The following is a 576,716-nucleotide window of genomic DNA, read 5'->3' as shown; positions in this document are numbered from 1 at the left end:
AAATTTCCAGGCCTGCCAAAAATTACCATGCATCCTCACACAAGTCACTTAACCTCTCTGGGTTTCCCACAGGCCCCTCCATCTTCTGCAACTTTCCTATCTGGCACATTTCCTTGGCTCTTAGACTCAATCTGGGTTTGAAAAGGTTTGTCTTTATCTCTTTGTTCAGAGACCTGAGTGCCCCCAGCCCAGCCCTTCCATCTCAGGCATCCCTCAACCTTTTATCGGAGTAATATTGCTAAAATGCAAGTTTACTTTTGCAGTTGACTACTTCGGCTTCAGTGGCTTCCTCTAGACTTAAGAAAGAAATCCACTCTCTAACGCAGGGAACCCAAGTCCCATTCAACCTCTCTGGCCTCTTCCCTCACCACCTGTGCCAACTTGCATATCGTCACACAGCTCCCAAGGTGTGCCTGCTCAAGGTCTCTGCTGTTTTCTCTGCATTAGAGTAAGCTTCCCATTACCAACTCTCCACTTTCGGTGTCTGGTCAGTTTCAACCCCTAGGAAGCCTTTCCTATCTCCAGGCTTCTCAATCTCATCACTATTGACATTTGGGGCCAGATAATTCTTTGTTGTGGGGTGCTTTTCTGTGCATATAGGATATTTAGCAGCATCACTCACTGGCCTCTACTCACTAGATTCTAGAAGCACCTCTCCCAACTTTTGACAACCAAAAATGTCTCCAGACTTTAACAAATATCTCCTTGGAGCAAAATCACCCCCAGTTGAAAAGCAATGCCATAACTCCATTCCCACATGCACCCCCAAAAGCAGATTCAATGTTCTTAGACATCCTAGGCCTAACTCTACTCAAACATTTATGATGTTCTATGGTCAACATCTGATTCCAGTCGGTCTTTCCCACTAGACTGACTATCTGAGGACAAAAATTGTGCCTTTGGTCTCTATATGCCTAAGTCTTTGCCCACTTTCTAGAACAGGGAAAGTGCCCAATGAATACTTGTTAAAGGTGTATGTGTGTGTGTGTGTGTACATAATAGCAATGTAGAAATGGGGAACTGAGGTTCCCAAATCTATGTGCACATTACAATCACCAGAGATATTTTTAAAATACAAATTCCTAGATATGTGCCTAAACTCCTGAATAAGGATCTCAGGGAGCAGGAATCCAAGAATGTTTACTGTTTAAACTGCAGGGTGATTGTGATGCAGCCAGCCCACAGAAACAACAATCCATGACAATGATCCATGAGACAACCATTCATAGACAAAATCGAGGCAACCAACCTTCACCATCTTTGCAGACCATCTGACAATGCCCACCTCCATCACTGCAAAAAAATGTGAAATATTCCTCCAAAGAAATCCTTCTGCCCCCGAAGCGTAAGTTGGTTGTTTCAAAAGGTGAGTAAGGAAGCACTCAGGAAGCCTCCAGAAAAGGCTCGGAGAGCCTCTATATATAGTCAGAGGGACCTACCCACAAGAATGTCTGTGGCATTTATGAAAATATTCCTTTGTGAAGCAGAGCATTTGAATCTTCCTTGGCTACCTATTCCCATAGCCTCCCCATGGCCAGTAGAGCCCTGTTCCTCCATAGAACACAGATGGCTCCCTTCTCAGGTGGCCTGCTCATTCTCAGTAGCCTATCTTTTCAGCAGAACTCAGAGGAATTGTGAGGTGGTAGATGTAGAATGTCTGCTTGCCCCCTGAAGGAAGCGAATGAGGGCCTGGGCTAGTTATTTCAAAAATGTGCACCATCCAGTGCAATGCTTACTATACATTTAAGGCTAGTAGGGTTGGAGCTGGTGAAAATCTCTCTGTAACAGGGCTATAGAGTTCAGGCCTGAAAGAATGACTCATGGCCAGATAGTCATGAGGAGGCAGGACAACGAGAGTGGAGATGGATGAGAAAGTTGACAGGTTTGCAGAGAACATCTTCATTTCCTCTGCCCTGACAGGCTGGTAAGTACATGTTAACAGCATAAGGCACTATCAGTGATGGAGCTGGCATGAGGTCCGCCCCCTCCCACTGGGGGAAACCAGCCATCTCTGGAATCTTTGATGATGCTATCACTTTCTGAAAGCAAAGTCTCCATCAGAGCTCCTTTCAGTCCAGGATGTCTGCATGTGTTTGCTAGGACTACTGTAACAAAGTACCACACACTGGGTGTCCTGAACAACACAAACTTCTTATCTCACAGTGCTGGAGGCTGGAAGTCCAAATCAAAGTGCCAGCAGGCTTGGTTCCTTCTGAGGGTTGTGAGGAAAGGATCTGTTAAGGCCTCCCTCCTTGGCTGTAAATGGTCATCTTCTCCCTATGTCTCGTCACATGATCTTCCCTCTATACAGGTCTGTCACCAAATTTCCCCTTTCTAGAAGGAGGTCATCATATTGGCTTAGGGCCCATTCTAATGATCTCATTTTAACTTGATTACCTATGAAAAGACCCTATCTCCCCTAAGCTCACATTCTGAGGTAATGAAGGTTAGGGCTTCAACATATGAATTGGGGTGGGGGGCTCACTTCCACCCATAGCAATGCCTGACTCCTCTGTCCTGCTCTGTCAGTTTCCCCTCACTTCTCCACTTCCTGAGTATGCCCGACTGACTTTCTCTTTTTGCCTTCTCCAGACTCCTCAACACTTTTTGCAGAGACTGTGTGTCTCATCCTTCCAAACAAACTGTGATAAACTGGGAGGATCATGAGCTCTTGGAGAAAACAGACTTGGGTTTAAATCTGGATTCTAAGTTGTACTAGTTATGTGCCTAGAACAAGTTACTTCATTCCTCTGAGCCCATTTTCTCATTTTATGGTAAAGATGTGTGTGGTGAACCACATATTTAAAATGTTGCCAGTTACTTCTGTATCCAATGAGAGCCAGGAGTCACCAAAGAGCAAATTCTGATGTTGTTGGGAAAATAATCACTTTAGTGGCTTTCTTGAGCTTACCAACAGAAAGTGAGTTCTCACCTAATTCCCTGGAGGAAGGGTGTAAGAGCCCTTCTGTGTCTGGTCATAGTCAGGTCCTTCATCATACCACATGGTGTGGTCCCTGAGAGGGAGACGAACACATTTTCATAGGGCTAGGAAGGATCCTTAGCATAAAAGGCTAAAAATCATCCACTCCCTCCTTTCCAGGTATAAAGCAGGACTTCGCAAACAACCTGTAGGGAATAACATTTTTTTAAAATTTTCAATCAACCACATACTTATACTTTTGGAAAATGAATAAAAATGTATTGTTAAATATTAAAAGGACAAACAAAATGGAAGCCACTATTTTTTATTCAATTCAACAGATATAAAAATAACTCTGTAAAGTTGCTGTGAAATATTTCTAAATGTTTACCATTAATTGCTAAATGTATCTTTTTATAAGCTAGTAACAAAAAGCTTGTGGACAGGCCCCCAGCCAAGCACTAAATTTGAATTAACACCAATTTAATGTATAATGAAAGAGTCTTCAGCCCAAGGCATTTATCTGTGGGGTGATGGGTGATTGGGGTTAGTGCAATACTAAAATTACAGTATTCGGCTCTGGCATTCAAAATCAGGTTCTTTTTTTCCATCCACAGCAAGAAAATAGACTTGAAAGTCAAGCTCTTGTTCCTAAGAGGAGGAATGGGTAGCTCCCGTTGCCTCTTTCCACCTTTGAAATACCAAGATGCAAGCATGAAAGATGAGATCACAGTTTTGCTTTATGTACAGAGTAAGGAGAAGGTAGCCCACCTTTCAGCTTGGTGTGTGCATTATTATTAATATTGAATAGTAGACTATTCATAGAAATAACATCTCTCTTGTTTAATGATTAACAACTTAAAAAGTGTTTTTACATCTATGATGTACATTTATGTCTCATTTACCCTAAAGTCATACTTTTGTCCCCATTTTACAGATGAAAACAAAAGCAACAATAGAATCAAGGCATTCTCACCTTTCCCAAGCTTGGAGGGAAGGTGAGACATTTTCCACAGTCTGTAATGGGAGGGTCTTTGTCCAGATTACATCTGGGAACAGAGTAAGGAAGTAAATGGTGGAGTAGGAGAGACCTTGCATCTTAGTGGGAAGTCATCATTTGTTATCACCATCTTCACCATCATCATTCACCAGCATCTCTTTGGCCCTATTATTTCTAGGATCCTGTAGCAGGCAAATGGAGGACAACAGGAGATAAGGCAAGGTCCCTGCCATCAAGGACCTGACAGCCGGCTATGTGATTCTGGGCAAGTCACTAAGCTTGATTTTACAACTGCAAATTGAGATAATAAAATTGTCTACCTTGGAGTGTTGTTATGAGGATTAAACCATAAAATGCACATGAAGTGCTTAGCACAATCCAAGGCCTGCAGAGCCCACAAGGCCCAGTAAACGTCCCCTAAGTATTCATAATTAATGCTATACAAATTAGCCAAAAATAGATCTGTTTGCTAATTACAATGACTAACAAGTCATTTTGCATTTAGTCATTTTCCACATGGCTTCATTTGTCTTTGAAATACCTACTCTTTCTGAGACACGTAAAAATTCACTAAATAAAGTTAAGAATTTTTTAATTGCTAAAATGAATAACCAAATGTCACCTGAAGAGAAGGACTCTAGAGAAACAGCAAGGGCATATCTCTGGAGCATCTTGATATCACATTTTTTATCCAGCAACAAGCACTTTCAGCAGGTTGATAGCAAACTCTGTTTCCATTCTGTGTTTGAGAAATTTTGCTCCAAGGGAGAGATAACTGCTTCCTGCCTGTCCCAGCTATGGTGGAACCTAGTACAGCCTGTGGGGAAGGAGGAGCTGGGGAATTTGTGTCTCAGGGAGAAGTCAATTGAAAAGTCAGGCAGACAAAGCACGGAGGCTGAGAGGAAAAATATATATGGAAAACTGGAGTGAGAGGGGAGAGTTGTCCAGACTTTCCAAGAGAGACTGGATCTCTGTGCCAGGCAGCCAGGACGCCACTGGAGACAACTCTGCTGGGAAAACTCCACTGGGCAGCATAACACGACAGAAGACAGGCTCTCCTAGCAAAAGCCCCATGGTGAATGCCTCCAGCACCTCCTCCAGGCTCCTCTGAGTTACACAAGGCCCATTTTCTTCCACTGTGGCAGTCTTGGCAGCAGAGAATGGGACAGTCTCCTGAGCCCCTCAGATGATTCTAATATATCCCAGGCTTTCCATCATCACCCTTACTGAGAGTCATTTGCAATATGTTGGTAGTGTGAACCATCAGATCAGTCCTTCAGGCGGGGAAACCAACAATTACATTTGGCCCTGAGTGCTCAGGGAGGAGGACGCAGGTGCCAGGTTGGCATGAAGAGGTGGAAAGACTTCTCCAGGGGGCTCCATCCTGCCCCTACTTCCATTCTCCAGGTAGAGAGGATGTGACTCCCCTTGTTTACATCCTCAAGCTTCCCCTCCCATTGATTTGCTCCTCTCTCAGTACCTTTCTATTCACTGTGGCATAATTCCACCTTGTCAAAGTCAGTAGAGGAAGGCTGATAGAGAGGGCTTCTTTCTGAGCAGCAGAAAACCTGGCTTCTGGCCCTGGCTCTGTAACTAATTTGTTATGTGTCTTTGGACTGGTCCTTTTCCCTCTCTAGGCTCCAAAAGGGTTGACCAGGGGACCTCTACAATCATCTAGTCTGGCCCCATAACAGAATCAGACTGGGTTTGTTGAGTTTTTTTATGTGATTGGTTGGTTTTGGTTTTTGGTGTGTGTGTATGTGTGTGTGTGTGTGTGTGTGTGTAGTAATTGTAGAAAAACATTTAAGATGAGATCTATCATTTTAACAAAATTTTAAATGTACAATATAGTGCCATGAGTTATAGGCACAATGTTTGTGTTTTCGCGGTCAGACTATCCACTCATCCATCCACCCTGGAGACCAGCAAACCATGGCATCCTGTGGGAGCCTGAGACAGCACACTTCCTGCTGTAGGCGCCCACTGGTATCACCTAGGTTCCAACCTGCCAAGGGACAGGAGGACAGAGATAAGCGGGATGGGGAGCTTGATGGGAAAGGATCTAACAGGTCCTTCTTCCACCACTAGGTGTCACTGTTCCACCTTAAACATCCCTCTTCAGATTCTCCATCAGAGGAAGCGGTGACTCAACGCTCTCTTGGATTCTTGGCACTTGGATCTAGTTAGCATCTACCTTTCTGGACCCTTTCCCCAACACTCAACACGATTATTTAAACGTGTCTGTCCATCTCCCTTCCCTGCCTGCCAGGTCTGTGGACCTGACCACTGACATAGAATGTGAGGTATACATCTGCCCAAGCTAATGAGCCTAGCCCTTTACATTTGTTCTCATTCAGTCATGAATTTAATGAACCCTTGCCATGTTCCAGGCCCCATGCTAAGAGCTGAAGACTCAAAGAAGAAAAGCATACTCCCTGTCCTCAAGAGTAATAGCCACATGGCTGCTATTCCGTTACACAAGGCCCAGTTCCTTCCACTGTGGCAGTCTTGGCAGCAGAGAGTGGGACAGTCTCCTGAGCCCCTCAGATGATTCTAACACATCCCAGGCTTTCCATCATTGCCCTTACTGAGAATCATTTACAATGTATCTTTAGTTCAAACCATCCGATCAGTCCTTCAGGTGGGGAAACCAACAATTGCACTTGGCCCTAAGTGGTTAGGGAGGAGGACACAGGTGCCAGGTGGCATGAAGAGGCAGAGAGGCTTCTCCAGGGGGTCCATCCTGCCCCCACTTCCATTCTCCAGATAGAGAGGATGTGACTCCCCTTGTTCACATGCTCAAGTCCACATGCTATTACACACATGTTGCTATCACTGTAACCTAATGAGAAAGCACTGAAATGAAGGACTCCATGCCATGAGCATATAGATGAAGGAGCCATCAGGCCTGCGTTGGATAGGTAGGGAAGCTACAGAAGGGCGGTAGCATTTGGGCTGAGACTTGAAAAATGCATGGGTCTTGATGGGTAAAACACTGGGAAAGAGTATCCCAGGAAAAAAAGAACAGCATAGGTAAATAGGCCAGCCTACTAAGCTTAAAGTAGGTTTTTCCTATGTAAAGACAAACCATATGAAAATCAATTTTGGCCCAATTACCTTGCATGCAAGAGAATGAGGCTCCTGCTCCATTCTTAGATACTATCACCATTTTCTGTCTGACATTGGGGAGCAGAGATGTTACTTTTCATTTTTTGTATCCTCAGAATTGACCACAATTGAAGGTGCACAACATTATATTTTGAGTGAATGAAAAATTCACCTTACCAGCTAAGCTAAGTCACTACAAGGCCATCAGATTTTGAAGAGGTTTTTTCAAAGGGGAAACTGAGGCATGGGCCCACCAGTAGGAGAGCCATGCATGCCTCCTGGTGCTCCCTGCAGAGCCTGCACGAGCTGATTCCCTTCTTCCAGGTAAATGAGTCTGCAGGTTTCTCGGGATCAGAGAAATGGCTGCACCTTTTTACTTCCAGAGATTCTCCCCACTCTTCTTTCAGGAACACTGCTCTGGGGGACCTGAGAAACTAAAAATGTAATGAGAACTTAAAAGCTCTGTGTTCTCATCAAAGTTGAATCAAGAGCAGAGAGCAAGGTCATCTATATGCTAATCTCACAATATAGACCCCTTAGACTTTGGCAGAAGAAGTGATTTTTTTCCTCCCAGAAAATCATTATCAAGTATTTGCATCTGCCAAAACTTATTAGGAGCTTTGGCACCTGATATAGTATACTATATGCCACAGGCGATGGGAGGAGTAGAACGTGCAAGAGACAGGAAGGGAAATGAAAAGGGACAAGAATAACTCTGACTGAGCAGAATGTTATTAATATTGGCTGTGGAAAGTTTGGTTGTGGGTGTGGGAGGAAGGAGGTCAAGGTAGGCAGAAATAAATTCTGAGTCAGAGAGTGATTGTGTCCTGTCTCTGCCAAAATTCTTCCATAGATAGCCTCATTTCCCATGGAATAAAGTCCAAACTCCTTAGCCCAGCATTTATGGCCACCATGACCTATCCCTGACCCATCTTTTCAACCTTTGCTCCCAGTACTTTCATTGCTTGCCTTTCATGCCAGCTGAATGGGCCCATGCACCCTCATCAGAAGTGTCCATTGGGCCCCAGCTACTCCTCAGGCTCAGCTCCTAGGGATCTCCTTATAGGCATACCTCAGCAAGCATCCACATTTCCAGATGGACTGTGCTCTCTCGTGCCACATTTCGTTTCCTTCTTTAATTGGCAAGCTCCTCTTTAACTTTCAACATCTCCCTTCTTGGAAGCCTTCCCTGATCATACCCACAGTTGAGCTTCAGGACTCTTATCTTGCACACCTTGTACATGCAATTTTTATAACTCTTATGACTCTGCTGAGAAAGTATTAGTTAGTGTATCTCTAAACTCTGAGCCTGTCTTTTAATGACAGACAGCTGGTGCTCATGTTAGAGCACCAGCTCTAGCATAAAACTTAACATATGTTAATTAATATCTAGGAATAGAGTTCTCAAGGACAGAGACCATATGTTTATCTTTGTGTCTCCAATCTCTTGACCATGGCTTGGCATGGAGAAAGACTTCAACACATGCTGGTTGAATTAATACATGAAAGTATGGAGGGATAATGCAAAATAAATATTTGCCAATTAATTTCCAAGTTTTAGTACAACTTAGCTTCTTCATTTTGTTTAGTTAATTGAAAGGACTACCCACTTTGTGCATCTAGTCTTTTCCATATCTGAGCTCCTAGCTACCTGTGCTAAAAGCATGTCTCATATGTCCAGGTAAAACACTTGCTCTCTGAACGAGTCTCCTGTTATAACACTACCCTTTTACAGAAGTGGGGGTCAGTTAAAAAAAAATCTATTCAATAGGTTTTTACTTAGTATCTACTATATACCAGGCACTATGCTTCCATCAGAGCTATGGCAGTGAATAAGACAATTCCAACCTTTACTTTTTGGATTGTACAGCCCAAAGAATAGACATCAAATCAATAAATACAAATATGAAGGGTGTCTGAAAGGCAAAGTAGAGGAACACCAAACAGAGAGCCTAATCTAGTCTTAAGGAGTTCAGGGAAGGTTTATCAGGGAAAGAAACAGTTAATCCAGGATAAAAAGATAAGTAAGATTAGCCAGGCTTAGAGTAGAGGAAAAAGCAAGGGTTCAGAAGTTAACCCAGGCATCCTAGGCTAGCTGGCTGCCCTTCTTGCCTCCCCTGCCCCATCTCCAATCCAATAATTACAACTACCTTTTTCTGAAACACATCACTTTCTCCTGTTATTAGCATTGGATATTTCAACGCTAATATCAGTTACCAACTAGACTACAAACTAAAAGGAAAGTTAGGCAGCCACATGAAAAGGATCATTATGGTCAGACAACCAACTAATACCAGGGCAAGTACTGACAGTCCCGAGTCCCTGAAAAGCCATCTGTCTCGGGCAAATCAGGAGAGTTGGTTGCCCTGCACTATGGCCATAAGCCACTACTAGGATGGACCAGTTGCAGCTCAGCACATATATTTATAATATTTATTCATTAATTCATTTGTTCAATGTCCTGAACATATACGTAAAGAACTGAACACCGAAAATATACTAATGTACAAACATGTGCATACATTGTCTTACGTTTCTCTGTCCGTTAGTTGGAAAAAGAGCTAGCAAAAACATGAGTCTATGTTTCTATTGTTCAACCTCAGATGAATGAATAAAACTATCCCTCTAATGGGGCAGAAGATGATAAAGAATTTTCTTAAAAGGAAGCATCATGGTTTGCATTGGAGCCCAGGAACCTGGTTCTAGTCCAGATGATGGTGCTCTGGGTGGTTGGTTTATCTATAAAAAAGAGACTGATAACAATACTGATGCCAATTTGCAGAATTTTTGTGAAGACTAAATGACGCCAAGTGGATAAGAAGGCTGTGTAAATTTAAAAGCATGGAGGAAATGTTAGCATCTTAGGCTTTAATAGTCTGTGAGCTGCATCATAGACTCATTAACTTTATTAGAAATTCCTAATGGTGGGCAAGTTCTGCTTCTGGCGTGGTGACACAAAGGCAACCACTTTTTTAAAAAGATTTGCATGTTGCAGTTTTTATGAATTTTTTAGTAATAAAAATGTTTGTGCATTTTTGTGAGGTGCATGTGACCCATTGTTAAATGCATAGAATGTTAAAGATCAAGTCAAGGTATTTAGGGTATACATCACCTTAGTATTTATAATTTCTATGTGTTGGAAACATCTCAAGTTCTCTCTTCTAGCTGTTTTGAAAATACTATAGTTACCCTACTCTGCTATTGAATATTAGGACTTATTCCTTCTATTTAACTGTATGTTTGTACTTATTAACTAACCTCTCTTTATTCTCTTACCCCCACCCCTTAGCTCCTCCACACACACACCTTTTCCAGCCCTCTGATAATTATCATTCTACTATTTACCACCATGAGATCAAGTATTTTAGCTCCCATATATGAATGAGAATGTGCTATATTTGTCTTTCTGTGTCTGGCTTATGTCACTTAATATAATAACCTTCAGTTTCATCCATGTTTCTCTAAATGACAGGGTTTTATTCTTTGTTTACATGGCTGAGTAGTATTCCATTGTGTATATACCACATTTTCTTTATCCACTCATTCATTGACGGACACGCAGGTTGATTCCATACCTTGGCTATTGTGAATAGTGCAGTGATAGACATGCAAGTGCAGGCATCCCTTTGATATACTTTCTTTCCTTCTATTGGATACTCAGTAGTGGGATTGCTGGATTGTATGTAGTTCTATTTTAAGTTTTGTGGTGACTATACTAATTTTTCCATAGTGACTATACTAGTTTACATTCCTACCAACAGTGTAATACAAGAGTTCCCTTTTCTCCATGTTCTCACCAGCATCTGTTATTTTTTCTTTTCAATAACAGCCGTTCTAACTGGGGTAAGATGACCTCTCACTGTGGTTTTCATTTGCAATTTCCTGATAATAAACAATATTGTGGTTTGTTTTTTTTTTTCATATACCCATTAGCCATTTGTATATATTCTTTTTTTTTTTTTTTTTTTTTTTTGAGACAGAGTCTCACTCTGTCACCCAGGCTGGAGTGCATTGGCGCAATCTCGGCTCACTGCAGGCTCCGCCTCCCGAGTTCATGCCATCTTTCCTGCCTCAGCCTCCCGAGTAGCTGGGACTACAGGCGCCCACCACCACTCCTGGCTAAGTTTTTGTATTTTTAGTAGAGACGAGGTTTCACCGTGTTACCCAGGATGGTCTCGATCTCCTGATCTTGTGATCTGCCCGTCTCAGCCTCCCAAAGTGCTGGGATTACAGTCGTGAGCCACTGCGCCAGGCAAGCCATTTGTATACATTCTTTTGAGAAATGTCTACTCGTGTCCTTTGCTCATTTTTTAATGGGATTATTTGGTATTTTACTGCTGAGTTGACTTCCTTGTATATTTTCAGTATTAGTACCTTGTCAGTGAATAGTTTGCAATATTTTTCCCATTAAATAGGTTGTCTCTTCACTCTTTTTTTTTTTTTTTTTTTTTTTTTTTTGAGATGGAGTCTCGCTCTGTCGCCCAGGCTGGAGTGCAGTGGCCGGATCTCAGCTCACTGCAAGCTCCGCCTCCCGGGTTCACGCCATTCTCCTGCCTCAGCCTCCCGAGTAGCTGGGACTACAGGCGCCCGCCACATCGCCCGGCTAGTTTTTTGTATTTTTTTTAGTAGAGACGGGGTTTCACCGTGTTAGCCAGGATGGTCTCGATCTCCTGACCTCGTGATCCGCCCGTCTCGGCCTCCCAAAGTGCTGGGATTACAGGATTGAGCCACCGCGCCCGGCCGTCTCTTCACTCTTGATTGTTTCCTTTGCTCTGCAGAAGATTTTAGTTTAATATAGTCCCATTTGTGAATTTTTGTTGCCTGTGCTTTTGAAGTCTTAGTCATTAACTTATATGAGTTCATTTTTATATGATGAGAGATAGGAGCTTAGTTTTATTCTTTTGCATATGGATATCCAGTTTTCCCAGCATCATTTATTGAAGCAGGTTTCCTTTCTCCAGTGTATGTTCTTGACAATTTGGTCAAAAATCACTTGACTTTATTTCTGGGTGGATTTATTTCTGGGTTCTCTAGTCTGTTCCATTGGTCTGTGTGTCCATTTTTATACCAATGTCATGCTGCTTTGGTTACTATAGCCTTGTAATATATTTTGAAGTCAATGTAATGTGATACCCCCAGCTTAATTTTTTAAATTTTTGTGTTCAGGAGTACATGGGCAGGTTTGTTATATAGGTAAACTTGTGTCATGGGGGTTTGTTGTACAAATTGTTTCATCATCCAGGTATTAAGCCTAGTATCCATTGGTTATATTCATGGTCTCTCCCTCCTCCCCAACCCCCGCTACCCCTGATAGGCTCCAGTGTCTGTTGCTCTCCTCTATGTGTCCATGTGTTCTCATCATTTAACTCACAGTTGTAAGAACATACGGTATTTTGTTTTCTGTTCCTGCATTAGCTTGCTAAGGATAATGTCCTCCAGTTCCATCCATGTCCCTGCAAAGGGGATGATCTCATTCCTTTGTATGGCTGCATAGTATTCTATGGTGTATATGTACCACATTTCTAGTCTGTCATTGATGGTCATTTAGGCTGACTTCAAGTCTTTGCTATTGTGAATAGTGCTTCAATGAACATACACATGGATATGTCCTTATAATGGAGCGATTTATATTCCGCTGGGTATAAATCCAGTCATGGGATTGCTGTGTCAAATGGTATTTCTGTTTTTAGGTCTTTTAGGAATTGCCACACAGTCTTCCAAATGGTTGAACTAATTTACACTCCCACCAACACCATATAAGCGTTCCATTTTTTCCGCAGCCTCTCTAGCATCTGTCATTTTTTGACTTTTTCCAATAGCCATTCTGACTGGTGTGGGATGGTAGCTCATTGTGGTTTGATTTGCATTTCTCTAGTGAGCAATGATGTTGAGTTTTTCTTCATGTGATGGCTGGCCATATGTATGTCTTCTTTTGAAAAGTGTCTGTTAATGTTCTTGGCACAGTTTTTAATGGAGTTATTTGGCTTCTTATAACTGTAAGTTCCTTATAGATACTGGATATTAGACCTTTGTGGGATGCATAGTTCACAAAAATTTTCTCCCATTCTGTACGTTGTTGGTTTACTTTGTTGATACTTTCATTTGCTGTACAGAAGTTCTATAGTTTCATTAGATCCCATTTGTCAATTTTTGCTTTTCTTGAAATTGTTTTTGGCATCCACATCATGAAATCTTTTCCTGTGCCTATGTCCTGAATGGTATTGCCTAGGTTGTCTTCCGGAGTTTTTGTAGTTTTGGGTTTACATTTAAGTCTTTAATCCATCTTGAGTTAATTTTTATATATGGTGTAAGGAAGGGGTTCGGTTTCACTCTTTTGCATACTGCTAGCCAGTTATCCCAGCACCATTTATTAAATAGCGAATCCTTTCCCCATTGCTTGTTTTTGTCAGGTTTGTCAAAGATCAGATAGTTGGAGGTGTGTGGCCTTACTTCTGGGTTCTCTATTATGTTCCATTGTTCTATGTGTCTGTTTTTGTACCAATACCATGCTGTTTTGGTCACTGTAGCCCTGTAGTATAGATTCAAGTTGGGTAACATGACGCCTCCAGCTTTTTTTCTTTTTGCTTAAGCATGCCTTGGCTATTTGGGCTCTGCTTTGGTTCCATATGAATTTTAAAATAGCTTTTTCTAGTTCTGTGAAGAATCTCAATGGTAATTTAATAGGAATGACATTGAATCTATAAATTGCTTTGGGTAGTATGGCCATTTTTATGATATCGAGTCTTCTTATCCATGAGCCTGGAATGTTTTCCATTTGTTTGTGTCATCTCTGATTTCTTTGAGCAGTGTTTTGTAGTTCTTCTTGTAGAGATCTTTCACCTCTCTGGTTAGCTATGTTCCTAAGTATTTTGTTCTTTTAGTGGTAATTGTGAATGAGATTGTCAGCTTGACTGTTGTTGGTGTATAGGAATGTTAGTAATTTTTGCACATTGATTTTGTATCCTGAAATTTTACTGAAGTTATTTATTAGCTGAAGGGGTTTTTGGGCCAAAACTGTGGGGTTTTCTAGATACAGGATTATGTTGCCTGCAAATAGAAATAGTTTGATTTCCTCTCTTCCTATTTAGATGTACTTTCTTTCTTTCTTTTGCCTGATTGCCCTGGCCAGACCTTTTAATACTATGTTGAATAGGAGTGGCAAGAGAGGTCACTTTTATCTTCCGCCTGTTTTCAAGTGGAGCGCTTTCAGCTTTTTCCCATTCAGTATAATATTGGCTGTGGGTTTGTCATAGATGCCCTTATTATTTTGAGGTATGTTCCTTCAATACCTAGTTTATTGAGAGTTTTTAACATAAAGGAGTGATAAATTTCATCAAAAGACTTTTCTGCATCTATTGAAATTATCATGTGGTTTTTGTCTTTAGTTCTGTTTATGTGTTGAACCACATTTATTGATTTGCATATGTTGAACCAACCTTGCATCCTAAAGCCTACTTGATCATGGTGAATAAGCTTTTTGATATGCTGCTGGGTTTGTTCATTGAGGATGTTGGCATGAAGTTTTTTGTTGTTGTTGTTTCTCTGCCAGGTTTTGGTATTGGCATGATTATGGCCTCACAGAATGAGTTAGGGATGAGATCCTTCTCAATTTTTTGGAACAGTTTCAGCAGGAGTGGTACTAGCTCTTCCCTTTATATCTGACAGAATTCAGCTGTGAATCCATCTGGTCCTGGGCTTGTTTTAGTTGGTAGGTTATTCATTACTGACTAATTTCTGAGCTCATTATTGGTCTGTTCAGGGATTCAATTTCTTCTTGCTCAGTCTTGGGAGGCTGTATGTGTCCAGGAATTCATTCATTTCATCTAGATTTTCTAGTTTATGTGCATAGAGGTATTCATAATATTCTCTGATGGTTGTTTGTATTCCAGTGGGGTCAGTGCTAACTCCCCCTTGTAATTTCTGATTGTGTTTATTTGAATCTTCTTTCTTTTCTTCTTTACTAGTCTATCTAACAGTCTATTTATTTTATTGTGTTTTTTCAAAGAAACAGCTACTGGATTCATTGATCTTTTGAATTGTTTTCTGTGCCTCAGTCTCCTTCAGTTAAGCTCTGTCTTTGGTTATTTCTTGTCTTCTGCTAGCTTTGAGATTTGTTTGCTCTTGGTTCTCTTGTTCTTTTAGTTGTGATGTTAAGTTGTTAACTTGAGGTCTTTCTAACTTTTTAATGTGGGCATTTACTGCTATAAATTCTCCTCTTAACACTGCTTTAGCTGTGTCCCAGAGACCCTGGTATGTTGTATCTTGGTTCTACTTAGTTTTGAAGAATTTCTTGATTTCTTAATTTCATTATTTACCCAAAACTCACTCAGGAGAAGGTTACTCAATTTGTGTGTAATTGTATGGTTCTGAGTGAATTCCTTAGTCTTGATTTCTAATTTGATTTTGCTGTGGTCCAAGAGATTGTTTGTTACGATTGCAGTTATTTAGCATTTGCCGAGGAGTGTTTTACTTTCATTTATGTGATCAGTTTTGGAGTACATGCCATGTGGCATTGAGAATGATGTATATTCTGTTGGTTTGGTGGAGAGTTCTGGAGATATCTATTAGGTCCATTTAATCCAGTGCTGAGTTCAGGTCTTGAATATCTTTGTTAATTTTTTGTATTGATAATCTGTCTAACATTGTCAGTGGGGTGTTAAAAGTGTCCCACTATTATTGTATGGGAGTTTATGTTTCTGTGTAGGTCTCTAAGAGCTTGCTTTATGAATCTGGGTGCTCTTGTGTTGGGTGTATATATATTTAGGATACTTATGTCTCCTTGCTGAATTGAAACCTTCACCATTATGAAATAGCCTTCTTTTCTGTTTTTATCTTTTTTGGTTTAAAGTCTCTTTTGTCTGAAATTAGAATTGCAACCCCTACTTTTTTCTGTTTTCCAATTGCTTGATAGATTTTTCTCCATCTCTTCATGTTGAGCCTCTGTGTGCCACTGATGTGAGATGGGTCTGTTGAAAACAGCATATCAATGGATCTTGGTTCTTTATATAGCTTACCACACTGTGTCTTTTAATTGGGACATTTAGCCCATTTACATTCAAGGTTGTATTGATATGTGTGGATTTGATCCTGTCATCATGATGTTAGCTGGTTATTATGTAGACTTGTTTATGTGGTTGCTTTATAGTATCACTGGTCTGTGTACTTCAGTCTGGTTTTGTAGTGGCTGGTAATGTTCTTTCCTTTCTATATTTAGTGCTTCCTTCAGGAGCTCTTGTCAGGCAGGTCTGGTGGTAACAAATTCCCTCAGCCTTTGCTTGTCTGAAAAGGGATCTTATTTCTCCTTCACTTATTAAGCTTAGTTTGGCTGGATATGAAGTTCTTGGTTGGAGTTTCTTTTCTTTAAGAATGTTGACTATTGGCCCCCAATCTCTTCTGGCTTGTAGGGTTTCCACTGAGAGGTCTACTGTTAGTCTGATGGGCTTGCCTTTCCAGGTGACCTGACCTTTCTCTCTAACTGCGTTTAACATTTTTTCTTTAATTTCAACCTTGGAGAATCTGATGAGTCTGTGTCTTGGGGATGATCTTCTTGTGATGTATCTTGCTACAGTTCTCTGCATTTCCTGAATTTGAATGTTGGCCTCTCTAGCTAGGTTGGGGACATTCTCATGGATGATATCCTGAAATATGTTTTCCAAGTTGGTTCTATTCTCCCCATCTCTTTCAGGGACACCAATGAATCACAGATTTGCTCTATTTACATAATCCCATATTTCTCAGAGGTTTTGTTCATTTGTTTTTATTGTTTATCCTCTATTCTTGTCTGACTGTCTTATTCCAGAAAACCAGTCTTCAAGCTCTGAGACTCTTTCCTTCACTTGGTCTATTCTGCTGTTAATACTTGTGATTATGTTATGACATTCTTATAGTGAGTTTTTCAGCTCTGTCAGGTTGGTTACATTCTTCTTATACTGTCTATTTTGTCTGTCAGCTCCTGCATTGTTTTATCATGATTTTTAGCTTCCTTGCATTGTATTTCAACATACTCCTGTAGCTCAATGATCTTCATTTTTATCCGTATTCCAAATTCTATTTCTGTCATTCCAGCCATCTCAGCTCAGTTCAGAACCCTTGCTAGAGAGGTGATGCAGACACTTGGAAGAAAGAAGACACTCTGGCTTTTTGATTTTTCAAGGTTCTTGCACTGAGTCTTCCTCATCTTTGTGGCCTTGTCTACCTTCAATCTTTGGGGTTGCTGACCTTTGGATTTTTTTTCTTTGATCCTATTTGATGACGTTGAGGGTTTAGTTGTGGTATAAGGTAAATTCAGCCAACTGGCTTTATTTCCGTAAGATTTTAGGGAGCCGATGCTCAGGTCCCAACTCCTAGACTGTATGCTCTAACTCTGGGGGACTTGTATTGGGCCTGACTCTGTTCTCCAACTCCTTGAGGTTTGAAATCCACTGTGCTGTGGGGGCAACGGGGCAGCAGGTGCATCAGACTACTAGCAGGTGCCAGAGTGCCTGCCTCCCTGCAAGCATTAATCATACTGGCAACACAGCTGAGGAGAGGCGGGGCCCTGGAGGTCCTTGCTGGAGACTGTTTGCATGGCCACACTAGAGGTGGTGTTCACTTGGGGGTGCAGGCAGAGGTCTGGGTGCCTTTGCTGTGTCTCATAAGCAGGAGTGGTCGTTCAAGGTCGGGGAGGATCTGCTGTACTCTGTGCAGTGTTAGTGCAAGGGCAGAGTACTGGCAGCGGTGGGGCTGGATGAGTCTGTGCCAGCCAAGGCTCCGTCTGCAATGGTGGTTGGCAGGGGAAGAGGCGGTGAACTGCACTCCTCTATGCTGGTGGGGCAAGGAAAGCAAAACACACCCATGCAGACACATGCCAGCAAAGTCACATGGGGAGTTGCCATGGGCCCAAGGGGAAGCTGCAGTATGGGGAGGGAGTAGGCAGGCTGGTGTGTGGCTATAGGAGATGTATCGCTGGAGCTCTCTACCAGTCATGCACAGTCCACCAGCACAGAAGCTATGGTGCAGGCCCCCAGTGCACCCAAGGCTACCCTGCCAGCTGGCATAGCCAGGCTAGGGCTCTGGGAGAGGCCAGAAGACCAAGGGTGTCCAGGTTGGACCAGCCCCATCTGATAGGCAAGACTTCCCTGCAGAGATCAGGTCCAATAGTTCTTCTGGAGCTAAAGTTTCTTATGAGAGCAAGTCAAGCCTAGAGGGATGGCCATCTCTGGCTGTGCTCTGCTACAGATGTTCCCACATCACACCCTCTGGGCTCCACATCAGACAGCCTGCTGCCCCTACCACTTCTCTAAGCAGCTGTCTCTGCCAACTCGAGTGTCTGTGGTGGTCAAGGGGTCTCCTGCTGCTGGGGTTCCAGAGGGCTGCAGTGAGAATGGGTTGCTTCTTACCAGTTCAACTCACCCGTTCCCTCAGAGCTGTTGTGGTCCAAACATGAGTCCCATTGCACAGTAGCCCTGTGTAGGGTTCCCAGCTTTCTCTCTCTTCAGCCAAGCTTCTGTGACTTCCCTCCATTCACTCTTGACACCTTTCCTCTGAAGATCTGTTAAAAGCACACCAGTCATCTCAGTCCCTTGGTGGTAGCTGTTTCACCTGGCTGCATCTGTTCAGCCATCTTGTCCTCTGACCCAGCTTTATTCTTTTTGCATAGGATTGCTTTGGGTATTCATGCTTTTTTTTCGGTTCCATACAAATTTTAGAAATTTTTTTATGTCTGTGAACAATGATGTTGATATATTGATAGAGATTGCATTGAATTTGTAGATTGCTTTGGGTAGTATATCCATTTTATAAAATCCTCCTTCCAAAATATTTATGGAGAATTCCTGGGAATACTTCTTATCTCAGAATCAATGAAGATCTCCACCCCATTCTGCAGCCAGCACTACCCCAAGATCCTGACAGTCCAACAAAGGGTCTTTGACAGCACTGAATCTGTGTCCAGAATGCCATGACTGATATAAGACAATACCACTGCCCCTTAACACCTGGAGGAAGTAGTTCCTGCAATGTTATGCTTAGTTGGCAGGGAGAGCTCCCAAAGCAAAAATGCTTGAACCCAAAACATCATAATCATTAATGGCCTAATGCCTACCTTCTAGGCTTCATACACACCCACAGGGTGGTAGGAATAGGATAAATGCTGACATTAGCTACCTCCATGCACCCAGAACCAGCTCTTCGTTCCAGCATTCAGAACTGTCCTGGAATCTGCTATGTCATTTCTTCTCTTAGGGCAGTAGTTCTCAACAGGGGAAAAGTTTTCCCTCCAGGGTACATTTGGCCTTGTCTGGAGACATTTTTTGGTTCTCTCAACTAGAAGGAGGGTACTACTGGAATTTCATGGGTAGAGGCCAGGGATACTGCTAAACTCATACTGCACAAGACATTCCCCGGCATCAAAGAATTATCTAGCCCAAAATATCGATAATGCTTATGCTCAGAAATCCTATCACAGGACGATTTATTTCTCAGGAACCCTGTTGTCTCTCCTTCTGATTTGGCCTCTATGGAATCCATTCTTGTCTATAAAACAAGTTTCTTTATGTCTAAACACCAAGGTAGATAGAACTTAAGTCTCAGTCCCAGTCCTTGACCCTCAGGTAATTCAGCTGATAAAAATAATCATGTGTTAAGGACCTTTCCTAATTATTTTACCTGAAGCTTCTAAGCTTTAGCCCCTGCTCATTTGAGCTATTATATGGAAAGTAACTCATTGTATATTCTTTCATTCAACAAATATTTAATGAGCACCTTCTATGTAGTAGACATCGTACTAGACATTAGATACACAATGATTAACCAAACAGACTATGCCCCTGCCCTCTTGGAGCTTACAGTATGGAAAAAGAACAAACAGTAAATAAATAAATCTATAATTACAAATGCTAATACATGTCATGGAGGAAAAGCATAGGGTACTATGAGGGCAAGTAATGGAAAAGACAAATTTTAGGTAGGAAAGGCAGAGGGTGACTCTGTATAGAAATAATCTCTGGGGTTGAGGCCTGAAGGAGGCACAGAAGTTAGTTCAGTGAAGAGAGAGGGGAAGGAAGAAATATGCAAAAAGCTCTTGTGTGAGAAACAGATTGGCGTCATCCAGTAGCAGAGAAAAGGGATGTGTGGCTGCATGTGACGTGATCTAATTTATTTTTGAACAGATTATTCTGTCTGTCATGTGAACGATGGGTTAGAGGATCACAAGCAAAAGTGAGAGATTTATGAAAAGAAAAATTCCATGGTCCAGGAGGCATATGGTGGTGACCTAGCCTGCAGGATAACAGTGGAGATAAGACCAGAAGGTCTTTCAATGAGGTTGTGCCCTCTGAAACAGAAGTCTACATCCAGGGACAGCCACTGCCTGAGACACTTTGGGAGATCAAATATCTTCACCTGGACAACTGCCCAGAGTTGCAATTTATCAGAAATCAACACCCACCTTTCTCTGCCTAGCATTTCTATTGGGGAAGAGCCATGCACATCATAGGTAGGTATCTTTTCCTACATTGCAATTGGATTTTTTTGCTGCTTCTTCAATTGGTTGAAATATTGAGTGGTATTTATGTATTTATGTATTTCTTCATTTATTTGTGGCTATGGAGAGAGAGGGAGGGGAGAAAATAAATGACCTGTCACAAAACCCAATTTCCTATGTTTTCAAGAGCCATTCGTCACTATCTCGGCTCAATGGCATTTCTTTCTGAAATCAGCCTGACCAAGAGCAGGCCACAGCCAAGGTCTTGGAATCTTTTCCCTGGAAAGCCTTACTGCTGAGCCTGTTAAGGCCTTCTGAGAGTAAGGCATCCTTAACCCGAAGCTGAGCCCCAGCATTAACAACTAGCTGGGTAAGAGCCAAGACCTGTCCTTCCAGGGGAATCCTGATGAGCCCGTTCTCAAGGGGGCATGCCAGCACCAAAAAGCCTGAACTCACAAGGAAAATCAGCTCTGCCTTCATTGCCATGGGTGGAAACTGTCCTCTCTTCAAAGGGCTCCATCCAATATGTCAAGGCCACTGTTATCCAGGCCAGAAGGGATAAGCAGGCATGACCTAGATTTGTGGTGGCAGGATAAAATGTGCCTACACTAGGGATGGTCTACCTGGGCACAGGTGAGCTTCCAAGGAAGTCTACAAAGGACGCCCATAGCCATCTGTGTTCAGAATAATGCCAGGGACCCACTACAAGGGGAATTCAAGGTAGGAAGATTCCATTAGCAGGTAGTGAGACCTGATTAATGACAAAAAAGAAAAATCATAGTTCTTATCCTCAAGGCACTGACATTTAGTACAGGAAGCAGAGAAGTAGGTTAATAATAATAACAGGATGAGTCTTATGATGGGAGGGAACACACAGCATTGCAGGGGGTGGCCAGAGAAAAAGGAAGAAGCTCCTAACTCTGCCTGGGAAATCAGGGAGACATTCAGGGGGAAGTAATAACTCTGTGTTCTGCAGACAGCCCACTGGAATCACCAGAATTTAATTAACTGCACTTAGAAAAACAAACAAAAATGCCAACAGCACATTTTTAAGGCTATACCTACACTCCATTACTCATTTTAAGAGAATTATCAAGTGCAATTAATTTCCTTCATGGGAGGGGTGAGTTTCAAATAGGAAAATATTCTTTAAAGGTAGATTGCTTTGGATTTGATATTTACAACCAAGCTGCAGAAGTGTTGGTGCTGTGCAGAAAGCCTGCCCTTCAGGTATTCTTGAAGAGATTTCAGGGAATGGGAGCATTGGCAGGAGGAGATAACAGTCAGATAAAATGTGGGGTGAGCTATGCCTGCACAGCCCAGGTGTCCTATCAGGAACACAGTCTGAGGATTAATGGATATGGGGAAGGGCTAGGAACCAGCAGTAGCCTCCATTTGGTGCCTATGGCCCAGGCTGCCAAAACAGAGTACATTCCTGAAGCCCTGGTCAAATACTCCTTATCAGAAATTAGGAAATTCTGGGATTATTTTTTCTAAAACAGGCTTTTATATAAAGTTGTGTGTTATACTTCATCGTGTTTATGTTAGAGTGAAACATGATGTAAACGTACAATAACCAAAAAGAATTATTACTCTGCTTCCTTCCTTTTCTTTCCTCCTGGCTTTTAGCAAGGGAACCAAGAACTCAACTCATAGATCCTTCCGTGTATACTTACAATGGGAGATACACTCTGCAGAGTCCTGGGGTGGGCTGAGTGGCAGGAGAGGGGCATAGGAGAGAATAGTATCAATTAGGAAGACATAACCTTTGACATTGACAAAGCCTGTTCACTCCAACAATTCCCTTAGGTAGTAGGATCAATGCAGATTACTGATTTATTAAGGGACTGGGAGAATATTCAAATAAATTAATAAAATAAATGAGCTATGGAATCAACAGAAATTATTCTGACATTGAGATACAATTATAACAAAAGCAAAATTCAGATCATAGACAAATATAGTTAATTTATCTCAAAGAATGAGATAAATTCCAAACAGAAGTAATAGACAGGCTTCTGGATTATCTGATAATCCAATTAATGAGGAGGAGGGAATCACAAGAATGCATTAGAACATTTTCTGCTAATTGACACTTTGACAATGACAATATAGGACACTCATAACAAGCTCATCGAAGAATATTGTCATTTCAGAGAGTGTTTAATACAAGTACTATACAAGAATACTTCATGTCTTACTACATATATAAAACGATAGAACGTTTTCCAAAATAGACAATTCTAAAAATTTACAGCAGGTGCGGTGGCTCATGCCTGTAATCCCAGCACTTTGGGAGTCCGAGGCAGGCGGATCACTTGAGGTAAGGAGTTTGAGACCAGCCTGGCCAACATGGGGAAACCCTGTCTCTACTAAAAACACAAAAATTAGCTGGGCATGGTGGTGGGCCTGTAATCCCAGCTACTCGGGAGGCTGAGGCATGAGAATCGCTTGAACCTGGGAGGTGGAGGTTGCAGTGAGCCAAGATTATACCACTGCACTCCTGTCTGGGCGACAAAGTGAAACTCAGTCTCAAAAAAAAAAAAAAAATAACACAAATAATTAATAAAGCTTAAAAAAAAACCTCACAATAATACAAACTTTGATCAGCATGCAAGAAGAATAGAGTATCCTTCTATACTCTCTATAGACAAGGATATTACAAAATTATGGTCCTATGAAAAAATAATCAGAGAGTAATCAGCCAAAAGAGGTAAGGAGGGAAAGCATTGTAGAGATCTGTCAGGTAGTTAAATAATTTAAGTAAACTATTTTTCTAAATTATATAGTATTTGTGGCATTTTTTAAATTTATAATTTATGTTGATTTATTTTCTTATTCTAAAGGTAAGTTTTGTACCTAAGTTTATATTCATAATTTTGTGTTCTTTCTCTTAAAGAGGGCCCCAAATTGTATAGGCTTCAGGCCCCACAAAACCTGAAACCTGCCCTGCTTTTGCCCATTTTGCAGGCGACAAAACACACTCAAGAAAGGTCTCAGCCACGGCCACAGCGTAAGAAAGTGACAGAGCCAGGATTCAAAGCCAGTGTTCTTCCTCCTCCACGATGCTGTCCTCGGAGAGCCTTAAAGCATTGGATAAAAACCTAAACACTTCTTTTGGGGAGGCAGAAACAAAGTATGGTAGAATATTTTTTAAACTCAGAGAATCCATTCAAATTCAAGTTGCTAGAAATTCAACAGGGTTTAAAGCACATTTCACATGTCCTCCCTCCAGGACCTGAGTCTGAACAGAAGAATTCAAGTTCCAATCAGCACTCAAATTCTAGGCTCAAAGAAATCTCAGACTCAAGTATGCCACAGGAGGTAAAGACATGGCATGAAATGCATACTGGAAGTGCAGGCTGTCTTCCTGTGCCCCTTAGTTATGCCAGTCACTCATATCTGCATTTGTCTTTATTCACATGAATAATTCTCATTTTTCTGAGGACAAGGGAATAGAAACTCAGAGGTCATTTCCCCAATCTCACAGAGCTAGTAGGAAACAATCACAGCTTGCAATACCAGATCTGCTCTGCCCCAAAGCCCATCCATCTCCAGTTCTCCAGGAGTGGTTTCTCCACTAGAACTCAGACACACTTCGGCACCTCACTTCCAATCAGGTGAATGATCACCATGTCAACGGGCATCCTTGCCCCTTGGCTCCACACCTGTCTAGCAGTCAGGTGGTCGTAATCTGCTGCCAACCAAGGTAAGTAGATGCAAACAAATACCTTTAATCCATGTCTGTCATTGACTTCTCCACAAACACAGAATGGTTCCTCTTGATCTCAGCGAGACCGAAGCCATCTGTGCAGGGTAGAAGACACAAATCACAAAGATAACCCTGGGGTCCTTGAACTGCAACACAGTGAGCTCATGGGGTTACATTACCCAGTAGTTCTCTGATCTTGCTCCTACTAAGGATAAAAGCTGGTAGCCCAGGCCTCTTCAAAAGCCTGGTAGCCACTAATGTCCCAATACTTCTGAGATTCCACAGGGACAACCCACAAGTGTGAGCTCTTAGATTGCTCCTTCCTGATTCCGGCCTCCTCCTGTGCTGCTGAGGCCATCTCAGTAAACGACCTATGCCAGTGCGTAAAATCTGGGCCGAGAGCCTTTGCCCAGCAGAGGTTCCTTTCTGCGCCAGTCCCTAGCCTTGATGTTCCTCAGTGTGCTGTCCAGGGCCATTGTCATGCCTTGCACTCCCTCCCTGGATAATCTGATAGCCAGCCAGGGACTCAAATTGCAACAGCCTTTCTTCTCACCCCCAGGACCGTATTGCTAGTCCAGGTCTCTCTCTGCAGAAGCTTCGGGGGCATTTCAAATGGACTGTCCTACAGGCATCTCAAATACAGCGTATCCAAAATTAAATCCACACCTTCCCCACTAGTCTTCTTCTCCTTGGGTATTACCTACTTCAAAGAACGGTACCTCCCTCCACACAGATGCCCTTGTCAGTCTTCCCCTCCCACATTTAATCCTCTACCAAATTCTATTACTTCTATCTCCTTGTTGAGTTCTCTCTACTACCACTTCTCTCCCTCCTTATTTCCTTTGCCATCATCCTGGGTATGGGTTTTCACATTCCTGTACTTCTCCAAGAAAAACACTTAGTCATATTATATAATATATAATACCATTATAGTTGTTTGCCTGACTGAGTACCCTGCAAAAATGGACCTGTTTCTCTCTTATTCAGTGTGTGTCACAGGTCCCCTAGGACAGGGCTGGCACACTTAAGCACTCAGTTAGGGTGATGAATGAATGAAACCTACCTTCCTCCATATCCAAAACTACTTGGTTCAGGCCAACACCATTTCTCACCTTGAGTATTTCAAAAGCCCTAGTGGAGAGTCATTCACATCTTCAGTCTTCTTTACGGGACAGTAAATCCCTCAGGCCAAAGGTATGAAAGTGCTGGCTACCCCTCTACCAGTCTCCGGGGTTATCGTGTACTTGTGCCTTTGTTGATTCATTCATATATTAGTAACAATTTGCTATGGTAGAGATTTGCTATTTTAAAGTGGTTTTCTGTGATATTTATTTCTTATCCCCTTTATAATTGATTGTAATGGAGAGTCATACTTCATTTTTTATGTTGGATTGATAATTCCTTTCAGGCCTTGCCCTCTCTTCCTTTTTGGCCCCACATCTGGGCAGGCTGATAAGAAGGCCCATGACCTCATCTCCTCCTTTGGTACCACTGAATATTTAAATTGTCGACATGCAGGAACTTTTCCCAGCCCCACTTCTCAGCCACTGTAAAGGCCCAAACCCACTCCCTTTGCTTTGCCCAAACCTACCTGGACCTGCTTGTGCCTGCTCAGCTTTCCTCTGTGTGAATAATAAACTGTCTCTCAAATTCTCTCAGTGCATGGCAGGTCCTCAGGCTTGACACCTAAACCAAGTTTTATATGAACTTCCTCCTGCTTTGCAACACCAACACAACACCAATGACCCACATTAAACACATACCCACACATGCACACCAAATGCCCAGATGCCACAACAGTTTGCTGTCATTTTTATGTTTGATGAGGTTTCATTTATATTCCCATTTGCTTACCAGCATAGCCAGGAATAGGTTCCCATTATTTCCATTTTTGCCCAAGTGAAAATCCAAGGAAGTCTAGAAAGTGTCCCAGAGAGTAGAACAGTGACTAAATTCCTGCCTGTGATACCGTACCAATCTCACCCCCTAATCACATACCCTAAAGAGGCACTATCTTGACAAGCTTCCATAATTAGTCATAATAATGGCTACACGGAGCACTTACTTTGTGCCAGGTATTGAGGTCAGCTAAACATATTATTTATTTTCATCTTCAGAGCAACCCTACATGATACATGTTATCTGTTATAGTTTGGATGTTTGACCCCTCCAAATCTCATATTGAAATGTGATCTCCAATATTGGAGGGGGGCCCTAATGGGAGGTGTTTGGGTCACGGGGGCAGATCTCTCATTAATGGCTTGCTGCTGTCCTAGAGGTAATGAGTGAGTTCTCACTCTGTTAGTTCCTGTGAGAGTTCCCATAGTTCGCACTTCTCTCTTTCTTTGCTTCCTCTCTCACTATGTGATCTGTATACTCCAGCTCCTCTTCACATTCCACCATAAGTGGAAGCAGCCTGAGGCCCTCATCTGAAGCAGGTGTTGGTGCCATGCTTCCTGTACAGCCTGCAGAACCGAGAGTCAAATAAACCTCTTTTCTTTATAAATTACCCAGCAGCAGGTTTTCTATCTTTATAGCAGCACAAATGGACTAGGACACTATCATAGTCATCTATATTTTATGAATAAAAGAAATAAGCAATAGAGAGGTTTAAAAAGTTGTCCAACCAGAAAAGAGTACATCCAGAACTCAAATCCAGTCCAGCTGCAAAGGCTGGGCACTTAGCTGTCATGTTCTGCTGCATTCCCAATACTTTCTGAGAAACCAGGCACAGGGGCTCAGGCCTCTTTCAGTCCTACATATCAGCATATCTAATGGTAAACCCCAAGATTCAAAGATTATACCGTCTTGTTCCCTCCAAGATGCAAAGCCCTATTACTGTGGTCTCCAACTGTCTCCCCCTGACTCTTGGGTGATGTTCAGCTGATGTTCAACAGGGACGTCATGCCTCACACGAGGCTGTGTAAAAAGTGAGGCCCACGCAAGATGACTGAACATTAATAAGATACTTCATGTGTGCTTATGTAAGGAAACCTATGATCCAATATATCCAAAACCCTCTTCCAACGTAAGCAAAGGAGGAAAGGGGCCTGGCCCCATCCCAACTGCTAATCCCCAAGAGGATCTTTTCTTAATTCCTACTGTCATGACCTCAGAGGCTTCAAAGTACTCTGCTCTATACTCCAGGACAGAAGTGGGAACAAAACCTTCCCCTAGTTCCCTCCAGAGGCCCACTGAGGCTAGGCTGCAATATTTAAATAATACTGCACTAAAGATCATGGATTAAGAGAGAAAATACAGAGAGTAAAATACAACTGGATATTCTTATTACAATGTTTGCTGAGCCATCTTCAGCTTGGGGCCCCTACTTGCCAAACTGTATAACAGGCATTTAGCCATCCAGGTATGGCCTCCTGGAGCACATCTACACACTTCATAACCAGAACTCAGAGAACAAGGCCCATGAGCTTCCGTTGCCTAGCTGTGGCCTGCTTTCCAAGGTCTGATCTGCTACCAATGACTAGCCTCTGTCCCAGGTGAATAAAAGAAATGTTACTTCCTTCAGGGAGAACCTCACCTCTACCACCAAGCTAGTTGTCTTTCCTCTGGCTTCCATAGGGTAACCACTTGAGATTGTAGCTAAATAGACCCCACAACCCATAAGGAATGCAGACATCAGCAACAGGCTCAGGTAATCTCCTGTCAGCACGTACTTCTCATACCACTGCAATCCCACTATTGAACCTCCATCACTCTTCCTGGATCGCTGCAATACCTTCTCACAGATGACCTCACCTAGCCTATCCTTGTCCCACTACAGTGTTTCCTCAATACAGCAGCCAGAATATTTTTTATTGTGATAAAAAAGCTTAACATGAGACCCACCAATGTACCCTCTTAACAGATTTTTAGGTGCACAACACTGTATTATTAACTGTATGCACAATGTATAGCCAGCCTCTAGAACTTATTCATCTCCTTTAACTTAAAATTTATGCCTGTTAATTAGCAATTCCCTATTCCTCCCGCAGGCCCTGGTAACTACCATTCTGCTCTCTACTTCTATGAGTTAGACTATTTTAGATTCCTTATATAAGTGAAATACCTCATGAAGTGTTTGTCCTTCTGTGACTGGCTTATTCCACTTAGCATAAGTGTCACCAAATCCATCTCCTGTTCAGAATCTTCCAGTGGCTCATATTTCACTCCAGGATAAAAACTAAAGAGCCTAGAATGCCCGGCAGTGCCCTGCACACTGCGTCTGTGACCTCCGTGACATCATCTGCTACTTCTCTGCTCCATGCTCACATCACCCTAGCCACACTGGCCTCTTTGCTATTCCATAAACCTGCCAGGCCTGCCCACACCTCAGGACCATCATCATATGGGCTTGTCCTTCTGCTTGCAAGTTTTCCTCCAGATGACTGCCTGGTTACTTCCTTCACCTTCTTCAAGTCTTTGTTTAACAGTCACTTTCTCAATGAGACCCAGACAGACCACCTTAATTAAAACTGCATCCTGGCCCCTACCTTCACCTGCCCGATTCCTGACCCTCATCTATGCTTGGTTTTTCTTTTTTCCTCTTTGTTAATTTCTTTTTTTTCTCTCTTTTTCTTTTTTTGTTTTTGTTTCTGTTTTTTTAGACAGAGTCTTGCTCTGTCACCCAGGCTGGAGTGCAGTGGTGCCATCTTGGCTCACTGCAACCCCCACCTCCCAGGTTCAAGCAATTCTCCTGCCTCAGCCTCCCGAGTTGCTGGGATTACAGGCCCACCACCACGCCCAATTAATTTTTGTTTTTTTAGTAGAGACGGGGTTTCACTATATTGGCCAGGCTGGTCTCGAACTCCTGACTTCAGGTGATTCACCTGCCTCAGCCTCCCAAAGTGCTGGGATTACAGTTGTGATTTCTTTCCATAGCACTTACCACCTTCTAATGTAAAAGCTCCACAAAGATAGGAATTTTTGTATCTTTGTTTTATTCCCTAGTATATTCAAAACCCATAGAAAAGTACCTAGTGCATAGTAGGCACTCAATACGTAGCTATTGCATGAGTAAAGGATGGTACAGAATATCAGAGTTCAAGCTCTGAAGTCAGTTAGACCTGGGTTCAAATTCCAGCTCTACCCCTAACTAGCTTTATGATCTTGGAAAAATGTCTTGAGTTCTCCCTTGCTTCCACTTCTCAACCTAACAAAGTCCTTCTGACTTAAAAAGTGTCATTACCTCAGCTTCCTTATTTAATTATGAGTATTCTTCCACCCTGTTTTACTACTGAGGAGAATGATTTTCAAAGAAGTTATATAATCTGCCTAAAGCCTCACAGCTGTACATTTACATCTTGGATTTGTTCCATATCTTTTGACCCAAGAGATTATTGTTCTTTCCTCAACAACATAGCAGCTTTACAAGCATTTTAAAGTCTCAGTATGGCCGGGCGCGGTGGCTCAAGCCTGTAATCCCAGCACTTTGGGAGGCCGAGGCGGGTGGATCATGAGGTCAGGAGATCGAGACCATCCTGGCTAACACGGTGAAACCCCGTCTCTACTAAAAAACACACAAAAAAAATTAGCCGGGTGAGGTGGCGGGTGCCTGTAGTCCCAGCTACTCGGGAGGCTGAGGCAGGAGAATGTCGTAAACCCGGGAGACGGAGCTTGCAGTGAGCTGAGATCCGGCCACTGCACTCCAGCCTGGGTGACAGAGCGAGACTCCGTCTCAAAAAAAAAAATAAATAAATAAAATAAAATAAAATAAAATAAAGTCTCAGTATAATGTAAACTTGTCAAGAATACCAATAATCATTCACATGTGCGTGGAATTTTACAATTAGAAGCAGGCAGCAGTTTGGAGTGGGTTGGGTACATGAGAGTCACCTGGAGAAGCTTTATGAAAATGTGGATGCCTACTTGCACCTCCAATCCTCCATGAGTAGGGTCTATGTATGTTTAGAAAGTTTATCAGATGATTCCTATGTATCTCCTGAATAAGAAACACTGCTTCAAAGAACTAAAGTTGGTTCTCAAAGCCATCTCATAAGGTATATCTTACCATTATTCCAGTTTTAAGGATTAGGAAAATGAGACTCAAAAACATGAAGAGCTGTTTGCACAACCATGCAGCTGCCGAGTGGTTTGGCTGGAAACCCAGACTCCTATCCTCAGGCTTGAATTGCGTTTACTATAAATCAGGCAATTAGAAGTCAGTCAGGGCCAGGTGTGGTGGCTCACGCCTGTAATCCCAGCACTTCGGGAGGCCAAGGCAGGCAGATCACAAGGTTAAGACTATCGTGGCCAACATGGTGAAACCCTGTCTCTACTAAAAATACAAAAATTAGCCGGGCATGGTGGCGCGTGTCTGTAATCCCAGCTACTCGGGAGGCTGAGGCAGGAGAATCACTTGAACCCGGGAGACTGAAGTTGCAGTGAGCCGAGATTGCACCACTGCACTTCACTCCAGCCTGGTGACAGAGTGAGACTCCATCTCAAAAACAAAACAAAACAAAACAAAAAAGCACTCAGTCAGTCTGGGTCCTCGTCTTGTCTCCTGCCCTCAAAAGCTAAGTGATGATAATCACTTTTACCTGCTCATGTTTCATCTTGGGGGGAAATATTTATTTCTTACTTCCTGAAGCAAACAGGGTGAGGAACAAATGAGAAAATAGCAATGAAATAATAAAATAGCAGTGTTTATCCCAGAGAAGAGAAACACCCCACAGTATTATACTCAATCTTCATAACTGTCCTGCAGGATATATTTTTGCCACCTTTACTGTGGCAGAGAGACATGTAAGCACACAGCTAGTATGTAGTAGAGAGATTCTGACATATATCTTTCTGATCCCAAAGTCCACGTACTTTCCAATCTGCAATACTCTGGCCACAAAGGACACTGGAAAAATTAAGAGCTGTCAGATACATATTAGATAGAAAAGAATTGGAACACTATATATTGTTGATGAGGCCATATGAATATAAATTTACAATCACAATTCATATCCAGTTAAATTTAAATTATGCTTACTGAGCACCTTCTAGGTTCTGTGGTAGTCAGAAAGATAAATAAGACTCAATTCTTGCTTCAATTGACCTAGCACATTTTTCTCACCAATGGCATGTATAACACCAGTCCTCAATTCAGATTTATAACATTTAATATCATCTTTCCTTAAAAATGGAAAATTCTACTGCTGGGTGACTTCGAACAGATTCTTCAATGGTATTGAGCACAAGAATAGAAAGCAGTCTATTCCAAGACTGTAGAATTCAACTGGACCTAATGATCCCTTAATCCTATTTTCTCTGAGACTGAGGGATTCAGAAAGATACTCACCTAGTTACACCTGAAAGCTAAACCAGAGAACCACTGGAGGAAGACAGAGAAGTAGATAAGGAGGAAACATTTCTTCCATTCTCTCTGGTTCCCATTCAAAGGCTGAGGCAAACCCAATAGTGGCCATGGCCCTTAAGGTATACGAGGAGCTAGACAGAAGACAGACAGACCTTTACAAGAAGCCATATCAAGCCCAAAACCCAATGGGATCATCGGAGTTGTAGTTAAAGGTAAGGCAAACATCAGTGTCTGAGAAACAGAATTAGGATTAAGCCCAAATACAGAGCAGGAGATCTTGAGCTGCAATCAGACACAGGTTGGAAAGGGAGGTCAAAAGTCTCACAAAGCAGGCTGTTGACAAATTTGCCTTCAGAAAGTTAGCAGCCAACAAATTTCTGTTGCTTTTTAAATCAACATATTAGCTACCATGTTTCTGTGGACAATGGTACAAAAAAGATGGTTTGTTTTACAATAAATACTGGCCACCTGTGAGTCCTTCAGGCTGATCATGTGGGACATCACCAAGACTGGCATACACAGCTCTTTTACTGACTATGAACCATTAAACAGATACAGGGAGAGTCATTTCAGGACAAGGCCATGGAGCACTTTATCTCCAGAGAATCCCAAAGCTGAGATCAGATGGGATTTAACACTCAGTTTATAACAAAGTTTGACAAAAACTCTATGGTCATTTTTATTTGTTTTGTCCTGTTCTTGGCCATATTACTATATGGCCTGGCTAATGATACAAATCTCAGTGGATATCATGACTTAGTAACCACTCCTAGACTAGGTTGTACACAATGCAATCATTTGGAGAGTTGAAATTAGATGCATTAGAAAGACAACCGATTGTGACTTCCAAGTGCTTTAATTGACATACAGCCCCTGGAATTCAGACAAGATAGGCCTGCAGGGAGGCATTGCTATGTAGAGATACTGAAGAATGGCCTGGGAGCCTTTCCAAGCCTGGAAGAACTTGGATGGATGTAGAGGATGATGAAAGGTCATTCCTTTCCAGCTCCAACCCCCGTCCCAAGACAGTGTGGGGATTTGGGGAACCAAGTTCAGGAAAGGAACAGCTTGTCCCTTCAGCAGAGTTAAGTAGGGCCTGGGGAGCTGTTATGTTTACATTGAGTGGACTTTTTTTTTCAGTCCTTACACACAAATTCAGGATGACCTTCTCTCTTCATTAGTAGCCTTGTAGGGCAAAGGACCTGATCCTTAGCCTGATAACCCCAAACAACTCCTAGGAGAAAGGAAATATGCCGAGTATCATGGCATTTTGGTTGAGAAGAAAGAGCACTCCCTATGGAATCTAGACTCCTGGATATATATGCAAGACTTTAACCCACCACTCACCTAAATCTTTTGTCTTTGTCCTTCATGAGCTCTTTGCTTTGTTCCAAGAAAGTAATACAAATTATCAATACTTTTTCTAATTTATAATAAGCATTACTGATAGAAAAAAAATACCACAAAATATTATAGTGAAACTGAAAATCATGAATCTCCACAGGCTAAAAGTTGTTATAGGTAAAAACTAACTGAAGAATTATGCATTGCTGGGCATATAGTAAAATGCAAAAAGAAAAAAATCACCTTAGAAAAAGCATATTCAGAAGAAATAATTAACAACAGCAACAAATAAAACTGTCAACAGCTAAAACCACACTCAAAAAAATTAGCAAAAAAAACCTTCTTGTAAAATTTGCATCTAAAATATTTTATCTGAAAAAATTGAATTTAAAACTATAAAGCCAAAAAAATGAAAACATAATGACAAAATTTAACAATAATAAAACAAATGATTATAACAAAAACTGATGACTACATTAACATTTATTATAAAATGTATACAGAAATAATTAATCTATACCAATATCTATCAGTAAAATAAAAGTAAAACTATAACTGCCTTGGATAGGAAATGATCAAGGAATTAAGTTGAATTAGTATAGAATGCTCCAAAAGAAAAATGCTTTTCCCATAGATATTCATTTACTAAAGCATAACCCTGATTTAAAGATTTATTTTTTTTTAATATGGACATTAAGTACATTCAAGCCCAAAACAGTCAGGTAAAAACACTCACAGAGTCCAATTAAGAGTCAATACAATAGGATTTCAATGCCTGCATTCAACTCTGAGGATTGAGTCTTGTCTCCGAAGCACATGGCTTTGATACCAGTAAGCCATGTGACTTTGGGAAAGTTACTTAATGTCTCTAAGCCTCCATTGCCTCATATGTAAAATGTATATGTTAATTTCATACCTTTCCTCTTAGTGTTTATATTGGACTATCCACGAGAAGTAAAATCATGAGAAGTCTTGCACACATCTTTCCTCTGAGAACTTCCTTACCCCTAGGTTTCCACACTTTGTGTCATATAACCTCAGGCTCTAATCATGACCTCTTGAACTAAGGTTAAGTATCTGACCCAGAGATATGTTTAGATTGGCCAGCAACCTGCCAAATCACTGCCCCACAAAGACACTTTATACTCAGTGATTACTGGCTAATCCAATCCATTAAGTCCACCCTTGGGGAATTTTAATGTCAGATGTGCAAAAAAAAAAAAAAAAAAACCCCAAAAAAGTGAGCAGAGTAGGATTGGCAGAAGCAGAGAGAAAAAGAGGGAACAAGAGGCAGAAGCCATGAAGTACCATGGGTAAGTAAAAGCCATGAGTCAGCTAAAAGCAAATAGGCTGAGGAAAGAAGAAAAAATTGTCAGGAATGAAATAGGAAGAAGTTGGTGGAGAGAAAAATAGAGCTGAAGTTGCTGCACTGCAATAGTGAGGGTTATACAGAGAAACAGAACCAATAGGATATACACAGATATATAAGAATATATTTATTATAGGAATTGGCTCGCATGATTATGGAAGCCAAGAAGTTCCAAAATATACCATTTGCAAGTTATAGAATGAGGAAAGCCAGCGGTGTGATTCAGTCCTTGTCGTAAGGCCTGAGAATCGGCTGCTGTTTTAAGTCCCAAGGTCGTAAGGTCCAAGAATCCAGAGCGCCTATGGCTAAGGGCATTAGAAGACACATTTCTCAGCTCAAGAAGAGAGACTGAATTTTCTCTTCCTCCACCATTTTTCTCTATTCAGGTTGGCCATCCATGGACTGGATGGTGCCCACTCAAATAGGTAAAAGTGGATCGTTTTTACTCAGTCTACTGATCCAAATGCTAATATCATCTGGAAACACCCTCAAAGATTCACCAGAAATAATGTTTTGCCAGCTCTCTGGTTATCCCTTAACTCAATCAAGTTGATATATCAAGTTAATTATCACAGTCATGAACTCAGAAGACGTCTCAAATTGTTACTGGGGCCCAGAGCTACTGACAGACTCATGCTGCTGCTGCTGCTGCTGAATTATATGTGGTGACAAACAATGTTCCAGATTTCCAAAGACCTTACTGTGCAGCCTTTCGAATTTTCCCAGTCATCCTTGAAATAAACCTCCAGTGCTAGTGATATGAACAACAAAAACAAATGATCCTTCAGTATATAAAAAGACATTCACCCTCACTCATAATAAGATAAGATAAATGAAAATTAAAACTAAACTGAGATTTGATTTCTCTCCTAATCAGATTGGCAAATATTCAAAAGTTTGATAAGACACATTTTAATCAAGGCCCAGGGAAAATGAGTACTTCTCTGCTGGTGGGAACACAAAACAGTACAACCCTGGGAAGGGGAATTTGGAAATTTGGTAATATCTAAGATGTATACATGAGGCAAAGTAGTAAAAAATATAACTGAAAAATAACTTAAATATCTATCAATAGGGGATAGGTTGAATAACTGTAGTACATCCACACAATGGTGTATAGTTGTCTTGAAGAATAAAGATTTTTTTGTATGTACTACCATGTTCTCTAGGATTTGATGTTGAGTTAAAAAAAAATCAAAGCAGAGAAGAGTACACATAGTATGCTATTGTTTATCTAAGAAAGAAGAGTACTAAGTATACACATACACACACATAGTGAATTCTCATTATTCTCATTATTTGTGGTAGTTGTGTTCTCTAAAGTCACACTGAGCACTAAATTAGCAAATAACTGAACCGTTGCTCCTAATGGAAATACAGGGTTAGGTTCCTGTAAGCCCTGGTCACAATATTTTTATCAATGGCTCAATATATAACCCTGTTTAATGTCTGATTCTGTTTAAAGAGATCTTATTTAAATATATGTTGTTGATTCATTAATGTTGATCTCACAGCCAACAGGACTGTAACTCATGCCTAAATGAAGGTTATCTAGTACATGGATTTTCCTCATAAGGCACATCAACAACCTTATTATGCTTAGTAACACCAAACAGCACTTCAGCATTATGCTTTGGGGCCATTGTTAATTGTGAAATCACTAAGAAAAAGCAAAAAGTGCCAAAAAAAAAAGAATAAATATACTGCAAAAAGGACACGTGCTTACATATGAGAGCTGAAATGAGAAGACAGAGCCTTATTTGACTCAGCTAGGAATATGCACATTGAATGATTCAGATTTTACAGTGCTTTACATGTATCCATGAATGACCATGGAAATGCTGCAAGTATTGATTTTAAGGTTACAAATAAATGTTAGCATGTAGGCAAATTTGCAAATACGGAATCTGTGACAAATGAGGATTGATTGTATCTGTTTCTTATGTTTAAAAAATTGAGTGGTTCTTGAAATTTTTTTCATTAAATAGTTAAATTTTTTAAATGTTAAATTGAAGAATAAGCCACAAAATATAGATATATGTCGGAGATATGGTGGGTTCAGTTCCAGACCACCACAAGAAGAAATATGGCAATAAAGTGAGTCACACAAATATTTTGGTTTCCCAGTGCATATAAAAGTTATGTTTATACTATACTATAGTCTATTAAGTATGCAATAACATTACATCAAAAGAGTACATGGCTTAATTTAAAAAATACTTTATAGCTAAAAAATGTTAATGATCACCTGAGCCATGAGCAAGTTGTAATCTTTTGTTGTTGGAGGATCTTGCCTCAGTGTTAATGGCTGCTGACTAATCAGAATGGTAGTTGCTGAAGGCTGGGGTGATTGTAACAATCTCTTGAAAAAAGAAATGAAGTTTGCCACATTGATTTACCTTTTCTTTCATAAAATATTTCTCTGGAACATGCTATGCTATTTTACAGCACTTTACCCACAGTACAACTTCTTTCAGAATTGGAGTCAATTCTCTCAAATCCTGCCGCTGCCTTCTCAATTAAGTTACATAATATTCTAAATTCTTTTTTGTCATTTCAACAGTGTTCACAGCATCATCACCAGGAGTCAATTCCATCTAAAGGAACCACCTCCTTTGCTCGTCCATAAGAAGCAACTCCTCAACCGTTCAAGTTTCATCATGAGGTTGCAGCAATTCAGTAACACCTTCAGACTTCAGTTCTAATTCTAGTTCTCTTGCTATTTCCACCACATTTGCAGATACTTCCTTCACTGAAGTCTTGAAACCCTCAAAATCATCAGTGAGGGTTGGAGTCAACTTTCTTCTAAACTCTTGCTGACGTTGACATTCTTCCAAACTACTGCTCTTCCCATGAGTCATGAATATCCTTAATGGCATTTAGAATGGTAAATCCTTTTCAGAAGGTATTCAATTTACTTTGCCCAGGTCCATCAGGGGAATCACTATCTATGGCAGCTATAGCCTTACAAAATGTATTTCTTAATTTTGACTCAAAAGTCAAAATTACTCCTTGATCCATGTGCTACAGAATGACTGTTGTTTGAGAAGGCATGAAAACATTAAACTCCCTGTACGTCTCTGTCAGAGCTCTTGGGTAACCAGGTGCATTGTGTCAATGCGTGGTAATATTTGGAAATAAATCTTTTTCTGAGAAGTCGGTCTCAACAGTGGGCTTAAAATAGTCCACAAACTATGCTATAAGCTGATGTGCTGTCATCCAGGCTTTGATACTCCATTTATAGAGCACAGGCAGAGTAATGTAATTCTTAAGAGCCCTAGGATTTTCAGAATGGTAAATGAACATTGGCTTCAATTTAAAGTCGCCAGCTGCATTAGCTCCTAACAAGAGAGTCAGTCTGCCCTTTGAAAATTTGAAGCCAAACATTGACTTCTCTTCACTAGCTGTAAAAGTCCTAGATGGCATGTTTTTCCAATAGAAGGCTCTTTCATCTGCATTAAAAATCTGCTTAGTATAGCTACTTTCATCAATGATCTTATCCAGATATTCTAAACAACCTGCCTCAGCTTCTCCATCAGCACTTGCTGCTTCACCTTGCACTTTACTGTTATGGATATAGCTTATTTCCTTAAATCTCATGAACCAACCTCTTCTAGCTTTAAAAATTTCTTCTTCTGTTTCCTCATGTCTCTCAGCCTTCATATAATTGAAGAGAGTTAGAAATTTGCTCTGGATTAGGCTTTACAATTAAGGAAATGATGTGGCTGGTTTGATCTTCTCTGTAAACCACAAAACTTTCTCCATATCAGCAATAAGGCTATTTCACTTTCTCATCGTTTTGTGTGTTCACTAGAGCATAACTTTTAATTTTTTTAAAGAATTTTTCCCTTGCATTTACAACTTGGCTGTTTGGCACAATAGGTCTGGCTATAGCTAGTCTATCTCAGCTTTTGACATGCCTTCCTTACCAAACTTAATTATCTTTGACTTTTGATGTAAGTGGAGAGACATGTGATTCTTCTTTTCACTTGAACACTTAAGAGGCCACTGCAAGGTTATCAATTAGCCTAATTATGTCTTAAGGAATAGGGAGGACTGAAGAGAGAGAGAGAGATGAAGGAATGGCTGGTCAATGGAGCAGCCAGAACACATACATTTATTGATCAAGTTTGTTATCTTATATGAGCATGGTTCATGGTACCCCCTAAAAACGTAATAGTGACATCAAAGATCACAGATCACCATAACAGATACAATAAGAATGAATAAATCTGAAATATTATAAGACTTACTAAATGTGACACAGAGACACAAGTGAGCATATGCTGTTGGAAAAATGGTGCCAATAGACTTGCTTACCCCAGGATTACTACAAACCTTTAATTTGCAAAAAAAAAAAAAACCCCACAGTATCTGAGAAACACAATAAAGTGAAGTACAATAAAACAAGGTATGCCTGTAAACAAAACTGGGAGAAAAAAAACAGGATGGAGGCAGAGAAATAGAAGATAAACTTCTCTACATATTCCTTGTTTGTTAATTTGATTTTGAACCATGTAAGTTTTATACAATTATAAAATAAAATTAAACCAAAATGAAATTAAAGGCAATCTCTAAATTTGGATTGGAAATATTATTATGACATCATCATGTACTTTCTTTTTAAAAATGTATTTCCTAGCTCTTCTCATTAAAAAGGCCTAGAGACAATAATCAACCCAGTAGCACTGAGCTCCCTCATAACTAGATAATGTTCTCTAAATGTCATTTCACACTAAAAGAAGCCAGGCCTCTTTGGGAAAATGGCTGATTCTAGATCTGGGGCCAGAAATGTACGTGTTAATTCTAAAATATTTTTACATTCTAAATAGCAAGGACATTAACAAAGATTACTAAGGTCCTGTCAGAAGGACTCAGGGGACGATTTAAAAAGAATCCCATTGGCTAAATGTGAGATGATGTGCATACGAATTAGAATAATAACAACAATGTATAGAAACACATCTGGCCGGGTGCAGTGGCTCACGCCTGTAATCCCAGCACTTTGGGAGACCAAGGCAGACAGATCACAAGATCAGGAGATCGAGACCATCCTGGCCAACATGGTGAAACCCCATCTCTTCCAAAAGTACAAAAATTAGCTGGACGTGGTGGCGCATGCTTGTATTCCCAGCTACTCAGGAGGCTGAGGCAGGAGAATCGCTTGAAGCTGGGAATTGGAGGTTGCAGTGAGCTGAGATCACGCCACTGCACTCCAGCCTGGGTGACAGAGTGAGACTCCATCTCAAGAAAAAACACACACACATCTAATATATTGAGATCATAATCGCACACACACACATACAAACACACACACACACACGCATCTCATTGTTTACTTTAGAGGATGCTAGGAACTAATCCACTATTCTCAATATTGCTAATTAAAAGAAAATAATAAAACATTTTTCCTGCCCTTTGTTTTCAACGCTTATTTTAAATTCATGGGGTATGGATGCAGGTTTGCTGCCTGGGAATATTGTGTGATGCTGAGGTTTGGAATACAAATGATCCCATCACCCAGGTACTGAGAATAGTCACAATAGTATTTCAACACTTTCCCTCTCCCTCCTTCCCCCATCTAGTAGTTCCCAGTTTCTATTGTTGCAATCCTTAGGCAATGAAGCCTACTTGATCATGGTGAATTAACTTTTTGACATGATTTTGGATTTGGTTTGCTAATGTTTTGTTGAGAATTTGTATGGCTATGTTCATCAGGGATATTGGCCTGCAGTTTTCTCTTTTTGTTGTGTCTTTGCAAGGTTTTGACATCTATGATGCTGGCTTTTTAGAATGAGTTAGGGAGGAGCCTCTCCTCCTCAATGTTTTGGAATAGTTTCAGCAGAACTGGCACCAGTGTTTTGTTTGTCTGGTAGAATTTGGCTGTAAATCCATTGGGTCTGGAGCTTTTGTTTTGGTTGTTGGTAGGATTTTTATTACTGATTCAGCTTTGGAACTCAATATTGTTTTGTTCAGGGTTTCAGTTTCTTCCTGATTCAATATTGGGAAATGATGTGTTCCTAAGTAATTTATCTATTTCCTCTATATATAATTTGCATACATAGAGATGATCATAATCATTTCTGAAAATATTTTGTATTTCTGTGGGATTGGTTGTAATGCTACCGTTTTTTCTGATTGTGCTCATTTGGATCTTCTTTCTTTGTTAATCTAGCTAGTTGTTAATCAATCTTGTTTATTCTTTCAAAAAACCAAGTTTTGATTTTTTTTATTTTTGTATGGATTTTGGAGTCTCAGTTACATTATGTTCTGCAATTTCATTCTTTTCTCTGATTTTAGTTATTTCTTTTCTAGTAGTCCTAGCGTTGGGGTTAGTTTGTTCTTGTTTTTCTAGTTCCTCTAGGTATGATATTAGATTGTTAATTTGAGATCTTTCTTTTTGAGGTAGGCATCTAACATAACCTTTCCTTTTAACGTTTCTTTTGCTACATACCAGAGAATTTGGTATGTTGTGTACCTATTTTCATTTATTTCAAATAATTTTTTGATTTCTACCTTAATTTTATTGTTTACCCAAAAGTTATTCAGAAGAAAGTTGTTTAATTTCCTTGTAATTGTATGGTTTTGAGAGAGCTTCTGTGTGTTACTTTATATTTTTATTCTATTGTAATTGAATATGGTTGGCATGATTTCAATTTTTTAAAATTCATTGAGACTTGTTTTATGGCAAAGTGTGTGGTCAATTTTGGAGTATGTTCTGTGTGCAGATGAGAAGAATGAATATTTCTTGGTTGATGGGTGGAGTACTTTGTAGATGTTTATTAGGTCCAATTGGTCAAGTGTTAAGTTTAAGTTCAGAATTTCTTTGTTAGTTTTCTGCCTCAGTAATCTGTCTAATGCTGTCAGTGTGGTATTAAAGTGCCCCACTATTACTGTATAGCTGTCTAAGTCTTTTTGTAGGTCTAAAAGTACTTGTATTATAAATCTGGGATCCAATGTTGGGTGTGTATTAGGATAGTTATGTGTTCTTGTTAAATTGTACCCTTTATCATTATATAATGCCCTTCTTTGTCCTTTAAACCTTACTGTAGTTGGTTTAAAGTCTGTTTTATCTGATATAAGAATAGTGATTCCTGCTCTTTTTTTGTTTTCTGTTTGCATGGTAGATGTTTCTCCAACACTTTACTTTGAGCCTATGCATATTGTTACATGCAAGATGGGTCTCTTGGAGAAAGTAGATGTAGTGGTCTTGTTTTTTTACCCAACTCACCATTCTGTACCTTTTAAGTGGGCTGTTTAGACCATTTACCCTCAAGTTTAATATTGATATGTGAGGTTTTGATCCTATCATGAAGTTGTTATCTGGTTGCTTTGTAGTTTGATTGTGTAGTTGCTTTATAGGATCTGTGGGCTACGTACTTGAGTATGTTTTTGTGGTAGCAGGTATCATTCTTTTGTTTCCATATTTGTTGCATGGAACTCCCTTATGGGTATTTTGTAAGGGTGGTCTAGTGGTAGCAAATTCCCTAAGCACTTGCTTGTCTGGAAAAGACATTATTTCTCCTTTGCTTATACAGCTTAGTTTGATGAGATATGAAATTTTTTTGTACTTTAAGTTCTAGGGTACATGTCCACAACGTGCAGGTTTGATACATAGGTATACATGGGCCATGTTGGTTTGCTGCAACCATCAACTCATAATTTACATTAGGTATTTCTCCTAATGCTATCCCTCCCCAAGCCACCCACCCCAACAGGCCCCGGTGTGTGATGTTCCCTGCCCTGTGTCCAAGTGATTTCATTGTTCAATTCCCACCTATGAGTGAGAACATGCGGTGTTTGGTTTACTGTCCTTGTGATAGTTTGCTGAGAATTATGGTTTCCAGCTTCATCCATGTCCCTGCAAAGGACATGAACTTATTTTTTATGGCTGCATAGTATTTCATGGTGTATATGTGCCACATTTTCTTAATCCAGTCTATTATTGATGGACCTGTTGCTTGGTTCCAAGTCTTTGCTATTGTGAATAGTGCTGCAATAAACATATGTGTGCATGTGTCTTTATAGTAGCATGATTTATAAGCCTTTGGGTATATACCCAGTAATGGGATTGCTGGGTTAAATGGTAATTCTAGTTGTAGATCCTTGAGGAATTGCCATACTGTCTTCCACAATGGTTGAACTAATTTACACTCCCACCAACAGTGTAAAAGCATTCCTATTTCTCCACATTCTGTCCAGCATCTGTTGTTTCCTGACTTTTTAATGATTCCCATTCTAACTGGCATGAGATGGTATCTCATTGTGCTTTTGATTTGCATTTATCTGATGACCAGTGATGATGAGCCTTTTTTCACGTGTCTGTTGGTTGCATAGATGTCTTCTTTTGAGAAGTGTCTGTTCACGTCCTTTGCCCACTTTTGATGGGGTTCTTTTTTCTTGTAAATTTGTTTGAGTTCTTTGTAGATTCTGGATATTAGCCCTTTGTCAGATGGGTAGATTACAAAAATTTTCTCCCATTCTGTAGGTTGTCTGTTCACTCTGATGGTGGTTTCTTTTGCTGTGCAGAAGCTCTTTAGTTTTATTAGATCCCATTTGTCTATTTTGGCTTTTGTTACCATTGCTTTTGGTGTTTTAGTCATGAAGTCCTTGCCCATGCCTATGTCCTGAATGGTATTGCCTAGGTTTTCTTCTAGGGTTTTTATGGTTTTAACTCTAACATTTAAGTCTTTAACCCATCTTTAATTAATTTTTTTATAAGGTGTAAGGAAGGGATCCAGTTTCAGCTTTCTACATATGGCTAGCCAGTCTTCCGAGCACCATTTATTAAATAGGGAATCCTTTCCCCATTTCTTGTTTTTGTCAGGTTTGTCAAAGATCACATGGTTGTAGATGTGTGGTGTTATTTCTGAGGCCTCTGTTCTATTCCATTGGTCTATATATCTGTTTTGGTACCAGTATCATGCTGTTTTGGTTACTGTAGCCTTGTAGTATAGTTTGAAGTCAGGTAGTGTGATGCCTCCAGCTTTGTTCTTTTTGCTTAGGATGTCTTGGCAATGTGGATTCTTTTTTGGTTCCATATGAACTTTAAAGTAGTTTTTTCCAATTCTGTGAAGAAAGTCATTGGTAGCTTGATACACATGGCATTGAATATATAAATTACTGTGGGCAGTATGGCCATTTTCACAATATTGATTCTTCCTATCCAGGAGCATGGAATATTCTTCCATTTGTTTGTGTCCTCTTTTATTTCCTTGAGCAGTGGTTTGTAGTTCTCCTCAAAGAGAGCCTTCACATCCCTTGTAAGTTGGATTCCTAGGTATTTTATTCTCTTTGAAGCAATTGTGAATGGGAGTTTACTCATGATTTGGCTCTCTGTTTGTCTGTTCATAGTGTATAGGAATGCTTGTGATTTTTTTACATTGATTTTTAGCATGAAAGGGTGTTGAATTTTGTCGAAGGCCTTTTCTGCATCTACTGAGATAATCATGTGGTATTTGTTGTTGGTTCTGTTTATGTGGATTACGTTTATTGATTTGTGTATGTTGAACCAGCCTTGCATCCCAGGGATGAAGCTGACTTGATCATAGTAGATAAGCTTTTTGATGTGCTGCGAGATTCAGTTTGCCAGTATTTTATTGAGGATTTTTGCATCGATGTTCATCAGGGATATTGGTCTAAAATTCTGATTTTTCTTTGTGTCTCTGCCAGGCTTTGGTATTAGGATGATGTTGGCCTCATAAAATGAGTTAGGGAGGTTTCCCTCTTTTTCTATTGATTGGGATAGTTTCAGAAGGAATGATACCAGCTCCTCTTTGTACATCTGGTAGAATTCAGCTGTGAATCCGTCTGGCCCTGGACTTGTTTTGGTTGGTAGGCTATTAATTATTGCCTCAATTTCAGAGCCTGTTATTGGTCTATTCAGAGATTCAACTTCTTCCTGGTTTAGCCTTGGGAGGGTGTATGTGTCCAGGAATTTATCCAATTCTTCTAGATTTTCTAGTGTATTTGCGTAGAGGTGTTTCTAGTATTCACTGATGGTAATTTGTATTTCTGTGGGATCAGTGGTGATATCTCTTTTATTATTTTTTATTGCATCTATTTGATTCTTCTTTTTTTCTTTATTAGTCTTGCTAGCTATCTGTCAATTTTGTTTATCTTTTCAAAAAACTAACTCCTGGATTCATTGATTTTTTTGAAGGGTCTTTTGTGTCTCTATCTCCTGCAGTTCTGCTCTGACCTTAGTTATTTCTTGCCTTCTGCTAGCTTTTGAATGTGTTTGCTCTTGCTTCTCTTGTTCTTTTCATTGTGATGTTAGAGTGTCGATTTTAGATCTTTCCTGCTTTCTCTTGTGGGCATTTGGTGCTATAAATTTCCCTCTACACACTGCTTTAAATGTGTCCCAGGGATTCTGGTATGTTGTGTCTTTGTTCTAATTGGTTTCAAAGAACATCTTTATTTCTGCCTTCATTTCGTTATTTACCCAGTAGTCATTAAGGAGTAAGTTCTTCAGTTTCCATGTGGCTGTGCGGTTTTGAGTGAGTTTCTTAATCTTGAGTTCTAATTTGATTGCACTGTGGTCTGAGAGACAATTTCTTGTGATTTCTTTTACATTTGCTGAGCAGTGCTTTACTTCCAATTATGTGGTCAATTTTAGAATAAGTGCCATGTGGTGTGGAGAAGAATGTATATTCTGTTGATTTGGGGTGGAGAGTTCTGTAGATGCCTATTATGTCTGCTTGTTGCAGAGCTGAGTTCAGGTCCTGGATATCCTTATTAACCTTCTCTCTTGTTGATCTGTCTAAAACTGACAGTGGGGTGTTAGAGTCTCCCATTATTATTGTGTGGGTTTCTAGGTCTCTTTGTAGGTCTCTAAGGACTGCCATCTTGCTGATGGATCTCTAACTACTGCACCAGCAGTGAGCAAGGCTCCATGGGCATGGGAGCCACCAAACCAGGCACAGGACAGAATCACCTTGTCTGCTGTTTGCTAAGACCTTGGGAACAGCACAGTATTTGAGCAGGAGTGTCCCATTTTTCCAAGTAGTCTGTCCCAGCTTCCCTTGGCTAGGAAAGTGAAATCCCCCAACCCCTTGCACTTCCCGGCTGAGGTGATGCCCCACCCTGCTTCGGCTCACCCTCTGTGGGCTGTACCCATTATTCAACCATTCCCAATGAGATGAACCAGGTACTTCAGTTGGAAATGCAGAAATCACCCATCTTCTGCATCAGTTCCGCTGGGAACTGCACACTGGAGCTGTTCCTATTCGGCCATCTTGGAACATCCCAAGATATGAAATTTTTGGTTGAAATTTATTTTCTTTAAGAATGTTAAAAATAGGCCGGGCGCGGTGGCTCAAGCCTGTAATCCCAGCACTTTGGGAGGCCAAGACGGGCGGATCACGAGGTCAGGAGATCGAGACCATCCTGGCTAACACGGTGAAACCCCAAGTCTACTAAATATAATACAAAAAACTAGCCGGGCGAGGTGGCAGTGTCTGTAGTCCCAGCTACTCGGAAGGCTGAGGCAGGAGAATGGCGTAAACCCAGGAAGCAGAGCTTGCAGTGAGCTGAGATCCAGCCACTGCACTCCAGCCTGGGTGACAGAGCGAGCCTCCGTCTCAAAAAAAAAAAAAAAAAAAAAAAAAGAATGTTAAAAATAGGCCCCTAATGTCTTCTGGCTTGTAAAGTTTCTGCTGAGAAGTCCACTATTAGCCTGATGGGGTTCCCTTTGCACATGATCTGACCTATTTCTCTAGCTGTCTTCAAGATTTTTTCTTTAGCATTGACCTTGGACAGTCTGGTGACTATATGCCCTGGTGGTGTTAGTTTTGTATAGTATCTCCCAGGTGTTCTCTAGATTTCTTGTACCTGGATGTCTACCTCTCTAACAAGATAAGAAAAAATTTTTTAAATTATTCCCTCAATATGTTTTCCAAGTTGTTTACTTTTCCTCCTTCTTTCTCAGAAATGCCAGTAATTCAAAGCTTTGGTTGCTTTACATAACACTGTATATCTTGAAGACTTTGGTTGTTTTAATTCCTTTCTTTCTTTTTTTTTTTTTTTTTGTCTGACTAGTTTAGTTTGAAAGACTGATCTTCAAGCTGTGAAATTCTTTCCTCTGATTGATTCAGTCTATTGCTAAAGCTTTCAATTGTATTTCAAAATTCATTGAATTTTTCAATTCCAGAAGCTCTGCATGATTTATTTTTAAGATGTCTCTTTCTTCATTTCCTGGATTGCTTAGAAGTTTCTTCGTGTTGATATTCAACTTTGTCTTGGATCTCATAGACCTTCCTTGCAATCCATGCTTTGAATTCTTTATCTGTAGTTTCTGAATTTCCATTTTGGTTAGGGACCCTTGCTGGACCAATTAATGTGATCTTTTTGTGTTGTCTCCACATTCAGATTTTTCATGGTGCCAGAATTCCTGTGCTGGTTCCTTATCACCTGGAGAGACTTTCACTTCTAATTTTTGTAGCTTTTTTTAATAGGTAGATTTTTTCTTTTTCTTTCTTTCTCTATAATATTAATGTTTCCCTTCCTTTTTCTTTTCCCCCACTCCCTAGGGAATGTGACTATAGGGAATGCTGGATATAGTCTTTTGGCTTTGCTTCTATAGCCTTAAGCACTTTTTTTTTTTGCAGGTTTTATATTGGGCTATGCTGCTTCACCTACAAGTCAGTAGATGGTACTTATAAGTAAGTAATCTGTGGCCAACATGGCTGGGTATATACGTGATCTTGTTTACAACAGATCACATTACTTGTTACTTGTTTGAAACAGCAGAAGCTATTTCCTCAGGCAATGGGCTGATTCATGGAAGGCACAGTGGTCTGAGCTCCATGTTTAGCCACTGGTGGGTGGGGGCCACAATGGGCAGGGCTGGACTGGGGGGTCCACCTACAGATTCCTGATGGCAGGCATGAGCATCAGTGCCAAGGGAGAATCCAGTGGGCAGCCACCAAATACCCAGAGGTGTCCTAGGCATGAAGCTGGGAAGCCTACTTAGCTCTTCAAGTTCTCTGCATGGGGATGGGAGATGGCCTAAAATCCTTATCTGGGAAAGTGGGTGCTCCAGATGCTTGGAGATCTGTTTGAGCACGGAGCAGAGAGAGCCCCTACTATACCAAGATGCCTGCACAGGAGGGGCTAGTGACTCAGACTAACAGGCCGGGCAAGCAGGTGCTCTGAATACCTGGAGATCTGCCTGGGCATACATCAGAGAAAGCTCGGTGCACCATGATCTATATCCAGGAAGGGTGGGGTAGCTCAGGCTGCTGAATAGACAAGACACTCCAAATGCCTAGAGATCTGCCTAAGCATGAAGCAAAGAGGGCATCCCTGCACCAGGAACTTGGCCCAAGAAGGATAGTGTGGGTCAAGCTGCTGATCTAGGTGAGAAGATGCTCTGAATGCCCAGGTGTGGAGCAGAGAGAGCCCCAATTCACCATGATCTATGTCCATGGAGAGTGAGGCAGCTTACACTGCTGGCCCAGGGAAGTGGGTGCTACAAATGCCTGGATTTCTGCCCGGGGTTGGAGCACAGAGGGCTCTACTACACCACAATCCCAGGGAAGCAGGCTGAGGGTGCCCAGCAATGGCACACACAGACTGGTTCCAGGTTTCCAAGCTGTCCCTAGCTGTAAGTCTCACCTCTCTGGAGAAACTGCTGCTGTAGCATTTCTCCTCCACTTCTAGGCTTGCAATGAGGGACAGCACAATTCTAATGCCTGCTGCTGAAATGCCTTCCACAGTTCTGGCTGTGGAAGCTCCTATTCCACTCCAGAGTGGGTGCTCCAATCTCTGGCCTGAGATTATATTATTTGTGTGGCAACGCTGCTGGGTTGCCAAAGATGGCTGACTTTGTATGTCCCAGATTAAAAATGGCATCCTGATCTCAGTCCTGGGTCTGGGAATGTGTCTGCCATTTTTCCCCATCTTTCCATCACAGCATATTCAAGCCTCTCCCTGTTAGTCACAGGGTTTGGGAGAACCACAGTGCTGTATTTCAGCAGGAATTGCTCAGTGATATGGTTTGGCTCTGTGTCCTCCCCACCAAAATCTCATGTCAAATTTTAATTCCCTGTGTTGGGGGAGGGAACCTGGTAGGAGGTGACTGGATCATGGAGGTGGATTTCCCTCCTTTTTTTCTCATGATAGTGAGTTCTCATGAGATTTAGTTATTTAAAAGCACGTAGCAGGGCTGGGTGTGGTGGCTCACGCCTGTAGTCCTAGCACTTTGGGAGGCTGAGGCAGGCAGATCACTTGAGGTCAGGAGTTCGAGACCAGCCTGGCCAACAGGGTGAAACCCTGTCTCTACTAAATGTACAAAAATATTAGCCAAGCATGGTGGCACGTGCCTGTAGTCCCAGCTACTAGGGTGGCTGAGGCAGGAGAATTGCTTGAACCTGGAAGGCAGATGTTGCAGTGAGCCAAGACTGCACCACTGCACAGCAGCCTGGGTAATAGAGCAAGACTCTGTCTCAATTAATAATAATAATAATAATAATAATAAAAGGATGTAGCACTTTCCCCTTCACTTTCTCTCTCCTGCTCTACCATGGTAAGACAAGTTTCCTTCCCCTTTGCCTTCTGCCATGATTGTAAGTTTCCTGAGACCTCCCAGCCATGCTTCCTGTATAGCCTGTGGAACTTTGAGTCAATTACACCTCTTTTCTTCATAAATTACCCAGTCTCAGGGAGTTCGTTATAGCAGTATGAGAACAGAATAATACACTTGGATTCCCAATGGAAAGGTCAGTCACAGAGGAAGGCTGTCTGCCTCTCTCATGTACTTAGGCTTCACTCACCATTATCAGCCAGACACCATCACTGGAGCTGTTTGCTGGCATTCTCCTCCCTAGAATCGGTGATGTCCTTCATAATTCCACTGGATTCCCATTTTCCTTCTTGAATTAAAGCTCACAGAGTACACCTTTATGAACTATCCTGCTATTTCCAAGTAGCTAAGGCATGCTAAAAGCTTCTAATCTGTCATCTTGGGGGAGAAAATGATCTGCCTTTTTTTTATATGAATTGGGCATTAAAGCAATCAAGTAGGTATTGAAGAATTTTTTTTCTATAGAGGTATTTCAGATTACAAATAAAGAAGGAATGAGAAAATGTCACCTTTTTGCAAACTCCTTATACGGATATAGGCTTATTAATTGCTATGGACAAAATTTCATCCCCCCAAATTTTATATATTGAAGCATTGGATCCCAGTGTGACTGTATTTGGAGATAGGGTCTCTCTTAATTCATTTTCTGTTGCTATAACAGGATACCATAGACTGAGTAATTTATAAAGGAAAGAGATGTTTTTGGCTAACAGTTCTAAAGGCTGAGAAGTCCAAGATTAACTAGCCACATCTGGTGAGGGCCTTCTTGCTGTGTCATAACATGGTGGAAAGCATCACATACTAGAGGCACGAGCATAAGACAGAAAGAGACAAAGGGGGGCAAATTCCCATGATAACAGAATTAATCCATTCATGAGGGCAAATTCCTCATGATCTAATCACTTCTTAAAGTTCCATCTCTTAATACCATTACAACAGTAGTTAAATCTCAATGTGAATTTTGAAAGGGACATTCAAACCATCAAAGGCCTTACTTACCTTAAGGAGGCAATTAAGATTAAGTAAGGTCACAAGCATGATACCCTGATCTAATAGGATGAGCATCCATATGAGAAGAGGAAGCGACACCACCAGAGCTCCGTCTTCATAAACACACAGAGAAAACGCCATATGAGGGAACAATGAGAAAGTAGTCATCTAGAAGCCAGGAAGAGGTCTTATCCAGAAACAACCTTTATTGGCACCTTAGTCTAAGACTCTGAACCTCTAGAACTGTGAGAAAATAAATTTCTCTTGTTTAAGCCACTCAGCCTTTGGTATTCTATTTTGGTAGTCCAAGGAAGCTAATACATTGACATCAAAGGAGAGAACAGACACTATTATTTTTTTTATGGACATACATACCACCACCTATGAGGTGATTTTATTTATAAAAAATTATGAATCTGAATCACATCAAGATTTAGCTCTAAGTACTAATTTCATGGAACCACATGGAAATGGAGAGAGACAGAGGAACATTTCATGATACCATGGGGAGCAACCAGCAAAACTCAGAGTATGAAAAATTTCACAGGAAAAATGACTGTTTCATCAACAAATATATCTCAAGGAAATACTACAAAGAAATAGAACCTATGAATTAAAAGATACTGAATAGATATATCATCTAAATGCAATACATAAACCTTCTTTAGATGCTGATCCAATCAAACTGTGTGTGTGACTCTGTGTGTGTGTGTGTGTGTGTGTGTGTATGTGTGTGTATGTGTGTATTTGTGTGTGTGAAGGGGTTGGGGGCAGAGAGAGAGTGAGAGAGAAATTTGAGCCCTGAGTGGACATTTCATGTTATTAAATAAATGTTTAGGTTTATCTTTTAAATTCTTGATAAGACAAGATATCTGGGATTTGCTTCAAAATAATCCTATGGTATGATAGGCGACATGAGAAAGGGTGTAGATAAAACAACAGCAGTAGAGAATTAATGTAGAAATTATTATAGGTTTAGGAGTTTTATTCTACTAGTCTCTCTATGTCAAGTTGGAATTTTTTCATTAAATGTTTACTTTAATTTCAACTCCCATTTACCAGCAAACTGAATATATCCCTGTTTCACATATTTTGAAAGGATCTAATCAGTATAGAATTGTTGTCAAGATTAAAGGAAATCGCCTATGGAGAACTATCTTTTCTGGTGACTAGAAAAGATAACAGAAAGTCTAGATACAATGGCTAAAATATTACGTTTCAGGATTTCAGCTCACCTCAAAATATACTGTGCAATTAATTCAAAAAATCCTGTGTTGATTCTATGCAAATAACACAGACAAAATGGAATTCCTATATATTTAGCATATATTCAGAAATAGAATCTTAAGCACTGCATCTTTGGTTCCAAATGATTATTTAGTGTTTCCCTGCCTGGTGTCCAGCACATGAAGACTTCTTTTAGTCCCATGTACCGAATGCATACTATACTTCCAAACTCAACCCTGAATAATCCCAAGTAACTCTTGACATGACTAACATTATTGCCTCTTTTTCTACACCATGCATACCTGCTATTGCCTTCTTCAAGTCCAACATACCCAGTTGCTCTCTCCATTTTGAACTTGTCTCCTTTCAGGGGTCATTTAATTTCTCCACCTAGGTTAAACTCCTCAGGATAGCCATTCCAAGTCCTAAGGCATGGGTAGCCCTGCCACCAGTTTCTCCATGAGTTCCCACAGCAAAGATGATACCCCTTCAAAATGCCTCCTTCCTGTCTGTCCACCCTACCCTTGCTATCTCACTATCCAGCCTAGCTATTGTCAGAACTTCCAAATGGTTCTTTCAATATCTCTTACTACCTCTCTGCTGACACTTTACTTCCATTTTGCAATATAACTTTGTCCAAATTTCAAAAAAAAGCAATGAGTCCAGGATAACAGTAGTCTCACGTGGGCTTCCTAAGACGGATACCATGTTGCTGTTGACCTAGTTGCATTTCACTGTTACCAGAAATCAACTCATTAGGCAATTTAGGGAGTATTTTGCACCCATTTTTTTCATTTTCACTAAATAGGGTGACCTTGTAGAACTGGAATGGTTATTCCCCAAAGTAGGACTAATGGCTGGCAATCTTAACGTTTCTGCAGTTTTCAAAAATGCTGGATTCCATATTCTCTTACAAGAGAATAACGCAAACCTCTAATTTTCCACCACTGTCTATTCCAATTGAGCCAAAGAATTTAGAATGATTTAGTGCCCAAATAGGATATATATTCAGCATGCAAAGAACAGAGAGATTACAATTAAATCTTTGATTAAATCACATCCCTTATTCTAGGCTTCAGTTTCATTACTCATAATCTCTCTCTTTTCTATTTTTTACTTTCACTTATTCCCTAAAATTTCGAGAGTCCTTTGAGGTCAGAGATTGCATTTTATTTTCTTTGTATCTCCTATGCCAAACACAGTTCTTTCAAATAGTAGCATTAGATTAATCTTAAATAAACAAATGTCCACGGTTCTGTGAAATTGTGACTCCCACAGAGATATCCAAAACACCTGACATCATCAACAGCTCTGCATAGCAGTAACAGGCAACCATTTATGATGGAAATGAGCCACAGGCACATTAAAAGCCTGCCCCAAATTGTGAAGTTCAGTTCTTGGCCATAATCCTGGAGAGGCAATAGTGTGCAATGAGAAGTGTGCCAGAATCTGCTTCAATTCAAGGTACTACTGGAATCAGCATTATCTCGTGCAAATATTTTCAATATTTTAAGTCAAAAATGTATTTAATATACCTACCTAACCTACTTTCTCTGGTTAGTAAGAAAAAAAATCAGAAAATAAATGATGTGAACTTAAAATCAGAAAATCTGTCGGGGAGACAATATGAAAATGAATTTGAGAACTATGAAAGAATTAGAATCACGAAATTCAATGTGAGAATGAGATATGGAGATTTCTGGTTTAGAGAAAGAGGGATGACACAACTAGTTACTGAACAAAAGAACTAAGCAGAATGGCAAGTTTGGGTGGCGTCGGGGATAGGACAAGAGTGAATAAAGGTATCATATTTCAACAAAGAACAACAATCTGAGTACAGATTCTTAATGATTTTTCAACGTTACAATGGTGCAAAAGTGATATGAATTCAGTAGAAAGCACACTTCAAACTTATAATTTTGATCTTTTCCCATGCTAGTGATATGCAGTATAGGACTCTCTCACACTGCTGGATAGCAGCAGCAAGCCATGCTGTTTTTCATTTTCAATACAGTATTCAATAAATTGCATGAAAAATTCAATGCTTTATTATAAAATGGGCTTTATGTTAGATAATTTTGCACAACTGTAGGCTAATGTAAGTTTTCTGAGCACATTTAAGGTAGACTAGGCTGAGCTATGATGCTTGGTAGGTTAGATTTTTTTTTCTTACTAACCAGAGAAAGTAGGTTAGATAGGTATATTAAATACATTTTTGACTTAAAATATTTTCAACTGATGATGGGTTTATTGGGATGTGGCCCCATTGTAAGTCAAGAAGCATGTGTATAAAGATTCGATAGAAATATCAAAGGTAAGGTAGGGAAAAGATGACTCATAATGATCAGTTACAAACTCATTTCTAATCATATTAATAGAGGCAGGAGACAGAGAAATCTTAGGCAGTCAGGGGTGGGTCACCAGTGAAACTCAACCTTCAAGCCAAAGACAGTCCCAAGTAAAACCTCAGCCCAGAGTGAGAACTTCTATTCCTGTTTGCCTACTCTTTCCCAACTGGTTCTTTTTGAATATTGCCTTTCAATCAACTGAATGTTGCCTTTTCCAATATGGCCTGTGGCCTACCCTGCCCCTATCCTGTGCCTATGAAGGCCCCAGACTCAGTGGGTAGACAGAGAGAGATGACCTGACTTTGGGAAAGACAACCTGCTCTTCAGATCCCCTCTCCAGCTCTCCTCTCCACTGAGAGCTGTTTTCATCGCTCAATAAAATTCTCTGCCCTCACCATCCTTCAGTTGTCAGTGTGACCTCATTCTTCTTGGACACCAGACAAGAGCTCGGGACCCACCAAGTGAGGGTACCCAGAAACGCTGTCACACTGGCCCTTTGCCCTCACCAGCAGAGGGCAGCCACCCCACACAATGGGGCCATGGGCCAACTGAGCTGCTAACACACCACCATCCATCAGACTGTGGACAACAGAAGAGCTAATTATCACACTAACACCCCCTCTGGGGTTTCAGGGTCATGAGGACCCTTGCCTGGGCCCCACTGTGTTCCCCTCAAGGTGACACACCTGGTCTGGCCACGTGCCCTGCATGGAGCTTGTTCCTGTGTCAGCGCCCAGAGCAGCCAGCCCAATTACACACTCACTTGTTCATGTGCTCCCTCCCTCAAGGGGCTGAGCACAGTGAGCCAAGTAGACAGGGCACACCTGCTGGGAGTCCAGCAAAGGGGCTGAGAAAAATCCTGCATCAATATGACTTCCCAAATTAACACCCCTCAGTGGCTCTTATTACTAAAAGATAAAAATCCAATCTATTATGCATGGACCTTAAAGCTCTTCATTATACACCCTTTGGCCACTTCTCTACCCTAAGCTTCTGCCACAACAAGCAATAAAACTAGCTACAGTTTCCTGGAGGCACCACCTTCTCATATTTCTTCTGTGCATTTAGACATCCTGTTTCCTCGTCCTGGAATATCCTCCCTCCTTCAGCTGCCTGGGTTTCTATTTGTTCTTCGAGACACAGTTCAAGACACCTTATCCAAACCTACCTCACATACACTTTTCACTTGATGATCTGTGTACTCCTTCATCTCGGTGCCTAGCAAACTACTAAATTTCTGTTTCTAACAGTGTGGCTTGTCTTGCCAGACTGTGACCCCATGAATTCAGAAAATGTGTTTACAACTCAGTATTCCAATGACTACACATAGTAACACCTATCAAATATTTGTAACTAGCTGGAACAATAGCACAGCCTCTGCAAAGATAACACACAGCCCTGATAGCATTTTTCCCTAACAGTGTGAATCTCATTTCTCTCTCTCAATCTCATTCTCTTCTTCTGCTTTCCCAGTATTGCACATTGTCTCTTGGAGTGGGGATAAGGGATAATTCATTTCTGCTTCAGTCTTTATATCAAATGGGCATTTCCATGACCTTTTGTCACCTCCCACCATGGCCTTGGAATTAAAGCACCTATTGGCCTTATATAAATGTTCAGAAAAAGATGGCGGACTCATTTTAAGTAAATTAAAATATATTCAGGGAGGAGCCAAATCTACATAGGCTGCAAATAAATAAGGAAGAAGAGAAACATTCACAGTGGGACAGGCCCAAAAAGAGTTGATTCATAGGTTTTAGAGAAAAGTTTAAAAATTGGATGGACTCTTGGTCCATTTGGGCTGTTACAAGAGAATATCATAGACTGAGTGATTTATAAACAACAGAAATTATTTCTCACAGTTCTAGAGGCTGGGAAGTTCAAGACTAAGGTATTGCCAGATTCAGTGTCTGGTGAGGGCTTATTTCCTGGCTCATAGATGATCATCTTCTCATTTTATCTCACATAATGGAAAAGGAAAGGGAGTTCTCCGGGGTCCCTTTTATAACGGCATGTATCCCATTTATGAGGACTCCACCCTCATGACTTATCACCTCCCAAAGGCTCCACCTCCTGAGACCCTCACATTGGGAATTAGGTTTCAGCCTATTAATTCAGGGGGAACACAAACATTCAGACCACAGCAGTTGGCACACCTAAATACACTCCTCATTTTTTCTCAAACCAGATAACAATAACATGGAAATAATAGGAGGTGACAAAGTAAAAAACAAGTGAGACAAACTGTTCTTTTGAGGATTTTGTAAACTAGATACTGAGGACCATGAGGTGCAATCTTAAATCAGAGTGGGGGGAAAGGGGGGGGGGGGGGGGGGTGTGTGTGTGTGTGTGTTAAAGATAAGGTTTAAGTCCATCTGTGGGTTGGAATAGAAGAAAAGGGGAACTCAGAAAGGATACTGCTGAGGCTGAAGAGAATGGGGCCGGGAGCCCAGGGGAGGGAAGGCCCTTCCTCCTCCCAGATGAAGGCATCCCTACCTGATTTTCCAGCTCATCTCCCAACACCACCCCAACACATTCTCCTAACCCCCTCCTACTCTCTCTGATTATGCCACACTTTCTCATGCTTTCAAGGTTTTGCACACATTTTTCCCTCCACCTGGAGTGTCAGTCTCCATATTGTCTCTAGTAAACTCTAACTTACCCTTTTCAGACACAACTCATTGATCATTTTTACTGGGAAATTTCCTTCATTCTCCTATTTAAGCAAAGTAAATGCTTCCTCTCTGGTACTCACAGACTTGTACATTATACACTTACTGGTGTTTTTATCTCTTCTGACTCTTGTGAAAGAAAAATAAATCTTGGGGCTCCCAAAGCACTAAGTTAAAGGGAAAAGTCAAGCTGGGAACTGCTTAGCATAAACCTGCCTCCCATTCTATTCAAAGTCATCCCTCTGCTCACTGAGACAGATGCATATCTGATTGCCTCCTTTGGAAAGACCAATCAGAAACTCAAAAGAATGCAACCATTTGTCGCTCACCTACCTGTAACCTGGAAGCTCCCTCCCTGCTTCAAGTTGTCCCGCCTTTCTGGACAGAACCAATGTACATCTAACATATATTGACTGATGTCTCATGTCTCCCTAAAATGTATGAAACCAAGCTGTGCCCTGACCACCTTGGGCAAATGTTGTCAGCACCTCCTGAGGCTGTCATGGGTCCGTGTCCTCAACCTTGGCAAAATAAACTTTCTAAATTGACTGAGCATATCTAAATATTTGGGGTTCACAATCCCCACCAGAGTAGGAGTGCCTTAAGGGGAAGAACTGTGCCTGGTTCATAGTACCTGGCAGATTGAACATTTGTGAAATGTTAATGAATGAATGAGTGAGGATGGGAGAAGTCATCGGATACTTTAGGAGCTTTGAGATGGCAAAGAGGAAAAGTATGGCCCCTTCCTGGGCTAAGAGGGCTGAATGGGCTGACGACCAAAGAGAAGACAGAACTGCCTGGAGCAGCCTCTATTGGAAATTCAGTGGAAAGTCGTCTAGAGATGATGGAAGGATTAGGAAGCACAATGAGAACATGACTGAAATTTCATGCCAATGGTATCCATTAAAAAAAAATAGAAGCCCACAAAATTGAAGTTCGTGACCTTTCTATAGAGTAAAAAGCAACTCTTTTCACTCCCACAGTCATTAGCTTTATCTGGGAAACAAATTAAGAGTGATCAAATCAGATTTATGAGACCTCGGGGCAGAGTGTCTCAGACAGCTGGGGCTTTCTAGAAGGCACAAAAATACCAACGCTTTGTCCAAGTCCATGATCAAAGGTTTGCCAGACTCACTCATGAAGAAGAAAATCCACTTAACAAGATTAAGAAAATCTTTGATTTTTAATCTGCTGTTGTGTGAAAATATGAGTTTTGTTCAAACTCATATTTTCTTCATACTAATAGAATTAAGTATCAGTTAGAATGCTTTCAAAGTCTGTATCACAACCACGATTTAGTAACACCAACTGGATGTGTGGCTAGTGAGAATCATCAGATACAAATCAAATATCAACTTGAATGGACTTGCCTCATCTCACTCCCTTTTCTGGAATTCTACAATCCCAGAACATTACAGAATATTGGATCTGCAAGGAAATTTGAAGTGAATATCAAGGCCAACAAACTCATGTTATCAAAGGCCAGGGTAGAAAAGTGAATTACTCAGGCCTCCCACTTCGTTAGTGGTTGACCTGAGCCAGAAACACAACTTTTCTCATATTTCCATTAAATGATTTTCCCTCTACACCATGTCAGGAAAATAAGGTTAAATTAAGTTCATTGTTGTCCTTACAATCAGTCAGTAAATGATTCCATATGGTTCAAAGTTTTCTGTCCCTATAATTGACGTAGGAGATGGCAAGTGGATTTTGGAAGAGAGAGGGCTTGAACAGAAAGTTTGGAAGAATGAATTGACTCCATGGAGTATAAGAGGAGAAGGAATGGTGTTCCTAACCAAGATAAAGGAAAATATTACAATGAATGATTCAAGGGAAACTGATTGTCAAATCTGAACTGGAGTTAACTTGTTTAGAAAATTATTGCTCAGAACATATTCCACAGAGCACTAATTCCACAATATGCTCTATTAAAAAAAATCAAAACAAAAAGAGGGGGAATTCTGTGTTCAAACAAGATTAAGGAATGTCATAAACCCTCCAGTATACATTGATGTGTTAAAGGTGCCAAGTCTTCCTGCAGTCAAGAAACCTCTTTATTGTAGTTTAAACTTTATACTGAATTAATTTTCACAAACCGAACACAACCAGCATTTAGATCAGGCAACAGCACCCCAGAAGTGTTTAATTTTTTTCAACACTTTCTGAAATTCATTTGACCAGAGAGGAGGTCACCAAACTTTTCCTATAAAGGGTCAGATAGTAAATATTATAAGTTTTCTGGCTACATATGGTCTCTGGTATGTGTGGCTACTGAGAAATTATCAGATATAAATCTGATATTGCATATTTTTTTTTTAGTACAACACTTAAAAAATATCCAAACCATTCTTGGCTTAAGGACTACACAGAAACAGGCCACAGCCTGATTCTGAGCTCTTTACAGACCACCTGCCATAGACCCCTCTTTCATGTTCCCTTTTTTACATAATGCTTATTAGTATCCTATAACCTCGGGTCTGCTAGAGACATTTTAGAAAATGTAGTTTAGCAAAAAGGCTCTCAAACATTGAGTATAATAATTAAGTGAAGAACTGGTTAAATGCAGACCCCGGGTCTGAAATACACATTTTCCTTAAGCACCCTAGGTGACTGTGATACAGGCAGTCTAAGAATCACACATGAAAGGGAAAACTGACAGAAATGGAGAAACAAGGGTAGTGATGACTTTCATGACCACATACAATGATGGAAAAGTGGGAGAGCTCAGTTATGTCAGAGAACATTTTCAAAGTCTCTTTAGGGGAAACTTGGCATCTCCCTAAATTATCAAAGGTGGACAATGGAAGAAGTTTCAAGAGAGGTGAAGCAGTCACAACCCCTAATCTTCCAAGGTTCCCTATTCCCTTCGGATGTCTCTCTTACCATCTCTGCCACCACCATAGATGGGTGGGATTGGGTGTAAGAGAGGCTTTCTCCTTTTCCTGAATTCTTTCTGTAAAGCTGGGAAAAAAGGCATTCATTCTGGGCTTCAGTAAAGACTTCTAGAAAACATAGAAAAAAGAGACCTTTAGGTAGGAATCAACTTTTCACACAGCTCGTTAACAGGCTAAGACTGAAGACTATGTGCTAAAGCAGACCTTGCTCTGGGCCCCTGGACCATCCCTTACTAGTTATAAAATTCTTAATCTATCAGAGTCTCAGTTTACCCTTCTGTAAAAATGGAGATAATAACTCTTTCCATTTGGGACTGAGAGTTTTAAAGGAAATAACATATTCAGAACGTCTGAGACCTGATAAGTGTCCACAGGTGGGTCAGACATCTTGCTACCTTAAAGTAAAACCCAGAGAGGCCCTGAGAGAAACAGGAGTTCTCGATCCTTCCTACTGAAAGCCTCTGAGAACCCTGCCTCTTCCATGAATTATAGACAGTGAGAGTATCTTCAGAGAGCTCTCACCTACATATTGGACCATTTCCTATAGATTAAATTGACTTCTCCTTTCAGGATATGAATCAGTAAAGCCTGCTTAGCACAAAAGAGACACAGTTATATAGTAACAGTTGGAGTACATTTTATGACAGCACCTCCAAACCCATAATCATGCCTGGTCTAGAATACTCCCCACTCTATTTACTGGACACAGGCCTCAAGGACAGACACTGCGTCTGGTTCTCCTTTGTGTATCATTCTTTCCAAAAAATACTGGTATAGCAATTGAGGTAGCAATTAGCCAGGAAAAAAAAAAAAGGTAAAGTTTTTATGAATCTTGATAAAGATTTTACTTTCCTGCCTAAGTGGAGCACATTCTGCATCTGATCAAGCCATCTCAGGTGTGTGGGGATGATATAAGGCCACCAGGTCCTCATTATCAACATCAGTTCTCCCTGCCTGATAACGTAGCTGGAGTAGAAAACTACACTGAAGCTGTATTAACCATGGGACAGCTCTGAGATACTGACTGTTTAGACTAACGCCCTGAAATTCCATTATTTTCTTGTCATTTGCCTCTCTTAAGGGCTGAGAAGAATCACAATGGATTGTGAGTTGGAGTTCCATAGTCCAAGTTAATTAAGGTTTTGAAACCCAGATCTCATTCATCTACTTTTCTTTCACTCATGGCTGAGTGAAAGCAGAGATGTGGGACCTACAGGTTTCCACCCCCTTAGAGCCTGTCTCCCATGATTCTCCAAGCATTATCTTACTTCTGTTCTAAAGAGAGAAAGAGTTTTCTCCATAGGATTTTAATTGATTTAGACCAGAAATTGGTATGCAACCTGCAGTCCTAGATATGCGAACAGTGAGACGGATCAACATGTCACTTCATTTGGCTATAATTTAATTACAGGCAGAAATTCTTTCCAGTGTTTCCCATATCCCCTTGATGTTTAGCATGTAAGGACAACTTTATTTGGATGGGAAAACATTTCCAAGAAGAGCTTCTGAAAAATCAGGCTTGGAAACAATTGAGGTGTTGGCAGGAAATTTCTTCTGAGGTATGAGTAGCCCCATCCTTAGCATATACCTTATAGTCAACAAATATTAGTCAAAGCCTACTATGCAGATGGCACCACCCTGGGTGCTGGGAGCCCAGGACAAGCAGGACCCTGCCCCATGAGGGAGCTTCTATTTCAATTAAGAAGCAACACTAAAACATCGTTTACATTAATAAATTCAGGATGAGAAATTATGGTAAACATTGTGAAGAAAAGTACAAGGAGTACAAAAGAAACTGCTTTTGCTCTGCAGGAATTAGGGATAGTTCTTTGAGGAAGAGACATTTAAATCAGGATTTGAAAGATGAGGAGGCGTTAGCCTGGAGTGGCATAGAGAATGCTTTAGAATAAAAGAATACCGGCCGGGCGCGGTGGCTCAAGCCTGTAATCCCAGCACTTTGGGAGGCCGAGACGGGCGGATCACGAGGTCAGGAGATCGAGACCATCCTGGCTAACACGGTGAAACTCCGTCTCTACTAAAAAATACAAAAAACTAGCCGGGCGAGGTGGCGGGCGCCTGTAGTCCCAGCTACTCTGGAGGCTGAGGCAGGAGAATGGCGGGAACCCGGGAGGCGGAGCTTGCAGTGAGCTGAGATCCGGCCACTGCACTCCAGCCTGGGCGACAGAGCGAGACTCCACCTCAAAAAAAAAAAAAAAAAAAAAGAATACCATGAGCAAAAGGTGGTATTCCTAAGGTGGAAAAGAGCAAATCAGGGAGCCAAAAGATTAGTGTGGCTTAAGCGGAGTGAGGGCAGACAGTCACTTCCATGCAGTGGTGAAGTTAAGGATTGGGGCCATTATCCTAAAAGCAATGAGAAACGATGAAAGGGCTTCCAGGGAATGAATGACATCATTAACTTTTTTTTTTTTTTTTTGAGACAGAGTCGCGCTCTGTCACCCAGGCTGGAGCGCAATGGCACGATCTCAGCTCACTGCAACCTCCACCTCCCGGGTTCAAGGAATCCTCCTGCCTCAGCCTCCCGAGTAGCTGGGACTACAGGCGCATGCCACTACACCTGGCTAATTTTTGCATCTTTAGTAGATACAGGGTTTCACCACGTTGGCCAGGCTAGTCTTGAACTCCTGACCTCAAATGATCCACCTGCCTCGGCTTCCCAACGTGTTGGGATTACAGGCGTTGAGCCACTGTGCGTGGCCTAACTTTGTATTTTTTTAATGATCATTTTGGCTATTGTGTAGGGAATAGGCTGGAGAGAAGCAAGAGAGGTTTCTGGGAGGCCAGTTAGGAAGCATTGCTGTAATCTAGGAGAATAATCTACATGTGCTCCCAAGCGCCAGGAAGTCAAAGGAAAATGCTTTTCAGCTGTTGGCGTCTTTTGAAAAACTAATAATTAACTCTTCCACCTGTGGGAGGAAAAGTTCAATTCAATTAGACTCTAGTTACTAGAGCTTCAGGAACTACTGGGGGAGGAGCTGCAGGCTGCCTATCAGACCACAGCTATGTGACCCGTAGACAGAGGTTTTCAGTGTGAGACCCAGTATCCACAGACTCCCCCTGTTAGGGCTTGGGTAACCAACTGCAGGCTGTCTCCAATCGCTCCTAGCAGGGAAGATACTGCCTGGTGACTTGAATACACATCTTGCCTTTGAGCGAGTGAAGAGATAGTGGGCAAAGGAGGAATAGGCATGGGCGGAGACAGGAGTTCAAGTCAGACACTAAGGTGAAGCCATGTATGAGCCCTGTGACCTTGCACAGCTGCTACCCTCTTGTGCACCTTACTGCAGACTGGGACTAATATACCTGCCTTATCGGATTTTGTGAGGATTAATTTAAAGTAAATGAGTTAGAGTGAATAAAGCATTATTTAGTACAAAACCCGGCCCTGAGAAGTCCTCAGTAGTGGATAGTTGCTGATTTTCTTAGCTGGGAGGTACCATAGACTGCCAGGGAATTTGGACCCAGGCTCAGGTTTGAATCTCACCTCTACCACTTAGTCTTTGTGACTTTGTAAAAAAAAGTTAATAAAATTCTCTGGGTCTCAGCTTCCTCAAATGTTCAAATGGGAATAATAAAACCTACTGGAAAAGGTGGTCATGGAGATTAAATGAGTTAATGTGATTCACTTTTATTTCTGTTTCCACTTCCCCATAGGGAGGTGCATATGAGCAGCCTTTTCTCAAAGTCAGAGGGGGAGCTGCCAAGGCAGTGAGCGGAGGGAACTGAAATGAGACAAATATGAGTGCAGATCAGAGGACTTAGAGGCAGGCAGGTAACACCCTCACTCCATACCTGCATCTGTCTGCACAAAGAGGAGAGGATCATTCAGAGTGAAGCTGAATCATTCTGCCGGATCTCCCTTGGGAGAGACTAATTAGCATTTAAAGAGATGCTGGAAATGGATATCGCTGATAAGGTAAAACCTTGCCATTCAGAACCCTGCACTAAAAATGTGCATCCTGCTCTGACAAGGAAAGAAAGGAAACCACAAATCACTTTCCTGTTTTTCAACTGAGGAAGGGTGGCTTGCACTTATTCTGACAGCTCCAGACTTGTCAGGGAAATGCAAGCTTGCTCTGGACAGGGCACTGTGCTGATTCAACACCATCATGGAACACCCACTATGTGCCAGGCACCTTGCTGTAGATGAGGGAGACATGATGTGAACCTCAAAGAATTTGCAAGGGCAAGGGGAGACAGCACCATGCGGCATGGTAAGGGCCTTAGGGGCAGTACACTGAGCTGCAGCCCAGACATTGCGGAGACTTTTTCAACAGGGAACATTTGAGCAATAACTGAAATTAATAGCAGAAGAAGAAAAGGCAAACATAGGCATTCAGAGCTTGGCATCACACAAACATCATCTCTGAATTAGGAAGAAAGGCAGCGTAAGTGGAGAAAGCAGCTAGGCAAATGCAGAGAGGCGTGGAAGGTGATCTCCACCTGAGCTGAGCCATACAACATCCCCAAAACGAAAAGTCAGCTTGCAAATCAGAATGGGAGAAAGAGTAGCAAGATAGTTCTTCATGCCCAGGAAGGTTAGGAATGAGATAAATCCAAGGAATGGGCAGAGCTGGAGGGGTCCATAAACTAACTGGTCATTCTCTCAAATGAGGAAAAGCTTGGAATCAGAGAGGTAAGGACTCATGCTCGGTATTACACACCCCGTAAGTGACAGAGCCAGGACAGGAAGCCAGATTTCCTCTTTACCACTGAGGCCTGGATTCCTTCCTCTGCACTAAAGCAAGAGTCCCTGGGGCAAAGATATCCAGCCAGGCCAACAAACTGGGAGTTGTACTGTGTACTAACAGCTCTGAGTCAACAATACCCTCTAGACCTTTTGTTCATATCAAGGGCTGGGAGAGGGAGAAAGGATGAAATGCAAGCCTGACTCACTCAGAACCCAAACTGCCAACCAATTTTCAAAGGAAAAACGAAGCTTAGACAACACTTCATATTGGAAGCAATCTAAGTATCCAATACTAGCAGAATGATTAAATAAACAATAATAAATCCATTCAATTGACTGTTCCTCAGCTATCAAAATTTGTACAAATAACATTAAAGTACCTATTAAATAATCAAGAGAAAAAGACATAAAACCATTAAAATTATATTAATACTATCTAAAAGATAAAAATAGAATAAAAAACAGTAAAGGCAAACCAAAAATGTTGGTAAAAGGCTGTTTTGGTAAATGATAAACTAAAAGTGATTTTAACATTTTAATTAGCTTTTTCAAATTGCCTTTAATTAGCTTATTATACCTGTATAATACTAAGTTCTACTCAACATACATACATAAATTACTACGTATAGAAAGAGATATGTAAATTATAGTTCTCATTTTACACCCTTCCATTGAAAATGGCAGACTAGCTATGTTTAAGGTCAGCTAAGGCAACGGGCAATCAGTGTGCATCTATCTGCTGTGTGCCCAGAATTGTGCCACATATTATAGAATATAGAAAAAAAATTAGAAGATACAGAACTGTATTCAAAAGTCTTAGAGAAATAAGACTGGCACAAAAGAAAGAGTCTGGTGTGTAGTAGATCTCCCTTAACTACTCATTGAATAAATGAAGATAGGTCCATGTGCAGGATTGTCTGTGATCAACTCAGAAGCATCCTCACTCCATCTACTTAGGGCGATCATCTGGAACTTCTTTTCTAAGAATCTCTTTCCAGTGTGGTTCTGGGTCAGTTCTGTCAAGGAGAGGCTCTTGAAAGAGCTTTGGAAGACCAAAATGAAGTCATTATTTCCCAGGGACAGCTGTTTGCAGGCATGTGGGCATTGGTGGAAGGCAGAGGTTTGGAATATCACCCTAAGAATCACCCTTTTTAGTGGTGAAAAATGTTGAATCACCAATTATATCTCTTATCACCTCTGGGTAGCCTCCGGAGAATTACTCACCTTGGAGAGGCACCTGCTGAGGTCAGTGGAGCAGCTTCCTGAGACCTCTGCCTTTTTTGATTTTCTGAAAGCAGAAATCTCCATCTTCCAGTGGCCACGAAAATCTCAAATTCCCTGTATTAAGCCTCTTCCTACTTGAAATACCTACAGCAGTGCCCGTTCTAACCAAACCCTGACTGACTAATACGGACTACACATAATGAAATGCAAGACTGAGTGGACCTTGGTATTCTACAAGGAATATTCTACAAGGTATTCTACAAGGAGTGCTGGCAAATTCTGAATCATGTGGTCCATTCTGAGCTAGATGAACCACCAGATGAGTGGGTTACTTGCGTGTGGATGAATAACTCTCCTTCCTGCTTCCCTTCAATCCTTTCCTCACTCATTCAAGTTTCTTTCTCGAAGGCTTCTGCCTCTTTACCATTAGAAGAGCTAAGAAAATCATGTACAGGCTTTCTTTAAAAACAAAACCAATGCTAATAAATATTGATTCTCCCTAGGAGGATCTCATTTGGGCAAATTAACAGTTTGGTTTCCTGGCAGTGGTAGCCAGTGTCCTGCAAGAAGCCTAAAGGAAATCCTTACCAAGTCATTGAGACATCTCCAGTACAGGACACCTATTTCCTGTGATCCCTTCCAGATGAATCCAGCCCTAGCATCCACAGAGGCCATGGAAGAGTCACACAAAGCCCATCCAGTCTGGGAAATTCACTCAAAGCCAAGGGCAGGTTGGGCCATCTCATTCATATGCATTACCCATCCATTCAATCCACTTGTGTTAAATATATAGTATGTGCCAAGCACTGGTGGTTGGCAATAGAGACATGATGGTAGCAAGCCATGGTCCCCATCCTTCAGGAACTCAGCTATTCTAAGGTAACAACAAATGCTAATGTTGTAATCATAGAAAGATGCTTCTTGTAGAGCCAAATAGTATTTTAACCAAGTGCTGTTATAAAAATATAACTATTAATAAAAGCCAAGTGACTAAAGGTTGAGTGTTGAATGGAGGTAATTTTACTTCCAGGAAGGAAACATCCAGCAGACAGTTGAGGTTCTGAAAGAGGAGGTTTGGGGAAAAGAAAATGGAATTGGTCTTTTAAAGCCAATTGATTCTAATAATTTGCCTTTTAAACTACAACTCTCTCTGTCCCATTTAGGAAAGCAAAGCTTCCAAACACTGCTGATGGGCTGGTGACATTTGGAGTTACCCATCAGGCGCGTAAGTGCCAAGATGGCTGCAGTGTTCTCTACTGTGTACAGATGCATCCACCTTGAGACTGTGGCTTCCAGTTGCTTTTGCTCCCTACCTTGAGTCATCTAATTTGGGGTTATGGCTCCCAGTTGTCATTTTGTCAGAAGTAAGGTTAAATGGTTGGCAGCTGTTTAGATAGCTCATTAACAGACTAACAATGTAATTTATCATCCCAATCAGGACATTGTTTAGAGTAAAAGAATATACTCCTAATAATTACAATAAAACAATGCAACAGCTGGAACCCAAGACCACACCAAGGAGGGCAGTTACCTATCTAAAGGAGAAGCAAAGAGGACACACGTGTGTTGAGCTTCTGTGTGACATTCTACCAGCTGTTTACATTTGCTTTCTCTCATTTAATCCTGATAACAACTATATAGTGTAGATGTTACTTATCCCAATTTTATAAATAAGGACCCATGGCCCAGTTAATTAAGGCGTAAAGAAAGGCTTCCCAAAGGAGGTGACTCAACGGGAGTATAAAGAATGAGTAGGAATTGGCTAGGAAAAGAATCAGGACTAAAGCACAGAAAAATAACATATACGAAGGAATAGTAACGTGAAAGAACTTTTAAGGAAACAGAGAAAAAAAAGAAATGATTGGCCGGGCGCGGTGGCTCAAGCCTGTAATCCCAGCACTTTGGGAGGCCGAGACGGGCAGATCACGAGTTCAGGAGATCAAGACCATCCTGGCTAACACGGTGAAACCCCGTCTCTACTAAAAAATACAAAAAACTAGCTGGGCGAGGTGGCGGGCGTCTGTAGTCCCAGCTACTTGGGAGGCTGAGGCAGGAGAATGGTGTGAACCCGGGAGGCGGAGCTTGCAGTGAGCTGAGATCTGGCCACTGCACTCCAGCCTGGGCGACAGAGCGAGACTCCGTCTCCAAAAAAAAAACCAAATGATTCTGTTTGGCTAAAGGGAAGTGGTAAGAACCCATAGCGCATGGCTCAGGGGGCCTAACCTTTCCCTTCCAAACTCAGCGCTTCCCAGGGGATGCCATCCACAACTCAGAAATACCAGCCATTGTACCCCAACCAAAGGAAATGAGTCAGTAGCAGGAATATTACCCTTGCTGGACAAACAATAATCTTCCTAGAGACTCTTCTACCAAATCTATTCTTTCTAAACCTTTATTCAGCTGAGGGCACTAAATTGACAGCATATGAGCGGAGGCTGCAAGGGCCATTTGCCACTATGTGGAGAAAGCCTGTTTGAAACTAAGGCCAAAGTGAAGGAGACACAGAAAGACACCTAGCGAGAAACAGAGACAGAAAGAGCACCTGAAGAACACAGCTTGAAGCCTTAGATCCAGGCATGCCTGCAATTTAGAATTTATACATCTTGGAATTTCCAATTACATAAACCAATACTTTCATTTTCTTGTTTAAATGCAATGGGTTCTTTGTCCCAATATAGTGAATTTTAGATACATTTGGATACACCCCAATGGGTGTATCCAAAAATATGCCTGCAGCTCAAGAGACTGTCAGGAGGCACCAGTAAATCTGGAGATACCACAATGGGAATTGAAATCTCAGGAGTGAATGTCACTGTCAATGGTGGGTACATGGATGAAAAAGCAGTAGGCCTGCTCTTTGTGGGGTACATAGCCAAGCCTATAAGGAGAACCGCAAGGGGAATCCGGGCAATAAGACTGAGAAAGAGCCATCAAAGAGGTAGAAGGAGGACTGCATCAAAGAAGAGATTGCTCAGCAGGGCCAAACACCACAGAAATGTGAAAGGAATTACCATGTTATAGGAAAATTGGGAAAACACCTCTTTCCCTCATTTCTCATGTCAAGGCTATAAGGTAGAGTAGGATAATTGCTATAAGAGGAGTCAAAGTGTAATTGGAAGTCAAAGGTCAAACTCTATGGCCATTTCTGCTTCCATTTTACTTGACTTTTAACCCTCTCTTACTACATTTACAAGTCCCCCACTGAATATCTCTTCTCTTGATTTCAGTGCTATCACTGTCTCCTTCCTCTCTCCTGACTTCTAGTTCCTACCTTCTCAGTGTTCTTTAGTGATACCTCATTTCTAATCAACCTCTTAAATCGCAATGTTTCTCAGGGATCAGAGGCTCTCTTCTTACCATACACTTTTCTTGGGCTGTGTCATTCATTTGTAGGCTCTGCAACAGTCCATGACTGTTAAGTTCCTAATATGATCCCAGGGTCCCTAAATGCACACCTATAGGATGGGGGCTGCTAAAGCTGTTCAGTGCAGGAAGGAAATCTTTTCCTCTGAACAGACTTTAAATATGTCCACAGAGGATTATGAACAAAGAAGGGCTCCCCTGAAAGGAGAGCCAGGGGCCATCACGGCCACCTACAGATGTTCATGCTGAGCACTGCACAAGAACACCTAGTGGAATAGCAAGCTGAGGCTGAAACATGGCCTATAATCCTCTTTTCAAGCCCTCTGCTGAAGCGCTGCACGCACCTGGGAGAAGGGTTGTTGTTTCCTTATAAGCACAAAGACACTGTCTGCTTGCCAAAGCCATGCACCAGCAGGGCAACGACCACCCAGAGGGTTGCCCTTTTCTAATGTATATAAAAATGAGGAATGGACCAACAGTGGCCCTGGGAACCCAAAAAACAATGAATAAGGGAGATACTCAGAGAAAGCAGAACTGGGGTCTGACAAAGAAACTTACTGCTCTAATGATATCAAGGAGTCTTCAGAAACCCTATCCAACAGGACTGATGATTGTTTCAGACGAGTGACTATGCCATGTCTCCTTTACTGTCCTTTTTCAACAGCGTCTATAGTGGTCATTCTGCTCCTGCCCCACCACTGCATACTGAGTATGCTGAGAGGTGCAAAGATGGCTTGGGCTTGCAGTGTTCAGGTCACTAGACAGGAAGGACATCCAAATGTAATGGCAGGTCGTGATATTGTGATATAATAAGAAATACATATATCTGCCCCTGCTTCCCAACATAGAGCTCCTAAGACCTTTGTAGATAGGGGTGCTAGAAGAATCTTCTGTTCTAATATTTGGTCTATGACCACAGTTCCTGACACAGATTTCCTAAATCCCTGGGAATCTCCTGGGTGATAGGAGCATCTTTTGTTCTAATGAGGTGATTCTTTGTGGGCTCCTGGATGGCCTCAGGATGGGTCTAGTTGCCAGGGAAGCAACCTTGTGATTAGAGGATTGGAACTTTCATCCCCACCTCCAAGCTTCTGGGGAGAGCAGAAGGGCTGAGGACTGGGTTGATAACCAATGGCCAACTATGTTACCCAGGAACACACCCATCCCACTATCAGGTAAGTCATCCACAAGATGACTGTAGCCCATCCTGTCACACTCTCACAAGTCTGAAGAGCAGGAAACAGCCTGCTAGCTGTTTCTCTATCAAGGAATACTGGAGGTCAGATACCTTCCACAGTTGGGACCAAAAGCCTACTGGCCTTCTCAGGTGCTCCGTGCGCTGCCATAGGCCCTAACAGAAACCATCTGTGGTCACATGCACATCCAGCTCAAATGGGCACCCAGGTCAATGACCTGTAGGGCTTGTGCCTGCTGAACAGACTGCTTGGCTGCCAGGAAGGTGGTCTCAGCCACATCAACCCAACCCCAGGTAGCTCCCTCCTTTGTTAACTGACGCAATGGTTTTATCATTTGAGCTAAATGGGGCACAAATGTCCACCAATATCCCAGAAGGCTCACAAAAGTTTGCAGCTGTCTCACGGTGGTGGGCCGGGGATTTTGTCAATGATGGCTTCTGGTATGGCCTTTGTCTTACCTGACCAGATAACTTCCAAGGATCTGGCAGATAATCCTGGCCCTTGGACCTTGGATTCACGGATGCCCCAACCACATGCTGCTAAATGTTGCTGCAAGAGGGCCACCGCTGCTTCTAAATCTGCAAGAGAATTAGAGGTCAACATAATATTATCAACATAATGGACCCCTTCCGGATACTGCCAGGAGGCTTAATCCATGGCAACGAGACCATGACATAGGTTGGGTTATGAACATAGCCCTGTGACAACACTGTGAAAGTCCATTGTCGCCTTTCCCACGTGAAGGCAAACTGTTCCTGGCTTTCTGGAGCAATGTTGATGGAGAAAAATGCATTGGCCAAGTCCACTACATAATAGTATTGTGCCAGTTCTGTCATCAAATGGTCCATTAAATTCATGATTGACAGCACAGCTGCATGCAAAGGTGGTGTTACTTTACTCAGTTCCCAATAGTCCACCATCATCTGCCAAGTTCCATCAGGTTTCCTAACTGACCACACTGGAGAATTGCAGGGGCTATGGGTGCCACACACTATCTGCACCTCCTCCAGCTTTTTACTTGTCTCAGTTATCTCTGTATGCCTACCCAGCAAATGGAATTGACAGGTGGAAGTAACTCGTCGGGGTTGTAGCAGGACCCAAGGCTGGTGATGCATGTGTCCATGCAGCACCGGCATCATCACATGCACCTGGAGTCCGAATTCCCCAGCCATGGTTTGTAATCCCAGGCTATGTAAAATGTGCACCCCCAGAATGTATTCTTGTATGGGAGAGACATATACAGTATATAAACGGGGAGCCAAGCAGCCAGTGGCGTGGTACAGAGATACAGGTTTCACGTTCACTGATCGGCCTCCACGAGCATCAATGTATGCAGCTTTGCCCGTGGGTTCCCATAAACAAGGCTACAATCTGTGCCAGTAGCTACTGACACCGGCACCTGCTGTACGTTGATGGGGGACCAGTGGATTGCCAATTCCACCTATGGCCTCCAGTCACCCTGTGTCTTCCCAAGCCGGGCACCTCAGCCAGTTCTCTAATCAAACAGAAAAGGCTCTTCATTTCCGCCCTGGCTGCAGCGAGCAGTCTCTAAGCTGGAGCTGCCCAGGCGGGACAGGGTGCACAGCAATGTCCTTCTCCCGCTTGGACATTTTCTGGAATTGCTGCTCCAGAGACAACTGTCTCCACAAAATTAAGAGTACTTCACTGGGCTGCTTATTGATTTTCTCTCAGTCACCCCTGGCCAAAATCAAATCTATCCACGTCTGTGAGTGTGTCACTCATTGGGGCCCCCTTTTATCCCATGGAGGAGCCCCCTGCAGGTGGGGGAGCTTCCCCTTCTTTACAGCACAGACCCCTCAGTCGCGCTGATGGCCTTCTGCTTTCCCAAGAGCCACCATAGCAGTGGTCACTGCATGTGTGCAGCACCCTACATAGGGGGTGAGGACAGCAGCTAGAGAACCAAAGGCACTCAGGGGTACAGGTCCCAACACGAGATCCCTCATGTGGGAGGTGAAACGTTCATCCGTGGTACCCAGGTATTCAGGTCAGACATAGCCTACCGCATACCCATCTCCCAGATGACTTGCACCAAGTCGGCATACGACTGCCGTTTACTCACAGTTTTGTGTATTTCACTGGCGTCATTTCACACAGTCCGTATGGCTGCCCACAGCCACTCAATCCGGGTGTGTGATCACCTTGCCCCGCCATTAACTGCCTCCTCACTTGAAACCGCTGACAGAGGACAGGTGAGTTGTGATGGTGGCCAGCTTTTCCATCTCAGAGGCAGAACAAGAAATACTATCTGCTCCCTCATTTCACAAATGAAGCATCCAGGCAGGCAGGGCATCTCCTGGACACTGGTGGCCCTGCTTGCCTAATTCTCGCAACTCAGTTGGGGTATAGGCAATATATGAAGTGTGTTGTGTTATGGTGGGCAATCCCTGAGCCTGCCCTTGGGGTCCCAACGGCTGTTCATGATCTACCTTCTGATGGTCCACTGGGCGACCCTGCAACAGGGGTTCTTCCTCCTCGGTATCAGACCGAGTGGGGAGTCTCCAGCTCAAACGAGGACCCAGGCCTGCATTCACAGCAGCCCCTAATTCTTTTTCCAAGCTCTGAAGCCAGGCCTTCATGCGCCCCACCTGCACCTGGAGGTCTCCATTGACGGCAGCCTCTAACCCTTTTTCTGACCTGTGTAGCCAGGTCTCCAGCCACCCTGCCTGCGCCTGGAGGTCCCTTACCTGTGCTGCATCCCTCAGGGACTGGATGTGTACTTTTTGTAGCAGAAAAACCCCCATCCAACTCTGCCGGCAAAGGCTCCTTCCTTCTCAGTGCTGTGTGCTTCCAGTTGCTCCAGCCCCTTGTCCATGGCCACGGGAGACCCGTCTACCACCACCCGGGTCTCCACCGGAGCCCATCCAAGCAGCACAGCTGCCAACGGTACCACCACAATCCATGTTGCGGCCATATGGCCAACCCAGAATCAGCAGGGGCCAAAGGCTCACTCACCTCAGGATCCTGTTCATGACACCAATTGTCAGATTCTATCCCAAACTGAGGTCTGAGGGGAGTCGGTGGGTGGGTAGCTGGAAAAACACCAGAGGAATCGCAGGGAGTTTTGATATGGCTTTATTCTCTTTCTGGGTGCGAGCCCTGTGTACAGTGTTGGCAGAGTAATTATACCTTTTGTAGACAATAGTGGATCTAAGCCAGGTACAAACTCACGTGAGTGGTCACCTAATGTGCCTCACGTGGCGTGGTTACATGATGTGTGGGGTTGTGCACCTGCGCTCCAAACCCACCAAACCATGCTGCAGGGAAGGCTGCCTCAGCCTACTCCTGACTAAAATGCAGCCGTCTCCCTTACAATGTGTAAACAGAAGTTATTGGGTAGGACTTAAAAAGAAGGTAGACAGCTGCAGGCATAAGCACTTTTCTTTTTTAAGAAAAACCTTTCACCTTTTTTTCCTGCTTTCTGCCTGGAATGCAAAGATGATGGCTGTTGCTCTCGCAGCGATATTCAATTATAAGACAAATCCGAGATGGGGGATACATACTAAAATGGTGAGGCAGAAAGACAGGTAGGTTCCTTGGACCCTGAAAAACACCATGATACCAATGCACCAGCCCACTAATGTGAAGCACAATACATTTCCATCTGGTTTAAGCCACTGTTCCTTCTGGTCTTTGACAAGAAAGTTTCTTCTAGCAGCTAAATGTAATTCCTAACAAATATACTACAAATATGTATAAGATTCCCACATTTATTTATCAATAGTTCAGATCTCTCCCAATAACTCCAGAACTATCCTCCAGCTGGATGTGCCAGCTGCCTCAATGACAACACTCTCAAAATCAAACTCATTATCACTTTGCCCACCCCCAACCCTCACATCCTGCACTGAGTCTGTTCCTCAGCTTGAGGGGTGATAGATAAGGAACAAAGAGCTGATAAGCAACAAGCTCCGGGTCTCAAGAAGAGGGACATGTACCATGACTGGCCACTTGGAGTTAAGGGAGGAAGGACTCCCAGCCACAGGTCAGGGCGTTTCCTGGACTGAAACGCCACTGGAGACTGATCTCAGGTGCAGCTTGTTCTAGACTGAATGTCTAAGGATATGTAAACACCCATCATGAGCAGGGGAGGCAGTAACGAAAGCCCAAGATGGCTCTCAGGAAGCCCCAGGTGTTTTTTATGAGAGTGTTAAAAGTGGCCGGGTGGGATGGCTCACACCTGTAACCCCAGCACTTTGAGAGCCTGAGGCAGGCGGATCGCCTGAGCCCAGGAGTTTGAGATCAGCCTGGGCAACAAAGAAAGGCCCTGTCTCTACAAAAATTAAAAAATTAACCGGGCATGGTGGCACGTGCCTGTAGTCCCAGTTACTGAAGAGGCTGAAGCAGGAGGATCACTTGAGCCTGGAAGGTTAAGGCTGCAGTGAGCCACGAGCCATGATCATGCCATTGCATTCCAGCCTGGGCAACAGAGGGAGACCCTGTATCAAAAATAAAAAATAAAAAAATGGATAAGTCAGTTGTTACTGCTGAAAACACCTCGTAATTTTTATCAAGTAATGACTGCGGATGAAATATTGGAAATATCTATCTCTCAGGTAACAGGTGGCAGCCAGGAAATGGCCATGTGTTCAGATGTCTTGGGCCTGAGTAACAGTATGTGTATATGTGAGTATGTCATGGGTGTCTATGCTCTGTATGTGTGTGGTGAGTTGGTGCAATGTGTGCAGAGTGTAAACATGTACACACATCTATGCATATGCAGGTACCTGCTGTGTGTGTGGACTGTGAGAGTTTGGAGGGAGGCAGTGAGTGGGGTAGTGACAGCCTGCTGCCTTTCCATAATGGAGTATCTAATATTGTGAGAGTTTATCCTTTACCAAGCACCTTCATGTCAATGTGCTCATTTGGGCCTCACAAAAGTGTATAAGGTAGGGACTAATGTTGCTCGTATTTTTCAAGTGACGGGACTGAGACACAGACAGGTAGAATCCAACTGAAAAGAACATCCTGCACAAAGGTGTCACAGTGCTGGGCTTTCTATACGAGAGCTGTGCGAATGGAAGTTCTCTCAAAGGGAGAGGAGACAGCACCACCTAAGTCAAGAATTTGTGTCCATTTGTCCATCGCATGCTCCTGCCTCCTATGCATGCATTTATCAATTCATTTATTCATGCATTTTCATTTATTCAGTCTCAAACATGAATTCGGTCTCTCTTGCATGTCTGACCAGCTGACCTTAACTGTGTGTGGGAGAAACAAGGTGAGAGGCCTGGGTACCCACAAGTGGCACTAACAGTGCAAAAATGACCCAAGTGGGAAGTGAGTGAAGGAAGGGAAATTACAAAGGAGAGAGTGGGCAGAATTTAATTAAATTGTGAATACATCCCAAGCTTTCTTTTCTTTACATTCAGGCTCCACCTGATTGAATTTCAGAACCCTAGAGTTTATGTTCAAAATGCCTTCTAAAATTAGCACGCACAGTCCTGCAGTTTCTGCAACATGCTCTCCTTATTAACAACACCTGCCCTTCTCCGGCACCACCCACATTTCCAGAGCACTGCTCCAGCTAGGAGGGAGCAGGGAGTTACAAGGCCTGGTTCTACTTCAGCTCTGTCAGGAGAGAGCTGCGTGGCTTTGGATGAGACTCACCCACTGGGACTCCATTTATGCCAAGTCAAGTCAGCAAAGCAGGTACAGCTGTTCCCTCAGGGATTTGGAGAAACGCTGTATCAAGCTCTGCATGTGGGGACATTGCAGGCATTGGTGCCAGGCCTGTGAGCTTCTGACCTGATAAGCGCTGCTCCTTGTTTTTGACTTCCCAAGTGCTTGCACGTCTCTTCATTAGACCAGTACATCTTCCCTTCAAGACAGGCATCTAGTCCCACTTCATTCGAAAAGTGAAGTTTTAGAGTGGTTTGTAGGCTTGCTAGAGGCCTCAGGGCAAGTCAGTGGATGAGCAAGAAATCAGACTCAGAACCCCCCAGCCAGGGACTCAACCATTCTCTCCTTCCTTCTTTCCACATTTATTATATACCTCTGTGTACCAGGCACACAGCAATAAACTGCACCTGGTGTCTGCTGGCACAAAAGTGCAGTCTGAGGGAGGTGGGAGGGAAGTCGACAGGCAGTCACCACACGACAGTGACAGTGCTGTGGTAGTGGTGTGGCGGGATAACCAGTGAGGTATGGAAATGCAGCAGGGCCCCTCAACTTCTGCCTGCCCCGGGGAACTAGGAATCATGCTGGGCTTTGCCAGGCATGTCCACTGCTGTGTCCCAACACCAGCCTCCCCATTGCTCCCAGTGTTCCTAGACATCCACGGTGAGCCCTGGCCTCCATTTCCTCCAGGAGCCTTTGTGTGCAGAGGCTCAGACCCAGAAGGTCACCCCACACGACGAGGTCCTGGGGGGATTTTGGAATTAGGTGTTACACTGAGAAGGTGCATACTTACTTCCATTTTAGTATTTGCTATTGGAAAGGGCTGCTTGAATTTCTGGGAGAATTTTATCCCTTTCCTTCCAGGTCATTCTGAGTTTCCTTTATAATTTCATTTTTTAACTATATGTTGTTTTTCTCAGCTCAAATCTGTTCCCAATATCAAGGCTGTTGAAAACATTTTTGGATTCTGTTATGATAAATGTCATGGGGGTGAAAATGTTATCTTAACAGCTGGCCCCAGAGTTCTCCTTAGGAAGGGAACCACCTTCGCTTTGAGAAAAAACCTTAACAAGGACCTTGGGGTAGAAAGTGAAAACTACAGGAATCTTAGCTACAAAGCCACTGGCTAAAATGAACTTGGAATATAAGAAAGGAATTTGTTTTAACTCTAGGGAGGGAGCAGAAACAGAGGGATGGAGACTGAAAGGAGACGAACAAGGAGAATTAAGATTAAGAGAAGTCTTTAAGTTAAGATTAAGTCCAAGTCACTGGCAGGCCCCCAGCAGTGGGTGGAGTCCAGACCCTGACCCCAGAGATAGTTTAGTACCAGCGAGTTGTGAGATCCGGGATGCCAAATGTTCCACCTGAAAGTTCATTGCTGTCATGTACAAAGTCACTCATCTCCCTCCAACATTTTAGCAAACTCTGTAACACTCACGAGCACTGTACGAGTGGAATTTTTTTAAGGCCCTGAAGAAGGGGCTGAGCTTGTCTGGATCAATGTCACAAGGCAGAAGTGTTCCTAAGAAGATGAGCTGCTCTCATCCCCTGGGAACTTGCGGAAATCTTGGGACAACTTTGGACTTCTGCAGAGAAGAACTGTAGTTTGAGGAGGCCAGGGTTGACATGTGAATTAAATAAATGCAAAGCAATTAATTAAACCAAGTGACTAAGGGTGCTGGGACAAGAATCTAACTTGATAGAACCCTGCCTAGGAGCAACATCACTGCTCCACGCTCTGCAAAGTGCTTTCTCATGCGTTGTCTCATCTGATCTCACACCACTTCTGGAAGGCAGCCTGGATGGAGAGGCTGATGCCTATTTTACGGCTGCAAAAAAGATGTTCTCTTTTCATGTCCTTTCAGGCCTGAACTCTCTGAAGCAGATGGAACTCTCCTTGAAGGCTCACCAGGAGTAGAAACCAGAAAGCTTGTTCTGCTAATCCTGGAAGATCAGCACCACGAGAGGGGGAAGGTGGATGAAGGGGTGATTTGTCTGAAGTACTAAAAAAAGGCTTTGTTCTGCTCATAGTTTGAAAAAAACAAATGTGTCCATTGCTTCTGTGGTTTCGCAACGTATATTTTGGTATCACCTGGATCAAGTGTCTCCAGCGAACAGTGGGTTCTGACACCCTGACCTCAGCTCCAAGTTCCTCCTCTCCAAGGGCTGGTGAAAGCCTTAATGTTCCTGTGTCCAAGTCAAAAGTCCTGAGGTCTGCTTTATTTCCACTTCTCCTCAGCAGGCCCTACTTTTTTTTTTTTTTTTTTTGAGACAGGGTCTCACTCTCAGTCTCACTCTCTCGCCCAGACTGGTGTGCAGTGGTACGATCTTGGCTCACCGAAACCTCCGCCTCCCAGGCTCTAGCGATTCTGCTCCCTCAGCCTCTCAAGGAGCTGGAATTACAGGCGTGCACCACTACTACCCAGCTAATTTTTGTATTTTTAGTAGAGATGGGTTTCATCATGTTGGCCAGGCTAGTCCTGAACTCCTGACTTCAAATGATCCACCCGCCTCTTCCTCCAAAAGTGCTGAGATTACAGGAGTGATCCACCGTGCCCAGCCAGCAGGCCCTAAAGTCTGCTAGCCGTCTTTCCTGTGCTCCAGGCTGCTCTCCTATCCTTCAGCACTAGGGCCCTAGGTGGGATTCACAGAAGGGATTATATCCCTACTGAGTGTTTACCTGACGATTATATGCCCTTTCTTAGGGTTTACCTGCCGCGCCAAATGCTCTCTTGTCCTCACACCTGCCAGGGAGGTGTGCTTCCTTTGGGGCCCAAGGCCCAGAATGCTTTGAACAGATGCAGCTTTACCTCTGTTTCACGCTCTGCTGGGTTCCTCTCTTAGATGTATTTTCATCCTGTGAGTTTTCTTTGGTGAAAGAGAAGGTATTTTAAGCATTTTTGGAGCAGAGGAGTAATTTCCTGGTTGTGATCCAGGCTCTAAATTGCTTCCTATCCCCTGCCTTCCCTGCCCCAGTCCCTGCCTGCTTCCACACACCAGACCAGGCAGATGCCTTCCTAGCTTGGCTCTTCCTGTGTAACACATCCCCCCAGTGTGGGTGCGGATGCAGGGTGGGGAAGGATTAAGCCTCTTGTGTCCTCTGTCATAGGCCATATAAACACCTCAAAGACATCATCCCTTCCAGAACCCTGCACACATGTGATACATACAATGTATAAGTACATGACTACATGAGGGTTCTCATCATATCCCCTTTTGTGCTTGAGTATAAAACAGACAAACTAAACCCCTCTATTTCCATGAGCTCATACACAATTAGAGTAAGGACTCCAGCTCCCAAATGAGAGCTAACAGACCCTAACAGCCTTTGACTAGGAAGTGGGCTTTCAAAACAGATCATGCCAAGAGCTGTGTTATCCACTGACAGTTTAGGGACAAGGTCTGGGTGCCCACAGAGCCTAGGTGTCGAGGACGAAGGAAGCCTCTGCTGGGGAGATGAGCCTGAGACAGCTACAGAAGTCAGATGGCACATGTGGCCAGGACAGGCCCCAAAGGGGACCAGCTCACCTGCCTGAGCACATCCAGGCATCCTCTTCGCAGAAGGCTACTCTGAATCTCCCTCCAACACACTGTGACACCCATTTCTTGCAAGTCATCTGTTGCTCAGAGGAAACGCTAGACAGTGACTGGGCCATAATTATAAACACAGGTGGATGTGTGACATTTCCGAGGGCTAGGCTGGGTGCAGGGAGGCAGGACAGTAGGAGGCTGCCTAGGGAAAACATTTTTCAGATCTGGGGCTCTTGGTATACACCACTGAAGGGCTGCCTCTATGACTGAGAGAGCTGATAATTCACTTGTGCCCCATCTGATCTGGGACTTAGACCCTCTCAGCACTTCCTGCCAACTCGACTAAGGGCCAGATGGGCTTCCTAAGAGAGGGGCATCGCCCAATCTGCAGGAAACAGTAATTACAAATCAATGTTTGTGCGGCCTAACTGGGGTCGAGCCTGCAGAAGCTGGGTTTGTGGCCGGTCTAGGGATCCTGCCAGCCTAGGGTGCTGACGTGGGGCAGGGATGAACACCAATCTGGCCAGGCAAGCGTCACCAAGCCAGATCCTGCCCTGAGCCTGAGCCCGAGCCCGAGCCCGCGGGTTGCACTCCAACTAGCGCTTGTGGAACACGGCTGCCACCTAGTGGCCACATCTGCATGACTAGCGCCCAGAGAACTGCCTGTGCGGCAGGGATCACGATAGCCACCACATGACAATAATGACATCAACACTACATCAACACCACGCATCTTTCCAGCCATCCTGCCCTCTGCCCTAAGGCTTTCTTCAGGCTAATCCCTCTGTCATTATAATCGCATTAATTACAATAGTAAAGAGTAGCATCTCCATCAAAAAGAACAAGACTCTCCACCATCTATTGGGCACTTACTTTGTGCCATACACTAAGCTAGGCACATGGGATTAGAAATTACCAGGCTAAGGTCCCTTCCTTCATGGGACCCGTATACTCAGATATTCGCAATTAACCAAAATATAAGACATCGTAGCAAAACAGATTCAACAACCTGCAGGGGCACAGATGAGGTGACAAGTCATTGAATATCAGGAGCTGGTTTTTAGGTGTCATCAAGGATGCAAAGGATGGATAAGATTTCAGCAGGTGACAAAACGGAAAACATTCCAAGCAAAGGAATGGGACAGTGAAAACAATGGGTCCAGGAAACAGCAAGGATAGCTGCCGAATATTGTGTATGTGTGTTGTTGGGGGTAGAGGGGGGTACCAGGACCCAGAACTGGTTGGAATGTGAAGTTATGATAACTTGTGATATAAGCCAGTTTCTGGGTTTCAACTTTTCTTCTGAGGCCTAAGATAAGCCACTGGAAAGTTTGAAGCAAGAATATCCGTTGTTTCTTAAAGATCTATTTAAGAGGCGAGTGTGCAGAGATTGGTTAGGAAAAATGGCTGCAGCATTTGTTACAACATAATTCACTCAACATCCAACAGATAATGACAAGCCTGTTATGAGCCAGACGCTGTTCATACAAAAGTCTCTTCTCTCGTGAAACCCACATTCTGGAGTTTGATGAGAGAGTGGGTAGGAGGGATAGAGAGGAAACAGATGCAAGATAGTGCAGAAGTTGAATGTCCAGGACTCTGATGGCCAAAGAGGAAGAAAGAGGAAGGAGTAAGAGATGTCACCTAAATGAGAGAGAGAGGTGAAGCCACCGATGCTGGAACAGAAAGGGCAAGTCTGTGGGGAAAGGAAATGAGTCTGCTTTGGTAATCAGTCAATTCAACAAGCAACTCCAAAGCAAAAACTCTGAGTCCACAAAATCAACATTACATTACAACGACCCATCTCTCCCATCCCATGAAAATTCAGACTAGGTTTACTGCCATTACAGGTTAAAACTGTGCTGAATTAGTTGTCAAATACAAATCTCTACAAACAGAAAAGGAGACTTCTCTTGGAGAGAAAATGAACCTTTCAAGATCCAAAGAGGAATGATGACCTGCCTATTAAAAAGCCGATCATAATCCCCAAAGACACAATCCTGAATGCCATAATCCCGAACGCTGAAATCTCGAAAGATAAAAATCCAGAAAACATAACTCTCACAAAAATAAATTGGTTAATTATTTAAAATATATTTATATTTTTTAAGGAGGTTTACTTGAAAAACATAAAAACATGATAGAACATTTCATAGGCCACCTTTTCACAATAAACTAGATAGTAACAAAGTCCATAGTTGTGCAAGCATAAACATTCAGGTATACTAATGAGAGTCTCAGAAGTATAATGGTTATGACAGACAAATTATATTCATAAAGAAACAGCTCAAAAAGGGAAATGTATAAACACGTCTCACCAAGCTTTATAACTGCAGTTGTCTGAAATACCATGACAGACAACCTAAGGCTTTTGACAAGTTTAATCCAAAACTGCGATGGGTCACCACTGCATATGCAGTCACCCACAGAGCTGAGATCTCAAGAAATTTTATCTTTCACAAATGCTCATGTACAAAAAGGCCATCGCTTCACTTACTGAGGAAGTTTCAAAGTTTTTACATACATGCACAATGCTTACACACAAAGTCAATGTTGTGATAATATACTTTCATGGAGTCAAATCTGCAAAAACAAAAAAAGCACGAATTAGAGCTCTGTAAAAGAATGTACACAATTTAAACCTCTGTTATTAGAAGTGATGTGAAAATGAAACACATAGCATAGTGAATTGGCAATATTTGTGAAGAGGCAGAAGTTGTACATAATTGAATAACCTGGCAGGGAAGATTTGTATTTTTCATCTGCATTTTCACTTCTATGATCTTTGAAACATTAGCTACACTTGTATTTGTTGAGTGCTTGTGGTCTACAAATTTTGTAAGTATATGCTGTCCATTTGAAAGTCTGGTTACTGCTCGGCCATTGCGATTAAGCAATTTTCTGCTTCTGAAGCACCAGTAATAATTCACTTTTAAACTTTTATCTTTCACCATTAAGTAGCCTCATATACTTTGTGAGTGAACAATCTCACAGATCTCTTCCATTGTGTCAGAAGGAATATAGTAAGAAGGAATGATATCTGGCTTCCCTAATACCACATCTGTATTAGTTAGGGTCCTCCAGAGAGACAGAATCAATAGGATATGTATACAGATAGGAGAGGGATTTACTAGAAAAATTGGTTCATGCAATTACAGTGGCTGAAAAGTCCCACGACAGGCCGTCTGCAAAGCTGGAGACCCTAGGATGCTGGTAGCATGGCTCAGTTCAAATGTGAAGGCCTCAGAACCAGGGAAACTGATGGTGTAACTTACCCAGGGGTCTGCTGGTGTTAACTCATGGAGTCCCAAGGCTGGAGAACGTGGAGTTCTGATGTCAAAGGCAGCAGAAGAAAAATCTGTCTCAACTCCCAGAAAGAGACCAATTTGCCTTCTGTATTTGTTCTCTCTGGGCCCCCAGCCGATTGGATAACATAGACAAACACTGAGGACAGATCTTCCCCACCTAGTCCACTCAGACTCACACTCATCTCCCCTGGAACACACCCCGCAGACACACCCCAAATAATGCTTTACCAGGGCTCTAGGCATTCCTTCATCTAGTCAAGTTGGCACCTAAGATTAAATCCGCAAGTCTACCCCTTGTCAACTTGGCATCCACAAGCATGTCCTTAAGCCATCTTAATTTCCAAATAAAGACAATGACAAGGTAACAGTTCCACCTAACAGGGTGACTGTGATTTTCAGGATTTGAAAGCTTCAATATTTTAGACTTTAGAGATTTTGACCTTCAGGGATTTTGATCTTTTGACATTTCAACATTCAGGATTATGGCATTTGGGATGGTGTCTCTCAGGATTATGATCCAAATAGTATGAATAACTGAGCTAGAGTCCCCTAGAAAAAAGTCTGTGATTCATCACTGTAGCAGGACCAGAATACCCTTTGGCAGCAGCCATTCATACCTCTTTGTCTGGCTAATTTCTGGTCCATACAAACTCATCCCAAATGCTGTGCCCCCATTCAGTCTTCTCTGTGCCTTGACCATAAACTGGTCATTATGCTTGCCCTCTCTGTTCCCAACAGTACAGAGTTCACATCTCTCACAGAACCTTTAATGCTGGACTGTGATGTTTGTCTGTGTGACAGCAACTTTTATGCCTGTGTTTTAAAATGTAGTTCTAAAATTCTTTGGCATCTCCATATAAAGATAATGGGGTCTATCTCCCCTCCCCTTGAATTTGGGCGGACTTCTGACTATTTCAGTAAATAGAACACAGCAGAAGTGACACTGAGACTTCTGAAACCAGAAAAGACCTGGAAGTATCCATCTAGTCTTGCAATGCTAGCTCTCGAGGGGGCACACTTTTGGGACACTGACTCTCTGAACCCAGGGTTCATGGAGAAAAACTCATGCTGCGGAAAAGGGCCACAAGCAGTTATTCTGGTCGACAGTCACAGCTAAACTGAGCCTTCATGTCAAACCTGCCCAGGCACGAAACCTGGGAGTGAAGAAACCACCTTAGAAGGGCATCCTCCAGCCCCAGATGTTTGGTTCCCAGCTATCTTCCTGGCTGAGGCCTCAGACATCATGGAGCACAGATCAATTTTTGCTATGGCCTTTCTGAATTTCAGATCCAAAAAATATGTGTTCATGATAAAATGGCTGTTTTATGTGCTAAGTTTTTAGATAATTTGTTACACAGTAATAAGAACCAGAAAAGTCTGACTCACCTCCCAGGCTATCAAATTAGTTAAGGTAAGGGACATTACTTTGTCTATCTCCCGCAAGGTCTCACACAGTACTCAGACATGTTTCATTAAGGAAGAAAGAAATGAAGAAATTATGTTAAACGGTTTATTTGGTGGTCCATATCGTCCTCTCATTCAGCGGTCTCCAACCTTTTTGGCACCAGGGACCGGTGTGGGAGACCATTTTTCCATGGAGGGAGTTGCGGGGATGATTTCAACCTACATCCTTCACATGCACAGTTCACAATAGGGTCAGAGTTCCTACAATAATCTAATGCCACTGCTGATGTGACAGGATGTGGCGCTCAGGCGGTGATGCTCGCTCGCACGCTGCTCACCTTCTGCTGTGTGGCCCAGTCCCTAACAGACCACTGACTGGTACCAGTCTGAGGCTGGGGGCGAGTAGTTGGGGACCCCTGCTGTAGTTCTTCTTGTCTATATCCCCCCAGTGTTGTGTGCCCCTGAACAAGTTGTTCTTCTGAATTCAGAGAATAGTATTTATCTCACTGAATTCCTGTAAAAATTGAACTAGTGAATCAGTATGCAATCACCTTGTACAGTCATCTTATCCACGTCCATCAAATGTTTGCTGAACCCGTATAGGGAAAATAGCCATTGCTAACACTGACTGAGTTTTCGGTATAAATGAAGCATTGTTCTAAATGCTTCCTCCAATTACACAATAAAATTCTCACAACTACCTTGTGGGCCATGCACTATTATAAAGAGGAGGACATGGGGATGTGAGGTAACTAGGTCAGATCACACGGTTCACAAGAAACAGGGCCAGCTGTTACCTGTGCGAACGTCACAAGCTCCTCGAGGGAAAGGTCTGGATCTTCTCCTACCCTCGCCCCAGGTAGGAGCTGCATGCTATACTCTTTGACTGGGCTTCAAATCCAGACATTTCTCCTTAGTGGTCAACCCTGCTTGAAACCTTCTTAGAAAAGGCTTCAGGCCCCTGCCTACTTGGTGACAGTTTAGGGAGATAAGATATCAAAAAGTTAGGAAAAGCAGACCTAAGAGAAATCAAGAGTCAGCACTCTGGTAGCACGACAGGGAAAAGGAGTACAATTGTTCTTCCTCTTTTGGAAGGATGAAAAAGAAAACATGGACTTCAGTGGTACTGTGCAGGCATGAGGTTAGCCATCAGGAGTTATTTCTGACTTTTAGAGGGTCAGACTCTCAAATGTGCTTGTGTGTGGCACTGACACCATTCCCATGAGGAAAGTGCTGCTTCTCCAACTAGAAGGCAGTCTTCGCACAAAGAAGACTATTCAGACACGGCTCGGGGCCCTCCTGGCCTGTAACTTCCAGGATAAATGACTTGAGTCTTAGTCAGAAGAGAATTTAACTTCTTATCTTTAGCAGTTCTAACTTCCCACTACTCTTATTCTTACTGCCATATTGAAGAGACTGTTCTATCAGTATAAAAGCATTTAAAACAATATTGAAAAATATTCTGAGTAAAATCCTTATAATAATAGTAATAATGTATCCCCAAAATAGCCACCAGTGTGAGGAATAAATATGGTCATATTGTTTATATTTTTTCAGTTGATTACTCTTATAAACAGAAAGTCTAGTAAATACTTACTAAATGCCTGCTATGTTCTAGAAATTCTCAGGTGTTGGGAATATGACAATGAACAAAACAAAGATCTCCAGTCTCATGGAGTTTAATTTCTAGCAGGGGTCAAATAATAGACATAATAAATAAGTAAATAATTTAGCATACTGAAGGTATTAAGTTTTAAGAATAAAAAAACAATAAAGCAGCTGGGTGCAGTGGCTCGTGCCTGTAATCCCAGCACTTTGGGAGGCCAAGGTGGGTGGATCACAAGAAGTTCAAGACCAGCCTGGCCAAGATGGTGAAACCGCATCTCTACTAAAAAGACAAAAATTAGCCGGGTGTGGTGGCGAGTGCCTGTAATCCCAGCTACTCGGGAGGCTGAGGCAGGGGAATCACTTGAACCCAGGAGGCGGAGGTTGTAGTGAGCAGAGATTACGCCACTGCACTCCAGCCTGGGCGACAGAGCAGTACTCTATCTCAAAAACAAAGTAACAAACAAAAACAATAAAGCAGTTAAAGGGGTCTGAGATGGTAAGAAAGGCTTCACTGAGAATGTGACATTGAAGCAAAGCTTGAAGAGAGTGGCCTTGACCTTCACAAAGTCATAAAAGTCCTGGCTACACCTGTACTCCAGGACAACAGGTATTCAGTGCCTTACATATACACAATTAGGATGGATCTCTCAAGCGGTGCTTAAAATTTTACTCCAAAATGACCTACTGTATACACTTGCCAGAAAGTAGCAGTGGTTTCTCTCACAATAAATGTCAAATCTTCCCAGAATTTATACAAATGGGGTATAATCCAAATAACAGGTTAATAGGATATCGAAGCTAATGGTACATCTGTGAGTCTCAGATCATTTGGAGATGTCATCTTCGTGTTTATTATAAAGCTATGTGATGTTCCCAGGAGGCCAAGAGGCAACCAAAGAAAACTCAGTAAATTTTAATGTTTTCCCTCTATTTTTCTATACTTTGTGGAACCACACCCCTGGGTTCAGGCACATGGCTTTAAGAAATCTCACGCAAAGCCTACACTCAGGATAACTGGGAGCATCTTAGGCCTACAGTCCCCAGTAATCATAAGAATTACTCTTTTAAGATTGAAAAAGATTCCTTGGTATCCAGTAGTGTCTGTAGACAGTGAGCATACAATAAATGTTTTCATAAATAGTAGAGGTTCTGCTTCAAGTAATGGTAGACTATGCAATTCAGACTAACCCTCCAAATGAAGACAACCATCAAAAATGGACAAAATATACAAGAAACAACTTTTTGAAGGCATTAGAGAGGTAACAAGAAAATGAATTAATGATCCAGATTCCAGAATAAAGTCAAGCCCAGAAAGGTGAGCCCAACATTTGGGGTTGCTTTAGCTGAGAGACTATGAGGCTGGACAAAGGTGTGACCATCACATAACTCCGCAGTAGTGTACACTGGGGAACAACCACTTTGGAAAAGTCTGACATCGAATGAACTTAAAGATATAATACACCTTATGCCCTGGGGGCTCCACTCCTAGGTACATAACTCACAGAAAAGTTATGCAAGGCACCCAGGGCTGTTCATGAGAATGCTAACAATGGCATTTTTATAATAGCCCTAAACAGGACAATTGATGTCCATGGCATATTTAGAATACTGAACAAAACGAAAATAAACATATTATAGCAATACACAATAATATATAGCTATACACAATAATAAATACAAAGCTGAGTGAAAGAAGTCAGATACAAAGGAATATACTGTGGCCAGGCACAGTGGCTCACACCTGCAATCCCAGCACTTTGGGAGGCCGAGGCAGGTGGACCACTTGAGGTCAGGAGTTCAAGACTAGCCTGGCCAACATGGTGAAACCTTATCTCTACTAAAAATACAAAAATTAGCCAGGAGTGGTGGTGCATGCCTGTAGTCCCAGCTAATCAGGAGGCTGAGGCATGAGAATTGCTTGAACTTGAGAGACAGGGGTTGCAGTGAGCTGAGATCACACCACTGCACTCCAGCCTGGGTGCCAGATCAAGACTCTGTCTCAAAAATCAAACAAAAAACAAAAACCCCTGACATACTGTGTATAATTGCATTTACATAAGGTTCAAGAACTTGTCAATGTAGTAATCTCTAGTGCTTGGGAATGCCCATTAAGGTAGACATGATTATTATAAAAAGAACAGTGGCTATCTTTGGAGGAGGTAAGGATTGCAATTGCCAGAGGGTACAAAATAGGCTTCTGAGGGTGCGGCAACATCTACTTATTGATTTTGGTGTACAATATATGTATATTTTACAATAAAAGGTTTTACAAACTATTAGCATGTTGCACATGTCACTGGCTCATTCTTTTCATTTCTGCAAAGTATTTTATTATATGGATATACAAAATTTGTTTATTCATTCACCTACCAAAAGACATTTAGGTTCTTTCAACTTTTTGGCTATTACAAATAGAGCTGCTGTGAACATTCATATATAAGCCTTTCATTTCTCTTGGGTAGCTATGGCTGTGATTGAAATGCCTGAGTCATATGCTACTGTATGTTTAGCTTTTTCAGAGATGAACGAATTGTTTCCAATTAGGTTGCTCTAATTTACATTCCCATTAGCAATATATGACAGTTCAAGCTTCTCCACATCCTTGCTAGCAGTTAGTATAGTTTTTGTAGTTAGTCATTGCAGTGAGTGTATAGTGGCATTGCATTCTGGTTCTAATTGACATTTAATCTGCAACTACTTTTAATTTGCAATGATGTGGAGCACCTTTCAATGTGCTTATTTGCCATCCATGTATCTTCTTATGTAAAATGTGTTCAAATCTTTTGCCCATTTTAAAAAATCAGATTGTTTTTCGTATTATTGAGTTTCGAGCACATTGACTATGTTCTCCCACTGCCTTCTGGCCTTTATGGTTTCTGCTAGGAAGCCAGCTGTTAATCTTGGAGGTTCCTTTGGAAAGTGATAGATTATTTTTCTCTTCTTTCAAAGTATCTCTTTGTCTTGGATTTTTCCACATTTTTCCTATAATATGTTTATCTATGGCTCTCTTTGTGTTTACCTAACTTGGAGATCACTAAGTTTCCTGGATGTGTAGGTTATTGTCTGTCAATAAATTTGGGAAGTTTTCAGCCATTATTTCTTCCAGTATTTTTTCACCTCTTTCCCTCCCCTCCCCTCCTCCTGATAATCACATTACATGTGTATCAGTGTACTTAATGGTATCTCACCTTTCTCTGAGGTTCTGTTTACTTTTCTTCACTCTTTTTTCCTGTTCTTTGGAGTGCATAATCTCTATTGACCAATCCTCAAGCTCAGAAATTCTTTCTTCTGCCAATTCAAATCTATTGTCGAGGCCTTCTAATAAATTTTTAAATTTTAGTTATTGTACTTTAAACTCCAGAATTTCCATTAAAAATTCTATCTTTACTGATATTCTCTATTTGATGCAACATTATCACTATACCTTCCTTTAACTTTTTTAGTCAAGCTTTCCTTCAGTTCTGTGAACATATTTATAATGGTTACTTTAAAATCATTTCCTATTAAAGCCAACATCTGACCACTCTCATGGGCAGTTTCTGTTGCCTCGTTATTTTTATTTTATGCTTTTGTTTTTTTTCAGTGCATGGGTCACACTATCCTGTTTCCTTGCATGACTCAAAAATTTTTTTGTTGGAAACTGAATATTTTAGATAATATATTGTAGTAACGCTGGATAATGATTACCCCACTCTGAGCCTTGTTGTTGCTTGTCTGCTTGTCTAGTGACTGGTTGAATTATTTTAGTGAAGTCTATTCCTCCCCTACAGTGTCCAGCCTCTGATGTTGCTGTTCAGGATGGTACAGCTTGGGTATGCCTACAGTCACCTTGGGATGACAGTGGTACTGGTAGGGCTCCTTTCCATCTTTCCCTGACTTTGGAGCTGGAGAGTGAGGACAATGGCAGGCTTCTCTCCAGGTGATTCTCACCTACTAGGAGCTGAGAATTCAGTGGGAATGAGGAGTGGCTGTAATCTGGTCCTCTCAGCTTGTCTCTTCTGGGTTGGACCTACCACCTTAATAAGGGCCCAATATTCTCTGTATGGGGGAAGGGTTATAAGGACCCAATATTCTCTGTATGCTACACCCAAGGTAGAACCTCCATTCCAAGAGTAAGAGTTGGGTAGAAGAAGGGAGCTTCCACCTCTTAATCACATTCACCTGGGATTTAACCTCAGCAACAGGCAACAAGTGGCAGGATGAGAGCTGCTAAAGTCCTATCTCTCCTGGGGAAAAAAAAAAAAAAAAAAGATCCTTGTGTTCTTGGCTGCAGTTATCTAGAGTGGAGTCACTACCTCGCTGAGCTGGGGGATGAGAGGGTAGAAGAAGTCTTGGTTCAAATATCACAGAATCTCACCTTTCTTACTAAATTTTCTAAAAGAGATGTTTCTTCATTTGCTCTTTGTCCTCAGGACCATTTCCAGAGACTCTAAACGGTTGGAGATTTTAATACTTTTTTTCTCCTTCAAGCAGCATAGACAGAAAAAAATAGTAACTTTCACTAGTTTCACTGGGGAATGTGTCAGCAGAACTCCTCATGCTGTTATGCCAGAAGTCAATCTTCCTATTGAGTTCCAACAGTTCTTTATATATTGGAGATAAAGCTCTTTACTGGACTGTGATTTGCAAATATTTTCTCCCAGTATGTAAGCTGTCTTTTCATTCTCTTAATCCTGTCTTTTGAAGAAACCAAAGTTTTATGTTTTGATGCACTCCAACTTATCAAAATGTTCTTTTATGGACTGTATTTTTGATGTCATATCTAAAAAATCTTTACCTAAATGAAGATAACAAATATTTTCTCATTTTTTTCCCAGAAATTGTATAATTTTACATGTTACATTTATGTCTCAAAATGATATTTTTAATTAAATTTATATATATGGTATAAGTTAGTTTTGTAATAATTTGCAATAGAAGTCAATGTTTTTTCCCATTTTTCTTTTTTTTTTTAAAAAAAATGCCTAGCCAATTGTTCCAGCATGTGTTAAAAAGATTATTCTTTCTCCATTTACCATTGCACCTTTGCCAAAATTCAGTTAACCAAATATGTCTGAGTTGATTTCTCAAGTTACTATGATGTTCCATTGATCTATATGTCTAATTTTACACCAGTACTAGGATGTCTTGCTTATGATAGCTTCATAATAAGCCTTCAAATCAGGTAACATACATCCCTTCACTTTGTTCTTTTATGAAGTAATTTTGGCTACTTTATACCTTTTCCATTTCTATATACATTTTAGAATTATTTTGCAAAATTCACTCATCAATTTTAGCAGTTTTGCAGATTTCATAGGACTTTCTAATCCTATTAATTTAGGATGTCTATTTAATGGCAGACAACGATTATGTTGTCTGCCATTAAAGGCAGAGTTACCCCAGGCATGGTGGCTCACACCTTTAATCCCAGCACTTTGGGAGGCCAAGATGGGAGGATCACTTGAGCCCAGGAGTTCAAAGCCAGCTTAGGCAACATAGTGGGAATGTCTCTCTCAAAAAAAAAAAAAAAAAAAAAAAAAAAGCTGGGTGTGGTGGTGCACACCTGTAGTCCCACCTACTTGGTATTTCGGAGGCTGAGGCAGGAAGATCACTTGAGCCTGGAAGGTTGATGCTGCAGTGAGCCATGATGGCACCACTGCACTCCAGCCTGTATGACAGGGAGACTCAAAAAATTAATAAAAATTTAAAAATTAAGGCTGGTGTGGTGGCTCATGCCTGTAATCCCAGCACTTTGGGGGGCTGAGGCAGGTGGATCACAAGGTCAGGAGATTGAGACCATCTTGGCCAACACTGTAAAACCCCGTCTCTACTAAAAATAAAAAAATTAGCCAGGCATGGTGGAACGCACCTGTAGTCCCAGCTACTCAGGAGGCTGAGGCAGGAGAATTGTTGAACCTGGGAGGCAGAGGTTGTGGTGAGCCAAGATTGTGCCACTGCACTCCAGCCTGGGCAACAGAGTGAGAGTCTATCTCAAAATATAAATAAATAAATAAATAAATAAGTAAATAAATAAATATTTAAAAATTTCATGAAAGGAGAATTACTTCTTGCTTTCCAATTTGAATGGGTTTATTCCTTCTTCATGCCTTAGTGCAATGACTAGAACCTCTAGTGCAAGGCTAAATAGTTGTAAGATCAGGCATTCTTGCCTTGTTGATAATCTTAGAGGAAAAGCATTTGGTCTTTCACAGTTAAGTATGACATTCACTATAGAGTTTTCGTTGATGCTCTTTATTAGAAAGTCCTTTATATTCCTCACTTGAGGAAATTCCCTTCTATTCCTAGTTTGCTGAAAGTTATGAGAAATCAACGTTGAGTTTCACCATATGCTTTTCCTGGTTCCACTGAGATAATCATATGGTTTTTGTTTTTTCAGTTTGTAAATATAATGGATTGCAATGATTGATTTTTCAACTGATTGATTTCCAACCTTGAGTTCCTGAGATAACTTCACTTGGTCACATTATATTACCCTTTTTATTTATTGTTCGGTTTGCTAAAATTTTGTTGAGAATTTTTTCTTTATGGTCAGGATGGACAGTGGGCTTTAATTGTTTTTTCTTGTAATTTTCTTGTCTAGTTTTGGTATCAGATAAATACTGGCCTCATACATTGAGATGACAAGTCTTCCCTCCTCATTATTTTCTGGAATAGTGTGTAGAATTGGTGTATTTTTTTTTTTCCCCCTTAGATGTTTTGTAGGACTCATCAGTGAACCCAGCTGGGCCTAGAGTTTTGTTTGACTAAACAAAACAAAAGTTAACATTTTGTTTAACTAAAAGTATCATGTCTTTAATACAGCGTTGTTCACATTATCTAGTTCGTCATGAAATTTGTTAGTTTGTACATGTCTTGGGCTGTTTTGTGCTGCTATAACAAATACACAGACTGGGTAATTTATAATAAACAAGAATTTATTGACTAATGGTTCTGGAGGCTGGGAAATCAAGATTGATGTGCTAGCATCTGGTGAGGGCCTTCTTGCTGTGTGTCATTCCATGGCAGAAGGGCAAAAGAGGGTAGGAGAAAACAAGAAGGGGCCAAAATTGTCTTTTTTTGTTTTTGGTTTTTGGTTTTTGAGACGGAGTCTTGCTCTGTCGCCCAGGCTGGAGTGCAGTGGCGCAATCTCGGCTCACTGAAAGCTCCGCCTCCCAGGTTCATGCCATTCTCCTGTCTCAGCCTCCCAGGTAGCTGGGACTACAGGCACCCATCACCACGCCCAGCTAATTTTTTTGGAATTTTTTAGTAGAGATGGGGTTTCACCGTGTTAGCCAGGATGCTTTCGATCTCCTGACTTCAAGATCCACCCGCCTCGGCCTCCCAAAGTGCTGGGATTACAAGTGTGAGCCACCGTGCCCAGCAAAATTGTCTTTTTGTAATGACCCCCTCCCATGATAACAAAACCATTTCTGCAATAATGGGATTAATCCATTTATAAAGACACATCTCTCATGATGTAAACACCTCTTAAAGGTGCCACTGTCCAACATTTCTGCATTGGATATCAAGTTTCCAACACATGAACTTTGGAAGACACATTCAAACCACTGTAGTGTCTTTCAAAGTATCTGTCCATTTCATCTAACTTGCCCAATTTATTGGCATAAAGTTGTTTTTAATGGTAACTGATTATACTTTTAATTTCTGAAGAATCTGTAGTGATGTCACCTGTCTTTATTCCTAATATTCCTATGCCTTCTCTCTTTTTTTCTCCCTCCAATCTGTTTGGCTAGAGGTTTATCAATTTTATTGATTTTTCTCAAAGAACAAACTTGTGGTTTTATTAGCTTTTCTCCATTGTTTTTCCTTTTTTAAAATTTTTCTGACTTCTGATTTTATCATTATTACCTCTTTTTCTGTTTATTTTGGGTTTAATTTGCTTTCTTCCCTAGTTTCTTAAGATAGAAGTTGAGATGACCAATTTTAAAATTTTCTTCTATTTTAATATAGAGAACTAGTGTTGTAAGTTTTCCTTTAAGAAAACTTAAAGATTGCATTATTTGTATGAAATAAATGTCAACATATCATATTTTTATTTTCATTCTGGTCAATCTACTTTTTAACTCCTTTTTCTTGAGAGGAAGAATGGGGCAGGGTATCACTCTGTTACCCCAGGCTGGAGTGCAGTGGTATGATCTCAGCTCACTGCAACCTCTGCCTCTTAGGTTGAAGTGATTCTCGTGCCTCAGCCTCCTGAGTAGCTGGGATTACAGGTGCACACCGCCACACCAGGCTCATTTTCTTGTATTTTTAGTAGAGATAGGGTTTCACCATGTTGGCCAGTCTGGTCTCAATCTCCTGACCTCAAACGACCCACCCTCCTTGCCCTCCAAAAGTGCTGGGATTGCAAGCGTAAACCACCACACCCGGCCTTAACTTATTTTCATTTCTTCATTAGAATCATGTCATTTCCAAATATTTGGGGATTTTTCTATTTTATTTTTGTCTCATATGTTTTTGTCTCTTTGTTCTCTCTTCACCACCTTCTTTTTCTCCCTTCTTTTCAACTAACTAAATTGTGTTTAATGATTCCACTGTAATTCCTTTGTTGGCTTATTAGCTACAATTTTGTTTGTGGGGGAAAGAAATTAGGGTTTATATTATGCATCTGTAACTTAATGCAGTTTTCCTTCATGTAATGTACTTACTTCATAGCACATAAGAAACTTACAATGGTATAATTCCATTTGCTGAATCCTTAACTTTGTGTGATTGTTTTCTTTTGACTTGTGTTATAAACTGTTATTATTTTTGCTTTAGGAAATCAATTATCTTTTACATGGATTAAAAAATAACAAACAATATTTTTTAATGCATTGTATTTTTATCTCTTACAAGTTTTTTTCTGGTCCTTTTTATATCTTCTATATTTCTACTTAATATGTTAAACTGGCCTCTACTTTCTTAACCATATGGCATATAGCTATGATGTTCTTTTGCAGTTATTCTATTATTTGTGTCATTTCTGATTCTATCACTTTTTCCTTCCTCTTGCAAGATATATATTCTGGGTTTTGTTTGTTTGTTTGTTTTTTTACTTTGTTCTAGGAGACAGTTATTTGGAAAATGAGGCTTTTATTTTTTTTTTTCTTTGAGACGGAGTCTCGCTCTGTCGCCCAGGCTGGAGTGCAGTGGCACAATCTCGGCTCACTGCAAGTTCCACCTCCCGGGTTCATGCCATTCTCCTGCCTCAGCCTCCCGAGTAGCTGGGACTACAGGGACCAGCCACCACGCCCAGCTAATTTTTTGTATTTTTAGAAGAGACAGGGTTTCACCCTGTTAGCCAGGATGGTCTCGATCTCCTGATCCAGTGATCCGCCCACTTCGGCCTCCCAAAGTGCTGGGATTACAGGTGTAAGTAAGCCACTGCTCCTGGTTGGAAACTGAGGCTTAAAGCTTCAGTAGGTAAGATGAGACCAGCCTTTAGTCTAGGGTTAATTTTGCTCCCTTATGAGGCTCTATTTTCCTGACTACTCTATCCAGCGCCCTTTGTAAAATGAATTGTCCTACTCTGGCTAGCAGGAACACAAACTACTCGCTTCCTTGTGTGAACTCCAATGATTGCTCCCTCTGCTCCTTTCAGGTGGTTCTTTCTCCAACCTTGGTAATTTTCCCATGCATGCTGAAGTACTGAGCTCATGTCTCAAGGGGGACCCTCCTGAGATCTGCAAGCCTTTTTTTCTGTGCAGCTCTCTCCTCTTTTGTACTCTGCCTTATGAACTTCATCTACTTTGGCCTCTTCTGGACTCCCACCTCTGTTCCCTCAACTCAGAGAATAATCTCTGGTTTCTCACTTAGTTCTCTTTCCTTAGGCTGCAATCTGGAATCTCTCTCCAGATATCAGCTAGGGGAATCATAAAACTCAACTCATTTGTGTTCCTTCTTTCAGGATTGTTGCCCTTCACTGCTTCATGACTAGTGTCTGAAAACTATTGTTTTATTACATATAATATTGTCAGGTCTTTTAGTTGTTTCAGATGAAAAGGTAAATCTTGTTTCTATTCTTTTAGTTAAGCTGAAAGTAAACATCAACCACTTTGGGAGGCAAGGGTTTGTATTTCAGTGTTATATGATTAATTTTAATGGAAGTAAAGATGCTTTAAACTTTCAACTCTTGAGAGATCTGAGTTCAAATTCCAGTATTGTTACCTTGGGTAAATTACCACACTTTTTGATTCCCAGTTCCCTAGCAGATAAAACAGAACTAATAATACCTACCTGATAAGGTGTGGGGATTGAGTGAGATATAAACAATTTACCACATATCAGAGGCACACCTCTTAAATTTTAGTTTCCTTCTCTTTCCTCTAAAAAAGAGTATCGGAAGCTATTTGTTAGAGCCATACCTATACTGGTAAGAGTAATTCCCATCCATTTCCTGTCTCAAATATCTAAGACCCCATCTGTTACAGAAAAACAACAACAACAAATTTTTTTTTACCATAATATGCTATTGAAAAGCCAGACATAAAATGTAATTCTGGGCAAACTGCCTGTGATTTTTTACTCTGTGAAACTAAGTGCGAATGGGGAGCCTTGTATCCTGCCCTGTCTACTTCTGGTTTGGATTTGGAAGTTTTTAAAGTGGGGAACAATCCAGAATTCCAGCTCCGTCAGGAAAGAAAACAAACAAACGAAACAGATGACAAATCATTTGTCTAGGACCTGAAGCCAAACTGGCTTCAATAGCTGCTGGGATGGTAGTAGGAGCCAATTTCCTGCAGTATTTACAAAATCATTTGTAAGAATAATATTTTCCAGACTTTTATAGGGACAATTAAGTGTGAATTTTTGGTCTGCAGACTCCATAAAGTTAGCAGGCATCCAACAAGCAGCTGCTGAGAACACCACCTCCCATCCTAACTCCACTCCCGATATAAAGGCCTGACATACACTCAGATAGAGGATAAGCTGTAGTCTTTGCTCTTCAAATATATACCACCACCTAAAAAGAGCAACAGATGAATACACAGCTAATGAAAATCAAATGAAATGTGCTTTATTTGGGGTATGAGTGAACTGCTGCACTAAGACAGAGATAAAAGATGAGAAAAGGGTTATCTGGATAAAGATGGAGGATCATAGTTACAGCTTTTCACCGACTACATTGGGCCTGTCTAGTAAATTTGTCCCTATTGAATAGGCTTTGGCTGCTCTAGCTGGAGAAGCCCTTTCAGTGGGAGTTAAAGCAGCAAATGGCATGGTATTAGCAACTGAGAAGAGCAGAATTCTATTCTGTATGATGAGCAAAGTGTACACAGAGTGGAACTAATTATCGAACATACAGGTTTGGTGTATAGTGGCAATGGGTGCAGATTACAGAGTGCTTGTGCACAGAGTTCAAAAGCTAGCTCAGCAATACTATCCTGTTTACCAAGAACCCATTCCCACAACTCAGCTGGTAGAGAAATTAGCTTCTGAGATCCACAAATACACCCAGTCTGGTGGTATTTGTCCATTTGGAGTCTTTCTACTTATTTGTGGTTGTGGGGGACAGACATATTTACTCAGGCAGATCCATCTGGAGCTTTCTTTGAATGCCACAGCGACGGGAAAGAACTGTGTGAATTGGAAAACTTTCTTTGAGAGAAGATACAAAGAAGATCTAAAACTTAAAATGCCATTCATATAGCCATCTTAATCCTAAAGGGAAGTGTTAAAAGGCAAATGACAGAAGATAACATAGAAGTTGGAATCTGCAATGAAGCTGTATTTAGGAAGTTTATTTCATCCAGCTGAAGTTAAGGATTAGTTGGCTGCCACAGCATAATAATGAAGTGACTGAAAAATCCAGAATTTCAGATATTCTATCTACTTAAACACGTTTAAAGGATTTTTTTTTTTTTGCAGAATCTTTTTAGATTTATTTCTATGTAGTTAATAAACTGATGTTTTAAAAATGACACTTATTAGGCCAGGCACAGTGGCTCATGCCTATAATTGGAGCACTTTGGGAGGCTTTGGATGGAGGACTGCTTGATCCCAACAGTTCAAGACCAGCCTAGGCAACACAGTGAGCCCCCTGTCTCTACAAAAAACAAAAGCAAAAATTAGTCAGACATGGTGGCATGTGCCTGTAGTCCCAGCTACTAGGGAAGCTTAGGTGGAAGGATTACTTAAGCCTGGGACGTCAAGGTTGCAGTGAGCCATGATCATGCCACTGCACTCCAACCTGGGTGACAGAGACCCTGTCTCACTTATACACTGCTGGTGGGAATGTAAATTAGTGCAACCTCTATAGACAACAGTATGGAGGTGTCTTAAAGAACTAAAAGGAGATCTACCAAAAAAGACACTCATACGCATATTTTTATCGTAACACAGTTCACAATTGCAAAGATATGGAATCAACCAAAGTGCCCACTGACCAATAAGTGGATAAAGAAAATGTGGTATATATGCACCATGGAATACTACTCAGCCATAAAAAAGAAAAGATGAAATAATGTCTTTTGCAGCATCTTGGATGGAGCTGGAGGCCATTATTCTAAGTAAAGTAACTCAGGAATGGATAACCAAATACTGTATGTTCTCAATTGTAAGTGAAAGCTAAGCTGTAGATACACAAGGGTATACACAGTGATATAATGGACCATGGAGACTCAGAAGGGGGAGGAATAAAAACTATATATTGGGTACAGTGCACACTATTCTGGTGACAGGTGCACTAAAATCTCAGACTTCACCACTATACAATTCATCCATGCAACCAAAACCCACCTGTACCCCAAAAGCTACTGAAATAAAAATAAGTAAATTCATTCCTTAATTAAACAACACATAAAACATAATCAACTAAGATGTTTTAAAGATGAGCAAAACCTTCAAAGATGAGATTGACAGTATTTTAGAATACTGAATACAGAAAATAGCGGAGTGGACAAAAAGAGAATTCTAAATCAAGAGAGAGAAGGATATAATGGGAAATGAAACTCAGGTCTGATCTACACAGAATTGGAATGTCTATTAGAAATGTTTTCAGCTGAAAGTAACAGAATTCTTGGCTAATAAAGCCATAAAGGCTGTGATGATTAATTTTAGGTGTCAACTTGACTGGATTAAGGAATATCTAGAGAACTGGTAAGGCATTGTTTTGGGGTGTGTCTGTGAAGGTGTTTTCAGAGGCGACTGGCATGTGAGTTAGAGTGGACTAGGCAGAGAAGATCTGCCATCAATATGGGCAGGCACCCCCAATCCACTGGAGGCCTGGGTAGGATAAAAACAGAAGAAAGGAAAATTGGCTTCTCTCTCCCCTGCAACAGGGATACACTCTTCTCCAACTGCCCTTGGACATTAGGACCCCAGACTCTCTAACCTTGGGACTCCAGGACTTAAACTATCACTCCCCCATCCCACGCCCAGGTTCTCAGGCTTGAGAATTCAGCCTCGGACTGAGAATTACACCATCAATTACACCATCAGTTTCCCTGGTTCCAAGGCTTTTGGAATTATACTGAGCCAGACCACCAGCATCCCAAGGTCTCCAGGTTACGAATGGCCTGTGGTGGGATTTCTCAGCCTCCACAATCACATGAGCCAACTCCCTTAACCGCCTTTCATATCTCTCTGTGTGTCTCTCTCCATCCCTCTCTTATCTCTCTCTGTGTATCTCTCGATCCCTATTGTTCTGCCTCTCTGGGAAACCCTGACTGATACAGAACTTTAAGAAACAGACGTTTATTTTCTGAAAATGCCCAAATGCGTATGGTTATTGGCACCCATTCAGTGGCTCACGGAAGCAGGTTCTTTCCATTTTTCTGACCTGGCATCTTTAACATGCTAGTTTTTCATCTTTCTACTTTTCACCTCATGCCTGCAAGATTGCTGCCACAGATTTAGACCCTATTGACTAATACTAACACCTTGAACAAGAGAAAAAGAGCTAAAAAGAACTTTCCTGTAAGCAGAGAGGAAAGATTTTCCCAAGTGTTTCCCACATTTTCCATTACACTTTATTGGTCAAAACAAGGTAACGTGAACACATCTGAGTAAAGGCTGGTTGGAAAAGTATCTGGACAAGAAGAAAGGAATGACATGAAAGGCCTAGAACAATTATGATTCATCCCTAGGGCTAGGCATGTAACTGTCTTAAACAACATCAGTGTTCCCTCAGCAAGGAAAAACTGTCACTAGTTGAGCAATTAACAATGACTGCAATCCCATTTTTGAATTTTAATCCAAGTTATAGGAAGAGTTCTAGTGAGGGAAAAAAAGAAAAAGAAAAAAAAAAGGTCCTCAGATGATTCAATTATGCCTCTAGTTTCATAGATTCATTTATCCTGACCTTTTGGTTCTGAAGAGAGTCTTAGTGGTATCCCTGAGCATTGAGAGGCTCTCAAAAACTGCAGACTCAGATTCAGATGCAACTGAATTTCTTCCTGAAGTTTTGCTGATATTATTTACCTTCAATTTTCCCTGAAATAAATAGAAAAACAAGTACTTCTGTTTTTTCCCTTGAGAACTCAAGATGAAGAAATACATAGCAAAGATATGGCAGGAAAGCACGGGTCAGGGAAGGTAAAGAAAGGAATAGGAGAAAAGAGATAAGGCTTGAAATGTGTTTATAGTCTCTTCTCTCCCATTGCTTTTGGCATCCAATACCATAATGACCAACCACAGGATGTACTTCAGCCTTTGCTACTAGAGCTTCAGGGTCCTCTTAGGTGACCAAAAATAATCTGAAAAGAAAATTAATTTAAGAGATTAATTAACTACTGGAAAAAGTTTAACAGACGTTGAAGAACTAGACTTCGAAAATTAACCGGTGCTAGTTCAGAGATGGAGGAAAGTAGTAATGCAAGGGTGACCTCAGCCAACATAGGTCTACAGGTCTACTTTGTGGAAGCCTGAACATCTCAAGACAGAAAGGGATGCTGAGTCTAAGCAAGGCAGATAAAAGCATGTTGTATGCCTATGGCCTCTATGCCAAGACCAGGGAACATCCTATTACCCACAGTCTGACAAGATTAGAATGTTATGCTCTGAGGAGGCAGCAGGCTGGGGATGGGGGAGAGTATGGCACAAAACTGAACATTTAAAAAAAAAACTGAACAGGCAAGCTATAGTAGTTTGTGAGCTAAAGAAAGAAGTGTAAACTACACTTGGCCTTGATGTCCCTGTTGTTGACCAGATGGTATATGTGTCTGTGGTAATACACTGGGATTTTCAGGTCTGCGGGGAGAAACAATAAAACTCAATACACATTATTTCACATAAAACACATTTGTAGGAGGGACAGATGGAAAAAAAATGGAGAAAGTAAAAGAAAATAGGAAATTCCAGAGTCAAGTGATGTTACGGGGTTGTAAGAAGAGAAGAAATTAATTGTTCTGGATTTAAAGGCTTCACATACAGAGAAAAATCTCCTTCCATATCTGTGCAATTATCTTCTACATCATTCTGCCTAAGAAATGCAGAGCATATAAAAAAATCAGCGTCCCTGGAAATGTTTACTCCATTGTTATCACCGTTATGATCTCTTCAGAGCCTCTCACTTCAACGGCTGGCATAAAAGGTTGCAATGAAGTCCAAGGAGAATAGTTAACATAAAGTAACACCAGCAAGCAGAGAATGGACAAGGTGGTGGGGGGAGGGGGCAGTGAGAGAGAGAGAGCCCACATAAAACAGCAACAGAATCATTTCCAAAAGCCCAGATATAAATTCTTTCCTCCAACCAAAAGTCAATCATTTTTCTCTGTGTGTAAAATAGCACACATTCTTATTCAAGCTGTAAGCTTAAGGCCGTTCACTCACTACCCTGCTGCAGTCCTAGGACACAAGCTACATCATGGCCAACTTAGTGCTCCACTTCTGTTTCCAGAAGTCACACACTAGAGTCAGTTTCATTTCTTTGTAGTCACCCGTTTTGCAACTACAGGGCTATTACAAAGTCACCTGAGGTTACTACTTTAAACAGCAACACAGTACTACGCAGCAGCCAGCAGCCGTAGAATCCAAGACAGCACCCCAATCTCAGGGTCATCTCAGTCCTTGACACTCCTTTCTTTGTTAATTCCTCAAGAAGAAATTATAGAGCTGGCACCAACAGTGGCTTCAGCACCAACAGTAAAGGGCTGGAGGCAACTGTAAACATCACCTCCACAATGAAGGTAACCTTATTACTCATCACATTCAAAGCGCAGCCCTAAAGAAAATATTCACTTCTTATTCCTTTTCTTGTATTTTTTTCTTGGCCACTCGGTTTCAGCTGAGTGAAGTATGACTATGTGAAAATGATTACGAGGAGTTATTAGGAGAGAGAATGTTTATAAGATATCTTAGCAAGAAATGTATACTTTTGCCTTTGGGAAATAAAGGACAACTTCGTTGCTGTGTCAAACTACTTATTACTCATACAAATAAAAATACGGCTAGTACTGTGGCTCACACTTGGAATCCCAGAGTTTTGGGAGGCCAAGCCAAGATGGTCACTTGAGGTCAGGAGTTCAAGAGCAGCCTGGACAACATAGCAATACCTTGTTTCTACAAAAAAAATAAAAATAAATAAATTAAATATTAGCCAGGCATGGTGGCACATGTCTGTTGTCCCAGCTATTAGAAACTGAAGGGAAAAAATTGCTTGAGCCAAGGAATTTGAGGTTTTAATGAGCTACGACTGCGCCACTGTACTCCAACCCGGGCAATGGAGCTAGACCCCATCTTAAAAAATAAAAATTAAATCACATGGAGAATTTAAGGAATCTCTGGGTTAATAATTTATCTGCTCCAAAACAACATTTGGGTCATTGCTCCAGTGATCATTTCCCTTCAGCCCCACAAGAAGCTTCCTAATTAGCACCAAGGGAGAGGTTGTGACACAGGCAAGCGGACAAAGCTCCTTGAGAGTAAAGGACATTGCTTTTCACTACCTATGAAATGTAGAGCACGCAGAAGCTCACGGATATAATAAAATATAACCAGGAAACAATTCTGTCAGCATTAACAACTAAATGAAATGTTAGCCTAGATACAATCTACAAGGAGATGAACACTCGAGCACAAGAAAATACTGTGTGACATTTGCTCAGTTTGGATTCCATCAAAAAAATGTATGTTCATTCTAATAAAAGTTCATTATAAAATCTGAGAGCCAAAAAAAGATAACATTCTAAATTAAATAACAACTGACTAAACAACAAATGAAGGCAAAAAATAAACTAGATATCAACTGAGTGATGACTATGCTTATAGTTCAAGAAAAAAGTTACAGAAGCAAATGCAGAATTTATGAGAAAATATAACTGAACCAAAGGTGTTACTTCAAAAATGCGTAATAAAATGGATCCTGAAATTATTTGGTGAAAAACTGTTGAGAATTGAATAGATTTGAGACAATCTGTTATCTTGCAAACTCAATCTTTACTCGGTTGGTACTAGTTCTAGGATTTTATTAAAACAGAAAATAGCAATGAAATGACCATAATACCACTGCCCCAAATGCACTGTTTTTCCATCTTTATCTACATAAAAATGTCAGAAAGATTAAGGGGACATAGTATTGTTTACTGTAATCAGTTCCAGTGAAAACTTACCATTTCTTCAGGATATAAATAAACTAAAAAACATGTTTTGGAATGCAGAGATCTATTTTACTTTATTTATAATGCCAAAAAGTTGTCAATCAATACCTGATTAGTTAGAGGTAGAAAGGTAATCATTCTGATTGTCTTCAAAAACACAAAGTGTCTTTGTGTTTGCTCAAACAACTATACTTTGCAGTCTGTCCCAATGAAATCAAACTGGACTTCTCAATCCACCACTGCAAATTGGTTAACTATTCACTCAACCTATACATTCATCATTGTGTTCTGCTTCATGATAGCTATTTCATTTTACATTTTATATAAAATTTGAAAAATGACTGCAATTTATAAAAATGAAAAAGTAAATTGTAGAAATACACCTTTTTGACCAGCAAAATTTTACTAAACAATCTCAGCAAATTTCATAATTCGTCTTTCAATATCACAGTCTTTTAGTGTCAATGAAAACAATAATTTATGAATTAAAACATCTTTTTTAACCTGACAGGAAAATATATAAGCACAATTTCTGGATAAAGAAAATGAGGTGCAGTTAGCAGTGCTCTCTCGGTGCTTCATTTTAAACAGTAAACACAGTACCAATCATCATTTTGATTCCAGTGAATAAAAAGTTAAGATTAAATTTATTAATCAACCTTGAAGTCTGAAACCAAAATGATCTTTTAACAGCATTGCCAATTCTAAACAGCATTGTCGATTCTAAAAGGCTAATCATAATGCCAAATTTTGACCAAATGATAAAGTGGCTCTGTTACCATGGTACCCAAGTCTGTCTTTTTGTTGGGTTTCTATTTGCCATAACAACCAAGGATTGAATTACATTTAAGAAGTATACAAGGCTTGATGAAATTGAATATGGGGGATTAAGCATTTTTAAAGTGTGGGTTATAATTCCTTTTGCAACACAAGTTCTACTGCATAATTTGCAATGGCCTAAAAAGTTTTTAGCAACAAAATGTATTTTAAAAATATCATCATCCCTACATGTTACATTAACTGTAGACCACTTCAGCTTTTTATTAACATAGAAAAGTATAACTTTTCCCAAAAACTGTAAATAGTGACCATATTTCAATCACAGCTGTCCTGAACTACTCTCATTATCAGCAGGACTTTGTGGTGTCACCTCTTTATTCTAACAGTAAAAATGGTGACAATGATATTCAAGAAGAAGGCTGGAGAACCTGAATCCAATTAGTGACAAAATGGACTTTTTAAACAAACATTGGATTTTTATAGTGTTTTCAGGTGCAAAACATCCATTACATAAGTTAAACAGCTGAGAGGACACAAACTGCCAACTTGCCAAGACTACTTTGTTCCATAGGATTTTGATCCCTTCTAACACAACAATGGCATATAAACTGAGCTCTGAAGAATTATGTCCATATAAAAGAAAACAAACATAATAAACCTATAGGAAGTTTAAAAGTTTTGTTTTTGGCTGGGCGTGGTGGCTCAAGCCTATAATCCCAGCACTTTGGGAGGCTGAGACAGGCGGATCACGAGGTCAGGAGATCGAGACCATCCTGGCTAACAACGTGAAACCCCGTCTCTACTAAAAAATACAAAAAAAAAAAAAAAAAACTAGCCGGGCAAGGTGGCAGGCGACTGTAATCCCAGCTACATGGGAGGCTGAGGCAGGAGAATGGCGTGAACCCGGGAGGCGGAGCTTGCAGTGAGCTGTGATCCGGCCACTGCACTCCTGCCTGGGCGACAGAGCGAGACCCCGTCTCAAAAAAAAAAAAAAGTTTTGTTTTTAAATATTCAAGTGTAATACTTCTGTGAAAGATTAAAACATACATTTCAACTCTGTTGGATGTGTCCATTTCCATTTACCCCTAACCTGCCATTAGTACATAGGTTTGCTAGGCTGCCAAATATCCCAACTAACTGGTCATGAAGAGAGATGATGTTATTAGTTGAAAGAAAAGCATGGATACCACGACATTTATCCAAATGGTATGAGACCCATCTTTGCATCCCTGAAGAAAGAATGGCCACTTCTCCAATTAAATTGCTCTACACGAAAGCAGCACTGTCCGTGGAGAGTTACTTCAAATCTATAACATTCCACTACTACAGATACCAATTCCAAACTTAAAAAAAAATTCAGACCAAATCCATGTACCCGTGATCCTTTGTAAATCTTAAAACATAGAAATAATCCTAATTTTAATCAAGAATTATATTGGAATGAACTAAAGACATCTTTTAAAGTAATTTTAAGTGTACTCTTGTTTGCTATTACACTTCTACATAGATTATATAATATTGCTTATGGACATAATTTGATCAATAATATATAATAATGTCAATCACTACAGTGATCCAGAATCTTATTCTGGCTATGGAGGAAGCTTAATTATTAAGCAACACCTTCCTAAAAGGCTTCTGAATTTCTGATTCATAAGAAAAACAACACAAATGAAAAGAGTATCTCTAACTGAAATAACACTGAAGTTCGAGCTTGGGCCCCCTCCTTTGTGTTCAACATAATTAACTCTTCAAAATGAAACATTTAGTCACATTAATAAATTACAGTCATCTTCAAGAAAACTCTGTGGGCAACTCTGGTGTTACAGTTGTGTATCTTGGATCCAACCTGGGGATGAAATCCTGAAAGTGTTTAGATGCACCAGTACCAAAAACATCAAGGACTTTTCGGTTCATGACAGCAAATCTGTAAAACAAAGAATACAGTAAACCAAGTATTAATATAGTTTATAAAATAATTCATTTTAGTTGACTTATCTTTTGTGGGATGGGAAAACAGAAAAGGCTAACGTGGCAAAGGATCTAAATTCAATGGCAGATTCAAGTCACATGAATGCTTTTCTTCGCGATACACTGTCTCATATTTTACTTAAAGAGATAATCCCCAGATCTGAAACCGCAGAGATTACAATCATTATTTCAAACCCTTCTAGAATTCTTTCCACTAGACTGTATCAAATAGAAAATTAGGTTCATTATTATTTTTATGATGAATAAATTCACAGGAAACTAAACAATAAATGAACTAACATTACCAATGAGGCAAAAGCATTAAATGTAATTCCTCTCATAATTGACATCTTAATGTCTCACAATCAAATGAAAACACATTCAAATGTGGAAATGTTTAATGAATAAAAGGCAAACAGCATACAGGTTTTCAAATGTCTAATAGACACAACACAGTAAAAACATACCCTAATGTTATCCATTACCTAACCTAAGATATATAACATTTTTCAAATGCACAAATTTAGCTAATGTACAGGATAGACCTTCTGGGTCTCTGTGCTTATTCACAAGCATTTCCTTATTTCCTTTCTGGAGAAAACAGCTGAATGAAATTAGTTTTGAATCACTGGCCAGCATTATTCTGACAGCCTATAAATGTGACTTTGAGTACTTTTCCAAAGTAAGTTCCCTTCCAAAATAATCAACTAGTAAAACTCATTAATGTGCAGAAAACTAAATGACAAAAAAATGATTACACAATAATAAATAAAGGATCTACAGCAACACGGGTAAGAGGGAAAGTTCTGAAGCCAGACTGCCTGATTTATGTTCCAGCTCCTTCATTTACTAACTGAGTGACTCTGGCAAGCTATCTAACCCCTTTGTACATTTTGGCTTCCTCATATGTAAAACAGGGATAATAATAGTACCTAACTCATAGAGTTAGGATTTAAGGATTAAATGCATATTTATGTATACGTGTATATTGTATGTGTGCCTCTTAAAACCACACCTTGGACACTGTAAGCACTATACAAGTATTTGCTATTATTCTTAGTAATGATAGTAATATGTGCAATTTACCCAGTGCTACTATGAGCATCTTGATTTTCCTACAACCACACAATGTATGCATTATTGTTTCATTGTAGACAGAAAAAAACTTACGCGCATGAGGGTAAATAATTTTCCATAGTAACACAGCTGAAGGTAGCAGAGCTGGACTCAAATTTAGGTCTGCCTGACTCTAAAACCCATGCTCTTTCTATTAGGTCAAAATGCCTCCCAAAGAATTAGATTAAGATCAGGAGAGAAAACAAAACAAAGTAAAAATGATACGTAAGGTAGAGGAAAGTATACTTACAACAAGAAGCAACGCAATATGACTATTTCCTAAATGGAAATCAGTTAATTAAGTAGAGATGATCTTTAATGAATCTGCTTAATATTTTTAATAAAAAAGAAATGGCCAATGATTCAAACAGTCAGACTTAAGTATTTATGTAGCAATTAATCAGTAGTTAGCAAATCAACATGATATTAATCTAGACCACTTAAAACATCTACATTATACAGGGAAAAGAATGGTCAGAATAATGATCACTCAAAAAACGCCCCATGTTATTCTTAGTAAGTTGCTCATATTTTATTTATATATAAATACCTACTTTACCACTGAAAGAATATTCCCTCAAAAAGATAAAACCACTAATAATATTTTTAAGAAAACTGCTTAGTCACTTACTTGCCCTTGGTGAGTCTTAAAAGGAACTTCCAGTAAGATGGTCTCAAAGTCTGAACTTCCATGACAGCCTAAGATTATTAAATTTGAGAATTCTTTTAGTAAGTATAAATGAAAACTGAAAGTGATGAAATACACAAAGGTGTATTGATGTTTAAGTTGGTAACTATCAAGAATCTTCGTAAATATGCCTTCAAATAAAAATGTTGCTTTTGGCCGGGCGCGGTGGCTCACACCTGTAATCTCAGCATTTGCAGAGGCTGAGGCAGGCGAATCACCTGAGGTCGGGAGTTCGAGACAAGCCTGACCAACATGGAAAAACCCCGTCTCTACTGAAAATACAAAAATTAGCCAGGCGTGGTGGTGCATGCCTTTAATCCCAGCTACTTGGGAGGCTGAGGCAGGAGAATCACTTGGACGCAGGAGGCAGAGGTTGCAGTGAGCTGAGATTGCGCCACTGCACTCCAGCCTGGACAAGAGCAAAACTCCATCTCAAAAAAAAAAAAAAAGTTGCTTTTGAAGTAATAATTAAGTGAATAGTCATTATCAGGAAGGATTTGCTGAGATATTGATACTTCATTAGTTTTAATGAGTTTTTCAACCTGGCAGCATTTTGTGAGAAAGAGCAAATAAAAGTTTCCCCAAAAATTTTAAAACAGCCCTAACACCATTAATGTCAATAATAATGGTTACAGAATTTAGAGACTGAACAATGCTTATATGAAACTAGTTCTTCCTCATCCTCATTCTGAATATTGGAGAAATGTAATTATTTATATTTATGCCTATGCCTATTACCAGCATATCCCTATTATCCTTTTTTTTTTTCTAATCAAAGGGAAGGATAATTAAATTGGGGCATTCTTCCCAAGGTACTGGAATAATAATTTACTTATAAATTGTAGTCTATTAAAACCTAAAAATTGGTGTACTCATAGAAAGGACCTAGCCCATTAAGTTAACATGTTTAAAGATCAGAAGCCTGTAAGCTATCTTGCTGAAAAACAAAAACAAAAACAAAAACAAAAAAAAGAAGCTTAAAATGTAATACTGTAAAAAGAAATGCTCCCAGAGTTTGTTTTTCTCCCATTTGATTAATGTACATTAGAAACAGGAATCATTCAATTTCTCATTTCAAGAAGCTATACTTACTGCCTGGAAGCAAATTGCTGTAGAGATGGAATAGATGATAGTATCTGCATGAGGAAAATAGGGAACCTTCCCTGCTTCAATGCCTTTGAAATACATTGTCTGCAAAACAAGCATAAGACAAGAGTTATAAAGAAAAAACCTCAGCATTAAAAACATAGTTGAGCATTGTGCTCCCTGCCTACAACTATGTTTTCTACCTTTCTGAATCCTAATACTCCCTTCAGAGCTCAAACCATGTCACATTTTTCATAACGATGTTAAGGGTCAGCCCTTCCCTTTCCCTCACTGTTTTGCTCCAAATCCCAGCTTCAAGCAGTAATACTTTTCTGTAAATTCAGTAACATTTTATTTCTGCTTTTTAAATGATATTTACTCTTCAATGCTTTCTGTACAGTGCTCATGTGCTCTCCTCCCTGATAGATCTGTTCATCCTTCATTAATTTATTCAGTAAACATTTAACGGTATCTACATGCTGGGCACTGTTCTTCACAAAATAAAGAATATAAACAAGATGAGAACTCAAAAGAAGTCACTGACAGGTGGCAACAACCTTCTCTTCTTCAACTTTGCATGGTCTTCAATACCTACCCCAGACTATGGCATTAAGATACTTGCTAAGTAAATCGGACCCTTTTAAAATTATATCCCAACTGAACTGCCACAGAAAGAATCCTCAAGATCTATATAAGCTACCGTAATCAAAGAGCAAAGCAACAAAGGAAATGATAAGGTGAATACTTTACATATAAATTAACCCAAAAGTATATACTGAGGATTAAATGTACATAATATGTGTAAGAGACTGGGATATATGAGAATTGTAAGATATATACCAAGTTATAATCTATTTTGGAAACAAGATAAATAAATATACATTGGCCATTATTTTGAAAAAAAAAGTAACAGTATATTGCAAGATACAGATATATTGTGCTGTACTCATGTTGAAGAAAATTTAATTCAGATGTGGTAGAACTGCATCACACAAATGTTAAGTGAAACAGCTATTTCCCAATAGATAGAATAACTGTGTTTCTAATTATTTATAATAAAATTCATTTAATAAACCAGATTCTAAGTTAATGAAGGATAGAAACCATATCCTGTACTTCTATACTCTTTCCAGTATGTAGCACAGTAATGAGAACATAATATATACTAAATAAAAATATGCATTTGACTCAGAGGTTCCTAGAAAACAATGGTCTATACAGTTGATTTTTATATCATTTTCACTGTACAGTAATAGAGCATTTTAATATAAAATTAACTTCAATCATAGAAAAATGATTGTCTATTACAACAAACAGAGCAACAAATTCCACAAAAGGACATAGCAAGCTTAAATTTCTAATCTCCTTAAATTTTTTTTTTTTTAAAGTCTCCACCAGCACAGTTTATATGCCAGTTTCTTTTGCCAGGATCAGATATGGCCTGATGACACAAGAAAGGGAGAGATACCATTGCTTGCCTTAAAAAACTCTGGCCACTTCGCTGTAAAACCCCTTTAATAAACTAGATCTCAATATTGGTTTCCTCTTGTGTTAAAGAATATATTTTTGCCACCTAAGGATTATTTTCTTTCTCTCAGTTCCCTTTTCCTCTCCATTAGCAAGTCTTGTCAAGTCTACTCCTAAACATACACCAAACCTGTGTAGTTCTCTCCATCTCTGCTGCTACCATCGTGGTGCAAGGCACCATCTCCTGACAGAGACTAACTGTTCTCTCAGCTTCGGTCCTGCCTCCCTCTATATAGTAGCCAGAATGTTCTTCTTAAAATGTGAATTAAATACTGTCATTTCCATGCTTAAAACTCTTCAGTGGTTTCCAGAGCACTGAGAAAAAAAAAATAAATTATTTACCCCAGCTTTTAAAATCCTACATGATCTGGCTCCTGCCTGTCCTCCTGATTTCATGATGTATATATTCTCTCACTCTCTCTCTCTCTCTCTCTCTCTCTCTCTCACACACACACACACACACACACACACACACACACACACACACGCACATATTTGGGTAAAGCAAGTAATTAAACAAGTTAAATAAAATCTATACTCTTAACTTTGAATTAGAAATATCAATATGCTCCAAATGTATTTTCTGTCTCTAAGAAGAAAGGGGAGGGAGATTCTCTAGCTCCGTTCACTGCGAAAGCCAAGAATCAGTAACTAGCCTGGGAGCAAATAACCTCTAGTACCCGGACTGAAATCTTTAAATACCATTTCCCACTAAAACAAACTGGGAGCCATTACAGAGAAGACTGATTCTATGTCTGAGGCAGAAAATGTCCCAGATGAGCCTGGAATATATTGTCTTACAGCAAGAAAGCTATCAAAGATAATGGTGTTATGTTACAACAAACAGGAGTCAACTTAAGGAAGCTCTCATGGCCAAATATGGGAACAATTTGAGCATAATGATTGCAATGGGTTAAAATAAATCATATATGTTAAACTCCAAATCTTCATAATGATACTTTAAAAATAAAGATTCATTGGTCAACTTTGCAGGATGCTAACGTACTAACTCATTCTAAACACTGATAATTAAAAATGAAGTAATCAAGCATTTTATTTTGACTTCCCAGAACAACATATTTCAGAGTAACCAAACAGTTGAAAATGGAAAATGCTTTTAGAACAATTTCAGCTAATAAACACAGAATGAACAAACAATAATAGTATTTTTCATCATTTTACAACCCTTAATGAAATAATAAATCCCAGTGATTATTAACAGCTGGTAAAACCACTAGCTAAAAGGCTACTGGGGAACCTTATGTTGGCTCTATCAACACCTAAGCCCACTGATCAATCTTAGCATTACAATAAGAGAGACAACCAGACATTTTTGTGCCTCGTCATGCAATTGAAAGTTCACATACACAGTAAATGTGAAGTATGTCTGTTACCGCCTATAAAAATTTAAACCTGAATTTGCTTAGGCCTCAAGATCTAACAATTTTTAAAATTCATGAGTTAAATAAACATGTTAACAACAGTGAGGATGCAATCAGCAAAATTCAGAATTTGGGAAATTCCCTGAACTAATGACCTACATCTTCAACAAATAAATGTCAAGGAAGGAGGAGAAGGAGGAAGAAAAGCTGTAGCAGCAGTAGTAGGGGGGTAACTATTATAAACTAAAAGAAACTTTGTTTGGAACTTGATTAAAATAAAATGATTGTAAAAAGATATTTATAAGATAATCAGTGAAGACATAAACTCTAATTGGATATATTATATTACTATGGAATTACTGGGAGGCTTTTAATGTATGATAATGATACTGAGGTATTGTTGATTTGTTTGTTTTGAAGAAGCCTTTAGCCTTTATTCTTTAAGGAGTCTTTACTCTGAGATTTTTTTAAGGATGAAATGATATAATGTCTGGGATTTGCTTTAAAACAATTCGGTACCTGTGGGGTTGAGGAGTGTAGATGAAAGGAGACTGGGCAAATGCTGGTAACTGTTGAAGCTGCATGATGGGTGCATGAAGGTTAATTACACTACTCTTTCTATAATTAATGTATATTTGAAAAACACACATACACAGAAAAACACAGGGGAATCAACTTTGCAAATACTTTTAGAGGATTAAAATTTACTTTTGCCATTGGGATATATATTTGCTGTTAAAACAGTCAGCAGCTAAAAGCTTTATATTCTTTGGAACTTTTCATGCATAAAAATTTTGCTTACCTCTACCAATTTGGATGCTAAGTACATGGAAATTGTTGTGCTTTTATAAAACATCATTGATATACCTGCCAAAAATCCTGAAACAAGAAATAAGAAATAACTGATAAGATCGCAAAGTGTTTATTTAGCATTACGTCATCAGAAATGTAAATTCAGTTACACAGAATCAGCACTACCTCCGTTACAACACAATCAAGGACAGTAATACACCAGATGACATTAAAATGGGGTGAGTTATTATTGCATATTTTTTTATTTAAAAATTGATATTCAGAGTTAGAAATAAACAGTTCTGATTTATGTATAACAAGAAGCTTTACATTTCTATTTTAACTTTAAAGAGGAGTGGTCTTGCCAAATACAATTTAAAAAAAATAATTTTTCAAAGCCTTTTGGTATCATTTTGATTTTAAGTGGAAATATTTATTCATATATTCTTCTAATATTAAATAGTTCAAATAATTTTTAGTGCTATCAATACTTCTCTCCACAGCACTGCTTTCATTCATTCTATAAATGGAAAACCAAGGCCAGGGGAAGAGAGGAGTTGTCGAATACTAATAACTAAGATTATTCCTAATAAATACCTGATAAATTATCTATTTAATTTAACAATATATTACACTTATGGAAAATAATATTTAGATTTTTTAATAAAATGATTAAGGTCCTTTAAAAAGTTATTATGAAAATATATGCCATTTTCTCATGGTAAAAATAGAATTTTCAATGAAATCTACTTGAACTTCCATTAATCACTTATATGGTAACTATAAGGCTTTATGTTCTTTTGTGACACATTCGCTAGGATTTATGGCCTATAGCAGGACAGATACCCAAGTCATTACACTGTCAACTCAAAACATCAGATGGCAACAGTGCCTTAATATGTTGAACATCACAAAGTATTTGGACAAGTGCCTCAACTGGGATTCTATTACAATAGAGAAAGGAAGATACATAGAAATTGGATGAATTGGATGGTATTTCTAATTCATTCCTACCACTGATTAATACAATAATAACTATTCATTTTTTATTATTGCTTTACCAGCTATAATAGCATGTAGTTCATCATCTAAGTTTCTGATCCAGCGCAGGAAGCAACTAGTACCCTAGTTAAGGAGAAAATACAATGACTACAGTTATTTCATTTCTAGAAACAAAAGCATAAAACAAAAACAACTATAACGAATCAATTCATCAGATTACCTTGCAGTTCAATTAGTGATCTTATCTAAATCAAACTGAATATGTGATTGGAAAAATTATGAAAAATAATATTTTATAAAGTTATTACTCTGGATAGACTCTATTAAGAAATTACACATAATATTTTTATTGCACTGATTTTTCAAAATAAATCCATAAATTCCACTTTGCCTAGCTATCGAATGCTGAGAAAAGCATCATTCCCATTTTAACAAGAACAAAATGCTGGTTAAACAAGTATGTCAGGCCACAATTCTATACCCAGAGAAAATATTTCTCAAAACTGAAGATGAAACAAGTATTTTTTCCAGACAAATAAAAGCTGAGAAAATCCATCACCAGCAGATCTGAGCTCACACAAATGTTAAAGATAGAAGGAATATGACACGAGACAAAAATTCAGAACTATGAAAAGAAATGCAGAGTTCTGGAAATAGAAAAGTGAAGGTAAATTTAGAAGACATATTTTTCTTATATTTACTTGCACGAAAAGTTAATTAACTATCTAAAATAGGAGTCAGCAAACTATTGCTCACTAGCCAAATACGGCCTGCCACTTGTTTTTATATGGCTCAGGAGCTAATAATCATTTTTACAGTGCTAAATAAATGAAAAATAAATCAAAAGAATGACATTTTACGATGTGAAAATTATACAAAGTTCTAATTATAGTGTGATAAAGTTTTACTGAAACAGCCACACTCATTCATTTATATATTGTCTATAGCTGCTTTCACACTGTAACAGCAGAGGTGGGTAGTTATGACAGAGACCATATGGTCACAAAGCCTAAAATAGTCATGATCTGGCTCTTCACAGAAAAAGTGTGCTGACCCCTGATGTAAAACAAAAGTAGTAACAACGCATTGTGGAGTGTATAACACATATAAAAATAAACGATAAATGTTAAATTCTATAACAAAGGATGGGAAGGAGAAATTCAAAGTACAGTGTTGTAAGGTCTGACACTGGATGTGAAGTAGTATAACATTACTTGAAGATTGGCTGATACATTAAAAATGTGTATTATAAAATGTTAAGGCAGTCACTAAATGAAAGCAAGCACAAATAATAAGGCAATCATGAAGATAGAATAGAGCCATAGTAAAATACACAATCAATCCAGAAGGCCGAAAAAGAAAAAAAAAAAAAAAAAAAAAAGAAGGAAAAAAAAGGAACAAACACAAAACAACATGAAAGTAGGTTTAAACTCAATCACATTATAAACTATATATGTTTACATATAATACATTATATGTAAACAGTACAAACATGCCAATTAGAAGACAGAGATGATCAGATTCTATAAGAAAGGGCCAACTCTCTCCAGCCTAAAAGAAACTAGTTTTTCAAATGAAGACGGAAAAATTAAAGTGAAAGAATGGAAACATTATTACATCAAACGATAATTTTAAAAAGTTGAAGTAGTTATATTAATATTAAATGTAGACTATAAAACAATGAATATTACCAGAGATAAAGAAGAACCTTACCAAATTTTTTAAAAAGGGTCAGTTCACCAAGAAACAGAAAAAACAAGGTTTATTTGCCTGCCCTTCTCTTAACATTCTTACAAAGATACTATACCATGGGCAATTTGTTTTTGAAAAATCACATACAGTTTTTGAACACACCACATGAATATTTTCTGAAATTTTCTGACCCAGTTGTATTTTTGTTAGTTTAATACCATTTGTTCGTATTACCTAAGCAAATAAATAGTAACAGAAATGAAAAATAAAAAAGCAAAACAAAACACACTCTGAGATATGCTAGATGGTAGGGAATAACCAACCTGGGGCTAAAAATGTTGGAGATAATCCACACGTAAATAGTTAAGAGTTTACGTTAAGAATAAATACAAATGCTGTAACGTGAGAAATTTTTTTTAAATGTGAATATAAACATGCAATTACCAATAATCTGTCCTTAACTCTTATATATTCAAATACATTAGTAATGCTTCCTATTCAAACCATATTGAAAATGTTTTTAACATTAGTAATATTTCATAACAAGTGATCCATTATCTATAGTTTATTATTCTTCCTTTCCTTTTCAAAATATTTTATCCATACCTATCTTGTATGTGTAAATTTTTACAGAAAATGACACTGACCATGTTACCCTAAATAATTCTAGAATTCAGTTTTCCCATCATTAATTTTATTTGAGTTTAACAAAAAGTGTGTATATGTGCATGTATATATATACACACATATATATACCCACAGAATATATATCCTTCTTTCAATATATTTATTAAAATATACATTAACACTTATTCAAAGAAATAAAATATGAATGAAATATATATATATATTTTTTGTAGACAGAGGGAAGGTAGACAAATCCCATCTACGAAAATGCACACTCCTTTAATGTCCTTAATTCATTAGTCAGACATATTGGAATGCCTGCTGCATGTTCCTGCAAAATGAGCCACAATCCCTGTGCTCAAAAGATGTCTTTTTTTTTTGAGACGGAGTCTCGCTCTGTCGCCCAGGCTGGAGTGCAGTCGCACGATCTCTGCTCACTGCAAGCTCCACCTCCCGGGTTCATGCCATTCTCCTGCCTCAGCCTCCCCAGCAGCTGGGACTACAGGTGCCCACTACCACACCCGACTAATTTTTTTTGTATTTTTATTACAGATGGGGTTTCACCGTGTTAGCCAGGATGGTCTCGATCTCCTGACCTCATGATCCGCCCACCTCAGCCTCCCAAAGTGCTGGGATTACAGGCGTGAGCCACCGCGCCCGGCCACACATATCTTTTATAGAGTAAAATTACGGCAAAAGTGAGCAATTTGTGATTGTAGATTAAAAAAAAACAACAAATCAATTTTTTTCACAGTCATACAGGCTGGGAGTTCAAAGATCAAGGTATGCTCAAGGTTCGCTCCTCCTGAGGCCTCTCTTCATGGCTAGCAGATGGCCACCTTCTCCCTGTGTCCTCGTGTGGTCATTCCTCTGTGTGTGTACATGTTCTAATCTCTTTTTTTTTTTTTTTTTTTCAAATTTTTTTTTTTTTGGACTCGGGGGATACACGTGCAGGTTTGTTATGGGGTATAAAGTGTGGTGCTGAGGTTTGGGGTATGATTGATCCTGATACCCAGGCACTAGTTTTCCAACTCTTGCCCTGCTCCCTCCCTCCCTCCCTCCTCTAGAAGCCCCCAGTGACTTCTGTTGTTATCTTTATGTCCATGTGTTAGGTCAACATTAATTAACACACTTTACCATTTACAGACTATATTCAGATTAAGAATCTTTTAAGTGTTTTATAAAATATGATTTACATACTAGTGACTCCATTATGCAAAAGGCCATCACATAAAGTTGCAGAGTACTAGGTTAAGAATGATCTCTACATATATGTTTAGGTGTAGGCTTATATATGTTCGGGCACTTTTATAGGAACATACAGAATGGGGTGGAAGACTGTGAACTCTGGTTATTTGAGACAGTGTAGTAGCAACTGGGAGTGGGTGGAATAAGGAACATAAGTCATTGCTTATATAAGTTACAACAGAAAATCCTCACCGATTCTATCAAGTGTTTATTTCAGCTAGAAAGATCTGAAATACATTTAAACTAATAACCAGGCAGTAAATATGATTAAAAAAACAAATAAACCAGGCATACTAATATCATTTTTGATGTTGGAAATATCCAAAAAATTCATATTTTCTGAGTGTCTATGTACTGAAAAAGAAAATGAGTCTGACAATGTTTAATACCATATCTAAATGCAAACATGTCTACACATTCAAGTATATTAAATAATATTTTAAAAGAAGAAATTTCTGCACCCTCACTTCCCAATACATTGTATAGATCTGGTTATGTTCAAGGTATCTATGAATATTCCAGAAAGAAGCATTAAAAAATAAGTGAACTAAGGCCATCTCTCATTCTAACAATAGCAATGTTATTTATTTCCCATTTTTCTTTCCTCTTCTAAAAGCCTTACCTTGTATATACTAACAAAAGAGCCAAGAAAAGCTCCAAGCTGGAAGTTTTCTTTATTGTAGAAGAGAGAAAGTAGCCGAGATGGCTGTGTAAATAGATGCCTAAATGCAGAGGGGATTCGGAGGCAGCACTGGATCAAGTACCCCACGCTAAACATTCTGATGAAACCCTAGAGGAAATTTGGAGGAAAATCTGATTTACAAACAAATTTTGAAGTTTTTCATAGAATATGAATTTTACCATCTCAAAATAGAAACAAGACAAAACAAATTTAATCTAAGTTTATAGCACAGCAACTTTCAAAATAAAGCCTTAAAACCTCAAACAATAATTTTAAAACAATTACCTTAAAAATAAGAGTGAAGTCTTGGAATGAGTTTACTTTCTTTGATTTACAAAGACTTAAAAAGTCTCACAAGCACTGGCCAAGCTTGCCTATGTACCAGAATTCCATTTCTTGACATTTTGTTGACAATAATCAGGATTTTAAATTCCTAAACCACAAATGAGTTTTACATACAAAAGCACTAAAATTCCAAAAACTACTTAACAAAACCAAATGCTCTTGAAAAATGTTAACAGAAAACTGCTCTTAATGATTAGCACGAGTAGGGATTATTTTCATAGAAAAATATTTTCATTATTTGTTCAGACCTCTGGTGCTAATTTTTAAAATGGTCAGGTAAGAAGAACTTCCAGGGGGCAGGGAGTGCATAATTATATCTAGGTTTTCATTCATGCGCTCCACTATGTCGGGCTAAAACATCCCTAGGGAGGAGTAGCTTTAAGGTATATCAAATTAAACTTGAAAAAGCAAACCTACTACAAATTTACTGTTAACATTTCTCTATATTTCCTTCAACTGTCCATAACGCAAAAGAGATCTGGAGAGGATGACTATTATTGGTCAATTTCATTTCCATATTTACGAAGATGAATTTTAGATGTCTGAGAGACTATAAGTAATTAATATTAAACTGAAAAATTTCAATTAGCACAAAACATTAACAAAAAGAATAGTATTTTCTATACAGTTCAACCAATACATTGTTAATACCAGTGTCCCATCCTCCTCCTCTCTAACTCCGACTGGAATGGGAAAATATTTACACTCTTAGCAGTGTATGCCCAAAAGTCAGGTTTGTATTTTCTGGACTACAGTTTTCTTTTCTAGAAAAAGAATTAATTACTATGAGGAAACACTGGTTAATTTACCTGAAACTACCTAATACCTTATTAAAACATAAAATCAAATTGTCCAATCAATTACTGTGAATTCTCAAGCATCTGCTTAACTGAAATTGCCTAGTATTTGTTAAATGAATGAAATGGTCACACTTCTATCTTGCCACTGATAACCTTATAATGATAATCTAAGGATTTAGGGATTATAATTACATTACAATCTTTTTCATACTATTTTCAAGAGAACTATTCATCCACCCATTAATGTACTTAGAAAATATTTGCTGAATGCCTGTTATGTGCCAAACATTACACTAGATGCTGGGGATAACAGTGACGAGGAGGACACAGAGTTCTTGCCTTCGTGGAGCTTTCATGTTCATTAGTGGAAAAGAAAATAACTAAGTAAACAAATAAAAAAGATTATAATAAATATTATGAAGGAAGTAATCAAGACACTAGGATAGACATTAACAGGGCAATCTATATTAGATTAAATGTTAAGGGCAGACATGTAAATGATGTGACATTTAAATAGAACCAAAAGAGAAGAAGTTAGCATGAGAAAAATGTTTCAGACAGCTCAGACAGAAAATATAAAGCCAATTAAGAGGCTGGTAGGTGTAAGGAACCAAGAAAAAGTTAGTGTGAATGGAGTACAGAATGTTAGGACAATGTAATTAATATGAGGATTTACTCAGGGATGTGATTTAACATATGGTGTAATTAAGTTTTTGAAATAATGAGGTTCATTGTCAAAAAATTTCGCTACCATGTTTATGGCTTAAATCCCTCACCCACAGGTCTCCAAATAGTTTTACATTCATGGATATAATACAGTATTCCAATTTATACATAAATTGCCAAGTTTACAGTACTGGTGCACATTTGAAAGAATCACTAGTTTTTTATTGCTTGGAAATTCTCACTAACTTTCTCATACAATTTTTTTTAATATTACCTCCCCCATTCCAAATTTCTCAAATACCTCTGATTTAATCCAAATACTTCTCTTAGATCCCCATCTAAAGCTTTCCTTTGAACTACAATCATGTTCAGTTGGAAGGAATAATAAATCCAGGTACCAGCTGACTTGGACTGCCAGCAATGTTACTTTTTTTTTTTTTTTGGCCACTTTAAACTGAGGCAGGAAATCAAATTTGGAAAGAGTGTCAGAAAGTGTTGCACAACCGAGGAACAAAACAAAACAAAACCCTACTGTTTTATCCTTGGTCATTCTGGGGAATTGTGAAGCTAAGTGTGGGCTGGGCAAATGGTACCGTCAACACTGGGTCACAGATGTTTACCTTCATGAGCACTAATATGGGACAGTTCCTCCTTTCTAGAGTAACCATAAAGGGGCTGTCTTTTGGGGTACTGCACAACTCTGCTCTTCTCATCATCAACTGAGTAGAGACTAAAATTGCAAGAAGAACATAAACTTTCTACAGCATTGGAACTGTTAGAGCACCATTCAAAACTAAGGAACTTGGCTGGGCACGGTGGCTCACACCTGTAATCCTAGTGTTGTGAGGTCAAGGCAGGCAGATTACCTAAGGTCAGGAGTTCAAGACCAGCCTGGCTAAAGTGGTGAAACCCCGCCTCTACTAAAACACAAAAATCAGCCAGGCATGATGATGGGTGCCTGTAATCATCCCAGCTACTCGGGAGGCTGAGATGGGAAAATTGCTTGAATCCAGGAGACGGCGGTTGCAGTGAGCCAAGATCGCACCACTGCACTCCAGCCTGGGTGGCTGAGTGAGACTCCATCTTTAAAAAAAAAAAACAAAAAACTAAAGAACTTGCAGCAGGTGGTGCCACCTGTGCCATGCTGACTGCAAAGAAAGTAACTTTCTTCCCAGAAGTGGTGGTGATGGGGGAAGGGAGGAGGGACAACACAACGGCAGGGGAGGAGGGAGAGACATGCTCGTACACAAGTCCACTAGGGAGTCAGGAAATTATGCCAGGCATAGTTAGCTCTCTTAATGTAGAGCAACTGTAGACATGCTCCAGTTACCTCAATGGCTTTAAAAAAAAAAAAAAAAGTAATAGTTTTACAAGTCCAAAATTAAATGCCATTGTACCAGACTGGACACAGTGCATACAGTGTATGTGTGTGAGTGCTGATCCAGCTAGCACACAGCACAGTCTGGGAGTCTTGTTCTAGGATGTAGTTCTAATGAGGATACATTACAAAGTACAAATTTTAATGACTTTATGTTTCCTTGTTGTTATCCCATCTTATCTTCTATGTCGTAAGTTTTAAGTAAGCCAATTTTTAAATAAGCTAATTTTTAAATTATTTAAGGATCTGGTAAGTGAATACTGAAAGCTAAACTGTCACCTATTGTCATAAATTTCTCATCTGTTGAAGTCAGATTCAAAGAATGATAGCAGTTATTAATGTCAACTTTTCCATTTACTTTTAAATTATTTCTAAATAAGTAAGTTATTTCTATACCCATTCCCTATTGTTAATAAAGTACATACTTTCATATACTTACTTTAATGCAATAAGAGATGCAATTATCTTCATAATGTTTGCAACATCTATGCCTTGGTCCATGTTTGCATCTGAAAGTGAACCCAAAAAAATTAAACTAATTATAATTAGAGTGTGTATATCCATGTGTTTGTATATGTTTGTGGATCTGTTTAAAGCTTTCTAACCAAGAAAAACAAAGGAAAAAGAGAAGAAAACATCACTCACTTCTTTTTTTTGGGGGGGGGACAAAGTCTCGTTCTTGTCCCCCAGGTTGGAGTGCAATGGTGCAATCTCAGCTCACTGCAACCTCTGCCTCCCAGGTTCATGACATTCTCCTGCCTCAGCCTCCCAAGTAGCTGGGATTACAGGCACCCGCCACCACGCCCGGCTAATGTTTGCATTTTTAGTAGAGATGGGGTTTCACCATGTTGGTTAGGCTGGTCTCGAACTCCTGACCTCAGGTGATCCGCCCGCCTTGGCCTCCCAAAGTTCTGGGATTACAGGTATGAGCCACCGTGCCACTCACTACTTCTAAATGTGTGTCACTTTTGGTGTTTTAGGACATACAGAAGCAAGAACAACAGATATTTTTGCTTTTTCTACTTGCTGCTTACCTTTTGACACATTGTATAAACTATCTGACTGCAGTCAAAATACTTGAATATGGACTAGAGAAACCACCCTGTTAGGTATTTGTGATTAAATATGAAAAAATACGTATATATTATGTATATACTCTGCCAAGTCTTTTGGAAACTTTAAATTGCTTATTGTAGAGTATAATGGTAATAAATCATCCATGAAGTCAGTACTTGAGCAAAAGTCATAATGAGAATGTGCTCAGGTTACAGGAATTTATACTTAATTAGATTTGAGAGAAAAGATCTGGAAAAGAAACATGATATAGTATTAGGATTCAAAATTCAGTTGAAATAAATATAGAAATAGAGATCATGTGGTAATTCAAAAGTAGTTAATTTGTGATTTAACTGTAAACCACTTAACCCTCTAGTGTTTAATAAATATTTCTGCTGGGAGGACTACTGTTCACGATGCACTCATTTTAATTATTTAGCATGTTGAATCCAAGACTATTTATTAACCCTAGGCATAAAAAAGTAGAATATCTAACATGGTTCTAACTCTCCCTCTCTCTTTGAGGGTTCATGTTCCAAAACAAGCGGTCTTTATAACTTCTTTCAGACTGTAGCTAATTAATTATTTTCATGGTTGAACCATATGAATGTTTTCCTGTTTATAACAATAACTTGTAGAGCAATGTTCTGGCTCTGCACCTCTCCAATCCCATTCGCAAATTGATTAGCAAGACCTTTACAGAAATCCAATTCTGCACTACAGCTGGAGTATACAGCCTTTCCTAGTCAAGGGTGACAGCAACAGTTCAGTTCACACTGGCCATAGCACTTATATCTTTAGAATGCTAAGGCATATCTGGCCATGTGAAGCTGCTGAGTGATTAAAGCTGGAGGCCTGAAAAGCAGTGAATAAGGGAAAGGCTGCCTCATGCAAGCCATCACTCTTCACACTTTTAAGTGTCCCCTTCAAAGACATTTCTCAGCCATTGCTACCAGAACTACACTGAAATTGTTAAGCTTCTTTTGTTTTTTGGGGTTTTGGGTTTTTTTTTTTAAGAGATGGGGGTCTCACTCTGTCACCCAAGCTGGAGTACAGTAGCATGATCATAATGATCATAGATCACTGCAGCCGTAAACTCCTAGGCTCAAGCAATCCTCCCACCTCAGCCTCCTGAGTAGCCAGGACTACAGGCACATGCCACCATGCCTACCTAATTTTAAAATTTTTTTGAGAGACAGGGTCTTGCTGTGTTGTCTAGGCTGGTCTCAAACTCCTGGCCTCAAGTGATTCTCCTACCTCAGTCTCCCAAAGTGTTAGTTTTACAGGTGTGAGCCACCATGCCTGGCCTAACCTTTCTTTGCTAGTGAAGTTAAATCCTGATATCAACTGTACTGTCAATTAGTCTTTCTTAGTCACTCATAAATGGCTTCCCAGAACCTGGACTGCCTGTCTCCTGTATTATTTGCTTTGCTTCTGTATTATTCTGCATCTGCTTTCACACCAGTAGACCCACTGAGGCTACTCTGATACGTTCTGTCATGACCTGATCAGTTCTGACGCCCCAGGCATCATTTACCCATATAATTCATTCTCTGCATTCCCCTCTGATTCCCGTTGAAATTATTTCCATTAATAGGATCCTTTCTCCCTTTTTTCCACTGAGGTAACCCATAACTATTTTTGAACTTGTTTAATAAATTCAACTACCATAATTATTCCTGTTATCTTCTAGATGTATTGTATGTTAAGATGAAGACAAAACCTTTAAATTCAATAAAAATCTGAGTACCCTCCCTGTGCTCATATTTTATGTCAGGCAAGTTCATAGACGTTATCTCATTTAATGCTCACAGCAATTCTTAATAGAGATTATTAATCCCAGTTAACAGATAAGAACTTGGAAATGCACAATGGTTAAATCTCTCATCCAAAGTTACAATGCTGGTAGAGGGAAAGTAAGAGTGAAACATAGGTTTTCTAATTTATTAAAGGACCTCAGCTTCCTATAACTCAATGGTCCCCAATTTTTTTGGCACCAGGGACTGGTTTCATGGAAGACAATTTTTCCACTGACTGGGTGGCGGGAGAGGGGGATGGTTTAGGATGAAACTGTTCCACTCCACATCATCAGGCATTAGATGCTCATAAGAAGCATGCAACTTAGATCCCTCACACGCGCAGTTCACAATGGGGTTTGTGCTCCTATGAGAATCTAATGCCACTGCTGATGTGACAGGAGGCAGAGTTCAAACGGTAATGCTCGCTGGCCTGCTGCTCACCTCCTGCTGTGTGGCCGGGTTCCTAAAAGGCCTCGGACCAATACTGGCCCATGGCCCAGGGGTTAGGAGCCCTTGCTATAACTGATCCCCTAACTTTCTTTATTGCCTACTCATTCCACCCTCTCTAAAATATCACTACCAAGATTTTATTCATTGGTTGATAATCTAATTTCAAACTATTAAATTTATTTTCTTAAATATCTACACTACACTAGAAATATAAACGAAAATCTGTATGAAACCTGAAAACTTCTTTTTATAATATACAAATAAAAACATTTCAGTTTGAGAACCCCAAAAATGTTCACTCTTACAAAATATCCTTTATTTAAGGGTTGTCCCTTATTATTCCTTAATCTTCTTGAATCTCTCTCAGGAATTCTGCTTCCTTCTTTCCACACTTGGCACATTAAATCAACACATATTAATCAGTTTCCTGAAGTTCTCCATCATGGCCTCCTGTGATTCTGCCTGGTTTGAAATGCGAAAGTATTCCAATTCTATGTAAACCTATTTTAAAGGCATATGATGGTCTACAGTCCTGCCAGAAATAATAAATAATATTCATTTGCCATTGTGTGCCTTTTATAAAATTCTATGCAGTTTCTGATGAAAAATGATCATCATTACCTGAATAGAAAACAAAAATACCGTGGCACGGTACAAATATCATATGAAACAGTGACAAAGTAGGTTAAAATATCAAGATAAAGTGCTCACATTGAATCCACAAATTTCCTGACTAGACCAATCATATTCATTCTTCTGGGTTTTTCCTTGTGTTGCTCTCTCTTTTGTTCCACTTTTGCATATGCTGCCTCTGGTGAAAAAGAGTGTGTGGGAATTTCTTCCTTCCCTACAATGAACCTAAAGAAAAGAGCACAATGTGAGGCATTTTCCACTTAAAAAAAAAATCAATGAGAAAAAAAAAAAGAAACTGTTTATAAACAAATACACTTTGGCAAATATCTTATCATTTGAGATAGTATTTTCACAATTTACATAAAATTGAATCATCCTATGAAGAAAAATAGACTTTTAAAATCTGAATACTCAAAAAAAATTAATAGTCACTTGTTTGATAATGCAGGTATTTTAAAATCAAACTGACCAAGTAAAATACAGCACAACACTTAATGAAGCACCCTTTAACATGAGACACCACTTTTTAAACATACACCTTACAGTTTTTCAAAAAACCAGGTAGACTTGGGTATACTAGTAAATCACAACACTAATAAATCACAAAAATTATGTATTTTTTTCTTAAATTTGGCTAACAGTTACAATTGAATGAGATTCTCATTTACAGTAAAACTCGACATTTATACCTGTCATTTTGAGTCATAAACAGCTGCAGCACACTCGGTTATCTGTATACGCACAGGGAAACAGAGGGCACTACAGAACAGGAATCAGAAAACAGTCAGATTCCCCAAGTCTTCATATTATTTCATTAGGAAATCTGAAAGTTGATGTTATTCTAATCTACTTATTTTTCTTTGGAAAAATAAAATATCTAGAAAATAATATTCCTGTTTCATCAAAACTAGACTATATTTTTGCAAAGACAATGAATGGAAAATATTATCACAATTGGATATGCCTCAAGAAGTATCTCCTTTCTCAGAGTTTGCAGTATCACTGTTTACACCTATCCTGTAAGAGTCATTGCTCTTATAAAGATTAAGCTTTCCCAAGGTAATACTACCTTCCAAGCTTTCAGAAAATATAGTAAAATAGAGATAGAACGGGATTAATAACAATACACTAAAATTCTGGAACTTGAGTCAGGCATAGTGGCTCATGTCGTAACCCCAGCACTATGGGAGTTGAGGCAGGACAATCACTTGTGGCCAGGAGTTCAAGAACATCCTGGTCACCACAGTGAGACCCCACCTTAACAAAAAAATTAAAAATCAGCTAGGCATGGTGGTGTATGCCTGTAGTCCCAGCTACGTGGGAGGCTGACATGGGAGGATTGCCTGAGCTCAGGAGTTAAAGGTTGCAGTGGGCTATGATCATGCCACTGTACTTCAGCCTAGGCAATACAGTAAGACCCTGTCACTTTAAAAAAAAAAAAAAAAAAAAGTAACTTCAGACCTGTGACAAACAGAATATGAAACTATAAATACTTAGAAAGAATGAAAAAGCTGTTACTACCAACAACTGCAACCCATCCTGTTCAGACAACCTCGGTAAAACATCTAGCTTATCAAATCATAAGGGGTGTGCAAGGGGTTTGTTTGTCACCAGATGGCAGCTGTGCATCTTTGGTAGCTGTCAGTTCAAATGAATTTGTTTCTCACTTATGGTTGTACATAGAGAGTTTAAGATCTGTACTGCTGTTCTTTATTAGCAACAAGGGTAAAACTATGCCAGAACAGATAGAACAGTTTCTCTTACACCCTTCATAATACTGTTGTTAGTTTGGCCAGGACTGACTATTTCAGATTAGAAGTCACTTCCTTGGAGAAGCTGACCCTGTCCCAGGCCAGAATAATTCTGTGCTAGGAGAGCCCAATGAACCGCCAGTACAGTAATGTACGTGCCATTTTAGTAGTCTACATCCGCTACTCAACTGTGAGGCCTGTGAGACCATGTGTATCTTCTTTGCTATTATATTCCAGCATCTAGCATAGTGTCTGGCACATGGTAAATACGTAATACATATTGAATGAATGAATATAGTAATAGCTAGCATTTTCTGAGCATATCTTATATGACAGACACAGTGCCAACTGAGCCTTTTACAAATACTAATTCATTCATGTAATCCTCACAACACTATAGGTGTCACAATTCCCATGAGAGTTGGCATGGTTAAGTATCTGGTCCACAACCAATAAATTATCAGTAATTATTTGAACCCAGAATTGTCTGGCCTAAAGTCTGGCTTCTTAATCACTAAGCAACATATGTTTCTAACTATGTTTTAAACTATGATGAATAAGGCTAGCACACCTTCAGAGTCTCACACTGGCTTTTCCTCCGAGGTTGTGTCCTTGACACTATTCTCTTGACTTCTACTGTTACCTACATACGCAGATACTTTTCAAATCATCCCACATAGAATTTCCAGAGGAAGCTTCCCAAAGTACACATCTGAACTGACTACACATATCCTCAAGGAACTTCACGGGCTTATGGCCTACTGAATTAAATACAAACTTCAAGCTTAAATCAGTATCTGATTTAAGATACTGTGAGGTCTCTGCAGAGTGAGTGCTCACTATAGGAGCTATTATTATATTACAATTAAATGAACTACTTGACATTATCCAAATAAACCATGTGTCTGTATTGCTCTTCTTATCTGGATCATTCTTCCCTACATCTTTTCTAAAAATCTTATTTGTCTTTTAAAATCCAACTTAAATGCTCCTTCCACTCGCTCCTTCCCACCCACCCCCACAGTAAAATAAAAGTATTAATAATTTGGAATTATAGAACACTTAACTTCTATTATTACATTTCGGTTTTTCTAGTCTATAAGTAATTTTGTGCAAATTTCCTGCTTTCTTCTCTCCATTTACTCCTATCCACAGCTTGGGGAAAGATGCTAGGTTAGGTTTGCCTAAAATATATTCCTGAGATAACCTACACTTCTCTTTTGCAACATTGGACACAGTTATAATTAGTGCTGTCTTTCCCACTAGACCATAAGCTCTCTGAGGACAGAGACTGTATCTGGCTTATTCCCCAATATATTCTCAACACTTAGTACAAGACCTGGAGCAGAATAAATTATACTGAGTATATCTATCAGTGAATGTTAACTCTGTAGCTCCTGTATTATCTCATACTTGTTGAGGAGTGCTGATATGGTTTGGCTCTGTGTTCTTACCCAAATCTCATCTTGAGTTGTGATCCTCACCTGCTGAGGGAAGGACATGGTGGGGGTGATTGGATCATGGGGGCAGTTCCCCCCATGCTGTCCTCGTGATAATGAATTAGTTCTCAGGAGAGCTGATGGTTTTAAAGTGTGGCACTCCCTCACTCTAGCTCTCTTCCTCTCCTGCCGCCTTGTGAAGAAGCAGCCTGCTTCTTCTTGGCCTTCTGCCATGACTGTAAGTTTCCTGGGGCCTCCCTAGTCATACAGAACTGTGAGGCAATTAAACCTCTTTTGTTTATACATTAACCAGTCTCGAGTAGTATTTTTATAGCAGTGTGAGAACAGACTAATACAAGTGATTTTTTAAAAGGTGCTAAACTGAGTTTTTGTTTGTTTGTTTGAGACAGAGTCTCACTCTGTCACCCAGGCTGTATTGCATTGGCATAATCAAAGTTCATTGCAACCTCCGCCTCCTAGGTTCAAGCAATTCTCCTGCCTCAGCCTCCCAAGCATCTGGAATTACAGGTGCCCACCACCACACATAGCTGATTTTTGTATTTTTAATAGAGACAGGGTTTCACCATGTTGGTCAGGCTGGTCTCTAACTCGTGATCTCAAGTGATTGCCCGCCTTGGCCTCCCAAAGTGCTGGGATTATAGGCGTTAGCCACTGTGCCCAGTCTGAAGTAAAGTTTAATATTTTAAAGCTTTTTAGCCTTGTCTAATTAGGACACATTACACTGCAGTACTGTGTAAATATTTGTCCTTTGTGGATAAAGGACAGTTTTCCTCTGAGTGAACAATGTATGTTTTCATGATACAGCAATTATGATCTGTATGAGATAAGCACTTCCTTATGCCATTTTATGATTGTATTCATTTAAATCTCACCATTCTCAAATGTGTCAAGCTCTGTGTATCTTTTCCTCACCAAAGTTTAATATTGTCAGGAAGTCATATTAAATTGTGCTACAAAAAGTATTTTCCTTTCCCCTTCCCTTTGTAATTAATATTAAATTTTGCACTTTTGACATGCCATAAATTTACAGCATACGTCTACAATAAAAATCACAACCACCAGGACTGCAAAGACGTAGCAGGAAAGACATGTCAGATAACACTTTTTTGAAAGCCTACAAGCAGCACACACATTATTTTTTTACAATGAAACTTAACAATAAAAAATATATTTGGCTTTTAGTAACATTCTTCTGAGAATCAATTTTATAAGTGTGAGATTAATTCATCTGCAATGGAGTGAGTCCATATTCACCATATAAATTCAAGAAATAGCCACATTTCTTGAATCCAAATTCACCACACTGCAGACTGATTATGAAATAGGATTAAAATGAAACAGAATTTGCTTAGTGGAAGAAGATGCACAAATAAACATATGACAATTCACAATATTTAAGTTTTCTTGCTTTAGCAACAAGAATATTAGCAAGAATTAACAAACATTTTTCTAGAATATTTTTCTATAATACAGCGAAAAATTAAGTGCAAATAGTCCAAACTAGCCCTCTGTTAAAAGTGGATTTGAAAAAAAGACACAAAACCATCTGACACATTTTAAGTTTTTGTAAGAATTCTGGGAGTCTAAGGAGATGTAGGAAAACAAGACTAAGTTTTTCCTTCTCTTTTGAAAACCTAACTTTTGTTTTTGTTATCAACTTTAAACTTAATACCAAATGCTTTCTAGCCAATGCAACAACAATAACAAAAACTTTATTTTCTAATAAATATCATGATCTTTTACCAAAAAGTAACAGTAAGGAAATTAGTGTGGTGTATTATGACTTAGAAAGTTATTGTTCCCACAGAGTTCTCACAACCAAAGATATCCTTAATCATACAGTGGACTCCATTTGTTCCCTCCCAAACCAGTTTCCTTGCATGCCATGTGATTTTCTGTTAACAGCACCTTCTTTCAGGCACTTTGGTTTCCAATACTTGGCTGGGATTGCAGGGTGGAGGGGAAAAGAAGGAAAATATCAGTCTTCATTTTCATTCATTGCAAGTCTTAACTTTTTCTGCTTCTCTTTAATCCTCCTACTGTCACCCAAATTCTAGTCCTTATTGTCTTTCCACCTGCTGGTTCTCTCTTTTTTGATGTCCCAAATACTGCAGCCAGACCAATCTTTCTGAAACACTGTAAACCACCCTGCTCAAAAAATGTTAGTAGCTCCCTACTGCTGACCTTATCAAATCCAAATTAGTCTTTTTTTATTGTCCCCCAGGTCTTCCATAATCTGGCCCTACTCTACATACCAAAAAATATTTTATGTTTCCTAATATAAACTTTTCCTACCAATTAAGTCCATTTTCTCACTGTTACCTCACACTTCGTGTTTACAATTTTCACTCTCTTGCTACTATTATTCACTTCCACCCAGAGTGCACTTCCTCTTCCTTGTAGTTATTGAAAGCTATCCTTAAAGTACAGTTTAAGGCACATCATCTATGAGAATATAACAAAAATAACAGTCAACATTTCTTGAGTATTTACTACATGCCAGCCACTGTTTGAAATATTTTTCACATATTAACTCATTTGATCCTCAAAATAACCTTGAGACAATCACGTAAAAACTTTTGCTAGTACTGAAGCTTTCCCTAATTTTTCCCTCCAATACTTGCAGTAAAAACCATACTACTAATCTTCACCAAGCATCTACTATACGTCCTTTGGATTACAAAACAGGCAACATTTATGATATAAACTAGACAAACACTGGGTATGGAGTCAGTATATACAGTTAACTTGTGTGAGGTTAAATTAGACAAATATTCTAAGCCTCAGTTTTCTCATCATGTTACCTTTCACCGAACTGTTGCAAAAATTTAATTTTCTAATCTATGAGAAAATTCTTGGTGAACTATAAAATATAATGCTAATGCTAACCAACATTTCTACAGTATATACCATGTACCAGTTGCTATGCTAAAACATGGGCTATGCGGTGAAAAGACTCTAGGGATACTTAAAATCAAATTTGTGTTTGACTGTGCATGAGTCTTGCCCTAAAGCAAATAATCTAGTACCACACAATTAAATACTTAACTTTTCAGTAATTGTTCATGAGCAGCTCTGTCTTTCCAAGCTCCCTGAAGTGAGTTCTTGTATTTCTTTTCAAACACCCCGCAATAGAAAGCACACAATAGGTCCAAAAGAAGTAGTTGATTAATTTTTAGAGGGAAAAGTATGACAAATTACTCTTTCAATGAGCTATATATCCACAGGCTTGGAAGTACTTTTGTGAATTCTAAAATTATTTTCAGTTTAAATGTTTAGTCAATAAATATTTATTGTAATTATGTATAATGTTTTAAGTTAACTTGTAAATTCTCTCTCAACATAAAAATAAATGTTACTTACCTAAGTGCAGAAAATGTAAATCCTTTCAAACCATCCTTGCACCTAAAACAATAAGAATTTACAATCATAAAATATTTTGAGGTATAAACAGTATATTACATTACTATTAAATCTTTTCCTGAAAATAAATGTTTTAAAAGATGAAACTCTTAAGGCAAAAATCTGAACATTATGAATGGTCAAAAGAGCAACAAGCAATGAAGTATGTCACCTTACACAAAATGATTAATATGATAATGCCTTCCTACATCACATTAACATTACTTAGAGCTCAGCTCTCAAATAGGTAGGTTGAAGAGAGACTTAAGTAAATCTAAAGGCTCCATCTGGACTTCAAATGGGGGCTGGGAGTAGAGCAGGTGCTACAAATCCCTGGGGGACCAATTTGCTGAGAAGAAAAAGACCACATACACCTGGTGGGTGTTTAGATCTAGATCAATTCAAGGTTCTCTCTTTGTCCTACCTATTACATCGGAGAATGCACAGTATTCTTTTTTTTTTTTTGAGACGGAGTCTCACGCTGTCGCCCAGGTTGGAGTGCAGTGGCGCGATCTCGGCTCACTGCAAGCTCCGCCTCCTGGGTTCACGCCATTCTCCTGCCTCAGCCTCCTGAGTAGCTGGGACTACAGGCGCCCGCCACCGCGCCCGGCTAATTTTTTTTGTATTTTTAGTAGAGACGGGGTTTCACTGTGGTCTCGATCTCCTGACCTTGTGATCCGCCCGCCTCGGCCTCCCAAAGTGCTGGGATTACAGGCGTGAGCCACCGCGCCCGGCTATGCACAGTATTCTTAATACAGAGTTGGCAGGCACAGAAAGGTTTCAAGTTTAGTTCAACAGTTTTAATTTCTGATTAAGCCCAATTAGAACAGATCACAGAGCATGAAGAACAGAGTTGGGGTGAGGGGACAGCAGAAAGAGAGGACTCCAAATGGTATTTATTGAGTGCTTACTATATAGCTGGGCACTGTTTTCAGCTCTTTATATGTGTTGTCTCATTTAATCGTATCACTAAACTGTATGAATAGAGATTTTTGTCTATTGCATTCCTACACAGAGGCTCGAAGAATGCAGTAACCTAGGTCACAAAAGTAATAGCAGTCAGAATTCCAGAATTCGGGGGCTGGAGGGGATTGTCTGACTTTAAAAGTTATGTTTTTTTCTTATACGTCCTCCTGAAACAGTCTACTCTCTTCAGTTGGGGAAGATTCAAATTACATGGTAGTTAAAAAAAAAAAAAAAGATTCTCAGATTTGCAAAAAAATATTTAAACAAGATCTTAAAATGGGGACATTACTATGCAGGCTTTACAACATCCTGCTATTGTCATTCAATGTCTTTGTTCTTCTTTATCGCTATGATCACCTTAAACAAAGGGCTTTTGATTATTTATTATCAAAATCCCTTGAATAAATCTATAAAGACACTGGATATTCTTAGATAAAGAATAAGGCCTAGGCCGGGCGCAGTGGCTCACACCTCTAATCCCAGCACTTTAGGAGGCCGAGGCCGGTGGATCACCTGAGACCAGGAGTTCAAGAGCAGCCTGACCAACATGGAGACACCCTGTCTCTACTAAAAATGCAAAATTAGCCGGGCGTGGTGGCACAGGCCTGTAATCCCAGCTACTAAGGAGGCTGAGGCAGGAGAATCGCTTGAACCCACGAGGCAGAGGTTGCAATGAGTCAAGATTGCGCCATTTCTCTCCAGCCTGGGCAATAAGAGCGAAACTCTGTCTAAAAAAAAAAAAGAGTAAGGCCTCAAATATTATAGGGCAGTTGTTCCTCTATGTCTTCTGTATGAAAGACCACAAAGGAAATAAAAATTTAAGAAATCTATTTTAATCAAAATCATATACATTTGTATTAGATGCAGTATAGAATCTGAGAAAATAAGTTAATCCATATGCACAGAAATGTTTTAAAACAACCCCATCAAAAAGTGGGCAAAGGATATGAACAGACACTTCTCAAAAGAAGACATTTACGCAGCCAACAAACATATGAAAAAAAGCTCAACATCAATGATCATCAGAGAAATGCAAATCAAAACCACAATGAGATACTATCTCATGCCAGTAAGAATGGCGATTATTAAAAAGTCAGGGAACAATAGATGCTGGTGAGGCTGTGGAGAAGTATGAATGCTTTTGCACTGTTGGTGGGAATGTAAATTAGTTCAACCATTGTGGAAGACAGTATAGTGATTCCTCAAGGATCTGGAACCAGAAATAACATTTGACGCAACAATCCCATTACTGGGTATATACCCAAAGGAATACAAACCATTCTACTATAAAGATAGATGCACACATATGTTTACTGCAGCACTATTTATAATAGCAAAGACGTGGAACCAACCCAAATGCCCATCAATGATCAAATGGATAAAGAAAATGTGGTACATATACACCATGGAATACTCTGCAGCCATAAAAAGAAATGAGATCATGTCCTTTACAAGGACATGGATGAAGCTGGAAGCCCTCATCCTCAGCAAACTAACACGGGAACAGAAAACCAAATACTACGTGTTCTCACTCATAAGTAGGAGGTGAACATTGAAAACACATAGACACAGAGAGGGGAACAACACAAACCAGGGCCTGTTGGGGTGTGGGGAGTGAGGGGAGGGAAGTTGGAGGACTGGTCAATAGGTGCAGCAAACCACCATGGCACACATGTACGTATGTAACAAACCTGCATGTTCTGCACATGTATCCCTTTTTTTTTAGAAGAAAAAACACTTGAAAACTCAATTTCAATTAAGCAACACGATCTACTTCCTGGTCATGTTAACAGTGAGAAATGTAACCACAGAATTTAGCTAACATACTACATAATTATCTACCTTACACAGAATAGGGGTAAAGGCAAAAGAATTCGGATGGAACGATAAAATGTGCATGGGAAAATTATAGCATTAAAATGTTTAAACTTCTTTTTCCATCTGATGAAAGTGTTTTGCCGTAATTTAAAAACCCATAATCTTGATAGGTAAGATGGTGAGGAAGCAGGTTAAGGGGTCTATTGACTGGAAAACAGAAAGCATTAAAAGATTATGTATATCTGGGAACAAATTTTGGCTTTCATATGTTATTGTTAAAAGACAGCCATTTATCTTTGTGCTATGCTGAATAAAGAATTCTGACAACTTGTTCTAGTCAGAATTGCATATTTGTGACCTTAAACAATAAATTTAATTGCAGACCAAAACATCAAAAAGTAGCTTTCAAATATAAGAGGAGCATATACAAATGAATTTGCAATTTCATTATGATGGAAGTTCAGTTCTTTCAGCAGAACTCTGTAGGAAGCACTTCATATTGATAAAGTCTTAGCATGGATTCAAAAGAGGCTATTCTTCTTTCCATTCATGTGTATAAGGTTTGTTAATGTAATTGAGGGTCAGATGTCTATGTCAAAAGAACAAAAAAGTAATTATTCCCATAAAAAGAATCTGTACAATAGTAATATGGCCCCACATTTTGACACTAAGAGTATTGTATGAGCATTAACCTAACTATGAAATACAATTGTAATCTGTGTTGAATGTTGAAAATATGATATAAAGATTTAAACAAAGCAGATTCCATTTGAAGGTTCCTCATTATTCTATGGATTCGATTATTATAATGTAAATGAAATCACATTCTCCATTTAAGTATTAAGGCTCACCAACTTATTCGATAAATATTAATTAAATGGCCACTATGTATAAGCACTGCCTGCCTTAGGTTCCAAGGACATAACTGTGAACAATAAAGAATCCCTGGTTTCACAGAGCTGGCATTCTAGTTGGGAAAGAGATACATAAAAAAGCAAACATATCATATAATGGTAATGGGTATGAAAAAAAAAAAAAAAACCCTGCAAGGTAAGGGGAGAAATAGTGATGTAGTCAGGCTTCATTACTTTACACAGTATGGCCAAGAAGAGCTTCTCTGAGAGGCAAAATGTGGTGATCTGACCAGAAACATTAGTGAGTAAAGGGGAGAGCATTTCCGTTTGAGGTAACCAAGTACATAGCTCATGATATGGAGTCAGCTAGACATGTAAAGAGAAGCAAGTAGATTACTGTAGCTGGAGCAAAATAGGGGAGGGAAGTAGTGGTAGGAAATGAGGACCTAGCAATCGGGGTGGAGAGAGGGAGCAGTCTACATTTCACATAAGCCCTTTAGGCAAGGTAAGAACTTTGGGAGGTTCTCATCAGAGGAGAGGCACGATCCATCTTAAATTTTAAAAGAATCACTTGTGGCCGGGGACAGTGGCTCACGCCTGTCATCCCAGGACTTTGGGAGGCTGAGACTGGTGGATCACCTGAGGTCAGGAGTTTGAGACCAGCCTGGCCAAAATGGCAAAACCTTGTCTCTACTGAAAACACAAAAACTAGCCGGGTGTGGTGACGGATGGTGTGGTGACGGATGCCTGTAATCCCAGCTACTTGGGAGGCTGAGGCAGGGAGAATCACTGGAACCCAGGAGGCAGCAGGAGGCGGAGTTGGCAATGAGCTGAGATCGCACCATTGCACTCCAGCCTGGGTGACAGAGGGAGACTCTGTCTCAAAAAAAAAAAAAAAAAAAAATCACTTGGCTGCTGGATAGACTTATAGGAGGTCAAAGTTAGAAGCAAGGAAGCAAGTTAGGAGGGGAAAGATGATTGTGGTCATCTAGATCATAGTTGTAGAAGGTGGAGAGAAGCAGAGCTGACTGAAATTCTCAATGGTTTAAATGTGGAGTAAAAGAGAGGGAATTTACAAATTACTGAAATAATTTTTTGTTTGATCAAATGGAAGGATAATATAGCCACTCACCAAAGTAAGGAATAATACAGCAGAAACAGTTTCAAGGAGAAAATCAAAACTTTTGTTTTGGACATGTTAAGTTTAAAATGTTTGTTAACTAATTAAATGGTAATGTTGAGGAAGCAAGTAACTGGCTGAACAAGTCTGAGGATTAAGGGAGAGGTGTGATTTGTTTATATGTAGTATTTAAATGCATGAGACTAGATACAATCATACAGGAAATAATTGTAAAGAAAATGTCCAAGGACTGAATATATTTTGCTTCTCTACAACTTATAATGCAGAATATCTCTTCAAAGGAAGAAAAATAAAAATCCATTTATCCTAATCACATTCTTTTCTAATATAAAGTCTCATTTTTATTTTCAAGTGCACATAAAAGTAATGCATTTAACTCATATATGTAGACTTTTCAACTTAATTTATGCAAATGAAAAAATAAATACTATAAAATAGTCTACATTTACTGAATCTCTACTTGCAAGGTTCTGTGCTAAGGCAAATTATGATATAAAACAGAGCCAAAAAACACAGGGAGGAAAAGAAATATGTTGCATAATAATATCAAACAACTTAGTCAATACACAAATAACTGTGGAGGTTCAGGTTGGAATTGCATACTATGTACAAGAAAGTATAAATAAGCTCAGTGTTATCATTATCAGGATAATACCCTTGGTCAAATGTTCAAATTTTCAATTAGAAGTGTAAATGATAGTAAAATAAACAATTCTGCCCACAAAGATATTTTTCTTCTATGAAATTACTTTCATGAGATAGTCACCTTTATTACATTGTACCAGCAGATGTCGCTAGAAAACTGTTTTTGGAAGAATTTGTAGTTCATTGGTGTGACTTCTATAGCAAACACTTTACTGTAGGTTTTCCTCTAAAAACACATTTATAAGGATGCAAAAATGTTACTAATGTTAATTAAAGTGCATTAAGTTCTCCCAAGAAAATATCGCGATATTAGACTTTTAATGATGGGTGATGTTCCTATAATCCATTCAGTGTAAAATGTTTAAGAACACCCTATTGTTTGGCACCAACACAAAATTTAATAACATAAATGTGCTACTTTATTATGTGCTCTTTAATGAGCTGAAAAGAATGAGAACAAACTATTTCGATTTCTAAGATTTTTTAATTGTCTACTCAGTTTTCACTCATTTGGTAAATATAAAAGATGTAAAAGATGTACTTTATAAATCTCCTTTAAAATATTTCTTCACAATCTAAAGAATGGAAGAAAATATTTACAAACTATACATCCTAGAGGGGATTACCATCCAGAAAACATCCATGGAATACTATAGGCCACAAAAAGGATGAAATTCTGTTATTTGCAGCAACATGGATGGACTGGTAGACATGCTCAGTGAAATAAGCCATGAACAGAAAAGTTAAACACTGCACGTTCTCACTCATATGTGAAAGCTAAAAGCAGGTTATCTCATAGAAGCGAAAAGTAGAAAGCAGAAGAGAAAATACCCAAGGCTGGAACCAGTAGGGGGAAGGTAAAGATATGAAGAGATGGCTGGGCGTGGTGACTCATGCCTGTAATCCCAGCACTTTGGGAGGCCAAGGCGGGTGGATCACCTGGGGTCAGGAATTCAAGAGCAGCCTGGACAACATAGTGAAACCCGTCTCTACCAAAAATACAAAAATTAGCCAGGCATGGTGGCGGGCATCTGTAATTCCAGCTACTCGGGAGAATAGCTGTGGCAGAAGAATTGGTTGAACCCAGGAGGCAGAGGTTGCAGTGAGCTGAGATCGCACCACTGCACTCCAGCCTGGGCGACAGAGCAAAACTCCACCTCAAAAAAAAAAAAAAAAAAAAAGATATGGAGAAACTTGTTAGATACAAAATCACAGCTACGTAGGAGGAATACGTTCTAGTGGTTCTATATCACTGTAGGATGACTATAGTTAACAGTAATACATAGTTTCAAATAGTCAGAAGGAGAATATTGAATACTCCCAATACAAAGACATGATAAATATGAGATTATAGATATGCTAATTACCCTGATCTAATAACTATATTTGTATTAAAACATCACTATGTACTCCCATGAATATGTACAATTATTATTTGTCAATTTTTTAAATGATAAAATACATTTCATATACACAAAATGTGGTCTCAGAAGAAGGTGCAGACAACATGGGATTTTTTTTTTCCATTGCATGTCTGTGATTGTAATTATGTTTTCACAATAAATTTAATGTGTAAATTTTTACATAAGAAAAATATAAGCATCTAAAACAATATTACATGTTTTATTTACTTATGTATTACTTCTTCATCCTCACCCCCCAAGATGGGGTCTCCCTATGTTGCCCAAGCTAGTCTTAAACTCCTGGACTCAAACAATCCTCCCACCTCAGCCTCCCAAGTAACTGGGATCACAGGCATGTGCCACTGTGCTTATATTACACATTTTAAATAAATATCTAAAAACAAAAACGAAAAAAAGTATTTCTTCAGAGGTAACGCATGGTGTAGTGAAAAAAATCCTGATAAGAGAAAGGATATAGATGCTAATCATAATTTCTCTACAATCTTGAGTAAATCACTTAACTTTAGGAATCAACATCCTTGTATATTAAAAAAAAAACTGAAAGTAAATGACTACCATAACTGGCTGATTAAATGATTTAGAATTCTGAAATTTCATCATTTTATTTAATGCTAGCTTTATTATTAAAAATCATAATGGAAAAATAGAATGAATTCTTCTAAATCACTTATGATGTAAAAAGAGAAATGATCTCACTAGCCCCAAGAATAAAACCAAACATACAAACAAAACTCTAAATTTCTGTTAAGACTACTAGTTGCTACTAAGACTATTATACTTGCTTATCATTTTATAAAACTTATTGAGGTGGAACTTCTTCATGCAAAGGTTCAAAGAGAAACTTTTCAAGTTTCAAACTTAGTCTTTCGAGACCAACTACTGGGATAGAGATACACTGCTATAGAAAGACCTGTATGAAACACTGTTAAGTAAAAGAAGGAATTCTATATATATAATCTGATTGATAAAATATTATTGCTATATTCAGCATGAACGCTAAAATATTAATAGTAAAATATAAAATGTTGTTTATTATTTACATATGGCATTGTTATAGAAAGTCCTCTAATAGGATGCGTACAAAACCAAACTGTGGGTAGTGGACTACCTATTGTAGTTGGATGAGTTAAGAGGTATGCAGGAAAATATAACTTTTTATTTTCTATGGGGGTACATCACTTTGAATTTTTACAATAAGCATAAATGTATACAATATTTGTACAACTTAATCTTAAAATCAGTTATTGATCATTTAGGAACAGACTGAACAGTGTAAAAGTTATTCATCTTTATTCCACCAACACAATGGCAAAGAATATAACACTCAAACTAGTCAACTTTACTAATTAACAGGGTTGTGAAAGTTTTGCTAGAAAGAGGCATAAAACAACTATCTGAAATAAATGATTTAGGCTGAAATTGTTTGAAACTATGATCCCAATGAACATGGATAATTAGGTAACTATAATGATAAAAAACATACATACATACATACATTTATTTATTTATGAGACTGAGTCTCACTCTGTCACCACACTGGAGTGCAGTGGCGTGATTTCAGCTCACTGCAACCTCCGCCTCCCGGGTTCAAGCGATTCTCCTGCCTCAGCTTCCTGAGTAGCTGGGACTATAGGCACCTGCCACTACGCCCAGCTAATTTTTGTATTTTTAGTAGAGACAGGGTTTCACCATGTTGACCAGGATGGTCTCGATCTCTTGATCTCATAATCCGCCCCCCTTGGCTTCCCAAAGTGCTGGGATTACAGGCTTGAGCCACCGCGCCCGGACGAAAAACAAACATTTATTAAGTATCAAGTGGGGCACTTCAGAGTTCTTTTACTCATTAAACCAGAAGGAAACTCAAATATTCATTAAATATTACATGATATATCTTTATTCACTCAACATTAATTGAGCATCTAATATACAGAAGACATTGTGCTGCTGGTCACTTGAAGAATGCAAAGGTAGCTTTTTAAGAGCTACTCTATTTGTACTTCCTGAGTTCAGCTCTAAGTTTCTTTTATTCAGTATTTTACATCATCTACCTCAAATTATTCAATCGGAGTAAAGTGTTACATATATGCTAAAGCACAATTAAATATGTGAAAAGATTCAGTTAGCAAAAAATAAAGACAAATTGGATTTAAAATAGTTGAGCACATCGATAATTCTTAAAATATTCTATTCTATTCTATTCTGATACCAGCCATCTAAGTCACTCAGTATCAAAATTAAAAGTTACATTATTTTATGTGAACAAAATTAATTAAAACAGAAAATGCTGAAAGTTCAAGTGTAAACATTTATGTTGGAGTTATGAAAAGAATGACATATAAAATTGAATATAAATTACAGTTACAGACAATAGCTGGAACTTCAAAATTTCGATTAGTTACTGTAAGCATAAATATAATCAGAGTGAATACAATTGAAAAGTTTAATTTGAAAGTCAAAAAGGAACTAGGATGCCTATTTAAATGCCTCTAATTTGTGACTCCTAATTATCTTTATTCTAAAGAAAATTCAAGCAATTTTATGTAGTTTTAATTAAATTTTTCTTTTTTTTTTTTTTTTTTTTTTTTTTTTGAGACGGAGTCTCGCTCTGTCGCCCAGGCTGGAGTGCAGTGGCCGGATCTCAGCTCACTGCAAGCTCCGCCTCCCGGGTTCACGCCATTCTCCTGCCTCAGCCTCCGGAGTAGCTGGGACTACAGGCGCCCGCCACCTTGCCCGGCTAGTTTTTTGTATTTTTTAGTAGAGACGGGGTTTCACCGTGTTAGCCAGGATGGTCTCGATCTCCTGACCTTGTGATCCGCCCGTCTCGGCCTCCCAAAGTGCTGGGATTACAGGCTTGAGCCACCGCGCCCGGCCTAATTAAATTTTTCTAATTTTGTTTTTAAAAACCCACATAAAAGAATACACTAGATTTTGTAATTAATTTTCCAACCCATTTTCAAATACAGAAGTTTACCTTAGTACTAACTTATAATTCAGTATTTAAGACATAATCACCAACTGTATATTTTGATTGATGCTTGCTTATCAAAGATAACCAAGAAAATACTGACATGAAATTACTTTCAGACTTTTATTTTTGGTTTGTTATTAAAAATGTTTAATATTCTAATCACATAAGCATATTCCAATAGGTTAAATTGATTATTTCAATTTATTATGCAAAACTTGTGGTGTGTGGTTAAAATACATTACATGGCTTATACATATACAACAGGTTTTACATTAAATTTTTTTGTTTGAATAATAAAATGGACTAAGTTCAGTTTCCGCCTTCATATGGCACTTAGTAGGAGAAAACTGAACTACTTATGTTGTATCCCTATTTTAAGAAACCTCACATACAAATATCTGAAGTTGGAATAGCAAGAAATTAAGAAATTTGGGGAAGATTATTTTGTTTCCTTTATGAACACATTATATCTTCAATAACTTTCAATAGAATTCCTTTAAATGCTGAAATTCCCCAGTGTATTAAAAATGTTATTTTCTATTCTGATAAATATTTCACAGTACATTTATTTCATACAGAATGGAACACTGATACTGGCTTTGTCTTCAAGAGCCCAAGCAAAGCTGCTGAAGCAGGCCGCAGTTATGGGTAATCAAGTGAGACTGTAAGTCCCCAGATGATTATTGTGCACTTTTTTCTGGTGTGTCCTAACTATAAATTGGAAACAGTTGGACTAAAACTTACAGTAACAACTCCAATAGAATCATATTTCTCCTTAAACTTGGAGAAGCTGGAACTGTTTCTGCTTTAAAATCCAAACTAGGAAGGTCATGTTCCAAGCAGCTTTAAATTGCTAAGAAACCAAGAATCACCTTCAGACTATTTCTAAAAGAAATGTTAATTAGGATAAATTTCTTTCTCATAATGAACTGGTAATAGTAACACTAGTCAAACTTTAAAATCGTTGCAAAAGGAGCAGATCATGGTTTCATTGGACCTAAACTGAAAGGCCTGTTTGCAGTTCCCAAGGAAATGGCATGAGTGTAGACTTAACAAATTAACTATAGGCAACAACCAAAAAATATCAAAATAATGTTTCATGTAAATCCAAGGAAAAATTAGCAACTGTCTTAAAATCATGGCATTGCTATGAATCAAAATTATTTACATTAAACAAAATTATAATCACAATTCTGAACCAATCTATTTTTTAAAGACCTCAAGACAAACAAATACTTTCAACTTTTTCCCTTCTGCAATCATAGTGAAAAATATGAAAACAAATGTTTTCTATTAAACAGAATCTTTGAATCAACACTAATTTCTTTTCTTTTCTTTATTTTTTGAGATTGAGTCTCGCTCTGTCGCGCAGGCTGGAGTGCAGTGGCGTGATCTCAGCTCACTGCAACCTCCACCACCCGAGTTCAAGGCAATTCTCTGCCTCAGCCTCCCAAGTAGCTGGGACTACAGGTGCCCGCCATCACGCCCAGCTAATTTTTGTATTTTCAGTAGAGACAGGGTTTCACCATCTTGGCCTGGCTGGTTTTGAACTCCTGACCGCATGATCCACCCACCTTGGCCTCCCAAAGTGCTGGCACTACAGGCATGAGCCACCGCACCCAGCCCCATTAATTTATTGTCAAATGCATATTGGCATATACGTCAGTGAAATAATATAGCAATTTGTTTCCATATTGAACAAAATGAGCATCTATTTAAAACTATAACAGGCTAAAATTTTTCATAAATTTATGCTTATTTCATACCAAAGTTCGAATCTAAAATAAATAAAATATGCAATGCCTAGAAATGGAACAAAACCAAACAACATTTTGGAAGCTTTTGCAAATTACTATTCTCTTTTCCTTTTCTTTTTTTTGAGATGGAATTTTGCTCTTGTTGCGCAGGCTGGAGTGCAATGGTGCAGTCTTGGCTCATTGCAACTTCCACCTCCTGGGTTCAGGTGATTCTCCTGCCTCAGCCTCCCAAGTAGCTGGGATTACAGGCACCTGGTACCACGCCCAGCTAATTTTGTATTTTTAGTAGAGACAGGGTTTCACCATGTTGGCCAGGCTGATCTCGAACTCCTGACCTCAGGTGATCCGCCTGCGTCGGCCTCCCAAAGTGCTGGGATTACAGGGTGAGCCACCGCACCTGGCCGGAAACTACTATTTTTTGATTAACTGAAGACTTATAGAGTATCCTGACCCCCAAGAAAGAGAAACATTTAATTTCAAATACTCCAGTTTACTTCCTCTCAAAGATTTTGAACTTATCGATAGAAATTGAGAGAGTCAACACATAATGGAATCTTGATAGCCCACAGAATGGTATTAGAAAAATAAAATATTGGAACGAAGGTAACATGAGAGAATTGTATTATGTAGATTAAGAAACCAAGGCCCAAGGAGGTTAAGTGATTAAACTGTAAATTCATCCCAATCACCTAATTGTCTGTACCTGCTGAAGTCTCAACTGTGAAGAAGAAATATTACAGACAAGTAAAGGGATCTTGGACTATATAAAAGAAAACACAAATCACCTAAATGAGGGTAGAGAACAATGGTCTTCCAACTGGTATTATGCAAAGACTTTACAAGGGACAAAGGGCATGGATAGTTTTAAAGAAACCAGTGTTGGCTGGACGCGATGGCTCATGCCTGTAATCTCAGCACTTTGGGAGGCCAAGGCGAGTGGATCACCTGAGAGTCAGGAGTTTGAGACCAGCCTGGCCAAGGTGGTGAAACCCCATTTCTACTAAAAATACAAAAATTAGCTGGCCATGGTGGCTCGTGCCTGTAATCTCAGCTACTTGGGAGGCTGGGGCAGGAGAACTGCTTGAACACGGAAGGCGGAGGTTGCAGTGAGCCAAGGTCGCATCATTGCATTCCAGCCTGGGCAATAAGAGCAAAACTCCACCTCAAAAAGAAAAAGATGGAAAAAAAAAAAAAAAAAAAAAGAACCAATGTCCAGTTCCTCACTTCCACATGTTCTCCTATCTAAACATGATTTGCCTGAAAGTGTACCTTTGGTCAAGACTTCATGCTGGCTTCTCTTATCCACCTCCCCTTCATAAAAGCTTTTCACATCAGAAATACAATTCTTGGTCCCCACTCCAGACCTCCTGAATTCAGAAATTCTAAGTGTGGGGCCCAACAATCTCTGCAACCTGTGTTTTAACAAAATCGCCACAGGATTCTTAAAAATGCTAAAGCTTGAAAACCACTGAGCTAAGTTACGTAGCAGTAACAAAATCTCAACGCCTTTTAACAACCAAAGTTAATTTTCTGCTCATGCTACATGTCAAACAAGAGTTAGCGATGGCTCAACTACATGAAATCTTCATTTTGTACCTTAGGGTAATAGAGAAACTTTATCTGCAAATGTGGATTGTCAGAGCAGAGAAAAAGAACAAACATAGGAAACTGTGTTCTGATTTAAAGATTTTGCTCATAAGTGTACATAAATCATTTCCACTCATATTTCTTTAGCCAAAGCATGTCATAACTCCAGGCATGATGTCAATAGGGAAGGGAAGTATAAAGTTTCTCCAGGGAGGGGGCAGCAAAGGTTTTTGAACAATAACACAGTCTACCATACACGCCAAGCATATAATTGTTGAAGATCAACTGTATTTGTTTATATTTAAGAAAATTCAAAGCACAATTTCCTTTTCTTCATAAAATACTCTCAATAGTCTTTTTCACAGTAACTTTTTTCACGTTAAGTGTGACAATATTTAAAATCTTTCTGGTACTGGTTTCAGAAATAGGATAGTGTACAACACATCAATTAGTATTTTACACTATATGTGAATATATAAACGTGTTTGTCTGTGTGTGTGCATGTGTCCTCTGAGCTTCATTTTTCTTCTAATTACCAAAGAATTCAGGATTTTCTCATTGTTTATATATCCCCAGTACCTAGTACAGCGCATAATACATGAGTCACTCAAGAAATATATGTTGAAAGAAATTTTTGTCCCTGTAATCACTGAAAAAAACTGCATTTTTATAGTAACTATTTATATTTGGATGCCAAGTTTCTTGTAGTTGTTTCTTTGACAGCAATTGTAGGGTTTTTTGTTTTGTTTTGATTTTCTGTTTCTAAAGAAATTTGTTTATTTTTAAATCAACTACCTCTATACTCACTAACAACTCCCAAGGATCATCCTTAATATAAAGTTCCATTAGTTTCGTTATATTGATAATGTGCTATGAATTTACATTTAAACATAAACATGCATACTCTAAATAGGGGCTTCCAGTCTTTTCTTAATTAGGAGCTATTTTTTAATACCACAAATGAAATGGAACAGTGATTATAATATGAAATTATCAAATCCAAAAGGCAGGAATGGAGATACGGCTGCTAGGAACATTCATCACGCTACTAAGAACTGAAATCCAGCAAAAGCGGTGAGACCATAAAGTCTATAGGTTGGAGCGTTGTTCACTTTTATATCATTTATTCACTCCTTCAAACAGTTAAGTATTTCATAAGTATTTATAAAGAGTTGACAATGTGTCAGGCAGGTTGCCAAGTGTTGACGATAGCCATTGTTGATGACTTCAGGAATTCACAATCCAGAAAGTATACATACAAATAATGCCATTACATTATAGAAAGTACTTTAATATAAAGTACATAGTGCTTTAGGAGCACAAAGGAAGTGTGTCTAACACTGACTTTGGTGTCATAAAGGCTGTTCAGACAAAGAGACATTTAAGTTGCTATAAAAAAGAAGTAGAGGAAGAAAGCAGGGAGGAAAAATACATATAAGACTTAGAAAAAAGAAAACACTGGATATTCTGAGAATTGAAGAGGTTTAATATGACTGTAACAAAGAGACATGGAAACCAAATGGAGAAAGACTGGCACATGTCACATCACACCAAAAATGAATATGAACTTTACTTCTAAGACAAAAGGTCCTGCTACCAGAGGAATGACATAACCAGACCTATGTTTAACAAAGGTATTCCAGGTTTAATGTTCATGACCTATTACCAAATCTCACTCCATTGTTTATTTTTAAACTATAATCTCATTTAGTACTATTTGCTTAAACTTTTTAAATGACAGTCTACAAGCTGACTTGTTGAAAGCAACTGATATTAATGCAATCTAAACACATACTTTGTTCTTTATTTTAAAAGATTAAACCACACATTAACTTTAAGACAGATTTTAATAACTTTTTGATAGATTAACAAATTAGTTTAAAAATAATAACCTTCAAAATTACAACTAAGATGCCTACATAAAATATCAAACTTAATTAAGCTATAAAATTCAGGTAATTAATACTAGTTGTTTTAACAAACTAATCAGAAAATCTCAATGCCTTACTATAATAAAGGTCTGTTTATTTATCACTGTCCACTCAGGCATTCATCCAGGCTGTCTCTGACACAGAGAGTAACCTCGTTTCAGTCAGCTATAATGTCTTTCTAGATATTGTTCTGTGTGTATGTGAATAATAATGTCACATCATTAATGTATTGTGGGGACAGGGAAGAATGATGAAAGTCAAGACTATACCAGTAAGTCACATGAGGTGTAATTAACACTATGTCCACAGATCTATAAAGCAAATGTTATTCATTTACACAATCATATATTTGTTCAATAAGCAATTATTAAGCACTGAGGCAGTAGAGTTAAAAGTGAGGACTACAGATTCAGAGAAGCAAGTTGTTTTACATTCCAAGCCTGTTTCTCCATCTGTAAAATGCAAATAATAGGACCCACATCATATGATTATTATACTAAGTGCTCAAGAAATGTTATTATTACTACTGCTGCTGCTATTACTAAAACAAACACAACTACAAAGATGAGGGTACAGCAGTTGCTGTCTTACACACTGAGACTATAAGAAAAATTTAATAGTCCCTACTGGTATCAAGCTCATAGGCTTAAACTGAGGTAAAATAGTGAGCCACAGACAGAAAAAAGTAGACACATCATCTCCCCTGAAATTAACACCGTTATCTAAAAGATGTATCGCCACAGGTCTTCCTCCAAAGATACACACTGATATAATCATACTAGTACACAATCATTTACTAATTGAGGATAATGGTACATGTGATATAAATTGCCAAATGGAAAAAAAATGACCTGAACTAGAAATGAGTCCATCAACATGTGAATGCACAAACTGTGGCATATCCATATAATAAAATACTGCTCAGCTAAAAAAAGAACAAACTACCGATACACTGAACAAAATAGATGAATCTCAAAAAAAAAAAAAAAAAAAATGCTGAGAAGCAGCCAGACACAAAGGTGCATACTGTATGAATCCACTGGTGTGAAATTCTAGAAAAAAAGTTTCATAATCTAAAGTGACAGAGAGCAGATCCATCTTTTCCTGCTGTCAGGGATGAGAGGAGAGATAGAAACTGACTGCAAAAAAAAGCACAAAAAATTTTAAAGAATGATGGAAATACTCTGAATTTGACCATGGGGGTGGTTACACTTAGGTGTACATTTGTCAAAACTCATAGAACTCAGAGTATACTCTCCAAATGTGTACATTTTTATTGTATATAAATTATAACTCAAAGTTAATTTTAAAAGAATGAAGATTTGGCTGCGCGCGGTGGTTCATGCCTGTAATCCCAGGACTTTGGGAAGCCGAATAGGGCGGATCACTTGAGGTCAGGAATTTGAGACCAGCCTGGGCAATGTGGTGAAACCCCATCTCTACTAAAAATACAAAAATTATCTGGGCCTGGCGGCAGGTGCCTGTAATCCCAGCTAATAGGAAGGTTGAGGCAGGAGAATCACTTGAACCCACGAGATGGAGGTTGCAGTGAGCTGAGATCGTGCCATTGCACTCCAGCCTGGGTGACAGAGTGAGACTCTGTCTCAAAAAAAACAAAAGAATGAAAATTTGCCTGAATCAGTAACAGAACTAAATAGAGGTATAAAATTATATATTTTAGAGATTACAAATGTATATGTGTTGTGAAACACGCTACACCTTATGAAATTCAAAGAATAAAGAAATTGCTCAAAACTAAAGAATCAAAGATGGTTTTAGGGAAAAGATATCATTTGTGCAGACTGAATTTTTTAGTATAGAGGTAACAGAGTAAGGATGCAAAGGCTACCAAAGCATACAAGGTAAAAGCCATAGCTTGAGTTGAGTGAAGAGAATTCTAGAAAGGTCAAGCAAGGCTAGACAATGGAAGGCCTTGGTCCAAGAATTTAGACTGTCTTGAAGGCAATGGGAAATCACAGGATTTCTGAACAGAATGACACATCATAGCCATGCATTACAAAGGAAAAATAGACAAAATGTTTTAAATCATTTATAGATCTATTAGAAAGTGACTGACTCCAGAGTATCAAGAAGCAAGTTTCGGTCATGGGGTAGATAATTAAAGTCTTCCTAATTTATAAAAGTAACATTTTATGTTAAGAGTTGGCCGAGCATGCTGGCTCACGCCTGTAATCACAGCACTTTGGGAGGCTGAGGCGGGCAGATCACCTAAGATTAGGAGTTCGAGACCAGCCTGGCCAATACGGTGAAATCCCGTCTCTACTAAAAATACGAAAATTAGCTGGGCGTGGTGGTGGGTGCCCGCAATCCCAACTACTAGGGAGGCTGAGGCAGGAGAATTGATTGAACCCAGGAAGGGGAAGTTGCAGTGAGCCAAGATTGCGCCATTGAACTCCAGCCTGGGTGACAAGAGCAAAACTCTGTCTTTAAAAAAAAAAAAAAAAAAAAAGAGTTGTTTACTACTCCTTATTCTCAGAGTACAGCAAATGTGATCCAATATGGTAGTTTCACATTTTTAAAAATCTTATTTTTGGCCAGGCACAGTGGCTCACACCTGTAATCCCAGTACTTTGGGAAGCCAAGGCAGTAGGATCACTGAAGGTCAAGAATTCAAGACCAGCCTGGCTAACATGGTGAAACCTCATCTCTACAAAAATACAAAGATTAGCCAGGCATGGTGGTACAACCCCACAATCTCAGCTACTCAGATGGCTGAGGAACAAGAATCGCTTGAACCCAGGAGGTGCAGGTTGTAGTGAGCTGAGATCACACCACTGCACTCCAGCCTGGGCAACAAAGCAAGACTCGATCTCGAAAAAATCTTGCTTTTACATAATTTTAGCGATACTTCTGGGTAAGAAATGTTGGGTAAAAAATATATATATATTGAAATCTTCAAAATTTTATTAATCTTAAAATTCATAATATAAATTCTGCAGTTCATTATCCTATTCCAAAGTTCCATAAATATTAAATTATTTTAAAAAAAAAAAAAAAGCCAGGTGAGGTGGCTCACGCCTGTAATCCCAGCACTTTGGGAGGTCGAGGCAGGTGGACCACCTGAGGTCAAGAGTTCAAGATCAGCCTGGCCAACATGGTGAAACCCCGACACTACTAAAAATACAAAAATTAGCCAGGGATGGCGACCTCACATGCCAGTAATCCCAGTTACTCGGAAGGCTGAGGCAGGAGAATCACTGGAACCTGAGAGGCAGAGGCTGCAGTGAGTTGAGATCACGCTATCGCACTCCAGCCTGGGTGACAAAGTGAGGCTCTGTTTGGCAGGGCGTGGTAGCTCACGCCTGTAATCCCAGCACTCTGGGAGGCTGAGGCGGGTGGATCACCTGAGGTCAGAAGTTCAAGACCAGCCTGGTCAACGTGGTGAAACCCGGTCTCTACTAAATATACAAAAATTAGCCGGGCATGGTGGTGGACGCCTGTAATCCCAGCTACTCAGGAGGCTGAGGTAGGAGAATCCCTTGAACCTGGGAAGCAGAGGGTGCAGCGAGCCGAGACCACGCCATTGTGCTCCAGCCTGGGCAACAAGAGCGAAACTTCGTTCCAAAAAAAAGAAAAGAAGTTTTACATAACTTATGAATATAAAATTCTATGTGTTACATTCAATGAAATCTCTCCCAATAAATACACACACACATATACATAAACACTCTTATATAAACTTATGTATATATACGTGTGTGTGCATGTATATATATATATAAACTTCTGATAGTAATGTACTAGAGTAACAAAATTGGCTAAAAGTCTAAGATTAAAGTAAGAAGACCTGATCAGAGCTCTGATGCTCTCAGAAATCAAATTCTGATGCAGTTACAACTCAAGTTCTAAAAACTGGCCAGTCTTGGTTAAGTATTTGAAATCACAGAACTTCAGTTTCCTCAAATGTGAAATCAGCTACTATTACTTACTATATAAGACTGTTATGAAAATTAAAGAATATCATACAGTCTGAAACAGAAAATGCTGAAGAACAATGTATTGAGGATTAAATGTTTATAATAGAAGAGTTATAAAAATCTCAAAACTACTCACTCAACATAGGATTTACGTGAGTTAGTATCCAGTCCTTGTAATTTTATATTTTCCTTTACATATGTAAATTGAAATCCTGCTGAGTCAAAAGCAATACTCTGATTTTAAAATGCAAAAAATAATTTTCTCTTCCATGCTACATGGTTTGGGTCCTTCTGGAGCTTGGCAGTAGAGGAAGGTAGAAGGACAATGTTAAAATCCAGATTAGCGGCTGGGCACGGTGGCTCATGCCTGTAATCTCAGCACTTTGGGAGGCTGAGATGGGCGGATCACCTGAGGTCAGGAGTTCAAGGCCAGCCTGGCTAACGTGGTGAAACCCTGTCTCTACTAAAAAATACAAAAAAATTAGCTGGGCGTGGTGGTGGGTGCCTGTAATCCCAGCTACTCAAGAGTGGAGGCAGGAGAATTGCTTGAACCCGGGATGAGGAGTTTGCAGTGAGCCAAGATTGCGCCACTGTACTCCAGCCTGGGCAACAAGAGTGAAACTCCAACTCAAAAAAATAAAAATAAAAAATAAAATAATAAATAAAATCCAGACTAGTTTGGCTTTTCTTATTCTGAGACTCTAACTTGCTGAAAAATGTACTTTGTCTTCCAACAAGTTTGCATGTGTGGGCTATATTTTAGGTTTTCAGTATCCTGCCAGACAAATACTTAATACACAGGGTGATGTATTTGGTTACTTTTTTTAAATTTTTGGCAACATTGTATCAAAATTCAACTTCTTCAAAGTTAGTCAAGTGCCCCTGCCTTAGAACATATGGTCGCCCAACCAATAAGCATCTGATAGGCAGGCTTTGGCGTCAAGAAGCCTGTAATGGTTGCTAGCACTTAAGTATAGGAATTTACTTTTGACTTCATGCCATGCCTTCACTTTGTTGAAAAAAAGGAAGGAAATTCAAGCTTCAGAGTCTAAATTCCAAGAGGATAAAGAGGAAAATCAAGTGAAAACACAAAAGACAACCATGCAGCAGAAGAGAAGAGAATAACATTCTTACATTTAGCTCTTTGAAATAAAATTGCCGAATTCATAGTAACACTTCACATGCTTTTTGATTTTAACAGAAAAATTGCAGGGGTCTGAACATAAAGACAAGGGCATCTCAAATATTTATTCATTTAATATTATAACAAAATATTCATTTAATAATAAAACAAAAAAAAAAGTTAAAGTTTATTTGCTCTAGAAATACAAAATATGTCTCTTAGAACTCCTTAGGGGGAAAAAAGAGTTCTTCAGAAACCAGTTAACTTAATAATCATCTTATCTATATATAATACATATATATAAATATATATGCATGTATATACACACATATATAAATATATAAACACACACACACACACACACAAACACAGAGACAGGGTCTTGCTACGTTGCCCAGGCTGGTTTTGAACTGCTAGCCTCAAGTAGTCCTTCTGCCTCAGTCTCCTGAGTTGCTGGGATTACAGGCATCAGCTACCACACCTGGCTCAAATGATATTTATCTTGTTTAATTTTCTTTAATATGAATATAAGGACATGGAGTTGAAAATATGATATTTTTCAAGAGTTCATTCACGCCTACTAAGTATTCTATATTTGAGTCAGGACAGATTTTTTGCTGTAAGACTTCTAAAGCATAAGAAGATACTTAGCATATTTTAGTCTTTCTGAAAAAAAACTCAGAAGGGAAGAAGGTACTTGTAGAACCCAAGAAAGACATGTATGAGAATAGGGTATTAAGGAGCTTATAAGCAGAAAAGCACAGACAGAGAGAAAACCTTTGAGGGAAGTGGGCAGAGATTGTTATAAGCCACATTTGTGAAGACATTTCAAATAAGTCTGGACTTGGCCTTGAAAGTCATGGCATAATTCAGAGATTTACAGTTACCAATTTAGCTTTGTCTATCAATAAAGGGAATAGATGGCAGAATAGCTAGAGTAATTTAGCTATTTCACTTATTTAGAGTTATTTAGTGTTCAGCAGCCTTCAGACCTGAAAGTTTTGTTGACATACCTAGATTAAGAAGGAATGGCTTCCCAAATCACTACTACTACCAACTCAACCCACTCTAAAGGATGGTCAGGAGAAGTACATTTCCAAAAACAGTGCAAAATATATTTCATAAATCTCGTATCTGGTATCCTTGTTTAAAAACACTCAAGTTTCATTTATTTTTGCTAGTGTACTTGAGACCAACTCTACCTACATAATTAGCACAGAACTCAACTGTTTAAAGTAAACAGTGTTTACCAAAACAATGGTCTTGGGGGGAAAAATGCAAATAAACAATAAGGACCCAAATAGCCTGAGAGTATGTTATTTAATATGCCTGTTACTCAATTTCCTCCTCTATAAAATAGGTGAGACCTCCCCTTAAAAGATTTATTAATAAAAGATTTTGCTGTGCATAATATAAATATATCAATTATCTATCAAGAGCAATGCCAGGAACATGACATATATTCAATATAATTCAGTTCCTTTCTCTCTTTCCCTTGGTTTTGGTGTCCAACAATTTGTCTTATTCTCCCTTCACCCACTTGGAGTTTGAGATTTTTCTCTGAATCTATTACTTTAGTTTTTACAAATCTAGGTGCAGGTTCCAAGTGATGATTTTTATTTTGTGAGCAATATAATATGTTTCTTCTATTTTTCTTTATAACCATAGTCTGATGGACTAAAGACTGGTAGAACCAAGAATAACTGGTAGAACCAAGAATATCAATGGATAAAGGAAAGAAAAGATCAAAATGATAAAAAGAACAAATGGCAAATAATAAAGGATACTAGAAAAGTATAATATCCTTGAAGTCAAATATTGTCAAGAAGTCTGAAAAGAAAAGATAAACATGGGTAGGTAATAACAATATCTGTATGGTGTTTTATTTAATCCTCACAACATCAGATTTACAGATGAAAGGAGGCTTAGCAAAGTAAGTGTCTTGTCCAGAATTGCCCAGCTAATAAAAAAGAAACCAGATTTAGAAAGTCTTTAATCTAAATCCTACATTCTATTTATACTACAGTATCCTAGCCCTAGTGAAGAAAGAGGTCCCAAGCTTTGGATGGAATAAATAAAATCACTGAGAATAAATTAATAAATATGAGGGGCTTCTTAACAATAAGAAGATGGAAGAAAGGCAGGATAATTGCTATAACAAGGCAGAATGGTCCAGCTTCAAAAATGAGAAGACCTAGGCTTATCGGCTACAGCCTAAAAGCTCATAGGCTAAATTCTTTCAGAGTATGGTTAATGTACTAAGACATTAAAAAAAAAAAAAAAAAAGAACTTTCCAAGAGCTCTACATTCCAAAATAACATACTGTAAAAATCCTTAACAGAAACATCATAACAATTAAAAATAAAAAGATAGTTCCAGAATTAATCAGAGCATCAATTAGAATCATTAGTGCTGGATGCTGGGTATGATGGCTCACACCTATAGTTCCAGAACTTTGGGAGGCTGAGACAGGAGAATTGCTTGAGCCCAGGAGTTCAAGACCAGCCTAGCAACAGAGCAAGACCTCATCTCTACAAAAAAATTTTTTAAGCTAGCCAGGCATGGTGGCAGTCACCTATGGTCCCAGCTACTCAGAAGACTGAGGTGGGAGGCTCACGTAAGCCTGGGAGGTCAAGGCTGCAATGAGCTGTGATCATGCCACTGTACTCCAGCCTGGGTGACAGAGTGAGATCCCGTCTCAAAAAACAGAAATTTTAAAAAGAAATTTTAAGAATCATCACAGTGCTGAGACTAGAAAGGTTCATAGAGGTCATCTTGTATCTTCTAGAGCAGAGTCGTCCAATATAAATATAATGCAAGTTATATGTGTAATTTGAAATTTTCTAGTAGCCATATTTTGAAAGTAAAAAGAAATAGATAAAATTAATTTAATTGTTCTTTGAGGTGGGGGTCTCACTCTGTCACCCAGACTAAAGTGCAGTGGCATGATCTATGCTCACTGCAGCCTCGACTTCCTGAGCTCAGGCGATTTTCCCACCTCAGCCTTCAAAATAGCTGGGACAACAAGCACATGCTGCCAAGCTCAGGCAATTTTTTTGTATTTTTTTATAGAGTGGGGGTTTCGCCATGTTGACCAGGCTAATCTTGAACTCCTGGGCTCAAGCAATCTGCTCACCTTGGCCTCCCAAAGTGCTGGGATTACAGGCATGAGCCACTGCACTCGGGCTTTAATTTTAATAATATATTTCACTTAACCCAATATATCCAAGATATTGCCATATCAACAAATAATCAATATAAAAGTATTATTATTAATGAGATATTCACATTCTTTATCCATACCAAGTCTTTGAAATCTGGTGTAGGCTTTATACTTACGGCAATCTACACTTGACTAGTCACATTTCAAGCGTTCAGTAGCCATATGTGCTAGTGGCTACCACACTGGACAACGCTGTTTTAGATAATCATGAAACTAACTGCAGCCTGCAGATATCAAGTGACTTTTCTAAAGATTAAAGTTCATAGGGTGGTAATAAAATGCATGACACAACTTTTTTCTCTTCATTGACATTGGAATCATAAAAAAATCATAGAAATTCATAGTACATTAATGTGACCATACTGTAGCTCTTGGGGGCTGGTTACTGATTAAACTGAACAGCTCCTAAACCAAGTAAGACAATGATCACAGACGTTTTTTTGGTGGTGGTATGTAATTTTCAAGGAGGTCTTTCTTCTAAAGACTATAGTCAAGAAGGCAGCAATCACAATGACCTTTCTAAAAGTAAACTGATAGGTAACCTGAAATAGCAACTTTCATGAAAAGTGTTTTATCACTGTGAGTCACATGAAGACAAAACGAATTATGATTTATTCAGATGTTCCTTCAGGTATATATTATCTGAATCTGAAAAAGTTTCTTAAAAAAAAACTTGTGAGAGAAAATACACAGCAATCTGTATCCAAAGAATAATGACAGCTCATGTCTGACTGGAAAATATTGTTTTATACATTTTTTAAATTTATGCATTATGATTTTTATAAAATTCATTTTTAATAATAAACAGGAAAAGTTTGATAAGTCCTATAAGTCAAAATTACATATAAAATTGCTCATATTTTAGTGACTAAAATAAAAAAGCAATAGTTTATAGAAACTCGATGTCATGATCAATATTCTTATTTCTCCACAAGAACAGTATGCTTTGCAGTACAGAAGAGCTACAAAAAGTCTTACTTAGTTTCAGAGGAAAAAGTAAAAATGACAAATCATATGGTGGGAATGATTTCATTCCTCTTCATATTAATAGAGGATGTAACCTCTGAATTAGAAACACTAAGGAAATGTTCTTTAGTTATGTATTGTAGGACTTCTTACAGACAACCTACTGAATGCTATTAATTTAGCTAATCAAAATTCTTGAAGTAGAAGTAATTTTTTAACACACACCCCTTCCTTAAAACCAGCCATTTTTAAAAGCGAATTTGAAAATCTATAATCCTACCTCTATAACAAATTGTTTAAGGTAAAAATCTAAATAAACTTATGAGAAACTTAGAAAAAAAAAGAATTTAAACTATTTAAGAAAGACTAGGATAGGCACCTTAAGCAGAACCATCTTTTCAATTTAGATGCTATTTGAAACTTAGACTTCTAAGAGAAAAACCTCAAACAGCTGGAATCTAGCTTAAATACACAAAATAAATCACTTCTGACTGAAATACACTCTCAAAAGCTCTAATCAGGTTTCCACAAGCAACAAAACATACAAAACAAATAAAGAACATTAACAACATTAGTAAATTGGGTTTACTAATTGTGCAGTCAAAAAAAAAAAAATAGCAAATAGGAGACAAAATAGAATTCTTTGTCAAATCCATGAGCATCCATTCAATATTCTTAACCCTAAAGATTTAAATTTTGTTCTTAATACACTCTTAAAATAAAGATTAAGAAGATTATTTCATTCCAGTTTAAATTCTTAAATCATAATTTAAGTCATCTAAAATGCAATCATTGACAGACAAAGGGTATACAATGTGTAAGACATGTAAATATTCATATTCAGACCATCTTTAGAGAGGAGCAGGGGCCTGGCATGGTGGTTCACACCTGTAATCCCAACACTTTGGGAGGCCAAGGTGGGGGGATTGCATGAGCCCAGGAGTTCCAGATCAGCCTGGAAAACATAGGGAGACCCAGCCTGGAAAACATAGGGTGACCCCGTCTTTACAAAAAAAAAAAAAAAAAAATCTCCAGATGTTGGGGCGAGTGCCTGCCTGGAGGACAAAGTGAGACCCAGTCTCAAAAAAACAGAAAACAAACAAACAAAAAAAAAAAAAAAAGAAGGAAGGGAAGGGAAGAGGGGAGGGAAGAGGGGAGGGAAGGGAAGAGGGAGGGGAAGGGGAAGGGGAAGGGAAGGGAGGGGAGGGGAGGAGAGGGAGGGGAGGAGAGGGAAGAGGGAGGAAGGGAAGAGAGTGGGGAAGGGAAGAGAGTGGGGAAGGGGAGGGCAGGGGAGGGGAGGGCAGGGCACAAAAGAGTAGGTACTTAATCTCCCCTGAAAGTGAACAAGTGAACAGGACTTTGTTTAGTTGTCCTGTACTCCAGGGCACATGTATTACAGGGAAATAAGAATACTGATCATGGCCGCGGTGGCTCACACCTGTAATTCCGACACTTTGGGAAGCTGAGGCGGGCTAATTGCCTGAGGTCAGGAGTTCGAGACCAGTCTGGCCAACATGGTGAAACCCAGTCTCCACTAAAAACATAAAAATTAGCTGGGCGTTGTGGCAGGCACCTGTAATCCCAGTTATTCGCGAGGCTTAGGCAAGAGAATCACTTGAACCCAGGAGGTGAAGGTTGCAGTGAGTAGAGACCATGTCACTGCACTCCAGCCTGGGCAATAGAATAAGACTCCATCTCAAAAAAAAAAGAAAACTGATCATGACATTTAGTTTCATGCATTAGTTTTTGAAATGTATATCATGTATACAATTCTCTACTTTCATGAAGGTTTTATATAGTGTACCACAAAAAACGATTGTGAAATCCAAGCTCTGAATAAAACAATAAGCTTAAATAACTATTTGATGCTTACTATTATCTTCCGTGGACAAAAATACCTTTCCAATGAAATGGTTTTTTTCACAAAACACTTTTTTTTTTATACTATATAATAAAGCCCCCACAATCATGTGAAATCAGATATAGCAAGTTTTCCATTCTTTAGAGAAAGTTGGCTAGAATGCTTATCCTGTGTAAAAGAAAGAAATTAGAAAGTGACTTCCTACTTACCATTTAGGACTTTCTCAGCTCAAAATCTATCTTTTCCTATATATCTAAATAAATGAAATAAATAGATGATAACTTTTTCATCCATTCCCTCTCCATGAAGGAACTAAAATTCTAATACTGCTTTTTGTTAATTTATTAATAATATAACACACATTTTATATTAATGTATAACCAGACCTCACTTACCACTTACGGCAGAGTTCTTTGGACTCTTAAGACACTTCCGATTCATTAGCTCCATATTTCTCTCCATTTCCAATACTTTCTTCTCACTATCCTCCTTACCCAGCTTAAATTCCATGACCCTAGGAAACACTCTACCACCCTAAGCTCCTTTCTCCTCAGTTCTTGCATCACCTCCACCTGGCAAAACTCCAATCCTGGATGAAACTAATCACTTTCTCCATGCCTATAATGAGGCAACTATGTACTGCTAGGGAAAACCACACAACAAAACATAATCACCACACTCAAAGGGATCCTGAACACAGCCCAGGTAAGCCTGTCATTTTACTCTATCTATACAAAACAAGTACTTCAAACCACATAAATTCTCTTCAGGCCTTTGACCCTCTATCCTTTCTTTCAGCAAAGACCCTGCCTCCTGCTTTAGTGAGAACCATAGAAACTAACAGATATGACATTCCAGTGGGAAGCTGAGGAGGTTCATGTCTGATCACTTCTGTTCTGCACCATTTTCTCTTTTCTCCCCTGCTATTGCCTTAGATAGTATTTAAAGCTATAAGCATGGGATAAGTTATTTACAATGAAAAAAGAGAGACAATAAGCGAGCCTAGAACCAAACCTTGAAGAATTCTAAAGTGTGATGGCCAGGAAAATAAACCTTCAAAGAAACTAGAAATTTGCACTAAAAACAAGTCAGCTACATTCTGCTATATATACATACATATACGTTCAAACAAACTGATTTTGAAGACAAATATAACTCTAATGTTTTCCAACAATATTAAAACATCAGTCCTTTGATAGATGAAATTTCGCAATGTTATTATTACTGAGGTCCAAAGAAGCCTTTTCCCCTGTGGAAATAAAATAATCTTGACAGGAATTTTACCAGCCAAGGGTGAGGGACTTAGGGGTGGAGAACATGAAATTATTACCCTTTGCAGACACAAAACTTTCTAGTTGGAACACAGATAACTCTGGCTCCTCAAGAGCATATGTAGATTTAAAATCCTTAACTATAAACAGTAGGCTTCAGGCCTGGGTGGTCTGTGCAATGTCCAATAATATATAAATTGGCTTATACTCAAAATAAATATTTCCTTTTTCATTACTCTGAGTCATGAAAAACATTTAATCTTTGTTCAAAAACAGAAAGGATTTCAAGAAAACCTTTTAGCTGTAAGTCTAACAGATCGACAGCTCAGTATATGACTACAAATTACATGCATGTAAAGAGATCTTAAATAACTTTCTCAGAATCTCAAGGAACACAGAAAACTAGGAAGATTCTCAATAAAAAATAAATTGACTCAGTGCATGCAATAATCACTGATATTTTCTATACGATGTTTAATAATAAGCTATGACCTAAGGGATTAAATGAAATACAAAATACCCTGTGCTCCTGTTTTTATCTCAGAGATAATTTGGCATATTATATAAGCCATCTAAACACTATTTTAAAGTTATTTTGTCTTTTATTTTCTTTAAATATGCTATCAAATGGTGGCCGATTGGGTTAAATTCATCTTTAAGAGAACATTCAAATATTTCATAGAAGATGCATACCAATTATTTTCCAGAAGTGTTTAGATCCTTATTAAAATTTGGCCTGACATAGTATTCAAACAAAGGAAACAAATTTGGAGGAAGAGAGGAAAAAGAAGAGAAGAGAAAACATTGAGGAGTAATAGACTCCATTTATATGCAATATGGTAAAATGGCTCCCTGAAACCATCCAAAGAATTGTTCTCTTTCAGAATGAAAAGAGTCCAGTATTCTTCACGGATGATAGGAACTTGGTCTGACTCAGGACTTGCTTCCATATCTGCTTAATGAGTTGACCAGAAAATATTCTAAAATCATAACAAAGACATATTATCAGAGTGTAAAGATTCCAAAGTCATCACAACCAGATGTGTAGAACTAAAAATCTTGGCTTCTAGCTATATTTCTCACTATCAGTTTATAAAATGAGCATTAAATATTATTTGTTCTAGCTCTAAATTTCTTCCTTCCAAAAGAGCTGATCTAAGTGTGAATAGACAATACATGTCTAGTCAATCTCTTATTACAACAGCTGTGAGTAACATTCCAATTTCTTCTTTATGTCAAAGTTTCATGTTTTAATTGTAGCTTATTATTATTGTGGCCAATTTACTCTAGAAAATAAGAACGTACAACCTATAACTATATTCTACAATTAATTTCAGACCTATCTCATGAAATTTCAAAAAGTTCATAGCTTTAAAATAACATACAATCTCTTTTTATAAGTCTCTTCAAAAATCTAGTCAATTATTTCTCAACAAAATGAACTTTAATACTAGAAGCAAGATAATGCCTTCAAAGCTAATAAACAAAGAATAAAGTTTAAGATTTTTCTGAAGTCAGAAAAATTCAACCTACCACAGATCTGGAAGATTGAATTTAAATGACAACTGACTATATACAGTGAGCTTAAGGCTGGAACTACACTGCAGAGATTAAACAGCTGAAATTCTTAAAATGTACAGACTGCATACAAATAAGTCTTCAAAACATATCTGAATACATTTCATAAGAAAAAGTGATCAATTCATGATAAAAGATCAGAAGAGATTATAAATATATGCTAATGCAAAGTATAGCTCCTATTAAAAAGAAACTACCAATAATATATAAACAGTAACATCAATTTAATTTGGATCTAAAATACCATTTATCTACATATTTGTCACACGTAAAATGAAATGACTAATAATGTTAGGTGCCAGAGTGGATTACTAGTTACTTCCTTAACATTATAAATTAAAGTAAAAGCAGAAAACAAACAATAACAACAACCACAACAACAAAAGAAAAGTACAGCAAAGTGAGATGGGGGAGGGAGGAGAGGAGAAAAAAGAGAGAGAGAGAGACTGAAACAAAGACAGAGATCATAGACATCTGACTACAAAGTAGCTTTTATCCTCTTTTCTAGTTTAAAACCTAGTCACAATAAAGGAATTTCAAAAATTTTTAATGGCACTAATTAGAAATATTTACTATTTCAAATAGAAAGATAAAGCGTTCCATGACATGGTATAATATTTCCACTACAGTTTAAACTATATCATATATAAAATCCAAAATATGCATTAAGAAATTTTTTACCAAGCTTCTATCTTCCTTAATTTCTAGGTCCTTTATTTAATTTCATATTTCTTTTCTAAAAGGCTTGCCATCACAATGTGGTATTTACAAATATAAAAATAATACTGGGTCTTTTGCCATGTCCCTCACATAAATTTCAAAATATTCAATTGTTTTACAATAATTACTGGCATTTGAAAGTAAATTATGCAAAAATTCCACTTCTGTCTCTGCCACTAACTGCTGTGTGATCTAGGAAAAGCTACAAAAATATTTCAAGTTTGTTTTATTCACCAGAAAATTGACAATGCTGTATTACATAATCTCTAATTTGCTTCATACTCTAAAACCCTATGATCCTATGAAACATTAAGTATTGGTATTATTCACTTTAGAGAATAACACTTTTATTTATGAAATGTTGCAACATATTAGACTAAAAAGAACACTAAATCAGCCTACAGTTTATGAATTTTTGAACTTCAGTTACTTTTAATATGTAAGAATCAAGATATATGTCCAATGTGTCAACCAGTTCCTAAAGTAAAAGTATGAGTGAAGTCTGGCTCTACTAGGATAAATAATGAGCCAAAACAAGACTGGTAGGAGCCGAATCTTGACAGCTTTAAAGCATGGAAAAAATTCTAAAGGAATGGAGAAGAGGACAGTGATAATGATATTGCAGTAACAAAATATGAAGAATCAGAACTTAGCAAATATTTTCAAAATGTGTTCTTTACAATAACAGTTATTGTATCCAATCTCCATTTAAGAGATTAAATAGGACAAATTTATCTTAGTTTCCTTATTTTCTCTGTATTCGAATGTGCACATTGATTACTCAAAAATAAAACACTACTCCAAATAGGACCACATATACTTCTCTTCATATTAGTTGTTATATGCTTGTCAAGACTCAGTTGTATCTGTCCCCAAATGTGTTCATGTCAGTTGTACTTCTTAATGTAATTATGTAACTGGCTTACATATTACATAAAAGGAAAAGGAAGAAAGTTTCCCTCCCCCCGCCCCATGAAAACTGAGTTGAATGCTTTGGAAAGACAATATCTTAAAACAAAAACAACTCAGAACTCCACCTAGGCAACTCATACTCACAAGAAAACCTTGGTAAATGAGCTGATATTTATGTGTGCTAAGTTGAAATAAAGTCGTTAATGTATACATGTATCCATATTTTGTAGACAATGTTAATAGAAACAAATCTCACGCTACTGCTATGAAGACAGCCTTCCTTGCATAGATTTTTGTCCCCTCAGCTCAGGGCTCAAAATGAAGATATGGGGACCTGAACTTCCCCGGCTGCCCCCACAGACCTGCAGCATGAAACAGAGCTGGCCAGACAACTGGCTTGCTGTTATATGACATTCAGATTTTGTGGTTGTGTTTATACTAGCTGATTGATTTAACAACATAACAGGAAAGAACAAACATTAATAGCATGTAAAGAGCTCCTACAAATCAGAGCAACAAATTTAAAAATAAAAAACAGGTAGAGGGTAGGAAATCAAAAAGGCTAATAAACCAATGAAAAGGTGTTCCACCTTACTAGTTATCAGATAAATATAAAGTACAGCAAAAATGAGGTATTACCTACATTTTAGATGATTTGACTGACAAAAAGATAAAAATTACCAACATGAACTAGGATGTAGGAATCAGTAAGCACTCTTGGAGTGAAAATACATGGATATTGCCTTTTTTGGAGGCCAATCTGGCAATCTCAATTAACATTAAATATGTCTAGTACATTTGACCCAAAGAATCCATCTGTAGCTAAGTAGCTAGCCTATCAATAATATATAAACAGTAACATAAATTTAGAAATACTGGAACAGGAGCACAAAGATATTTTAAAAACAATGTTCGTGGTTGTACAGTTTGCAACAAAGAAAACCTGCAAACAGTATAAATGTCTGTTGAGAAGGTTTAAATACTTACAGATTTTTTTTTGCAGCCCCTAAAAACAATGAGGCAGATCTATATGTACTGACATTTGGATAGAATCCTAAGATGCATTATTTTAAATAAAAAACACTACAGAACAATATATAATGTGTGATCTCATTTTTAAAAATATAAACATAGGTACATAGGTATGCATAGAAATAATTCTGTGTTGAACCTGGTGGCTCATGCCTACAATCTCAACACTTTGGCAGGCCAACGCAGGCCGATTCCTTGTACTCAAGAGTTTCAGAGCACCCTGAGCAACATAAGGAGACCCTGTCTAAAAAAACAAAAGTAAAAAATTAGATAGGCATGGTGGTACACACATGTGGTCCCAGTCACCTGGGAGGCTGAGGTGGGAGGCCTGCTTAAGGCCAGAAGTTTGAGGCTGCAGTGAGTCATGATTGTGCCACTACACTCCAGTGTAAATGAGTCTCAAAAAAAAAAAGAATTCTGGAAGGATATATGCAAACTGTTAAGATGGTTTCAACTAAAAAAAGAGAAGTACAAAGAGGGAGGTAGATAAAGAGCTGAGAATTTTCCATTTTTATTATTTATACTTTTGCATTGTTTGAATTTTTAAATGAAACTGTATTATTTATACAATTAAGAAAATTTTTAAAAGAAACGGAGGAGACTTCTAATTTCTTTGTTTCACACATTAATGAGAAATTTTGGATAAGAAAAGTCTCTATTTTATCAATTCATCTACTAAATAATTAACAGACTCATGATTTCTAACCCATATAGATTATTTGTAGTTAAAATTGGGTAATAAATCAAGGCAGAATATGTATTTTGGCAAAATATACATATGGAACTATTAAAGGAGGTTGGCGCTGAGAAGAAAGTAAGAGGGAGGGGAAAGAGACCTGATAATCTTTGACCTTCTAAGGTAATTATATGAATAGCTATTTTCTGTTTTAACTGAGAAAATTCCCATTACAGAAATTTAAGATGTTGAGAAAAATGTCTTGACTCTACTTGTTGTAAACTACTAGAATAGGTTGCCAAGAGAAGCAGTGGAATTAAAGTCTCTGGAATTTCTTAAAATTACAGATTTTAAAGACAATCACAGAAGTTATTTCTTGATGTGACTTACGGCTCTACTATTCAGAGTGTGACACGAGGACCAGGACGAGCATCTCCTGGGAGCATGCTGGAACTACTGAAGCTCACATCCTACCCCAGACCTACGGAATCATAATCTGCATTTTTAAAAGATCCATGTTGAAGTTTGGGAACTGCTTTATAGCCCTTACATCAGACATTTAAATTTGTAACAGTTTATTAACAATGACTGCATATTAGGAACCAATAAAGAGAGATACTTCATTTGATTAAAAAAACTTTCTTTTTCATCCTTATCAGTACTATTTCTGTTTTTCCAAAGAACAATAAAAAATTAATGCCCTATTTTATTAGGCCTATTTCTTTTAAGAAGGTAAAAGCTCTATCAGTCTAACTCGTATTTACTCACACAGTTTTATTAATCATTACAATGTAATAGAAAATTGTAAGGGATATAATACAAATCCAAAAAAAATTGATAACAAATTCAGGAAAGTGACCAGAATTTTAATGATTATAAACTTCTTATCATTCAAATAACTTCAACACATTAGGCTTGCTATCATAATTGTCTCTACGTGTTTCATACCAGTAGAAATTGCTGGTGGTTTTCAAAAGTGAGATAAGGAAAGCCTTATCTTTCATAAGAATCCCTGAAAATATCTTACAATGACACCCTGCAAGGAAGGTTCATACAATATTAGTATTTGGAATTACCAAATACAATAAACATTTTTAACATTCAAGGAAGAAACAGAAGATAACAATTGTGTTTCCAATAATAGAACTGGATGCTTTTGCGATAATAAAAGAAATCTAACCTGATAAGCTCAATTGTTCTCCACTGTCTGATTTTTAATATCATTCTTGTTCTGAACATGCCCAAAGACCTCAAAACCATAAAAATTGCATAATCCATTTCAGTGATCAAATCACTTTAGAAAGCATTTGAGAGCAGCTGAGATTCAGAGGTCCTAAGCTGTCACAAAGCTTGAAAATACAAAGCTGTGTTCTCCTCCTCTTTATATTTTGCATTTGAGGATGACAGTAACATGATAAACAGCCAGCACTCAACCACCATCAAGGCCCTACCAGTACAAAGAGGCTTTGTGATTAACAAGGGAAAATAAAAAAGGGAAGAGACCCACATTTTCCTTCCTCTAGGGAAGACGCTAGACAGAGATGACTGAAATTTTAGAACTTAAAAGCTTCTCCCATTTCTATTAGCTCACTTTGCAGGTAAACACTTTCCTGGCTCAGTGACTCAATCACACATCTGAAACAAAATCTGCTGAAAATTGATAATGGTGGAAAAATATTGTTTTGCTGTGAATTTTAGATGAACTTGTATATAGATGGTATACTTTCTCTCCCAGTGAGCCCATTCACTGAAACCATACAACGTGAAAAATAAGCCTCCAAATATGGATGTTTTATTTGAAGTTTTAAGGATGTAGACTGGAATAAGGCCAAATAATTCCCATTTGTGCTATCTATGCGAATTCTTAAAAATGTCTAAAATAGACTGGAAAAGGAAAAAAATGTAACTTGATATTATATATATGCAGTGTGTGTATGTGTATTCTCGTTCTACATGCACACAAACATACACATACACATACACACACATAAAATTTCCTTCTGTGTTGCCATTCATTTAAAAAATTATCCATGGCAAGCATAGTGGTTTCGAAATATCTTTTCCCTATCCTTTTTTTCCACTTCTGGTGTCCCCTACAGCCATGGCCGCCACTGTCGCAGGGGAACCCGTTTCCCCAGAGGAATTGCTACCAAAAGGCGATGCAGAGAAGACTAAGGAGGAGTTGGAGGAGGATGATGAGGAGGAGCTAGATGAGACCTTGTCAGAGAGACTATGGGGCCTGACGGTGATGTTTCCGAAGAGGGTCCAGTCGGCGGCCGGAACCTCTTCTTTCTCTCCCTCTTTGTGGCTCAAAAAATGTACAGGTTTTCCAGGGCAGCCGTGTGGATTGGAAACACTTCCTTTAAGATCCTGGTTCTTCCCGTTGTTTTTGAGACTGAGAAGATGCAAATGGAGCAACAGCAGCAACCGCAGCAGATACTTCTAAGGCCTAACACAGGGCTCTCAGGAGGAATGCAAGGGGCTCTACCTTCACTTCCTGGAAAGATCTAGATTGTTACTGCCATATATGAGTTGTTTCAGTGGGAGAAGTTTGAAATTCAATAGTGTTTGAACTGCTGATTATTTGAATTTTTTTTTTTTTTAAACTGTGGCACATTGATCCATCTAAACCTGGTGGGGAGAAATCTCCCCACATTGTCTCATGAAGAGACTTAACTTGCAACTGTGCCCTCCACGCTATTCTGACTTACCTCAGTCTTCACTCTGATACCAGAGTGCAGCCATGCAGATGGTTATTCCAACTTTGGCCACACACTCCTTTCACAAAATTGCTCCTAACTGGAAGATCTCACTTTCCCCTGTGGGGTAGGTACTGATGCCAGTGGGAGGGATGTACCCCTGACCATTAATGACTGCTTTTTCTTTTTTTTTTTCCTTAAAGAATGGAGCTGTCGGGGAGGGACATGCACACAATGTAAAACAGACAAAATGCGTTACAACTGTGGTGTAAAGTGGCCACTATGAATCCCCATGTATAAGAGGAAAGAGACTGGCTGCAGCTTCAGCCACAGGATGGGGACTGTGGAAGACAGGGCAGGAGCTCCTTTCCTCTGCATATTTTGACTGTTAGACTTTGTCTGTGTGTTTAAAAAAACAGAAGTCAGTGCTCACTTTTTTAATTTAAATATTAAAAGTGATTCCAACTGAAAAAAAGCCTTTTTCCCAAAATAAACACAGAATACAGTAAAATAATTGTTCTGCAAAATATAATCAATATCAATATATAATCAAATATATATAATATATACTCAAAATATAATCAAGTTATTGACTGATATTTCTAAAGACTATAAATGTAATTTCTATTCAAACTAAACTGGAACGTATTCTTAGCAAAGGACTCAGACGTACATATGATATAGGAAGTACGTGCTTGTGGTCAGTTTGTATCTGGCAATCTGTGACTTAATTTTGATCAAGAATGTGCCAGACTTATATTTAAAAATATATTCACAGTTTTATTGAGATACCATTGACATATTATACAATTCACGACCTAAAGTGTATCAGTCAGTGGTTTCTGGTATATTCAGACTTGTGCAGCCATCACCACAATTACTTTTAGAACATTTTCATCAACTCTAAAAAAAAAAAAACCCTTACCCATTAGTAATCATTCCCTACACCCCCAACTCCCCTAGGCCACCAATCTAATTTGTATCTCTATGGATTTTTCTATTCTGGACATTTTTGATAAATAGAATCATATAAATATGATCTTTGCAGCTTCGATTTAAATAATAAAAACAACTAACATTTATTGAGTGCTTACGTGCAGTAGACATTCAATACAATAACCCCATGAGGTAAGTACTATTATTATCCTCACTGAAGATGAGAAATGTGAGGCACAAAGAGGCTACGTAACTTACCCAAGGTCACAAAACAAGTAAGATGGAAAAGGATTTGAACCAACACAGCTGGATTCCAGAGTTCCCTCTCAACTATACTATAGTGTCTTTTGATTACCTCTGACACAGAACTTAAATAAAAGAATATAATAGAAAGATTCAGGCTTGAGAAAGACACAGTGAGTTACAGCATAGCCCAGTGAGTTATAGAGCCTCATAAGTAGTAAAGCAAATGGTTAAATTTAACTGCTTCAAATTTGAGCAGCTGTATCAGCAAAGTCTCGTCTAAGAACTTTCTGTGATTAGTAATAATGCTTCTTAAACAAGAAGCAGACATCTTAGCATGCAAAAGAGGATACCAGAACTCGAAAGGATATAATGTTTGGATGTTTAGTCACACTCAACATTGCTAAGAGTTATCACCAGTTTCTTAGTGAAGAATTGAAGATTAGTATCAGAATCCATTCCTAGGGTTTATATGGAAATAAAAGGCATATAATCATATAGCCTACATAATATAATCTCATTTGAGAAGCTGAAAGACATATATACACACAACACCTATACACATATAAATGTGTGGAAGGAGAGAGGAAAGAAGTGAAGGCAGGAGGAAGGAAAGGGGCAAAAGAGGGAGGACAGGAGGAAGAGCGAAGGCAAGCAGGACCAACAGATAGATAGAGGCATAGCCAACAGACTAAAGGGATATAAACAAAGCTGGTAGTTACTTGTCTCTGAAAGACGAGATTATGGGTGATAATTATAATTTTTTCAGTCATATTTGCTCATTTTTCCACAATGAGCAAAAGACGTGTTTTTGCCTCCCCAAAAATCACTTGACTACAATCTTAATTTGAGGCCACTGTCCTCTAAAATGCTCTACAAAACTCCAGTTATTGACTTTAATTCACAGGGCATCATGTCTCAATATGAAGCTTCCTCATTCTCAATGAATCTTTTTATATTCATCATAAATTCCCAAATTAAAAAATATTTTGAAGAATCATATTACATATTATAACATAATTTAAGTAAACAAACCCAAAAGTTAATTCTTTAAGGTATCTGCATTTTATCATCTTTTCATAGCGAACAGCTTCCAACTTCTGTATTTATTTATAATTTGCAAATTGTATCTTATTCCAAATAACTTTAATCTCACATTTTCAAAATCAGATTATATTTATATCTCAAGCCTAAATGAGATGGAATTAGCTGTAATTAAAACTGAGGTATAAAGTTACATAAGTTTATACAGTTGGAATCACTTATTTTGGCCAATAGAATGGATCCTCTAATAATATTTAAACATAAAGTGATATTTAGTTTAAAAGTAAATTCAAATAGGTTTATAACTTCAAACCTCATTTTAAAAGACATGCATTAAAAGGTTGTCCTTACATGGAGACAGGGAGTAACCTACTCCTTGGAGTAATAGGCAGGTCTTGAGGTCAATGTTTTTAATAGATCCCTTAAACATCAATGTATTTCATTATAAAGTTAAAAAGTTATTCCCAGTTTTGTAATTTACCAACCAGATGATATACTAGCAAATTCTGGGAAAATAGTATCTTATAGCTACATTGAAGATACACACAAAATGAATGTATATCCTTTAAATACAAAGGGCTACTCTAGATAAACACTGAAGACCTCCTCTGACCTCACTGCTTCTAGCAACCATTTCCTCTTAATCCTCCCTCCTCTTCACCTTCACTTCCTCCCTTACAGGCAGGGAGAGAAACAGTCAACTATAAAGAAAGGCCAACTGCATGGCAGCTCTTTGGCTACGATAATTTTTTAAAGTGCTTGTAGATACTTTTTTTTTCAAGAGACAAGATTCTCCTCATGCTGCCCAAGCTGGAGTACAGTGGCTATTCACAGGAACAATCGTAGCGCACTACAGTCCTGAATTCCTGGGCTCAAGCAATCTTCCTTTCTCAGCCTCCTGTGTAACTGGGACTGTAGGCATGTGCCACCATGCCCAGCTCCTGCAGATACGTTAAGAGTCACCTGTGGCTTTATCTAGTTATGATAAAACATGTCCAGAAAGATCTGAATAATGAAGAAAAACTGGATGCCTTATTTGGCTTCATTCATCACTCATTTTAATCTTTCTAGCTTTTTAAATCCAGTTTTCAATGGATACACTAACAACTAGTTCACAGTAAGGCTGGCAATAGAGGGAAGGATGGCAGAATTTTGCTTCTCTGCAAATTCAGGGCCAATATATTTGTTTCTTTGCCCTGCCCTCTTCCTCCCACCCCTACCTGCTCTGAAGTGCCAATCTCCACTTTATACTCCAAGATCCCTTTTTGTCCAGTCCCATTTACTGTGCTGTCCCAAATTCCTCTGGTCAGAGTAGAGAAGAAATGGAGAAGAAAGGGAAAAAAAGAGGAATGAAAGGAAAAGCCCTATTTTAAATCATAATCCCAATCCTTTGGCTCCTCAATTTGTAGTATTAACCTACTTAGTTTTGTTATTTTATATTTTGTAGGGATGGGATCTCTCTATGTTGTCCAAGCTGGTATCGAACTCCTGGGCTCAAACTATCCTCCTGCCTCAGCTCTTCAAGTGCTGGAATTACAGGAATGAGCTGCTGTACCAGGCCCTTATTTTGTTTTTAACCATTCTACCACTAAGATCTCCAGTTTTGTCCTTCTGTCCCATCACTCCCCATTCCCCCACATGCTGAACTCTAGCTCCAAATATGGGACTGTGGAGTAGCTCACATCTGGATAATTCCCAGTCCTTTTGCTTTAGGGCTAACACGCTGGACATCAATGTATTTTCCCAAAGAAATATTATCATAAATATTATTTGTTTCTATAGTACCATTGGCACTGTACTTCAACTATATTTTATAGATTCATTTATAGGTTGAATGACTTTTAAAGATGGGCTTGGAAACATAAATAATGTTTAAAAATATTATGTTCTTGTAGGATTATCTGTTCTAAGTTTTCATAGCCACAGGGATCATTTTATCCATGACAAATTTAAGATGAAAGAAGCCAAGTATCTTATTGAAGGCCACAGAGTTTGTAAGTGGTAGAGCCAAAACCTAAAGAGGGGTCTGTTATATACGGCATTGAAGACTGTATGATTTCTGTTCTACCATGGAACCTCCTAAAACACGTGTATGCTTTTAATTAAGTCAATGAAAACTCTGAAAGGCTAAAAATTTTACTTCAAATCCTTAAATTTTTTTTAACTGAGCATCATTCATTCAAACATTTACTGAGTACTGTTTTACCTAAAATTCCCTCTAGTAATCACCAATACTAATAAACTATTACTGACATTGTCAAGGAAAAAAGTACCCAAATTATTTTTAAAACTCGCCACTGTTATTAGAAATTTATCATAATCATTTCTTTTATGTATGAATGTTTGATGTGCTGAGACTTCCGCAAAGGTAACAGATTGTTATATATAAGACACCCTTCTTGCTCAAAACATAAATGCTTTATTGAAAAAATGCTTTTTTAAAATCTGTGGACTGTCATTTTCAAAACAAAAACATTTTATTTTCATTTCTCCTAACTTCTAAAGAGTAAACTGAATTTATAAGAATTATTAATTTTTGTCAATAATATAAAAAGAATTTATAAAACATGCAACAAATTTACTTTTTCATGAGACAACGATTGTTACTATTAAATTCTAGGTAAATTGTAACTTAGAGAGAAATAAGATTACACAGTGCCAATTTGATTTACCTTAAAATGGTAACAAGTTAAAATTGCATCAGGTTAGAAATGTACACCAGGCTATATATATATATATATATATATATATTTATATATGGCTCATCCTTTATTTTAAGTTCAAACAACCATCTTGATTGACAAAGAGGCTACTATATCCAGTGGAACCTCTGAGAACTATTGTAGAACTAGGATAAGACCATCAGCAATGAATAATGTATTAGTGGTGTGAGTTTTCCACTGATTTAATAACATGTGAATGTTATCCACTTTTGAACTTTGACATCAGTGAAAATGACAAATAAAATATTCACATTTTTAAAACCACCTAAGAATGTCATTTTTATTGCAAGTTTTTGAAAGGCAACGGGCCATTTTTCACATGATCGTGTCCCATTAAGTCCTTACCTTAGGGGGTTGCATTTAGGTTCATGCTGTTTCTCCATACAATATTTCTCTTTGCCTTCTACTAAAACAATTTATATTCATCATAAAATGTTGGAGTAATTTCTTTATCTGGGCACAACTACCTCAAAGACTGACAGGTAAAAAAAAATGACAACAGATTTGCCACTAGTTTCTCATTCTTAGAGTACACTCAACAAATGAGCAGGCAAATTTTTTTCTACCAATAAAGAAAGTCAGATCACAGTCATGTGACTTGGTGTAATAAGCTTTTTATTCTCAAAGGAAATGATTCACAACATTTATGAACCCATGTTTTCTCATCTTTTCCATTTGTTTTGAGGAAAGCAACAGTCCTAACAATCTCAATACTTCTTTTCATTGAACAAATTTTGCATTTTTGGTAAACTCACAGGTTTGGTTGCCAATAATAGAAGTGCCTCATTTCATCTGTATATATCTTCTGAGGAATAATGGCTTCATGTATGTCCATGTCTGTCTCTCTCTCTCTATATATATATACACACACACATACACACACACACACACACACACACACACACACACACACACACACATATATATATATTTATTTTTTGAGATCAAGTTTTGCTCTTGTTGCCCAGGCTGGAGTGCAACGGTATGATCTCGGCTCACCGTAACCTCCGCCTCCCGGGTCCAAGCGATTCTTCTGCCTCAGCCTCCCAAGTAGCTGGGATTACAGGCATGTGCCACCCCGCCTGGCTAATTTTGTATTTTTAGTAGAGACAGGGTTTCTCCATGTTGGTCAGGCTGGTCTCAAACTCCTGACCTCAGGTGATCTACCCGCCTCAGCCTCCCAAAGTGCTGGGATTACAGGCATGAGCCACTGTGCCCAGCTCCATGTCTATTTTTATAAGAAATTAAATTACGTTTTAAGAAAGATCATGTATTTAGAAAGCCACGAGCATTAGATTTTTCTATTTCCTACTTTTTTTCAGTCCTCGTTCACTTAAAACACATGTGCAAGGCTTCCAAACCATTTTAATTTCCTCCTAATCATTTATAATAATTTCTCCCAGACAATTTTAATAATGTACCCCTAAATGTTGACATTATGGACCTGACTTTAGACTCTATTCTCTTTCCTATTCCCCAATTTATCAATCTTGTCTGCTTCTTCAGTCTTCTCTTATTCACTTAAACTTTCCTAGAGTCTAGTCTCTCCAGTCTAAGAAAGAGAGAGAAGGAGGGTAGGAAGGGGACAAGAAAGAAAAGAAAAACCCTTAATCCTCTAACAAATGGCCCTATCTTTTTCTCTCAAGCTTCTTGAGTTTACTAAACTCACTCTTACTTCCTTATTTTACATTTATTTCTTAATCCACTACCCCAACCCAACTACAGAAATTTCTCTAGCAGCTTACCACTGACCCTCAGACTGCAGATGAATACTTTTTACCTCTCACTTACTGGATACATCTAGAGCAGTAACAATAAAGATAATGCTGTCCTTACTGAAATTCTGCATTTTAGTCAACTTTCTCTCTTGGTTTAAAAACAACAATCATTACTCTTAACTCCGCGTTTGCTAAGTGATCAGTCACTGTTCTAGGTGCTCACGCGTTTTAGTTCATGTTTTTTCTCACTACTGGCTGCTATCCATCAGTGAGTCAACGCAGCTTTTTAAAAACATAAATTAGAATAGAAAATATCCAAATATATCACATGTAGGAAGGTAAGTATTTTTCTGGGAAATTTATATACATATATATACATGTATATATGGTAACATAATCATAATATATAAAATACAGTTCTTATTTTGGGTCACATCAAAAACATTTGAAAGACACTGTGTCATATTCAATCCTCACAGCCCTACCTATGAGGCCCACATGTTAATTTACACTTTTCATAATGAAGAAAATGAGGTGTAGTAAAGTTATGTAATTTATCTAAAGTCAGACAGCTAGTGTGAGAGCTAATAGTAGACCCTAAATTTAACAAGGTATTTATAATGCCTCTTGCCACTACTCCGGCCTCTGCTTTACTGACTCCTTTCCTACTGCCTATGCTTCGAACATCAAGATTCTCCACTCCATACTTGGAACCCTTTTTCTTAATCTCCATATTCTCACTACAGAACACTATCAACCTGCGTGGTTTAAACTAATATCTACAGGCTGATAACTCCTACATTTCTACCCCTGGCCTAGATTTATCACCTGAGCTCTGAATACCCAACTGATACCCATTATTTCTCTAGCTGAATGTCATAAAAGCACCTCAGCCTCAGTATTTGCAAAGCTTATATTCAATGTTCACACATTTTTCCTATTTTATAATTCGCTTACCTTCCAGCGTTTTTCCTCTTCCTCATCCAAGCAGCAATCCTTACACCTCAGATAAACCTACTTTCCACCATAACGTTGCCATAAGCTTTGGTCAAGTCCTCACCATTTCTCTGCTGGATAACTGCAACAGCATCCCCTATTACCTGTGATATATCCCCTCCAAATCCCAAATTCACTGTCTGCATTGCTGCAAGTAATCCCTTTACAATAAAATCTAATTATTTAAGGCACATCTCCTAACTCTGAAGTACAACTTTTAACCTCTAAATTCTGTATATAATTTAATTTTTTAGACTAGGTTCCTGTGTATTTTTAAGCAATTTTTTTTAAAAAGAACCTAAGATCATATGTTTGGCCATAAAACAAGTCTTAAAAAATTCAAAAACTTGAAATCATATCAAGTCTCTTCTCTGACCAGAATGGAATAAAAGTAGAAGCCAATAACAAAGGGAACTTTGGAAACTACACATAGACATTAAACAATACACTGAGTGACCAATGAAGAAATTAAGAAGAAAATTTAAAAATTTCTTGAAACAAATGAAAATGGAAACACAACAAACCAAAATCTATGAAATACAGTGAAAGCAATACTAAGAGAAAAGTTCGTAATAAGCACCTACATCAAAAAGCAGAAAAACTTTAAGCAAACAACCTAACAATGCATCTTAAAGAACTAGAAAAGCAAGAGCAAACCAAGTCCAAAATTAGCAGAAGAAAATAATATCAAAGTAGAAATAAAAGAAATACACACCAAAAATACAAAAGATCAACAAAATGAAAAGCTGGTTTTTTGAAAAGATAAACAGATAAAAAAACCTTTAGCCAGAATAACTAAGCAAAATGCAGAAATGCATCAGAGATGAAAAAGGACACAGTGCAACTCATGTAATTCAATTGAATTACAGTAGAAATTCAAACGCTCCTAAGAGACTATAATGATCAACTATATGCCAATAAAGTGGAATACCTTCAAGAAATGAATACATTCCTAGACACATACAATCTACCAAAATTGAACCATGAAGAATTCCAAAACCTGAATAGACCAATGACAAGGGATGATATTGAAGCTGTAATAAAGTCTCCCAGCAAAGAAAAGCCCAGAACACAATAGCTTCACCGCAGAATTTTACTATGTGAACTAATACCAATCCTACTCAAACTATTCTAAAAAATAAAGAAGAAAAGAATACTTCCAAACTCATTCTATGAGGACAGTAGTACTCTGATACCAAAACCAAAGATATAGCAATAAAAGAAAACTACAGGTCAATATATCTGATAAACACTGATACAAAAATCCTCAACAAAATACTAGCAAACCAAATTAAACAGCACACTAAAAAGATAATTTATCATGAAAAACTGGGATTTATCCCAGGGATGCAAGGATGGTTTAACATATGTAAATCAGTACTAAGTGAAAGCAGTATTAAGAGAAAAGTTGTAACAATAAGCACTTACATCAAAAAAGCAGAAAAACTTTAAACAACCTAACAATGCACCTTAAAGAACTAGAAAAGAGCAAACCAAGCCCAAAATTAGCAGAAGAAAATAATAAATATCAAAGTAGAAAAAAATGAAATATACATAAAAAATAAAAAAGATCAACAAAATGAAAAGCTGGTTTTTTTGAGAAGATAAATCAATGTGATACATCATATAAACAGTATGAAAAACAAAAAACATATGCTCATTTCAATTGATACTGGAAAAGCACTTAACAAAATTCAGTATCTTTTCATGATAAAAACCCTCAAAAACCTGAAAGGAATATACTTCCACATAATAACAGTCACATACAACAGACCCACAGATAGTATCATACTGAATGAGAAAAAACTGAAAGCCTTTCTTCTAAGATCTGGAACACAACAGGGATGCCCACTTTCATGACTGTTATTCAACATAGTACTGAAAGTCCTAGCTAGAGCAATCAGACAAGAGACAGAAATGAAATTCAATTTGGAAACGAAGAAGTTAAATTATCCTTCTTTGCAGATGATAGATACGGAAAAACCTAAAGACTCTACTAAAAACTATTAGAATAAACAAATTCAGTAAAGTTGCAGGATCCAAATCAACATATTAAAATCAGTAGTATTTCTATATCCCAACAGTGAACATTCTGAAAAATAAATCAAGAAAGTAATCCCATTTACAATAGCTACAAATACAATTAAATACCTAGGAATTAACCAAAGAAATGAAAGATCTCTACAATGAAAACTATAAAACACTGATACAAGAAATTAAAGAGGACACCGAAAAATAAAAAGATTTCCATGTTCATGGAGTATAAGAATCAGTATTGTCAAAATGTCCACACTACTCAAAGCAATCTACAGATTCAGTATAATCCCTATCAAAATGCTAAGGACAATCTTCATAGAAATAGAAAAAAAAAATCATATAATTTACACGGAACCACAAATGACCCAAAATAGCCAAAGCTATCCTAAGCAAGAAGAACAAAACTGGAAGAATCACATTACCTGACTTCAAATTACACTACAATTACGCTACTTCTTCAAAAGAAGACATACAAATGGCAAGCAGGTATATAAGAAGGTGGTCAACATCATTGATCATCAGAGAAACACAAATCAAAACTACAATGAGATATCATCTCACCCTAGTTAAAATGGCTTTTATCCAAAACACAGGCAATAACAAATGCTGTGAGAAGGTGTGAAGAAAAGGAAACCCCTGTACACTGTTAGTGGGAATGTAAATTAGTACAAACACTATGGAGAACAGTTTGGAGGTTTCTCAAAGAACTAAAAATAGAACTACAATATGAACCAGCAATCTCGCTGTTAGGTATATTCCCAAAAGAAAGCAAATCAGTATATCAAAGAGATATCAAGCACTCTCACATTTATTGCAGCATTATTCACAATAGCCAAGATTTGCAAGCAATGTAAGTTCCCATCAACACATGAATGGATGAAGAAAATATAGTACATACACACAATGGAATGCTATTCAGCTTTTTTTTTTTTTTTTTTTTTTAAAGAAAGGGCTATCATTTGCAGCAACACGGATGGGACTCAAGGACTTTAAGTGAAATAAGCCAGGAACACAAAGGCAAACATTTATGAAAGCTAAAAACTAAAACAATTGAACTCATGGAGATAGAGAGTAGAACAAGGGTTACCAGAGGCTGGAAAAAGTAGTGGTGGGGCAGGGTGGAGGGTAGTGGGGATGGTTAATGAGTACAAAAATACAGTTAGATACAATGAATAAGACCTACTATTTGATAGCACAACAGGGTGACTATAGTCAACAATTTATTGCACATTTAAAAATAACTAAGAATATAATTAGGATGTTTGCAACACAGAGAAATGATAAATGCTTGAGGCAATGAAACATTTATCCTGATATGACAGTTAGGTATGCACTGTATGCCTGTATCAAAACATCTCACGAACCCCGTAAGTATATACACCTACTATATACCTATAAAAATTAAAAATTTTTTAAATTAAAAATAAACATAGAACCTAATTAACATTAAAGACCTTTCACTTAAAAATCAGTAAATAGTTTAAAGGTCAAGATCAAAAGTTTTTTACTTGCTGCTAAAGTTATCTCTAATATACTAAGGTATACTTATATAAAGATGTTCAAGAATAATCACAAGTCTTTCACTCAATACTTGCAGGTTGTCCAATCAATAAAGAGTCTGGTTTTCTTAAATAGATAAACTAAATCTACACCTTGAGACTAATAAAATCATTTATTTATGCCTTCACAGAGAATTGATTAGAATTCTCAAATGGCAAAAAGAAATAATGTTTCTAAATGTTTAAAGTATAACAATAAACTCTGACTTGCACTGATTTCTAACTATAAATGCCATGCTGCACAATGTTGACATCAGATTATTTAAGATATTTCTATTGTGAATCAGTCCCATATAGTCTATAGATTAACTGCTATGACAAGTTGGAACCATTCACTCTATATGTTAAAATAAACCTGGATTTGTTGTTGCCTTTGCAAAGGCATGTGGAAAGAATTTCTAACTGGTACTTATTAGATTAGGATCAAAGTAGTTATAATACACTTTACAGTACTACTTTAAATTTATCTATAAAAAATTATGCTGAACTACTTCCTTTCTCTCAAATATTCTTCATAGACAGGTACCTAATGGTGAATATAAAACCAATGAACTAGTATTTTTAAATGTTGCATTTTTCTTTTTTATGTGTGTGTAGGATTAAGTGCAACAGTTTTGATGTTTATTGTTGATTCTTTCTTTTGCTTCTTAATTAAAAGAGTTAGTGATCAAAAGAAACTGATTTATTTTTCCACATGACTGTTGGGAAGGCCCAATCCTGAATGAAAAATTATGATGAATGCAAACTGATTTGCCCATAAATACATATTTGGAAGTAAAGAAATTATTTCAAGGGGTGCATGAGACCAAATTTTCTAAAAAGTTTTTAAATATGACTTCTGCTTGGCCAAAATCAACAGAAACAAACAATGACCTAAGGTACAGCAATGACAATAGCATACATAATAAAAATAAGGTGATTGAACAAAGGAGGTAAAACTATTATGAAGAATGCCCACTGAGATTATACAAAAAGCTCTTTCAAAACATCCTCAGGATATGTTCCACCTTCCCTTGTAATCCATTTCCTAACAGAATCCATAGCATGTATATCAAGAGACACTTGTGATGGCTAGCTACATGGCTGTCAGGCCAGCTGACCAGAAAAGAACTAGAACTCTCTCCTCACACATTACCTTTTCCCAGCCCAAGCCTTTGAAGCATTTGACATTACACACCAGAAGTAAGTGTGTGATTTCATTTGAACATAAGCCTTACTTCTGGTGTATAATGTGAAAATCTGATCATTAACATATGAAATATATGTAAAATAACTATTACAAAACTATTAAGAGCTATGTAAAAGTAAGTTACTTCATTACACATTATAGTTTTCACATAGTTTTCAATATCAAAAACGTGTTGCTTTTAAGTAAATTCATAGTATAGTCGTCACATCTTGCGACATCTTTGGAAAACATTTATGAAACTACTTCTCAAGTTCTTTCTTTGAAAAAAAAAAAAAAAACCGGCATATTTTCTTTTTCTTGAAAGCAGGCCTCATTTCCCCATTCCCCCTTTGCCCATTTCCCCTTTGCCCATTAGGATAAAAACACAAGTTGACTTATTTCAAATATAAAATTCTTCCCTATCCTCTTCTCATAGGAGGTTACCATAAACGGAGTCCTGGGGACAGTCTCATTTGACTATCCAACTTCATGCAATTAGATTTAACATAATTGTTAATAAATGAAATAAATGTGTCTTCAAATATATGTATTTATAATAAAATTTAATTTTAAAATAAAATATTCAAATGCAATTGGACCTGCCAAGTGTCATGTACAATAGTGTTTGTTCATTCCCAAACACAAGCTAGCATGCAGACAAATCTAATATTGTTTTGTTTGGTTGTAATACTTTATAAATTGTTTGGTTTTACCATATACCAAACCTCTGCTGTTGAGCTATTCAAACTAACTCCTGCCAAGAACAGTGAATTTGGTGATAGTACTTCTTTCAGGAGAAAAACAACCCCTTTCCTCAGAAAATTAAAAGTGTTTATTTTGGCACTTAAACCTTGTATTGAGCCTTCTGGAAAGTTTTTAAACTGTTGTTTTTAACCTAGACTTGTGACTGAAACAGGAAAAGGTTCCGTAGCTCTGCACCAAAACACATATTTATAGGGTTGATTTTCTTTCGACACCAAAAATACTGGGTTGATGGCAGCAATTTTCAAAACATAATTTCCTAGACCCATGCTATAAATTGGGCCTCTATCGGTGTATTTAACAAATGATTTATTTTTAAACCTCAAAAACTTCTGATGACTAAGAAATGCTACACATCAATCAAGTACATCTTTAAGTTCCACGATGGGAAGGATTTTAAATACCTGCTCTGTTAGGAATTTCCATGAAAAAGAAAATTTATTTGAGATTGGACTTTCTTCTTGTGTATGTCAACAAGTTAGGTTTCTAGTTTTTAAGCTTTTTATGATTGAATTTTCCCTACTGGGTATGCAATATCCTCAGACTAGATAAAACATAAAAATATAAAGGCAAACTATGTGAACTTTTTGCAATACTATCCTAATAATGTGTCTGAATACAATTAAGAAGTTTTTGGAAATCAGTGAGTCATTGTTCATAACTCCCATGACCCACCTCTAAATTATTAAAATATAGGAAAGAGACCACAAGAAAAGTATATTGTATATGAAGATACAGTAAAAGTAATAAATAGATCAAACAATTTCACAAAGACAACCAGATAGCTCCAATAATTCTTCAGTCACTAATGACTGATACAAAATACTAAGCATCCTAATGACTGATACAAAATCCTGTGCAGTTCAAGTCTTCCCTATCTTGACTCTTCATCTATGTTTTCCCTTCCAAAAGTCTGGCTGTCTCTTTACAAGAATAATAACAGTAACATCATCATTTTTATTTGCATATGACATTTTAAAAACTCAAAACAATTTAAAATTATATAATTTTGCTTTATAAAATACTTATTAGGACATACTAGCAGGAAATTAATGGTTTAAAAATTCTGGAAAAATAGAGATTTATGATCTCTATTATGTGATCCAGCAATCCCACTGCTGGGTATATACTCAAAATAAAGCAAATCAATATATCGAAGAGATATCTGCACTCCCATGTTTGTTGCAGCACTGGTCACAATAGCAAAATTTGGAAGGAGGCTAAGCGTCCACTGACAGATGAATAAATAAAGAAAATGTGGTACATATAAACAATGGAGTATTATTTAGCCACAAAAAAGAATGAGATCCTGTCATTTGCAACATAGATGGAACTGGAGATCATTATGTTAAGTGAATTAAGCCAGGCACAGAAAGGAAAATGTCACATGTTCTCACTTATTTGTGGGATCTAAAAATCAAAACAATTGAACTCATGGACATAGAGAGTAGAATGATGGTTACCAGAGGGTGGTAAGAGTAGTGGGGTGTAGGGGAAGGTGGGGGTGATTCATGGGTATAGAAAAAGAAAGAATGAGACTTACTATTTGATAGCATAACAGGGTGACTATCATCAATAATACATCGTACATTTTTAAATAACTAAGAGTGTAAATTGGATTGTTTGTAACACATAAGATAATAGCATTTGATTATTATGCATCATATCCCTGTATCAAAACATCTCATGTACAACTACTATGTCCCCACAAAAATTAAAAATAATTTAAAAAAAAAAATTCTGATATGGTTGGATTGTTTTATTCTTAAAAAATATATATATCTACCAAATATATCCTACTAAAAATCCACAACTGTCTTTGTTAATTAAGCACAAATTTTAATTTGAAAAGTCTGGTCCTCTCTGCTAAGACTTACTTTTGCTAGATCTGTAAATACCAAAAAGGTCTATTCAAATGAGGGCAATAAGAGTAAAATAAATGGAAATTAATTGGTATCATTAAAAATAAATAAAGATTATAAAGGAGGGGACTCTCCCTAATCAAAAATCACATTGCACACTGCTGGGATTATACGAAGATGACAGAAATCCTTCTTACTGGCATTTAAATCTTGGGCCATCCTAACACTCTTCCCCTTAGCCCCTGACAAACCCGAGACCGGTGTCAGTGAAAAGTACAACGTTGGCATTATAACAAACAATAGTTTACAGACTATCAGTGCGCTAGGGTGTCTTTGCAGAACGCTTAGCTAGAGCTCTACTGTCACTTTTTTCTTACTGAAATGTAAAATGTTGATTGTTTTATAAGCTGAGTGAAAAATACTTAGGTATTTACATACAATCAGGTCCATAAAAGATAAAAATTCACTTATCAGAATTTGAGTCCTGTTAATTGACATACTCAACTTTCTAGGATGAACTTATAAATAGAATGGGGGGTGGGAATCAATCTTCATTCCCTCTCTTTCTCTTTTCTTTACTCATGAAGAAGCAATGCTTTATCTCTGTCCACTCTGGGTGCGGGGGGAAGTATGCTGCTTGTAAGGGATAATTATTTGGAGAACACTTTAGTTTCACGGTTGATAAAATTACAAAGGGATACTGTTTGGGGTATTAACGTAAATAGGTATAACAGAACCTACCTGAAAAAGAACATGTACATGGCAGCTGTGATGCAAAACAAAAGGACCTGTAACAAGGAGAAAATACATTACTTGCAAAAGAACGCTGACATCACCATTTGAGTGAATCATAAAAGCAAAATACTATTAAATCTTGTGCCTGAAACAATAAAAGGATACACAAACCAGTCACACACATTTCATATTCTCGACCTTTCATATAAACCAAACTTGTTCAACCTGCGGCCTGTAGGCTGCATGAACTCCAAGACAGCTTTGAATGTGGTCTAACACAATTTGTAAACTTTCTTTAAACATTGTAATTTTTTTTTTTTTGCAATTTTTTTCAGTTCATCAACTATCATTAGTGTTAGTATATTTCAAGTATGGCCCAAGACAAATTTTCTTCTTCCAATGTGGCCCAGAAAAGCTAAAAGATTGGACACCCCTAATATAACCAATATTAGGAGAATAAATTGCAATACTTATATGTAACTATCATCATGTATATAATTATATATATTATACAGACATATACAGACTGGATAGAAGGGTAACAGGGTTCAAAAAAAAAGGGAGCAGCAAATTTTTAACTTTCTGTTAGAATGCCTAAACAAGCAAGCTTAACTTAAAAACAAGGACAACAGCTTTTGTATAATCAATTCAGTGAATAAATCAGAAAGCTTATTAACTATGATATGAAGATGACCAGATTTTCTAATGTAAAATACAGTACAGTTGTTAACCAATTCTAATCAATAAGAAAAGCTCATAAAAATACAATATTCCTTTGTGGAATACGGACTAGCTATAAAAGTAATTCCTCTAGAAGCAGGCATAAGAACATCTGAAATGATGATCTCAAAAACATCACAGTAAACACAACCATATTAAGATGGTATATGGAAGGAACCCAGAACTCCAGTCCTGACTAACGTCTTAGTTACACCAAAAAAACAGATTGGAAAAGTTGTTTTAAATCACAAAAATTAAAGTTGTAGAATGCATTCTTATGTTAAAAAACAACAGTATAAATTAAGCATAAGAATGTCAATGGCCTCACATCACAGACAAATAAGAAATGAACTTTCTTTCGATTGTGAAAGGCTAACCACAAGAACAGAAATGAAAACACTGGAAAAATTGTTTTGCTATTTCTTTTTTTTTTTTTTTTTTCTCTTTTTTTTTTTTTTTTTTTAATTTATTTATTATTATTATACTTTAAGTTGTAGGGTACATGTGCATAACGTGCAGGTTTGTTACATATGTATACTTGTGCCATGTTGGTCTACTGCACCCATCAACTCGTCATTTACATCAGGTATAACTCCCAATGCAATCCCTCCCCCCTCCCCCCTCCCCATGATAGGCCCCGGTGTGTGATGTCCCCCTTCCTGAGTCCAAGTGATCTCATTGTTCAGTTCCCATCTATGAGTGAGAACATGAAAGTTCAACCATTATGGAAAACAGTATGGCGATTCCTCAAGGATCTAGAACTAGATGTACCATATGACCCAGCCATCCCATTACTGGGGATATACCCAAAGGATTATAAATTATGCTGCTATAAAGACACATGCACACGTATGTTTATTGCAGCACTATTCACAATAGCAAAGACTTGGAATCAACCCAAATGTCCATCAGTGACAGATTGGATTAAGAAAATGTGGCACATATACACCATGGAATACTATGCAGCCAAAAAAAAGGATGAGTTTGCGTCCTTTGTAGGGACATGGATGCAGCTGGAAACCATCATTCTTAGCAAACTATCACAAGAACAGAAAACCAAACACCGCATGTTTTGCTATTTCTAACACAAATAATTTCTAGTCAACCTGATGAAAGCATGGTAATGATGCCATTACAAATCAAGCTTGACAAGTTTGCTGTCTTAGCCTAAGATAAGCATTATATATAGCCTGAATGACTTAGAAATGTATAAATATACCAATGAAAAAGAGGATTGGTATCAATTAATATGAAGTAAATATTATATATATTTATGTAACATTATATATCTATAAAATCTCTTTCTATGCTAAACACACATACTCTTCTCCCCTCCCTCTTTCGCTTCTTCCTTCCTCTCTCCATCTCTCTTCTCCATTGACTTAAAACACCCTATCCATGAAGCGTAAGGTTCATTTTACCATTTCACTGTTTTTAGAAACATAACTTAAAGCATGTAAAATAATTTTCAGTTATTTCCAATTGATTATAAATTAAAGTCTAAGTGGGTTTATTTACTGGCTATAATTTGGCTAACAAAACTCAGTCATGATATTCATTTCTTAAAATTTCTCTATCATTCAATCCCTGTTAGACAATGCCATCCTTCCCAGATGTTCAATGCTTCAGGCTTTTCCTCCACTATCAGTGTTCCCCTTGCAGATCACACTAAAAACCTCTCTAGAAGTATCCCACAAATCTTTCACACACTCTTCATCTTCTCTAAATATCCAAAGTCTCTCATCCCTCAAAATGTTGGTGTGATCTATCCTAATATGCTAACCTATCTGTGTTCGTACTAAACTGGTAATTATCTTTACAAATAATACACTCGAAACTGAGAAAAAGTACAATGTTTCAGAACTCAAGCGTTAGACTAAGATAGACCTAGGTTTGAATCCTAGTTCTGTGTACCTCTAGATATTTTATATAATTTCCCTAAACCTTAGATCCCTTATCTATAAACTGAGAATAATATCATACTTTGAATTATTTAGAAGAATTAATGAGATGATGCTTATAAAAGTTTATAAAAACAGTCTGCTGAAGAATTAATGAGAGGATGCTTATAAAAGAAAGGTGGAGTTATCGTCCAACAAATAATGGGAGAATGCTATAACCAGCTTTATAAAATTCTTCAGCAGATTGTTTTTATCTTGTTTTGTTACTGACATAAGTGATCTAGATAGAAAAACCTAACCCAGAGAAATAAATCTGGAAAGAAATTATTTTTAAGCAGGGAGCCCTTTTGAAATCTCTAATATCACTGATAATTAGGAGAATAAATCAAAAGGATATTACAGTGCAATTGACTGATTCATTAAACAAATATTTATTGAATTCCTACTGTGGCTGGTACCATTCTAAAACTTACCACAATGCACAAAATGGACAAAGTCCTTGGCCTCATGGAACTTATCTTTTAGCCAGGTAAGAGAATATATTTTTAAAAAGATGTATGTTAGACAGTAGTAGGAGTTTTGGAGATAAAGTAGAATAAGGAAAGAGAAATACAGGAGACTGGGGGTTGTTATTTTATACAAAGTGGTCAAAGAAGAAGAGACTTGATAGCAGAGACACTGTAAGAGAAAAGCCGGGGGACCATATGCATAGAGCTACTGGAAGGATTTTGGATTCCATCAAGAAAGATGGGAACTTAATGCAAAATATATTTGTTATTATTTTAGTTAAAGATGCTAAAAACAGCATTTCATTTTTAGCTAAGTTTTTTAAAAAGTTTTAAAAACTGTGCTAGTTTATCATTGTTACTTTCACAAAGTATTTTTCCAAATAAATCTAAATCCACAGCTAAATAAGGAAGAATACTTCCTCTGTGTTTGAAATTACAGAATTTTAAAGCTAAAAGACACTTTGATATAAACCATCATATTTTTTCATATCAGGAAACTCAGATCCTGAAAAGGTAAGCGATACGTCCATGCTCACTGAGCTAGCTGTATCTTACATTCCTTCATTAAACAAATATTGGCCAAGTGGTTACTCTGTACCTGCTAAATAGAGAGGATATTTGAATACAATTCTGACCCTCAAGGACCTTACAGGATACTGCAGTCCAATACTGTAGTTACTGGACACGTGTGGCTATCTAAATGATTTAATAGCTTTATTGAGGTATAATCAAAATAAACTGTACATATTTAAAGTGTACAATTTTATAAGTTTTGACATAGCTATGTACCTGTAAAATAATCATCATAAGCAAAATAATAAACATATTCACCCAAAAAGCTGCTTATAGCACTCTCCCATTATTTGTTGGACGGTAACTCCACCTTTCTTTGGCTTGATGTTAGCTGTCTTATAGTTTTAACTGATTGGGGTCTTTACATTTGAAGTGCATTGCTTGTAGGCAGCATATAATAGTTTCCTGCTTTTTTATCCTATCAGAAAATCTTTGTCTCTCAATTGAGATATTTATACTATTTACATTTAATATGATTATTGGTATGCTTATATTTAAATCTATCATCTTGCTATTTATTTCTCTACTTATCTCTTACTGTTTTATTCCCCTCGTTTCTGCCCCTTTTTGATTAACTAAGTTTTTGTATTGGTTTGTTTTGTTTTGTTTTTTGAGACGGAGTCTCACTCTGTCACCCAGGCTGAAGTGCAGTGTTGCAATCTCGGCTCACTGCAACCTCCACCTCCCATGTTCAAGCAATTGTCCTGTCTCAGCCTCCCCAGTAGCTGGGAATACAGGCACATGCCACCACACCCAGTTAATTTTTGTATTTTTAGTAGAGATGGGGTTTCACCATGTCAGTCAGGCTGGTCTCAAACTCCTGACCTCACGTGATCCACCCACCTCAGTCTCTGAAAGTGCTGGGATTACAGGTGTAAGCCACTGCACCCAGCAACTGAGTATTTTTCAATGATTGCATTTTCTTCCCTTTGTTGGCGTATTTTAGTGTTGGTTTTATGGTTTATAGTATACATCTATAAATTGTTGTCTATATTCAAATGACATTATACTACTTAACATATAGAAAAAAAATCTTCCAATAATGCATTTCCATTTCTCCCCTCTTGATCTTTGTGCTATTATTGTCATCCACAGTGTATGTATGTACAGATATATCTAAATTCATCATTATATTTTAATCACTTTGACTTAAAAATGTAGGTCTGCAAAGCTTTTTCATTTTGTTTTGAAAGATACTTTTGTTGGGTATAGAATTTTAGGCTGATGGATCATTTTGTTTCAGTGGTTTACAAATGTCACTCTATTGTCTTTTCACAATTTGATTACGATGTGCCTTGGGTAGTCTTCAAAATATTTCCTGTAGTAGGATTTATTAGGCTACTTGGATCTCTGGGTTTACAGTTATCAAATTTGAGTAATTTTTGGTCATTATTTCACCATTATTTTTTCTTCTCCCTTCTCTGCTTCAAGAACTCCAATTACATGAATAGGAAGTCACCCACAACTCACAGATGTTATCTTTATTTGGTGATTAAAAAAGAAAAAAACAAAACCATGGCCAGGCACAATGGCTCATCCCTGTAATACCAGCACTTTGAGAGGCCAAGGTTGTCAGATCACTTGAGGTCAGGAGTTCATGACCAGCCTGTCCAACATGGCAAAACCCTGTCTCCACTAAAAATACAAAAATTAGTCAGGCATGGTGGTGCACATCTGTAATTCCAGCTACTTGGGAGACTGAGACATAAGAATTCCTTGAACCCAGGAGACAGAGGTTGCAGTGAGTGAGACCACCACTGCACTCCACCGAGGTGATGGAATGAGACTCTGTCTCAAAAAAAAAAAAAAAAAAGAAAAAGAAAAAGAAAAAAGAAAAAAAAGTCTCTTTTCTCTCTATGTTTCATTTTAGATGGTTTCTATTCTTATGTCTTCAGGTTCACTAACACTTTATTCTGCAATGTATAATCTGTCATTAATATCATCCAGTAAGCTTTTCATTTCACAAATTGTAATTTTCATCTCTAGAAGTTTCATTTTTCCTTTTTCCCCATTTCCATATCTCTAACTTTTTGAAACTATAAAATTCAGCTATGATAACTCTTTTTAATATCTTTGCCTGCAATTTAACATATTTATAAGTTATCATTTGGTACTAATTTGCTGATTTATCTATTCATTATGGGTCAAATTTTCCTATTTCTTATTGCATGGTGGTAATTTTTTACTGGCTGTCAGCCATTCTAAATTTTACCTTAATAGGTGTTGCCTATGTTTGCATTCCCATAAGTTTTCTTGAGCTTTGTTGTGAGACACAGTTAAGTTACTTGGAAACAATTTGATCTTTTAAGGACTTGCTTTTAGGACATTTTAATAAGAGATGAAATCCAGGGCTAATTATTCCCCATACTAAGGTAAAACATTATGTGTACTTTACCCAATGCCACATGAATCTTTGAGATTTTCCAGTCTGGCTAATAGAAACAGACAATATTCCTATTCCTGTTTGAGTGCTAACTACCCAATTAAAAACCTCTAATTCTTCAGATTGTTCTTTCTTTGGCTTGGAACAGGTTCCTCACATGCAAGTCCTACTCAGTAATCAGCTGAGTACTTTCCTCTCTAGTCCTCTGTTCTGTTACCTGAATCCAGCATGGTCCACCTACACTTTGAGCTTTATTTCCTCAACTCAGAAAGTCCTCTAGGTTTTGTCTGAGTGACCCCTCTTTAATCCATGCCCGGAAATTCTCTCTAGACAGTAAGCTTGGGTAACTGTAGAGCACATTTGTTTCCTATATCTCAGGGAACACTGTCCTTCAACACTTAATATCCAGGATCTTGCATACCATTTTTTCATACACTTTGTTCATGTTTTTGATCAAGTTGTTTCCACTCTCCAACTGGAAGAATAAATCTATCACTGGTATCAAATCATGACCGGAATCAGAGTGTGGTTATTTAAATTTAAATTAATTAAAATTAAGTAATATTAAAATTTGTTTCTTCATTCACCCTAGCCATATCTCAAGTAATCAAAAGCCATATGTGGTAGTGGATACCATAACAGACATAACAGATATAGATCATTCTCATCACTGCAAAAAGTTCCACTGGACATCTCTAGACAGTGAATGACATTTTCATTGTGTATTACAGCAATATTTTAGCACTTTACATATTTTAACTTTAGCTGCAAAGTATACATCTGCACATATATATGCTTTACACTTTCATGTGTAAATTGACACAAAAAATTAATGATCATATTTAATCTGTTCATTTGTAGAAACAATATAATACTACCTATTACATAAGCTATAAGGATTTATATATGATGTAACATACATAAAGCCTAATAGCGTGACTAGCACATCACAGATGCTCAATACATGGTAACTTTTAACTTGAAAAAATTTCTCTATCATTCATTACCACTTCACAGCCATGGGGCAATATACTTCAGCAGGATAAGTAATTCTGAAATTGCTGTTTTCACTTTTGTAAAAATAGTTTTAAATTAAAAAAATAGTATCAGTCATACTAAAACATGGATGAACCTCAAATACATTATGCTAAGTGAAAGAGGCCAATTACAAAGACCAATTATGTATGATATTGTTAATATAAAATTCTAGAACAGGCAAGTCCACCTACAGAAAGTAGAACAGTGATGGCCTAGAGTTGGAGGAGTAAGGGGTGATGGAGAGGAACTACTAAGGGATGATGAGGAAGGGCTGTTAATAGGTACAAGAATTATTTGGGGGCAATGAAAAGGTTTTAAAATTAGATTGCAGGGTTGGATGCACACACAACTCAGTAAATATTTGAAAACCCCATGAAACTGATACATTAAACTGGTAAATCTTATAGCATATAAACTACACCTCAAAAAAGCTGTTAAACTGATACAAAAGAGTAATGCATGTACATGATAAAAACAAAAATTCAAACAGAATAACAAATAACAATGAAAAGGAAGTTCCCTTCTAAGATTTTTGGACTTTTATAGAATTTTGTATGAGTATGTACATACCTTTGTACATAGAAATATATCAAATACAGACATTGTCTTAAAGACATATACTTTTCAATTTTATATACACAAAGCATACACATATATGGATATGCTGAAGTTTATTTAAAGTCTCCTATGAATACTTAGAATGGATGCAATAAACTTTTCTAAATACCAAAGTATACTTTGTAAACGTATCGCTGGAGGTGAATTCTTGTCAAAGGACAAGTACATTTTTAATTTTGACAAATACTGCCAAATTGACCTCCAAAGAAAATCATACCAATATATACTCCCCACAACAGCATATGAAAGTAGCTATTTCCTTACACTAGTTATTTTCCTATACCCACAAAAACTGTGTTTTATCCTTGCCAGACTGATAGGTGAAAGAAATGTTATTTCATATTATAGTTACATCCCTCTTATTAAGTTAAGCTGAGCCTCCCAGGTTTATAATCCTTTTGTTTGTTTTTTTTGGTTGGTTGGTTGGTTAAACTACTTTTTCGTATGCTTTATTTTTGGTTGGGTTAATGGCCTTTTAGAAACAATTTTGTTTTTTGAAAATGAATATATTTATATGAAAACATGGAATTTTATTATTATCAACAAAAATATGGGTGATTAAACAAAAGCAATCACATAAAAGAAACATCAAAATGTATTAGGCCGATATAACATAAGGGCACAGAAAGTATAACAAATAATGTGCAAATAAAGTTCATTCAGCTGGAAAATAGTGTTTTCTCTCTGGAAAGACTTTGTAGGAAATGACAGATTTACAATTTATTGCTTCCTGTTATAGGTCTTACAAAACTTTCAAGAAAAACTGTACTATTCTGTCATCACTATGTCATGTAGAATTACACGAAAACTATGCCTCGCAAGCAGTAGCAAAGAAACAAAATCACAATATAGGAAGTCCTTAAAATAATCAGAAATATCAAAAATGTGAACATGGCCAAAAGTAAACACAGCCCGGTAAAGAAAGCTGTTTTTACTATTTAAGCCTGAAAGTGGTTAAAACATATATCCATTTTAAATTGTACTAGAGAACTGAACACATGGTACGTTTAACTATTTCCTACCACAAAACTCTTTTGCTTTTCTTTAGTGTATTTGATTATTTGTTTTTTGCCCCTGATCACAGTGCCTGTGGCCATTCCTTCTTGAGTATCTCCAAAGACACTGATGCTTAGTGAGTAGGGAACCTAGCTAGCCTTCACTATTCACCAAGTTCATCTCCCCGATATTCATTAAGATCCTCTTCCTTCCATGACTCAAATAAATACTGAAACTGAAGAGCAATATACTTCCTCTTGTACCCTCTGTACTTCATTCATATTTTAGCCATATTTCTACCTATCCATTCAACAAAAACTAATCTGGTGTCATGTGTTTCTAATATTTTACAACTCAGCAACTTGAAAGGGGACAGATGTAGAAAGGTAAGCTCTGGATTCAGGAGCCTTCATGACCTTGAATAAAACAGAAAAGACAAGGAACCACAAGTTCTCACCCTCCTTCATTTATTATTCAATATCTGTTATAGTCCCAGCACACTATGAGAAAATAACTACCTAATACTTGATTCTTGTTGCCCTGAAGAACATAGTTTGGTGGAAATGTAGGCATATTAACAGATCATTCCAATAGAATACAATAGGACAGAAGTATTTATACTTCATCCTATAGGTGGTACTCACCAAAACATCTGACTATATTGTTATTTTAATTATTTAATGTATTTAAGCAATGGTTTTTGTGTTGTTTGTATACTTTCTTTATGTCTCTTGCTTACTTAGAACACAAAGTCCCAGAGGGCAGATACATAGATACATTATTGATAATAAGAGTTTTCATAATGTTAGTTTCTATTTAAAGAAACCATCTTTCAAGAAACTAAACGGTATTCCCATTCATATACTTTTTTAAAAGACTAAACTTTAGACTCTGCTAAGCATCTTCAACTTTTCTGAAAACAGACTATTGCACGGTCTCTTGTGAATATAGCTCTTACTGAACAAGTAAGTATTATTATAATTTACAATGTGTGTTCATAGTCAAAATATATGCAACATATCATTATCATAATATTTATTTGTCTTAAATGTAATTTTAAGCAACACTATCCTAAAGTTAAATAGCTATGTATTGATATATAACAAATTTTTTAAATCACTGTTTAATTAAAATCATCCATAACACACAGTCCATTTTTTTAATTAATTCATTTGTTTTTGGATTAGCAGCTTTACCTAATTTTTTTTTATGTTTCTATTCCTTGATAAAACAAATACAGGGAAAGCATAAAAATCTTAAAGAGAATTTAGAGCCAAAAATGCCAGACTAGAAGTAAGAAAGAAGTCTTGGGTCTCCAGGTTAAGACTGTAAACTTGATTAAATCACTGTTATTCTTTAAACCTTAATTTTTCATCCATAAAAAGAAGTTACACTAATCTCTAGGATACTTCGGAACTTCAAAGTTCTATCATTCCATAAGTTCATTTTTTTCAGTGTACAACAAACATTTCAAAGCACATTGTAACTAATATATAATATTATAATAACACAGAATAAGCCAAGTCTCAGAATTTATGTATACACCAAGAAAATAAAATTACTTTCACTGAATTGAGTGTGGGAACTCACAGGAAATATGCCAGAAACTTAGGCCTAGTCTCTTACTTGCACTATTCACCATTGTTGTTTTTGTTTTGTTTTGTTTTTGTGTTTGTTTTTTTGAGATGGAGTCTCACTCTATTGCCCAGGCTGGAGTACACTGGGGCAATCTCAGCTCATTGCAACGTCTACCTCCCAGGTTCAAGTGATTCTCATGCCTCAGCCTCCCTAGTAGCTGGGACTATAGGCATGCACCACCACACCCAGCTAATTTCTGTATTTTTAGTAGAGACGGGGTTTCACCATGTTGGCCAGGCAGGCTGGTCTCAAACTCCTGACCTCAGGTGATCCACCTGCCTCAGACTCCCAAAGTGCTGGGATTACAGGCATGAACCACCACACCCAGGCCACCATTCTTGATTTATACCTTCAAGGTCACTAAATAGAGTCTGGCAACACATCAACCTTTAAATATTCTATTTGTAGAAGCAGATATGTTAGAGTGGCTGGGTGAAGTACAGCCTATATGCTATCCTGTCCTTTTATAGTAAGTAGATTAGTTGTAGTTGCACCTTATCTTCTGTAAAAATGGGACAATTTAGAGTTAAGTTTTCAATACTCAGTAAGTAATATTAAATATATCCTGGAAGTTACAGTCCTTATTACAACAAAATTCTAATTCCGCTGACAGATTTTTAAAAATAAACAGTTTAAAACAACTTGCTACTTGAAAGATTACAAATAGAGATTTACATATGGAAAAATCCAGCCTTTATTTAAAATATAAAAGAAAATTCAATGGTCAAATGACAATCAAGACAAGAAATCATTCATGAAACAGAATACTAATTCAAGTATACTCTCAGAGCTGGGACTACAAAAGCCAATTAGACATCATCATTAAACACCCACAACATTTTATTCTCATCTTTATTTACCATGTAAAGGAAATGCAGTTTATTGGAAGTAAAGGTTAGCTAATGACTTAGGTTTAAAATTTACTAAGACATTCAGCTCCATCTTTTATTTCCCACATCATTCCTCTATTTTATGGTCAATTAATTGGTCATTATAAGTCATTATCATTAAAAATGCAATTCAAAATAAACAAGAAAAGAATTAATGTGAACAGGAAGAGTGAGGAACTAAAAGGAGCCATGGGAGAGTTTAAAGATGGATAGTTAGTGAAGGTAAATTTCTTTTTAAAGTGACCAATGAAATCCCAGCACTTTGGGAGGCCGAGGCGGGCGGATCACGAGGTCAGGAGATCAAGACCATCCTGGCTAACATGGTGAAACCCCGTCTCTACTAAAAATACAAAAAACTAGCCGGGCGTGGTGGCGGGCGCCTGTAGTCCCAGCTACTCGGGAGGCTGAGGCAGGAGAATGGCCTGAACCTGGGAGGCGGAGCTTGCAGTGAGCCGAGATGGCGCCACTGCACTCCAGCCTGGGTGACACAGCGCGAGACTCCGTCTCAAAAAAAAAAAAAAAAAAAAAAAAAAAAAAAAAAAAAAAAAAAGTGACCAATGAACATGGAAAAAAAGAAAAGAGGAGGAATAAAACAATATTAATAATAATAAACTATTAATGGTGCCAGGCACTAGGTAAGTTTTTACCATTTCTATTTTAAAGATGAGGCAATTGGAATCAAAAGTTAAGGTACTCACCTAAAATCACAGAATATTTAAGTAGCTGAACCAAGACTCAAAGCCAGGACTGTCTGACTTCAAACTGAAGCTTTCAATTATAGCCTCTAAAAAGTACTTTATTCTTAATAATGTTGGTTTAGTGACTACTGTGCTTCCAAGGTAGGAGTAATCCCACTAATGCTTCCAAATATTTTTTTTTAACAAGATGTGTCTGTCCTTTTAAAAAAGGGAGTAAGGAGAATCTCAGAGTTCAGTATCATATTAATTATAGTGTAACAACACCATAAATTGCAGATGTTATTGAACAGTCACCATATGTTACATGTTATATGAAGTCCTTAACATACACTGTTTTATGTAATGCTCAAAACACCCCTGCGATGTAGGGATCATTACCCCTACTTCAGAGATGAGATTTAGAGAGACATAGATAGTTACGCGATTGAGCTAGGTTTTGAAACCAGGTAAGATTCCAAAGCCCCTGAGCTGTCATGGATTTCTCTCAAGTACTTTTTAAAATCCCATTAAAGATTTACAGCATTTACAAATTTCATTCAACTTAATTATGAAACATCTACTATTTTCATGTATAGCAGATAAAACAGTAAGTTAAAATACAGTCTGTGTTAAGAAGCTTGTTATCTATATAATGAACGAGATTTAAGAAAAGGTGACAGGAAAACTCCATAATCCTTATTTATTCTAGTGAAGAACAGCAGATGTAAGAAGCAAAATTTTTAAATTTCCAAAATAAATAATCTAAATATTATGAACAAAAACTAAAACCTCACTTGTTTACATATGTAGTAAGATGAGAGGATAAACTACATGAGTAAGCTTTTCAGTATGTTTATATAAACTTACAAGAGACCATTCTTTATCCTAATGCTGCCAAACATGTTACTTTTTCAAATTAGAAAAAGGAAAAAAAACCTCACATGTCATTCAGCACATGGAGAAGGAGGAGAAGAAAGGTGCTATATGAACTCAGGGCAAAGTTACAGCTGAAAAAATATTATGTTTTCAGTAGGTCAAAGTAGACAGGTCACCTATGTGAAGCCTACTTGTTATAAATGAACAATTTGTAGTAAGTTCATTATTTTCATCCAAAGGGTGGTATTCCCATTAACCTCAAGTAAGAATAAGAACCAGGCTTAAGGTGATATTATGCTTTTACTTCTGAGACATTAAAAAAAATAAATAAATAAGAGCTTCTAGATTACTTTAGAAAGGTCACAGCAAGGCCACATAACAAACAGCACATACCAATATGGCAATTCAGATTTCTGTCATTTGACAAAAGCTAAGAAAGATCACCAGAATGAAGATTATTGTTCACTAAGGTGGCCAATAAGATAGCATTCACTCACTACTTCACTAAACTACAAGGTTTTGTGGACAAAAGGCCAACAGTGGCCCTCTAGCTGAGTTCCACATTTTTTAAGTATATATTAATAGCCAATTTAATCCCAATACATAATTCAAGAACAAGTAGAAGGACATATAATCTCTTGTTTTAATTACAGCACATGAGTACATACTCACATATTAGTATAATAGAGTAACACTTAGTTCTCCCAAATAGTGTGTCCTGTTGCCCATCTTCAAGCCATCTACCAGTTCCTTGGGCATATGGTCATTCCAAAATTCATTTGAGAAAATTCTTCCTTAATTAGTCATGGTATTGCTCATATCTGGTTTGGTTTGGACCTATCCAGCTGCAAATTCCTCCTTTCATACTCAGTTCCCATTATCACTTCTTCAGTCAGAAATGGTCCTGAACTAATAATGTTTTGGGGTTTCTTTTCTTTTCCTTTTTTTTTTTTTTTGAGACAGAGTCTTGCCCTCTTACCCAGGCTGGAGTGCAGTCGTGTGATCTCAGCTCACTGCAACCTCTACCTCCCAGGTTCAAGCGATTCTCCTGCTTCAGCCTCCAGAGTGGCTGGAATCACAGGCATGCACAACCACACCCAGCTAATTTTGTGTGTGTGTGTGTGTGTGTGTGTGTTTTTAGTAGAAACACTGTTTCACCATGTTGGCCAGGCTGGTCTCGAACTCCTGACCTCAGGTGATCCACACACACCCAGCCTTTTGGGAGTTTTTTCTAATGAGGTCAAACGAAGACTTAAAGCACAATGAGTGTATGCACTTAAATTCTGAATCAGATGAACTGTATAGAAGTGCTTTTCAGGCCAGGCGCAGTGGCTCATGCCTGTAATCCCAGCACTTTGGGAGACCAAGGCAGTAGATCACAAGATCAGGAGATCGAGACCATCCTGGCTAACATGGTGAAACCCCATCTCTACTAAAAATACAAAAAAAAATTAGCTGGGTGTGGTGGCAGGCACCTGTAGTCACGGCTACTCGGGAGGCTGAGGCAGGAGAACAGCATGAACCTGGGAGGCAGAGCTTGCAGTGAGCCGAAATCGCACCACTGCACTCCAGCCTGGGCGACACAGTGAGACTCCATCTCAGAAAAAAAAAAAAAGTGCTTTTCAACTTCATTTACTGCAGAATATAGACTTCTCGATTATATTTTCCCAAATTAATCTACAGACAAGATTTTTTTCCTTTCAAGCTTCCTATGCTTATTATAGCAAGGAAACAACTGACCACAACCTGTCAGTTGTGTTATATAACCTTAAGAAACTTCATTTCTGTGCTTTTCTCCCCCTCTCCAATCAGCATGACAAACTCAGTAATCCAGTTTGTCACTACAAGATGTAATGATATTGAATAGAGTTTTGCAAAATACTTAACAAAAGTATTTTAACAGTTTATAGATTAGAGAGTGATATAACAATAATCAACAGTGATTTTTTTTTTCTCTTTTTTTTCTTTTTTTTGAGAAAGCTTTGCTCCTGTTGCCCAGGCTGGAGTGTAATGGCATGATTTCAGCTCACTGCAACTTCCACCTCCCGGGTTCAAGTGATTCTCCAGCCTCAAGCTCTCGAGTAGTTGAGATTACAGGTGCCTGCCACCACACCTGGCTAATTTTTGTATTTTTAGTAGAGACGAGGTTTCACTATGCTGGTTAGGCGGGTCTTGAACTCCTCAGGTGATCTGCCTGCTTCAGCTTCCCAAAGTGCTGGGATTACCGGCGTGAGTCACCACGCCTGGCCCAGTAATTTTTTTTTTCTTTTTTTTTTTTTTTGAGACAGAGTCTAGCTCTGTCACCCAGGCTGGAGTGCAGTGGCGTGATCTCAGCTCACCGCAAGCTCCATCTCCCGGGTTCACACCATTCTGCTGCCTCAGCCTCCCGAGTAGCTGGGACTATAGGCGCCCGCCACCATGCCCGGCTAATTTTTTTGTAATTTTAGTAGAGACAGGGTTTCACCATGTTAGCCAGGATGGTCTCAATCTCCTGACCTCATGATCCGCCTGCCTTGGCCTCCCAAAGTGCTGGGATTACAGGCATGAGCCACCGTGCCTGGCCCTGGCCCAGTAATATTTTTAAAAATTCAGTCAACTTTGTTCAATATCCAGTGAGTCTAGAGCAATTAGTAAAAAATTAAATGCTGAGTTAGCTTTGTTTCAACAGTAAAAATGATTTTGAGAATAAACATAGGGATGAAAATCTAGTGACACTGTAAAATCACATTTATCTAGGATCAGCTCTTAGCTATGAATTCCAAAGTGATAAAAGACAGACATTTATAGACCAGACATTACCCCGATCATAGAAATCTCTTTTTTATTTTGTATTCTAGTTGCATGTGGTTAAGATCTTACACAAAATTTGTGTACAGAGAGTGTCAAGAATGAATCTGGTCCATATGACCTAAAATGCAATAGGTACTCAGTGTCTGTGTAAAGGCAAAACCATAATTTGAGGAATTAAAATCTGGAAATGTTTATACAAACTGTAACCCCTAAAGTAGTATTACTCTTACAATGATGGTGTCAATATTTAGCATGTATTTATAAATAAATAGGTTTACATGCACAATTCCCCTTTGGAATCCTCTTACCAAAGGAAATATTCACTGAACTTTCTAAATAAACCCAAAATAATGTACTATAAAAATCTAAGTATAGTCTCCACCTTAGCTGGTTTTTCATAATGCCTGCATCTAAGAAGACTAACAGGTTTCAGAATGAAGAATGTAATCCTCATATGGTATTTTAGTCCCTCAATTATGTTCACAATGCGATAATCATTGATCCCAGTAGAAAGTCTCACAAAAAGAAAAACTAGTTTTGTTTTTTCGTCTCAATCTTTTTTCTCCAGAAGATGTCATTAAAAAGCATGGGAAGGACTGAACAAAGGTTACCTTAAACTTTATGACAACAGAATTCTTAATGTTTCCAGTCTTTTTTTTAGTAGCAATAGCATAGCAATGAGGTTTATCTTACTTCTCCTGTTTTATTTCGTGAATACATCCACATTAATTTTTATTTTAAAATAGCAGTAATATGGATGTATATTTATTCTAGGTTTTATTCCAAAGAACTACCTTGAAAATGCAGGTTATTAAGCATATAGACATACTGGACATAGATCTCATGGTTAAGATTTTTAAAAATTCATTTTAATCACTCATATAAGTTACAGGCATATCTCTTATCCAACTCTCAGATTTTTTAAGTGTCTACTTTTAAAAATATCCTACAGGCTATAAAGAAAGCTAGAGCCTTCTCAAAATAAAATTCTACAAACCAAAACATGTAGAAAATTCTCCCTGGGATGTTTCTAAAACACCATGTCTAAATACCGTTGTTGTCTTCACCCACAGTTAGAATGAGATGAACAAGCAGTATCTTAGCAGAGTAGAACAACTCTATATTGTCATGCCAGGAAGATCTGGAGTTAAACAGGGTAATAACCTCAAAACTAAGTCCTCACAATATCCAAAGCACTTTGAAAGTGATATGACCTGGTCTTCTCAGTCTTCAAAATTTAATTAGTAACAATAAGCCAGACTAATTTAGGGTGGAAGCTACAAATCCTGAAGAGTATTTCTAAATGTACTCTTTTTAGTGTGTTAAATATAGGACATGGCAAAAATGAGGTATGTTTATATATGTTAGCCAAAATCTTCACAAGGAAATTCTGTCTTTAATAACAAATAGTTTGATTAATATTTTAACAGAAAATACCCTAAGGAAAGCAGGTGGTTCCTGGTATACAATATCTCAGTGTCTGAGCTATCCTAAGCATACATTCCTTCATCTTAATCAGGTTAGGAGTCAAATTATAAACCGATACTTGTGGAGCATGATTTCATTTTTACATAAAGGAAAGTGGGTAAAATGACCAGCTGTTAATGAAAACTAAACATTAAAGTATTGCTAATTACTCTGCTTCAAAAATTTCACAAGAACCTAGACTTTTACACGCTTTTTTATTGAGACCTATCTCAGCAAAAATAAATTCTCCAATTTTATACACTCAATAGCTAGTAGTGAGTACAGCATGAATGACTAGAAGAAAAGTTTGCATATTATCTATAATGACACAGTGACATGAATTTCACTTTGGATTGTTATGACATTAAACTATGAAACACATCAGAGCAGTTTACTTATACCAACTAAGTTTAAAACTATTGTCTGATTATTTCATGTAAAATTTATGGTCAGTTACCTCATGTTATAAACTGATTGTGTCCCCCAAAAATTCATATGTTAAAGCCCTAATCCCCAATGTACCTGTATCTGAAGAGACGGCTGTTAGGAAAGTAACTCAGGTTAAATGAGGTCTTAAGGGTTGGGCCCTAATCCAGTAAGACTGGTGTCTGTATAAGAAGTGGAAGCAACACGAGAGAGAGCTCTCACTTACTCACATGCTTGCTTGCTCTTGCTCTCTCGCTCTCTCGCTCTCTCGCTCTCTCTGGCTCTCTCCTCCCAGCCCCGCCGCCACCCCCTGACCACATGCACAGAAGAAAGCCCATGTAAGGAAACACCAAGAAGGCTGCTGTCCATAAGCCAAGAGAGGTCTCACCAGAAACCAACCCTGACAGCACCTTGATCTTAGACTTGTAGCTTCCAGAACTTTGAGAAAACAAACTTCTATTGAATAAGCCATCTACTCTGTAGTATTTTGTTATGAGAGCCCTGGTAGATTAATAATACAACCTCCAAAATTTAGGTGATTTCTACCCAGATGATTATAGACCATTCTTAGTATTGATAATTTCCAGTAGTCAAACTGCTTATATTAAAATTCTCATCTACCTCTGAGTTGTTAGCTCTAATTAGCAACATATAAATGCATGTAAATATTTGTTTTATTTCAATTTTATTTAAATAATTTGGAATAGATATTAGACAAAAATCACCTTGTTTTGCTTTAATAAAGTATGCATATATGTTTTGTGTGAATGACAACTTGTACATTTTACAGCACTTTTTTTTGAGACAGAGTCTCACTCTGTCACTCAGGCTGGAGTGCAGTGGTGATCAGAGCTCACTGCAACCTCTGCCTCCTGGGTTCAAGCGATTCTCCTGCCTCAGCATCCCGAATAGCTGGGATTACAGGTGCGCACCACCATGCCTGGCTAATTTTTGTATTTTTAGTAGAGATGGGGTTTCACCATGTTGGCCAGGCTGGTCTCGAACTCCTGACCTCAAGTGATCCACTTGCCTTGGCCTCCCAAAGTGCTGGGATTACAGGCATGAGCCACTGTGCCCGGCCTACAGCACATTTTTACAGCCCTGTGAGTTGATAGCTTGGAATCATGAATGACTCCAGCAGGATTACCATGAATCACTGGGAGACAAAAAGAGAATGAGGCATTACCACCATAAGGAAAAAGTACTAAAGCAATATCAGCTGGTATACTCATTTTTCAGATTATCTAGGTAACAGACAGTAGATGTTAAAGAAATAGGGCTCAAGGGAGCTAAGCCTGATGAAACCAAGAATTGTTAGTAGGGATAGGTCTAGAAGGGTGGTACAGAGCATGAGGGCAATAAAAGTGATGATGTTACCAATATGGCAAGAATTTGTTCAAAGTAAATGTTTCCTACTTCATACTTTGCCAAAGGCCAGTATTAGCTGGCCTAATAACTTCAAGCCCAGATAAGTTTTAAAGATCAAATGGACCACTTCTAAATTAAATCCCTAGAGTTTTTTAACATTGACACTAGTGAGATTTGGGGGTTGATAAATTCTTTGTTGTCTGGGTGGGGCTCATGGCAGGGGAGAAGGGCTGTGCTGGCCTCTACCTAATTAAATAGCACCCCTCTGCCATCCTCACCAATGATGACAACCAAAAATGCCTCCACACAGAGCCAAATGTCTTTAGGAAGACGTACAAAATTGCTCCCAGTTGGACTTACTGCCCTAGAGGAAGTTCAGAGACTTGGAACACTCATACAATCTTAAGTACAGAAAAAGGCCTTAGAACTATCTAATCCATCCTCTTCTCTGTGAAATGAATCCCCTCTGCAATGATCCTAAAAGATCACTATCTAGCTTCTGCTTAAACATCTCCTAGAATAGGAAATTCTCAACTTTATCAGGCAACCAAATCCACCACCCCAGATTATTTATTTATTTATTTATTTATTTTGAGACAGAGTTTCACTCTTGTTGCCCAGGCTGGAGTGCAATGGCACGATCTTGACTCACCACAACCTCCATCTCCCTGGTTCAAGCGATTCTCCTGCCTCAGGCTCCCAAGTAGCTGGGATTACAGGCATGTGCCGCCACACCCAGCTAATTTTGTATATTTAGTAGAGACGGGGTTTCTCCATGTTGGTAAGGCTGATCTCGAACTCCAGACTTCAGGTGATCTGCCCACCCCGGCCTCCCAAAGTCCTGAGATTACAGGCCTGAGCCACCACATCCAGCCCCAAATCCCTTTTTAAAACAGTTCTATTTGAAATCAATTTTTGGTCAGTTCTCATTATTGTACTGAAATTTGCCTTTCTCTAAATTATATTCATAATTCCTAGATTAAAAAACTAATCATTTTTCCACAAACCCAGCCCTTCAAATATATAACTTCTACACCTTGATTCTTTGTAGGTCAAGAGAACTACAAGAGACAAACAACATCAATTAACATTCTGTATACCCAATGGTCAAGGAGTCACCCAAGGCATCCATGGGGTATAGAGAAATTGGCCTACCTCCCAGTTCCAGATGAGCTCAGCCCTGGATCACATATGCATTTATAGCAATATTTACAAACACTGTAATATTTAAACTTTTCTATTCTCAAAAAACACACCCTCTTATTTATTACATTTTTCTTTTCAAATTATTTCCCTTTCATTTAAACAGGCAATTTCTGATAAACATTAAGTTGTTAATTTTTAAAAAGGGCTATTCCCTCATTGTTGGTCCAAATGATATGCCTCTACCAATATACTCAGAGCCTTTTTATTATGCTATTTTATTACACACACTACTTACTTAGATGTAAATAAGTCCTGAATTTTGTACAATTTTACTTCTTGTGTAATTGATGCTCTAAATTTTGGATAGCTGTGTTCTAGAATGTGTTTTTAAAGCATCATTTTAAAGTAATTGATAAAATCAAAGCATTTAAATCCCTCACTTGGAAAATATATTTTAGAAATGGCTTAAGGCAAATACATTTTTATAAAATCTTAAAGTGCTTATGGTTTAAATGTATAATTAACATCACATATCCAAAACTCAGCCAACAAGTCCAATTATCTAAATAGTAGTTTTAAAGTTTTGTTTTTTAAGCAAAGAAACTCTTTGCTCAAACAAAACCAGACCTGTAAAAACTTTGAGTAAAACAAATGAATGCAGAAATGCTCTGCCTGAGGTAGCGTAAGATACCCTTAAGTCCTGCTTTGCCTCTCATACTGTGTTACATAGTAGTTCCTGGTAGGCTCTGCAAAACTCTGGGAATACATGAAGAATATCTTGGAAAACACTATGTCAACACATAGTCAAACAACAGGGTAGAGTAAGCCACTGTACCCTCTCCTCTGTACTCATCCTCAAAAAAAAAAAAAAAAAAAAAAAAGGTTCAGAGACAGGAGAGAGAAATTCACACCCACCATGCACTTACGTTGTTGTAGAATATCTTAGGTCCTCTCTCAAGGTAAGTCTGTTCTTAGTTTACATATCATTTTGGCAGTACAAGCTAAGGGGTTTTCAAAAAGACTGTAGTCCCCCCCCACCTTATCCACAGGGGATGCAGCCCAAGACTCCCAGTGGATGTCTGAAACTGCTTATAATACCAAACCCTATATATACTATGTTTCTTCCTATACATACATATCTGTGATAAAGTTTAATTTATAAATTAGGAACAGTAAGAAATTACCACAATAATAAAAAATAGAACAGTTACAATATACTATAATAAAAGTTATGTGAATGGTCTCTCTCTCTCTCTCTCTCTCTCTCTCATCTTCTTGTACTGTACCACAGGTAACTAAACCCAGGAAAAGCAAAACCATTGACACTATGGTTAAGAGGAGAGTACTAGATAGCAGACAATTCAGCATAGAAGGGAGAGGGAAAAGAGGAAATACTAGAGGGAAACATATAAATAACAATGAAGTTATAGTTGAAAGCAAGGGAAAAATAAAGCACCAATAAGAATGATATACTGTTTGCAAAGTTGGCCACAACAATTTCTCCCACCACTGTATGCATACTTCCCTTGCCATTTGACTTGCTGTTCCACTCCTAGAGACAGAGATAGAGAGGTAAGTTCCCCATCCTTCCTGGGTTAGCCCTTATCACTCACTTTGACCAACAGAATATGGCAAAAGTAACTGTGTAAATTCCAAGTACAGTGCCCCACTTTCCTCTCTTGGAACCTTGAGGGCATTACATAAATCTGAACTAGCCAACCTGAGGATGAGAGGCAACAATGACAGAGAAGTCGATGACCAACTTAACATGTGACACCATGTTAAGACCATGCAGCCCCAGTCAAGGTCCCAAACGACTATAGCTGCATGACTAATACCAAGAGATACCAGCAGAAGAGCTGTCCAGCTAAGCCCTGACCAAATTGCTGACTCACAGAATCATGAGCAAATAAAACTGTTGCTGTTTTAAAGCCAGTAAGTTTTGGGGTAGTTCACTATATGGTAATAGATAATAAGTAACTGAAACTCAAAATTAATAGTTACCTGGAAATCACTTATGGTAGAACAAAGAACCCTATCCAACTCAGTAGGTCCTAAATGTGTAAATATTATTATAAAGTATTTCACATTAGTAATAGTTAATAATAAATGACACAAGTTGTTTAATACGTTCTGAATAAGAAAAAGAAGTATGTGACACCTTCTGGAAACAATTTAATATAACTAAAAATATTTCAAAGAATCCCGAACTCATAGAAAACTTGGATTTCTGCATTACCAAATAACAAATTCTATTGATCTTAAATATTCCAAACAATCAATAAAATTCTTTAGCACCCATACTTCATTAAATATTCCATCAGTGTTAAATAAAATAGAAGGTCAGTTATGGATATATAAACCCTAGAATATATTTTACAATGACCTAATAATATGCATACTTTGGCTGCTAACACATCTTAACTCTATACTTTATTAAGAACTTTGGCTGAAAAACATCTTGTAACTAATCAGTCGTTACAGCAAAAACTCTACATAAGTCAACCATAGCTTCAGTTTTTCCTTCCCATAACATTCCATAGTGATATAATATAGGGGGAAAAAGTTTTAAATACTCAGAATAAAACCACTTAGCTAAGCAAACATTGTAATTATTAGTTTATATGTATTTTGCCTCATAACCTGGTGCTGTAGCCAAAAGAAAACCCAATATAAAAAAGGTGTTACAGAGTCTGGTCTACATAGGTAAGGTGTTTTCCTTCAAGGAAATTCTCATTCACTTGATAATCTAAACCACAGTCTTAAAAGATGTAACTTCCCAATACAGGTCTTCTGTTAATAAAATGTTAGCATGCCTACAACTAATTCTACCATTCACTTCTCTTGTTCACCAGAAAAACTGTACTGCGCTGCTATAACAGTAAAGACTGATTGAGTACATGGAAGTTTGAAAACAGGCTGCTTTGCACTGGCAAGGTACCAGGAGAGAATCACCTGCTGGTCCCATAAGTCCCTAGAAGTATTACATTACCTTGAGGATTCACTCCATTCTAGAATGGGGATCTCTTTTTATTTTTATTATTATTTTTTAGAACAAGGATCTCATCCTTTTGTGGTCTCAGATAACTTTGGAATTAAAGAATTAAGTCTCAGAAAAACACTAAAGTCAGCAATGATTATAACAACTACTACTACCACACCACCATAGAGTAATGTCTCACAGTACCCATAAAAAGATCCATTTTAAATCAAACAGTCTCATTTTAAGTATTTAAAACTCTTTTTCATGTATCACATCACTGTGGAATGTTAAAGAAATCAAATTCTGAAGTTATGGTTCACTTATATATATATTTTCAACTGCTAAACTGAACCGTTATATTGTTGTTTTCAGTCTACATTGAGAACAAGGTAATGGATATATATGTTAGTACCCAAATTCTGCATCTTTATTAGGTCATTAAGAAGTATGTTCTAGGTTCTAATAGGTCCACAATTGACCTGCTATTCAACACTCATTGAATATTTATTTTATTCACTCATTCACTGTATAAGAATTAACTGAACACCTACTACCATTCTGGAGATTCAGTAGAGAACAAAACAGAAACTACCTACTAATATGGAAGCTTGAAAATTAATCTTCTGTAGATGATCTCTGAGTGTAAGTAGATACTGCTCTAATTGTGCTCCATCACTGACTCTAGAAGCAAATGGTCCAGAAATCTTTGATGCTGACTTCTCATTACACTCTAGGTACCCTAGGTTACATCATTTTTTATGACTTATTCAGCTTGATGTTCTGCTATACACTGCCAAAACAAAATTGTATAGTTGCAGTAGTAATAGAAGTTACATTTATTAAAATCTTGTGGTATACCTTCCACAGGACACTGGTAGAGAAGCACCAGTTTGGCTCTTAGCAGGCAAAGAAACCTGATTTCTTAACATACAGAGAGACTATTTTACAAACACCTAATTACACCAAGCTATGAGAAACAGATCCAGCAGAAATGTAATTTATAAATTTTTGCTATAAAATTTAACTGCCAAAGGGCTATACATTCTCATAGTCTTATCAACGAATACTGTCTTCAGAACGTAAGCTCCAAAAGAACCCAGATTATAATCATAAGATGTATTTGTGAACATGAGACCAGAGAAAGATGAGTTAAAGTTTGACTATTATGTAGTGATGTCAAACTAAGAAAACCAAACATTTCTATTAGCAATTACTAATTTGCAAATAAATACTAATTTCTATAAATTTATAGATTAATTTCTATTAAATCAGAAAAAATATGCCCATTCTTAGACAACATTTGTATTCATTTTTTTCAAAAAAAAAAGAAAAATGTCACCCACATTGGAGTACAGTGGTGCGATCTCAGCTCACTGCAACCTCCGCTTCTCAGGCTCAAACGATTGTCTCACTTCAGCCTCCTGAGTAGCTGGGACCACAGGCACATGCCACCATGCCCAGCTAATTTTTTGTTTTTTTGGGACACCAGGGTTCCACCATGTTGCCCAGGATGGTCTCAAACTCCTGAGCTCAGGTGATACTCCCACCTCAGCCTCCCAAAGTGCTGGGATTACAGGCATAAGCCACTACACCCAGCCGGAATATTTATATACTTGAGCCTTAGTATCTCTCTTCTTGGGCACTGCTAACCTTTGATCTGCAACTCTTTGTTCTCCCCTTTCTTGAATGACCAATACCTTCTGTAATTTACAAAGTTCTCCTTTAAAATTATTAATATAGGCCAGGCGCGGTGGCTCACACCTGTAATCCCAGCACTTTGGGAGGCCAAGACGGGCAGATCATGAGGTCAGGAGATTGAGACCATCCTGGCTAACACGGTGAAACCCTGTCTCTACTAAAAATACAAAAAAAAAAAAATAGCTGGGTGTGGGGGCGGGCGCCTGTAGTCCCAGCTACTTGGGAGGCTGATGCAGGAGAATGGCATGAACCCGGGAGGCGGAGCTTGCAGTGAGCCGAGACTGTGCCACTGAACTCCAGCCTGGGCGACAGAGCGAGACTCTGTCTCAAAAAAAAAAAAAAAAAAAATTAATATATTCAATTGTATTTCATCCAAGTTTTATTTTGACCTGGGAACAATTCTGATCCTTTACAGTAACTACTCTACATGTTTCTGTTTAATCCATTTATGACTCTCACAATTGGGGCAAGAGGTATTCACAGTTACTACTATTCACTAGGAAAAAAATGCGTTAAGAGCTAATTTGCATAGAAAACTAAAAGAGATCTACAGACTTTAATTCAAAAACTAAAAACTTTTATGCAGATTAATTGTACTACCTGGTAACATTCATTACCAGCTATTGGGCATTTGCTATATATCAAGTCTTACCATTTACAAATGGATAGACAGATGTACAATATCTCTTCTAAATAATCATATGAGTAGTTATTATTATACTTGTTTTACAAATGAAAAAAGTTGATAAACATGCCCAAGATCTCAAAACTACAAGGTCAATGAGCCTTTTCTTAAACAGTGAACTATCCTGCTATTCTGTCCCATGAGAATTTCAATGATATTTTATTGACAATCTTTAAAATAAGGGCTCAGTAGAAAAGAGTGGTTGAAAAACAGATCTGTTTTGCTGCTCTCTTTCTACTTTCTTCCTCCACATCAGCTAAATAACCTTTAAAAGAGAGAAAGACAATGTACACCAATTCAAGATGGTGAATGCGCCAAAGTCACCAAATTCCGCAATGGTCCTTGTGGCCTCCTCAATTCTACAGTATCTCCTTACCTTCTATGTTCTTTCCCTGATTCTCTTCAATATACTTTTTACCCTGGGGATCTCCCTGAGTCCATGACAACAGGATGCCATATAAGGCCAAGGATATACAAGTTCATAATGATAGTTCTGCTATTAAAATACTCTATGAATTCAGGATGCATAAAAAGTATGAAGTTGCATAAGGGTTTTAATGAGGATATTCATATGAAATAACAAAATCCAACTTCATTAAAATTTCATATTCTAAGAGGTAGTGTGTTATTCTATAAAGTACTAAGTCTTTGAAGTTCAAGTCCTTACTGTGCATGACCTGGGGCAAATTAGGTAGTCTCTCAGAGGCCTCAGTTTTAAATTTATAAAATGGAACAATGTTGAATAGGAGCAGTAAAAGTAGGTATCCCTATCTTGTTCCAGTTCTCAAGGGGAATGCTTCAGTTGTTGCCAGTTCAGTATGACATTAGCTATGGGTTTGTCATAATATAGCTCTTATCACTTTAAGGTATATTCTTTCAATGCCTAATTTGTTGAGGTTTTAGCATAAAATGATACTGTATTTTATCGAAGGCCTTTTCTGCATCTATTAAAAATGATCACATTGTTTTCATTTTTAATTCTGCTCATATGGTGAACTGCATTTACTGATTTGCATGTTAAATCAACCTTGCATCCCAGGCAGGAGTCTACTTAATCATGGTGAGTTAATTCTTTGATGTGCTGCTGGATTCGTTTTACTAGTATTTTCTTGAGGATTTTTGCATCTATATTCATCAGGGATATTGGCCTTAAGTTTTCCTTTTTCGTTCCTTTCTCAGAATGATGCTGGCTTCATAGAATGAGTTAGGGAGGAGTCCCCCATCCTTGATTTTCTTGAATAATTTCAGTAGCATTAGCACTAGCATTTCTTTGTATGTCTAATAGAATTTACCTGTGAGTCGATCTGGTCCCGGGCTTTTGTTGGTTAGTAAGCTTTTTATTACTGATTCAATTTTAGGAACTCATTATTAGTGTGTTCAGGATTTTAATTTCTTCCTGGTTCAATCTTGGGAGGCGGTGTGTTTCCAATAATTTATTCATTTATTCTACGTTTCCTATTCGTGTGCCTAGAAGTATTTGTAATAGTCTGAGAATGTTTTTTGTATTTCTGTGGAGTCAGTGGCAATACCACCTTCATCATTTCGGATTGTGTTTATTTGGATCCTCTCTCTGTTTCTTTATTAATCTAGCTAGTGCCCTAACAATCTGTTTAATCTTTCAAAGAACCAACTTTTGGTTCCATTGATCTTTTGTATGGATTTTTACATCTCAATTTCATTCAGTTCAGCTCTAATTTGGGTTATTTTCTTCTGCTAGCTTTGGGGTTGGTGTGCTCTTGTTTTTATAGTTCCTCTAGGTGCAACATTATGTTGTTAATTTGAGATCTTTCTACTTTCTTGTTGTAAGTGTTTAGCACTATAAACTTTCCCCTTAATGTTGCTTTAGCTGTGTCCCAAAGATTCTCGTATGTTGTGTCTCTGTTTTCATTAGTTTCAAGGAATTTTTTTTTATTTCTGCCTTAATTTTGTTCTTTAGCCAAAAGTCAGTCCTTCAAGAGCAGGTTGTTTAACTTCCATGTAATTGTACGGTTTTAACAGATCATCTTGGTAATGATTTCTATTTTTATTGTACTGTGGTCCAATAATGGGGTTGGTGTTTTAATTTTTTGGAATTTGTTCAAAAAGACTTGCTTTATGGCCAAGCATGCAGTCATTTTAGAGTACGTAACATGTACAGATGAGAAGAATGTACATTCTGGTGTTCTTGGATGTTCTGTAGATCTCTATCAGATACAATTGGTCAAGTGTTGAGTTAAAGTCCAGAATATCTTTGTTAGTTTTCTGCCTCAGTGATCTAATAGGGTGCTGAAGTCTCCCACTACTAATGGAAGGTTATATAAATCTCTTTGTAGATATATAAGAACCTGTTTTATGAGTCTGGGTACTCCAATGTTGGGTCCATATATATTTAAGATAGTTAGGTCTTTTTGTTAGGTTGAGTTCTTTATCATTATGTAATGCCCTGCTTTGTCCTTTCTGATCATTACTAGTTTAAAGTCTGTTTTTTTTTTCCTGATGTAAGAATAGCTACCCCTGCTCTTGTTTTCCATTTGCCTAATAGACCTTTCTCCATCTCTTTACTTCATGCGTATGGGTGTCATTACTTGTGACATGTGTATCTTGAAGAAAGCAGACAGGTGGGTCTTGATTTCTTTATCCAACTTGCCCCTGTATGCCTTTTAGTGGGGTATTCAGCCCACTGACATTAAGGGTCAATATTGGTATGTGAGGATTTGGTCCTGTCATTGTGCTGTTAACTGGCTGTTATGTAGACTTGATTATGTAGTTGCTCTATAGTGTCAATGGGGTTATATCCTTAAATATGTTTTGGTATCTTTCTTCCCTTTCCATGTTTAGTACTCCCTCTAGATCACACAGGTCTAGTCATAACAAAGTCCTTTAGCATTTGCTTGTCTGAAAATGATTTTATTCTTCCTTTGCTTTATGAAGCCTAGATTGGAGGGATATGAAATTATTGTTGGAATTTATTTTCTTTAAGAATGTTGAAAATAAGCCCCCTATCTCTAGTTTGTGAGGTTCCTGCTGAAAGGTCCACTGTTAGCCTGATGGGGTTCCCATTGTAAGTGACCTGCCCCTTGTCTCTAGCAGCCTTTAAGATTTTTTCTTTTGTGTTTACCTTGGAGAATCTGATGACTGTATGTCTTGGAGATGGTTGTCTTACATAGTATCTCACTGGGGTTCTCTGAATTTCTTGAATTTGTATGTCAACCTCTCTAGTGAGATTACGAAAATTTTCATGAAATATATCCTGAAATATGTTTTCCAAGTTGCTTGCTCTCTCCCTCTACTTCTCTTTTTGGAATGTCAGTGAGTTGGAGGTTTGGTCTCTTTACCTAATCCCATATTTCTCAGAGGTGTTATTTTTTTAAATTTCTTTTCTTTATTTTTATCTGCATGTGTGCTTAAAGGAGTGGTCTTCAAACTCTTCGATTCTTTCCTCAGCTTGGTGTATTCGATCAATAATGCTTCCAATTGTATTTTGAAATTCCTGTAGTGAATTTTTCATTTCTAGAACTTCAGTTTGTTTTATTCTTAAAATGGTTATGTAGTCTTCAAATCTTGGATCATTTCACTTGGATTGTCTCAATCAACTCTTGTATCCTGATGAGCTTCCTTGCCACAAAGATTCTGAATTCTATGTCTGACATTTCAGCCATTTCAATCTGGATCCATTGCTAAGGAACTATTGTGATCATTTGGAGGTAAAAAGACACTCTGCTTTTAGAGCTTCCAGAATTCTTGTGCTGGTTCTTTCTCATCTGTGAGCACTGATGTTCCTTTACCCTTTGCAGCTGCTGTCCTTTGGATGGGGCTTTTTTATTTTAAGGTCTTTATTACTCTTGAGGGCTTTGACTCTGGCAACAAGTTGGGTATAGTTGAATGGCTTTGTTTCTTGATGCTTTTAGGGGCCAAGGCTGAGCTCCAGACTCCTGGGCTGCATACTCTAAACCTACAAGACTGAGACCAGGTTCACAGTTTTGTCCTCTGGTCCTTCAAGGTCAAGTCCCAGATGGGCTGGAGGGGCCAATGTGCTCCCAGACTACTGGCAAGAGCACACCATGGGAATGGCAGGGGAGCCATGGGCATAAGTGCTCCAGGAGAGGCAGTGGGGATACCACAGGTATGAGGTGCTCCAGTAGGGAAGTATAAACTTTTCTTTGTAAATTACACAGTCTGCAGTATCTATTATAGCAATAGAAAATGACAGTGTTAAATTTATTAAATGGGACTAAGAATGCATACTTTGTATGGCTGTTTAGAGAACTTAATGAAATAGTAAATGTATATCATGCATTTAGCGCATTACTTGGCACACTGATGAGGTTCAATAAATGGTGATGATTATTATCGTATCTGGGAAATTTTATGCTTTTAATTAAACAATATTGCCTAATGACAAATCATTAAACTGGAAATACGCAGTCCTTGAATCCCAAAAGGAGATCTAAGGGACATCTGAAAACCCTACTAAAATGATTTCAAGTACAGTAAAGATCACAAGGAATAGCAGAAAAAGAGCCATAAGGTAAGAGAGTACAGCGGAACTTCCAAAGTCAATAAAAAAGCGGAATTATTAATTTTACCACTCCTAGGAAAACTTTGTAAGGAAAGTTTATCCTTGTTGCTGCTTTCAAAATCCTTCCCAAGAACCCAAAGTCCTAAAGCAAATAGCCCAAAGCTCCAATGTAAAATATATCTGAGTTACATGTTCTAAAACGTTTCCTACATCTCTTCTCCCATCTTTTGTCCTATTCTCCTAGCATTCTGTTCTGTACTAATTATCAGTGAGTTTAATCAGAAAAATATCTGATTATAGTAGTAGCTAGCTACCACTTTGGTAGCTTAGCTCTCCTGACTAATCATGTTGCATGTAGATAAAATTAATGTCTTTATGATTTTAGGCATCATAGAAGGCTGGGGAGAATTTTTTAAAATCTTACTCTTGAGCAGGATATTCTGACCAATACAGGTTCTAACGTACATACTAAACTAAAAATACATGTAAAAAATAAAGCCTCTAGGCACAGAGATAATTTCAAGTTTAAATAACCATCTAATGCAATTACCAAATGTATGCACAAGACTATGAAGTAAAACTGAAAATAAAATGCCCACATTAATAGTTCCTACTATAATAGTTTAAAAGCTATTAGTATCCTGTCAAAATATGTTTAAATATTAAACTTGTGTAGATCAAACTTTTTATTTTAGGTAACTGTACCATGTGTATATAATAAATATTCTTAAACTAACATTAAGTGTTTGTATTCTTAACAGATGTTTCTGATTAACCTCTTAGCCAACACTGCCACAGGTTATATATATCATGGATACTTCATAAAAATTTGCCTTCACTGTGAGATTCATTTTTATACTCTTTTTTCAATATATCTTCAACTCTGAACAATTATGGAAGTAATTTGTACCATGTAATACGAGGAAAAAAACACAACATTCAAAAATTTCTGCATGAGTTACATGTACCATCATTTGTCTTCCTGTAGTCCTGGAATAATTTGATATGAAACATAACAACCTTTAATTATAACATGTTATATATGAAATATAACAATATAGCAATCTCCAATTTCTATCAACTACACACATACATGTATTACTAGTATTATTGAACACTAAATCACAGCATTTCACAATTTGCGTATTAGTTAAGTCTCAGATGCTGTTTCTGAAGTTTTGCCAACAGTCTAAAACAGAGTATGGTCCTTCCAAACCAGATGCACATCATTTCTTGACTTTATAAAACGTTATTACAAAGTTGGGTTTCAATAAAAATATTGCAAATGAATCACATTTTAAATGACTAGAGCAAGTAGTTCACAACCACTAGCGCAGATAGACCAGATGAGACCTACAGATATAAGAAAAACAAAGAAGATTTATTACAATTAGTAAGAAAGTGAATCCTCATATTCATTCTATCAAGGATATCTGCCAAAAAGGTGTTCTCTGGGAACTCAGGGAGAACTAACAGACACTTAGGTACTCACTATTTCTCCCAAGTCCCCAGTTCCCTGTCCTCCGACCAGCAGCATGTTGGGAAACAGTGAGAGGCAGAGAATGTGGCACAGATTCAAAACAAGGGGATATAGATCAAGAACAAAACTTAACTTAAAATATTACATTCAGCCAAGTCTTATGTTAGGTTTGAAAAAATAGTAGGAGACATTGTCTTATTCATATGCCTCTAGCGCCTACAACATTAACATTACAAATGTAAATGATTAATAATTTTTAAAAGCTGGCTATAACATAGCTTGCTGCATCAAACTTTCAAAGAGTATCAAAGTTTCACATAAACTGGTATAATTATGTCTCTCTACAAAAGTGGAAAAGCTTCTACCTTACTCCATCCTCTGATCGTGCTGAACTATGAGTTTTGACTCTAGAATATATACATTATCCATCAATATCTAGATTACTACAAGCATCTTCTAGCGGGTTTCTTAATATTCAATTCTTCCAATCTATTATAAACTAATGATATGTCTTTCTAATGTTTTCATCACATCATGCTTACTCAAGTATCTACAGCAGCTCCTTAGTGCCTATTAAAAATCCACAGCTACTACTCTATCAAATAATCATATGCCTATCTAATATAATCTCAGAATATTCCATAAAGCAACCCCATGTTTCAATGATGCTCCCATGTCTTATTTAGAGTCATCTTCAGACCACCATTATTTTCCATCTATGTAACTTCTCATTTCTTCTTTTGAAGCTAAACACTTCTTTCAGCAGCAGATAAAGAACATAGATGACAAAGTCTGACTTTTGCCAGAGGTAAAATGGCAAAAATGATTTCAATTAGAGAATAATTAGTATTAAACAATAAAGCATTAATTTTAAAAGTGCAATAGTTTACAAAATGGAAACATTCAGTATGTCTGAGAGGGTTTCATGGAGAAGGTAAAGCAGAATATAGAATTTAGAAAAAGAATACAAAGGGAATTTTTGATAGAAGAAATAATTAAAGGAAAAAAGTCATAAAACAATATAAGTTGACCCTTGAACAACATGAGTATGAACTGTGCAGATCCATTTGTATGTTGATTTTCTTCCACCTCTGCCAACCTTCAGAAAGCAAGATCAACCTCCTCCTCTTCCTCCTTCTCAGTCTCCTCCTCAATGAGAAGATGATGAGAAAAAAGATCTTTATGATGATCCACTTCCACTTAAAGAACAGTAAACATATTTCCTCTTCCTTATGAGTTTCTTAATAACATTTTCTTTTCTCTAGCTTACTTTATTATAAGAATATACTATATAGTACACATGACACAAAATGCATTAACCGACTATTATGCTACAGTAAGGCTTCTGGTCCACAGTAGTCTATTAGTAGTTAAATTATTGAGGAGTCAAAAATTATTCTCAAATTTTTAACTATGCAAAGGGTCAACACTTCTAATCCTTATGTTGTTCAAAGGTCAACTGTATTGCATAACTGCTTGAATGGGACAAAAGGTACTCTCTAGGGAAGAAGTAGGAAGAACAACTGAATAGATCAAAAAAAAAATCAAATTACAGATGTCCTTGCAAACTAGGCAAAGCAGCTTGAGTTTGGTAAAAAATTTTGTATGAATATTCAATTCATTCATTCCCTGAACAAACATTGGCTACATAAACCCATCATAGATTCATAGGGGACTTTCAGATAGAACCATTTTAGATAAAAACAAACAAACAAACAAAAGGAATGAGTGAGAGAGAAAATGCAACAGAAAAGACTTCCTAGATTACCAAAAGTAAACAAGCCAAAAGAGGAACAGGGTACAGAATTGTGTATGGGCAGTCAAGTTGGAAAGAAAAGGATAATTCTAAAAATTATGGTGCATGATTGACAAGTACCTAGTAAAAACTGAGTAGTGGAGAAAAGAAAAAGAAACGATAAAGGCAAAAATATTTCACTTGGAAAACCAATGATAAGGTATCAATACACACTTACTAGAATGGCCATAATTCAGAACACTGGCAGCACCAAATACTGTTAAAGATGGAACAACAGGAACTCTCATTCATTGCTGATGGGAATACTAAATGGTACAGCCACTTTGGAAGACAGTTTGGTGGTTTCTTACAAAATTAAACATACTTTTACCATACAATCCAGCAATTGTGCTCCTTGGGACTTATACAAAGAAGTTGAAAATTTATGTCTACACAAAAACCAGCACACAAATGTTTATTAGAGCTCTATTCCTAATTGTCAAAACTTAGAAGTAACCGAGATGTGTTCTCCAGTAGGTGAGTAAATAAATAAACTGGTACATCCAGAAAATGGAATATTATTTGGTTCTAAAAAGAAACTGAGCCATAAAAAGAAACTAGCCATGAAAAGACATGGAGGAAGCTGAAATGCATATTGCCAAGTGAAAAGAATCCCATCTGAAAAGGCTGCATATTGTATGGTTTCAACTATATGACACTCTAGAAAAGGTAAAACTAGGGAGACAGTAAGAATACTGATTGCAAGGGTTTTCAGGGGAAAAGAGCACAGAGGATTTTTGAGACAGCAAAAATACTCTGTATGACACTATAATGATGGATACATGCCATTATACATTCATCCAAACCCATAGAATGTACAACATTAAGAATGAACCCTAATGTAAACTATGTACTTTGAGTAACGACAATGTGTCAATACAGGTTTATCAGTTGTAACAAGTGTACAGTCTGGTGTGGGATGTTAATAATGGGGGAGGGTATGAATGTGTGTGGGGCCATTGGGTGTATGAGAAATCTCCGGATCTCTCAATTTTGCTCACAAACTAAAACTGCTTTAGGAAAAAAAAAAAAAAAAGTCTTTAAAAAATGTCACTTGGGAGACACAGTGCTTGACAACAAATATCAATCGTTATTTACATGCAGTGTTAAACATACACACCCACATAATATAAAAATATATTTTACACACACACACATATGATTTGCCACTTGTCTCTCAACAGTTACATGGGTTAATAAAAATGCAAACTGTGAGTTAAAGACCAGCCTAGGCAACTTGGCAAAACCCCATCTCTACAAAAAAATACAAATATTAGCCAAACACGGTGGTGCATGCCTCTAGTCCCAGTTGTTCAGGAGGCTGAGGTGGGAGGATGACCTGAGCCCAGGAGGCAGAGGTTGCAGTAAGACGTGATTGCACCACTGTACTCCAGCCTGGGTAACAGAGCCAGACCTTGTCTCAAAAAATAAAATAAAACAGTCTGGGCATGGCGGTTCATGCGTGTAATCCCAACACTTTGGGAGGTCGAGGTGGGTGACTTGAGGTCAGGAGTTTGAGACCAGCCTGGCCAACATGGCAAAACCCCATCTCTACTAAAAATACAAAATTTAGTCAGGAGGGGTGGTGCGCTCCTATAGTCCCAGATACTTGGAGGGTTGAGGCAAGAGAATCACTTGAATCAGGGAGGTGGAGGTTGCAGTGAGCTGAGACCATGCCATTGTACTCCAGTCTGGGCGACACAGCCAGACTTCATCTCAAACATGAACTAAAATAAAATAAACAAAACAAAACAAAATAAAATAAAAATAAAAAGTGAATGCATATATATACGTGTGTGTGTGTGTGTGTGTGTGTGTGTGTATGTGTGTTTGTGTTTAAATCTTTATAATAAGACAGATTTCATTATAAAATGATATATATGAAATGCATCTTTACTGGACATTAAAACAAAGTTCTTGGATGGTTTAGTGCAGAGTAAGTATTAATATACGGTAGCAAACTAAGTGAGATTTTTTTCAATCTAGTTATTATATATGTAACTTTTCATGTCAGTTTTCTAAGAATATGAAGTAGAAAAAAGACATGTTAAACATGAATCAAATTCACTCCTCACATTTCACAAAGCAGGGGCTTTTATAATGTATAGCTAACATTAACTGCCATCATATGATAAAATTAACTCCTCCAACTAGCGGGTGTCTTAAAAATGGCCTTAATAATTACCATGTTTTATTCACTGACTGCCTCAAGAAAGACGCATGATGACAAGATTCACTCAGGATGAAAGCCAAGGTTACTTTGTACTGAATGAAAACTTAAAAGTTGGTGAAATTTAAACTGCATCTACGAGACCTTAGTTAAAACTTCAGTCAAATAGGAATATATACTATACAAACTCATTATATTTGATTTTTCCAGAAGCCACTTATTTATTTTCCATACAGAAAAAAATGGAACATGAAGGATGTAAAAAGACAGTATTTCTAATGAAAATTAAGTTGTACTTAAAATTACAATACATAAGATTTTATATATGTTTTACATATTCCTTCTCCAAGACAGGATGATGTATCAGGAGCAAGATCTTCAAGTTTCAAATCCTGAATTTATAATTCCTACCAATATGACCTTGGGAAAGTTATATAACTTCTCTGTACCTCCTCTTCCTCATGTCCAAACAGGAATAACTGTACTTAGCAGAAATGGAAATTGAGATTAAAAAAAATAATAATATAGTGCTAACATATATAAGCTTTTTTCTCTTCCTAAAAGTTAAAAGAATACCATGGAATAATATTCAGCACCAAAAAGAAATGAGCAATCCAACTAAGACATGGAAGAATGCGGATTATTAAATATTTAAATGTCTTAAATGCATACTAAAGTGAAAGAAGCCAACCTGAAAAGGCTACATACCGTACATTTACATCTATAGCTTACTTTGGAAAAGGCAAAAATACGGAGACAGTGAAAAGATCAATCGTTTTCAGGGGTTTGGGCAGAGGGAAGGCTGAATGGGGAGAGGACATGGGATTTTTGGAGCAATGAAACTATTCTGCATGATGCTATAAAGGTAGATACATGTCAATATACATTTGTCAAAGCCTACAGAAGATATAATACCAAGAGTGAATCCTAATGTAAACTACGGACATTGAATGATAATGATGTGTCAGTGTAAGGTCTTTGATTATACCAAAGTGTATCATTCTGGAGTGGATGTTGATTATGGAGGAGTCTGTGCACATTGGGGAGCAGGGTACCCTTTCTGCATTTGGAACTCTACATGCGAAGTTTCTTTATTTTCCACCTAATTTTGCTGTGATCATAAAACTTCTCTAAAAATAAGGTCTGTTACTGAAAAAGAAAAATTAAAGGAAATCACAAAATTACCTACATATTTTACAGAGAAATCATTTTGTAACTTTCACCATCTTGAATTTCAAGATTACCAAAATCCTAACAAGATAATTCAATTTTACAGTTAAGTTATTTTCTTATTACATTTTTGGATGCATTTAGAAGAGTCTAAAACCTGTGAAGGTTCATATTAATTACAACTATTTAGGTGAGTAAGCTATTTCCTATTAAAATTAAAAGTTAACTATCACCCCATAATTTCAAAATACTATTTTACTTATCTAAGACAATAATTATTGAGTGAAAATTACTAATAACCATAATTTCAATGACAGCTTTTTAACAATTATTAATGAAACTTACAGAAAGAAGCAAACCATATTGAAGATTAAATTGAAATTCCATTTAGTTTACAGTGCTAAAAGATTCAAAGGTTAATAATGGCAATGGCTTTACAAACCCAAGTTATTTATTTACTTATTTATTATTTATTTTAGAGATGGAGTCTCGCTCTGTCACTCAGGCTGTAGTTCAGTAGCATGATCTCGACTCACTGCAACCTCTGCCTCCCGGGGTAAAGCAATTCTCCTGCCTCAGCCTCCCGAGTAGCTGGGATTACAGGCACGTGCCACCATGCCTGGCTAATTTTTGTATTTTTAGTAGAGATGAGGTTTCACCATGTTGGCCAGGCTGGTTTCGAACTCCTGACCTCAGGTGATCCACCTGCCTTGGCCTCCCAGAGTGCTGGGATTACAGGCATGAGCCACCGCTCCCAGCCACAAACCCAAGTTATTTTATTCCATCTTCTTTACTCAGACCTACTCTAGTTTCCTCAAATGCCTCAACTAGAAATCTATATGTATCTACCTCCTCCCCTACAAGCTCAGTAATTTTTAAATACTACCACTGTATGCTCAAGTGAGCAAATTATTGTTCATTCAGGTTCACTGACAGTACTTCTAAAGTGAATGCGTGTATATAAAACAGAGGTCTGACTAGAGGCCATAGTTTTTCATATTTACAGCTTCCTCACATAATTAATCTTGCAGGTGCACTTGATTAGTTTTTGACCTGAACACACTATCTCAGAGAGGTCAATACAAGGAGGTTTCCATCCTCTTAACACTCCCTCTAACCTACCCTCTTCAGAAACATTAACCACTTGTAAAAGCACTGCACAAGGAGTTTCCAGTGTCTAGACTCTGAGAAAGTTCTCTATCTTCAGTGCTACATTATTCAGACTACAAAAGGTAGTCTGAATATGTTCCCTTCTTTATGAATAGCTTTTTAAAAAAACAATTAAGTTTATTATCAAGTAATAGCCCAAATTTCCAATGTGATGTCATACTATTTCAGCAAAAACAGAACTAAAAGAGTAAGAATAATTGCTAAGATTTGAAATTATTTTCCTTCAAAATATAAATAATTTATCTTTACTCAAGTAGTAACTGTGATAAAAGGTCATTTATATCTATATTATATAATATCAAAGATATGGATGAATATTATAAGAAAAGTATTAGATGAATTCAAAGTCACTAAACTACTGGATTATGAATTTTTTCTAAAGGTAGTTCCTATACTATTTCACAATTGTTTCAAAATATACGGGGAAAAAAAGCAATGCACTTCAAGCAAATACTTGTTTTTACACCATGGTTTGTAGAAACTGATGCTCCTATTCAACGAAATGTTGACAGAAAAGTATCACATTACAGTGTAACACTTAAAAGAAAAATAAATAAATAAATGAAAAAAAAACCTCTTTTTAAACATACAGAGAAAACCTACACTTGTAAGTTATACTCCTCTCATGAAATCAGTCTGTTTATAAAGTGGCGTAAGTGCATGCTCATAGGTAAGACGTGTCTAATTGCAGAGAAACGCTTGTTTCTGTGATTTAAAAAACAATAGCTTGAAGACACTTCTACAGTCAAAAAACAAATTAATTTAAAAATACAACTTTATGTTTTGCCAATAATGACATTTTCATGCTAAGTCTCCACTTTTGCTTTCAAATATGGTGTGACTTTAAGTGATCTCATTAATTGACAACAATTTTGCCAAAAGTCCTTAGTTCAGTATCTATAACATTGCCACATGCCTTCCATTCCGTTGGTGTAGGCTTTTAGTGGAAACAGTCTGCTAGGGGAGCAACATACTACACAGACTTGATAGTTTTTAGCAACTGATTACTAACACTATTAGTAAACTAAACCTATCACTCTATCTCCAAACACTGTACTTGGACAGATTTTAACAAGTGTTTATTTACTGTTGGTCCACTTTTCAGATTTAATATGACGACGTCATTATAAGAACTACTAACAGTGTTATTAACTTCGAAAACTGATTTTTGGAATATGGAGTTGTGAATAAAAAATTATAACCATTAAAGGTTTTTAAAGAAGATACATACTGCTACTATTGGAAAAATTCTAATTCACAAGGCCATCTTACAAGTTATTGTCTTATACCCTAAATATTAAGTAAGCCATTCTTATTTTATTATAAAATAACCAAAAGGCTTTAACTTATGAGTCTTTCTTCTACCATATGATTAAAATGTCGCCAGTTCAGTCCTTTATACTTCTCACAGTCAGGTACTTTATTTATTTATAAAGATAACTGAAAACACTTAACAGAAGTTAGAATATATCTTTAATAAATATTATAGAATGTATACTTAATAGAAGGCAGAATTTGTAAAAAATAAAAGGATGTATCTTCAGTATCTCCCCAAAAATGAAGTCAAAGTCTTCATTTGAATTTTCTTACAAAATTGTGAATCTTTGGAAAAGGAAAATGAGATAATAGCTAAAGAAATACAAAAGCTGAGAAAGTAAAATATATTCAAAGATGCAATTCTATTGTAAAATGATCAGCACAAGTTAGATTAAATGCAAACCTTAGTGCTTCACTAGGATTTCCCGTCTCAATAATTTGTCTTTAAGTGAAGAGGTTTGCTATGTTTTCAGTATTGGCCATTCATGTCATGTTTTAAAACATTCTTATAGGCCGGGCGTGGAGGCTCCCTCCTGTAATCCCGGCACTTTGGGTGGCTGAGGCAGGTGGATCACCTGAGGTCAGGAGTTTAAGACCAGCTTGGGCAACATGGTGAAACCCCATCTGTACTTAAGAAAATACATATATATACAAAAATTAGCTGGGCATGGCGGCGAGCACCTGTGATCCCAGCTAGTCGGGAGGCTGAGGCACAAGAATCGCTTGAACCCTGGCGGCGGAGGTTCCAGTGAGCCCAAATCGCGCCATTGCACTCATGCCTGAGCGACAGAGCGAGATTCCGTCTAAAAAAAAATAAAATAAAATAAAACATTCTTATCACTGATTATACAGAGAATTTTGTTTTAAAATTATTAGTAGCAAGAAATTAATGCCCATATTAATTTCCTTTCTACTGAACAACTGTGCTTTCCCCAAGGTCTCTAAAGTGAAAAAGTAAATATATATTATTTACTATGACAAGGCAACAAAAAGCAGAGTATCCAAAAGTATATATACATATATTGATCTACAAAAATTACTAGTAGAGATCCAAGCTTGTATATCCTAGAGCAATCCATTATAATGTACAAACATTTGATCAGTATTAGTTCACTTATTTGTCTCACTACCTATGAATGACATACCAAATGGAGTTTATTGTAAGGTATTTAAGGCCTTGCCAAACTCTAATCTCAATCTTTAAACCTTACTTTCTAGTACACTCTTACATAACCTCTAGTAAATAGATTTATTAAAGTTTCCAACCTTATTTTCTTCTTTTTTAATTCCAAATTCCTCCAAAGTACTGGGAAAAGCACAAAGTTGAGAATTTAAAAGAAACAAATTTATCACTCTATCCCCAAACCTAGAAGCTACTTTATTATTGCACTAATTAAAATCTGCATTGTATTATAATATCTTAAATACTTTTTGGCCTTCCAACTAGAAATAAGATTCTGGAAGAAGAGGGACAATGACTTAGTAATCTTCATATGCCCTGTGAATTTTAATCAATATTTTTGCATTGACCTATATAACTGTAGTAATTTAATATTTTAGATTTATATACCATATTATTGAGTGCTTTAACAAATAAGTTTCCTCTTATGGGGAGATTTCTAAAAATATTTAGTCTGTTATTATATCAACAATCAAAATTGACAATCCCATTATTCACTACCAAAAGGAGAGGAGGGAGGAAAAAAGGGAAGTACTTAATTTGTGCAAGTACAATTCAGTACTTGATTTGTGAGACATAGAAAGTTATGCTAAATAATAGTAATAAAAGTTATTTAAGAAGAGCTATACTGATTCTAGATACCCAAGAAGTCAATCCAGTAAATAGCTTGAAGGCAGAAACAATAATTAATTTGCCTATAGAGTTTAGTACGTGATACAGTTTGGCTCTGAGTCCCCACCCAAATCTCATGTTGAGTTGTAATTCCCAGTGTTGGAGGCTGGGTCTGGTGGGAGGTGACTGGATTATGGGAGTAGTTTGTAATGGTTCAGTACCATCCCCCTAGTGCTGTCCTGTGATACAGTTCTCATGAGATCTGGTTGTTTAAAAATGTGTAGCACCTCTCTCTTCACTCTCTTTCTCCTGCTCCAGTCATGTAAGACCTGTCTGTTTCCCCTTTGCCTTCTACTATTATTGTAAGTTTCCCGAGGCCTCGGAGCCATGCTTCCTGTATAGTCTGCTGAACTATGTGCCAATTAAACCTCTTTTCTTTATAAATTACCCACTCTCAGGTAGTTCTTTATAGCAATGTGAGAACCGACAAATACAGTACAGAATAAAATACATTTCGGTGCATTACAGAATGTAGGAATTGGAAGGACCACTTAAAAGCCTAAATGTGTTTTGGCTTCTAAATCTTTAAACAATTTCAACTTCTAAATCCATCCTTGGAATACTGCCTTTGACTTTACTCTGACAAATGGGATAGCAGTAAGGCTGGGTGTGCCAAAAGGTAGGCTTGAAATTTGTAATTTTTTTTTCTTTCATTTTTTTGGAGACTGAGTCTAGCTCTGTCACCCAGGCTGGAGTGCAGTGGTGCGATCTCGGCTCACTGCAACCTCTGCCTCCCAGGTTTGAGCGATTCTCCTGCCTCAGCCTCCCGAGTAGCTGGGATTACAGATGCCCACCACCACGTCCAGCTAATTTTTGTATTTTTAGTAGAGATGGGGTTTCACCATGTTGGCCAGGCTGGTCTCGAACTCCTGACCTCATGATCCGTCCACCTCGGCCTCCCAAAGTGCTGGGACTACAGGTGTGAGCCACTGCGATAACTATTCATAATACAAGGTGTCTGTACCAGGCTTCCAATTCAGAGTATAACAAATATTTTCTAAGGCTAAGATGCTCCTTTCTCAAAATTTCCATGGCATTTTGTACATAATTCTATTACAGCACTGCATAGATTTAAAATATAAGCCTCTTGAGAGTGAGAAAATTCCTAATGCCTAGCAAAATAAAAAGAGACACAGAAGACAATATTTGTGGAGTGAATTTATAAAACTAGGAACTCAGTCAAACGTTCTTCATTTCTAAGCATCTTTTTAAACTGTTGTTTCTGTTATTTATACTTGTCTCTAACACCTGGTATAGTGCCTTTACATTTTCAGCTCAGAAAGTACTTTTATTAACTTTTTTGTTGCTGATTTTGTTTTGTTCTGTTTTGTTTTTCCCCAGAATACTCTAAGGGTTTTGAAGAGTTTCCAAGGTTCCTGCTCTTGGAATGTCAAAACCCTCCATCCAAAAACAATAGATCTAAAAGAGGTATCCTAATACAAATGTATAATAAAATAAATTTTAAAATGGATTTTCACATACATTCTTACTCAAATATGGGAACTAAAAAACTTTAATCTCATGCACATAAAGAATAGAACTGAGGAGGGTGGTTGGGAGGATGTCTGATAGCAGACTAGAGTGACTATACTTAGCAACAATATTATGTATATTTAAAAATAACAAGAAGAGAGGGCTTGAAGTGACACCAACACATAAAAATGATAAACACTCAAGGTGATGGATACCCCAAATATTCTGACTTGATCATTACATGTAAGAAATACTCACATGTAGCCCATAAAGATTTACAACTATTATGTACCTAAAAAATAAAAATAAAAAAATATCCAAAAACTAAAAATAAAAATTGATAAAATATTTTCTAAATGGATTTTGAGATGGAATTAATTTAACTTTAACTGTTTTCCCAGTAAATAAAATATAAATGTTCTTCTCTGATAACATACAAATAAAACAACTTCTTAGTAACTTTTTCATTCTAGGTAGCAGTGCATTTATATGACATCCCTAGTAAGTGAATTTGCAAAGCAAACATCAAACAATTAAATATGAAATTAGGATTTAAACTTAGACTCATGCCAATCCATAGCCTCAAGTGACATTTTTTTTGCCAAGATACACATTAAACCATACTGGCCATAAGTAAACCATGACAATAATAACAAACTACCAATTTTAACAGAATTGGAAAGTCCTATCATAAAGAAATCTATCAATAGAAGAAATTTAGCAAATTGCACTTAGTAACTTCAGAGACGATTCTGTATCTAATGTCAAACTACAGGTTACCATCGCCTTTCTAGATTCTGATATACAAATATTTAGGCATCCAGTAGCTTAAGATGCTTCCTGTTTTATGGGACAACACAAAGGAATTTAGTGTTTTTCCATTTATGCTACTTCACAATAGCCCGTATGAGAGTCTGATAAGTTTTACCATTTATGCCGAATTAGAATTTCTTGCATTAAATTAAAAAAATATGTACTCGTGCAGCTATTGCACTTTCTGTATGTATGCGGAAACTTCTAAAGAATAAAAGTAAAAATTTTAATGTTGTTTGAAGACAAAAATAGCCTACATCTGAATTTCCTTTATTTGGTACTATAAGTTCTGCTAATTTTTTTTCATTAGGAGAAATGTAACTATGCTTCATCAGTATCTCCCCAATGCTGTAAATCGCTTATAAACACCAATATTTAACATTAGCAAAGGCTAAGAGATCCAAAATATGTATCCATTCTTAAAGTAATTTAAATTCCTTTTTAGATAGTAACTTTTAAAAAAATTCTAAATACATCTACAAGCCACTGAATATACACAGCACATTATCCCACTTGGAAGATTATGCGTTAAAGTCTAAAAGTTCAGGTTTCATTGAAAATTTCACTGACTCTGGTCTCTATCTTATCAGAAAGTGAATAAGTGGCTAGAACATATATTTGAAGTCTACTTCCTGACAACTCCAAAAAGATCTTCTTGTAAAACTAAACCTCAATTTCAGGTTCCCACCATCAAATTCCCTAAAATTAATGATGCCCACTATACACAATAGAAAAAGAAAACAGTCTACCGCCAGGCATCTAAGCCTAATGTAGAAAAAAGACAACAATGTTTAGGACCAAAAGATTTGCATATCCTAAAATAAATATCCTAAAATATGTAAATTTTTGGAACTTGATCACTTTTTAATAGTATTTCCTCAGCATCTGTGCCAAATTAAGGTAATTACTTATGAGCCTTTTAAAAAATGTGTTAAATGATAATGTAACTTTAATAATCTTCATTTTTAAGTATACCAAATTAAAACATGAATATACCTGCAATATTTAATCAAATATTTAAGTTCAGAATTTGCAATTTGCAGACACTTCACCATTGCAAAGGATGATGAGTGTTACAATTCACTTTTTAGCACAAAATCCTAAAATATTTCCCCCAAAATCTGTCACGAATATTATTTTAACATAATTTTACTCTCTCACTAAAATTATAAAGGAAGATTTTAAAAACTGGTTTGTTTTCTTGGGTAATAATTCTAGCAAACAGAATGGTGTCATTCCAAACAAGTTTATAACTGCCATAAAATAGTCGCGCACAGATACTATATACTGTTTTTAAAAAACCACCAAAAAATATTAACCAAATGCTTTTCTTTAAATGTCTTCAAATTTTACTCATTATTAATAACATTGAACATCAACATTGAGAGGCACACTCCAAGCAACTGTAGGCTGAAAATAACAGGCATGCAAAAACAAGTTTTACTCGTGTGAAGTAAGAAAATGACTTTTTCGTCCAGGCACAGTGGCTCATGCCTGTAATCCCAACACTTTGGGAGTCTGAGATTGGGAGTTCAAGACCAGCCTGATCAACATGGAGAAACCCCATCTCTACGAAAAATACAGAATTAGCCAGGCATAGTGGCGCATGCCTGTAATCCCAGCTACTCGGGAGGCTGAGGCAGGAGAATCGCTTGAACCCGGGAGGTGGAGATTGCCGCGAGCCGAGGTCATGCCAGTGCACTCCGGCCTGGACAACAAGAGTGAAACTCCGTCTAAGAGAGAAAGAGAGAAAGAGAAAGAGAAAGAGAGAGAGTGAGAGAGAAAGAAAAGAAAAGAAAAGAAAAGAAAAGAAAAGAAAAGAAAAGAAAAGAAAAGAAAAGAAAAGAAAAGAAAAGAAAAGAAAAGAAAGGAAAAGAAAAGAAAGGAAAGGAAAGGAAAGGAAAGGAAAGGAAAGGAAAGGAAAGGAAAGGAAAGGAAAGGAAAGGAAAAGAAAAAAGAAAAGAAAAGAAAAGAAAAGAAAAGAAAGAAAGAAAGAAAAAGAAAGAGAAAGAAAGAAAATGACTTTTTCAATCATACAGATTAAAACTCGTCATTCTTGTCAGAATCATATTTAAAAAATAAAAGAAGAGAAAGAAGAAAGGGGAGAAGGAAAGAAAGTCATTTGACAGTAAATAAATTACCTAAATTTGGATGTTGGATTTGCATTCGATATCTTGCAAAGAATACTCATGTTTATTGGTAAAACAAACATAATTCAGATTTTAATAAGCATCCTTCAGATAACACATAAAGAAGACTAAATTTTTAATGTATGTTTCACACTTTAATAAAAGGCACGCTTTGTTTCTAAAAAGTAAAATGTATAATACTGGTATGGTTTTAAAATTTAAAAAGATAGAAACAAGCATTCATTAAGTAACATATACATGCATCATTTTAGTAAGAAGATATAATTTATCCATTTAAGAGTTTATGCAAAAGATAACCTCATGACACAGTATCAAGAAATTAGCAAGATATCTATAATTTCCTTTAAAAAAAATGCCACAACATTGACTTTCATGAGAGCTCTAAGTACACTGGATTTAGTTAGGTTTTCACTTCTCTATTTCCATATTCACAGCAACTACTGACTTCAAAGAGAATTATGGAAGATGAACAGAGAATATGAAGAGCAATAGGAATCTTGCTCAATATAATAGATTAGGAATAAGAAGGCAAAACTTTTAACCAGAGTTTTTATGGGTACTTTAATTTGTATAATTTATGATAATCAAGTTTTCCACTGTATATACACATACATATAAATACACAACACACACACACAGGTATTATTATTCTTTAAGAAGGTGGAAGTATAAAATGTAAAATAGACTACACTATATAAGTAAATAGTAGTAAAGATCTGACACAAGATAGTACAAGAGAATTTCAAAAGTCTTTGCCCACTAAACGATTTGAGATTTTTTCATTTGCAGAATAGTACACAGTTAGCTAGACTGATACTGTAGACTTCAGCATGAGTAAGAGTGCTTTTTAAGTTCAACCACAGTTGCCAGTTGCCTTGTGGAGGTATTTTGTTGATTTTAAGAATATGTGCAAGAAACAGCAGCTTTCCCAGCACTTCAATCAACAAAGATCTACATTTACCAATTTTTTTTAACTTGTGCAGAAAATATGTTGCCTTTTGTGTGGAGCCACGGTTCCTTTTTCATTAAATGACATGGAAGTAAAATCCATTAAAAGGCTTAAAATTCACACAGGAACAAACTCTTTTAAATGTGTTTAGCTGATTCAAAACATTTTATGAAGATATTAAAGAATAAGCGTGAATGTCATGAATATTACATTAATCTTCTCTGCCAATAAGTGAAAAAAGCAAAGATAACAAGCATATGCCTTACCACAAAAATGCTTTATCATAACTACAGCAATATCTCAATGCACACAAATTAAATAAATGCATTGTGCATCTACTGTATCCTAGCATGATCCTAGGCCTATTAAAAAATTCAAAACAAGTATATGACTTCATATACATCCATAAATATATATAATATACATTTATATAATATATAAGAACACATATGTTCTTTAAGTGAACACTTCAAGACTTAAATCTGAAACAACTAAAGAAAAAGTTTTAAAAACTTAATTGAGTTCTTAATTCTCTATTTCTGATTATACATTGAAAAGAGAAGTCAGATATTCTTAATTACATAAGCCACAAAATTAAAAGCTTAACAATTATTCCCTGGGTACTCAGAAGCAATTAACAGTTAAACCCCCACCAAAAAGAAATGATTTTCAATTCTTACTACCAAATTAAAATAATTTCATATCTGGAGTCTCATCAATATTTAGCTCTCAGGAAAAATAAATGGGAAAATAAAACAGAAAAACCTGAAAATTTTGCAGATTACAAGGAAAATGGATAAAAATTAGCAAAGGCTAAACTGAATAATAATCTGTATCTTAATCTCAATGAAAACTCTAGATTAAGTGATTTCATAAATTTGTCTTACAATTTTCAGGTATCTCCTAAATATTTCTTGAATCAGATCTCAACACCACTACCCCCTGATTTAGAATCTGCTAGACACAAGCTACTCAAGAGCAGGTACCCTGTTAACTCCACTTCACTGCTGTCTATCACTCAGTCTTAACGATGGACTATTACATGTGATGAAATGAATACATGAATAATGATAATTTTTCTTTTTTCTTTTTTTTTGAGATGGAGTCTTGTTCTGTCGCCCAGGCTGGAGGGCAGTGGCGCTATCTCGGCTCACTGCAAGCTCCGCCTCCCGGGTTCACACCATTTTCCTGCCTCAGCCTCCCGAGTAGCTGGGACGACATGCACCCGCCACTGTGCCTGGCTAATTTTTTGTATTTTTAGTAGAGACGGGGTTTCACCGTGTTAGCCAGGATGGTTTCAATCTCCTGACCTCATGATCCACCCGCCTCGGCCTCCCGAAGTGCTGGGATTGCAGGCCTGAGCCACCGCACCCGGTCTTGCCCGGCCTTGTTTTTTTGAGAGGCAGCCACCCAGGCTGGAGTGCAATGGTGCGATCTCAGCTCACTGCAACTTTCGCTTCCCAGGTTCAAGTGATTCTCCCGCCTCAGCCTCCCAAGTAGCTTGGATTACAGATGGGTGCCACCATGCCTGGATATTTTTTATACTTTCAGTAGAGATAGGGTTTCCCCATGTTGGCCAGGCTGGTCTTGAACTCCCAACCTCAAGTGATCTGCCCACCTTAGCCTCTCCAAGTGCTGGGATTACAGGCATGAGCCACCATGCACGGCCAACTAAAATATTTATTAAAAGCAGTATACATGGCTCACCCACACATACAATCACATTCTTATAAATATGTAAACTGGTTTTATTAAAAATGAATTTAAGCCAGCCTTTATAAACAGGAATAGATCTAGAAACAAAAATTCAAGTTGTTATACCAAATTACATGGAATAAAGCTTATTTCTCTTATTTATAAACAAAATAATAGCTGATATCTTCAAGTAGCACAAACATTTCAAAAGAACTTATGTGGCTTTTTGAAAACTCTTACATTCACTCATATTTACCTAATTAGCCTTCAAAAACAAGTTAAAACACAAACATGGGTAAAACAAGTTTACTTCTCTTTAAAGAACTGATAAACTTCTGATGTTTGCCTATATATAACATACATAAATATGTAATTCATTTTATTCCCATTGACTTATGGCACAAAAACAAAAGATACAATCTTCTGAATATAAATTTGTCTTTAAAATTTAACCTAAAAAATACTGAAATTGGTACCAGAAATGGCCTTAAGAAAGACAGACATCTAAGTAAATCAATTATAAAAGAAATAGAAGTGTCTCAGCCTGTAATCCCAGCACTTTGGGAGGCTGAGGTGGGCGGATCACGAGGTCAGGAGATCGAGACCATACTGACCAACATAGTGAAACTCCGTCTCTACTAAAATACAAAATATATATATATATATATATATATATATATATATATATATATACACACACACACACACACACACACAGCTGGGCGTGGTGGCGGGCGCCTGTAGTTTCAGCTACTCGGGACACTGAGGCAGGGGAATCGCTTCATCCCAGGAGGCGGAGGTTGCAGTGAGCCCAGATCGCGCCACTGTACTCCAGCCTGGAGACAGAGCATGACTCTGTCTCAAAAAAAAAAAAAAAAAAAAAAAGAAAAAGAAAAAGAAAAAGAAAAAAATAAATAGAAAAACCAGTAATAGAGCTCTCAAAAAAAAAAAAAAAAAAAATGCCCCAGGTCCAGATGACTTCACAGGAGAATGCTAGCATACTTTTTAAAAGTATAAACTCCCAATGCTACTTTAAAATTATTCCAAAAACATAGATAATAAGGAAAACTAAGTTATTTCTTTAAAGTGAGTATATGACACTGATCCCCAAATCCATAAACAAGGCATTCAAAAAGAACTACGCAACACATATCAATTGTCAACACTGTTGCAAAGAATTCCGAGTAATAGGCTCTAACAGGAAATTCTTAGAAATCATATATGATGATCGTCATGGTTTTAAAATATATCCCACAAATTCTTTACTTCTTCCTTCCAAAGGTAGTAGAATCTAATTCTTCCCTGCCCCTAAGTGTTGACTGTACTTAGTGAATCACTCCTAATGAATAGAATACTGCTGAAGTGAGCATGTGTGACTTCTGATATCAGGACATTGTGGCTTCTTCCGTGCCTTCTCTTAGGACCCTCACTCAAGGGGACATAAGGACATTCAAGCAAACTTATGGAGAGGTCAAGCTGGTGAGGAACTAAGGCCTCCATACAACCAGCTGGCAAGGAATTAGTTTTCTGTCAACAGCTATGTGAATGAGTGATTTTGGAAGATTCATAAGAATGTATGTTGCAAATTAGTAAGCCATAGTATGGAATAATAAAGAATAAAACAATTGTAGTTAATGAAACAAGTAAAATAAAAGTAGTAGTTAAATTGATATGCAAATATATGTTATCCAAAAACTGGTAACAAGCAAAGAAAATTTTAAAAAGTATATTGTCTGTGAATATACTATTCAATTTAAGTATACATGAAGCCAAAAAAAAAAATAGTAAGATCAAGAAATATGTATTGCAAAAATAATAAACTCATTGGTTACACAACCTAGATCACAATAGAAAATTGAAAAGACGGCCGGGCGCGGTGGCTCACGCCTGTAATCCCAGCACTTTGGGAGGCCGAGGCGGGCGGATCACGAGGTCAGGAGATCGAGACCATCCTGGCTAACACGGTGAAACCCCGTCTCTACTAAAAATGCAAAAAATTAGCCGGGCGAGGCGGCGGGCGCCTGTAGTCCCAGCTACTCGGGAGGCTGAGGCAGGAGAATGGTGTGAACCCGGGAGGCGGAGCTTGCAGTGAGCCGAGATCGCGCCACTGCACTCCAGCCTGGGCGACTATGCGAGACTCTGTCTCAAAAAAAAAAAAAAAAAAGAAAGAAAATTGAAAAGACATCAAATACCTGCTGCTGTCTTTCTCTTTCAGGTCACTCTCCAAGGACCTTCTGCTCCGATTCTGTGACACTGGTAAACTTCAGGAATCTCCTTCATATTAATGCTAGCTTCCTTAACATTAATGACACAAATAGTTTACTTAGCACTTTGAAGTTTTTTTTTTTTTTTTAAGGCAACCTTGACTCACGGTGATTGCAAACAAATAGCTACAAAGAGTTACCTTTTTAAAAATATCTTAGAAATTTCAAAAGACTTCTAAGTATTTTAGAAGATCCAAATTTTCAAATTATTAAAACACCATTGGAAAAGAAAAAACAAAGAAAAAGTTTGCTTGATTCTTGTTTAAAATTCTCTCTCCTTCTCTCTCCCTCTCTCTCACCCAACACCACCATTACCACTACTTCTCTTTTAACCAGATGGTTTTCTGTTTTCCATGGCATTAACTACAATAATCCTCACAAATAGCAGCCAAAAATAAAGTGGAAGTAGTCAGTGACAGTACTTCACAGAGATGCTGATTATATTTATCAGAGAGTAGTAAGAGCTTTGAAGTCTGGGGGAAAATATATAAACAAGCAAGAAAGAACTTAACAAGTAGAACCTATTTCACAAGGTTATTAAATAAAGTATATGAGATTTTTGTAAGAGTTCTCTTAGAAATCAGATTCAGAAGTATCATAAAGCAGTTCCTTTTTCTACATGATTGATTTAAAAAGAAAAGTGCTGATTTTGTATCTACTGTTCTGTCTTTGGCCTTTCCACATGATTTTTTATGTATTTTATTCATTCATTCATTCATTCATTCATTCATTCATTCATTCATTATAAGACAGGATCTTGCTCTGTCACCCAGGTTGGAGAGCAAAGCACGATCAAGGCTCACTGAAGCCTAAACTTCCCAGGCTCAAGTGATCCTCCCACTTCAGTCTCCCATGTAGCTGGGACTACAGGCACACGCCCAGTCATTTTTTTTTTTTTTTTTTTTGAGATGGGATCTCACTATGTTGAGCCCAGGCTAGTCTCAAACTCTTGGGCTCAAGCATTCGCCCTCTTTGGTCTCCCAAAGTGCTAGGATTACAGGTGTGAGGCACTGTACTTGCCCTAATTTTTTAAAACCTATTTAATAGCAGTTTCAGAATGTATACTTCCCAGTTCCATAAATATTTTTGTCAAACAAATGTATAATCAGTGGGATGCCACCCATGAGAAGATATTGTGTCTGCCATCCTCATCACTATACAAATTTAACATGCTTCTATCAATTAAGAAATGTCTGAGAGTCTGGGCGTGGTGGCTCATGCCTGTAATCCCAAAACTTTGGGAGGCTGAGTGAGGCAGGTGGATCACCTGGGGTCAGGGGTCAGCCTGGCCAACATGGTAAAACCCCGTCTCTACTAAAAATATAAAAATTAGCAAGGCATGGTGGCACACGCCTGTGATCCCAGTTACTTGGGAGGCTGAAGCAGGAGAATCGCTTGAACGCGGGAAGCAGAGGTTGCAGTGAGCTGAGATGATGCCACTGTACAACACCGTATGGCTGGGCAACAGAGTGAGAAGAAAGAAAGGAAAGAAAGGAGAGGGAAGGGAAAGGGAAAGGAAAAGGAAGGAAAGGAAGGAAAGGAAAGAGAAAAGGAAAAGGAAAAGGAAGGAATAGCATTATTAGAGACATGAAATATTGAACACAACCCAAACATTTAACAAGAGAATGAGTAAATAAATTACAGTATAACTATACTATGGAATAATTATAGTTATGTAGAATAAGTTGAACTGGCACATGTACCAAATGCACATAGAGATGTATTCATTTATGTGAAAATGAATACAAAACAGTCAAGAAGGATACATCAAACCATTAACAGTGGTTAATCCAGAAGGCAAGAATAGAAAAGAGTGAAAAAACAGGGATACTCCTTTTTTACTTTATACATTTTTACATATTTTGAAATTTTGTCAAGTATTAATAGTATATATTGCTTCTATAATTTTTTTTTTTTTTTTTTTTGATACAGAGTTTTACTCTTGTCACCCAGGCTGGAGTGCAATGGCGCAATCCTGGCCCACTGCAACCTCCACCTACTGGGTTCCAGCGATTCTCCTGCCTCAGCCTCCTGAGAATCTGGGATTACAGGCGCCAGCCACCATACCCAGCTAATTTTTGTATTTTTAGTAGAGAGGGGGTTTCATCATGTTGGCCAGGCTGGTCTCCAACTCTTAACCGCAGGTGATCCACCCACCTCGGTCTCCAAAAGTGCTGGGATTACAGGCATGAGCCACCACGCCCAGCCCGCTTCTATTATTTTTTAGCTACCCAGTGGAAACATTAAAAAACAAGATAAGGGTAAAAAGACGGTGAATAAAACAAGACAAAATACAGAATGCTAGGCTATAACTTATTTTTTTCAGACTTGAATTCAAATCAGCTCAATTCAATTAACCTAGAGAAACTCCAAGACTTTTTTTTTTTCATAAAGCCTTCTGTATGAGATTGAGGGGTGGCGTATGAACAAAAAGCATGACTGTACAAACTACATTGGCTTCCGCTACAACACTCCAAAGAAACAAGCATAAGAACACCACATAGTGATATGCTGAACTTCACCATCACAACAAAAGGGGGTCTATAAGGGAGCTCTCTCTCTCTCATTTTTCAACACTGAACTTGTAACTGGGAATTCTGAATAAATAATCTTTGGCAAAATATCCTGTAGCATCAACACAAAACACTCTTTCTAAACAAAGACAGATAAAGACAACATTAACTGGGTCTCAAAGTATAATATAGTTTAAGAAGGTTTAATTTTGAAAGACTGGCAAATAAACAGCCCCTAGCCAGGCATAAGTAACATTCTGCACCAGATGAATGAACGGTAAAAGAATCTGATTTTGCTTATTTTCCCACAAACAACAAGAAGTTGTTGTAACTGGATGGTGGCTAGCCGTTTTCTTTACAATTTTACAATTTGGTTGAAAAGTGTTCTAATCTTGAAGATTTGAAGTTATAAAATACCATCACAAGATTCTCAATAGTCAAAGTACTATAAGCACTAAGTAAACTTAATGGCAACTACGCGCACACAGAAATGCACACAGACACATACATGCACAGCATGTTTCAGCTCATCTTACCATACAATCATTACAACAAACTACATTTTGTTCGGGCACAAAGAGAATGTGGTTTGAGAATCCATGACACTTAAGGTCAAGATCTGTAAGATCCCCAAAGCCCATGGGAGGGTTATATTGAGTTCAATAGGATCTATTAGATTTGGCAGTTAGTGTTCCAACCCAACCACAATACTTTATGACAAACAGTAACTATTTCTCCATTCCCTGTTTTCATCTCACATGAACACACTAATCAGAATCTGGCCTCAGGTATTCCAGATGGTCAACTTAGTACACATACTTTCCCTGCTGGCCCCTCTGGCCCCTCTAACTTATTGCTCTTTACCTTGGAGACCTTCTGTGAAGTACTGCTATGTAACCTCTGGCACATGAGTTCAAGCTAACCCTCTGTGGGAAATAAATTGTAAGAGTTTTATTAATGAATTCTTAACTTGGTTTGACATAGCTCCCCAAGAGACACAAAGCAAGCACTAAACATTTAAAATCTCAAAGTCAAAGTAAGTTTGAGAACCCAATAGGATAAAATAAAATATTCTTAGCTAATCATAAGCATTTGGTCAAACTATTATTTTAGATAAGACCCACCTGATTATAAATCATAAAATCAAAGTACCCATAATATTAACTACACAATAATAATTATATTTTCTAGTACATCCCCTATAAACATTGTTTTATTATCCTTAATATTTCCCCTCTCTTGTTTTACAAAATCACCTTCTGTTCATTCCTCCACCAATTTTAAATCAAAATGTGGGATATCTCAGAGTAAAAAAATTAGGTCATAAATCAGGTGACTCTAATTACTGAGTTTCAAAATGTTTCACAATCAAAATCATAATTTTATAAACCTTTATATTTTCCTACTATTAAGTGGAGATAATTTTAATAAATATATGAGACTAAATGAGTATTATGATGTGAATTATTCAAATCTCCCATGAGAAAAATTTTAATCAACTTTAAAGATAAACTTTATTTAAATTAAAAAAAAAGATGAACTTTATGGTGAGTAACAGATTTCTCAAGGGGAAAACTAAATGCCACACTACTAACTTCAATAGTGGACAAATCTTTCAAAATCATCCACTCATATATCCTATACAACCAAAATTACATCAAACGAAAATTTTAATTCATGGGGTATGAGTAACTCTTAAATAATAAAACATTTTATAAGTTAAAAATCCTTTTGTGAACTAACAACAGTTCCTTGGGGAAATGGCTGATTGTAGCTGGGGCCAGGAGCTATACAAGATGAACCTAGAACCTCTTATCTTACCAGACTACTACTAGAGTTATATCCAAAGGATTCAGAAGCCAACCTGTAGAGGTTTCCACTGTCCAAAGAAGGGACAACTTTACCTTCAAGAAGGGTAACTACGGCCAGGCATGGTGGCTCACACCTTTAATCCCAGCACTTTGGGAGGCCAAGGCAGGCAGATCATGAAGTCAAGAGACAGAGACCATCCTGGCCAACATGGTGAAACCCCGTCTCTACTAAAAATACAAAAATAGCTAATTTTTTTTAGCTAGGGTGTAGTGGCACACGCCTGTAGTCCCAGCTACTTGGGAGGCTGAGGTAGGAGAATCACTTGAACCTGGGAGACGGATGTTGCAGTGAGCCAAGATCACGCCACTGCACTCTAGCCTGGTGACAGAGTGAACCTCCATCTCAAAAAAAAAAAAAAAAAGAAGGATAACTACGGCGGATTGAAACACACAAAATATATTTAAATCTATGATTTCCTAATGATTTATAAAAACCTCATTATTCATCTTTTGAGGATTTTTGTAAACTAACGCATCATTTTGAATAATGTTAAATAAAGGGAGAAAAATCAAGACTTTATCCTATCTTTTCCATATGAAAGGCAACCAAATAAAGAATAGAAGTTTCCCTTTACACAAGTATTCTCTGATAAAAGAATATCTCCATTTTGCAAGCCTAATAAACACAAGTAATGACAGGTAATGGTCACCAATGACTGTTAACAAGACACACAAACAAACTCAACGAGATATTATGTGTCTCTTGATGGAAGTACACAAAACCAATTTTGATGTATTTCTGAGATGAGGAAAAGAAAAAACAAAACACATATGAATCTAATCAAACCTCTAGATCTATTACTGATTTGCAGGAAATACAGAGAACCAAGAAAGAATACCACAAGGACCAGCAAAAATCAGATTGTGAGAAGCTTTACAGTCTGGTTTCTTCAATAAATAAATTTCTAGGAAACCATACAGAGAGGGACGAAGGGGGAACCAACCAATTCAAACAAATTTAAGATCTTAACCAACTGGAATATATAGATCTTATCTGGATTCTGATTTTAACAAACAAGAGAGAGAGATGACTGGAAAAATGTGAACACTGACTAAATACGATAATAAGGAAAAATTTTTCAGTGAGATGAATAGCATTGTGTTCATAGTTTAAAATGAGATTCCTTGTCTTCTAAGGCTACATACTGAAATATTTACATAGAGTGATATGATGTCTACGTGCGTCAAAAAGCAAATTTTGAAATTTGCTTCAAAATTATTGAGGGAAGGCAGTAGTGGTTAGGGATATAAAGAAGACTGGTAATCAGTGAGCAATTATTAAAACTGGATGATGGCTACATTGGGGGATTATTATCCTCTTTACTTTTGTGTGAGTTTAAAATTTTCTAAAATAAAAAATTTTAACTGAAAAATCATTTTATAATATACAAAATGGTACCCTAATTTTTTATTTAGCAAAGAGGATGTTTGCCATACTGGGTTTTCACAAAGGTAAACCAACGTGTATTAATACTTCCATGTTGGGTATATTAAATTCTTATAAATCAATGTTAACTTATAAGAGTATATACCAACATCAACATTCCAAGCATTGTGCTAAAAGCCACAGGCATTCAATACAAAAAGTAATATATACAGAATAAAGACAATGATTTCATTATATTTAGAGTCTCTTATACAACACAATACTATTTAAGGAAAAAATAGGGGAGCATCTAACATATACTATGAAATATAGATAAAGCCCACACAATCTGACATGTCTATAGTTTCTCAAACATACTTGCCACTAGAAACTCCTTCATTTACTGTATGAGCTGAGCAGTAATATTCTAAATATTCTAAAATTCACTATTTTTAAAGACCTAAAGTAATCGTCAGATCCTTCATTCTATGAATTTTTTACCCAAAAGTCATTTTCTTAGTATAAATTACAGATTAATTCCTCACGATGCATTTTTCCCAGATCAACATTAAAAGTCATACTCTATTACTACTAAAGGCTGAAAACTATTAAATAAAATAATTAATGCAATTATTCAGGTAATATTAAATAGGCTATCAAAAATCGAACAGTTCTTGTACAATAAATATATGATATTCATATACCCATTCTTTAATTTTTTTGATGAATTCTTTGGATCACAGATAATTCACAAAACAAATCAGAGACAAGGTTTTAATTTCACATATAATATTACAAACGAACAAACAAAACAACTACGAGACTAAGTGCTTTATGAATTTAAAACATTCTAAAATACTTGAAAGATGTATTGCAAAATTTTTCTAAGTAGAAAATGTTCACTGAACATGCTTGCTCTTAGAATAAAAAAGGTAAATATTCGTTTAACTCTTTTTTTTTTTTTTTTTGAGACAGAGTCTGGCTTTGTTGCCCAAGTTGTAGTGCAATGGCATGATCTGAGCTCACTGTAACCTCCACCTCCCAGGTTCAAGCGATTCTTCTGCCTCAGCCTCCCAACTAGCTGGGATCACAGGCACCCACCAGCACGCCCAGCAAATTTTTGTATTTTTAGTAGAGACGGGGTTTTACCGTGTTGGCCAGGTTGGTCTCGAACTCCTGACCTCAGGTGATCCACCCACCTCAGCCTCCCAAAGTGCTGGGATTACAGGCATGAGCCACTGCACCTGGCCAGAATTTTTAAACACATAGCATATAGAGAGTAAGTCCATTCACAAGTTTTAGTGTCAATGCACACATTTCAATTATCCTAAGAAATGCACCTTAATCAGACAATTTAACCGTAGTGTCCTTTTTGAAAACAGTGTTTCAGGAATTAAAACATTAAAAGCTAAATTTTACTTACCTTTAACTTTACTATTGAGTATAGAGAAAACAAATAATGAAAAATTTTAGTGATAGCCAGGCATCGTGACTCACGTCTGTAATCCCAGCACTTGGGTAGGCTGAGGCAGGCAGATCACAAGGTCAGGAGTTTCAGACCAGCTTGACCAACATGGTGAAACCCCGTCTCTACTAAAAATACAAAAATTAACCGGATGTGGTGGCACACACCTGTAATCCCAGCTACTCAGGAGGCTGAGGCAGGAGAATCGCTTGAACCCGGGAGGCAGAGGTTGCAGTGAGCCGAGACTGAGCCATTGCACTCCAGCCTGGGCGACAGAGCAAGACTCCATCTCAAAAAAAAAAAAAAAAAAATCAGTGATTACCAACTCATGATAATTTTTAAAAATCAGTAGTTTAGACAGCTACAATTCAAATACAGTAGAGCTTTCAGCTTCAATAAATATCTTTCTCTCATTGCCCTCCATTAACCTTGGCTCTTGGAAATATGTTCTACTAGAATTAACAGTAATTAAATTCTAACAGATTATATGCATATGGTTAAAAATTCCATCTAATACCATACTAAGATAAGATAAATATAATTTTAATTATATTCTATATAAAAGTAGGCCATTACACAAAGAAAATCACATTTAAAATATTTAGCAGTAAATATTCAAGAGAAAAATTTAAAAACACAAATGAAACAATTTTAAAAGTGAGAGCCATGAAAGCAGAAACCATAGCTTATTTATTATTACATTCACCTGTGTCTAGAACACAGTTTAAAAACATAAAAATGTTCGAGAGAAAAAAAAATTTCATAAAGGAAATCTGATCTTCCATGAAGTAAAATAAAAAGTAGCAAGTGAAAGTACCTTCAGATATCTCCATAATATTAATATTAAAGTCAATTGTTTTAATAATCAAATACTGCAAAAGAAGAAAAGCAAATAGAAATTATATTTGCCATATAGTTAGATGTTAGTGATCCAAGGAGATTCAAATTTCTGCTCACAAACACATACTTCTCATCATCCACCACTCACAGCACCTTAGTTAAGGCGCTACCATTTAAATCATTTTATCATAACTAGGTATATGCAATTATTACAGATTATATTCAACAACCTGTAACAGATAAAGAAGATCCAGTATTACAAGTCTGGGCAATGGACAAGAAACCATAACTTAAATCAAAAGAGAGCTTTTGCTCTTTTTTCTTATCTTAATTTGAGTGCAGAATCTGTTTAAAATAGCATGTAGGTCATACAGTGTACACTGTTCACACCTAATATTAATAGAAAATTTAAAAATGTACATTTCATTTGAAATGCAAACACACTAAACAAGTTTTCATGAAAAGGCAATATGTAGAAACCTCATTTGAATACTAGTAGATATTACATATACAAATACTGTTCTGTATTTTTAGTTTTGGCAAATGCTTTTCAAGTTCTTTTTCTTACACTTTAATAAGAATATTAAGGATTACTCTCATTTCAAATACACTGCATGAAAACAATTCTCTCTTTAAAAAAAAAAAAGGCACCCACATTCAAAAAGAAATTGAATAGTTTATCATCATATAGAAACACAAACTACAATGATGCAATTCTCATAAATGAATCTGTAGAACTAGCATCTTTATTTGTGCTCCTTAATCTTCCAATATACCAGGTGAAATCATTAGAACCAAAGTGTTCTGAGCACCACTGCCCTCAATACATTTTTTATCTTAAGAATTACTTTTTAACATTTTAATTACAATAAAATTTACTTTATAAGTTTTAACCTGTAATGTTTAGGTTTTAACAAATGCATGGAGTCATGTATCCATTATTAGTATCACTATGCCAAACAGTTTCATCACTCAGAAAATTCCCTCATTCTGTCTTTGAAATCAACCCTTCCTTGCACTTCCAATCTCCGACAAACACTGATCTGGGTCTCCATGTCTACAGTTTTTGCTTTTGCAGAATGTCATATAAATTGAATCACAACATATTTGGCATTTTTGGAATTTACTGAATATTATGAATCTGTAAATGTGTCTTTCACCAAAGATGAAAGTTTTCATCTATTATGTCTTCAGTATTTTTTCTGTACCAATCTCTTCGTCCTCTCCTCTGGGTCTCTTATGACATAATTGTTATACCTTTTCTATCATCCCATAGATCTCTACACTGTGTTCATTTTATTGTCTTTTTATCTTTATTGTTCAGATATTATAATTTCTATTGCCCTTTCTTCAATTTCACTTAATTTTTTTTTCATTTTTTTCATATTTTATTTTATATTTTATTTTTATTATTATACTTTAAGTTCTAGGGTACATGTGCATAACGTGCAGGTCTGTTACATATGTATACTTGTGCCATGTTGGTGTGCTGCACCCATCAACTCGTCAGCACCTATCAACTCGTCATTTACATCAGGTATAACTCCCAATGCAATCCCTCTCCCCTTCCCCCTCCCCATAATAGGCCCTGGTGTGTGATGTTCCCCTTCACGAGTCCAAGTGATCTCATTGTTCAGTTCCCACCTATGAGTGAGAACATGCGGTGTTTGGTTTTCTGTTCTTGTGATAGTTTGCTAAGAATGATGGTTTCCAGCTGCATCCATGTCCCTACAAAGGACACAAACTCATCCTTTTTGATGGCTGCATAGTATTCCATGGTGTATATGTGCCACATTTTCTTAATCCAGTCTGTCACTGATGGACATTTGGGTTGATTCCAAGTCTTTGCTATTGTGAATAGTGCCGCAATAAACATAGTGTGCATGTGTCTTTATAGCAGCATGATTTATAATCCTTTGGGTATATACCCAGTAATGGGATGGCTGGGTCATATGGTACTTCTAGATCCTTGAGGAATCGCCATACTGTTTTCCATAATGGTTGAACTAGTTTACAATCCCACTAACAGTGTAAAAGTGTTCCTATTTCTCCACATCCTCTCCAGCACCTGTTGGTTCCTGACTTTTTAATGATTGCCATTCTAACTGGTGTGAGATGGTATCTCATTGTGGTTTTGATTTGCATTTCTCTGATGGCCAGTGATGATGAGCATTTTTTCATGTGTCTGTTGGCTGTATGAATGTCTTCTTTTGAGAAATGTCTGTTCATATCCTTTACCCACTTTTTGATGGGGTTGTTTGTTTTTTTCTTGTAAATTTGTTTGAGTTCTTTGAAGGTTCTGGATATTAGTCCTTTGTCAGATGAGTAGATTGCAAAAATGTTCTCCCATTCTGTAGGTTGCCTGTTCACTCTGATGGTAGTTTCTTTTGCTGTGCAGAAGCTCTTTAGTTTAATGAGATCCCATTTGTCAATTTTGGCTTTTGTTGCCACTGCTTTTGGTGTTTTAGACATGAAGTCCTTGTCCATGCCTATGTCCTGAATGGTATTAGCTAGGTTTTCTTCAGGGTTTTTATGGTATTAGGTCTAACATTTAAGTCTCTAATCCATCTTGAATTAATTTTCGTACAAGGAATAAGGAAAGGATCCAGTTTCAGCTTTTTACTTAGGGCTAGCCAATTTTCCCAGCACCATTTATTAAATAGGGAATCATTTCCCCATTTCTTGTTTTTGTCAGGTTTGTCAAAGATCAGATGGCTGTAGATGTGTAGTATTATTTCTGAGGACTCTGTTCTGTTCCATTGGTCTATATCTCTGTTTTGGTACCAGTACCATGCTGTTTTGGTTACTGTAGCCTTGTAGTCTAGTTTGAAGTCAGGTAGCATGATGCCTCCAGTTTTGTTCTTTTGGCTTAGGATTGCCTTGGAGATGTGGGCTCTTTTTTGGTTCCACATGAACTTTAAAGCAGTTTTTTCCAATTCTGTGAAGAAACTCATTGATAGCTTGATGGGGATGGCATTGAATCTATAAATTACCTTGGGCAGTATGGCCATTTTCACGATATTGATTCTTCCTATTCATGAGCATGGTATGTTCTTCCATTTGTTTGTGTCCTCTTTTATTTCACTGAGCAGTAGTTTGTAGTTCTCCTTGAAGAGGTCCACTTAATCTTTTTTCTGTCCCCTCCATTCTGCTACTGAACTCATCTAGAAAATGTTTAGGTATTTTACTATTTTAATATATTTGGATTATTGCTACTTCCTATCCTAAAATTTTCTGTTGGTTCCTTTTCTACTTTCCTTGCTGAGAACTTCATTCTTTCTTTTCACTTCAAAAGTGTTTGTTCTGACTTTAACAGGACAGAGTTATAATTCCAGCATCCAGGTCATCTTAGGAATGGCATTTGTTAGCTGCTGTTTTTCCTACAACAGTTGATGATTTCCCTGAGTCTTGGTTATGTCCAGTAATGTTGGAGTGTGTCCCAGAAAGGGGAGGGAGACTGTGAATATTGCATTTTGACACTCTTGGTCATGCTAAAGGCTCTTGGTCCTCTGGACAATGGATTTGTTTTTGCTTTTGTTTTTAATATTTTTGTTGTTGTTGGCAATCAACCCTGTTAGGTTCAAACCACAAGTCCCAACCTACCTGGTGGGCTGTGACTTCAATGTCAATTCAGTTTCCCAAGTCTTTTTAGGGATATTCACACTATCCTCATATGTGTCACCTAAAAGTCAATCTAGGACAAAGACGGTGATCTACAATGTAGTTCAGTTATAAAACTTTTTATTTCACCTCCTTGAAAAGGTACCACACATGCTCAGCTTAGGGATGAGTCTGGGTCTTCATGCACAGATTTAGGTCATCTTTTTCTCTACCTACTTCCTCTCCATAATTTCCCCAACACTATCTGTCTCCTAGACCCCTTGTCTTAATTCTCTGGCTACATGGTGTTTTTGCCTCCACACACACTCATGTACTTTCTGCAACTGCATATGCCTTGGGGAGAAGTGGCAGGAAAGGAGGAAAAAAGCAAAAATGAACAGATATTCTCCCCTCATTCTTTGGACTACAGGGGCCCATTTTTCCAGTTTATTTGGTCAAAGAAAAAGATTACCTTTCAGAGTTTTAAATGCCTGCAGAGTTGCCATTGCCACCACCACCACCACCATTGCAGGGGAACAGCCTCATGATTAAGGCTTACCTGGGGTCCCACCAGAAAAGTAAAACAAAAACCAGAATACAAAACACAAAGAAAACAGTGATTTTCCACACAGACTCCTTTGCACAGGGGCCCTTCTTTCCAGTCCTCTGACCATAAACAGAGAAAAAGAGAATTTTTCTGTCTGTATCTTTTGTGCAGACCAAGAATAAGATGCCCTGCCAAGCTGGGAGAAAAAGAAAGGGGAAAAGGAGAGAGAAAACAATAACAACAACAACAACAACAAACAAAACAGAAAACTTGCCAATATCAGTCGCACCTCCAGGTTGGCACTGCATCCTGAACCTCCTGCTATTATTTACTCTTCAGAGACCTCAAATAGTTGTGCTGTGTATTCTGCCCAGGGTTTTAGTTGGAATGCATAGGAGAGAGTCTTCCTCCATCTTAGTAGATTCAGAACCACAAAAATTCTAGACATAAACCTTGACATTTATGGTCAACTGTTTTTTAACAAAGATGTCAAAGCAATTCAATGGGCAAAGATAGGCTTTTCAACAAATGCTGCTGGTACAACTGAATATACATAGGCAAAAAATAAAACAAAAAAAATGAACTTGGATTTTCACCTCACACCATATTTAAAAGGTGACAGAAAGACTGATATGATCTGAAGAGAAACCAGAGTATCTCACACCGTATTTAAAAGTAAACTCAAAACAGATCACAGACCTAAATGAAAAACAAAGGAGAAAATCTTTGTGACCCCCAACTAGGTAAAGATTTCTTGGATATGATAGCCAAAGTATAGCTCATAACAGAAAAAAAATTAATAAATGGAATATCATCAAACTTATACCATTTTGTCTTCAAAAAGCACTATTTAGAAAGTGAAAAGGCAGGCCACAATCTGGGAAAAAATATTCCCAAATCCTATACTTAATAAAAGATTTGATCCAAAATGAAAAAATTTTTAAAGTCACCTCCTGCAAGTCAGTAATAAGACAATAAACCCCATGAAAAAAACGGCAAAAAAATTTAATAGACATTTCACAAAATACATACAAATGTCCAATAAGCACTATGAAAAGAAGTCCAACATCACTAGTCATTAGGGAAATGAAAATTACCATAAAAGATACCACTATATATTTCTAGAATGGCTATAATAAAACAGTATGATCATGCCAAATGTTGGCAAGGATACTGACAAACTGCACCCCTCATATACTGCCAAGTGGGAATGTAAAATAGAACAACTACTCTTTTCTTTAAGCATTATTCTTATGACCTAACAATTCTACATTTAGGTATCAAGCCAAGAGAAATTAAAACATATGTCAACCCAAAGACTTCTCTCCAACTTTCATAACTGAAAACTGGAAATAATTGAAATGGTTAATTAATATGTCCATAAACAAAATGCAATCCAAACAATGGAATACTATTCAGTCATGAAAAGGGGAAAAAAAACTTACTGATAATAATGACCTCAAAAACATTATGTTGGACAGGCGGAGTGGCTCACACCTGTAATCTCAGCAATTTGGGAGGCTGAGACAGGCAGATCACTTGAGGTCAGGAGTTCGAGACCAGCCTGGGCAACATGGTGAAATCCCATCTCTACTAAAAATACAAAAATTAGCCAGGTGTGGTGGTGCACTCCTGTAGTCCCAGCTACTCAGGAGATTCAGGCAGGAGAATCGCTTGAACCTGGCAGGCAGAGGCTGAAGTGAGCTGAGATCACTCTACTGCACTCAAGCCTGGGGAGGAGAGTGAGACTCCATCTCAAAAAAAAACAAAACACATCATGTTAAGGAAAGGAAGGCAGACTCAAAAGGGCACATACTGTATAATTACATGTATATAAAATTTTCAGAAAAAGAGAGTTTAGATTGTGGCATAATAAAAATATATCTGAACCTTGTTCCTGGTTCCTGGCACAGGGCTTCAAAAACCCTTGGAATTTCATAGGTGACTGTACTGTCTTTGTTATGCTAATGAGGTGGCTCATGGTGATAGCTTCCAGATAGGGACTGGTCACCAAAAAAACCACATACATGATTAGAGGGTTGGAACTCTAGGTCAACAGCACCTCCAAGGACAGGTAGGGAGCTGGAGACAGTTTAATCACATGGCCAATAATTTAATCAATCACACCCATATACTGAAACCCCAATAAAAGCTCTGAACACTGAGGCTTGGTAGACACACTGACATGCAGAGAGGGTAATGTACCCTGACTCTACAGGGAGAGGGCATGGAAGCTTTAGGTCCAGGTCCCTTCCAAACCTTGTCTTATGTGTACCGTTTATAAAGAAACTGTATAACATTTTTAGTGAGCTCTGTGAGTCATTCCAGAGAATTACTGAACCTATAAATTTGGGAATCTCCAATTTTACAGTCAGTTGTCAGAAGCATGAATGTTCCGCATTTGTGGCTGGCATCTGAATTGAGAGCAGTCTTCTGGAGGGCTAAACTCTTAAACCTGTGGAGTCTGATGCTAACTGATGGACAGTTAGTGTCAGAACTGTATTACAATATACCCACAGAGGGCAGAAATGGAAAAAAAGAGACAAAAAGATTAGCAGTTACCTGGGTCTGGGAGTAGCAATGGGAAGTGATAGCAACAAATATTTTTTAGAGTGATAGAAATATTCAAAAACTAGATTTGATTATGGCTGTACAACTCCATAAATGTACTTAAAAATCACTGAATTGTACACTTTCAATGAATATAACTTATGGTTATTATACCACAATAAAACTGGTTTTTAAAATCTAATCAATAAGTTTCCAAGATTATAGAAGGCATTCAAAGTTATAATAATCATGTATTTCTTCATTCTGTATTCTCATAATGAACACCAAATATTTATTAAATGCATCAGTCAGTGCAAAAATAACAAGAAATGAAGGGTTTCAACTGTCTTAAGAGCACTCCATTAGATATACAGAAGAACTCTATCAAAATTAGCAACGTTAAATAAGGTTAAAGATCTCACATGTAGGATGTAGGATGTAGGTAGGATGGATTAGGTCCACATTTTATGGAAAATACTTTAACATGAAGGTGTGAGGCAATGATAAAGTGCTTTCAATTGGGGCAATCTGGAGTTAGCCAATGCCCTGGGTGCTCTCATTAGTCTCAGAGATTTTACGGTCAGTTGTGATTCTGCCTATTAAATGTTCTTTCACTTGATGATTTTATAATCCATTACTGAAAAATTATATCAAAAGGACTGCTAGCATGTACATTATATTAATATTAGAGCCAGATTTGCATTCAGCACTGGCTAATGGGACACTTTTAAACAATAAGAAAAGAGAGTAAGTTGTTATATGCATGGGATGCACTGTTTTTTAACCCCTGAGCTTCTCCTCTTGATACTGTCCTTTAATTCTCTTCTTGAAACCACCTTCCTGAAAAAAGAAGTATACATGTGTAAAATCTATTCATGCTCCCCTCTCATTAACTCACTCCCTAACCCACTATAATCTGACTTCAATCCCAGCCATTAGGCTAAAACCACTACAGTGAAAGTCACTAAACCAGACTTTTACCAAATTCCTTCAACTCTTCCAATTACCTTAACAATCTTTCCCATGGACTTCAATCCTCGCATGTTCTGACATTTCTAAAAACTCATTTGGGAAGGAATAGAAAAAATTTGTTCTTTCAATGTATCATATTATCAAAGGCAAAGAGTTGAATATCCAAATATATGGTAGTAAAAGAAAATTTAAAAAAAAAACAAAAAAAAAACAAAGGTATATGGAAATTTGTAAAATCTCCTATTTGAAATTAATGACATCTCTTTATCATTAAATACAAAACTTCTCTGTTCCGACCTGCCACATCCCTACTGAACCATCTCAAACGATACTTGACATTATATGGCAAACTCAGTATCTTAGTCAATTTGTGTTACTAAAAAGGAATACCTGAGATTGGGTAATTTATTATTTTAAAAAGGTATTCATTTGGCTCATAGTTCTGCAGCCTGTACAAGATGCATGAGGCTAGCATATGCATATGGTAAGGGCCTCAAGCTGCTTCTCTTCATGACAGAAGGCAAAGGGGAGCCGGCATGTGCAGACATCATATGGGGAAACAGGAAGGGGCAGGGAGGTGCCAGGCTCTTTCTAACAACCAGCTGTCATGGAAACTAACAGAATAGAAACTCACTCATTACCACAAGAAAGGTACCAAGTCATTGATGAGGAATCCACCCCTATGATCCAAACACCTCCCATTAGGTTCCACCTCCAACACTGGTGATCAAATTTCAACATGATGTTTGAAGGGTCAAATATCCAAACTATAGCACTTACCTACTGAGAACACAACAGTCAATTAAAAATAAAAATGATGTGCAAACAAAATGGTAAAAATTACATTTGGCCATACACATATATGCATAAAGTTAAATTTATTTGCTAATTCAAAATGTTTAAGTTACTTGCTGCTGAACTCACCTAACATTATATGCAAAATTCTTTTGGTATGTTTGTACAAAAAAACATTTTCTACATATCTAAAATCTTTGTTTCTTAAATAAAGCCTGTGTCTTCTAAGGCATTCAACCACATCTAGCTACACAGCCAGAGTAAAATTTAAGTTTAGTGGGTGGTTGGTATAGGGGAGGGAGGTAGGCTCAGCCTTACCCATGTGGAAGTAATTGCTTTCTTGACCTAAAGCTCTTCCCATTAGAATCAAAACAAATTGATATTATCTTAAGAACTCTTCTAATTTTTGAAAATAAAACCTAAATGTTCCATACTTAAACGGATGTTGTTTGTTTTGTTTAAGGACAAAATTATAACACATTTATTTTTGTATTTAAATCAAAAGCAGACTTACTATTATGAAGAAAATAAGAGAATTTCAAAAGATAATCATCTCAGTGTAGAAAGGTACGTACAGAGTTGGTACAGACAAGGCCAACAAACTTAAACATTGTGATCTGATATTTTTAAAATCTTGGTTTGACCCTTGGCCTTCTTGGTCTACACCAAACTTTTCAAAATAAATTGTTTGTTCATCAGGAGTATGCAATTATGCATATAACATGGTGAGCTATTTAAAGCAGATTTGGTGACAAGGGTAAAATATTCCAGCAAGAATAAAATACAAGTGCTGAAGCTTAATGTTTTATGATGTGATTCTGGCATGAACTATAAATTTTCTAAGAACCTGCCAAAATATAATATGCTGTTTTGATTCATGGAATTGGAGATCTGAAATAAATATCACGATATTATTATACTTAGTCCAGTCTTTTGCCTCTGGCGGTTCAATATCTATACTATCCAGACTGATGGCTATTAAAAGGTACATTTTTTCTACATGAGCAAGATATTAATAGTAACTCCACAACCTCCTTGAAGCCTTTTTTAATGCTTTATCACCCTGAAAGTGATGACCAGTGGCTTTAGTTATCTCAAACTTTCTGTTCTGTGTTCAAAACTAATTTCTTCCCACCACATTAGAGATAGGATGGGGATGTCTCTGTATATACAGTAAATCTGAACATAATGTCCTTGATAGGTTCTTGGCAACTGCTATTTTAAGTGAAACAATGTATGACAAACAAAACTACTATTCCCCTCTTCAATGTTATAACAAAATGAGATTGAACAAAGGGACGTGATTGGAGGACCTGCTGTAAGGCATTTCACTCAAAGTCACAGTTTCCAAGGAGCTACTGACAACATGACATGAGGACTTACTGCACCTTGCTTATAATAAATATTTCCTAGGCCATATCATATCTCATATCTCTTTCCTTTTCCTCAAGATTCTTTTCATATTTATTTCCTATCCCCTTCTCTAGACGTTATCCATTCTCCCCACATGCTTTTTAAAACTGCTGTATTTGAATTGCTGCTTAAAAAGGAAAAATCATTCTAACTCTTCTAGGCTATATTCTAATAGATTATATATAGCTTACTAAGTATCCAATTTGAAAACCAACAACAGAAGAATAAAAGAATAGACTTGAAAAAGTTATCAGGAACATTCTAGAGTGGTCAGAATTCTTTTTTTTTCCTATATGGTATGAGGATATGGGCAGAAGTGAATCATGTTAATAAAAAGTACATTTAAATAGCAATAGACATGTGTAAGGTATCTTAATATTTTCTTCCCATTAAAATATGATACATAAATCAGAGGTCTTATTGCAAAAGTGATAATCCAATTTTCTTTGACAGGATCAACTAAGCCTTAGTCTACATTTCTGGAAGGCCCGTGTCTCACCAATCTCAGTGGGACTTCTGCCCAACGAAGACTTGCAATAATCAAAACTAAGTTTTCACCATGTAATAACTTTACCGTTTGGTTAATAGGATTCTTATGTTTGTTTGTACAAGTCATTTTTTTTATTATTGCACTTCCCTTGTTATATTTACTTAATGCATACAAACAAAAACATGATCAGCAGAATTTGGTTGAGTAGTACACATCAAGTTTGTGACTAAACATGTTTTGTATAATACTGAGATACTGGCACGAGACAGCAGAGGGCACTGGCAACAAATGCCAACTCAAATATCATGACTCACACAGGAAGGAAATAATCACTCAAAAGTGCCAATAACACTGCTATTAGTATAGTTGTGGATCAGAATACCTAAACTCTGTCTTTTATTATCAACTACCAGTTTACGCACTGTTATAAACATAAGATCTCCATTTACTCACCCCAATATAGAAAATAATACAACAGATGTAATAAAATAAAACTAAGTTAAGATTTAGAACAGGCTAATTCTAATAGGCTTATTTTGTGGCAGACATTGTGCTAGCTGCCTTATAGACATTATCTAATTTATTTCTCACAAAGCAATGCATGAGCTTGCTGCTGGTCTGGTTACAGAAGACACTGGCAAAGTCCTAAGTAGCAGGTTATGACTCAGCCACCAGACTACAAAACTTTTTGAAAGCCAAAACCATTTTGGTTTAGTTTACAATTAAAACCCAGTATCTAGTAATCTACCTCACAATAATTATTCAGGGGAATAAAGAAAAAAGAAGGAACACTAGATCTGATTCCAGTGCCACGCATCACATTTGCTTTTAGGACGCTATCAGTGAATATTTATTTGATTAGATTTTACAAGCCACTAGTTCCTGGCATTCTACTAGGCACCAGGTCTCAGAGATTTCATTATTTGAACTAATATTTTGCTTATTAAAGACTTACATTTTTTCCTGAGGTAGTGCTAGAAGGGAAGCAGTAAAGAAAAAAATAATAACAAAAATATATAAGAAAAAATAGATTCAACAATAAAAATATATATTTGAGAGTTTAGTTCTAGGTTTTCTTGTATAAAGAATTCACATTCAACAATAAGAAAATGCTTAGTTTCCTTAAATATAATATTAAAATTAAGTATAATAATTTTAGTAATGTTGGAAATATATCTTAATAGCTGAATAATCAAGTCTCTTTGTGAATAAGAAATATCAACTATGTAAATTGTATTATTTAAATATTCTTTAATTCATGAATATTTTCATGAAAAAATTTAATGTCAAAAATAATTATTGCTGTATTAAATATGATTTTTAAATAACACCAATATTTATAACTATCCATAAAAATCTATAAAGATATACTTATATTAAACTGAAAGCTGATGAAATTAAGGTAGTATTTGCCACTTCAGTTCTGTCTAAATAAATCTTTTACTTACTCATCAGACATACACTGAGATTTTTATTATGTGTTAGCTAGGTGTTAAACTTTAAGAATAGAAATCCCTAACAAAGAATCCCTACCCTCACTGCAGCAATCACTCTAAAATTAAATATTCAATATTACTTATGTACAGCATGCTCCTGGAAGGTTAAAAAAAAATCCATTCTAATAAATCATTCAGAATACCTAATACCATGTCGTCATATAAAACAAAACTAGCTTTAAAAAAACCTACTTTTCCTTCTTGCCAAAACAGCAACAAACCTTAATACTCTGTTCTACTTTACATACAAAAATCTTTATATATACTTTAAATTTCTTTTCTATTTCTTAACCTGTTTTATCTCATACAGAGTGTACCCTCCTTGAGTTCAAAGAAGAAAGAATTTAAAAATACTTCTAATACAGTGGTTTACAACAGTAGCTAAGTATTAAAATCAGGGGACATTTTAAAAAATATAGATACTGGAGCCCCAAACTAGACCTCATAGACAAAGTCTTTGGTGATGGAGCCCAGGTACCTATAGTTTTGCAGAGCTCCATGGGCAATTCTCAAACTCAGCCAAAGTTGACAACCACAACTTTAAAGGCTTAATTAAACACAGGGGGTCCCAACCCCTGAGAGATGGACAGGTACTGGTCCCTGGCTTGTTAGGAACCAGACCACACAACAGGAGGTGAGCAGCAGGCAAGCGAGCATTACCGCCTGAGCTTGGCCTCCTGTCAGATCAGCCGTGGCAGTAGATTCTCATAGGAGCGTGAACCCTATTTTGAACTGCACATGGGAGAGATCTAGGTTGTGTGCTCCTTATGATAATCTAATGATGATTTGAGGTAGAACAGTTTCATCCCAAAACCAAGCCCCCCGTGGAAAAATTGTCTTCGACGAAGCCAGTCTCTCATGTCAAAAAGGCTGGAAACCGCTACCTAGGCAGAAAGGGTATACAAAGCTACCTGTAAGCAGAAAATGTTAAAGCCATATAGGACCTTAAAGATCATCTAATCGGCTCATTTTCTGAAGTATGAAGCTGAAGTTGTGAGGAGTTAAGTAAACTGTCCAAGGTCTAGTAAAGTCTACTGACATGCAGACTAGTATTTTTTCATTACTTCTCTTAGCTGATATTTTTGTCATGAGGTTGCCTAAGAATCCCTGCTTAACAAATACATTCGCAGTACTGGCTTAGCATAGGACGCTGGCTACTCCAGTTGGGAGACAGAATACTAATTCTTGATTCTACCACAAACTTATCAATACCCTAAGCATTCATATCATAAATTCTCAGGGAAATGTGATTAAAATAAAAAAAATTAAAATTAAAAAAAAAAAACACTACACTGTCTTGAACCTGAAATACCTCCTTTGGAAAAACAGTGATAAGAGTAACAAAAATGGAAAGTTGTTTTGATGTATGAATGAGCTGGATAATTATAATGCACCTAGAGCATATAATAGGCACTCAACAAATGTTACTTCCCTTCAACATGACACCACCCACACTGCTTTCCTTTTTGATTCTGCAATTAAAGTTACCTGTCCCTAGTACCTCACTTTAATCCTTTTCATATTGTTTCTCCTAACTGGCAAAGACTTTTGGCCTCTTCTCCTTGATTAATGCTCATCAGTTTCTTCAAAGCTAAGTTTAAAGATATACCTTCTTTGCTCTCTGGCCAGGGCATCTCTGAAAGAAAGGCAGCAGCCCCAGGCAGGGGCTTATAGATAAAACTCCCATCTCCCTGGGACAGAGAACCTGAGGAAGAGGCAGCTATGGGTGAAGCTTCTGCAAACTTAAACGTTCCTGCCTGGCAGCTCTGAAGACAGCAGCGGATCTCCCAGCACAGTGCTGGAGCTCTGCTAAGGTACAAACTGCCTCCTCAAGTGGGTCCTTGATCCCCGTGCCTCCTGACTGGGAGACACTTCTCAGCATGGCTCAACAGACACCTCATACAGGAGACCTCCGGCTGGCATCTGGCAGATGCCACTCTAGGACAAAGCTTCCAGAGGAAGGAACAGGCAGCAATCTTTGCTGTTCTGCAGCCTCAGCTGGTGATACCCAGGCAAACAGGGTCTGGAGTAAACTTCCAGCAAACTCCAGCAGACCTGCAGCAGAGGGGCCTGACTGTTAGAAAGAAAATTAACAAACAGAAAGGAGTAACAGCAACATCAACAAAAAGGACGTCTACACAGAAACCCCATCAGAAGGTCACCAACATCAAAGAACAAATGTAGATAAATCCATGAAGATGAGGAAAAACAAGGCAAAAAGGGTGAAAATTCCAAAAACCAGAATGTCTCTTCTCCTCGAAAGGATCACAACTCCTGGCCAGCAAGGGAACAAAACTGGACAGAGAGTAAGTTTGAGGAATGACAGAAATAGGCTTCAGAAGGTGGGTACTAACAAACTCCTCTGAGGTAAAGAAGCATGTTCTAACCCAATGCAAGGAAGCTAAGAACCATGAAAAAAGGTTAGAGGAATTGCTAACTAGAATAACCAGTTTAGAGAAGAACATAAATGACCTAATGGAGCTGAAAAACACAGCATGAGAACTTCGTGAAGCACACACACGTATCAATAGCTGAACTGATCAAGTGGAAAAAGGATATCAGAGATTGAAGATCAACTTAATGAAATAAAGCATGAAGACAAGATTAGAAAAAAAAAAAAGAATGAAAAGGAAAGAACAAAGCCTCCAAGAAATATGGGACTATATGAAAAGACCAAACCTACGTTTGATTGGTATACCTGAAAATGATGGGGAGAATAGAACCGAGTCGGAAAACACTCTTCAGGATATTATCCAGAAGAACTTCCCAACTTAGCAACAGAGGCTAATATTCAAATTCAAGAAATACAGAGACCACCACAAAGAAACTCCTCGAGAAGAGCAACCCCAAGACACATAATTGTCAGATTCACCAAGGTTGAAATGAAGGAAAAAATGTTAAGGGCAGCCAGAGACAAAGGTTGGGTTACCAACAAAGGGAAGTCCCTCAGACTAACAGTGGGTATATCTACACAAACCCTACAAGCAAGAAGACAGTGAGGACCAATATTCAACATTCTTAAAGAAAAGATTTTCAACCTAGAATTTCATATCCAACCAAACTAAGCTTCATAAGCAAAAAATAAATAAAATCCTTTACAGACAAGCAAATGCTGAGAAATTTTGTCACCACCAGGCCTGCCTCACAAGAGCTCCCGAAGGAAGTACTAAATATGCAAAGGAAAAACAGGTACCAGCCACTGCAAGAACATACCAAATTATAAAGACCATCGACACTATGAAGAAACTGCATCAACTAATGGGCAAAATAACCAGCTAGCATCATAATGACAGGATCAAATTCACATATAACAATATTAACCTTAGACCGGGCGCGGTGGCTCAAGCCTGTAATCCCAGCACTTTGGGAGGCCGAGACGGGCGGATCACGAGGTCAGGAGATCGAGACCATCCTGGCTAACACGGTGAAACCCCGTCTCTACTAAAAAATACAAAAAAAAAAAAAAAACTAGCCGGGCGAGGTGGCGGGCGCCTGTAGTCCCAGCTACTTGGGAGGCTGAGGCAGGAGAATGGCGTAAACCCGGGAGGCGGAGCTTGCAGTGAGCTGAGATCCGGCCACTGTACTCCAGTCCAGGTGACAGAGCAAGACTCCGTCTCAAAAAATATATATATATATGTATTAACCTTAAATGTAAATGGGCTAAATGCCACAATTAAAAGACAGAGACTGGAAAATTAGATAAAGAGTCAAGACCCATCGATATTCAGAAGTCCCATCTCACGTGCAAACACACACAGGCTCAAAATAAAGGGATGAAGGAAGATTTACCAAGTAAATGGAAAGCTAAAAAAAGCAGGGGTTACAATCCTACTCTCTGATAAAACAGACTTTAAACCAACAAAGATCAAAAGAGACAAAGAAGGGCATTACATAATGGCAAAGGGATCACTGCAATAAGACGAGTTAACTATCCTAAATATATATGCAACCAATACAGGAGCACCCAGATTCATAAAGCAAGTCCTTAGAGACCTACAAAGAAACTTAGATTCCCACAAAAAAACAGTGGGAGAGTTTAACACCTCACTGTCAATATTAGATCAATGAGACAAAAAATTAACAAGGATGTCCTGGACTTGAACTCAGCTCTGAACCAAGCAGACTCAATAGACATCTACAGAAGACTCCACCCCAAATCAACAGAATATACATTCTTCTCAGCACCACATCGCCCTTATTCTAAAATTGACCACATAATTAGAAGTAAAACACTCCTCAGCAAATGCAAAAGAACGGAAATCATAACAGTCTCTCAGACCACAATGCAATCAAATTAGAACTCAGGATTAAAAAACTCCCTCAAAACCACACAACTACGTGGAAACTGAACAACCTGCTCCTCTATGACTACTCAGTAAATAATGAAAGTAAGGCAGAAATAAATAAGTTCTTTGAAACCAATGAGAACAAAGACACAACGTACCAGAATCTCTGGGACACAGCTAAAGGAGTGTGTAGAGGGAAATTTATGGCACCAAATGCCCACAGAAAAATGTGGGAAAGATCTAAAATCAACACCTTAACATCACAATTAAAAGAACTAGAGAAGCAAAAGCTAACAAATTCAAAAGCAAGCAGAAGACAAGAAATAACTAATATCAGAGCAGAACTGAAGGAGATAAAGATACAAAAAATCCTTCAAAAAATCAATGAATCCAGGAGGTGGTTTTTTGAAAAGATCAACTAAATAGATAGACCGCTAGCTAGACTAATAAAGAAAAAAGAGCAGAATCAAATAGACTCAATAAAAAATTAGATAAAGGGGATATCACCACCGATCCCACAGAAATACAAACTACCATTAGAGAATACTATCAACACCTCTATGCAAATAAACTAGAAAATCTAGAAGAAATGGATAAATTCCTGGACACATACACCCTCCCAAGACTAAACTAGGAAGAAGTCGAATCCCTGAACAGACCAATAACAAGATCTGAAATTGAGGCAGTAATTAATAGCCTACCACACAAAAACAGCCCAGGACCTGACAGCTTCACACCTGATTTCTACCAAAGGTACAAAGAGGAGCTGGTACCATTCCTTCTGAAACTATTCCAATCAATACAAAAAGAGGGACTCCTCCCCAACTCATTGTATGAGGCCAGCATCATCCTGATACCAAAACGTGGCAGACACATAACAAAAAAAAGAAGTTTCAGGCCAATATTCCTGATGAACATCGATGCAAAAATCCTGAATAAAATGCTGGCAGACCAAACCCAGCAGCACATCAAAAAGCTTATCCACCATGATCAAGTCAGCTTCATCTCTGGGATGCAAGGCTGGTTCAACATACGCAAATCAATAAACGTAATCCATCACATACACAGAACCAATGGCAAAAACCACATGATTAACTCAATAGATGAAGAAAAGGCCTTCGATAAAATTCAACACCCTTTCATGCTAAAAACACTCAATAAACTAGGTATTGATGGATATCTCAAAATAATAAGAGCTATTTATGACAAACCCACAGACAATATCACACTAACTGGGCAAAAGCTGGAAGCATTCCCTTTGAAAACAGGCACAAGACAAGGATGCCCTCTCTCACCACTCCTATTCAACATAGTACTGGAATTTCTGGCCAGGACAATCAGGCAAGAGAAAGAAATAAAGGGTAGTCAAATAGGAAGAGAGGAAGTCAAATTATCTCTGTTTGTGGATGACATAATTGTACCTTTAGAAAATCCCATTGTCTCAGCCCAAAATCTCCTTAAGCTGATAAGCAACTTCAGCAAAGTCTCAGGATACAAAATCAATGTGCAAAAATCACATGCATTCCTACACATCGATAATAGACAAAGAGAATGCCAAATCTTGAGCAAACGCCAATTCACAATTGCTACAAAGAGAACAAAATACCTAGGAATACAACTTACAAGGGATGTGAAGGGCCTCTTCAAGGAGCTCTACAAACCACTGCTCAAGGAAATAAGAGATGATACAAACAAACGGGAAAAACATTCCATGCTCATGGATAGGGAGAATCAATATCGTGAAAATGGCCATACTGCCCAAAGTAATTTATAGATTCAATGCTATCCCCATCAAGCTACCATTGACTTTCTTCACAGAATTAGAAAAAACTAAATTTCATATGGTGCCAAAAAAGAGTTCATATAGTCAAGAAAATCCTAGCAAAAAGAACAAAACTGGAGGCATCAAACTACACTACACTGTCAGTACAACTACACTGACTTCAAACTGCACTACAAGGTCACAGTAATCAAAACAGCATGGTGCTGGTACCGAAACAAATACATAGGCCAATGGAACAGAACAGAGGCCTCAAAAATAATGTCACACATCTACAACTATCTGATCTTTGACAAACCTGACAAAAGCAAGCAATGGGAAAAGGATTCCCTATTTAATAAATGGTGTTGGGAAAACTGGCTGGCCATATGCAGAAAACTGAAACTGGATCCCTTCCTTACACCTTAAAGTCTAAGTAAGTGAATTATTGTACATTGAGGGCAATTATATTGCATACTAGAATCAATGAACTTTGGAGACAAGGGTTCAAATCCTAGCTCTCCAATTTCCTAGCTATTTGACCACAGGCAAAATGTTTAACTTCTCTAAGCCTCAGTTTACCTATAAGATGACCAGTGTAATCTCTCCCTTGGAGAGTTAAGAGGAGGATTTTTAAAAGATAAAGTATCGCTCCTCTGCTTAAGACCTCCTATAATACATTACAACCTATAAAATAAGTTTTAAACACCTTCAAAGACTATCTTACTTTCAGAAAGGGGAAAATGTTCTCCCATTTCAAAATTTCTGCAAATATCCAAGCAGAAATGTCCAGTAAGTAGACAAAATACAGCATTAAAGCCAGAACAGGGAGGAGGAAACATGCAAAGTTTATTGTCATCATGCATCTGGATAAATTCGCTGAAAGACTGATATTTTTAGAATTTGGATATACCAACTTTTTTTCTCTTACCTGATACACTCGTCATGAGGTTACCTATGAATCCCTGCCTAACAAATATTTTTGCAGTACTAGCCTAGTACATTTTTTTAAAACGCCTAGGACAAATAAATTAACCACTTGCCGCTTTCCTCCCTTAGCATATTATAAATTTTCCAATATTGATAAATATAATGATTTCAGGTTGTGTTTTAAATAATCCCTCAAATTATTAACCTTTTAGTTTATATCCTACTCTCAAACAGATTATCTACCATTGTCCTAATACTAAAACACAGTTTAAATTTAACACAATCCAAGTGGAATCGGGACACTGGTTAGTTTCAGACTCAAGCTAAACAAAGTATTTCCACACTCTCCCAGACTTTTTCCTTTTTCCAAGTATTGATAGAATTGTTTCCCCCATCAGAGAGTAAGCTCCTCTAAAGTCAGGAATCATGGCACCCATTTCCATAGCATTTAGCCCACCATCTCGGAAAATCTATGGCATGTGTGTCTGTGTGTGTGTGTGTGTGTGTGTGTGTGTGTGTGTGTGTGTGTGTGTNTGTGTGTGTGTGTGTGTGTGTGTGTGTGTGTGTGTGTGTGTGTGTGTGTGTGTGTGTATTCAGTAATATCTTTGTTTTGTTTTGTCTCCTCTACTTCCAAAAATCAAATCATGAAATTAAAACTAATTAGTGGCCTATCCTAACTACCATTTAACAAATGCTTGCCACACATCACTCTGTACTTTTTAAACCATAAAATATTATTTTATCAACCCTAACATACCACAGACAAATTTCCTGAGAACCAAAAAAGTCAGTGGGGAAAAAAAGAAATTTCCTAATTTTAGAGACATTAAAATGTGAAGAATAGCAGATGGTAACTCTGAGGTGCCATTAATTAGAAGACACATTCCATTTTCAGAGCTCTTAAAATGTAAGAAAAATATGTGCATCTTACACTTTTAACCTCATTATAGAAACTGGAGGTCAGAGAGTGCTTAAACACTTTATCTGACAGTAATACTTGTTAACCAGGTTGGCCACATGGAACAACACCTAATAATTAGTAGAAAAATGGATCAAAAGCCAGCTATTTTAACTATTGCCTCCCCATTAAGTAAAATAAGTATATATCCAATGTGTTGCTATCCTCAGATGATTACTTATACAACTGTGTTGCATACATTTCCCTAACCGTCCTATAAAAGAAGGTAAGTTCAACAGTTCATTGCCCACTCTATGAAAAAAAAATACAGTAATTAGTAAAATCTGAAATTCATTTTTAGACATTATAGGTAGATTACTATGTCTGACTACATTGCTGTAAGTTTTCTTTTTTCAAAATGACACCATATACTTCAATGTTTGAGAATACAAGGGGTCAGTTAAGTCTTTCTGTATAGACAAAATATATGTTACAAATTATACCAAGGTGATTTGCCAATACAAAATTAAATATTTAGAGTATACATACTTTTCAAATGTTGGCACATTTCTGCCTAATGAGCAAATACATCAACCAACACATTTATAGTTATGAAGTAATACAATTTTATTTAACTCCTTAGATATTCACTTCCACTATTAAATATTTAGGTTTCTGAATTATAAATATTACATTAAATAACATCAAACTTAATTCAAGAATAGGGAATTGTAAGGGCTAGACATGGTGGCTCATGCCTGTAATGCCAGCACTTTGTGAGGCTGAGGCAGGAGGCAGGAGAATCACTTGAGGCCAGGAGTTCAAGACCAGCCTAAGCAACATAGCAAGACTCCATCTCCCCAAAAATAGGGAGTTCTGTATTTTAGCCTTAAGTACTTGCCAATAGAACAGAAAAAGGAACATAACAATGTGGTGTTACATTTGGCCTCAACCTACATTTGTATTAGTAAAGGAGAAAATAAAGAAAGAGCAGACAGAGTACTAATTAAGCTGGTAATAATTTTAAAATGAAAATTTATGTGAGGTGATAGAAAAATCTTTTAAAGGATTGACAGGAGCATTTTAAAAAGTCAAAACTTAGCATCTGCAGACAAAAATCCTCTCCAGCCTTCTTCTCCCTCTCCCCTCCCTCTTCCTTCCCTTCTCTCCATGTGTGGTAAACTTCAACATTTCCAATTATTTTATCTTAAGAAATAAGTATCAGTCCTGTATAACACAAAATAGAAAGAAAGCAAAAGGTAAGGGGTTCTTTTTTCATTAAAAACATTTGTAGAAGTTACTAACAAAATGTCATTTTTTAAGAGTAAAGATATTTGATAACTAAAGGTAAAAAGACAGTAATTTGTTTTCAACCTAAGATCTGGTTCCAATATGACTATGAATTAAAATGGATTTGTTCAGGTACATTCAATATTATATATACCAGATATCTCTCTATTTCTTAGACAAAGCATCATAGATTTCATCACATTTTATATTCTAAAAATCACAAACTGTAAATTAACAACTAATAACTGTATGAAAATTATCATCTTACTTCTCCATTTCTTAATGTTGTGATGGCTCCTCTTGCTACACCCATTCTGAATAGTGTTTCTGTGGCCTGTAAATTAAAAAAAAAAAAAAAAAAAAAAAAACAGCAAAAATATATAATCTATAATCTCTCCTCAATTGTATATCCCACACCCTAAATGTGAACAACATTCAAAACTATTATATATCCAGCAACTTCTAGGCAACCATCAATAAGTGGTATATGCCTATAGTCCTAGCTACTCAGGCAGGAGGATCGCTTGAGTCCAGGAGTTCAAGGCTACAGTGAGCTATGATTGAGCCACTGCACTCCAGCCTAGATGACAGAGTGAGACCCTGTCTGAAAGAAAGAAAGAAAGAAAGAAAGAAAGAAAGAAAGAAAGAAAGAAAGAAAGAAAGAAAGAAAGAAAGAAAGAAAGAAAGTAAGAAAAGAGAAAGGAAATGCAACTAGAGAACTATCTACAAGGCACACTAAGAGCTAGAAGTTATAAATTATACCCCAGAAATATCATTATCACAATCTTTTAAGAGTTCAAACTTAATTGTTTCAAATGATTATTTTGATAATCTGGTATTCTTCCAGGACTATAGTTTCAAATTAGTTTGCTTAGACAAGTTTAAACCTTAGTTTAATGAACAAAAATTAAGTTCAAATTTAGCATTTAAGTTCGCTTTGGAAGTCATCATTTATTCTGAATTTAGTTTCCATTTGAATTTAGTTCAAATCACTTATCTGCTACTAAGATACAGAGAGGAGATGAAGTAATTTAGTAATGTCATATATTAAGTGACATTACTTAATTAACCCCAAAATAGTTATTGCTCGCTATACACTAACAATGAACAATCAGAAATGGAAATTAAGAAAACAAATTCCATTTACAATAGCATCAAAAAAAATCCTAGGGAAAAATAAAACAAGGAAGTGAAAGACTTGTAATCTGAAAACAACAAAACATTGCTGAAAGAAATTGAAGAAGACACAAATAAATAAAAAGACATCCTGTGCTCATGGTTCGGAATACTTATTATTAAGATGACCATACAACCCAAAGTGATCTACAGATTCAATGCAATCCCTATTAAAATCCCAATGGCACATTTTGCAGAAATACAAAAACCCATCCTGAAATTCATATAGAACGTTAAGGGACCCCAAATAAACAAAACAATCTTGAAAAAAGAAGAAGAAAGTTGAAGGACTCACTTTCTGATTCAAAACTTAGTACAAACCTACAGTAATCAAAAATACCTGGTACTATCATAAAGATGGACATTTAAGACAATGGAATAGAACAGAGAACCCAAAAATAAATCCTTGCATATATGGTCAAATGATATTTGATCAGGATAATAAGACTATTGAGTGGGCAAAGGACAATCTTTTCAAAAGTACTTAAAAAAACTGGAAATCCATGAAGCTGTCCTCACAGGCCTCTGAATACACAAAAAATGGCTAAAACGTAAATTTAACATTGTATATGTTTTACCACAATTAAAAAAAAATAGTTATTGCTATTTCCAATGCTTCCCCATCTTACAATTGCTGAGGATTTAGACCCTAATAAAACATTCTTTAGGATTGTACCTAAAGAGTATTTAATGGAAAATCCACTGATAGAGTGTAGAACACTGTAATATACAGAAAGAAAAGGATATTGATTTGTTAGTCTAGAATTTATTGAACAATTATTTCATAAGCACTGTAAAGGGCAAACTGAAGGAATTAGCAACAGAGTCAGTTTGACAATGCCCTTATTTTTACAGAGTTTACATCTAGGGGACAGTAGGAGCAAACAAATACAGAAATAAGTAAGTCATATGCATGTGAATATGGGAAATGAAAAACTTAAGCATAATAAGTATATGAAGAACAATGAGGTAGAAGGGATATTTTAAATAGAGTAAATCAAGGGTGGCCTCTTTTAAGAGAAGATAATTTGAACAGAAACTAAGTGAAACCATAAAGTGAATAGCCAGTATGGATATTACAATGATAATGACAGTAATAATTGCTGACACTAACTCAATACCTACTATTTGCCAAAATCCCCTCTACAAGATTTCAACGTATCAACTAATTTGAAAATTGGAGGAAAGAAGGTTCTAGTCAAAAAACCACAAGAGCCTGTAGGTAGGATCATACTTGGCATGTTTGAGGACAAATAAGATGGCCAGTGGGGCTGAAGGAAAAAGACTGCATGAGATGGTTGAGACTGCATGATGGTTGAGACCAGAAGAGGGTGCATGCTCCTCTGTTCAATATGTGCTTTTATTTTTCTAGCCTGGCATAAAAGGAATGCATTTCTAACCTTTAATGATCAAAAATATGTAAATCGAAGGATGCTCTACAAAACATAAATTTTAAGAATTTATAAACTAGAAACATCACAGAATTTTAAATTTAAAAACTAAACATACATCTAATAAAATCCAGGGGTACAAGAGGTGGAGAACTGGAGAAGGGGTAAGGAAACTGATATATGTGGGAGATGTATATAAAAAGATGCCTAACAGATATTATGGAACTGGACCTCAGGGTATCGGTAAGAACTATCAATATCATTTTGGTGTCATCAATGTATAAAGAGTTGGTTGTAACCAGAAACCTTGATGAGGCAAATCAAGAAAGTTAAAGAGAACAAAAGAACAATAGGAAATAACAACATATAAAATGAGGCAAAAGAAAAGGATACAGCAGGGAAGGCTCAAAAGTAACATAAGGGTCGGGTACAGTGGCTCATGCCTGTAATCCCAGCACTTTGGGAGGCCGAGGCAGGTGGGTTACCTGAGGTCAGGAGTTTGAGACCAGCCTGACCAACATGGTGAAACCCATCTCTACTAAAAATACAAAAAATTAGCCAGGCATGGTGGTGCACGCCTGTAATCCCAGCTACTTGGGAGGCTGAGGCCGGAGAATTGCTTGAACCCACGAGGTGGAGGCTGCAGTAAGCCAAGATTGCACCATTGCACTCCAGCCTGGGCGTCAAGAGTGAAAATTCATCTCAAAAAAAAAAGTAACATGAGAATCGAAGGCATTGCAGAAAAATAAAATCCTAGAAGTCAAGAGTAAAGAATTTCAAAATGAAGAGAAGCCATTACGTTAAATATACTACAGTGATCATACAGACTTAACTTTACTCCTTCCAGAAATACTACAAAAATGACAGAAGGAAATAAAGGAGTATAAACCACAAAGAAAAAAAGAACACAATAAGGGAGTTGACAGAACACAAAAAATATCAATGAAACTTTGGAGCATGAACAAGAGAGTAACAGACTTAACAGTACAAAGGTAGCCATAATTTCACTCTCTGAAGAGTCAGAAGACATGCTAATTTGTTCAGCAGAACCTTAGGAATTAGAAGCATCAATAGAAAGGCACCAGAAGGCCAGAATGCAGGTAAGACTGAGAACTGGTGGACTGGCTGCAAAACAGTCTAAAAAGGAGTTAGACTCCTCTCTTCTTGTCTGCCCAGTTAAACACCAATCACTTCTCTCAAATCAAGAGAAGATTCTCTAAAGGGAATAAACCAGAGTTAGGATAATTAGGACAGGAGTGCAACACCATACTAGTAACGACGGGATGTTAAGTCAAACCATACATAGCGAATGTTAGGCCACCATCCATCCCAACTCACCACCTACTGTATCTCTTTCCATTGATCCAAAAGCAGTGGAACTATGCCTATATCCCAACCACCTTCCCATTCTCAAGGTAGCTGATAAGAGGATCCCTCTTTAGGGGGGAAAAAAAAAAAACAGCCCAAGAAAAAAGACCCACATGATGCTAACTTTTGGAAATTACACATTGAAATAGGTAAAGACCCACAAATAAAAACAGTGAGCTTCCAATTAAGCTTCAAAGGAACTTTTAAATAAAAAGACAAACAAGAATCAATAAACATTTAAGGAATTCCTTTAACATGAAAGACAGAGCAAAATAAACACAAAAAAGAAATTTGGAATAAATAAATTAAATGGAAGATCAAAATAAATTTCTGAAAAGTACACACAAAAACACATCCATTGCAACCATAAAACAAGAATAGTATGTTATAAGAAAAGGAACACTTTAGAGAACTGAAGGACTCTAAGAAATTATAATAGCAAAACTATAAATTTTGGTAAAAAAAAATTCCAAATAAAAGTTGAGAAACTCTTCCAGGAATTCAAACAGAAAAACAAAGAAACAGAGTAGAGGATACAAAATTACACTAGGATATTTCTCAATACAAGGATATAAATTCCCAAAGTGAAAGAGCCTGCTAAACACCCATACCCAGCACCATGATTTTTTAGAGACCCACGTTAAACCACATCCTGAAATTTCATTAAACAAAGAAACAGGAATCAAAACAACCCGGGACTACTCAACAGCAATAATTGCAACTAGAAGACAATAAAATAATGCCTTAAAATTTGGAAGGTAAGCAATTTCTCACATAGAAATCTGTATTAATCAAACTCTTAATTGTGAAGACAATATAAAAATATTTCCAGATTTGCAAGATCTAAAAATATCTACCTCCCAGCTACATTCAGTAAAATACAGAGTAAATCCAAAAAGACAACTGGGATTCAACAAATTACAGAGGTAAATGGAAGTCCCAAGTAGTCAGATAAGACGGGAACAAGACAACAAACTTCAAGAAATGATGAAGCTCCACAGAGGGAAAAATATAACTGAAAAATTAGTAGGTGTTCTTGATAATACTGAAAGGAATCTTATGTCACAAAGTTAGGAAGTGAGTTAGTAATAGGTACAAAGAAACTAGGCAAATAAAAAGTGAGGCAGTTATTAACTATGAAAAAAACATAAGGTAGCAAGACAAGTTGTACAATGGCTCGGCTATGAGTAATTGTCACACAGTTGGAACAGAATATGCTAAACATTAAATACTATTTTAAACAAAATTTATGTATTACCATATCGTGAACATCCCCACACCACCCTTGAGTGTAAAGAAAACCAAATTCCCATCTTCTGTAGTAGAAAGTCAGTAATGTGTAAACCAAAACAAGAATAACAGTGTAGGTAAGTTAATCTAGATATAACGAAGCAACAGAGGAAATAAGGCAAAGACTGCAAGCGGTTGCCTCTGCACTGTAGAATTCATGTGTTAGAAGGGGTGGAAAAGAATACTACTATTTTCTGTAACTTTTGCAGCATACCATTTCACCTTTTTTTTTTTTTTTTTTTTTTTTTTTTTGAGATGGAGTTTCGCTTTTGCTGCCCAGGCTGAAGTGCAATGGTGTGCTCGGCTCACTGCAACCTCCACCTCCCAGGTACAAGCGATTCTCCTGTCTCACCCTCCCAAGTAGCTTGGATTACAGGCATGCGCCACTACGCCCAGCTAATTTTTTTGTATTTGGCAAAGACAGGGTTTCACCATGTTAGGCTGGTCGCTAACTCCTGACCCTCAGGTGATCCACCCGCTTTGGCCTCCCAAAGTGCTGGGATTACAGGCGTGCGCCACTGCGCCCGGCCACCATTTCACTTTTAAACTACACGTAAATATTTAATTAAATTTTGAAAAAAACTTTTATAGAAGTAATCAAGTGTCCAATAGGTCAACTACTTTACAATTTTAATAGAGCAGTGCAGATGAGAATATAGTTGAGGACTGAATGAGAAGATACAAATTGTACAAGTAAATGTGAAAAGTTTGACAATAAAGGTAAAGAAGGAGATTGAGTTGTGGCTAGAACGAGAATCACAGTTGAGAGAAAATTGGTAACAGGATATTTGTAGGAGAGAAGAGATTTAAACACGTTTTTACTGGCTAAGTAGAAGTCAGTGTTCAGTAAGGTGGAAGAACTTACAGATACAAGAAGGAAAATGGCTATGACTGAGAAAGATTCCTGTTTAAGACAGGATTAAGAACATACATAGCAATCTGTTGTCTGTGTTAAAAGGATGCAGGTGCAAGTATAACTAAACTCTCTTCCTCTCCCTTTCCCTGACCCTCTGCCACTGTGTAAATTTTCCCCTTTTCTCTTCCCCTTCCCCATCCCTCTCTGAATTAGAAGAAAGAATAAGCCTCTGAGAATGACAAAGACACTAACATAAGGACAGGGGTAAGAGTATAGGAACACGTAAGTAAATAGAACACAGAATCGCTAAGTAGTACTTACGCTTAGCTAAAGTTGAAAAACACAAATATTAGTTATAGCATTAGAAAAATAGAAAGATTCACAGTTTAGAAACTGTCAGGACAAAGTTAAGCAAGGCTATACACTTTATTAGTAAAATACAGCATGTAATTTATAAATAAGAGCAAAATTTTTTCTAACTTTTTTTAAATGAGAAGAAAGAATCTCTGGAACATTTCTCCACATGCATAAACACACACACACACACACACACACACACACACACAAAGATATGGGGGGAGTTGGTGCTAAGTTAGAAAATTTTTTAAACGTTTAAGGCAAACTGTTAAATTTTGTAAATTCAGCACATATGAATATAACTCCAACCCATAATTCATTGAAAGATTTATAATAGGCCAATAATGGGCAGGCGAAGGGTTATTCACATACTCAAACAAAAATTATAAATTTACTATGATAGTTTTTTTTAAAGCATATATAACTAAATGTTGAAAGGTCTATCTATTCTCAGAAATTTTTATTAAGAAATATATTTCTCACCCATTATGTTATTGTATTTATTCTATTCTTAATGATACATATATTAAACTACATCTTCAATCTTCCTGTTTCTTTTTTAATTCTATTTAATCTAGTGATATGATTTTAACAGTCCTCCTGTAGGTCAGGCTACTTACTTTATGTATTTGAGGAGCAAAAGGGGAAAGGTAGAGGCAGCAAGCACTTAAAATAAAGTATGCAATAATTTCTCAAAACCAGATCAAATTACGTTCTTTCTCATGTCTCAAAACCCTAGGCAATCTGAGGATCAAATTCTTTTTCGGCACCTTCTCCAGTAGAAGAAGAATACCAAATTCAATGCTTTGTTCCCAACTTATTTATTTCATCAGCTCTTCCCACCAACATTTTTAAGAATATCTCATTCTAATAGCATTCTGCCAATTCAGCTAAGCTTCCTTTGTTTCTATGGGAAAGCACTGAAGTGTACAACTTTCTTTTGACCTCTGCCAAAGAGATTGCTTTTTTATTTCCTTGTACCTAAACAACTACTAACAAGGGTCAAAAAAAATGAATTCAGAGCTAATTCTCAGCATTTGTAAATTTACCTATACCAAATTATTGATTGAAATGACTCTTTCTTTTGAGTTTTTATTACATCTAAGATGATTAATACTAAAAGCATTCATTCATTCTATGTCAGTGACAGGGGAAAATAACTGTCTACAATGTCCTTGTTTAAAAATAAGTTAACGGCCGTGTGTGGTGGCACACGCCTGTAATCCCAGCACTTTGGGGGACCGAAGCACGCAGACCATGAGGTCAGGAGTTCAAGACCAGCCTGGCCAACATAGTGAAACCCCATCTCTACTAAAAATATGAAAATTAGCCGGGCATGGTAGTGCATGCCTGTAGTCCCAGCTACTCAGGAGGCTGAGGCAGGAGAATCGCTTGAACCCGAGAGGTAGAGGTTGCAGTGAGCCGAGGTCGCACCACTGCACTCTAGCTTGGGCAACAGAGTAAGACTTTGTCTCAAAAACAATCATAAGTTAACAAGAGACTGTTTTAAATAACAGTGCTAGATAAGAGACTTAAGAGACATAAAACCTAGATGTAATAAATGCAAACTTCTGGATTGGACTTTTGTGTGTATGTTTTTGTGTATATGTGTGCAAATCAAAAAGATCTATAAAGATGCATGCTGAGGTGGTAACAGTAGTAATCTCTGGGTGATTTTCTTCTTTAGTTATTTTCTATGTTCTGCTATGCACACACACTGTTTGGTAATAATAAAAATAAAAAGTAACAATAACAATTAGCTGGGCACAGTGGCACACGCCTATAGTCCCAGTTACTCAGGAGGCTGAGGCAGAAGGATCCTTTGAGTCCAAGAGTTAGAGGACAGACTGGGCAATATACAGAGACCTCTTCTCTTAAAAAAGAAGTAACAATTTTTGTTACACTAAAAGATAAAAGTTTTGTTTGTTTGTTTGTTTGTTTTGAGACAGAGCCTTGCTATGTCACCCAGGCTGGAGTGCAGTGGCACGATCTTGGCTCACCGCAATCTCCACCTCCTGGGTTCAAGTGATTCTCCTGCCTCAGCCTCCCGAGTAGCTGGGATTATAGGAGCCCAACACCATGTCCGGTTAATTTTTGTATTTTTAGTAGAGACAGGTTTTCACCATGTTGGCCAGGCTGGTCTCGAACTCCTGACCTCAGGTGATCCACCCGCCTCAGCTTTCCCAAAGTGCTGGGATTACAGGCGTGAGTGACCACGCCCAGCCAAGATAAATGATTAAAGCAGAATTTTGGAACAATGTAAAATGTTGTAAGCAGAGGAAGTTTGAGTAACTTCTAAAGTGAAAATGACCAAAATTCAACAGAGACTCATGTTTCTATAGTCCAATACTTTTTAATTCATTAAACCAACATACAGTAAGTAAAATAAACAAGAAATATACACTTAATATAGAGTTAGTGGTTTGTTTGTTTGTTTTCCAAGATGGAGTTTCGCTTTGTCACCCAGGCTGGAGTGCAGTGGCATGATCTCAGCTCATGGCAACCCTCGCCTCCTGGGTTCAAGTGATTCTCGTGCCTTAGCCTCCCAAGTAGCTAAGACTACAGGCACACGCCACTATGCTGGGCTAATTTTTGCATTTTTTAGTAGAGACAGGGTTTCACCATGTTGGCCAGGCTGGTCTCGAACTCCTGACCTCAGGTGATCCCCCTGTCTTGGCCTCCCAGAGTGCTGGGATTATAGGTGTGAGCAGTATGATTATAATACATTTCAATCATCATCTTACAATACCTTTAATCATGTAGGCATCACCTTATAGAAAGATTTCAGTGGGTCAATTTAACATGCAATTTATAAATATAAATACAAAAATAGTTGTATTTAGCAGATATTTATTTCCTATTAGTCAGGCAACTAGATTTCTAGTTATCTCATTTCCAACTGTTTACTACTTGGGCAACCTTAGGCAGGTCATTTAAACTCTCTACACATTGATTTTGTCTGTAAGATGGTCACAGTTAATTTCAACCTGCCTGAAAGTGGTCAATGCAGGTATTAATATATGTGAAAACACTCCATAAAGAGTTAGAGGGCGTAAAACATTGAATCCAAGGTAAAGTTTAGTACAGTACTTTTTGAGATTAATAGATGTTTGACAAATACTAATTTTGCCTTTTCAAATGTAAAAATATGGGATGGATTAATGAAAAACCAAAAACAAAGGAACGCTAATCATGGCTGTGAATAGAAAAGCAAAAATCACCAGGTAGAGTGGCTCGCACATGTAAATAGCCTCCCAGCTACTCTGGAGGCTAAAGTAGGAAGATCGCTTATTTTCTAAAACATAAAACTAAAACAATTAGCCTGGCATGGTGGTGCACTACTCCCAACTACTCCAGAGGCTAAAGCAGGTTCATATACAATCAACCAATTTTTTTTTCTGAGACTGAGTCTCACTATATTCCTCCAGGCTGATCTCAAAAAACTCCTGAGTGCAAGTAATCCTCCTGCCCCAGCCTCCTGAGTAGCTGGGATTACAGGCACATGCCACCACACATGGCTTCCACTGATTTTTGACAAAAGTGCCACAAATACACAATGGGAAAAGGACAATGTCTTCAATAAATGGTGCTGGCAAAACTGGATTTTCACATACAGGAGAATGAAATTAGAGCCTTGTCTCACACCATATACAAAAATCAGTGCAAAATGGATTAAAGACTGAAACACAGGCCTGAAACTCTAAAACTACTACAAGAAAGCACAGGATAAAGACTAAACAACATTGGTCTGGGCAATGATTTTTTGAATTTGATCCCAAAAGTGCAGGCAACAAAAACAAAAATAGACAAATGGGAATTACATCAAACTAAAAAGCTTCTGCACAGCAAAGAAAACAACGAAGTAGAGAGACAACCCATGGATTGGGAGAAAATGTTTGCAAACCATCCATCCAATAAAGAATGAATACCCCAAATAGGTAAGGAGCACAAACAATTCAATAGCAAGAAAACAAAAAATTCAATTGAAAAAATGGGTAAGTGTCCTGAACAGACATTTCTCCAAAGAAGACATACAAATGGCCAACAGATATATGAAAAAAAAAATCAACATCAGAAATTAGCAGAGAAATGCAATTAAAACCACAATGATGTATCATCTCACACCTGTCAGAATAGCTTTTATCAAAAAGATGAAAGGTAAGTGTTGACAAGGATATGGAGAAAAGGGAACCTTTATATACTCTTGGTGGGAATATAAATTAGTACAGGCATTATGCAAAAAAGTATAGAAGTTTCTCAAAAACACTAAAAATAGAACTGCCATATGATCCAGCAATCCCACTGCTGGGTATTTACCCAAAAGATTTGAAATCAGTTCGTTGAAGAGATGTCTGCACCCCTATGTTCACTGCAGCAACTATTTACAATAGCTAAGTTATGAAATCAACCTAAGTGTCCATCAACAGATGAATGGATAAAGAAAAGGTGAGGTATTTACACTATAGAATACTATTCAGCCTTTAAAATGAAGGAAATTCTGACATTTGAGACAACATGGATGAAATTGGAGATTATGCTATATAAGTTGTACCCAGAAAGACAAATACCATATGTTCTCACTTATATGGGGAATCCAACACAATCAAACCCATAGCAGAAAGTAGAATAGTGGTTACAGAGGCTGGAGGTGGGGGAAATGAGGAGATGTGATCAAAGGGTACAAAATCTCTGGAGAAATAGGGCTTTTTTTTTTCTTCCTTTGAGTTCTATTGCACTGCATGGTGAATACAGCTGATAATAGAGTACAGCACATTTCCAAATTGCTAAGAGAGTAAATTTCAAATGTTCTTGCCACAAAAAAGTTAAGTAATTGAGGTAATAGATATGTTAACCAGCTTGATTTAATTATTCCACATTGTACTCATAAGATTATAACGTTGCTTTGTTCCCCATAAATGTATACAATTATGAATTGTGAATTTATAATAAAAAAGAAAAACCATACCCAGACACATCACAAACAACATTATAAAATCTAAATTAAAAAAAAAACTCTTGAAAGCAGCCAGAAAACACACACACACACACACACACACACACTTTCACACACAAATTATATACAGTAAAACATTATAGGTTAGATAGACTGAATTTCAAAGTATATTCCCAACTAGAAGATTAAAGGTAATACTTTCTTCACCACAAATGAAAAATTGACACTTGGAGTAATCCCTCATGATGAGAAACAGCAGTTCACATTACCAAACATTTCCCATGAAGGGAATGGCTTTCTTTCCTCAAAACAGCAAGGCCTGCAGGCAAATCAGCCTGCCACCTGTTTATATAAATTAAGTATTACTGGCACACCACCATGCCCATTTGTTTACCTATTGTCTATGGCTGCTCTCAAATTATAATAGCAGAATTTAATAGTTGCAACAGAGACTGTATGGCAGGCATAGCCAAAAATATGTACTGGCCCTTTAGGAAAAACAAGCATGCTAACCACTGATTTAATTTAACACAAAAACACCATATTTATCTACTCGGATAGGTATGCATTCATCAGGATAATTCATTGTAAATATTTACTTGTGTTTGTTTTTTTTAATAAGCAGTAACTTAGCAAATGCAATTTACAGCTCTACTAATAATTTCTGTAGTTTTTTAAATTTATACTATACTATTTTCCCAATATTTTTAACCAGGTACATATATTAGTTTTGAAATTTTAAAAGAAATTTATCAGGAACATCTAATAATGGTGAGGTAAAGGTCACATCATTTGTCTCACAGAAAACAATGTAAAATCTGGACAAAAGTATTTAAAACAATATTGGAAAAACAACAAAATGCAAGCAGAATTTACTCATGAAACACTGCTACTGCATAATATAAAAAATGAGTTTTTGCCTTTCTTGCCAAGGGGTGCTCGCCAAACTCCCCAGCGGTTCTGAGAGCAGAAAACTATACCCTTACCACATCAAAGTGGTTACATGTCAAATTTCAAAAATTAGAGCAACTATAGTTTAAGAAGGAAATTCTGGAGGGGAAAGATCCACAGAAAGACTGAGACACAAATTCTGAATATAAATTCTACTCAAAAGCTTGACTGACTGCTTAATTTGGCATACATACGGGAAATACTCAGGAGACTGACAAAAAGTCAGGCAAAAACCAGAAAGGGTTCTACACCTAAAAGACAAAGCTGCTGTGTGTTTGCTGCACCTTTCACTAAGTGTGTTCTGCAGCTGCACACAGCTCAGGTTAAAGAAAACAAAAGCCTACTGGCTTGAAGTTTCAGAGGGCAGAACCTAAGGCTGGAGGACCAGTTGGAAACATATAACATAAAATGTCCAATTTCCAATCAAAAACAACTAGACACACAAACAAACAAAACAGGAAAGTGTGCTCCACAGTCAGGAAGAAGAGAAGAGAAGAGAAGAGAAGAGAAGAGAAGAGAAGAGAAGAGAAGAGAAGAGAAGAGAAGAGAAGAGAAGAGAAGAGAAGAGAAGAGAAGAGAAGAGAAGAGAAAAAAGTCAACGAAGACCGAATCCAAATGGGTCCAGGTGTTGCATTTCAAAAACAAAGATGTCAAAATAGCTGTTATAAATACGGTCAAAAGTTATAAGAAAACATGTTCAAAAAATTCTTGGCAATATGTTATTTAATAGATGGATAAATAAGGAATTTCAACAGAAAAAGGAAACTATAACAAAGAACTAAATGGAAATAACTGAGCTAATAAAGTACAATCACTGAAATAAAAATTTGCTAGGTGAGCTCAACAGAACAGTTGAGATGGCAGAGAAAAACAATCAGTGATCTTGAAGAGATACTAGACATTTCTAATTTGAAGACGACTGAGGAAAAAAAGACTGAAGAGAAATGAAAGACTCAGAGACCAAGAAGTATCAAATAGTTCAACGCATGTAATTGAGGCTCCAACAGGAAAGGAGATAGAAAAGCAGGCAGAAAAAAAAAAAAGAAAGAAAAGAAATAATTGTCAAAAACCTCCTGAATACTGAAGAAAAAAAAAAAAGAGGAAGAAAAGAAGAAGAAAGGAGGAGGAGTAAGAAAAAAGGAGCAGAAGGAAAAGTAAAAGGAGGAGAAAGAGGAAAAGGAAGGGTAAACGGGAATAAAGGAGTACAAGAGGGACAGGAGAGGAAGGGGTGAAGGAGGGAGAGGGGAAGAAGGAAGAGGAGGAGGAAATCTGGAAGCTAAAAGAACTCCGAGGCGGGGCGCGGTGGCTCATGCCTGTAATCCCAGCACTTTGGGAGGCCGAGGAGGGCGGTTCATGATGTCAGGAGATCAAGACCATCCTGGCTAACACGGTGAAACCCCGTCTCTACTTAAAAATATATAAAAATTAGCCCAGTGTGGTGGTGGATGCCTGTAGTCCCAGCTACTTGGGAGGCTCAGGCAGGAGAATGGCGTGAACCCGGGAGGCGGAGCTTGCAGTGAGCCGAGACCGCACCACTGCACGCCAGGCTGAGCGACAGAGCAAGCCTCCGTCTCAAAAAACAAACAAACAAACAAACAAAAACTCCAAAAAGGAAAAACACACAAAGCAATTCGCACATGGATACATCATATTCAAATTTCTGAAAACCAAAGAGAAAGAAAAAAATCTTAAAGGCAGACACTTTATACTTAGGGAGAGAAAATACAGTTAATGGCAGACTTCTCGACACGAATAGTAGATGCCAGATTGTCAACCCACAATTCTATATCCAAAAATAACTATTTTTGAAAAATGCAAATGAAATAATAATCGAGATAGGGAAAAACCAAAATAATCTTTTTCACACAAATCAGCCTTTTCCAGCAGCACTTACAGCACAGCTACATGAGGCTGCTTCCACAGTACTCCATCCACAGCGTCAAGCCAGGCTCTCCTAAACTAGTTGCTGCTTCTGAGAACCCCCTGCAGATGATTTCCACAGTAGCTTCAGCTGCACCCCTAGGCAACTCTCTACCAACACTACCAACATGGCAGGCATTTTCTACAGACCTGCTCTAGCTCATCCATGCTCTGGCAAGATTGGACTCTTCTACAGACCACCTGTGGCCCATGCCCTCTAGCAAGTTTCTACTCTACCAGCAAATCATGAGTGACAAACTCCCTTTAAAGAGATCTAAAGAAAAGCCTGAGGGGGTTTGGGGAGGAGGACCCTCTCTCGAGTCCTTGGTTCCTTCATTTGTTAACCTCCCCTAGCTTTTACCTCCTATTGCTAGATCCCTTAGATTCCTCTTGTACCCCTTTTAGTAATTAAGACACCTTTCAATAGCTAATTTTTCTTTATATTAAAACATAAAAGACTGCTGCTGTATAATGTAAGAACTGTGAGTTTTTGCCTTTCTTGTTATATTTTAATTTTTTTACTTTTAAATGTTTACATTTTTAATATTAAATTTTTAAAACTTTTCCTGTTCTAATAACTAATAGAGTTTCTGTCTGCAGGGTGGACACCGCTATGGAATGAAACTTCTTCAATTTGACAAGGGACAACTATCATCAGACTTATAAGTGAACAACTTTCTACCTAAAGTGAGAAATAAAGTCAGGATGGCCACTCTGACCACTTCTATTTGCTATTCTTCTGGATGCCCTAACCCAGTGAAATAAAACACGGAAAAGATATTATAAAAATAAACCACGGAAAAGATATTATAAAAATAAACATTGGGAAATAAGCAATAAAACTTTCCAAATGCACACAGGACATGACTGTGTAGGTAGAAAAATCCTAAGAAATGTTTAAGAAAGTGATCTAGTCATAAGTTTAGCCAACTCATTAAAAACAATGTACATATTCAATACACAATTGTTTTCTGTATCCTACCAAAAAACAATTTAAAAATGAAGTTTTAGAAAACATTTCCATTCCATTAGAATACAAATATATTAAACATTTAGGGATAAAGCTTAACAAAAGAAGTAAAAGATCTAAACACTAAAAACTGAAAAATAATGCTGCAAGAAATTAAAAACCTAAGAAAGTGCAGAAATATGCTATGTACATAAACAGAAAGATTTAATATTATCAAATCTCCTCAAATTGATAATAAAGTCAAAGCAATCTCAATCAAAACCTAACAGGCATTCTTGCAGAAAATGACAATCTGAGTATAAAATTTATATAAAAAACGCAAAGGATACAAGATAGTCATAACAATGTTAAAAAAAAAAAAAAGAACAAAGTTGGCAGACTTATTTCAAGACTGACTATAAAGATTCAAATAATCAAGACAGTGTGGTATTGGAATATAATCAGAATTCAAAAATAGACCCAACGCTATATGTCCAATTGATTTTCTACAAAGATATCAATATAATTCAATGGAGAAGCAACAGTTTCTTCAACTAACAGAGATGAAACAACAGAATTTCCAAATGGAAATATATAAACCTCAACCCATACCTCACTCCATAACAAAAACTAACTCAAAATAAATCACAGACTTAAACGTTGGAGCTCAAAACTTAAAACTTCTGGAAGAAAAACACTGCAAAAAACATTTATGATCATGATTTGAGCAAAGACATATTACATTAGGGGATAAAAAAATTAAAGAAAAAATTTCATCATTGCAGATTATACCATCCAAAGATGCCCATGCCAAAATATATATCCTATCCCACATGTGTATCTTAAAATGTGACATTGACTCTCCTCCATACATATTCCCTCTCCTTGTACCAGGGACCTTTAAAACTGCCTTTGTAACTATAGCATAAATAGAAGGAGGCAGAAAAGTGATGCTGATTAAGTCATAACAGGCAAAATGACTTCTGCCTGGTGTTCTCACTGTCTTTAGACATCATGCCTCTGGAGCCCTGAGTCACCATGGTACCTCCAATTACCTTAAAGCTACCATGCCAAGAGAAACTACACAGATATAGAGAGGTGTCCCCACTGTTTTAAAACACAGCTATTTGAATATCCCAAGCTCAAGTGCTAGTCATGTCAGTGAGTCTTCAGATGATTCCAGACCTTAGCTTTCAAACTACATCAGCCAAAGTCAAGTGAAGCTGTAATGGGCTGTCATGGTCAAACTATTTGACTACAGATTCCTGCAAAAATAATACCGCTGTTATTTTTAGCCACTACATTTTTTAGTGGTTTGTGACACAACACTAGACAACTAATTCATTGATAAAATGTACCTAATCAAAATTAAAAGCCTTTTGCTCTTTGCAGTCAAATGGTTTGCCCATGATAGCCCATTACTTAATTAAAAAAAAGAAAAAGCAGCTGGGCGTGGTGGCTTACATCTGTAATCTCAGCACTTTGGGAGGCCAAGGCAGGTGGATCACAAGGACAGGAGATCAAGACCATCCTGGCTAACAGGATGAAACCCCATCTCTACTAAAAATACAAAAAATTAGTCAGGCATGGTGGCATGCACACCTGTAGTTCCAGCTACTCAGAAGGCTGAGGTGGGAGAATTGCTTGAACCCGGGAGGTGGAGGTTTCAATGAGCCAAGATCACGCCACTACACTCCAGTCTGGGTGACAGAGTGAGGCTCCATCTCAAAAAAAAAAAAAAAGAGAGAGAGAGAGAGAGAGAGAAAGAGCAAGCAACCCACAAACTCTGAAAAAATATCTGCAAATATATATGTGGCAAAGCACTTAAATTCAAAATATATAAATAACTCTTACTAGTCAAAAATAAGCTACACAACCCAAAAAGTTGAAATGACCAAAATATTTCAACAGATACTTGAACAAAAAAATCTACATATATTCATATACATACATATACATGAATATATGTACATATGTATACACATACCAGTATTTATGAATAGCCAAAGTCAACAAAAAGATGTTCAATATCATTAGTCTTTAGGAAAATGCAAATTAAAACCAAAATGAGATACCACTCCACATGCACTAGAATGGCGACAAGTAATAAGAATGACAATACTAAGTGATAGTGAGAATATGGAGATACTGGAACTCTCATATATTGCTGGTGGGAAGGCAAAATGGTACAGTCAATTTCGAAAACAATTTGTCAGTTTCTTATAAACTTATTTCTTATTAAACATACACTAACCATAAGGCCCAGCAATTCTATCCCTAGGTATCTACCCAAGATAAATGAAAACATATATCCATTTATATGAACTGTAAAAAAGCCAAAATTTTAGTGACTGGTGGTATTGATGACTTGGTGGTACACCACCAAGTGACTGCTTGGGATCTAGGACGTGGGGAGAGAAACTACAAAGGGGAAAGAGGGACTTTTTAAAGAAGAGAAAATATTCTACATCTTGATTGTGCTTATAGTCACATGACTATAAATATTTGCCAAAACTCATCAAACTGTAAACTTAAAATACATGATGTTCATTAAATACAAATAAGGCTGTTTTCTCAAAACACTACCTGTCCCTCCTCCCCAGTCCCACCCAAAAGTAGTTCTCAATTCAGTGGTAATTCAATTCCCACTTATCATTGGGAAAAACCTGGGTACTACACTAATGAAAATTTTTTTAGGAAGGACACATATGCTTTAGACAGAGATTCATACTCTTTAGAGATAGATTTTATCTTAAATTCATATAAACTGTGAGCAGAGGTCAAAGCTGCCCAAAGCAACAGAAATACTAAAGCCAGTAATAAATGCTAGAGATGAATAATCCAGGAAAGACAAAACAGAGCCTGCATGTCATACTCGTAGGTATGCTGGGGATCCAAGATAAGTAAGTTATGAAAACCCTGCATTCCACGCAGAATTCTACACATGTCACCAATTAAGAACCACTGCTCTAGTATACACTTAACTTGATAATGAAGAAAAATATGTACTCTATATAAAAACCAGCAAGTTGGCAAATAAGCATTGCCAATCTCACCTTTACTTGCAGATGAGTGTTCTTGTACCTGTGTTCCCACCCACCATTTGTCCAAGCAAAAAGTTAAGAGTCCAACCTGAATCCTTCTTCTGCCACAATTTATCATACTATATGGTAACTACGTATTCATTTACAATTCTCACTAGAATATAGATTCTATTTCACCAATATACCTCTGCCACTTACACCTGATAAATAATAAATATTGAATAAATGCAAGATATAAGAGCTAATGAATAAGTCATTGTTTGGACTATGTCAAGTAAGTGCTTATTTACTGATTATATTGGGCTATGTGGTTTAGCAAAGTATGAACAAATATTTCCTTAACTACATTAAAGCAATTTCAAATGCTGAAAAAATAATTCATTAGCTTTTCCTGTTAATGAAATCAGCTTGGAGCTGGGCACAGTGGCTCACGCCTGTAATCCCAGCACTTTGGGAGGTAGAGGCAGGCAGATCACCTGAGGTCAGGAGTTTGAGACCAGCCTGGCCAACATGGTGAAACCCCATCTCTATTAAAAATACAAAAATTAGCCGGGCATGGTGGTAGGCACCTGTAATCCCAGCTACTTGGAAGGCTGAGGCAGAAGAATCACTTGAACCCGGAAGGCGGAGGTTGCAGTAGGCTGAGATCATGCCACTGCACTCCAGCCTGGGTGACAGAGTGAGACTCGGCCTAAAAGAAAAAAAAAAAAAAAAAGAAATCAACTTGGTCTTTTTAAATATCATAAATGTCTAATCTGTTTTCATTCAGTACACAGGAAATATGCATTACATATGGAGACAATGGACCTTAACAGCGGTTTTAAGAAGTAACAGTGTGTTACTTCTGTTTAGAGATGTGGGCTGGTAAGTAATTCAGGAATTTAAATGATAAGCAGATGGTTTCTTTCCAAATTGAGAGCAATGATCTGGCTCTAAAGAAGAGTGTACTTTTGTAAATATATGTTCTGTCATGTTTTACCCAATGTGACATGACGTAACAACATACTATGTTATGTCCTGCTTTGCTTCTTTTAACATAATAAAACTTAACAAAAGAAAAGCATGAGGTTTTTTTCCCCACAATGTCATCTTCTTACACTTAAGTCAAAGCAAACAAAAGATAATAATAAAAAAAAAAAGCTGAGATTTAGAGTTATACTTCAACTATGTTTCAAAACAAAATAGAGTCTCTCTTCCTATCAGAGCTGAGCTTTCTCAACCATTAAATGGGGATAATACCAAATATTATAATAATTGAGAGTCTGTTTAACTTCATATTTGAGAGTAAGGAATAAAAAATTTTATCTAAATTTCACCTTTCATTTAATTATCATAAATTTTTTTAAGTAGGCAAACTTAGCATATGTGATAAATAATTGTTGGATGATTATACAACATTCCTCTTCCTTCCTCCAGTTCCTTCTTCTGTTCTCACAAAAAAGCTGATTTCATTTTGATAATTCATCTTCTTTTACAAAGACATTCACTTAATTAAGTCAATAATAGTATTCCTATTCCTTATGTCAGTGATTTTTTTTTTTTAGATATAGGCATATAATGCCAGAGATGAAAAAGGTTGTTACATAACAATAAAAGGGACAAATTATCAACAGGACATAACAACCTTAAATGTTTATGCATCTAAAAACAGAGCTTTAAAATGCATGAATCAAAAACTGACACAACTTCACAATCAAATATCACAAATCCATAACTATAGTCAGAGATTTCAACACCCTTCTCTAATAATTAATAGAAAAAGTAGAGAGAAAATCAGTAAAGATGTTAGCCTGGTAAAAAAATACTATCAATCAACTTGATCTAATTGATGTTTATACAGCATTGCACTAAACAAATGCAGAATACCCTTTTCAGAGCCACACAAGGCATTTGCTAAAATAGACTATAATCCAGAAAAGAAGAAAGAAGGCACAGATTACCATTATCAGGAATGAGGTGACATAAACTACAAACTCTTCAGAAATTAAAAGGATAATGAGGAATATTGCATACAATTTTGTTTCTATTAATTGACAACTTAAATGAAATGGAAAACGACAAATTGCTTGGAAGACACAAACTACCACAGCTCTCACAAGAAGAAATATATAGCCTAAATAGCATTACTGTCTTTAAAAAAGTAAAAAAAAGTTGAAATAGTAGTAAAATATCTTGCCAAAGAAAAAAAGATCAGATTGCTTCACTCATAGATTCTACCAAACATTTAAGGAAGAAATAATTCCAATTCTCAAACCTCACCTAGGAATTTGAAAAGAAAGAAATTCTACTTAACTCTTAACTCATTCTTATGAGGGCAGTGTTGCCTAGACAGCAAAACTACATGCAGACATTAACAAGAAAACTACAGACCAATATCCCCCATGGACATAGTTATAAATGTTCTTAAGAAAATTTGAGCACACTGAATCCAACAATATATAAGAATAATAATACACCAAATGCGATTTATTCTAGGATACAAGGCCAAACATCAAGCAATGTAAATCACTATATTAAGCTAAAAAAGAAAAAGCACATGATCATCTCTACAGATACAGAAAAAGCAGCTGACATAAACTTCCATTCCAAAATTTTTTTAACTCTCATAAGGCATACAGATTTAAAAAGAAGTAAAATTTTCTCTTTTTCTTAGATGACATGTTCATCTATGTATAGGATACTATGAAACATACCAAAAAGAAGCTACTAGAACTAAAAATTGACTTTAACAGAGTTGCAGGATATAAGATCAATATACAAAATCAATAGCAATGAATAACTGAAAATTCAAGCTAATAAAACAACACTATTGACAATAGCATTAAAGAATATTAAATACTTGCGGTTAAGTTTAACAAAAATATGCAAGACCTGTACACTGAAAAGTAAAAACACTGTTGAGAAAAATTAAAGAAAACATAAATAAATACAGAACTATTCAATTTTCATTAGTCAAAATACTCAATATTGTCAAGATATTAATTCTGCCAAAATTGATCTAGAGATTAAATATAATTCTAATAGATATTTCAAAGGCTTTTTATACAAAAATTGAAGAGCTGTTCTAAAATTTACATGGAAATGCAAAGGACCTACAACAGTCAAAAACAACACTTAAAGAGAATATAATTGGAAGACTAATACTACATGACTGCTAAAGTTATCACATACCTACAGTTATCAAGACAGTATGCTTTGGGTTTAAACAAAGACTAACAGATCACTGAAAGAAATGAGAGTCCAGAAAGAGACCTACATATAAGTGTAAAATTGATTTTTCAACAATAGTGCAAATGAAATTCCGAAAAAAAAGATGAACTCTTCAACAAATGGTGCTAGAACATTTGTTTAACTATATACAAAAATAATGACATTAAATGAACTGTGATCGATACTTTACACCAAATACAAAAGTTAGGGCAAACTGTATCACAGAGTTAAATGTAAAATCTAGAACTATGAAGTAAGAAAACATAGCAGAAACTCTTATGAGCTTAGATAAGGCAAAATTTTCTTAAATACACATCAAAAGTGAATCAATAAAGAAAAAAATTCACAAATTAGATTAAATCCAAATTTTAAACTTCTACTCTTTAAAAGACATTGTTTAGAGAACAAAAAAAGAAGCCACAGTATGGAAAAAAAATTTTACAAAATATAGATCCAATCAAGGACATGTATCCAGAATATATAAAGAGCTCTCAAAGCCCCATAATAAGAAAAACAATCCAATTTTAAAATATGCAATAGTTTTGAAAAGACAGTTCACTGAAAACAACCTATGATACTTAATAATCACATAAAAATTTAACTTTTTATTCATCATCATTAGTCATCAGGGAAATTCAAATTAAAGCCACGATTGTATACCTATTAGTAATGGCTAAATTGTAAAAGACTGGCCATTCCAAGTGTTAGCATAGATGTAGGGCAACTAGAACTCTCACACAGTGCCAGCATGAATGTAAAATGGTATGATCACTTTGGAAAACAGCCTAGCCACTTCTTAAATATTAAAGCCATACAGCTGGTGCAGTTGCACATGCCTGTAGTCCCAGTTACTCAAAAGGCCAAAGTGGGAGGGTCACTTGAGCCCAGGAGTTCAAACTCAGACTGGGCAACATTGTGAGACCCCCATCTCTACAAAAATAAATAAATAAGCCAGGCACGGCGGCACATGCCTACAGTCCCAGCTACTCCAGAAGCTGAGGTGAAAGGATCATCTGAGCCCAGGAGTTTACAGTTGCAGTGAGATGTGATCATGCTATTGCACTCCAGCCTGGATGACAGAGCAAGACCCTGTCTCTAAAAACAAAACTAAACAAAATTTTAAAATACTAGTCATGTGCTTTCCATATAACCTCCACTATGAGCTTTATTGTGTACCCCCCACCCACCAAAATATATATATGCTACAGTCCTAACCCCCAATATCTCAGAATGTAACTGTATTTGGAGATATGATCTTTAAGGAGATAATTAAGTTAAAATGAGGTCCTTTAGGGTGGGTTCAAATTCAATATGACTGGCGTCCTTACAGGAAGAAAATATTTAGACATGGGCATACACACAGAAAAAGCCATATGAAGACACAGGGAGAAAACAGCCATCTATAACCTAAGAAAAGAGGCCTCAGAAAAAAGCAACCTTGCCAACACCTTGATCCCAGACTTCTAGTTCTACAACTGTTAGAAAATAAACCTCTGCCGTTTAAGCCACACAGTCTGTGTTACTTGTTATGGCAGCCCTAGAAAACTAATATAATTACCACACTCCTGGAAAAAAAAAATGAAAGCATATGCCCATACAAAGACTTGTATGTGAATTCTGTAGCAGCTTTACTCATAATCACCAAATCCTAGAAACAACCCAAATAACAAATAGAAAAAGGAATCATGATAGAACCAAATAACAGAATGCTAATCAGCAATAAAAAGGAATGAACCATTGTTACATAAAATAAAATATATGAATCTCAAAATAATTATGCTGAAAGAGGCCAGATAAAAAAGACAGTATGTACTGTATGATTCCATTTATATAAAACTCTAGAAAATGCAAACTAATCTGTGGTGACAGCAGATCAGTGGTTGTTTGGGAAGGTGGGAGGGAGAAGCTGAAAGGAGAGATTACCAAGGGAAGTAAACTTGTAGAGTAATGGGTATGTTCACTACCTTGAGTGTGGTAACAGTTTCATGGATATACACATATGTCAAAACGTAGCAATATACTTTACATATGTATAGTTTTTATACATCATTATACTTCAATAAAGTGGTTTTGTAAAGAGGGATCAAGAGTAAGTAGCTTTAGAAAAAGTTGACATGGTCTATGATTCCGTTTATACAAAAATCTAGAAAATATAAACAAATCTACAGTAATAGAAGGCATCCATGAGGTATGTGAGTGGTGGGGAGGACTTACCAAGGAACATGAAGAAATTTTGGGGATGATGTTTTAGGTTCATTGTCTTATATGTGGTGATGGTTTCGTGGGTAAATAAACATGTCAAAACGTACTGAATTGTATTTTTAAATACAGTAGTCCAGCCTTTTCCTCATTCTCACTGTCTGCAGTTTCAGTTATCCATGATCAACTGCAGTCCAAAAATATTCAATGGAATATTCCAGAAATAAACAATTCATCAGTTTTAAATTGCTTGTCATTATAAGTAGTATGATAACATCTCAAGCTGTCCTGCCCCCTCTCACCTCAGGATGTGAATTGTCCCTGTCCAGGTATCCATACTATGGATGCTATGCACCAGTTAGCAATTAGCCCTCTCAGTTATCACATCGACTGTCCTCGTATCATGATGCATGTATTTGAGTAACTCTTATGTTACTTAATAATGGCCCCAAAGTGCACAAATAGTGGTGCTGGCATATGGTTATAACGGTTCTGTTTTATTATTGTAACTAATCCCTTATTGTGAAAAATTTGCAAGATAAACTTTATCATAGGTATGTATGTATAGAGAAAAAAACATATCATCGGTATGTATGTATAGGGTTTGGTACAACCTGCAGATTCCAGCATCCACCAGGCGTGTTGGAATGTATCCCTTCTGGATAGACAGGGACTACTGCAAGCCTATTTTATTAAATATTAAATAAACTTCAATAGAGTTGTTAAATACTAATAATTGTAGTTAGCATAACAAAGATCTAAACAGACAAAATGTCATATATTGAGAAGTTTATCTCTGATTATCCTTCATTAAGAATATTAAAAGGGTCAAGACTACCTCAAAATCAAAGTTTAATTTTGTTAGTATTATACTACAATGAATCCAATATCATGTACATTATAAATAATAGTGATAATAGTAAAGTCACTTATATATATATTACTAATTAACTCTTAAATCATAAGGACTTTCCATTAATTCTTGCATATAAGCCAGGCTAGCCTATATAAGCCTATTCAAAATTTTAATAACAATAATAATTTTTAAAAACATTAATTAACCTTTCTATGTGCCAATCATTGTTTTATGTACTGTATGTGCTATCTCAAGTAATGTTCACAATACGCTATGACAGCAGGCACCAGCGACTGGTTTCGTGGAAGATAATTTTTCCATGAATCAGCCGGGGGCGGCAGGGGTGGGTGCAGATAGTTTTAAGATGATTAAAGCACATTACATTTATTGTTCACTTTATTTGTCTTCTTATTACATTGCAATACATGATGAAATAATTATACACTCACCACAATGTAGAATTAGTGGGAGCCTTGAGTCTTTTTTCCTGTAACTAGATAGTCCCATCTGGAGGTGACGGGAGACAGTGCCAGATCATCAGTCATTAGATTCTCATAAGGAGTAAGCAACCAGATCCTTCACATGCACAATTCATAAAAGGGTTTGCTCCTATGAGAATCTAACGCTGTCGCTGTTGCTGTCACTGATCTGACAGGAAGCAGAGCTCAGACGGCAATGCAAGCGATGGGGAGAGGTTGTAAATACAGACGAAGCTTCTCTCATTCGCCTGCCATGCACCTCCTGCTGTGTGGCCCAGTTCCTAACAGGCCACGGACCAGTACTGCTGGGGACCCCTGCCCTGTGAGGTATGTTCTATTTTAACTTTGTTTTATAGGTAAGGAAATGCAGGCATAGAGAAGTCACTTTCCCAGGGACACACTGTATGTGGCAAACTCAGGATCACAAATCAGGTACTCTATGTACAAAGCCCAAGTGAGTTTATAATAATCACTATGCAGTATGTCCTCTCATGAAGATTAAATTATTTTCATAATATAATTATTAGGCAAATAATTATTAATTTATTCATCACTGAGCAGTTGAATGTTAACTGTGGGCCAGGCATACAGCATTGCAGATATAATAGTATACATAACACATTCCCTATCCCCAGCAGACCACACTCTAGTGAGGGATACACACCAAAAAACAATCCTCCCATTCTGAAAAATGCAAAACTATAGAGACAGTAAAAAGTGGCTGCAACGGATGAATAGGTGGAGCACGGGGGATTTTCAGGGCAGTGAAACTATTCTGCATGATACCGTAATGGTGGATATGTGACATTATGCATTTGTCCAAACCCATAGAACTATACAACACAAAGAATTATCCCTAATGTAAACTATAAACTTCAATTAATAATAAGGCATCAATATTAGTTCATTAACTGCATCAAATGTAATGCATTCATGCAAGATTTTAAAAATAGGAGAAAGAGAGTAATATGGGAACCCTCTGTACTTTCCACTCAAGGTTTCTACAAAGCAAAAACTGGTTTAAAAAAATAAAGCCTATCAGCACAATAGGAAAGGTATACATAAATAAATAAAACCTAATTTGTAAAAGGATATATGTACAATCTAAAAGTAAAGAAGAAACCAGAAGGTCACATCCCAAGGTTAAAAAAAAAAGAAAAGAAAACTGTAACTAAACATAAAAATTAGAATTAGCACCTTTTATACAACCCAATTTATTTAATCCATATAAAAAACTGGTGAAATTAGGTCACTCTAATAATTGGAATTTAACTCATTTTAAAACATCTAATGAGCCAGGTACAATGTCTCACTCCTGTAAACCCAGCACTTTGGGAGGCCAAGGTAGGAGGAGCGCTTGAGGCCAGGAGCTCAAGACCAGCCTGGGCAACTATCGAGACCCAGTCTCCACAATTAAATAAAACATAAAAAGAAATTAAAATTATAAAAGGTTTAACAGCTACTCATCCTATACTATACTCCCAAGAGACACTGATAATGATGGTGATACCCAGATACACAGTCTAATCTCTATAATCCATGAAAAGGACAGTAGGGAAAGAAGAGGGGATGGCAGGACACAAGGAGGAACTGTCAATATGAAAGACCATTTTTCCACATCAGGAATTAGTCATATGATTTCTAACATGATCTCAGGAGAACATTACTTTCAAAGAGGTATGTCCTAACTTCCAGTTTGTTCATCCAGGTCCTCTTAGGAAAACAACAGAAAGATGAAATTTTATGTCCTTCACTATCATTACTATCATCCTTATCATAGAATTTATTGATAAGCATGAAAGCAAAAAGCAAATGAAACAAGATCAGCAGAGAAGGGGATGGAAAGAGCCTGGGCCCTTGATATCACTGAATCCTGGAACTGGTACTCTCAAGACTCCTTGTAATTTACTTAAAAAAAAAATGCTGGAACTGGTACCCCCAAGACTCCTTATAATTTACTTTAAAAAAAAAAATGTATTTATACTGCAAGTCACTTGTAGTTACGTATCCTGCTACTTGTATCCAAAGAAATCTAGAAGCCCACTGAAGAACTTGCCTCAATTTATTAAAATAAAATCATTATCTTGGAGTATACACTCTGCATTCCTATATTCTTTGTTCTAGATGTCTGGAGAATTATTAAATCATTTCCTGAATACTTACATTCTATTAATTTAGGGTTCATTTTTTCCAAAGACAGAATGTAAGCAGTTGTATAGTATTTATGATAAAAACATTAAGAAATAATGGCCGGGTGCAATAGTCACACCTATAATCCCAGCACTTTGGGAAGCTAAAGAGGGCAGATCACCTTAGGTCAGGAGTTTGAGCCCCAGCATGGCTAACATGGCGAAACCCTGTCTCTACTAAAAATAAAACAATTAGCCAGGTGTGGGGGCACATGCCTATAAACCCAGCTATTCAGGAAACTGAGGCACGAGAATTGCTTGAACCTGGGGAGCAGAGGTTGCAGTGAGCCCAGATGGCCCCACTGCACTCCAGCCTGGGCGACAGAGCAAGATTCCATCTCAAAAAAAAAAAAAATTAAAATTGGCCAAGCATGGTGGCTCACACCTGTAATCCCTGCACTTTGGGAGGCCTAAGCAGACGGATCACCTGAGGTCAAGAGTTCAAGACCAGCCTGGCCAATATGGTGAAACCACATCTCTACTAAAAATACAAAAATTAGCCAGTCATGGTGGTGTGCTAGTATTCCCAGCTATTAGTGAGGCTGAGACAGAAGAACTGCTTGAACCTGGGAGGCAGAGGTTGCAATAAGCTGAGATCGTGCCACTGTACTACAGCCTGGGCAACAGGACAAGACTCTGTCTCAAAAAAAATAATAATAATAATTAAGGAATAAGAAAAATGTATAGCAAAAAGCAAACTCTGCTAATACCAACCTTGCTGCTCCTTTCAACTACATACCATACTACTACTAAGTTTTTTTTACAAGGAAAGTAGAGGTGCTAAATTTTAAAATCAAATAGTTAGAAGACACAAAAGCTCCAGATATTTACAGTTAAGCTATAACTCTAGGTTAAAAAAAAAAAAAAAAAGAAAGAAAAAATACTTAAACCTGTTTACTCTCCAAATAGGGAACAGCAAGGGCATTTGGAAGAAATAATTCATTGAAGTTTCTTAGAATCAACTTAAGCTTATATGCTATATTGTATTCCATTGCATAAATATAGAATTTACTTATTCATTCAACTACTAATGGACCCTTGAGTTGAATTGAGTTTTCATAATTATGAACATGCTGCTCTAAATATTCTTGCTGGTTTCTCCTATTTTCTACATATAGTTAGAAATTTCTCTAGAATATACTTAAAGAATGGATTGAAGAATGGATTGACATGTACATGTTCAGTTTTATTTAAAAGTAACAAACCATTTTCCAAAGTGGTTGCAAGTTGGCACTCCTACCAGCAATAGACAAGAGTTCATTTCCTACTAGTATTTTTCTTAGAGTTAACAAAACAGTTCATCAAGTATCCTGAAGTTATCTAAAGACACTTCAAAGCACAATTATTTGTTCAACAAGTATTTATTGTCTACTTGCTTAATGGTACCATACATATAGTAGTAACTCAGTAACCAAAAGCATTTCCTGAAACTTCTCTTAGTAGGAAGAAAAACAACAGTCTTTTAGAGATTCTCTTATTACAAGTATCAGAAACCTGCAAGAAAAAAAGAACACGCAGAAGGTTGAAACAGCTGGAATAAAGATCTGGAGTCAGAGGACTACAAAACAATGAGAGATTTGAAGCAAATATGTAAACACGTATATGCACATGCATACAATCATACATGCTAACATACATGCATATACAGGCACAGTTAAGACTAGGAAAAAGGGCGTCAGCAAAGTATAGAAGGGCTGTAGTTTTGTTTTCCAGCCCTAATGTCCTTACCAGAAAATTAAGGTTAGAAACCAGGAGTTTTACTAGACCATACCACTATTATCTACAGCAATGTCTCTATTATCTGTGTAAACACTTCAGAGAATAACTAGAGTTGAACACAAAAAGCCAAAGTAAGATTCTAGATCAAGCATGATAAGATAGAGCACTTGGCCGGGCGCGGTGGCTCAAGCCTGTAATCCCAGCACTTTGGGAGGCCGAGACGGGCGGATCACAAGGTCAGGAGATCGAGACCATCCTGGCGAACACGGTGAAACCCCGTCTCTACTAAAAATACATAAAAAACTAGCCGGGTGAGGTGGCGGGCGCCTGTAGTCCCAGCTACTCGGGAGGCTGAGGCAGGAGAATGGAGTAAACCCGGGAGGCGGAGCTTGCAGTGAGCTGAGATCCGGCCACTGCACTCCAGCCTGGGCTACAGAGCGAGACTCCGTCTCAAAAAAAAAAAAAAAAAAAAAAAAGATAGAGCACTTATTTGCCTATTTGAATTTAAGAGATGTTCAAAGTTCCTCCCACCTCCAAAGCAGATATTTCTTCTCACAGTGCCTGAAGCCACATGTACATTATTGTATTCTGCTGGACATTCAGCAATTCTTTTCATTCAATAACAATATTTACATTAAGTTATAAATATCAATGGACACAAGAAACTTAAAAAGATAAGCAACTGAAAAAAATAACAAAACTAGGAATGACATGCTGAAAAAGGTGCCAAAGTAACAAACAAAAAATGTGCCTACTTCACCACTTAATCAACACGTAGCCCTAACGCTGGTAGGTAGGAAGAAATAAACTTGCTGTTGTCTTTAACTGACCTCTTATAAAAACTTAGTCTACTGAAGACCAACATCCTAAATTGGCATATAGTTTTGTTTGAATTTATATCATTTAATAGATTTCCAGTATACTGTACCAAATTATACTCACTTCTAACTACATCAGAGTATCATACAAATTCAATTCCATACATAACTTAGAATGGGAGAAAGAACTTGGGATCAAAACAGAGAAGCTCACAAAAAGAAAAAGTGACGTTCCAGATACTAAAACGCCAGTGCCACAAAACCTGGAGGTCATGAATCTTGATTAGTCCACAGAAAGGCCTGCTATGGAGACTGTGTGGCTGGCACCCATGGAGCAATAATTTGGACTGAATGGAGTCCTTAGTATTTTGTATTAATTGAAGTAAGACGTTTAGGAATCTGACACTTCAGCTTAGATTAGTTCACACTAATTGAACACAATGCTGAACATTATCCTCAGACACCAAAGTGAAATGTTTAACAACCTATAAACAGGGCCTCGGTATTGAATTCTTTGTCTTATTTAAGTCAAAAGGAACCAAATTACTTTTTTATGGTTTTAAGAAAGTAAACAGGAGCTGGAAAATATCCAAAACTGTTCAAATCAATGTTGTTTTTTTACCAGGCTAGGGCTGTTAATAAATATATCGTAAATGAGCTCAGACTTTTTTATCTACACTTATATGTGTACTGTATGTATTCTTGAAAAGGATGTAACAGATTCCAATTCTTAATCATTCCCCCTAATTCCACAATTTCTCACTATTTCCTATACTAGTTTACCTCTGCTTTTGACTTTTAATTCCATCATAAATTAATAAGAATTCAGAATCTAAACATAAATTTTATAAACACATACCGTACATACACCTACTTAGTAATTAAAATCAGCCTTCATTAAAGGTAATGCTTCCTTCTAGTATTTCTATAGCATTTGCTATACTTCATGGGGACTTTATTAACAATTTTTAACATGAAAAATGAAAAACATATTTTTTTAAAACCATCACATTCTAACCATACAATGAATCCTTTTCTCCTGCAAGTGTGTATATATAGTATACATATTTTAAAAAACAAAGCAAAACAAAATCCTTAGCACTTTTAAAGGTATACATTTTTAGTGAGAAATTTCCTTCCGAAAAAAAGAACACAGTATACTAAATATTTTGCTAGAAAGTTAATGCAATTGTTTTAATTATAGTCATTTTTAAACTTTTTTATTGAAAGGATGATTATTAATAAATGTTTAATGAAATATTGTAAAATATTTGATAAAAGTGAAGACATTTTAATATAAATGTTTCTGACCCTATTTTATACATATAAATACACATTTATGCACACAGGCATAATAGTATGAACTTCTGAAGAGATAGCCACAAAAATTAAGTTTTAAAAGCCTACTGATAAAGATTATTATAATTATTTTTCAAAATGATCAATAAAGATTTACGTTGATTTTATGAATTAAAACACAGGGACTCTAGGCTGGTCACAGTGGCTCATGCCCATAATCCCAGTACTTTGGGAGTCCCAGGCGGGTGGACCACTTGAGGTCAGGAATTCAAGACCAGCCTGGCCATAAAGCATATCCCAATACAATACAACACTGTTCCTTGATATCACTGTTGAAAACAAACAAGAAAAGGTGAGTGACAATGGCAGGGAAATAAAAGGTGTATGTTCCGGGTACTGAGTACAAAATTTGCTTTGTTAAAACAGTAAAATTAGTAAAAATTTCAGGAGTTAAACAGAATTTATCTTCATTTAAGTAAATTATCTGTAAAGATTGTTTAAATGAATTTTGTTTGTAAAATATTTATATGTAAATTTTCTAGAGTGCTTATAATTTGCTGCACTAGTCTGAGAACTGACCCCCATCTTCTAAAACAGCTGTCCATCCCCTTTACAATTACTTCTTCCCAAATCAGCTGGAGTAACAGTTTTAAAAATGCAAATCCTATCATATCACTTTTTGCTTTTTAAAAGTCTCCAATGGTTTTCTATTACACTTAAAGTCTGAACTCTTTACCACTGCCTACAATATCCTAAATACAATCTGTTTTTTGTCTGTCTTTCCAACCTCATTTCATACCATTCTGTCCAGACATAACAGACTCTTTAGCCATAAATCAAATGAATCAAACTTGTTCCCATCTTGGGACCTGTTTACTTATTATTCATTACACTCTTGCATAAGATTTTCTCATGATCTATTAACAGCTCCTTTACATCATTCAGAGTGTACTCAATGTCATCTCTCCAGAGAGGCCTTTCCAGACCAAAAGCACCTCCACTCCCCCACAACTACTCTTACCCTGCTTATTTTCTACCTAGCACTTCCACCACTAACATTTACAATTTTAAATTATTCACTTATTGGATTATTGTCCCACTTTCCCTCTGTTATGTAAGGTCTACAAAGACAGCGCATTGGCTATTTGTGCCCTGGCCTCAAACACAATACACATGTACAGTGTTTCATATCTAATTCAGTTGCTTTGGCTTTATAAACAGAAATCAATTTGGTTAGCTTAAGATAAAAATAGGAATTAAGGGGAAGGACACTTTGATGGCTCAGAGAATTGAAAGAAGTTCTAAAGAGTCAAGTCAAGTACAAGGCCTCATTCGTGCCCTCGCCTCAAAACAATACCAGACACAGAGCAAGTACTTAATAAGTAGTTGTGAAGTAAGAGAAGTAGCAACTAAAGCAAGGAAACAAAATTAGTATTTACCCTAATAGCATTTTCTGTTTCAAGCATTAAAAGATAAATATGACTAAATAAAATCTCAGCTCTGGAATAGCTTATCAGTGTAATGAGAGAAGAACAGAAGTAAGAGAGGAAGGCATAAAGGGGGAAAAGGAGAGAGGAAGGGATAAATGAAGGGAAGGAGGAGAAAGGAAGGAAAATTACCACTATAGAATAATGAACTAACAGCTATGGAAGAACAGAAGAGAATATAACCTGCCGTAGAGGAAAGATTTCTAAATTCAGATTTATCACTGTCATCGGTACATATCAGGATATAACAACACACACGTATTAAATGAAGATTATTCCATGTGACCCTCTATGCCACAGAGAAGCCTCATGAATGTCACTTGAGTCAAAAAATGTCATTGAAAAAAAAGCAAAAAAAATTGAGTTGTTCTTTAATTCAGGAAGAATGCTACACGGGTCACATTTGAGCCATGCCCCCTTCCCCGGCGGCCTCCCACCTGCTAAGGTAGTTTGATCCAGCATAAGATTATACCTAAATAGGCCAAACAGATTCTCCCTCTAAAGGATTAAAATTTGAGGTTAAAGGCAAGGCGGAAGGAAGGGAATGTTAGAGCTGAGTCACTTTAATGGCAATGTCATATAACAGGTCCTACTGCTAAGTTCCCGTAGGTGCCCTAGTTCCATTTTTTCCTGAGACTCGACTCTTTAGAACTTCTTTCAACTCTCGGAGCCATCAGTGTTCTTCCCCTTAATTCCTTTTTTTATCTTAAGCTAACCAAATTGATTTCTGTTTATAAAGCCAAAGCAACTAAATTAGACATGAAACACTGTACATGTGAAATCACCCTAATGAAGAGCTAAAACAAGAGATTGAGAATTACAGACCTATTCCAAGGAGCAACGTTAAGTCACTACACACAGAGAAACTACAGTGATAGAGTAGAAAGAGAAAAACATTACCATCACTTAGTTTTAGGTGCAGATTCAAATCCTAGAGTCGCTACTTCTTAGCTATATTATGTAAGCTTGAGCAAGTAAATTTAATAATGTTCTCAGCTTGTTTCATGAGCTACTAATAAGAAGTGCTTTATAGGATTGTTTGAAGAATAAACAAGAGAAAAGATGTCAGTAAACCCCAAAATGTCTGGAAGATAGCAGAGGCTCAATAAATGTTCATTCTCACCTTGTTTCCCAGTAAGAATAAGGCATTTATTGAGAGAATAAATAAAAAGGCAACTCTGCCTAGAGCAGGAATCCGCAAATACAGCACATGGCTAAATCCACCCCACCACCTGTTTTGTATGGCCCACAAAATAACAATTATTTTTATATTTTTAATAGTGTCATGGGTTGAATATTGTTCCCACAAATGATAAATTGTATGCTGGTTCATGTGAATGTGACCTTATTTGGAAATAGGGTCTTTGCAGATGTAACCAAGCTAATGTAAAGTCATACTGTATTAGAGGAAGCACCAAATCCAATGACAGATGTCTTTATAAGAGAAAGAAGAGGGAATCTGAATACAAAACCACACAGACATAGAGAGAAGAAGGCCATGTGATGACAGAGGCAAAGATTAGAATGATGCAACTATAAATTAAAGAACACCAAGGATTCCCATGATCTACCAGAAGCTCAAAGAGGCAAGGAAAGGATTCTTCCCTAGAAACTTCAGAGGGAGCACAGCTCTGCCAACACCTCGCTTTCAGGTTTCTAGCCTCTGAACTGAGAGAGAATAAATTTCTGTTGCCTAAAGCCACCACGTTTGTGATAATTTGTCACAGCAGCCCTAGAAGACTAACATAAACAGTTTTAAGAGAACGAAAGAATGATATTTGTTGACACGTGAAAAAATATGATACCAAATTTCAGTGTCCATAAATAAAGTTTTATTGGAACACAGACACATTCATTTGTTTACACATTGTCTATGTATGTTTTAATTCTATGCTGGCAAAGTTAAATAATTGCCATAGGGGGCCATATGACCCACAAAGCTGGCAAAATTTACTGTGTAGCTCTAAATAGAAAAAGTTACTCAACTTCTGGACTTGAGCATTAATGCCTAAGAGAGAAATTAATACCTGAGACAGGGTTCAGGTGCAGTACTGAGTACTAATGAGCACTGCATAGTACTGATGAGATCTGACCAAGCAATAGCTGGATAGATTTAAAAACTCAATGATAAATGAACAAACAAAAACTCTGGAGATTTTTATGATTTTATGACAAATTTAAAGTTTTAAAATAAATCAGGATTTGACAAAAACAAAAGTAAAAACAAAAAACCTAGCAAAACATAAACCTGCCAGTCAAGAATAGTCTGTTGTCTTTGTGAAATAACTTAGATGACAGCAGTCATTGTTATGGGGAAGCTGGATATAATGTAAGAATGTGGAATAAAACTATTAATTTGCTTTAATATGTATAACGTAGGCAGAAAATATCTAACAGAGATCTCCTGAAAATATTACAAAATGGAATTGAAAAAAATGATTTAAAAATTCAGATGTAGATTGATACCCTCCAATTTTCTCTTTGCTGTTTATGTGCCAAGTCTAAGCAATTAAAATGCTTTACTAATTGAACACTATAAGAACCTAACTGGCCAGGTCATCAATCTAGTACTACTATAATCTATCCGTAAGAGGGCATTCAGGCCAGGCACGATGCGTTGGGAGGCCGAGGCGTTGGGATTACCTGAGGTCAGGAGTTCGAGACCAGCCTGGCCAACATGGTGAATTCCTGTCTCTACTAAAAATACAAAAATTAGCCAGGTTTGGTGGCATGTACCTGTAGTCTCAGCTACTGAGGAGGCTGAGGCAGGAAATCGCTTGAACCCAGGAGGTGGAGGTTGCAGTGAGCCAACATGGCATCACTGCACTCTAGCCTTGGCAATAGAATAAGACTCCATCTCAAAAAAAAAAAAAAGAGTACATTCAAAATGATTGTCCTAAAGTAGAAAGTTTAATCATACTGTGGAACTTCTGTAACTAATTTCTTAAAAATTAAAATGTTATTTAAACTCCTGTGCTCAGTATAAAACACCTTTCAAATCTGGACCAAATCCCTCCTTCCAGTCCCATCTCATACCACTCCTCAATATTCCAGAAGCTTCTCTTATATCTAACATTGTTACATACACCCATCTGTAACACCTCATGCTTCCTCTTTTGCAACACTCATCATAATTTTAGTTATTCATTCTTCTACATTATACTGAATTTTATGATAGGAGTATGCCTGTCAGGTTCACTATGATATCCACAGCACCCAAACTGGTACATAGGTGTACAATAAATATTAGTTGAATAAAGAATAAATAAATGAACAAAGAAAGGATGAATAAATATGCCCTATCAACTCAGGACTCCTGTTTGCACACAATGCTCCCTCAGGTGAGAATTCTCTTTGTTGTGCTTACCTATCCAGAAAATTCTTACTCATGCTTCAAGAATTCAGACTCCAAAGAAAATCTTGCCCTACAATTTCTGGCAGTTGTTCTGCCCCTCTTCCACTTTGCTAAAACAATATTTGCCATATCATACAGTAATGTACATATTTAATGGTACCTACATCTCACTAAACCTTGAGCTTCTCAATTCGTCATTGTTTCCCCAACACTTAATTCAATGTACAAAACATATGAAGAGTCAAAATTTGCTGGGTAAATGAATTAACATTATCTTGAAAATTTAATTCGAGATAACAAAGTTCTAGATCATGTATTTTCACTCTTAGAAATTAGCTTTAACAATACACTGAAGTGCTTTAAACGACTGTAATTAATATTTTAGTTCAAACAAAATTTAGAAATTAATGAAATTCACGTCTGTAATCCCAGCACTTTGGGAGGCCAAGGCAGGCAGATCACGAGGTCAGGAGATCAAGAGCATCCTGGTCAACATGGTGAAACCCTGTCTCTACTAAAAATACAAAAATTAGCTGGGCACAGTAGCACACGCCTGTAGTCCCAGCTACAAGGCTGAGGCAGAAGAATCGCTTGAACCCAGGAGGTGCAGGTTGCAGTGAGCCGAGATCGTGCCACTGCAATCCAGCCTGGGCGACAAAGCGCGACTCCTTCTCAAAAAAAAAAAAAAAAGAAAAAGAAATTTCATCTCACGCTATATTTTATTATATAAGTAATATATCCCCATTATACGACTAAAAAGTAGTCCAGGAACAGTGGTTCATTCCTGTAAATCCCAGAGTTTTGGGAGGCCGAAGTGAGAGAATCACTGAAGTCCAGGAGTTCAAGACCACCCTAGGCAACATCTCTACAAAAAGTAAAAAATTAGCTGGTCATAGTGGTACATGCCTGTGGTCCCAGCTACTCAGGATGGTGGCTTGAGCCCAGGAGATCAAGGTTACAGTGAGCTGTGATTGCAACACTGCACCCCAGCCTGGATGACAAAGTGACTGTCTCAAAAAAAAAAAATAGAAAAAAAGACTAATAAGTTCATTTATATAACATGAAATCCTTTTCCCACCAATGTTCCCCATTTCAGAAATATTAACTATAATTATTAATGCATTCAGCACTTTCAAATGAATATTTTCAGTCCTTTGTCATGCAAATGACTATATACACACAATGACTGTATATGCATATGCAGGCAATCTTATTTTATTGCACTTCACAGATACTGTGTTTTTTACAAATTAAAGGTTTGTGGCATCGCTGCATTGAGCAAGTCTATCCAAGACATTTTTCCAAGAGAATGTGCTCACTTTGTCTCTGAATCACATTTTGGTAATTCTCCTAGCATTTCAAACTTTCTCATTATTAGCATATCTGTTATAATGATATCATCAGTGATCTTTAAAGTTTTTGTTTTGTTCTGTTTTGAGACAGAGTCTCTCTGTCACCCAGGCTGGAGTGCAGTGGCACGATCTCAGCTCACTGCAACCTCCACCTCCCAGGTTCAAGTGATTCAAGCCTCAGATACTCGAGTAGCTGGGATTACAGGCGTGCATCACCACGACCGGCTAATTTTTGTATTTTTAGTAAAGACATGGTTTCACCATGTTGGCCAGGCTAGTGTCAAACTCCTGGCCTCAAGTGATCTGTCCTCCTTGGCCTCCCAAAGTGCTGGGATTACACGCATGAGCCACTGCGCTGGCCTGTTATCATTAATGTTACCATTGTAATTGCTTTGGGGTGCCACAGACTGCAAACTGTGTAAGACAGCAAACTTAATAGATAAATGTTGTGTATGTTTTGACTGCTCCACCAACTGGCTGTTCCCCCATCCCACTCACTCTCCTCAGGCCTCCCTATTCCCTGAGAAACAACAATATTGAAATTAGGCCAATTAATAACCCTGCAATTCTAAGTGTTCAAGTGAAAAGAAGAGTTGTGTGTCTTTCACTTTAAATCAAAAACTAGAAATAATTAAGCTTAGTGAGGAAAGCATGTTGAAAGCCAAGATAGGCCAGAGCTAGGCTTCTTGTTCCAGTTAGCCAAGTTGTAAATGCAAAGGAAAAGTTCTCAAAGGAAATTAAAAGTGCTATTCCAGTGAATACACCAATGATAAGAAAGCAAAACAGCCTTATTGCTGATATGGAGAACGTTTTAGTGGTCTGAATACAAGATCAAACCAACCACAACATTCCCTTCACCAAAACCTAATCCAGAGCAAGGCCCTAACTGTCTTCAATTCTATGAAGGCTGAGGAAATTGCAGAAGTGTGAAGCTAGCAGAGATGGGTTCATGAGATTTAAGGGAAGAAGCCATCTCCATAACATAAAAAGGCAAGGTGAAGCAGCAAGTGCTAACGTAGAAGCTACAGGAAGAGCTAGGCATGATGGCTCACGCCTGTAATCCCAGCACTTTGGGAGGCCAAGGTGGGCGGATCATGAGGTCAGGAGAGCAGCTTGGCCAACATAGTGAAACCCCATCTGTACTAAAAATACAAAAAAAATTAGCTGGATGTGGTGGCAGGCACCTGTAATCCCAGCTACTTGGGAGGCTAAGGCAGGAAATTCGCTTGAACCCGGGAGGTGGAGGTTGCAGTGAGCCAAGATCACACCACTGTACTCCAGCCCGGGCAACAGTGTGAGACACCATCTTAAAAAAGAAAAAAAAAAAAAGCTACAGGAAGTTAGCAGAAGATCTAGCCAAGATTGTTGATGAAGGTGGCTATACTAAACAACAGATTTTAGACAAAGGAGCCTTATATTGGAAGAAGATGTCATCTATGACTTTCGCAGCTAGAGAGAAGAACTCAATGCCTGGCTTCAAACCTTTAGAGAACAGACTGAATTTCCATGCAACTGGTGACTTTCAGTTGAAGCCAATGATCATTTACCATTCTGACAATACTAAGGCCCTTAAGAATTATGCTAAATCTACTCCACCCATGCTCTACAAATGAAACAACAAAGCACACATCTGTTTATAGCATGGTTTACTGAATATTTTAAGCCCACTGTTGAGACCTGCTACTCACACACAAAAAAAGATTCCTTTCAAAATATTACTACTCATTGACAACACACCAGGTCACCCAAGAGCTTGGACGTACAAGATTAATGTTGTTCTCATGCCTGCTAATACAATACCCATTCTGCAGCCCATGGATCAAGGAGTAGTTTGAACTTGCCAATCTTATTCCTTACAACTATTTCATAAAGCTATAGTTGCTTTATGAGTGATTGATGACAGAGTGATTCCTCTGATGGATTGGGAGAAAGCAAATTGTAAACCTTCTGGAAAGAATTCACCATTCTACATGCCATTAAGGACGTTTGTGATTCATGGGAGGTGGTCTAAATATCAACATTAACAGGAGTTTGGAAGACATTGATTCTCACGCTCATAGATGACTTTGAGGGGTTCAAGACTTCAGTGAAGAAAGTAACTGCAAATGTAATAGAAAGAGCAACAGAACTAGAATTAGAAGTGAAGCTGGAAGATATGACTGAATGCCTCCAATCTCATGATAAATCTTGAACAGATCAGGAGTTCTGGTTTTTTCTTAGGAATGAGCACAAAAACAGGTTTCTTGAAATGAAATTTACTCCTGGTGATGATGCTGTGGACATTACTGAAATGACAACAAACAATTTAGAATATTACATAAACTTAATTGAGAAAGCAGCAGCAGTGGTTGAGAGAATTGACTCCAATTTTAAAAGAAATTGTACTGTGGGTGAAATGCTATCAAATAGCATTGAATGCTTCAGAGAGATTTTCATGAAAGAGTCAATCAATATGGTAAACTTCATTGTTGTCTTATATTAAAAATCTGGCACAGTCATGTCAACCTTCAGCAACCACCATCTGAATTAGCAATCGTCAACACTGGGGCAAGGCCTTCCAAAGATTATGACTTCCTGAAGGCTTAGATGATCATTACCAACTTTTAGCTATAAGTATTTTGTAATTAATGTGTGCACTTTGTTTTAAACATAATGCTTTGGCTGGACACGGTGGCTCACACCTGTAATCCCAGCACTTTGGTGGGTGGATAACGAAGTTAGAAGTTCAAGACCAGACTGACCAACATGGTGAAATCCTGTCTCTACTAAAAATACAAAAATTAGCCTGGTGTGGTGGCACATGCCTGTAATCTCAGCTACTCAGGAGGCTGAGGCAGGAGAGTCACTTGAACCCAGGAGGCAGAGGTTGCAGTGAGCTGAGATCGCACCACTGCACTCCAGCTTGGGTGACAGAGCAAGACTTCATCTCGGGAAAAAAAAAAAAAAAAAAAAAAACATAATGCTTTGCACATAAAACTACGATATAAGGTAAACATCATTTTTAAATGCACTGGAAAAGCAAAAAATAATTCATGTGACTCGTTTTATTGCAGTATTCACTATATTGCAGTGGTCTAGATCCAAACCCATGTTATCTTTGAGGTATGCCTATACTATATGCGTGTGTGTGTGTTTGTACATATATGCTATAAATCTTAATAGATATTAATCGTCAATTTATACCAATCCTATTAAGACAGCTAATTTAAATGCATCTAAAATAAATGTCGTAATTTAATTGTAATTTTCTAAGATCTGGAATCAATTAAGTTTCTGAAAAGTTTCAAGTGGGCCACCCACTAAAAAACACAAAATAAATTGTGTCTGCTGTCCTGTTAGTGATAATTTTTTATTGCTACCTCAGTTTCAGATGTCAGAGTAATGACTTCCATATTCTGATTGAAATGCAAATTGAAGCCATATGTTGGAAAGCACAGGCTTTCAATATCATTGCTTTCTTATTTTAGGTACAATAAAACTGTGTTTATAAAGGCTAACAATTATTCAGATAAATTGTCAATTCCAGATCTAGAAAATGTGGAATTTTACATTTCAAACTACGGCAATACATGCATTCATGGCACATTTTTAAACGGGTATTCTCATATATACACATATCATTGGCCAGAGTGGAATGGAAACTATAAAATAGTAACAGAATGAATGTTAATTGATTTTCTTCAAGACTAACAAATGAAAAGTAATTCTATAAATCTATTTTTTAATCCTAAGATTTGGTAATGTAACTAAAATTTACCATTACTCTATATTCTTAAAAATAGATTAATATTTTTATTTTATTTCACTGATAGGTTAAATACACTACTCTATAAATCAATTTAATGTTTAATAAATTTCTAAGACTATGCTACATGTTTCCCTAGGATCTTCTTGGATTGAGATTCAAACATGATCAGCCCAATAATGAATTTAAGTATCACAGGATTTACTCTTTTTGTAACATTAAACCCAAAATGCTATGTGTATAAAACTTACTTTTCATTTAAAAAGAAAAATATTGATGTTATAAGCAAAAATTCTCATATAAATACTCTGTAAAAAGGTGAATTGTGAATATTCTAGTCAAGAGTAAATACTTCTAAATTTAGCTGTCTAAAATCAACTAGATGCAAAAACTAATAGAAAAGTCTATGCCAATTAAACCATTAACTAGATGCAAAAACTAATAGAAAAGTCTATGTCAATTAAACCATTAAATTGCACAATTTATATATCTCAAAGGTTGTAAATTCAATGTAAATATAGTTCAGTTGCAGAAGTAAAAGGCAAAGTAATTACAAAAGTATTTACTTAAAGAGGGACTGGCATTAGGTGGGGTAGGGGGAAATCATAACTCTGATGCCAAATAAAATCACTTTATTTTACTTTTTTTATAAGTTCTACTTGAAATAGAAGGATAGAGATACTTTAAGATTAAATTTGCTACAGTCATTTCCAATGCAGAGACAAAGTGCTTATAAACTAAACTTATCTAGAATTTTGGTTTAATTATTAAAGACATATTAATAATACACTATAGGACTTGAGCATTATGACATAGTTTTTAAACAAAATAATGGATAGCAGAGAGATGTTTCTTAAGGTTTCGCCTACACAAATTTCTTAAATAAAATTAAACAAATTTCTTTGATATAATTTTAAAGCTACACTATACATTATACTATTAAATGCTTAATCAGCCCCCATCTTTGACCAAAGCTTCTCTTACATAGCTCAACATTCAGCATTCCTCCAAAATTCTTTGTATGTATTGCTTTCATTTGGGTTTAAAGATGATCAATAATGGAAACTATGCCTGAATATAATGGAATATGGTCAGCCATCTATTCTAGGCTTCTGTTTTTCCAGTTATTTGCAAGACTAACTTGTCTGTCAAAGCCCTTTGTTATAAATCAAGCATGCTATTACAAGTACTGCATCCTTGGTTGACTAGTGTGTACAATTATTTCCAAACCCTGTACAGCTATGCCCCTCAGTTCTCAGGCAGTGCCAATACTGTGTTCTTTTGCCCACCTTGTTTACAATGGTTTGGTAGTTTAACTGTTATAATGTAGTCCGTTTTTCCAACATATACAGCTCAAAAGTTAAAAATGAATAAATGTTTAAAATACTAAATATATAAAGTTCAGAATCAATAAATGTGATGGGACTCATATAATTGAACGTCAATGTAATAACAGGAACTAAAACTGTGCTGCTCTACAAGTATGTACCAAATGTCAAGGTCAATTCTCCATCAGTTGATCAAAATCATATTCTACTGTTTCATATTTGGACTATCACTTTCCTGTATAGCTTTTTGTTTTTTACAGAGTTTGTAATTGTTTTTCTTTTCTCATTGTTGGAAGAAACACGATTTTAGTACATCACTCAGTTTTTCACTTCTTTAATCACATATTTTCAAATGATATCTACATTTTTTTGGAACCTCTGAGTTCCTATTTAAAGTTGGATGAATGCCTTGCAAGATGTGCTGAATAGCTGTTATCTTGAAATTTCTTTGTGTTGCAATCTTGAGTTGGTTTCACTGTTTCTAGAATCCGTTATGTTTCTCTTGCTTGGATTCCTTTTTATTTTGCTGGAGTACATTCTCAGTTTTCTTTCAAGAGAGACTAGATGAGAGGTAAACTCTGAGTCCTCAAATGGCTGAAAATGTCTATATTTTGCCTTCTCTTGATTCTGATTCACAGTTTGGTTGGACAGAGAATTCTAGATCCAAATCATTTTCCTTCAGAATTGTGAAAGTGTTTCACAAACATGATCATAATCATAGTGACAACAATGATAATAGCAATAATAAAGGAAAACACTGATTGAGATCTTCCTGTGCACTAGTATATCTTTTATATGTATTATTTTTCATAATATACACAATATAGGGATCATATTGTGATGATCCCTATATCTCACAGCTGAGAAAATGGAGGCATAACAGTAAAATGGTTTCACCAAGATCATCACACAACCAGCAAGAAACAGTGTCTGGAAAATATTTTTTAGTGACAAAACAAAGTCCTGAAATAGTACTGAAAAGATCTCAGCTTTCCCAGACTAGTAAATCATGGGCCTAGGAGTCAAATGGACACTAATTAGTGTGAAAACTGATACCAAAATTTAGGTTTGTTATAGAATCAGTCTTCTTTCCACTCTTCCACGCTTTCTCTTTCTGTCTCTTCATGTTTACCAGGTTGCTGCCACATTTGCAAGAATAGAAGGCCAACTTAATATTAACCCATACAACAAGCTAGATCTTGTTACAAGTGTTTGGTTCTGTAAAAGAGTTAAATCTTTAAAATATCTTTATTAAATTATTATTCTCATCAATCATCTAACAATGAAAATAATTGCAGAGGTAAAATAATACATGCCAGAGATGAAAGATTGAGACCCACATTGTCAAGGTGTATTTTAGAGAAAAGGTTTTTCTTTCCTTTTCACTTTTTTTCCTTTCTCTGTTTTTCTTTAAATAAATACTTTCTCACAAACACAAGATCAAGTATCAAGAAAAGTAATTCTTGCCTGACTCCTGTAGCTTTTAGTAAAAATGGAAATTGTAATGTGAACTATCTTTCATCAAATGGCATTTATAAGTTGGGCCATGACTTTTCATCTTCTATTTGCTAATCACTACTGGAGATGCAAAGGGCATGCCTTAGAGACATATTCTAAATGAAATACTTTTTCCTACACATTTAAGCCATTTATAATCTCTTAAATTTCTTCATTGTACAGCTCACTTTATTGAACCAATTACCAATCTTCTGCACTCCTAAGTGCAAAAAATTCCAGAATCTATGCATGATAGGATACATCTAGGCACAGTTCCTCAATTACTCATTTCTGATAAGCAGTACAATTAAGTGTTAAACTTACGTTATTTTCATGAAAGTCTGCTAAGAAGTACTACTAAATGATGTAATTCATTATTGGCAGAAAAAAATCTCCTTATCATACGCCATTCAGTCATATAATTTAACAAATGATAAGAACCTGTATCATGCTAGGAATCGGCCCTACATAATCTTCTTCCAAAAAACTTAACATATAATGTATTGTTTTAAAACTAAAGTACTTAAACTCTTAAATTAGTAAATGTGTTTTTACCACTTACATTTACATTTTAGTATTATAATAATTTTACATACAAGATTGTAAAGATGATATTTAACCTTGCAATTAAACTGTGTCTCACAAGAAGAATGAGTTCAATAAATATCACACAAGGAAAGACACAGTTTTTTGCTTCTGTTTTTGAAAAGTACTAAATATTATAATAAACCTAGCCATGGATATCACAATAAAAGAAACACATACAAATGATAAAAACTCTATGAAATACGGTTGATGACCAGAGAGCTACAGAACACAGTAAAACAGTGAGTGATTTTTTTTAGGGCTCAAATAGTTAACCGGATGAATATAAATTAAATAAGTTATTTTTCCTTTGGTTTTAAACGTACAATACAGTTGCATAATTTAATTCCTAGAAGTACAAGTAATGCTTACCTTCTAGACCAAAGTCACATAAAATGATTTAACACAGAAGTGTACTGAGTCAATATTCATGCTAAGGCTGCCTGAGGCTGTCATGGTAGTGTTAAATTTTTATAAGCATTGCTATTATATCCAGCCCTTTAGATTCAACATTAATTAAAAAACCATAATAAAACAATCATGCTCTATATTGCAACTATTGCCACATATAAGGTTTGTTTCCTGGTATCGTTATTCAAAAAGCCTCAAGTCTAGAAGGTCATCAATCAATAACACTTAGATAGGCTACAATAGCAGAGTAAAAGCACTAAACCCAGGATCAAAACCTGAGGTTTCAATATTATTTTATATATTATTACTCTGAGTTCAGAGAAATCATATATCCTTTTATATTCAGTTTTGCTCAACTATAAATGGGACAATAAAAGCTGTCATGCCTATTTAACAGGGTGGTTTTGACAGGGTAAATGGAAAAATGTATGGGAGCATGTTTTAAAGCAATAAACAAACATAAGCTATATTTTTATAATGGTATAATTCACTGAATACAAAGCATTCAGGTTATTACTGCAGGAAATTTCAAAGACAGACATAGAAGACAAAATCTCAGACATGGAAGAGCTTATTTCAGAGAACAATAAATAAAAATACAGAAAACACATACATTAAATATCAAAAAGATGTAAAATAAGAAAATCCCTTCAAATTCACAGCCAAAAAAATAGGCCAACAACAAAAACTACTAGGATTAATTAAGGAAAGTAGAGATGGGGGAGAAACAACTAAGCATTTCTTTGGCCTTCTTTGCTAAGGAGTCCTAAGCTTCTACATATACTCTATCGCTATGTTTAGGAAACGACATTTTAAGACTTCAACAATGACTTATTTAATCCAGAGTTAGTGAAAGAACGCAGAACCTGAAAAGGAAACATCTAGGTTGAAGTACATAAGGCATCTATGGCAGGGCTAAGTCCCAGAACTTACTTTCATGTCAGCTCCAGGCAAGTATTCTGGGAAACTAATCACACATTATGAATATGACTGTGCAATGCTAGTAACCTAAATATTACTTCCTCCTTTATATAATGCCTGTAATTTTTAAATGTAGGCAATTTTTATCCACCCTGAATTATTCATTTATTCATTACACACACACAGACACATACACACATTCCTTAAAAAAGCAGTCAAAAACAGAGTTCTATGTTTATCAAAGAATCTTTTGAAATAAACATTTCTTTAAATTACTCATCTCTTACCTAAAGGAATGATCCATTATCACTGTGTAGAAATGCTAGGTTTAATAGCTTCTTTTTCCTCTTGGGTCACATTGACTTAGCCTTCGTAATAATCACCAAAAAATGATCTATGAATTATTCCATTTGACAGATGAGAAAATTTAGATTTGCAGTTATCGTCACAAAGCTATTAAATGGTAAAGTAGGATTCAATTTTTTTTTTAAATTCAGAGAGAGGTTCCCACTCTGTGCCCAGGCTAGAATGCAAGCATGGCTCACTATAACCTCAAACTCTCGGGCTCAAGCAATCGTCCTGCTTCAGCCTGCCAAGTAGCTAGGTCTACAAATGCGAGCCGCCACTCCCGGCCTTCAAATTTAAATCCATCTAACTCTAGAGCCGGTGTTCTTAACCACTTTACTGGGTTTTTTTGTAATTTGAGTTGGAAAACTATCTATATCCTTTTGCATAAGTGGTATACAGCCCAAAAATAATACCACTGAGAACTGCCCTCTCCTTGAGGAATTTCGACACTGCCACAACCAGCTATACCTCTACAGTGGATACACTGTCACTGAGGTCATATATGATGGCTTTAGAGATGGACACTTGAACCAAGTTCTCTCAACCAAAAATCTGGAGTGACACAAAAAAGCCAGGCAGCAGAGAAGGAAGAACCCAGAGGAAGTCATTCTGTTATCCATTCCAGTAAGAGGAAGATAACTTCTTTGCCAGTCAATAAAACTTATTCATACATGGTTTACTTCTCTATCTAATTAACACATAAAGAAAAATTTAAAATCCACCAATACACTGACATACAGTATAACAATAGTGGCAAAAAAAAAAAAATGAGTTGGTACTTTTAAATTATTTCAAAAGTATGTTAGCCAAAGCTGATTTATGTTAACATACTGGAGGAACATGTAAAACTCCAGGATGATTGAGCGGTTTTTTATGCTGCAAACATAATTTTTTAACAGCTTTATTGATATATAGTAGTCCCCCTTTATCCACGGTTTTGCTTTCCACGGTTTTAGTTACCAACAATAAATTGGGGTTCAAAAATACTTAATACAAGATTCCAGAAATAAACAACTCATAAGTTTTAAATGCTATGTCGCAAGGCCTACATCATCAACATCATTTCATCTCATCATGCTGGCAATTTAGTATCCCACAACACGACAAGAAGAGGAAAGTGAGCACAGTACACCAAGGAATTTTCAGAGAGACAGAGATGCCACATTCACGTAACTTTTATTACAGTGTATTATTATAATTGTTCTATTTTATTGTAGCTATTGTTGTTAATCTCTTACTGTGCCAAATTTATAAATTAAACTTTATTAGGATACGTACATATAGGAAAAACATCATGTATCTAGGTTTCAGCACTCCCCATGGTTTCAGGCATCTACTGGAGGTCTTAGAACACATATTTAGCAGCAGATAAAGAGGAACAACTTTACAATAAACACCAAAAATTTAAAGAGTACATTTTGAAAAGTTTTTAAATATGTACACACTCTAAAATGATCATCACGATCAAAATAATTAACACATCTATTACCTCCAAAGTTTCCTTGTGTTCCTTTGTACTCTCACTCAATCCCTTCACTCCCTACTCTCCCACCACATATCTGCTTTCTGTTACTATAGATTACATGATCCTTTTTGTCTTAGCTTCTTTCACTCATAATGATTTTGAGATTCATCTATATAGTTCAATGTGTCAAAGCTCTTTCCCTTTTATACATGAGAAGTATACCACTGTTTGGACACAGCACAATATGCTTATCAAATCATCTATTAATGAACTTTTGATTGCTTCTGGTTTTTGGCAAACAACCAAAGGCTCTAAGAATATTCGTATACAAGTCTTTACATAGAAATCAGAATTCATATGCCGAAGACAAACAAAAATGGAAGCACAACAAACCAAAATTTATAGGATGCAGCAAAAGTAGTTCCAAAGGGGAAATTAATAGCACTAAATGCCTACATCAAAAAAGAAGATTTCAAGTAACACACCTAATGCTACACCTTAAGAAAATAGAAAAAGACAAACTAAGCCGAAAGTAAATAAATAAAGGAAATAACAAAGATCAAAGCAGAAATAAATAAAATAGAGACTAGGAAAACACTATTTTTAAAAATCAACAAAATTGAGAGTTTTTTTTTTAAATAAAATTGACAAACCCTTAGCTAGTTTAAGAGAGAAGAAAAATAAAATGAAAAATGAAAGAGGAGACATTGGATTAAAGACTTAAATGTTAGACCTAAAACCATAAAAACCCTAGAAGAAAATCTAGTCAATACCATTCAGGACAGGGGCATGGGCAAGGACTCCATGACTAAAACACCAAAAGCAATGGTAACAAAAGTCAACATAGACAAATGGGATCTAATTTAACTAAAGAGCTTCGGCACAGCAAAAGAAACTACTATCAGAGTGAACAGGCAACCTACAGAATGGGAGAACATTTTTGCAATCTACCCATCAGACAAAGGGCTAACATTCAAAATCTACAAAGAACTTAAACAAATTTACAAGAAAAAAAAAATCAATCAACACCATCACAAAAAGTGGGTAAAGGATATGAACAGACACTTCTCAAAAGAAGACATTTATGCAGTCAACAGACACATGAAAAAATGCTCATCACCACTGGCCATCAGAGAAATGCAAATCAAAACCACAATGAGATACCATCTCACACCAGTTAGAATGGCTACCATTAAAAAGTCAGGAAACAACAGGTGCTAGAGAGAATGTGGAGAAATTGGAACACTTTTACACTGTTGGTGGTACTGTAAACGAGTTCAACCATTGTGGAAGACAGTGTGGCGATTCCTCAAGGATCTAGAACTAGAAATACCATTTGACCCAGCCATCCCATTACTGGATATATACCCAAAGGATTATAAATCATGCTACTATAAAGACACATGCACACATATGTTTATTGTGGCACTATTCACAATAGCAAAGACTTGGAACCAACCCAAATGTCCATCAATGATAGACTGGATGAAGAAAATGTGGCACATATACACCATGGAATACTATGCAGCTATAAAAAAGATGAGTTCATATCCTTTGCAGGGACATGGATGAAGCTGGAAACCATCGTTCTGAGCAAACTATTGCAAGGACAGAAAAACCAAACACCGCATGTTCTCACTCATAGGTGAGAATTGAACAATGAGAACACTTGGACACAGGGTGGAGAACATCACACACCAGGGCCTGTCATGAGGTGGGGGTAGGGGGGAGGGATACCATTAGGAGAAATACCTAATGTAAATGACGAGTTAAGGGTGCAGCATACCAACATGGCACATGTATACATATGTAACAAATCTGCACATTGTGCACATGTACCCTAGAACTTAAAGTATAGGCCGGGCGCGGTGGCTCAAGCCTGTAATCCCAGCACTTTGGGAGGCCGAGATGGGCGGATCACGAGGTCAGGAGATCGAGACCATCCTGGCTAACACGGTGAAACCCCGTCTCTACTAAGAAATACAAAAAATAGCCGGGCGAGGTGGCAGCGCCTGTAGTCCCAGCTACTCGGGAGGCTGAGGCCGGAGAATGGCGTGAACCCGGGAGGCGGAGCTTGCAGTGAGCTGAGATCCGGCCACTGCACTCCAGCCTGGGCGACAGCGTGAGACTCCGTCTCAAAAAAAAAAAAAAAAAAAAAAAGAACTTAAAGTATAATAATAAAAAAGAAACAATTGTGAACAATTATATGCCAACAAATTATAAACCTAAAAGAAATGGATAAATTATTAGACACATACAACCTACCAAGACTGAATCACAAAGAATTAAAAAATATCTAAATAGACCAATGATATAGTCTGTATATTTGTTCCCACTGAAATACCATGTTGAGTTGCAATCCTCAGTGCTACAAGTGGGGCCCAGTGGGAAGTGTTTGTATCATGGGGGTGGATTCCTCATGCCTTGGTGCTATCTTCGTGATAGTGAGTTCTTGTGAGACATGGTTATTTAAAAGTGTGTGGCACCCCTCAATCCCTGCCTTTGCTCTTGCTTTCACCATGTGACATGCTGGCTCCCACTTCACACCTTCCGCCATGATTTTAAGCTTCCTAAGGACTTCCCAGAAGCTGATGCCAGGACTATGCCTCCCATACAGCCTGCAGAACCGTGAGCCTGCAGAACCATTAGCCAATTAAACCTCTTTTATTTATAAATTATCCAGCCTCTGATACTGATATCTCTTTATCGCAATGCAAGAATGGCCTTACACAACCAATAATGAGTAAGCAGATAGAATAAATAATAAAAAGTTTCCCATCAAAGAAAATCCAAGGACCTGGTGAATTCTAATAAACATTTAAAGAAAAACTAATACCAATCTTTCTCAAACTCTTCAAAAAAAACTGAAACATAAGGAATACACCCAAACTCATTTTACAAAGCCAGTATTACCCTGATACCAAAGCCAAACAAGGGCACTTCAAGAAAAGAAAATTACAGGCCAATATCCCTGATGAACATAGATGCAAAAATCCTTAACAAAATACTAGCAAACTGAATCCAATTAATACATTAAAATAATCTTTCACTTGAAATACTGTCAGTTAGCCAGGTGCAGTGGCTCACACCTGTAATCCCAACACTTTGAGAGGCTAAGGCGGATGGATCACCTGAGGTCAGGAGGTCAAGACCAGCCTGGCCAACATGGTGAAACCCCATCACTCCTAAAACTACAAAAAGTAGTTGGGCATGGTGACGGGCACCTATAATCCCAGCTACTCAGGAGGCTGAGGCAGGAGAATCACTTGAACTCCGGAGGTGGAGGTTGCAGTGAGCCAAGATCACCCCACTGCACTGGGCAACAGAGAGAGACTTCGTCTCAAAAAAAAAAAGAAATACTGTCAGTTGCAGCAACACAGATGGAACTAGAGATCATTATATTAAGTGAAAAAAGCCAGGCACAAAAGATAAACATCACATATTCTCACTCATACATGACAGCTAAAAAAGTTGATCTCATGGAGATAGACAGCAGGACGGTAAATACCAGAAGCTGTGTAGGAGAAGGGTAGATGAAGAGAGGTTGGTGAATGAGTACAAACATAAAGTGAGATACAAGAAATAAGTTCTGGTGTGCTATAACACAGTAGGGTGAGTGACTACAGTTAACAACATATTGTCGATTTCAAAATAGCTAAAAGAAAAGATTTAAAATGTTCCTGACACTACAGAAATCTTCTGCAAATAAAAAAGGAAAAATGTTCCCAACACAAAGAAATGATAAATGTTCAAAGGGATGGATATCCTACATTACATAGTCTATGCATGTATCAAAATATTACATGTACCATATAAATATGTACAAGTAATATATGTCAATTTAAGTGTTTTTACCTGTTTTTTAAAAATCTTTCACCATGATCAAGTGGCATTTAACCCTGGGAGGCAAAGATGGTTCAATAGGAAATCAATAAATGTGATAGGCCAGCAGTCCCCAACATTTTTGGAACAAGAAAATGGTTTCCTGGAAGACAATTTTCCATGGATGCAAGGGCGGGGGTGGAGGGGCGTGGGAGTTGGTTTCAGGATGAAACTGTTCCACCTCAGATCATCACAAGAAGCATGCAACCTAGATCCCTCACATGTGCAGTTCGCAATTGGGTTTGGGTTCCTATGAGAATCTAATGCCACTGCTGATCTGACAAGAGACAGAGCTCAGGCAATAATGGTCGCTCACTGCGTATCATATCCTGCTTTGCAGGCTGGTTCCTGATGGGGTTCGTGGCCCAGGGGCTGGGGACCCCTGTGATATGCCACATTAGCAGGATGAAGGATAAAATCCTTATGATCATCTCAAGAGATGCAGAAAGAGTGCTGACAAAATTCAACATCCTTTCACAATAAAAACTCTCAACAAATTAGGTATAGAGGAATGTACCTCAACACAATGAAGGCCATATGTGACAAGCCCACGGCTAACATCATACTCAACAGTGAAAAGTTGAAAGCGTTTTCTCTAAGATGAGGAAAAAGTCAAGGATGCCCACTCTCACCATCTCTTTTCAACATAGTACTGGAAGCCCTAACCAGAGCAATTAGGCAAGAGAAACAAATAAAAGTAATCCTAGTAGGAAAGAAAGAAGTAAAACAATCTCTGTTTGTAGACTATATGATCTTATACATTAAAAACCCTAAAGATTCCACCAAAAAATGTTGAAACTGATAAATTAATTCAGTATAGTTGCAGGACACACGGTCAACATACAAAAATCAGTAATATTTTTACACACTAATAATCAACTATTCAAAAATAAATTAAGAAAAAAATCCCATTTACAACAGCAACAACAAAAAATAAAATCCTTACGTGTATATTTAACCAAGAAGGTAAAAGATCCATATACTAAAAACACTATAAAACACTGATAAACAAAACTGCGGGAAAACACCCATGTTCATGAATTGGGAAATTTAATATTGTTAAAATGTTCATACTGCCCAAAGCAATCTATAGATTCAATACAATCCTTACTGAAATTCCAATGTAATTTTTCACAGAAATAGAAAAAGCAATCTTTAAGTTCAAATGGAACCACAAAAGACCCCAAACAGCCAAAGAATCCTGAGGAAAATGAACAAAGCTAGAAGCCATCACACTCCCTGATTTTAAAATATATTTTAAATCTATTTTAATCAAAACAGCATTGTACTGGCATAAAAACAGGCACACAGACCAATGGAACAGAATAAATAATCCAGAAATAAATAAACCCACAGTTATGACAACTGACTTTTGACAAAGGTGCTAACAACACAAAACAGGGAAAAAACCAAGTCTCAATAAACGGTGTTAGGAAAACTGGATATCTACTTGCAAAAGAATGAAACTGGGCTCTTATCTCATATGGTATACAAAAATTAATTCAAAATGGGTTAAAGACTATAAAATGACTAAAAGAAAATATAGGGCAAAAGCTTCATGGCACTGGTCTAGGCAATTTTTTTTTTTTTTTGATATGAACCCAAAAGCACAGGCAATAAAAGCAGAAATAGACAAATGGGATTACATCAAACTAAAAAGCTTCTGTAAAGCAAAGGAAACAATTAACAGGGTAAAGAGACAACCTACAGATTGGAAGCCTGGGCAACATGGTGAAACCCCATCTCTACAAAAAGTACAAAAACTAGCCAGGCATAGTGACATGCACCTGCAGTCCCAGCTACTCAAGAAGTTATGGGAGGATTGCTTGACCCTGGGACGTGAAGGTTACAGTGAGCCACGGTCACACCACTGCACTCCAGCCTGAGTGACAGAGCGAGACTCTGTCTCAAAAAAGAAAAGGAGACAACCCACAGATTCCACAGATTAGGAGAAAATCTTTGCAAATTATACATCTGATAAAGGGTTAATATCCAAAATATATAAGGGATTTAACACAATTACAAGGAAACAACCCAATTAAAAAATGGGCAAAGGCCCTGAACAGACATTTCTCAAAAAAAAAAAAAAAAAAAACCTGTTTTTTTTCTATCTGTATTTGGGAGGCCAAGGCGAGTGGATCACCTGAGGTCAGGAGTTCGAGATTCATATATATATACACATATATATATACACACATCACATTGTGCCCCATAGATATATACAAGTATGATTTGTCAATTAAAAATAACTTAAAAAGAAATAAAAATGTATTTCTCTAAAGCAAATGTCTATGAGTAGATTTGTTGGCTCATATGGAAAAGTGTATGTTTATCCTTTAATAAACTATCAAATCAGCTTCCAAAGGGGTTAAACAATTTTACATTCCCACATGCAGGAATCTGATAGTTCCAGTTCCTATACATTCATACCAACATTTGCTCTTGTTAGACTTTTCCCATATCTTGCCATATGCATCTCTTCCATCTGGCTGTTCATCCAAAACCTTTCTAATATCCTCTATAATAAACCAGTAAATGTAAGCAAAGTGTTTCCCTGAGTTCTGTGATCTGCTTTGGTAAATTAGCTGAACTTGAAGAGGGGGTAGTGGGAACCCCAATTTATAGCTGATCAGTCAGAAGTATAGATAACAAGTATTACTTTCTATTGGCATCTGAGGTGGAGGCAGTCTTATGAAACTGACCCTTCAACCTGTGGAATCTGATGCTATCTCCATCCAGGTTGACAGTGTCAGAATTAAATTGAATTAGAAGACACTAAGCTGGTGTCTACTAGAGAACGTGCTTCCAGAGAACTGCTTGGTCTGTGGGGATCATTCTCTGTTGAGTGAAAGAACAAGAGAAAGCACTTTTTTCTTTTTTCTTTTTTTTCTGAGATGGAGTTTTGCTCTTGTTGCCCAGGCTGGAGTGCAGTGGCATGATCTCGGCTTAATGTAACCTCTGCCTCCCAAGTTCAAGCTATTCTCCTGCCTCAGTCTCCCGAGTAGCTGGGATTACAGGCATGCATCACCACACCCAGTTAATTTTGTATTTTTAGTAGAGACGGGGTTTATCCATGTTGGTCAGGCTGGTCTCGAACTCCCAACCTCAGGTGATCTTCCCTCCTCAGCCTCCCAAAATGCTGGGATTACAGGCGTGAGCCACTGTGCCCAGCCTGAATCACCATTTTCAAACCTATGTTTGAAAAATCAAATATAGATGTTTTAATAAAATATACTGCATGTTTAACATGAAAAACCAAATGCTAAAGACAAATTGCTAACATACATTAGATGTATGTTTACAATTTTAAAACATATATACTGTTGAAATGCTTGGTGACATAAATAAAATTACAGAGAAGTTTTCAAAAGGAGTCACACAGAAGGATTTTTAAATGTCTTACATTTTTTTTCTTAAAATAAAATGTAAGTGAACTAATTACATTTGACATGACATCACATTTTAAATAAATGTTAGCAGCATATAATCAATTTTGAAAGACTGGAAAACTTAGTCGTCACAACTGATATAATAATGGAAAATCATGCAAATGCAAATTTTGCTTATGTGTTCTCTCTTAAATCATACTGTGGCAAAGTTGAAATCTAACAGTAAGTGTTCTCTTATGGGTAATCAGTTCTGGCACATCAGCCCCAGGAAAATTTTTCCATAATTTTATAGACATATTTTGGACAGAGAAAATATTTAACTCTTTATACTTATTTCTATATACATTTCATTCATTTTGACCTTTAATAACTAATTCACTATCAACATTTAAAATCTAGAAAACTACTATTTTTTAAATTGGTTACTTTTCACTCTAATACATGCTAACTAACATATAACAAGAAAGCAACATTTTCAGATGGGTATTAATACAATTGCCTTCAATTTGTATGTTTTTAAATGCTAGTTAATCATTAAGGCTATAAACTAATGGTCTAATGATTGCAACTTATCAAAACGTACTTGTATCTGATGGCTCTTTTTCTTAAAGTTCTCTTTTTTTTTTTTTTTTTGAGACAGAGTATTGCTCTGTTGCCAAGGCTAGAGTGCAGTGGCACGATCTTGGCTTATTGCAACCTCCACCTTCTGTATTCAATCGATTCTCCTGCCTCAGCCTCCCTAGTAGCTAGGATTACAGGCGCATGCTACTATGCCTGGCTAATTTTTGTATTTTTTAGTAGAGACGGGGTTTCACCATGTTGGCCAGGCTGGTCTCGAACTCCTGACCTCAGGTGATCCACTCGCCTTGGCCTCCCAAATACAGATGACTTTTACTCTCCTCTTTATTTTCCAAATCAGAGACACATACCAAAAAACAGTAAATATTTTGTTTAAATAAAACCTCCCAACATTTAGAAATTTTATTGTTGGATGTTATAAGCCAACAATTTCAACTTAGTCTTGTAAGCAATATAATCAAGTCATAAGAAAAGTTATTTCTTTAGATTGAATTCAGTTCTCCCTGAATCCTTAAATCCCTACCTGTTCTGAAACAAGCACCCTCTTCATGTAGTAAAAGTTATATAGTAATAAATAAATGGCTCTGTTTAGATAAAAAGGAAGATGAAGCGCATCAGGTTATTATTAGTATCCAGAAAAAATTATGATTATGTTCAAATTCACTTTCCCTTAGACATAGTCAATATCTATGTGTCAAGTATTTGATCTCATTAAAGCTTTGAATTACTGAGCATTTATAACTGGCTAAAAACACCAATTCACATTTTGTACTTTCCCAGAAATTTTTCTAATACTAAAATTTACAGACAAATGTAACCCCCAAAAAGGTTTTCCATTTTAAAGAACTAGAGATTCAAAGCTTTCTTCTAGGTTGGGAACCCTAACAAAATGGTACAGCCAACACTCAGGAACACATTTGATAGTTTCTTTAAAAACTAAACGTGGTTGCTCACGCCTGTAATCCCAGCACTTTGGGAGGCCGAGGAGGGCAGATAACGAAGTCAGGAGTTCGAGACCAGCTTGACCAACATGGTGAAACCCCGTCTCCACTAAAAATACAAAAATTAGCCAGGCATGGTGGCATGCACCTGTAATCCCAGCTACTCAGGAGGCTGAGGCAGGAGAATCGATTGAACCCAGGAGGCAGAGGTTGCAGTGAGCCAAGATCATACCACTGCACTCCAGCCTGGGCAACAGAGTAAAAATCTGTCTTAAAAAAAAAAGAAAATACTAAACATGTAACCACAATATAAACCCAGCAACTGCACTAATGGGCATTTATCCCAGAACAATAAAAACATAAAAATCTGTACATGAATATTTATAGCAGATTTATTCATAATAACTAAAAACCATGAACAGGGGTTAAGGAGGGGTGACAACAAGAGAGAAGTGGGTGTTGCTATGATGGAAATATTCTGTATCTTGACTGTATCAATTAAATATTCTGATTTTGATATTATATTATAGTTTTGCAATGTGCTACTATTGGGGGAAACTGGGTAAAGAGAACATGGGATCCCTATATTACTTTTTATAATTGCATATGAATCTATAATTATTTCAAAATAAAAGTTTTAATTTTTTTTAAATACAGTATTTTAAGTGTGCTCTCTAACATCAATAATATCAAAGTTAAAGATCTTTTTCCCAGGAATTTACAATCTAAAGCAGGCAACACACAAAAGTTTTAGAAAATTTACTTTTTTTTTTTTTTTGAGACGGGGTCTCGCGCTGTGTCACCCAGGCTGGAGTGCAGTGGCGCGATCTCGGCTCACTGCAAGCTCCGCCTCCCAGGTTCACGCCATTCTCCTGCCTCAGCCTCCGAGTAGCTGGGACTACAGGCGCCCGCCACCACGCCCGGCTAGTTTTTTTTTGTATTTTTAGTAGAGACGAGGTTTCACCATGTTAGCCAGGATGGTCTGGATCTCCTGACCTTGTGATCCACCCGCCTCGGCCTCCCAAAGTGCTGGGATTACAGGCTTGAGCCACCGCGCCCGGCCAGAAAATTTACTTATAATTTAAAAATAAGTGTATGAATATGCACAGTATTTGGGTATTGAAGTATATACCATGTGCTACTATAGAAAAGCATATGAGTGTCTAAAAAAATACATTAAAACTCAAATCTATTCTAGCATGCAGGCATAATATTTTAAACTTTTTTGAAAACATAAGAAAAGCAGCACAATAACAAAGCCACTAAGAAAATTTAAGATACTTTGTTACACAATAAAAATAATCTATAATCTATAACTAAGATTAATCAATTGTTTTAAATTCTTTTCAGGTTGTAGTATTTATTATCACTTAATAATTTAAGTTTATCATTTTAAAGTAGATGATTTCCTGCAGTTATCTATTTTTCTGGATTCTGATTACAACACCATGAGCTGGCAAGACCTAAGTGTTCACACTCAGTTCAAAGTAAGTCACGTACTTCATCTATGTTCCACGACCACCGACTTTTAATCTTTGTATATTTTAATCTAAAATACAACATTAATGCAGTCAAATAAAGCAAGGTTTTACTTATAAAGTAAATAATATTACAGCAAAATCACCATTACTTTTGCACCAACCTAAAATATTTAAAACAAGCTTTTAAATAAACATCTAGGTATAATTTGGTATGTCTCCTATAAATCCTTCTCTTTAACCCATTTATGCCTAGTGTTCCATTATTAGAACGCTAAGCTTCTAATAATGCTCCAGTTGCTCCTACTAGAAAGTAGGAGTTATTTTTTTCCTACTGCTCAAGTAGGTCTGATTTTTCACAAAAACAAATTTGCAACCTCCAGCATAGATGGGTTAATAAACACATTCATCTATGATTCATTTAACAAATTATGGCACAAAGTACATTTTAGGCACTGTTCTAGGCATGACACAGCAGGTATAAAACACACAAAAACTCTACATTCATGAAGTTTAAATTCCAAGGTGGAAAGACAGACAATAAAATAATAAGCAAAAAAGATATATGTTAGATGTTGATCAATTCCATGAAAAAAAAAAAAAAAGATAAAGAGGTTTGGGACTGCAGGGTTATAAGTGACATGAAGAGTGACTGTTACTTCATGTGAGATAGGTATGGAAGGCCTCACAGCAGTGACACTTCAGCAGTCTCAGTGAAATGAAACAGCAAGCCATGCAGATATCTGGCGGTAAGAACTCAAAACAGAGCGAACAGCAAGTATCAAAGTCCTGAAGAGAAAGCATGCTTGTCATGCTCACTGAACACCAGAGAGGGCAGTGTGGCTGCAGTGGAGAATGAGGAAGGAGACAGTGGTGGTAGCAGGAAGCCAGAGAAACATAAAGACCCCTCATAACCACAGGCTTCTTCCAAGCCTCGAAAAGAGCCCTAAAAAATCTGTTCACATAGTCACATTTTGGTAACATTTGCCAAAGTAAGGTATTTTAACCATAGATAGTTAAGATCCCTATCATTTTACATTCTGATTTCTCTGTCAAACTTCACCTTGTGGTGAGCAGCACTAGGTTTTGGGATCCAGCTTACTAGTAGAGTTGAGTTTAGCAAGATATATTGAGCTTGGATTGCATGATATATTCATTAATTTACTTTCCAGTTGCTTTTAGGTATAGAACATTGATTCCTAGTGGCTCATTAAAGAGTGGCAGCCAGGCACGGTGGTTCACGCCTGTAATCCCAGCACTTTGGGAGGCCAAGGCTGGCAGATCACTTGAGGCCAGGAATTCGAGACCAGCCTGGCCAACATGGTGAAACCCTGACTCTACTGGAAATACAAAAATTAGCCAGGCATGGCAGTGTGCGCCTGTAATCCCAGCTATTCTGGGTGCTGAGGCAGGAGAATTGCTTGAACCCTGGAGGCAGAGGTTGCAGTGAGCCAAGATCATGCCACTGCACTCCAGCCTGGGTGACAGAGCCAGATCCTGTCTCGAAAAAAAAAAAAAAAAAAAAAAAAAAAAAAAAGAGTGGCTTCCAGGAATACTCTATTGTCTACAGTGCCAACTTACCCCATCATGACACAAAGGTGAAGAACCAGAGGCCATAATGATATATAGACACGTCCTAGGGTGCCAAGCCCTGAAAATATGTGGGTAATGAAAAAGAAATAAATTTGAAATGCACAAAGCTAAAAGGTAGATTGTTAAAAGTTCTACCAATCATCAGATATGCAAAGTAGTAAGCAGAAGATCTGATTCTCATCAAAGTCTAGTCAAAATCCAAGTTATCTCCTGTCAAGTAAATGAAGTGAATACAATTATAATTATTATAAATGCAACATAACTTTGTAGGTTTTTTCCCCAATGGGAAACTGTACTACAGAAAATTTTTCAGAATGCCTATGTTTGAGAAGCACTACCTATATCAGTATTCAAAAAAAGGTGATAAATCTGTGTATTAAGTAACATGGTTTTAACTATTCCAAATATGAATAATTATTAAAACATATGTGATCAATAATGCAAGAAGAAAGACTGAAATATCTTTTTTTATTTTCTCTGTATAAAATGATATTATAGGCTGCTGGGGAAGGCAGGAAAGCAGCACCCCCCCAGCAGGGGCTCCATGACTGGGTTCCCAGGACTGTTGAAGGAAGGTATGGCTGGGTGGGAGGGTGGGTAGCTCACACCCTCCAAGACTGCCTTTCTGAACTCTCTGACACCTAAGAAAAGGTGAACAAGTCCCATTTTCAAGAGAAGATGGCTTTTAACAGTTTTGAAGGATCTAAAACTATGTACCTGCAGACATAAATAAGGATGAAGAATTTGTAGAAGAGTTTAACGGATTAAAAACTTTGGCTAGTTTTCCAAGCAGTAGTCCTGTTTCAGCAACAACAACGGCACAGGTAGGTTTTCTTTATATTGGTGAAGGAGATACCATGTGGTGCTTTCGTTGTCATGCAGCAGTAAATAGAAGGCAGCATGGAGACTCAGTAGTTGGAAGACACAAGAAACTGTCCCAAACTGCAGATTACCAATGGCATTTATTTTTAAAATAGTGCCACACAACCTGCAAATCCTAGTATCCAAAATGGTCAGTACAAAGTTGAAAACTGGGAAACAGTAATCAATTTGCCTTAGGCAGGCCATCTGAGATTCACGCAGATTATCTTCTGATAACTGGACAGGCTTTAGATGTATCAGATACCATATACCCAAGAAACACACCATGTATAGTGAGGAAGCTCGATTATAGTCATTTCAGAACCAGCCAAACTATGCCCACTTAACCCCAAGAGAGTTAGTGCTGAACTCTACTACACAAGTATTGATGACCAAGTGCAGTGCTTTTATTGTGGTAGAAAACTGAAAAATTGGGAAGCTTATAGTGCTGGCTGGTGGCAGAAGAACATAGGCAACACTTTCTTAATTGCTTCTTTGTTTTGGGCCAGAATGTTAACATTTGAAGTGAATCTGATGTTGTGAGTTCTGATAGGAATTTCCCCAATTCAACAAATCCTCTGAAGAAATCCATCCACAGCAGATTATGAAGCACGGATCATTACTTTGGGGATGTGGATGTACTCAGTTAACAAGCAGCAGTGTACAGGCCTGAATTTTATGCTTTAGGTAAAAGTGATAAAGTAAAATGCTTTTGCTGTGGAGGAAGGCTAACTGATGGAAACACATTGAACACCCCAGCAACATGCTAAATGGTATCCAAGGTGTAAATATCTATTACAGGAGGAGAAACAAGAATATATAAGTAATATCCATTTAACCCATTCACTTGAGGAGTCACTGGTGAGAAGTGCTGAAAAAAATGTCATCACTGACTATAGATTATACTATCTTTCAAAATCCTATGGTACAAGAATTTTGGCCTTAGGCCTCTCCCTATACAAATGGGGTTCGGTTTTAAGGACATTAATAATGGAAGAAAAAACTAAAACTTATCTGGGAGCAACTAAAAGTCACCTGAGGTTCTGGTTGCAGATTCATTGAGTGCTCAGAAAGACACAAAATGAATCAAGTCAGATTTCACTGCAAAAAGAGACGGGGTCTCATTATGTTACCCAGGTTGATCTTGGGCTACTGCCCTCAAGCAATCCTCCCACCTCAGCCTCTCAAGTAGCCAGGACTACAGGCCCATACCACCACACCCAGCCTATACTGTAATTACTAATGAGCCAGAGGAAAGACTAGGTGGAGGGAATTGAAGGAAGTATTATTGAAAGAAAAAAGGGGAGAAGAAGTAATGGAGCTCCAGATCCAGGGTCTGCCAGTAATAGCACAGAACTGATTCCAAGACCTCTAAATTACTAAGAAATTATACACAAAATGAGAAATATATCAAACACAGAATTGGGCCTAGGCTGTAAGAAGAAAATGAGAGACAAATAATAAGAACCTGTAGCATGAGGGTTTCAGAAAAGTATTATATAGGAACTGAAAAGGAAGTCTAGCCATATAACTTGGCTTTTGAGGAATAAAGTTTACTTTGACATTCAAATATGCCAAGTAGTCTCTAACCGAAGCTGGTGACACCAAACCAATCAAAGTTTCATGACCAATTAAAAACCCAGAGTCCGGGAAATTCCTTGTATAAAATCAGTATTGTCTTAGTAATTTTTTCAAAAGAAAATTATAGTATAAAATCATATGAAGAAATGGAGTTTATAACCAATATATGATGGAAAAAAAGTTTTGTGGAGGTATGTTAGATAATTATTTAACATTTAATTAACATAAAATCTAGATTTTATGTTAAGTCTAGTGTTTATCATCTTTTTAAAAGTAAAATATCATCACTCAAACTGAATTTTTACTGGACAGGTTCAGCATGAAAAACAAGTAAATTGGCCGGGTGCTGTGGCTCACACCTATAATAACAGCACTTTGGGAGGCTGAGGCAGGCAGATCATGAAGTCAAGAGTTCAAGACCAGCCTGAACAACATGGTGAAACCCCATCTCTACTAAAAATACACAAAAAATTAGCCAGGCTTGATTGTGCACACCTGTAATCCCAGCTACTCAGGAGGCTGAGGCAGGAGAATCACTTGAACCCAGGACGCAGTGGTTGCAGTGACTTGATATCACACCACTGCACTCCAGCCCGGGTGAAAGAGTGAGACCCCATCTCAAAAAATAATAATAATAATAAATAAAAACAACAAGCAAATTGGCTGGGCACAGTGGCTCTTGCCTATAATCACAGTACTTTGGGAGGCCAAGGCAAAAGGATCACTTGAGCCCAAGAGTCTGAGACCAGCATAGGCAACATAGAGAGATCCCATCTCTACAAAAATAAAACGTAAAAAAAAAATAGCTGGATATTGTGGTATATGCCTGTGGTCCCAGCTACTTGGGAGGCTGAGATGGGAGGATTGCTTGAGCCCAGGAGTTTGAGCCGTGATCACACCACTGTACTCCAGCCTGGGCAACAAAATGAGACCAAAAAAATAAAATAAATAAAATAAAATAAATGGAAACAAGTAAATAGATGAGCTAACTTGAAAACAAACCTGAAAAGATAACCAGAATTCAGCACAAAGAGATGAAAAATTAGGAAAATGTTAAAGAGTGATTAAGAAAACATGAAGAGGCACATAAGAATGTTTAACATGCATCTCAAAGGAGTTCCAAAACAATAGAATATAGAGAATGGGAAGAAGCAAGATTCAGAGAGGGGATGGATAAGAATTTAATTCCAGAACTAACCATTAATTCTTGGACTACAAAAGCTGAGTTCTGATCAAACTAAATAAAAATAAATCCATATCATAGTAAACCCAATATGCCAAAAATAAAATCTTCAAAAGTAAATTTAAAAAAAAAAATTGAGAAAAAAAAGAGAGATTACCTAAAAAGTAAAACTAGATTGACAACAGACTACGAAAAGTATCTATAGAGAACAAAGATAAAGGATTATCTTTAAATCATTGTCAATCTAGAATTCTACACCCAGCAAGATTGTTATTAAAACAAATATTTATCAAATCTCACTACATGACAGACTCTATTTAGAAGTTCAAGAGCTTACATTCTAGTAAGAATTTTTTCAAGGAGAATAATGCCAAAAAGAAATCCTGCTCTCCTGCTGCCCTGAAATTTCCATTTCATTACAATTAAAAGAGTTTAGAACTCCTAATTTTCTGGAGTATTTCAAAATAAATTTACTTGACGGCATACCCTAGGCTTTCTTAATTGGTGGTCCATGAACACCCTGAAATGAAAATTTGGGTATTGTTCCTTACATGAGCAGTTTTCTGTACAGAATGTCCATATATGTCATCAGATTCTCAGAGAGGTCTATGACTCAAAAGGAGTTATACCCACTTTTCTCTGACCCAACCCCACATACCCAGAATAGTTTGGTGCTATATGATTTCCACAGGAACCTATAAATCATCTTTCAGTCCTTTTCATATATTATTATTATTTCTGCTGTGACTTCTCCCACTAGAGAGTAAAACTCCATGAATGCAAAAGCTATCTCTTGTTTACCAGCATCTAGCACAGAAACACAAAAGTACAGAGCAAAAAGTATATATTTTATAACTAAAAAGAATTGCTAAATGTACCTCTGAAATACTCCCTTGTTACAGAATTCAAGAACTAAACTTTAGGTAAATAAATAATTATTAATCTTTCCTAGTTAAATTTTTTAATGTTGCCTATCAAGTCTATTAAACAACCTGAAAAGATTTTAATGTAAATGTTTTTAAAATATTAACTTGGCAATAAAAATTATATAACCTTGATTATATATTTACTTTAAAGAATATCAAACAACATAACATTAACTTCATTTCTGTAAACTTAAAAATTTGGAAGCCTAGCTAATTATATTATTAAATGAACCGAGTGTTTGGAGATAGTACCAACGTTGTTTTATTGTTCAAGAAGAACACGTATCATAAAAACCCATCCTTATATCGTTTTTCCCATAAGAAATCACAACAGAGGCAGAATATGAAATTATATATATAAACAGATATAAAGAGATAGATATATACATATAGAATTATAGCCTATCAAAGATGAAGATGTAAACTTTAAAAAAGAAAAAGGCAATGAGGAGCACAAGACAGTGATCTCCTTCTAAAATACGTGAAATTCAATCCTATATGACAGGAACAAACCAGATGGTATCAAGGCTTTTTTGAACATTTAAGTCTATCCATGAACACAGAGAAGATTATTCTCAGATACAAGTGGCTTTCCTCTTTTACTTTTTTTAAGAAAACATGATTTTAAAAAGATACAGCTTATGGAAGACATCAAAGGTTAAAACAAAATACTTACCAAGTTGGCCATATAAATTGTGAGCAGCCCTCTCCTGCAAATAATTTTAAAAGGAAGATATTAAACTTCAATTTGACTTAACAATCACTTTATCATTTATTGGAAGTCTATAAAAAGAATTCTCAGAAATTGAGAATCGTACTGGTATCTTAGAAAAACGGGTAAATTATGCTGAACTAATTTTTCTGTGACCTAAATTTAGCTGCATCTAAAAAAATTCCATAAAATCACTTGTTTTGTGGTCATTAAATATTCTTAGCAGTCATTAATTAAATATTTAAAATTACTATTTCCCCATTGTTATTTGTTATTGGCAAGAGTGGTATAATTTCTTACTCATCTATGCTAGCTAAATCTAAATTTTTTATAAATAATTCTAATTCATCTTGCCAAAAAGAACAATTCTGACCAAATAAAAATGTATCAAAAAATAAATAAATAAAACAAGCCTTCCATCTGTTTCACACACAATATAATTGTTTGTTTCATTAAATAATATTACAAATCATACTAAATCACATTGGTTTTAATTTCGTTTTAAATGAAAAGTCAGGCACTAAGGGAACTTTCTAACGCCAAAGGACAAACAAAAGTTCTATAAACACTTTACACAAAAATTGCATATTTACCAAACTTATTTAATAAAAATTCAGGTAGAAAGTCAAACATAAGAACTTTTTTCTGCCCTTAATCAGTCTACTTGGCTTATACTGCACATGAGAAATGAATGAAGCGCATTCTATTCTCTAGAAAATGTCTTCAATAGATTTTAAGAATTCTAGGGCAGAGTTTGACCTCTGAAAATTACAAAAACTTATTTTAGCTTCTGTTATGAACATTTTCAATACTCAAAGAAAATGAAATATATATAAAAAGTACCAATGTCAAACCACTTTCATTTAAATATGCCAAATCTTCATATTGATATTGTCAATGAAATCTTCTTGATGCCCGATTCATACACAGTGCTGAATGTTCATTATTTTAAAAGGTTTAGTAAGATTTTTAATATTCCTAAAGCCATATGCAGGCAGTATGATTTAACTAAACAGTGCTAAAGTAAAGTTAGGTACTCTGGGACTCTGCAAATTTGTCATTAAAATTAGGGAACATTTGAGGGACTAGTTATCTACTTATTAAATCTACTTTTTTAACATAAAAATTATTAAAGAAAAAATTTACATTATCACCAATATATAAAATGTAACATTGTACCTACTCTGGTTGAAAGGGGAAGGGGATATAGGACCCACAGTGCCACACACCCAGTACCATACACTCCTAACAATCCCTCCTCAGCAGATCCTAATGCATTTCAGCAGAACAAGAGAACCCAATTGCTCTTACAAAAAGAATTTTTAAAAATCACTGGTAAAGGTGATAGAATGATCTATGCAGCAAACCAACATGGCAGAAACCTGCACATTCTACACATGTACTCCTGAACTTAAAAGTTAGGAAAAGAAAATAATAACAAAAATCACTTGTCAGAATATCTATAATGTTTTTTAACGTCCTTTGTTCTATGATTTTTACATATGGATTGAAAGTGTTCTTACTAGTTCTCATCATTCTTGTTAGTTCCTACCAAATTCTAAATCAAAAATACTCTAATATTGCTTATTTTAAATAAGCTATACCAAGAAAAATTAGGGTAACATTAACATCCAAGAGTCCCACATACACTAAAGAAAGAAAAGTTAAGTGCTTCTCATTTTTACCAAAAGGATACCCATTTTTACCAAAAGCTGGTTACATATGAAGAAAATATATATATATTACAAATTCCAAAATAAAAATATTTCTTTACTTTCTGTGACAGAGCCTGACAATTTTTTTTCTTTTTCGTTTTTGTTTTTGTTTTTGAATAGGATCTCACTCTGTCACCCAGGCTGGAGTGCAGTAGTACAATCACAGCTCACCGCAGTCTCAAACTCCTGGGCTCAAGTGATCTTACTGCCTCAGTTTCCCAAACAGCTGAAACTACAGGCGCACACCACCATGCCCACTAATTTTTTGATTTTCTGTAGAGACCCAGTCTCTCTATATTGTCCAAGCTGGTTCGAGTTTCTGGATTTAAGCAATCCTCCTGCCCTCGCCCCCCAGATTGCTGGGATTACAGGCATGAGCTACCACACCCCGCTGATAAATGCATTTCAAGGTGAAATGAGCTAAAGCTGAGTATCCCTTATCCAAAATGCTTGAGACTAGAAGTGTTCCCAATTTTTGATTTTTTTGTATTTTGTAGTATTTGCATATACATAATGAAATAATTTGGGGATGAGACCCAAGTCCAAAATTCATTTATGTTTCACATACACTTTATACTTGGCAAAAACTGCAATTACTTTTGCACCAACCTAAATACATACAACTTAATGTAATTTTATACAACATTTTTAATAATTTTGTGCCCGAAATAAAGTTTGTGTTCAGTACTTAAATGTGAAATTTTCCACTTATGGCATCATGCTGGTGCTCAATCATAATTAAGGTTATTATGTTGTTATTGTAAACCACAGAAATAAACAAATCTCTTTATCAATTGTGTGTCTGACTGGAACCACCCTGGACATTTTGTCATTCACAGACAGTTGTCTTGATCCTCTTCCAAAAATGGTTTATAATCAGCTACAGGACTTTGACAGGTGCTCTTAAATGCAAGTTCCTGATATCTTTGGAGATTGTGACATTGGAATAAAGGAAAATCATTCCGGACTCATGAAGAGCTGAAATGTTCATGAATATCAAGCAGGACAAGAGTTAATTGAATGGACTGAACTAATAGAAAACTTAAATAATCGTTTTAACTTTTTGCTTAAAACATTGCTGATCCTTGTTTTATTTTTCAGAGTCATGGAAATTTTTCTTTTAAGCTATCTACAGTTTTCAACAATTGAGTAAGGTATACTATGAACAAAGTTTGGAAAATATTTGTTTCTTTCTGTTTGGTTTCTCCAGAATTTGGAAACTTTGTGAGTATTCTTAGCATAGGGCAATACAGTTATTTGCATCACTGCAATAAGAATCCATTTTCTTTTGCAACAGGACACAACTAGAGAGACTGGTTGTTTTACCAAGGCTTTGACTGGAAGGGTGTGCTTCCCTTTAAGGAATTAAGCTTGACTTGCAGAGCCAATAAAAGCCCATTGGGAGTACTGGCCTCATACCCTGTCTACAAAGTTCCTGTACAGGGTTCCTAACTTGTGGTGATTAAGAATGTGACTTTCTATCAGGTCCAGGAGCCCCAAGTTATCTTGACACCTCAAGAAGAGAGGAATTTACCAAATTCACAGGTATTTGAGGGTATAAACCCATGGCTGGGCTCAGCTTTTAAAAAGTCTTATCCGAGCCAAGGGCGGTGGCTCACGCCTGTAATCCCAACACTTTGGGAGGCCCAGGAGGGCGGATCACCTGGAATCGGGAGTTTGAGACCAGCCTGACCAACATGAAAAAACCCTGTCTCTACTAAAAATACAAAAAATTAGCCAGGCGTGGTGGCGCATGCCTGTAATCCCGGCTGAGGCAGGAGAATCGCTCGAACCTAGGAAGCAGAGGTTGCAGTGAGCCAAGATCGCGCCATTGCACTTGAGCCTGGCCAACAAGAGCAAAACTCCATCAAAAAAAAAAACAGTCTTATTTGAGATTCCATATGGAATAGAGTTCCACACAGAGCCAATTTTAAAGGCCTACGTGAAAATAATTATTCTTGGTGCACTTTATGCAAATGATTAAGCCAAGTATAAGACTAAAGTTTATTTTGCAAACAACTCGGTCCTATCAGGACTTGTTTGTCACAAAATGAGGACTGGAAACACAGAAAACAGTTCCAAAACTTATCATACAGTTATTAAATTCTCATCTCATTAGTTGTTTTTAAGTTTTGCCTGCATTTTAGACTAACTCTGCTTATTCCTGAGAACCAACCAGTGATCTCTGGATGCAGCTAAGAAAGAAAAAGGATGAGTAACGTAAAAATCGGGATCAATATTCTAATTCTGGGCAATTATCCTGCAAATCCTGCCAGGTGGTGAGAACAGGGTGCCCATAACCTGAAGGTTTTGGGGGGTTTTTTTTGCTTTTTTTTTTTTGAAAATAAGACCAAAGGAGCTAACCCAACCAAGCCCCAGCACCCAAGTCTTAGCAGGCATAACTACAGCCACCAGTTATCTGGGCATGTTAGCAGCCTCAGTTTTTGAGCTGTTCTTACCGCCATGTTTTGTTTTGATACATATCTTCTAACAACCTGGTTTGTCTCTTCTCACCTTCAGGCCATCAAACTCCAAACAGTTATGCAACCGGAGTCTCGAATGATGGCTCCCTTTTACTGGGGACTCTTAGGTGTCTAAGAGACATCTGACTGCCATTTTCCCAAAACAGCACCCCCTGTCAGCAGAAAGCAGTTAAGACTGGACATCATCCTTAACCTAATGGCAATTAGATGTACCTCTTCAGAAGGGGAAATTGACAGCAATAGGAGACAGTCAAATGCCTAGGCAGATAGGGGTGGGTCCCTGGTGAAATCCCACCTCCAAGCCAAAGAAAGTTTAAAGCCTGAAAGCCAAGTTACAAGTCAAATCCACAGACCAGATTAAGAACTTGCCTTCCTGTTTGGCACACTTTTCTCCAATTAATCCCCACCCTCCACCTATTTTATATATACCTACCCTTTCCTAATTGGTTTTCTACACTGTGGTGCCCACCTTTGAGCAGAGTCTTCATTTTAAACTTTTTTGCATACTCACAAACCAATCAGCAAGCACTTCCCTATTCTGAGGCCATAAAAGCCCCAGACACAGGCACACTGAGAGGAAAAACACCACCAAACTGCAGGGGTCGGGAACCATCCCTGCGTCCCCTCTCCGCTGAGCTGCTCCACCGCTCAATAAAACTCTTCTCTGCCTTCCTCATCCTTCAAATTGTCAGTGTATCCTAATTCTTCTTGGACATGGGACAAGAGCCTGGGAACTGCCAAACGTGGGTACAAGCCATAACACAGGCAGGCCAAGTAGAGGGCCTGCCTCCAGTGGAAGGCCTGGGGCCAAGTAAGGCCTGGGTGCAGGGCAGGGGGACATCACCAGTCATGGAGGTCTCCAGTTGGCAAAGTGGACAAGAAAAATCCTGCATCAATACCTCACACCTAAGGCATACGAGGCACTAAACAAATGATTATGGAATTACTAGACACAGTCAACAAAGTATTCCTAAGAACACATCCTTACAGAAAAAAAGTATATTATAGACATATAATCACCAAAGATAACCACTAGAACAAGGGAGGGCCAATTAATGATACCAATTTATTAGCAAAGAAGTGATCAGACCTTAAAGTTGCATAAAACTTACCAATCTACAAGGTATAATCGATATTATGATATCAAATTTTACCCACCCAATAGTACCATGAAGTGAAAGGCAGACACCATTATCCTTACTCTATTGAAGACCAAGAATCAGAGAAGTGAAGTGGTTTCCTTGAAAAGGTAAAAGCAACAAAAAGACAAGCTGGAATTCATAGTCAGTTCATCTGACTGCAGTTTCAGGCTCTGTCCAATGCATTACTTCTACAGAATATCTTTGCACTACTAAATTATCTTTCTCGTTGTTATTTGTTTTTGAGACAATCTTGCTCTGTCGCCCAGCTGGAGTGCAGTGGTGCAATCTTGGCTCACTGAAACTTCCACTTCCCAGGCTCAAGGGATCCTCCCACCCCAGCCTCCCAAGTAGCTGGCACCACAGGCACCCACCACCACACCCAGCTAATTTTTTGTATTTTGGGTAGAGCAAGATTTTGCCATGTTGGCCAGGTTGGTCTCGAAATCCTGAGCTCAAGTGATCTGCCCACCTCGGCCTCCCAAAGTGCTGGAATAACAGGCATGAGCCAATGCACCTGGCCCTAAATTATCTTTAAGTTCTGTAATTCACTTGCTTGTTTAACACGGCATCCTAACAGACTTCTATTCTTTGAGGAAGACTAAAGCCTTCACATACTGTTACTATTATGTAAAAGCAGAGAATGTATTGCTATTAGATTAAGTCCTATTCTGTTCTCAAAATTTCAATTTATCTTTCCCTAAATCACCTCCTTAATAGCTTCTGCTGAATTCACACCTGGAGAGAATATTATCTCTGAAGGGTATGGTATGTTGGATTATAGGGCCACACTCTTTGATAGGATTTCTTTCATGCAATGTCTTCATCTTCTGTTTCAATGTCAACTTTATAACTGTATGATATCAGAACAATAATTTATCACTTCTTCAGTTACATTAAGCACTACGAAAAACTGAGAAGTTACTTAAATGCCATTTTATTGTTTTACACTTGACTATATTTAGCCTAATTCTGAAGACAAATAGGCCACTCCCTTACTGGTGACTAAATCCTCTCTGGAAACCAAGTTACCTATTAAAACATGGCTAACACAGTGATGGAGAGGGGGAGGTGCCTGTTAGAAGAGATGATGGCATAGGTCTAAAAGGGAGAAGCTGGGGCCAAGAAGCACAATAAGTAACTTGTTAAATTTCACAGGAGATTCTGATACCCATATCCTATACTCCCATTCTACTGAGAGTTACTATATTAGAAGGCTGGGAAAGCTCAGCAAATAAGCAGTCCAATATTCCTTTACACCACATAAGCTTTTCTCATTGTTTCCTTCTTTTATTTATCTATTTATTTTGGTTGGAGAAGGGGTGGAATCTCTCAAAGTTGCAGCATACAAAATTTAAATGGGTGTGCACCTCCAGGGGTGTTATCAAAAAAAGTACTAAGAACCATTGCAGCCAGGCGCAGTGCCTCACACCTGTAATCCCAGCACTTTGTGAAGCCAAGTTAGGAGGATCACTTAAGCCCATGAGTTTGAGATAGCCTGGGCAACACAGTGAGATCTCGTCTCCACCAAAAATAAGACTGACCTGGTCATGGCGGCACATGCCTGTGGTCCCAGCTACTCAGGAGACTGAGGCAGGAGGATCACCTGAGCCCAAGAGATCAAGGCTGCAGTGAGCTATGATTGTACCACTGTACTCTAGCCTAGATGACTGGTGAAACTCTGTCTTAAAAAAAAAAGAACCACTGCTACAGAAACTGTGTAGTCAGAGTATCATCATTCTTATAGGAAAACATTAAATAAAATAAATAAATGTTCTGTAACATCTTAGTAGATTAAAAAGTATTCATACATCCTGCTGAAATTCTAAGCATTATTATCATCTAACAGCATTATCATTTCTAATTAGATGCATAATCAATAATGGGTTTTTTTCCAGAAACTTTGGTGTATGTATTATTTAGCTAACCTCAAAGTTTTGAATGATACTACATATCACACTTCACAACAGGCCACTGGGAAATACAGTAGGAACAATGCAACTTCTAAATTCTAAATATGTATATATCCTGTATATGCATATGAAATATACATATAAAAATAATAATATGTTCTATAAATAAGGAGATATTAGAAATTTAAAAAAGTGAAAATTCCTAAGCATTGTAATGGCTTATTAAGAAATGCTATTTAATCATCTCGGAAGATCTTTCAAGGTATAATGGGTTTTTAACTGTCAGAATGTTTTAGAAGGTATAAAAATACTTCCTTAAAGCATAGGAATTAATAGAACAAATTTCTAATCTAGAGCAAGAGTCTATGATCATGTTCTATCTTACACAGTACATAAGGAGTAAACTTTACAGAAGGCAACAAAGTGTTTAATCTTCTGGTGAAGTTAACATGCCAATGAAACCTGAAGATACCAAGAACTTACAGACCAAATTTATGGGTATTCTTTTATTTGTATATTATATAGATCATTCATTCTGGTCATACCCGGTTTGGAGTTTCATAAGTACTACAGTGCAATTTAATAATTTAACAAATAAGTATGCTTGCAATAAATATGTAATTGTTGATACCTTAATCCATGTTCATGTTTGAGCACACTGCAATTCTTGGCTAATACTAAATATCAAAGCAAATTCCACAGCAATTCTACAAAACAAAATCCATCAGAACAACTTCTTTCTAAACCACAAACAAAGCACTTCCTAGAAAAAGAAAAAGAAGACTAGTTCTTAACAGCCCTCCTACAGATAAACTAGATGTTACCAATGCTTCCTACTGGGTTTCTATGATCAGAGTCCTTTGCGGCACAAATTTTTTAAGCAACCCTGGAAACAACTTCAAAGCTTTCTCAGAACCCCACAATGATGCGATTAAGATTTAAGTAAGCTGCCCTCTTACTAGGTGTCACAAACCAGCAAGCAAAGCAAGCTTAATACTACTAGAAAGGGAGGGGGTAATTGATGGATGGATTAGAGAGAAGGAAAAAAGAGGAAGAAAGAAACTTAAACCAATACAGATGAAGATATTTACAGAGAGACAGATCTTTATCTATGTATTTATATTTATATCCAGACAGAAAGAGATGTAAGTGCATATTGTATGTTCTCACCTCATTAAATACTTTTTGAAAAACTGATTATACAACTGAGTGCAAAATCTCAGAGTAAAGATTGCATTATTAAAGCTTTAGAGATTTAAAACTTAGGACTACCAGTATTTGCTATTTTGTAAAAAGAAACTGCTAGTCATCACAATATGTTTCTTCTACCTTTTCTAGTACATTGCTGACATTAAATTTAAAGACTAAACTGTATACATTTCAGCTGACAACCAGCTCCTTAAATGCTTCTAAACGTTCAATCTTAGACCTCCTCTCATACTGGGCTTTCCCACATGAATCTAATTCCACAATTTCAACGACCACCTACTACAGGAAAACTTCCCATTTTTCTCTAACTACCTTTTTTCCCTTGAACCTAGACTCACATTTCCAGCTGCCTGCTGGCTATTTCCACCAGCATACCATTGATTTTCTCTGTGAATTAAAGGCATAATTATAAATTCTTTTTCCTTACCATAGAAGAACTACAATACTAATATGCTTGATTTTTGGACTAGATGTCATAATTTTAAAATATGCACAACTTCAATCCTTGCAAATTACTTATAAGCTTTTAATGGATCTTGATATTTAATGAAATCTTACATAAATTTGTGGTAAGTAAAGAATACTGTTTCAGAGCAAATTAAGCTACTAAAGTAACTCACAAATTCCAAATAACGCACAGACACATTTACTTAAAACAAGACACACTATAAGGCAACTTGTCAAGAGATAAAGCAAAAAAAAACTTGCTTTTCTCTGTTTTAAAGTTTAACTCCAAAGGGGAAAAAAAAATACAAAACCTGATTTTTTTCTTAAAGTCACCAAGCTTGTGAACAACACTAAAAAACAAAAATTAAAGTTTTTAATTAAACTCAGGAATTGTGATTGATATGCATAGACATACACAACTCTCAACAGAAAGAACTACAGAGCTATTTCCCAGTATTGTTAACTGCATCACCTAATAAACAAAAGAACTAAACCAACACATATGCAAAGAATTCAATAATGTAACAATCAGATCAAGGGAAGGATTAATTTTTTTTCAGCAACCATGTGATAACAGTTATAAAGAAGTTAAACAAAGCTAGACTTAAATTTCTTAAGACTTTAAAACAATAAAAACACTTCAGCTAATATTTAGAATAGGTCATAATCTGTAATACCTAAAAACTGTCTTTGAACAACCAGTGTCTAAGAATGAAACACTAGTGCAAAAGCTCATTTACAGGAAATAAAAACAGAAAGATTAAAAAAAAAAACCCTCACTTATCAAAAGTGAAAATAGAAAATAAACTAGGAACCCAAATCCATGTTATCACTTCACATCCAGGAAACTTTTCTTTATGCCCTAAGAAGTTATTGCTCTTAATATCAGTAACACTCTTTTACTTTGGTTTTACTGTATTTGAACTAATGTTAGTGTTTAAAGAGAGAGAAAAAACAAACCAACAAACAAAAAACAAATCCAATAGTAAGCAGTCCTAAGGTGGACCTAGACAGACTGCCACATTTTGAGAGGTAGTAAAATAGTAACAGTAAGAAACTTCAAAGATGTATATTACAGTCCACAGAGCAAGCACTGAAATACCAAAAACAAAAAAAAAAAAAAATTAAAGTGGAATTCTAAAAACAAAAAAAAACAAAATCAAATAATGCAAGGGAAGTAAGAAGGAACAGACAAATGAAAAGCAGAAAACAAATAAAATGGCATGCTCAACCTAGCCTTACAAATAAATAATAAATGCCTCAAATGTTAATGAACTAAATAATCTAATTTAAAGGGTAACACTAGCAGAATAGATTTTTAAAAATAAGACTCCACTATGTTATCTGCTTAAAAAAAAAAAAAAAAAAAAAAAAACTTGAAATATAAAGACACTGATGTTTGAAATTAATTGGAAAGAAAGATACACACTATGCAAACTGTAATAGGCAATTCCAGAATCACAGTTGGAGATTTTACACTTTTCTCTCAGCAAATGATAAAACCAGACTAAGCAAATTAGTAAAGGTATAGATCAGTAATTCTCAACAACGAGACATTTGTCCCATGGGGAAATGTAGCACTGCCTGGAGGAATTTTTGGTTATCTCAACTTGATGGGAGAGGGGAAGGCAGTGCTAATGGCATGTATAGGTACACTGCACAAGACAGCCCTCCCAGTAAAGTATTATCTGGCCCAAAACATGTCAATAGTGCCAAAGTTGAGAAACCCAGCTGCAGACAACACTATCAATGACCTTGTCCTTGTTGATATAAAAAAAAAAAACACTACAAATAAGCGAAAGAAGAAAGATCAGCCAGGCCTAGTGGCTCACGCCTACAATCTCAGCACATTGGGAGGACGAGGAGGGTAGATCACGAGTACAGGAGTTCGAGACCAGCCTGGCCAATATGGTGAAGCCCCGTCTCCACTAAAAATACAAAAATCAGCCAGGCAAGGTGGCGCGCACCTGTAGTCCCACCTAATTGGAAGGCTGAGGCAGAAGAATCACTTGAACCCACGAGGCAGAGGTTGCAGTAAGCCGAGATCATGCCACTGCACTCCAGCCTACGCGACAGAGTGAGACTCTGTCTCAAAAAAAAAAAAAAGAAAAAATATCACATGATCTTATCAATAGATGCAGAAAAGACATACAACAAAATATTACATCCACTCATGAAAAGGTTCACAGCAAACTAGAAAGGATGTAAACATCCTAACCCTAACAAAGAGCATCTGAAAAACCACCCCACAGCTAACAACACACTTAATGATGAAAAAGTTAACGCCTCTCTCTAAGAGCAAATACCAGATACAAGCAGAATAAAGGACATACGGATTGGCAAAGAAAGAAAACCATCCCTATTTACAGACAACATAATTGTCTATATAGAAAATCTCAAGGAATGTACCAAAAACTCTTAAAACTAATAAATTCAGCAAGGTCACAGAAGTCAAGATAAAACACAAAAAAACTATTATATTTATATGTCATAGCAACAAATGTGGAAAATGAAATTTAAAACTTAATACTCTCTACTTCACATTATATACAAAAATTAATTCAAAATGGATGAAAGACTTAAATGTAAGAACTAAAACTATGCAACTTTTAAAAGAAAACATGGCCAAGCACAGTGGCTCACTCCTGTAATCCCAGAACTTTGGGAGGCCAAGGTGGGTGGATCACCTGAGGTCAGGAGTTCAAGACCAGCCTGGTCAGCATGGTGAACCCCCATCAATACTAGAAATACAAAAATTGGCTGGGTGTGGTGGCATGCACCTGTAGTTCCAGCTACCTGGAGGCTGAGGCAGAGAAGTGGAGGTTGCAGTGAGTGAAGATCATGCCACTGGACTCCATCTCACATTACTGCATTCTAGCCTGGGTGACAAAGCAAGACCCTATCTCAAGAAAAAAGTACTTTCAGAAAAAGGAAAAGAAAGAAGTATATCAACACACATCAACTTTGACTAGATTCTGGCTCAAAAAAATACTATTAAAAGCCATTTTAGGACAATACGAACTGGATGGTATGAAAAACTAGTTGCTAATTGTCTTGTGTGTGATAACAGTATTGTAATTCTGTAGAAAAATATCCTTAAGAGATGCATGCTGAAGTACTCAGGAGTAAAGTGGCATGATGTCTATAACATGTTTCCATATGGCTCACACACATAGAAAAAAATACATATTCACATATATTCACATACAAATAAAGTAAAATGGCAAAATGTTAATAACCATTGACTCTAGTTGATTATTACAAAGGTGTTCAACAGTTTTTATTGAAAAGTAGGTACATAACAGCAAAAATACTATCTTATTATTTGAGTGCTAAATATGAGTAAATAATAGCTATGCTGATTTAGAGAATCTTTAATGTAACTGATATATTTCAAAAATATCTTTTCAAGACCAATATACACAGTTTTTATTGATAAGGAAGTTACCATCACCAGAATAACTCATTACCTACAGGCAAAAAAAACAAAAATAATACTTAACACATATATAACTCTTACTATGTGTCAGGCACTGTTCTAAGCATTTTTACATATAATAATTCACTTAATTATCTAAGCAACCCTACAGGCCAGGCACTGTGGCTCATGCCTGTAATCCCAAAATTTTGGGAGGCCAAGGCAGGCGGATTACCTGAGGTCGGGAGTTCGAGACCAGCCTGGCCAACATGGCAAAACCCCATCTCTACTAAAAATACAAAAATTAGCCAGGTGTGGCGGTTCATGCCTGTGGTTCCAGCCACTTGGGAGGATGAGGCAGGAAAATTGTTTGAACCCAGGAAGCAGAGGTTGCAGTAAGCCAAGATCAAGCCACTATACTCAGCCTGGGTGACGGAGTAAGACTCTGTCTCAAAAAACATAAAATAAGCCTGGGCACAGTGGCTCACGTCTGTAACCCCAGCACTTTGGAAGGCCAAAGCAGGCAGATCTCTTGAGTCTGAGAGTTCAAGACCAGCCTGGCCAGCATGGTGAAATCCCATTTTTACTAAAAATACAAAAATTAGCCAGGCGTGGTGGCAGGCACCTGTAATCCCAGCTACTTGGGAAGCTGAGGCAGGAGAATCACTTGAACTTGGGAGGTAGAGGTTGCAGTGAGCTGAGATTGCACCATTGCACTCCAGCCTGGGCCACAGAATGAAACTCGTCTCAAAAAAATAAAATAAAGTAACAATCCTACAAATAGATTATCACTATTTTCATTTTGCAAGTAATGAATATCACACAGTAAGTGGCAGAGCTGGGCTCCTAAGCCAGATAGCACAGCTCCAAACTCCATGCTTCAGCAATCATGCTGTACTCTCTTTTCAGGTGGAGTAACCTACGCTTCTGGAATTACTGACTTGATTTTGCTGAGGTTACAACATCCACCAATCCTTTGATTTTAGTCATTCTAATAATCCAAAAGGATAAGTATTATAGTCACTGATATAATCCAACAGAGAACTCCAAAAATTTAGATACTATGACACTTACAAAAATACATTAAGAGTGGCTTCATGGGCCAGGTGCGGTGGCTCACGCCTATAATCCCAGCACTTTGGGAGGCCGAGGTGGGCGGATCACGAGGTCAGGAGATCAAGACCACACTGGCCAACAAGTGAAACCCCGTCTCTACTAAAAATACAAAAATTAGCTGGGCGTGGTGGCACATGCCTGAAGTCCCACCTACTCGGGAGGCTGAAGTAGGAGAATTGCTTAACCACAGAGTAGGTGCAGTGAGCTGAGATCGCACCACTGCACTCCGGCCTAGCAACAGGGGCTTCATGGCCCAGTGCAGTGGCTCATGCCTGTAATCCCAGCACTTTGGGAGGCCGAGGTGGGTGGATCACTTGAAGCCAGGAGTTTGAGACCAGCCTGGCCAACATGGTGAAACCCCATCTCTACTAAAAATACAAAATAAGCTGGGCATGGTGGCGGGTGCCTGTAATCCCAGCTACTTGGGAGGCTCAGGCAGGAGAATCACTTGAACCGGGGAGGTGGAGACCGTGGTGAGCTGAGATCACGCCACTGCACCCCAGCCTGTGTAACAGAGTGAGACTCTGTCTCAAAAAAAAAAAGAAAAAGGTGGCTTTCAGTAGTTTAATATTTGGTTATCTGATGAGAATTACATTCTTACCAGAGGGCCAATGACTACAATAAGCATCTTCATAAGTGGTTTTGATACATGATCCTTTTTTGATTTATCTGGGACAATGGTGGATAAATTCCTCAGCAATAAAAACAATTATTCATGAGATGGCAAGTATTTTCTTATGGCAAAACCTTTAAATTTTAACTGTTTACCTGACTGAACAGTTTATGTAAGTTTGCAACATTTTATAGAAATCATAGTTATTCACATGGAAAATTTCAGGCTGATAATAAAAAATTTTTTTAAAACACAAGATGTCTTAAAAATAATAATTGGGCCAGGCACAGTGGTCAACGCCTGTAATTCCAGCACTTTGGAAGGCCAAGGAGGGTGGATCACAAGGTCAAGAGTTTGAGACCAGCCTGGTCAACACAGTGAAACCTTATCTCTACTAAAAAAAAAAACACAAAAACTAGCCAGGCATGGTGGCATGCGCCTGTAATTCCAGCTACTCAGGAGGCTGAGAGAGGAGAATTGCTTGAACCTGGGAGGTGGAGGTTGCAGTGGACTGAGGTCACACCACTGCACTCCAGCCTGTGCAACAGAGTAAGACTCCAGCACGGAAAAATAAATCAATTAATAATAATAATAATAATTGATTTGAGATCACTCAATGAGCCTGAAGCAAAGTAAGCGAAGTACAGATCTAGATGATAATAAAAAACTATTGTTAATTTTCTTAAGTGTGAAATGCTATTATGGCTATGGAAAAGACCTTTGATTATAATACGTTTGTTTATTTGCTTGCTTTTTGAGACAGGAGTCTCACTCTGTTGCCCAGACTGAAGTGCGGTGGCATGATCACGGCTCACTGAAGCCTTGACCTTTGGGGACTCGTGTGATCCTCCCACCTCGGCTTCCCCAGTAGCAGGGACTACATCAGTACATCATCACGTCCAGCTAATTTTCTTTGTAGTTTTTTTTGTAGAGACAGGGTTTTGCAATGCTGGCCAGGCTGGTCTCAAATTCCAAGGCTCAAGCCATCCACCCGCCTCAGTCTCCCAAGGTGCTGGGATTACAGGAATGGGCCACCTGGCCTAGAATTTGCATAGCCATATTTTAGTTAGGTCATATCATAGAACTCTCTAATCTTTTAGTAAACAGAGGCTATTACTGCTCTATAATGTCCATTTTTATATTTTTATAGATAATAAAAAGAAAATTAATACATATAAATATTAATATAAAAGTAATTTTCAATCAAATATCTGCAGAACTGAAAAAATATATCTAGAAATATTTCTCATCCCTGTAAGTGATAATTAAAAAAAAAAAAAATCTGGTTGGGGTTGGGGACAGGTAATCAGTTCTGTTAAATAAATATATAAAATTTTACCTGCTTTTTCTTTCAATGAGAATGGCCACATAAGATGCTGGCAAAGCGGCACCAAAGCCAGGAGTCCATGAGTAGAATTTTCCAAGTATCTTCCTGAAATTCAAATTTGGAATTTTTGTATGAAATTCCTAGTTGGTTACTTCAGTTATTATGAATAGAAGTTTCCCTTCTCTATCCATCCTCTACTTAAATGTAGCACAGTACCTCAAAATAAACATATTCAAAATCAAACTTCTTATATCTCTCCTATCCCCATGAACTTGTTCTCTCTCCTCTATTTTCCTAGGTTAATATCAACAACAACCTATCCACTTATGTTTGACACACGTCATCCTTCACTTTCTGTTTCCCTTACCCCACATATTAAATTATTCCCTTAAATTATTACAGATGCAATTTATCTTTCAAATTCCTCTCCAACCTACTGCCCTTGCCTTAGTTAAGTCTCTCACCAACTCTCATTAAGGCTGCTACAGTAACAAATAATGGGTAACAGTCCTTTCGATAACAGCCAGTCACAATCATTCAGGCATTCCCTGGATCCAAATCTGCTGGCTATGCAGACCCTCTGGCTTCTCAGTTTCATTTATTTACCAAATGAGAATAATATTACCTATCTCATAGAGCCATTAAGAGAACTATATGAGACATTTCCCAGCACCATGCAGGACACATAACAAGTACTTAGAAAGTGTTAGCTGTTATTACTATTATTATGACTATTTTTTCAACACATGGTAGATATTCAATAAATGTTTTCCCTTCTTTGCTTCCACAACCCTTGATAACTTTTTCTTACAGCATTTACTAAAGCATTTTATATATTTTAGTTTTATGTATGTCATTTTTCATTTACTAGAATATATTCCTTGAAAGTAGGAATCCTCATAGTGCCTCATAAATTACAAATTACAAATGACCAGTAGCTGCCTGAGTTTTGTTTTTGGTTTTTTTTTTTTTTTTTTTTTTTTTTTTGAGATGGAGTCGTGCTCTGTTGCCCAGGCTGGAGTGCAGTGGCACGGTCTTGGCTCACTGGAACCTCTGCTTCCTGGGTTCAAGTGATTCTCCTGCCTCAGCCTCCCATGTAGCTGGGATTACAGGCACCTGCCACCACGCCTAGCTAATTTTTTGTATTTTTAGTAGAGATGGGGTTTCACCAAATTGGCCAGGCTGGTCTCAAACTCCTGACCTCATGATCTGCCCGCCTCAGCCTCTCAAAGTGCTGGGATTACAGGTGTGAGCCACCACGCCTGGCCTGCCTGGGTTTTGTCTATTTTTTTTTTGAGACGGAGTCTCACTCTGTCACCCAGGCTGGAGTGCAATGGCACAATCTCGGCTCACTGCAACCTCCACCTCCCAGGCTCAAGCAATTCTCCTGCCTCAGTCTCCTGAGTAGCTGGGATTACAGGCACGTGCCACCACGCCCAGCTAATTTTTTTTATTTTTAGTAGAGACAGGGTTTCACCATATTGGTCAGGCCGGTCTTGAACTCCTGACCTCATGATCCAACCGCCTCAGCCCCGGCCTTCCAAAGTGCTGGGATTATAGGCGTGAGCCACTGCGGGTTTTTTAAGAGAAAAACAAAAATATTTGGAGACATGAGGAAGTTTTTTTTTCCTTTCAAAACAACATGTTCCTAAGAAAGGGAGAAGTAGCAAGTAAAAATTACAAGAAATTACTGAACAAAGTTGGCAAACTGCTAAATTATACATCATGAAAATTATATATAGATATATATAAGAATCAAGATTTTTCTTTTTTTAGAGACAAGGTCTTGCCCTGTCACCCAGGCTGGCATGCAGTGCTGCAATCATGGTTCACCGTAGCCCGAAATTCCTGGGTTCAAGGAATCCTCCTGCCTCAGCCTCCTGAGTTAGCTGGGACTACAGGCACACTACCGCACCTGGTTAATTTTTTTGTTTGTTTTAAGAGGCAGAGTCTTACCATGTTGCCCAGGCTGGCCTCGAACTGCCAGCCTCAAGCAATCCTCCCATCTTGGCCTCCCAAATTGTTGAGACAACAGGTGGGAGCCACTGTACTTGGCCTGAAATAATTTCTTAAATTAAAGCTCAGATTTAAAAAGATTAGAAAAGCTATTGAGGACATATAACTTGTGTATTTTTTGATATGGACATCAGAAACCTTCCACCTGTGAAGACTGAGTGGTTTTCCCTCCAATATAAAATCCATAAAGGACTTAGTTATTGAATGTAAAATCATAAGAAAAATTGACTTAGCGAATCAGTTATAGGGAGAACTTGGATGTTACCTTAAATATATTCTAAGTTCAAATTTCAAATGTCTATTGGACATGTCAACATAGATGTCCCATAGGCACCAGAAAAAGCAACATGTCCAAAGCAGATCTCACTGTATTTCTCAAATTTCTCAAACTTCTGAGTTCCCTACCTCAAGTAACAGCATCTCATCTACCCAATTAGGAACAAAACGTAAGTGACATTTTCAATTCCACCCTGACCCTCAACCACCTCATGAGTTCGTACGGTCTCCTAGTATCTTCAGGATACATGCTTCTACAACTTAACCAAACAGGTTCATAGAACATAAAGAAAGACGCTGCAATAGCAAGGTATACTTAACTGCAATTTTTTTTTAAATCTATTTATAGAGACTTTCTTTTTTTTTTTTTTTTTTTTGAGACGGAGTCTCGCTCTGTTGCCCAGGCTGTAGTGTGTGGTGCGATCTTGGCTCACTGCAACCTCAGCCTCACGGGTTCAAGCAATTCTCCTGCCTCAGCCTCCCAAGTAGCTGGGACTACAGGCACCCGTCACCATGCCCAGCTAATTTTTTGTATTTTTAGTAGAGACGGGGTTTCACTGTGTTAGCCAGAATGGTCTCGATCTGCTGACCTCATGATCCACCTGCCTCGACCTCCCAAAGTGCTGAGATTACAGGTGTGAGCCACCGCGCACAGTCGTCATAGAAACTTTCTAGACAGCACATGATAAAGAGAGTTCCTTACATAGATTTTCATGTCAATTTAAAGGCATGATTTGTTCAATAGTATAAAAGCCTTATCAATTATTTTCTGAATAATCTAAAAGTTTATAAATATTAATGATCTGATAATGATCTGAGGGAAAAATCTGTAAAAGACATTTGGAAATTATATGTTTAATTGCAGTTAAAATATACCTGCACAATTACTTTGTGCAACACTAACAGGAAGCTATTTAAAAAAAAAGAAAGAAAGAAAGAAATGAGTTTTCAGCAATCAACAGGAAAAAAAAGAATAGCTAATAAATATATCAAATAAGTAGAAGCACTCAAAAGACTGAATTCTATCCGTATCTCTATAGTGTATAAAGATGCAGCATAGGTAATATATGTAAGACTGAATCAGGATCAAAAGTTCCAACAACAGAATATACCAGGAGTTAACTTACTGTTTTATAAATAAAAATGTGTATGTTATAGTCCTTTAGAAGTTTGTTCTGCATGTGGCCCTAACCTATGTCATAGACAGTTGCCTTGAATTCCTGATCTATGAAACTGAAAAGCTAAGAAATCCTATTCAACAACTTGGTAAATATAACAGGCCTCAGAATATGTATAACATCTTAAAGCATTTTTGCTATATAATTATACCAATAATTTGAAGTTTATATTACATCTTGAGGTCAACAGGCTCATAGTTCCTAGTTTTACAAGCTTTCATTGACATAAATGTCACTTCACAGATTAAAAAAAGAGGGGAGCAGGGATAGTAACCCACATAACATTTATGTAAATACATACTTGTTTCCATTTCAATAACAGAACCTATATTAATATCTATGGTGATTATGAGTACCAACCTTAAAATGCAAAAGAAAGCCATATACAAGGCCCCATTAGCAGTTAGAAATGAAGCAGATTGTAGGATCTCAGGGAGTAGTTTGTGTAAATAATAGTCTAATTTCCTTTTCCGGAGAATTGCTGCAATCTGGAAAGAGAAAGGATTTTTTGTTTAATCCAACCAACATTTCCCACTTAAATTAGCTTATATGTGGAAGCTACTGAATAAAAGCATATATTTAAAAATTAAAGTAAAAATGCTGGCATTTTACTGGTTCCTCTATAAAAATACTATGTTCAGGATAGAAAGGAAGACACCTGAATTTATATGGGTCATATGTTGAATAATCTCCTTATGTTGAGGTAAATATTTGTAATGCCTTAAAACAGTTTTAAACTGAAAATGGAATATACTTTTAAATGAAAAAAATTCCAATTCAAATAAAAACTGGATGCTATAATAAAACTATATTACAGATTTTATCAGCCTATTACTAATAGAGAACTTCACTAGTAGAAACCAGAGAAATTCATTCAGTATTCAAACTGACTATGGTGTGGGGGGGGAAAAAAAAAAAAAAAAATATATATATATATATATATATATATATATAGCGCGCGCAAGAGAGAGAGAGAGAGAGAAACAGAGAGAGAGAGAAATATAAAAAGTAAATTTAAAAAACAATGATTTCTGGTTTCCTGGAGCCCATTAAAAAAAAGACCTGAAAAAATAATATTAAGAATCTAGGCCAGGCGCAGTGGCTTACATCTGCAATCCCAGCACTTTGGGAGGCTGAGGTGGGTGGATCACGAGGTCTGGAGTTCGAGACCATCCTGGCCAACATGGCGAAACCTCTTCTTTCCTAAAAATACAAAAAATGAGCCGGGAGTGGTGGCGGGCGCCTGTAGTCCCAGCTACTTGGGAGGCTGAGGCACGAGAATCACTTGAACGCGGGAGGCGGAGGTTGCAGTGACCCGGGATCGCGTCACTGCACTCCAGCCTAGCGACAGAGCGAGACTCTGTCTCAAAAAATAAAAAAATTTAAAAAAAAAAAAAAAGAATCTAGTAACAACACAAGTAAGTATCACCTGTGACCAGAACACAGAAACAGGAACAAGTCCCAATACAAAAGACCGCAGAAATTTACCATGGGAGTGTTTAAAAAAAAATCAACCTATCAGTCTTCATGACTTAGCTTTTAAATCTAGATTGAAAACCTTTTTTTTTTTTTTTTTTTTTTTGGTGAACTCTGAATATGAAAGGAAGATTTCTAGATTAAAACCAAAAAAGGTCCTGAAATAATTTAGTAATTACATGGATAGACATGAAATCTAAGTATTTATTGAGCAGACTATTAACATTCCAGGAAATAAAGCAATATAAATCATAATATGTGCAAGATATATAGACACTGAGGACTAAGTGTTAGTAATATAACGGAAAGTACCACAGAAGTTTAGCAGAGTGAGTTTAATACAGGGGAAGGCAGGAATTTCACGGAGAAAGGCATATGTGCTGAATTTGGAAGAATAATAAGATTCCTCACTAGTCATGGAAAACAGTACTTCCCCAACATAATGAAACAATGTATCAAAAAAGGTTAGAACCTAATAGGGAAGGAGTAAGAGGGTGTAAGAAAGAGAAAAACTAACTTGAGAACAGAAAGACTACAAAACTCTCCATCTATTCCCCACCTTTCCAGAGATAACACTTTCCCTAAAGTCAGTGATCAACAAATCTAATGGCATCTTCTCAATTGTTCTGTTACTCCCTCCCTCTTCAAGCCTCTGAAACTGACCATCTATTACTTCAATTCAACTGTCATACACAGGAAAAGCAATGATGAATAAGACCCAATCCTTTCCTTCAAGGAACATAAAATCTCAATAGGGAAATAGACACAAACAAAAACAATAAGCTATAATATGGCAGTGTGTTAAATGATAGGTTAAAAGAAAAGAAAAACTAAATCTCAACCTAGTCTCACACTTTATGCAAAAATTAATTTAAAATGGATCACGGCACAAATGTGAAGCATAAAACTACAAACCTACGGGGAAAAAAACAGAGCAAATCTTATGGATACAAGGCCAGACAATGCATTCTTAGACTTGACACCAAAAGCACAATTCATAAAAAAGAAAATGGATAAACTGAACTTCCATCAAAATTCAAACTTTTTCTCTATTAAAGACCTGTTGGTGGATTAAAAAGGCAAGCTCCAGAATAGAAGAAAATACTTACAAATCACATATCTAATAAGGAACTAGTATCTAGAATATATAAAGAAGTCCCAAAACTCAACAATAAAAAAGCAAACAATCCAATTAGAAAATAGGAAAATATATGACCAGACATTTCACAGAAGAGGATAAACAGACAGCAAATAAGCACGTTAGCCATTAGGAAAATGCTAGTTAAAGCCACAATGAGGTGTTACAACTATCAGAATGGCTAAAATAAAAGACAGTGAAAACACCAAATGTTGGCAAGGATTCAGAAAACCTGGATCACTCATGCATTACTGGTGGAAATATGAAATGGTACGGCAATTCTGGAAAACAGCTTGGCAGTTTTTTGAAAAATTAAACAATCAACTACTATTTGTCCCAGCAATTGTAGCCCTGGGGTATTTATCTCTGAGAAATAAAAACATATTTATACAAAAACCTGTGAAGGAATGTTTATAGCAGGTTTGTCTAGTAATCGTCAAAAACCAGAAACAACCCCAATGTCCTTCAACAAGTAAACGGTTTAACAAATTGTGATATATCCATGACATGAAACGCTATTCAGCAATAAAAACGAACAATAAAAAGGATGTATGAAACCACCTTGATGAATTTCCACAGAATTATACTGAGTGGGGGAGAAAAAAAAAAGCTAATCCTAAAGCTATATACTATATAATTCCATTTCTAGAACATTGCTTTTTTGGGTTTCTTTGAGACGGAGTCTCGCTCTGTTGCCCAGGCTGGAGTGCAATGGTGTGATCTCAACTCACTGCAACCTCCACCTCCCAGGTTCAAACGATTCTCCCTGCCTCAGTCTCCCAAGTAGCTGGGATTACAGGCACCTGCCACCATGCCCAGCTAATTTTTTTTATTTTTAGTAAAGACGGGGTTTTGCCATGTTGGCCAGGCTGGTCTCAAACTCCTGATCTCAGGTGATCCGCCCGCCTCGGCCTCCCAAAGTGCTGGGATTACACGCATGAGCTGCCGTGCCTTGCCTCTATAACATTCTTGAAATGACAAAATTATAGAAATGAATAACTTAGTGGTTGCCAGGGATTAAGGGGGAGTGGGTAAGTGGAAAAGAAGTGAGTATAGCTATAAAGGGCAACCTTAGGGATCCTTCTGGTGATGGAAATGTTCTGTATTTTGACTGTATCAATGGCAAAATTTTTGTTGTGATATTATACTACTATTTTGCAAGATGAAACAATTGGGAGAAACTGGACAAAGAGCTAACTGAATCTCTTGAAGAACTGTACTTCTTACAACTGCATGTGAATCTACAATTATCTCAAAATTAAAAGTTCAACACTTTGTGTTTAAAAAAAAAAAAAGGAGTCATTCACATGACCACTAGGCATATAAAAGGCTCCCAGGACCATTAGTCATCAGAGAAATACCACTACACACACATTAGAATGGCTAAAATGCCAAGAACTGATAACATAAGTGCTGGTGGGAATGCAGAACAACTGCAATTCTCATACAGCTTTAGGATTAGTTCTCATGTATTGCTCATGACAATGTAAAATTGTGGTCACTTTGGAAAACCGGTTGTTTGATAGCATCTAATTAATTGTGTACCTACCCCATAACCCAGTAATTCCACTCCCAGGTATTTACTCAAAAGAAATAAGTGCTTATCAAATAATCAACTATGAAATAGCTCTTTATTTTTATTTTATGCTTAACCTTACATTGAGATATTCATTCTTTATCAAACATCTATACTAATATTTGTATATCAATTAAGAAACAAGTAATGTCTATTTTACAAATTTGTTGTGAAAATTGAATGAGATAATAAAAGGCTTAGCACCATGCTTGGTATACCATAAGTGCTCAAAATATGTTAGCAATTTTAATGTGTTTGAATGACATTAGCTCTATTTGATTAAAATATTATTTCCTATTGTTTTATCAGAATATATTTTATTTCATAATATTATTTCTTCCATTACCTCTGTAGTAACTAAATAATTAAGTTTTAAAAATTAAAAAAAAGAAAGAAATGCTCATGTCCGCCAAAAGACATATTTATAGTATTATCTATAATTACAAATACTGTAACAACCTAAATGTCCATTAACAGTAAAGTACATAAATTGTACATATTTACCATATTGATAGACCAAACTGTACAGTCTATTATGAGAAACAGGAAATATCTAACACAAGACATAGAAAATAACCTAGGACCTTATCATCACTGTACTGTAACCTAGAGCTTCTAACCAAGGTTTACAAGTGGCTAAAATACTGATCCACTCAGTAGTCTAGTTAGCCAGGTCAGACACAAGGTAACAGGGCAGGGTGACCACCACCTCTGTTTTCCCCAGTGTGCCACATACTTTTATCATTTTCTATGTAAACCACAGCACACTACAGCATGAAAAAGGTTAGGAAGCACTAGAGTAAACAAATAACATACCAATAATTGTGTTAGCCATGTAGTAATTATAATAGCACTTGCACTAAAGTATAAAATCATCAGACATCAGATACCTTCAGAAACATCACATTTTATAATTAAAGCGTTTGTAATGTTCATATGCTTTGACCAAATAATTCCACATTCATTAATTTCTTATGAATTTTTCAAACATGCATATGAAGATTTAGCTAAAAAAGGCACATCATCACATCATAACACTATGGTTAAAATACAGATCTGTACTTATGTATTTATAAGACCTGGCTTTAGAAGACTATTTAATGCCCTAGGAAAATGAATCAAAATATATAAAGTGAAAAGACAAATTACAAAAAAAATTTGTAGTGAACATACAGAACAAATACTAGAATGTTATATCTTGATTATCCCTAAATGGTTGATAATAGATTATTTTAATTTTCTTCTTTTCACTTTTGGATATGTTCCAGACTTTCTGCAATAAATATATGTTACAATTTATAATATTGGGGTGACGAGAACAAGTGTGAGAAAGAAGAATTAATTATCATAGAAACAAATCTCAACAGGGAGTGGAAACAATCAGCATAATACAATACAATTAAGAGATTTTATTTTTAATCTTAACCCCACAACTATTTCTATGAAAAATCCTTGTTTAGGTGCTCTTTAGATTTCAATCTCCTCATTTAGTAAATAAGGAGGTTAAATTAAACAACACAAAGTATTCATTTTTTTTCTACTTCTAAAATTATGTAATTTTTAAAAAATAAATGGGCAGAGTGTGGTGGCTCATGCTTATATCCTAGCACTTTGGGAGGCTGAGGCAGGTGATCATGAGGTCAGGAGTCCAAGATCAGCCTGGCCAAGATGGTCAAACTATAATAAACAATTTATTTATTTTAAATTATTTATTTATAAAAAATAAATAAATGATATTGGAAGAATTGGACATCTATGCAGGGGGAAAAACGTACTTTCAGTCCTACTTCAAACTATACATAAAAATTAATTTGAAATAAATCATGTACCTAAATTTGAAAATTATAAAACAATAAAGTGCCCAGAAAAAGGGGCTGGATGCAGTGGCTCACAACTGTAATCCCAGCATTTTGGGAGGTCGAGGCGGGTGGATCATGAGGTCAGGAGTTCGAGAACAGCCTGAGCAACATGGTGAAACACCGTCTCTACTAAAAATACAAAAATTAACCAGGTGTGGTGGCATGCACCTGTAATCCCAGTTACTCAGGAGGCTAAGGCAGGAGAATTGCTTGAACCCAGAAGGCAGAGGCTGCAGTGAGCCAATATCGCACCACTGCACGCCATCCTAGGCAACAGAGAGAGACTGTCTCAAGAAAAAAAAAGTACCCAGAAGCAAACATAAGTGAGTATCTTCACAAATATTCCAGGCATGAGTCAAAGGACAGAGGCAGTATTAACCAGAGTTGATGAAACACAAGTATGGAGACCAACCTGACTAATATGATGGGCACAGACTGAAGAGTGATACAAAATTATAAGGTCAGGCCCCCAATTTAGAAGTATCTCTTCATAAGATTATCACTATTAAACCTCCATCAGCACTATATACATTCCCTTGTTATTCTCGTTTCTTTCCCCATTTGATTAGTGCTGCACATTTGCCATAGAGATGGTTGACTGTACTGGGATTGCACTTTGTGGCCACGGAATAAAGCTAATTGGCCCTCAAAGGGGCTGACCCACGATCTTAGCCTTCCTAGTACCAAACTCTAAATTAGCAGTCATCGTGAGCCTCCGAGTTTGATCGTTAAACTCTTCCAGAAGAATACATTTCTAAAGGGTGTGACAGTTTGAGAAATCTAGTTTCTTTGGAAAATTAAATAGTTCGCAAATAAGAGTCAATTTTATGTTGTATGTATTTAATCTTTCTTAGAGTAATCTCTAGCAAAAAAATTATTTCTTTAAGGTAGGGTTTCTCAACATTGGCACTATTGACATTTTGGGCCAGATCATCTGTTGTGCAGGGCTGTCCTAAGCATTGAAGGATGTTTAGCAGCATCCCTGCTCTCTACTTTCTAAATGGCAATAGAATCCCCCCAGCTGTGATAACCAAAAATGCCTACATTGTTAAATGTCTCCTAGGAGGTAAAATTGTGCCCCTTATTGAGTAAGAAAAACTGTCTTAAAAGAAAGAGTATAACAAATTTATATATTTTTAATATGCTAGTTCCAGAATTTTTATTTTATTTTTAAAAATGCTTATATAGCACTTGTGCCAGGCACCATCCTATATACCATACAAATATCAACTCATTTAATTTTCATAACAATCTTTACCCTACAACTATTTCTATGAAAAATCTTTGTTTAGATGCACTTTAGATTTCAATCTCCTCATTTTATTGGGCATGATTTTAATGGGCATGATTTTATTATCCCCATTTTAGAGATAAGAAAATGTTAGTACAGGCCAGGCGTGGTGGCTCACGCCTGTAATCCCAGCACTTTGGGAGGCCAAGGCGGGTGGATCATGAAGTCAGGAGATCGAGACCACCTTGGCTAACATGGTGAAACCTCGTCTCTACTGAAAATACAAAAAAATTAGCCAGGCATGGTGGTGGGCACCTGTAGTCCCAGCTACTCAGGAGGCTGAGGCAGGAGAATGGCGTGACCCCGGGAGGCGGAGTTTGCAGTGAGCCGAGATCACGCCACTGCACTCCAGCCTGGGCGACAGAGGGAGACTGTCTCAAAAAAAAAAAAAAAAAGGAAGAAGAAGAAAAAGTTAGTACAGAGAGATGAAGTTACTCAAGGTGACGTAACTGATAGATGTAGAGCAGGGATTGAAGTCAGGCAAGTGGCTCTTAACTACCAACTGATGTTGAAGTCAAAACACATTCTAAATAAGGAGAATTATCACTTATCCATACTGCATGTTATAAATTTAAACCTGTGACTTATAGCTCCTACAGAAGTTCAAGTTGCTTATTCTCAAAGAAAAACACAAAAACATAGGGAAATTACAACTAAGATATAAAAATAAGCCGACTATTCAGAAATTTGGTGATCTAACCTGCAGAAAGACTAAATAAGGCACCCATGATGACTCAGGGGCTAGAAACTGCAGTTCCAGTCTGCAAAAAAATAAAGAGGAAAGAAGATGGGAACACAACATTCACAACACTAAATTAGCAAATAAAAAGAATTAATTCCAATAGAAGAGACCGGACAACAACCAGCTGTGCAATTAACTTTACCCTTTTCCTTGTCCAAGATCTATAAAATCTAAACTTTTTTTTTTGGCTTTTTTTTTTTTTTTTTTTTTTTAATTCAGAGTAATGTTCCATTGCCAAGGCTGGAGTGCAGTGGTGCGATTTCGGCCCACTGCAACCTCCACCTCTTGGGTTCAAGAGGCAGGATTCTCCTGCCTCAGCCTCCCAAGCAGCTGAGATCACAGGCACGCGCCACTATGCCCAACTAATTTTTGTATTTTTAGTAGAGACAGGGTTTCACCATATTAGCCAGGCTGGTCTCAAACTCCTGACCTCGTGATCCATCCGCCTTGGCCTCACAAAGTGCTGGGATTACAGGTGTGAGCCACCACGCCCGGCCCCAAAATCTATTAATAGGTACCTTTTAATAAATCTGATAACAAATATAAAGTATTTAGCAGAGTAACCAGCACATAGTAGGCATTTTGAAAATGCTATTTCCTTCACTCTGCAGAATTGCTTCCTGATCCAACCTCAATTCCTTTTTGTGTTGTGCAGGTTTGTTTTATTAAGTGTTAAGAAGAGATTTCTATCTCTGATAATCAGAATATCTGGGAAAGGCCAGGTATGGTGGTTCATGCCTATGATCCCAGAACTTTGGGAGGCTGAGGCGGGTGGATCACTTGAGGTCAGGAGTTTGAGACCAGCTCAAACAACACGGCAAAACCTTGTCTCTACTAAAAATACAAAAATTAGCCAGGCATGGTGGCACACGCCTGTAATCCCAGCTACTCTTGAGGCTGAGGCACGAGAATCACAGGAGAATCACTTGAACCTGGGAGGCAGAGACTGCAGTGAGCCACGATCATGCCACTGCACTCCAGCCTAGGCAACAGAGCAAGACTCCATCTCAATAAAAAAAAATAAAAATAAATAAAAAAAAAAAAGAACTTCAAACAACAGAACTAAAGTAGGATATTCATCCATAGTCAGAAGACCTCCTGTAATTTTTTTCTAAAAATTTTTGGGCTGGGCGCGGTGGCTGATGTCAGCACTTTGGGAGGCCAAGGCAGGTGGATCACCTGAGGTCAGGAGTCCAAGATCAGCCTGCCCAACATGGTGAAGCCCCATTTCTACAAAAATACAAAAAATAGCCAGTCATGATGGTGGGCACCTGCAATCTCAGCTACTCGGGAGGCTGAGGCAAGAGAATCGCTTGAATCCAGGAGGCCGAGGTTGCAGTGAGCTGAGATCGCACCACTGCGTTCCAGCCTGGGTGACAGAGTGAGACTTCATCTCAAAAATAATTAATTAAGTAAGTTTTTTTTTTTTAATTTTAAATAAAAGTTTTCAAAATGCTTTTAAAAAATAAGACCTTGTTTTTAAAAATTATTTATCATAGGCCAAGGCGGATAGATCACTTGAGACCAGGAGTTCAAGACCAGTCTGGCCAACAAAGCGAAACCCTGTCTCTACTAAAAATACAAAAAATTACCTGAGTGTGGTGGCACACACCTGTAATTCTAGCAACTCAGGAGGCTGAGGCAGGAGGATCACTTGAACCCAGGAGACAGAGGTTGTAGCGAGCCAAAATCACGCCACTGCACTCCAACCTGGGTGACAGAGCAAGACTGTCAAAAAAAAAAAAATAGTATAATAAAGGAGGTAGAATTATTTGTTTTAACAAACAAATTTTCCTATATACCATGTTTAATTTTATGCATTAACCTAACTGGGCCAAGGAATGCCTAGACATTTGGTCAAATGATTATTCTGCGTATGTCTATGAGGGTGCTCCTAGGTGAGATTAACATTTGAATCAGTAGACTGTGAAAAACAGACTGCCCTTCCTAATGTGAGTAGGCTTCATCCTCTCGGTTGAAGACCGGAAGAGAACAAAAAACCAAACTCCTCCCCCTGTCTGATTTATTGAGCTAGGACACTGGTATTTTCCTGCCTTCAGACCTGACTGAAACACCAGTTCTTCTTGGGTCTACAGCCTGCTGGCTTTCAGACTGGAACTTACACCATTGTCTCTTCTAGTACTCAGGTCTTTGGACTAACACTGGAATTACACATTGGCTCTCTGGGTCTCCAGCATGCCAACTGCAGATCTTGGCACTTATGAAGCCTCCAAAATTGTGAGCCAATTCTTTATTTTATACACACACACACACACACACACACACACACACACACACACAGAGGCTTGTGTTTCTCTGAAGAACTCTAATAAGCTTGAGACCAGGAGTTCAAGACCAGTCTGGCCAACAAAGCGAAACCCTGTCTCTACTAAAAATACAAAAAATTACCTGAGTGTGGTGGCACACACCTGTAATTCTAGCAATCTCAATTGCTTCCAACATCTTTATTTTTAAGGTTAGAATCATTAGCTACAAAAGCCAAATACAAACATCTCAAACAAAATGACAAGAAACCAAGTATCCTAGACCAATATTTACCTATCTTCTTACAGTTTTTAAAGCTTTTATATGTGCACTCTCTCTCATGATTCCCGCAGCAAGCCATGAAGTTGTTAAGGCAGGATTCTCTTCTATTCATAAATGAAGAAATTGCATCATAAATCGCAAAGCAAAACAAAAACTCATATCTTGTAACTCACAACCAGTGCATTACACCATGCTGCCCCCAACAGATACAAGAACCAGCTTATTAAAAACAAAACAAGCCAAAAAACTGGGGCAACTTATTAATAATATATGTGGGAAGATACAAGCAATCTTCAAAAGTTTTCCATGATTATATTGTAAAGCCTCCCTATAATGAAAATCATACCATCAAACTTTAGCGATGACCATTAAGCCTTACATACCTTACCTGAAATAGCCTTCCTCTCCTACATTTTCAATTTTTTACATAAAAGTTGAGATAGGCTTTCAAGATAAACATAAAAATATGCTTAAGTAACAACACTGAAACAAAACGTGATCAGGAACAAGACTCAGATTGAGCCCTGCATATATTATACTCATGTTCAAAACTGAGTAATACCGGCCGGGCGTGGTGGCTCACGCCTGAAATCCCAGCACTTTGGGAGGCCAAGGCAGACGGATCACAAGGTCAGGAGATTGAGACCATCCTGGCTAACACGATGAAATCCCGTCTCTACTAAAAATACAAAAAATTAGCCGGGCATGGTGGCGAGCGCCTGTAGTCCCAGCTACTGGGGAGGCTGAGGCAGGAGAATGGCATGAACCCGGGGGGTGGAGCTTGCAGTGAGCTGAGATCATGCCACTGCACTCCAGCCTGGGTGACAGAGCAAGACTTCGTCTCAAAAAAAAAAAAAAAAAAAAAAAACTGAGTAATGCCAATATTTTTGTAATATAGAGAAAGTCTTGAAAACACACACCTGTCACTTCAACTTTCAGTGATATAACTCACATGCAGCACGACAACTTTAAACCTAACCACTCTTTCATACCCTGCCATCTTCTGCATACTTAAGCACAAATATCATGGACTCTAATGCGAAATACTTTAAATAATGGGAAAAAACCTAATATATTTCTAATTGAACAACAATATTCAGATGAAAAACAGAAAGTATACATATTTGTTGCAGTCTCATTAAGAATACTGGGTGATAAATTGGGTGAATATTGGGTAATGAATTGAATCCTTTAAACAGAACACACGAACACTAAGAGTTTAAGCCCTGGAAGTAAGGATGATTTGAGAAAGAGAAGAAATCACAGATAACAGTAACTATCTTGACTAAAAAATAACAACTGTCTCACTATTTGTTGATATATAAATTCCATTAAAAAGAAGATAAAGCCAACATTAAAAGGTTTAAACTGCACTTCAACTCATTCATATTAAAGTCTAATAATTAGTCTGTCAACCATTTGATGGATATAAAATCCTTTACTATTCTTTGATAGGGTAACCCTAATCACCTACCTGAACCAGAAAAGAAATCTAATCATGAAATTTAACCATGGGAAAAAGAGAAAAGAGCGCAGAAAAAGAAAGCTTTAAAAAGATGCTTGCCCAGGCGCAGTGGCTCACACCTGTAATGCCAGCTCTTTGGGAGGCAGAGGTGTTAGAGGCGCTCGAGCCAGAGAGACTCCATTTTGAGTGAGGGCTAGGAAAATGAGGCTGAGACCTGCTGGGCTGCATTCTCAGAAAATTAGGCATTCCTAGCCTCTAGATATTTACAGTTAAAGGAACAATTAATAACATTTACAAAAACAGACCCAGACTTGGGAGTGTCCACATATCCCAATATCTGAAGAACAAAGGCATTCCTAATTTTGCTTTAACAATAATATCAATTCTTGCAAAATATAGTAATTGAGAAAATTAATCCTTTATCACAACACAAACCCTTGTAGCAGTGCACAGCTCCCCATATATACAGGCATTATACCTAGGGTGGATGTGTTCCTCTTCTGACTTTGAGGAATGTCCTACTCTGTCTATGGAGTAGCTGTCCTTTCACCACTTTACTTTCTTAATAAACTTGCTTTCGCTTTGCACTGCGGACTCACCCTGAATTCTTTCTTGTGTGAAATCCAAGAACCCTCTCTTGGGGTCTAAATCAGGATCCCTTTCCTGTAACAGAGGCGGGTGGATCACTTGAGATCAGGAGTTCAAGATCAGCCTAACCAACATGGTGAAACCCCATCTCTACTAAAAATACAAAATTAGCCAAGCACGGTGACACACACTTGTAGTCCCAGCTACACAGGAGGCTGAGGCAGGAGAATCACTTGAACCCAGGAGGTGGAGGTTGGCATGAGCCGAGATTGTGCTATTGCACTACAGCCTAGGCAACAAGAGCTAAACTCCATCTCAAAAAAATAAAAATAAAAAAAAGATGGTTAACTTCTCAGACTTCACAATTTTGTCTAAAACAATCTCAACTTACCCTTAAATGGGGTAAGACAAATAGAAGTTATTCAAATAGTTTTTCTAACATTCGTAAGTGAAAATTTCTGACTACTATAATTTAAAACAGATTTTATTAGAAGGAAGGTTCAGTTTCAGAGCATTTGTTAATCGAGGTATTTGTAGGCAGTACAGTTTTTTTTTTTTTTTTTTTTTGAGACAGAGTCTCGCTTTGTCACCCAGACTGGAGTGCAGTGGCGCGATCTCAGCTCACTGCAAGCTCCGAGGCCTCCCGGGTTCACAACATTCTCCTTCCTCAGCCTCCCAAGTAGCTGGAACTACAGGTGCCCGCCACCACGCCCAGCTAATTTTTTGTATTTGAGACGGCGTTTCACCATGTTGGCCAGGATGGTCTCAATCTCCTGACCTCGTGATCCGCCCGCCTCGGCCTCCCAAAGTGCTGGGATTACAGGCGTGAGCCACCGCGCCTGGCAGCAGTAAAGTTTTCTTACTGCCTTTGACTTCAAGGTAAGCAAAGGCCAAATTCTTGACCAGGGTACTGGATTCGTGAAATTGTCACATAAACTCTTTTTCTATAAAGTAATGGCTTCTTATTTCTCTTGATTTCTTCACGTTAAAATTTGGGTTTTGTGCCATAAATGTTAAACCTAATATATGTTCACTTTATATATATTCATATAATCACCATGTCACTTCCTTAGGAAAGGCTTCCCAAACGCTCTACACTAGAATAGATCCTCTTGTAAACAGCCTAGTAACACTCCGTATGTCTTCTTAATAGCACTTATCACAGATAATTTTGTGTGCATTTATTTTAAGTTTATCTTCCCCCTTCACTGTTAACCTCCATGTTCCCCTCACTCCAGTATTGCTTACTCTCATGTAATATTTGATGAATGAAATAAGGGTAGAAAAGAGACAGTGAAAGGAAATGAAGATTCAGAGTAAATACAGTTATACTACATTCCACGGGCTCTAAATGCAGCTAGGGGCACAGTGAAATTCAGCTGGTTCTGGTTAATTCAGTGCCTCCTATGCTTGCGAGTTTCTGACATGCGGGTCTGAAAAAAAAATAGTCCCGTGTGTATTTCCTTCAAGGTTTAAAAATTGAAGCTAATCAGAACAAGCCTTCCTTCATCACTGCCAAGAGGTGCAGAATCTTTCAAGGAAACTCCCAAAGTGGATTAATCACAATCCAAACCCCCAAAATCAAGTAAGAATCAAGAAACCAAAGCAACCTGACAAATCCAATGAGTCAAAAGACTATACAAAATAAATGAAAGTTGAAAAAATTCAGCATTCTTATAAAAGGAACATGCTCAAATTTGATGATACTTGATTTAGCACTCTTCCTTAATACTTTTCTTTCATATATAAATTATTTTAGGTCCATTTAAGGTCCATTTCCTTTTTTTTTTTTTTTTTTTTTGAGACGGACTCTCGCTCTGTCGCCAGGCTGGAGTCCAGTGGCGCAATCTAGGCTCATTGCAACCTCCGCCTCCAGGTTCCAGTGATTCTCCTGCCTCAGCCTCCCTAGTAGCTGGGACTACAGGCACGTGCCAAGGTGCCCAGCTAATTTTTGTATTTTTAGTAGAGATGGGGTTTCACCATGTTGGCCAGACTGGTCTCAAACTCCTGACCTCAGGTGATTCGCCCAGCTTGGCCTCCCAAAATGCTGGTATTACAGGCGTAAGCCAACCCGCCCAGCCACTAAATATTTTTCAATACTCCTATGAGCCAAGTTAGTTAAAATCTTCTTTAATTTATTTCAATTATTGATTCTCCTCAAGTATAATTATGAGGAAGACAGAGCCTCACATATAGTATATAAGATCAATTCACCATACTAACTTGACTAATTAATTATTCAGGGTCACTAACAAATACTTATTAACTATATTCCTAGTATCCAAAGATAAAATAGATTCATTTCCTATTACCTGAAGGAAAAAATACACAAACCTCAATCACAATATTGCTTAAGAGCATATCAATGAGTAGAAAGAAAACTAAGATTAGTGATTAATTAAAAGGCAATTTAAAAGTTTAACCTATGGTCAATAGAGATTTGAATTAAGTCTTCAATATAGTACTGTATTATGTACTAGATTACGATAATGGAAGAATAATAAATCTAAAATATTATAAGACCCTAATCATCAAACCATCGACCACTATTAGGCATTCTATGTGCCCAGTTTAAGTCCTTGGGGATGAAAACATAATTCTCTTTCACTATACTATAAAAGTAATGGAAGTAACTGTAATGTAAGAAATTGTACTGACATTTTCAAAAGACTTTCTTAAAACTATTTTATTTAGTTCTTTATTAAACCATCACTTCAATTAACTCCCCTTCCCTAATTACCACCCATCACCTGCCTATCACCTAAGAACTCAATAACTAATAAGATAATTAACAAATGATCAATCTATTGTCAAGGTCTTACCACATTTTTTACTTCCAAAGCTTATACAGATAGATTTATACAACATAAGTCTGTGTTCCAGCCCTTCAATCCACACTGTCTTTTCATAATCAAGAAAAGAAAGTATCCATATACTTGCTTACGCACAAATTGAGGCACGAATTTTTTTCTCAAAGTCATAACTCATAAAACAAGAGTTATCTTTTATGTATTCCATAGAAATATGCATTTTTTTTTTTTTTTTTTTACAATCTGGCTGTTGTACAATTTAAGATATTCCCCAGAAATCAAGAGCTTTGGAGACCATGGAATTGTAAATCTGTGCATAATCCCCCTTTGATTTTTGCTTGAGACCTATTTTATGGGGGTGTAAATAAGGGGCTCACTTTATCTTTCTATTCAATAACTAAACGATTTTTACATTACATTATCACATAATGTTTCCAATGAAAAGCAGATATATAAGACCTATTTTATAGGCTCCAGAAAATACCCCTGATAAAAAATCTTCCTTCTTGTTGGGACTCAGAATACAATGCCCCAAAATGAAGGCCTCAGAAGCAGCCTTAGAAGCAGAATTTTTTTCCTGACCTTCTCCTGCTCTCCTGTCTCCTAGTCCCATTCTCCTCTGAGCTAGCCTTAGAAACTAGAATTTTCCGCAAGGCAGGTCATAAAAACCAGAACCTATTTTCCCCAAAGCCAACCAGAAAATCTTAAAATATCATACTAACTTTCCCTTCGCCTTTCCATGTAAAAACTGGCCATAAAGAAACTATCTGACCTACCTTGTTTGACTGTAAGTCATAAGCCCCCATTCCAGAGACGGTCCTACCCCACACCCAAAAGAAAAGAATGAATGCTCACAGAGGTCAAGAAGAATCTAGACAGACAGGCCTTGCTTCCCCAATCAGTCTATTAGCATTAGCATTATTGTCCAATCACATTTCTACATAGCTGTCTATACTTTGTTGAACATAAGCATAAAAACAGATAATTTCCCCTGTATTTTGGGGTCTTCATTCTGAAGGCTCCCGTGTATACATGTTAAATAAATTGGTACATGCCCTTTCTCCTATTAATCCATCTGCCTCCTGTCAGTGATTTTTGGTGAACCTTCAGAGGGCCAAGGGGAAAGCTCTCCATTCGTCCCTACATCAGCTTGCCTTTGGAGCTTCTCCATTTCTAGCAATAATGGCAACTGCAACAATCTGACTTGACAGCCTAGAAGTATAAACAAGTCCTCACACTGCCCCAATATCCTTGGTCTCTAAGTCCTGTTCATTCTGCCTGCAAAATGCCTCTAGAACTGCCCTTTCATTTTCTCTGGCAGACCTGCCAAATATCTCTTCACTCCTGCACTATTCATGAGTTCATTCATTCATACCTTCACTCATTTAGACACATACTAAGCATTTAATGAGGTACTACACGAGTCTAAACACAAACCACTGTTTTAACAGGAGATGGAGACACAGATCATAATTAATGCACTATTATCCTATTTAACTCCTCACAACAGACCTTAAAAATGGGTACAATCATCTTCTGCAAAGCAAGGAGACTAAGGCTCCATGCAATTCAATAATTTTTCTAAAGATCCTATTGATAGTAAATTGCAGGGTGAGATTCCACAGGAGTTCTGACTCTTTATACCACTTAGTGAATCTACTGCATCAATTTCTCAAACATCTTTCCTATCTAGTCTTCCCAGTGTTACCATATTTAGCATCTGAAAGCATTATTTTGTACTTACAACCCCTTTGTTAAAAAAAAAAAAAAAAAACTCAATAGCATGCACACAAAAAAACCCTCAATGGTTCCTTTAGCCTGTCCTTCAGTCTGACTTTCAGTCAAAAAAAAAAAAAAAAAAAAAAACCATGAGAACTGAATCCTGTCTTTTTCCTTACTAGATTTAAATCTTGTGAATCACTTAATGTCTCTAACCTTCAGTTGTCTTACCTATAAAACGGGGATAAGAAGCTGGAGTTGTGTAAGGGTTAAAAAAGATGTTAAGGACTAAGCACATAATAAACATAAGTTGTTATCGTTCACAACTCCTGTATGCAAACGTTCTGTTATAGACAATATATGCATTGCCTCTCTTACGAAACCACTTAGTTTTCTGCCTCAGTTTACATTATCCTCCCTCCTCTCCATTAAGAATAGGTATGCTATAAATATCTACTGCATGAATCAATGTCTGTACAGCCTTATACTCAAGGCACAAGTCAAGGACCACTTACTTCAACAGGCTTCCCCTACCCATCTTCCATGAACTTCACTCTTAAGTGCCACCAGAGAAGGGAGGAAGAAAAATATGCATAATTATTCAAAACCTATGATAAACTAGATGTGATACATCATCAATGCACTATTTCATATAATTCTCAAAAAGATAAAGTAACATATATAAAGTCAAACAGCTGGTAAATGAAGAGCTGAGATTCAAACTCTGATACCCCAATCCCTTTTTTTTGTCTGTTTGTTTTGTTTTGTGACAGAGTTTTGCTCTTGTTTCCCAGGCTGGAGTAAAATGACGCAATCTCAGCTCACTACAACCTCCGCCTCCCAGATTCAAGTGATTCTCCTGCCTCAGCCTCCCAAGTAGCTGGGATTATAGGCATGTGCACCACGCCCGGCTAATTTTATATTTTTAGTAGAGATGGGGTTTCACCATATTGGTCAAGTTGGCTGGTCTCGAACTCCTGACCTCAGGTGATCCACATGCCTTGGGCTCCCAAAGTGCTGGGATTACAGGTGTGAGCCACCGCACCCCGCCTGATCCCTTTTTAAAGCCGAATTTCTTTCCACCACACCACCTTGCATCTTAGTACATGGGGGTATACATTTAATCAACTATCCAACACTTACAAAGAAAACAGCTATATGCTCCAAGTAGCACCACCCACACCTACATGGATAACTGAAACAAAACTGTCACGAAATAATGCTTATCCTTAGTACGCGCAATGTGTTCTAACATTTTTTATTTTCTTCCATTTCACTTAATATAAAATAAAATGCTATTCAGTTCCCACTAATTTTATTTCACAACTACTGATGAGTAGCAACCCAAATTTTCAAATACACAGATGTAAGGGTACAAGGCCACATGAGATGGAAAATTTATCCTCAATAAGTACTTAATCTTGTTGGAGATATAGTAGTAAAACACAACTCCTTTCCTGAACACCCGCAACCTACCTTGTAAGAGTAGGAGTAGGAGAACCTATGCTCCTGTTGCTGCCCTGAACTTCCCTATCATAGACTATAATCCATAAATTGTCTAAGCTATTGATATAACAAGTATCAGGCATTCAACAAATATTTGTTAAGTGAATGAATTAATGAATGAAAAGTGCTATGGATTTTCAAAGGGAGAAGTAGACAGCATAAACTCTCTTTCCACCTATATCATAATCCTCTGAGGGCAGGAACAATCTTTTGTATAGTTGTGTATCAAGAGCTCAATAATGTTTGTAGATGTTTTATTTTTTACACATTTGAGCCTTATGCATTGAGCTGTGGTTGCACCACTGCACTCCAGCCAGAATGGCAATGCAACAAGACCGTATATCCAAAAAGAAAAAGGAAAAATCTGAGACATACGCTGGCCACAGTGAATGTGGAAAAGCAGATAAACATGAATCTTTGCCAAAGAAAATCGAGGAAAAAATTTCCAGCTCCAATAATAATTATTGGCCTCTACTCTAGATCTTTATTATTCAAAGTGCAGCCCCCACCATCAGCATTACCACGAGTTTGTTAGGAAAGCAGAGGTTCAGGCCCCACCGGGGCCTAATGAATTAGAACCCCCATTTTAACATAATCCTCGGAGGATTCCTAACATACATGAAAATTTGAGAAGCATCAGTCTATACAATAAAAATGAAATGGATGCCTGCAACCTCCGACAAAGTCATCACCTTCTCCTGTGTTATCTCTGAAATACATAATCAGACTTTTCAAGAAGTACTACAGATACAGCCATGACACACTTTCAGGAACATTAGGGTATAAACCTAAATTACTTCAATGAGAAATAATAATTGATCATCTGCTGAATATCGAAATTCTTAGAAGACATACAAAAAATATGATCTATCTTCTTAGGACACAAACTCTGTAAGGCAAGAAAACGAGACAATGCACTTCAATGGCCAAAATAATAATAAATCTTTAATATCAAGGATAAGGTTATTGAAAAAAAGATTTTGGCGAGAACATTGAAGAGCATCTTTAATAGTCCTCAGGGTTACATATACATATTGCCAAATATTTCCTATTAATTGGCCCGTATGTAAAGCTGTGTAAAAGGTCCTAGGTGACACAAAGTCAGATGTCCTAACCAAGTTCACTCACTGAAAGACTGGCATCACCCTTTAAATCACCACACACAATCTCAACCCAGGAGTCTGTTCTGTGAACTTGCAAAAACACTTGCAAAACCCCAAATCACAATCCTACCATCTCAAAACTGAGTCAAGATCTGAGGCCACAGGGACTTCAGGGTCAAATATGCCTTCTTCATTTAAAAAAAAAAAAAGTCAAAATAAAACAGGGGAAACCAGATGAGGAAAGCTTGCAGGTACTTCTCATAGCCTCGCTGACCTACAAATACCTCTCCATCACAAGGCAGCCCAGAGGAAAATAACGCTGGTCTTTGAATTAACGTTTTTAAGTGTCCTCAACTTAATTCTAAAAGTTGGGAGCCCATCCTCTTCCTAGCAACAGGCATTCAGATGACAGCTCAACCTCTAATTCCCCTCCTCCTTCTCCCTTGCAGGAATTGGTATATCCTTCCCAAGCGACCTCCGCCTTCCCCCCACCCGCCCCCCAAAACACTCCGACCCCTCCAAAAGAGAGCTCGACACAAGGCAAGTCCCCCAGAGCCCCTCGGGATCACCAACTGCAGCCCCTGGCCCATCCTCCACATTAAACTCGCCCTGCGGGAGGGGTGACGGGTCTCACCAAGTACAGAGGAGCATAGATCTTCAGGGACTCCTCCAGGGCGCCCCCGGTGATCTGCAGGAAGGAGACCCGGCAGGAAGGGTGCCAAGTGTGGCCAATCTCATAGCAGTTATGAGGGATGGACTTGCTGAGGGCCGCCATGACGAGGAACAGCGCGGAGGAGACGGGAGGGGGAGAGCCTGCGCCCTGCAGGGAGGGGCGCCAGAGCCCAGCCGCCAGCCGCCAGCCTCTTGCCCGGCCAGCAGCCGGAGGCGCGGAATGGAGGGGAAAGGTCACGAGAGCCGGGTTACTCTGGGCCAAAGTCCTCGGATGTTGAGCGCTCGGCGTATCGCAGCTTAAGGGGGCGGGACGTGCACCGGGAGGCGGAGAGAGGCGGCGCGTGCGCGCTCCCTCAAGAGGCCTTCCGCTGGGGCGCGCTCCCGCGCGGCGGCGCAGCTGAGTGAGCGGAGGTGGAATGGATCTTCGCCCCCAGAGCCGAGGCTGTAAGCGAGGGAGCGCAGCTCGGGGACGCGCCGCCTCCCCACCCCCGCAATGCCGTGCCAGGCTCCGGGGCGCGAGCGCTCTGGCAGGTGCGCAGTAGGAGGTGGCTTGGGTCAAATTGTGCTTCAGCTTCCAACGCCAAGCCAAGTAGAGCGGAGGGGAGTGGAAGAAAGGGATTAAATGTCTTTGTTGGGAGCCGCTGGGGGAAGAGGGTTGCCAGAGGAATGCCTGAGACAAACGTCCTCCCCAGCACTACGAGCTCGCCTTCCCGAGAGCCCCAGGTAATAAACAGCTACGGCTGCCCGCCAGTTGCAACTGAACTGCCCGCAGGTGCTGGGCTTTCCAAGCTCTGTGGTACCTGGGAAGGCTTGAAAAGTCTCAGCTATGCTCACACCCCGACCGTGTGTGGGGAAGGGCAATAGGTGATCCTGTCCAAACCTTACGCCACGGAGCAATCCTGTCTACAGCATCCTTGATAGGTGCTTGTCAACCAAACACCACACACAGTAGAGGCGGCAGTCGTGTGTTAGAACCCAGACCTGGGTAGGGAGCTTGGCCAACAATTAGCAAGACAAGGGTCGTGTGTTGCTTGAGTCATATAACCCCTCAGTCAATTTCCTCGCATATAACAAACCTACCAGTTTCTTTGGAATTCTAAATTCCATAGTCTCTTAAAGCAGAAACGAACTACCTTTAGAAGAATTGCATTCTAATCTCCTAGTCTTCATTCATTCATCTACAAATATTTACTGAGTCATTACTATTTTCCAGGCACTGTGCTAAGGAAACAAACAGAAACAAGAGACACGACAAGGTATTTATTTTCGCGAAACTAGCATTCTAGAGGGAGAAGACAGCAAATGAGAAAGAAAACTGAACAAGATAATATCAGATAGGTGTAGTTGTCTGAACAAAATAAAAGAGAAATACTCAGATGAAAAGTCCAAAACAACAATGGCAAAAAGATAAAAGTGTCTTTCTCTCAGGTAAAGGTAGGCAGTCCTAGAATAAAATGGTGGCTCCATAACGATTAGGGAATCCCAGCCTCTGTGACAGTTTGCTATGCCATCTGCTACCTGTGATTTCCACCCTGACTTAGAAAATAACTCTGTCACCTAACATGACATCAACATACTGGTCAGGAAGACCAGCAAAAGGGGAAGAGAGGCCAGGCACGGTGGCTCACACCTGTAATCCTAGTACTTTGAGAGGCTGAGGTGGGTGGACCACTTGAGGTCAGGAGTTTGAGACCAGCCTGGCCAACATGGTGAAACCCCGTCTCTACTAAAAATACAAAAATTTGCTGGAAGTGGTGACGCGCTCCTGTAATCCTAGCTACTCAGGGGCTGAGGCAGAAGAATCGCTTGAACCCAGGAGGCAGAGGTTGCAGTGGGCCAAGATCACACCACTGCACTCCAGCCTGGGTGACAGAGAGAGACTCCGTCTCAAAAAAAAACCGGGGTGGGGGGGGGTTGGGGGAGAGAAGGGCATATTTCCTCTTTTTAAGAAAACTTCCCAGAAGATCCATACAAACTACTGCGACTTACGTTCCTTGGACAAAGCTTGATCACATGGCCACACTTCATTGCAAGAGAGGATGGCAAATACAATCTTTTTTAACTAATTGGACAAATACCCAGCTAACATTTGAGGTTTTATTACTGAGCAAAATGGAAAAAAACAGATATTAGAGGCAACTAGCAGTGTCTGCCCTAGTTCTATGTCTCTGGCTACCCAAATATCCGGGCATATCATTCTTTCTACAGACAGATATACCTTCCTTTTTCCAAGGAAGACAACCTAAAATCCCATCCAGTTGCTGAATCCTAGCCAAAGTCCAGAATATTCCTGAGGACCAGATGCAGATCTCAAAGTTATCCTCCCCCTCAACACATCCAACATACAATGGTAGAACAGGAACAAGATAATCACAATTTTTTTCAAATCTCCAATTCAGAAACTAAGAAGATCAAAAACACAGCATAAACTTACCCAAAAAATTACAGAAATACCAGTGCAGGCTTATTTTTTTCAGTAATCCATTCCTGAAAATCTATGATCCTTCCACAAGAAAATGCTAAATAGCAACTTAGTTTTAAATGGGAAAAAATAAAATGCATTACACATCAACCAAAAAATTCTTAAGTATTTAAAATATAGTATCAAATATTAACAAAAAATATGTTAAGATGTACAATAGTACACAAATAACATCTTATTCACCAAACAATTAATATGGACTGGGCACGGTGGCCGACGCCTGTAATCCCAGCACTTTGGGAGGCTGAGCTTGGTGGATCACCCGAGGTCACAAGTTCAAGACCAGCCTGGCCTATGGTGAAACCCCATCTCTACTAAAAATACAAAAAGTAGTCAGGCATGGTGGTGGACACCTGTAATCCCAGTTACTCAGGAGGCTCTGACAGGAGAATCACTTGAACCTGGGAGGCGGAGGTTGCAGTGAGCCAAGATGGCACCACTACACTCCAACCTGGGCAACATAACAAGACTCCGTCTCCAAAAAAAAGAAAAAAAAAAAAATTGTTAACTCTCAGTTGTTTCTGAATGTAATAGCACAATACAGTTTGCATGCCTGATAATAAACAATATGTTTACTATGTGGGCCCAGCAATTACACATTAATAAATAAGGAAAACTTAAAATTACAGTTAAAACCAGGTAGTTTCTTTTAGTTAACTGTCTTTTGTTTGTTTTGAGACGTGGTCTCTGCTGCCCAGGCTGAAGTACAGTGGCACAATCATGGCTCACAGCAGTCCATATCTCCTGGGCTCAGGAGATCCTCCTGAATCAGCCTCCTGAGTAGCTGGGACCACAAGTACACCACCACACCTGGCTAATGTTTTTAAATTATTTGTAGAGATGGGGTCTCCCTATGTTACCGAGACTACTCTTGAACTCCCTCGGCTCAAGCTGTCCACCCATCTCAGCCTCCCAAAGTGCTGGGATTACAGGTGTGCACCAACACACCTGGTCCTAATTAACTGTTAAATGGAGACTTGAAGCATAAAGAAATTTGAGAAAAATGGAATGGTGCCAAGGAGGACAAAGCTGATGAGTTGGGTGGCAAATGAGGTGATTTCAGGGAAACTCCCAAGTTCAAAAGAAAGGACAACTCTTATCTTTTCTAGTGCTGCTATGCAGATTCAAAAATACGAAGGCATTGATAAATCCTCAGGGGAGATGATTTATGCTTTAGGATGCAAAACAAATTGCAAAAAGGAGTAGTATGCAGTAAACCAGTAGCTTACATTTGTAAATTTCTTTATATGGTATTATAAGATATAGCAGGCTGTTTTTTAAAAGAAAGCCTTCCCATCATGTCACCATTAAGTTTAAAGATAATGTTGTGGCTGGGCGCGGTGGCTCAAGCCTGTAATCCCAGCACTTTGGGAGGCCGAGACGGGTGGATCACGAGGTCAGGAGATCGAGACCATCCTGGCTAACACAGTGAAACCCCGTCTCTACTAAAAAATACAAAAAAACTAGCCGGGCGAGGTGGCGGGTGCCTGTAGTCCCAGCTACTTGGGAGGCTGAGGCAGGAGAATGGCCTGAACCCGGGAGGCGGAGCTTGCAGTGAGCTGAGATCCGGCCACTGCACTCCAGCCAGGGGGACAGAGTGAGACTCTGTCTCAAAAAAAAAAAAAAAAAAAAAAGATAATGTTGTGTCCAGAATTGGTGGGTTCTCGATCTCACTGACTTCAAGAATGAAACCACAGACTCTCACGGTGAGTGTTTCAGTTCTCCAAGATAGTGTGTCTGGAGTTCGTTCCTTCTGATGTTGGGAGGTGTTGGGAGTTTCTTCCTTCTGGCAGGTTCTCAGTCTCACTGGCCTCAGGACTGAAGCTGCAGACCTTCACAGTGAGTATTACAGCTCATAAAGGCCGTGCAGACCCAAAGAGCGAAAGAACAAACCTTCCATACTGTGGAAGGCGACCAGACCAGGTTGCCACCGACTGAGTCCTGCAGCCTGCTTTTATTCCTTTGTCGGGCCCCACCCACATCCTGCTGATTGGTCCATTTTACAGAGAGCTGATTGGTCCATTTTACAGAGCGCTGATTGGTCCATTTTGACAGAGTGCTGATTGGTGCATTTGCAATCCCTGAGCTAGACACAGAGTGCTGATTTGTGCGGTTACAATCCTTTAGCTAGACACAAAGTGCTAGCCAGAAACGTTATCCAAGTCCCCACTAGGTTAGCTAGATACAGAGTACTGACTGGTGTATTTATGAACCTTGAGCTAGACACAGGGTGCTGATTGGTGTATTTACTATCCCTTAGATTGTAAGAGTGAGGCTCCGGCATGGCAGGATGCAGGTCCTGAGCTCTGCCCTGCAGGGAGGCAGCTGAGGCCCAGTGAGACATTGATGGCAGCGTGGTGGGCCGGCACTGCTGGGGGACCCCGCACACCCTCTGCAGCTCCTTGCCAGGGTGCTAAGCCCCTCACTGCCCTTGGCCAGCAACGCCAGCCGGCCACTCCGAGTGCAGGCAGCCGAGCCCACGTTCACCCGGAACACTCGCTGGCCCACGAGCACTGTGGGCAGCCCTGGTTCCCACCCGCAGCTCTCCCTCCACACCTCCCCGCAAGCAGAGGGAGCAGGCTCAGCCCCCAGCCAGCCCAGAGAGGGGCTCCCACAGTGCCATGGCAGGCTGAAGGGCTCCTCAAGCACCACCAGAGTGGACGCCAAGGCAGAGACACCGGGAGTAAGGGCTGCTAGCACGTTGTCACCTCTCAATGTTAAACATTGCATCTGCATGGGTTATTCATTCTTTTAGGCTGGCTATGACAGTGGTTTGATTGGATACTTTCTGGGGGCTTCATTGTTTCTTCTTTTTCATTAAGAAAAGGCGAGGAGGGCTTTAGCATTCATCAACAAGGTGAAGCAAAGAATTTCTCTAGGCCAGGTGCGGTGGCTCATGCCTGTTGTAATCCCAGCACTTTGGGAGGCTGAGGCATGCAGATCACGAGGTCAGGAGATCAAGACCATCCTGGCTAACAGAGTGAAACTCCTTCTCTACTAAAAAAAAATATATATACAAAAAATTAGCCGGGCGTGGTGGCAAGTGCCTGTAGTCCCAGCTACTCAGGAGGCCAAGGCAGGAGAATGGCGTGAACCCTGGAGGCAGAGCTTGCAGTGAGCTGAGATCCAGCCACTGCACTCCAGCCTGGGCGACAGAGTGAGACTCTGTCTGAAAAAAAAAGTTTCTCCAATGAAAGTGCACAGTGAATGAAGAAAACTATTCTGGCAATTTATGATGGAATTCAAAGGCTTTGAAGAAACGCCAATATGAAAATTGTTGCTCCTTTCTGTGTGTTGGAAGAATGAAAAAAAAAAAGTTGTTGCTCTTGTAAGATTCTAGTTTTGCTGATGTCAATGAAAAAGAATGGAAGAGCTCTTAGGATCTAATGCAGAGGATTTAACGACACTAAACTAGTTTAGATCTACATGCAATCATTGTAGAAATAATTATCAGGCACAAGTACGATGGCAAAGTACAGCAAACTCGAAGTATGACATTGTAGTAGCTCTTGATTCCAGCAACAATCAATAACCAAGCTTTTCACAACAGTTACATATGATTCTGATTTTCTTTTCTTTCTTTTTTTTTTTTTTTTTTTGAGACACAGTCTTGCTCTGTCACCCAGGCTGGAGTGCAATGGTATGATCTTGGCTCACTACAACTTCTGCCTCCTGGGCTCAAGCGATTCTTCTGCCTCAGCCTCCCGACTAGCTGAGATTAGCAGTGCCCACCACCACACCCATCTAATTCTTGTATTTTTAGTAGAGATGGGGTTTCACCATGTAGTCCAGGCTGGTCTCGAACTCCTGACCTTAGGTAATCCACCTGCCTCGGCCTCCCAAAGTGCTGGGATTACAGGCATGAGCCACCATGCCCAGCAATAATTCTGATTTTCTACTAATTTTTGTTGCAACATAATTCAGATTTTTCCTGACATCATTTGATTTAAAATATTGAGTTTCTAAGATGTAAATATAAATTTAAATATTCAAATCTGTAATATTAAAAGATAATATGCCCTTTCAGTACAAGTAGGCAGTGTGTCTGCCAATACAATTCTCTTTAAGATTTTGGGGACTTCATGTATATCAAATTATAATCCACTCCAACAGAAAAAAAAAGCCCACTCACAAACCTCTTTGAGACAGACACTTCCCATCTTGGGCTGAGAGTCAGAAAGCTGATGGAAAACGCCCTTATACACTTAGAATTGCTTTTGTCTAGCTGAAATAGTCTAGGTAAAATGGCTTTAAATCTTTGTACAGTCTTTACAAAAAATCTAAATAGCTGCACCCTGGATTGTACCTTCCCCTCAAGGCAATGCCTTAGTTGTTTCACCATCTGGAGAGGCTGGAAGTGAAAAGCAGTTTTATTTTTGAACCCAAAGGTCCTAGACTATGTATATTTTCTCTAAATTTTGCTTAAAAATGAAATTGTTCCTTTTATATCTCACCTCTCTACATCTTATCCCATATAGGTTTTTTTTGTTTTGTTTTGGTTTTTGTTTTGTTTTAATCAGTTGGCACTTTCAACAGTCTGTCTGGAAATTTCCTTAACCAAATGCACCAGTTTGTTAGATATATTTTCTATTTTCTGCATTTCAGCAGGCAACAGTGTGGCTAAACTTTCTGCCACTGTATAACAGGGATCCCTTTTTCTCCAGCTTTTGATAACAATTTCGTCCCTTCAAGCCTTCAAAGATTATACAAAAAACTCTCAAGTGGCCTTACAAAATATTCAGGTACATACGCTGTCTAGAATTCTCAGTGTCTATATTAGTTTCATGATGTTACCAGTACTTGGAAGCTATAGCTAAGGACACCATCCTCTCCACATTAAACCCCTACCACTCCAACCACAGAATTTAAAAGTAAAAGATTTATAATTATTCTTTGAGAGGAAAAACACAAAATCAACATGTAGATGTATACAAGGAATGCTTTAGAGGCCAGCCACATCTCTCTAAAAACAGTAGACTTATGCAATAACATATCTATAGAAGAAAAGTGTATTGACAGAATTGGAAGATAAAAAAGGAGGAGCCACTGAGGCAATTCAGGTGCATACCTGGGAGTGAGAACTGCAGCCCAGGGACCTCAGGAATTAACCATGAAATGGGATGCATAGCTTCTCCTGGACAGATGTCATTAAACAATTGACTCATCTAACTAATGTTTTCTTTCTGAGAATAAAACAAACTTTTATTGTGGTTTGGCTTCCCATGCAGATCTATCTTGAGAGAGAGAATGATTATATATTAGGCAACAGATAACCTAGTTTGTATGAGAGGCTTTAATTTTATATTGTTATTTAAAAAATTGGCATCTTGATTTATACACTCATTTATAAGCTTGTTTTATATCACTTAGCCTGAGAAAGGAAGAGCCTCCCTGATATGCTGCCAAAACCAGGTTTTTAACCCTGGTTGTTTGTGGCAATGAATTCTGTATTAGCCAAGAACGGTTAGGCTATGCTGAGATACCACATACACTGTAAATCTCAGATAATTTAAAATAAGAAAGATTTATTTTGTGTTTACACAAATTCCAAAGCAGACTGGCCAGTTCTTCAGGGCAAGGGCAACCAGTGATTCAGGAATATAGCCTCTTCCATCTGCACTGGGCCTTCTGTGATCACTTTTTATTTTTTTTTCTTGCTTCTTTGATTTTTTATGTGTGCATAATTTTTAGTTCTTTTACATAGCAGCATGCACAAAATTTAAGTGTACAGCTCGATGAATTTTTAAATTTGCCTTTACGGAGACTACTATGTGCCCTGAGACTGCTATCCAGATGAAGAAAAAGTATTTCCATCACCCCAGAAGGCTCTTTTGTGCCCCTTCCCAGTAGATACACCCGCAAACAGAGGTAACCACTATTCTCACTTCTAGCATCATAGCTTCATTTCGCCTGTTCCTAAAGTTTATGTTAACAAATGCATATGTTGAATATTTTTTGTGTCTGGCTCCCTTCACTCAAGATCTTGTGCATGTTGTTGTATGTAGCTATAGTTCATTCATTTTTATTGCTATATTGAGTTTATTGTATGAATATAGCACAATTTTTTTCATTTGAGGACATTTGTGTTGTTGCATGTTTGAACCTATTATGAATAACCCAGCAAGGAACATTCTTTTACTTGACTTTTGTAGACGTATGCTTTTGTTTTTCTTCAGCATATACCTAAGAGTAGATGTGCTGGGTCATGGGGCCAGCATACATTTAACTTTCGTAGATACCAATCACTGCTTTCGCTTTTAAGGGCCAGGCCTGGAAGTGGTTTACATCACTTCTGCTTACATCCCATTTCCAGAACTTAGTCACATGTCCCCAACCTAACCTCAAAGGAGGATGGAAAATGTAGTCCTTCCATAAAAACCAGGAAACGAAAATGAAATGAGATTTTGTTAAGCATTTTGCACCATCTCTGTCACAAATATCAATTGCAGGGTCAGGCTACCTGTAAGACAACCAGCTAACCTCCACTGATTCTCTTCCATCTTTGTGGACTGTATGACTCTCTTTTCTTAAATGAATATATGTACAATAGTATAGCTTACTATAAATGAACTAATGCAAACTAATCATCATCACTTAGTGTGTGTGTATATACATGTCTGTGTGTGTGTGTGTGTGTATATATATGTATACATACTTTTTTTTTTTTTTTTTTTTTTTTTGGAGACAGAGTCTCACTCTGTCACCCAGGCTGGAGTGCAGTTGCACAATCTCAGCTCACTGCAAACTCTGCCTCCCGGGTTCACGCCATTCTCCTGCCTCAGCCTCCTGAGTAGCTGGGAGTACAGGCGCCCGCCACCGTGCCCAGCTAATTTTTTGTATTTCTAGAAGAGATGGGGTTTCACCCCATTAGCCAGGATGATCTCAATCTCCTGACCTTGTGATCCGCTCGCCTCGGCCTCCCAAAGTGCTGGGATTACAGGCATGAGCCACCACGTCCCGCAGTTTTAAATTTTTAATAAAACTTTCAGTCATCATAATGCTCCTTAAAGACAAGATCTATTTCTGATTCATCTTTATTATCTTCTGTACCACATAGCACAGTGTCTTGTACACAGAACATTTTTAATATTTAATAAAAGAAGACTTGGTGGGAGGGAAATTTGAAAGCACTGTACTCTTGTTAAGGCGTGTTGAGGTGGCTCATGCCTGTAATCTCAGCACTTTAGGAGGCCAAGGTGGGTGGGTCACCTAAGGTCAGGAGTTGGAGACCAGCCTAGTCAACATGGCAAAACCCCAACTCTACTGAAAAAATACAAAAATTAGCCAGGCGTGGTGGCACGCGCCTGTAGTCCCAGCTACTCGAGAGGCTGAGGCAGGATAATTGCTTGAACTCAGGAGGCGGAAGTTGCAGTGAGATCTCACCACTGCACTCCGGCCTGGATGACAAAGTGAGACTCCATCTCAAAACAAAAACAAAGACAGCAAGTAGGCAAGACTTTTACATTTTAAATTTATTAGCTTGTTTGTTTTTGTTTTACTTCTTTAACTCTCCTATTAAACTTTCAGTTCCTTGCAGACGGAATCTATGCCCTATTTGTCATCGTTGTATTTTCCTTAACCACCTAGCATACTTGTGGTGGAACTAAAACATTTTGACGTGCCAGGCTTAGTGCCTCACGCCTGTAATCCCAGCACTTTGGGAGGCCAAGGCAGGCAGACCACCTGAGGTCGGGAGTTCGAGACCAGCCTGACCAACATGGAGAAACCCTGTCTCTACTAAAAATACAAAACTAGCTGGGTATGGCGGTGCATGCCTGTAATCCCAGCTACTCAGGAGGCTGAGGCAGGAAAACTGCTTGAAGCCGGGAGGCAGCGGTTGCGTTGAGCTGAGACTGTGCCATTGCACTCCACCCTGGGCGACAAGAACAAAACTCCGTCTCAAAAAAAAAAAAAAAAAAAAGTTTGAGGAAATGAATGACTGACTCCGGTATATAATTTTTTGTTTATTGCTCCAGTCTATAGTTTCTATAAATGACTATTTTATTTTATATTTTATTTGGAGACAGAGTCTCACTCTGTCTCCCAGACCAGAGTGCAGTGGCAGGTGAGCCACCACGCCTGATCTTTTTACACCTTTTTAGATATTAGGATCTGTCAGGCGGGCACCGTGGCTCAGGTCTGTAATCCCAGCATTGTGGAAGCCCTAAATGGACGGATCGCCTAAGGTCAGAGTTCCAGACCAGCCTGGTCAACATGGAGAAACCCCATCTCTACTAAAAATACAAAAACTAGCGGGGCATGGTGGTTCACGTCTGTAATTCCGGCTACTCTGGGGGAGGGGCGGGGAGCTGAGGTAGGAGAATAGCTTGAACCCAGGAGGCGGAGGTTGCAGTGAGCCGAGATGGCGCCATTGCACTCCAGCTTGGGGGACATAGTGAGACTCAGTTTTCAAAAAAAACCAACTTAGTATGATCATAGCCTAACATCAAAAGCTTCCTCTCCTCTCAAACTACCTATGAGCATACAAAACTATCCATACATGTCACAATTCCACAGTTGCTGCCAATTACTTTTCTTCTATGATATGTAATTGATGTAATTTACTTGGGCCTGAACACTTGAATTCATGGAAAATAGAAACATTATGATTTTCTTCTCAACGGCCTTGGCTTTCAATTATCCTTAATCATAACCTTTGTAATAAATGATTATATTTGATAGACAATACAATAGCAAAAGAAGAGTTAGTTACTTTGTATTCTGCCTACCATTTACTCAGATTGCAACATTTGCCCCTAAGCACAGAGCTTACCCCTTTCCTTATCAGAAGCCTCTGCCAAACCTAGGAACAATGTCTTATTTGTTGACCATATTGTGACTCTCAATTACTCATTCTGGGATTTGCTATGTCCTCAGTGTTTTTATTGCTATGCTGTGTGCCTGTTTTTGATGGTGAGGCACCTCTTTCGTTTCACAATTCCTTTGAAAATCGCTGCATGACATGCAGTACCAGCATTTTATTTTACTTTGTGAAAGTTCTACTGGTTTTTTTTAAACAATACTTTTTTTTTTTTTTAACTCAAATACTTAAAACAATTGCAAGTACTTTGAAGTCAGGGACCATCTCTTGTATTTCTTTGTGTGACAGATGGTGCTCCTAATAGGTTATCAATATAATCTTTTAAAAGAAATGCTATTGTTTGCTTTTTGCAACTGACAGTCTCACTTGCAAAACTGAGACACATTTTTGCTGTAATTCAGAGAATTGATTTTTATCAAATATATTAAAATCTCCAAACTGCAATTTCCTCCAACATTAACGCAGCCCCTTTAGTGCCTATCCCAGGATCTACTAGATAGGCACACTCAAACATTTGTTGGATTAGTAAAATGCAGAGATTATATATATTTATGTAGTTAAACCTCTATAGATAGCACTCCACAGTAACTTTCTTATTTGAAGACTCAAATAATGGGCCCTATATTTTTTCTCTCTCTAAAATTTTCAATATCTGTTTTCCCAAAGTCTTAAGTACATGTCCAAACATGCTCATCAGTCATATTCTTGCACATTACAAACACTACAAATTCCAAGATGATGCAGATACTTTTTGTCAAGGATCTTGTCACTTTCACAGGACAACTCAGTATCCTATTATAGTTAGAATCAAGTCCAAAGGCAGAGGTTTTTCCTTATTAAGATTACTTTGTGGCCAGGCGCGGTGGCTCACGCCTGTAATCCCAACACTTTGGGAGGCGGAGGCGGGTGGATCACAAGGTCAGAAGATCGAGACCATCCTGGCTAACACGGTGAAACCCCGTCTCTACTAAAAATACAAAAAAATTAGCCGGCGCAGTGGCGGGGGCCTGTAGTCCCAGCTACTTGGGAGGCTGAGGCAGGAGAATGGTGTGAACCCTGGAGGCGGAGCTTGCAGTGAGCTGAGATTGCGCCACTGCACTCCAGCCTGGGCGACAAAGCGAGACTCCATCTCAAAAAAAAGATTACTTTGTAAAAGATAAACTAATGTGCAAGAATTTATTTGATGATCTGCTTTTAATAGAATAAGACATAATAATAGTTGAAGACTTCCTTGCTTACAAAATCTCTTTGGATTAATTTGTAATCCCTTTTGGAAATATATTTTCCATGTGGTCTGATGGACAAAGCCATCTGTTATATGCACTCAAAATAATGCATATTTCTTTTTTTTTTTTTTTGAGATGGAGTCTTGCTCTTTTGCCCAGGCTGGAGTGCAGTGGCACGATCTTGGCTCACTGCAACCTCTGCCTCCCGGTTCTCCTGCCTCAGTCTCCTGAGTAGCTGGGATTACAGGTGCATGCCACCTTGCCTGGCTAAATTTTGTATTTTTTTTTTTTTAGTAGAGATGGGGTTTCACTATGTTGGCCAGGCTATTCTCCAACTCCTGACCTTGTGATCTGCCTGCCTCAGCCTATCAAAGTGCTGGAGTTACAGGCATGAGGCACCGCACCCAGCCAATAATGCACATTTTCTATCTGTTTTTAAAAACATTATCATCTAGATTCTTTGTATTTTGTGCCTATTCTCATGTTTGAAGATTTACTTCCTTAAAATACTACATTCCATATACTTTTAGTCTGACTATAAATTAGCAATACTTTTAGAAGTCATTTTGGCAGGATCTATAAACAGTTTACTTTTTTTTTTTTTTTGGAGAGATGGGGGTCTTCCCATCTTGCCCAGGCTGGTCTCAAACTCCTGGGCTAAAGCAGTCCTCTCGCCTCAGCACCCAAAAGTGCTGAGGTTACAGGAGTGAGCCACTGTACCCGGCCCTATCAGCATTTTAAATGTCTCTATCCTGTGATCCAACAATTATACTTCTAGGCCTCTATCCTATAGAAATACTAACAAAAAACTTAGTCATGCATTATTTATAAGAGCAAAAAATATTTAAAATAATCTAAACGTTCATGTTAAATAGACATGTATAAACTTATGATATATTTATATCATGGAATGCAGATAGCAAAAAGGATAAGGTAGATCTGCGCACGCCAATATTGAAGAATATTTATGATATTCAATTGGGAATAAGGGGAAAGAGAGCACAAAGTATTTTACATAGAGTGAGCTCACTGTTTAAAGAATAAAAGATATTGCGTGTGTGTATATGTTTGTATATATATTTATGTAGTCATTAAAAATGGTGTAGGGGAATATACAAAAAATAAAGGGGCCGGCTGCGGTGGCTCCCGCGTGTAATCCCAACATTTTGGGAGGCCAAGGCGGGCAGATCAACTGAGGCTGGGAGTTCGCGACTGACCGGACAAACATGGAGAAACCGCGTCTCTACTAAAAATACAAATTAGCCGGGCCTGGTGGTGCATGCCTGTAATCCCAGCTACTTCGGAGGCTGAGGCAGGAGAATCGCTTGAACCCAGGAGGGGGAGGTTGCGGTGAGCCGAGATCGTGCCATTGCACTCCAGCCTGGGCAACAAGAGTGAAACTCCATCTCAAAAAAACAAATAAACAAACAAAAACAAATAAAGAGATAGGCAGAGCCCTTTCACCTTTTACTTTATATATATATACTAATATATTATTTAATTTTTTCCCAACTAGTATGCGTTATTCCTACATTCCAATACTTCCTTCTAAAGAAATTTTTCTTTTGTTAGAGTTTATTTTTAGGTAATGAGTGTTACATTTTCTGAATGTATCATTATTTTGCCTTCATTCTACCACAAACTAATGATAATTTTGTTATCCAAAGAATTATAGGCAGGGCACAGTGGCTCACACCTGTAATCCCAGCACTTTGGGAGGCCAAGGCGGGTGGATCAACTGAGGTCAGGAGTTCAAGATCAGCCTGGCCAAAATGGCAAAACCCCATCTCTACTAAAAGTACAAAAAATTAGCTGGTCGTAGAGGTGCTCACCTGTAATCCCAGCTACTTGGGAGGCTGAGGCAGGAGAATCACTTGAACCCAGGAGGCGGAGGTTGCAGTGAGCCAAGACCACTCCAGTGCATTCCAACCTGAGCAACAAGAGTGAAACTTTGTCTCAAAAAAAAAAAAAGAATTATAGATTCTGAGTAAATTTCCCCTCAGAGGTGTTCACAATATTCTCTGATGGTTGTTTGTATTTCAGTGAGGTCAGTGGTAATAGCCCCTTTGTTGTTTCTGATTGTGTTTATTTGAATCTTCTCTCTTTTCTTCTTGATTAGTCTAGCTAGCAATCTATCTATTTTACTTTATTTTATTTTATTTTTCAAAAAACCAGCTCCTGGATTCATTGACTTTTTGAATGGTTTTTTGTGTCTCAACCTCCTTCAGTTCAGCTCTGATTTTGGTTACTTTTTGTCTTCTGCTAACTTTGGGATTTGTTTGCTCTTAGTGCTCTAGTTCTTTTAGTTGTGATACTAGGTTGTTAACTTGAGATCTGTCTTTTTGATGTGGGCATATAGTGCTATGAATTTCCCTCTTAACACTGCTTTAGCTGTGTGTCCCAGAGATTCTGGTATGTTGTATCTTTGTTCTCATTAGTTTGAAAGAACTTCCTGACTTCTGCTTTAATTTCATTATTTACCCAAAAGTCATTCAGGTGCAGGTTATTCAATTTCCATGTAATTTTATGGTTTTGAGTTTTTTTCCCTAAAATTCCTGGTTTAATAAGGATTTATTTTGAGGAAAAAAGGTCCCAAACATTAGGTTTTTCACAAAAATAATCTACAGTATCAACTTTAGAAAACAAATCATAAGACAATAACACTATATTTCTGGAGGATGCATTTGACATGCCAATTCTCATTCAAAGAAATACATTGTTACATTTGTGTTGAACTGCCCCACACAGCACACTTATGTGGGGGTGTAACACACATACTTCTAAGTCAAAGCTTCTTTCAGGAGCTACTCAACTCCTGAGATTGCTTTTACAGTGAGGGAAGCATTTACTGAACTTATGTATGAATAAAAAGAACTGTACTCCCTGCATAACAAGAGATTATTTTGGAGACAGTTGATAAAACCCATACATCCTTTTTATTGTTAAGTCACAAACAGGTATCAAAATTAAAAGCAAAAATTACAGGGTAAGACTTAATAAAACTACCAGGAGCATCATAGGAAGTGAAAATGGGACTAGGAGCAGGGCAATAAGAATTAATGAACAGAACAAGTACAAGGATTTGGAGAACAGTGAGCATGTGCTGAAGATACTAGGGGACAGGATCTGGTGAAAATTTTGATCTTAGAGAAGCACCTAGGTAAATAATGGGATAAGATTTCCAGACCTCACCATGTGCTTAAGAATTATCCTTGCCGGGCGCGGTGGCTCACGCCTGTAATCCCAGCACTTTGGGAGGCCGAGGTGGGCGGATCACGAGGTCAGGAGATCGAGACCATCCTGGTTAACACTGTGAAACCCTGTCTCTACTAAAAATACAAAAAATTAGCCAGGCGTTGTGGCGGGTGCCTGTAGTCCCAGCTACTCGGGAGGCTGAGGCAGGAGAATGATGTGAACCTGGGAGGTGGAGCTTGCAGTGAGCCGAGATCGCGCCACCGCACTCCAGTCTGGGCAACAGAGCGAGACTCCGTCTCAAAAAAAAAAGAATCATCCTCACCATTGGCACTGTCTCTGTCATCCTCTCCTTCCTCAGCCTCTTTTTCATCATCCTTGATCAACTCCAGCTGGTCATCCCCCATCTTCAATATCATCATCATCTAGTAGGTTCCCCTTTCAGGAGAGTCACCTGCACCCCCCTCAGAAACTATCTTCACATTAGTCTCATCTCTCTTCGTGGAACTGATGCTCTGCTCCTCTTCTGCCTTATTCCTCATCTCTACTGCTTTTTTGCTCTGTTCCTTTTCAATTTTTTCCAGGAGATAATCCACCTTTTGTTTTATCTGTTTCAATTCCTTCTTAATGGCCTGAAGACCATCTCCTTTCAACTTTCCAGACTTGGAAGATCCCCACTATTCACTCTTAGAATTGAAGCTACTTTTGGCGCTTCTTTCTCTTTTTTTTTTTTTTTTTTTTGGAGACAGAGTCTCACTCTGTTGCCCAGGCTGGAGGGTGCAGTGTGTGATCTCAGCTCACTGCAACCTCTGCCTCCTGGGTTCAAGTGATTCTCCTGCCTCAGCCTCCTGAGTAGCTGGGATTACAGGCATGCACCACCACACCTAGCTAACTTTTGTATTTTTAGTAGAGATGGGGGTTTCACCATGTTGGTCAGGATGGTCTCGAGCTCCTGACCTCATGATCCACCCACCTTGGCCTCCCAAAGTGGTGGGATTACAGGTGTAAGCCACCGCACCCAGCCACTTTTGCCCCTTCTTGAGGTGTTTCCTGATACACAGTGGTGTTTCGATGGTACTACAGCCCGAGCAATAGGAGAAAAAGGAGGAACATGTGCTCGGTAATTGTACGTCCTGTCATAATAATCCCACTGAAAGTCATAGTCCAAATCAAAAGAGGAGCCATATATCTCTGCTACAGATCATTTCACACCTGCTTTCCTAGGTTCACTTTTGGCTCTGCAGCCAGGATATCTAAAAACATGGCCAGCAATCAGGCCAGCAATCATTCTGCCATTCTCTCCTGCTACAGCAGCCTGGGCATATCTCTCATTAACATACTGAACAAAGGCAAAGTTCTTATGAACCGAGGAACCCACAATTTTGCCATACTTTGAAAAGATTGCTTCCACATCAGACTTCTTGACTGCAAGAGTGTTGAGATTCCCAAAGAACACAAAGGAGTTCATGGAGCAGGGATCTGTCTTGTTGGTAACATTGCTGGCCATTGTGTTTGATAATAAGATTTCTCACAAAGCTGAAAACAGGATGAGGAGGGAGAAAAGGTTCGATTCTGAGTCTCCTACTCCTGGGTTCTATGTAGAGACAGCCAACTGCTGCTTGAGGTTGGCAGCAACAGGCCACAACAACTCAGTATTCATCTCTTCACAAAATGCTGAGTGAATTTCTTAGTCTTGATTTCTAATTGTTCATTCTGTGGTCCAAAAGATTGTTTATTATGATTTCAGTTCTTTAGCATTTGCTGAGGAGTGTTTTATTTCCAGTTGTATAATCGATTTTTGAGTATGTGCCATGTGACAATGAGAATGCTGCATATTCTATTGTTTTAGGGTAGAGAGTTATGTAGATATCTATCAGGTTCATTTGATCCAGTGCTCAGTTAAGGTCCTGAATATCTTTATTAATTTTCTGTCTTGGTGATCTAATACTGTCAGTGGGGTGTTAACATTTCCCACTATTATTGTGTGGGAGTCTAAGTCTCTTTTAAGATCTCTAAGAACTCGCTTTATTAATCTGGGTGATCCTGTGTTAGGTGCATGTATATTTAGATAGTTAGATTTTCTTGTTAAATTGAACTCTTTACCATTATGTAGTGCCCTTGTCTTTTGTTAACTTTCTTGGGTTAAAATCTGGTTTGTCAGAAACTAGGACTGCAACCCCTACTTTTTTCTGTTTTCCATTTGCTTGGTAGGTTTTTCTCCACACTTTCATTTTAAGCCTAGGTGTGTCATTGCATGTGAGAAGGGTTTCTTGAAGACAGCATACCAATGGATCTTGGTTCTTTATCTAACTTACCACTCTGTGTCTTTTAATTGATGCATTTAGCCCATTTACATTTAAGGTTAGTATTGCTATGTGTGGATTGATCATGTCATCATGATGTTGGCTGGTTACTTTGCAGACTTGTTTATGTGGTTGCTTTATGGTATCACTGGTTTGTGTATTTCAGTGTGTTTTGGTAGTGACTGGTAACTCTTTCCTTCCCATATTTAGTGCTTACTTCAGAAGCTCTTGTAAGGCAGGTCTGGTGGTAATGAATTCTTTCGGCATCTGCTTGTCTGAAAAGGATCTTATTTCTCCCTTGCTTATGAAGCTTACTTTGGCCAGATATAAAATTCTGGGTTGGAATTTCTTCTTTTTTAAGAATGTTGGCCAGGTGTGGCAGCTCATGCCTGTAATCCAAGTCCTTTGGGAGGCTGAGGCGGGTGGATCACGAGGTCAGGAGTTCGAGACCAGCCTGACCAACATGGTGAACCCCCTGTCTCTACTAAAAATACAAAAATTAGCCAGGATTGGTGGTGGGCACCTATAATCCCAGCTCTCCAGGAGACTGAGGCAGGAGAATTACTTGAACCTGGGAGGTGGAGTTTTCAGTGAGCCAAGATTGTGCCACTGTACTCCAGCCTGGGTGACAGCACGAGACTTCATCTCAAAAAAAAAAACACTTGTGATTGCATTATGAAATTCTTTGTTTTTTGTTTGTTTGTTTGTTTTTGAGATGGAGTCTCCCTCTGTCACCCAGGCTGGAGTGCAGTGGCAAGATCTTGGCTCACTGCAAGCCCTGCCTCCTGGGTTCATGCCATTCCCCTGCCTCAGCCTCCTGAGTAGCTGGGACTACGGGCGCCCACCACCATGCCTGGCTAATTTTTTTGTATTTTTAGTTGAGACAGGATTTCACCATATTAGCCAGTCTGGTCTTGATCTCCTGACCTCATGATCTGCCTGCCTCAACCTCCCAAAGTGCTGGGATTACAGGCATAAGCCACCATGCCCAGCCATGAAATTCTTGTAGTGTGTTTTTCAGCTCTATCAGGTAGGTTACATTCATCTCTATACCGGCTATTTTGTCTGTCAGCTCCTGCATTGTTTTATCATGAATTTCAGTTTTCTTACACTGGGTTTCAACATACTTCTGTAGCTCAATGAACTTTGTTCCTATCCATATTCTGAATTCTACTTCTTTCATTTCGGCCATCTCAGCCTCACTCCAGTTCCAAAACCTTGCTGGAAGGGTGATGTGGTCATTTGGAGGAAAGAAGGCACTCTGGCTTTTTGAGTTACAGCATTATTGTGCTGATTCTTACTCATCGCTGTGGGCTTATCTACCTTCAACCTTTGAGACTGCTGACCTTCAGATGGGTTTTTTTTTTTTTTTCTTTATCCTATTTGATGACCTTGAGGGTTTGATTATAGCATAAGGTACATTCAGCTGGCTGGCTTCATTTCTGGGAGATTTTAGGGGGCCAATACTCAGCTCCCAACTTCTGGACTGTGTGCTCAAACTCTGGGGGACTTGTATTGGGACCCAACTTTGCTCTCTAGATCCTCAAGGATTGGAGTTCACTGTGCTGTGGGGGCCAAAGTGTGGCAGTTTGTAGTGTGTTTTTCAGCTCTATCAGGTAGGTTACGTTCATCTCTATAATGGCTATTTTGTCTGTCAACTGCTGCATTGTTTTATCATGATTTTTAGCTTTCTTTCATTGAGGATCCCCTGCACAGTGTTCTCTGTGCAGTATTAGGGCAAGAGCAGGGCGCTGGCAGGGCTTTCTGGCTCTGTACCTGCCAAGGGTCTCTCTCCAATGGTGGGAGCAGGGAGCAGTGGCCAGGGAGGGGAAGGAGGGCAGACTGCACTCCCACATGCTGGCAAGGCAAGGCAAGTAAAACCCACCTGTGTAGATGTGGGCCAGAAAAGCAATGTGGGAAGTTGTGGTGGGCTTGGGGGAGGCTGCAGTATAGGGAGGGAACATGCAGGCTGGTGTGTAGCCATAGGGGCCATATCACTGGAGCTCTCCACAGGTCAGGCACTGTCTGCTGGTGCAGAAGCCATGGTGTGGGCCCCCAGGACATCTGAGACTGCCCTGTAAGCAGGCGTGGCCATGCTGGGGCCCCAGGAAAGGCCAGCAAACCAAGAATTGCTCAGGTTGGACCAGCCCCATCTGATGTGCAAGACTTCCCTGCAGAGATTAGGTCTGACAGCTTCCCTAGGGCTAAAGTCTCTTAAAGGAGCAAGTCAAGCCTAGAGGGATGGCTGTCCCTGGCTGTGCTCCACTACAAATACTCTGGCACCAAACCCTCTGGGCTCCACATCAGCTGGTTTGCTGCCCCACCACTTCTCTAAGTAGCTCTCCCTGCTACCTCAAGTGTCCGTGGTGGTCAAGGGAGCTGTTCCACTTGTCTGCTTCTAGTCGGCCATCTTGTTCTCCTCTGTATTTTATTTTATGCATTTAAAGGTATTATTCTGAGAAGGTATCCATAGTCTTCACTAAACTGCTACAGAGATTCCTGGAACAAAGACATTTTTTAAATGCCTGCATTAGATTGATTGTAAAATTCCCATAACCTCCATATCTCTTAGCTTTTCTTTCTGTTTCAATCTTTCTATCTTTTTATCTCTTTAGCTAGGTAATAGAGATCTAGAAGGCCCTCAGTTAGGGCAATACATGACCAACAACAGCAGCTTTGAGGTGGGGAGAGCCACAGCTCACTGCTCTGGTTTCTTATCTACTCACAGCTTCTGATCCAAGGGACATCTCTGCCCTGTTTTTGAACATTCATTAATTTTTTTGTCAGCGCCGCAGTCTTGTTGAGAAAGGAAGAGATGATCAGTATGCACGTGGTTGGCCATCTTAAAGCTGGGATGCATATATCGATTTTGCATTTAGAAAAAGGAGGGAAAAATGCAGTCATATATTATTGATCTTTCTTTAATTTTTTTTCTTATACGGGAGGAGACCACCCCTCATATTGTCTTATGACCAATTTCTGCCTCCAAAGAAAGAAAAAGTAAAAACTAAAAGGCAGAAATGAAATCCACATGCAGACAGCCCGGTGCCACACCCTGGGCCTGGTAGTTAAAGATTGACCCCTGACCTAATCGGTTATGTTATCTATAGATTTCAGACATTGTATAGAAAAGCACTGTGAAAAATCCCTATCCTGTTTTGTTCCGATCTAATTACCAGTGCATGCAGCCCCCAGTCACGTACCCACTGCTTGCTCAATCAATCACGACCCTCTCACATGCACCCCCTTAGAGTTGTGAGCCCTTAAAAGGGACAGGAATTGCTCGCTTGTGGGACTCGGCTGTTGAGACAGGAGTCTTGCCGATGCCCCCGGCCGAATAAACCCCTTCCTTCTTTAACTTGGTGTCTGAGGAGTTTTGTCTGCAGATCGTCCTGCTATACTTAAGATAATATACTCTTCCAAAGCTATTTTACAAGTGAGAAAACTACGGGTGGTACAAGCTAAGCATTTATTCAGTCATGTAGTTAGTTAATGACAGGGATGGGAATAGAATGCAGATCTGCTGGTTCCTTCTATAACACCTGCCCTTTTTAGCCATCTTATGATACACCTCTTTCCTCTCCAGGAGCTAGCAGTGTTGATATTAAAAGCCATAGCCTAGAAAAATCATTCTGTTATTTATTTTGCTATTGTGCATATGGTTCGCTTTGCCTGAAATACTGTTCAGTTGGTTAGTCAACAGATAGTTTAGAACACTTGAGGTGTTTTCAAGCACTGAGCACCAAAAATGCAACATTGAGCAAGATCCAGTCCCTACCCACACAGAACTTATAGTCAGTCTAGTAACAAAGATAAACAACAAACAAATACTTAATTTATCTCCCCTTCTTTTGGTGACCTTCTATTCACCTTTCAGGATCCAACTGAAATGCAACTTCTCTGTGAAGCCTTCTGGGTAGAGTTAGTTGTCTTTTCTGAACATGGTCCACACATCTGTTATCAACTGAGAACAGGTTTTTTATTTTAATATTTTAGTTAACAGTGTATTCTGTCACCCCACTCACCTCTATTCCCCGACCAGGAGGTAAGGACATGGCAGCTTTACTTATTCGTTTTGCTCTCTACTTTAGGACCTAGCACAATGCCTGGTACATGGTAGGCAATAAACATTTGAATGACTAGAACTGAAGGCAAGAAAATAGAAAGTTCTTTATGGCTCATTTCTGTATACTGCATACCTACTTGTGTTTTTAAACTTAAAATGGCATTCCCCATTGATGATTTTTAAGTCTATGATTGGCAAAAATCTATTTTCATTGTTTAGGCTAGTGGCCAAAATAAATGGAAAGAGACACGTAAGCACTTGCCAGCTGTTGTTCATTATAAAACCTTAAAGTCTATTCAGAAACTTATTGAGAAAGTTCACCTTTTATTTCCATTTGTCTGAGTTGACAGTCTCTACAACCTAAACCCATTAGAATCCACACCTCCAAATTCATTTAGTTCTGTATGACCTATGATTACAGAAATTGAATCTCTAAAGAATCTCAGTTTCACTATTTGACTAACTCTAATTCTTAAAACTTCATAAAATTATTTTTGAATTATTGTTGACAAGCCAGGTATCTAAGTTTCAAGAAAAATAAATCAAAATTAGTTCCATATTTATGTGGTCGTGGAAAAGGGGAAAGGCTGCGTTGCCCGGAAAGAGGCAGCAGTTTCCCTTCTGCTCTCTTTTTAGGGCTAGATTCCCTTTTGTGAGTGATACCCTTAAGAAAAGCAGAGATCACTGGGGGTAGGCAGTCACATAATACTTGTAACCAGAACCTTAACTAAAAATGGGCCTGAGATCTGTGAAGGCTAGAGTGGGGATGGTGTCTTGAATGTTGTAATTTCAGATCTTCATGTAGTTTTTGCAGGAGGTAGAAACTTTCATTCATCTTGAGGCAGATTCACCCTTGGTTCAGGGATAATTATCTAAATGGACCAGGTTAGATATGCTTATATTAAGCCAGATCCTTTTCAGGAATGGGGGTTTGACAGCTGTATCTTTAGAGAGCTAAACTTTTCTGCATAGTAATAGCAAAAATTATCTTTATTATGGGCAAAGCTACATATCAGCAGTTTACTATGCCTTTGGGGAAATGTTTCCTTTAAAGTGCGGGTGTAGGCTACCCCAGCCTGTATGGTATTGTTTATTGTAGTATAAATGCTCATGCTTCCTGTTTAAACAGCTTCTCACGGGAGATTAGGAGAGAAGACTTTAGGACTGCAGAGAAACTGTGGTTCTGATTTTTGAGTTCATGCTGGATAAAATGTTGTAAAAATAATGGGACTGGGCTAGGCTTAATGCTAAAAGACTGGCCTGCTATTCTGTCATACACAGTAATATTCAAATGCAGATTTTGGAGAATATGCCCCATTGGATATTTTGCTTTTATACGATGATATCACAGAGACCATAGGGAGAGGCCTGACCCCATGAATGGGGGAGGGCTGGAGTTTATCCACAGGAAATAAACAGGAAAAGAGGATGGGGAGGCAGGCCTGAGACTAGAGAGACAGAGGGAGAAGTGTGGTCCTCTCCTGGGCTCCCGGAGATTGGGGCCTGGACTTTTAGCAGAGCGAACCCACTGGAGGTTGCCCCTGAAGGGAAAAGATAAACAGACACCGCTAGAAGGTCCAAGTTTGAGAACAAGGAGGCACTCTCAAAACAGGGGTCCCCAACTCCTGGGTTGTGGACCAGGAGCAGTTCACGGCCTGTTAGGAACCGGGCTGCACAGCAGGAAGTGAGTGGCAGGCAAGCAAGCATTACCACCTGAGCTCCAGCACCTGTCAGATCAGCAGCAGCACAGGAGCTTGAACCCCACTGCGAACTGTGCATGACAGGGATCTAGGTTGCGTGCCCCTTATGAGAATCTAATGCCTAATGATCTGAGGTGGAACAGTTTCATCCCAAAACCCTCTCCCACCACCATCCATGGAAAAATTGTCTTCTTCAAAACCGGTCCCTGGTACTAAAACAGTTGGGGACTGCCGCTCTAAGAGCCCAAGGCAGACTATGCTCTGGCTTGTGGACTCTGAGAACATTCAGAATTAGTAGGCATTTTTGTTTGTCAGTTTTATAATTCCTTTCTCATATCCTTAAACATTCTGCAAAATAATGTTTGGTTTTCATCATGCTGTGGGAAATTAAAGGGTCTGTGTCCACCTTTGGGTTCATCTAGCAAAGGGAAGAAAAGCCTTTCTCCCCCTGAGACCAGCATAGCTACAGTGGCATCAATCCTGGGGTTGTGGGAGATGAGGGGTGACAGTGGTGGAGCTACGATGAGCAATCTGCCACCACAGGGATGGCTAGGGCAGTATGGGTTTGTGGAACATGTGACCGACTGGGAGGCGCAAAGACCTACTTGCAGAGAGGGGCCTCATAAAAGACAGGATTTTCTGTCATTAGATGAGATGAAAGTTTGAGCCACAGTAATTTGGACATTACAAGGTAAACCTGGCCTCCTCTTTAATCACCATCTGGTGTGTCCAGGTAGACTGGGTGTATGTATATGGAGCATACCATAAAACAGTCTTTGTATCTTAGTAACCTGTTTAACATGGGTTTGCAGAATATAAAAGAAAACCGAAATGGGTTCCTAATCGAATCTGTGGAAATCTTATTGAACATTTTATAGTCACATTCCGTGTATCCATTTGTTAGTACTCTAATCATGTAATGAACCCCATCATGTGCCAAGCAGTATGGTAGAAACCAAAGTCGATCCACTGACGTGTAGCTGGTGTCAGCTCCTCAACATTCAAGGTAGAATTATGACAGCATATTCAATTTTCCTATTTAAATGAAAAATGACTTGAGTCGCCTCATGTTAGGTTTGTGTGGAATCTGTTGTCTCTTTTTTGGGACCCTTTCCCTTCTTCTAGCTCTTCTGAGAACCTGGAGGGTGTACACATTCCAACTGGGAGGTCCATTTGACTTCTGCTTCAAGTTAAGGTAAGCCCTGATATCCAAGCACCCACTGCTATTCCTGCATGCCTCATAGTGTTGCTGTTGAAAGTTGGCCTTCCACTGTCAGCCAGGGCCTGTAGCAGCTCAGTGTCAGACACTGCTGCTGATCCAGTTTACCGCTAGCGTCGTACTTTGATGGAAGGTGTCTTCATGAGAGACTCCATTCTTTTGATACCATGATCAACAGAGAATGTCCCTTGCTGGATCTCCCAGTCTGCAGCATTTAGTGCTCAGTCCTTTGCATCACATAAAACCATTCCCCTTCAATCCCCACCATCAATCCACCTTCACTCAGACTGGTTGAAGCATTAGCACCTCACAGACTGCAATACCAGAGGCCAGCCCACTTTCCATTTCAACTGTAAAAATACAAAAGCGCTATATTCATACTTCTCACAGACAAAAGGCCCTTTCATGCCCTCAGCTAAAGTGACTATCTAGGTGGTCTCCAGAGCCACCTCTCCTGGCAGCAGTTTTCTGTTGACCTTTAGACACAAAAGCTCCTTCCTTGGCAATAGGATTTAGAAAGCTTGCCATGAATCCCAAACTCCAAATTCCAGGATTCCCATCTATCACCTCCTGAGAGGCGATTAGCTTTTGTGTCTCAATAATTCAAGCCCCAAGGCCTCCAAAAGCAGAGGAGACAAAACTTATGTTTAGTTCCTTGCAAGGCATTCTTGTGTCAAAGGTTAAAAGAGTTCGTGCCTCTGTGATTTCTCCTGTCTAATAGGGAAAACATGCATGGAAATTAAATGAAAGTATAATGTAAGATATATGAGGAATAGGCCGGGTGAGGTGGCTCACGCCTGTAATCCCAGCATTTTGGGAGGCCAAGGCAGGCAGATCACAAGGTCATGAGATCGAGCCCATCCTGGCTAACACAGTGAAACCCAACTCTACTAAAAATATAAAATATTAGCCGGGCACGGTGGCGGGCACCTGTAGTCCCAGCTACTCAGGAGGCTGAGGCAGGAGAATGGTGTGAACCGGTAGGTGGAGCTTGCAGTGAGCTGAGATCATGCCACTGCACTCCAGCCTGGGCAACAGAGCAAGACTCTCAATAAAACCAAAAGATATATGAGTAAATAAAGGCAGAGGCAGAAGTGCCTAACTTTTTGGGGGTTCTGGAGGGGTAGACCAGAGGAGTTCAAAGAATTTTAATTATGCCTCGAAAAAATAGTAGCAGTTTTCCCGATGAATAAGGCATTAAACCCTTTCTAGGTATGCATTCATGTATCACTAATTCAATAAGTATGTACTAAGTATCTGCACAGTGAGTGACACTATTCTAGCTGCTATGGGTAGAGCAAGAAGCAAGGCAAACAACTCTCCTCCTCTCTTGGAGGTGGAAGGCAAAGAGCTATGAAGGCAGCTTGTTGTCTGTGTCCCACATGTGGCTGAGTCACACAGGTCCTCCCAGCGGGCTGTCTCACATGGCTAACTATGCCCAAGACAACAAGCATCACCCTAGACATCTTCCACCAACATAAGGTGGGTCAATATTTATTAAGCATTTACTGTGTCCCAGGCTCTGTCTGTTCTATGTCTATTATCTCATTTAATTCTCACAACAATCCTATGAAGATAGTAATTGATGACCCCCATTTTACAGATGAGGAAAGCAGAGATACTCATGATCAAGAGGATTGTCTAGGGTCAAAGACTTCATAGGTAAAGGAGCTGGATATGAACCTAAGCATTTTGATTCCAGAGCCTGGACCCTCAGTCATTCTGCTTAGTTCCGCCAACAAACATCCCTCTACTGCCTCTTTTAATTACACTGCTTCCTTTTCTTCACTCCCTGGCATCCTCTGACCCTAATTCCTCATGCTCATCTTTAGTAACTTGTCTCCTTTCCCTGTCCTGTACCCACTCACTATCTTAATGGGAGGCAATTAGCTGGGAAGGCAGGCAGGAGCTACCATCTGACTGCTCTCAGAAATCAGGGGGGTTTTACTTCCAATTTAAGTTTCCTGCCTAAATGCCATACTTACTAAGGGAGTATGACAGTCTCCCACACACCAATGAGAAAGAAAGGCAGTTTCAGATATCTCTGAATACGTTCTTAGCGTGTTCTATCATTTCCACTGGACTAGGAGCTCCTTGGAGCCTGCATTTCAATGATCATCTTTGCATTCCAGGTAAAGACAAAATCCAGGTTCTATCCCAGTACCAATCACAGAAGGCACACATGCTGTATAACACTTTTTTTTTCTTGTAAAATGGGAAAGTATAATTGAATTTAAAAATTATTTTTATTTAGATGTTTTGTATATTTACCATAAAGTGATTGATGATTAGAAGCTGAGGAGAATTGATAACATAAGAAGATAATGCATTTCGAAGGGGTTTTGGAAACAAACAGCAACAGGAAAAGGTAAGAAGAGGCCAATTGCCGTGGCTCACACCTGAAATCCTAGCACCTTGAGAGGCCGAGGCAAGTGAATCATCCGAGGTCAGGAATTCGAGATCAGCCGGGCTAATATAGCGAAACCCCATCTCTACTAAAACTACAAAAAATTAGCCGGACATAGCGCTGTATGCCTCTAGTCCCAGCTACTCGGGAGGCTGAGGCAAGAGAATCATTTGAACCTGGAAGGCAGAGGTTGCAGTGAGCCAAGCTTGCTCCACTGCACTCCAGCCTGTGTGACAGAGTGAGACTCCATCTCAAAAAAAAAAAAAAAGTAAGAAGAATTATCAATTATAGAAGGAACCAATAATGATGATAAAAGTACCAATAATAATTACCATTGTATTGCATTAAACACTGTTTTAGGTGTTTGCCTATGTTATTAGCATTTACCCCTCATTCTCATAACAGATCATTTTATAGATGAGAAAACTGAGACTTGGAGGGCTTAAGAAACTTAACCACTGGGTGCGGTGGCTTACACCTGTAATCCCAGCACTTTGGGAGGCTGAGGTGGGCGGATCATCTGAGGTCAGGAGTTTGAGACCAGCCTGACTAACATGGTGAAATAGAATCTCTACTAAAAATACAAAATTAGCTGGACATGGTGGCACATGCCTGTAATCCCAGCTACTCATGGTGGCACACACCTGTAATCCCAGCTACTCAGGAGGCTGAGGCAGGAGAATTGCTTGAACCAGGGAGTTAGGGGTTGCAGTGAGCTGAGATTGCACCATTGCACTCCAGCCTGGCGACAGAGCAAGACTCTGTCTCAAAAAAAAAAAAAAAAAAAAAAAAAAAGTCTGTTTATCTATCTGTATATATATACATTTAAGAGTCCGCCTTTACTCTTGTCTAATTACCCTTTCTTTCCCAGAGGTAACCATTTTCTTTATGCATTTGCACACACACACACACACACACACACGCACTGGGTTTTCTTTTTCATAAATGAGATAATGGACAATATTGAGTTTCAGGCCTTTTCATATTTCAAAGCCAGAATAAATATACAAGGACTGTAACCTGTTTATCATTCTAGGCCTTTTTTCTTAAGGCCCTCCAATCTAATTTGTATGGTAGCCACTGCAAATATATCATAGGCACTGGGAACTGGGCTGCATTAGAGAAAGAGGTGCATCAATAAGATCTCCCTGGGACATCTGACCTTGTAGAACCTCTCCTCTTGTGGCTTTAGCACTGCAAAACTAAGCTGAGAAGAAAAGGATGGAAGAGGAGAGTAAGGGAGAAACGTATAGGCCCCTTGGGCCCTTGGATGCCTGGGCTGTTAGGGTTTGGATACAGTTCTTGCTAGGACTCTAAACTCTTTTGCCTCTTATAGCCAGAGGGATAGAGTTTGAAGCATGTAAGATTTTGGGAAACATGCAACTGACCAAGGTCTAATCATTGATGATTGGAAGTGAAACGTGCAATAAAAGTCAACTGGGAGTTAACTCAAAGACATTTTGAAAGTTTGCTTCAGTGAGTTAAAATTATAGCCTTTTGTCCCAAATTTCTCAACAAATACTCTATAGAAATTTTTAAGCCCCAGAGTCCTTAACTAATGTTATTTAAGGCAATTTTATGTGTCTAATTGTACAGATTATTTGCTAACTTTTGACCAAGAAATGATCTCAAAATACCCTTGTGTCTACTGATATTTCAAGGTAAGGGAATACTCTGGAATGCTTCCCATTTTCCAAATGTAATATTTTCCAAAATAAACTTTGGAGTAACTGCACGGTTGATATCATGTGAACATTTTAATTCACACAATCATTCTGCAGTTTATGGGAGCTTGGCTTTTTTCCAGGAGGTTTGGAAGTCCAAAAGCCGGCTGTTTCTTCTCTGTGGGAGAAAGATGGAGCATGTGAATCAGAATTGGTAAATTGGAGAAGAGGTCACAAACTGAATGGAGTTAAGCAAAGTGCAGTGCAATCTGCAGTGGAGAAAAGCCAGTTGTACAGGGGGGAAGGACTGGTTACCATTAAAGTCTTCAAAATTGAGACCTCAGAGGAGAAATGAATGGAGAACAACTCCTTGTTTCTCTCTCTCTCTTCTAGAGGATGGGGCTGGTGTAATGAGATCCAGGTGCAACCCTTGAGATATCAGGGATCCCCATCCTGGTCTATTCAGAAGTCCCCCAAACCTTCAGTGCCTATAGTTCATGTACTGCCTCTTCCAAGGAGCCTCCCTTGATGGCTCCATTGCAGTCATCAAATGACATCTCACTATTGAGATGATCTGTTTCCTTGTCCTTTTCTCAATGGAATGTGAGATTCTTGAGACAAAGATGTAACAGGCACACAATAATTATTTGTTGAATGTTGGCTGTATCCGCTTCTCTGGTTGGAAATAATCCCCCCTCCTCTGAGCTCCCCTGGTGCTTTGCACTTACCTCACTCATGTGATCTTTTTTACATTCCACCTTGTACTATAATTTCTGCATTTTTTAGCTCCACTATTAGACTCAAATTCTTCTGCAACAGAGATGAGATAATGCATGTAAAGCATTAGTACCATGTCTGCTGAATAAATGATAGCTATTATTATTTGTGTAATGAGGCATCTGGAGGAGCAGAAAATGTATTTTATTTAAAAAAACAGCTTTGGAAAATCACATTTGAATAGAGCTTTATTTTGCAAGAATCACTTGAGTGAATTACATTACTACAAGAGACCTACTGCCTTGGAAGGAGGAATAATATGATGACTTGGTCTTGAAATATCTGTTCTTTCCCATTCCCTTGGGATAGAAGGCTGGGGTTAAGTAGGTGAGTCAGTGCTAAGCTGCACAACTTCAGGGGACACCATGCATATTGTAATAGATTGCGATGGACATGTTCTGAGGGGCACAATGTGGATGGTACCCCTGGAGTTCTGCAAGGAAGCCACCCTGAAAAAAGAAAAGGAAAAGAGGCTTCGACTCTTTATCTTTGAGGTCCTAGGTTAGAGGTTCCCAAATGGATTGGGATGGTACTTATTGAGAATTATTAGAGGGAAAGAAGAACAAGGGCCCCAGAGAGGCACTTGCCATAAGGGAAGGGCTGTCTGCAGAGCACTGGGCTCAACAAAGCTTTCTGACTGAGGCTAGATGCCATTGGGAAAAAAGGATGGATCTGAATCACTGAAGGGCCACTGTAACCTAAAAATCTTTCTGGGCTCTCCCCAGCACTGGTCAGAAACACCAAGGTAGATCTAGAAGTCTTTTTTCCTCTCTACTTTACCAGCTGCTTTTCCTCGAGGGTCCAGGAAGTTGAGACTGATGTTTTAATTTCACTTCAAGTTTACCATCCTGTACTGTGTATGCTCAGCAAGTGTTAATGACTAATCAGCTAGCTGGTTGAGTGAAAAGTTTTAATATTGAAAGAATTGGAATCATTCATTATTATTTGATTCCAGACATGAAACGGAATGGCAATTCGAGGAAAATAGTCCTATGTGATTTTGTGTGTGTGATTTTTATTATTAAAAAACTAAATCTATCATTATATTAAGAAGCTTTCCTTTTATAAGCTTATAACCATATAAACAAGAATACTCTCAGCCCTACCTTCTCTGGCCTCAATGTGGCTGTCAAGATACTGGGTCTGGGTGAGTCAAAACTAGGTTTGAGTCATGTTTTGCAACCTATTTGTTTTGTGATCTTTAGCAACTCACTTAAGTCCAAGTGTGTTTCTGGTGTATAAAAGGGGACAACAGGCTGGGCGAAGTGGCTCATGCCTGTAATCCCAGTACTTTGGGAGGCCAAGGAGGGCAGATCACGAGGTCAGGAGATCAAGACCATTCTGGCTAACACGGTGAAACCCTGTCTCTACTAAAAATACAAAAAATTAGCCAGGCGTGGTCACAGGCGCCTGTAGTCCCAGCTACTTGGGAGGCTGAGGCAGAAGAATGGCGTGAACCCAGGAGGCAGAGCTGGCAGTGAGCCGAGATCATGCCACTGCACTCTAGCCTGGGCAACAGAGCGAGACTCTATCTTAAAATAAAATTAAATTAAATTAAAATTAAAAAATAAATAAACAAAAGGAGACAACAATTGTACATGGTTCACAAAATTAGATGCTACGTGTCAGACACTAAACCTGACACAAAATAAGCACTTAATAAATGTTAGCTATCACCATTTATTATTTCCTTCATCACCAAACTCCACTCTGCATCCTTTTATTATTATTTTTTTTTTTTTGAGACGGAGTCTCACTGTGTTGCCCAGGCTGGAGTGCAGGGGCATGATCTCGGCTCTGCCTCCCAGGTTCAAGCGATTCTCCTGCCTCAGACTCCTGAGTGACTGGGACTATAGGGGCACATCACCATGCTCAGCTAATTTTTGTAATTTTTAGTAGAAACGGGATTTCGCCATGTTGGCCGGGTGGTCTCGAATTCCTGACCTCAAGTGATCCAGCTGCTTCGACCTCTCAGAGTGCCGGGATTACAAGTGTGAGCCACCATGCCCCCAACTCACTCTGCATCCTTCTGCACCTTCCCTGTGTTCATATTTAAATATCCTACAATCCAGTACCCACGACCCCACACACTTTGATGGGATTTTTTTCATGGTTTTTTTTTTTTTTTTTTTTTTTTTTCCTGAGACAGAGTCTCGCTCTGTCACCCAGGCTGGAGTGCAGCGGCGCGAACTCGGCTCACTGCAAGCTCCGCCTCCCGGGTTCATGCCATTCTCCTGCCTCAGCCTCCTGAGTCGCTGGGACTACAGGAGCCCGCCACGAGGCCCGGCTAATTTTTTTGTATTTTTAGTATAGACGGGGTTTCACCGTGTTAGCCAGGGTGGTCTCAATCTCCTGACCTTGTGATCCGCCCGCCTCGGACTTACAAAGTGCTGGGATTACAGGCGTGAGCCACCGCGCTCAGCTTTTTTCATGTTAAATAGTCCTTTTTTTTTTTTTTTGTATATACTTAAGGGATATTATATACTTTGATATACATATACATAGTGAAATGATTACTACAGTCAAGCAAATTAATACATCCATCTTCTCACAGTTCCTTTTTTTAAAAAAAAGTTTTCTAGCTGTTTTGAGATATAATTGACAAAATTTTATAAATTTAAAGTATAAATGTGATAATTTGATATATGTATATTGTGAAATCATTACCATAATCAAGTTAGTTAACACAGCTATCACTTCACTAGTGAACTTAAATGTATGTGTGTATTCACGGGGGCGGGTTGGTAAGAACATTTAAGATCTCTCAACAATTTCAAGTGTATAGTATTACATGGAAACTATAGTCACCAAGCTGTATATTAGGTCCCTAGAACTTACTCATCTTATAACTGAAAGTTTGTTCCCTTTGACCAACATTTCCCCATTTCCCCTGCCCCCAGCCCCTGGCAACCACCATTCTACTATTTGTTTCTATGGGTTCAACTTTTTAGATTGTATACATACGTAAGATAATACAGTATTTGGCTTTGTCTGTCTGGTTTGTTTCACTTAGCATAATGACTTCAAGGTTCATCTATGTTGCAAATTATGGTATTTCCTTCTTTTTAAGGCTGAATAATATTCCATTTGTCTATACATAACACAATTTATTTACCCATTCATCTATCAATAGACACTTAGGTTGTTTTAATGTTGTGGCTACTTTAAATAATGCTAGAGTGAACATGGGTGTGCATATTCTCTTTGAGATATTGATTTCATTTTCTCTGAATATATACCCAGGAGTGAGATTGCTGGGGTCATATGGTAGTTCCATTTTTAATTTTTTGAGGAACCTCCATACTGTTTTCCATAATGGCTGTACCAATTTACATTCCCATCAAGAGTGGAGAAGGATTCCCTTTTCTCCACATCCTTACCAACATTTGATATATTTTGCCTTTTTGATGACAGCCATTCTAACTGGTGTGAGATTATATCTCATTGTGGTTTTGATTTGCAATTCCTTGATGGTTAGTGATGTTGAGCACCTTTTCATGTACCTGTGGGTCATTTGTATGTCTGCTTTAGGCAAGTGCCTACTGAGGCTCTTTGTCCATTTTTTAATTGGATCATTGGTTTGTTGCTACTGAGTTGTATGAATTCTTTATATATTTTGTATATTAACCCCTTATCAGATATATGGTTTACAAATGTTTTCTCCCATTCCATAGGTTGCCTTTTCATTCTGTTGATTGCTTCCTTTGCTTGTGCAGATTTTTAGTTTTATACAGTCCCACTTACTTATTTTTGCTTTTGTTGCTTGTGTACTTTAATGTTCTTTTAAAGGTCTTCAATGACTTTCTTACTGCCAAGGCCAATGAATACTTTTCATTGTTTCCACTGCTTTCTTTGGGGTATTTGATATCCCCAAACACTCTGCTTTTTGGAATTCGCTTCCTTTTGTTTCCATGACAATCCATTCTCCTGATTTTCCTGATGAACCACAATGTCTCTCTTCTCAATTTGCTTACTTGGCTTCTTCTTCTGTTAGCCAGACCTTACGTATTAGTACTCCAATATTTAATTATTCACCTGTCTTTCCTTTTCACCCAGCACACTGCTACCTTAACTTCAATTATTATTCATACTCCAACTACTCTTAAATATATATTTATACTTCTATGTTAATCTCCAGACCTGTATTTTTGACATCTTACTTGACATCTCCACCTGGATTTCTCTTGGGAACCTCAAACCTAGGGTATATAAAGTAAAATGTATCCTCTCCCACTCCAAACCAGCTCCTTATTCTGTAGTCATTTTTCTACTGGTGGTATTAATACTTCCACATTCATTCAAGTAAACTGATGTTATCTATAACTTCCTCTCTCACCACACCCCTCCGCACTCCACTGCCATCAATATGCACTCATTCTATTTATTCTACTCCTAAACACCTCTCAAATCTATCTTTTCTTCTACATCCTCACTGCCAGAACCTTGATTTAGGTCATCATTTTCTCTTGCCCAAATATTGCAGTAGCATTCCACATAACTGTCATTTTCTGTTTATAAAATACAATATCACTCATCAGCTAAAATCCTTTACAGACCTCACACTCAAAACTGGACAGAACCAGAGTGGGGCTGCTAGGAAAAAAAAAAAAAAAAAACAATAATAAGAATAATTTACTTTTAAATTTTCAAAAAAAAATTTTTTTTTTTGAGACAGAGTTTTGCTCTGTTACCCAGGCTGGAGTGCAGTGGCGCGATCTCAGCTGACTGCAACCTCCGCCTCCCAGGTTCAAGTGATTATCCTGACTCAGCCTCCCAAGTAGCTGCGACTATAGGCGCCTGACACCTCGCCTGGCTAGTTTTTTGTATTTTTAGTAGAGATAGGGTTTCACCACATTGGCCAGGCTGGTCTCGAACGCCTGACCTCAGGTGATCCACCTGCCTTGGCCTCCCAAAGTGCTGGGATTACAGGTATGAGCCACTGTGCCTGGCTACATATTTTCATTATGTGGTACACATACACCATGGAATACTATGCAGCCATAAAAAAGAATAAGATCAGGGGCTTGGACGGAGCTGGAGGTCATTATCCTTTGCAAACTAACACAGGAACAAAAAACCAAATACCACATGTTCTTACTTTCAAATGGGAGCTAAATGATGAGAACAAATGGACACACAGAGAGGAACACACACTGGGGACTACTGGAGGGTGGAGGGTGGGAGGAGGGAGAAGATTGGGAAAAATAATTAATGGATAGTAGGCTTAATACCTAGGTGAGGAAATAATTTGTACAACAAACCCCCATGACAAAATTTACCTATATAACAAACCTGCACATGTACCCCTGAACTTAAAAGTTAAAAAATAAAAATCCATTTCCTTTCTATTTTGCACAGTGAGCAGGATAAGTGAGCACGCTTATGCATAGATAAAGTTTATGGGAGGAAGAGGAGAATATATTTATCTTCTGTAACAGAAGCAGCCTTACCATAGAAGGACCCCCTGGTGTATGGCTTGGTACATGGTAGGCACACAACTGTTGCTAGTTGAACAGCTGGATGGATGGATGCCCAATATTTTGTAATGGGGATAAGTAGTTTCTAAAGCTCTCAAGTTGCTAGTGGGCACCCAAATAAATATATAGGTTCAAGGCAGCTGTGATTTGGGGCCACGCAAGTCACAAATCAGGAATGTGGAAATCGGTCTCGTATCAGCTCAGTGCTGCTTCGACTTTTTCCTTCTGGGCTCCTAGCCATGAGGTTTGGCAAAGCTACCTCCATAACACTTCACATAGTCCATGTTCACATTGCAATAAATTGACCACAGTACTTAATTTCATTTTTTTTTTCTTTTTAGAGATAGATTCTTGCTCTGTCTCATAGGCTGGAGTGCAGTGGCATGATCATAGCTCACTATAACCTCAAACTCCTAGGCTCACCTACCCTTTCTTACCTTTTTTGTGCCCACTTACTCCCCCCACCCACCTGCCACCTCAGTCTCCCATATAAATAGGACTACAGGTACACATCACCACTCCCAGCTAATTTATTTTAATTTATTTTTATTTTTTATTTTTTTCTGGAAGAGATGGTGTCTCATTATGTTACCCAGGCTGGTCTCAAACTCCTGGCCTCAAGCGATCTTCTCACCTCCCAAAGCACTGGGATTGCAGATGTGAGCCACTGTGCCCAGCCCTTAAAATTTCACCTTAATTTCACCTGTGAGTTCCAGACTTAGCCATTTCCTAAAATGATTTGTAATCTTTTTCCCCCTACTAATGGTTCTTTATTATAAAAATCTATATTAAAAAATAAGCAAAATCCAAGAAAAAGTTTTCTCACAAAATAACCTTTTAATCAAATTAATGTTTAACGTTTGTTCTTGCTATTGTCCAGCTTTTCTTAAATGCATATTCAATTACTAGATATTTGCAATAACACTATAGAACTTCATATTTGACATTTTCATTTGACATTATGCCATGTCTATTGTTCTGTGTTGTTTTAGTCTTTGTTTTCTTACTTTTTTGTGCCCACTTCTTCCCCCCAGCCACCTCCAAGTACTCTCTGCCCAATGTATCCTAATTCCACTCAATTCTCATGAAACCACATATGAGTGTATATATGTATAATTTGTTTATTGTTTGATAAAAGTGAATCACATTCCATATAGTTTCTGCTATTTACTTTCCTCATTTGATGGAACACCATGGATATATTTCCAGGTCAATAGATCTAGATCCAATTCATTCAAAATATACCTGCCAAATATGATTGTGTCGCTGCTAATTCAACCTTTATTGATGGACATCAGGATTTTCCAGTTACCATCAAGAATATCACAATAAAAATTCTTGTATGTACATCCTTTAGTATATATCTATTACTTCTGTAGAATATGTTCCTGGATTGTTGGGTTAAAGGTATGTGTAGCTGGGCACGGTGGCTTATGCCTGTAATCCCAGCACCTGGGGAGGCCAAAGTGAATCACCTGAGGTCAGGAATTCAAGACCAGCATAGCCAATATGGTGAAACCCTGTCTCTACTAAAAATATCAAAATTAATCAGCTGGGTGCGGTGGCTCACCCATGTAATTCCAGCACTTTGGGAGGCTGAGGTGGGCGGATCATGAGGTCAAGAGTTCGAGACCATCCTGGTCAACATGCTGAAACCCCGTCTCTACTAAAAATACAAAAATTAGCCAGGCATAATGGTGCACACCTGTAGTTTCAGTTACTCAGGAAGGTGAGGCAGGAGAATGGCTTGAACCCAGGAGGCGGAGGTTGCAGTGAGCCAAAGTCATGTCACTGCACTCCAGCCTGGGTGACAGAGGGAGACTCCATCTCAAAAAAAAAAAAAAAAAAAATTAGCCAGGCCTGTTGGTGCATGCCTGTCATCCCAGCTTCTCAGGAGGCTGAGGCAGGAGAATGGCTTGAACCCAGGAGGCGGGTTGCAGTGAGCCGAGATCGCACCACTGCACTCCACCCTGGGTGACAAATCAAGACTCTGCCTCAAAATAAATAAATAAATACATAAAAATAAAGGTAAGCGTAATTTAAATTTTAATAGGTGTTGCAAGATGACTTTCCCAAAGGTTGTATTCCTACATTCCTACAAGCTTATTAACTTATCTGTGCAAATACTGTGAAAAACAGTAAAGCACCATGGTTAAGAATAGAAGCTTTAGATCAAGACTATCTGGTATAAATCCTAGCTCTTCCATTACAACCTGTGTGACCTCAAGCAAGTGTCATATCTGTAAAATGGGGATAATAATAGTCGCTACTCATTATTGATATGTGTAAAATGATTGGAACAGTGCCTGAGTGTACTGAGTATATAATAAGTACTCAGTAAGGGTCAGCTGTCATTATAGTTATGATGAAGTGAAATATTAACATAATCAATTCACTACATTTCCTCCACTGTTTTTTTGTCATCAAGATATGGTAGAAGATTCTCCTGGCCTATTTCAATGTGATACAGCCATCTCAGCAGTTGTTTTTTATTTCCTTATTTCTTTTTGTTTTCAGCAGTTATTAATACTAGCAAATCAGGATTTTCCAGGCATTCACAGCTATGACACATCATTTCACAGTGTTCTTCAATGTGTTCTAAAAGTATTTCTGTCTTTCAGGTTTAATGAGCTCAGCCCAAAGAGCAGTGTTCCTAAACAGTGCACAGCAGCAAGAGCTCATGGCCATTCTGGTACAGAATTGAGGCCACGTTTTCACAGTAATAAACAGAAAAATATCGTATTTCTCTACCCCTTTTTAATTTGAGAGAATGCCAGTAGCTTTGTGTGAAAGGACTCATGCTCCAGAGAAAAAAACAGGTTTTTGTTTGTTTGTTTTTTGTTTTTTTACAAAGGGCAGAAAGTAAACATTTTATTTGACTGAGCCACCGATAGAGCAATCCACTCTGCATCTTCCAATCAGTTTTGTTGGAGCATGTAGTGAGTATTCCAAGTACATATTTACACTAAGTTCAGTTCAATGTGGATTCAAACAAACAGAAAGATCAAATATTTGGAAGTTCTTCTACAGATTACTTTTGTGATTAAGAGACAAAAGCAAAAGCAGCAGTCAGCAAACTTACAGACAGAAGGCTTTTTTTTTTTTTTTTTTTTGAAATGGAGTCTCTTACTCTCGCCCAGGCTGGAGTGCAGTAGCGCCATCTTGGCTCACTGCAAGCTCCTCCTCCCAGGTTCACACCATTCTCCTGCCTCAGCCTCCCGAGTAGCTGGGACTGCAGGCACCTGCCACCACTCCCGGCTAATTTTTTGTATTTTTAGTAGAGACGGGGTTTCACCGTGTTAGCCAGGATGGTCTCGATCTCCTGACCTTGTGATCTGCCCGCCTTAGCCTCCCAAAGTGCTGGGATTAAAGGCGTGAGGCACCGCGCCCGGCTGACAGAAGGCTTTTCTAAAGCAACTTTTAGGGAATGTTGCAGAATCAACCCACATTCAATCCACTAACTCCATCAGACATTTACTGAGCACATGTTATGTACAAGACACCATCCTAGGCATTGATGGGGACAGAGTATAAAGAGAAATATGGCAGGATTGGAGTTAATTCGGCTGGGGGAGAAAATACTATGCAGGCAGTAATAAGCCATGCATTAGGTCTTGGTATGAAGTCAGAGAAAACTCCATTCAAACTGACTTAAACAAACTAAAAAATTATTCATGGCTGGGCATGGTGACTTATACCTGTAATCCTAGCATTGAGAGGCCGAGGCAGGAGGATTCCTTGAGGCCAGGAGTTTGAGACCAGCCTGGGAAACAGAGAGAGACCCTACCTCTACCAAAAAAAAAAAAAAAGCTGGACATGGTGGCATGTGCCTGTAGTTCCAGCTATTTGGGAGGCTGATGTGGAAGGACTGCTTGAGGCCAGGAAGTTGAGGCTGCAGTGAGATGTGATCGTACCACTGCACTCCAGCCTGGGCAACATAGCAAGAACCTGCTTTAAAAAAAAATAATTCACTTATATTATGAAAAGTCTGGCTTCGGCCAGGTGCAGTGGCTCACACCTGTCATCTCAGCACTTTGGGAGGCCAAGGCGGGCTGATTATCTGAGGTCGGGAGTTCAAGACCAGCCTGACCAACATAGAGAAACCCTGTCTCTACTAAAAATACAAAAAAAATTAGCCGGGATGGCGCATGCCTGTAATACCAGCTACTCAGGAGGCTGAGGCAGGAGAATCTCTTGAACCTGGGAGGCAGAGGTTGCGGTGGGCCAAGATCGCGCCATTGCACTCCAGCCTGGACAACAAGAGCAAAATTCCATCTCAAAGAAATAAAGAGAGAAAGAGAGAAAGAAAGAAAGGAAAGTCTGGCTTTAAATGGGGGTTGATTAAAAGGCTCAAGTAATGTCACTGGGACCCCAAATCTCTTCACCTTCTGGATCTGCTCTCCAAAGTGTAGCTCTCACTCTGGTAGTTCCTACAGCCCTAGCTCTATGTACTCCCTGATTTCAGAATGTCAGAAAATAGAACTTCTCTTCCCCCATGTATGATGTAAGTCTTGGATAGGACTTGCAGTGGCCTGAATTTGATTGCAAGCTTATCCTTAAACTTATTACAGTGGTCAAAGGAATGTCATGTTCTAACTGGGCAAGTCTGAGTAACTTGCCCAGCCCTGGAGACAGAGGTGAGGTTAGCATTTATCAAAGCAATGGACCAAGGTTCAGATAATGGGTAATTCCTCAGAGAAAAAAGAAAAAAGGCTGGGCACAGCGGCTCACACCTGTAATCCCAGTACTTTGGAAGGCCAAGGTGAGAGGATCACTTGAGCCCAGGAGTTCAAGACCAGCCTAGGCAACATAGTGAGACCCTACCTCTATGAAAAAAGAAAAAGAAATCAGAGAGGAGGAAATGGATTCAAAACCAAATATAAAAGAGGAATAAACATAATATAATGAGCAGACAAGGGTAGAGACATATTCTGGCTTTGCAGATCTAAGAAAGAACCACTGAAGTAGAACCAAAAGGAACCGAGTTCAAATCCCTTTCCATTCTGAGAATCTCTGATTCCGGGGATTGTCCTAAAACCCACAGCTATTATAAAGTATTGGCAGTGTGATCTAGTGGTTGAGTTCTTTCTAACTCTGATGTCAGACAAGTCTGGTTGTGAGACCCAGAGGTGACCTTTCATCTCCAAGTCTATTTGCTCATCTGTAAAATGGGGGTAATAATAGTCCCTTCCTCATAAGACTTTACAAGGATTGAAAATGATGATGTTTATTAAAACAAATACATGTTGAGATTAGATCCCCAGGTCTTGAGATAGTGTATGTTTTTATATCATCATCTCCCGTTTCCATTTTAGCCCACTGAAATTAGTCATACTAAAGGTATGAATGACCTCCTAATGGCTAACACCAATGGATAATTCTCAGTCTTTACCTGATTTGACCTATGTATACTAACACTCTTGATAACTCCCTCCTTAAAATTATTTAATCTACTTTCTGACTGTTTTTTCTTTTTGGATTTTCTTTCCATCTATACTACTACCTTGCCTTCTCTGTACTCTTCTCTGGATCCTCTTCCCCTGTTTGCCCCATGATGTTGGGTTCTCTAGGAGTCTATGCCTTGTCCTTGTTGTAGGCATCTGATTATAATCATGACTGCCCATTGTCTTTTGATTAACATTTCTATGTTAGGAGAAATTTTCTTTTTTCTTTTTCTTTTTTGAGATGGAGTCTCACTCACTCTGTTGCCCAGGCTGGAGTGCGATGGTGCAATCTCAGCTCACTGCAACCTCCGCCCCTCCAGGTTCAAGCAGTTCTCCTGCTCAGCCTCCCAAGTAGCTGGGATTACAGGCACCTGCCACAGCACCCAGCTAATTTTTTGTATTTTTAGTAGAGACAGGGTTTCACCATCTTGGCCAGGCTGGTCTTGAACTCCTGAACTCGTGATCCATCTGCCTCAGCCTCCCAAAGTGCTGGGATTACAGGCATGAACCACTGCGCCTGGCCTAAAATTTTCATATTTAAGTGGCAAATTTCTCAATTTAGAAAAATTGAACTCAAATTCCCAGCCTCCCTTGCAACAAAGATGCAGGCACACAACTTTAGCACCATCAATCAGTGTAAACCATGCAAGTCTTAACTAGAAACTTCGTATTCTTTAGTTATCATCCCTCATTTTCCCCATCTTCCCAAACTCTAAGCAACCACTAATCTCCTTTCTGTCTCTATAGATTTGCCTATTCTGTACATTTCATCTAAATGGAATAAAATATATGATCTTTGGTGCCTGGCTTCTTTCACTTAGCCTAATGTTTTCAAGGTTTATCTCTATTGTGGTACATATCATACTTCCTTTTTATAACTGAATAATATTCCATTGTATGAATGTACCATATTTTGTTTGTCCATTCACCAGGTAAAGGACATTTGGACTGTTGCAGGTACTATTATTGCTACTCCTATTTTATTTTAGAAATATGAAAGTGAAGCTCAGGGAAGTAAGTTCACCAAAGTCAGACAGGTAGCAAAGCTGAGATGCACACAAACTTAGGTGTGTTTGATGCTATCTTTCTTTCTCTTAACCACTAAACCAATGCCTCGTACCATGCTATATAGCCTTGTAAGGCCAACACAAAAGAAGATGGGGCTGGCCGGGTGCAGTGGCTCGTGCCTGTAATCCCAACACTTTGGGAGGCTGAGGTGGGTGGATTACCTGAGGTCAGGAATTCGAGACCAGCCTGGCCAACATGGTGAAACCCTATCTCTATTAAAAATACAAAAAATTAGCCGGGCATGGCCAGGGGCGGTGGCTCACGCCTGTAATCCTAGCAGTTTGGGAGGCCGAGGCAGGCGGATCACAAGGTCAGGAGATTGAGACCATCCTGGCTGACATGGTGAAACCCCATCTCTACTAAAAATTAGCCGGGCGTGGTGCCATGTACCTGTAATTCCAGCTACCCGGGAGGTTGAGGCAGGAGAATTGCTTGAACCTGGGGAGGCAGAGGTTGCAGTGAGCTGACACTGTGCCACTGTACTCCAGCCTGGGCAACAGAGCAAGACTCCATCTCAAAAAAAAAAAATATTGAAAACTACCTAAATACTTAACAATGAGGAAACAGTTAAAGTATGCTATATGTAAACAATTATGCAGCTATTAAAATTGTTTACCCAAACAATGTAGAAATTTAGGGAAATATTTATGTTTTTAAATTTTAAAAAAGCCACAATACAAATATACATTTTTTACAAAAAGTATGTAATCACAACTATTAAAGATATAACATAGTAAAAGATTAAAGATAAATATATCAAATATACTAAACTATTAAGGAATTTTTTTCTTTCCACTGTTATTTGCCAAATTTTCAATAATGAGCATTGATGACTTTCATAATGGGAAAAAGTAAAATAAACTTTGCTCTTTGAAAAAAAAAAATTAATGGGTTGTGTTACGTGTGTTAAGTTAACTGATCCCAAATTGCTACCAACTCACTGTGACACAGCCCATCTGACCCAGGGCAGTGGTGTGCATGTATCTCTTTGAAGCTCCAGCCCTGGAGATAAGCCCTCAGTTGACCTGTGGGCCTGCTGATCGGCTAGCAATGTCAGATAAGGAATTTTAAACACAGAAGGAAACTTACAGGGCCACTGGCTGGTCTACATCAGGAGAGCTCAATCAGTCCAGTTTTTGTTTCCCCTGGTCAGTGGCCCTGAAAGAAAGCAAGATTACACTGTAGCTTTTGCACTGTATCCAGGCAGACAGGCTCCACCACTTAAAGAGCTGAGGAATGCATGGCTAGAGAGATAGGGGGAAACAACACCCATGGAGAAGCACACAGATAAGATCTCCAAACAGAGACTCTGGTTAACAGTTTCCAAGGTCTGAGGTGTAAATAAAACCCTCTAGGACACAGGGAATCACATGCAGGTAGGAAATTCCTGACTTGACCCATTGGAAGGGGTAGGGGCCTTCTGAATTTTTCCTCCTTTTCCTCATTCTTTCACTTGCCAATTATTTTTTGAGTACACAGAATAGCCAGATGTGGCTTCTTACAGGTTTTGCTTATAGACTAATACAAGGTACAACAGGCAGACAGACAATAAGGTCCAGGGTACATGATACCATGACTGTGATATTAGGGATATCTTCAACTCTTGAGGAAGGCTTTTTGGAGGATGTTAACTCTAAAATAAAACCTTAGAAGAAAGGTTAGCTTGACAGTGGTGCGGCAGAGTGGAAGAGAAGTTTCTTCCAGGCATGGCTAAGATGTGCAGGCAAGAGAGAGAGAGAGAGAACAAATTTGAAGAAGCTTCAGAAACTTGAAATGGAAGGCAGGAAGAGGGGAAGTGGTTTCTCCCAGATCCCCTTGATTGAGTTATGGAGAATGGAGAGAGGAAAATGAAGAAAAATGAATATTCTAAAGCTTTCCTCTTCTTCCTCTCAAAATTTTGCCCTTTTCCTTTGTCTTGATCATGCTGTTCTTAGCTCTCTTACCACCTGTGCTGCTGTTTCCAGGTTGCAGAGGAAATGAAGTTTCAGAGACAGCCCAAAGTTGAGGCCTGAGCTCCATATAGATGCTGCTGCCATCACACATAGATGAGACCGACCAGGCAGGCCAAAGGTGGCTAGCCATTCATGTTGCCCTTAAACACTGCAACTGCCATTATTTTCAGTTCTAAAGGGCCAATGATGAGGGTTGGGGTTGTCATTTATTCATTTTGCATATGTTAAGTGCAGAGTGGGTATCCACAGATGTAATTCACAGCCTCATTGGGAAGATAACACATGAAATTATGTTATATGTTTACTTTGTATGAGACAATAGTGGAGTATGGAGTATAACAAACTTTTCTTGAGTCCTTATTGTGTGTTAGGTATATGTGAAGTACTGGGGAGAAAAATAATTTTTTAAAAACCTATTCTAGGCAGGGCATGGTGGCTCACACCTGTAATCCCAGCACTTTGGGAGGCCAAGGTGGGCAGATCACGAGGTCAGGAGTTCGAGACCAGCCTGGCCAACATGGTAAAACCCCATCTCTACTAAAAATACAAAAAATTAGCTAGCCGTGGTGGTGCGTGCTTGTAGTCCTGGCTACTTGGGAGGCTGAGGAAGCAGAGTTGCTTGAATCCAGGAGGCAGAGGTTGCAGTAAGCCAAGATCGCCCCAGTGCACTCCAGGCTGGGCGACAGAGCAAGACTCCGTCTCAAAAAAAATAATAAAAATAAAAAATAAATAAATAAAAATAAAAAACTTTTCTAAAGTAGCTCAGGTTATTATAGCCTGTGTTTATATGTAAGGGAAAGAGAAACAAATGGGAAACTGAAGACTAAACTTTGATTTTTTAATCTTGCCCAAATTTTTATCTAAGGAGTCTGGGCAGTCATGCCCTAGAAATCCTAAATTCTCGTCAGATGGGTTTTATTTAACCCTATATATCATGACTTGCTTTCCAACCTGACTCTAGCAAAACATTACGAGACAAGGAAGAAAATAAATATATTTTACCCCAAAACATGTTTCTTTGCCATTATCTTGAATTGTCCCTGCAAAGCTGTCCTTTGTGGGGAAAATTTGCATCTGTAAGGAATCTCTATTAATATAGCTAGATCTTTTTCTTCCAGGTCCTCCCAATCCCTTTTTTTTTTTGAGATGGAGTCTCAGGCTGGAGTCCAGTGGTACGATCTCGGCTCACTGCAAGCTCCGCCTCCCGGGTTCACGCCATTCTCCTGCCTCAGCCTCCCGAGTAGCTGGGACTACAGGTGCCCGCCACCACGCCCGGCTAATTTTTTTGTATATTTAGTAGAGGCGGGGTTTCACCGTGTTAGCCAGGATGGTCTCCATCTCCTGACCTCGTGATCCACCTGCCTCGGCTTCCCAAAGTGCTGGGATTACAGGCGTGAGCCACCGTGCCCGGCCTAGGTCCTCCCAGTCCTAAAGAGATTAACTAAAAGTCTAGCACCTTTTGAACATCTTAATAGGAAACATTTGTCATCTATTGTCTCTAAGGGCAGCCACTATAAGACTTCAAAAGAACCTTGGTCTCCACAATCTTTTATTTTTAACCTGAACATTTTCTATGATCCCAGGTCTTTAGGTAAACTCAACCAAATGTCAACCAGAAAAAGTTTAAATTTACCTATAGCCTGGAAGCCCCCCCACCCCCCCACCAACGGGCTTTGAGTTGTCTCACCTTTCTGAACCAAATCAATGTATTTCTTAAATGTATTTGATTGATGTCTCATGCCTCCCTAAAATGTGTAAAACCAAGTTGCTCCCCGACAACCCTGGGCACATGTTTTCAGGACCTTCTGAGGCCTGTGTCATGGGCCATGGTCATTCATATTTGGCTCAGAATAAATCTCTTCAAATATTTTACAGAGTTTGACTCCACAAAGCGAACATTGAAATGCAGTTTAAAAGTAAATAATTGTATTGTGAACCAATTTAGATAGATTCATTAGCTTTCTGTCCTTTTGTACAACTCATTGAAGGGCTGCATTGAATAATAGGTGGCTGTCTCACAGCTCCTTCACAGATGAGAAAGCTCACAAAATTATGATGTGATCAAAAGGACATGAAGTCAACTTTGAATCTAAACTTGAAATTAGGACTGCCCTCATTCAACTTGTGTCTTTGGGCAAGTTACATAACTTTTCTGATCCTCCTCATCTGAAACAGGTAACAACAGCTACATGTGGCAGATAATGTCAGTGACCTACTCAGTGACAATGTCCCCTTCTTTTTGCTATCAGAAGCTCTCCCAGTTTTGTTTGGGGTAGGGAAGTGCCTAATCTAGATGATGGCTCACAAGTGGTTTAAGGCAGAGGTCAGCAAATTTTCCTGAAAAGGGCCAGAGAGTAACTATTTTAAACTTTGCAGGCCATTCAGTTTCTGTCACAACTCTGCCATTGTAGTGTGAATACAACCATAGACAATATGGAAATGCATGGGTATAGATATGGTGCAAGAAAACTTTATTTACAAAAACAGGCAGTGGTCCAGATTTAGTTATTGTTTGTCCATCCCTAATCTAACACAACCCTGACAATCCCATCCCTTACTTTCTCTGACTCCTTTGTAACTAAGGGTATCTATGTGACACATTTGTTGTCAATAATACCTAAGTAGAAGTCTGATGATGGGGTTTCTGGGGTATGGCCTTATCCTTTTTCCTCAATTCTACCTTTTTTTTTTTTTTTAGACAGAGTCTTGTTCTGTCACCTAGGCTGGAGTGCAGTGATATGATCAGAGCTCACTGCAACCTCCGCCTCCTGGGTACAAGCAATTCTTGTGCCTCAGGCAATTCTCGTGCCTCAGCCTCCCGAGTAGCTGGGATTACAGATGTACACCACCACCCCTGGCTAATTTTTTTTTTTTTTTTGAGACACAGTCTCGCTCTGTTGGCCAGGTTGGAATGCAGCAGCATGGTCTCAGCTCACTTCAACCTTTGCCTCCCGGGTTCAAGCAATTCTCCTGCCTCAGCCTCCCGAGTAGCTGGGACTACAAGTGCCCACCACCACGCCCAGCTAATTTTTGTATTTATAGTAGAGACATGATTTCACTATGTTGGCCAGGCTAATCTCTAACTCCTGACCTCATGATCCGCCCATCTTGGCCTCCCAAAGTGCTGGGATTACAGGCATGAGCCACCAAGCCCAGCCATACCTGGCTAATTTTTTTTTTTTTTTTTTTTTTTTTTTTTGAGACAGAGTCTCGCTCTGTCGCCCAAGCTGGAGTGCAGTGGTGCGATCTCGGCTCACTGCAAGCTCCACCTCCCAGGTTCAAGCCATTCTCCTGCCTCAGCCTCCTGAGTAGCTGGGACTACAGGCGTGTGCCACCTTGCCCGGCTAATTTTTTTGTATTTGTAGTAGAGATGGGGTTTCACCATGTGAGCCAGGATGGTCTTTGGGAGGCGGGCCTCCCAGAGCGCTGGGATTACAGGCGTGAGCCACGGCGCCCAGCATACCTGGCTAATTTTTTTGTTTGTTTGTTTGTTTTTGAGACAGAGCCTTGCTCTGTCACCAGGCTGGAGTGCAGTGGCACGATCTCAGCTCACTGCACCTCTGCCTCCTGGGTTCAAGTTATTCTCCTGCCTCAGCCTCCCAAGTAGCTGGGATTACAGGCGTCCACCACCACGCCCAGCTAATTTTTGTATTTTTAGTAGAGATAAGGTTTCGCCATGTTGGCCAGGCTGGTCTCAAACTCCTGGCCTCATGTGATCCACCTGCCTAGGCCTCCCGAAGTGCTGGTATTACAAGCGTGAGCCACCGTGCCCAGCCTCTCTCAATTCTACCTCTAATATGGATGTGATATCTGGAGCTACTGTAGCCATCTTGCAATTATGAGACATGAACAAAGCCAAATGTTAACTTGCTAAGGATAGTTATGCAGATAGAGGTAAGTTTTTCAATGTCATCACTGAGAAGCTGCATCAATATCAGCACCACCTAGTGGTGGATACTGGTGGACTACTAATCCCATAAATTGCAATCCACTGTAGTCAGATTTTCTGCATTTTCCAGCCAGATCTATCACCAGAGAATTTTAATATGTCATAGGCTTATTGTGAATATTGACTGAAGTTAATATACAAATCATGTGGCATATAGCAGATGCTCAATAAAAGATGGTTCTTTTCACATCCTGTTTCATGTAAAATTGGTATCATTCCCATTATGATAAGTATTAACATTTTACACAAGCTCCTTTTAAAATTAAGTCCCCCAGCAGGGCCGGGCACGGTGGCTGATACCTGTAATCCCAGCACTTTGGAAGGCCAAGGTGGGCAGATCACAAGGTCAAGAGATTGAGACCATCCTGGCCAACATGGTGAAACCCCGTCTCTGCTAAAACTACAAGAATTAGCTGGGTGTGGTGGTGCCTGTAGTCCCAGCTACTGGGGAGGCTGAGGCAGGAGAATTGCTTGAACCCAAGAGGTGAAGGGTGCAGTGAGGCAAGATTGCGCCACTGCACTCCAGCCTGGCAACAGAGTGAGACTTCATCTAAAAAGAAAAAAAAAAAAAGAGTCCCTCAGCTGGAATATTTTTTAAGGGTTATCTCTAGTTTCATTCTAATTTTATTTATTTATTTATTTATTTATTTAGAGTCAGAGTGTCACACTGTGGCCCAGCTAGAGTGCAGTGGCGTGATCTCGGTTCACTGCAACCTCCGCCTCCCAGGTTCAGGGGATTCTCCTGCCTCAGCCTCCCAAGTAGCACATGCCACCACGCCTGGCTAATTTTTTTTTTTTCCTGAGACAGAGTCTTGCTCTGTTGCCCAGGCTGGAGTGCAGTGGCCTGATCTCGGCTCACTGCAAACTTCACCTCCTGCGTTCAAGTGATTCTCCTGCCTCAGCCTCCCAAGTAGCTGGGATTACAGACCTATGCCACCATGCCTGGCTAATTTTTGTATTTTTAGTAGAGACGGAGTTTCACCATGTTGGCCAGGCTGGTCTCGAACTCCTGACCTTGTGATCTGCCTGCCTCAACCTCCCAAAGTGTTGGGATTACAGGCATGAGCCACCACACCTGGCCTAATTTTAAGTTTCTAAGTAAGACCTCAGAAAGACTAGGAAAGGGAAGGACTAGAAATAATTCTAGTTTAGCAAAAGCCCGAGTATGAAAAGATCAGAGGTGATCGTCAAGCAAATTGGAGATAACACACTCTCTCTAGTAACTACTAATGAAAGTCTCTTTCTGCATTCCCTTTCTGGGTTGCTTGCCAAGGTTTCTCACTCCTGCCTAAGACTGACTTCAGGCGTGAAGATAAATGTATTTATGTATATGTATTTACCAATGCAAAAAAGGATTAAATCAACTAGTGTCAAATTACCACATTTCATCACATATAGGCTATAATTATGGCAAGTCTAAGCTAACCTTTTTTTTTCCTGCTTCCCACAAAAATCTAGCTTTGTCTACTTCCCTACTATTTATATGCTAATATATACTTATATACTAATGCATATGGCAACATATACATTATAAACTGAATTTTTGAAGGGGCATTTTCAAGATCATATTATAGAAATAACCATTTGGGGCCACTTTAATCAGCCTCAGTATGATTTAAGCTACCTGTTGCAAAAAAAAAATTATATTGTGTGTCTGGAAAATGTTTTTAAAATTCACCTAATGTTTGAACTATCGATTCATTAGTTCTCTAAGGAGAATATATTCTCTTCATGTAAATTGGTGGATGGACAGATAGATGGGCCATTAGAAATAGGAAAGGATAATATGAACAACGAGCAGCAGTGATTGGCTGTCTCTTTGTCTTGGCCTGGCTTTGTGAGAATTATTCAAATTCTCTGTTGCAACTATTCAGATCTGCTGCTATAATGTGAAAGCAGCCACAAACGATATGAAAAGAAATGCACATGGTTGTGTTTCAGTAAAATCTACTTTAAAAAATCAGGTGGTGCTCCAGATTTTCCTCATGGTCATAGTTTTCCCGTCGTTTCACTGGACTATACCCACTGGGATATAGTCTGGGAGGGCCTCCTGGAATGACAACCATTCTGCTACCAGCCTGAGGATGGAAAAAGATAGGTACAGATAAAGAGCTGGTTCCTTCATAGAAGCTTCTAATCCTGATGCATCTAAAACTCACCCTCACATTGTGTTTCCTATCTTGGGAGATAAGAGATTTCCTCTTCATTTACGTCTCCGTGGGCTTTTCTTTTACTGGTAGCCAAGGGCATCCTTGCTGCCATACGTCCCTAAGCGGATACTCTCGCTTGTCTATTTCCTTACTTGCTTGCAGTGGAATGGTAAATGTACTAAAGGCTGGTAGCAGTAGGATAAAAAAGGAAGAAAATAAATGCCTCCTTACTGCAGACTTCCTGGAGCAAGGATTCATTTGAATTTAGTAAACTTTAAAATCCTTCTAGAATTGCGACGCTGTGGAACACTCTGAACTATCATCGATCAGCTACAGTAATGTTTAAAGAGGTTTGAAGATGATTTGGAAAGATGTGGATATTTTATTGTACCTTGCCATGATTATTTATTTAAAAAACAAGAGAAAAACTGTCCCCAGCCATGTTTAGTTTCTATTATATTTCTTTGGCAGTCCTAGGCTATGATTGTTCCTATTTTTGTTTTATGAATGTGATAACCTCTCAAATGCCTGCTAGTATGCCTGTTAGATCGTGTTCCCTTGGTTAGTGCACTAACTTCCCTGAGCCATTCATCTGTACTTTCATTTGTCTCTTATTGCTTCATGTGTAAAAATTTTCTCTCTACCAATTTAGACAGAAACTCTTTTATAGCAGGAAACATTTCACAGATCTCACAGAACTGGGCACTTAACAGATATCCAACATACACATTATTAACTGAATTTATTTATTTATTTATTTTTGAGACAGAGTCTTGCTCTGTCACCCAGGCTGGAGTGCAGTGGCACGATCTCGGCTCACTGCAAGATCCACCTCCCGGGTTCACGTCATTCTCCTGCCTCAGCCTCCTGAGTAGCTGGGACTACAGGCACCCGCCACCACGCCCGGCTATTTTATTGATTGATTGATTGATTGATTGATTGTATTTTTAGTAGAGATGGGGTTTCACTGTGTTAGCCAGGATGGTCTCGACCTCCTGACCTCGTGATCTGCCCTCCTCAGCCTCGCAAAGTGCTGGGATTACAGGCTTGAGCCACCACGGCTGGCCCTTTTGTTTTGTTTTGTTTTGTTTCGTTTTGTTTTGTTTGAGACGGAGTCTTGCTCTGTCACCCAGGCTGGAGTGCAGTGGCGTGATCTCAGCTCACTGCAACCTCTACCTCCCAGGCTCAAGCAATTCTCCTGCCTCGGCCTTCCGAGGAACTGGGATTACAAGCACATGCCACCATGCCTGGCTAATTTTTATATTTGTAGTAGAGATAGGGTTTCACTATGTTAGCCAGGCTGGTCTCAAACTCTTGACCTCAAGTGATCCGCCCACCTTGGCCTCGCGAAGTGTTGGGATTACCGGCATGAGCCACCACACCTGGCCTTACCTGAATTTTTGAAAGGGTATTTTCATGAACATATTATAGAAATAACAATTTGGGGCCATTTTAATCAGCCTCAGTCTGATTTCAGCTACGTATTGCAAAAAAATATTGTTATTTGTGTCTGGAAAATGTTTTAAAAATTAACCTAATGTTTGAACTACTGATTCATTAGTTCTCTAAGGAGAATATTTTCTCTACATTGAAACTTGTACAGTATGAATCTGTGCCATGGAAATCCATTCTAGCATGCAGTTGTTACAATCAAAACCACAACATATACAGATTTACTTTCTTTTTTTGAAATACACAAAACATTCATTGTTATGTATAAATATCAGAGATTGGCCTGTAACTTTGAGGCAGTTTTCAAACACAGTTGGGCAAAATACATAAAAGTAGTAGGAAAGGCTGGGTGCGATGGCTTACACCTGTAATCCCTGAACCTTGGGAGGCTGAAGCGGGTCAATCACTTGAGGTCAGGAGTTTGAGACCAGCCTGGCCAACATGGTGAAACCCTGTCTCTACTAAAAATACAAAAATTAGCTGGGCATGATGGTACACGCCTGTAATCCCAGCTATTTGGGAGGCTGAGGCAGGAGAACTGCTTGAATCCGGGAGGTGAAGGTTGCGGTGTGCCAAGATCGTGCCACTGCACTCCAGCCTGGGCAACAAGCTGAGACTCAGTCTCAAAAAAAAAAAAAAAAAAAAAAAATAGTAGAGAAGTCGACAAAACCAGATTATTGTGGGAAGCAGGAAAAAAAGATTAGTCCAGTTTAGACTTGCCTTAATTATAGCCTATATGTGGTGAAATGTGGTAATTTGACACTAGTTGATTTAATGGTATAATCCTTTTTTGCACTAGTGAATCACCACAAATTGCCTTTTATATGAATTATGTTACAAGAATTATAATTCTATTTGAGAGATTGCTTAAACAAAGGGGGTGGAATTTTAAAGGTAGGCTTTAAAAAGCAGAGATTTTCTTTTCCTCTTAAAAACTGGAATTCCTACAGACTCTAAGCATCTTTTTAGAAAAAAATACAGGTGTATTTTTCTAGAAACTAAAAATTATGCATAAACCCAAAAGTCCAAAGATAATCACTGCACACATTTTGGAGCAGTCCCTTCTAGTTTTTCATTCGCTCTCTCTCTCTTTCATGGAAAAAGATATATTTATTTTCGTATCTATGGTTAGATCATATGGTACATCATAAACATTTTTCCAGATCATTAAGAATTTTTTGTTAAGTTTTGTGCATTATCTTTCATTTTAGTCATTTTTTCAGTATATTATATCCTCCCTCTCCATTTTAGTTTAAAAGATAAACTCATGGTATGTAAAAAGATTTTTCAAGTAAAAATCATTCATAATCCTATTATTCTAGTATACCTATTTCCATTTTTCCTACTCTTTCCCTTTCAGAGCTAATGCCATTACATGACAAATATGCCTCAATTTAACCATGGAACCCTTTCTTCAGAGAGCATCTTATGATGGTGGTTCATGAAATGTTGACCCTAGATCAGCAGGAGCAGCAGCAGCATCACTTAGGAATTTGTTCAAACTCAAATTCTCAGGCTCCTACTGAATCCAGAAACCAAAGAGGGAGGAGAGACAGCAATGTGTGTGTGTGTGTGTGTGTGTGTGTATGTGTGTGCGTGTACAAGCCCTGAAGCAATTCTGACGCACATTGAACTTTGAGAACTATTGTCTTTTGGAATCAACAATTTGCAGATCATTCTTTGGGAAGCAGTTTGCAAAAATGCCTTTCTGACCAGTCTCTATATTTCCTGGAAGGTTTTAGATAAAAATTGCTGGTTGCCTCTATTACCTCAAGGGTAGAATAAGGATATATTAGCTACCTTCCAGGATAATGATTAAATACAATAATTATTAAAGGTGTTTTGTAAACTATAAGTAGTGAAGTGGTATATAGATACAGTTATTGTAATGGTGACCCGGAGTCTAAGCTGACAGATTTATATTACTAAGCTCTGGGGAAAGCCAAGTGGAATGTGGACACAGATGGTTCTTAACTTTCACATAGTCAACTTTTATACAACCCGATTTTCACACATTACACATGCCACCCCTAAAATGCCTTTCCCACACCAAATCTGGAATTTCATCTACTTGCAGTTTAATGAGCAATTTGAGGTATCCCATGGCTGCACCACCTGCCAGCCCACAGCTCTACTTTGGCAGGGCCACATCTTTTTCTGTTCAGCAGTTTTTGTGCATATTTTATTGCATCTTACCATGATTATTTATAAAGAAAACAGGAGAGAAACTGTCCTCAGTCATGTTTAGTTTCTATTACATTTCTTTGGCAGTCTTAGGCTATGATTGTTCCTATTTTTATGAACGTGATAGCCTCTCAAATATCTCCTAGTACACAAATTAGTATTTCTTGCAAGTTCTCTGCTCTCTATCTCTGCTTCCTCCGGTCAGTTTGTTCTTCTTTCTCCTTCTTAATCTTGATGTCTGTCTGGTGATCGCTAGTTGTCTGTTTGGATTTTAGATATCTGGCACAGGCTTCCTCTGCAGCTACTCAGACTTGTTTTTCCCAACAGGTCTCTCCCCTAAAAGAAAGGGGGGCTGTGGCTGCATGTAAGTGGATAGGGCTTGATCAAAAGATGTCACTTTAGGGAGCATGGGCATGGGGCAGACAAGCAGGCTAAAGACCCTTTGCCTTCCCTACCTCATTACTAGAATAAGTAGGGTTTTACTTTGGCATGGGAAGACTTCAGTACATTTTTTTCCTAAGCAAAGATGACATAGTTTTTATTTCTTCTGGGTCTATTTTGGAAGTGTGTATTTGTCTTTCTCAGCACTCTATCCCCATACAACATTATCCCTCCCAAATAGGAAGTTAACATTATATGGAGGGGTAGTCTCTTGGGGTTTTAACCCAGGGTCCAGAGCTGCTGCTGCTGGCTACTCAGTGGTGGTGGTAATGGGGGATCCAGGACATGACTGGCTTTGCTGTTCCAGATGCAGGTCTGTAATTAATTATCCTGACACTTGTCTCAGGACCCCCTCCTGCTTTTGACTTGTAGTCACCCTCACTGTGAGCTATCCATCTCTCTAGAACAGTAGTTCTCTAAGTATAGTGCCTGAACTAGCAGCATCAGCAGCACCTCGGAACTTGTTAAAAAGGCAAATTATCAGAATAATGCTGACAAACATTTGGTTGTTTCTAGATTTTTGACTATTATAAGTAATACTTCTGTGAACATTCTTACACAGATGTTTTTATGAACATTATCTTTTCATTTCATACATTCCTAAAAGTAGAATTGCAGGACAAACTCAATCTAATCCAATCCCAAAATTCTACATAATTATGATCCACTGATGTTACAGTGTTATGAATTTATATGAATTTATTGTTTTTATGGTTGCCAGATAAAATATCGCATGTCCAAAATAGTGCATTTGGGGCATACTTATACTAAACAATTGTCTGTTGTTGATCTGAAATTCGAATTTAACTGTGTCCAGTGTTGTTTTAATTTTTGCTAAGTCTGTCAACCCTAAATCTTTTTAAAATTTTCATTTACGTTAATTTAAGGGCTTTGGAGGGTGGGAAAAGCAAGATTGACTCGCATGATTATTTCATCATCTTGATCCAAGAAAGAAATCTGGCAAAGGCTGATAAGCCATCTCAGTTAGCATCATAATTTATTGATCAGTCCACTCATTCCCCTGCAAAATACCTTGTCCAAGCCAGTGAAAAATCACCATCAGAAAGTCCTCCTTCCTAACACTAAATCAATGTCTTATGTCAACAAAATGTCACATAAATTGGTTAACAGCCAGAATTTGAGGTAAGAAATTACTTTAGGTAAGTAATTTTATTGTCTGTATTCAATGTTTGTCTTTTGAACATTTTTAATAATCACATATATATTGTATAAGACTTGGGTTTCTATTTTTAATTCAAGATTAAAATATTTATAATATATAATGGGGAATTTATATTATTTTTAGCTCTTGGGGATAAAATTCTTCACATAACATGTGAAGTTATTGCTTGATTTTTTATATATTATACTTTTTGTTTATATTTGCAGGACCTCATTAAACAGAAAAATAGAACTGCCTTCAAAAAGATGTAATGGGAAGAAAAAAATTTAGGTGTAACCATTATACATTTGAGTTAGAAAAATAAATAGCCAGGTATTTTATTAGCTTTCTAGCAAGTCTATACCAATCCTGTTACCCTATCGTAAGTTTTTACTGGATAAACTAAGGCAGTAAAATCAGTTCTCTTTTAGCAGTTATAGACGTTATGATGAGATTATTATACATTCTGTCTTATGAGTATTTTGAACTTCCGCTTCTTTATCCTGTAATTTTTACAATGTGGGCTCCTTGTACTCCTCTGCTTTGGTATAATCTCTTGTGGTGAGTTGGTGGAAGGACACCACCCTGGCCCTGAGGTTCCTGGCAGAACATTATTCTGGTGGGGTTGTGGTTGCTATTGAGTTATTGCTGAGGAATCATGTCCAAAGCTTATCCTCAGATTGGGTTTTGCCTATGCATTAAATTATTACTAGTGGTTTTATTCCCTTCACAGTTCCCATTTGAATAACAATAATAATAATAATAAAAAAACTCTTGTGAAACAGGATTTCCGGAGGTGGTAGAAAAAGCTCCAGGTCCAATGAAGCTCAGATTGCTTTGCATACAGTGGATTCACTGCTGTTTTATTCAATCATTTTTGAGAGGTGAGAGGAATTTTGCCTCTAGATGGTTTTTCATCTCTGGTAGAAACATTAATGATGACAATAATTAGCATTTACCATGCACAAACTTAAGTATTAGTTCAAGCACTTAATACGTATTTCTTGTTTATAAGAGTCATTATCATAATCAGTAGAATTTATAAAGCCCATATATAAGCTAGGTTATTTGCATACATTATTTTAATCTTTACAATGTTTTACAGAAGTATTTAGAGATCAGGAAATGAGGCACTGACAAGTTAAGAAACATGTCCAAGATTATAGGCTGGGGCATGGTGGCTTATGCCTGTAATCTCAGCACTTTGGGAGGCTGAGGTGGACGGATTACTTGAGGTCAGGAGTTCAAGACCAGCCCGCCCAACATAGTGAAACCCCATCTCTACTAAAAATACAAAAATTAGCTGGACCTGGTGGCACATGTCTGTAATCCCAGTTACTTGGGAGGCAGAGGCAGGAGAATCGCTTGAATCTGGGGAGGAGGAGGTTGCAGTGAGCCGAGATCCTGCCACCGCACTCCAGCCTGGGTGACAGAGTGAGACCCTGTCTCAAAAAAAAAAAAAAAAAAAAATTATACAGGTAGTAAATCAGAGAACTGGTATTTAAACCCAGATTCCCAAACCCTTTTCATGTAACACGGTTGACTTAGTTTGCATACTTAAAAAACACTTGGCCACTTATCTTTTAATTTTTTTTTGATATAGAGTTTCGCTCTTGTTGCCCAGGCTGGAGTACAATGGCATGATCTCGGCTCACCGCAACCTCCGCCTCCCCAGTTCAAGAGATTCTCCTGCCTCAGCCTCCCTAGTAGCTGGGATTACAGGCATGTGCCACCACGCCCGGTTAATTTAGTATTTTTAGTAGAGACGGGGTTTCTCCATATTGGTCAGGCTGGTGTCTAATTCCCGACCTCAGGTGATCCGCCCACCTCGGCCTCCCAAAGTGCTGGGATTACAGGCATGAGCCACTGTGCCTGGCTGGCCACTTATCATTTTATTTTACTTTGACAGGATACTATTAACTCCATTTAAAAGGTAAGGAAAATGAGACACAAAGAAGTTAAATGGCTTGCCCAATCTCACACATTAAAGGAGAGTTTTCCTGAAACCCTACTTTCTGGCCATTAATGCAATACCTTTTCAGCTATTCATGCATCCTATGACTGGATGAAGTCACATTAAGAGGACACAGTGTTGTAGAAAAACACCAGGTTCTTGTCACACGACTAGGAAAATTTAGGCACACAGACACAACTGTAGTGTGAGTAGGGCAGGGTTTATTGGGTGAAAAGGAAAAAATGAAAGAGGAACTCTGAGCAAAGTCAGATGGAGTCCTACTAACAGATCTCCCACCTCACAGATTGATTCCCAGGTCACCACACAGGAACTGAAGAGGTCAGGCTCCTTCCCCTGCAAATGGCAGGAACTTCCACTGGCTCCACCCTCTTCCCCCAGTGCGCAGGTGGGCATTATTCAGAGAGAATCAGTCGGGAAGGGTGCACTTCATCCAGGACCATCAGTCTGGTTTTTCAGCCTTCAGGCTTTTAGGCTTGGAGGCACAGTTTCATCGGGACCCTTGGCTGCCTCCTGTCTCTATCTATAGTTTTAAATCATTGCACTCAAAGCAAACCTTATGAGGGCCATCATCCTTGAATTCTTAGTTCCCACATATTCATTGTTTATACCTAGTTGTGGTGAGGAAAGAGGCAGTTGTTAGATTTCCAAGTATCCAGAAATCCTCAATGAGTGCCAGCAAACACTGATCTTCAAAGAGAGATGGTCTTCAACAGTTTTACCTTCCAAACCACACTTCCCAATAAAAATGATCCTCCACAGCAAGTTCCAAAGTAAGCTCCAGGCCTGGATCCCAGTTCCCAGGTTCTAGGAGAGGGTGTCACCCACAACACATGGGAAATGTGGCCAGTCATTTAGGTTCTCCATCTCCATCAATTTACCTTTGATGGCAAAGCCAGAAGGGCTTCTCTGAGTACCACTTGACTTCCTGCTCACCTTATGGGGCTCTCCTTTTCTTTTAACCTTCCTCTTTCCCTAGTTCCCTGCACAAATGCTTCTCCTTGCCAAGAAGACACATTGACGCAAATGATCAGATAAATATGCTAATAATTTTTCTTGGCAAATCAACTCCATGTCACCTCAGGTCTCTACACACTTTCTTCCAACAACTTGACAGCCCTATCCACTTACAATCACAGAGTTCTTAAAACCCAGATGCAGGTTGAGCCCAGATTCTAATTTCAAATCTCCGTTGGCTCGCACTTGGGATATGTTCTGTCTTCCATCTCCAGCTGGCCCGCTGTTGTGCCCTTTCCTCTGGAACGAAGACTTCTCCACATTCATCTCCACATTCCTCACACTTAAACTAGTGGAATTTATAGCTTGCTAACTCAGCCTTGCCCCAGAGAGCAAGCAAAAGGGAATTGAGTTCAGGGCCTGCCTGCTGGCCAGGGAATAGAATAGGCAAAGCTCCAACTTTTGACCTTTGTGCCCCATTTTTCCTTCCTTGCCTTGCCCTCCATCCCCATTTTAAAAAGACTTCCCTTCTAAAAGTCTCTGCTTAACTTTCTCAGCACCCAGCACTTATTACTGCCTGGTTAAGGCTCAGCAAGAAAACCCTAAAGTTTGTAAAATCAGAATTTGTTCCCTACCTCAAGAAGAAAGTCCAGTAGAGACATTTTTTTGAAACATGCATTACCTGTTTTAGAACCCTATGGTGGCGTTAGGTAAAGCCATCCTATAAAATTTACCGTGACATTGGGTGAACTTCTACTCCGTTGTACTAAGAGTTCATATGACTTCTAAGAGTTCCAGGAAGCAACTTAAAGAGAGGACATAATCAAATCAGTGCCCCTTCAGTCTTTTCCTGTTTTACTGAAAGAAAAAGACACCTGGACTCATTTATTCATTTATTCTACAAACATTAATGAGCTCCTGCTCTGGGCCAAATATGAGTTATATGCTGATGGTATATCATGTAAATACAAAATAACACAATTCCCTGCCTTCAAAAAGCTTGAAGAGGGATTCAGGCTTCATGTTCCATTTCCGGTGGCTTGACCTGTCCTGCCCAACTACCTAAGGCTGGAAAAATATTGCCCCTCTCTTCCTGCTTCATCTCCCATCCCACATGGTAGTGGGTGGAAATAGAGACAGACCAAGTGCAAATTCCACTTCTCTCCTAGTGTTCATCATTTTGCAACCTCTAGTCGTCTTGGTTTCTTCGTCTATGAAACAGTAGGTAATATTTAATGTGTAGTTTGCAAGGTTTCTGATAATTAGAAATAATGAGGCCAGTGCAGTGGCTCATGCCTATAATCCCAGAACTTTGGAAGGCTGAGGTGGGCAGATCACTTGGGGTCAGGAGTTTGAGACCAGCCTGGCCAATATGGTGAAACCCTATGTCTACTAAAAATACAAAAATTAGCTGGGTGTAACCCCAGCTACTTAGGAAGCTGAGGCAAGAGAATTGCTTGAGCTGGGAGGCAGAGGTTGCAGTGAGCTGAGATTGTACCACTGTACTCCAGCCTGGGCAATAGAGTGAGACTGTCTCAAAAAAAAAAAAAAAAAAAGAAAGAAAAAATATATATATAATGTAATTATTATTATTTAGGTAAAGTATCTGGCACATAATAATTGATAATAGGAGCTACTGTAATAAATGGAATGAGATACAGGAGTTGTCCAGTAAGTAGCAGCTATTAGTATGGTAGTTCTTTGTCTTCAATCCATAATTCAAAGGGCTGATGTGTCAAGGTGAGGGTTAATGGATGTGGAGGATTATTTTCCCTGGCCGCTTTCTCATCCTCTATTGTGCAAGCCCTGTTTGTGCAAGCCTTTCTTTTCTATCCTGAGGAGCTCAGGGTGTGTCTCCTCCTGAGGCTGGCCAAGTTCTACCTGCTGAAGTTTCCTGTGCAGCTAGGGGTCAAGCAGTTGGCAAAGTCAAGCCAGCCAGCTGCTGTGATGTGATACTTCTGAAGGAAATCCTGGATGAGTCCTGCAAGGGAGTTGCAAGCTGCAGCCTGGATTAACCCAGGCTGTTCATCAGTGTGCCTCAGCTGCTCGTCCACTCTCTGCTGGGCAGCTGGGCAAGAACTCCAGGACCGCCACTCCCCACTGCCCAGAAGAGGGAACAGTGGGGATTCCTGATCAGTACATGTCCTCCTTCCCAGAAAAGGGATTAAGTGTGCTCTGACAGTATACTCTGCCATCATTCTTTCTTAGGGAGCGAGGCGAGTGAGAAAAGGGCCCTGAACCGTCCACTCCCCCAATCCCTTTAGCTGCCTCATTCTGCCATCAAATACTGTACCTCAGCAAGCAATCCACTGGCATCAAATGTGTCTGTGTTCTTGGTAAAGTGAGGATAATAATGCCAACCTCAGAGTGTTGTTATAAGAAGTCAATGAGAGCTCACATGTGAAAGCACTTACCAAATTGCCTGGCACATGGTAACTACACAATACAGGCTAGTGTTCCATTTTTTAAAATAATTATGTACAGTGGTATTATGTTGCGTAAGGAAAACAAGCCCTTAAGTATCTATCAGAACTCCATTGTAGGTGACCAAAACCTTACTACAACCTACATTAGAAAAAACTCATGGAACGAATAGGCATGGCTAGATCTTGAGGCTCAGGTAAAGTTTTCAGGGCTTGGTGTCTCTGTCTTTATTTCTCAGCTGGCTCTGCTTGGGCTTTGATTCTTTTTGCTGTTGGTTTCATTCCTCCTGCCATACACAGGGTCTCTCCCTGTGGGAAGGAAGATGGACATGGAAATCTTGATCCAAAAGGAAGAAGGACATACTCTCTCCCAGCGTCCACGGATTAAATCCCGTGGCAGGACTTTGGCCCTTTGTGGGTCACATGCCCATGCCCACACCAGGAGTCAACAAACTATGACCCACTGGCCAAATCCAGCCTGATTCTTGTTTTGGGGCAGCAGATGAACTAAAAATGGTTCTGTTATTTTTAAATGATTGGGGAAAAAAAACAAAAGAAGACTAATATTGTTTAACACCTGAAAATTATATGAAATTCTAATGTCAAGATCCATAAATGTCAGTTTTATAATAACACAGTCACACCCATTTGTTTCTGTGTTGTCTATGGTTGGTTTTCCACTGTCACAGCAAGTTGAATAGTGGTGACAGAGGCCACATGGCCCACAAAGCCTAAAATACTTGCTATCTGCTCTTTACAGAAAAATTTCCCTGACCTTGCCCTAGACCAATCATGGTAAAGAAGAAGATAGGACAGACACTCTGATGGCCAGATCTGAGTCATGTGCCCAGCCCTACAACTGGGAGACAGGTAGGGGAAGAAGAAAAAGGCTTTATAGTTACCAAGCACTTACCATGCATGAGGCACTGCTGTAAGTACTTCATTCCTATTAACTTATTTATCTTTACAAGAATCCAAGTGGTAAAGACTTTTGTCATCCTCATTTGATAGATGAAGACACTAAGACACAGAAAGGTTAAGGAATCTTTCAAAAGTTACACAGCCAATAAGCGGTAGAGCTGAGATTTTTTGTTTGTTTGTTTAGATGAAGTCTTGCTCTGTCGCCTAGGCTGGACTGCAGTGGTGTGATCTTAGCTCACTGTAATCTCTGCCTCCTGGGTTCAAGCAAGTCTCATGCCTCAGTCTCCCAAGCAGCTGGGATTATAGGCATGCACCACCACACCCAGCTAATTTTTGTATTTTTAGTAGAGATGGGGTTTCACCATGTTGGCCAGGCTGGTCTTGCACCCCCGGTCTCAAGTGATCCACCCACCTCAGCCTCCCAAAGTGCTGGGATTACAGGCGTGAGCCACCACACCTGGCCAGAGCTGAGATTTGAACCATATTGTCTGCTCCAGAGTTCACTCTTGAGCCTTATGGAATCTGTTCTAGCAAAACAAAGTGAAATAGGGGTGGTAGGATGGTGGGTTCCCTGGGTATAGAGTGGTGCTGGGGAAAAAAAACAACAGATATCTGGCCAGGGAGGCCGAGGCGGGCAGATCACCTGAGGTCAGGAGTTCAAGACCAGCCTGGCCAACATGGTGAAACCCCGTCTCTACTGAAAATACAAAAAAAAAATTAGCCAGGCGTTGTGGCAGGCACCTGTAATCTCAGCTACTCAGGAGGCTGAGGCAGGAAAATCGCTTGAACCTGGGAAGCAGAGGTTGCAGTGAGCCGAGATTGCGCCATTGCACTCCAGCCTGGGTGACAACATCGAAACTCCATCTCAAAAAAAAGAAGGCCGGGCGCGGTGGCTCAAGCCTGTAATCCCAGCACTTTGGGAGGCCGAGGCGGGTGGATCACGAGGTCAGGAGATCGAGACTATCCTGGCTAACATGGTGAAACCCCGTCTCTACTAAAAATACAAAAAACTAGCCGGGCGTGGTGGCGGGCGCCTGTAGTCTCAGCTACTTGGGAGGCTGAGGCGGGAGAATGGCGTGAACCCGGGAGGCGGAGCTTGCAGTGAGGAGATCACGCCACTGCACTCCAGCCTGGGAGACACAGCGAGACTCCGTCTCAAAAAAAAAAAAAAAAAAAAAAAAGAAAAAGAGAGAGAGAGAGAGAAACAACAGATATCCATCAGTGTCAGATCAATACAGGTCTGAAAATTTTTTACTTAGCTTCTTAGAACCTTAGGTTTTTAAAAATCTAGTGTGAAGTAGATAAGATGTACTCTTTAGGGTGGTCAAAAAGATAGTTAACATTCATTGAGCACTTACTCTGGGCTAATACTAAGTACTTTATGGATGTTGTCTCACTGAGGAAACCAAAGCTTAGAAAAGTTACATAGATTGCCCAGAGTCACATGGTAAGGTAACACTCAGGCCTCGATGGGAAGCCAGGTCTATCTGACTCGAGTGCCTAGGCATGTAAGCGCTACACAGCACTGCCTGCCATCTGAGAGAATGAAGGGACATAACATATCAAATGGACCTAGAAGAAAGCTTGATATATTATTGTAGACACTCAATTAAAGTTCGTTTCCTTTCTTCCCCTTTCTTGACTTTTCTGTTCACATTATGAAGGTTTATGAGCAAGAAATCCATGTGTATCCTTGAAGAGTCCTGTTGCCTCTATCTTTGTAGTTAATATTTAAAAGAATAAAATCACTCTTTAATCAGTCCTGCTATCAAAAAGGCAGAGCAAAAATAGCAACGGTTCAGAGAAGGGCAGTGAAAATAATTTGTGGTATGCATGGCAGAAGAGCATGCCATGTAAAGAGAAATTCCAAACTTTAGGATCATTTCATTTGGAAAGGAAAGCTCACAGAGGCATGATGTTTACTGCATAATAAGCTGATGACAGGCATAGGAAAGGCTAATCAAAACCTGGCATTGATTTTCCGCCCCCAAAATGCAAGAACCAGACTGTTGAACACATTGTATAATAGCCCTGTCACCTTCCACTCTGGAACACTATCAAAGTGAGTTTTACCCTCCCTTCCTACTGACTTTGTGCCAAACCACACCTCTAGTCCCAATCAGTACACAAGACACTACACTCCACACGTACTATTCAGATTCTGGAGATGTCTTGCTGGAAGATGTGTTGGGGCCATGCAGTCCAGCCCCTTATGTTGTAGATGAAACTAAAGGCCAGTGAGGTGAAATGAGTTGTCCAATTTGTATGGTGAGCCCATATCATATCTAGATTTAGCCTTGGCCTTGGGGGTCAGATGAACTGGATTAAGGTCCTTTCTAGCTAAGGGACCTTTCTGAAATTCAGTATACCCATTTTTAATATGGTTGGAGGGTCAAATTATGACTACAAAAATACTTGGTAAACGTTAAGTGTATTGTAGCCTAATTTCCAGTTGAGTACTTTTTCCTCTAAGTCATTCTGGTCCTTGGAATGGTCTGATGTAGGAAAAGAGCACAATGCTGGATTGCTGGGAAAAAAATTGGAAGATGTAGCACCCCCTCCTCCCTTTACTTCCCTTCACCAACAATAAAGTACAAACTTCAAAAGAAACAAACTTGAAAATGGCGACTGCTGGACTCAAAAACCTTTCCCGGAGTGGAACCCTGTGGTCAGATATTGGCTAGGGCAATCCTTGAACAACTTGGTTGCCATCCAAGTCTGTTTTCAGTAGGGAATAAAGTTCATGTTTTGGAGGCAGTATCCTTGACTTTTTTATCCTGTTATTCAAATATTTCCTAATAATCTTCAGCATTTATGCACTCAAGAGACCTTGAAGGAAAAGGATACAGGGCTCCAGTCTTTTTTCCTTCCTTTTGCTAATGAATAGATGTTTTCTTTCTGAATCGACTGCCCCTATCACCCTATTTTTTTCATGCTCACATAACCCTACAAGAAAGAGGTCAAATAGCAAATGGGAAATTGTAAGTTACCAAGTTTGGGTTTAGATTTAACATTATGAGGTCCTTTTCAACATAAAAAAATTAATTAGAGAGGGATTGAAATTTTAGCACATATATACATACTATGCAGCTGGAATAAGTGTGGGTGTTTCTGATGCCACCTATTGGTCATACTGTAAGACTAAACTATATGCAGTATTGTTGGCCATGAAAATGCATATAAAATGGAACATATGCTGTAACATTCAAAGTTATGCATTTCAGCAGGCTGGCTGAATGTTGAAATAGAGTGAAGTTACTTGAATATTATCTTTACTTACAGCAACTTAGAACCATAGGACTATGTTGCTATGTGATTTTCACTTTGGCTTACTCACCCATTAAATGCATAGAAAGGAATATATAATGAGGCATAGTCTCTGGGAACTCTTGAGATTAATTAACCAATACTCAGATTCAAATGACTCTTGTGTCGTATGATTCAGAAGTGCTGTTGGTGCCCTGTCCAGATCCCCTTTACCAGCCAGTGTACCCAGGCAGTTACCCCCAGCTGCTGGGAGAGTTGGCTAATACAATTCACAGCTTCCTCTTTCTCTGGAGAATTGCCCTTGGCCATGAGGAAGAGACCTTGAGCTAATGGGAGCCATCTTGGCCAGGAGGCTACATGCGCATGTACACTAGACTTGACTTCTGCAGCTGGTGGCCCATGACTAACTGTCGTGGGGAGTACAAAAGGCCAGCCGCACCCCCTCAACTTTAAAGTGGGTTTAACTCGGTGGTACAATTTGTGATTCAGTGCTCCTCATGAGATCAGGCGGAAGCAAGACATCAGTAGAAGCCAAATTCTTGCTTAACACCTTTCTCTGTCCTGTCCTGTTTCTCACTCCTTTTTTTTTCAAATTATTATTATTTTTATTATACTTTAAGTTCTAGGATACATGTGCACAATGTGCTGATTTGTTACATATGTATACATGTGCCATGTTGGTGTGCTGCACCCGTTAATTCGTCGTTTACATTAGGTATATCTCCTAATGCTATCCCTCCCCCTCCCCCACCCCATGACAGGTCCCGGTGTGTGATGTTCCCCACCCTGTGTCCAAGTGTTCTCATTGTTCCATTCCCACCTATATCTCACTCCACTTCTTAAAAACACTCAATAAATCACTTGAGCACAAATCCTCACCTCAGGGTTGGTTTCTAAGGAACGTGACCTAAGACAAGAACTATCCCATGAAAAAATGTATCTTTGTAATGATGAAAGCTATGTGCAATGATGAAAGTAGCCTACCCCTTTGGGTTTTATTGTGGTTTTCCCGACATGCTTGGGAGGTAAATACTAAATAAAGCAATTCTTCTCCATAGACAGCAAGGCCCAGGCTGAAGGACAGTAGCAGTGATACTGCACTGTGGGGTGATGATATAAAATATATCCTTGAATGGCATTCTGCCTGAGTTTTCTGAGAAATGCATTTAGTTTCAAAATAGTATATCCGTGCTGGCATTAGACCTAGTGCTCCCAGGGGCAATGAAAAATAACCTGGAATTGGAAGACCCAAGGCTTTGCACAGTTCTGCATCTGCTAGAGGAGCCAGGCCTGCTGGCTTGTGCCAGAGGAGAACCTTGGGGGAAGAGAAAAACTCTGCCTGGAGATAACTTTGGAAATCTCGTAAGAATTATTGGTTGATTTAATTGGGTCTTGGTTGTAGAAGTTCCAGCTGGTTCCCCAGAAGCAGCAGTGCCAAATAAGAAGCTGGGAGCTTTGGGTGTAGTCAGGTCTAGGGTTGAATCCTGCTTCTCCAACTTACTAACTCAGTTTCCCCATCTACACAATGGGGATCATAATATTTAACTCCAAAACTTGGGGAGGAGGTTTAGAAATAATATAAATTCAGTACCTGGTATATATATGAGTTAATGAATAAAGGGCAGCTATCACTAGAGCTATAGCATTCACTGACCAATCTAGCCTCTCTCACTAATAAAGGTAATATTTTGACTTACTTATCTAATTTATTTTGAACTCAGGAATGAAAATAATGATGTTTATTTAGGGCTTTATTGGGTACCCCAAAGAGCTCATTTTGTTTATCTTATTAATCCTCAAATGCTCCTTCCTCAGTGAAAACCAGCAGAAGGGTTTCATAAGGACATCACGTACAGTTGTACAGACTGTACAGTGCACAAAAATACCCTGATTTGGGCAAGTGGGCTAAAATCTAGCCTTACTTCCCTTACCAAGCTGTGAACCCCACAGGGTGGTATCTACCTAGAGGGAATGGCTTTACTAATTCTCACAGAAAATGGTCTAAAGCAACCCTTTACTTAGGGTACAGCTTCCTATTGTGAGCAGAGGAGACCATGAGAAACTCCTAAAGAAAACATCTAAGCATCATGGTCTCTAGACTCAATTTCCACCTACATTCTCTAGTCTCTCAGGCAGACCCTAACAAAGATATTTTAGGTCATGGGAATTAGCTGGCAGGGGCCTTCTCAAAATAAGTTGCCTAGCTCAGATGTTCCTGTTAGGGTATTAGCAATACCCAAAGTAAAGTCTGAAAAATTACTGACACCATCCACCTGGGATACTTGAAGGAAAATGCAATTTCCTGTACCATGCACCTGACCTTCTAGATTCTAGAATCTCTAGAAGTTAAATTAGGGAACAACTGTCTGAAATAATCATATTTTCACAGGCTTGCTAAGCAGAGAAAAAAAGCTCCTTGGTTAAGGATTCCCTTCATTCACAAAGTCTACATGGGCGTCTTAGTGAAGAGTTGAAAGTTCTTTAAAAAGGCTCTTCTGGGGAGAAGCCAAAAGATGCAACAGTCATAGGCTTCCTTTCTCTTGATAACCTCCCTCCACTCTACCTTTCCTCCCGTTCTATATACACAAACCCATCTCTTACAGGGATCCTTTTCCCCCCTCTCTTTCCTATTTCTGACCCATAGTATATAGAAGGACATACCTTCCAGCAGGCAGAAGCAGCTACGTCATGGCTAACTATCCTAGAATTTGTAGTTTACCTTTCAGAATCATATTTAGCATTTTCTATTGCTTTTCCCAGAGCCCGGAGGTAACCCAAGCCCTTCCAAGCATCCTAAGTCTGTCCTTGGTGGCAATCCTAACAGTCATGGAATTTCCACATGATGGTTCAATTATAGGGCACCTGGTTATTAAGTTAAAATGGTGCCTTTAACATAGCATAGGCCTTAGATAATAGCATAATAGCAGTTAACATGTAAGTACATCCTTATCAACATAAGGTTTGCCAATCAAAGAACCAAATTGACTGTCCTATAACAACAACTCTACTATGAAGTATACATCTACAGTTGTGTCAAGATAACTTTGCCCAGCTCCTAGGTAATTACTTCCAAGTGAGCATCAATGTTATTGAGGATCAAATCCATTAAAAGATGTAGTCTAAGAAACATTCAACACCTGTGCTAGAAATAGAGACAAACTTAACATGGTTTCTGCTTTTAAGAAACAGTCTAGGAGAAAAATGTCTATGGAATCTCTCTATGACAAACAGAAGACTATATCACTTAAGGGGTTCTTATTATGAAGAAGTGTGGCTTGAGCTATAATTTAGATGCTGGGAAGAGAACTAATATTTATTGACCACCATTAAATTTTCACAACAGTCCTACTAGTTTAATTTCTGGATCTATTGTGATGCCTTCAGATGCAAGAAATAGGAGACCAACTAAAAGTAGCTAAAATAAGAATAAAAAAGTATTTCATTTAACCATGTGTCTAAACATAGAGTTTATTAGGTTGATTAATCCAGTAACTCAACCACCTCTGCAAGAACCATGTTCTTTCCATTTTCCTGTTCTCTCGTTGTGTTAGGGTTCTCCAGAGAAACAGAACAAATAGTGTATGTGTGTGTGTTTATTATGAGGAAATGGCTCACAATATTATGGGCTCTACTTAGTCCCAACCTCTGCAGGGTAAGCTAGAAAGCTGAAAACTCAGGAGAGCTGATGTCATAGTCTGAGTCTGAAAGCCTAAGAACTAGGAGAGCCAATAGTGTAGTTCCAGTCTGCAGGCCAGCAGGCATGAGACCCAAGAAGAACAGATGTTTAAGTTCCAGTCCAAAGGCAGGAAAAAAAACCTGATGTCTCAGATTGAAGGCAGTCAGGGAGGAGGAATTCTCTTATTCTGGGGAGGGTCAGCCTTTTTGTTCTATTCATGCCTTTAACTGATTGGGTAATTAGGGAAGGCAATCTGCCTTACTCAATCTATTGATTTAAATGTTAAACTCATCCAAATACACCCTCACAGAAACACCCAAAATAATGTTCAACCAGATATCTGAGTACTCTTTGTCCCAGTCAAGTTGACATAAAATTAACAATCATAGTCATCTTCATTATTTGGCCTATACCTCTTCTGATAGCAAGATAGCAGCAACAGTTCCAGCCATCACTTCTTCACACAACATCCAAAAGCTGGAGTAAAAGGAGGAGGTTGGTCTATTCTGCCACACCCTTTCTAGAAGTTAGAGAAAATGTCCCAAAAGGTGAGCCCTCTAAATTCACCACCCCCATATCCATTTCAATCTCATTGGCTAGAATTACGTCACATACCATTCTTATACCAGCCACTCACAAATTTGTATTATCTCCATTTTAGAGATATGAACACTGAGGCTCATAAACATTGAGTTGACCCACACCACACAACTAATACAATGTTAAGTTAGAACTGCTAACAACATCTCTCTGGCTCTCATTTGCTAGCTGTAGCTATTGATAGATCTGATTTGGCCCTATATTGTAACTTTGGGCCAATGCTTTGATCCCTACAAATTTTCTTTTCTGATAAATAGACACAACAATAGTTCTTACCTTTTAGAGTATCACATTAACTTAGTATATGTAAAGCACTTTAGCTATTATTTGCTGCCCCACCATAGGATAAAGAATGACACAATGTGTAATTCTCAGGTGTGCTATTCACCAAGAAGATAAGACTAATTATGCCCCTAGAGCTTCACCACAGCATCACCTTGACTAAAAGTTGTAAGATGACTTAACTTTAGAGTGAGAGTGGAAAATTATTTAACTTAAGTACTACTATAACACAGACAAGTTTGAACTCCATGCCACAAGAAACATGTGAAATAAAGCTAAAAGAGGCCCACCCTAGTGCCAGGCTGGGTCCTGCAGCCTCAGGTACAAGGCTGATAACCACAAACCCACACTCCAAGCCATCTTCCACAGCCCAGACTCGAGCAGACTCAGGATTCAGGTCTGCCCCTGCAGACCCAGATACCAGGCCCACCCATGAAGACCTGAGCTACAGGTTTGCCCAAGTTGACCTTCAGGCCACCCTGCAGACCCAGGCACCAGGCTGGCCACTGTGGACACAGACACCAGGACCATCCACTCACAGACCCAGGAACCAGGTCAGCTACTTGAGGACTCCAACAGCAAGCCCATCCATAAATCCCACCAGTTAGCCCACCCAGTATCTCTGGATAGGTTAACTAGTAAAGGTCTTTCCCTGTTGAAGCAAATTTGCAAAGGTGGGAAAAAGTACTGCTTCTTCAAATGCACAGAAACTAACACAAGACCACCAGGATCACCACCAAAGGAACAAAATAAAGCACAAGTAATCAACCCTACAAATGGATATCTATGAACTGCCTAACAAACAATTATAAATAATTGTCTTAAATAAATTCATCGAGTGACAAGGGAACACAGAAAAACAACTAAACAAACAAAAATCACAGAAACAATACACGAACAAAATGAGAAGTTCAACAAACAGAAATCATTTTTAAAAATTCTAGAATTGAAGAATACAATGACTAAACTGAAAAATTCCATTGAGATCTTCAACAGCAGACTCAGTCAATCAAAAGAATCACTGATCTCAAAGACAGGTCATTTGAAATTACCCAGCAAAACAACAACAACAACAACAACAAAATAACAAGAGTGAAGAAAGTCTATGGGATCTATGGGACAACATCAAGTGAACCAACACTCACATTATAGGATATTCAGAAGGAGGAATGAAAGAGAAAGGAGCAAAAAGCTTATCTAAAGAAAGAAATAACAGAACTCCCCCACCCAGCCCCAGTCTGGAGTAGGAAGTGAACATGAAGTCCCCCAAAAACCACAAAAACAGATCTTTACCAAGACATTTTTTTATTATTATTATTTTATTTATTTATTTGTTTTGAGATGAAATCTTCCTCTGTTGCTTAGGCTAGAGTGCAATGGCGCGATCTCAGCTCACTGCAACCTCCGCCTCCCAGCTCAAGTGATTCTCCTGCCTCAGCCTCCTGAGTAGCTGGGATTACAGGCACCTGCCGCTGCACTTGGCTAATTTTTATATTTTTAGTAGAGATGGGGTTTCATAATCTTGGCCAGCCTGGTCTCGAACTCCTGACCTTGTGATCCACCCACCTCAGCCTCCCAAAGTGCTGGGATTATAGGCGTGAGCCACTGTGCCTGGCCTCACCAAGACATTATAATCAAATTCTCAAACATCAATGACAATGAAGTTTGTTTTTTTTTTTTGACAGAATCTTGCTCTGTCACCTAGGCTGGGGTGCAGTGGCACGATCTCGGCTCACTGCAATCTCTGCCTCTTGGGTTCTGGCAGTTCCCCTATCTCAGCCCCCTGAGGAGCTGGGGCCACAGATGCCCACCACCCACATCTGGCTAATTTCTGTAAAGATTTTTTAAAGTAGCATATCTCTTTAATAAACGGTGCTGGGAAAACTGGATAGCCACATGCAGAAAATGAAATTAGACCTTATCTTAAACTACATACAAAAATGAACTCAAAATGAATTGTAGACTTAAATGTGGTTGGGCATGGTGGCTCATGCCTGTAATCTCAGTACTTTAGGAGGCCAGGCAGGAGGACTGTTTGAATCCTGGAGTTCAAGACCAGCCTAGGCAACATCATGAGACCCTGCCTCCCCACCCCATCTGTGCAAAAAAAAAAAAAATGGTTAAATGTAAAGCTTGAACTACTAGAACAAAAGATACAGAGAAAATATTCTTGACATTTATCTTGGCAATGAATTTTTTATTTTCTCACTCTGTCGCCAAGGCTGGAGTGCAATGGCGCGATCTTGGCTCACTGCAACTTCCACTTCCTGTGTTCAAGTGATTCTCCTGCCTCAGTCTCCTGAGTAGCTGGGATTATAGGTGCCTGCCACCACACCCGGCTAGTATTTTTAATAGAGACGGGGTTTCACCCTATTGACCAGGCTGGTTTCGTACTCCTGACCTCAGGTGATCCTTTCCCAAGGTGCTGGGATTACAGGCATGAGCCACTGCACCCAGCTGAATTTTTTTAAAAATTACTCTAAAAGCACAGGCAACAAAAGCAAAAATAAACTAATGGGATGGCATCAAACGAAAAAGTTTCTGCACAGCGAAGGAAACAATCAACAAAATGAAAAGGTAAGTTATATAATGGGATAAAAAATATTTGTAAACGATATATCTGATAAGGGGTTCCTATCCAAAATACACAAGAAACTCTAACAACTCAATGGAAAGAAAACAACAGAATTTTAAAAATGGGCAACAGACCTAAACGGACATTTCTCAAAAGACATACAAATGGCCAACAGGTATATGAAAAGGTGCTCAACATCACTAATCATCAGACAAATGCAAATCAAAACCACAATGAGATATTACCTCACATCTGTTAGAACAGCTATCATCAAAAAGACAAAATATAGCAAGTGTTGGTAAGGATGTGGAGAAAACCCTGTCCACTGTTGGTGGGAATGTAAACTGGTAGAGCTATTGTGCAAAATAATAACCAAAGAAAGGAAATCAGTATATCCTCAAAAAATTAAAAACAGAACTATAATATGCTACAACAAGCCCACATCTGGGTACATATCCAAAGGAAAAGGAATCAGGATCTCTGATATCTCTACCCCTTTCTTCACTGCAGCACTGTTCACAGTAGCGAACGTATGGAATCAAACTACCATCAGTGACAGATGAAAGGATAAAGAAAATTTCACATAAACACACACACACGCACACACACAGGAATATTATTCAGTCTTATAAAAAAAGAAAATTCTATCATTTGTGACAACATGTATGAATCTGGAGGACATTATGCTAAGTGAAATAAGCCAGACACAGAAGGACAAATAATGCATAATCTCTATACGTAGCATCTAAAAAACTCAAACTCATAGAAACAGAGAGTAGAGTGGTGGTTGCCATGGACTGAGGGATTGGGGAAATGGGAGGATGCTGGTCAAAGGGTACAAAGTTTCAGTTATGCAGAATGAATAAGTTTTGGAGATCTAATGTATAGCGTGATGATTATAGTTAATAATAATGTATTGTATTTTGCTAAGAGATTTGATCTTCAATGTTCTCACCACAGACCTACACAAAAGGTAACTATGTGAGGTGTGATGGAAATGTACATTAGGTTTATTGTGGTAATCATTTCATGGCATATAACTGCATCAAAACATCATGTTGTATATCATAAATATATATAATTTTTATTTGTCAAAAACACCTCAATAAAGCTGGAGGGAAAAGAAATCTAACAGTATTTTCCAAGCCCAGTGGTAAGTTATATAGTTCACACAGTTATAATTCTTCATATAGTTATCTCTTTAATTTTCACGAAGCCCCTTGGATGATAAAGAAATTTTGTTTTTGTTTTTGTTTTTCATGGAGAAGGTTACTATGGTGGGGAATTCCTCTAAGAAGGAAACATAATTTCTTCATTTCCTTGCTGGAAATTATTATCAATTGGTCAACATCCTTTCCTGGGGGCTCATTATATCCCTTGTCTTCTAAGTGCCAAGGCTTCAGTGTAATGTATTAATAGTAAGTACTGAACCGGGAAGTCAGAAGGCCTGGGTTCTAGCCATGCTCTGCATCTAGCTAGCAATATCAACCTGGACAGCCAATTAATATTTCCCTTTCTCTTGCTGTCTTCATTTATCTTCAAGATGGGGCGATGAGGTGGACCTTTGGGTCTCTAAGTTATCTTCCACTTCTGACATTCTATGAGCCACACAGCCTCTACCAGTCTGGTCTCATGTGGATGGTATAATTCAGACCTCATTAGCTTGCCCCTCAAGGAAGGCTTAAACAGCATCACAGGGGCAGAAATGAGAAAGTCATTGAACACAATGCCTTCCTGAACACAAATGTTTTGAAAAGGAGGAAGGAGAAATGGCATGGCAGAGGGAGAGGAGTGATTGGCCACTCTGAAGGACAGGCAGGCAGGGAATGTTTATTCATTCTTAGTCAGCAAATGACAATGTGTAGCAGTAATATAGAGAACAGGAAAGGGCTGGATTATACAGAGCAACCTATGACCTAGCTCCTGGTGTATGCAGTCTGAAGTCTCAGGTCTGATTGACGGGTTTGCTGCTATTTACCCCAAAACCTGGTTTCCACAGAAATCCTAGTTTCTGGAGAAGGTAGGTGGAGGAAAAACAGAGTTAGATATGGTGGGAAGGGTCCTGGTAACAGGGTAAGGGACCTCTAGTTTTAACCCTGGATTAGATAAGTCATTTCCATTCACTGGGTCTCAACTGCTTTATCTATTAAGCGGTGTTCAGTAACAGATGATCTGGAACATTCCTTCCAGGTCTCTGATAGTATAATGGATACTATCAGCTGCTATTGTTTCTTTACATTGGTGTGAAAATTGTTTTCTTTTTTTTTTTTGAGACAGAGTCTCACTCTGTTGCCCACGCTGGAGTGCAGTGGTGTGATCTTGGCTCACTGCAATCTCCACTTCCCAGATTCAAGCGATTCTCCTGCCTCAATCTACCAAGTAGCTAGAATTACTGGTGTGTGCTAACACACCCAGCTAATTTTTGTATTTTTTAGTAGAGATGGGGTTTTGCCACGTTGGCCAGGCTGGTCTTGAACTCCTGAAGGGCTACTAAAGGAAAATCAGATAAAAATATAGGCATCTGGAAATTTTCAGGATGTGATAAATGAGTGATCCTTAATGTCTACCCTATTTTGCGGAGGAATTTCAGTTACCTTAGCAATGCATACTATAAAAACTCAATCAATAGTTGTTAACTGATTAAACTTACTATAATGACTAGGCAAGGAACTAGCTGATTATCAAATTTCCTTGCAATGCTAATATACCCTAATACATTTTACAGAGAAAAACTAGGGATGCAATGAAGCTGTCTAAGGTAGCATGCATAATGATTAAAAGCACAGGCTGTAGAGTCAGACAGACTTGTGTTGGAATATCAACTCGGCCATTTATTGTGGGACCTCAGGCAAGTTTCTCAATTTATCAGATACTCTGTTTCCTTATCTGCAAAATGAGGAGATTAACAGTAGGTACTATATCGATTTATTCATTTAAGAAATATTCACTGAGGGGGGGTTGCTTCCAAGATGGCGGAATAGGAATAGCTCCTGTCTACAGCTCCCAGCAAGATCGACGCAGAAGATGGGTGATTTCTGCATTTCCAACTGAGGTACCTGGTTCATCGCATTGGGACTGGTTGGACAGTGGGTGCGGCCCATGGAGGGTGAGCTAAAGTAGGGTGGGACATCCCCTCACCCAGGAAGTGCAAGGGATTGGGTGATTTCCCTGTGGTAGCCAAGGGAAGCTGTGAGTGACTGTACCTGGAGGAATGGTATGCTCCTGCCCAAACACTATGCTTTTCCCATGGTCTTCACAACTGGCAGACCAGGAGATTCCCTCCTGTGCCTGGCTTGGTGGGTCCCATGCCCACGAGTCTTGCTCGCTGCTAGCGCAGCTGTCTGAGATCAACCTGGGATGCTGGAGCTTGGTGGGGGGAGGTCCACCCTTGATGAGGCTTGAGTAGGTGGTTCTATGCTCACAGTATAAACAAAGCGGCAGGGAAGCTCGAACTGGGCAGAGCCCACTGCATCTCATCAAGGCCTACTGCCTCTCTAGATTCTACCTCTGGGGGCAGGGCATATCTGAACAAATGGCAGCATGGCAGCAGATAGCTTCTAGAGACCTAAACGTCTCTGCCTGACAGCGCTGAAGAGAGCAGTGATTCTCCCAGCACAGCATTCCAGCTCCAATAATGGAAAGACTGCCTCCTCAAGTGGGTCCCTGACCCCCATGTAGCCTGACAGGGAGATATCTCCCAGTAGGGGCTGACAGACACCTTATACAGGCAAGTGCCCCTCTGGGATGAAGCTTCCAGAGGAAGGAACAGGCAGCAATATTTGCTGTTCTACAGCCTCCTCTGGTGATACCCCTGCAAACAGGGTCTGGAGTGGACCTCCAGCAAAATCCAACAGACATGCAGCTGAGGGGCCTGTCAGAAGGAAAACTAACAAACAGAAAGGAATAGCATCAACATCAACAAAAAGGACATCCACACCAAAACCCCATCCATAGGTCACCAACATCAAAGACCAAAGGTAAATAAAACCACAAAGATGGGGAGAAAACAGACCAGAAAGGCTGACAATTTCAAACACCAGAACGTCTCTTCTCCTCCAAAGGAACACAACTCCTTGCCAGCAAGGGAACAAAACTGGACGGAGAATGAGTGTAACAAGTTGACAGAAGTAGGCTTCAGAAGGTCGGTAATAACAAACTTCTCTGAGCTAAAGGAGCATGTTCTAACCCATTGTAAGTAAGCTAAAAATCTTGAAAAAAGGTTAGACGAATGGCTAGCTAGAATAACCAGTGAAGAGAAGAGCTTAAATGACCTGATGGAACTGAAAACCATAGTACGAGAACTTCATGAAGCATACACAAGCTTCAATAGCTGATTCGATCAAGTGGAAGAAAGGATATCAGTGATTGAAGATCAAATTAATGAAATAAAGCAAGAAGACAAGATTAGAGAAAAAAGAGTGAAAAGAAATGAACAAAGCCTCCAAGAAACATGAGACTATGTGAAAAGACCAAATCTACGTATGACTGGTGTACCTGAAAGTGACGGGGAGAATGGAACCAAGTTAGAAAACACTCTTCAGGATATTATCCAGGAGAACTTCCCCAACGTAGCAAGACAGGCCAACATTCAAATTCAGGAAATAGAGAGAACACCACAAAGACACTCCTCGAGAAGAGCAACCCCAAGACACATAATTGTCAGATTCACGAAGGTTGAAATGAAGGAAAAAATTTTAAGGCAGTCAGAGAGAAAGGTCGGGTTACCCACAAAGGGAAGCCCATCAGCCTAACAGTAGATCTCTTGGCAGAAACCCTACAAGCCAGAAGAGAGTGGGGGCCAATATTCAACATTCTTAAAGGAAAGAATTTTCAACCCAGAATTTCATATCCAGTCAAACTAAGCTTCATAAGTGAAGAAGAAATAAAACCCTTTACAGACAAGCAAATGCTGAGAGATTGTGTCACCACCAAGCCTGCCTCACAAGAGATCCTGAAGGAAGCACTCAACATGGAAAGCAACAACGGGTACCAGGCACTGCAAAAAGATGCCAAATTGTAAAGATCATTGACACTATAAAGAAACTGCATCAATTAATGGGTGAAATAACCAGCTAGCATCATAACGACAGGATCAAATTCACACATAACAATATTAACCTTAAATGTAAATGGGCTAAATGCCCCAATTACAAGACACAGACTGGCAAATTGGATAAAAAGTCAAGACCCATTTTTGTGTTGTATTCAGGGAACTTATCCGCGGGCGAAGACACACACAGGCTCAAAATAAATGGATGGAGGAAGATCTACCAAGCAAATGGAAAACAAAAAAATGCAGGTTTTCAATCCCGGTCTCTGATAAACCAACTTTAAACCAACAGACTTTAAACCAACAAAGATCAAAAGAGACAAAGAAGGCCATTACATAATGATAAAGGGATCAATTCAACAAGAAGAGCTAAACTATCCTAAATATATACAGACCCAATGTAGGAGCACCCAGATTCATAAAGCAAGTTCTTAGAGGCCTACAAAGAGACTTAGACTCCCACACAATAATAATGGGAGACTTTAACACTCCACTGTCAATATTAGACACATCAACAAGACAGAAAATTAACAAGGATATCCAGGATTGGAACTCAGCTCTGGACCAAGTGGACCTAATAGACATCTACAGAACTCTCCAACCCAAATCAACAGAATATACATTCTTCTCAGCACCACATCGCACTGATTCTAAAATTGACCATATAATTGGAAGTAAAACACTCCTCAGCAAATGTAAAAGAACAGAAATCACAAGAAACTGTCTCTCAGACCACAGTGCAATCAAATTAGAACTCAGGATTAAGAAACTCACTCAAAATCGCACAACTGCATGGAAACTGAACAACCTGCCCCTGAATGACTACTGGGTACATAACAAAATGAAGGCATAAATAAAGTTGTTCTTTGAAACTAATGATAACAAAGACACAACGTACCAGAATCTCTGGAACACGTTTAAAGCAGTGTGTAGAGGGAAATTTAGAGCACTAAATTTTCACAAGCAAAAGCAGGAAAGATCTAAAATTGACACCCTAACATCACAATTTAAAGAACAGGAGAAGCAAGAGCAAACAAATTAAAAAACTAGCAGAAGACGAAAAATAACTAAGATCAGAGCAGAACTGAAGGAGATAGAGACATAAAAAAATCCTTCAAAAAATAAATGAATCCAGGAGCTGGTTTTTTGAAAAAATCAACTAAATAGATAGACCGCTAGCTAGACTAATAAAGAAGAAAAGAGCAGAATCAAACAGACACAATACAAAATGATAAAGGGGGTATCACCACCAATCCCACAGAAATACAAACTACCATTAGAGAATACTATCAACACCTCTATGCAAATAAACTAGAAAATCTAGACGAAATGGATAAATTCTTGGACACATACACCCTCCCAAGACGAAACCAGGAAGAATCTGAATATCTGAATAGACCAGTAACAGGTTCTGTAATTGAGGCAATAATTACTAGCCTACCAACCAAAAAAAGTCCAGGAACAGACGGATTCACACCCGAATTCTACCAGAGGTACAAAGAGGAGCTGGTATCATTCCTTCTGAAACTATTCCAATCAATAGAAAAAGAGGGAATCCTCCCTAACTCATTTTATGTGGCCAGCATTATCCTGATACCAAAGCCTGGCAGAGAAACAACAAAAAGAGAAAATTTTAGACCGATATCCTTGATGAATATCATTGTGAAAACCCTCAATAAAACACTGATGAACTGAATCCAGCAGCATCAAAAAGCTTATCCACCACGATCAAGTCAGCTTCATCCCTGGGATGCAAGGCTGGTTCAACATATGCAAATCAATAAACGTAATCCATGACATAAACAGAACCAATGACAAAAACCACATTGTTATCTCTATAGATGCAGAAAAGGCCTTCAACAAAATCCAACAGCCTTTCATGCTAAAAACTCTCAATAAACTAGGTGTTGATGGAATGTATCTCAAAATAATGAGAGCTATCTATGGCAAACCCACAGCCAATATCATACTGAATGGGCAAAAACTAGAAGCATTCCCTTTGAAAAGCAGCACAAGACAAGGATGCTCTCTCTCACCACTCTTATTCAACATAGTATTGGAACTTCTGGCCAGGGCAATCAGGCAAGAGAAAGAAATACAGGATATTCAATTAGGAAAAGAGGAAGTCAAATTGACTCTGTTTGCAGATGACATGATTGTATATTTAGAAAACCCCATTGTCTCAGCCCAAAATCTCCTTAAGCTCATAAGCAACTTCAGCAAAGTCTCAGGATACAAAATCAATGTGCAAAAATCACAAGCATTCCTATACACCAAGAACAGACACACAGTCAAATCATGAGTGAACTCCCACTCACAATTACTACAAAGAGAATAAAATACATAGGAATCCAGCTTACAAGGGATGTGAAGGACCTCTTCAAGGATAACTACTAACCACTGCTCAACGAAATAAAAGAGGACACAAACAAATGGACGAACATTCTATGCTCATGGATAGCAAGAATCAATATCATGAAAACGGCCATGCTGCCCAAGGTAATTTGTAGATTCAATGCCATCCCCATCGAGCTACCAATGACTTTCTTCACAGAATTGGAAAAAAACTACTTTATAGTTCATATGGAACCAAAAAAGAGCCCACATAGTCAAGACAATCCGAAGCAAAAAGAACAAAGCTGAGGCATGATGCTACCTGACTTCAAACTATACTACAAGGCTATAGCAACCAACACAGCATGGTACTGGTACCAACACAGATATATAGACCAGTGGAACAGAACAGAGGCCTCAGAAATGACACCACACATCTACAACCATCTGGTCTTTGACAAACCTGACAAAAACAAGCAATGGGGAAAGCATTCCCTATTTAACAAATGGTGCTGGGAAAACTGGCTAGCCATATGTAGAAAGCTGAAACTGGATCCCTTCCTTACACCATATACAAAAATTAATTCAAGATGTATTAAAGACTTAAATGTAAGACCTAAAAGCATAAAATCCCTAGGAGAAAACTTAGGCAATACCATTCAGTACACAGGCACGAGCAAAGATTTCATGACTAAAACACAAAAGCAATGGCAACAAAAGCCAAAATACACAAATGGGATCTAATTAACTAAAGAGCTTCTGCACAGCAAAAGAAACTATAATCAGAGTGAACAGGCAACCTACAGAATGGGAGAAAATTTTTGCACTCTGTCCATCTGACAAAGGACTAATATCCAGAATTGACAAAGAACTTAAACAAATTTACAAGAAAAAACAAACAACCTCATCAAAAAGTGGACAAAGGATATGAATAGACACTTCTCAAAAGAAGACATTTATGCAGTCAACAGACATATGAAAAAATGCTTGTCATCAGAGAAATGCAAATCAAAACCACAATCAGATACCATGTCATGCCAGTTAGAATGGGGATCATTAAAAAGTCAGGAAACAACAGATGCTGGAGACAATGTGGAGAAATAGGAACATTTTACACTGTTGGTAGGAGTGTAAATTAGTTAACCATTGTGTAACACAGTGTGGCGATTCCTCAAGGATCTAGAACTAGAAATACCATTTGACCCAGCCATCCCATTACCAGGTATATATCCAAAGGATTATAAATCATTCTACCATAAAGATACCTGCACATGTACGTTTATTGCAGCACTACTCCTTTACAAAAAGGAAAGCTAGGTGTGAAGTTTGGGAAATCAGGGGCAAAGTGGAACCCACAGGGACAAACTAGATCCCATGTCTGTCTTTAACCACCTCTAAGCTTGATAATGCAGGTGACCTGCAGAAGCTGGAGTCCTCAGCAACAGAACTACTCAAGCACCTAGCCCAGGACTCAGAGAAAATAAAGGAGATCATCAGAAGTTGGAGGAACTGCAGGCCTGGGTGCTACCCCATGCCAGCAGGTGAGCCAGCAGATTAGTAACAGTGTGCATGAGCCACCATGGTGCCTGGTACCCAGCACTGACTTTCAGAGCATAAAAATGCTGCTTCACATCTACCTCCCCAATCTTGTGTTAATTTTTCTTGTAGCTTACCCTAATCTAGAACCATGTAGGAAGGAGATTCTGGGAAAGTTCATTTCAGCTTAGCTAGATTAACATAATACAAAACTAGTAGAGTCTACTCCTTGTCAGCCTGGGATGCATACACACTTCTTTTAACCACACTTAACTTCCAAATAAAGACAATAGCAAAATAAGGCTTTCCCTTCACAATACACAATTGTCCCTCATTCAACTGAAAATACGCTATCCCTCTCCCCAAGAGAGACTATAAAGTCCCTTTATTCATCTTTAGGTAATAATCATTCTTTTCCTAGCTGAGTCACACTCTCCTTTGATATCTTGCTATTTAATTCTGTCCTGGTTATTTGTTGCTAACCAACAAACCAACCTAAACCTATAGGAATAAAACAATGATCATCACGGATTTTACGTGTTAGGAATTTGGAAAAGGCACAGCAAGGATGTTGGGATGACACCAACAGTAGAGGTTAGGAATAGCAGGGGCCAGAGAATCCACTTTCAAAATGGCTTCTTTCCTCACATTTTGGGCACCTGGCTTGGGATGGCTGAAGGAAAGGCTCATCTGGGACTAATGAAGAACCTGCATGTAGCCTCTCCTGCATGGCAGTCTTAGAGTAGCTGAACTATTTACAAGGTTGCTCAGAGCTCCAAAGTGAGTTTTCCAGCAAACAAAGTAGAAATTGCATGACCTTTCATGATGTAGCTTTGGAAGTCATGTAGTAGCACTTAACAGCATACTCTATTGGTTGAAGAAGTTACAAACCCTCCCTGATTCAAGGGGAGAGAACATAAATTCCATCTTTCAACAGGAGAAGAGTCAAAGAATTTGAGGCCATGTTTTAAAACCATCATCTGGGACTTTATCTCGTCTAGTTCATGCTTATACACAATATGCGGTAGCTAGTTCACCCTTTGGTCATTATTTAGCATCATTTTCATTCATATTCATTTCTCATCTCCATTAATTAATGAGCAGTGTCTATGAGTATATTATTAAAAGTGCCTTCCTTTCCATGCTTCCCAAGGTTTCTTGGAAAATTACCCATCCTTCAAAGCTAAGCTTACATTCTAATTTTTCTACAAATTTATCAATTACAGGTAATTCCTTGACTTAAAATGCCTTGGCTTGAGACCCTGGCTTTTACCAACTGTTTCATGGCATATATGATTCCTAACGGCTTCAGCTGACAATAATGAGATGAGTGGTTGACTAGCTACAGTAGTAAACAGTGATTTAAAAAATGTCTTAGGTTCCATCCTGGCTAACATGGTGGAAACCCCATCTCTACTAAAAATATAACAAATTAGCCAGGTGTGGTGGTGGGCGCCTGTAGCCCCAGCTACTTGGGAGGCTGAGGCAGGAGAATGGCGTGAACCTGGGAGGCGGAGGTTGCAGTGAGCCGAGATTGTGCTACTGTACTCCAGTCTGGGCAACAGAGCAAGACTCCATCTCACAGAAAAAAAAACAACAACAACAACAAAACAGTCTTAGGCTGATTCACGAAATAGAGAAACACATTTGCTTCTGAATTGAAAAACAATTTTTGTCAAGGTTTTTTTTAGCCCAGATGCAGTGGTTTATGCCTGTAATCCCAGCATTTGGGAAGCCAAGGTGGGTGGATCACTTTGAGCTCAAGGGTTTAAGACCAGCCTGGGTAATATAGCGAAATCTGCCTCTACAAAAAAATATTAAAATTAGCACAGCATGTTGGCTCATACCTGTGGTCCCAGCTACCCAGGAGGCTGAGGCTGGAGGATCACTTGAGCCCTGAAAGCAGAGGTTGTGAGCCATGATCACACCACTGCACTCCAGCCTGGGCGAAAGAGTGAGACCCTACCTCAAAGAAAAAACGAAAGATATTTGTCTACTGTAAAAGATTTAAGAATAGAGACACTGTCAAACAAAAAGGAAGATAAATAATTGGCAAAACATCTGACTTGAAAAGAAACCTGAAAGCGTGAACCATGCCTGACTTGCAGGAGTGGTTTATAATCTTGACTTAACCATCATTCTGGAACCACTTAGGTAGTATTTTGATGGTTGCCTATACTCGGCTCATAATGCAGGCTCTCTTTTTCTGAATAATCCGATCACTTATAGCCAGAACCATTCATTTATGTATTAAACAAATAACTACGGACTGCCTTCTGTGACTCAGGTAATATTGTTCTATGTTGTTTAGGAGCACAGTAGTGAAAAAGACACAGCCTCTGACTTCAGAGGAGAGTGAGAGACAAAAACAAAACAACCCAATAACTTTATAATACAGAACCTTATGTACAACAACAAGGGGAAACAGGAAATAAGAGAGCTCAACAAAATGCACTTAACCATAAAAAACTTGTTTCACCCTTGGTCTCATATCTTAATCTCCCCCAATGTGACTGTAAGCTCCTTGAAGGCAGAAACCACCTTTAACAGGTCCGCATACTCTCTAGTACCCAGCTCAGTAACATGTCCACAATAACCCATCACTAAACATTTGTTAATAGCTTGACTGATCAATTTCACTGAAATGAAATGAGGCTATGGATGTAAAAGTGTGTTTGCATTATTTTTTGCCTTCCATGGAGGTTTTTAGTTGTTCATCTTTGTGTTATCACCACCAATAAATAAGGATGTCTGATGTACCATTTAATGCTTGCTAAATTTATGGGTAGGAGGAAAAATTTTGAGCTTCTATTCCTTGAAATGCAAGAGTTCTGTGGTGACATTTCTTCTCTGCTAGCTAGTGGTGCAATGGACTAAGAAGGGAGTTTGGCTCTGCCACTTAATAGGTGTTAATCTCTTGGGAACTTTGATTCCTCAGCTCGAAGTAAGATCAGTGTTCCCTTCCACCTTACTCAGTAGGCGCATTTTTGTTTTATAACTAGTTTGGGTGCAGGGGGAGATGTAACACCCTATTTATAAACGGATGGAATGTGTCATGGCATCTTCCTTTGCTTCTGTTGTTCCACAGTAAATTCCCAATACTTATGGGGTTTTAGTCCCAGTGAATTATTTCCCTCAAAAACCAGGCAGGATAATAATGAACCACTTTCTTGCATTTTCCATCAAGACAGCTCTTTGTGAGTTCTAAATGTTCTATCTAGATTCAAAGAAGCTGGTTTCTTCATGAGTGGTTGGAATAAGACTTTTCTTGGAAGCTACTGAATATGGATTAGTTGGATTGTTTCATAGGAAATAAAAAGCAGGCTCTAGGGTAACTACTTCAGCACTTAATTGGGTTAGCAAAGAGCTGCAAATGAGAGATTTTCCCGTAGGAGGGAAAGGATGTTTATGGCTTCCACCCCCTTAGGTGATGCATTTTAACCTAAATGTTAGTCTTCCATGCGGCCTTTAATTTACTAACCATTACAAGAATCTATTAGAGCAGAAAACGTCAGGTTGAAAAATTAACACATCACCGGAGTTAATAAGAACCCAGCCTCTTATTAGATACAAATGGAGAGCCCTCCAACTGCCCAAGAGCCTGTTGAAGTCATGTGTGCTGCAGCTCCAAAGCAGTTGAATCTTTACTGCTCAGAGGCTGGACCAAGGAAACTGCCCAGGCACTCAAGCCAGAGTTAGCAGGGGCCCATGGCCTGCACTTTATTCAGGTGTCACTACATTTTCCTCTCAGAAATGCTGTGCATGTCACAGGGTGGATATCCCTCTGCCTGGGACTCCCTTGGGAAGTGTTTTCCGTAACAAAGACAAACATGCCATGCCTGTCACCAGGGGCAGATTGTGGACTGTGTAAACCACTCCAGCAGAGGGAGGCTGAGGGACTCCGGGCCATTCAGATTTAGCTCTAAGTTATGGTCTTTGTTGCCTTTCCACATTCAGACTGAAATGTGATTCCCCTAGCTTTCTTTTTTGGAAAATACTGGTGATGAGTTCCACCACTAGAAACAAAAGCTGTTGACAGAAAAGGCTTCTGATAGGGAAGGGGCTTCTTCATGTGTTCTCAAAGGAGACAGTTGCTTCAAGCAAGCTGAGGCAGAATGCCAGGTCTAGGAATAAGAGGTCCAGATCACAAAAGGGTCATCTTTATGGATTAGGCTGGGCGTGAAGCAGTTTCCTCTGCAAGAGCAGTACCATGCACACAGAATTTAGGGCCAGGCAGACACGCACGAGTTCTTCTCCACGACTTACTGTGTAATCCTGGGAAAACTGCTTGGCCTCTCAGAGCATCAGTTTTTGCAAGTTGTGAGAAATAAATAAAGAATGTTAGGCATGTAACACAGTGTCTGAAAGTAAGAGTTCTATATGAGTGGTTATTGATTTGAAAACAGTATTCCTTCACCCAGCACAAATGATGTTCCTTGTGTGCCAGGCCCTGTATGAGGGACAGGTCCTCCTCCGTGACCTCACTGTTTAATAAACCATGTAAGTATATCTTCAGCACAAAGCACACCCCACCACCACCTCTCTTCCCAATGAGAAGGGCCAATTGCATACTAACTTCACTTTGTTGAGTAGCTACAAATCTTGCAGGTCATCCCCCTTTGAGTAGCCCTCCAGACTCAGCCACTTCTACCTTCAGTTCACCCATAATTCTCTATCTGTGCACCAGCACACTAAGTGATTGTTGTTTGTTAATCCTTTATCTCCTCCCGTGAGGTCCTAAAGGATGAGGATTATCTATTCATTTGATCTATTCATCTGATTATGTATTCATCTCTATAACCCAAATGATTAATAGGTCATTTGATCTGTTCATTTGATCGTTTATTCATCTCTGTAGGCCAAGGGTTTCATGCATTACTCAGCACAGGCACACAGAGATTCAATCCTATTGCTGAGTATATTGATTTCCAGCTGGGAATTTTTTCTGGGAAAATAGCCCTGCCTTCCATCTTTGAAGAGCCTCTTCTGTGCCTGGTTTGGTTGGTCTTGTCATTTTCTATTACTTTGGTTCTAGCCTCAGTTTCCTAATCTCTATAAGGGGCTAACGGAACCTCCTTCATTGGGAGTTTATGATGCTGACTGGAGACAATGCAGCTTCTCCGTGTCCAACACAGTTCTAGGCACAAAGCCAAATACCAAAAAAAAGTTGATTCCATTTTTGCTCTCAGTCAAGTCTCGTTGCCAATATAAGACGACTAAAAATACAAGACAGAATATGAGTGTCATATGAGTGGCACAGACATTCTTCCAACTTGCACCTAGCCTCTGCCATATGCCACAGAATTTGGTTGAAATGGGGGGATAAAAACATGCATAAAACAGTTCCAGGAAAACAGTGGCAAGTGTTGGACAAAAAGATCTCAGGAAGAGGGTGAAAAGTCTTTTACCCAGATCCTCAGTCTGGGGCTGTTAGAGCTGTCTTTAGCACCAGGCTGGAAAGCAGGAGGCTGTCCCAGAATTGATCTCCCCTAGTGTTTTGGAAACACACACACACACACACACCAATCATCAAGTTCTTCAGCATTCATTATGTGTCAGACACCGCTAAATGATTTACAGGCATTATCTCACTGAACTCTTAGAACAACTGTGTGAGGTGGATATGAATTTCCCTACTTCGGCACCATAGCTTGAACATAGTCAAGCAACAAGTGAATGGTTGAGGAATCCACCTGCTGGGAGTTTTACTGGCCGACTGGAAAGCAGAGAGAGGGTGGACCAGCACAAAGCCGCGGGGGGGCTGGTAATGAGACAGGAAAGTTGGGTTCAAACCTGGGTCGCATGATCCCCAGATCCCTAGGAACCGAAGCAGAAGAATAGTAAGGAAAAAAAGGGGTGCAGGCTGGTGGGGAGGGGGTGCCCGGGAGGCCGGGAAAGAGGAGTCACGGTGGTTGTGCGCCTTCCTCGTCCCCAGTCATAGGTCAAGCCTCTCCCCTCCCGCCCTCTCACCCTCCCAACCTTATTTAGAAACCGTGTCCCCGAGACAGGAAGGGCGGCGGGCCGAGAAGCACGGAGAGTCCCGGTCTCATTTCCTTTCGAATCCCCCTGTGGAATTTCATTTCATACGGTGAGGAAATCGGAGCGCGAGACCATCGGCTGGTCTGCAGCTTCGCAGCTCCGGGGCGCCTCCCCTCTGGCGGCTGGAGGTGGGCGTCTCCCGGCGCAGGTCGGGCGAGTCTGGGGGCGGGGAGAGGCCGGGCCCGGATCGCCTCTAGTCGGGAGTGAAAATAGCTGTGGGCTCGCGCAGTACCAGGCACCGCGCTAATCCTCCCAAGTGACTTTAGAGAGGAGGAGACTGACGCCGAGAGGCTGAGCAATTTGCTCAAGGTCACACAGCCGGGACTGAAAGCCACAATCGGTGTAAATCCAAATCCCGTGTTCTTTGTGTACGTTCCTCTGCCTGACGGGGAGGTGGCCACGGGCCTAGGTTACAGCTGAAAGGAGACGGGAAGGAAAGGGGGCAGACGGAACAGGGCGCACTTCTCACCTGGGGGAGGAGGGGGCAGGACGGCGCGGCTGGAGCCACTGGGCTCAGTCCCCGCTTGGCCCCTGCGCGCCTAGATCCGGGTGGGAGGAAAGCAGGAGCCGGGAAGCAGGCGGGGCGGGGCGCTCAGGGAGGGAGGGAGGGAGGAGCGGCCGGAGGAGGGGGCCGGAGGGCGGGGGCCTGACCCCTCCAGCGGGAGAGCGGCCCCGCCCCGCCGCCTCGCCCCTTGCTGCCCACCGCGCCCGGCCATTGGAGAGGCGCCCTGTCCGTCCCGCCCCGCCGCCGCGCCGCGAGCCTCCAGCGCCGCGCAGGGCTCCGGCGGTGAGAGCTGCGCAGCGCTGGCTGCTGGCTGGCCTCGCGGAGACGCCGAGCGGACGCGGCCGGCGCCGGCTTGTGGGCTCGCCGCCTGCAGCCATGACCCTCGCAGCCTGTCTCTCGGCCTCGGCCCGGGACGTCTAATATCCCACACGGTCGCGCGCAGCTTCTGGAGAGCCGGCCGCTGCCCCCTCATCGCCGCATCACACTCCCTTCCCGGGAGCTGGGAGCAGCGCGGGCAGCCGGCGCCCCCGTGCAAACTGGGGGTGTCTGCCAGAGCAGCCCCCGCTGCTGCCGCTGCTGCCCCCGACGCTGGCCATGGCCTGGCGGGGCGCAGGGCCGAGCGTCCCGGGGGCGCCCGGGGGCGTCGGTCTCAGTCTGGGGTTGCTGCTGCAGTTGCTGCTGCTCCTGGGGCCGGCGCGGGGCTTCGGGGACGAGGAGGAGCGGCGCTGCGACCCCATCCGCATCTCCATGTGCCAGAACCTCGGCTACAACGTGACCAAGATGCCCAACCTGGTGGGGCACGAGCTTCAGACGGACGCCGAGCTGCAGCTGACAACTTTCACACCGCTCATCCAGTACGGCTGCTCCAGCCAGCTGCAGGTGGGCGCCCCCACCCCCACCCCTGGCAGGACCCCTTGGGGAGGGACGCTCCAAACTAACTTTGCAGAGCCCATGCCAAGTTGATCATCCTAGCCTGAAGGAGACAGCTCTCCTGGAAAACTGATTTCCATCCCCACCCCCACTTTCTCAGGGACTGGAAGCCAAAACGTTGTGTAAGTCATCTGGCCTGGGAAAGAACCCACTCTTACACCCCGCCCTTCCGTTTTTCTTCCTTGCCCACCCATGTCTGGCCAGACCCCTAACCCCAGTGGAGCTGAGGGTTATCTCTGCCAAGGATTCTGGCCGCCAGTGCTCGGTCGGCAAGTGGGAGGGAGCCAGCTGCAGCTAAGACTTGGAGGGAGAGATAAGGAGACCATCCCTCACGGACCTTCCCTCTCCCCACTATTTTTGGGGTGTTATTAAATGAAACACTGCCGTACCTTTTTCTGCTGAATAGCCCCTCCTCACGGCGTCCCGCAGGGTTTTAGAGGTCATGCATGAAGGAGTGGTTGGGTTGGCTTGAGTTCTTTCTTATCCTCAAGAGTTGAAGGCACGTTTAATGCTTGGAGGGTGACAAGAAGCTGCAGGAAGGTGGTTGGTATATTGGAAGAAATTTTTTTTGCAGTCGTTAAAAAATGTAAAGCATATGTAATGATAGAGAAAATGTTTATTCCACAGTAATAAGAATTTGCATATACAGGGTGATTATAATCCTGCAAAAAAAAAAATTATTGGGGTAATAAAAAACTGAAAGGAAAATTTTTAAAGTGTTAACATTGGTTATGTTTGGGTTGTTGAGGCTGGATGATAGAAAACAGAGAAGTTGTGGGAAAAAGTACACGTTAGTTGTCCAGGCTTCAGAAATCGGGTTTCTGGCCGGGCGCGGTGGCTCACACCTGTAATCCCAGCACTTTGGGAGGCCGAGGCAGGTGGATCACGAGGTCAGGAGTTCGAGACCAGCCTGACCAACATGGTGAAATCCTGTCTCTACTTAAAGTACAAAAATTAGCCGGGCGTGGTGGTGCTCACCTGTAATCCCAGCTACTCAGGAGGCTGAGGCAGGAGAATCTCTTGAACCTGGGAGCTGGAGGTTGCAGTGAGCCAAGATTATGCTATTGCACTCTAGCCTGGGCGACAAGAGCAAAACTCCATATCCAAAAAAAAAAAGAAATCTGTGGTTCTGGCTGTAACTTCTGAGAGATAAGAAACAGACATATAGCTTACTTACTAGGTGCATGTTTTTACATAGGTCATTTTAAAACTTGGTTTGTGGTTTTGGAAAGATGGTCGGGATTAGACCTGTTGCTGCTGAAATATCCCTTTGGAAGTTCCAGAATTTTAGAACTAGGTTATAAAAGCTTAAGAAATGATCCTCCAGCTCTCAGTTTGGAAACAGCACATATCCTGACATTAGTGGTAATTTGTTGGAGAAACAGCTTTTGCAGGGATATATATTTTTAATTACATGTATCCTGGGGAAAGCGGCCAAGCTGTTTTGAAGGACAAGACTGGATCCCTTTACATGCTGGAAAATAGTTACTTGTAACTCTAGACTTCATAGACAACATCTGTAAGGAGCCAAGCAGACTGTTTATCAATGCTGGAGGAATTGAGGACAGCAACTGGACTCTCCCCTGCTGGTATTGCAGTTTCAGCGACTTAACATTTACATTTTCCTATTGTGCTTCATTATTATTCATTGAGGAAACCTGGCCAAACAAATCCCTAGTGACCAGAGACCTCAATCTGCATCCCATCCTTGAATCTAACAGTGTCTCAGTTGGGCCATTTTTTGTTTCAGTATGGGACTAGTTTAAACAAATTTTTAAGGGGTAAAGTAGGGAGAAGAGAATACTAACAGGATCTACATTTTTTTAAACTTTTATTTTTAAAATGATAAAGAAATGGGGATAAAAATAAACCACCTGAGTCATATTAGTTTCTTTAGCTTTTTCAAATAGTATCTAAAATGGAAGGAGATTGAAAGCCAGTTTTTTAAAATTTATTTGAAGTGTTGTGCAAAGAGGGCTTATGCAATTCTTCACACCCTATTTATTTTATTTATTTGTGTACATTCCTCTGGAAAGGATTACTAGAGCCAAACTAAGAAAAGTGTGTAAGTGATGGATTATCAGGCATCCTTGTTTGAGGTCAGAGTAAACAGACAGACTCCCCATAGGTTGGTTTAAAAGTAGATACGTACATTGCCTGGAAGCATTCAACTCAGCTTTGTGGGAGCATTTGGTCAAACTTCCAAGTCATTGTTTTTTTTGTGTTTTTTTTTTTTTGTTCATTTTGTTGCTTTTCCAGTTCTTCCTTTGTTCTGTTTATGTGCCAATGTGCACAGAGAAGATCAACATCCCCATTGGCCCGTGCGGCGGCATGTGCCTTTCAGTCAAGAGACGCTGTGAACCCGTCCTGAAGGAATTTGGATTTGCCTGGCCAGAGAGTCTGAACTGCAGCAAATTCCCACCACAGAACGACCACAACCACATGTGCATGGAAGGGCCAGGTGATGAAGAGGTGCCCTTACCTCACAAAACCCCCATCCAGCCTGGGGAAGAGTGTCACTCTGTGGGAACCAATTCTGATCAGTACATCTGGGTGAAAAGGAGCCTGAACTGTGTTCTCAAGTGTGGCTATGATGCTGGCTTATACAGCCGCTCAGCCAAGGAGTTCACCGATATCTGGATGGCTGTGTGGGCCAGCCTGTGCTTCATTTCCACTGCCTTCACAGTACTGACCTTCCTGATCGATTCTTCTAGGTTTTCCTACCCTGAGCGCCCCATCATATTTCTCAGTATGTGCTATAATATTTATAGCATTGCTTATATTGTCAGGCTGACTGTAGGCCGGGAAAGGATATCCTGTGATTTTGAAGAGGCAGCAGAACCTGTTCTCATCCAAGAAGGACTTAAGAACACAGGATGTGCAATAATTTTCTTGCTGATGTACTTTTTTGGAATGGCCAGCTCCATTTGGTGGGTTATTCTGACACTCACTTGGTTTTTGGCAGCAGGACTCAAATGGGGTCACGAAGCCATTGAAATGCACAGCTCTTATTTCCACATTGCAGCCTGGGCCATCCCCGCAGTGAAAACCATTGTCATCTTGATTATGAGACTGGTGGATGCAGATGAACTGACTGGCCTGTGCTATGTTGGAAACCAAAATCTCGATGCGCTCACCGGGTTCGTGGTGGCTCCCCTCTTTACTTATTTGGTGATTGGAACTTTGTTCATTGCTGCAGGTTTGGTGGCCTTGTTCAAAATTCGGTCAAATCTTCAAAAGGATGGGACAAAGACAGACAAGTTAGAAAGACTGATGGTCAAGATCGGGGTGTTCTCAGTACTGTACACAGTTCCTGCAACGTGTGTGATTGCCTGTTACTTTTATGAAATCTCCAACTGGGCACTCTTTCGGTATTCTGCAGATGATTCCAACATGGCTGTTGAAATGTTGAAAATTTTTATGTCTTTGCTGGTGGGCATCACTTCAGGCATGTGGATTTGGTCTGCCAAAACTCTTCACACGTGGCAGAAGTGTTCCAACAGATTGGTGAATTCTGGAAAGGTAAAGAGAGAGAAAAGAGGAAATGGTTGGGTGAAGCCTGGGAAAGGCAATGAGACTGTGGTGTAAGGCTAGTCAGCCTCCACGCTTTCTTCATTTTGAAGCAGGGAATGCCAGCATTTTGGAGGAAATTCTACTAAAAGTTTTATGCAGTGAATCTCAGTTTGAACAAACTAGCAACAATTAAGAGACCCCACCCCAACCCCAGCATCAAAAAACCAATGATTTTGCTGCAGACTTTGGAATGATCCAAAATGGAACAGCCAGTTAGAGGCTTTCAAAGCTGTGAAAAATCAAAAACGTTGATCACTTTAGCAGGTTGCAGCTTGGAGCGTGGAGGTCCTGCCTAGAGTCCAGGAAGTCCAGGGCGATACTGTTTTCCCCTGCAGGGTGGGATTTGAGCTGTGAGTTGGTAACTTGCAGGGAGAAAGATTAACTTTTTTAACCCTTTACAATTTTAAATACTAACTGGGTCTTTCAGATAGCAACGCAATCTATAAACACTGGAAACGCTGGGTTCAGAGAAGTGTTACAAGAGTTTTATAGTTTGGCTGATCTAACATAAACATCTTCTGTGGTGCACTGTCTGCTGTTTAGAACTTTGTGGATTGCACTCCCAAGAGGTGGTGGTAGAATCTTTCAGTGCCTTTGTCATAAAACAGAGTTGTCTGAACAAACGAATGTACTGTACTCACACACATAAGGTATCCAGTGGATTTTTCTTCTCTCTCTTCCTCTCTTAAATTTCAACATCTCTCTTCTGGGCTGCTGCTGTTTTCTTCATTTTATGTTAATGACTCAAAAAAAAGGTATTTTTATAGGAATTTTTGCACTGCAGCATGCTTAAAGAGGGGAAAAGGAAGGATAATTCACTTTTTGACAATCACTTAATTCAAAGGAAAATGAGATTTACTAAGTTGACTTACCTGACCGACCCCAGAGACCTATTGCGTTGAGCGGTGGGGACTTAATATATTTTACTTGTGTGATTGCATCTATGCAGACGCCAGTCTGGAAGAGCTGAAATGTTAACTTTCTTGGCAACTTTGCATTCGCACAGATTAGCTGTGTAATTTGTGTGTGTCAATTACAATTAAAAGCACATTCTTGGACCATGACATAGTATACTCAACTGACTTTAAAACTAGGGTCAGCTTCAACTTGCATTCTCAGAATGATAGTGCCTTTTTAAATTTTTTATTTTTTATTTTTTAAAGCATAAGAATGTTATCAGAGTCTGGTCTACTAACGACAATGGAGACTTTTTCAGTTTTATAAAGGGAACTGAGGACAGCTAATCCAACTACTTGGTGCATAATTGTTTCCTAGTAATTGGCAAAGGCTCCTTGTAAGATTTCATTGGAGGCAGTGTGGCCTGGAGTATTTATATGGTGCTTAATGAATCTCCAGAATGCCAGCCAGAAGCTTGATTGGTTAGTGGGGAATAAAGTGTAGACCATATGAAATGAACTGCAAACTCTAATAGCCCAGGTCTTAATTGCCTTTAGCAGAGGTATCCAAAGCTTTTAAAATTTATGCTATACGTTCTTCATGAGGGGGTATCCCCTAGCAGCCGCTTGAAAATTGCACTTCTCTTAAAACTGTAACTGGCCTTTCTCTTACCTTGCCTTAGGCCTTCTAATCATGAGATCTTGGGGACAAATTGTTGACTATGTCACAGGTTGCACTCCTTGTAACTCATACCTGTCTGCTTCAGCAACTGCTTTGCAATGACTTATTTATTAATTCATGCCTTTAAAAAAAATAGGAAGGGAAGCTTTTTTTTTTTTTTTTTTTTTTTTAAATCACACTTTGTGTGATTGAAAAAAACATTTCCAGGGACTCAGAATTCCAAATAGGTGGTCAAATTCTGGAAATAAGCATTTCCTCTCTTTTAAAAATGTGGTTTGAGCCTTATGCCCATAGTCTGACATTTCCCTTTCTTCTTTCCTTTTCGTTTTTGTGTGGTTCTTGAGCTCTCTGACATCAAGATGCATGTAAGTTCCATCATATGTTTTGGAAGGCAAAGTCTTGGCTTTTGAGACTGAAGCTAAGTGGGCACAGGTGGCCCCTGCTGCTGTGCCCAGTCTGAGTACCTTGGCTAGACTCTGGGTCAGGCTCCAGGAGCATGAGAATTGATCCCCGGAAGAACCATTTTAACTCCATCTGATACTCTATTGCCTATGAAATATAAAATGTGAACTCCCTGTGCTGCTTGTAGACAGTTCCCATAACTGTCCAGGGCCCTGGAGCACGCACCCAGGGGCAGAGCCTGCCCTTACTCACGCTCTGTTCTGGTGTCTTGGGAGTTGTGCAGGGACTCTGGCCCAGGCAGGGGAAGGAAGACCAGGCGGTAGGGGACTGGTCTTGCTGTTAGAGTATAGAGGTTTGTAATGCAGTTTTCTTTGTAACGTGTCAGTGATTGTGTGACCAAGGCAGCATCTAACAGAAAGCCAGGCGTGGAGTAGGTGATCAATGCTTGTCAATGACTAAATAATAACAATAAAAGAGCACTTGGGTGAATCTGGGCACCTGATTTCTGAATTTTGAGTTCTGGAGCTAGTGTTTTGACAATGTTTTGGGTTTTGACATGCGTTTTCCACAAATCTCTTACCTTTTCAGGGCAAAGTGTATTTGATCAGAAGTGGCCATTTGGATTAGTAGCCTTAGCAATGCTACAGGGTTATAGGCCTCTCCTTTCACATTCCAGACAATGGAGAGTGTTTATGGTTTCAGGAAAAGAACTTTGTGGCTGAGGAGTCAGTTACCAGTGACCTTCAATCAACTCCATCACTTCTTAAATCGGTATTTGTTAAAAATATCAGTTATTGTTGTATTTATTGAGTGCCAACTGTATGTAAAGACCTGAAATAGATAATCTCTGTTCTTCTAACTGATCTAGGGTGGGGACGCACCCAGGTCTGCTGAACTTTACTGTTCCTCTGGGAAAGGAGCAGGGACCTCTGGAATTCCCATCTGTTTCACTGTCTCCATTCCGTAAATCTCTGCCTGTGTGAGCCACCACACCCAGCCTAGGTCTCTCTACTTTTAACACATCTCTCATCCTTTTCCCAGGATTCCTTCCAAGTCAGTTACAGGTGGTTTTAACAGAAAGCATCAGCTCTGCTGCATGACAATCTCTGGAGAAATCCCTTAGGAAGACTATAAGAGTAGTCCACAAGGACATGGGCCCACACATCTGCTTTGGCTTTGCCGGCAATTCAGGGCTTGGGGCGTTCCATGTGACTTGTATGCGTGTGTTTGAGGACAGCATCTTGCTAGAGAGAAGGTGAGCATTGTTTTTTTTTTCTATGAAACCTGCAGTAAATAGGTATGATTGTAGCTTCCTCAGAAATCCCTTGGCCTCCAGAAATTAAACATGATGCAATGGCACCTCCATCCAGCGTCCTTTCTGGTAGACTCCTTTCTCCTGCTTATATAGGCCAAACCTCAGGCCAGGGAAACATGGGAGTAGAATGGTGCTGGCCAGAACCATCTGCTTGATCTTCTTGGTTGATTCATATCCTCTTTCCTTTATGGAGACCCATTTCCTGATCGCTGAGACTATTTCTGAACTGGCAACTTACTTGGGCCTGAAACTGGAGAATTTAATTTCAGAGATGCTCTCTGATTTTCCTCTCCCAGGTCACTCTCTCACCTGCACTCCCCAAACTCAGGTTCTGGGAAGCTCGTGTGTCTAGACTCTGATTTTAGATTCTGTTCAGCACCTTTAGCTCTATATTCTCTGGCTCCCCGCATCCTCATGGTCACTGAATTAAATGCTTATTGTGTTGAGAACCAAGCTGGGACCTGAGGACACAAAGATGAGCTCAGCAGTCTCAGTCCTAGAGGAACAGACTCAGGGATTTCACCAGGCCGGTACAATATTTGATTTCTGGTGAGGTGGCCACAGCTGCAGTTAGGGAAGGGAGCCACAGAGCACAGACTGTCAAAGGAACCTCTTTTTTGTTTGTTTGTTTGTTTGACACAGAGTCTTGTTCTTTTGCCCAGGCTGGGGTGCAATGGCACAATCTTGGCTCACTGCAACCTCTGCCTCCCAGGTTCAAGCGATTCTCCTGCCACAGCCTCCCGAGTAGCTGGGACTACAGGTGTCTGCCACCACGCCCAGCTACTTTTTGTATTTTTAGTAGAGATGGGGTTTTACTGTGTTGGCCAGGCTGGTCTCGAACTCCTGACCTCATGATCTGTCCGCCTCGGCCTCCTAAAGTGCTGGGATTACAGGTGTGAGCCACCACACCTGGCCTGGAAGGAACCTCTTAAAATCAGTTTACATCTTGTATTTTGTTCTGTGATGGAGGACACTGGAGAGAGTTGCTATTCCAGTCAATCATGTCGAGTCACTGGACTCTGAAAATCCTATTGGTTCCTTTATTTTATTTGAGTTCCCATCTGGGTTTGTATTATGTCTTGCAAATGACCTGAGTTATCACTATTCCTCCAGGGTTAGGTCATAGATCTTGGAAACTACTTAGAGAGCATTTTGCTCCTACCAAGGATCAGATACTAGAGCCCTACATAATGGATTTCATTTCACTCTAGCCTACATAGAGCTTTCTGTTGCTGTCTCTTGCCATGCACTTGTGCAGTGATTACACACTTGACAGTACCAGGAGACAAATGACTTATAGATGCTCCGACATGTCTGTTCCCCTTGGCAAGCTCAGTTGCCCTGATAGTAGCCTGTTTCTGTTTCTGATCTACCTTTTTTCTCTTATTTGCATTAGCCAATTTCCAGAATTTACCCAGGCAATTTGTAGAGGACCTTTTTGGGGTCCTGTGTGAGCCATGTCCTCAAAGCTTTTATACCTCCTTGCTCTCCTACAATATTCAGTACATGACCACTGTCATCCTAGAAGGCTTCTGAAAAGAGGGGCAAGAGCCACTCTGTCCCACAAAGGTTGGGTCCATCTTCTCTCCCAGGTTGTGAAAGTTTTCAAATCGTACAAGTAGGCTGGGGCCCTGACTTGGCTGTGGGCTTTGGGAGGGGTAAGCTGCTTTCTAGATCTCTCCCAGTGAGGCACAGAGGTGTTTCTGAATTTTGTCTACCTCACAGGGATGTTGTGAGGCTTGAAAAGGTCAAAAAATGAAGGCCTCTTGAGTTCTTTGTAAGAAAGGTTGATTAAATATTAGGTGTAATCTGCAAAAAGATAACATGTGACTCCCCCTGCTCTGTGCAGCTGTTGGGCTGGATGCTCTGTGGCCTTTCTTGGATCCTCATGCCACCCCACAGCTCCAGGAACCTTGAAGCCAATCTGGGGGACTTTCAGATGTTTGACAAAGAGGTACCAGGCAAACTTCCTGCTACACATGCCCTGAATGAATTGCTAAATTTCAAAGGAAATGGACCCTGCTTTTAAGGATGTACAAAAGTATGTCTGCTTCGATGTCTGTACTGTAAATTTCTAATTTATCACTGTAAAAAGAAAACCCCTTGCTATTTAATTTTTGTATTAAAGGAAAATAAAGTTTTGTTTGTTAGCTTGTGTGTGACTTGGCATATTTCTGAAAGTATATGACAGCCACTAGGAAGCATATACACCCAGCAGTGACAAATAGAGGATTCAGTTTGCAAGGCAGATTGGGAACTGCTTTCTGAGGGCCTCTTTCTTTTTTGCTGGGGCTCTTTTTCCCCTGTGGGATTTCTCCTGGGTCAGCAAACCCCCACAGTCCAAGGTCAACAGAATTGATTACTAATATGGGCATCAGTAACACTCAAGTAGGTCACATGATGCTTTGGATATAACTATAGTTCTCAAGTTGTTATCCCAATGACACCTCTTTTCTGGCATTTTCAATGCATGTGGCTATCTTTGCCTTCCAAGCCCCACTGACTTAATCTGATGGCCTAAAAAAGAGTTTTCCCATCATTGCTAGAACTTTGGGCCTCTTAAAAAAGGGAAAGGAAAGGGGGCTTTTTTTTTTCTTCAGATTTTTTTTTTTTTCTGGCTACACAGTGGTTCTGTTTGTGTAATATACATGGGCATATGCCACATTTGTCAATCAGGAAAGTGGCTTCTTTAGCTAATTTTATAAATTGTGTGGTCTGTGTCGCCATATCCAGAAAAGTCATCAGACAAAGCAAATTCAAAGCTACTATGAGGATATTGTTATGGGAGCCAGTAATATTATAGACCACACAGACAGAGAGAAGGAGAGCCATCACCGTCTGCTGATGGCCCAGATGTGAACGTCAGGCCTCTTGGTTTGCTTTTAAATTGCTTGCCACCCTTTAGCTTCGCTTGAATACCACCCTGTTTTGGTGCGAGTAAAAAGCCCATTGAACAAGGATCTGCAATACTACTCTCCTTATCTGCAGATTGCTACTGGACACTTATCTCAAACCTTAAACGAAGGCAAGTATGTAATTTAAATGGTTTTCCCAGTAGGGCTGTGTTTCTCTTTCCATTACCTCTTCATTAAGTAGTTATGAAGTTAAGGAAAGTCAACACAATCTGGAATGAATGCTTAATTCCTTGCACTTAAAGAAACATTTTCTGAATAGAAAATACTTTCATTTACATTATTTCATTTTATTCTCCTGGCATTTCTGAAGTCAGTAGGGCAGGCCTGATGACCTTCCTTTAGAGTGGAGAAACCAAGACGTAGAGAGGGCGAGGACAGCCCAAAGGGGTTGGAGAAGGTTGGTTAGCAGGTCTTCCCATGCCCAGTTCAGGGTTTTGGTTGTATTTTTATTTTATACAGGGATTTATTTTGTTTTTGTTTTATACTCCTATGGGTTGCATGGTGTCCCCCTAATCTTAACCCCAGATACCTGTGAACATGACATTATAAGGAAATAGGGTCTTTGCAGATTAAATAAAGTCAAAAATGAGTTCATACTTACTAGATTAGGGTGGGTTCTAATCTCATACCTAGTATCCTTATAAAAAAGAGGGAAATTTGGACACAGACACAGAGAGGAGAATGCCATGGGAAGGCTGACACAGAGATTGGAGTTATGCAGCTATGGGCCAAGCAAGAAACACCGATTGCTGGCAATCACCAGCCAGGAGAGAGGCAGGGAAGATTCCTCCTTGGATCCTGCAGAAGAAAACAACCTTGATCTTGGCTTTCTAACCTCTAGAACTGTATAAGAATAAATACCTATGGGCGAGGTGCAGTGACTCACGCCTGTAATCCCAGCATTTTCAGAGGTCCAGGCAGGCAGATCACTTGATGTCAGGAGTTTGAGACCAGCCTGGCCAATATGGTGAAACCCCGTCTCTACCAAAAATACAAAAATTAGTCAGGCATGGTGATGTGCGCCTGTAGTCCCAGCTACTTGGGAGGCTGAGGCAGGAGAATCGCTTGAACCTGGGAGGCAGCGGTTGCAATGAACCGAGATCACGCCATTGCACTCCAGCCTGGGCATTGCAGCAAGACCCTGTCCCAAATAAATGATAAATTCCTGTTGTCTTTAGTCACCTAGTTTATGATAATTTGTTATAGCAGCCCAAGGAAACTAATACAGACTCTATCCCTCTGATTTCTTTCTTTTTTTTTTTTTTTAAAGATGGAGTCTTGCTCTGTCACCCAGGCTGGAGTGCAATGGTTCAATGACTAGTTCTCAGCTCACTGCAACCTCTATCTCCCTGGTTCAAGTGATTCTCCTGCCTCAGCCTCCTGAGTAGCTGGGATTACAGGCACCTGCCATCATGCCTGACTAATTTTTGTATTTTTGTGGAGACGGAGTTTCACCATGTTAGCCAGGCTGGTCTTGAACTCCTGACCTCAGGTGATCCACCCGCCTCAGCCTCCCAAAGTGCTGGGATTACAGGTGTAAGCCACTGCACCCAACCTCCTCTGATTTCTTTACTGCAAATAGTTCACTTGGAGTGGGTAGATTCTTTGGCACTTTTCTCAATAATGAGATCTGACTGTAAGCTTCTAGTTTTTAAAAGATTATATAGCATAATCACTCTAGTACATTTCTTTATCTGTAAACTGGACACCTCTAGAGTAAATGCCATGATGCCCAACATTCTATGGTTTGAATTGGTCTTGACTGGTCTCTTGCCCACCTTCCCCCAATGGGAGCTCTGTGTGCACGGCCAGGACCCTAACTGGAATGTGACCCAAGGGTTTTTAGCATTTCGGTCTTGAGAACTGATTTTTTCTCTTTCCCATTTTAGCTTTCACATGCAATTATAATTTTAAAGTTGAGCTGACTCTTGACTAAAGAGGTCAGCCTTGGCCTCCTGTTTTCAGAGGTTCCGTGTACAAAAATAAACCAGACTGGGAGAAGGGCTTTATTCTGTCCTTCGTTTTCCTTCACAATGCAAGCTGGTATCGTAGGACTGGGAGGATCCCACTAAATATCTTGAAAATGTGTTGGACCTGCAAAAGTTTAGTCCAAAAGACTTTCAAAATGGACCTTGGCCTCACATGAAATTCTTAGAATTACCCTGTTTTTTTCCTTCAGTCTATTTCATCTTTAGGCTAAGAGGGCCCATAGATTTATTTACCCTCATGGCAAAGGATTCCAACTTCTCAAATTACCAGGGAAAGGGAATAGAAAATCAAATGTACTGCATTTTTCCATCCACTGCCTGATTTTCATCAGCTTTCCACCTGGTTTCCTATGAGCAACCAATTCTGTTTTCACCCAAGAACGTGCTTAATCTCATGGAAAGCCTGCATTATCAATGCCTTTCTCTTTAAGAGATTAAATGATTGGCTATGTAAATTTCCTGAAATGCCTGGGGTTGCATCATTCCACTTGATATGAGGTAAATGGGTAGAATATAAAGCAATGAGATGGAATAGATTAAGTCACAGAAAAGCCTGTCCTGGTTTCATCATTTTCCTCTCACCCCTTTGCCTTTGCATGTGTGTTGATTCCTTTTGCCTGGAATGTCCTTTCCATCTTTCTTTAACTAGGTTATGCCTGTCCTTTTTAAAGCCTTGTGTCATCTTTTCTGGGAAGACATCCCCGATCCTCCTGCTTGCCACTTCCTGCTTCCCTTTCCTTTTATTGATAGGTAGGTTTAAGCCTCTGTGCATTCAACTCTGGGAGCCTTCCTTGCACTGTGATTGCAAGGTCTGTGCATGCATCCATTTCTTACTAAACTGAGCTCCCTGAGTGTGACTTTGAGCACCTAAAGTTGTCTATTTATGTACCGTCAGAGCTTGGCACACTGCCTGGCACAGGGCACAAGTATCAAAATGTGTATAAGGAAGGAAGGGAGGGAGGAAAGAAGAAATGGAGTAAGGAAGGAGGGCAGGAAGGGAGGGTTTTCATATTGTTAGGTGGAGAAACTGAAGGGCTTTGGTGACAAATGTGGCCACCATAGGAAGGAAACCAAAGGTGACAACAAGAGCCATCAGGTTGGCAGGACTTTCTGGGAAGATGCTACAGCACTAGCCTCAGAGAAAATTCTCTAGCCTCAAAGATAGGTTAGGGAATGATCGACTACCCCACCGTGTTGCCTATTGTAAGTTGTCTCTTTTAAATATTTGCTGAAAGTCTACTGTATATAGAACACTGGAATGGGCTAGGGAAGGGAAAGGGAGTGATTTTTAAAAACTATGAAATACGAAGTCCAACTTGGAGTCCAAAAGTGCAGATGACAAAACAGAGAAAGAATTCAGCTGCTATTAACAAGCTTAAAACTCTAAACCTGGAAAAACAAATCCTCTACTGCTTAGTAAATATTTGTTGAATAGCTGAATGAGGGTCCATCATGTGCCAGCCACTGTCCTGGGAAGGCACCGTAGGGGACACAGATAAATAAGACACAACCTTTCCCTCTAGAAGTTCGCTGCGGCACACTACGTGCCTCCCTCTACACTCCTCCCCACAAATGATCAATGCTACTAGTCCTATCACACTTACTATGTTATTTCTTCCTAAGTCCCTAGGTCTTACAGTTTCTGAGTACCCAGTGTAATGGGCAAACAGTTCCTAAACTGCTGTCGTCTCACCATTTCACCCCTCAAAGGACACATCTGCTGATGTAAACATGTAGGGAAGGTGCAGGGAAGAAGAGAAAGAAGTGAGGATCCCAAAGACCATAACTCTTTTAAAACTTGGTCTGCTCATCAAAACCACCCCCAGAATTCAGAATGGAAAACTATAAAAATTGAAACTTACTCATTATGTGCCATCGGAAGTATTTAGTCAGAATTCAGCATCTGACCACCTTTTCTAGGCATATGTTGATTTACAATATTTGCACCCAGTAGGGTCATTTATGTAGGTGTGTTACCTTGTGCCCTCTGAACCTTCTCTTACTACTGTTAAGTCATAATTGTATAAATACAAAGAGATTGCTCTATAGAAGTTAAAAGAAGTACAGTACATGATCAGTCCTCATTTATCCAGAGTGAAAAGGATAAATGTGTGAATAAACTTGGCAGAGAGTTGCCTGGCGGGAGGTGCAGGGCAGTGAGTGGCTCAGTGTAACTGGAGCCTGAGATTCTTGGAGTAGGAGGGAAGGTGGGCTGAGGCCAAGTTATGAAAGGCCTTGGAGGCCGTCCGTATTCTCTCCTGCGCTCAGCACAGGGGAGTCGGCAAAAGTTTGAAAGCAAGGAAGGCTCATGTCCCTGTTGGTGTTTTTCCATAGCTTGCTCTGTGTGCTGTGTGCACTGCGGGCTGGGAAGAAGGCAGGCAGGAGGCAGGAAGACCGGTTTGGATGAGAAACCATGAAGGCCTGAATGAAGGTGGTAGCAGAGAGATGGAAAAGAGGGGGTGATTTTCAGAGAAGCCACAACAAATTGTGTCCCCTGTAGCTCTGGTCAATGAGCCGAATCTTTGCTTTCTAAAATGCCAGTGTTTCAGAGGCAAGGAGTTTGTTTGCTCTGCACACCTGATACAGCACACCCCTACGTTGCAAACTAAAGATAAATAACGCCAAAGGCCACAGCAGCTTGCAACACTGACCAAGTACCCCGGAGATCTTGAGTTTCACTGCATTCAGACTCCCCCTTGCAGTCCGAGGGTCAGCATGACACTGTTAGTGGAGGGGACAGGGTCCTTGGGAGGAGAGGGTAGCATTTAGTTGTTTATGTACTGCTAAGAGGCCCCACCAGCTCTTCAGGACTCAGAGTTTTCTTTTTTTTTTTTTTTTTTGGGCGGAGTCTCGCTCTGTCGCCCAGGCTGGAGTGCAGTGGCGCGATCTCGGCTCACTGCAAGCTCCACCTCCCGGGTTCACGCCATTCTCCTGCCTCAGCCTCCCGAGTAGCTGGGACTACAGGCGCCCACAACCGCGCCCGGCTAATTTTTTGTATTTTTAGTAGAGACGGGGTTTCACCGTGGTCTCGATCTCCTGACCTTGTGATCCGCCCGCCTCGGCCTCCCAAAGTGCTGGGATTACAGGCGTGAGCCACCGCGCCCGGCCCAGGACTCAGAGTTTTCTAACACGACTTGCTTCTTAGAGTAGCTGATTCAAATTTCATTGTAAAGGTTTAAGTTAGGACAAACTGAATCCAAGTCATGTCTCCCATGTAGATTTTGTTTCTTGACACAGTTTCCTTTGCTAGCTACTGTGGATTGCCTAACTAGTTCTACAGAAAATGATATCATGGGCCCACACATTTTTTCTAATCCTCTTCCTTTTAAATCAGAAATTCAGTATAACATTTTCCATAAGTGAATGAGAGAACCACTTCCTAGCTTTTTTGTGTGTCCCTCCACACCCCCCCCCAAAAAAAAAAAAAAAAGAAAGAAACAACAACAGACCTTCCTTTTGGATTTACATCAGCATTTAGCTAACTTCCTGAACATTTCACCCATTTCCTGAACTTATTCTGAGGAAGGAAAAACATCCTCCTTCAGAAATAAATGCAAATAATCTCAGAGATTATTTCTATTAAATAAATAGTGTAAACGCAATGGAATTTCCTGTAAGATGTATATTTACCATAGATATTTCAATAAAAATGTATTTGTTGTGATTCTGTACGACTAATGATATTTGCAGGTAGTCTGAGGAATCATAATCCTTAGTAGCCACTCGAGAGCTAAGTCCTGAACATTTGCAATTTTTACTCATGTTAAAAAATATATATATATACACATATTTTTTAACTGAGAAATAGGAACACTATGGAAAAATTATTCTCTTGAGGTGTTTTTTAAAGCTTTGTTTCTGTTAAAAGAGGGCTCTAATGACACCTAGTGGTGAATACAGGCAGAACAGCTTTAGGACAGACTCAATGCAGTGTCCCTGTAATTAGGATTTTTTGTTTATACATTTGCTTGGGAGAAAACACACTCCTTACAAGCACTTCTTAAGTACCCCTAATGCCCAGGAATCCTGAGAAGTAGTGACATGGAAACATTTCCCTTACGTGTTTCTGGCGATGTTGTTCTCTTCTCTTGATTGATGATTCCTCAGAGCCTGCCCACCTCCTAGGGCTAAACTGGCTCAATTTTAAGAATGAATGAAAAATGTGAAGCTCTGCAGAGGAAAAACATCAATACATCAAGTGAGAAATTTCCCTGTATTTTTGAGAAGGCCTCCTCCCATTTGGCTATCTTTTAATGGAGAAGTGTGGTCCTTTTCTGCTGTGTATGTCTTATTGACTTGTTAAAGGTGTGCTCTAGGCTGACTGCCTGTCATTTCTGAATGCTTTACAGGGGCCTTCTTAGGTTCTCTAGTGTTTGGCAGTGGCTGATTTTTAAAGAGAGAGGTGATAGGGATCTCAGAGAGGCTGCCCTCACTCCAGCCCCCCCCAGCCCCCCCCCCCAGCCCCTCAGAAGCTCATCTAGGACAGATGACTATCTGGCCTTCTTGCACCACCCCCAGGAAGGAGTTCCTTAATCCATCACATTGGTTGATATTCTTTTTTGTGTCCAAACCCCTCAGAGTGATATCCAAGACCCTCAGGTCTGGCTCTTCCCCTCTCTTCCAGCCACATCACTCCTCCTCCTCGGACACACCCTATGCTCTAGCCAATCCCAGCCACTTCTAGCTCCTCCTGTCCTCAGGCTGTTTCAGCCTTCTCTGCTTGTGCATGCTAGACTCTTCAGCCAGGAGACTCTTCCCCTCCATGGCCCTTCTGCTCATTCTTCAAGTCCCTGCATAAGTGTTTCCTCCTCTTCTTCAAGTCCCTGCATATGCATTTCCTCTTCTGGGAGCTTCGCATGATCCAATCAAGCAGAGCCTGTAGCACCTTCTGTTAGGGCACCTTTGAACCTAGTTCAAACATCTATAATTGCATGTGTTACGTTACATTATATTGTTCTTGTTTGTTTCTCCTCTAGATGTGTTTGAGCTTCTCAAAGACAAGAGCTGTTCTTGCGCCCAATACCCCGGCTGGTTCAGGTGCTCCACAAATGTTCACTGACATCCTAGCAGCAGCCTTTTGTGGCACTGGATTGTTCCATTTGGCTGCAGTGTCTTGACAGGAGCAAATTAGGAGTGGGACAACTAGTTCAAGGTAGCGTTGACAATGAGAGGACTAGCTCTTTGAAAATGTGCAGAACCATTTATTATCCCAAATGACCTCAGCTTTCACACCACTAGGAATAAGGTGCTTTCACAAAAATAATCTCTAAGTTTCTGTCTAGTTCTAACATTGGAAGATTCTGTTACCAGAAAGGGGTCTGGATCCAGACCCCAAGAGAGGGTTCTTGGATCTCACGCAAGAAAGAACTATGGGGGAGTCCATAAAGTAAAAGCAAGTTTATAAAGAAAGTAAAGGAATAAAAGAATGGCTACTCCACTGACAGAAGGCTTCTGGTTGCCTGTTTTTCTGGTTATTTCTTGATTATATGCTAAACGAGGGGTGGATTATTCATGCCTCCCCTTTTAGACCATATAGGATAACTTCCTGACATGGCCATGACATTTGCAAACTGTCATGGTGCTGGTGGGAGTGTAGCAGTGAGGACAACCAGAGGTCACTCTCATGGCCATCTTGGTTTTGGTGGGTTTCAGCTGGCTTCTTTACTGCAACCTGTTTTATCAGCAAGGTCTTGATGATCTGTGTCTTGTGCTGACCTCCTATCTCATCCTGTGACTTAGAATGCCTTAACCATCTGGGAATGCAGCCCAGTAGGTCTCAGCCTTATTTTACCCAGCCCTTACTCAAGATGGAGTTGCTGTGGTTCAAACGCCTCTGACAATTATATAATTAGGGGAGCCATGCTTTAAAATACGGTTTTTAAAAATCTAGGGCTATGGCAGAGAGTCTACAATTGAACACAAGAATATTTTACATATACCTGTCTTTTTTTCTGGGGAGATGGTTCATACTTTTCAAAGAAGGGGTCTGCGATCTCAAAAGATTAAATACCACTGGTTAAAAATCACTGACCAAAATGACAATCTTTACTCAACCTCTGCTGGGTCAGTAGGAGCTAACACCTTAATAAGAGTTAGTGCCTCAGTAGAGAAGTTTGTAATCTAGCAGCTGCAAAGCTCTTGTTGCTTTTTTTCCTACTGCCCTCTATTAGGGCACACGTACTGGTCCCAGTTTGCAATTTAAAAAGAGGCTTGCATCCCAAGAGGCTTTTGGACATGTTCCATTTATGCAGCATTAATGTTCCCCCTCCTCATGTTCTAAATGTAAGAATGTAAGAGTAAGGGTGTGAGGGTATGACCAGAACTCTTTTTTTTTTTTTTTTTTTTCATTCTGTCACCCAGGCTGGAATGCAGTGGCATGATCATGGCTCACTGTAGTCTCAACCTCCCAGGCTCAAGTGATGCTCCCAACTCAGCTTCGCACTACAGGCACATACCACCATGCCTGGCTAATATTTTGTATTTTTTTTGTAGAGACAGGGGTCTCTGTTTCCCAGGCTGGTCTCAAACTCTTGGGCTCAGGCCATCCTCCTGCCTCAGCCTCCCAAAATACTGGGATTACAGGCATGAACCATTGCACCGAGCAAAACTCTTTCAGCTCAAGACTATATAGCTTTCCCCACACTAAAAAAAGTAATTGGCTGGCCGGGCAGAGTGGTTCATGCCTGTAATCCCAGCACTTTGGGAGGCCAAGGCAGGTGGATCACCTCAGGTCAGGAGTTCAAGACCAGCCTGACCAACATGGAGAAACCTCTTCTCTACTAAAAATACAGAATTAGCCGGCTATGGTGGCACATGCCTGTAATCCCAGCTACTCAGAAGGCTGAGGCAGGAGAATCACTTGAACTTGGGAAGCAGAGGTTGTGGTGAACAGATCGTGCCATTGCACTCTAGCCTGGTGATAAGAGCAAAACTCCATCTCAAAAAAAAAGTAATTGGCATTACCAGAAATGATATTAATATTCTTTAGGTTAGGTGCCAGGGCCACTCTGAAAAAGCTACCACACAGAGCACCCAAATCCTGCCAGGTGGTTCACAATGAACTCTCTGGGTAATGCCAAAAATCCTACATGTGAAGCATGATCACTGAAACATTCTGCGACTGTGATCTGGGCCTGCAACTTGCTATGAAGCTTTTCTGCTTCAGTGGGAGATGCCACTGCAAACTGAATTGTGGCTGGCAGGGCTGGATTCCTAGTGTGCAACATGGGCAGTCATTCAGAGCCCTGTGCTTAGACAGGCCTTGTGCTTTGTTTAATGCTTTGCTGTTGCTGTCTTGAAATTTTCAATAATATTTGAACAAAGGGCCTCATATTTTTATTTCACACCGGCTCCTGCAAATGGTGTTGTTTGTCCTAAGTGGCTACATATACCTGAGGCAGCACCAAGTAGTAGAAAGAGCATGTACTTTGGAGTTGATGGGGGTCAACTCCGATCCCAGTTCTATAACTTCCTAGCTATGTGAGCTTGGGTAAGTTACTTAACCTCTCTGGGCTTCAGTGTTATTGTATAAAAAATAGTGATTATAATGTCTAACTTTTAGAGTTGTTAGGGTAATTAAACAATATGTAGTTGGTAATTGGTAATGTTGACAATGACAACAATGATTTGAAAACAACTAGTCAAGAAAGAATGAAATAACATACATTCATGTGAAAAGACAACCAAAACAAAATGAACAGACAAAAAATGCCAAGCACGTAGACTTTGGGGTTGGGAAGAAACCTAAAGATAAGCTCCTGGGCTGAGTTGTTTTTACCTTTGCCCTTCCACAGCACTTTTCTCTTATGATGCATTTTTCCCCCATTAAACATTGAGACCCTCTGAGAACAGATACTGTGTCTATACTTTAAAAATATTTCCAGCTTCTTGCACAAAGCGTGACACAAAGTGGATGTTTAATAAGCGTTGGTTGAAATAATAAACTAGCTAAAAAATAATAATAAACTAGCTCATTATTTTATAGTTGAGGACTCTGAGGCCTAGAGAAATTAGGTGACTTAAATAAGCTTACAAATCGTGTCCTTGGCAAAGCCAGGTCTGGAGTTGTCCTCTCTGTTTGTTTCAGAGGGATTAGTTATTGCCTGGGGGCCCTGTGTGGACCCAGCCCTTGGAGCTATTAAACACAATCACACAATCTTTATTGCTTGCTGAATTGCAATTATCAGATTATATAGGAAATGTTTAAGCATTTTCTGTATGTGTATTTTTATTTGTTTTGAGTCAAAAATCAAAAGGGAAGAATGGTCATTGGAGCTAGAATATACTTGTGGCTGTCCCAGTGAAGTCCTAGAAAAAGTAATCCCTCAGCTTGCCTTTGCTGGAGCACATGGTTCAGGGACAGTTTAGGCTCCCCTTTCTCCTTTCCCAAATCCTCCCATGCATGAGCTTATCTGCTGTAATGCTGATGTCCTGGATGTGATTGATTACCCACCACTATCTTGGGGACCTGGGAATGACCTTCTGGATGCATTTGTAAGGAACCAGCTTGGGAAGAAAAACAAAAACTTGAAGGCATCCTCTAGTTGGCCTGAGATAAGGGGACCTCGGAGTCTTTTTTCATTAGCCTGGCAAAACAATCCAAACAATAAAAAATCCATAAGAAAATATTCTGCTTCCAGGAGCTTAAAAGATACTTCTCATTTCAGCCACCCAGTCACATGACACTATCCCTATGTAAGACAAACAAATGTTTTTGTGGGTGAGAGGATGAGAGGAAGGGAGGAAAGAAGAGAAGGGGAGGAGTTTAACAGAGAAAGGAAGGGAGGTATGATGAGGGAGGAGAGGTGAAAATACAGAAAAAAGTTAAGAAGTAAACTGAAGAGAGAGAGAGATGGAATATGTTTGGAAAGAGATGTGGGCCTAATATTTACCCAAATTATCCCAGCAGCTAACTCAAATCATCAGAATGAATCGATCCAAGTCACTTTGTTAAACTTACTTGGTACAAGAATAATTATTGTGTGCTGAAAGAAGCAGTGAGGTACAGTGAGACAGAATGGGTTTGAGTTTTGGCTCTCATAATTTGCTATGCAAACATACATCTGTTATTTCAAGTCCCAGGCCTCAGTTTTCCCATCTAGAACTGGGGGAAATAAATGAAACGGGACATATGAAAGTAATTTGAAAAATAGAGTGTGACACAAGCAAACACAGTCTCGAATTTACACTCAAGCTGGATCTATTCCACTTAAATCAAAACAGGCTTTGACGTGCCTCCAGCTTTTCTTTTCATGGACTCAGTAAAGTTTTCTACCTTGTGTTTTTAAAGTAAGTACATATATAATCCAGTGATCTTGTTACATCATTAGGCTCAGGTGGGCTCATTCCAAATCATGGATACAACACTGAAATCAAAATATGAAAAGAAAAAAAGGTGTGTGGTTTACCCACCATTGTCTAGCAAATTTATGTAGTGGAAAGGGCAGATGTGGTTAGGAATGAGATCTGGTTCCGATTCCAGCTCCAATAGTCATCTGCTGTGTGGCCCAGGACAAGTTTCTCAGCCTCACTGAGCCACACTCTTCCCACTTGGGATATGGGAGCACCTCCCTCCCTATGATGTTATCATAAGGTAGCCAGACAAATGCCTAGCTGGCTCCTGGCATCTGTTAGAGCCTCTGCCTATGTTGATCATTGCTGTATCCTCAGTCCTAGACTATAGTAGGTATGAAATGTGCAGTACTTTCTCTTTTCCCTTCCTCTTTTCTATTCCTCTTCCTCTATTCCCATGCCCACCCGCTCAGGTGTCTTTCCATTGCCACACAAGTAACACCTTTGATTTGGGTGTCTGAGATACTGCTTGAGAGCATTTTCTTTAAAGGCTTCAAGTAGGAAATGAAATCACACTGGCTTATGATTATGCACTGTCTTAGGTGTCAGCAATAAAAACAGACTCTGGAGAACACAAATGGAAGGAAATGTATTGGAGTGGGTATTGGAGAATAAAGAGAATTAACCTTAGAAATGAGTAGAAATTAGGGGAGAGTCAAGCCAAAGGAACCACGGCAATGGCACCTTGGCAGGAGTAGTTTGGTCAGCATGCCAGCCAGCCTGCTTTTGAAAGGACGACCTCCAGCTGTCTCCAGAGATAGCCACCCACCCCCTGCCTGTTTTTGTATTGCTTCCCTGAGATTCACACTTCAGGGCAAGACCACTTGGTGTGCTGAGCCAAAGTCAATTACTGACCCTCAGATTGTGCCAGGGTTCTATGAGTGAGTGTTTATGTGTGAATGAGAGAGTGTGAGTGTGATTTTGTGCACTTTTGGTATGGAAGGTGAGTCCAACCTCACATCTAGAGAAGCCACAACAGTGACCAACCCTTACAGAGGGAGATTTTATGACAGACACCCATTAATAAAAATATGACAAATGTCCACTGCAGCTCAGAAGAGGGTCTTCAAGGAGGTCAGAGAATCCACAGCTCTGCTTTGTGCAGGGATGTCTCCTCTTCACCAGGGCATTTAGCGTCCACTGGGGTAAATAGGGAGGATCCAGCTGTGTCTGCTCATTCCAAGTAGTTTTGAGAAAACAAAATCAACATTAAATTAAAGCAAATAATCAGAGATTTATTAACACTGAAAAAAAATGGCATGGAAACAAAGTTGAATTCAGTTAAATGGTGAGTGAACAGTTCTTCAGATGACTTTTGCCTGATTTCCACACAGCTGTTTCTCCAAACCTGTCTGCACTCAGAGGCAGATGCTTGCAAGCAGCCCCCGTGTATTTCCCACACACTCTCAGCCCCCAGCAAACTCTTCTGAAGGCTGGGTGGCCGTGTCACTGATGGTGATGGCCCCTGCATCAGGAACTGACAGTCTGCTTCCTTTTTTGCTGTATCCTTCAAACCCTAATTATACAAAAAAATAAATTCAAGACTCCAGCCCAGCAGCTGAATACACTTCTTGTTTGGGAAAGCCCAGTTTTCAGTAGAAAACGACTTCTGGGCAAAAGCAGCTCCTGCCCCTCCCCCGCCTTTTGCCCCCAAGGTCAAGTATTCCGATGACTCTCAGCAGTCATTGGTCCCACTTCCTGCCAAACTGTGACAAACCAACCAGATGATCATGATTAATCGCCCCCAAGTCCTTCATTGCCAACAATGGGACTGCCTCGGGGGCAATTTTGGAAGTCCCCATCACCTCCAAAATTTGATGGGGTTGAAGTTAGACTCGGTCCTCACTTTCACACAAAGGTTCACAGTTCGCATAGAGCTTCATGGTTTGCATGAAGATTTATTATTTGCCCTCTTATACATGTTATTTTATTTGGTCCTCAGTAATAGGGGACCAGGCTGCCATCACCTTTCTCTGGATTATTACAGTTGCCTCCTATCTTCCTCAAGGTCCACTCTTTTTTAAAACTTGAAGTATACTTAATAGATAATAAAAAGCATGCTGGGAATGGTGGCTCATGCTGTAATCCCAGCACTTTGGGAGGCCAAGGTGAATGGGTCGCTTGAGCTTGGGATAATAAAAAGCACAAGTCCAGCTGTTTTGCTTTGATGAGTTTGGACAATTGTATACACTGGGTAACTACCATGTGCAAAAAGAGATACAATATTTCCGTCACCCCAGAATAATTCTTTGTTTTTTTCTTTCCAGTCAATGTCTCCTTCCCATAGGCAACTACTTTCTGATTTCTATTACTAGGGACTATTTTTCTGTACATTGATTTCATTTTATATCATTGGAATCATACAGTATGTACATATCTGTGCTTTTTTTTTCATGGATTTAAGACTCACTCATGTTGTGTGTATGAGGAATTCCTTCCATTGTATTGCTGAGTGGTATTCCATTGTAGAAATACACCACAATTTGCTTATTAATTCATTTTTTGGTAGAAATTTAGTGGCTTTTTCCTACATCATTTTTGCTACTATGAATACAACTGCTATAAGAAATTTTGTACAAATATTTTGTGAACATATGTTTTCATTTAACTTGGATAAATACCCAAGAATGAAATTGCTAGGTCATAGGGTAGATGTATGTTTAACTTTATAAGGAACTGCCAGACAGTTTTCCAGAGTAGTTTGTCAGATATATGAGTTGTCAACATCCAATCTTGCTTCCTCCAGTCATTTCTCCTCATAGGCTCCAGAGCAATCCATTTAAAACACAAACTTGCCTGTAATCCCAGCACTTTAGGAGGCCGAGACGGGCGGATCACGAGGTCAGGAGATCGAGACCATCCTGGCTAACACGGTGAAACCCCATCTCTACTAAAAAAATACAAAAAACTAGCCGGGCGAAGTGGCGGGCGCCTGTGGTCCCAGCTACTCGGGAGGCTGAGGCAGGAGAATGGCGGGAACCCGGGAGGCGGAGCTTGCAGTGAGCTGAGATCCGGCCACTGCACTCCAGCCTGGGCGACAGAGCCAGACTCAGTCTCAAAAAAACAAACAAACAAACAAACAAACAAAAAACATAAACTTGATCCCATCACTTTCCCGCTTAAACTCCTTCAATGGCTTCCCATTGCCCTTAGGAGCAAGTCCAGATATTTTTCACGTAGCCTGCACGATTTGGCCCTCACTTTGCTTTCAGCTTTGGCTACTCCTTCCTGCATCTCCCTTTCCCCTGGTTTTCAGTGTTCTGGCCATACTGTGTATGTTTTTACTCCTTGACTGTGAAGCTCTTTACCTGCTCAGGGTTTTTGTAAGTGGGGTCCCTTTTGCTGGTCAGCCATTCTTCATCCACTTTCCTCTTTGCCTATTTATTCTTCCAGTCTCAGTTTAAAAGCGACTTCATCAGGGAGTTTCCCTAGGCCCTGCAGACTAAGTTACATGTTCCTGTGGGACCCTGGGCTTCTCGTTCCTAACATTCACTGCACTGTTGTCGTTTTACAAATGACAATGCATATATTTACAAATGCATATATTTATTTCAATTTTTGTTTATTTTTTTTTCTCTTTTTTTGAGACGGAGTCTAGCTCTGTCGCCCAGGCTGGAGTGCAGTGGCCAGATCTCAGCTCACTGCAAGCTCCGCCTCCCAGGTTTACGCCATTCTCCTGCCTCAGCCTCCCGAGTAGCTGGGACTACAGGCGCCCGCCACCGCTCCCGGCTAGTTTTTTGTATTTTTTTTTTAGTAGAGACGGGGTTTCACCGTGTTAGCCAGGATGGTCTCGATCTCCTGACCTTGTGATCCGCCTGTCTCGGCCTCCCAAAGTGCAGGGATTACAGGCTTGAGCCACCGCGCCCGGCTATTTCAATTTTTGAATAGCTTATACATTCATGTTGGTTCAAAATTCTCAAAAGATATTCTGTCAAAAGTTTTATTCCCATCCATGTCCCCATTTGCCTGGCTTCCCAACCCACATTTTTCTTTTTAAAGGAACTTCTTGATTTCAGTTTTTTTTCCCCAGAGTTTTTTTAATGCCTATACAAGATTTATATACATATACATATACACAAACATATATACACATACTATACCATTATAATGAATACTATTACAGTATAATATACTGTATTTGCATATATTAGCAAATAAGTAATTACTAGTACTATTAGTATTGCTAATACTTATGTATATAATTTTTACACATACGCATACTCTACACACTGTTCTGCACCTTGCTTTTTCCACGCACTGTTACATTTTGGTAGTTTTCCATTTCAGAACTTAGAGAGCTTCCTCATTCTCTGTCATTGATGCCCAGAGTTCCACTTTATAGATTATCTAGGCCTCTGCTGATGGCCATTTAAATTGTTTTTAATCTTTTGCTATCATAAACAATGCCACAATAACAATCACATACAGATGATATTATGAGTGTGAGAACACTTGAAGCATAATTTCCTGGAAACCTAATTGCTGGTACAAATTGTATACGAGTTTGTATTTCAAATTTTTTGTTTTTGTTTTTGAGATGGAGTCTCGCTCTGTCGCCCAGGCTGGGGTGCAGTGGCCAGATCTCAGCTCACTGCAAGCTCCGCCTCCGGGGTTTACGCCATTCTCCTGCCTCAGCCTCCCGAGTAGCTGGGACTACAGGCGCCCGCCACCTCGCCCGGCTAGTTTTTTGTATTTTTTATTAGAGACGGGGTTTCACCGTGTTAGCCAGGATGGTCTCGATCTCCTGACCTCGTGATCCGCCCGTCTCGGCCTCCCAAAGTGCTGGGATTACAGGCTTGAGCCACCGCGCCCGGCCCAAATTATTATTTTTGAGACAGAGTCTCGCTTTGTCATCCAGGCATAATCTTGGTTCACTGCAACCTCTGCCTCCCAGGTTCAAGCGATTCTCCTGCCTCAGCCTCCCAAGTATCTGGGATTAAAGGCATGTGCCACCACGCGTGGTTAATTTTTGTATTTTTAGTAGAGATGAGGCTTTGCCATGTTGGCCAGGCTGGTCTTGAACTCCTGACCTCAGGTGATCTGCCTGCCTTAGCTTCCCAAAGTACTAGGATTATAGGCGTGAGCCACTACACCCAGCCTTGAGTTTGTGGGGGTTTTTTTTGTTTTTTGTTTTTTGTTTCTGAGACAGAGTTTCACTCTTGTTGCCCAGGCTGGAGTACAATGGCATGATCTTGGCTCACCGCAACCTCCACTTCCCAGGTTCAAGTGATTCGCCTGCCTCAGCCTTCCTGAGTAGCTGGGATTATAGGCATGCACCACCATGCCCAGCTAATTTTGTGTTTTTAGTAGAGACTGGGTTTCTCCATGTTGGTCAGGCTGGTCCCGAACTCCCGACCTCAGATGAACCGCCTGCCTCAGCCTCCCAAAATGCTGGGATTACAAGCATGAGCCACTGCGCCCGGCCAAGTTTGTGGTTTAATAAGTTTTGGCAAATTGCTTTCATTGGGATTGTACTACTTCATATTCCCTTCCACAGTGTTTAAGTGCACCTGTTTCCCCTTGGCCTCACCCACATGTGTTGCAGAACATTTGGACATTTGGAGATCTGAGAGCAGAAAAACATGATTTCGGTATAGTTACTTTTAATTTGCATTTCTCACTTTAGAAGATAAGCATCTGGTAGGATTTGTTTTATTTTTAATTACTTAATATGTTGTAGATATCCAATATATCTGTTGATATAATAATAAAACATGTATTACATATTAATACATAACATTATATGGTATGGTGTATATGTCTTAGGCATTTATATATTAAACATATGTATTACAGATTTATATATGTTAATGTAATATATTAAGCATATGGATTACATACTTATATAAGTATATGTATGTTAATGTAATATGTATTAAACATGTATAAGTATATAATATATACATATATTATACTTATATATAATACACATGTATAGGTATAAAATATTTGTAATGCATATGCTTTATATATTACATTAACATATACATATGTTATACTTATGTATAATATGTATAAGTATATAAAACATATGCTTAATATTACATTAACATATACATATATACACATACATACATACATACATACATCTATATAGGCTAAATAAAAGAAAAAACTGAATGATGATCAAAGAGCTTAAGGTTAAATCTGTGCGTTTTAAGGACATGGAACTTGTAAGTGGAAACTTTCTGGGACCAAGTACAGTACACTTTTTTTTTTTTGAGACTGAGTTTCTCTGTTATCACCCAGGCTGGAGTGCAATGGTGCGATCTCAGCTTACTGCAACCTCCGCCTCCTGGGTTTAAGCCTCAGCCCCCCAAGTAACTGGGACTACAGGTGCCTGCTATCACGCCTGGCTAATTTTTGTATTTTTGGTAGAGACGGGGTTTCATTATGTTGGCCAGGCTGGTCTCAAACTCCTGACCTCAAGTGATCTTCCTGCCTCAGCCTCTCCTGGCTTACAGGCATGAGCCACCACGCCCAGCCTAGTATTCTTTTTATTAATCTTTGCAGCTCATATTTCTAGGGTAGTTCAGAAGGAGAAAGGAAAAGATGATGTCACTGAAAATGAGAAGGTAAGGCCAGGCACGGTGGCTCATGCCTGTAATCCCAGCACTTTGGGAGGTCAAGGTGGGAGGACTGCTTGAGCTCAGGAGTTCAAGACCAGACTGGGCAATATAGTGAGACCCCATCTCATTTTTAAAATCAAAAAAAATGAAAAGGTAAAATCTTAACTCTGATTTCTTATTAGTATTACTGGGATACTTTACACGATAGGATAGTTTACACGATGCCAGGTATTCTATTCAATGCCAACTAGAGAATGCCAGCTCAGGGCAGCTTCTGAGATCTTATAACTATGTTAGGAATATAACCTTTAGAGTCAATCAGACCTCAGTATGACTTTTAGCTCTGATATTAGCTGTGAGACTGTCTTCTCCCTAAGATGCAATTTCTCCACTGGTGAAAAGCAGATGACAACGCCTGCCTATAATAGAAACCTTGAGGTATCTGCTTAGCCCCTTGATTCTTTCTCTCTGGCTACTCGCCTCCTCTCTGTTTGTACCACATGATTCCAGGCCCCTGGCAGAGCTGATTGGACCCACGGTGGACTGACTCAAGTTAGGTCAGTCAGAATCTAAAAAATACTTAAGAATAACATCCAGAGGCTCTGTTAATTCTTGATCTGGGAAGTGGGGGTGACACCATGACTGGGTAACCCTATCTGACTACATGTTGGAGTTTGAGGGGGCCCAATAAGTAGCCTCCCCTTTCCTTGCCTCACTTGCAAACCAATTAAGGGATTCATGAGGTTATGGCAGAGGAGGAGTAACGCATGAGCTTTTTGCAGATAAACATGGTTTAGTGTGGCAATGCTGAACACATAATGAGAGAGACTTTTCGTAGACAACCCTGAATAGCCAGAGGCTGCTGCATGTAGATGGAGGGGAAAATGCGAGGGGAAACAGTTGAACTATGAGTACTTGGTCCCTTCCCCAAATTCATAAACCAAAATCCAGGAGTATAGCCCTAATGGAGGTTTTTGTACTTGGAAACAAGAAGGTTCACCCCGAAACAGAGATGCATAGAGAAGCAGGGTCAAAAGACAATACCCTCTGGAGAAGTAGGTCCAGTCAGTGTTCTGACTTCCCAGTTTCTGCTTCTCGTCTCTCTTATGAAGCTCAGCCACACTTCCCACCCTTGAGTTCTCCCAGATACACATTATTTATAATTATGGGTATCCCTTTATTTAAATTCTTTCAGGTGGGTCTTGCAACTGGTAACCAAAAACCGTTTATTAAGACTCTAAGTCACACTTTTTTTAGGGTGAAGTTTATTTTTTTATTATTTATTATTATTTTTTTGAGATTCTGTCTTGCTCTTGTCGCCCAGTCTGGAGTGCAGTGGTGCAATCTTGGCTCACTGCAACCTCTACCTTCCTGGTTCAAGTGATTCTCCTGCCTCAACCTCCCGAGTAACTGGGACTACAGATGCATGTCACCATGTGCGGCTAATTTTTGTATTTTTAGTAGAGGCAGGGTTTCACCATATTGGTCAGGCTGGTCTCCAACTCCTGACCTCGGGTGATCCACCTGCCTCGGCCTCCCAAAGTGCTGGGATTACAGGTGTGAACCACTGCACCTGGCCTTGGGTGAAGTTTAAAGAAGGAAATGAATGTAGGGCACCTGGCTTGGTAGACTCAACATATATTTAGTTTTATTCTTTACTTTTTGATGGGAAAGGGGATGGAGCAAAGCTCTGAGGCTCACTCAACTCATTTCCAGTTTGAATATGACACGAAACAAACTCCCAAATTTTGAAATTTCTACTTGATGGTCAAACAGTCATTAAAAGTAGCACATTTGCTATGAAAATGTTGCTGAAGACATGCCTATCACAGGCTGGAAAGACAGTGTTGGTTAGTAGCTGGAGTCAGATATACTTGGATAGTAATTCAGGTTTCAACTGCTACTAACTGGAAAGTCTTACAAAAGTCATCACCTCTGGGAGCCTAATTTTTTCAACCATAAAAGAAAAAACTAATTTGTTTGGTTGTTTCAAGCACAAAATGTGCTCTTGGTACATAGAGAGTACTCAGTAAATGACTGTTGTTATTGTTGTAATATTCTGAATGCTTTCAAGAAGGGTCAGGAGGGCCTTCCTTTCTGTTATTGAGAGCTACATGCCTGATTATGTTTTCATTTTTGCCTTGATTGCCAGGGAGTTCAGAATCAAATTTAAAACTTAATCATGGCAACCCTGCTACTATTAAGGTTGGCATATTTGTAAGTCCCTTTTCCTGGCTGTTGATTTTCTACTTCTAAAGCTTGTCAACCAATGAGAAGCAGCTTATCAACCAGACCAGACTACGGCATGCATATAAATGTATACGAACATGCATGCATGCACACACACACACACACACACACACACACACACACACATTCCAGTCAAACAGTTATTTTTCAATGCAGTTTTCACTTGGGTAATTCCCTGCCAAGAGAAAACATAAATCACTTTCCAGTCCAACATCCAGGGGCTCTACAAACCAGTCCAAGAGAAATTTAATCTGGGTCTACATAACAGAAACCGGGCAGCCAGCCAGCAAATTTTTGTTTTGTGTTTTAAGAGAAATGCAGCATGCTCCTTGTCAAGTGATGTGTGGGGTGATCAAGCTCACCCCTACAGGGCCAAGGGCTAACCTCGGAAAAGGTAGCTTGGCGGCTTGTGCTAAAGAAGGGCCTCTGAAGGGGTCAACTCCCCTCGGTGAGTTAAAGGCTTCAGAAAATGCTACAGAATGAAATACTGAGTCTCAGCATTCAGGATGTTCGTTCTAAAAGTGTCACAAATCAGAAGCTGACCCCAGTTGGGTAGGGGTGAAGAAGGCAGAGGGTGAGAGGGAAGCTGTGGAAATAAGCTGGGCTCTTGGAGGAAAGGAAGCCATACTGAACCTTTCACTAAAGGTTTTGGGGAGCCCTTGGACCATTTTAAACAATGTAGTCTTTTCTACTCTTCAACTCAACATTGATTACACCGGACTCAGGAGCTTCCTCATTATCATGTAATCACTATAACAACTCTTGGAGGTAAGTTTTATTACTTTTCCAGTTAAGTAAACTGAGAGTCACTGAATTGCCTAGGATTAAGTGGCTAGGTGGAGCCAAGAATTGAACCCAGGTCCAAGAGCCTTCAAGTCCAGTTTGCATTTTCCAGTTTGGCTCCAATGCAAGGGCAATATCTTATTTAACTCATTTTTTGTTTTATCTATCCCTTACTTCTTAGTCCCAGGTCTCCAAAATTTAACAGAGTTTGGTGGGCTGTAAAAGTCAAACATACTGTCATCATTTTGTTGTTGTTGTAGGCCCTAGAAATGGCTATAGGAGTTGGCAAAATAAGTGCACTCTGAGGCCAGCAGCCCCTTTCTTCTCTGAGCACATTCTCTGTTCCTTTCACAGTCCTTGGGAGAAGAATTTTGCCCATGAGAGGTGTCTCAGGTGCCGACCTTTCTGTGCCTCCCTAACACATTCCTGCATCTAAATCAGAACTGGTCAATGTTTCACTCCTCCGCTATCCTCCCAGCCGTGTCTTCTGAATCTGGTGAACAGTTAACCACCAGCAGCCCCTGCTTTTCCAGCTTTCAATCTTACCTCCTTAGAAGCCTCCCTACATTTACTGCTAGGTGTCAATGATCTACCAAGCTTGAGAAGCACTGGGGCTTCCTCTCCATTCTTTAAGGAGCCTCTTGCATATCGTTTTACAATGATCCTGATGATACATGATTCTTCTCAAGGAAATATATCATAGGGAATAACCAAGTCAAAGCACCCACATTGACTCTTGAATTGTGTTTTCTGTTGGGAATTCTTTCAAAGAACTGGAGAAAACGGGCAAAGATTCCAGGCCAGTTCTGCCACTTACAAGCCAGGTGACATTAGTCAGTTTCTTAACTTCTGTGAGTCTTCTTTTTACGCTTATTAAATGAGGAGGGTCGTTCTTCCCTCTTAAGTTTGTCATATAGACTAAATGACAGTGTGTACAAAAGTGTTTGGCCCAGACTAGCAATTTAATCAGTATTCTTACATAAGAAACTGTAGTCTAAAGTTCATAAGATCATAGAATGCTGGACCTAGAAAATGCCTTGTAAAGCTTGTATAACTTTAACAAGAGAGGAGGTCCAGAGAAAAAAGTCTGAGATATACATATTCAATGACCTTTCAGCCAGTTGGTGGCCTGTAGTCTAGTTCTGCTCTGTCCATTAGAAATATAATGTATAAGCCATACAGGTAATTTAAAATTTTCCAGTAATCACGTTAAAGAAATAGAAGGTGGTTTATGCTGGTAATCCCAGCAACTTGGGAGGCTTAGGTGGGAGAATCACTTGAATTTGAGACCACCCTGGGCAACATGGCAAGACCCCATCTCTACAAATATATTTTTAAAAAATGAGCTAGGTGTGGTAATGTGTGCCTGTAGTTCCATTTTTCTGAGAGGCAGAGGTGGAACTTGAGCCCAGGAGTTCAAGGTTGCAGTGAGCAATAATCACACCATTGCACTCTAGCCTGGGCGACAGAGACCCCATCTCAAAAAAAAAAAAAAGTAGACAAGAACAGGTGAAATTAATTTTAATAATATGTATTATTGAACCTGATGTATGTGATATATTATCATTTTAACATGTAATGAATATAAAAATTAATAATGAAATATTTTACGTTTAGTAGCCCTAAAAAAGGGGTACTAAATTTTCAAAATCTGGTGTGTGTTTTGCATTCACAGCACAATCAATTCAGACTAACTACATTTCAACTGCTTAATAGTCACATGAGGCTGGGACCTACAGTGCAGGTGTAGTTTAATTCAAGCCAGCAAACATTTTGTGCACCTGTTATATGCCAGGAAGTCTGTTAGATGCAGGAATATGAAGGTGAACAAACATACCAGGGTAATAGGCAGACAGCTCTGGAAAGCACAAATCATAATTCAATGCTGGGTGTCCCTTCCTGTCTAGGCTGCTGTATTATTTATTCATATGTTTGATTGAACAAATGTAGAAAAAAATTCTCTAGAGAATATCTACATCCTCAGGGCATTTTCTTTTGCTTAGGTATTAAGGGATGGAAAGTATTTTTACTGAGCTACTACTGTGTCCCAGGTATTGTATCTGCACTTAACAGGTACTGTCTCATTTAATCTTCATAGTGATAGTGTGAGGACATTATTTTGCCCATTTTATTTTTATTTATTTATTTTTTTTAGAGATGGGGTCTTGCTATGTTGCCCAGGTTGGTCTCTAACTCCTGGGCTCAAGCAATCCTCCTATCTCGGCCTCCCAAAGTGCTGGGACTACAGGCAAGAGCCACTGTACCCGTTTTGCCCATTTTAAAGAGGAGGAAATAAAAGTTGAGAGTGGTTAAGTAATTGTCCATCTGATTTATCAGAGGTAGACCTGGGATTCAATCTCGGAAACAAGGCATGTTTAACTTGGTCAGTATTGTCTCATGGAGAGGTAGGAGAGAGGAATGTTCCTTGGCCATTACTATTTTTATCTATTTATAAACATTCCCAAAGTTTCCTGAATAATGTGACTGGAGCTTTATTTTAATAATAACTTTCCATTCCAGGTGACCAGTGGTCCTCGTTTCTGAATGCTCTTGCTACAAAGGAAAGATGAGGATATCCTATTTCTTGATCCCTCTCAGCTACTGGGAGCTGCTTTGTGCCTTGGAAGCCTCAAGCCGAAATGGATCTCAGCCTTAAGTTTACCTCCAAGAGGGTTCACCTTGTTTCTCTGAACAAAATGTGATGCCTGTTGCTTCCCTTTGCCAGGAGTGGTGTTCCCTTCTCCACAGGTCTGGACCACCGTATCGCTAGCTCCCACTCCTGGATACCTGGTTATCATGTGTTTCGGTAAAAAGCATTCACAACGTGCATATCCACTAAGTTGTAACAGGGCCTGCTGCAACTATAGTATTTCCTGAAAAAATATCAACTGCCACAAGGGCCACAAATGAAGTTTGTGAACTTGGAATAACCATGGAGAATGAAATGTTCTGATTCAGATCGTCATTGGGATTTCATTGGGAAATCTCCCATTGGGCAAGAGTAGATGATGGAGGAGGAGAAACAGTCACTGGAAAAAGGTGATACTTTGCATCAAGAAACAATTAAAAATTAGATCACATCCTGAAACACTGAGCATATGCCCCTTTGTGAGGCTTGCCTGGCTGAACTTGAACTGGATTGAGTGAATAATTTCTTAAAAACAATCAAAATCACAGATTTATTCTATTTGAAATACTTATATTTACTTATATTTCATTCAGGAATTAGTTAACAAATAATTTTTGAGTGTCCTAGGAACTGTTCTAATCATTAAACATGCAAGTTTGAAGAAAGTAAGGATGAATCTGCCTGCATGGAGTTCTCAATCTAGCAAGAAGCAGATAAGAAAAATGTCAGGGAAGATCACCGAACCTTCAGGTAGCATTTAAGCTGAGACCTCACTAGTTGCTAAGACTGGATTTCAGAGGTCAGGTTTGCATATACAAAATTTAGGAGCTGGTACATGACATTTAAAACCATGGGAATGAATGAGATTTCCTAGATAGAAGAAAAGAATTTTGACATTTGATATCGAATGGAGTAGGAGGAGCTGAACAGGGAGACCAGCAAGGAGCAGACAGTGAACCTGGAGCATGAATAGGAGAGTGGGTGTCATGGAAGCCAAGAGAAACAAGAAGTCAAGAAAGAAAGTTTCTCACTGTGGCAAATGGCACTGAGAGGGAAAGTAAGGCCATGGAATGGTGACAATGCCAACAGTGACAGAGGATCACTGAGTATGGTATCATGCTGGCATTTGTTTCTACCCAGGCTAGGTAGTTACTGAGGGGTGGTAGGTAAGATAGGGTGGTTGAACATGAGGAAGTGAAGACGTAACATGAATTTTTGGAAAGTTTGGCTACAGTGGGAAGTAGAGAAATGGGGTAATATCTGGAAGGGGAGGGAATTGAGTCAGTAGAGTTTTGTGTTTTGATTTTATGGTAGGGCATCTAGATAGATCATGTTTATGTGCCACCCTGTTAAATAGATCATGTTTATTCCCACCCTGTTCTCTCTTCCTGAACATTCTCCTCTGGCAAACTCCATTCTGTGAAAGTCCGCATTTAAGTGTCCTGTTCTCTGTCAAACATTCTTCCCAGGCCTGGTATGATGTCTGTCTCCAGGCTTCCATGCCATTATGTGTACACATTATCTGCCATAAGGCTTACTTTGTTACACGGCAATGGAAGTTTTTCCTCCCTCTCTCTTCTTCATTAGACAAGAACAGGGTCTTGAAGAGTAGAGACTGTCTTCTCGAGTTCGGACTACTGGCACAGGTAGGTGCTCAGAACTTGGCATCAGGAAGATGCTCATTAAATATCTGAAGAAGAAATAAGTAAATGAATGAATAGACTAACTGAATTTGAAGGCAGTGCTATGGCAGCTTTTTCTTATTTTATGAATGGAAAAACTGTGGCATAGAACAATTTGGAATCTGATAATTTTACAAATTAGTAGGAGTGCTGGAAAACAGTAAAATCTTCAGTCTTGCTCTTTGAGCTGTTGCCCAGATCCCTCTCTGGGACTGCACTACCAGCCCTAAAAAACACCTGGGGCTGATACCCTCACATTCACAGCAAACTGCAGACGTCACCACAGAAGCACAGGCCTTCACGCTGGTGTCTGCAGTCTACTTGTAGTTTGATTTTAGTAACATTTGCTAAGTTGAGGCTGGGAAGCAGCTGGTGAACAAAGGGTGGACACACTTTTCCGAATCTAGGGGGAGACAAGGTTAGGGCCATGCTAAATGAAGCTGATAGGGTGGGCCAGGCAAGGGAACAGGCAAAAATATCCTTGGTTCCCTTAAACTTAGGCTAGAAAAAACAAAGACATGGCTCAAGGAGAACCACAAGGTGTCACTGTTGATCCTCAGTTAAACAAAAACTGATTTGGGCAGGGACTTGAGAAACACTGCAAAGATCTTTATTTTGCAGATGAAGAAACAGAGGCCTGGGGAGGTAACATGATTTGACTAAGATCATGTAACAAGTTAATGGCAGAACAATTATGAGAAACCAAGTCTCTTAACTGATTTCAGACTGGCAGGACCACTTTCTCCCATTGCTCCTATGATGGCATTTTGAGATGAGGATTCAGCCATCGCTGAAATCATTCCCTCAAGACAATGGCTTTCAATTAGAAATAGAACAGAAAAAAAAATAGAGAAGAAAAGAATGAAAAAAGCTCAGCATTCACTCTCACATGTGCCTTATTCAAAGTGCTGGGCTAAGGTACCAGTGCCTATAATGAGAGAGTGGCCCACAGGGCCTCCATCTGTGGCAGGCTTGAATACCCGAATAGAAAAGTATCAGGTAAGGATTTCATTCTTTTTATGACTCCAACTTACAAAGAGTCTGGTTCCCAAGGAAAACAGTAAGCCAAGTTGCTCAGCAAAGAATTGGCTGAAATCTAAGTAGGACCCAGATAAAAACATTTGTTGGATGGAAGGATGTGGGCAAATTTCTGGGCCCCGCTGCTTGGGGATGGGAAGCTATGGGGCAGAAGACCCTTTGTGAACCAGTGACCCATAGACCAGGCATTTGTGTGGATGTCTGGAAACTGCGAGGCAGCGGAGGAGTCATAAGTTAGTTGGCTTTTTAACTCCAACTAACTTTACTCCACCAAGTGTCTCAGGAGGTTTCTCCTGTGCCATTTGGCCTGACTCCCACTAGGCCCTTTCTCCTTCCATGGTGGCTTCTAAGGGAGCCTCTTTCTTAGTTCCCAGGTTATCATTTAAAAAATAATAAATTCAGTTGCTTTCTTAGGTAATATGCGCTCATTACAAAAATTCAGATATCAAGTAGCAGAATGAAGAAAATAAAAGACATCTGTAGTCTCTCCATTCAGAAATAATTGCTGTTAGCTAATTCTGTATAGAGTCAGGCTGTTGGCCTATGGAACACCTGGTATGTGTGTCCTCAGCCCTGGGTTTAGAGCTGTAAAACTGGCACACAGTAATCTCAGCTCTCACAGAGCCTGTGTTCTAATTGTCCGGGAGAGACAGACAATAATATTTTGTAAAAAAGTAAAATACATAGCATGTCAGATTGTGGTAAATGCTATGAAGACAGATAAATTAGAGAAGGGGATGGAGATTTTAATGGTGGTGAGGTGGCAATTTAAAAATAGGATATTCAGAAAGTGACATTTGAACAAAGATCTGAAGCACATGTGGATATCTGGGAGACGACTCCTTTCTTTCGGTACGTGTACAATAATGCGATTAGAACATAAACAAGATGTGAATACATCTTTGATTTAAAATCTTCAAATAATACAGAAATATATGGGAAACAAGGGGACAACCTTCTCACCACCCTCCTATTACCTTCTCCTGTCTCCCAATAAACACTTTGGCAATGATGTGTTCCCTGCCCAAGCTTTGTCTCTGCATTTACATTCATTTCTGTATATACCGACACAACAGCTTTATTTTATTTTCTACGTAAATGAGCTCATCCTTTTTGAAGGTGATATCTTTTTATTTTCAGCAAAAAGACTCTTCTTAACATTTTCTAAAATTGAAAGGTATGTGAGAGCTATAGGCCTCATTACTAAAAATGAAATAGCTAAATTTGATTGCTAAGTGTAGATAAATGTTTTACTTCTTCCTTTGGGCTAATAATCTAGCATATACTGAATTCTATTGAAATAATTTGTTTCTGCCTCTGTCTCTGCTACTACACAGTGAATATTTTGTGGCCAGGGAATTATATCTTCACATCTCTTCATTTCCTGTGCTTGGTGCAATGCCTAGCATGTGGTGTTTGGTGAATGAATAGGCAATCAGTTATACTTTCATGCATTACTGTAGAAGGCTTCCAACACTGGGTGAAATATTGGCTGAGATCAAATCATCTGCCCTAATGTGGTCCAATCTTCTCTCCATTGAAATATCTATGTCACTATGGGATACAGCCACTGTGGGATGATAGCCAGGATGACTGTGGTCAGATCCTACAAATCAGATAGTCCAATTTTAAGCATTAGAATTAAAAAATCAACTGAGAGCTACCCTTCATTCCTCTTGCTGAAAGAAAATCAAGAGTTAGGACACAAATGTGCTAAGCACTTGACATAACACTTCTCGTTCAAGGCACAAAAGCCTCAATGAAGTAGATATTATTTTGTGGACAAGGAAACTGAAAATCAGTGATTAATATGGATATTAGTTAGATCCATTCATGTGTCTACCATACAGACTTATCAGATCTTAACATTTCCCTATGTTTGTCTTAATTTTTTCCCCCAGAAACATTATACCACATATAAATATACCCCAGAGGGCTATGATCACAAATTGATTGATTGACTGAGACGGAGTCTCACTCTGTCCCCCAGGCTGGAGTGCAATGGCTCAATCTCGGCTCACTGCACCCTCTGTCTTCTGGGTTCAAGCGATTCTCCTACCTCAGTCTCCCAAGTAGCTGGGATTACAGGCGCGTGCCACCATGCCCCACTAATTTTTGTATTGTTAGTAGAGATGGGGTTTTGCCATGTTGGTCAGGTTGGTCTTGAACTCCTGACCTCAGGTGATCTGCCTGCCTCGGCCTCCCAAAGTGCTGTGATTACAGGCATGAGCCACCGCGCCTGGTTCCACATATTTAATTGCGAACACTGGATGGCACATTTAAAAAGCCACTTAAAACAACTTTGTCATTTTAGTCAATAGACATTAATTGAGCCTTGGTGCTGGCTAGGCTGTATAGATACAGAAAGGTATAATGCTCTGTCCTTGTGCTCATAGGGGCTCACTTTTTAGTGGCGGTGGCAGACGTGCGGCTCACTTTTTGGTGGGGCATGGCAGTTGAGAAACTGAGGCACAGAGAGGGGTGGTTAGTCTTTCAAGAGGCAAAGCCAGGTTTATACACCGGAGGTCAAACAAGCTGGCCTCTCAGTGGACTGGGAGGCCACTACACATTCCTGGTCTGTTGCAGAGCATGGACTCTGAGTGGAGGCACCTCTTCTCTGGGTGGGTCCAGCTAGGAAGGGGACCTAGTTTGACAATCTGTGAGAAGCATGCATGAGTATTTTTCTCTCTTTCCACTAACCATCTTTTTGCTGCAAAGAATTAAATTCTTTTCTGGTGACACACACTTCCTGTCAGAATGAGGCACACCCAGCCAGACAAAACCACCCAAAGTAAATGAAGAAAAATCCTTCTAATTCCTCTAGGTCTGCAGATTTAGTTTCTGCTAGATTGTTGCCATTTTCCCAGGGGCTAAGCCAGAGGTGGGTTTGGGGAACAGCAAATAAGAACAATTCACTAATAAGGGTAACACCAATGGCATGAAAACATCCACTATCTATTATCTCCAATTAAAATTCTATATTTTTATAAAAGCAATTCATTCTCATCATAGAAAACTCAGAAAGCTACCAAAGTTTGTGTTTATAGGGTTTTTTTTTTTGTAAAAAGGAAACCAAAATCTCAGTCTAAACTATAATCACTGTTAACATTTTGATGTATAAACGTTCTTTTTAAATAGTATATTTGTATGCATTATTTATTCTGGTCTGGTCATATGACTTAATATGATAAATACTTCCCTATATATTATGCACTTTTTTTTTTTTTTTTTGGAGACAGAGTCCCGCTCTGTTACCCAGGCTGGAATGCAGTGGTGTGATCTTGGCTCACTGCAACCTCTGCCTCCTGAGTTCAAGCAATTCTTGTCCCTCAGCTTCCTGAGTAGCTGAGATTACAGGTGTGTGCCACCATGCCTGGCTAACTTTTTTGTATTTTTTTTAGTAGAGACAGGGTTTCACCATGTTGGGCAGGCTGGTCTTGAACTCCTGGCCTCAAGTGATCCACCTGACTCAGCCCCCCCAAAGCACTGGGATTACAGGCATGAGCCACCACACCTGACCTATTATGCTGTTTCAAATGTAATTATAAATATAATATTTCATTATACAGTTGCTCTGTGGTTTAGTTGGTCAATCTATTGTTGGACATTTAAATTTTCTATCTTTCAGTTATTATATTATTACCACTTTAGCCAGGCACGGTGGCTCATGCCTGTAATCCCAGCACTTTGGGAGGCTGAGGCGACAGGATCACTTGAGGTCAGAAGTTTGAGACCAGCCTGGCCAACATAATGAAACCCCGTCTCTACTAAAAATACAAAAATTAGCTGGGTGTGGTGGTGTGTGCCTTTAATCCCAGCTACTCAGGAGGTGAGGCACCAGAATCGCTTGAATCCAGGAGGCAGAGGTTGCAGTGAGCTGAGATCATGCCTCCGCACTCCAGCCTGGGTGACAGAGTGAGACTCTGTCTCAAAATATATGTATATATCATTATATATTTTATACATATTAGTTGTATACATTATATATTAGTTTTTAATATATCTAATATATTATTATTATAACTCTAAGCAGATATTTGCCTTATTGAGTGACATCACTGGCCTCTTACATTATCTCATTTCCTTATCTTAAGCCTCCAGAGTAGACATTATTACAGTATTATTACTATTTTATAAATGAAGGAACTAGAATTCAAAGAGGATAAGAAACTGTCCCAAGATCAAAGCCAGGTTTTACACCCAGGTCTCTTTAACTCCTGAGCCAACACTACTTATTGCCACACCCTGGCTGTGCCTGGTGCTCCCTAACCCACCCTGAGTTTTCTGTCTTTCCAGAACATCATTACTTGTGATGTAGGAGTTTTCTTCGACTCTCCTTTGCTCAAAAAACTTAATCCTAGTCTCACTCCTTTCATGTTCCCATGAATCCCCTGGCCCCGTAGTAAGATTTGGGCCTTTCCAATTAAACACTGTCCATTTTAAAGTTCCCAGGCAGCTGGACTGATGCAATTGATGGTTCCCAACTGCTGTGCCATGTGCTCTGGTCGTCCTTCCTTCTCAGCTGTTCGCAGATAGGCAGGCTGTGAGGTTAATCACGTCTCTATGCTGTAAAACTGAATCCTGATACACTCACTAAAGCCCTTGTGGTTATTTGTGCCCCATTTGAATTCCCATTTATATTCTCAAAATTTTTCAAAATCTGAGATGCTCTCCGCAACTCAGCACATTCTAAACAGGATATTAAACTTTTAAAAAATATGTAAGGCTTAAAACTGTCTTCTAAATTCCAGACTTGGAACAGTTTAATTGATACCCAGTCAGATGTTTTGAAACTTAACACATTCAAATCAGAATTATTAAAAGTTTTCATATGTACAATGATTACATGTCAACTAAAAAGGGAAAAAAAGGTTCTGCCACATTATAATCCTTTTTTCCAACTGTTTATTTCTGTTATTTTGAAAGAACAATTAGATGATACTTTTTTCAAAGACAGTCACATAAAAACTGAAAGAAAATATAAATTACATTTTTTGAAAATTGCATGATACACTATTATGAAATTTGTAGAAATTTTATGTGGAAAAAGAACAAGGGAAATCGAGTGAAATGCTTTGAAGGCATCTATGACATAGAATGCTCTGCTCTTCCTCACCTTCCATTCACTTTTTAACCCTCTCCAATCTGCCTTTTCCGCCATCCTCTGAAATTGTTCTCACAAAGGTCACCAGTGACTTTCCAATTGCAAATCCAATGGGAGTTTTCTGGACCTCAGCTTACCTGATTAATTTGAGGCATTTGATGTTATTAATCAATAGCACTCCTTTTACAACTTTCTTTCTTTCTTTCATTGTTTTTTGCTTTTTGAGATGGAGTCTCACTGTGTCACCCAGGCTGGAGTGTAGTGGCATGATCTCGGCTTGTTGCAACCTCTGTCTCCTGGGTTCAAGCAATTCCCCTGCCTCAGCCTCCTGAGTAGCTGGGGCTACAGGCACACGCCACCATGTCTGCGCCTGGCTAATCGTTGAGTTGTTGTTTTTTCTTTTTCAGTAGAGATGGTGTTTCACCATATTTGTCAGGCTGGTCTCGAACTCCTGACCTCAGGTGATCCACCTGCCTTGGCCTCCGAAAATGCTTGGATTACAGGCATGAGCCACGAAGCCTGGCCACAACTTTCTAGTCTCAGTGTCATCACAACCAGTTTCCAGCTTCTCTGACTCTTCTTAGCTACCCTGTTGTCCTGTTACTCCCTGCCTCTTCCCCAGTGTTCAGCCTATGGTCCACTTCCCTTCTCACATTTCCCACTCTCCTAGGAAGATACTGCCCAAGATCATTGCCTCCCCTCTCACCACAACCTATATCTCTATCCAAAAACTCTTGATGTTTTAGTTCAGACTGTTTTTAGCTATTTTACTGCAGAGTTGGAATTTAAGAGTCTGGAGCTTGCAAATACAAACTTTCATTGCACTTAATTGCTGCTGTTCTGTGAACTCTCATTACCTTTTCCCTGGGTGGCTGCTATATTCCTGACTGGTTTCTCTGTCCCTCATCTCATTTCAGATCCATTCTCAACATTCCTTTAGAATACTTTCTAAAACATGGAAATCTGAGTTTCCACTTCCGCTATTGGCAGAATAGTTCCTATCAGACCAACTCTTCCACAAATAAAAACAGTAGACTATTGAGAAATAAAACACCAATACAAACCTGAAGGCTATGGAGAAGAACAAAAAACAAATTGTTCTAGACAAGAGTCAGCATTTGGACAAAAAGAATATCATATGTGAAATTTGCATTATATATATATGTATACACACACACACATATATATATATGCCTGAGGGCAGACCCCAGTCAGTACTAAGCAGGGCAGCAGCTAAAATACAGATAGATGCAGTCTTATCAAATAGAAGAACAAGAGGGAAGCATTCAGGGTAACTATAGCAGCTGTAAATTGGGATCAAGGGCAGGAGGATCCAAGAAAGGAAAAAACAACAGAAAGGGAGCTCAAAATTTTATGTATAAAACTCTGCCTAAGTCTCTGGCAATTCCCTGAACTATGCATGTGTGAGACAGACTTCAAGCAGCCCAACTAAGGCCAAACAACTAAACAGAGATTTCACTTGGTGTCTAATTTAGTGCAAGATAGAGATTGAATTTAGCCACGTTAATTACTGGCTAAAACGAACGAACAAAAATAACACTTTTTGGATGAATGTAACAAAAAACAGAATCCCTACAACATATCACTCACAATGTCCAAGATGTAATTCAAAATTATTATAAAGAAACAGGGAAACATGACTCATATTTAAGAGAAAGGGTTAATAGAAACAAGCTCTGAGATGAACCATATGTGGGAATTAGCTGGCAAGAATGTTAAAGTAGTTATAACTGTGGTTAAGGACATAAGACGAATAGGCTTCTAATGAATTAACAAATAGAAAATTACATTAGAGAAATAGAAACTTAAAAAAAGAAACAAATGGAATTGAATCATATACAAAAATACAATATGAGAAATAAAAAATTCCCTGATTGAACTTCACAGTAAATTGTAGGTGACACAAGAAAGGGTCAGTGAACTTGAAGAGCAGTCAGTAGAAATAACTAACTTGCAGAACAGAGAGAAGAAAAATTGGAAAAAAAAATGAACAGAGCCTCAGGGAAAGTGGGCCAATATCAAAGGCCTAACATGTGGAATTGGAGTCCCAAAGACTAGAAGCTAGAAAATGGGGCAGAAAACATTTTTGAAGAAATGATATCTAAAAGCTTTCCAAATTTAATGAAATGCATATGTTCTCAGATTTAAGAAGCTTGATGAATCCCCGACAGGATAAATACAAAGATAACCATCACATAACTCAGTAGTAAACAACAATAACAACAATGACAACAAAGCCTATGGTTATGTCTGTAATCTTTTGGTGCAAAACCTTCTTGTCTTTTCCTGCTTATCACCACCCTCTTTCTTATTTTCACTAATCTGGAGAGGCATATACAAAAACATTTTAAAATACACTTTTTGGCCAGGTGCAATGGCTCACACCTGTAATCCCAACACTTTGAGAGGCTGAGGCGGGAGGAGCGCTTGAGCCCAGGAGTTCAAGACGAGTCTGGACAACATAGGAAAACCCTGTCTCTGCAAAAATAAAAAAATTAGCTGGGCATGGTGGCACATGCTTGTGGTCTGAGCTACTGACCACTGAGCTACTGAAGTGGGAGGATTGCTTGGGCCTAGGAGGTTGAGGCTGCAGTGAGCTGAGATCATGCCACTACACTCCAGCCTGGGTGACAGAGTTGGACCCTATCACACTCACACACATACACACACACTCCACTTCTTTTCTAATCATGGTGTATAGATGCCAGCAATGTTGTTGGTTCTGTGACAATACTTTTAAAACTACAAAAACAAGTTTGAAAGTGATGTGATGTGAAAAAGAATGAAATCATGTTGTCATAGCCACATGGATGCAGCTGGTGGCTATTATCCTAAGTGAAATAACTCGGAAACAGAAAATCTAATACTACATGTTCTCACTTGTAAGTGGAAGCTAATCAATGGGTACACATGCACATAAAGATGGAGATATTAGATACTGGAGACTCCAAAAGGGAGGAGGATGGAAGGAGGCCAGAGTTGAAAAACCACCTGTTGGAAGTTTTGGGGTACTATGTTCACTATTTGGGTGATGTGTTCACTTGAAGTCCAAATGCCAGCATTATGCAGTTTCCCCATGTAACAAACCTGCACATGTACCCCATATATGTATAATAATACAAAGTACATTAAAATATTTCTATATAAAAATAATTTAAAAAGAAAGTCATGTGGTAGAAAGGGATGAGATTCCTTATAAGCTAATTACATATACAATACTCTCCTGCCCTTTTTTATTTATGATAATTCAATCATTCCTTAATTAATTTATTCATCTAATAATGAAACCTGTTTAGTCACCTACTTGGGGGCAGGTCCTGGGGACGTGATGACAAATAAGGACATCTTTACCCTTTAGAACTCATCATGTAATGGTCCATATTGGTCACTTTGGGATTCTGGTACTTCTAAAAATAACATTATTTTTACTTCTTATTACAAAAATCATACATGGGACATTTAGAAGATATAGGAGAGCAAAGGTAAGAGAATTCACTGTGCATTAATTATTCATTGAGCACTTATTTTGTGCCATTGACTATCCTTATTGCTGGAAGCACAGCATTTAAAAAAAAAACAAAAACCTTCTCACTCTAACAGATGAGTCACATAAGGGGAAAACAAACAAATGCATCATCTATTAGAGTGAGAGAACTTGTTTTTGTAGTTTTAAAAGTATTGTCATAGAACCAACAATATTGCTTGCATCTATACACCATGATTAGAAAGGAAGTGGAGAGTGTGTGTATATGTGAGAGAGAGAGATAATATTTAGAATGCCAAAAGTGGGCACTTCAAGGAAGGCTTTATTTAAAAAAATTTAGCTCATTCTAGATACTTTAGAAATTACCTTTGAGTAGCAAATGTTAAGGACATACATATTTTGCACATATATTTCTTATTTATAGTTAACCATATGTTATTTTTTACCTGCAGAATACTAAAACATATTCTACCTATGTGCCATCTAAGTTTTGTGGCAGAGTCTTTTTATGGGGGCCAAACAATTCTTGACCAATTTTTAAAGCCCTGAAATGGCTCAGTGTTTTGAGGTTATTTTGATGGAGTATGAATTTACTTCTTTGTCATTTGGAGAAGGCGCACAGTATTATTATGAACAGAGAAGAGCTGTATGAAAGCTGATCTTCCAGCATCTATCGTCTCCTTTTAGTCTAATGAGATACTGCCATTATCTCCTGATGAAATATTGTTCCATAAAACCTTACCCAGTCATATGATTTCTGCAGATCTTACAGGAGCAGTCTGAGCTCAAGCAATATTAATTACTGTTTCATTTGTCCATTTGTCTGTGTATAATCACATATCTTAATGATCTTCTATTTCCCATGGCTTGTGTAGACTTGGAGACTAATTCAAAAGAGTTGAATTGTTTTGGATATGTTTAGTTGAATGTGCAGTTCTCTTTTGAAGCATCCTGTCTCCAAATCCTGTTTTGAAACGAGTGTTGATGAGTAGAACACTACCTGACCTGGCGTATTGTGAGTGTGCAATAAAATCATGCCTTTTCCACAGACCTTAACTAAAGAGTGAATTTTATTTATTTAAATCCACCTTTCATATGACTCTCATTCTGTTTGGTCAGTGGTTGATGAGGGGAAAGGCACTTGAGGATGTACAACACACAGGACAGGGGAGCAAGCCTTTCTCAGTGCGGAGAACTAGGATAAACTTTTGCTCAGAAAGGGGTACATGAATGACAAAGGATCACAGCATTATGGGAGGATACTACACACCCGTTCTTCAGGGAATACTCTGGACCTCCCTGTTCCTTCCCCACCTGGCAGGTGTGTTTTGAGGTGCTCCCAGCCACACTACCCTGAATTCCCATATGTGGGTTGCCCTCTATGCCAGCCTCTCCTCTTAGCCTTGAATTTAGCTTTGTTGCTTAAGGCCAGTCACTTCCCTCTCTGGGTGTGTTTCTTCTGAAAATGGATGGGGTTGAACTAGATGAGAGCCAGGGTGGCTTCAACTGATGTGCAGTGGCCCTCTGCCCTGCTTACTTTCATCTCCACGGCTCCAAGGTGGCTCACAAACACGAATCCTCAGCCCCTTGGATTGGGTTCAAGGGAGTGCTATCAGGAACTCATGGGAGAGACAGGAATGTTTTCAGAAACCTCAGCCTGTCCTCTTTTTCCTGAAACGGGCCCCTGTTGACGGTAGTCACTGTCCATGCTGTTTAGCCTAAGGAAGGTGACAGTGGGTGGACCACCTCAGGCCATATGGAGGAAGGCCTGGCACAGAAACAAGGCCAGGCAGGCTGTGGCTAGTCTGAATTTAGCTGTAGCCTCAGAATCAGGGGACTTGGGCTTGACAGCTGACATTTAATGGTACAGAACTCTGGTTAAGTCACTTAACTCAAATTTTATCTCTTCATCTGTAGACTGCTTGAAAACCAAATTAAGGAGCTCATTCAACAAATATATTTAAAAAAAAAAAAAGATAATATAAGCCATAAGGCACATACAAATCACTTGGGAATCTTGATAAAATGCAAATTTTGGTTTGGTAGATCTGGAGTGGGGCTAAAAATTCTGCATTTCTAACAAGCTCCAGGGTAAACCTAGCTGATATTGCTGCTGCTTGAGTGTTCATCTATCCTGATGAACAAGGATAGAAACCATTAAAATAGTTGAAAATGAAAATAACAGTGAGTTATCTAAACCCCACCACCCTCACACTGCTTTCACATCTGATATTTTTCATTTACCTAATAAACATTTTCCATGTTTCTACAGATTCTATGGACTGCAAAGTTTCTGTAGTTATTATTGAGTAGCTACACAATATGCCATAGTGTTGAAATAGCATCATTTATCCAGTTGCTTCCCTCACACTGGACCAGTGAGTCCCAGGAAGTGGCTGCAAGGAAGCAGTGTGTTTCTGGGACAGCCCAAGGGCATTTCTTACTTCCTCCTGTTCCTCCCTAGGATCAATCTGTAGGAGTAAACTGGCTCAAGACTGTGAACATCTTCATGAACTCCTGTTACTTTTGACTTATTATTTTCCAAAAGGCCAACAAAATTATAGATAGGTACATATTTTGATTATTAAAAATACGTGTTTCCTTGTACACTGTTGGTAAGAATGCAAAATGGTGCAGCTGCTATGGAAAACAGTATGGCGTTTCCTCAAAAAGTTAAAAATAGAATTCTCATGTGATCCAGTATTTCCCACTTCTGGGTATTTAGTAAAAAGAATTGAAATCAAGATCTTGCACTCTCATGTTCATTGCAGCATTATTCACAATAGCCGACATGTGGAAACAACCTAAATGTCTGTTGATAAAGGAGTAGATAAAGAAAATGTGTCATATACATACAATGGAATATTTTTCAGCCTTAAAGGGAAGGAAATCCTGCCATATGCAACAACATGAATGAATCTTGAGGACATTATGCTAAGTGACATTAAGCCAGTCACAGGACAAATACTGCGTGATTCCCACTGACATGAGGAATCTGAAGTAGTCAAACTCGTAGGAGCAGAGAGTAGATGGTGGTTGCCAGGCACTAGAGGGAGGAAAAAATAGAGTTGCTATTCAACTGGGTATAAAGTTTCAGTTATGCAGCTGAATAAGTTCTAGAGAACTGCTCTACAACATTGTACTTACTGTTAAAAATACCGCACTGTGCACTTAAAAATTTGTTAAGGCTGGTGTGGTAGCTCATACCGGAAATCTCAGCATTTTGGGAGGTTAAGGCAGGTGGATCCCTTCAGCCCAGGAGCTTGAGACCAGCCTGGGCAACATAGAGGGACTCTGTCTCTATGACAAATACAAAAATTATCTGGGCATAGTGGTACACACCTGTAGTCTCAGCTACTCCGGAAGCTGAGATGGGAGGACTGCTAGGGCCCAAGAGGTCGAGGCTACAGGAAGCCATAATGGCACAATGCGCTCCAGCCTGGGTGACAGAGTGATACCCTGTCTCAAAAAACCCAAAAAATTGTTAAGAGGATAGATCTCATGTTAAGTGCTCTTACCACAATTTTTTAAAAGTTCCTTATCGAAAAGTATTCTTAAAATGACAATTTCCCTAACACCACTGCTAACATTTTATTGTCTTTTTAATCATGAATTTGTTCAATAAACATTTATTATACACTTAGAATGTGCCAGGTTCAGTGTTATACACGGGGATGCTGCAGCAAACAGTTTTTCTTTATAGGCATATGTGCAACATTATCCATCAGTCAATCTATGTAACAAAAAGTATATGCAATACAAAAATATACATGTACATATATACTACAAGATGTTTTTATTCGTGTTTTATGTGAATAGCAAGACTAAAAAAACCATTAATTGGGCCCAGTGTAGGCCAGCAATGGTATTCTGTCCCCTGGATGTACACAAACAAGAAAAACGATGCAGCCCATTCCTTTTAGGCATCTTAAAGTATACCAAAGTTTGTAACAGCCAGGTAGGCACACAACAGAGAATGAGTTCCCTGACATCAGCGGGAATCTATCACGGGGTAAAGTGGATGAAAACCTTGCCCTCCTGCTCACTGCTTGTTGCTCTCCAGGCACTATTTAATTTCTCGGTGCTTTAATTTATATAGAGATACAAATGTTATCTCTGGTTGTGGCTGAGAAGAATGAATGAAATAACGTACCTAAAATGGTCACAGGGCCTAGCATATGGCAAGCGCTTCCTAAATAGACATTGCTTTTATTGTCATGAGTGCCAGGACCTTGGGTTTGGGCCTTATTGTGCCACTAACCAGCAGTGTTAATTTGGGCAGCAGTGCTGTCCCTGGACCTCAGCCCTCCCTCTGGGAAATGCAGGGCATGGAGGAAAGTGGTAGTTCAACGTTTGGAGATTCGTGGCAAACTATCCGGCACAACTCCTTGAAATCTTCCGGAGTTGGCGAGGCATTGCGGGGCGATTACAGGGGGCGCAACCTCGCGGTCCCGGCCACAACCTCCCCAAGCCCGCCGAGCCAGCCTCCAGCCCCTAAGGTGCCCCAGGGTGGCACAGGGGCAGGCAGCTGGGCGCACGCGGAGGGCGCAGCCTCAGGGGGATCCTGGGCGAAGAGCTGAGAGTGGCGCTGGTGGGGGCCTTTGAGGGGCCGCAGCCGAGCCCATGGCTTCGGGCTTTGACGAAAACAATAGCTGCAAGGTTTGGTTTCCTCGGGACAAGGGTGGAGGAAGGTGCTGGAACCCTTCCTCTTCCAATCCCGGTGTGGCCTTCTGACTGGCAGACAATACTAGAGGTATTAGCTTTCCTCTTGCCTCCGCCCCTTGGGTCCCGAAAGGCCTGGAGCCCTTCCCTGCAAGGTAATAGTGCGCCTGAGAAATCCCAGTGGTGCCTTGTTCTCTCTACAAAGGCAATGAATGCCCAGCACAATTTGGCATGGAGTTGGCTCTCAAGATAATTGTTGAATGAATGAATGAATGAGTGAGTGAGTGAGTGAATGAATGTCATCATTGGGGATGGGCCTAGGGCACCAGCAAGATCACGACATCTCATCTTTCATCCTCACCTTCCTTGTTCACTCCATTTGTTCACATCTGTACAGAATTTTCACGTTGTGTTGGTCACAGCGGGCTGGTGTAAAGGGGTCATGTTTTCAGGTAAGAGCAGCATTGCATAGTGAGCAGAAACCCCAGCTGAGTGGGACTTCTCTGAGTTCTGTGTCCACACCTTGGGGACTCAGACATCTATTCCTGCCTTCTGTTAAGCTTGACAGCAAACTCAACAGATGTAAATATTGACACTTTCCGGAAAAGTGTGAAGGAATTTGTTAAAGAGAAGCTTAAAGAAAGGGAGGCAGACGTTGTGAGGCTTTTTATGCCTTTCAGGGTAACTTCAGGACTTCAGTTTAATATGTTTCAACTCAGCATATAACCTAATGATTCATTTCTTCTTAGAAGCTGAGTCTGAAAGGAGTGAGGGTTTAGCTGGCGTTTCATTTTGTGTCTGCTTGTGGCAGGAAATAACAGGTTCATATATGACTCTCCACCTCCTGAGGCTAGAGCAAGAGTGTCAATGATGTGCCCGTAGGAAGAGCACCATACGTTTGAATGGTGCCTTATCACTGTCCTGGGCTTTCACATGCTTTATCATGCTTAAAACCCATAGCCCTGTGGAATAGCCAGAAAGAGATTATTATTCCAGTTTTCCAGCGTTGTTACTTCAGTTATTGAATAGCCACTATGTGCTGAATGTTAGAGGTACAAAGAAGTAAGGCCTATCTCTGCCTTTAGCGCACGGTCTAGTGAAAGAGAAAGATATGCACATGGATCAATTCCGGTATGACATGTTGCCTGATAGGGTAGATCAAGCCCAACATCTGTTTTTGAAAATAAAGGTTTTTTTGTTTTTGTTTTGTTGTTGTTTCGAGACAGGGTCTAACTCTGTCCCCCAGACTGAAGTGCGTCATACCTTGTGACGCACAGTCATACCTTGTGACCTGTATAACCATAGCTCACTGCAGCCTCTAACACTCAGACTCAAGGGATCTTCCCGTCTCAGCCTCCCAAGTAGCTGGGACTACAGATATGCACCACCAGGCCCTGCTAATTAGAACTTTTTTTTTTTTTTGGTGGACATGGATCTCAATATGTTGCTCAGGCTAGTCTTAAATTTTGGCCTCAAGCAATCCTCCTGCCTCAGCCTCCCAAGATGCTGGGATTACAGGCATGAGCCACCATGTCTGGCCCAACGGTAAAGTTTCACTGGGACACAGCTATACTCATTTATTTATATGTTGTCCACGGATGCTTTCATGCTACAATGGCAGAGTTTAATATAATAGTTGTGACCGAGGCTATCTGGCCTACAGAGCCTAAAATATTGACTATTGAACCTTTATAGAAAAAGTTTGCTAACCCATAGAATAGAGGAATAATGCTCAGGGGGGTGGGCATTTAGAGTTGGGGTACATAGCACCACCTAAGGGTTGAGAAAGGCTTCCTGGGGAAGGCACTGCTTGAGCTAGGAACTGAAGGGTAAGACTTGTGGGAGTTAGAAGGATAAGATGGGTACTCCAGGCAAAGGAAAGCCAAGGGACTAGACAACAGAATGATACATAGGGAGAACCACAAGCAGTTTATGATTACTAGGATACAACATGCAAGATGGGGACGGAAGCAGATGAGGAAATCAGTCTCGACTTGGGTGATTTGCTGGAGGTGATGTGTCTAGGTGGGGCAGGACTAAAATCCAGGTTTTCTAACTGGCAGTCCTATGTGCTTATCACAACAGCAAGGACAACAAATACACAGCACCCATGTTGTCATTCCTTCAACCTAGGTCCAGAGTGACCAGTGCTGATTGAGCACAGAACTCTTTCCTGCGGCTTTATTTGTACTCCAGGTGGCTACTATTTGTCAGAGTGAGTGTGCATGTTCAGACCTATATGCTAGCCCTAATTTACCTCATTCCAGCCATAGTGAGAAGGTTTTAGATTTATTTTTCTCTGGATCTATTAGAAAAAGCCTTCAGAAGCAAAAGCTACCAATTCAAACAAACCCATTTCAGCACATTCTAAATTATTGCTTACCCTGCCTATGCCAGGTCATACACCAGGTGGTTTACACACTTTATCTCTCTTAATCCTCACTTCAAGGTCATGAGGGAGGTAGAATAAATAAGTCATTTACCCAGGGGTCTGGAAGTAAGCATTTTAATTGTTCAAAAAGATTTTAAAAGAGTATATGTTAAAAATTACGATACTTAAGGAACAACTTGGTGTTGTGGTACTGTATAGGGCTGGGTTGTAAATGACCAGTGGGCATGCCAGAGGCTCAGCCCCTACGACATCCATAGTGGGATATGAACCATTATGAGTGATTGCAGTGACCTTGTGACCCATAGCTTGTAAAATAGAAGGTGGGATGATTATTTTTTGTTTATATTTTGCTGGATATCATGTTTTTTATATCTTTTTTGTTGTTTTTTTTGAGACGGAGTCTCGCTCTCACCCAGGCTGGAGTGCAGTGGCGCGATCCATCTCGGCTCACTGCAAGCTCCGCCTCCTGGGTTCATGCCACTCTCCTGCTTCAGCCTCCCGAGTAGCTGGGACCACCGATGCCCGCCACCACGCCCGGCTAATTTTTTTGTATTTTTAAGAGACGGGGTTTCACCATGTTAGCCAGGATGGTCTCAATCTTCTGACCTCATGATCCGCCCGCCTCGGCCTCCCAAAGTGCTGGGATTACAGGCGTGAAACACCGCGCCCGGCCACGTTTTTTAATATCTTTTAACTTGATTGTGGAAATTGACACTAGACATGCATCCCTTAATCCCTGTAGTAGGTAAGAACATATAGATAAACAAAGGGCAGTGGGGAGGGGAAAGAAAAAAGAAAGGTAGGAAGAAAGGAAAGAAGGAAAAAATATATCCAGAAGATGCAAGACCTGGATCAAATGGTAGCAGGAAAAGTTCTTTTGAAGATATCTAAATGTTGGAAATATCATTCATCCAGGACAGGTGAGGTCCTGGAATTCCAGTGAGCAATTTCCCTCTGTGCTGTTATTTTTCATATTTTGGAAAGAAGAACACTAAGGCTTGAAGAGGTTAGATAGCTTGCCCATGCTACTCAGTAGTAGACCCAGAATTTCCACACTGGCCTTCCAGAGTCAACAATCCAAGATCTTAACTATGATTATATTCATCTTTGATCCTTGGGAAGAAGGGAAGATATTTTCAATTCAGACTTGAAAACATAAAGTAGCTGAATGAAGCAGTGTGGAATTAGCAGAGAGCAGAAAAAGTAAGCACCAATCTGTGTCTTGATGTCATGTTTAAATCTTGCTTTGGTTTTTTTTTTTTAACTGTCTTTCTAGAAAAGACATAGGTAGTAGCATCATGTACACTAATCTTTTCTCCTTAGTTATCCACATCTGGAAGTAGTTTGATAGCTAGATGTATGATATCATCATGCCTGTTACCTGTCATCTGTTGGCAGCTCACCAATTATCCAATTTCTAGGGCATCTCTCTTTAAAATCTGTTTCAGAAGTCTTGGGCTGACAGTTACACCTGAAAGCCAGTTACACCTGAAGTGGCTGAAGCTTGAGGGAGGACCTTTATCTAGGTCAGCCAAAGATGAGAATGAGATAAGCTGAGTAACAGGTCTTAAGAAAGAAAAAATTAAGTACCAATGCCTTGTCCAAGGAAAGAGAAGACTCCAGCTGGGAGATTTTGCCAAAGGTCAGAAGACATGCTGAGTGTAAATAGAACAGTAGAAATTGGGAGTAAATAGATAAGGTTTTGGTGGCGGGGGGATGATGTAGAGAATGTCCCTATAGGGTCTGAGCACAGGTGGGTCAGTTTATAAGTACATAATCTTCCTAAATGAATAATCCAAGGGTCAACTTTATTTCAGTGAAAGAAAACTCCACAAATTGCTTAGACACACTCCCATCTATCCATCATTTATGTAGACATTCAGTAGACACTAATTGACAATCTACTCTGTGCTCAGCACCATTCTAGGCTCCAGGTAAGCAAAGATGAGCAACACCCAGTTTCTACCTTGAAGGATCACCCATGCCTGGTTCAGTAGAGACAGAGACAGAGATATGAGTTTCCCTTTTATCTATTTTCCCCCAGAAGTACCCTGGTTTTCATAAAGACCATGGCTTGACATGCTATACCATTACAATAATAATGTATAATTAGTGGAAAACCAAAGGAATGACTGGAAATTGCCTTTAGTTATGGGAACAGCTGGGCTTCTCAGGATAACACTGGAAAATACTGTACTATGTGAGCAAGGTCTGTAGGGTTCAGGTTTCTGTGGAGATACAGCTACTTCCCTTCCAAATGACAACTTTAAATTCTGACATTTTGGCATTTATGTGAGTGACTGTATGACTATATATGTAGGTGATTGGCCCTCTCAAGAGACTTTGCATTAGAACCTTCCTGGTTTTGATAAATGCACCTTCTTTTCCTCAAAGTTCTTTATAACTTTTTAAACCAGTGACCTCCCTTTTTAGCAGCTCCTTGGCTAGAAGCAGAAGAGAGTCAATCCACCATTTTGACTGTAATTCAAATTGGTTTCAGGTGCTTTTAATAATTTGGTATTCTGTTGTGAGATGAGGTATAGAGGCCACCTCTACTCTTTCAATTCCGACAGCAGAAATAGAAAAGATGGTAGTTTTGTTCAAGCCAGCTATTCATTTATTCTCTAAACAGTTATCATGCACTGTGCTGGGACAAGAGCTATGTTCGGTTCTTGGTATATAATGTTCATAAAATAGGTGCATATTGGTCAATGTCTCCATGAGGTTTACTCTCCATCAGGTGTAGGGTGTCAGATATTTGGCAAATAACCTCACAAATAACAAGTGTTAATAAGGAAAGACTAGGCTGTTATGAATGTACAATAGTGGTTGGCCTAATTTGGATTGAGAGACAGGGAGGACCTCTTTAAGAAAGAGATAACAGGCTGGGCATGGTGGCTCATGCCTGTAATCCCAGCACTTTGGGATGCTGAGGTGGGTGGACCACCTGAAGTCAGGAGTTCGAGACCAGCCTGGCCAACATGGTGAAACCCCATCTCTACTAAAAATACGAAAGTTAGCTAGGCATGGTGGTGGGGGTCTGTAGTCCCAGCTGCTTGGGAGGTTGAGGCAGGAGAATTGCTTGAACCTGGGAGGCAGAGGTTGCAGTGAGCTGAGATCGCATCACTGCACTTCAGCCGGGGTGACAAGAGTGAAACTCTGTTTTAAAAAAAAAAGAGAGAGAGAGACAATGATGCTGAAATTTGAAGGAGGAGGCACTAGCCAGGCAGAGTCTGGGAAAGAGATTCCAGGGAGAGGGAGCAGCATATGTGTAGACTCTGAGCTGAAAAGAAGAGGATGTCGCCTATACACTGTCAGAGGCAAACACAGGTGTGCCATAGTCATGGTGGGGAAGAGTGGCACAAAATGAGCATGGTGAAGTGGCTCAGAGCCAGCCCATGTAGGGCCCTATAGCACCTGGTAAAGAGTATGGATTTCATTCTGGGTACAGTGGGAAGTCACAGGCAGGTGGCAAGCAGAGAAGTAGTATGATCTGCTTACGTTACAAAATATCTCTGAATTCTGTGTGCAGAATGAATCAGATATGTATTTAAGAAAATCAGTACATAGCCTGAGTCATCAAATGCATATTGCAAGGTGGGCACAGAGCCTGAACATATGCTGGGCACATACAAGCTGCTTCCTCCCCTTGCCTCCCCCTACCAAATGTCCTGCCTGGGAGGCAGAATGCAGTTTACAGAACTTGAAACGAGTACAAAGTGTCTACAATTCCAGGAGAGGAAAGCATTGAGGAGGAAATAATCAAGTATTAAAGATCTCAACAACTTAGAGAACAAGATACCAGTCTTAAGTGAAAAGAACACATTTGGCATTAAGTATCTCAGGAAACATGTCCTTAGGGTCCGTTGACTTAGAAACATCTCTATTTCCAAAGAGGCATTTAGTCAGCTCCTTCCCTCATCTAACTCAATTTCCTACTTTCCTCCATCATAGACCATGCATTCTTTGGTTATCGGATTTGCCTTTGGATTTTTTTTTTTAAAGACAACTAAAAGCATCTTTTTAAAACTCTAGCCTTTTCAGCGTCATTTGTCATTACTTTCTCTTCCCAATTTAATTCATGGCTGAGGCCTCCCTTGGGGTAGTATTTTTTTTTTTTTTTTTAAGAAATGGGGTCTGGCTTTGTTGCCCAGGCTGGAGTACAGTAGCATGATCTCAGCTCACTGCCGCCTCGACCTCCCAGGCTCAGGCGATCCTCCCGCCTCAGCTCCCCAAGTAGCTGGGACTACAGGTGCGAGCTTCCATACCTGGCTAATTTTTGTATGTTTTGTAGACACGGGTTTTTGCCATGTTGCCCAGGCTGGTCTCAAACTCCTTAGCTCATGCAATCTGCCCCCTTCAGTCTCCCAAAGATCTGGTATTAGAGGCATGAGACACCACGCCTGGCTGGGGTAGTATTTTTTTTCTTGACTTGTTAAGAATTAGATTGATTCTCCCCTACCAGTGCCCCATGGGTGGGGTGTGGGGTTGGGGAAGGGATCAGCACAGGAATGCATGCTGGGCAGGCCAGGGTTTGTTGAAGCAGGTGGGGTTTGAAGGTTGAGGGACAAATACTTCCCAACTTTACCCTATGAACATGGTAGCAGGTCAGCTGGGACTTGCACATACACTTTGTCTGCTGGGTGTGCCTGGAAGTAGAGTGATGCCCTGGAACCTGCATGACCTGGTGCTCAGAATACCTGGGCTTGGTTTCTAATCACTGCCTAGTCCAGTAACTCTGGGCCACAAATAAATTAACATAGATGAGTGCCCATGACTACCAGACAATATATATAAGTACTTCTGGGCACCCAGAGAGATGTGCCTTGTTTTGTCCACGTAGAGGCCAGGAAATGAAAGTTCAGAGAAGTGATATCCCCACTGCATGCAATTCCCTCTGCCTGGAAAGCTCTGTTCACCCCATCCCCCTCTGCTGATGGAGTCAGTTTCTTTGTGTGGTCTCAGCACGTTTAGCACATCTTCAGTGTGACACATATTTTCTTCACAAGACGTATGTCCCCAGGACAGGGGCCCATGAAGGAACAACAGCAGAGAACTGTAGCTCTGAAAGGTGCTCCGCTTCATTTGTCCTTTCCCCAGATAACGAGGAAAGGGACCCATAGCTATGGTCACAATGGAATTCTCAAAGAGACTCCTTCCTTATTGACTATATTCAACAGAAAATGAGTCCTTGGCATTCTGCTCCTCAACAAAAAATATCGATATTAATATTTAGCATCCTTATATATCAAATAGACTCTAATGGGTTATGGGAGCTTTCTGAAATACTTTTTATACTATATTTCTTGAAGGAAATAAATAAGTTATAATAATTCACTTGTCCCATTTGGTTCAGCTTTGGGGGCCTTCTTCACTATGATTGTTTTTAAAATCCATGGAAATAGAGGTGAAAACCCTTCTCCTCACTGCACTACTGAAATTATAAACATTGACCTAGATTATAACCATCAGGTTCTCATTGAAATGAAATATTTGCCCTGGGGTTTAAATTCCTAACTTACACTGTAAGATGAGCCTCCAATTAAAGACTTCTAATAAGAAAATCAGAGATTTGGTGTTAAAACATCCTCAAGTAATCTGTGGGGAATGTTACTTTTATATTTATAGCACTTACTATCATCTGATTTGAAGTAGAGTCTAGACCTATCTATCTTCTCCAGGGAGAGCTCCTTGAGGACAAGGAATTTGCCTCTTTTATGTTATTTGGCACAGTTTTTAGCCCATAAGAGGCTCTCAGTAAATACTGGTTAAACAGAAATGAGAAAAAGGAGATGTTAAGCTCAAAGAGCAAGGTAAAGCCATTCTGCTCTTTTTTTTTCTTTGAAGATGATGATGGCAAGAGTTACCATAAACTGGCCAGGTGTGATGGCTCACGCCATAATCCCAGCCACCAAAGCCCAGGGTAGGAGGATCACTTGAGGCCAGGAGTTTGAAACTAGACTTGGCAACAGCAAGACCCAGTATTTATAACAAACAAACAAACAAACAAAACTATCCAGGGGTGCACGCTTATCATTCTAGCTACTCAGGAGGCTGAGGCAGGAGGATTACTTGAGCCCAGGAGTTTGAGGCTGCAGTGAGCTATGATTGTGCCACGGCACTGCAGCCTGAGTGACAGAGCAAGACTTTGTATCTCAATTAAATAAGTAAAATAAATAAAGAGTTACTATAACCTGAGCTGTTTACTATGTGCCAGGCACTGTGTCAAGTACTTTATGTTGGCCAGGCATGGTGGCTCACTCCTGTAATTCCAGCACATTGAGAGTAAGCCAAGTTGGGAGGATTGCTTGAGGCCAGGAGTTTCAGATCAGCCTGGGCAATATAGTGAGACCCTGTGTCTATCTAAGAAATTTAAAATAAAAAAAGCACTTTATGTGCAATAGTCCTTTTAACTCTTTAATTCTATAGGGAATCCATTTTTCCTTTAAGTAGATGAGGGCCCCGGGCCATTAACTAAAGTATCCAAGGTTACCTGACTTACAGGTGATTTTCCAAGATATCAATTCAGGTCTCTCTACATATTTTTAAACATTGCATTACCTTTCCAAATGAACCAATATTTATTGGCCATTTTATGCAAATAATTGGACCAAGTATTACAAAATCACTTCTTATGTTCTTATTTCAGTTGGTTTGCAAAGCAGCCCTGCTGGGGCTTGTATAGGGTAAATGATGGGCTGAAGTTAAAGATATACGTATGTATAAGATGTATAGGATGGCGTTTTGCTAACCCTGGAAAGTTAAAGAGAATTAGAAGTTTTCAATGTAACAATTTCAGGCAGGAAAATGTTAGCATGTTATGAGGAATTTCCCTTCCTCTGAGCCATTAAGCTTTTGCCAAGGCTTCAGGGTAGATGCTGCATTAGTGGAAGATGAATTTGATCCAAGAAGATGTCTTCTCAATCCTTGTGTAAGATTAGTCTGAGTAGGAATCACTTGGTAACAATTTGAAATGGAGTTTGTTAGAGAAACAGAAAAACATAGCTTTGTCTGGGTTGAGCCCAGAAATGGGTGACAGATGTTAATGATGAGTGACTGAACAGATGTTTGGGGGAGAATTACAAAAAGGGTTTCTATCATGCAGGATCGAAACCTTAACCTTTCTGGCTGATGCTGAAAGGAGAGCTTGTTTATGAAACATGTTCTTACAAAACTATTTGGTGGATCGTGACAAAGATGAATGACCGGGTAGTATAATTTAAAATGGAAAATAAGGTAAATGGGAGTCCTTGTTTATGTGCATGTGTATATGTGTTTTCTTTTACAAAGGTCAATGCTGTATTAAAGAATAGGAAAGTTGAATAAGTCATTCCATTCTGCTTCCCTATTGTTTCCACTCCTCCCCTCTAAACTGGAAGGAATGAACAGTATTTGATACTGTACCTTAAGGCTCAACAAATTATTAAAATACTATCACATATATATATATATACACCATGAAATATCTGCCCTGTAATTACATTTGGAAAAGTTTCCTGTACAAACTTACTTGGTAGTTTTAGTTGGGGTCTCTGAGACTTACTTCAAGTTTTAAGGAGTTTAAAAAGATCCCCATTTCAAAATAAATAAGAAACAAAGGCAGATTTTAAAAGTTGTACAGCTACTGCCATAAACCTGTCCCCACTGTGAAGTGGGTACACTTCACAGAAAGATGAACAGTTAGTTGTATTATACAAATTATATAGTTCCTGATAATTTGACTGAAATTATGGATGGACTGATCAGATGCATTTGTTAATTCATCTTCACATCTGGCCATAATTGACATGAATTTGACTTACCTTCTACTAACTATAGCTGTGACTACACAATAGTACCAAACATCTGGTTAAAAAAGATGAATACAGGCCAGTCACGGTGGTTCACACCTGTAGTCCCAGCATTTTGGGAGGCCAAAGTGGGCCAATCACTTGAGCCCAGAAGTTCGAGAGCAGCCTGGGCAATATGGTGAAACGTCATCTCTATAAAAAATACAAAAATTAGCTGGGCATGGTAGTATGTGCTGGTGGTCCCAGCTACTCAGGAGGCTGAGGTGGGAGGCTGAGGTGGGAGGATCATTTAAGCCCAAGAGGTCAAGACTGCAGTGAGCCAAGATTGCACCACTGCTCTCCAGCCTGGGCAAGAGTGAGACCCTATCTCAAAAAAAAAAAAAAAAAAAAAAAAAGATAAATAAGGGATAAATACAGTAAAAAATCCAGATATTCTCAGTTTTGTATGCTAATATTAGTGAATGCCATTGACTTTATGATAGACATTGTGTATACAATAGGCTTATATGTCACAATAACCTTGCAAGGTGGATTTATTATCCTCATTTAATGAATGTGAAAGCAGAAGCCCAGAGAAGTTAAGTGACTCACAGAAGGTCACATATGCCAGTGAGTAGCAGGACCAGGATTTGTACCCTGGTCTGTGGTATTCAAAATTTCTCTCACTTTCTAATATGCCAAACTGTGCTGGGCAGAATAGATGTTTAATTATTTGATTAAATCTTTATATGTTACTGTATATCAAAATGGAATGTGACTTAAACACCAGAATTCTCAAACTCATGATCTGAAGTCTCACTGTAATGCCATCAAAGAAAGATTACTGGTAACTCTCTGTGTTATTGAAAGGGGAGGAAAAATACTAGATTCTTTCTTTGGCTTTGTCCTGAAGAGAGCTCAATAGGATGGTAATAACTGAATAAAATGTCAGCTTTGGGCAGGGCAGTGTACTAGAAGCTATGGGCATTAAAAACATAAATAAGATACGTTAGAGCCTACAGAAGAGATAAGATATATACAGAATAATGATGAGGAAGAAGGGCATATATCAAGGGACATGGGAGTTTAGGGGAGAAAGAGATTTTAGCTATGGTGATTAGGCAAGGCTGCATAGAGGGGATGGCATCTGCAGTGTGAGCTTTTAAGTTAAAGACAGTGACCAGTCAAGGTTAGTCCTTTCTTCAGCTTGATTTTCCCTTCCTGTTCCTACTACCTCTCCTTCCCTACATTGCCAAACATGAAAGTGTCACCCTAGAAATGGATAACCAGTAAGACGGAAGGCACTGGTCCCTTGATACTGGGAACTGCCATGGGAGGTCTAGAATACTTACTCTCATGGGATTATATAAGAGAGTGCCAGGAAAAATTGCAAAGGGTTTTGAAATGGGCAACAAAAAGATTCTTGGGTGTCCTGAGTACCTTACCCAGCCAGGTTACCTCTACCATTCATTGTCTTTGAACTATTTTGCAACGCTGTAAATTGTAGATAACTGCTAGCAAGGCAAAGGTGATTTCTTTTCCACATACAAACAAATTCTGGCTGGGCACAATGGCTCACGCCTGTAATCTCAGCACTTTGTAAGGTGGAGGCGGGCAGATCACTTGACATCAGGAGTTTGAGACCAGCCTGGACAACCTGGTGAAATCTCATGCTACTAAAAATACAAAAATTAGCCAGGCGTGGTGGTGCATGTCTGTAATCCCAGCTACTTGGGAGGCTGAGGCAGGAGAATTGCTTGAATCTGGGAGGCAGAGGTTGCAGTGAGCCGAGATTGTGCCACCGTACTCCAGCCTGGGCGACAGAGTGAGATTCCGTTTCAAAAAAACAAAAACCAACAAACAAAAAAAAAGGAAGACAAATTCTGTCCGTGAATTGGTTATCCCCTTTACTCCCTCTCTACTTCTGCCCCTTGGAAAAAAACAGTTTTACATCTATTTGTAAATTCTCTTCAATATTCGTGATTGACCTCTATAAGTGGGGTACTTTAAATTCTCCTTTGAGCTGGTAGTAATATCTTACTGGTTCCTTCATTAGTTAATGAGTTAAAATCTTTGACATGTATTCATTTTATATTTGTATGAGAGTAAATAATTTACCTTTATTTAAATTTTTTTTAACAAGAAGAATATGCTTTTATTTAAGCCACTGATATTTTGGGCACAAAATATAGAATGCATGTATATATCTATATCTATATCTATCCATCTATTTTTATCTACCTGTCTATAATGATCACATTTCTGTGCTAAGTAGATAGCTCCTGCCATCCTACCTTAATTATTTCCATGAGGACTAGCATTGACTCTTAATCATCAAATCCAAAGATTTTTTTCTCAGTCTTCATTCATCCTTAATGAGAGATATAGTAGAACAATGTTTCTCCCAATCATGAGTCACAACCGATAAGTGGGTCAGAAATCAATTTAGTGGTTTACAGCCAGCATTAATAGGATTTATCATAGTGTATCACACACAGTAAGTATAATTTGCGAAGTTTTGGATTCAGATACTTACATGTATTAGTTTACTAGGGCTGCCATAACACATTACCACAAACTGGGTGGCTTAGGACATTAGAAATTTATTCTCTCATAGTTCTGGAGGGCAGAAGTCGGAAATCAAGGTGTCGCAGGACTAAGCTTTCTTTGAAAGCTCTAGAGGAGAATCCTTTCTGGGCTCTTCTAACTTCTAGTGACTCCTGGCATTCCCTGGCTGGTGTTAGCATAACTGCAATCTCTGTTTTCATCTTCACAGCATCTTCTCTCTGTGCCCTTTTCTGTCTCTTATAAGGACACAGTCATTGGATTTAGGCCCCACTTTAACCCAGTGTGATCTTATCTTGATCTTTACCTAAATTATATCTGCAAAGACCCTATTTCCAGATAAGGCCACATTCCAAGGGTCAGTGTAGACATAAATTTTGGGGGACACTATTCAACACACTACATATATATGTAAATTCTTGATCACTTTGTGAATTGTTTTTCTTATTATGAGAAGAGGTCTCAAAACCTTCAAAGATAGGACTAGAAGACCCCCAGTACCTTTTTCACTCTGATTCCAAGAAGCATTTAACATAGCCGGCTACATTTCCCTTTTTGGCAATAATAATAGTAATAATTAATGAGTATAAAATTTATCCAAGTAATTTTGCATGCAACAAATAATTCAATCTTACAAAGCCTTGGGAGGTGGGTTTTAATAATACATCAGTTTTAAAGATTATCACACAGCTAGAGAGCTAAGCAGCCAGGATTCAATTCCAAACCCATGGTTTTCCATCATATCATGTTTATTTGGAACTTCATCTCTCTTTGCTTCCATATTGCTACATTGATCTGGTGTATCTGACTTGGCTGCATTTTCTGGCCTCTATTTTCTGCTTTCCATCTCGTAAAACTGTCATTCCATCAACTCTCGGCCATGGCCAGCTCCTGCCCAATCTCATTCAATTTCTCACTTTCTACTTACAGGGATAGGGAAGACTTAATCCTATCTAGAAGGAGCCAGTGGACAGCAAAGACGGCAGAGAGAGAAAAGAGGGAGTGACAATGAAGTAAGGCTCCAGAGAGAGGACCAAGTGCCCCAGAGGAGGAATTCCCTTTCGGAAAGAGATAGACACCTCTTCCTGTGAGACATTTGGTCATTTTAACAAAGCAAATAGTGATAGCAGCAGAACCAGGAAGCTCCTGTCCCATTAGTTGGCTTTGGGTTCCCCAGTTTCTGGCCATGAGGCTTGATGTGAAAGCCCAGGTCTTGTCTCTTGGACAAGGTGCTCCATTTTACAGATCAAGTTCAGCACAGGAAAATAGGATGTTGTATCAGTCTTTTTTCACACTGCCATAAAGAACTGCTTGAGACTGGGTAATTTATAAAGGAAAGAGGTTTAATTAACTCACAGTTCGGCATGGCTGGGGACGGCCTCAGGAAACTTGCAGTCGTGGTGGAAGCCAAAGGGGAAGCACACCTTCTTCGCAAGGCAGCAGGAAGGAGCATGAACGCAGGAAGAACTACCAAACACTTATAAAATCATCAGATCTCGTGAGAACTCAATCACTATCATGAGAACAGCATGGGGGAAATTGCCCCCATGATTCAATTACCTCCGCCTGGTCCCTTGACACGTGGGGATTATGGGGATTACAATTCAAGATGAGATTTTGGGTGGGGACACAGGCAAACCATATCAGACATAGTGTGAAATATTTGGTTACGTAGTTAAGAAATGTGGGAAGGCACACAAAAAGAAAAGGAGAAACAAAAATCTAACACCCAGAAGACTTCCTCTTTGTCACCTCATTACCTGAGCTAATGACTCCCCAAAACTCAGAGAACACGTCAGGAATCCAGGACAGCTGTGCTCCTCAGCCTGGAGGAGATTTCAACAGGCACAGGAGTTGGACAACTACACACTGGTACCTTTCCCAGATGATTTATGGAATATCCTGTGGCAAATAAGGAAGACACAAGCTTCAACAAATTATTTCTTTAAGTCAGGACCGTTAAACAAGAACACATTGTTGAGGGGGCAATAAAACCATCAGAATGTGGCTCTGGCTTCTCTCTATCTTATTAGGCTTGAGGTAATTATCCAGGTAATTCAGGGAAAATAAACTGCCATTACCTGAATTATTCTGATAATTACCTTGCTGTTCTACTTCAATCCAGTGGTGGAGGGCCGGCTGTAAATGTCTCACAGGCTCAGTCTGATTACAGAAAACAGGCTTGGCAATTGAGGAGCCGGGGGTGGAACAGTGGAAGGAGTTGAGCTCAAATAATTAGGTGTTTTAGACCAAGCCTTGGCACATCCTACCTGCTTCCTCCTGGTTAGCCACTTTATCTCACCGAACCAAAAGGCATTTTGAAGATGGCAAACTGTAAATTGCTAACTGGTTGTTCTGCTAAACGCTGATTAACCTTAACAGGGAGAGCACCAGGTTCAAGAGGCTGAAGAAGAGACCCAGAGTCAGCAAAGGAGATACGGGGTTTTATTAAGGGCTTACACACAGAAGAGAAAGTCCAGTGGTGGTGGCCTGGACAACATAACCACATGGCCCAGTGGCATTGGGCTGAGCAGGAAAACTGCAACCACTTGCAAACAGCATGCAGTTTATATAGCATTTTCACTTAACACCTTCCCCTAATGACCTCCACCTGGCAACCTTCATGTAACCCAAAACTTAGGGCCTCAATCCCATGTACAGCCCGTGTTTCACTTCCATGGTTCGGGCCAGGGGCTCAGATGTTCTTCATAAACAAGGAATAATTTCTGGGTTGGCCACTCCCGAATTCCCTAGCTTGGAACACACGTTCAGATGTGTCTGCCATACAGGGTCATTCTAAGGGTATGCTTAAGTTATTGCTATCAGGTGCATTTACCCCACACAGATACAATTTAAGCAATTATTAATCATATTTTTTCACTGGTATTATCAACAACTGATGTAAACTTTTGTTCTGACATAAATATGGATAGAAATTTTATGCTTTATGCTGAGGTATGAGATTCCAGGTCAATGCTTCTTAATGTTAGCTGCCCATTAGACTCAACTGGGGAACTTTTCTTTTCTTTTGGAGATGGAATCTCGCTGTGTGGTCCAGGCTGGAGTGCAGTGGCATGATCTCGGCTCACTGCAATGTCCGCCTCCCAAGTTCAAAGGATTCTCATGCCTCAACCTCTGAGTAGCTGGAATTACAGGTGTGCACCACCACACCTGGCTAATTTTTTTTTTTTTTTTTGTATTTTTAGTAGAGATGGAGTATCACCATGATGGCCAGGCTGGTCTCGAACTCCTGACCTCAAGTGATCCACCCACCTCGGCTTCCCAAAGTGCCGGGTTTCAGGCATGAGCCACCGCACCTGGCCTCAATTGGGGAACTTTTAAAAAATAGAGGATTTCCAGGCCCAATACCAGATCAGTTAAATTTGAATCTCTAGGGTCGAGCTCCTGACTTTGGTATTTTTAAAAAGTTCTCCAGATGATTCTAACAGGCAGAACCATTGCACATCAGAGAAAGGAGGGAAGGGAGATTTCTGTTACTGAATGGTCATATTCAGGATTTGACATTTCTGATGGATAAGTCTCAGAGTGACAGGTGAAGCTGAGTGTTCAGCCTCTTCCCCCAGAGTTCTAGGCACAAGGGATCTATGATGGTCTGAATGTTTATGTCCCTCCAGAATTCATGTCGAACCATAATCCACAGTGCAACAGTATCAAGAGGTGTGGCCTTTAGGAGCTGATTAGGCCATAAAGGTTCTGCCTCATGGATGGTATCAGCACCCTTATAAAAGGACTTGAGGGAGTGCATTCAGCTCCTTTTTTGCTCCTTCCATTCCTTCCAACTTGTGGGAACACAGCATGCCCTCTGGAAGATGCAACAACACAGCACCATTTTGGATGCAGAGATCACATCCTTGCAAGACACCAAACCTGCTAGTGCCTTGATTTTGGACTTCCAGAAATATATTTCTCTTCTTTATAGATGACCCAGTCTCAGGTATTTTCTTACTGCCATAGGAACAGACTAAGACAGGGCCCACATTGCCCCATCTCTGGATTTCAGAAGTCCCTGATATGAATGGCAGAAGAGGATTTTGCTGTGCCTCTCTGCTGAACTGTACACCACTCCTGTACAAAAAGGCCATGAGGCTCTGGCAGTGCCTGCTCTACATACCAGGTTTGTTTGAGTAACCAAAGGACTCATCAAAGGCTGCTTAACTATTGCTAGTTGTTAGCAGAGATGGGCAGAAAGAATCATTTTCACTTCCTTATAATTTCCTAAAACTACCTCTCCCAAGGATTAGGACCAGGCACATCCCCACCATGAGTGACCAGGGCTCTATAAGGTGCATTTGTGCATCACATCAACACTTACTAAAAACAATGAGACAGTAACTGCAAAAAGACATTACTTCATCCTGGCAGCAAGTTGCCAGGGGCAAACTTGCCATCTGCTAGGCAGTGCTAGGAACCAGAAAACTTTTGAAGCAATTCAGTTGGATCCTCCAGCTTTGAAGCATCTGGCTGGTAACTGTGCTATCAGCATGAAGTTACCTTCTCAGTTTCAAACACCCCAGTGTTGGAACCTGAAGATAGAATTCCTGTGGTCTAGACACAGATGCCTGCTACTAGGATTTACAGATGGGGCTCTCCTTTAAGTCTTAGGGGACATGGCTCAGAAATGACCGTACAATCTCTCAACAATTTCTCAGGAATGACCAACAATCTCTCAGAATACAGCAAAACATCTGTTTCTTACGTGTAACTCCACCGAACACAGGCTGCCTTCCCCATACACATGTTTTTCTGGCGGGGATTGTATGACATGTGAATTCAAAGGACCATTTCTTTTGCCCCATGACAAGCCTTTGAGAGGGTGAAGTGCTTGGATTTAGAGTGATTCTCCTAGAGGATTTACCCCCAGTTGTTGAAATATGGCAAATACCAAGTGTCCACGATTTATTATAAGACAATGAAGTGATTATTCCTTATGGAGTACTCCCTACACTCTGGAGAAAAGCAAACCATAGCATGTTTCCTTTCTTCCTCGTAGAAAATAGCCTGTTCAAATTCCCCTTGACTGCATAGAGGCTTGTTCTCTTTCAAGGTCCTGTTCAAATATTGCCTCCCCTGTAAAGCCTTCTAGGGCCTTCCTGAGCAGAATCAACCATGCCTTATGTGGCAGCTTAGGGGTTTTTTTTGTTTTTTTTTTTTCTTTTTAAAAAAAACCAACTTGACGCTCAGTAACAGTGTGTGTGTGTATGTGTGTGTGTGTGTTTGTTCTTTTTTTGTTTTGTTTTGTTTTTTTGCTTTTTTGAGACAGAGTTTCACTCTTGTCACCCAGGCTGGAGTGCAATGGCACAATCTTGGCTCACTGCAACCTCCACCTCCCGGGTTCAAGCAATTCTCCTGCCTCAGCCTCCCGAGTAGCTGGGATTACAGGTGCATGCCCCCACACGTGGCTAAATTTTGTATTTTTGGTAGAGACAGGGTTTCACTGTGTTGGGCAGACTGGTCTCGAACTCCCGACCTCAGGTGATCTGCCCGCCTCGGCCTCCCAAAGTGCTGGGATTACAGGCATGAGCCACTGTGCCCAGCCAACATTGTGTAATATTATTTAGTTGTTCAGTATGTATGTCTGCCTCTCTTCCCTCCCACCCTTACTCCCAGTACACCGGACTATGAGCTCCTCAAAGACAGAAATAATGTAGGTGCACAGTAAATATTATGTGTGGAATTGAATGTGATTCCTGGGACAGTTATAATATTCTTTCACAGTGGGCGTCAGGACTATTTGACTTTTTAAAGTGCTTCCGTAAAGGGGTGTTCCGTGTGCTCACAGGGAATATTTTCTGAATCTTCTCATCTATTCCCTCACATTCACTAGGAAATTTTCCTCTGGAGATAGTCCTGGCTTTTTTGCTGGGACATTCATGCTCCTGGTTTTTTGTTTGTTTGTTTTTTCCTGACTGTTTTTTTGACCCCTTCTGGTCATTTCCCATTTACCATTTCACCTCTTGGGCAGAGTTGGCATTTGACTATAATTCACTACCATCCCAAGCTGATACCGAACAGTGCCTTAAGAACCCAATCCCCACCTGCTATGTACCTTCCTCCAGATATTGCATTTGGGGAAAGTCTCCAGAATGATTTTTAAAAGAAGACAGGAGAGTGTAATAAGAACGAGCACAGTTCTGGAGTCAGTCATATCTGTATTTGATATCTACCTTGAATTTTGCTATATAGTGATCTTGGGTGAATTATTTAACCTCCTTAAAGTTCAATTTCTTCACCTATAAACTGGAGATAATAATAGTTCCCACCTTTTTAGGTGGCAAATAATAATAATTCCATTGTTTGACTACTTGCTTAATGTTAGGTCTTGAGCAAGTCAACTTTTTTTTAATTTATTTTTTTGAGATGGATTCTCACTCTTATTGCCCAGGCTGGAGGGCAGTGGTGCGATCGCGACTCCTGGGTTCAACCTCTGCCTCCTGGGTTCAAGCAATTCTCCTGCCTCAGCCTCCCCAGTAGCTGGGATTACAGGTGCCTGCCACCATGCCTGGCTAATTTTTGTATTTTTAGTATAGATGGAGTTTTGCCGTGTTGTTCAGGCTGGCTTCGAACTTTTGACCTCAAGTGATCTGCCCACCTCGGCCTCCCAAAGTGCCAGGATTACAGGTGTGAGCCACTGCACCCAGCCGCAAGCCAACTTTATGTGGACGATTACATTTAATCTTCATAATAGGATTGTTGCAGGTTGGGTCCTCTGAGAGACAAATTCTAAGATGCAGATTAGTATGCAGGAAGTTTATTAGGGAGTGCTTTCAGGATTAACACCTGTGAAGAGGGAGCGAAAGAAGCAGAATTGGGCAGACAGAGAAACTGAGCTGCAGTACAGTTTTAACAGAGGCTTCATGCAACTTCACAGGACAGTTTAAAGCTGGGAGGGCACTTCAGAGTTGTGTTGCAATGCATGGAGGGAGCTGAGGTCTTTATACTCCTACAAATGATCCATCATGGGAAGCAGGCTGTCCTTTCCCTGAAGGGACATGTGTCCTGTCCCCTGAAGGGAATGTGGCCTCAAATGAGGTAGCTCTCTCCAGCTGAGGGCAATTTTTGGAAAGGGCTGACAACTGTGGGGCTATACTCCTAAAAGCACCCATTGCACAAATTATTATTATATTAGAGACGGGGTCTCACTGTTGTCCAGGCTGGCCTCAATCTCCTGGACTCAAGCGGTTCTCCTCCTCAGCTTCCCAAAATGCTGGGATTACAGATGTTAGCCATCATGCCCGTCCTATTGCACAAATTATGTGAGATAACAAATAAAACACTTAGCACAATGCTTGTCAGAGAGTAATCACTTTCTAAATGTTACCTCCTATCACCGTCATCATCATCATCATTATTAACCATCAGATAGTCCACACTTGCCATCTTGCAAGCAAGAACATAATTGCTCAGCTTTTAGAGAAGTGATGGACATATTTTCTGAATTCTTCTTTTTAAAGTGAAAGACCTAATGCCCAAGCCAATGGAAAAGATTCCTAGACAGTGTGTTAGTCAGGGTTCTCCAGAGCAACAGGACCAATAGGATATGATGTGTGAGTTTATAAAGAGAGAGGGAGGGAGAGAGAGAGAGATGTTAAACAATTGGTTTAGGTGATTATGTATATGAAGCCTGGCAAGTCCAAAATTTGCAGGGTAGATCAGCAGGCTGGAGAGGCAGTGAACAACTGATGTTGCAGTTCAAGTCTGAAGGTTGTCTGCTGGCAGAATTGCTTTTTGCTCAAGGTAGATCGGTCTGTCCTACGAAGACCTTCAACTGACTGGATGAAGCCCACACACATTATGGAGGGTAATCTGTTTACTCACAGTCCACTGATTCAAATGTTAATCTCATCCAAATACCCTCACAGAAATATATAGAATAATGTTTAGCCAAATATCTGGACACTGTGTCCTAGCCAAGTTAACACATAAAGTTAACCATTATGGGAGTGAATACGGGACTTCGCCTCTAATTTATGGAATCAGAAAACTTGAGGAAGAGAGTCATATGGTGTGCATAATATTATTCGGTCACAGTGCTGGGAAAGGGTTACAGGTTTCTTTCCTTTGCTAATTTTGCCTATGAAGTTCTTGGGATGATATAGTTAAATCAGTAACATTCTTGAGTCACTGATGGTGATAGAAATTTAATGATGTTATATAGTACGTGGTAGGGTACTGAACAATGGAGATTTCATCACTGAATACTTATTTTAGGCCAAACTTTACTGTAGCACTGGAAATATAGAGATAAATAAAGTAAATGTCCTGTCTTCAAGAAGCTATTTTCTAATTAGAATACCAACATTCCAATGAGCAGAATATAATAAAATAATTGCTTTACTGAAGACAGAGACAAATATATTGTGAGTATAGGAGGAGCACCTAAATTTGTTTGGGGAAATGGCATAATTTCCAGAGGTGGCAGTTTTTCAGCTGACATGAAAGATGTCAATTTAAGGGATGCTTAGCGGGAGATACCTAGGAGCTAAGGCTCCTATCACCATTCAAGGTCATGGTAGCATGAAAGACACATGGCAAGTTCAATAATATATGCATTTTCTGGATGAACAGAGTAAGATGTGATAGTGTAGGGGAATGGGGGGACATGAGGCAGGTTAGGGAGATAGTGGCCATATCTTGAAGGCTTAAGTGTTATGCAAAGCAATTTGAAAATTGTTCCATGGGTAATAAGGTTTTGAGAAAGAAAATAGTATGATCAAATATGAGTGCAAGGCTGGGCGCGGTGGCTCACGCCTGTATTCCCAGCACTTTGGGAGGCCAAGAGGGGACGGATCACCTGAGGTCGGGAGTTCGAGACCAGCCTGGCCAACATGGAGAAACCCCGTCTCTACTAAAAATATGAAAGTTACTTGAGTTTGGTGGCATGTGCCTGTAATCCCAGCTACTCGGGAGACTGAGGCAGGAGAATCACTTGAACTCAGGAGGCGGAGGTTGCAGTGAGCCAAGATCGCACCTCTGTACTCCAGCCTGGGTGACAGAGCGAGACTCTGTCTCAAAACAAAACAAAACAAAAACAAATATGAGTGCAAGAATATTATGTTGGCAATATGGGGGGTGAATTGGAAGGGTCGAAAACTATAGGCCAAAAGGCAAGTGATGTAATAGTCAAGGAGAGAGATGATGAGAGTAGCTAGTGTAGAGTAGTGTTGGTAAAGACATGATGCATGCCAAAAACTGGGGAGGAAAGGGATGGAGAGGCAATAAGACTAGATGATTTACTGGCTATGGCCATAAGAAAGAATTAAATATTAATAATATGGGATATCTCCAGGGTTACTGTCTTGGGAAGTGGATAAATAATGATGCATATGATAAAGCTAAGGAAGATAGGATGAAAAGCAAGGTGAGGTAGAGAGAAGAGACAAAAAAGTTAGTTCAATTTTGGGCTGCTAAATTTGAGGTGCTTAGGAAGCATATTAATGCTTACAATTCATCAATATGTAGAAATCAAACAACACATTCCTAAAAACCAGTGGATTAAAGAGAAAATCACAAGGGAAATTAGAAAACACTTTGAAATGAATGAAAATGAAAACACAACACACCAAAACATACAGGGTACACAAAAGCAATGCTTGGAGGGAATTATAGAGGTAAACGTGTGTATTTAAAAATAGATCAAGACCTCTTCTTCTGTGCAGAAGCTCTTGAGTTTAATTAGATCCCATTTTTCTATTTTTGCTTTTGTTGCATTTGCTTTTGGCATCTTCATCATGAAATCTTTGCCCATGCCCATGTCCTGAATGGTATCACTTAGGTTGTCTTTCAGGGTTTTTATAGTTTGGGGTTTTACATTTAAATCTTTAATCTGTCTTGAGTTAATTTTTGTATGTAGTGTAAGGAAGGAGTCCACTTTCAATTTTCTGCATATGGCTATCCAGTTATTCCAGCACCATTTATTGAATAGGGAATCCTTTCCCCATTGCTTGTTTTTCTCAGGTTTGTCAAAAATCAGATAGTTGTAGGTGTGTGCTCTTATTTCTGGGTTCTCCATTCTGTTCCATTGGCCTATGTGTCTGTTTTTGTACCAGTACCATGCTGTTTTGGTTACTGTATCCCTGTAGTATGGTTTGAAGTCAAGTAGCATGATGCCTCCAGCTTTTTGTTTAGGATTGCCTTGGCTATTCAGGCTCTTTTTTCAACAGAGTAAACAGACAATTTATAGAATAGGAGAAAATTTTTGCAAACTCTGCATCTGACAAATGTCTAATATCTAGCATTTATAAGGAACCTAAACAAATTTACAAGAAAGAAACAAACAACACCATTAAAAAGTGGGCAAAGGCCATGAACAGATACTTCCTAAAAGAAGACATAGATGTGTCCAACAAGCATATGAAAAAAAGCTCAATATCACTGATCCTTAGAGAAATGCAAATCAAAACCACAATGAGATACCATCTCACACCTATTATAAAAAAGTGAAAAAATAACAGATGCTGACGAGGTTGTGGAGAAAAAGGAACACTTATACACTGTGGATGGGAGTATAAATTAGTTCAACCATTGTGGAAGACAATGTGGCAATTCTTCAAAGAACTAAAGTCAGAAATACCATTCCACCCAGCATTCTCATTACTGGGGATATACCCAAATAAATAGAAATCATTCTATTATAAAGACACATGCACATGATATTCACTGCAGCACTATTCACAATAGCAAAGATATGGAATCAACCTAAATGCCTATCAATGACAGACTAGATAAAGAAAATGTGGTACATTTACAACATGGAATAAATGCAGCCATTAAAAAGAACGAGATAATGTCCTTTGTAGGGACATAGATGGAGTTGGAGGCCATTATCTTTAGCAAACTAACACAGGCACAGAAAACCAAATACCACATGATCTTGCTTACAAGTGGGACCTAAATAATGAGAACACATGGACACATAGAGGGGAACAACACACACTGGGGCCTGTCAGAAGGTGGAGAGTGGGAGGAGGGAGAAGATCAGGAAAAATAACTAATGGGTTCTAGACTTAATACCTGGGTGATGGAATAATTGGTACAAGAAACCCCCATGACATGCATTTACTAACAAACCTACACATCCTGCACATGTACCGCTGGATTTAGAAGTTAAAAAAAAAAGATAAGACTTCAAATTGATAACCTAAGCTTCCACTTTAAGAAACTAGAAAAGAAGAACAAACTAATCTCAAGGAAAGTAGAAGTAAATAATAAATATTAGAGCAGAAATAATGAAATCGAGAATGGTAAAACAATAGAGGAAATCAATGAAACAAAAACTTGGTTCTTTGAAATGATCAACCAAATTGACAAACATTGATGTGGTCTGACCATGAACAAAAGAGAGAAGATTCACATCACTTAAGTCTGGAATGAAAAAGGGGACATTACTACTGGTGTTATAAAAATAAAAAGGTTTACAAGGGAATATTATGAACAATTAATATATATGCCAAAAAATTAGATAACCTAAATGAAATGGACAAATTGCTAGAAAGATACACACTAATGAATTTGACTCAAGAAGATATAATAAATCTTCATAGGCCTATAACAAATAAGGAGATTGAATTACTAATGAAAAAACTTCCCACAAAGAAAAGTCCAGGACCAGATGATTTCACTGGTGAATTCTACCAAACGTTTAAAGAAGAATTAACACCAATTTTTCACAAATTCTTACGAAAAATAGAAGAGGGAACATTTTCTATGAGGCTAACACATTCTTTGAGGTTGGCATAATCAGGCAAAGACATCACAAGAAAGGGAAATGATAGAGCAGTATCTCTTATGAATACAGGTACAAAATCCTCAACAAAATACTAGCAAGCTGAAATCAGCCACATATTTAAAAAAATATACACCAAGCCTAAGTGGGATTTATCTCAGGAATGCAAGTTTGTTTCAATATATGCAAATTAATCAATGTGATACACCATATTAATAGAATACAGAGAAAAACCCTACATGATCACCTCAATAGATGCAAAAAAGAAAAAAAACAAAACATTTGATAAACACCAACACCATTTCATGGTTTAAAAAAAAAAAAAAAGAAACACTCAACAAAGTTTCTTCTACCTATTCCCTCAACAGTTAGAGGGAACTTCCTCAACCTGGAAAGGGTATCTAGCAAAAACTCACAATTAATATCCTACTTAATAGGTGAAAGACCGACAGCTTTCCCCCTAACGTCAGCAACAAGACAAGAATGTCTGATCTTGCTATGTCTATTCAACATTATACTGGAGGTTCTAGCCAGGGTAATTATGAATGAAAAAAGAAATCAAATAATCCAGATTGGAAAGGAAGAAATAAAAGTGTCTCTGTTAATGGATGACATCATATTGCATAAAGAAAATCTTATGGAATCCACAAAAACATTACTAGGGCTAATAAATAAATTCTGCAAGGTTGAAGAATGCAAGACTGATATATAAAAATCAAGGGTATTTTTCCATGTAATACTCTGCAGCCATAAAAAGAGAATGAGATCGTGTCCTTTGCAGGGACATGGATGAAGCTGGAAGCCATCATTCTCAGCAAACTAACACAGGAACAGAAAACCAAATGCCACAAGTTCTCTCTCGTAAGTGGGAGTTGAAGAAAGAGGACACATGGACACAGGGAGGTGAGCAACACATACCAGGGCCTGTTGGTGGGTAGAGGGCAAGGGGAGGGAGGGCATTAGGACAAATACCTAATGCAGGGCTTAAAACCTAGATGATGGGTTAATAGGTGCAGCAAACCACCGTGGCACATGTATACCTACGTAACAAACCTGCACATTCTGCACACGTATCCTGAAACTTAAAGTAAAAAAAAAAAAAAAGTGTATTTTTGTATATTGCCAATGAACAATCAAAAATGAAACTTAAAAAACAATTTTATTTTTGGATGCAGTAATATCAAATATAATACAATTCCAATTTTGATACAATATAAAAAAAGGTGCAAATGTGTACATAAAAATTACAAATCATTACTGAAAGAAATTTAAAGAAATCTAAATAAATGGAAAGACATCCTGTGTTCTAGAATTGTTAAAACTTAATATTGTCAACATGGTGATACTCCACAAAATGGCCCACAGAGTCAACGCAATAATTATCAAAATCCTAGCTGCACACCCCCCACCCCACCTCTTTTTTTTTTCTTTTTTGCAGAAATGAAAAAGCTGATCCTAAAATTCATATGGAATTGCAAAGGACCCTGAATAGCCAAAACAATTTTGAAAATGGACAAAGTTGGGGAGCTTACACTTCCTGATTTCAAAGCAATAAAACAGTACAGTTATCAAGACTGTATGGCACTGGCATAAGGATAGACATAAAGACAGATGGAATAAAACTGAGGCAGTCTCATGTACAGTAAATTGATTTCTGACAAGGGTGCCAAGACAATTCAGTGGTGGCAAAGAATAGTCTTTTCAACAAATAGTGCTGAGACAACTAGATAGCCATATGCAAACAATAAAGTTGAACACCGCCCTTACCTTCCACTGTATATAAAAGTTAAAATAATTCAAAATAAAAAAGCCTCAATAAAAATATGTTAATAAAAATTCTATTTAAAATGAATCCAAAGACTTTGCACAGGTGAAGAATAAGAACTTTTGAGACAGGTACACAGAAGGGAATCAGAAGAACGGGAACTGTGTAAGAAGAAAAGGTGTCCACATTGGATCTGATCAAAATGGGGACTTTCCCTTTAACCCCCCACTAAATCTTCCTATCAGTTTTGCAGTGGCATTGTGCTGAGAGTTGAGGGATTACAGAGAAAACAGAGTCATTGTCCTTGACCCCCAAGGAGCTCACAGTGCAGTGGAGGAGACAGACCTGAACACAGATAATAGGGTACAATGGATAAAGCCATAATAGAGGAGTGAATGAGGCATTGTGAGGGCTAAACACTTACACTACACATTATCCATCTTGATTTGATTGCAGTTGCCACAGTGGGCCCAGGGCACCATGAAGTGCCTCACTCATTCAGATGGCTAAAATGACCTGTTTGGCCAGGGCTCAGCCATGCAGGTAGAAGACAGGTTATACAACTCCTTCTTATGATGGAGACGCTTTACTCAGTTGACATTGGTGATGAGACTGAAGCATGTTTTCAAAACCCCATAACCTCTAGAAATGCCTCCATAACTAGCCCTGTCCTATTTAGGGGCCCACTTGTCTTTCTAATTGGTTTTCTTAGAAATTAGGATTTTAGTTTTTATTAGATCATTTTGCATGGGCCCATAGATTGCTTTGTAATGAATCTTAAATTGCTTCATTTTTAAAAATCAGAATGTTAACTGTTATATAGATCACTGTCTTTCCAACATTAATGAACATAGGAATCGTGAATAGTCTTGTTAAACCATAAACTCTGATTCAGTAGGTCTGGGGTGGGGCCTGAGAGTCTGCATTTCTAACCAGCTCCCAGGTGATGTCAATTCTGATGGTCCATGGGCCACGCTTTGGTTAGTGAGGCAAGACCACACTTTAATAATTTAGTATTTACCAAGCACTTTAATATCTACTATTTCGGTAATATCCAGAATAATCCTGTGAGGTAGGCAAGGTGTTTATTATTCTCATTATAACATATGAGGAAACTGAGGCAATAATGGCTAGCCAGAGAAGGCTAGGACACACCTTACTTGGAACTCAGCCTCATACTCTCTGATTCCTTCATAGGAGATATGCTAGTCCTTTAATCATCTATGTTATTTCTGGTGACAAGAACTGTGCCTTGATCATCCATCCCTGTGTCCCCTGCAGTTTCTAGTGTGGTGTTTGGTACATGGCAAGCATCTGATGATGTTTATTCTGAAATTTCTTTTTCTATCCCACCCATCACTATGTAATCTTCTGGGTGCTTTATTTTATATTTATTATTCTAATTCTCACACTCCCTCTTTCAGGCAGGGTTATTAATTGCATTACACTGTGTGGAAAATAAGTCTCAGAAAGGTAGAGTGACCTGTACAAGTCTACCTAGATAAAAATGGGAGAAAAGGTAGAATTTCAATCCACATCTGCCTTATAAAGGAACCCACAGTGTTTTATTTTACATTTTTAATTATGGATTCTTGCACAGATGATAAAATGAGGAAGTACTTTTCAATCAACTATTTATTACTGATATCCAGATTGTCAAAAGTCTTTAGAAAGTTGATTGTGAGAATAATCGTTGGTCTGCCCAAGGTCTCTGAAGATAAAAAAAAGGCTGTTCTCATTTTCCTTCTGCACATCCTCACAGTTGTTGTAACTTCTATCTGCAGCTTTATACCAAATGACAGAGAATAATTATTGGGATTGGAGGTCTCTGTCTGTAAAGAAAACAAAACTTGTTCTGATGTTCCTTCTATATTACGCAGTTGCTTAAATTTTTAATCAAAGGGTTGTTAGTCAAGAAAGAGTGCAGAAAAAGTTAGTGGTCTTGTTGGTGCCCCCGAGGATGCTCTGAGTAGGTGTTAGGAAAGAACTTTATGCCACAGACTCACAAAACATTTGAGTTCTTGCTTTCTGAAAGAGCCAGTGTTCCTACCAGAGCAGGGTCTTTCACAGACATTAAGAGGCAAGAGGGATCTTTAAAAGTCATGTGCTGAGCCTGTCAACTAATTAATGTGGCACTTTATTTTATTTATTTTATATATTTTTTTGAGACGGAGTTTCACTTTTGTTGCCCAGGCTGGAGTGCAACCGCATGATCTCAGCTCACTGCAACCTCCGCCTCCTGGGTTCCAGTGATTCTCCTGCCTCAGCCTCCTGAGTAGCTGGGATTACAGGCACCCGCAACCTCACCTGGCTAATTGTGGCACTTTAAAAATATGCCTGTAAATTCTTTCTCATCATAAGGTGGGGTCTAGATCCCCTCTCCTTGAATGTAGGTGGCTTGTGCTTGCTTTGGACAGCAGTTGTGAGGCTGTGTAACTTCTGAGGCTAAGACATTAAAGACCATGCAGTTCCTACCTTATTTACTGAAACAATCATGCTTGGGGTCCAAAGTTTCTAAGGAAAAAATCCAACCACCATGAGGCAGTCATGTTGTGAGGAATTCCTTGCCACATGGAGAAGACAGGTGTAGGCATTCCGGTTCACAGTCTCAGCTGAGCCCAGCCCTCAAGTCCTCCCAGCCTAGGCACCAGACGTACCAGTGAAGAAGCCTCCAGATGACTCAGTCCCTCAGCCACTTGTATCATCCTTTGTTTTTGCATCCCAGATGAGGCCTCTGACATTGTGGAGCAGAGATAAGCCATCCTCCCTATAAAATGTCCCAATTCATGACCGATAGAACCCACAGGCATAATAAAATAGTTTTTGTTTTACACTACAAAGTTGGAGATGGTGTGTTATAAGTCAATAGGTAACTGTAGCAATCAGTCAGAATTCTTTAGATTGGAATTGAAAAAGGTAAACTCCGCCTAGTTTAGGAAGAAGAGAAATCTACTGGAAGGTATACTGTGGCAGCCACAGGGCTGTGCCTCACACATCTCTGATTGTGAGAGCATGATTGGCCGATGGTCCCAGCTGCTGCACTCAAATCTATTACTGTGTTACACTGAATACAAGTGCCCCACAAGCTTGGGTGTGTCAGATTTAGCAAATAAAAACGCAGGATGCCCATGCAATATTTGGGACCTGTTTATACTAACAAATGATTCATCATTTATCTGAAATTCAAATTCGAATTAAACTGGGTGTCCTATATGTAATCGGGCAATCCTACACAAGTGGCTCCCAGCCAGTGAGTGAATGTGGCAAGATTCTGTATTGGGCTGTTCTTGGGAGACACAGGACGCCTCTGATAGGTGACTCTGGTTCAAGGATTCGCCATCGGACTTGGCGAGCTTTCTTAGAACTGCACTGCAGCCCAAGACTCTTCCACCCAACCTTTCCCCTTTATTCTTCTCTTCACAAAGATTAAACCCTCTTCTTGGTCTGATGGCTCTCCCAGCCTTCTCTGTCTCCATCCACATTTTCTCTCATATTTTCTATCACAAGACATAGATTAGACATTTTCCCTAATCTATGTCTTGCACTTCTAATCTCACCTCAGAACTGCTCATAGGACTCAGAATAACACAGCAACCTCACATTAATGAAAGTCTGAATAACTAAATCACAGGAAGAGCTCTGATGCAACTGAGTGTCAGGAACTCAAATGCCTCCACATCTCCCTCTCTGTTTCTCTTTTATGCCTCTCATGTTCCATCCATTCATTCTTTTGGCTTCCTCCATCTGATAATGGAACATGGTTGTCAAAACTCACAAATTTCACATTTTGCAACATTCACCATCAGTGAGGTGTTTACTTACTTCCTCACCTTGGGTCTGAAAAATTGAGGGAAAGGCTCTGAGTGGCCTTGCATGGGTTAGATGCCCATTTCTGGACCAATTAGCTATCAATTAGCTATGGCCAGGGGTAGAATCTTTAAGAATATAGGCTGGGCATGGTGGCTTATGCCTATAATCCCAACACTTTGGGAGGCTGAGGTGGGAGAATCACTTGAGGTCAGGAGTTCAAGACCAGCCTGGCCAACATAGCAAAACCCTGTCTCTACTAAAAACACACACACAAATGAGCTGGGTATGGTGGTATGTCCCTGTAGGAGGCTGAGGTAGGAGAATCGCTTGAACCCAGGAGGCAGAGGTTGTACTGAACCGAGATCGCACCACCATATATATATATATTTTATATATAATATATAAATTATATATATATAATTTCCTGTGCATGTAAGTCACATGGTTGCAATTGAAGGAAGAACTATTCTCAGATGGACACAGGGGGTTGGATAGACAATATCATAGTAGGTGGGTGTCCACTATAGCCCCTGAAATACTGTGGAGGATCAGTCAGACTTACTGTTGTACATAAAAATTCAGAGTTAATTAATAGTTGATTGAATCCATTGGATGATGAGAACTGAGTTCCCACAACGTAGCGTGGATACTCTGTGGTAGAGTCTTTACATATATTATTCTTTATAATTTTTGTAACAAACCCCATGAGGTAGTTACTATTCCTTTGTTATAGATAAGGAAACTGAAATACAGGCTATTAAGCAACTTACTCAAGGCCATTTAGTAAATAGGAGGGAGCTAGGTTTTGAAACCAGGTCTCTGTTTTCCCATGTCTTTCTACTACTCCTAGTGGGTTGTTCGGTATTAAGTGTAATCACAATGGGATAATTGGATTTTCATCATTATAACAGATTGCTTTGGTGTGGTATACGCATAACTCCAAATTTTATTTTCTTGCATGAAAAATTAAACCTATTTACTCCTTTGAAGAAAAATTCATAATTTTGAATAGACATACTATATGCTAGGTGCTGGGCCACTGTCTGTAAGAGAGACAAATATAAATAAAACTTGTCTCTGCACTCAAACGACCTTAACAGTCTGACCTGAGGGTGGAGGAATGGGCGGAGTACAGACATGTTTATAAATAACCCAAATAAGAGAATGTTGGAATCAGGAACGTGTTAAGTGTAGGATACGTGTGAAACTTTCATGTTTTCCTAGTTGAATAACTTGATATTTAAGAACTTTAAAGAACTCAGAAAAGTGGTATTTATATTTGGAAAATAGTTTCTGTATTTTATACGTTGCCCCATATTTTATACATTATATTTCACTCTTTGAACATTATTTACAAACTTACAGAAGAGGGAATAATAACACATTATATACTATTTATTCTGTTATCTTGCCAGATACTTAACATATATTATCACATTTAATCCTCATAAGAGTCCTGCTGCATGTATGTAACAACCGTCATTTGACAGAAGAAAGAGTTGAAACCAAGAGTTAAGTGAATTGCTGAACATCCCTTGCTGCTACTTGTAAGTGGCAGGATTTGCCCCTGGGATGTTTGATTCCAGAGCTCATGCTTTTACTATTATGCCATTTGAGATAGCTTTAGCTATATAGATGTTTACCAACCTATGTGTGCACACAAATACAGTCACACATGTATACATATTTTCTCTGGAAATATAGCAAGCGTTGCTATCTGGCCTGTGCACATGTTGATCCTTCTGCCTGAACAGCTATTCCTGTGGCTTTCTGCGTAGTTGGCTTCTTATCATCTTATGGGTCTCAGCTTAACTGTTAACTCCTGACTTTCTTTTATTTATTTATTTATTTAATTTTGAGACGGAGTCTCTCTCTGTCGCCCAGGCTGGAGTGCAGTGGCCAGATCTCAGCTCACTGCAAGCTCCGCCTCCTGGGTTCACGCCATTCTCCTGCCTCAGCCTCCTGAGTAGCTGGGACTACAGGCGCCCGCCACCTCGCCCGGCTAGTTTTTTGTATTTTTAGTAGAGACAGGGTTTCACCGTGTTAGCCAGGATGGTCTCGATCTCCTGACCCCGTGATCCACCCGTCTCGGCCTCCCAAAGTGCTGGGATTACAGGCTTGAGCCACTGCGCCCGGCCTACCTCCTGACTTTCTATATCTCCCATTGTAGAGTTATGAATATCAGAGTTCTCCTCCCACTATCAATGACAACAAAACGGAACAAAATATATGAGGCAACTGTTGTCAGTCAGTGGACATTAGAAGTCACAGGATTGTGAGGCTTAACAGAAGAGAAACTTAACAAAATGATTTGGGAAGAGACTGCAGTTCTCTGAAGTTTTGCTGAGTGGAAGAAATAGAAATAGAGTTTGGGGCTACTGAGGTGGCCAGAATTTGTGGGACAGGGTACTGGAGAAGAGAATGCTGTACAGAACAGGAACTTTAAAAATATGCATGGAGAACCCATTGGATCTTTGAATACTAAGCTGCATATATGCAGGGTAAGACTACACAAGGCCTAACAGAGAAGAGTTCCTGGGGAGCTGAGAAATGATTCCAGAGGTCACACAGTGCTTGGAGATGTTCACATTCCAACCATTCAAAGTGAAGCAATCCCATTGAAAACTCAGAGAATTTAATTGAGATGTTAAAAAGAGCACATGTTAGAATTAAGGATGATTGCCTGAAGTAAGGGCAACTCTAGACCCACCCTAAAAAGACGTAAAACCAAGCCTCAATAGGATCAAAATGATCTGCTAGTAGCTTAAGTGCGTGCTAAAATAAAACTCCATGCTCTTCAAAGGAAAATATAGTCTAAGCTCTCCAATTCAGCTGGTCCAGTGTATAATAAAAAAATTACTAGATATGAAAAAAGCTAGAAAATGTGATTCATAATCAGGAAAAAAATGGTCAATATAAATAGTCCCAGAGATGACATGGATGTAGGAGTTAGTAGACAAAGACTTTAAAACAACTATTATAAATGTGTTTAAGAATTTGAAGGAAACGTGGACAGAATGATTACAGAGATGAGGAGTTTCAGCTCAAAAATTAAAACTATAAAAACCAAATGACAATTGTAGAACTGAAAAATACAAGATTGGAAATGAACAATTTACTGGATGGGTTAAAGAGAAGATTGGACATTGCAGAAGAAAGGAGTGATAAACTTGAAGACAAATCAAAAGAAACTACAAAAAATTGACGCACAGATGAAAGGAAGATTGATAAATAAAGAAACAAACAGAATCGTGTTGACCTGTGAGACAATTTCAGGTGACATAAGGTATATGTAATTGGGATCCCTGAAGAGTATGAGAAGGATTGAAAAACGCGTTTGAAAATATAAAGGTCAAAAATGTTTCAAATTTGACAAAAAGTAAATGTTACCATCTAAGAAGCAGCTTTTCCTGACTTATTTATTTACCCCTTTCCTCCTGTTCTAGCTCACACCCATCTCTGCCAAAGGAGAAGAGTCTAAAGCTACTTTTGGGCTGATGAAAGGAAATAGGTTACAAGGGATCCAGGGAACTAAACACAGTATGAAGCCCTATTTCTATCCAGATCCAGCCATCCAATAAATAGGACAGGATGTTGGGATAATTTGGAAAACACTTTCAGCTCTGGTAGGTTTTGTCGTTGTTGTTGTTGTTTTTTCCCCTCCCTAAAAAAAAAAAATCACCATCTCGGCAGAGCAAAGGCACAGATGATGACTCTGGTCAGAGGGCCTGGGATGCTAGTGCCATCCAAGCCTGCCCTCTGCTGGTCAGATGGAGCCATCTCATAATCTATGAAAACAATTTGGGAGAAAATAAAATCATTTGAATCTTTGCTCTTCCAGGCCAGGCAGAATCATTCACTGGTTGTTCATTTTTTCCCTTTACTCAGTGTTGAAAGAGAGAGTCACAGAACGTGTATCTGCACCAGCCCTGCTGCTTATTAGCCAAGTAATCTTGTGCAAATCAGTTAAACTCTGTGAGCACCATTTACTTATTAATTCAGTATTCAATATTTATTTAGGACGTACTGTGTTTTAAACCCTGTGTTGGGCTCTGAAAGATATGTATCTCTTGCCCTCTTCCCATTTCCCCAGTCAAGTCCTTTCTCGTTGGTGCTCTGGGGACAATGCCATTTTTAGTACTTACCATGGCAGATTTCAGTGATTGTTTGCCTCTCTCAGTAGGCTCTGAGCAACTCGAAGGCGGGACCCATGTCTTTCTCATTCAAAGCTATATCCTCTCCTCCTAAAACAGTGTCTAACCCTTGATGGGTGCCCAGTTGATGTTTGATGAAGGAATGTAGATGTGGATGAAATGTGAACCAGGAAATGACTTCTATGAACTTCATGTATTATGGCTGCTGCTTTCTGGATACATTGTGGTATTTAGTGTCCCTCATGTTATTATCTGCCATTTATCCAATACTGACTACATTCCAAATGATGCTCTGTCAAATCTGACATGTTTGTCTACCTACCTTTCTTCTCACAACAGTCATTTGCATAGCTGACATTATGTCTGTTTTTCACTCCAAATGAATTTCAAAGTCATTAAAAACTTATCTAAAATTGGCAGGGAGCAGTGGCACTTTGGGAGGCCAAGGCAGGCAGATCGCTTGACTCCAGGAGTTCTAGAACAGCCCAGGTAACATGGCAAAACTCCATCTCTACAAAAAATACAAAAGGTTAGCTGACATGGTGGTGCAAGTCTATAGTCCCAGCTACTCAGAAGGCTGAGGTGGGAGGATCACCTGAGCCTGGGAGGTCGAGGCTGCAGTGAGCCGTGATCGCACCACTGCACTTCAGCCTAGGTGACAGGGTGACACACTGTCCCAAAAACAAACAGAAATTTATCGAGAAACTGAGTTGGGAAGTGACAGAGAAAGATTTCGACCCAAGTGTTCTGATTCCAAAGTGCTTTGCTTCCCTCTATGCAAGCTGCCTCTCTAGGGCTAGTTAGATCCAGAGAACTAACTTCCTTGCCACTCCTCCCAGAGTAAGATGTGACAGGCTGCAAAGAATCCCATGGCATGCAATGACCTAAATTAGATGGTGCTCAAGGGCATTTTTTGGGCTACCCAGGACCAAAGGGGGGCTGGGAAGGAGTCTTCTCAATGTCTGGGGTCCCTATAATAATAAGATAGTGAGCACCCAGTGCCTTGTGGGGCAAGAGCTCTCTTGTTCCTCCTAACATTGGTCAAGCCCCCTTACATAAATGAATGTGTCATTCCTTTGCTCTTTCAACAACATTTATAACCTCTTTCTCTGCCCTTAACCACTGAGTGTGGATCAGTGCAGCCTCCACCATCCATACTTGCTATTGTTCAGCCAGCATACCACATGGAACCCACAAGGAGATCAAGAATGATTTTCTCTTTCTCACTCAAGGAACCCACCAAAGTCTCATATTGACTAGAGAATGGTTAGTGCTTCTTTTACTCCACTGAGTTCACAGGGTGTGCTCAGCCTTTGTCCTTCATGCTCATGAATTCCCTGAGGGTCTCTTGGGAGCCTCTCCTGTCCTCTCCCACAGCTCCTTGTGGTCTCAAATGCCTTTGCTCAGCCTTTCACTCCCTCCTCCCCTAGGCTTCACTTTTTTTCCTCCTTGGCCTTTGGCTTGAATTATCATTCATTATGTGTTGTGGAGCTGTGGTGTGGTCCCTGAGGTGAAGAGGGGCCGAGGCAAGTAGCCTCCGACCATATTCCTTTGAGTTGTGTTGCAATGGCCTTCACTTCTTTTCCATACCTCCACTCACATTACAAAATCCTCTGTTGTTTTTTTTTTTTTTTTGAGGCAGGGTCTCACTCTGTCACCAGCTGGAGTGCAGTGGCGCAACCTCAGCTCACTGCAGCCTTAGCCTCCGGGGCTCAAACGACTCCCCTTCTTCAGCTTCCCAAGTAGCAGGGACTACAAGCACTTGCCAGCACACCCGATTTATTTTATTTTTTGTAGAGACAGGGTCTCACTATGTTGCCCAGGCTGATCTCAAACTCCTGGGCTCAAGCAATCCTCCAGCCTTGGCCTCTCAAAGTGCCGGGATTACAAAAGGGGAGGGAGTGCACGAATAGGGTGTGGGTCACAGAGATCACATGCTTCACAAGGTAATAGAATATCACAAAGCAAGTGCAGGCAGGGCAAGATCACAGGACCACAGAATGGGGCGAAATTAAAATTGCTAATGAAGTTTCCGTAGGCATTGTCATTGATAATATCTTATCAGGAGACAGGGTTTGAGAGCAGACAACCTGTCTGACCAAAATGTATTAGGTAGGAATTTCCTGTCCTAATAAGCCTGGGAGCGCTACAGGAGACCGGAGCTTATTTCATCCCTTCTTACGGTCGTTCATAGGCCTACCCTCAGGGGCGCATTCTCTTTCTCAGTGATGTCCCAATATCGCAGGATGTGTACACACCTGCTGTGATATTTTTCCTTTGCCTGTTTGAATATTAAGAACAATATCACAGGGGGGTGTCCGCCCTCTGCGATATTGGGAGTAATATCATCCTCTGTTTCGCCGGATATTAGAAACATTATCACAAAAAGGTGTACACCCCCTGTGATATTGGGAGTAATATCATACTCTCCTTCCCTGGATATTAGAAACAATATCATAGGGGGTTAACACCCCCTGCGATATTGGGGGTAACATGTTCGATTTTACAGAACATTAGGAAAAATATCACAGCAGGTGTGTACACACCTTGTGATATTGGTAGTAATATCATCCTCTACCCCCCGGAATATTATCAGCAATATCACAGGGGTGGTGTGCACCCCCTGCGATAATGGAAGTAATATCATTCTTTCTATCCCTGGATATCACAGGAGGGGTGCACATTCCGGGTGATATTTGGAATAATGTCATCCTCTTTTTCCCTGGATATTAGGAACAATATCACAGGGGGTGGACACTTTCTGTGACATTGGAAGGAATATCATCCTCCCCTACTGTGGATATTAGGAACAATATCACACATGGTGTACACCCACTGTGATATTAGGAAGAATATTACAGGGTGTACACCCACTGTGACTTTAGGAGAAATATCTCCCTAAAATGTTACAAATAATATCACAGGGTATACAGTAATATCTCCCTAGGATATTACAAATAATATCACATGGTGTACACCCACTCTGATATTAGGAGTAACACCTCCCAAGGATATTACGAATAATATCACAGACTCTACACCCACTGTGACATTAGGAGGAGTACCTCCCTAGGATATTATGAATGACATCACAGAATGTACACCCATTATGTACACTCACTGTGATATTAGGAGCAATATCTAATTAGGATATAACAAATAACTGCACAAGATGTACACAGATGATGTACACTCACTGTGATATTAGGAGAAATATCTCCCTAGGGTATTATGAATAACATTACAGAGCGTACACACATGGTATGCATCCACTGTGACATTAGGCATAATAACTTTCTAAGATATTATGAATAACATCACAGAATATACACACATGGTGTACTTCCACTGTGCTATTAGGAGTAATAGCTCCCTAGGATGTTACGAATAACATCAGAGGATGTACATACATGCTGTACACCCACCGTGACATTAGGAGTAATTTCTTCCTAGAATATTATGAATAACATCACAGGGTGTCCACACACAATGTACACCCACTGTAATATTAGGAATAATATCTCTCTAGGATATTGCAAATAATATCACAGAGTGTATACCCACTGTAATATTAGAAGTAATATCTCCCTAGGATATTACGAGTGATATCACAGGGTGTACACCCACTGTGATACTGGGAGCAATATCTCTTTAGGATACTACGAATAATTTCACAGAGTGTACACCCACTGTGATATTAGGAGAAATATCTCTCTGGGATATTACGAATTATATCACAGAGTGTACACACGTGTTGTACAGCCACTTTGATATCAGGAGTAATACCTTCCAAGGACATTAGGAATAATATCACAGAGTGTACACCCACTGTAATATTAGGCGTCATATCCCTGTAGGTTACTATGAATAATGTCACAGGGTGTACACCCACTGTATTATTAGGAGTAATATCTCTGTAGGTTATTACAATTAAGATCACAGGGTGTACGCTCACTATGATATTAGGAGTAATATTTCCCTAGGATATCAAAAATAATATCATAGGGTGTACAACCTCCACCTGCCAGGTTCTAAGGGATTCTCCTGCTTCAGCCTTTTGAGTAGCTGGGGTTACAGGTGCCCCCCACCACGCCTGGCTAATTTTGTACTTTTACTAGAAACGGGGTTTCACCATGTTGGCCTGACCTCATGTGATCCACCAGCCTCAGCCTCCCAAAGTGCTGAGATTACAGGTGTGAGCCATCACGCTCGGCCAAGAGTTATATATTCAATTAATTTGGAAGCACAGCTCCCATACTTGAGTGTGCATTTACTTTTATGGAGAAATGATGTCAGAAAACTTAAGGATGATAATAAATATGAAAAGTAACTGGCACATAGAAAGGTCTTCTGACTAAGAACTATAAGGTTTGATTTTGTTTTTAGATAGTGTGGTCCTAGCTCTTATATAATGCTTATAAATATTCTACATCAAAGGAATTTGTAGCACAGTGTCAGAATAAAATAAAATGTATTTCACTGCTTCTTAATTCCTTTCAATTAGACTGAGATCTTTTTCTTAAAGAGAGAAGAACATTTTTTATTGCATTTTATTTTTTTCTGAAAAGAGTAGGCCGTATTTTACTGAGATCATGGATTTGTTACATGTTACGTTTTGGTCTTCTAACATTCTTTGGTGGATTTTCTCTAAAGTAGGTATGTAGAGAAAGAGTTGAAAAGCAAAAGAGTAAATCATGTAATAATTCTGAGATTTTTGGGTTTGTCACAACTGAGAAATATTGCTGACGGTGTATGGTCCTCAAGTGTGAAAATGGTCCTTGTGAATTGCTTGTATCCAAAATATACACACAGCATTAAGGGCTGGTTTTTATCTTTTATTTTTCCAATCGTCTTTTCTTCCTCAAGGTGTCCAAGTCACACAGAGCCACAGAATCTCACAGGTGTCTCCGAATTCCTCCTCCTGGTACTCTCAGAGGATCCAAAACTGCAGCCCGTCCTCGCTGGGCTATCCCTGTCCATGTACCTGGTCACGGTGCTGGGGAACCTGCTCATCATCCTGGCTGTCAGCTCTGACTCCCACCTCCACACCCCCATGTACTTCTTCCTCTCCAACCTGTCCTTGGCTGACATCAGTTTCACCTCGGCCACGGTTCCCAAGGTGATTGTGGACATGCAGTCGCATAGCAGAGTCATCTCGTATGCGGGCTGCCTGACACAGGTGTCTTTCTTTGTCCTTTTTGCAAGTATAGAAGACATGCTCCTGACTGTGATGGCCTATGACTGATTTGTGGCCATCTGTCACCCCCTGCACTACCCCGTCATCATAAATCCTCACCTCTGTGTCTCCCTAGTTTTGGTGTCTTTTTTCCTGGGCATATTCATATATTTAGATAGCACTATGCTTGGTTTTCTTCCCACTTCAGGGATCCTTTTTTCTTACTCTAAAATTGTCTCTTCCATTCTAAGAATTCCATCGTCAGATGGGAAGTATAAAGCCTTCTCCACCTGTGGCTCTCACCTGGCAGTTGTTTGCTTATTTTATAGAACAATATTGGAGTGTACCTGACTTCAGCTGTGTCACCATCCCCCAGGAATTGTGTGGTGGCATCAGTGATGTATGCTATGCTCACCCCCATGCTGAACCCCTTCATCTACAGCCTGAGAAACAGGGACATTCAAAGTGCCCTATGGTGCCTGCACAGCAGAACAGTCTAAACTCATGATCTATTCCATCCTTTCTCTTGTGTGGTTTAGAAAGGGCAATCACATTACATCTCTACATCTGCAAATCCTAACCCCTTGGTCACATTAGTTTTGTTGCTTGATGGCTTTTATTCCTTTTCACATTTCCTATGTGAATATTGCTTTCTTCGTTATGCCTTTAACTGGAAAGGGTGAGTATTCTGGGATCCTTTGTTCAGCATAAACATCATGACTGAATCCTCTATACCTGGGAGGCCTCCTTTAGTTTCTGAGCAATAACCCTGTCGTCCAGGTGAAATCACAACCACCTTTATATACAGGAAGTCCTCACTTCATTTTGTAATCCCCTGAAAACTGACTTTATGGAAACAATGTATAGCACGTCCTCCAACACCAGTGTTTTGTCCAAAGTTGTTTAGTTATAATGTTGATGAAGAATAAGTGGTTTCGCTCTACAAAATTTTGCTTAAAGGTGCAGTTTCCAAGAGACTTTCAAAGATGCTAAGTGAGGACATACTGTACATCAAATTCATATCCTTTTCCACAGTTCATGTGGAATTTCTTTATAAACTGCTTCTAGGGAATCTATTTAGGCAGGTTATGTGTAGAGATCCATGTCACCAGTCCTCAATCTTGGCTTTGACTGAAGTCACCTGGGGAGCTTCCAAATGATGAGGCCTGGATCTCATTACCTGAGATTCTGATTTACTTGCCCCTGTGTGGGCATGCGGATTTTTTTTTTTTTTTTTTTTAACACCAGAGGTGGTTCCAATGATGAAGTTCCTAGAGGGATCAAGCTCCGATGAGTAAGAACAGAAGTTAATTGTAATATAATTTCTTCAAATATTATCTTCAAATGCATTGTCCTTTAATACCATACAGATTTTTATTATGCTGTTCTTTCTTACCACTTGGCATTTTCACTTTACATTTGTTGAAGTTATAGATTTATACACACATTGATTGCTGTTTTATTTCACACTTGTATATACATAAAATGGGAAATAGAAAAGAATAAAATGGTCACAGTATCCCTAAAGTTTCCCATTCTGAGACATTTTTAAAATATTTGTTTTTTTAAAAAAAATTGTTTCAATTAAGACACTGTGGTATACACACACAATGAAGTATTATTCAACCTAAAAATGAATAAAATCCTCTCTACTGCAGCAAAAACGGATGAGATTGCAAGTCAGTATATTAAGTGAAATAAGCCAGGCGCAGAATGACAAACATTACATGTTCTCGCTTATATGTAGGAACAAAAAAGAAAATCTTGGCCAGGTGTCGTGGCTTATGCCTGTAATCCCAGCACTTTGGGAGGCCAAATCAGATGGATCACTTCAGGCCAGGAGTTCAAGACCAGCTTGGCAAACATGGTGAAACCCCAACTCTCCTAAAAATACAAAAATTAGCCAGGTGTGGTCGTGCATGCCTGTAGTCCCAGCTACTTGGGAGGCTGAGGCAGCAGAATCACTTGAAACTAGGAGGCGGAGATTACAGTGAGCCAAGATCATGCCTCTATACTCCAACCTGGGCAACAGAATGTGACTCCATCACACACATACACACAAAAGGAATCTGATGAAAGTGGAGAGTACAAAGGTGGTTAACAGAGGCTGGGAAGAAAAGGGGTGGGATGGGGAATGAAGAGAAGTTGATAATTGGGTACAAAAATACAGAAATATGGAACTTATGAGTTCTACTGTTTGATAGTACAGTGTGGAAATTTTAGTTCATAGGAATCTATTGCATATTTCCAGATGGCTTGGAAAGAAGCATCCTAACTTTCTCATTATGCTGATTTTTAAGCTATTACCTTTCTGCTCCAATCAAACTCTTCTATACGCTTCTTTTTGAGGCTAGATTGGGACTCTTGAAATCATGCTATCTATCTATCTATCTATCTATCTATCTATCTATCATCTATCTATCTATCTATATTTTTAATTGAGACAGAGTTTTGCTCTTGTTGCCTAGGCTGGAGTGCAATGGTACGATCTCGGCTCACCACAACTTCTGCCTCCTGGGTTTAAGCGATTCTCTTGCCTCAGCCTCTCAAGTAGCTGGGATAAGTGGCATTCACTACCACTCCCAGCTAATTTTGTATTTTTAATAGAGATGGGGATTTGCCCTGTTGGTCAGGCTGATCTTGAACTCCCAACCTCAGGTGACCTGCCCCCCTTGGCCTCTCAAAGAGCTGGGATTACAGGCTTCAGCAACCACGCCCAGCCCATGCTGTATTTTTATCTGTTATTGTTTGTTTGTTTTTGAGCCCAGAAATAACTTCCCACATATATGTTCAAATAATTTTTAACATATGTGCCAAGAAAGTCCATTGGTGGAAAAGCAGCCTTTTTAACAAATGGTGTTAGAGAAACTTGATTTCCACATGCAGAAGAATGAAGGAGGACCCTATGTCACACCAGATGCAAAAATTAACACCAACCAGATCAAAGACCTAAGCCCAAGAGCTAAAACTATAACATGCCTAAAAGAAAACACTGGCAAAACCTTTATGACATCAGAGTGGACGATGCTTTCTGGGATATGAAACCAAAAGCATAGGCAACAAAAGAAAATTAGATTCCTTGGATTACATCTAAATGACAAACACTTTTGTGCATCAAAAAACACTGTGAACTGAGTGAAAAGATAACCCATGGATTAGGAAAAATATTTGCAAATCATATATCTGAAAAGAGGCTGATATCCATAATATATAAAGAACAGCTAGATCTAAACAACAAGAAACCTAAGGCATCCCATTAACAATGGTCAGAAGACTTGAGTAGACATGTCCCTAAAAAAGATACAGCAATGGCCATTAAGCATATAAAATGATGTTCAAAATCACGAATCTTAGGGAAGTGCAAATCACACCAAAAATGTGATACCACACATTAGGATGGATATGATAAACAAACAAGCATTGGTGAAACTAGAGGGAATGCTCGAACATGATTGGAGGGAATATAAAATTGTGCAGGAACAGGGAAAATAGTATGGAGTGTATTTGAAAAATGAAAAACAGAATTATCAGATGATCACAGAGTTGCATTTGTGGGTACCTACGAAAAACAATTAGAAGCCAGGAGTGGAAGAGATATTTGTACACCAATATTCATAGCAGCATTCTTCACAACAGCCAAAATGTAGAAGCAACCCAAGCGTCCATGGACAGATGAATGAAAAGCGCAATGCAGTTCATTCATACAATGGAAGACTATTCAGCCTTAAAAAGGCAGGCACCTCTGGCCAGCGCGGTGGCTCACGCCTGTTATCCCAGCATCTTGGGAGGCCAAGGTGGGCTGCTCACCTGAAGTCACGAGTTCAAGACCATCCTGCACAACATGGTGAAAACCTGTCTCTACTAAAAATGCAAAACATTAGCCAGGCGTGGTGGCGTGTGCCTGTAGTCACAGATATTCAGGAGACTGAGACACAAGAATCACTTGAACCTGGGAGGCGGAGGTTGCAGTGAGCCCAGATTGTGTTACTGCATTCCAGCGTGTGCAACCAAGTGAGACTCCATTAAAAAAAAAAGAAAGAAAGAAAGAAAAAAGGCTGGCACTTCTGACACAGGCTGCAACATGAATGAACCTTGAAGACATTATTGTCAGTGAAATAAATAAATCCCAAAAGGATAAACACGAGCAGGCTCAGTTTCCCACACCTGTAATTTCAGCACATTGGGAGGCTGAGGTGGGAGAGTCACTTGAGGTCAGGAGTTCAAGACCAGACTGGCCAACATGGCAAAAACTCGCCTCTACTAAAAATACAAAAATTAGTTGGGCATGGTGGCGCACATCTGTAATCCCGGCTACTCGGGAGACTGAGACTTGAGAATCACTTGAACCCAGGAGGTGGAGGTTGCAGTGAGCCAAAATCATGCCACTGCACTTCAGCCTGGGTGACAGAGAAAGACTCTGTTTAAAACAAACAAACAAACAAACAAAAAAGATAAACACAGTATGATTCCACTTATATCAAGTCTCTAGGGTAAACTCATAGAGTTGCAAAATAGAATGGTGGCCCCCAGGGGTGGGCAAGAGAGAGGAATGGAGGGTTTGTTCAGTGGGTACAGTTTCCATTTGAAAGATGAAAATGTTCTGGAGGTGATGGTGGTGATGGTTGCTAAATAATGTGAATGTACTTAATGTCATTAAACTGTAAACTTAAAAATAGTGGAGATTGTAAATGTTTATACTGACCATTCTATATGAAATCATATATATTTATAATTTTTAATATGTATACATGGTATATTTTACCATAATAAGAGATGAAAATTAAAGCAGTTGGATCTTTACAAATAAAAGAAAGAAGTGAATAATACATACCAGCTTTCTCCTGATTAGAGGAAGAGCCCCAACGCTTCTATGGTCACTTTTCTCTTCTTCTTCTTGCCTTATTATGAGGAAATCCTTAGAGGTTGGGGAACTTGGGCGACTTTGGCTAATGAGAAGCTCTGTTCCTTGGGTCCCTCAGGCCATAGAATAGTAAATACTCAGTCTGTGCCTCCAGTCCTGCAGTGTGAGGTTCTAGTCCAGTGGGCTCCACACCCATCATCTGCATCAGGAAGCTTGTCTTACCCTGTTGTCTGGCCAGTCTTGAGGATGGAGTCTGAGCCTCCATTGTGCACCATACAGGGAGGACAGCAGATCTGCTCTTTGTGGTCATGGCCCAGCAGATGGCAAGTGCAGCTCAGTGAGTGCTGAGGGATGGTCGGGAGCCTCGTTTTGTTTCCTCATCCTCAGTACAAACAGGAGAGTGTGGTGGGCAGATGCGGGGAGACCAATGTGCAAAGTGTCAGCTCAGCGGACTGTGGAGTTTCTGTTCTTGGTTGTGGTGGGGGTCTCAGAAATCTTATTCAAAATTTTGCTTTCCTCCCACACTGGTTGTCCTTTTCATAGACATCTCACCCATGAGAGCAGGGAATGAGTCCCTCTAAACGATTCCCTAAGCACAACAGAAAGATTATGAAGGTGATGATGAGGATAAAAAGGAAGATGGCAGATACCATGGCATCAAGAACTCTTACTGAGGGCTTCGTAAATGCCAGCTTCTTAGCTGTGTGGTCTATGCAACTTGCTTTGTTTCATCGGCATAGCCTTCTCCCAGTTACTAGTACACATTTCATTATCATTTTACAGACTAGAAAAGGAGCAATGCATTTTCATATAACTTGTACCAGATCATGAAGTCAAAAAGGGTGAAGTCCCATTTAAACCAGGCAGTCTAAGTCCAGACACATGGCATTTGGCCAGTCGTCTCCCTGCATCCAATCTGCCCTCTCAAATCCTTGTCACTGGGGCAGATGCCCCTGCTCACTGTGCCCTTCCCTTTGGGGGTTCCTGGTAGACCACAGTTAGAGCTGTGAGTGCCACATTCACTGTGTCAAGTATAGAAAAGGCAGCTGAGATCACATGAAAGATGCCAGAAAGAATTGGCACAGGATCATTCGAGGGGCACCTCTCCCTTGCCCTTGCCCTTGCCCCTACTCCTGGCTTTCCTTGCATATATCAACTTCCTCAAAGGAGTCATAAATTCATTTGGTTTCCATTCCTATTGAGGAAGCTGGAAACTGTTTCAAAATGCAACTCAGATATGGCTATGGTTAAGACCTCTGACCTCTGCCCAAAACTTTTTGAGTGTTGGAAGGCCATGAAGTTCAGTGCCTGGCACTTAGAGACTGGCCATTAATTTTGAATACCACCCTTTCTACTTATCTGTATGGCAAGGGGCGAGATGCCCGTCCTCTTGTAATGCCTAAGGTTCTTGCCTAGCGACGCCAAAGAACTGGTGTGGCAGCTGACCACGGCGAGTGAGAGAGACACGGACCGAGAGAGAGAAACAGTTGTAGACTTTATCGAGCTGAGAGAAAGTACAAAACTTCCACAGTGTGGAAGGGGTCCCCAGTGGGTAGCCAGAGTTAAATTATACAATTTCCTTATAAACTCTTTAAGGCAGGAAATAGGTGTGGTAGGAAGATGTTACCAGAGCGAGAAACAAAGGCAGTAAACTATTTTGTGACATGTCTTAGATTTTGAGGAAAACTGGAATTGCAACTTAGGTTTTACCTACTTTATGACCTTGCAGTGGCATGGCAAAGGAGACAGGATCTTACAGGACCCTACAAGGTACGTTTACAAGGAATTAGAATTGGGAGCATAGATAAGGTCCGCTGGTCACAGAAAAATGAGCAGTTAACATTCCTTTTAGTTTCGGGAGAGGGGGACAGGAGAGAGGACACAGGGAAACTTTCAGCAAAATTTTTGCTGTTTATAGCTTTCTTGGGGAAGAAAACACATGCACAAATCCTGGTGTTAGGAATATTTTAAGCTTATATCTTCAATATTAATCATCTAGGACCAAAGGAAGTCCTGATGCAGGGAAATGAGTGAGTTTCACAGCTTTCTGAGCCTCTACTCAACCAAGGAAGCCCAGCTGGCACCTCCTCTCACTCTGAGACTCATCACTGTCATCTGAGTTCATTTCTTGTTGATCCAACGGAAGTGAGCAACAAACCTATCGTGGATGCCCACTGCATGATGTCTATGTGATAGATGCATAAAGTAAAGACAAAGTGAATTTTAGATACATTCATAATATTTTAAGCTTAATCTCCATACAATTCAACGGAAATATCCCCTGACCTGAAGTTCTGGTTTCCCTGCATTCCAGACAGGACATTTTATTTTGTCCTCATCTCCGTAAGTACTGAGTATTGTGAGAGGAACAAGTGAGTTCCTTTTGTTTCTGATTCCCCAGAGTCTATATTTTGCTTGGCACACAGGAGAGAGCAAAAGTAAAACTCTATGTTAATTACTGAATAGAACCTTCCTTGGTTCACAAAAATTGGCTGTGATCAGTGTGACTTCGACATACTTGATTCTTTTTTTTTCTGAGACAGAGTTTCGCTCTTGTTGCCCAGGCTGGAGTGCAATGGTGTGATCTCAGCTCATGGCAACTTCCACCTCCCAAGTTCAAGTGATTCTTTTGCTCAGCCTACTGAGTAAGTGGGGTAACAGGCATGCACCACCATGGCCAGCTAATTTTGTATTTTTAGTAGAGACAGGGTTTCTCCATGTTGGTCAGGCTGGTCTTGAACTCCAGCCCTCAGGTGATCTGCGTGCCTCGGCCTCTCAAAGTGCTGGGATTACAGGTGTGAGCCATCATGCCCAGCCTGGCAGACTCAATTCTTTGCTGCCTGTTCTTTCATCCCTTCCAGCAACGTGCCATAGAACTAGAGATGATAAAACAACACTTGTTTGTTTCTATGTCATGACGTGGGCCCTATGATTCTATTGATTAGTATTCACAGCATCCAATTATTCAAAAACCAAGGAAGAACTTTTCATAGATTTAATAGGAAAAAAATAGAGGCAGAAAGAAACGGGGGCAGGTAAACCTTATTGCTTGGACTGACACACATTTTACACTGTCACATTACTCCAGACAAAAAAAGTAAACCAAAAGTGTTCTTAGAACTTCATTATTGTTTAATCAATACAATACAGCTGTATTGAACACTATGGACATCGGTGTGGTAAGTGATGGCCTATGGTTATGTCCATTTTTTTATTATACTTTAAGTTCTAGGGTACATGTCCACAACCTGCAGGTTTATTACATATGTATACATGTGCCATGTTGGTTTGCTGCACCCATTAACTCAACATTTACATTAGATATTTCTCCTAATGCTATCCCTCTCCCAGCCCCCCACCCCCTGACAGGCCCTGTTGTGTGATGTTCCCCACATTGTGTTCATGTGTTGTCATTGTTCAACTCCCACCTATGAGTGAGAACTTGCAGTATTTGGTTTTCTGTCCTTGTGATAGTTTGCTTATAATGATGGCTACAGGCTTTATCCGTGTCCCTGCAAAGGACATGAACTCATCCTTTTTTATGGCTGCATAGTATTCAATGGTGTATATGTCTCATATTTTCTTAATCCAGTCTATCCTTGATGGACATTTGGGTTGGTTCCAAGTCTTTGCTGTTGTGAATAGTGCCTCAGTAAACGTTCATGTGCGTAGAATGATTTTTAATCCTTTGGGTATATACCCAGTAATGGGATTGCTGGGTCAAATGTATTTCTAGTTCTAGATCCTTGAGGAATTGCCACACTGTCTTCCACAATGGTTGAACTAATTTACACTCCCACTAACAGTGTGAAAGTGTTCTTATTTCTCCACATCCTCTCTAGCATCTGTTGTTTCCTAACTTTTTAATGATCACCATTCTAACTGGTGTAAGATGATATCTCATTGTGGTTTTGATTTGCGTTTCTCTGATGACAAGTGATGATGAGATTTTTTTCATTTGTCTGTTGGCTGCATAAATGTCTTCTTTTGAGAAGTGTCTGTTTAAATTCTTTGCCCACTTTTTGATGGTTGGTTTGTTTCTTTCTTGTAAATTTGTTTTAAGTTCTTTGTAGATTCTGGATATTAGCCCTTTGTCAGATGGATAGATTGCAAAAATTTTCTCCCATTCTGTAGGTTGCCTGTTCACTCTGATGGTAGTTTCCTTTGCTGTGCAGAAGCTCTTTAGTTTAATTAGATCTCATTTGTCTATTTTGGCTTTTGTTGCCATTGCTTTTGGTGTTTTACTCACTAAGTCTTTGCCCATGCCTATGTCTTGAATGGTATTGCCTAGGTTGTCTTCTAGGGTTTTTATGATGTTAGGTCTTACATTTAAGTCTTAATCCATCTCGAGTCAATTTCTGTATACAGTGTAAGGAAGGGATCGAGTTTCAGTTTTCTACATATGGCTAGCCAGTTTTCCCAGCACCATTTATTAAATAGGGAATCCTTTCCACATTGCTTGGTTTTGTCAGGTTTGTCAAAGATCAGATGGTTGTAGATGAGTGGTGTTATTTCTGAGGCCTCTGTTCTGTTCCATTGGTCTATATCTCTGTTTTGGTACCAGTACCATGCTGTTTTGGTTACTATAGACTTTTAGTAGCATGCTGCCTCCAGCTTTGTTCTTTGCTTAGGATTGTCTTGGCTATGTGGGCTCTTTTTTGGTTCCATATGAAATTTAAAGTAGTTTTTTTCCAATTCTGTGAAGAAAGTCAGTGGTAGCTTGGTGGGGATGGCATTGAATCTGTAAATTACTTTGGGCAATATGGCCATTTTCACAATATTGAATCTTCCTATCCATGAGCATGGAATGGTCTTCCATTTGTTTCTGTCCTCTTTTATTTCGCTGAGCAGTGGTTTGCAGTTCTCCTTGAAGAGGTCCTTCACGTCTCTTGTAATTTGGATTCCTAGGTACTTTATTCTCTTTCTTGCAATTGTGAATGGGAGTTCACTTACGATTTGGCTCTTTGTTTGTCTATTATTGGTATATAGGAATACTTGTGATTTTTGCACATTAATTTTGTATCCTGAGACTTTGCCGAAGTTGCTTGTCAGCTTAGGGAGATTTTGGGCTGAGACAATGGGGTTTTCTAAATATACAATCATGTCATCTGCAAACAGAGAGAATTTGACTTCCTCTTTTCCTAATTGAGTACCCTTTATTTCTTTCTCTTGCCTGATTGCAAAATTGTGCCAGTTTTCAAAGGGAATGCTTCCAGTTTTTGCCCATTCAGTATGATATTGGTTGTGGGTTTGTCATAAACAGCTCTTATTATTTTGAGATACATTCCATTAATACCTAGTTTATATAGAGTTTTTAGCATGAAGGTCTGTTGAATTTTGTCAAAGGCCTTTTCTGCATCTATTGAGATAATCATGTAGTTTTTATTGTTGGTTCTGTTTATGTGATGGATTACGTTTATTGATTTGTGTATGTTGAACCAGATTTGCATCCCAGGGATGAAGCTGACTTGATTGTGGTGGATAAGCTTTTTGATGTGCTGCTGGATTCGGTTTGCCAGTATTTTACTGAGGATTTTCTCATTGATGTCCATTAGGAATATTGGTCTAAAATTCTCTTTTTTGTTGTTGTGTCTCTGCCAGGTTTTGGTATCAGGATGATCCTGGCCTTATAAAATGAGTTAGGGAGGATTCCCTCTTTTTCTATTGATTGTAATAGTTTCAGAAGGAATGGTACCAGCTCCTCTTTATACCTCTGGTAGAATTTGGCTGTGAATCTGTCTGGTCCTGGACTTTTTTTGGTTGGTAGGCTAGTAATTATTGCCTCAATTTCACAACCTCTTATTCATCTATTCAGAGATTCAACTTCTTCCTGGTTTACTCTTGGGAGGGTGTATGTGTCCAGGAGTTTATCCATTTCTTCTGGATTTTCTAGTTTATTAGCATAGAGGTGTTTATAGTATTCTCTGATGGTAGTTTCTATTTCTGTGGGATAGGTGGTGATATCACCTTTATCATTTTTTATTGTGTCTATTTGATTCTTTATTCTTTTCCTCTTCATTAGTCTTGCTAGCAATCTATGTTGTTGATCTTTCCAAAAAACCAGCTCCTGAATTCACTGATTTTTTTTTGAAGGGTTTTTTGTTTCTCTTATCTCCTTCAGTTCTGCTTTGATCTTATTTTTTGCCTTCTGCTAGCTTTTAAGTTTGTTTGCTCTGGCTTCTCTAGTTCTTGTTGTTGTTGTCTTTTTTTTTTTTTTTTTTTGAGATGGAGTTTCCCTTTTGTTGCCCAGGCTGGAGGCTGAAGTACAATGGCACCATCTTGGCTCACCACAACCTCCACCTTCCTGGGTCCAAGCAATTCTCTTGCCTCAGCCTCCTGAGTAGCTGGGATTGCAGGCATGTGCCACCACACCAGGCTAATTTTGTATTTTTAGTAGAGACAGAGTATCTCCATGTTGGTCAGTCTGGTCTCGAACTCCTGACCTCAGGTGATTCGCCTGCCTCAGCCTCCCAAAATGCTGGGATTACAGGCATGTGCCACCTAGTTCTTTTAATTGTGATGTTAGGGTGTCGATTTTAGATCTTTCCTTTTTTCTCTTGTGGGCATTTAGTGCTATAAATTTCCCTCTACACACTGCTTTAAATGTGTCCCAGAGATTCTGGTATGTTGTGTCTTTGTTCTCATTGGTTTTAAAGAACATCTTTATTTCTGCCTTCATTTCACTATTTACCCAGTAGTCATTCAGGAGCAGGTTGCTCAGTTTCCATGTAGCTGTGCAGTTTTGAGTGAGTGTCTTAATCCTGAGTTCTACTTTGATTGCACTGTGGTCTGAGGGACAGTTTGTTATGATTTCTGTTCTTTTACATTTGCTGAGGAGTATTTTACTTCCAACTATGTGGTCAATTTTAGAATAAGTGTGATGTGGTGCTGAGAAGAATGTATATTCTGTTGATTTGGGGTGGAGAGTTCTGTAGATGTCTATTAGGTTTGCTTGTTTCAGAGCGGAGTTCAGGTCCTGGATATCTTTGTTAACCTTCTGTCTCATTGACCTAACATTGTCAGTGGGGTGTTAAAGTCTCCCATTATTATTGTGTGGGAGTCTAAGTCTCTTTGTAGGTCTCTAAGGACTTGCTTTATGAATCTGGGTGCCCCTGTATTGGGTGCACATATATTTAGGATAGTTAGCTCTTCTTGGTGAATTGATCTCTTTACCACTATGTAGTGGCCTTCTTTGTCTCTTTTGATCTTTGTTGGTTTAAATTCTGTTTTAACAGAGGCTAGGATTGCAACCTCTGCTTTTTTTTTTTTGCTTTCCATTTGTTTGGTAGATCTTCCTCTAACCCTTTATTTTCAGCCTATGTGCATCTTTGCACATGAGATGGGTCTCCTGAATATAGCACACTGATGGGTCTTGACTCTTTATCCAGTTTGCCAGTCTGTACCTTTTAATTTGGGCATTTAGCCCATTTACATTTAAGGTTAATATTGGTATGTTTGAATTTGTTCCTGTTATTATGATGTTAGCTGGTTATTTTGTCCATTAATTAATGCAGTTTCTTCATAGTGTCGATGATCTTTACAGTTTGGCATGTTTTTGCAGTGCCTGGTACAGGTTGTTCCTTTCCATGTTTAGTGCTTCCTTCAGGAGCTCTTGTAAGGCAGGCCTGGTGGTGACAAAAATCTCTTAGTGTTTGCTTGTCGGTAAAGGATTTTATTTCTCCTTCACTTGTGAAGCTTAGTTTGGCTGGATATGAAATTCTGGATTGAAAATTCTTTTAAGAATGTTGAATATTGGCCCCCACTCTCTTCTGGCTTGTGGGTTTCTGCCAAGAGATATGCTGTTAGTCTGATGGACTTTCCTTTGTGGATAACCCAACCTTTCTCTCTGGCTGCCCTTAACATATTTTCCTTCATTTCAACCTTGGTGAATCTGATGATTATGTGTCTTGTGGTTGCTCTTCTTGAGGAGTATCCTTGCGGTGTTCTCTGTATTTCCTGAATTTGAATGTTGGCCTGCCTTGCTAGGTTAGGGTAGTTCTCCTGAATAATGTCCCGAAGAGTGTTTTCTAACTTGGTTCCATTCTCCCTGTCACTTTCAGGTACACCAATCAAATGCAGGTTTGGTTTTTTCACATAGTCCCATATTTCTTGGAGGCTTTGTTAGTTATTTTACCCCTCTTTTTTTCTCTAGTCTTCTCACTTTATTTCGTTAATTTGACCTTCAGTCACTGATATGCATGCATCATGAAGTTCTCATGCTGTGGTTTTCAGCTTCATCAGGTCATTTAAGGTCTCTTCTACACTGTTTATTCTAGTTGGCCATTTGTCTAACCTTTTTTCAAGGTTTTTAGCTTCCTTGTGATGGATTAGAACATGCTCCTTTAGCTCAGAGAAGTTTGTTATTACTGACCTTCTGAAGTCTACTTCTGTCAATTTGTTAAGCTCATTCTCCATCCAGTTTTGTTCCCTTGCTGGCGAGGAGCTGCCATCCTTTGGAGGAGAAGAGGCACTCTGATTTTTAAAAATTTTTTGCTTTTCTCCTCTGGTTTCTCCCCATCTTTGGGGTTTTATCTACCTTTGGTCTTTGATATTGATGACCTACAGATGGGGTTTTCATGTGGATGTCCTTTATGTTGATGTTGATATTGATGCTATTCCTTTCTCTTTGTTAGTTTACCATCTAACAGTCAGGCCCCTCAGCTGCAGGTCTGTTGGAGTTTGCTGGAGATCCATTCCAGAACCTGTTTGCCTGGGTATGACCAGTGGAGGCTGCAGAACAGCAAATATTGCTGCCTGATCTTTCCTCTGGAAGCTTCATCTGAGAGGGGCATCCACCTGTTTGAGGTGTCTGTGGGCCCCTTCTGGGAGGTGTCTTCCTGTCAGGCTACATGGTGGCCAGGGACCCACTTGAGGAGGCAGTATGTCCATTCTTGGAGCTTGAACGCCATGCTGAGAGAACCACTGCTCTCTTGAGAGCTTCAGACAGGGACGTTTAAGTCTGCAGAATCTGTCTGCTGCCTTTTGTTCTGCTATGCTCTGCCCCCAGAGGTGAAATCTAGAGAGGCAGTAGACCTTGCTGACCTGTGGTGGGCTCCAGCCAGTTTGAGCTTCCTGGCAGCTTTGTTTACACTGTGAGCTACTCAAGCCTCAGCAATGGCAGATCCCCCTCCCACTGTCAAGCTGCAGCCCCACAAGTTGAGCTCAGACTGCTGTGCTAGCAGTGAGCAAGGCTCTGTGGGTGTGGCACCCACCGAGCCAGGCATGGGAGGGTATCTCCTGGTCTGCCATTTGCTGTGACCATGGGAAAAGTGCAGTATTTGGTCAACAGTGTACCCTTTCTTCAGTTACAGTCTGTCATGGCTTCCCTTGGCTAGGAAAGGGAAATCCACTGACCCCTTGTGCTTCCCGGGCGAGGTGGTACCCTGCCCTACTTCGGCTCGCCCTCTGTGCACTGCACCCGCTGTCCAAACAGTCCCAATGAGAAGAACCAGGTACCTCAGTTGGAAATGCAGAAATCACCCATCTTCTGCGTCAATCTTGCTGGGAGCTGCAGACCAGAACTGTTCCTATTCAGCTATCTTAGAAGCGATCTCCAGTTATGTCCATTTAACTAAAACTTTCTCTCTGTTTTTGAGATGGAGCCTCGCTGTGTCACCCAGGTGGAAGTGCAGTGGTGTGATCTCGGCTCACTATAGCCTCTGCCTCCCAGGTTCAAGCCATTCTCCTGTCTCAGCCTCCTGAGTACCTGGGACGACAGGTGCATGCTGCCATGCTCGGCTAATATTTATATTTTTAATAGAGGCATGGTTTCACCATGTTGCTAAGGATAATCTTGATCTCTTGACCTTGTAATCCACCCATCTCAGCCTCCCAAAGTGCTGGGATTACAAGCATTAACCACCGTGTCCGGCCAAACTTTCTTATGAAAACTCCAAGTCTGCCTAAGCTAAGGACAGGAGTTATATCTTACATGAATTTTAAAACAAGGCCCACCTATTTGAGTATGCAATTACACTCTTGAAGGAGAAAAGTCAGAGAACATAATGATGAAATCACTAGAACTTAACTGGCATCTGGAAATATTTTCTGATTATGAATTGTCAACTATAATTTTATTTCCAGATGACTTTGTCTCAGTTGTTACACAGTGTTTATAAATGTTCTAAATCAAGGGAACTTGTGGCAATCTTAGAATAAAATAATACGTTTGAGTTCTTAATTTCTTTTAATTAGAAGAAGCTTTTTCTTAAAGTGAAGAGAATGTTATTATTACATATTTTTCTTCAGAAAAGACAGGCTGTATTTTCTAGCAATTATGAATTTGTTATATATGATGATCTGGTTCTTGGAACATTCTTGAATCTAATATCTCTAAGGCAGGTGTGTACAGCAAGAGGTGAATAACACAAAAATCAATAGAATAATTATTAAAAAATTGAGTTTGTTAGAACTGCACAATATTGCTGAATGTGGATTGCTCTGAAATCTGAAAACATTACTTGTGAATTGCTTATATCCAAAATGCAGACACAGTGCTGGGTGTTGGTTTATTTGTTTTCTATTTTTCAATCCTCTTTTCTAGTCAAAATACGTAGAAACTCTGAGGGTGCCCAGGGCAAGCACCAGCCTATGCCACCACCCTCGCAGAGCCCTGGGTATGCTTGACCATTGAGGGCCAGGAGGTTAACTGCCTCCTGGACATTGGCACGGCCTTCTCAGTCTTACTCTCCTGTCCCAGACAACTGTCCTCCAGATCTGTCACTATCCGAGGGGTCCTAGGACAGCCAGTCACTAGATACTTCTCCCAGCCACTAAGTTGTGTCTGGGGAGCTTTACTCTTTTCACATGCTTTTCTAATTATGCCTGAAAGCCCCAGTCCCTTGTTAGGGAGAGACATTCTAGCAAAAGCAGGGGCCATTATACTGAACATAGGAGAAGGAACACCCATTTGTTGTCCCCTGCTTGAGGAAGGAATTAATCCTGAAGTCTGGGCAACAGAAGGACAATATGGACAAGCAAAGAATGCCCATCCTGTTCAAGTTAAACTAAAGGATTCCACCTCCTTTTCCTACCAAAGGCAGTACCCCCTTAGAAACGAGGCCCAAAAAGGACTCCAAAAGATTGCTAAGGACATAAAAGCCCAAGGCCTAGTAAAACCATGCAATAGCCCCTGCAATACTCCAATTTTAGGAGTACAGAAACCCAGTGGACAGTGGAGGTTAGTGCAAGATCTCAGGATTATCAATGAGGCTGTTGTCCCTCTATACCCAGCTGTACCTAACTCTTACACTCTGCTTTCCCAAATACCAGAGGAAGCAGAGTGGTTTATAGTCCTGGACCTTAAGGATGCCTTTTTCTGCATCCCTGTACATCCTGACTCTCAATTCTTGTTTGCCTTTGAAGATCCTTCAAACCTAACGTCTCAACTCACCTGGACTGTTTTACCCCAGGGGTTCAGGGATAGCCCCCATCTATTTGGCCAGGCATTAGCCCAAGACTTGAGCCAATTCTCATACCTGGACACTCTTGTCCTTCAGTACATGGATGATTTACTTTTAGCTGCCTATTCAGAAACCTTGTGCCATCAAGCCACCCAAGTGCTCTTAAATTTCCTCACCACCTGTGGCTACAAGATTTCCAAACCAAAAGCTCAGCTCTGCTCACAGCAGGTTAAATACTTAGGGCTAAAATTATCCAAAGGCACCAGGGCCCCCAGTAAGGAATGTATCCAGCCTATACTGGCTTATCCTCATCCCAAAACCCTAAAGCAACTAAGAGGATTCCCTGGCATAACAGGTTTCTGTCGAATATGGATTCCCAGGTACGGCAAAACAGCCAGACCATTGTATACAGTAATTAAGGAAACTCAAAAAACCAATACCCATTTAGTAAGATGGACACCTGAAGCAAAAGCGGCTTTCCAGGCCCTAAAGAGGGCCCTAACCCAAGCCCTAGTGTTAAGCTTGCCAACAGGGCAAGACTTTTCTTTATATGTCACAGAAAAAACATGAATAGCTCTAGGAGTCCTTACACAGGTCCAAGGGATGAGCTTGCAACCCGTGGCATACCTGAGTAAGGAAATTGATGTAGTGGCAAAGGGTTGGCCCATTGTTTATGGGTAGTGGCGGCAGTAGCAGTCTTAGTATCTGAAGCAGTTAAAATAATACCAGGAAGAGATCTTACTGTGTGGACATCTTATGATGTGAATGGCATACTCACTGCTAAAGGAGACTTGTAGCTGTCAGACAACCGTTTACTTAAATATCATCTTGCATGTCGTGACACCTTCACCAATAACATAGTCATGCATTTCCCTCCTGCCTTTTTTGGTTTTCTTCCCATCTCGGGGATCCTTTTCTCTTACTATAAAATTGTTTCCTCCATGCTGAGGGTTTCATCATTAGGTGGGAATTCCCTTTGTCTCCATATTGCTGTGTGGGCATGGAGGACTAGGTAAGGCTTAGGGATTCTTAGTCGGCCTAGGAAATCCAGTTAGTCCTGTCTCTCAGTTCCCCTTCACAACAGAAAAACCCAAGTGCTGTTGGGGAGATTGGCTGACGACTGCTCTAACTACTTCCTGCTGAATTGGGGCATAGTAGGGGTTGTGCAGTTGAGATTTCCTTGGGAGGGGTGACTTTGATGTCATTAACATTGGAGCATGGGCTAGCAGGCCGGTCCAGGGGTCCACAGTAGATCTTAGTCATGGACTGCATCTGGGACTCCATTTGAAGAACCATTTGTAGTTTTACAGCTTTGATTCTGGAAGAGACAAACTTAACAAGGAGGTTAGAGATACTGGGATTGAAATGTATGGCCTGCAGTGCAAGGGATTATTTCTTTGGCACATTTCTCAGGCCCTGACTATCTGCTTGATAGTTTTGAAAAGGCCTGGTCCAGTAAATAATAATTTGGCCATCTGATGGGTGCTATCAATGCCTAAGTAAAAGGTTTGGTGAAGGATTTTAAGTAATTTCATTGGTTAGCTCTAGGCAAAAGTATTTTTCCTTCTTTGGTGGCCAGCCATCCTGAGGGGAGGAAACTATGTTCTCGTGAGGTTCCCCATTCTATTTCTTCTTCTGAGTACTGGGGCTTGGTTTCCCAGAGGGGATTACCCCATACTAGGGGTCCTTCTATAAGCATTTCTAATGGAGGGTCCTACCTTGCGGCTCTTTTGACTTCAATATCTGCTTGGCGGTTCCCTTCATCTTTCCCCAGGAAGGGCGCAGTGGCCTCCATGTTGTACACAGTCGTCACCCCCATGCTGAACCCCTTTATCTATAGCCTGAGAAACAGTGACATTAAAAGTGTCCTGCAGTGGTTGCATAACAGAACAGTTTAATCTCATTATTTTATTATCTGTTCCATTCCTTTTGTAGTGTGGGTTAAAAAAGCCAGCAAGGTCAAATACAAATAATATCACAGGGTGAACACCCACTGTGATATTAAGAGTAATAGCTCCCGAGGATATCAAAAATACTATCACAAAGTGTACACACATGGGGTACACCCACTGTGATATTAGAAGCCATATTTCCCTAAAATATTATGAAAAATATCCCCAGGTGTACACCCTCTGTGATATTAGAAGTAATGTTTGCCCTGGATATTATGAATAATATCAAGGGTATACACACATGTGGTACACCCACTGTGATATTAGGAGTTATATCTCCCTAGGATATTATGAATAATATCACAGGGGGTGTACACACATGGTGAACACCACCAGTAATATTAACAACATCCCCATAGAATATTACAAATAATATCACAGGGGGTATACATACGTGCTGTACATCCCCTGTGACATTAGGAGTAACATTTACCTCAGATATTATGAGTAATATCACAGGAGTTACACCATCTTGAACATTAGGAATGTCCCCCTAGGATATTACAAATAATATCACAGGGTGTACACACACTGGAACATGAGGAGTAACATCTTTCCAGAATATTACGAATAATATCACAAGGTGTACACCACCTGTGACATTAGGAGTAACATTGGCACAGGATATTATGGATAATATCACAGGGTGTACACCCCCTGTGACACTAGGAGTAACATCCCTCTAGATTATTGGATATAAGATCACAAGGTGTACAAGCATTGTGACATTGGTAGTAACATACCTTTAGGATATTATGAATAATATCACAGTGTGTACACCCCCTGTGACATTAGTAGTAACATTCCCCTAGGATATTACAAATAATATTACAGGGTATAGAGCCCCAGTGATATTAGGAGTAACATTTCTATAGGCTATTACAAATAATATCACTGTGTGTATATCACATGTAACATTAAAAGTAACATCCTCCAAAACTATTACAAAAAATTTCACAGGGTGTACACCTGCTGCGACATTAGGAATATCATCCCACTAGGATATTACAAATAATATCACAGGGTGTACAAGCATTGTGGCATTAGTAATAACATCCCGCTAGGATATAACAAATAATATCATGGAGTGCACACCTTCTGTGACATTAGAAGTAACATCCTCCTAGGATACTACGAATAATATCACAAGGTGTAAACCCCGTTGACATTAGGAGAAACATCCCCCTAGGATATTCCAAATAATATCACTGGGTGTACACCCCTGTGACATTAGGAGTAACATCTGTGTAAGATATTATGTATAATATCACAGGTTGTAAACCCCCTGTGACTTTAAAAGTAACATCCCCCTAGAATATTTCAAATGATGTCACAGGGCATACACCCCTGATGACATTAGGAGGAACATCTCCCTAGCATATCATGAATAATATCACAGGTTGTACACCCAGTGAGATATTAAAAGTAACATCCTCCTAAGATATTATGAATAATATCACAGGGTTTACACCCACTGTGATATTAGGAGTAATATCTTCCTAGGATATTACAAATAATGTCAAAGGGTGTACACCCCTGTGATATTAGGAGTAATATCTCCCTAGGATATTATGAATAATATTACAGGGCGTACAGCCCCTGTGATATGAGGAGTAACATTTCTATAGGATATTACAAATAGTATCACTGTGTGTACACCTCATGTGACATTAGGGGTGGCATTCCCCAAAACTGTTACAAATAATTTCACAGGGTGTACACCCCCTGTGATATTAGGAGTAACATTCCACAAAACTATTGCAAATAATTTCACAGATAATAATGTAACATGAGGAGTAACAAACTTGTAGGATATCACCAATAATATAAGAAGGTGTTCACCACCTCTGACATTAGAAGTAACATCCTTTTAGGATATTTCAAATAGTATCACCAGGTGCATACTCCTTGTGATATTTTTTACACCATTTGTGACTTTAAAAGTAACTTTCCCCTAGGATAGTACAAATGATATCACAGGTGGTTTACACACATAATTTATACCTCCTGTGACATTAGGAGTAACATTCCCCTAGGATACAATGAATACCATAACAGGGTGTATGCTGCCTCTGACATGAGGAGTCACATCTTTCTGGACTATTACAAATAATATTACAGAAGTTGTACACATATGTTATACACTCCATGTGCCATTAGGAGCAACATCCCAATAGGGTATTAGGAATAATATCACAGGGGTTGTACACACATGGTGTAATCCCACCGAGACATTAGGAGTAACATCCCCCTAGGATATTACGAATAATATCACAGTGGGTGTACACAGATGGTGTACACATTCTGTAAAATTAGGCGTAACACCCCCCAAAGATACTATAAATAATATCACAGGGTGTGTACAAACATGGTGTATACCTCCTGTGACGTTAGGAGTAACATTTTTCTCAGATACTATAAATAATATCACAGGGGTATACACACATGGTGAGCCCCACCTGTAATATTAGGAGTAACATTCTTATAGGATATTTTGAATAATATCACAAGGGGTGTAAACATATGCTGTACATCCCCTGTGACATTAAGAGTAATGTTTCCCTGGGATATTATGAGAATTATCACAGGGTGAACACGACTTGTGACATTGGGAATAACGTCCCCCTAGGATATTACAAATAATATCACAGGGTATACACCCACTGTACACACCTGGTGTATACCCACTCTGTACACATCTGGTGTACACACCTGGTGTACACCCACTCTAATATTAGAAGTAATATCTCCCTAGGATAAGGGCAGGATAATTGAATAAATGAAGGCAGGATATATGATAAATGAAATATATAATATACATATAGTAAGTTAAAATAAATGAAGGCAGAATAATTAAATAGCATCAAAAGAAACATCACAAGGCAGAAATTACAGTCTTTGCAACACTACTGTGTAATTACTATAGGGCTTAATATTCTTTGAAAACTATGTGCTTCTATTCACAATAGCAAAGACTTGGAACCAACCCAAATGCCCATCACTGACAGACTGGATAAACAAAATGTGGCACATATACGCCATGAAATACTATGCAACCATAAAAAAGAATGAGTTCATGGTTTTTTTCAGGGACATGGATGAAGCTGGAAACCATCATTCTCAACAAACTAAAACAGGAACAGAAAACCAAACACTGCATGTTCTCACTCATAAGTGGGAGTTGAACAATGAGAACACATAGACACAGAGAGGGGAACATCACACACCAGGCCTGTTGGGGGGCGTGGAGCAAGGGGAGGGAGAGCATTAGGACAAATACCTCATGCATGCAGGGCTTAAAACCTAGATGACGGGTTGATGGGTGCAGCAAACCACCATGGCACATGTATACCTATATAACAAACCTGCACAATCTGCATATGTATCCCAGAAGTTAAAGTAAATAAATAAATAAGAAAACTATGTGCCAGGCATTTCCCCCTCATGATCTATTTACTGCCCACATCTGCCGTCTGCCCATGTCACATAATAGGCAAGTGAGGGAGCCAGGATCTGGAACCAGGTTGTCTGATTTCCAAGTCTGTGTTTATACCATATACCAGTTACTAGGTTTGAGTGTGAATAAATGGAAGGGAGAGAGTTTGCTCTTGGAGTTCAGAGGAGAGAGAGCTGTGGGCTGGAGAGGTAAGTGAAGGCTTCATGAAGCCTTGGATTATTACTTGGAAGTTATTGGATTAGTTCTTTTATTCCCCAGTATTCTAATATGTTTTTCCACGTTCTTATTGATTTAATTTTTTTTTTTTTTTTGAGACGGAGTCTCGCTCTGTCACTCAGGCTGGAGTGCAGTGACGCTATCTCGGCTCACTGCAAGCTCCGCCTCCCGGGTTCACGTCATTCTCCTGCCTCAGCCTCCTGAGCAGCTGGGACCACAGGCGCCCACCACCGCGCCCACTACCGCGCCCGGCTAATTTTTCATATTTTTAGTGGAGACGGGTTTCATCGTGTTAGCCAGGCTGGTCTTGATCTCCTGACCTGGTGATCTGCCCACCTCGGCCTCCCAAAGTGCTGGGATTACAGGTGTGAGCCAGCAAGCCCAGCCTTAATTTTATTTTTTAATATGTAAAACATTAGCATGCTTCCAAAACTCAAAACTGTATATAAAAGTCTATCCAGAGAAGGACCACTTCTTCCCCCGTCTGCTTCACCACCCCGCAACCCTTTGTAGGCAACAGTTTTATTGATCTGATTGGTTCTGCTTTGTGTGTCTAGTATTTTTTACTTTTAGGAATAGGGTCTCACTCTGTCGCCCAGGGTGGGGTGCAGTGGTGTGATCAAACCTCACTGAAGCCTTGAATTTAATTTTTTATTTAATGCTTGCCATTGTGTATATTATATGTTGAGTGCTTGATTTTTTTTCTTCCTTTAAAGAGTATTGGTTTTGTTCTGGCAGATGTATAAGTTACCTGTTGATCATTTTGATCATTTTGATACTTGTTAGTATGTTTTATCAGAGCAGTTCTGAAGTACTGTTTACTCCAGGACTAGTTTAGCCCTACTACTGAGGCATGACCTTTCTCATAGACTCTAGGGAATATCCCCATATTGAGTGCAACCTTTACTCTCTGATCATTGGAATTCAAATGTCTCCCAGCTGTTTGCTCTGGGAATTGTTGGTTCACAGCTTGTTGGTTGTTCTTCGCTTGGCCTCATGGAGTTTCTCCCTACATATGCATGGCTTATTCAGCCATGAATTCAGAGGGATCTTATATGGACTTCCGGTGCTTTTTCCTGAATTTTTAAAAATAAGAGATACATCTATGTTTTATTTTCCCTTCTTTCTTACACAAAATTAGCATACTATATATATGGTTTTGTCTTTTGCTTTTGTTTAGCTTTTAAAAATTTAGCTGTATATCCTGGAAATGACTCTACATCAGCTCATGGGAAATTTCCATAATTCCTTTCTACATGTCATCCAACTCTGTGGTACTTTGCCTCACAAATTCCAGCCACCTCAGCTTCCGTGATCTCTGCCTTCTCAACTCAGCAAGAAGGCCATGCCCAGCTTCGGTTCCCCCACCCGTACAATGGTCTGGGGAGCACTTTTAGGCTGAAAGCAGGGGAAGAGTAGGCTCATCTCACCTGTTTTTCTTTTCTAGGGACACATTCCTATGCTGCGGATTATCCAATGTCTTAAAACATGTGTTTCATACATTGTGTCTAGTTGTCTAGTTGTTTATGCTGGGAATGCAAGTCCATTGCCAGTTCATCCATCCTGGGCAACATGGCCAAAAATAAATTTTGCATGCATAACTGAATTACTTAATTTTGTTCAGCTAAGTGGGGTTCCTTCTTCCAAATGAGCTCCTTTTGCACATACTCAGAATGATGGGAAAAATCTTGCACATATTCTCTGGCAGCTTTTATATAAGTCATTACCTTAAAACCAGTCTTAGCTCAAACCCCTTATCCCCACTTGTCTTGAGCTTCCTGATCTGAGGTTGAGCTGCCCAGTGTCTGGTCTGCATCCCGTTTTCAGAGGCCTGTCCTGTTCTTCTGGTCCCAGCTTGTCTCTCAGCTCTGTTCCCTGCCCTGCTTAACTTTTGAAGTCTTCTGTTCAGATTACATATTCTCTATGCATAGCAAACGCTTATGTAGTACTTTCTTTTTCTTCTTGGGATACATGTGCAGAATGTGCAGGTTTGTTACATAGGTACACACGTGCCATGGTGATTTTTCACTCTGAGTGCTGCATGGCTCTGAGATTGTTGTATCCTTACAAAAGGTGTTCCCTAAAATGGCCTGTCCTGTCTTTCTACTTTCAGAAAAGTCCCTGCTGCCCACAAATCCTGCCTTGCGAGAGCCAAGTGACCTACTTTCACTGCCTTGAATGTTAGAATTTCTAGCCACCACCCCTTAAATTCTGGAACATCCCCACCCACTCTCCTCATCAGCAAGTCATACTATGACATGAATTAGGACTCGCTGAGTCTTTACTCGCTGGCAGTTGTGGACATGGTATGCTCTGGGCATCCAGGAAGTGTCGAGTCCCTGGGCACAAAGACAGACATTAACCATGTCCCCAGCTTCCAGCAAGTGGGTGTTCAGTTTCTTGTAAGAACTATTATTACTATTATTATTATTGTTATTATCACTATAGTAACAAAGAGGTCTCTTCACTCCTAGATACTTCAAAGCTCTTTTCTTAGAAACAAGGATATTCCCTATCAAAATAAGTAAATTAACATTCAAATTTCATCAATTGCCTTGATTATATTCATTATGACTATTTTCCCCCAATGTGCGGATCCAATCCAAGATTATGCATGACCTTGAGTAGTCACTTCTTTAGCCTCTTTTAACCTGGAGTTTGCACAGAGGTGTTGATCAATCCCATTGCTCTATTCACTACAGCCCTGCTCCCGTGCTCTCAGTCATGGAGAAAGAACTCAGCTAAATAAATATTCCTGTGCAAGACCTTCCCTGGCATGGCAGAGGGGATGGTATTGAGGTACTTGATTAATGTCAGTGCCTATATGGTGTCTGAATGGCCAGGGTATCATGTACTAGAGCTAAGAAAAATAAATTATGTATTTGCCAAACCTATTTGGGAACAAACCCATACCTTAGAAGCTTATTTATTTCCACTTGGCAAAGGTATGTGCTGCCACTGAGGACAGCAGTCATACCAAAGTTAGCTTAAAGATTTTTTTTGTTCTTACTCCCTCCTTCCCTTCCCTCCTTCCATTCTTCTTCCCTTTCTTGTCCTTCTCACCTCACTCCCCCTTTGCCTGGTAGTTATTTGAGCTGAAAGACCATCCTATAAATATCTTAACTGAATAATAACATCCAAGTGGTTCTCTGAAATGAGAAGCCCACAGTTAGGCTGGTTCTGCCAGCCAGGGGCTATTTTAACCATCACAGAACTGAGACAGTCTCACATTCTGTAGCTGATATCAAATATATTAAAATGAACATACATGTCATGTAAGTTTTTTGAATGTATTTTTATAATTATGTTTTTGAAATTATTTGGTTATAAGTTACTTATTTATTATAGGATTGCTTGTAATTTCTGGAAAATCCTTGTGCATTCTCTGGAAATTTTGTGATGTGAGAAAATCTAACCCTAAATTGTGTTCAAATGCAATGGAAATTTCAACACATAATAAAGAAACAATAAAGTTGACTTAATAAAGTTGAGATAGCTTACAGATATTCAGATTTTAATTCTTTTAGTTTTTGCAAATTCCCCGCAATATTTAGCTGCATTTTGTATTTGTTGTTGTTTTGCAAGGGGTTTAAGTGTTCTTATTGTCCCCCAACTCCCCACCCCTCCAAAAGACGGGGAATCCTCAAACACTATGCCTATGGGCCACATGGGTAGAACGCCCTGACTAGTTGGAGTCATTGTTATGCTATTACCACCTGTGTGTTCCTCGATGAGTACTTATCTCTCTGTTTCAGCATCACAGGAGCTGTGTGACCAAGGAAGTAGCACTGTATCTAAGGATGATAAAAGTCCATGAAACATGATAATAATTTTTACTTGTACAATACCATCCACTAAATACTTTCACATACTTGACCTCATATAATTCATTGTGGTCATCAGATACAACTGAGAAGGCTTGTGTGAGGTTTGACTTGCCCAGTTGACTGTGAGTGGTGTGGACCAAGGCACTTGCCTGTCGTGTTCACTATTGTATCCCCTGGGCTCAGAACATGGCCAGTCCGATATCCATCTACCCACCCACCTATATCCATCAATAGAATATTTATTGAGCATGTACTACATAGTGCTGAATAATGACTAGTGATGTTAATCTATCTTGGAGATTTTGGGGAGGGGGCATTTAGCACCATAAGTAGTTTATTTAGCATCCAAACACATAGCTTTCTTTTAAATTACACATTTTGTCTTATAAATTATGCCACTTATTTAAATTTTTAAAAATTTTATGAAAAAAGAATCCAGGTTCTGAGTAAAGTCCATCACAGTCCAAATGTGGGACCTTGTTGATCTAGGATAGTGGTTAACAGACAAGAGTTAAGCATCAGGGTGTTGGATTCACTTCCACACTAAAATACTGAGCTTAGAGCCTGGAACAAATGATTTAACTTCGTTAGACTGCAGTTTTCTCACTTGCAAAATGCAAATAATAACTGCATTATTGGCCTCATGGGCTTTTCGGAGATTCATGAGGTTATGAATATGTGATTTATGAACTGTGAAGAGCAATACATAATTGTAAGAAAATATAATTATGATGATGATCGGGATCATTATGGGAAGAGAAGACAAGACAAAATTAATTGTAAAGTGTTTTATAAAATTCAGATACCAGATTAAATAAAAAATAATACATAAACCATAGGAAAGTGAAGGATGGAAGAAACATTTTAAAGAGTAAAGAGTGATAGAAACATAATATCCTCCTCTATTTCAATAAACAAGGAATGACCTATAATTTGGAGTACAAAATCAGGACATCATTTATGATTTAACAAGCTTCCATAATTTCCTAAAGCAAATACTTAGATTCTAGACTCAATGATGCCATGGAACTGTTACTCCCTAGAAAAATTTGGGCCACAATTAATGGAGACTGAAGAGAGGCTTGTACATTCTGCTTTGCAATCTTGTTGGTTATGCCAATCTCTTTGCAGAATTGCTCTGTTGATGTAGATATTTAACTGTAATCTAAGCCTCATTTGCTTATGCCTGTAGAAGGAAGTGATGGGTTCCCACTATCTCACTTTGCAAAGGCTCAAAAAGATGGATTTACTAGGTTAGCAATACCCAATGTATCAAAGAGTCAAGGAACCATATCCAATCAAATCAACACCCTGGTAGGCCTGGCACCCAAATCTCTGCCTCAGTCCATATATAGCACCCACTGTGGGGTAGGATTCAATGTAGGATTTGAGAGGAGAGAGATGGTAGAAAAGGATAAGATTTAAATCACAATGAAGTAGATAATGTAAGCACTCCTCAAAGAGAGTCAGATAGCCAAACACAGTTCTTTGCCATTGCTCATTGGGCTTTGTGAACTTAGGAACTCCAAAGAAAAGAGGAAAAGACTGGGTTCCATCATAGTTTCAGAGCTCAAAGGCCTCACCCCACTGTTCTTACTTTCCCCCTTTTTATGTTATGTTATGTTATGTTATGTTATGTTATTTTTGACACAGGATCTCACTCTATTGCCCAGAAGGTAGTAACTGCAGGGGCGTGATCTTGGCTTACTGCAATCTCCACCTCCCAGGCGCAAGTGATCCTCCCACCTCAGCCTCCCAAGTAGGTGGGACCACAGGCATACGCTTCCATGCCTGGCTAATTTTTGAATTTTTTATATAGACGGGATTTCACCATGTTGCCCAGACTGAATGATTCCACCTCTTCTAAAGGGCAGAGCCCTCTTTTGGCTTTGACTTCTCTTCACCAAAGCCCCTTGGTTTGAATTCCTGCTGAAACCAATATGACATTGCTTTGCTCTGTAAAAATGCATTAGCAAATGTGGAAACATGAAAAGATTTAGCATCATTAAGCACACTGCTTTGTGGTAATCTGATATGAACTTACCTCCTCGACTCTTCTGTGAACTCCATGAAAGCAGAACACTGTCTTTTCTATCCTGGTGTCTCTGCTTCTAGCCAGGTCCTGGAACCTAGTTAGTATTCAGGAGGTGGTGGTTGAATTGAATTTGAAATTGTTGAGCCCTCTCACTTCACAGTTGTGGGAGCATGAGAACCAGGCCAGGGTTGGCACACAGGTCTCATTCTACTCATTAGGGAGCCATCTGGAGTAGATGAAGCACAGAGACAGCAAGTTCAACTCCTGGCTTTACACTAAATTAGGTTAGTTATTCTATATCTCAGACCCTCAGTCTCTTCATCTGTAAAATTAGATTAATCATACGTTTTTTTCATGATGTTTTTACAGATTAGGAATACTAAAGTAAAAGAAATAGGAAGTGAAGAAATTGTATGTATCATCCTTATTACCCTCTGCCTCCATGTTTGTTTCTGGTCACCAGCTATAACCTCCTTATTCTTTTACGGAAAGTAACTTGCCCCCATCCCCTGATGGGGCCTCCCAAACCTTCAGGCTGGTCAGGTTGAAACCCATGGTACTTGATCCCTGGAAGCAGAAAGTGACAGCAATCTGTGGCTCCAGTTCAGCTGTAGCCAGTGTGGATCCTGCGTTTAAACTCCCACACTCACCCCTGAGTTGTAGCCCTGGTTCTGGTCAATGGCTTTGGCTTCCCATCCCAGTTCCAGCATCTCGAAATTAAGAGGCAGAAGGAAACATGGATTTCATATTCCCCCCTTGCCCACACTGTCGAGATCCTTGATACGAGGTCTCAAATTCCCTACAAAATACTTCCACTAACAGAATCACCTCCAGCCCATGCCTCTCTGCTCCCAGAGGTGGCCCCATCGCATTCTTGGTCAGTCCTGTTGGTAAACAGGATTTTCCTTTAATTATGAAAACCACTGCCCTTGAAAGACCACCCATTGGTCCTAGTTCAGCTTTTTTTTTTGCTTTTTAAAAATTTTTTTTTTAAGTCAGGTTCACACTCCCGCCCAGGCTGAAGTGCAGTGGTGCAATCACGGCTCACTGCAGCCTCGACCTCCTGGGCTCAAACTATCCTTCCACCTCAGCCTCCAGAGTAGCTGGGACTATAGGCACACTTAACTGTACCCAGCTAATTTTTTTACGTTTTATTGAGACGAGGTCTCACTATCTGGCCCAGGCTGGTCTCAAACTCCTGAGCTCAAGTCATTCTCCCGCCTCAGCCTCCCAAAGTGTTGATATTACAGGCATTAGCCACCATGCCTGGCTCTAGTTTTACTTTCTACAGCCACATAAAACGTAACATTTAATCTCCAAAATGATACCACAAGTCTCTAAAAGATGGTAGTCATTCCTCTCATTATCTCTTTGGCACATGGGATGAAAAATTACCATGTAAACTTCACAAAGACACATGTTTTTCAGTTTTACCTAAATGGGTGCCTTGCACATAGCAGGTGCTCAATAAATATTTGCCAAATGAATAAATAAATGAACCCCTATTATGTGCTTTATAATTCACTGGTCACTTTATATTCACTATCTCTAGATCTCACAAGCTCTCTAGGAAGAAATTACTAATCCCATTTTATAGATATTATTTTGCATGTAAAGTAGGATCTTCTGTATTCATCTTTATTTCATCTGTAATGTCAATTCTCCTTTCAAAATGCAGATAAAAGCAAGTGCTTTTTCTTAAAAATCCTTTAATAAATCCATTTTACTTCTAAAAAGTTACTGGTACTCTTACTTATTAAATCAAGCCAATAGGCCCAGACATTGACACTATGGTCATGGCGGAGGGGGTGGCGTGCTGAGGAAGAACAGGCTGGGCACAGGATTTTTATAATTGGCCTGATGAATCCTTTGAAGAAATAGACAGTACACTTGCTGTTCAACAGTATATTCAACAGAACATAAGAGCAGATTGCTCCAATATTGACAAAATTCTTGAACCATCTGAAGGCCCAGATGAAAGTTAGAGAAGTATGGACATTTAAGGCAATTCTTCCTTGAGCTAAATGGACTTGTTGTCAAACTTCAGAGTGAATGCCATCCAGATACTTGCACTCAAATGACAGCAACTGAACAATAGATTTTTCTTTGTGCTGCTCATAAAACTCCAAGAGTGTCCTGCTATAGCCTATACTAGACACACAATTGATGGCGCTGCATGTTTTCTGAATGGCAATAAATATTTTCCCAGCAGGGTTAGCATAAAGGAATAATCTGTAGCAAAACTAGGATCAGTATGCCTTAGGATTTACAGGATATTTTTGCATGCTTATTTTCAAAATTGGCAGATATTTGATGAATATGAAAATGAAATATTTTTGTGTCATTGGTTTACTAAATTTGTGATGAAATAGATGAAATATAATTTGATGTCCTGCGATAACCTGATTATACCAATATTAGAAGAGGAAGTACAGAATTCAGTTTCTGGGGAAAGTGAAGCAAGAAGGGAATCATATGGAAAAATGTACTGATCACCTATCTAACATGAATTATGTACTGTATATATCATTTTAGACACATCAATCATGTATCCATATTATAGCTTCTTCATTAGTAGTATAATCCATATTATAGCTACTACATGTATAGTATAGCTGGGTTATACGTGTATTGTATGGGTTATACATGTATTATACATGTTATACATGTATTGTATGCTGGGTTTGCCTTTTAAAATGGGAAATACTTTTTAAGTTATTCATAAGCTGTATATTCACCAGTGTGGCACCCATGGTTTTAAAATAAGATTAGTATTATCTGTTTATAATACCTGTTAATAAAATAATTTACAGTTTGGTAAAATTGCTGCTAAACAATCATTGGATCACAATCCTCATCAAACAAACCCATCTATAAAAAAAATTGAGTGAGAGCTTGAGGTTTCACAGAAGCCATTTACTAAAGAGGTAGAAATGTTTTTCTTTGGTTTTACCCTGAGTTTAGATATCCTAAAAAAATTCTACAGTACGTAGTTTTGTCTTACCTGTTAACTTTCCTCAAATGAGATAAACTGTTTTAAAATTCTGTTTATAGTTTTTGATATGCATATATAATTTTATATATATCTAAATACAAATGCAAATGAAGCAAGAGTAATACTTAAATAATTTTACTGTGCTACATAAAGAACATACTTGGAAAGGATTTACCTTTCTGCAACAATGGACTGGTGCATACAGGATGATGATAATGATAAGGCACATAAATGATGTTCCCACTGGAAACCTGCCCTGTCCACCCTTTCTCGTTTCCCTTAACCTTATCCTCAAACTACCTTAGCTGAGAAGCTTTTCACCAGACTGTGAGTTAGTGGTGGCTTATACCTATTTATATTTGTATTAATTGCTTGCAGATTATACCTCATACTAGCAATTACATTACACTACAAGAAAATGTATTTGCATAGGGTCTTGCTTATCTTTGTTTTGCAAAATTGTTCTTAGAAAACAGTCCTTAAAATAGTTTGACTCTTCCTGTTAGTAATATTAATCTTTCATTTAACCAGCTAGCCAGCATTAAATAAAATTGAAGAAATACTGTAGTATTTATTTTCCACCCTCTCCTCACAAAGTTTGTGTTTGAATTATGTGCACGTGGGAGATTATTAGCAATAATTCATAGGTTCCAAGGGTGTTGATGAATAGTCATACATTTTTTGGACTTTGTTTTAATTCATTGTGGTAAGATTGATTCAAATGCAGATTTATCAGTCTTATAATCTATTGAATGCCATTTTTGATAAAGCACTGGAGATCTTATTGCCAAACTGATTGTTTTCAGCACTAAGGCTGAAAACATTGTACATGTTGTGAAGAAAGTATTTAAATTCAACATTTGAACAGATTTAACAAACATGAGGAACTTTTTATATTTAAAAGGGTTATTTTGAAATGAAGATGAAAATGTATTCATCTTAATTGTTTTTTTCAAATTTAAGGGAATAATTTATACCATCTTTTGAGACAAGAATGTACAGCAAAAGTGTGGGGAACAGTAGTATACTGAGAGTGTGTGTATATATATCGTGTATGCCTTTCCAAACCTGCCAGTCCTTTTGGCTTTCAACAGTGCTCACCAGCCACAGTCATTACTGTTCCCCATCCCACAATTAGCTTTTAAGAAGCCTTATGTTCACAGTGAAAGGAAAGTAGACTCTGAAATGGATTTATGGATTTATATTCATGTCACTATAAACCAATGGAAATGGTAATTTTTAAACAAACTTACTAAATATTGAGAGACTAAACTAAGTTGATAAATTATATATAGCAGTGTAGCTGTTTTCTCTCTCTAAAAAATATTGAGCCAATGGCTTTTTTCTTATTGAAAAAGGTTTTGGATTAATAATGCATGTTGCACTGAATGTCTTGGTTCTGCTCTAATTGGTGCAGGTGGCCTGGACCCAGAGTTCTGCAGAGTGTCAAGTCTGTGATGCTGGCTGGGCCTCTTGCTGGCTTTCTACAGAAACTCAAAGATTTTTCTTGCGATTTGGATGATGCTTAAGTGTCTGGACCAGCGAGTCATAGCCTCAGCTACCCAGAAGGAGCCAAGAAGTCTGGGTCTGACTGAGGCCTATGGAGTGCTGACTTGTTATATGGGTGAGAGCATGGGACTCCCGCCCAGCAGCATTCAGCATTCCTAATTGGCTTTTTCAAGACACAGCATTGCCTGTAAGTCATCCTGTGCCACCAGATTACCCGGCACCACTCCAGTAGGATGTTAACAGAGGGAAGAAAGTAAGGAGTGGGCAAAGTTAAAAACAGCACAAAGAAAAAAAGTAAGAGAACAAACTTGAAAGAAGGATTTCACCACCATCATTAATAGCATGTATTGATTACTACTAAGTGTTTGGGCCACTTTGTACATTGCTCACTCTCATTCAAAGACACTGTCTTTAGAAGCCCCTCTGTGCAAATGGGAGAAAGTGTGGAAAGGATCAAACTAAAAGCAAATTCAAAGCAACCACGAGTTGCCCAGGAGCATCTGGGAAACAGTCATAAGTTAAATAAACCACTAGGGGGCAATCCAAGAATGAGCAAAAGTCAGTCCAGTTGGCAAAGAAGATACCTTGGGGAAAGTTTTTTTTAAAGTACATTTTCCAACACATGAAGAAATCTGAGATCATTTAGTCTGAATCTACAGAACAAGGTGATATTTCAAAATTTTGATTCATTTTTTCAAGTTTCGTGTTGATTTAGAAAGGAAAGGTCTTCCTCAATGGTCAGAAACATTTATTAAACACAAATTGATCAGAATCATGTTATAATGAAAAACAATGGTCGGAACAACAGTGTGTCTTAAAAATTTAGATGCCCCCTAGGCACTCGAGAAACTTCTGAATGTTGGCCATTCAAAATAGATTTCAATTAATGATACATATGATGTGGCACAGCATAAAGGAAATCTGAAAATATTTGGTTAGCATGTGTAAATGAATCAAATCACACAGGATTTTTTTTACAGTTGTACTGATGATACAAAGTTTTTGGGTATATAATACAGCTTTGCAGATATGTGCACATATTTTTTTCTGGTATATCTTCTTTGCAGGTAATTTAGTATGTGCTCATCAGTTGCTAACAGGGATTAAATCAAGGATTAAGCATCTTGATCAAGGATCAAACATCTCTTGTTCTGTATTTATCTTCCCTGAGGCTCCTGTCTCCCAATCTGGAGGCATGGTTAGTTGCTACATTCTTGGTAGTCTCATGGCACCTTGCTATTAGTAGAATCAGAGCATGAACTCCCAAGGCAGACTACTAAAATATGGATCCCATTTCTAGCTGTGTGTTTTTGGCAAGTTACCTTGTTTCAATTAGCCCCTCTCTGACATAGATACAAAATCAATGCCTACTTCATAGGTTTGTAGTGGGAAGTGAATGAATTAATATATGTAAATCATTCATAAAAGTATCTGGCACATAACAGGTACTCAAGACATGCTTGTTGGTTTCATAAATGAATGATCTGAACATAATGTAAATTCATTACAAGAACAAGTTCATGAAGAAACTGCAGGATTCTTGGATGGATTTTCACTGGCTATAAAAAGTCAACTGGCCAGTGGCAAACAGGAGAGCTGAATAGTGATACTCTTGAAAAGAAACTCTAATTGGTGTTCAGGTCCGCTAGACAAGCCTCTTTGTCTTACTTCCAGAATACAGTGACAAGCCATGAGCCAGAAATATAGGTGTTTCAATAAAAGTATGGAATTTTGTCTCAAAAATATCAGTCAGCCATTTGGAAAAGTTCTATCTGTAGTCACATAATTTCTCGCTTTGTTTTTGTCTTTTCAACTATAGCTATCTAAAGAATTTAAAAATAGGCACACCATTAACTTAATTCTCTGGACAGATTGACGCATTTCAAAAGAAAAAGTTTTTAGAACAGTATCTAAAAGAAACACCATATGAAAAGTTACAGGAAGTTCCAGAGTCAAGAAAAACATGATCCAAAATATACTATACATGAAATAGAAAGCATGAGGGAAACAGAAGCTCAGTTAGAAGGTAATAAAAAAAATCACAAAAAAGGCTTTCTTGCCCCTCAAAAACTATATTTTCAAGGAAAAATAGGCCATTTGAAAAAATATAGAATGTAAATAAATCTGATCACAACTATAAATGTCCAGATTTTTAGACTCAAACATGATCATTATGTATTATTCTTTCACAAAAGTGGGTCTTATAAATAATTAGATTTTCAAGTTAAACTTTTTTGCAGATGAATCTTCATAGGATTTTACAATTTTCAAGAACTCAGACAAATACAGTGAAGAGAATTTGGGACACTAAACAGCTTGAAGAACAAAACAAAGCATAAAGAGGCGGATCGGTAAAGATATAATGAAGGAATTGAATGAATTCTTCCTGATATTATGTTATACTCAATGAACACATTTTTTTCTGTGAGAGTAGAAAGGCAAAATGGTGGCATTTCTATTCCAACTCTGTGTTCAGCTGGTCTGGAAATCATCCTGGAGTAGTAAAACCTGTCACTTTAAAAAAACAGTGTCCTTATGTCCCAGAATGCCTTATCCACAGAGGATATTAGTCATGCTTGGGGCTATAGTAGTTTACCAAACATGGCATTTTCTATCAGGGAACTGGATGTGGAGCAAGTATTAATAAATCCAA

General features: G+C 39.0%; 2 protein-coding genes and 6 pseudogenes across 3 annotated transcripts; 6 read left to right on the top strand and 2 right to left on the bottom strand.

The window, feature by feature from the left end:
- The first annotated feature begins 95,989 nt into the window (after positions 1-95,989).
- LOC112605937 lies at positions 95,990-96,688 on the top strand (annotated as a pseudogene).
- A 7,497-nt stretch (positions 96,689-104,185) lies between these two features.
- TMEM135 (transmembrane protein 135) lies at positions 104,186-365,195 on the bottom strand. 2 transcript variants are annotated; one of them, XM_025357908.1, is made up of 15 exons: positions 364,851-365,195; positions 344,757-344,884; positions 340,939-341,031; positions 325,511-325,544; positions 261,171-261,236; positions 181,650-181,696; positions 130,732-130,773; positions 124,236-124,382; positions 120,659-120,728; positions 116,971-117,138; positions 112,841-112,904; positions 111,790-111,866; positions 108,085-108,183; positions 106,936-107,003; positions 104,186-105,144 (listed from the first exon to the last, which is right to left on the bottom strand). In XM_025357908.1, exons 1-15 carry the CDS (start codon positions 364,989-364,991, stop codon positions 105,012-105,014), a joined length of 1,377 nt encoding a protein of 458 aa, XP_025213693.1. In that variant the 5' UTR covers positions 364,992-365,195; the 3' UTR covers positions 104,186-105,011. The 2 variants fall into 2 exon arrangements, with proteins under 2 accessions (XP_025213693.1, XP_025213695.1); XM_025357910.1 differs by lacking the exon at positions 261,171-261,236.
- On the top strand, positions 165,263-165,672 carry LOC112606938 (annotated as a pseudogene).
- Positions 320,962-324,835, top strand: LOC112607260 (annotated as a pseudogene).
- Positions 365,196-369,626: 4,431 nt separating the features above from the next.
- LOC112605936 lies at positions 369,627-382,116 on the bottom strand (annotated as a pseudogene).
- A 70,326-nt stretch (positions 382,117-452,442) lies between these two features.
- Positions 452,443-462,109, top strand: FZD4 (frizzled class receptor 4). The gene is made up of 2 exons (XM_025358509.1): positions 452,443-453,040; positions 455,351-462,109. Exons 1-2 carry the CDS (start codon positions 452,756-452,758, stop codon positions 456,677-456,679), a joined length of 1,614 nt encoding a protein of 537 aa, XP_025214294.1. The 5' UTR covers positions 452,443-452,755; the 3' UTR covers positions 456,680-462,109.
- A 79,295-nt stretch (positions 462,110-541,404) lies between these two features.
- On the top strand, positions 541,405-542,348 carry LOC112605935 (annotated as a pseudogene).
- A 23,652-nt stretch (positions 542,349-566,000) lies between these two features.
- LOC112605934 lies at positions 566,001-571,923 on the top strand (annotated as a pseudogene).
- The last annotated feature ends 4,793 nt before the right edge of the window (positions 571,924-576,716 follow it).

Source organism: Theropithecus gelada, chromosome 14, assembly GCF_003255815.1.
Source record: "Theropithecus gelada isolate Dixy chromosome 14, Tgel_1.0, whole genome shotgun sequence".
In the NCBI taxonomy this organism is placed as follows: domain Eukaryota; kingdom Metazoa; phylum Chordata; class Mammalia; order Primates; family Cercopithecidae; genus Theropithecus; species Theropithecus gelada.
Note: the sequence above shows the minus strand (reverse complement) of the source record. Positions and strands in the feature narration are given on the sequence as shown.

Bases quoted from the DNA above. Each gene is read 5' to 3' on its own strand.
- TMEM135 (XM_025357908.1), bottom strand. From the start codon at position 364,991: ATGGCGGCCCTCAGCAAGTCCATCCCTCATAACTGCTATGAGATTGGC. The intron at 261,237-325,510 runs GTAAGTATTTTG...TTTAATTTACAG, and splicing joins CAATTTATATGGCCAACTTG to GCCACAGAAACACTATTCAG. The intron at 181,697-261,170 runs GTAAGATGATAA...TCCTTGTTACAG, and splicing joins CAACATTAAGAAATGGAGAA to GTCCTTTTGTTTTGCATCAC.
- FZD4 (XM_025358509.1), top strand. From the start codon at position 452,756: ATGGCCTGGCGGGGCGCAGGGCCGAGCGTCCCGGGGGCGCCCGGGGGC. The intron at 453,041-455,350 runs GTGGGCGCCCCC...TTGCTTTTCCAG, and splicing joins GCTGCTCCAGCCAGCTGCAG to TTCTTCCTTTGTTCTGTTTA.